The sequence below is a fragment of the Myotis nattereri genome, assembly GCF_964212035.1.
Source record: "Myotis nattereri genome assembly, chromosome: 14".
NCBI lineage: Eukaryota > Metazoa > Chordata > Mammalia > Chiroptera > Vespertilionidae > Myotis > Myotis nattereri.
This window is the reverse complement of record NC_138089.1, coordinates 37,084,651-37,661,366: the sequence shown is the minus strand read 5'-3', so window position 1 is coordinate 37,661,366 and position 576,716 is coordinate 37,084,651. Positions and strand designations below refer to the sequence as shown.

General features: G+C 39.9%; 5 protein-coding genes and 1 pseudogene across 9 annotated transcripts; 4 read left to right on the top strand and 2 right to left on the bottom strand.

Annotated features, from left to right (window-relative positions):
- Positions 1-45,334: 45,334 nt before the first annotated feature.
- COL6A5 (collagen type VI alpha 5 chain) lies at positions 45,335-130,742 on the top strand (the record flags this gene model as incomplete). The annotated part of the gene is made up of 39 exons (XM_081105524.1): positions 45,335-45,401; positions 47,017-47,616; positions 50,244-50,876; positions 55,471-56,031; positions 58,325-58,879; positions 61,276-61,851; positions 64,922-65,497; positions 67,364-67,704; positions 67,817-67,898; positions 69,779-69,921; positions 70,732-70,824; positions 72,740-72,793; positions 74,559-74,630; positions 74,966-74,992; positions 75,098-75,142; positions 75,235-75,288; positions 76,960-77,022; positions 77,672-77,737; positions 78,140-78,193; positions 81,951-81,986; positions 82,406-82,468; positions 84,057-84,119; positions 85,390-85,452; positions 86,948-87,010; positions 87,525-87,575; positions 87,700-87,735; positions 89,418-89,480; positions 90,520-90,582; positions 93,681-93,716; positions 93,822-93,858; positions 97,900-98,387; positions 100,583-100,676; positions 101,523-102,182; positions 105,144-105,234; positions 107,378-107,571; positions 120,098-120,787; positions 122,697-122,793; positions 123,572-123,816; positions 130,675-130,742. 39 exons carry the CDS (start codon positions 45,335-45,337, stop codon positions 130,740-130,742), a joined length of 7,863 nt encoding a protein of 2,620 aa, XP_080961650.1.
- A 66,029-nt stretch (positions 130,743-196,771) lies between these two features.
- Positions 196,772-295,274, top strand: COL6A6 (collagen type VI alpha 6 chain; the record flags this gene model as incomplete). 2 transcript variants are annotated; one of them, XM_081105478.1, is made up of 36 exons in its annotated part: positions 196,772-196,838; positions 199,270-199,866; positions 201,654-202,274; positions 203,397-203,957; positions 204,958-205,515; positions 208,724-209,299; positions 212,449-213,018; positions 220,573-220,916; positions 221,001-221,079; positions 223,103-223,257; positions 225,920-226,012; positions 227,252-227,305; positions 229,099-229,170; positions 229,257-229,283; positions 229,618-229,662; positions 229,753-229,806; positions 230,904-230,966; positions 234,755-234,820; positions 236,059-236,112; positions 246,543-246,578; positions 248,141-248,203; positions 250,077-250,139; positions 256,817-256,879; positions 259,903-259,965; positions 260,740-260,790; positions 262,571-262,606; positions 263,301-263,363; positions 267,512-267,574; positions 268,597-268,632; positions 268,753-268,789; positions 270,888-270,899; positions 274,422-274,915; positions 278,351-278,447; positions 282,008-282,679; positions 285,874-285,967; positions 293,297-295,274. In XM_081105478.1, 36 exons carry the CDS (start codon positions 196,772-196,774, stop codon positions 293,484-293,486), a joined length of 6,789 nt encoding a protein of 2,262 aa, XP_080961604.1. In that variant the 3' UTR covers positions 293,487-295,274. The 2 variants fall into 2 exon arrangements, with proteins under 2 accessions (XP_080961604.1, XP_080961603.1); XM_081105477.1 differs by lacking the exon at positions 270,888-270,899.
- A 7,029-nt stretch (positions 295,275-302,303) lies between these two features.
- On the bottom strand, positions 302,304-461,364 carry PIK3R4 (phosphoinositide-3-kinase regulatory subunit 4). The gene is made up of 22 exons (XM_081105472.1): positions 461,288-461,364; positions 445,437-445,510; positions 425,063-425,223; positions 360,077-360,852; positions 357,226-357,359; positions 354,868-355,450; positions 351,549-351,683; positions 349,573-349,794; positions 348,145-348,318; positions 339,638-339,783; positions 337,573-337,776; positions 328,096-328,297; positions 325,863-326,050; positions 324,926-325,136; positions 321,644-321,809; positions 313,679-313,843; positions 310,110-310,321; positions 308,344-308,475; positions 305,224-305,324; positions 304,638-304,726; positions 303,635-303,743; positions 302,304-302,864 (listed from the first exon to the last, which is right to left on the bottom strand). The coding sequence occupies exons 4-22, from the start codon at positions 360,807-360,809 to the stop codon at positions 302,694-302,696; spliced, it is 4,077 nt and encodes a 1,358-aa protein (XP_080961598.1). The 5' UTR covers positions 360,810-360,852; positions 425,063-425,223; positions 445,437-445,510; positions 461,288-461,364; the 3' UTR covers positions 302,304-302,693.
- LOC308529425 (serine/threonine-protein kinase DCLK2-like) lies at positions 410,835-412,290 on the top strand (annotated as a pseudogene). The gene is made up of 2 exons: positions 410,835-411,004; positions 411,046-412,290. The product of its transcript is annotated as a serine/threonine-protein kinase DCLK2-like (transcript).
- Positions 437,580-553,116, top strand: ATP2C1 (ATPase secretory pathway Ca2+ transporting 1; the record flags this gene model as incomplete). 2 transcript variants are annotated; one of them, XM_081105474.1, is made up of 28 exons in its annotated part: positions 437,580-438,153; positions 480,673-480,783; positions 482,712-482,828; positions 485,207-485,296; positions 487,351-487,386; positions 489,407-489,468; positions 490,026-490,134; positions 506,326-506,481; positions 507,214-507,282; positions 508,495-508,570; positions 510,187-510,253; positions 513,582-513,706; positions 515,543-515,640; positions 517,875-517,970; positions 518,324-518,413; positions 520,617-520,721; positions 525,144-525,300; positions 528,426-528,596; positions 529,575-529,672; positions 532,865-532,915; positions 535,491-535,657; positions 537,415-537,483; positions 540,203-540,319; positions 541,085-541,232; positions 542,069-542,164; positions 543,326-543,467; positions 544,985-545,109; positions 553,015-553,116. In XM_081105474.1, exons 1-28 carry the CDS (start codon positions 438,043-438,045, stop codon positions 553,114-553,116), a joined length of 2,961 nt encoding a protein of 986 aa, XP_080961600.1. In that variant the 5' UTR covers positions 437,580-438,042. The 2 variants fall into 2 exon arrangements, with proteins under 2 accessions (XP_080961600.1, XP_080961599.1); XM_081105473.1 differs by lacking the exon at positions 553,015-553,116 and having other exon boundaries at positions 544,985-545,557.
- A 4,397-nt stretch (positions 553,117-557,513) lies between these two features.
- Positions 557,514-571,285, bottom strand: ASTE1 (asteroid homolog 1). Of its 2 annotated transcripts, XM_081105476.1 has the most exons (6): positions 571,095-571,285; positions 568,676-568,839; positions 567,514-568,583; positions 562,292-562,502; positions 560,014-560,209; positions 557,514-558,006 (listed from the first exon to the last, which is right to left on the bottom strand). In XM_081105476.1, the coding sequence occupies exons 2-6, from the start codon at positions 568,725-568,727 to the stop codon at positions 557,679-557,681; spliced, it is 1,857 nt and encodes a 618-aa protein (XP_080961602.1). In that variant the 5' UTR covers positions 568,728-568,839; positions 571,095-571,285; the 3' UTR covers positions 557,514-557,678. The 2 variants fall into 2 exon arrangements, with proteins under 2 accessions (XP_080961602.1, XP_080961601.1); XM_081105475.1 differs by having other exon boundaries at positions 567,514-568,839.
- Between the last annotated feature and the right edge of the window lie 5,431 nt (positions 571,286-576,716).

Sequence of the window (576,716 nt, the reverse complement as noted above, 5' to 3'; positions counted from 1 at the left end):
ATACTAAATGCATCCTTGTAGTTTTCTGGAAATTCCACATTCTATCCATTTGTGCTGTTGTCCTTGGTGATACTTCTGTAGGTAATACCTTTTCAATTCATTTGTTTGAAAAACATTTCATAGGCACCTGCTATCTATCCGATCCATCATGTGTGTCAAAATCTAGCTCAGCTCTCGTTGCCACTGTAAAAACTTCTATGTCCCCTTTCAGGAAAGAATTGGTTATTATCGCTTATTGGTTGCCTTATACGCACTTCACTTTTTGCACTTTTCCCATCATACTGTTTATACCAATTGCCCCTTAGTCTCCTTTGACTGTGAGTCTTTGTACCTTACAATTGCATGCCCTTCATAAGGCCTGGCACATTTCCTTTTGGTTCTGATTTTTTAAAAATTCTCTACCTGTTTTCAAAGACTTAATGTCCTCCCCCAAATGGCTGACATTTTTTTTTCCTACTGTATATGTTGCTCTAGGAAAATTTTGCTTTGTAGATGCTCTGCATTTGTTCCAGACACCAGGGTATCAGCCAAGTGGAAAGAAAAGTTAGTGTGTTTTTAATTCCTCCCTTAGATCTGTTATCTCATTAATTTTCACCATGCACTCTCTAGTTTTTCTGATGAAGGAATTAAAACACAGTAATGTCAAGTGACATCAGACCTCATGCAACAAATCAGTTGGTAGCCTAAAATTAGATTAAAATGTATTTGGAACTGATTTGGCATCTGCTTGGTTCACTCTGCAAACTTTAAGGGTTTCAATTATTGTGTGAATTGACTGCTTTGTACTTTTAAACAGATAGTGGGTTTCATTGATTCTAGAAAATTGGAGGGTTTAGGATTGTTAGGCTCAGAATTGGGTTGCTAGTCACCATCAGAGTGTACAGATAAGTCAATCAAAGGATTTGTCCTGAGTTCTCCTAAGTGGAGTTCAGGCTGGCTGAATACTTTTGCAGGGTTTCTTGTTTGTATAATACATCTGGGGACTCACTGTTGGAAGTATGGTGTTACAGGAAACACCAAGCCTTGGGCACCTGAATTCAGCATCTGTTCCTTCCTTGACTTCCCCAGTGACCTTACTCAAGTTACTTCATTTCTTCTGGGTCTCAGTTTATTTTTGCTCTTGTTTTTTTGTGGAGAAGACTGGACATGAGAGAAACATCTCTTGCCCACCTATATTCTCTCTAAATCCTGCATGCAAACTAAATGATTCCTTCTTTAGCTTATCCCTAATCTTCGGCAGCTAAAAGAAGCAAGCCAGTTAGGACCATAGAACTGCCTAGCTGAACCCAACACAGATTGCTGAGCCAGAGAATAATGAACTAAACAAATGGCTGTTTTAAAACACTGAATTTGGCCGAAACCGGTTTGGCTCAGTGGATAGAGCATCGGCTTGCGGACTGAAGGGTCCCAGGTTCGATTCTGGCCAAGGGCATGTACCTGGGTTGCCGGCACATCCCCAGTAGGAGATGTGCAGGAGGCAGCTGATCGATGTTTCTAACTCTCTATCTCTCTCCCTTCCGTTCTGTAAAAAATCAATAAAATATATTTAAAAAAATAACTAAAAATAAAACACTGAGTTTGGAGGTGATTATTATTTGACCAAAGTTGTGGCTGGGCTGGCTCATGTGTCCAGAGTCAGCTGTCAATCTGTTGGTCAGTTGCTGGCCTAAGGTTACTTCTTAATGATAAAAGAAAAAGTTATATATTTGTATGCATCTAATAATATAGCCTCAAAATATATAAACCACCAATGCAGTTAGGTTAGGGAACACCTGCAGAAGCAGAAGAATTGGAAAGGAAGACATATATAACCTCTATTTGTAGATGGCACGAATACACATCTGGAAAAACAAAAAGCTCTGACAGCAATGTTTCAGAGAGAGCTTGCTCCATCAGCCCGGATCCTGCCATGACCAGGAAGCCGCTTACTGTGGTGAACATGCGTTCTGATTGAGAAATAACCCTTCATTGCAAATCACTGAAATTTTGGGGTCTTTATTGCACCGCTACCCCTGGTGATACAAATAGAGAGCAATGGGGACTCTCAAATGTAGCTCTTGGGAGTGAATATTAGCAAGCATCTTAGAAGTTTCTATTAAAATGGAAAATACAAATGCCCCGAACCAGCATTTTCACTTCTAACCATGTGCCCTGGGAACTCATGTGCATGATCACCAGGATGCACATGCATTCATGAGCCATGCTCACAGAAGTGTTTTTAAAACCCCTAAGTCATGAACAACACAAGCCCATTAATAGTGAAATGGGTGAATGCGTTATGGTACATTAAATCAAGGTATAGAACAATGGAAGTGAGTGAATGAAGCTAATTAAGATTCAGCAATATGGCTGAATCATAAATATATTTTTTGAGAGAAAGAGACAGACAGAAATACAGGTATAATAGGATTCCATTGATCTAAGTTTCAAGAACAGGCAAAAATAAATTATATTGTTATCCCTTATGTGGTAAAACTAGAAAGAAAAAAACGATGCAGTTAACATTGAAGTTAAGATGGCAATGTGGTGGAGACTGTGACAAGCCGTCCCTCCCCCTTCAGAATGAAGAACTTATCCCTGCAGCTGCCGTGATGCTGCTGGAAGATGACCCTCAGAGGTCAGCCTTCGTTGGAGATGAAGAAAAATTCACATCCTTCCATGGACAGATGTATCCAGTGGAAGATATTGAGTTATAAAGGCCCAACCCCTCAATCTGGGACAACTCATAAAGGATCCCGATCCAGAGCTGCCCATGGGGTTAGCTGAGACCTTAGCGGGACCTTCTCTCTTTGCTTAATTGGACTTCCTTCCCTTCCCTCCCACAGACGTTGACCTTAAGCGCACTCCCTTATAAATGTCCTACATGCTAATCTCTGTTTCCGAGAGTGCTTTCTGGGATTCCCAGCCTGTAATCCTTATGTAGAGGGACTGGGAAGCAGAACGTGGATGCTGATAGCATTCTCCTCTTCTATCAGAGTTGTATTTTCACAGGTATTTACTTTATATGCATTCATTAAAGTGTATGTTTACGTTTTATGCAGTTTTTTTTTGTGTGCATTATAGTAATCCAGTAATTCCTTAGAAACACAAATCCAGGACATGAGCGCTGCTGTTATCTTCATATGACCCTTGATTCAGGAAAGTAAAACATATTGTATGTAAGTCTTCTTTGGAGGTGGCAACAAATTCTTCATTATGCATTTATGAGCGGACATATTTTAAAAGCATGATTCATCAAAGTAGCAATTGCACCAGAATTTCTTCTATTAGGAAAAGGAAAAAAAAAAAACCCAGATTGGGTCCTGGACTAGATTTCTTAAGGGGGAACTAAAGGGTGAAGTGAGAATGTTTAGTCTTATTTGAATCTCCTGGTTTTTCAGAAATACCTTAGTTTTAACTCTTAGAACCAGATAGGGGCTTAGAGAGAGGAAGTAATATTTATTCATTCAAAAATATTTACTGAACACTTACTGAGTGCCTATATGGTAGGTGAGAGTTCTTCTATTAGCTTGGGATATATCAGTGAATAAAAATGAAAAATAAAGTCCTATGTTCTCCTTTACTCACACAGTTTCCATTTTTTGGTGTGTGGTGAGAGCACCTGAAATCTACCCTCTTAGCCAATTTTCAGTATACAGTATAGTATTATTAACTATAGTCATCATGCTGTACCTTATATATCTCCATATATATTCATCCTACATAATTGCAACTTTGTATGCTTTGAGCAACATCTACCCATTTCTCCCACCTCCCTGCCCCTGGTAACCACTGTTCTAATCTATGTTTTCAAGTATTTGATATTTTCAGATATCACATATAAGTGAGATCATGCAGTATTTTTTCTTTCCACATAAGGCTTATTTCGCTAGTGTAATGTCCTCACGTCCTCTAGTTTCATCAATGCTGTTGAAAATGGCAGGATATTCATCTTTTTAAGGCTAAGTAATATTCTATTATATTCACACACACACACACACACACACACACACACACACACACTCTAGAGGCCCGGTGCACGAATTTGTGCATGGGTGGGGTCCCTAGGTCTGACTGGCAATCAGGGCCGATCAGAGCCTGCTGGCCAGGGGGAGGGATGGGGTGCAGGAGGTTGGCCACTGGCCCTGAGGAGGGAGCCGGCCCTTGGCCTCCCTGGGAAAGGGTCCGCGTCCACTGCCACCTACACCTGGTTCCCTGTCCAGCCTGGGGCCCAAAGGCGCGGGCAGGGTCGGGAGAGGAGGCAATGGTTGCCAGGCTGGGCGTGGAAGGAACCAACGCTGGATGCCGCCATGGGTACCCCGTCACCACGTGGTTCCCCACCTCCCCCACTTCTTCCCTAGCCGTTGCGCCACCACTGCGGTGTGGGAGAGTCAATAGGGGCCTGCTGGCTGGCCGCAGGAAGTAGGCTGTGGAAGCACACTGACCACCACCACATTGTCTCTAGGTTTCAGCCTTGTCAACCCTACTCTACTATGCAGTCTGACACCTGACAGCTCAATTTACCACACTCCTATGTAGCCAGGGAGAACATGCAACTCAGTTATGGCCAATGAGAAGGACGCGGGAGCCTGATGGTGCTGCCTTTCAGCTTCCTTATTCTTTTCACCTAGAATATGTGCACATGATGCTGAAGCCTTTGCTAAGGATGGAAAAAGTTGGAAAATTGGAAAATGCCTGGATTCTTGATGGTACAGACATTAGACCTACCTGCCCTAGACTGCTTATCCTGGACTTCTTGTCATGTGAGAGAAAATCCTTGTTTGTTTGAGCTATTGTTTATCAGGATTTCTGGAAACGGCCACCAAACAAAACCCTAACTGATACATAGGCATTCAAAGCTCCTCCTCTAAAATCTCTAGTTCAAGTGTAGACAGGTCCCTCATCAAGACTCTTGGATATAGTTGTCAGAAGTAAAACTCAAAACAATCGGTAAAAGCAATAAGACGAATTAATGGGTTCATGTATCTCTTTGAAGGAATGGGTACAGTTGTGTTTCTGGAACCAGAGATTCAAACATGACTAAGCTCCATATTTCTAACTTTATGTCGGTTTCTTTTTGTGGACTATTTGCTTTTTTTTTTTCAGACTGGTACTTTCTTGGGGTCTTGAACCATCATCCCAACAATTCCTTGGTCACATCTCACCCATTAAACCACCAGAACAGGAGGGTCCTCTTCTTGTATTGTGATATTGGCACACTTGCCACAGAGTGCTGGGGGCTTCCTCACTGTCCGGTCCCCTTCACCTGGTGGGTGTCATCCATAATCTAACATTAGGAATCCTCTCCTTTGATCTCTAAGAACCTAAAATGAGAGTCTCCTGTGTGCTACTTTGGTAGCCCCTTCTCAGTCTGGATTTCCTGTTAGAAAGAATTCTACTCTCCAGCTGACACATATAAGAGGGTAGCTTTTATTTTGAAATAATGCCTGTGTATTTTTTAAATATATTTTATTGATTTTTTACAGAGAGGAAGGGAGAGGGATAGAGAGTTAGAAACATTGATGAGAGAGAAACATCGACCAGCCGCCTCCTGCACACTCCCCACTGGGGATGTGCCCGCAACCAAGGTACATGCCCTTGACCGGAATCGAACCCAGGACCCTTGAGTCCGCAGGCTGATGCTCTATCCACTGAGCCAAACCAGTCAGGGCAATGTGCCTGTGTATTTTAATAACATATAAGCATCCCTGTAACTGTAACTACATATCTAACAAGTTGTAGGAGAGGAGCAAAGCATGCTGTCTTCTCAGCCTCTCCCCATTCCTGCCCCAAATAATACGAGGATGTACTATTCTAAGGAAAACCACACACACAAAATCAGAAACCACTTGCTATAAATTAAGGCTTGAGGGGAATGGCAAGAGTTACGTGAGTCACAATTTGGTTTTGGAATTCAAGTTGGATTCAGGATAACAAAAGAGTGGTTGGATTTTAAGAATTTCTCCACCATTGATATACACAGAATAAAGCCAAAGTAGCAAGACAGACAGGAATGCTTCACTGCAAATTAATCACAGTTTATAAGATAATTTATGCAAAAGGAGATGGTAGGAGACTTCCAGTTAAAATGAGCAGCATTGAGATAAACCAACCTTAGGTTTTTTTCTCTATAACAAAAGAAAAGCAGAAAAAAAAAACTGCAAGAAAAAAAATCCCAAACCACAATTGATAAAGAATAGTTGTTAAATACAGTGAAACGTAGATAAACCTATTTTATTTTATTTTTAAAAAATTGTTTATTAATTTTAAAAAATTGAATTTATTGGGGTGACATTGGTTTGCAAAACCAGACAGGTTTAAGTGTAGAACTCAATAAATCATCATTTGCACACTGCATTGTGTGCCCAACGCCCCAAGCAAAGTCTTCCATCCCCATTTTCTCCCCCTTTGCCCACTTCCGCCTAGCCATCCCTCTTTTTCCTCTGGCTATCACCAAACTGTTGTCTGTGTCTATGTGTTATGTATATATGAAACAATTCTATTTTAAATTGCCATCTGTCAATATCCTACCACTCCTAATCTAGATTAAATAGTCAATCGGTTCTACTAAGGTAACTAACTACAAAGAACATAATTTTCTTGTCCCTTACCTCCTGAATTCAGGCTCTTCAAACATAATCACATTCAACTCTTTCTTTTTTGTATAATATTCTAACACACGTTTTTTCAGTTTTAGATAGGTTGAATTTCTAGGACAGGTTTTCTTTATTTTTTAAAATACATTTTTATTGATTTCAGAGAGGAAGGGAGGGGGAAAGAGAGATAGAAATATCAATGATGAGAGAGAATTATTGATTGGTTGCATCTTGCACACCCCATGTTGGGAACAGAGCCTCCAACCCGGCCATGTGCCTAGACTGGGAATCGAACCATGACCTCCTGGTTCATAGATCAATGCTCAACTACTGAGCTACACCGGCTGGGCTATAACAGGCTTTCTTAATCACATATCCTTTTCCCTTTTCTTCACCCTTCAAATAATTATGTCTATTTAAATGAGGTGGTGGTTCAGTGTTTATATTACTATGGTTATGTAAACATTTCTCCTAGCAGAGCCATGTCTTGTACATTTCATGTAAGTTACTGTGGTGGTTTTTTTTTTTCAGAGTAAGAGTCACTTTTACTTTTTGTTTCATCTTGATATTGCTTTATATGTGCATCGCATTTCTTGCCAAATGCTATGAGAGGTATAATTTTTGTCTCAATCTATTCAACACATTAGTTATTCTAACAGTTTTATCTTTTTACATTCCTCCTGGAACCCTCTACCCTTCTGCTCTATTTTTTAAATATATATATTTTGATTGATTTCAGAGAGAGAAAGGGAGAGGGAGAGAGAGAGAGAAGCATCAGTGATGAGAGAGAATCATTAATTGGCTGCCTCCTGCATAACCCTCACTGAGGATCGAGCCCGCAACTCGGGCATGTGCCCTGACTAGAAGTCAAACTATGACTACTTGGTTCATAGTCCAATACTCAACCACTTAGCCACACTGGCTGGGCTTTAAGTAAATCTTCTTATTCTGTGGTGGTCAAGATGTACCTGCCCAGCAGAGAATTTGGCTCTCTGGTCAGTAGTGTAAAACAGTGTTTCAGAAGAGTCTTCCTGGGCTATTGAAAATTAAATTAAATCAAGAGGACCTCACCCATTTGGAAATGTAAAATCTGGACCTTGACCTTGAAGAAAATACATTTTCTTCCTATTTGTAAATTCTCTCCCAAGTTTCTTGTGTAGGGACATGGGTTATGGTATGAGGAATTTCAGATGGTGTGAGTGTAAGATTTATTTGTGTTATATTTTTTGCACAAAAAATTGGGAAGCATTTGGAATCCTTCTGTAAAATATTTCTAATCACAACAGCAACAACAAAAAAGTCCAAATCATTGGACTGAAAACATCTTGCAGACTTATGTTATGGCCAGAACACCAAGATTCATTCACTTATACACATGTCCCCTTCTAATTGTTTCTCACCTCAATCAGTTCCATTATTTGCCTTTTAGGGGCCAAATGCAGCTCAGGGCAGAAATTTCAAGTGTATGCAGCTGGAAATACAGTGAACATTGACTCAGGATACCCTGCCAATGTATGACTTGGTAATCGAAAGATTATGTAGAATTAACATTGAGGACTTGAAACTTATTATTCTTCAGAGATATGTTTACAGAATTATCAGATTATGCTTGCCAGATGTTTGGTGGTTCAGTAATGAATAATTAAGGATTCAGATATGTAAACACAGACTTGAGTTACTCAATAAATCAGGCACGGAATAAGTTTACCATGAGAACCAAGTAAAATGAGCAGAAAAGAGCCCAGAACATTTGGCATTTCTTTTAAGCCCTATGCTTGATTTCCTTTAGGCCAGTATTAGTTTCTTGAGATTCTGGCCACCCAGACCACTGTTTATTTGTATCAGAGGCTGTGAAAATATTCCTGAAGATAGAAATGAGATATTCTTAAGCTGAAGAGAAAATCACAGCCCCGCTCATTTGTGGGAAAATATTACAATATTTTGTGAAATAAAGAGCAAGAATGATTCATGCTGAGAGAGAGAGTACAAGCTATAAGTAGAGGAAGGTTCAGGAATAAATAACAGGGTGATTAGTTAGATGATTTAGCGGTAAACATAGGGAGAAGCACACCTGTTATTCTTCTCTGTCTTGGGCCAGGCAGCAACAAAGGGAAATCTCACTGTTCTAGGCAGAAGCAGTGAGTATGGAAGCTTGTATTTCAGAAATAGGGTTCGAGTGATGGGTGATTACTCTACAAGAGCCTATAGAAGACCAGCCTCTGAAGCGTGACACATTCCTTGCCAGTGCTCAGGGAAAGCCGTGTGGTGGACCAACAATGGCATCCGATCCTGCTTATTCTTCTCTCTAAGTGGACCACACAGCAGGAAATCTCAACTTCCAAGATGACCATTGCAATCAAAAGTAACTAAACATTTAAATAAATCTAATCAAATCTAAGGATAAATCAAACTCAACAAAAGGAAGAATTTCCACCTAAGGAAATAAAGTTATTAGAGAACTAAGGAGCCATGTAGGGTTTGCTTAGACTCTGGTTCCCAGCAATCCCTTTTTTGTCTTCAGAGTAATTTTTGTCATAAAAGCAACATAGCAGCAGGAATTTCAGGCCTCATACCTACACACCATGGCGTTTAGAGCAAGAGAATATCTGTACCCCAAAATTTCCAGAAAAAAACCACGGAGAGGCAAACTGCCTGGACCACTTGTGAACCAATTCAGGTGTTCAGAGGAATATCAGACTCTGACTGGATTAACCTAGGATTCCCTGGATCAATATGGTGACAAAGGAGAGATTATCCTGATAGTCTTAAAACAACCAAGTCTTAGGGGTGAGGTCAGTTTCAGCCAAATCTTATGACTTTACACAGTGAGGAATAGATGTTGGAACAACAAAAATGTCATTGTAGTGACAAGAAATCTTGATTTTAAAGTGCTCATATCAAACAAAATATACTGAATGATTTCATATTATAAAACTATAAAATATACATAGATAAGGGGAAAACACTTTTGAATACCTCAGGTTAAAAAGAAAATTTAAATGGAAGCTGAAAAATATTTAGGAATGAATAGACATGAAAGATTACAGGAACAACTTTATTGTTGTAGTTCAAGCAGTAGTCAGAGGAAATCTTTGCAGTCTTAGATAAATTCATTTTTAAAATATGGGGAAAATGTATATTTAAATAAAACTGAAAACAGTAAAACAGAAATAAAGCAAAAATTACTAACATAAAATTACATTTAATCAATAAATCATATTTATTTCTTTAAAAGCACTAGTGAATAGACAATATTTTGAAATGAAAAAGCACAAATAACTTACATGAAGAATATGTGCAGAACTGCTTAGAAAAATGACCCTATAAATATTAGCTATTATTATTGTTATATAGATATTGAGGACATTAATGTAATGAGAATGTTATATAAAACCTTATGCTGATTATTCTAAAAATTAGACTAAAGTAAAAAATTTATAGAAAAATATAAAATATCAAAATTGCCTGAAAAGTAAGAAAACTTAAATAGAAGTCAAAGATCTAACTACCACTCTCCTAAATAAAACCTCCCCATGTCTAGATCATTTTATAGGAATGTTCTACCAAATTTTTAGGGAATCAGTTATTCCCATCTGACATCATATATTTCAGAACATAGAAAAAGATGATAAACTATTCAATATATTTTATTCAGCTAAGAGGACACTGATACCAAATGTAAGAGTAGAACAGTAAAAGAATAGGAAAAAAATAAAAGAATAATGTAATCTGACCAAAAATGTTTACCCAGGAATGCTAGGATAACTCAACATTAGAAAATAAAGATATTTTAACTGATTAAAGAAAAAAATATTCTGTTACTGACTTCTAATTTAACTTTAATGTAGTCTGGTGGAGGATCTGACATTTAACTGGATAGTTCAGTATTTACCTTCCTGTGTATATAAAACAAAAAGCAAGCACAAAACAAAACCCTGGATATATAATTTTTCTTTTAAAAATGAGAGCCACCACTATAAATGCCTACATAATGGCTGGAAATATGGGATATTTCTTGCAGCCCATGAGATGTAACTCCTTCTATCAAGTGTGGATATAGACATCTAATGAGAATAAAAGCACTTTCCAAAAATGGAACTAGTTGACATCAGATTTCACTGTTGACAAGTGTTCTGCAAACTTATGAAATTGAATTTATGATGAGCATATGCTGAAATGAAGAAAGATGTTAATAAGTGTAAATAGAAAACAGAAGGGAGATAGTTATTGAGGAGCATGCAACATATATCTGGCCAGTGGGCCTTGGCAAATTTTATATCTGTCTTCATTTCTGAGAAAGAAATGCTACATTGAATATTCCTAAGCTTTGATAAATGAATCCCAATGTTGGAATTACCTAACCCTTTGGATGATAATAGTGAGATCCAAAAGAGTGAAGTCATTTGCCCTTTCCTAGTTACTACAGAGAAACTGGTGTGTCTTATTAGCCTCTATCTACATAGATCTACTTTTTCCTTCACCTGGTGAACAACACATTCTTCAGAGACCTGACCTTGAGTTATCTACCCACCTTTGCCTTTCCTGACCTCCATAAGTGGTATGAACAGCTATTTCCACTGTATTTATCAAGCTGCATAGTAATGTATTACTGTTGTTTGTCTAGATATGTTACTCCTCTGTTCCTTCTGTAAATTATGACCTCCTTCTTGACAGAGTTGCATAAGGCTTAGTTGTTACTACATAGAGCATCCCACACCTTTATTTGCTCTTGCTTTATTTCTTCCACAACCATATTTAATAATTTGGCTTCTCTAAAAGCTGGTTGTTAAGAAGGGTGGATGGAGGCCATGCAATTTCAGGCCATTAGAAAGTCCTACTCATAACAAAGGAAAACTGATTGGGCATCAACAATTTGTAAATCAGGGTATTGTGCATTTGAGTGTGTGAATCAATTCTTTGCACTAGTGGTGCTCTAACCTGCCTGGTCAAAAGAATCAACTCTGGAGTCTTAAAATATCCAAATTCCTGGCACCAACCCCAGAGATTCTGATTCAATAGGTCTTAGGTGGGACCTATACTAGTACATATGTATTTTAAAAACTCTCTATTGATTTTTATATGCAATTGATTTGAGGAAGTATGGTCTAGAACTTGATCTCTCTAATCTATAATAATAAAAGCATAATATGCTAATTAGACCGGACAGCTGAATGACCTTTCTGTAGGATCGGGCCTAAACTGGCAGTGGGTCATCCCCCAAAGGGATGACCAGATTGCGAGAGAGTGCAGGCCAGGCTGAGGGACGCCTCCCCACTCCCCCCTCCCCCCGCACAAATTTCGTGCACCAGGTCTCTAGTAACCTAATAAAATAAAAGCAGGAAAAGTGAGGTCCAGAACTCACCAGGGTACAACAGCTTCTCTAAGATTTAACCTGTACAAGTAAATTGACCTTTACCTTGACCATTTTAAAATTCACCAGTTACGATATCTCTATAACATTGGACTTGGGGATTGCCTGGTTTTTGAAATTTGAATGGAATTTGTGTGTTATGTGCCATTGAGTTGACTTCAATTCCTGGTGACCCTATGAATGAGTCATGTTCACAATGTCCTGTCCTCAACACCTCTGCTCAGCTCCTGTAGATTCATGCTTATGGTTTCTATTACAGAGTCTATCTATCTCTTATTTGAACTAACTCTTTTCCTGCGGTCTTCTATTTTTCCCAGCATTATTACCTTTTCCAAAGAACCCTGCCTTCTCATGATGTTCCCAAAGTGGGACAGCTTTAGTTCTGTCATTTTTTTTTTCTCTCCAGAGATGTTTCAGGGTTAACTTGCTGTAGGACCCACTCGTTCATCTTTCTGTCAGTCCAGAACATTGATAGAACTCTCCTCATCATATTTTAAGTAAATCTTTTTTCCTATCAGCCTTCTTCACCATCCAACTTTGGCATCCATACATATTGGGAGTATGAGGGTGCGAACAATCTTAGCCTTGGTCTCCAATGACACATCTTTGCTCTTGGTGACCTTTTCTAATTCTTCCATTGCTGCTTTTCTGAGTCTCAGCTTTCTCTTGATTTTTTTTGGCTGCCGTTTCCATTTGAATTTGACTTAACCAAGGTAAGCAAGATCCTTAATTTTAATATCTTCATTGTCTAAGTTGTGTATTTCTTCTGTAGTCATGATTTTTCATCTTCTTGATATTCAAATGCAGTCCTGCTTCTTTCTTCTTTCACTTTTTTTAAAAAATATATTTTATTGATTTTTTACAGAGAGGAAGTAAGAGGGATAGAGAGTCAGAAACATCGATGAGAGAGAAACATCAATCAGCTGCCTCCTGCACACTCCCCACTGGGTATGTGCCCGCAACCAAGGTACATGCCCCTGACCAGAATCGAACCTGGGACCCTTGAGTCCGCAGGCCAATGCTCTATCCATTGAGCCAAACCGGTTAGGGCTCTTCTTTCACTTTTATCAGAAATAATTTCAAGTCAGTGCTACTTTCTGTCATTTGTATGGTGTCTTCTTCATATCTTGAATTATTGATATTTCTTCCCCCAATTTTCATTCCTCCTTCCTCTAAATTTAGCCTTGTTTTTTTGATATATTCTGTGTACAGATTAAACTAAGGAAGATAAAATGAACCCTTATCTGACACCTTTGCTTATAGAAAACCATTCTTTCTCTTCATCTTCTGTTCCTACAGTGCTTCCTGTCCACAACACAAGTTATGCATCAGGACAATCAAGTGTTTGTCTTTCAGAGTTTTTTTGTGTGATTGACACAGTCAAGGACTTTACTGTAGTCTACAAAACATAGACTAACCTTCTTCTGAAATTCTTGGGAGCACTCCAGTTTCCAACCAATGCTCGCAATTAGATTTTGAGTGCCTCTTTCTTTTCTGAAACCAGTTTGAACATCTGGCATTTCTTGCTCAGAAGCCTTTGTTGCATCTCCTTGAGCATCGCTTTACTTGAATGAGAAATTAGAGCAATGGTCCTATAGTTACTGCACCATTTGGCGTCTCCTTTATTGAAGATTGGGGTGTATATTGAATGTTTTCAGTCTGTAGGACATTGTTGTTGTTTTTTATTTGTTGACATACTCTCATTAGGATTTTGACAGATTCAGTCTCTGTGGCTTGAAATAACTTGGTTTCCTCTCTTCCTCCCTCTCCCCCGACCCTGGAAATTTATTTCTTCCCAATACTTTCAAGGCAGCTTTCACTTTGCTTTCTAGAATTACAGGTCATTCCTAACAGGAATAGAGGTATCTGTCATCTTTTTGTCTTTTCTGCAATTTTATTTTTTTGAGTAGGCTCTTTCTGTCTTCCCTTTCCTTTCCCCTGGCCAGATAATGTTATTCCTTGTTGGTTGTTTAGCATTCCTAGTCTAGGTTTGAATTTGCCTTTTATTTCTTGAATGTTTTGGTAGAGATCTCAGTCTCTGGTTTTCCTTTTTCTGTTGTTCTCTTCCATCACCTTATATTGCCTATTGTAATAATTCTTTTTCTTTCTATGTGACAGTCATTGAGAAACCACATTCAGGATTCTAACCCTGCTTTTGTCACCTTTTACATTTGCCTCTCGCATGTCTCTAATGACTTTTAATATTTCTTTTGTCATTCATATTGATGTTTTTTCTTTTTATTTCTGGCATTGTCTTTTCACATTCTTCCTTATTAATATTTGTAGTTTTAGTCCACGGTTCTTCTGGTTCTTGGTCAATTAAGGTTTTGAAAATCTTTTTTATGTGGACTTGAACTCCATTAGAAATGTTATGTTATAATTTGGCATGGCAATTCTTTTAGTGCTCTTCTTCAGCTCGACTCTGAGGTTTGCTAGTAACAGTTTATGGGCAGTACCACAGTCTGCTTCTGATCTTGTGTTGATATAGAGAATATAGCCTCTCCACCTCCTGCTTCCAATTACATACATACTCTGTTTGATTTCTATATCGGCCATCTGGTTATTTGAAGCATGTGCTTGGATGGACAAGTTGTTGGTTTCATAGAAATCTAGGAGTTGATCTGCTTCATTTGTGACTCCGAGTTCAAATTTTCCAACATTGGATTCTGCTTTATTTTCCACTTTTGTGTTCTAGTCCCCTACATTTATCAGCTGGTTTTGTTTTAGTGTGTGATACATTTTTTCTTGGATACCTGCGTAAAAGCTTTCAATTTCATCTTCAGTCTCTGTGGTTGGAGCATAGACCTGAATGATGGTTATATTAATAGATTTTCCTAGAAGTCTTATTTTTTAAAAAATATATTTTATTGATTTTTTACAGAGAGGAAGGGAGAGAGATAGAGAGTTAGAAACATCGATGAGAGAGAAACATTGATCAGCTGCCTCCTGCACATCTCCCACTGGGGATGTGCCCACAACCCAGGTACATGCCCTTGACCGGAATTGAACCTGGGACCTTTTAGTTCGCAAGCCGACGCTCTATCCACTGAGCCAAACCGGTTTCGGCTAGAAGTCTTATTTTTGTTATTGGGTCAGACTTTGCATTTTAGCCCCTACCTGTCTGTGCTACATCTTGCCTCAGTATTAAAGCCACTTCATCACTTCTGAGTTAGTCATTTCCAGAATAGAACACTTTGCAGTTGCCCGACTGGAAATGTCCCACGCTGGTCCACTCGAGTTCACTAACACCAAGCACTACAGTATTTAGGCATCCCTTCCATGTCTCGCTTTCCCGTTTCCAGTTTGCCTCGGTTCAGCGTGTTATGTTCCATGTTCCGATGTGCGCTGTGCGGCACTGCGCTCTCCTTTTGCCTCTGTGCACATGAGCACGTAGACATCATTCCGGCTCGGGCCTGATCGTGCCGTCGGCAGCAGTGCTTTTTGTGCTTGTCCCCTGCTCTGCCCCAGGACCCAGTGTTGTCCGCACTGGGAGTCTCCTCTTTCAGCATTACCTCATATTTCATTTTCGGACGGTCTCCTCATAGGTTCCCAAGGTAAAGCAAAAGGTTACAAAATAAAATAAGGAGTAAGGACAGAAACGCAGCAGTGGTTTCCGGTTGCCTCCTGCTGTGCAGTGTGTGGGCCCAAATCACAGGTGCTCGGGTTTGTGGTGCTGAAATCATGAACTGCCTACGAAATGTAAGTGTTCTTATCCTTCCCTTTAGAGTTTGGACAATGCTTACACGTGGATTTTCCCCTAAAAATCCTCCTTGGGGACTTGGCAGTCTGAGAACTTGCCCACCTGCTAAGCAGTGTCTGTTAAACCTCATATATGGTGTGTGCTTAACACATGGGGCTCCACCCATTCAGTGGGATCTGAGATGTTCTGCAGGTTTTGGTGGTTAGCTCTTTATTTCAAATGGAGATAGAGACCATAACTGTTTTATTTTAAATCCTGTTTTATATCCTTTTTAAGATTTTGAAGTTACTTCAGGACATGTCTGAGTTACCAAAAGGAGTAACATATGGTTTTAGTAATCAAAAGCAACCAAGATTTTAGTAGATGAGATAGTCATTATATTAGCCAGGCTTTGTTTGAGTCTAGTTTAGGCCAAGAAGGGCTATTTCCTGGCCGCTGTTCAAAGCTTGTGGGAAGGACAGTCTTAGAGATGAGTGGAACCTGGAACTCTCATACTCCAGAAGGCTCTCCCTCTCTCTTCTCTGTAGGTCAACTTGAACCTTTCAACAGCCTTCTTTCACAATGAGGGGAAGATGGATACCATCCGCATTTGGACTGGCCAATTGGGCGGTGGGGCCCTGAACAAATGGCAGCTTTCTTTGGAAATCATGTAAGTAGAGTCAATGCCTCCCAGGAGAGGGGAGGGGAATGTTCTTCTAAGAATTCGAAATGATAGCTGCCCAGCACAGACATGAAAGTTAAGTGTTACTGTTACAGAGAACCGGAATAAATCAAACAATGCTCAGAGAGTTTGGAGTCATACTTTATTCACCGCGGTGGGCTTCGAGAAGATGAATTCAAATTCTAAGCAGAGCTACAAGCAGAACTTCCCTTTTTATTAAAGAGCCAGCCCTATGTGTGCTTAGTGGTTATCTCGCTGGTGGTCTTGGAAACTACACAGTTCTATCCAATTAAAAAATACACCTGGCATGGCATTGAGAGTATGGGCGTATCTAGTCTCTGGCCCACAAGGTCAGACAGCTAAGTTTATCTTCCTCATTATTCAAACAGGCTAAAGCAGGCAGAAAGCAAAGTTATTATTATTATTATTATTTTTTAGAATTAGAGGCCATCTAAAGAATAGCAGAGAATTCCAAACAGTAGTTTTACAAAATACGGGTCAGCCTTCTCATTACAACTATTATATTGTGATTTATGTATGTGTGTATCTATATCTATATCTGTCTGTACATATTGCTGCACAGACTGGAACAACTGACACTGAGTGAGGAGATGAGGAGGAGTAACAACTGAGGAAATCTTTAAGGATCACTAGCATTTTACTAGGCAGGCAAATGGGAACAGTGTTTGCAAATGTATGAAGTTATGGAATAGCATGGTATGTGTGGGCAACAGCAAGGTAGCTTAGATGTTGGTATAAGTGACACAAGTAGACTGCATCTAGATCACTAAAGAACTTTATACCTTGCTCTAAGTTTAATTATATCCTGTAGGTATTAAGCAGTCTAATGGGTTCCTGGGCGCAATTCCAACATGTGTGTTGGGGTGGGAGGGGGGGTGCCTCCCACACAACACCAGCAATTCTCACGCATCAGCAGGGTATCTGAGAATTCAACTCAATCTGACACTATCAGAGGTAGCATCAGATTCCACAAGTTGAGGGCTCAACCCTACAAAACTGTTTCCTCACCCTTCACCCTCCCCCACCCCATTTCAGGCACCCATTGCAAGTCCAGGCTGTCGCCTGTGCTCTGACCTCTGGGCTACAAATTGGAGGTTCCAAAGACTCTTTCCAACTCAGAAGTGCAATCCCAAATCCAGTTACCTGTACTTCTGACTGCCTGGCTATACATCAGAGGTTCCCACAACCCTCTCCTCGGATTCAATTAATTTGCTAGAGTAGCTCACAGAACTCAGAGAAGCATTTTACTTATCAGCTTACTGGTTTATTATAAAAGGATACACCAGAGACAGCCAAATGGAAGACACGCATAGGGACAGTTATGGAAGAAGGGCCACAGACCTTCCATGCCCTCTCCAGGCACACCATTCTCCTCAGATCTCACGTGTCCACCAACCTGGAAGCTCTCTGAACCCTGTCCTTTTAGGTTTTTATGGAGGCCTCATTGCATAGGCCCGACTGATTCAATCATCAGTTGGTGGTTGATTTAACCTCCAGCTCCTCCCTTGTGGAGGTTGGTGTGGAAGATACTAAAAGTTCTAACCCTCTAAGCACATGGTTGGTTCCCCAGCAAGCAAGGCCTCAGCCCTAGGCTACGTCAAGGATTTCCAACAGTCATCTTCTTAAGATAACAAGACATGCTCACCTCACTTATCATAGGACATTCCAAGAGTTTTGGAAGCTCTGTACCAGGAATAAAGGACATAGACCAGATATATATTTCTTATTATGAATCACAGTATCACAAGGAGCCACTGAGTTGGTTTTTTTTTACCAGACGAATTTAAAATCAGATTTCTATGACAGGAAGATTGCAGTTCAGACTCCACTCTGGAAACTTGAAGTTGGCCTGCTGCTCTATGCTCAACTTCAGCTCAGCATCCTCCCTGATCCCAGGGTCACTTGTAAAGGGGCACAGTCTATACCACAGGAGAGGGACATTTTAGCCTCCTGAAGATCCCTCCGTGTCACTCTACCACAGGTCAACCGCTGTGACCCTCTTCTGCAATAGGGTGAATATTGGGGATGAGGTATCAAGTCAGGGATGGGCCTTAGAGGACACAAAGTGCTGGTTATGGAACACCAAAGGCAACATGGCAATCTCATCAGTAGGTGCTTTGCCTTAGTACTTTCCTTGATGAAGCTGACTTCTATCCCAAGTGCCTGGGCACATACTTCTTTCATTGGTCTTTGAAAACCTGGGAGGCGGTGAAACTGTGGAGGCAGAAACTCTTCTTCTTGCCCATGTTGAACCAGGCACAAAAATTCATAATCATAAGGCTGTACTTTCTATCTTTCAACCCTCCCCCTTGCCTCCACTATTATGTCTCCCCAGGAAAAAAAATAATACCTATAAAACAGCACATACACAATAAACACTGCTTTCTTCTCTGTGGCAGCTGTGGCTGAAGATGCCTGGTCACAGACTCCAGCGAGTGACCGGGCTTGCCCGCCCCTCAGCTTGCATTCCCAGCGATGAGCAAGTATCTGCTGTGGTGTGTCCTTCCTATCTGGGGTCCTCTGCAACCCCACCGGGCCTGGGGTGCATGTGCTGCCACTTCCTGCAGGGCCCTGTCCTCAATTCTTGCAGTTTCGCTGTCCATAACCTCTTGTCCTGAATACTCTTGGCAAAGGCAAAGCAAATTGCAGCCTAGAATTTTTCTCTGTCTACAACATTCATGTTCTCTCACATACAGAAATGCTTTGCCAAAAAAGACCTTAGGTATGATTTGGTGTGAAATAATTAATTACTGCATTCCATATCTTCTGTGAAATATGCCATTTCCACCAAGTAGGGGAAAAAAATGCTGTACGGAATGACTTTCAGGACAAGACTTCAGAGGAGCAAAGGGGAGAAAAGCAATATTTGTTCAGCACCTTCTAAAGGCTGCACACTGTTGTATTAGACACAGGAGACATAACTAGTCTCCACAACACCCTGTAGCATGACTATTATCCATGATTAACATGTGGGGAATCTGAAAACTTAGAGATTAAGTAACTTGCCCGAATCACATAGCCAATAAAAACTAACAAACAAACAGAGCTGGGTTTCAAGCCTCGTTTGGTTATGTTCCAAAGATTGAGCTCTTAACCTCATTGTTAAGGCACACAAATATTTTAATTCTTATAACATTGTTGTGTGGCAAACACAATTTGCTCCACCCCTTTAAGTCATCAAAGTTCATGTTATGGCTCAGATGATGTGGCAATGACAGAGATAGCACATGTTTCCCACATTGGCTTGCAAATGTATAGTGTTATTCACGACCCAGCAGGGTTTTACAAATATATTTTGCCATGTTTTTAATACCTTTAACATCAAGGTAGAGAAACAAAATTGAAATTAGCTTTGGGATGCTTGGAGGTTTTAGGCCTCTGCCCACACTGGGGACTCATATGCACCTTCCCATCCAGGATACAGGATTTTTTTTCTTGTATTTTTTGCATATTTGAAATTTTCTTAACCACCTAGGACAGTGATGGCGAACCTTTTGAGCTCAGCGTGTCAGCATTTTGAAAAACCCTAACTTAACTCTGGTGCTGTGTCACATATAGAAATTTTTTGATATTTGCAACCATAGTAAAACAAAGATTTATATTTTTGATATTTATTTTATGTATTTCAATGCCATTTAACAAAAAAAAAATCAACCAAAAAAATGAGTTCGCGTGTCACCTCTGACACGCGTGTCATAGGTTCGCCATCACTGACCTAGGAAAATAGGGAATGTTGCCACTTATGTTTACCAGGAATTTTTCGGATTTCTCCTTCTAATTGTTATTCTTGGAGGTGGAGGGTTTCTCCTAATGAGACATGCATCGCTTCCCAATATTCCAGAATTAGACTCCAGACTCTTTAAGATCTAACTCTCATGTTCTTATTAAGCTTTTATTGAGTCTACTGCCCTTAGCACACTGTCGGCTTCCTCTGCGATGCTGTAACATGAAACAAGCCTTGATTACAGTGTTTGTCAGCTGTTGAGTCCCTTGTCCCCTCAGAAGACCATCAGAAAAACTTGTTAATCAATCAAAGCTCATTAATCAGATTTATTATAGAAAATATAAACACCATATTGAAAATCTTAGTTTCTCAGATGGGAAGTCCAGGCAGGATATTAATAGGATTTAGGTCCTGGGCTGGGTGAATGTTAGGCAATTTTGCTAGCCAGAGAACTTGTTGGGTTTGGCAGAATTTATGATATAACAGCTTTGGATTGCTAAACATTGGGAGATGAAGGAGGTGAAGCAAGTCTTGTTGGACAAATGGGTTAGTACTGATAAGTAAACTGTTTTGGTTAGTCACAGTTTTTACTTTTAGGAGCAAGTATTACCTACAGCAGTGATGGCGAACCTTCTGAGCTCGGCGTGTCAGCATTTTGAAAAACCCTAACTTAACTCTGGTGCCGTGTCACATATAGAAATTTTTTGATATTTGCAACCATAGTAAAAAAAAAGACTTATATTTTTGATACTTATTTTATATATTTAAATGCCATTTGACAAAGAAAAATCAACCAAAAAAATGAGTTCGGGTGTCACCTCTGGCACGTGTGTCATAGGTTCGCCATCACTGACCTACAGCAAGTAGCTAGGTCATTTTTGCTTGTTCTCAGTATGACTGATATTAAGAAAGTACACCAGGTTCCAATCTTGTTTAATACAGGGACAGGAAAGCATGTTGACTTTAGTTACCAGTATTGCATTTTACTTATTAACTAGAGGCCCGATGCACGCAATTTGTGCAAGGGGCTCAGGGGCCCCCGCTGCCGCTGCGGCTGCCTCTGCCTCGGCCCCTGCCGTTGGAGCTTCGTCCTGAAGGTTGTCTGGAAGGAGGTCCGGTCTAATTAGCATTTTACGCTTTTATTATAGGTGGTTTAGCCCGCTGGTATACAGGCGTGCCGAGTATAATTGAGTCACTTGGTGAGAGAAGTGTTTCCTTATCCCCGTTTTTCAATAATTCTGATTGCATCAAGGAGAAAGTCAATCGTGTTCATTTAAATCATCTCTCATCCGAAATCATCTTGCATATTTCTGGTAGCGTTTCACCTTTTTGGAAATACCATCATTATTTCTCAGTGGGAATGAAGGAGTGTAGAGTAGAATACAATTTGATATCCCTCACTGGAATGTTATCTCCTTGCTTAAAGCAGTTGCAGGAAACCCAGACTAGAGGTTGGGCTAGAGAAGAGCAAATATCAAAATAAATTCCTGGAGAACAAAAACCATGATTTTGAAATTCTGGATTTCTTTTCTTTTGTTCCATACCTTTTCTTTTTCTAGAAAAAAAAAGGGGGGGGGGCGCGGACAAGTGAAGCCCAAATCAGTTAAGTGTAATGCAATTCCAATTGGGCTATTCTCTGTGTTAGGAAGTTGAAAACTTGATGGTTTAGTGCCTAAATTCCTTCAAATGTTGAGCTTAAAAGTCCTACTTTCTGCAACATGTTAAATTAGATAAATGGATCCTTAGTAGAATAAATGTAATTTTAATAGAGGAACAATTTTGCATTATAATTTCTTTAGAGAAAAAGACTTGTTTCAATTTTACAAGCAGAAGACAGGAAAAGGAAATATTGAATTCTGTGGAAAAGGTTGTAAATCTCCAAAGCCACTTTTCTATCCTACTGTGATTGTGTAACCTAAATTGTAATTGTGTGGCAAGTAAAAACATGTCTACAATGATATTCCCCAGAAAGGTTACTCGAAGAAGCCAACTTCCATTTGAGTCCAATACTATATAACTACTACTTCACTAACCCTGAAGGAAGAGCCCCACCCTTCCCTTGAAGTGAAATGGGCCCGCCCCCTTTCTACCCTTGGGATTTTACTCTTGGGGATGAATGTCACAATTAATAAATCTTTGCACACTGTGGAATATGGACACAGCATGAGCAAAGCTTCTGCTGCAGCCACGCACGAACGTGAACTGAAGTACATTCTGTCCCTGAGACTCCAGCTTCCTGAACCTCTAGCCCTCAACGTCACTCAGCATTTCATTCTGATGGCCAGTGGTAGCGGTCTCTCTCTGTTAAGGCCTGGACAGGACCTGAGAATCATTGTTATTAAAAGATGAGTCTTGGGGTGGGTGGGGAGTGCATCTCAACCAGAAAAACCACTCCTTGCCATCTTGAGGGTCTCAATATATATATATATTGTATATATGTGTATATATATATGTGGGCATATATACATATATACACACACATACACACATATATATGTGTATATGTATATATGTATATATTTATGTATATTTATGTATATATATGTGTATGTGTATGTATGTATGTATATAGATAGATAGATAGACAGATAGATATAGATATAGATTGATTTCAGAGAGGAAGGGAGAGGGGGAGAGAGAGAGAAACAACAATGAGAGAGAATAATTGATCAGCTGCCTCCTGCACACCCACTATGGGGATTGAACCTGTAACCCAGGCATGTGCCCTGACCAGAAATCAAACCATGACCTCCTGGTTCATAGGTTGATGCTCAACCACTTAGCCACACTGGCTGGGTGAAGTTTTTTTTTTTTTTTTTTTTACAAATAAACACATATTTATGGGTATCTGTCACAATATATGAACTATTGTTCAATTGTTACAATGAAATTTCAATAAAAATTCCAACACACCTGATTTTAGGACTTACATGAAAGAGAAAATAGCCAAGAATAGCCAAGATAATCCTTATGGAGAAGAACTTACTTCACCAGATGTCAAGACTTATTATGAGGCTATAGAAACGGAGACAATGGGATATTGGGACAGAATTAGATGAATGAAATAGAGAACCCAGAATCACACCCACACAATATGGAAATCTTATTGCAAATCAATGGGGAAAATTAAAATATTCAGAAAATGGTCTTAAGAAAGTATATGCATATGGAAGAAAATTAAAAATGGATCTCTATCTCATATCAAAAATCAATTCCATATAAATTAAGCATTTAAAAGTGAAATACAAATTCTTAAACTTATTTGAAAAAAACTAGAGAAGAATATTACCCTAGGGGTAGGAAAAAAAAAACCTCTTAAGTTATAAAGAACACAAAATATAGAGAGATTAATCCATTTTACTATACAAACTTCCTAATGTTAGCCATTAAGTGTATCAATTCTTTCCCTTTCCTTCTTTTAACTACCTAATTGTGGGTTAATGGTAGGCACTGGGAATTGAACAGTGAGGAGCACAGTGCAGGGAGGAAAAGATATATTCAGCAAATGATTTTAACTTATGCAGTTATAAAGGACTGCAGGGGCCTTAACTTGCCTGCAGCACCAAGAAAGGCTTTGGGGCAGAAAAGATTGAGTAGGAGGGAGCTAAGGGCATGGAGGTAGGAGGAATGGGATGCTCCTGGCCAAGGGGAGAGCAGACTCAAAGATTCCGAGAACCTACAACATGGCCAATGAGTTTGCAGTGAGGAGAGCTAAGGGGAGGAGGGCACATGGTAAAACAGGAGAAGCGGCAAGGCCAGATCATGCAGAGTCTTGGAGCCATGGTTAACATTTTGAACTTCACCTACGAGCCATGGGATCCGTTTTTTAAAAAATTAGGACAATGATGATCAGATTGGCATTTTCAAATAGCAAATGGAGAAGCACACACATCCTTTTCCCTTTCCCTTTCCCTTAGATGCCATTTCCCAACTGTGTTTTATGAACTAGGGAAAGAAGGAAGCTTTAAAAAGAACGACATATTACATAAATAACATAATGATAATTATATTAATTATAATTAATAACAATGATAGTTAATATTTTCAGAACAGTTAACGCAGGCCAGAAATAATCCTAAAGACTTCACATATATAAGTCCTCTTAACTATTTTATGAGGTGGATACTCTTCCTTGTTTACAGAAGGAAGTTCATAAGCTTGCCCAAGGTTACGTAAGATCTGGGAATTGAACCTGGGCAGTTTGGCTGTAGAGTCCATGTTCTTAATGACTACACGATGTTGGCCAGAAATTAGGAGAAATAATAGAGCAACTGTTTGTATGCGCTCTATTGGAAACCATCCTCAAACTCAACTAAGACCCAATGGACATAAAATGCTGCTTCTGCTATACCCACAGAGATCAGTTATTGGCCTAACCCAGGCCAAGCGCTTGCCTGGCCAGAATGACTGACCGAGCGCTGAGGTGCTGCCAAAATCAATGGACAGTGTCGATAATATACTCAAATAAAATCTGAGGTGGACTTGGGCAGAAGCTCTGGTCGTGAGTCTAGTCAGAGCTAGGAAAATGAGATTGATCATCTTTGCTTGACTGTGCCGAATGCTATCTGGCATAGAATGCCGCCCGTCCACTTTCTTCAGCAACCGAGGCAGTGCTGAGATTGTGTGGAGGATTTCCACGGCAGCCGTGATTTAGACATGAGCCAAATTGCACACTGCAAATGCATTAGCACCCAGGTGTACCCTTTCACAGAAATGCTCACGTTCCTGTGAACAGGGCTTCCCGGTGGCTTTGGAAGACTTTACCCTTTCAGAGCATTTTCTCAAGCCTCTTCCCACGACCAGTCAAGGTCTGCTTACAGCCACCACCGCTGTCTACACACCTGCCGGGCGTCTGCACATGATCTGTGAAGTTCCATGCGGCTGGGAGGGTTCATTGTGAAAAACTTAGGGCCAGAGGGGCTGCAGGGAGGGAAAGCACATTGTAAAGATGGGAGTGGGGGGGCGCGTCTCGCGGAGGCTGCTGTTTTAACATGCTTCTTGTTAGCACAGCTCCTTTCCATTCACTGTTACTTTTTACTTCTCTCTCTCTCTCTCCATTGTCGGCAGGGTTGCAGCCAGGGGTCCTTTCTGCGAACTGCCTCTGATTAGCGTTGGCTCAGATGTGCTCTGTGTGTTATGATTCCAGCTCCATGTGATCACGGATGGGAGGCCAATGGCTTAGACATGGAGGGCCAGGAAAAACAATGACAAAACACGTTAGCAACGTCGGTTCATTTCCTTTGTGTGGGTCTCTGAGGGCACAGGTGTCCCTGCCTTTCTCTGAATGTCTTATGATGCATATCAGAGAAGTGTGACCCTCGTTCCTATTTTGCTGGGACTTTCCACTTAGCCATTTCATTCGGTCCATAAATCAGCTCAGTGGTGAATAATCCAAGCCTCCCATCGCCTTCCAAAGAAGTCCCTATCTGCAAGTCACTAAGGCACACTGAGAGGTCTCTCACCGCTGAATTGCGTGACCAGGACTCAGCCAAGAAGTGTTCCTTGTCCCGGGAGACATGCTCTTTTGGACTCACTTGTTCTGAGCTCCAGCGCTGGGGCAGCAGCACGAAAGGCACCAGGGACGCATGGGGAGAAACGGAATTGGCTGGCTTAAGGGAGAGAGCTGGAGGTGCAGCTTTCTCCCAGACAGAAGTCTTGAGTTAATTATTATTGTTGTGATGATGATGATGATTATGTTCTAGAAACAACACCGGGTGGTCATGTACAAAGAGCATCGTCTCCCATCCCCTCTCGCCATTCTGCGTGTATTGGCTGTGTCGGTGTTTCTCATTCCATCCCTTTGTTGAGGAGGGTCATGACCAGGAAAAACAGTGAAAAAACACAGTTAGCAACGTCATTTTCATTTCCTTTGTGTGGGTCCGTGAACACACAGGTGCTTTTGCCTTTCTCTGAATGTCCTACCATACAAATCCTAGGACACGAATTACCTGCTTCAGGGTGGAAGGGGCAGCTTTCTCAGAGCAGTCAGAACAGGTGTGGAGGCTGTGCCTGGGCAGTGAATACTCACCTCCCCACTCCCCACTCCTGCTCCCTGCTCCCCTCTCCCCAACACACACACACACACACACACACACACACACACACACACACACGAAACTCCTGGTGAGTGAGGAGCCAGGTCTCAGGGCTCTGACCTTCATGGTTCAGGCTGAGACCTCCTCCCAGAATGGAACATAGCTGCCTTCCATTCTGTGCAGAATAGCCCATAATCCTAACTGTGCTAAGTGGATCCCAGAAGTCCACACACAATATACTGAGCAAACATACTGTCTTTTGAGGAAAGCCATTTCCCCTCTACTTAATAAAAAACAAAGAACACCAGTGGCTAGTTTACACATTTGTGTTCTCCTTGTTAAAGATAATAATAAAAGGAAAAAGTCCTGACAGCCCTCATTCAACTTCTCTCCATCCTTCCAACCCTTTCCTTCCGAAACAAAGTGGAAGCTTTCTAGTGAACTTCAGAAGCAGCCCCAGAAGTCCTTGCTGAGCAACCCCCCGCCCCCCACGTTTCTTCTTGGCTTTTTAATAAACTTTCATCGCTGTAACTGACTGTAGCTTGCCTCTTCCCTGACAGCACAGCCGGATGAAGCTGACAGACTGAATTCAATGGCACAAGCCAGGAACACATTCGCCCGTAGAACCTCCACTGTGAGTACATGTCCATGAGAAACAAGCCAACAAACATAAAAAATAAGCTCTTCTTCTAAGAATAGGCAATGCTTTCCAAGTTTGTCATGGTGATCTCTGCTAATCACATGTGCATTTCTGTTGCCTGGTCCATTTCCCAGCCCTGCCCTTCTGGGAACTGCTGGAGAGAACTCCTGCTACCCTGCGCATGGGTGCGCTCGCTCTCCAAGCCCAGCTTACCCGATATTGCCCCTTTGGGAGAATTTTCTCTGGTTCTCAGGAAACCACCGAGTAGAGCACTGGCGCTAAAGGGCACGGCCTCACTCAGCCCAGCAGCAGCGCTGACCTCAGACACAGGCTGCCCTCGGTTTCTGAGGAACTCGCCTTAGCTAGTTCTTTTGGCAGCCCGCGCCGTCTCCCTAACCGCAGCTAGCCGCTGTGGACAAAGCCAACAGGCAGCTGGATCTTCTCTGGAAACCCGCAAAGAGTTAAAAGCCCAGCCCACGGCGGAGGGGGGGTGGCAGGCAAGGTCAAGGGTCAGCGCCGGCTTAAAAGAGCCGCCGCACTGGGCGTTTGCTCTGTACCCACCTGCCACTGCCCTGCGCTGTGCAGCCTGGACGTCGCTGCCCGTGCGCTGCGCTCCCTCCTCTGCGCCCTGGGCGCCCAGAGGTTACTGCGCGAAGACGCAGGCTCCAGGTGCAGCCCTCTGGAGAGCGGGGACCATCTCTGGGGTTCTGAGTGCCCCCCGACACCGGGGAAAGTTCGGTGAGTGTGGAGAGCGGGTGCTTGGGGCCTGAGTTGAGCACAGGTGGGTGCCGAAGGCAGGTGAGCAGGTGAGCAGGTGTGCTTGCGATTACCCCTCCCAGTGATTTTGCACCTGCCCTGCAATCCTGGAAAGTATTTTGCAAATGGTTGAGACCAGGTTTTAAAGGCTGGACTCTCAGAGTTGGAAAGTGTGGTCCAAAGACTAGTAGCATCTCCATCCCCTGGGACCTTGTTAGAAATGGAAATTCATGCGCCCCTCCCAGACCTGCTGAACCAGCATCTCCGGCCATGGGGCCCGGGTTGTGTGTATTAGCAGGCCTCCCAGGAGATGCACCTGCAGCTAAAGTTTGATAACCACTGACTTAATTAGAGCTCATGTAGTCTAACCTTTGGGCTCCTTCCTCGCCCCATGCAGGAACCCTCAAATAATGGTCTATGCAATGGGTGCATAGACTGAGCATAAGGCATCAGATAGATATCCGGGTCTATTCAGCTATAATAAGAACTTTGAAATGCTTATGGTTTGCTATTTTGTTTCTGACTGTGAACAGTGATCTTTGAAATTTCCTCAAACAGCACTCATGGCTTCAACAAACATTTCTGAGCTTTCACTGTGTGGACGGCTGCAGACAAGGCTCCCTCAGAGTGAAGGAGGGAGTTCTGCACTAAAATCTGGTGGCATATTTTTTCTTTATCCAGGATCTTTGCAACTTGGTGTAGTTAACCTAGAATGGCAGAGTTGTTATTTTGGAAAAGATGTGTTTCCTTTGTGAGCTCTGAACAAAAATCCTTAAGGAAAATTCACATTGACAAGACATTATAGATATAGGTATAGGTATAGATATATTGTTGTTAATCCACACCTGAGGATATTTTTTCCATTGACTTTTAGAGAGAATGGAAGGGAGGGAGGGAGGGAGGGAGGGAGAGAGAGAGAGAGAGAGAGAGAGAAAGAGAGAAAGAAGCATCAATATGAGAGAGACACATTGATTGGTTGCTTTCTGCACATGCCCTGATCAGGGCTGGGGATCAAACCTGCAACCCAGACCTGAAACTCAGGTACATCCCCTTGACTAGAATTTGATGTGCGGGCCTACACTCTAACCACTGAGAAACACCAGCCAGGGCAGCAAGACATTTTTTTTTTTAATCTTTGTATTGATGTTTAAATGATACATTTTATAAGTAGAATAAATATGGATACTGAGATTTTTTATGAACCAAAGTGAGAGAGACAATTTTTCACCTTCTCTGAGGAGTCCAGAGCTAGCTACCTCACACTAACTCTGAGAAGAAATGAGTTGCTATGGGAAAGGCTCTTGGAAACAAATATGGATGCCCTGTGGACCCAAATTACACTGTTCCCTGATCTGCAAGGTTCCCAATCATTACTGCAGACGAGGTGGACTCTTCATCACTGCAGAGAGAGCCTTACTTACGAGCTATCTGATGATGAAGGTTCTGTGAAGGGTTTACTGTCAGTTTGTATTTTTTTGGTGATTGTTCTCCTTTGGTGGCTTAACTAGTAAGTCTAAATTCACTATTGACTCCTCCTGAGACTCTGGAGCAAATCTCTGTAGATATTTCTCGGTTTTCTCCTCTCTTCGATGAGGGGAGGCAGGATGCGTGGTTTTGCTGTGGCAATTGCTAGCATTGTTCTAAAGTTTCCCCCAGAGTTCCCTATCTGCTGTATGGTTGTAATGTGAAAAGAGAGAAAATACTAATACCATGATCATCTATTTAATTGTGTGTGTAGGTTTTACGTTAAAACATTTAGAACAGTGGTTCTCAACCTGTGAGTCACGACCCCTTTGGCGGTGGAACCACCCTTTCACAGGGGTCGCCTAAGACCATCCTGCATATCAGATATTTACATTATGATTCATAACGGTAGCAACATTACAGTTATGAAGTAGCAACGAAAATAATTTTATGGTTGGGTCACAACATGAGGAACTGTATTTAAAGGGCCAGAAGGTTGAGAACCACTGGTAGAAGTTTTGCTCACAGGCTAACTTCTGTTTGAAAACAACTTCAGAAATGTTGGTAAAATTGCAAGCCATTGCTAGAAATATCACGAGCCTGTGAAAAGAAAGTTTGCCACTATAAATAGTCCCCAACCTGAATCATGGCTGCACACAGTTTGTTCAAAAGTAATAAAAGGGCACATACTTAGCGTTCTTCTATAATCCTATATAATAAAAGCCTAATATGCTAAGTGACTGGTCATCCAGTTGGCCATTCAACCAATCAAAGTATAATGTGCTAATGATATGCTAAGGCTGCTCAACTGCTCGCAATGATGTGCACTGACCACCAGGGGGCAGACAGTTGACTGGTGGACCAGTCACTATGACATGCACTGACCACCAGGGGGCAGATGCTCCGACTGGTAGGTTACCTTGCTGCTGGGGTCTGGCTGATCGGGACTGAGCTAGACAGGCCAGACACGCCCTAGAGCCCTCCTATGATCCCTCCCTGGCTGGCCAACCTCCCACGTCCCTCCCCGGCTCCAATCATGCACCGGTGGGGTCCCTCAGTCTGGCCTGCACCCTCTTGCAATCTGGAACCCCTTGGGGGATGTCAGAGAGCCAGTTTCGGCCCGAGGGTGGAATGACCAGTTGCTATAACATGCACTGACCACCAGGGGGAAGATGTTCAATGCAGGAGCTTCCCCCAGTGGTCAGTGTGCTCCCACAGGGGGAGTGTCACTCAGCCAGAGGCTGGGCTCACGGCTGGCAAGTGCAGCGGTGGTGGCGGGAACCTCTCCTGCCTCTGCAACAGCACTAAGGATGTCTGACTGACGGCTTAGGCCCGCTTCCCACGGGGAGCGGGCCTAAGCCATCAGTCAGACATCCCCCAAGGGCTCCTGACTGCGAGAGGTCACAGGCTGGGCTGAGGGACCTCCCCGCCCTTCCAAGTGCACAGATTTCATGCACTGGGCCTCTAGTGAAGTATAAGGTTTACAAATATGTCTTCATGGTTATTTTATGTTGTGTTTTCCTTCTTCAAATTCAAATCACCTTCCAAAAGGGAATAATTTTTAACTCTGGAACATTTATCCAGAACCCTCTCGCTCTGACAGTGGAGAACAGGGATTCACTGGAGATGTGACCTTTCATGGGTTGCAGTTTGCTTTGGGGATGCCCCTGTCAACCTCCTAGGATCTCAGATCTACGTCCTCTCAGATCTAGGTCCTCTCTGAGCAGGTGCAGAAGAGGAGGAGGTGTGCACTGGCCAAAGCTTGGACCTAAAGATACAAATGAGTTGCATGCCTATCTTATGAGGAAGGGCTAGCTGGTGGGGAATTGGCATTTGTCTGCATTAAAAATTTTTTAATTTTTTTTTTATTGATCTTAAAGAAATGGAGGGGAGGAGGGAGAGAAAGCAAGCGAGAAAGAAAAACATCAGTCGGTTGCTTCCTGCACAGACCTCAACTGGGATTGAACCTGAAAGCTGGGTGTGCGCACTGACTAGAAATCAAACCCACCACCTTCTGATGTACAGAATGCACTCCAACCAACTGAGCCACACCAGCCAGGGCACATTTGCCTGCATTTTTGTCAACCCCGTCTATCTCCAGTGCCCTGTTGTACTACCCTAGATTCCCTCTGACCTGTTTAATTCTGATTCTTCAAACCACTGTTTGGGCGGCTACTATAATTCAAGACTTGGTCTCTGAGAGGCCACTGTAAAATTCCACATTATTTGATGGGCCCAGGTGACACCTTGAGCCTTCTCCATTAGCATGGTTAACTAATAATTATCTTGGAAAATAATAAGACACATCAAGAGATCAGAATAGTGGGATGAGAGCTTGATAAGGGCAGTGGTACAGTAGAAAGAGCATCATCTTTGCAGTCAGAGAGACTGCAAGTTTTGGGGACTATACTATCTCTCTGAGTATGGACATCAAAAGACCTACTTTTTCTGCTGGGTCATCCATCTTCTGAGTATATTTCTTTGGCTACCCTTAGCTACAAAGGAGGTTTGGGAGGGTGTTTTCATAGCCGAGCACATTGCTCCATCCATCAATATAGAAGTTCTATTGATTTAGTAAAAAGGGAATACTGGGTAATGGATAGGTGACTAGAAGTCTCTGTAATAAGGCTTCAGGCCAAGAATGGTTCTTTGGATAATGGCAGGTGACAGTGGTTGTGGTGGCTAGTGGTGTGTTCATGTATGTGAATTGGAGATAGAAAATGGTAGAGAAAATATGATAATAATAAGTTTCTGGGCAACTGGATGGCCTGAGGATGTTTAAGTCAAGCAGATAGGCTCCTGAAATAGATAGGTGCCTGGGTGTGAAATTGTAGTAATAAATATATCTCTGGCTAGATCTTGAAGCAGTTTATATAAATGGTTATATTTCAATCTGACAGTAATTCTGAGAGGTGAAAAAAGATGTGCTTATTACCACTTCATTGATGAGAAAGTTGAGGCTCACAATTATTAACCCTTGCCCAAGAGTGCATGCCCAGTTAGTACCAAGATGCTCCGGACTTTAGCTTTTCTTACACCCAGCCGATCTCCTTAATGGAGAGGGGGAAAGTTATAGAAGAAATGAGAGGATAAAGATAATTTTGCATGCTTTATTTTAATTATTGCAATAATGTAAGAAACATAATTTTGAAAGCAGGAGATAATACAATTTTGCAAACAGTGTAATGATTTAAGAGGCCATCTACCTTGCGTTCAAATCAGCATTTTATCACGTACTAGCTGTGTGAATTTACATAAGATAGTTAACATTACTTTTTTCTTCTATCTCATAGTAGTACTCACCTCATAGAGACTTTTTAAAGATAAAGAACAAAGAATAGTGGTAGGCACATAATAGGAAATATGTAAGAGCTTGCAGTTTCAGATAGACCATAACTAAGAGAAACAACTGAAAATTGAGTTGAGATAGCTGACTATAAAATAAATCCAGAAAATATCAATAGTTTTTCTATAGGTAGTAACAAGCAGCTAAAAGAATAATGAGAGGAAAATGTCATTTTCAATAGCCATCAAGTACACAATAGCTGAGAACTATAAATGTGAAACGTGTAAGACCAACTTCTGTTGCATCCCTGTGCCTGAACTTGACTCTCTCCACTGCTCCAAACACGCATTCAACAGCTGCATGGAAAACCCAAAGCATGAGTCTGGGTCTTATGCAAAAATACTTTCAATAGAAAGAGAAGCGTTTGTTATATTCTAAACAAAGATTAAGAATTAGTCCAGGAAACACAAAAAATGATACCAAACTCTAAGAATAACAGGACACAGGTTTCGTAAAGCAAGGGCTTAAAGCAGCGGTTCTCAACCTGTGGGTCGCGACCCCTTTGGTGGTCGAACGACCCTTTCACAGGGGTTGCCTAAGACCATCCTGCATATCAGATATTTACATTACGATTCATAACAGTAGCAACATTACAGTTATGAAGTAGCAACGAAAATAATTTTATGGTTGGGTCACAACATGGGAACTGCATTTAAAGGGCCAGAAGGTTGAGAACCACTGGTTTAAAGAAATGCAAGAGATAATGAACGGCAAAGCCAAGGAAAGCACAAAAGGAAAATAAAGCCTTTACAAAACCAAAGCCCCAATTAGAAGCAGCTGGGTACAAGTCAACCTTGTAGAAAATGGAGTTTTGACTTAGAGGACAGCTTTGGGAAAAATCGCATAGGATGCGGAAGATAAGGTCCAAGAGATAAAAATGGTTAGAAAGAATAATAGTGATGGAAAACAGAAACAGCATAGGACTAGGTGGACTTTCTGGTGGGGAGCATAGGAGAGAACAAAAGGAACTACATAACATTGTATTTCTTTGATCTCAAATTATCAATTTCAAGACTCACTGGTCTTTAAAAATAGCTTTTGGGGAAATAAAAAGGCATGATAGTAATAAATGAATGTGTCCCTCATAAGACATTTCTCAGTTTGAGAAAGATTAAAATATGAAAAAAATAGCTCAGCCCGTATGGCTCAATGGTTGAGCAGTTACCTAAGAACCAAGAGGTTACGGTTTGATTCCTGGTCAGGGAACATGCCTGGGTTGTGGGCTTGATCCCAGGTGGGGGCGTGGAGGAGACAGCCGATCAATGATGTTTCTCTCTTGTTGTTGTTTCTATCTCTCTATTCCTCTCCCTTCCTCTCTCTCTAAAATTAATAAAGACATGATAAATAAATCAATAAAATATGAAAAATATGTCTTTTAATTGAAGAAATATGGCATTCTTCCCATAAGAAAGGCTTCCCAAAGTAAATGAATGGCAGATCAGAAGTTTCATCATGTTTCAGAGAAATAAACGCCGCACGCAAAACAAAAATAAATAACATTAGTATGGTGTTATTTAAGGCTAAAGGACCAACTATCCATTGGAAAAATAGATAAATTAGGCTGGCCATAAATTATCTCAGCAACATCAGATCCCAGAAGACAAAGATAAAGAGCTTAGGAAAAAAAAAAACAGGAGGAATGAGACCCAAGAATTCTATTGCCACATTCTCTGTATGGCTTCGGTTATATTTCAATTAGGCAGCCCTGATTTAGATTGCTCTAGATGAGGCAGGGGAGGGTGGGGGGAAGGAGGAGAGATCAACCAAAGGACTTGTATGCATGCATATAAGCATAACCAATGGACACAGATACCAGGGGTTTGAGGGGTGTGGGGCAAGGGAGAGTAAGGACACATATGTAATACCATAATCAATAAAGAAGAATAAAAAGAAAGAAGTTGTCTCTGAACCGGGGAACTGGAAAACAGTGGGAAGAGAGAGACATTTTTCACTGTATGACTTTTGGAACAGTTTAAGAAAGAAGAATGCAAAAATATCTCATTGATAAGTATTTAATTGGTTACACATTAAAATTAGAACATTTTGGATATATTAGGCTAAGTAAAATGTATTATAATTTTATCTATTTCGTTATTAACGTGGCCACTAAAATTTTTAAAATTATATACAGACAGTCCTCGGGTTATGTGGGACTCAACGTACATTGTTTCGTGGTTACGTCGATATCTCCCATTTATTTATTAAAAAAAAAAGTTCCATCATTTCGATGTATATACATACGTGCTTTATGTTTTTTATTATTTATTTACCACAAGTAAAGGTCAGGAATTGCCGTATTTCTTTTAATTTTTTTTTAGTGTTTCACTTCATTACTGCTGTGTATGTGCTCCATGTGAGTGACATAGGTGCTTATGTAAGTGGGTTCCGACTTACGGAGAAAATAGCGTTACAAGTCAGGCAGTAGGAATGGATCTTCGACGTAACCAGAGGACCTACTGTATGTGGCTTGCATTCTGTTTCTGTTGGACAGTGCTGATCTGGTTGGTGTAGAAGGCAAAAGGAAGAGTCAAAATAAAGAACCCAAGAATGTGTATGGACTTATGGGTACATTAATTCCATAAACTTAAAGAGTTCTAATAATTCTTTAAACTTATAAGTAAAATGGAAATAACTGTGGTATTGTGACCACAAACCAAGAAGTATAATTTTTGAGAGAAAAACTACAGCATAAAATACCTAAAGTTTAAAAAGTAATTTCATGACAATAGATTGGGAGACACCCTTTGCCCCTATAAAATACAAACAAAAAATTAAAGAAGAGGAAGGAAATGTAAACAGGCTAACTTTTTTTATCTTTCATTGGTGAGGGTCATAAATATTATTGTTTCATTTCTAAAGTTGATGAAATTAGACATTTAAACTAAAACTTTTTTTTGCAAATAATTTTACTTAGTTTGCTCTAAGTAAAAATATGATATGTATTCTTCTAAATTAATGATTAATGAAGGGGCAATAGATAAAAGGACAATAGGTGACAAGGCAAAAAGTTAAACAAAAGAAACAGTTGGGAAAAGTAAAGGATAATATATAAAATAGAGATGACAGAAGTAAGCCCAAACATATATCCTATATAATAAAAGGCTAATATGCAAATCAATTGAATAGCAGAACGACTGGTTGTTATGACACTCACTGACCACCAGGGGGCAGATGCTCAATACAGGAGCTGCCCCCTGGTGATCAGTGAGCTCAACCAGAAGCTCATAGCTGGCGAGTGCAGCAGTGGTTGTGGGAGCCTCTCCCGCCTCCGAGGCACCACTAAGGATGTCTGACTGACGGCTGAGCAGACCTAAGCCATCAGTCAGACATCCCTGAGGGCTCCCAGACTGTAAGAGGGCACAGACTAGGCTGAGGTGCACCCCCCCCCCAGTGCATGAATTTCATGCACCGGGCCTCTAGTAGTATAATATAACATAAAAAGAGTTTAAATTCCCCTCCTTAAAAAGAAGATTTACAGATCGGATCAAAAAGCTGAATCCAGCCAAATACTTTCTACCACAGATACATCTATAATAAAGAGATTTGATAACTGACATTAATCGTTTGCTACCCAACAATGTTATAATAGGTGATGTTAAGATCAATAAAAGTATATTTATATTAAGTGAGGCATTATGCATGCTTTTGTTTTTGACTACTTCCCTTTTTAACACTTTTTTTGTTTCTTTTTTTTTAAACCAATATATATTGAGTATTAACTATTGATCAGTACAATTCTAGAATAAGAGAAAAGTCATTCATTGAATACTTCAAGAATTATACATAGACTCAGTGATAGTCATATACGGAAAAGGAACCGCCTTACAGAATTCATTGGTTTGTACTCACTTTAGCTGGCTTATTTGATTTCAACATGAGTTTTTTAAAAAAATTGATTTCTGTCCTTGTTTTTTTTAATCAAATTTACTTTCATGATTTCAATGATTTTTTTCAATCAAATCATTGAATATAAAGTATTCAATGATTTCAATTAAGAATAAATTATTTAAAAAAAAACAAACTACTCCCACCATCTACCCTGGTACACCACTCTTAAGACCACATAATTTATCATTCAAACTAGATACTTAATGATTATACCTTATTGAGGCATAATTTATATACAATATAATACATCCATTTAATTTTTTTAGTGATGAAAGGCAATATTTTTGTGTTGTTCCTGATCTTAGTGAGAAAGTGTCTCGTTTCTCACCACTAAGTACAATTTAAGCTATGGGTTTTTTGTACATGCTCCTTTTTAATTAAAATATGGTTTTATTGATTTCAGAGGAAGGGAGAGGGAGAGAGAGAGAAAAACATCAAAGATGCAATAGAATCATTGATTCGCTGCCTCCTGCACACCCCCTACCGGGGACTGAGCCCACATCCCAGGCATGTGCCCTGACCAGGAATTGAACCATGACCTCCTGGTTTATGGATGATGCTCAACCACTGAGCCACACCATCTGGGCTGTAGGGTGTTCTTTATCATGTTGAGGACGTTCTCCTCTGCTCAGTTTGCAGAGAAGTTTTTGTTGTTTGTTTTTTTCTTTCTTATAAATGAGTTTGGATTTTGTCAAATGCTTTTTCTGCCTCTATTCATTTGATCATGTGACTTTTCTTCTTTAGCCTGTTGATGTAATGGATTACATAAATTGATTTTTGAATGTTGAACCGGTCTGAAATAAATCCCACTTCATCATGTGTATAATTCTTTTTATATTGTTGGATTTGATTTGCCAACATTTTGTTTGAGGACTTAAAAAAATTTGTATTCGTGAAAGATATTGGTCTGTAGTTTTCTTTTCTTGTAATGTCTTTATCTGGTTTTGGTATTAGGGTAAGTCCAGCATCACAGAATGATTTACAAAGTATTCCCTCTGCTTCTGTTTTGTGGAAAATATTATAGAGATTTGGTGTAATTTCTTCCTTAAGAGTCTGGTATAATTCACCAGTGAACCTATCTGGGCCTAGCACATTCTGTTCTGCAAGTTTATTTATTGATTCAATTACTTTAATAGATATAAACCTATTCACATGGTCTATTTCTTCTTGTGTAAGATTTGGCAGATTGTATCTTTCGAAAAATTGGTCCATCACGCTATCAAATTTGTGAACATAGAATTGTTCATACCATTCCTTAATTATTCTTTTAATGACTGCGGGATCTATAGCAATATCTTCTCTTTAATTACTGATATTAATAATTTTTGTTTTCTCTCTCTCTCTTTTTTTCTTAGCCTGGCCAGAGGCTCAAAGATTTTATTGATTTTTTTTCAAAGAATAGCTTTTAGTTTTGTTAATTTTCTCTAGTAATTTTCTGTCTTCAATGTTAATGATTTTTGCTCCATTTAAAAATTATTTATTTTCTTCTGCTTAGTACTTTGGATTTAATTTTCTTTTTTTCTTCCTAAGGTGGATACTTATATGATTCTTAGGTGATCAATTTTAGGTCTTACTTCTTTTCTTATTTGCATTCAGCACTATACATTTTTCTCTAAGAACTACTCTTGATGCATCCCACTCCGCATCCTCGGTTCTTCCCTGTGTGGCCCTGCATGGTGTGTCATGTCTCCTGTTTCTAGGGGGTTATGAGTAAAATGAATACTTCTTCCTCATTAAAATTGCTTTTTTTTGGTACATCATACTATATCAAATTAAACAAATCTTATGTGGATCCAAGTTTCTGACCTATATTATTTTCCTTGTCTCTGAAGAGCTTTTAACTTTTTTTTTTTTGCAAGACAGGTTTACTTGTGACAAATTCTCTCAATTTTTTGATTGTTTGAGGAAGTCTATTTTTACTTTACTCTTGGAGGATAATTTTACTGGTGCAGAATTCCAGATTGATGTATTTCATCTTCTCAATACTTTAAATATTCTACTCCACTCTCTTCTTGCTTACATAGTTACTGGGAAGTCAGATGTAATTCTTTGCTGCTCTATAGGTAGGGTATTCTTTTGTTTTGTGGCTTTATTTATTTATTATTTATTTTGCTTGGTGTTTTGTGAGCTTTCTGGATCTATAGTTTTTGTGTCTGACATTAATTTTGGGGAAATTCTCAGTCATTATTGTTTCAAATATTTCTTCCCCTCCTTTTTCCCCTTTAACCTCTCGTGTTCCCATTACACATATGTTGTAGTTTTCATAGTTGTCCCACAGTTCTTGTATATTCTGTTCCATGTTTTTCCCTTTGCCTTTCAGTTTTGGAAGTTCCTATTGACATATCCTCAGACTCAAAGATTATTTCCTCAGCCAACCCAGTCTACTAATGAGCCTATTAAAGGCATTCTTCATTTCTATTACAGTGTGTGTTTTTTTGTCTCTTGCATTTGTTGTTAACATTGTTCATCTGTTCCTACGTATTGCCTACTTTTTCCATTAGAGCTATTAGCACATTAATCATAGTTATTTTAAATTCCTGGTCTGATAATTCTAACATCCCTGCTGTGTCTGAGTCTGGTTCTCATATGTGATCTGTCTCTTCAATTTTGTTTTATGCCTTTTAGCATGTCTTATAATTGTTTGTTGAAAGCTAGAAATGACATAGTGGGTAAAGGAAACTGCACCAAAAAGTATAGGGGTGGGCAAAAGTAGGTTGATAATAATACAGTAAAGAAAGACAGAGAGAAAGAAAGAGAGAAAGAAAAAGTGAAAGAAAGAAAGAAAGAAAGAATAAACTCTGTGTTTCACGTACTCACAACTGTAAAGCTACTTTTGCCTACCCCTGTATTTGGTGATGTGGTTGTGAGCTGAGGAAGGAGGGGAAGCATTCCATAGTTCTGTGATTAAATCTCAGTTTTGCTTTTTGTTTGTTGTGTGAGCCTGTGTTCTGGGCTGTGAACTTCACAGATGCTTCTCATATTTGTTATCACCTCCTTAGATGGGACAGGATGACTACAGGGGCCTGGAATTGGGTCTTCCCCTTCCCCTAGGTTGGTTAGGTTCTAGTAAGATCCCAGTAGGATTTTACTGGTAAGATAGTTCCTCCTGAGGGCAGGGCTTGTTAAGAAGAATAGAAGTTTGTGGAGTATTTCAAAGTGCTTCTTTTCTCCTCAGTAGGTAAAACTTAACAAAAGTATAGGTGTCATCCTAACACTGGGCAATGGCCTGGAGTTTTTAATTCTCAACAATTTCCAATTGTAGTTCAGGTTTTCCTACCCAGGCACTGGTTTCCACAGAGGTTTCTACTCCTTTAAATTGTGATTTTTCCATATCTGCTTACCTCTCTCTCCAATTCTGCAGCAGTGGTTTACCCTATGACCTCACCTCTGATGGCTATAAGAAGAGTTGATGATTTTCAGTTTCTTTCACTTTTTACCTGCTGTTAGGAGGACAGTGTTGACTTCAAGCTCTTTACATGCCAGATTAGAAACCGTCAGACTAGGACAGTCTTAAGGGATAAACAAGAAAACATCAATCATCACACTCAGGAAAATAGAACTTTTAATTTAAGCATGAACTAAAAATATACCCAACTCCACAGCCTAGATTTACATTTGATATTTTTTAAAAACTTGGATCATACTTTATATACTCAACTGTGCATTTACCCACCGTTAATGTATATTGTAGTAAAATTTAGCAAGCATTTACTTGCCTGGCATTGTATTAGGAGACTCCGAAACAGAAGAAAACATGGTCCATTCTCTTAAAAATTACACTGAAGATGGATGACAAGACATCTACACAAAAATACATAACATAGCTGAATAAAATATACACCTCAGTTTTTAATAAATAGTGGTGTAGACTGAGTGTTGGGAGCAGGTGGGAACATGGAAGGTGGATGCCCCTACAGTAGTCAGGGCGTAGGCGGGGCAGCTCTTACCTGTAGTTGGGATATGAATTTGTGCATAAGACAGGACTTTTCATGCTTGAGGCAGAGGAAAAAAAACAGTGTAGATACCATGTTTGGTCAGCTCCAGAGCAATAGGGAATTGGAGAGCTCTCCAGCGAGTCTGGAAAGTTGTAACAGAAAGGAACCATCATAGAGGCCCCGATCTTGGATATCCCAGCAGGTCTGGTATCCAAGCACTGTCAAAGGTTACCAAGTGTATATTGGACAGGATTCTTTTGCGTGGGAATTGTCAAACTAGTCAAGCACAAATGGGAATTATTGGCTGAGATGCTTTAAAAAGTTCAGGAATTGGTCAGACTGATGAGGATGTTAATGCCATCACAAACATGTCTCTCTTGATCTTGGAGTTCTCCTTCAGGGCGGCAAGACGACCCAGAAACTGTAGGCTTTTGTGGAGAACAGATGGGGAAATGACTTGATTTTTAGTTCTTACCATCTTTCAGGACATCTTGTTCCTTCGGCTGCAAAAGGCGGGGAAGAGAGAAATTAAATTTTATGGTTTTAGAGTGCTATTTGTACCATGTTTGATTTAGGATTTAGCAGTGTAAACCTCCAATAAACTATTTACATATTTATTTCCAATCCAGTGGACTCAAGACTTACTTACACCAGTGCCTTTGGTGTGCTATTATAATTTACGAAATAATCACTGTTTTCTTTTAGTGTTTGAACCTGTCAGAAGGTTGCAAGCTTTGCAAAGCGCCTTTGTATTTCACTAAATGAAGCATTTTTTGTTTTCCTACTTCACCAAATCACTTTTAGAACTCAATGCCCTATATTATAAAACAGATTGCCCCCATCAAAAATACAGTTTACCATTTGGAATGAGCGAGATTTGTCTTCACAGATGTTCATGACCAAAGGAATGTAATCAAAGAAAGGAGGTGCTTAGTTGTTATTCCATTATTACTGTCTAATTTTGTCTCCTGGCAATGGCTGTCGAGTTTCCTTCACCATTTCTGTGTGCTGGCATACATGTGCTGCACATCCCCACAGGAAACCGTGAGGCCATCTGGTTGCTGTCCAGTACTCATTGTGTAGAGCCTTCTCTCCATGTTTGGCTGTTGATTCTCCCTGAAGTGGGTTCAGGGTGCCCTTCCCTCAGAGATGATACTAGCTTTGAATTCCAACCAGCCTCTTAGAATTTGAGCATTTGAAAATGTGAGAATGGGCAAGTTAGTTCACTCGGCAGCTACTTGAGCTGGGGGCTTCTCTGTGCCCTAAGTCTGGTTTGGGGTATATAACCTCCAAAAGGGCCAGTTAACTTCCCCAGCGTATCACTTGCTCATGCCACTCTCTACTTCAGGACCTTCCATCATAGCCTCAAGGGCTGAGGGCCTTTGGGGTTAGGAGGAATCTTCCTGATGTGTTTCAACCCTCTCATAAGTGCTGGGCCCCCCACTCTGATGTCTTGGGACCTCCACAACCCCAATCTTTCCTTCACTTTTATTTTGGAAAAGTTGGCAATTTAGTACTGGCTGTTGGCTTCCTATTCCAAACTTCAAGATGCCACAAGACAGATAGGGAAGTTGAACCATGAAAGAACCGAGAGCTGTAGGTAATTAATCAAAAGGGATTGCCCAAGAATAGACCACAGGGTATGGTGTGGAAGGACTTGGATAAGATCTGGAGCTGGGAAGGGGATTGGGAATGGTGAGCCCAGATTACAACTTTGGAAATTTCTAGCTGCAGGAGGCTGCCCTCTTTTATCCACACCTTCTCTGGAGGAACACAAGCCTTCACCCCATTCTCAGGAATATGTTACCAGCCAAAGGGATGGAAAATGACCGTACACACACTCCCAAAAATTAAATTTCTCTTTAAGGCACAAGCAATATGAAGGCTAGACAAATCAAAGAAACTTATACGAAAGGAAGCAGAAGTAATGGAAAAAGCAAATAAGAAGGCCAAGTGAGAGACATCAGACAGATGGCCCAATAAAACATCCCTCACTCGTCTCCCTGGCTCCCCGACAATAATTTAGCATCCTTCTCTGAACAAAGTGTCTTTGTGGGATCTTTGGGAACCAGGTAGGAGACTGTGAAACCCGGGTGCAGTTTGAGACTGAAGAGAGCCACTTTGAAAAGGCAGGCTTGCACCCGGGTAGTATATGCACTGACTGTGGTCTCGGTGACAGACCTGGAAACAGCTCTGACTGTGGTCTCAGTGACAGACCTGGAAACAGCTCTGTGCCCTGAGGGCTCAGCTGCATCCCCTTTTGGTTTGGTTCTGTCGCCAGCACTGTATACCAAGGGACCCGGGAGGAGTCATGGCCACCTGTAGACCCTGAAGTGGCCTGTGAACCAGCTCCAGCCCCTCTTGGCCAAGTCCAGGAACCCCTGGAGGTGAAATCATTAAGATGGCAACATAGGTTGTTCCTGACTTCAGTTCCCCTCTCAGGAAAATCAACTATGGTAGCAAACTATCTATGGGCAAGACACCACTGTGAAAGTCCCAGAACCTGGGGGTCAGACAGAAACCAAGAAGGACCACATTAGAAGGGTAAGAGGAGTAGTTTCACTTAGATTACATTACCCCTCCCCTAGGCCATCACAGCACCCTCACAGAGAGGGTCCTCCGGGCCTTTGGTCCATCCAGTGGGAGAGAGAGCCCCTGGGGACACACGGCTCTCCAACATTGCAGGACACTTCCCAGGAGGCCTACTGAAGATTCACATCATGGGGATTACTGGGGAATCTGCAGGACTTGACCACTGGGCCCAGATAGAGATGGAGAGGGCCATTGAGCCTTATCACAGCTGGTGCTCAGATCTTGATGGACCACATTCCTGCTTGCAGCAGCATCTGGGAAGAGATCCTAACCAGTGGCTCTGCCCATCCACAGAGCCAACTCCAAGGCCTGTATGGCCAGGGAGCTTAGTTGGCCATTCTGCCTGATTTGAGCCCCCAACCAAAAGGTCATACCCACTGTGGAGACCATTCTATGGCCCCACCCCCAGCAAGGAAGCAATTGCAGCCCTACCCAACTACTGAGCATAGCCTCTGGTCCTGCATGAACAGATGCCTAGAGAGCTGTAGAACCCATCTTATAGCTCTGCTCAGGCAGGGAACTAAGTCAGTAGCCCTGCCCAATTGTTGAGCCTAGCCGCTGGCCTCATATAACCAGGGAACCTGAAGAGTGACCCAGGGAAGCCTTGGAGCACAGCCTGTGGTACCGCCCCTCAGTGGAGCCCTGCCTCCAGCCCTACCTGATTGCCAAACACAGCCTGCAGCCTTGCCTAGGCAGGAAGCCCAGCCAGGGACCCACCCTATCACAGGGTAGAGCCTGCCGCTCCAACCTACCAGGGAGCCTGGACAGTGATCCTGCCCAACCTCAGAGCACAGTCTCTAGTCCTAATGCCCCCAGAATTGCAGGATACAGTGAGGGTCTTGCCCAATAAGAGAGCCTGGGCAGCAGCATCAACCACAGGGGAGCACCGCTAGCAGACTGTCTGATTGCAAAGTCCGCAACCTCACAACTCTGAGACACAGTCTGTGGCCTTGCCTGGTGACAGAGCACAGCCCTGTCCAGAACATGGGATGCTTAAACACGGAGGCTAGCCAGTGGAACCATTCAGTTGGAGAACACAGCCTGAGATTCCACCAGACCAAGAGCGAATGCAGGGCCCAATCCATAATCCTGCCCTATTGTAGAGTCTAGCCATTAGCATCACTCTGCCAGGGAACACAACCTGTGACCTAGCCATACCAGAGGTAATTACAGAGCTCAGCTAGTGGCTCCAGAAAATTGGAAACACAACATACCCAAAGTTCTGGGATACAGCAAAAACAGTTCCAAGAGGAAAGTTTAGTGTTATAAATGCATACAGTAAGAAAAAAGATATCAAATAAATAGCCTAACTTTACATGTCAAGGAACTAGGAAAAGAAGAACAAACTGTATAAGTACCGCGCGCTAACCGATTGCGCCACTGGAGCTCCAAAGAAGAACAAACTTAGCCCAAAATTAGGAGGAAGGAAATAATGAAGACTAGAGCAGAAATAAATGAAACAATAGGAAAATAATATAAATGAGTATCAAAAATAAGAGTTGGTTCTTCAAAAAGATAAAATTGACAAACTGTTAGTTAGGCTCAATAAAAAAGATAGGACTCAAATAAATGAAATTATAAATGACAGAGGGGACATCAAACTAATACCGCAGAAATACAAAGAATTATGAGATTACTGTGAACAGTTATACCAACAACTGGGATAACCTAGAAGAAATGGATAGTTTCCTAGAAACAAATAACCTACCAAGACTGAATCAGGAAGAAACAGAAAGTCTGAAAAGACCAACAATGGGGAAGGATATTGAATCATATCAAAAACTGAAAGCCCAGGACCAGATGACTTCACTGGTGAATCCTACCAATCATTCAGAGAAGGATTAACACCAAATCCTCAAACTCTTCGAAAGAATTAGAGAGAAGGGAAAACTCCCAAACTCATCTACAAGGCTGGCATTACCTTGATACCAAAGCCAGATAAGGACACTACATGAAAAGAAAACTACAAGCCAATATGTTTGAAGAATATATATGCAAAATTCTCAACAAAATACTAGCAAACCCAATTCAACAGCACATCATATGGGTGCCAAGACAATTCAATATCCAGAGTATATTTAAAGATCTCTTACAATAAAACAATAAAAAGACAAATAACCCAGTGAAAAATGGGCAAATTATTTGGACAGATATTTCTCTAAAGAAGATAGACAAATGACCAATAAGTACATGAAAATATGTTCACATCATTCATCATTAGGGAAATGGAAATCAAAACCACAGTAAGATACCCATTTATACCCACTAGAATGTCTATAATAAAAAAAGCCAACACATGTTGGTGAGGATATGGACAAGTTGGAACCTTTATGCATTGCTGGTGGGAATATAAAATGTTGCAGCCACTTTGAAAAACAATTTGGTAGTTTCTCAAAATTTTAAATATAAAGTTACCATAAGACCAAAAATTCCACTGTTGTCTGTATCTATGAGTTGTTTTTATTTTTTTGGCATTGCTTGACAAATACTTGTTTTGTGTGCAGTGTATTATGTTCTAACCCAACTTTCCCAGTAGTTATTTCTTGTTATACAATGAGATTTTTCATATTGTAAATAACTTTTTAATTTTTTTACAGAATAAAAGCAAGAGACCTTCACTAACAAAATGAAGAACGTGCTAATTATATTTGTCCTGACCCTTTGGACTGAAACATTGGCAGATCAGAGCCCAGGTACCTGTATATTTTATACTTATTATTATTTAGGAAAGTAAACATTTTTTATGCCTCAACAAACCCTTACTTCAGTAAATAGAAAGAGGGAATTTATTTATTTTCTAAAAAATGAAAGTAGACAGCATTTAGTTGTAGTTGGAAGCTAACTTAATCTCTCAAAGATGACAGAAAGCCATGGGCAAATCATGAATTATGCTACACCTGGATAGAGAAACTTTAATTATTCATTGATTTATTTACATAAGTCCCAATGTTCCCTGTCTCTATGAATAAAGTTAACCCATTTGTTTTGTACGGCAGTTTGCATCTTGGCCTTAAAAATTAAAGAAAAGGTAAAAAAGGAACCCCACATAGAAATAATATTATTGCCTTCCTTCTCATTTACAAATATAAAATAGGGAAGGAATATGGGTTTTATTTATTTATTTATTTATTTATTTATTTATTTATTTATTTATTTATATGTATATATGGAGAGATAGAGAATATAAAAGCTAGGTTTTTCTACTCTCCTGCTACCCTAGGATTTCCTGATGAATTTCAGAGTTACTTTGAAAGACGATTGTGAGACATTTACCAGAACATCACAAGAGTGGGGTGACTGATCATGACTTCCAAAGTAGACGTTGATGGTGCATCCCTGGGCCCAGACTCTTTATAAGGCTGGTACACCAGTCCCGTGCCCCACACCCACATCAGCTGCTGTGAATATTGCTTACAACAGCTCACAGATGTACCCCACTTTCTCAGGGAAACTGCTCACAGCTTTCCCAGAGCCATCTTACTCAGGAAGTTATGCCTGGAACCTGCCACTCCTTCCCTTCAATTCCTGGTGATGGTCTGCAGCCAATGCGATTGATAGGGGAACACAAATAAGAGTCCCTCTTGTCTCAAAGTATAATTGATCCTCGAGTATAATTGACACTCCAGAGTCCCCTCCAATCAGGCCAAGGGTAGACATCCTGCTGTGTTCCTCTTCGGCTTCCCTTACCCTGTTTCCCCTCAATTAGGGCCCTCCCCCAAATTCTTGTCTCAGATCTGCTTCTAAGCTTCCAACTCAAGATATCTGCTTACTTGATACTATTTCTAAAAGTCGCTGTTACTCCACAGACCACTCAGAGACTTTCTGGTATGTTTATTCTTTAGTACAATATCAGGCTTTGGGGTTCAACATCCAAAAATGGGAGGGGGGAAATGTTGATTGTTTCTGGCATAGAGTTGAGAAAGAAAAATGTATTGGCTAACTTTACTGAAGTCCTTTTTGATTGTTTTTATTTTTAATTTAGCTTTATTGTTGAAAGTATTACAGATGTCCCCCTTTCTTCCCCACTGACCCCCAATCTCCCCCCTCCCCGCCCCCTCCGTAGGCCTTCACTGCACTATTGTCTGTGTCCATGGGTTAGGCATATATTGGTATGCATATAAATTCTTTGGTTAATCTCTTCCTACTCCCCACCCTCCACTTTCCCTTGTTTGACATCCAGAAGACACTTCCCTCAGGGTTCAAAGTTATCCTTAACATTAGCTAGGACGTAGCCTCAAATGAGGACTGTGGTCCAAAACGTGAAGGCTGAAGAATCCCCTTGTTTGGTTTGTCATTTTATTTTGATAGGCCCAGGCCCTCAGTATGCAGATGTGGTGTTTCTGGTGGACAGCTCTGATCACCTGGGAACTAAGTCCTTCCCTCTGGTGAAAACATTCATCAACAAAGTGATCACCAGTCTCCCCATAGAAGCCAGCAAATACCGCGTGGCCCTGGCCCAGTACAGTGACAAGCTCCACAGTGAATTCCAGCTGAACACCTTCAAGGGCAGGAACCCCATGTTGAACCACCTCAAGAAGAACGTCGTGTTCAAGGGCGGCGCCCTGCGGATTGGGAATGCTCTCCGGGAGGCTCACAGGACCTATTTCTCTGGAGCTGCAAACGGCAGAGACAAGAAGCTGTTCCCCCCGGTTCTGGTGGTCCTGGCTTCGGCCGAGTCCGAGGATGATGTGGAAGAGGCTTCCAAGGCTCTTCGGGAAGACGGAGTGAGGATCATCTCGGTGGGGCTGCAGAAAGCCTCTGAGGAGAACCTGAAGGCCATGGCCACGGCTCAGTTCCATGTCAACCTTCGGACCGTCAGAGACCTCAGCACGTTTTCCCAGAACATGACACAGATCATCAAGGAAGCGACTCAGTATAGGGAGAGAGCAGCTGACCCTGATAGCAAAGGTTAGAAAGCCTTTGGCGGAGTGGGGCCCAGTCCCCATGTGACCATATCTGAGTCTCTCCACTTTCATCTCTTCCACCTCCTATTCTGGTTTTCATAATTGGCCAGACTGAAGTACTGGAAATTTCCTACACATCATCGTCTACTCTTCCTTACTCCTGCCTTTTGTTTGTGTCATTTTCTCTGGCAGGAATCCTCTTGCACTCCCTAGCTTTGGTACAGCTTGCATCTCCTCTGTCACCATTTCAATCTCAACCATGCAGTCTCAACCATATTTTGTTGGAAGGTTTTCCATTCAGTTCTCTTTTTGGGTCACAGTTCCTTGTGCACACTTGATGACAGTAGCACTTCCCATGCTGTATCATTACCCGTTTCTGTGTTGGTCCCCCACCAATGAACTGAACTGGTAGTACCTTGAGGGCAGAATTGGCAACTTACATTTATTTACCTCTGTGTACTTTGAGGCAATAGTGCCTGACAATGAGCTGGTGTTCTATTTCTTACCTTTTGTTAAAAACTTTGATTTTTAGAGTGAGCGAAAGTGTGTGTGGGGGGGGGGGGGGGGAAAGAGAGAGACAGAGAAAGAAACATCGATCTGTTGTCACCCATATGCTCCTTGACCAGGGATTCAACCCGAAACCTAGGTATGTGCCCTGACATGGAATTGAACCCACAACCCTTTGGTGTTCAGGACAAGGCTCTAACTGACTGAGCCAGCCAGCCAGGGTTGTTGTTCTGTTTCTTAGTGAGTGAATACATGAAAATCTTACAGGTAAGGAAATAAGATCCTCGTCTGTTCTCTTTCCCTCACAGTCCTGGCACAGTGTGAGGCACAGTAAGTATCCAATAAATGCTGGCCAATTAAGAGATAGCGACACTAAAGAGGAACAATATCCTTAGCATGAGGCCAGGCAGAGACGGGCATACCCTCCGTTGTACAGTGGGGCCTTGAGTAAGTTACCTAACCTCCGAGCTTTACCTATACAGTGGGGATAACAGTGACTACCTTATGATACGGGTGAGATGGCTTGTATGTTATCTGGCACACAGGTTACTATCCTTAATAATTTACAAATAAACACTAACCTGGACAGTCATGTTTGGGTTTATTTTAGCCAACCGCGTGGAGTTCAGAGTACATTGGCAGATTTATGAAAATTTCTTTTAATTCCATAAATATTTCTGGGCTCCCACCAGGCGCTAGATACCTGGCACAGGCACTAGGGACTGAGATAAGTAAGATGTGCCATCTGGCTTCTAGAGCTCCCACTCCTAATGGGTAGTTCTTGGCGAGTTTGAGCTTATCTCTTGGCTATACTTTCTTCAGTTGTGGTTCCTCCACCTGTGCTTAGAGCAGGAGTGTTATGTGCATATGGTGTACTCTCCCCTCGATTCCAGATTCATATACCCAACTGTTTATCTGGCATCTGCCATAGTATCCTACACTTAGCATGTCTGAAATGGAATTCTTGAATTCTCCCTGCAACCTGTTCTTCTCTATCTTGCAAAGAGACACCACCAACATCCATTCAGCTGCTCAGGCCAAAAAACTAGGAGTTTTCATCATTTCTTCTTTGTCTTTCAATATTCGCATTCAATTTATCACCAAGTCTTCTCTGTTCTCCCTCCAAAACTACCCTTAATTTATCTTATCAACTTTTATCCTTGTCTAAGAACCATCAGGACTATGACAGCTGTTTCTTAATTGAGATCCCTGAATTCATTTTTTCTCCTCAGCGACTGGGGTGATATTTAAGAGATTTAAATAAGATCATGTGATGTTCTAACAATTTGGTACCCACCTCCCTCTGACCTCATTCATCATTGTTCCTCTCACTCACTGGTTCCAGCACCTCTGAGTTTCTTGCTTATTCCCACCTTCTGCTGTTCCTTTGCCAGAATTCTTCTTCTCTCAGAACAAGATGTGGCTGAATCCTTCTCTTCATTTACCCAAATACGATCCTCTCAGAGAGGGCCTTCCCAGATTTCTTTATGTCTCAGAAAAGTTAGTCCCCACACCACATCTCCAGCATAGCAACTCATTTGAGTCACCTCTCTTATTTCCTTGCTAGCACTTACTCCTGTCTGAAATAGTATAATCCAGCTATCTGTCCTCCCCATGTGAGCCCCCCCAAGGTCAGGAGTATTTCAAACTCATCTCTGTATCACAGCACTTGAGAATGATGGTGGTGAAGGAGGTGGTGGTGAAGGTAGAGGTGGTAGTGATGGTTTTGGAGATGGAGATGGTGTTGGAGGTGGTGGTGGTTGGTTGGTTGTTATTGTTGATGGTTGGTTGGTTGTTATTGTTGATGGTTGTTGATGGTAGTGGTGGTAGTCATATTGGTGGTGATGGTGGTGATGAAGATCATGGTGGTGGGGGGTGTGATGGGAAAGTTGGTACGAAGCATTCTTCAGATAGAGGGAATAGCATTGCAAAGCCTCTGAGGCCAATGACCTATTACGTTTGTTCTGAATTTTTATCTTTTGTTTATTAAAAGGAAGCGGTGTTGACTTCATCTATCATGACGACCTCTATTTCAGTAATGCCTTCTGGCAATCTGTAAATTGCCTTTCTCACTCTGGGCTGCTGGTTCGGACTAATTCTCATGCACTCTCTCTCTCTCCACAGTGTCCTTCCCCGTGACCTGTCAGAAAGATTCACTGGCTGACCTCATGTTCCTGGTGGATGAGTCTGTTGGGACCAGACAAAATCTAAGGAACCTGCAGAACTTCCTGAATAACATTACCTTGTCCCTGGATGTGAAGGACAACTGCATGCGGCTTGGACTTATGAGTTACAGCAATCAGGCTGAGGCCGTTTCTCTTCTGAAGTCAAGCACAAATCAATCTGCATTTCAGGAGCAAATCCAGAAGCTTTCTCTCCGGACTGGGAAATCCAATGCTGGGGCTGCCATTGAGAAGTTGAGGAGGGAAGGCTTCTTAAGGTCCAGTGGCAGCAGGAGGGCCGAGGGCGTGCCTCAGATCGCTGTCCTGGTCACTCACAGAGCCTCAGACGACGAGGTGCGCGAGGCCGCGATGAAGCTTCGGATGGAGGACGTCACTGTGTTTGCCATGGGCATCGAAGGGGCTAACAGTACCCAGTTAGAAGAAATAGCATCTTACCCGCCGAGACAGACGTCTTCCATGCTGAAGTCCTATGCAGATTTAGAAACTTACAGCAGGAACTTCCTGAAAAAGGTCCAGAATGAAATATGGTCCCAAGTTTCCACCCGATCGGAACAAATGGATCTCGAAAAAACTGGTATGTTTAAGAAAATACTTTTCTTATTATAAAAGTGACATGAGTAATTGCCTACGGCTGGGGCAGGAAGGAAGACTGACTGCAATTGGCTAAGGGAAGTTCAGGAGTTATGGAGATGTTGTGAAACTAGATTTTGGTGCTGGCTGCAAAATTTTAGACTCACTAAAAATCATTGAATTTTTTAGCATGTGCATAAATCTTACCTCAAAAAAATGTAAAAAAGCTAAACTGTGTTAATCATGTCATAGTTTAATAGTATTGAGGAATATAAAGAAGAAAATAAAAAAGTCTGTAATCTTTCAGATAAAACCATTTTTAACATTTATATCTCTTGACTTTTAGGTTACTTGGTATGCCAGTTACAATTACATTTAGGTGTGACTAATGAAAGGAAAAAATAACAATTCTTTACACAAACTAAAACTAGTTTTGTGTTTCATAAGTAAGCCCCAGTGTAAGCATTCTGAACTGGTGTGGTAGACCACAGTGTCAGGGATCCTGTCTCTTTTTTTGTGTGTGCTATTTATGGCCTTTACTGCCAAGATCATAGTCCAGGTTAACTGCTCTGAGCATCACATTCACAGCCAGCAAGCAACAACAACAACAAAAAGTAAGGGAAAAGGCAGGCTTCCACCTCCTTTTCTTTAAGAATATTCTCAGAAATTACATATATCATTTCTGTTTACATGCCATTGGCCAGAACTTAGTCACATGTCACATTCACTGGTAAAAGTGGGAGTCTGAAAATGTAGTCTTTGTTTGGGGCAGCCAAGGTGAAATTTTTACCTAGATGAAAATTGGGGGTTCAGTTAGTGTGGAAGAAGGAGAGAATGGGTATTGGGGGTAACCACTATTATCTTCCTTACCCACGTTCTCATCAACCTGTATCATGCACTTTTGTCCTTTTCCTTAAATATTCTTCTGCAGCATTCCTTTAAAGTTGGGAATAATATTCCAGCACGTGGATAGAACATAGTTTGTTTAACAGATCCTAAATTGTTGGATATATAAGTCATTGCAAATGTTTTACTTATAAAAGTCTGGCAGGGATCATCCTTATGTACAACCATGATTATTTTCTTGCTTTTTAATTTTTTAAAAAATTTTTTTCCCTTCCATCTTTCTAAGTGAAGGATATTCAAGTTAAGATGCTTTGTGAATCTGTTCTAGTTTTGCTGAGCTCTTTTCAAAGGTACATGCCAAGAGATAGTTGATGTGACTTTATCTAATTCTGGGATATCTGCTGTCTTCACACATTTACTCTGCAGATAAAATGTTTCCAAACACTTGGAACTGGAATTTGGCAGCACTCAAGTGGAAAATAATTATAACCGTCCGGTGATATTACAGGCTAATTTAAACTCAGACCAGTCAATTGAAGGTTTAAGGATTGCACCCTGAGCGAGCCCTGGATTTTCTGCATGTACACCTTGCAAAACAGCAGAAAGAAACCAGTCTGCTATTACCTCCTGAGTGATCATAGGGGATCCTGCAGAAAGGCAGCCACCTTGGTCTAGAACCAACCATTTGGGCATAGGAGGGATGTGCACTGTGGTCTCAGGGAGTTTGCAATGATGTGACAAAAAGCTATTATTGTCATTATAGAATTTCTCAGTGGGAAGATATGGGACCAAGCCTAGTACAAGGGCCATCCAAAAGGATGGCTGTCTTTCATAAAACCTCAGTAGGTGACATCTTATTAGTTCAGTAGCTCTCAAATATCAGCACCTGACTTAGGCTGGGTTCTTCAGAAGCCAAACAAAGGTTTATGTGAAATTCCATTTTAATAAGCTCCTCAATAAACTCGCGCTAGCGATGTTTGAGAACCACTACTTTAGTGAATTTGCCGTGGACCACAGGGTGGTGGTAAGCTTTGTCACATTTGAATGGTCGAACACAGAGAAGCAATCTATATGGACTTAGTCACTGCTGTATCTACCACATCTGGCACATTGTACTATTTAATTTATTAACTAGAACGTCATTAAACCAAGGGGAGACTCACATTAGCAAAACCAAGAGACCAATGTTTAGTTAGAAAAAGAGTGATCAATATCTTTGAGTGAAAACTACCAATGCCGAGGCACCTGGACATTCATGTCCTCTGAGAATACGTTCTCTCCTTGTAGTCATGCCAAATGAGAAGCCGAATTGTCATCAAGACGGTCAGAGGTTGTGGGATCACAGCAAGGGAGTTTTATCATTGAAATGTCTAGTGGCATGCAATTGGGTGGATGTCTCTATTTTTAAATCAAATATATAGACCTACATGTCTATCTATCCCTCTCTATATAACTGTATAGGTGAGTCCTGGAGTCAGGGGACACATTCTTCCTCAACACTGTCTAGTCAAATGTTTTGTGATGATGGAAATATTCTACAATTACACTGTCTAGTTTGATAGCCACCAGGCACATGGGGCTGTTAAGCACCTGAAATGTGGCTAGTGTGATGGAAGAGCTAATTTTTAAATTTTATTTAACTTTAAAATAGTTTAAGTTTGCATTTTAATAGAAACATGTGATTAGTGGCTAGTATATAGGACACTTCAGTTCCAGGCAGGGTTGGATGGGCATTGTCATGGATACCCACCGTGACTAATGTTTTTCTCTCCTTCATCACTGAGCACCGCTATCTTCTTTCTGAAAAACACCTAATTCTTCTTTCTTAGGTATATCCATCAATTAATTCTGGTTGCTGTCAAGTTTTGCTGTCCTGGGATCAACCCTGTCTTTTGCGGATAACTGCTTATCTCTGCCCTAATGCTTAATGTGATGACTTCATAGTTTAATTCTCAAGGTCAAACTTATTTCCAGTATTTCTGATTTCTTAAGAATCAACTCCCCATAGCTTGAAGAACTGTCAATAGCTATAAATTCCCAAGAAGCTGTCAAGAAAGAAAATATTTCTGAAATGACTAAATTGTCTTATATTTTAAAGAGCTTTTCACATATTCACCCAGATAATTGCATAAATAACCTAGGTTTTTAAAGAATGCTTTTTCTCCTACCCGATTGCAGTGAATGGCTAGATAGAGTTGTACATAGACTATTAGGAAAGTTAAAGCACTTTTTCTTAGAATCTGTTCAAAGAAGGAAGGAACGCTGAGGGTTCTTTATTTTAACAATTTTTTTTTGAAATCTTATGATATACCAGGCTGACTGGGCAGAAGCAGAGTAACTAGGCAAAGTCTCTGATTTGATGGAGCTGATGTTGGGTGGCAGAAAACAGGCTGTGCTCATGAGCAAATGAATAAGAGAATTTCAGAAAGTAATGGGTATCATAAAGAAAATAGGTAAGGTTACAGGAAAGACAATGATCAATGTACTCTAGCTGGAGGGGAAGAGAAGGTCTTTGAAGAACAGACATTTGGGTTGGCACATCCATGATGAGATGAGAAGGAACCGGCCATGCCAATCTTTTTAAAAAATATATTTCTATTGACTTTTAGAGAGAGGAAGAGAGAGAGCTAAAGAGATAGAAATATGGATGAGAGAGAAACATTGATCAGCTGCCTACCACCCCCCGCCACCCCCCCTCCTGCCACCAGGGATTGAACCCATAACCGGGCATGCACCCAGACCAGGAAACAAACTGGGGACCTCCTGGTTTATGGGTCAGTACCCAACCACTGAGCCACACCTACCGGGCCAGCCATGAGAATCTTTAGGGGAAAAATATTACAGGAAGAGAGGAGGACAAGTGCAGATGCCCTGGGGCACATTCACAGTACAGAAAGAAGCGCAGTGTGGCCGGAGCACAATGAGTAAGATGAAGAGTTGTTGAAAATAGGATCAGAGAGGAAAGCAGGAGAGAAGATCAGGTCACATTTTTATTTTTAAATTCTAAATGCAATGGTACATCACTTACATAGAAGCATAATATGACCTGGTTCTAGTTTTAAATACATTGTCCTGTTGTTCTGGGAAGAGGAGGTTACTGGGGAAGTAAGAATAGGAGGTCATCTGCCCCACCCTGTTTCTCAAGAAACGATAAGACATAGCTGTCTTAAAAGGTGGGTGTCACCCTAACCGGTTTGGTTCAGTGAATAGAGCATCAGCCTGCGGACTCAAGGGTCCCAGGTTCGATTCCAATCAAGGGCATGCACCTTGGTTGCGGGCACATCCCCAGTAGGGAATGTGCAGGAGGCAGCTGATGGATGTTTCTAACTCTCTATCCCTCTCCCTTCCTCTCTGTAAAAAATCAATAAAATATATTTTAAAAAAATAAAATAAAAGGCGGGTGTCAGTACTAGGAAAACAATCTGACGTAGAGCCTGGAGACTTGGGATCTGGTCCTTACTCTTTAATTCACTGGCTGTTTGTTCCTAATCTTAGACAAACCACTGGGCCTCACTCTGCTTCCATTTCCTCATAAGAGGGTTGCAAATTGCAAAGGAGAAAATGGGCATGAATGGGCTCAATGAAATGTACCGGCTCTGAAGTGTACTCATTCTTCAGAACCCTCAAGCCTCATGTTCCTCTACAAACCTGCTTGCAAACTTCTCTCCAGTTTATAATCAATGAAGAACACACTTTCATTTTTTATTTTATTTATTTATTTACTTATGTATTTATTTATTTATTTTTTGCAGGCTGTATGGATACAAAAGAGGCGGATTTCTATTTTCTCATCGATGGCTCAACCAGCATCTGGCCTGAACACTTTGAGCAAATCAAGAAATTTATGTTGGGGGTGATCGACATGTTTAGCATTGGCCCAGACAGAGTCCGCATTGGGGCTGTGCAGTATTCGGATAAGAAGAGAGTGGAATTTGATATCCATACTTACACGAATGAAGTGGCCTTAAGACAGGCTGTTTCAAGTATCCAGCAGCTCTACGGCAACACTGACATTGGGGCAGCCCTGGATTTCATGCTGCCAATAATAAAGGAGGGAAGGAAGCACAGGTCCAGCGAGGTTCCCTGCCACCTTATTGTGCTGACGGATGGGGAGTCTAGGGATGACGTCCTAAAACCTGCTAACAGAGTCAGGGCTGAGCAAGTCACCACTCATGCTGTTGGCATTGGGAATGCGAACAAAATACAACTGCTACAAATTGCTGGGGAAGAAGAAAGGGTTAACTTTGGGCAGAACTTTGATTCTTTAAAAAGCATCAAAGATGAAGTTGTCCGCAGCATCTGCATGGAAAAAGGTCAGCAAAACAAAAAAGGCTTTATTCCCGCACTTTGTTAGTTGCTTCAGCCAGACTGATAGGCGGAGACATGGGGTGATGTGACCAGTTGTCTGGCTAACATTTTGCTAACTTCCCTCATCACTGTGAAAGGATGCAGCCCCTTACTTTTGTGGTTTTTTTTTTAAATAAATATTTTTATTGATTTCAGAGAGGAAAGGAAAGGGAGAGAGAAATAGAAACATCAATGATGAGAGAGAATCATTGATCGGCTGCCTCCTGCCTGCCCCACACTGGGGATTGAGCCTGCAACCTGGGCATGTGCCCTAACCGGGAATTGAACCGTGACCTCCTGGGTCATAGGTCAATGCTCAACCACTGAGCCACACTGGCCAGACCAGCCCCTTACTTTAAACCAATTGCTAAGATTGGGGAATCTCTCTATACTAGACAGCTGCCCTGGGGCATCTTGAAAGTCAGAAGTAGAAGGTTGCTAAGAATGTTGTGGCCTTGACAAAGCCCACTGCTGTGGTGGGTAAGAGATGTGTGTGTGTGTGTGTGTGTGTGTGTGTGTGTGTGTGTGTGCGCGCGTGCGCGCGCGCGCGCGCCAGCCCGGACACGCACATGCACTCATTGAGGCAGATATACTCATCTGCAGAAAGAAAATGAGCTCTGGCTTTAGGTAAATTAGGGTTCCACTCACTTTTCTACTTGAGCTTCAAACTTCCTCCTCTGAGGATAATACCTATACCGGGGAATTCTTATCGGTTTAGCATAATACACACCAACCATTGTTTCTCTATTACGAATGCATATCCTAGTTGATTTGTAACTATTATTTATTTTTATTTATAATGCATATATGCATTTTTGCTCTGAACAAATTAGGTAACAAAAGTTAGGAAGAACAAATTTTCAAATTCCTGTACCTGGCTATTATTTGTCTTATGAAGAATAGCCACTCACTAACTGAAGATGGTATGTGTTGATTGCTAGTATCAGCACATGAAAATATTGTCTACTGAGAGGCATAGGAGAAGGGATGCTGGAGTAAAAGAGTCCAAATTCAACCCCAGCTTTATCACTTAGCTGTGGACCTGGAACAGGCTCCTTACTGTCTACCTGCATTGGTCCCTTGTGTGTAACCTTGTTGTGGAGCTTAAAGGTAATGATGCATGTGGAGCACTTACAGGAGTGCCTTGTGTAGTAAGTGTTACATAAAAGGTACTATTGCAGGAGTCAGTTAAGCTGTCCACTGGCGAGGAAAGGAAAAGAATTCTCATTCAAGCTTACAAAAGTGAAAAATGTGTTGGAATTTTCTCTGAGTCACTCAAACAAAAAGTAACATGAGTAAGCAAATAAGTAGCATTCATAACAATATCCTAAATCACATTTTGTTCATTGTTCTCCCTGTTATGGGAGGAAATGTTGTGGACAGAGGTTAGTCTTAGCGTACAAGAGTAAAAGTCTCCAATGATTTTTGGGGTTGATGTCAAGAGAAGTAAAAGAGTTTCAGGAAACATAAAAGAGATTGTGTCTCAGGTCCTCTCAAGGGAGGAGGTCCTGGACCAATGTGAGGAGCTGCAGTACATCTCTTGCAGGCCCTGAACACTGGCACACTTTTAATATGTAAAGATTATTTAATTTTTTAAATATTTTTTTATTGATTTCAGAGAGGAAGGGAGAGGGAGAAAGACATAGAAACATCAATGATGAAAGAGAATCATTGACCAGCTGCCTCCTGCACCCCCCCCACTGGGGATTGAGCCCGCAACCCAGGCATGTGCCCTGACCAGGAGTCAAACCGTGACCTCCTGGTTCATAGGTGGACGCTCAACCACTGAGCCATTCTGGCCGGGCTACTTAATTTTTTTCAGACTGAAACATTGAAATATTTGTCCCAGGAGTGTAGGAAATTGATTACTTTTTCTCTGATTCCTTTTTTAAAAAAATCACTGTTACATCCTTAACACATAGCTTGAGAATTGACATTGCATATACTTCAAGAATTATAAGATGAATAAATTATGAATAAATGAATGATGCATGCATGCATGAATAAATGAATACACACTTTGGAAGTTACATTTCTTTCTTAAAACTTCCTGCATAATCTTCGATGGATTTCTGATTTAAGGTTCTGGTCAGCAGACTTTTGCTAAAGAAGTGCATAAAAGTTTTCAAAGCAATAGCAGTTGCTGGAGTTAATTTTCCATGTTTTCTAATTAATGCATTTATTTATGATTTATTGTTTCTACATATTCTGAGAAGCTTGTCAGCCCAGCTTGTTTCTGATCTTTTTTATAACTTGCAGGATGTGAAGACATGAAGGCTGACATCATGTTTCTGGTGGACAGCTCTGGCAGCATAGGATCTGCAAATTTTGAGACAATGAAAACCTTCATGAGGAACATGTCAGCTAATATTCAAATTGGTCCAGACAAAACTCAAATTGGTGTCGTTCAATTCAGTGATGATAGTAAGGAAGAGTTCCAGCTTAATAAATACTTTACCCAAAAAGAAATTTCTGATGCGATAGACAGAATGTCTTTCATTGGCCAAAACACTTTGACCGGAAAGGCACTAACCTTTGTAGATGAATATTTCACCCATCCCAAGGGAGCCCGTCTTGGAGTCAAAAAGTTTCTCATTCTGATCACGGATGGAGAAGCACAGGATGATGTGGGAGAACCTGCCAGAGCTCTTCGGGACAAGGGTGTGATCATCATCTCTGTGGGGGTGTATGGTGCCAATAGGACTCAGCTAGAGGAGATCAGTGGGGATGGCAGCCTGGTCTTCCATGTTGAGACGTTCGATCATCTAAAGGACATAGAAAGTAAACTTCTCTCCCAAGTGTGTGCTCGTTATGGTAAGTGGCCCTGTTATCCTTCAGGACTCAAGGATGTGAGCTGTTGGCTTTATAGTGGGGTGAACGGTGGGTTGTACTCTGAACCTTGGCCTCTAACTGGACTTTGGTGTTACGTTTTGGTGTTATCTATGTTATATTGAAACACCCATGACCTCCAAGGATATTCCTGATGAACAGCTTTGTCAGCTACTTTGGCAACAAAATAATCTGGCTTTGGTGACTTCAAATACATTCCAAGAAGTTTGCAGAATCTTACAGTAAACTTCAACTCCTTAGTACCTGCATACCTAGATTTTCCAGAGCCAATTTTTAATACCAAATGATTCTCCAGAATTGTTTCTACACCATTGTTAAGCAGTAAGTAATAAGAAATACAAATTTGTCAAGTTATATCAAATTCAGTACCCTAAACACCCCCTCCCCAACAACCCCTCTGTATTTTAAGATATTGTGTGTATTTTTATTATTTCACATTATTATTCTTAACCTCTATCAGCTAGATATTTTACATTTGCCTGTCCATGTATCTTTCCCTTTGGGAAATTTTAATGTGTTACCTTTTTTTATGATTGCTTGGGTGAATCATCATTTTTATTTTATAAACTAGAGGCCTCGTGCATGAAATTTGTGCATGGAGGGAGGGTCCCTCAGTGCAGCTTGCACCCTCTCGCAATCCAGGATCCCTCGGGGGATGTCCGACTGCCGGTTTAGGACATCCCTCTCCTAATCTGGGACCACTGGCTCCTAACCCCTTTGCCTACCTTCCTGATCATCCCTAACCACTCACCTGCCTGCCTGATTGCCCCTAACTGCCTCTGCCTCAGCCCCCTATGCTTCATCAGGAAGGACATCCAGAATGACGTCCAGAAGGTTGTTTGGCTGTCCAGTCTAATTAGCATATTATGCTTTTATTATTATAGATTGTAGTCCTTTTTAAATTATATGGAGCAACCTTCAGTTTCAGCCCGTCAACTTTAATGACTCTTGAATGAGAACTGGAAATAAGTCCACATCTAAGACTAAAAACACCTGTGTTTTGGATACAAGAGAACAAACCAAAGTATTAATAACTTTGCTATATATTGTTCCCCTGGCAACATAGAGACCTCCTTTGGGCTTCATACTTCAGAATTATGTGTTTGAAATTTTCAGGAAGATAACAAATAAGATATATCAGTATAAACTATGAGTTTTAGACAATGGTGTTGAGATTTCTCTCATAACAACTTACTTGGAGTGTTTTCTTTTTCTAAGAATGACAGTGATTCTGGTAATGTTGAGAGACATTCTAAGAATGGTTTACCTTAAGACCACAGCCCCACCTTTGAAATCCACAGGACTCTTCCTGTCATTTCTTCATGTTGATAAACATGTTTGTGGAGGCCCTGTCTATAGCGTAAGGTGAAATTTCAGCTGACTCATACATTAGAAAGACTCCTAAAATATTATCAAGTCATGACTAGTCACCAATCTCATTGTTGACTAAGCCTGGCGATAAATATTTATGATTCAGTTCCTATATCTGTAGAAACCTGGGTTCTTGCCATGGGTTCCTACATAGATAGGTTGGGCTCACCCACAGAGTCTTAGACTTGAAAATTTGAGACCTCATTGCCAGTAATAAGAATTGCAGGCATGATAGGCAGGTGGAAAATGGAGAAAGCCAACCTTGGGAAAGCAGGTGCTTATGTTACTGAGGGAAGGGAAAGAGAAGAGAGAAAATCCACACTTTGGTGACCCAGCCTGAATAGTCACTTAGCTTCTAATGTGCAGGAAGGAGGGCTTAGAGCTAGGAATGAGGTGAGAGGAGCCTTACATTTACCCCAGCTTGGGGCCACTCCTTTTCTGAGTTGTAATTCAGGAGGTCAGAGGAAGGAGCACAAATAAATGTGGTGAGGGTGTGGTACACATGGGAAAGTTTGCCTATCAGAAGGTAGCTGGAGCCAGAAGGAATACGATAAAAATCCCAGATTATACAATGAGCCCCCGAGCTGTTTAAAACAGCAGACCAGGTTGGCAAACATCAGTCATGTCTCACCATCATATTGACTTTGAACTAACTACCTTCTGACATTTCCTTCCAGTTGAAAGCCTGCTTAGCAAAAGGCATGAGACGTGCTAGTGAGGTAGGAAAGAGTGGTGTGGCATAAGAACCACCGCTGGTGGAGTCATATAGATAAGGGCACACTTGTCCTTGGAAGCATGAGCTGGGCAGGTAGTACATTTCTGAGCCTCAGTTTTTTCTCTGTAAGATGGCAACAGTCACCTCCACGGACTGAGATTCAGTGTTTGGCACACAGTAGGCTCATGGCAAATGTTCGTTTGCTCCCCTTCTCAGCTGTCTGTGTAGAATACCCTGTGGAAAGCTTGTGACGCCTGCTTCCTTCTTCTTTCAGATTGTAAAAGTATCAGACGGCTGGACGTTGTGTTCGTGCTGGATCACTCAGGCAGCATACTTCCACATCAGCAAGAAAGCATGATTAACCTGACTGTCCATTTGGTGAGTAAAGCGGATGTTGGCCGGGACCGAGTTCAGTTTGGAGCTGTCAAGTACTCTGACCAGCCTGAGGTTCTCTTCTACCTCAATACATATTCAAACCGATCAGGAGTCGTTGAGAATCTGAGGAGGCGCAGGAGCGCCGGTGGAAATACCTACACTGCCAGGGCTCTCGATCACACAAACAGCCTGTTCACGGAGGAACACGGCAGCCGCATCAAGCAAAATGTGAAGCAGATGCTGGTCATCATCACCGATGGGGAATCCCATGACCGAGACTTGCTCAATGACACAGCATCAAAATTAAGAGACAAAGGCATCATCATCTACGCAGTGGGTGTAGATAAGGCCAACCAAGATGAACTTGAGACTATGGCAGGGAATAAAAACAATACTATCCATGTACGTGATTTTGACAAACTTAAAGATATTACCTTGCCTATACAAGAAACTATGTGTACCAATGCACAAGAGCGTAAGTTGTAATCTTTTTTTTTTAAAATATATTTTATTGATTCTTTACAGAGAGGAAGGGAGAGGGATAGAGAGTTAGAAACATTGATGAGAGAGAAACATCGATCTACTGCCTCCTGCACACTCCCCACTGGGTATGTGCCCACAACCAAGGTACATGCCCTTGACCGGAATCGAACCTGGGACCCCTGAGTCCGCAGGCCAACGCGCTATCCACTGAGCCAATCCGGTTAGGGCTGTAATCTTTAAACTTTCTATGGGGCTAGAATTAAAAATGTAAGCAGAACATACATGATGTCTTGGCTTCCCGTTACCAGGGTGTTGTGGGCCGAACACTTCTCTTCTTAGGCTACATCTCATCTCTGAAATAAAAGCATTGATTGAGCAAGGTCCTAAAAGTCTCTTCCCACCACAGTACAAATTGAAGAGATGATAGAAGGTTTCAGAAGCATTCCTTGCTGTCTTGGCACCTGCTGCCTTTTTCTTGGCGGAAGGGAGCTCTCTTTTAGATCATATTCACCTTCCCCATTTCCTGGCTGTTGTGTGCTGCTCCATTTATTTAGTGGTCTCAGTGCAGTCACTGGGCATCAGTTTTAGGCCAAACTCAAGTGGAGAGTTTCATGGTTTAAACAGATAACTTTTTGTCTTCAAAGATCCAGGGTCTTCTGAATGGGGTTCTAGGCATTCTACAGGGCCATAGGAAGTTCAAGTGGTCTACTATGCTTTTTTTTGTACTGTGCTTTTATGGATGAGGGCCACTGGTGCAGAGGGAAGAATATGGGAGTTCAATGTGGGATAATGGAGACTAGCTGCTAGGAACAAGGAGTGAAGGGGACGAGTTCAGTTTGGAGCTGTCAGGTACTTTGAACAGCCTGGGGTTCTTTTGTACCTCAATGCATACTCAAACCATTGGGTTAGGGTAGGCTGGAGGCATCACAGCTGAGTGAGGAGAGGGTGAGATTTGCCTCTTGAGCTCAAAGCAGCAGAGGTTGACAAGCCATCAAGCAATGCCTCCATGGAAGGTGAGAATCCTGGCTGTGTATTGGTCCAGTCTTTCAAACCTGGCAAATGAATCAATCAACTAATTTCCTTTCTTCTTTTCTTTTTCACTCCCTTCCTGCAGACTCCCTTCTCTTCTTCCTTTTCTCCATTCTTCTTTACTCTCTACCAGTTTGAAATCTACTTATGAATCCAACACAATTATGTTTCTAATGCTGACATTAACCCATCTCCCATCCCTGTAAGCAGTTCAACTCCAAACAGAATCATCCCCCTAATCCCATGTCAGGTCAGCATTTGCTGTGCAGAATGAAACTATGCCTCACCACCGTAGCTCTACCTGACTTATGTAAGCAATACATTCATCTTCTTGGTGTCAGACACCGAATGATAGTATCATCTTTAACTAAGAAAAAAAGTATGACTTCTCCAAGGCACTGGGACCATCTTGGTTCTGCTGCCTGTTCTGGCCTGTCCCAGGACACACACCCTGAAACCTGGTCTCCATGCCATCCATATTGCCATCTTTCTAATACTCACTAGATTGTCACTGCTCTGCTTACAGTTGACAATTTCTAAGCCCCTGTGTTCCATCTGGTACCTGCCCTCCTCTCTAATTCATCTATTGTCCTTCCCCTCTTCAGAATCTCTCCTGTCATTTTGAAATTCCTCCACATCTTTGCATGCACCATTCTATCCACCACGAACATGCCAGCCCCACACGTCCCCCCGTTCCATCTAACCTGTGTGGTATGTTTCAGCCTTTGTTAATTTCCTGATCCAACACCCATAGTATCCCCCAAGTCCTGTACTTTCTATTCCTCCTGATGGTAGCAGGTAGAACTTATTTACTATTTTTTATCTGTGTCTGTCAGAGGACTATGAGCTCCTTGGGCAGGTCTGGCCTCTTGTTTCTATTGGGTTCCCACCAAATCTAGTACATTGCAAGGACTACAGTCTTTTCTTGGCAATATGTTTTAGCCTCATCTCACATGCCTACCTTTGGGAGGTAGACGCTAAGGTTGAGTTTGGGATGCAAGGAATTTAAGGAAAGGGGAAAGTAGGATGGGCAGAAGTCAAACAGGCTGCATGCTTGACAAAGCTTCAAACCTGGCAGGAAGCTCTAGTGAGTATTGCCCATCAGAGTTGCACCAGACTGAAGCAGCTAGGTTTTTATATGCCCTTTTCACTTAGTACCCAGATGTGGGCTGTCCTGCTAAGGGTATGGCCTTTGGCAAGGCATCACTCTGCAGTGAGGCTGTCCATGAAGGAGCTGACAATTAGAGGCTGTCAGCTGACCACACTCCCACAGTTAGATAGCAGGTCTGGGCAGCAGATCCTTCCTTGAGGGTCTATCTGGACAGCCATCACTGGGTCTACTATACTGCCCTTGCAAGGAATTGTGTGACAGTAGGCATCCCATTGTCTCAACCACCTTTAGTAACCACTTTAGTGCTGTCCCTACTCAAGTCATTGCATTTGAGTAGAGAGGGTCATTTCTTGGTTATGGGACATTTCACATTGGACTTCAGGAAGATGATTCTATATCCTGTTTACTAACCATTAGCACTTGTTCCATGAAGTTTTAATATTTAGGTGGTATTATTTTAACATTTTTTAAATTATTTAAAAATTTTTAAAGTACAGGATTTAAGGATACAAAGGATTGAGAGGTTCAGGTACCAGCTTCCCTGGATAGTAATTGTGTATTTTTAGTCCAGTTATTTAATCTCTGAATTCTATTTCTGTATCTATAAAATTAGAATAACTGCTCATAAGGTGCTCATTAATATTAACTGTTAGTGTATGCCAAAAACATTTTAGACTTTCTTTTCCCTGAGTAGCTTTTATTGTCAAATGAATCATATAAATAAAATTTGAAACAAAGTCTATTACCTTTCTCCACCTTGCTATTGCCTCTTTGAGAGGCAATCAGTGATTCTCTCTTCTGTTAATTTATCTCAATTTGCTACTAATGTGGGTATTTAGTAAAGCAATTTGAATATTTGAGTAAAGGGGAAATCTAGAGTTATTCATGAGGAAAGTAATTGATTAATTTTTTCCAATTGCAGCCTGTAACACCCGAGAAGCTGATGTGATTTTCCTCTGTGATGGCTCTGACATGGTATCTGCCTCAGAGTTTGGTACCCTGACAACTTTCTTGTCAGACTTAATTGATAATTTTGACATTCAGTCGCAAGCAATAAAAATTGGGATGGCTCAGTTTGGGAGCCGCTACCAAGAAATGATTGAGTTGGACAACTCTCTGACTAAACCCCAGTGGAAGACTCAAATTCAAAATATCACCAAGAGCAATGGATCTCCGCATATCGAGTCGGCCCTTAAAAAAGTGAGGTTTATGTTTGATCCATATGCTGGTGGGAGAAGAAATGCTGGTGTCCCTCAAACTTTGGTTGTGATCACATCTGGGGATCCCCAAGATAATGTGGCAGATGCAGTAAAAGTCCTGAAAGACCTTGGCATTTGTATCCTGGTTTTAGGCATAGGACATATTCATAAAGCACGGCTTCTACCGATAACAGGCAATTCTGAAAAAATAATCACCTTTCAAGACTTTAATAAATTAAAGAATGTGGAGGTGAAAAAAAGGATTGTCCGGGAAATCTGCAAGAGCTGTGGGGAAACCAGTAAGTGTTCCCTTGCCCTTTATTTATTTTCATTTAATTGCATCTTTCCAGTTCTCCATTTCCCAGGGTGTCTTGTGGGCTCGCTCTAGCAGAACATAGTTTTAGAATAGTGTGCAGTGAGAATAGTCCTCTCTTCTGCCTCCCAGAAAATTGGGATCAGCCAGCCTCCATCAGAGACAGGTTGTGTCCCTTAGTCAGCCTGTCCCCTCCCTGCAATCCAGCATTTATGTTCCTCTTAGCATCTGGAATTCAGTCTCCTATTCCTACACACTGAGTGGCCAGATTATTATGACCACCCCATCGGTACAATGAAGTGAATTCGTTATGCAAATAATAATAATGATAAAACCTTGAGAGTATTTGCTTAGGAAGTTTTCAATATTTAGTATTTTTGGAAGTGTCAATGAAGTACTGATGGGGTGGTCATAATAATCTGGCTGGTCATAATAATCTGGTCACTCGGTATATTTCCACTCTGGAAGTCCTAGAACAAAGCCCTGCATCCAGTAGGAACTAAGTAAAAGAAATACTTATTCATGGGAAGTTTTACTCTTTTAACTTTGTTCAACTGTCTTGTAAGGGATTCTATGTACATGTGTGTCTATATGAGCACATGTGTGTGTTCTTCCTTTAATGATGGCATTTATAAAATCCTAACATAGTAAAGATTTGAAATGTCCTTATGGATTATTTAATTTTTAGAGACACTAACACAAATGGCCGCAAAGACCAGGTGGGTAATGTGACTGAGCCATGGGGGCGGAGATGGGGGGGGCGGCGGCGGGGAGTGAGGAAATGAATGGAGAGCAATGACCCATCTGGTGGGAATGTCGCTGTTCAGCTCCAGCTGAGAGTAGCCATGTGGGACTTGGGTTCTGTACTCAGGGCTGGGAGTTGGCAGAACAGCGCATCAGGAAGCAGCAGTAAATAACATTTTGTGGAATTTGTAGATATTCCTCAGAATGCTTCTATTTCTAGAGTTGTCATGGTTGAAACCACTTCTTTCAGATAGTGTGATGTCTTTCCAAGCTCTCCAGACCTTTTACGTCCCATTTGGATGCTCAACTAGAGGCAGATTATCGTGATGGAGAGAGCAGTGGACCTGGAATCAGAAAGCCAGGGTCTAACTCTGGTTAGTTGCAGGGATCTCCATGAATTGCTGTCTCCTTCTGTGTACAATGAGCAGGTGGACAGGGTCAGTGGTGATCAAATGGCATCTGAATTGTGTTTGTCTTGTCCAGTGTCAACAACTTGTTAAATCATTTGACAGCTTTTAAAAATAGCTTTTAATTTAAAAAAATTTTAATTAAAATCTGCATTTTAATTTACATTAAAAATGTAGATTTCAGGCTTTCCTTTGGAAAAAAATCAGATGATCTGACAACATTGAGCCTCATTTCCAACATGGCTACTCTCAGTTGGAGCTGAACAGTGAACAGATGGGTCATGGCTCCCCATTCATTTTCTTCACTCTCTGCCCACTTGACTCATTTACATTACATTACCCAACCTGGCCTTTGAATTTGTGACATCTGGAATCAATAATCCCTAAGGAAAATTCACATATTTAATATGTGGTGATGATATGAGTCATAATATGTCCTCATTAAGAGAAGAAAATGTGCGAGTACACACACACCCAAAGGCAGCCCCTGAGCATTAGATTGAACCATGATTGAAAACTCAAATAGTATTGGAACTTGTGTTAGAGGAAACACCGGTGTTACATGTTGATCTTCCTTCTTGGACACTTCTTGGGTACTAGAAACCCTCCAGCCCTGGGCCATGACCACTCTCTTTTTTTGCCCTATCTGCCCTTCCTTGCTTTCTGCTCATTAATCTGACTTTGTTTCCCTTGGTCTCCAGATTGCGTTGTGGACATAGTGGTTGGGTTTGACATGTCCACTCACCTGCCTGGGCAGCCATTGTTCCATGGCCACCCCCGGCTGGAATCATACCTCCCAAGCATCTTAGGAGACATCACTTCCATCAGGGGGGTGAGCTGTGGGGCAGGCGCAGAGACACACGTGAATGTGGCCTTTAAGGTGAACAATGATCAAGCATTCCCTGCCAAGTTCCAAATCTACCAGGAAGCAATATTTGAAAACCTGCTGCAAGTCACCGTCAATGGGCCAACTCATCTGAATGCACAGTTCTTGCAGAGGCTGTGGGACACGTTTGAGAATAAAAATGCATCCCGTGGACAGGTATCCATGTCGCAGTCTATCTCCCATCTCAGCATGCTCTCATATGTTTCTCCCTCCCAATTACATATTTCATTTTCACATTCTCCTATTCTCTGCTTTCTGCTTTCTCTAGGTGCTACTCATCTTCTCAGATGGTCTTGGGAGTGAAAGCATCACAATGCTTGAAAACCAATCAGACAGTCTCAGAGAAGCAGGTACGTACTGAGTTGAAAATTTAAATGATTAAGCATGTAATGTGCTGAGAAATCTCTACCGTATTTAGGTGCTCTAGATCTTGGGATCTGTCCAGCCATTTGTAGAAGATGCTGTGATGTTGGTGCCCTGCCCAAACCCCCTTGACCTGCCCACACACTCACCCCCCGCCCCAAAATGCTGTAGATGCTGTGGCCAAGTCCCTACATCTATGACCTTCCACAGATGTGAGCCCTTGACTGACCTGAACCATTACCTGATGCTTGGAGGGAAGGTGCAGTTGTACCACGTCCCACCTGAGTGTGGAAGGGGGACAGTCATTGATATAGGGATGCAAAAGCCCAGGGCTAAGTCTGATACACTTTATTTTCTCATGAATCAGGCCAAGGCGAAGACTTTACTGAGGCATATCCTTGCTTACAACTTCCCCTTCCCTTTCTGCATTCTCTCTCTCCCTCAGTAAACCACACACACACACATTCCTCTCTCAAATTCTGCTTCTAGAGAACCTAAGACATTGCCTATTACTTTTGATTTTCCATGTGAAAGATCACAACATGGATTTTGAAAAGCACTTCTCACCGTATAGTCCCTGTCCATGTCATAGTTTCCGGCTGAACTGGAAGCTAAATGCAGAAGTTGAGAGTAATGTACAGTAACAGAGGCTCCACTGTTGAATGGGGGACATAGTTTGAGACTGGCTTCTGGGTTCAGCTATCATGGGCAACCTCCCTAGAGGCCACAACATGTCTTGCTTTACTGGTGGATTGTGTCTCCCTCCCTTCTCAGATCCCTTCAACACCTTCACACTGATCTTGGAATATCAAATTCCTTAGTATGGCCCATGATTCTTTGCAGGATCTGGTCCTGCTTCCCATGCCAGCTTCCCCTCACACTCAGTGTTGCAAGCATACAGATTCTTTTCTATTTGTCCTCCAATGTACTTCGCAGCCCCATCATTTCAGTCTTCACATATACTCTTTTCTTTTGTCTAGAACTTTTCCCACACTCAGGCTCCCACCCCCATCTTCTCTCCACCTTCCATCTCTAGTACTTTTTCTTGACCAACTTCCATTCATTTTTTTAGGATCAGCTTAGATATCAGTTCTTTGCAGAAACCTTCTATGACCTTCCAAAAATGAATTAGGAGCTTCTCATTTAGGCTTCCATAGCACCCTGGCATTCCCTCTCAGAGCAACTATCTGACTCTTGTCCACCTCTTCTAGTAGACCATACTTCTTGTATCCCTGGTACAATGATTAGTGCATAAGAGGCTTCTAATAAGGAAATATTTGTCTAATGAAAGGATGAATAGAGTAAATGAACTAATGAATTAATTAAAAACTGAATGAGTGAATAAATGAATAAAGAACTCCTGGGTATGACCAAGAGTTCAGCTGGTACTGAATTACCCTGGGCTTTCCTCAGGCTCCCAGGGCCTAGGCTCCCAAGGGTGTTTGGCTATGGAGATGACTTGAGAACTATCATTAATTTATATTCAGTCAAATACTTGGAAGATGAACAAGAACTTTGCCCTTTCTTAAAAATTACTTTCAAACACATACGAATTGCATTAAAATTGGTGGTGAGATGTTAAACAGTTTTCTGTTAGTGTTTTTCTGTAGATTTGTAAATAGTTTCTCTTGCATGCTTTCTCTTGGGAAATTTCATCCTGGAGTTGGGGATCTGTGAGTACCTAGTCTGTGTATTGACAATGCCGGCAAATCTGCTGTTACATTCTTAGTATGCCAAGAGCACTGCTTCCTCTTACGTTTTTCCACCCTTTCTGATTCTTTGAATAATGTTCACTGAGTGGCTTTTCTTCTTCTTTTTTTGTGTGAGCAATTCCTTTGGTTTTATATCTGTCATTTTTACTGCATAGGTCTTGATGCTTTGCTGGTAGTGTCCCTGAACCCAATTGCTCATGATGAGTTCTCCAGTTTTGAATTTGGAAAAGGATTTGATTACAGGACTCACCTGACCATTGGAAATAGAGACCTGGGTAAAATGCTATCACAGTATCTGGTGAGTTTTTGAACAACAACAACAACAAAAATCCAGTTATTCAAAATATAGTAGTAACAAAATTGGAATTTTGGTGAGTATTTCCAAAGACTGCCTTGTTTGCCCTAAATTCAGTACATGGCCTTTAATATATAAAAAAGTGTGAAAGATCAGAGTGCTGAATTTTTGTTTTTACATGCATTTTTATCCTTTGTTATTTAACCAAATGAATGCATAGGGAACTAGAAAACCAACCAATCCCTAATCAAATAAGAAATACCACCAACACTTTATGCTACAGAAACCCTCCAAAACGGAAGACTCAACTAGGAACCAACCAGTCTTGTGCAAACTTGACCTGTGACCATCTATGCAGTGGGCTCCTTCTATAAATAGAAGTCACTTTTTTGGAGAGGGTGCATTGCCAATGCAGTTGCTGCTAATCTGGTACCTTCTCTATCTAAAGCAGCGGTTCTCAACCTGGGGGTCGAACGACCCTTTCACAGGGGTCGCCTAAGACCATTGGAAAACACATTTATAATTACATATTGTTTTTGTGATTAATCACTATGCTTTCATTATGTTCAATTTGTAACAATGAAATTGGGGGTCACCACAACATGAGGAACTGTAGTAAAGGGTCACGGCATTAGGAAGGTTGAGAACCACTGAAAGTGTTCAGTCAAAAAGCACCTCTTAGTGTCTGTGGCCCCTGCCCCAAAGAGAGCATGAACTTGTAGGTGGTGGATTTTGATTTGTGAGAATATAGTTCTTATGTAATGAAGTTTGTGACAGTTGTTGCTCACTCAAGTCTGCTTTTTTTTTTTTCAGGGAAACATTGCAGAGAGGACATGCTGCTGTGCATTTTGCAAGTGTCCAGGGAATCCAGGACCTCATGGGACCCGAGGACTGCAAGGCTTGAAGGTGTCATTCAGATGAAACTATTTAACTTAATGGGCCTGGGTTTGGTGTGGGTGGGACTGAGACTGAATGGTTGAATTTGCAACCCCATTTGATGCTGATGTCATTGTCCCTGGGCATTTGTGTGACATCTATGGCGTAGGAGCTGGTTCAGAAGAGCCTGCTTTTGATGCTGCTATAAGAATACCCACCCCCCCCTTTCTCTTATATGTCCTTGGTGGTATTGCTTCTTGATTTTGCAGTTTATACTTTTTACCCACTTCAGACATTTTGAAAGGTGGCCATTTGTGTGTCTTCTTGGAAGAAGTGTCTGTTCAATCCTCTGCCCATTTTTAAATTGGGTTGTTTGATTTTTGTTGTTGTTGAGTTGTATGAATTCTTTATATATTTTGAATATTAGCTACTTATAAGAAGTATTGTTTGCAAATATCTTCTCTCATTCAGTTACAGAACCATATATTATATGTGGGATATGAAACCGAAAGCGCACATGAACAAACAAATAAAAAGCTTATAAACATAGACAACCATATGGTAGTTACTAGAGGGGAAGGGAAGTGGGGGAAGGGAGAAGAGGGTAGAGGGTGTCAAATACAGGATGATGGAAGGAGACTTGATTTTGGGTGGTGAACATACAAAGCAATAGGCAGATGATGTATTATAGAGTTGTACACTAGAAACGTATCATCTTATTAACCAGTGTCACCCAATAAATTTAATAAAATTTTTAAAAAGGTGGCAAGAAATGTTAAAATAATGGGGAAAGTTGTACTTCATCAGCAATGGAATGTAATTGAACTGCTAAAAGAGCATAGCATTGCAGATGAATAGCCCTTTAGAAATTGAATTACAAAAGATCAATTGCATAACAATAACATAGATACGTATATTATGGTATTTTCATTCAATGGAATGCTCCAAAGTATTGAAAATGAATGGGCTGCATGAATAAATGTTATAAACACAGTAATGGCCAAAAAAAGCAAAACAGAATAGAAATTTGAATACAGGCAAAACTAACCTATAGTGTCTAAGGATGAAGGAGTAGTAGAGCATAATAAGGGCAAGGAGGTATTTTTTATAAAAGTCAGAAGTATTCTCCCTGGGGTGAGGGTGGGAATGGTTGGTGATTGGGATGGGCACTGTGTCTGGTTTTTTCGGCCTAGGTAATGGCTATACAGATGTTTACTTTATAATAATTAAGCTATGACCTTGACATTTTATTTACTTCTATGCACCTTTTCAAGTGGGTTTTAAATGTCACAATTAAGAGCGTCTGGTTTGTTCTATTTTAAGAGATCAAATACAATGCTTGTTCCTGAGTGGAGCATTGCCCATGCCTGTGGAAGGATAATTTATCTTGGACATTTTACCAGTTACATTTTGTTTAGCAGTTTCCTCTCTCGTTACTTTGCTCGGGTCAGTTATCCTGAGCAGAGAGCTAGGGCCTGTGTTTGAGGAGGAGGAAAGAAAAACCTCAGTTGACATCCTTGCCACACATAAGCCATGAGGGAGTGAAACCATATATGTAACCTCTTGCTTGGGAGAAGTGCTTCTTCTTCCTTGAGCTCTCAGAAAAGCAGAAGAAAGTAAAACGATCTGTTTGGAAGTGTTCTTCATTTGCCTGCTAAAAGAGTTGTGTGGCCACCGCTCTCTCTCCTTGGTGCAAATCTCTGAGTCACAGGACTAGCCTGGCCACCCAGCATTGCAGAGGAATTCCAAAGGTCGGTCTCCTATAGCATCAGGAGGGCCACCTTCTGAGAGACTTTCCCTGATGATTGTAGGACTCTCCCCACACTCACAGCCACACCTGCGCAAACTCCAACCAAGTTGGAGGACTAACTGAAAGGCCCAATGACTGCACAAGTTTGAATGGATGGAAGGCGGCTAAACGCTATTTTTCTTTCTTTCCTCTCAGGGTTCTCTAGGTCTAAAAGGCAGCAGAGGACACAGGGGAGAGGATGGAGACCATGTAAGTTTTTGTGACTCATCTTCCCCTGCTCCCCCTCACACACACACATACTGATTTTGTGTTTTATAGAAAGCTTTATTTTCCTACAGAAGAGGTGGTGAGGTTTTTTTGTTTATGGTAAATATTCTTTGTAGTATTGAGGGAAACGGGTGGAAGCTTCCCTTTTCCTTTATCTTTGTCTGAATCACAAGGCCCTTGTTAAACCTATTTGTTGGGAAGTGAGCAAGCTCATCTACGTGTTTTGTTTTGTTTGTTTGTTTTTTATCAGTAGCTGGGAGGTATGCTCCTCTCTACTCCCACCTGGAAAAGGAAGCAGGCAGAGCGCCCCCCAAGGTGTGGAATCCCGGTTACATGGTTCACAGAGGTTTTCAAATCTCAGTCTGGTTGACCCTGAAACCAGAATTCTCATTTGGTTCATCAGTCACATTTTGAAAATGGATTTGGAGGAACTGAAACCACATGGGTGGCTCCATTTGGGGTGGGAAAAGTCCAGGAAGTGTCCAGCCTGCTTGTCCATCTCCTTAGAGTGAAAGCCAGCTCCTCATTCTTGGCAGCAAGTTAGGATTAAAAGCACAGTCTCCAGAGTCAAACATCAAAGGCTGACGTAGATGTGAAACCTTAACAAGATACTTAACCTCGTGACCTTGAAGTCTCCTCATCCGTAAACATCTGTATATTTCTCTAAGAGCGAACTTTACAAAATGAACACTTAGGGGAGCCCTTGAAGTCACCCACCGGGTACCTGCGGAGAGGCCTTGGAGCCCACCCAGTCGGCACGGAGGGGTTGGAGTGTGGGGGACTCGTGTCATGCTACTGCCTGGCTGTGAGCCCACGGCTGGCTGAGTCTCCAGGCAATGGGAAGCCGGAACATTTCAGCACTTCTCAGCAAGCTGTGGCCATGTGCCAGGCCTCCTGCTTTACTGGGAATAATCCTCAGAATAAAGAAAGCAAAGCAGGGGAGAGGAAAATCAGTTCTCCTCGCACCTACCAGGAAGGAGAGAATTAAGCTCATTGCCAAAAAATTATGTATCCATACAGCAAAACTTTAGCACCTGCTCTGCACCCAGGTTTGAGCTGGGCACAAGGGCACAGTGGGGAACGAGACAGTCGGAGGTCCCTGCCTGCAAGAAACACAACAAACACTGTCTTTCTCGAGATTCATTTCACTGCAGCATTTACCTGCATTTACATATTTCCCAGGGAAAGCAGGATTGGTGGGAGATGCATGTGTCATGACCTTGAGTGTTCTTCCTATGTGGCTGGTCAGACTTTGGGGATCTTTAACCTGGTGGGACTTCCCATGAGCACTGGCGTAGAGTAGGGTCTCTTCCCATCGACTGCTTCTACGCAGCTCCAGTCCCCTGGCACTTGCTTCTGTACCATCAGCCATGCTGACTCCTCCAGGGCAGCATTCAGCCCTGGACAAGAGGTCAGGACCAACGTGTGTTACCACGTGTTTGGGATGTGGCTGGAAAGTGAGGGGCTTCCGAACCTGTGGCTGTGCCGAGTGATGAGGCAGTGAAGCGGCTGAGCGCATCCTCTGCCTCTGTGTGATCTTGGATCTGAAAGGAAGCCCCGAAGGTTGACAGGAAAAATGCATTAAATAGAGGGGGAAACCAGAGTTAAATGAATGTGTTGGGGGGAGGATTTGTTTGCCTAGATCTCAGAGTGCCCATGAGCTCCAGCTTCACTCTCAAAACGTAAACTGTTGGCAGCTTCAGGCATAAGAATCACTTTGGATACCTGTTTGGGCACCTTCTCTTAGGGAATGCGAGGAGACACTGGCCCCCCAGGAGACAAAGGGATCGCAGGATGTCCAGGGCAATGGGGTCAAAAGGTAAGGCTCTGCTGGAATGTTATTTTAAGTTCTCCCCAACACCCCCACCTTCTGTCCTCCGTTCCTTCCCTCTCTTGTTTTCTGTCTTTCATCCCCCCTCTCTCTCCCCCTTTCTCCACTTACCTGTTAGTTTCCTCATCTGCAGATGGTTTGATTTGTAATCTCAAGGAGTTTTGTAAATTCCATCTACACCCTCTTTGTGGTTATGGAGCCAAGAGCAACTAAAGAAATACACAATCATTGTCTTCAGAGGGGCAGCCCCTTCCTGCTCCAACCACCTAGGAATCCTCGTGCTGTCTTTGCCATGTGGCTGAGAGGTGTTGTATCTTTTACAGGGAGTCAGAGGATTGCCTGGATCTAAGGTACTATAGTTTCTTCTCAAATTGCATGTCCCCGCGGGATGAGTTTTCGGATAGGCGTGTGGCAGGGACCTCCTTTTCTGATTGCGGCCCGTCCTTGTTTCTCAGGGAGAACTGGGAGAAGATGGGATCGATGGCCTGGACGGGGAGGAGGTAAGCCATTTTTCTTCGAGTACCATAAAACCAGAAGGAGGCTGATATATATTTTTTTCAATGGAAATTTTGTTTTCTGTGTCTTTTTTTAGGGCTCTAGTGGATTTCCTGGACAAAAGGGAGAAAGAGGTGATCCAGGATCTCAGGTAACATTCTTCAATCTATGAGAGCAGGAGAATTTAGTGAGAGAGACAGTCTTAATTGCTGTGTCAGCGGTTATTAGGGATGAAATCGACAGCTGACTTAACTACATAATGAAGGCTTATTACCACTGAAGAGGTGCTGCAATCAGTTTGGAACAAGTGGGTAACTATGTAATTTTTAAGAATTTCCCGTTAGAAATATCAAGGCGTGCAAGATGTTCTATGGGCATGTTTTTCAGGAGTCTGCAAATGAATGCTTTCGCCTGCTAGCAGCTTTCATTGCATCAGGAAAAAAAAAAAAAAAAAAAAAAAGCAAGAGAAAAAGCAAAATTACTTTGGTGACTTTGGTATAGCAAATCACAGTGAAACTTTAATTTTAGATTCATTTCAAAAGTTAATAATCTTTAAAAATTTAAATTCATTTCATGAATTAATACATGCTTACTTGGTTCCAAGCAGCTCTGCTTTTATGTTCTGATACATTTATTTATCAAATATTTTTTAATACCTGGGGCGTGCCAGGCACTGAGTTATGCACCAGACAAGCAGAAATAAACCACCCTGTCTTTGTCCTCAGGATTCTACAGTGTAGATGGGGAGACAGACATATCAATAGCTAATGGCAACACAGAATGTGATTGGGACCGTGTTGTAGGCATCTGCATGGGAGCCCAGAGAAGGGTTCTCACTCAGCAGGGTGGGGAGGAAGTTCAGGAAATCTCCCTGGAGGAAATGGTCACTGAGCTGAAGATGAACAGAAAGTAGCAAGACGTGGAGGAAGGGCATTCCAGACAGAGGGAACAGCATAAGCGAAGACACGGAGGCTTGGGGACTCTGCAGTTGATCTGCCTGGTAGGAGTATTAGAGAAGAGGTAGAGGGAGGTCAGGTTCAAGAGGTGCTAGAAGAGATGGGGAAGGCACTGGTGAGCCATGAGGAGGAGTTGGGCTTTTAACCATTGGGGAGTAGGGAGCCTTTGAAAGATTTTAAGCAGGGAGATCATAATTGATTTGCATGTTAGAAATATTACTTGGCAGTAGTCTGGAGGCTGTGTTGGATGCTAGGCAAAGATAAGAGGCGAATCTGTAACAATCAAGATGAGAAGTGATGAAGCCTCAAATAAAGCTATGGCAGTGAGAACAGAAACAGAACATATTGGTTAAGGAGATGGCAGAGCCTAGACTGGAGTGGACACCTATGTGCAAAATTTAGGGAAACCCTCATTATGCACAGAGTGAGTGCTTCCCTGAATTCTGCACCATAGGCGACTTGCTTATTTCCTCCTGGTTCTAACTCCGGGACATAAGATATCCAGATCTAGGTGACTAGAGGAGAAGAAAATTAGGGGTCAGTCCAAATGCCTGTAAGGATCCTGGCTTAGGCAAGTTTAGTTGGAAAAAAAGTGAATTTGAGTTAAGAACGGAACATCCCTGTAGAGGTCTTCTGTTGGCAATTTAATTATAGATGCCAGAAGTTGCTAGACTGGCTGGGATGTCCAATACAGTACCCTGTAGCAATATGTAACCATTAAATTCACATTAATTAAAGTGATAAGGAACATGGATCATTTTATCTGATTGATTTCCTCCCCTCCAAACACGCACAGCACTTGACATTTTAATATTATTATGAAACCTCCTACAAGCTAACTGGGAAACTCATTTTATTTTTTTCAGGGCAGCCCAGGTGCCAGAGGCCCCCCTGGAGAGTATGGGGAGAGGGGCTTCCCAGGGGATCCTGTAAGTTACTAGGGCCCAGTTGGCTCTGAATTTCTTGTTCTACAGTTCTTCCCTTTCCCTGTGTCTCCTGCTGATCCGTGGGCAAAAGCCTGTCTTAGGAGAGGGGGAGGTAGTTTGACAGAGGCTATTTGTTAGGGAAAAATCTGATTGGGGCTGATTACGTACAAAATTCAAACTGGGAACTAAAGTCCCACTTTAATCATTCTTATGTAGGTTGAGACGTTCAAGTTCTTTTGGTGGGGAAATTCCCATACTTTTGCTTATTGGGTTTCTAATCTCACAGATTCCCTATTTGTGGAGTTGATTACAGGGGACTCTTATTGCAGGATTGAGGGAGTGGCATAAGCCTGTTGGACTAGTGCATCGGAGAAGCAGCACAAAGGAAATTCACCATGGCTTCAGCATGCACTCTAATCATTTGTCATTTACTGCCACGCCCCCTTCAAACTTGGGGAACTATTACTTTCACTTTTTCAAACATCTATGAGATTCAAATATGGAGGATTTTCTCACACCCCTCAGCATTAACCCAAGTTTCTCACATCACACTCCTCATCACTTAACCCAAGTTTTTGTACCATTTTGAAAAACAAAACAAAACAAAACTGGTATTTTTTTATTCTGAAATTCTTTTTAAATCTTCCTCTAGGGTAATCCAGGACAAAACAGTAACATCAAAGGACAAAAGGGCTCTGAAGGACAACAAGGAAGACAAGTAATTGGCTCTGTTTTACTTATATGAGTTGATTAATTATGTTACTTTAATAAAATCTAAATTAATGACTTAGTAAAATATGTAATCCATCTATAACTGAACAAACCCCCCTGAAGTTCACATTGAAAAAAGCCATGTGACTGTAGGAGGTTACACTTCTATGGGCAAAAATACTATGTTTCTGGCAGGCGATATGTGGGGAAACTGGTAATAGCAATGTATGTTGCTATCCTGTTCTCCTCTTGAATGGATATATATCCAATAGTGTTGATATGCAGGAAGAGTCTAGAATGACACTTTTGTTCTTATCTTTTAATAATGCCTGAGGTTTTGATGCTGATGCCTTTTTAATTTATTTAGCACCTTTTGCTTTATGATCTTGGGGGGCTGTTGTATTTCTAGGGTAGAACCGGACAGAAGGGGACACAAGGCAGTCCTAATTCTGGAGGAGACAGGGTGAGTATTTTCACGGTCATTTATTTCCCCTCCTTATTGCCTGAAGCTGCCACAGAGGTATTCCAAATAGTTGTTACTGCAGAGTCGGCTGATCTGGGGCAGATACGTGGACACTATTGACATTTTGGGCCAGATAATTTGTAATGAGAGGCTATCGTGTGCATTAGAGAATATTTCACAGCATTCCTGGTCTCTACCCACTAGATGCCAGTAGCACCTCCTCCCCCCAGTTGTGACACCCAAACATGTCTGCAGAGATTGCGAAATGTTGGTGGTGGATGATGAGGGGTCAGATGGAAGGCAAGTTGCTCCTGTTTGAGAATCACTGTGACACAATTTGCTTGCCCCTACCTCCCTCTCAGAAAGAAGCCTTTGAAGAGAGTCAGGGACTTAAACACAAAAGCCCTCCTTTAATAGTGTAGTATCCTTGAGCTTCTATATGAATATTATGCATTGGGTAAATGCTTTTCATATATGGCCAGGGGGGAAGAAGAAACACAGATCAATTCTTCCTGGATGAACCCAAACACTGGCGATTAGTGGCAACCTCAAGGTCCTCGTATAACTTTACAGCATCTCATGTGATATCAAGCCTAAAACAATGATAATAGATTTTCCCTTCTTTTTAAGGAACAACCAAGAAATCACTTTTCTCTTTGTGGACTTCTAAAATTAGGAATGATATTGATCATGTGTGAGAAACCCCTTTATCACACGCTCAGCATGGAGATTCTAAAAAGAGAATAATGTACAAGGTCCTTGATCTGGCCCTGAATTTTACTCAAGAGGGAACAGAAAATACTTGGCTTTCTTTTTTATTACCGTCTTGTAATCTCATCACTTAGCAGGCTGTGGCTGATTGCCTTTTTCTCTGGGATAGATAGCAGATAGATGTGTTTTAATTTCCTCTTGCCTTTGTTGATCTTGAATCATAGTTCTTAAGGGAACTATGCCTAAGGGATAGCTTAGGCTGCCAGTGCTTCTGGTAGAATTCTTTGGGACGGTGCCCTCTTTTCCTCACTAGAGAATTAAAATTAATCAGAAGAAGCAAGAGAGCAGCAAGATAAGCTAAATGCTATAAATTTTAAAGCTAAATATGCATTTTTGTTGGTTTAAGAGAAAATACTTTTAGTTTTAAATAACTTTATAACTGTCACTATCAATCAGGCACTTTTTAAAAAAAGATGGTAGGGCCGGGAAGAGGGGGGGGTGGGGGGATTACTACTTGGATGCACTAGCTGATTACTCTAAGTTAGCAATTTTCAACCAGTGTGCTGCAAGAATTTTTAAAATATGCAATACCTCACCGATTAGTCAGCGGCACTGACTTCTTTTCCCTTGGAATGACAAAAAAAAAATGACAACAGCCAAAACAATAGCCATCAGGTATGAATGCAGTCTTAAACTGTAAATATATAGGTCATACAATAGAGTTGCATCTTAATGGCCACATTGCATAATAAGGTTGCATCTAATTGATTACTTCTTGGTACCAGAAATTCTTATATGTAAATATAGGCACCTGATTTTTTAAAAAGTCACTTTGGAGCAAAAAGAGTAGGTAATTATTACTATTATTATTATTATTATTATTATTATTATTTTGTAAATGAATAAAAATTATACCTGTATTTTGTCAGATTGGCAAAGATTATATTTTTTGGTATAGTGCAGAATGTTAGCAATTAGTTTATATGTGACATGAGATGGAAAAGGTTAAAAATCGCTGCTCTGAGTCACTCCCAGGACAGGAGGTTCTCAGCCTCCTTCCCCCAACTTCCTTCACTTCCCCGCCCATCTCCACCTTTCTACCCTTTTTTTTCCTGAATTAAATAAGGCAATGTGGATATAAAAAAGACCAAGCTTTTCTACCCTCTCCCCACCTTTCCAGTGAAGGTCAGAATTCCCTATGAGGGTCAGAGAAAATTAAGTGGATGAAAAATCCTAAAAACACAAACAAACCTAAGACATTGCCTCCTGCTGACACAATTTCAACTTATGTCAATTAATTGTTCACTGGCTGTTGCAAAAAAAAAAAAAAAAAAGTGAAGGTACTGAGAACCAGAGTATTTAAAATAACATTTCAGGTCCACTGCCTTTTGCCTGTCACACACAGATTGCTTATTATAATAGGACTAGAGGCCCGGTGCACAAAATTCATGCACAGGGAGGTCCCCTCAGCCCAGCCTGCACCCTCTCCAATCCAGGACCCCTTGGGGGATAACCAGCAGTCGGACATCCCTCTCACAATCTGGGACTGCTGGCTCCTAACTGTTCACCTCCCTGCCTGCCTGATTGCCCCTAACTGCCCCTCCTGCCAACCTGGTTGCCTCAATTTCTCCCCTGCTGGCCTGGTCGCCCCCAACTACCCCCCTGCTGGCCTGGTTGCCCCACACAGCCTGCTGTTCAGTTGTTTGGTCGTCCCTCACTACCCCCCCTGCCGGCCTTATCGCCTCACGCAGCCTGCTGTTCGGTCATCTGTCCGGTTGTTTCGGTCGTGATGGCCCCTGACTTTTTATATATTAGGATGGATTTGTACTTCTATAGCATCTATTTTAGGCCAGAGCCTGATCACATTACTTTCAAGTATTAATTCATTTAATCCTCATAATAATTCTACGAGGTAGATACTATTATTATGTCCAGTTTACAGATAAGAAAAATCAAGGAACCTTGGGCAGCTTGTCCAGGACAGAGACTGGTAGTAGGTGTTAGACCAAGGTTTGAACTGAGACCGTCTCATACTCTGGGACCTGGGCTCCTAACCACACTGAGTAAAGTTTATTGAGCCAATGCTCTGTGCCCACAGGCTTTAAAGGGCAGGGCTGAGCTCATGACTGCCTTCTAAGGACACAGATGAATGAATGAATGAATGAATGAATGAATGACATTTTTAAAAGTACTGTTTTATACCTAAAGTAATCATAGTTGTTTATCACAACAAAGGAAGTTGATGGTTGAGATGTGTCTGCAGCTCTCTCAAAGAGGCAAGGGTGGTAGGTGAGGAGGGGAGAGCACAGATCTTGTTGCTCTCTAGGGAAAAAGAAGTTAGGATCTGCTGCCTGAATCCTCTTCCAGCTTGGCTACCCTCTGGGAAGGAGAGGGTGTGGCAAAGACAGCCACTAGGTGGAGAGCCTGAGCTGGCAACGGGAGCCATTTCTGGAGAGATGCAGACTGATTTCAGCTTCAGAGATCAGCCCGGCTTTTCTCAGATGAACCTGGAGGTGCCATTTGGACCACAACAGGGTAGAACAGACCTCATCAATCATTTCCTCCTTATAGGATTCCACAGAAACAAACCTCAGTGGGCCCAGAAGAATCACTGTGTCTAACACTTTTGTACTCTTCCCCTGAGACACACTCAGGGGCCAGGACAGAGAGATGGGTGTGACACAGGTTGTTGTCACACAGAAGCCTTGCTGAGCACACAGGGCTTTGTGGGACTTGCAGGAGAGGGGAGGTAGAAGACAGGCTCTTCAGGATGGTTTGGTTGTTCAAACAGCCTCCTGGCTAATTGTCAGAGGTTGTCAGCCTGCAGCTGGGTCTATAATGACCTTTGGATCCGTTTGCAATCAATCCCCCAAATATCAATCTGTAATTAAGTGCCTAGTGTGAAAACTCATCTTTGGAAAGTGCCTCAAGGAAGCCATTGCTTTGAGCTGCTTGTTACTTATATGTCTATCAGAGAGTGAGACAGGCTGACTTGCCTCTAAGGAACCTCCATCCAGACACTAACACTTTGCTTTTTCTCTTCCAGGGAAGAGAAGGCCACAGGGGGCCCCAGGGGGTCCCGGTGAGTATCCTTCCTTTACTGTCCTAGGTGGTAGATGAGGCCAAGGAGATTCTCACATGCAAACGCATTGGGGATAATGAGCATTTGACTAGGGTGTTGTAGGAAGTGCCAGGCATTGGACATGATCCCCACTGACTGGGAAAGGAGAGGGGATCGGTTCAGCTGCCAGGAAGAGGACAGGCCAGACCTAAGGCAAAGCCTTCTTCACAGACACTTCATAGGAAGGAGGACGTATGCAATCCCAAATGCTGTGTCCTTGCATGCTTTTCATGTGCACTGGGAATGACTGCAATAGAGTGAAATTCTTTACCAGAGTAAGAAACAGCCTTTGTGTACGGTAGCACTAGGAACTATGAAGAGATGACCTATATGGGAACCAGGTGGAGAAAACCTTTACGCTGAAAACTCTCATTCTTCAGGGGGAGCTGGGAGATCCTGGACTTCCAGGCGCACTGGGAGCTGAAGGGTTACAAGGCCCACAGGTGTGTTGGAATAGTTCATCAATAATTGACAAATAATGCTGAGTTGTGCTGGGGGGTGGGGACGGTCAGGGAGAGGTCAATGGGGGGAAAAAAGACTTAGGTAATACTTTAAACAATAAAGAATTTAAATTAAAAAATAAAGCTGAGTTGTTCTGATGGAAAGATGGCAAGTCATTCTGTATAAAAATAAAGAACGAGAAATTTTTAATCCACCTCTTCCCTCCTCCAGGGTACGTGTCTCTGGAATTCTACATTTCCCACCATGGTGGGGGTTTTTGCTCCATCTAACCTGCTCCTACATTTGCAGCTCACTGATAAAGGCATGCTCTTGTGCTCACCTGGTACTGTGTCTGCGTGGTAGTAATAATGAATTATTAAACCTTAGTATTATATTAGTAATCAATATCAGGATCGACAAAGTGGTTTTCCTTAACTGAGGTCCTGCAGTCAGACTCCCATGAAAGAAAGTTAGGAATTGGAAGATGTTTTTCAACTCACCTAAAGCTAACTCCATAGGGGGTGACAGTGCTTCTAGAACATCACTGAGAGGACTTTATGGGAGCCATTTGTATTTTTTCTTAGTCTCGTCATTAATGACATGGGCACTGAGTCAGGACATGTGTGTCTCTCTTTCACATCAGAAGGATGCAAGGGCTATTCCTAGAGAACAGCTTTGTAGCATGTAGGTATTTAGTCGCCTTATAGAGTCCACTTTCAGCCTGAACTTGTCTGGAAGGGCCTGTGCAGGTGTGTCCATTCTAAGGCCTTCCCAAGAGTTCATTTTTCTTCTAGAAAGTTTCAGATTATTAATACTAACTTGGAATTTGGGATTCTCTTGAGTGGTTCTGGGGTACCTGAACCAAGCCACCAGGTAGCAGATCCTCTAAATTAAATAACCATGGGACCAACCTAGATCCACCCACCGGCTTTGTGAGGAGAGGGGTGACTGCCTCAGCCCCTCCAGAGTCCTTTGGTACTTAGACGGAACCAAATCCAGTGGCTCCAATCACCATATGCACGGGGCAGCCAGGGCCACTGTATAGCTGGTGCTTTGATAGTGGGAGACGTTACCAGCACCCCTCTTCTCACAGAACCATATGGGAACCATGCATTTGATGGTAACTATGGCAGAAAATGTGCTGTAATTCCTCTGATGGGTCTGCTGCTAAAACACCCTTTTGTGCTAACTTGAAACAACTCTGGTTTCTATTTATTTTAAACATTGAAAACACTTTGGCCCAGGGAACCTGCCCCATAAAAGGAACCGTCTTACCATTGCTTGTGTCTTACTTCCTTTTCCCATGGGTTTTATTTCTCTCTTTGGTCTCTTTTCCATTTCTACCTGTCAGAGAGGGATGAAGGTTTTATACCCAACCTGAGGCTTGCTCAATAAGATCTGTACCCCTGAGGCTGGGCTTCCCCTCAGTTCTTCTTTTAAATAATGCTTAACCTCCCAGTTAAAAGGCTGCTTGAAGGGTTAGAGCATTGCCTTTTCCTGCTTTAACATGGGGGTGTTTCAAATGCACACTTGAAGAATGTAAGTTCTCATTGACTTCTCTGCACTGTGTTTCTTTTGTTACCACAAAAGGGGTCCAATGGGATTCCTGGCAGCAGAGGAGAGAAGGGGAGCCAGGGGCATAAAGGACCTCAGGTGAGTGACTCAGAAACCTTAGTTAATTGTCTCCAGTCTTTATTTTCCTCTTGGTTTGGAAACACCTTCATATATAGTTAATTTTATATTATCTACATAGGGAGTATTTCATTTTAAAAAATATATATTTTATTGATTTCAGAGAGGAAGGGAGAGGGAGGGAGAGATAGAAACATCAAAGATGAGAATCATCGAAAGGCTGCCTCCTGCACGCCCCCTACTGGGGGTCAAGCCCCCAACCCAGGCATGTACCCTGACCAAGAATCAAACCGTGACCGCCTGGTACATAGGTCAATGCTTAACCACTGAGTTATGCTGGCTGGGCAGAAGTATTTCATTTTTTAATTAACTCGGGACAAATTTGAGACAAACTTTTAGCACAGCTCACAATCCTTGTACATAGCTTAGGCACTCCTCTTTCTCCTTCACTGGGTTTTACTCAGAAAGCACAGACCCATTGGATCAGCCTAAGAAAACATTTGGAAGAGTACAAATCTTATTGATTCATGAACATTTCAAAACTTAATACATTAAGTTTTTTGAACTTCTAAAAATTATCTGGGCCATGCAATGCTCCGTTGACTGTAGAGATTTGAAATTGCCTCTACAAAGATTCCTTACTACTCAAATTTATTTAATACCCAAGTTCAGCTTTGAATTCAACCTCTGAATCTACTTGGTTCCTGAGTTTCTGACAGTGAGTAATGAGAGTTTGGGTGGTGAGGGATTCATATGAAAAATGTTCTGAATCTGTTCAATTCTTCAGCGCAGCTGGTAAGAGTTCAGTAGGCTAGGGATACTAGCGTTTGCTCTGTTATCTTCCCAACATGCTTCTAAAAGACATTTTTGCCCATTTGCAGATTGGGAAACTGAAACACATTCAGCACACCACTTTGTGTGTGTGCATGGGGCCATGCACAAACATGCCGATGATGGTACAGTATCTTGTTCAACAAAATCAATGCATTACAACACACTGGCCACACTCAGAAATAGTGTGTGTTTAGTCAGAGGCGCCTTTTCTGTTTCTCTCTAAGGCCCCATATGGACAGTGGTGTCCTTGCAGATGAAGACCTGTGGTGCTCTAGCCAGGACTGTAGTCTGAGTCATCTGGTTTCAGCCCAGATGTCTGTCTCCCTGGGTGCCTGGCTTCCTTGTTAAGAAAGCGTGCAGGAGCTATTGGAGATGACATGAAGAAAAGCAGGCCTAATCTAATGGGTTTTCTACGCGTTGCTGCAGCGTTCCATTTCCATTTTCCCTTTTTCCCCAGGGTTCTCCTGGACCAGCAGGAGCTGAAGGGAGTGTTGGAAGACCTGGACCTTCAGGGAAAAAAGTTTGTGTTATTTCTTATAGATTTCAAATACTGAGAGGGAAATTTATCTCCATTCTTTTCTTGATTTTCATATTAATTCTTCACATGTTTGAATCCAGATACCACCACCCACCAGTTTTCTGCTAATAGATCGATGGGATTTTTATTTATTTGCTTGCCTATTTATTTATTTATTTATTTAGAACTTTGAGGGGATGATATTGGTTAATAAGCTTATATAAGTTTTAAGTCCACAATTCTATAATACATCATCCGTATATTGCATTGTATGCTCACCAAAGTTTAGTCTCCTCCCATCACCATGTACTTGACCCATTTATCCCTATTCTCCTCTGACAACAAACAAACATAACTCATTGACACAGACAACAGGATGGTGCTAATACATTCTTTTCCTCCCATTGAGAGGTAAATGCCCCATTTCTCTAGGATAGACACAGTGATCTCATCCATCATAAAAACAGCTTTGAAAACCATGGTGGCAGAGTTGGGCCGAGAGTGGGAATTGGGGGTGGTGGAGGGAGTGTCATCTCAAATCTACTTGTGCACGTAGTTCTCTAACTCAACATACCTTTTCTGGCCATAATCTTGCCGCCCTGTTTAAATCCTTTCAGCAGCTCCCTCCCCTAGGGCCAGCTCAGGAACCTGGAACCAGGGCAGTCACATGGGGGCCTAGCTTAGAAGGGCCCAAGCTTGGTTTAATGTTGTGTCCTCATCTTGAAAGTCTTACTATTTGAACAGGAGGCCAGTGCTTTCATTTTACACTGAGCCCCACAAATTATGTAGCCATTCTTAACTTCCTCAGGGCCCCGAGTAAAATCTCCAGACTTTCGAGTAGCTTAGAAAGCCCTTTGCTGATGGACCATGTTTAACTGTAAGGCTTCATAGCGCCTCTCTCTCCTGCATGCTTGCCTGAGGCTTCTCACCAGTGCCTCCCCTCTACCTGCATTATTCTCGCTCCTCCCTTGACCCTCCTTCCAGCTCACACATCTCATCCTTCAAGCCTCAGCATCCATGCTCCTTTTTCAGGCAGCTAGCCTCCCAGCCCCGCCAATTCTAATTTAGATTCCCCTTCTCTTTGCTGCCATCGCACCCTGAACTTTATCACACAGGTTTAGAATTGCCCATCCGTCTCTCTTTCCAACCAGGACCCCACTTACCATGTTCAGTGGTTTATTTTCCACAATAGTAAATAACCGTTGGATGGGCAAATGAACGGGGTTTTCCCTAGAGTAACTTTTCCACTCCTTGCCTCCTCCTTCTGTCCTTCTGTAACACTGGGAAAGCAGTCCTGGAGTCCAGCTATGGGTTCTGCTGATGCTTTCTGCTTACCTTTGGGAAAGGTTATTCATTATTGGTTTTCTACACCCCACCTCCTTACATAGCATTGAACTCTCCCTGAGAGCCCTGTCTCCCATCTAGTGGACAGAGCTTCCTACGCTGGGAGCTGGGTTTGACTTTTCCAATCTGAAACTCTTCTTGTCCCATTTATTAGGGAGAATCTGGCATTCCTGGAGATCCTGGGCTAGTGGGGCAACCTGGACAGCAAGGAAAACAGGTATGAAGTTTCAGGACCCTTGTCCTTTCCCTGTTCCAAGTGCTCAGTTCTGAGGCAAAGAGAAGGGGGCTGACACCATTTGGGGGAGTGAAGGTATTTCAGCACCTCCTAATTATGTGGGGACATTTCTCCCATCCCGGCAGCTCTCATTCTATAGCCGATCTGTTAAAATGAGGAAGAACAGTCAGAGGGAAAGGGGGCATGCAGGGAGGGTTATGGATAAGTTAGAATGGGCATTTCAATATTCTAACCACCAACAGTGGCCATATAGGCACAGGTCACTTGAAAAACAGCACTACCCTCTTCTCTCCCCTTCCTGTAAAACTCTAGGGCAACAACAAGAAGAGGGGAGTAGGCCAAGAAGTGGGCACCTGCTCTAGTAGCTCCGGCTGTGCCAGGGTCTCCGTCCCCCTGGAAGCCCTCAGTGCTTCTCTCCTGACATTATCATCTGCCCAGTATAGACTGCAATTAATTTTCAATTTTGAGAAATTAAAATGAACTGATTTGTTCACAGGGAGATTATGGCATCCCAGGCTATGGTAATATAGGACGAAAAGGAATACAGGTAAATATGGAAAACAATTACTTCTTTCATTGACGAAGCAAACCTAAAATAACACAAGAAAAAAAATGGTCATACGGTAGAAGTGTTGTGTTGACTTATTTATGTTTTCTGTTCAAAATTATAGGGCCCGAGAGGATTCCCTGGAGATATGGGGCAAAAGGTATTGTGCACATGACCTTTTTAAATTACCGTGATCATTAAAAAAAATTTTTGATTTATCTTTATTAGTGAAAGTATTACAGATGTCCCTTTTTCTCCCCATTAACCCCCTCCACGTTGCTCCATCCTCCTCCCCAGGCCTTCACTGCCCTATTGTCTGTGACCGTGGGTTATGCGTATATGCATATAAGCATGATCTTAACCTTTTAGTTGAGAATTGAAATAAATGTATGGATCTCAAAGAAACAAAAACATAAAGCAAGGCAATTGTTTTGCCTGGGCTTCATGAAAAAAGGGCTGTACTTATCCCTATGAATCTTTAAATTGGAAAAGATTGTCCTGTTCTTCATTGCTGATGTCCCTTTCCTGGAAACCCTAACTCTAGGTGTCCTCTGGAGTTTAGTCCTGTGTCCTCTTCTTGATTTCTCTGCCTCAGGGATCTCATTTAAACCTTGGGTCTTCATCTCTGATAGGTGTGGTTCAGTTAGTTGGATGTCATCCTGTGCACCAAAAGGACCCCCAGTAGGGAGTGTGTAGGAGACAGCCATCCATGTTTCACCCTCACATCGATGTTTCTCTCTTTCCCTTCATCTCTTTCTAATAATCAATAAAAATATGTAAAAAATATTGTTGGCTTCAGCTATTGCGATCTGTCCTTCATTTTTGTGGCCTTTATTTCTTCTCACCTGAAAGATTACAATGTTCTTCTCATTGGTCCCCTACTTCCCACTTCTCCCTGCTTCAATTAATCCCAAACACTACTATCACTTGATTTCCCCCCAGAGCATAGCCTTAATTTTGTTATTCTCCTGATCAAATAGCTCCAGAATTCCTCACCAGATTGAAATCCATCTCCATGTTCTACAACCAGACACACCCTTCGTTTTGACCAGAGTAGTTCGTGTTACATCTGTTTTATACACTGAAATTATGTAATAAGTTTTTCTTTTTTTAAGTGTCTTGCCTAGAAGAGTGTCTTCCATATAGTTGATGCTCAAATTAAAATTTAGAATATAGATTTTAAAAGGTGTCCAATCAAGCAAATAAAATTAACTATAGGAAAAAAGACAATATTTGGATTCTTAAAGTGCTTTTAATTGAAGAATTACCAAAAGAAATTCTTTCCTTAGGTAGAGAAGGGTACAAGAAGGGACTATACAGGTAACTGTTAGGACAAGAGTTCTCATTGTGGAGGACCAATTTTCTAATTTATTGAAAAAGGGGGAAAACAGCTTATTTAAATTTTGAGATAAATGTGAAATTAGCACATTGGTAAGTAAATGCTAAAATTAGTTCTCCCATGGTCAGAGTAAAATTTTTTTTTTTGCCTTCAACTTTTTGAGAATTGATTCATAAATTTAGGAAGTAATTCACCATTTAGTATTTTATGTAGTCAATGTTTCATGTTTTACCTAATTTTTGAGCATTTTTCTTACATATTTTTATTAACTGATTAGATAGCCATTATACATATTTATACATAAAAATTTGTATCCTTAGAAAACTTTAAATAGTTTGTAGAATAAGTGTATCAATGACTTAGTTCTAAATGACAGAAATTGACTTTTAGTGTTTAATATCTGGTATAAGTATAAGATCAATTAGGCTTTAGATTGGTGAGAATTATTTTTATTCTTTCACAGCAAATATTTCCCATTGATTTTCTTGTATCTGAATCTTCAGGGTGAAATTGGCAATCCTGGAATTCCTGGGGAGCCTGGACCCAAAGGATTTAGGGGACGAAGAGTAAGTAGCCTATGATTCCAGAAATAAAACATGTTTCCTTGAAAACTCTGGCTTTTGTGTTGCAATAATAAATGTGGATTATTGATCCATCCCAAGGACAACTAAAATTGCACTTCCTAGCTGTGTGCTCTTCAACACACCTTTCCTGGGTCTCTATTTCTACAACATGAGGGCTGAACTTAATGAGACCAAAGGTTCTTTTCAGCTCTGAAAGCCTATGGTTCCATGACTCTGGACGATTACAAAGATTTACAGATTGATATCTGGCTGTTTCAAGGATTGTCTGCATCATCCAGTCTTTTCTAAGGCACACATTACAGCCCAGAATATTGACCTTATGAGTGGAAATGAAGCTGACATCTTTCCATGGTGTCCCTGAGGGTTTTTTGACAATCCCACTACCCATAACCACGGTCATCTGGGATATTCATTTGACGGAAGGCTGTTGAGATCTAATTAGTGAAGTGCAGAGTAGAAGGTTGTACTTATTTAAAAACAAAATGTTGAGAAAACGTCCTTTCATTTTAAAGTTTGAATGGGATATCAGCAGTCATTATCAGCTGAAAGGGATGCAGTTCAACATATACTTTCCATGTGGCCAGGTAGATCTCATTAGCTCCATATCCATTACCTTAAGGTATGGGAATGGCACAGCCCTCTCATTTACCCTTATGTATGTGGGCAATTACTTTTTGTATTTGATCTTTTGCAGATGGAAGGTTTTTTATTAAATCTCTGGGTGCCCTAGTATATTTGCTTTTATTTTTTTGCACCAATCCTAATTTAAAATTAATTTAGATTTAAATGTACAACTAGTGCCAGAGCAAAGAATGTCACTAAATGAAGAGGCTAAGAAGGAAATGGATGTTTGGCAATGATTAAGAATGGACATTTGTATTACAAGTAAGGAATTCACTGGACTTGAATTAGTAGTTGCTTTGTTAAAAATTTATTTTTAATTGTAAAGTCTTATTAAAACTGAGGTCAGGTCATCCCATGGCTAGAAGATGTGGAAAGTAACACATATTTCCATCTGCAGCTCACTGTAGGCTTGAAAGGTGTAAAGGGATCTCAAGGAACGCACGGCCCCCCTGGACGGAGAGTAAGTATATCCATGAGGACTAAGTCACATGTGCTACTGGTTTCTAGGATGTACAATGGAAAGGGCATAGAATTTAAAGTCAGAAGCACTGGGTTCAAGTCCAAATTCTGCTTGTTACCAGCTGTGTGCCGTTCAGCCAGCCATGGAGTCTCTCAGTTTACCTCTAAAACAGAGATGACATATCCTATGTTAACCACCTCAAATGGTACCTGGGAGGATCACATAATCAAGCATACGAACTGTAAAGTTCAATGCAAATATTAGCGGCTACTGTTATTTATTTATTTATTTTTTTACTGATGTTTTAAAAATAGGGATGGGTTACATAAGCTTCATAAAGTTTCATCCTGCGGGGCAAGTTGATATAGTTTCCCCAAACCATTAATATTACTTCCTGTCCTCAAAATATTTGGAAATATAACTACCACTTTCCACTATGATTCCATCAAAAGAGAAATGTCACCTTTGGAAGCATTCCTGGACAGAGCCTAGCACATCTCTCTCTGATAAATATCCATTTCTCTATTTTAGTCTCACTCATGTTATGGTAATGATTTATAGACATGTCTCTCTCCCCTGATGAGCACAGGCAGTAAGAACTAAATGTTGCCAGCACCTGTGTTTTGTGTAGGAGGCGCAGGCAGCATTGTGTAAGGAGTGAAGAAACTGCTTACCTTGTTTTGTGCTTTGTGAATATTTTCTGACTACCTGGAGGAGTCCCTTACCTTGGGACTTTATAAGGGAAACAAATAACATGGGTGTTTTGTGAACGACTGAATCCATAGTAAAATGAGAAGAATCGACTACCTATAATGGATACTCTGCTACAATCTTTTATTTCTTTTGTATTAATTGGTAAATAGTCTTAGTTGTGTGGGTGAGAATCTAGTCTATGAACCAATCTGGTCCAGTTTGGATTTATCTCTTGCTCAGATTCTGGAGCTCCCATTGTGGAGGGGTCCCATATTTTCCTGGCCTTGTGCTTGGCCAACTGACCTGGGAGAATGCAGCTTCTTTGTCTCAGGCCCTTGATCCTCAGCCTCTTCCTAAAAACTTGCTCAAAGTTACTCTTAAGTCTTTTAGATCATACTCCCCAGAGTTCTAATCTATATTATAAAAGGCCAGTGGCCGTAACACCATAATGACCAAACGACCAGTCACCAGGAGGTGCATTGATTTGTCTCGCAGCGCGGCAGGTCTGGGTCTCGCACGATTTCGCACGCTGGGCCTCTAGTCCTCTATAAGATCTGTAAGAAACTGTTCCTCTCTCTGTTTATGTGACTGTGCATTCTTTCTGTTTTCTGCCGTAAGTTGTAAAGGGAAGGATATGACTCAGCATTATTTAATGAGATGCATAATTTCCTGATTTGGGTCAGGAATAAGATATTCTCCTGTGAGTAGAATCATGGAATCATGGATGCCATGACAGTTCTGGTTAACACCAGCAGCATAGTGGGGGGGGGGGGGAATTCAGCATTGAGCAGACATTTAACTGGTTATTGGATGAATCAATGGACAGATGACCCAGTTGCCATTTAGAGCAAAGATTCTTTCATTGACATTTGTGGTTGAGCCAGTGAAATTGTACAAATATGAGCATGTAATAATAGCATTTTCTGAAGCCAGCATCTTAGCATTTACCAGTTGCTCAGAGGAGTCCATGTGTGCAAACATGTTGAGAGCCACCTGCCAAGAAGAAGCCAGATTCTGATAAAAGGAAGGAAGAAGGGAAAAAGAGAAAAGCTTAAGCTGTCAAGAAAGGACTGCCTTTTTTCCAGGAATCTTCTCAATTCATCTCAGTAATTAATTGTACTCCTTTCTTGTATAACCTCTCAGCATTTAAGAGCTTAGTGTGTCTGTTCTTCCTTTGTGTAAGGCTTATTTTCCAATGTAATTGTCTTTGGTTCTTTCACACATGTAGAGGTTATAGGTGCTGCCTGCATTTTAAATTCCTTGATTCTTTGTTGTTTGTTTAAAATGTGTTTTTATTGATTTTTTTTTTTTTTTTTTTTTTTTGTAGGGAGAGAGAGGAAGGGAGAGGGAGAGAAGATAGAAACATTGATGATAGAGAAACACCGTTTGGCTGCCTCCCGCACGACCCACACTGGGGACCAAACCCCAACAGGGAATCGAACCATGGGGAATTGAACCACGACCTCCTGGTTCATAAGTCTATGCTCACTCACTGAGCTACACCGGCCGAGCTCAAACTCCTTGATTCTTAATAAACCTATATCTCTGAGTTCTCAATAAATTCCTTCTTGCCATGCTTTAGGAAGTCTTCTGTTTACAATTTCAAGTTTTCTGATGAGAAATGACTTCTAAGGGTTATATCTTTAGTACAGATATCTTTAAGAGATATAATAATTCAGTTTTCTCTGAGCAGACTAGCTTTATTGATCTGACAGGAAACAAAGAACTTGACACTTTTGATTTAAGTGGGAAAGAGCATTGGAACCCGCCCATTCAGAATAATTTAATCCCTCTCTGCCAGCTGCACTTTTAAGAAAAAAGGTTTTCCATCACCATATATTTGACCCATTTACCCTTTTCTACCTCCACCCTGCTTTCCCTTTGGTAACCACCATACTGTTGTCTGTGTCTATGAGTTTTTGTTTGTCTGGTTTGTTCACTTGTTGCTTTCTTTTTATATCCCATATATGAGTGAGATCATATGGTTCTTGACTTCTTTCATCTGACTTATTTCACTTAGCATGATAGTCTCAAGATCCATGCATGTTTTCACAAATGACAACATTTCATCTTTTCTATGGCTGAGTAGTATTCCATTGTATATGTGTACCACATCTTTATCTAATCATTCATCGAAGGACACGGGTTGTTTCCATGTCTTGGCCACTGTGAATAATACATGTTGACAAACATTTGTACTCCTTCACCATTTTTGAAATTTTCCCCAAATACCAAAATGGGGTCATTCATATTCAGAGATTTCTGTCTTTCTGAAATAAAATAAATGTACCCAAGAACATAATTTTTAACTAAAAAAAGAATGAAGGTATTTTCCTTTGCTTTTGCTTTGACACTAAAGACTCCAATTCACATAGCAATAACTTGCTCTGGTTTTGTTTCCTTAGGGCCCTAAAGGCACAGCGGGGATGCCTGTATATTCTGTATGTATCTCCTTATTTATGAAAGAAAAACCGATCAACCCACTGGCAAATAAATATGGCCACTCTGCTCATGTTTCTGTTCTTTCTCTCTCTCTTTCTTTATAGCAATGTGATCTGATCCGGTTTGTACGGGAACGCAGTCGTGAGTATCTGTGTGTCAGGGAGCAAGAGCATTCGTGATTGGTGAGGGCACTTAGGTTGAAGGCAGTGTGGGCATGCGTGATTCACTGGCGGGGAAGGCAGACATCCCCTGCAGCAGGCTTGTCCTGAGTGCCTGCTGTGGGAACAGCTCACTTCAAAGGTGGGAGAAAAAGGGGTATAAGTAAATGGCATGCAACATGCCTATGGGGAATAGAGACTAACTCAAGAGATTTGTGAATTAGTTCACACATTCCTATGACAATAATGTACAAAGGGCTGAGAGAACATGGTATTAAAGGGATGTGCATGGGAGTTTGGGTTTAGTTGATTAGTTACTCAGTTAATGAAGGCTCCTTAGCTGGGGATAATTGAATCCTACTATGGGGAAGTGATGGGGACTGGCAAGACACAGTTTCAGCAAAGGAATAAAGAAGAAGTCAACAAATAGAGGGGCTGTCTTCTTTATGAAAAGGGGGATATAAGGTAGAAAACACCCAGTAACTCATTTCTAAACAATTATCCTAAGGAAATAAAGCAAAACAAGGGAAAAATTATAGGTACAGATGATTGCTGAAATATTCATTAAAGCAAAATAAAGTGTACCCTCCGACTCTGTACACTTATTACATTATTGTGCATCATCTTCTGATAAAATATTAAGCAGATATAGTTTTATGAAGACAGTCAGAATATGAAAAATATTGCCATTATAGAGCAGAAAATTAAATTGGATCCTCATTATGTTTACATAGAGGTAAATATATATACATAGAAATGAGTACTGGAGAAGAAGGTAGAAAAAGTGTAACAACTTATTGTGTTAGGTGGGTAGAATTTTAGGTGATTAGTCTTTATGTGTGCATTGTGGCTTATAATCATGCTTATACAATCACAATAAAAAATGTAAAATGGGAAAATTGGAGAGACTTTACTGAAGGAGACTGGAAGAAAACATAGCCATTGTAAGTGTGTGGCAAGGACAGAACAACAACTAAAACAAATTTAAAATCCCTGTAAGGCCAGATGGGGAGAGGCTTAGTATCACTGTGGATCAGGAGGCAGAGGAGGGGTTGCGAAGGGAAATCAATTGGTAGGAAAACGTGATGACTTGAAACATTTCAGAGGAAGAGGAATGCTGTGTAGGCACTAAATTGCTAGGAAATGAGGCAGCGGATGAAATGGGGCAATAATAAAGGAGAGGATCAGGGAAGGAGGCTCAAATGTTGAAGTCACTCAAGTGTTTGTGATCCTTAGAGTCACGTGGACGGATGAGGGTCCAAAGAATGGAAATCTCGAGACAGAAACAGAACCCCAAGGGACGAACCCAGGATGGGGCCCGAGTCCTGAGCTGGTGGCCAGGACCCTAAACCCCAGAATGGAATAAGTCATCTATGAGGCTGGGGGGAATGTGGAGAGAGGTGTATGGTTGAGAATAAAAGAGAAAGACCCAAATGATTAGAGTTTTGGAGGGAGAGCCGAAACGAGGAATTTTAGGAAATAAAACGTTTAAAAAGAAACACTAAATCAGCAGTTCTCAACCTGTGGGCCGCGACCCCTTTGGCGGTCGAACGACCCTTTCACAGGGGTCGCCTAAGACCATTCTGCATATCAGATATTTACATTACGATTCCTAACAGAAGCAACATTACAGTTATGAAGTAGCAACGAAAATAATTTTATGGTTGGGTCACAACATGAGGAACTGTATTTAAAGGGTCAGAAAGTTGAGAACCACTGCACTAAAAGAAGTCGCCTAGTTTCACCCAGGCCAGTGTGGCTCAGTTGGCTGGGTGTCACCCAGTGCCCCAAGGGGTTGCTAGTTCGATTCCAGGTCAGGGCACATGCCCGGGTTGCAGGCTCGATCCCCAGTGTGAGGCATGCAGGAGGCAGCCGATGGATGTTTCACTCCCACATTGATATTTCTCTCTCTCCCTCTCCCTTTCTCTTTCTCTGAAAACCAATAAAACATTCTTTTGTTGGTTTTTAAAAGAGGCCAACTAGTTTCTCCAGTCACCCAGATTCAAACCCAGACAGGTGTGTCTATTTCTAGCACCTGTGCTTTTAGCCTCATAGCTGGGTTGGAGGTTAACAAATAAAAAAGTTCTCTGTGAAAAACAAAGGGATCTGTCTCAGGCCTGGAGATGCAGAGGAGGCTGTGGGTTATGTGTGCTGTCTGCTGGCAGAGGCTAAAGGCAAAGCTGCTGATAGGGTTGATGTGAGAGGAGCATGCGCGGTGGGACGGCAGGATGGGAGGCCAGTGTGTTGTCAGTGCTCATAAAACCTTTCATTATATTGGAGTGACTCATTGCTTCCTAGGAATTGAATTGAGTAAAATGAATATGGAAATTGTCAGGCCTGTGCTTACTTAGAGATTGACTGACGTTCCCCTGCTTCATCTGACAGAGTAATTCACTTAGAGGAAACCAGAGCTGTTTTGCTCAGGAGAAACCCTTGGGGCCTTTCCCTCTGCTCTCTAGTTACTGAGACTGCTCAAACGCAGGAGCTGTATTTTTTAGTCCAGACAAAATTCATTTGGAAATCCTCACAGTTCTGCAGGAAAATAGAGCTTCAAGGTGTTCATCAGGGAAGAAAATAAAACCCCGTGTTTTAGCCTTGCCGTGCTGAATGACTCTCAGAAGGCTCTAAGAAGAGATACAAAACAAATTGGATTTTAGCTATCTCACCATTTAATCAGAGGCCCATCTATCCTGCTTCTAAGACAAGTGATCTGTGTTTCTGATTTCAACCAAAATTCTGCTCAAGTCTGCTGCCGTGGCTCACAAGGAGAAAGGGTCGGGGAGGGTCACACATTAATAAAATTCTGTGTATGGACGTCTCCCTCAATCCTTCAGCCGTGGCTTCCCGTAACTTAAGCATTAGCCTCGTGTGTAATTAGAGTCAAGCCAAATATTAAGCTTCGTCGAAATTTGCTTGTTTTGGGTTAGGTTTAGTATGTGTTCTGAAACCATCATTGACTTCTCTCTCTCTTTCTCTCTCTCTTTCTCTCTCTCTCTCTCTCTCTCATTTTTATAGCTTGTTGGAGAGGTGAGTATTTTTATCATACTATGTTTCTCGCTGAAATTATTACTGTGTTCTAACAAGAGCAATTTGAAGAAACACTCACCCCCGTGGGATAAAGGACGTCTTTTCTATGCAGACACTTCTGTCTTTTGATTTGGACAATAACGGTCCATGTCATATTTGACCTGGTTGTAAAATAATGACCCCCCACCTCCCAGATCCCAGCCCCTTCACACTATTGTTCTTTCTAGGTTCTGTCAGAATTTATAACTAAATTTGGTCATGGAGTAGGCCTCGTGTTGCCGAGGGATTCAGTGACAAGGCTCCCTGGCTGACCATATTCTATTGCTCTGTTTGCTGACTGACCCCTGGACACCGGCTTCTTGGACAGGCAGTGTCTCCTTTCTTCCCTCTGACCCACACTTTTCATCTCACCAGAACCCACCGTGCATCTTCCTGAGCACCCACCACTTGTCAGCCTGACCCTGCCATGAACGGTCTTCCCGGGGCCTAGACTGCAATCGGTGGTGCATGGTGCCTTAGATCCGTTGGATGCCATTGCCACTGAGGCCGGTTAGGTCAACTTCAAGGCCCCTGGTCTCCCACAGGCCTGCTAAAGTAGACCTGCGGGGTCGTTGGCCTTATCACAAAGTATGGCACCATACACTTTAATTCTGAAACAAAACAAAACTTTGTACATGTAAGCGCCCTATAAAAGTTTATGAATTAGAATTAAATCTGCCAGGTACCCTGCTAGACAGACCCTAGGAAAGGGAGGCTGTAAAGTCTGCACTTTATGTAGCCAGATATTAATGGTCTATCTTTATGCAACATCTTCAAGCTAGCAGAGCAGACGCCGTTCCTTCCTTTATGCATAGGTGCCCCCAGTTCTGGAGCTGTATGTGACACTTGCATTTTCCTAGACCTCGGCGTGAGCCAACCTTACTAGAGTAAAGGGATTGGGAAAGGCTTTTTGGTCCAGTGGGATAACTTCGTACTTCTGTTTTTCATTTTTTTGTAGAAAAGTGTCCAGTATATCCAACAGAGCTGGTATTTGCCCTGGACCAGTCCCATGGTATCACAGAACAGAGATTTAATGAAATGAGGGATGTGATCATTTCTATTGTCAATGACCTTAACATCAGGGAAAACAATTGCCCTGTGGGAGCGAGAGTTGTTGTGGTTTCCTATGACTCAGGCACCAGCTATCTCATCCGTTGGTCCGACTACCATACCAAGAAACAACTCCTCCAGCTTCTTTCCCAGATAAAATACCAAGTCCCCACAGAAGCCCAAGACATCGGTAATGCGATGAGGTTTGTGGCCCGGAACGTTTTCAAGCGGACGTATGCGGGAGCCAACTTGAGGAGGGTTGCCGTGTTTTTCAGCAATGGAGAAGCATCCAGCAAGTCATCCATCATCACGGCCACCATGGAGCTCAGTGCCCTGGATATCAGTCCAGCAGTCTTTGCTTTTAAAGAAAGGGGCTTCCTGGATGAGGCTTTTGGGGTAAGAACTTCTCTTGGCAACTTCATTTTGAAGATCGCGGTACTAGCAGGATGGCAATGGTGGGGAGTAGGGGGAGATCTGTGGCCTCTTGAGTCCCTCTGCAGTTTACACAGCTGTCTGGTTGCCAGGGTCCATCAAATCCAATATCAAATAATAGCCATCCATAATAATAGCAGCCACATTTGTTCAGCTCTTGCTGTGTGCCAGGCACTGTCCCTAGAGATGTATGCACATACTCATACGTTGTCACAACCCTCTGAAGTCAATGCAGTGTTATCTCCATTTTAAAGTTAGGAAACTGAGGCCCAGAGAGTTTGAGTGACTTCTCCAACTTTGCACAGCTACTACAGGGCTAAACAAGATTTGAACCCAGGTCTGTTGATTGAAAGGGCTGAGAAAACGGTGCTCTGCCAGCCTTCTGCCAATCTGATTCTCAATATGTCATCTGTTCCCTGTATCTCATTGAACAGCTGGTCTTAACCTGTCATGGATGAAGTTTAGGGGCTCTTTGAACCCCTAATGTGATATGAGACATTTGATGTATATGAACATTTTTCCCAAGAGAGGTTCCTTCCCTTTGGATCCACAGATTCTTATGGGATCAGTGCTTCCTTGCACTTCCCCCCCGCAAACTAAAAAACTTCTCCATCTACTGTTCTACTATTTTTCAATATGCTCAAATTATCCATGAAATACATGTTTCTGGAACTGTGTGAAGCCCTCATGTCATCCAAGAGTTTCTAAAAGTCTATTTTCATACAAATACTCATATTTCTACTGTAAAAAAATAATGAAGAGAATCAATCTGCTCCTAATGCACCCAAGATTTTTTAGAAATAAGAGCCCTGGGAGAGTCACAATAGATCCTGACAGGAAGGACTATAAAAAGTCAAAGCTTTTTCCTCTAAGAATAATTATTCCCAACATACTAGATAGTGTACTTATTTGTTATGGTATGGTATATGTCCCCCCACAAACATGTAAGGTGGAGATTTTATCTCATTTGTTCATTTCTGTATCCCCAGCACTGAGAACATTATAGGCATTCAATAAATATTTGCTGAATGAATAAATGAGTGGATGAATGATGAGCACAGGTTATACTTCTATGAATAGACTTCCTTGATTTACCAAGGTAGCATTTAGTCTTTACATGGGGAACCGATAAGTACAAATACAAAAATAACACCCAAAGTATCCTATTTTATAACAAGTAGAGAGTAGGAATGTAGTAAATACTTTCAAACCATAAGGCTGGAATGATTATAAATATTTCCAAATGTCCACTTTGCACTTTACAGAAAAATAGAAGGTGTGACTTTCCGAACCCTTTAATTTCCCAATGGAGATGGAGAAAAAAATATAAGCATCTTTGTGGATTGAGGGATACCTTCATCACTACCTGGCAATGATAGCTTTATCTCCTTGTAATAAAAGTCTCTGTCTTGCACAATGCCTCACAAATAGTAATTGTCTCAAGGAATGATTGAATTAATTAGTGCTCCATATTGTCCACTTTAGTGAGTATTAATGCCAAAAATGTAATCAAGAAACAAAATCAGGAGATGTACAAACAAGAATTTTGCATAGACTCAGTGCCTTCTGTCTACTGCCTTTTAAAGCTGACTTTCAATTGGAATTTTGATCGCAAAATCCCCTGGACATCTGAAAGATGTGCCTTCTTGTAGATAGTGTGATCAGGGTGGACATAGTTGGGATCCCTCCTTAACAAGGCCAAGGAAAACCTGTGAGTGTAAAATTTCTGCAGGATCCAGTGTCAGAAGCTGATGTACAGCACATAATCAGTTGGTGCATAGCCAGAAGCATGTAAAAATTCAGTGCAGAATTGCAGGCTTGGAAATCAGAGTGAGATTTTACTACCTGACCCAATGCATGAATCTGGTGGTGTCTTGTGCCAGTTTTCTCAATAGAAAATAGGGATGCTATTACCTGTTCTATATTCTTCTTTGAATTATATTTAGGATAAAGGGGAGTGTGTGTCTTTACGTGTGTGTGTGTGTGTGTGTGTGTGTGTGTGTTTAAAAATGCATTGGATAGAGCAAAAGGTTATAAAAAAAGTAATGGTAATTGATTGGGTGTTTTTCAAATTAATCTTTTAAGTGGGTGTATAATGGCTTTCTAATAACTAAAAAAAAAGTGAGCAAATAAGCATATTCTTTTTTTTTTCAATGCAGTTTGACAACACTGGAACATTCCAGGTGATTCCAGCTCCTTCAAGTGGGGACCATGAACCATTAGAAAGACTTCAGCGTTGTACCCTTTGCTATGGTAAGACCAGTGAGAAGAATTTATTGTGCTGAAACACTTAAATGCCCTCTGGATGAGTTATTAAATATGAATGACTTTATCAGAGATTTCTATTTTTCTTGCAAATTTCGTTTTAAATTTTCCAGTTTTCCAACACCATATATCAGGGTTTCAATCTCTGTAATATTTGCAGTTTCCAAAGAAAGTGAAAATTGGTTTAGAAGATTATTCCAATTGATATGGCTTTTCTTGTGGACAGTTTGATAGTTTGTATCAAAAGCCTCTAAAATATTGAAAATATTTTCTGAGTTTTAAATGACTCATACATTTCAAGTATATATGCTACCCACACCTGCTTTTAACAAGACCTTCCCATTTGTCTGCTAGTTGCTACAGAAATATTGGGACATTGAAAATACCTCATTAAACAAAATAAACTGATGAACAAAATAGACCCAAAGACATTGAAGCATACAACAGACTGATTTAGTTCAGAGAGAAGGTGCGGGAGGGTGTGGGTAAGAGATTAACCAAAGAATTTACATGCGCATATGCATAGCTCTTTGGTCACAGACAATAGTGAGATGAAAGCCTGAGGGGAGGGGGGCAGGATGAAGGGGTCAATAGGGGAAAAAGGGGGACATCTGTAATACTTTCAACAATAAAGATAAATTAAAAATAAATAAGAATAAAGATAATATTTTTAAAAAGAAAGAAAAGTCCTCATTAACTTAAATGATGTGAGATTGAAGAAGTGTTGGTCAAATTATTAATTCTTGGTAATCAGTCACCGAGTCACTTGAAGATCTCAAACAACAGTCTTGTGCCAACATTGAACATTGATGAGTCTCTCTATGTATTTTTCAGATAAATGTTTTCCAAATGCTTGCACCAAAGAGGTTATTTTGCCTGAAAATTCTCACATGGATGTAGCCTTCCTCTTAGACAATTCTCAGAATACAGCAAGTGGTGAGTTTAAGGTTATGAAAGACTTGGTGAGCTCAATGCTTGACAACTTCGACATTGCTTCAGACCCTTTAATCTCAGGCTCTGGTGACAGGATTGCCCTGTTGAGCTATTCTCCTTGGGATAGTTCTAGGGGAAAGAAGGGTGCAGTAAAAACAGAGTTTGCATTTACAACTTATAACAGCCAAGTCCTAATGAAGAACCACATCCAGAATTCCCTCCAGCAGCTAAATGGAGAAGCCACCATTGGCCATGCCCTGCTGTGGACCATGGAGAATCTCTTCCCAGGAGCACCCAACCTGAGAAAACATAAGGTCATCTTTGTGATCTCAGCTGGAGAAAATCATGAGAGAAAAGAATTGTTAAAGAAGATGGCTCTGAGAGCCCAGTGCCAAGGCTATGCCATATTTGTGATTTCCCTGGGCTCTCCACATGAGGACAACATGGAAGAGTTAGCCAGCTACCCACTTGATCACCATCTGATACAGCTTGGGAGAATTCACAAACCAGATCTGGATTATATTGTGAAGTTTTTAAAGCCATTTGTGTACTCCATCCGACGTGAGTCATTCTTTTGTTTTTCCTGTTTGTTTTAACAAATTACTTGGTTAATAGTGTTGATAACATAAGATAACATGTTTTTGTATCTACAACTAACCCAAATATATGAATTAGCCTTTCGGTGAGTTGGAGAGAGGGATAGGACACATGATTATACCCTGTTTATATCCTGGTCATAATGTGGTGGGACCTCCCTTTTTCATGATACAATGTCTTTTAGCCCCAATCTCAGCACTTTAGAAAACACAGGGTTACTGGAGGTCTCCTGAGCCACACTCCCTCAACCTAAAGGGATTTTAGCCACTCTCAGATGGTCTCCAGGATGAGCACTTAAATAAAAGTTTTCTCTGCTACCCCAGGTTTATTTCCAACCTTGGCCCTCCCTGGAGACCTGTATGAGGGTGTAAAGACAGCACAGCCCTGTGCTGCTCCCCAGGCGTGTGAGCATACAACACATGGCTGCTGAAATGCAGGTTCTGATTCAGTATGTCCAGGGCGGAGGCTGAGATTCTGCATCTCTAACAGCGTCCCCACTTATGACAATACTCTGGTCCCAGAATGACACTTTGAGGAGCAAGGTTCTGGGCCAATGCACTTCAGTGTCACCCCTGGATGGGTGCGAGTTCACAGACTGAGCTGTGAAGGGAGAGATACAGAAACTGAGAGGAAGCATCTAGGAAATGTTAAAGCGATTTGACAAGACACGGCATGCAAGCGCATGAACAGTGGACGCTGTCTTATTGTACAAGGTAACCAGAAGTATCAGTCTCCAAAGGATTAGAAATAAAAATGCCTTGTCCTTCACCACAAGTGGTTTGAGAAACACTTTTTCTACAGCAGTGCTTCTCAGCTGAGGAGAATTTTGCCCTCAGAGCACATTTGTAAATGTCTGTAGACATGTTTGGTTGTCACAGCTGAGGGAGAGAATGCTGCTGGTATCTGGTGGGTCGGGGCCAGGGATTTGCTAAACATCCTACAATGCACAGGGCCTCTCCCAAGCCCCGGCAGCAAAGAATGATCCAGCCCCAAAGGGCAATAGCACTGAGCTTGAGAAATTGCTCTAGAGCAGCGGTTCTCAACCTTTGGGTCGCGACCCCTTTGGGGGCTGAACGACCCTTTCACAGGGGTCGCCTAAGACCATCGGAAAACACATATATAATTACATATTGTTTTTGTGATTAATCACTATGCTTTAATTATGTTCAACTTGTAACAATGAAAATACATCCTGCATATCAGATATTTACATTACGATTCATCACAGTAGCAAAATTACAGTTATGAAGTAGCAACAAAAGTAATTTTATGGTTGGGGGTCACCACAACATGAGGAACTGTATTAAAGGGTCGCAGCATTAGGAAGGTTGAGAACCACTGCTGTAGAGGATCTCAGAGAATTGGAGCGGAACCTGTTCTCTCTGGGAATCTGACAGGTTCAGAGTTAGGTTCTGCTGGAACCAATGCCACCATCCTAGAATTCCACAGTTGCCCTGGTGTTCAAGGAACGTCCGGCACCACCGCAGTGACAGGATCTGGAGAGTTCACTCCTCATTGCAGAGGGCGTCACCTTTCTCCTTTGCCTCACGTTCGATTGAAGAAGCAGATAATTGCCCACTTGGGAATATCATGTTATTTCTCTAACTCTGAATGCCTTCATCAGAGGATGATACATCATTCTATTACGTAAAACTATAGAAAAATGCTTCCAATTAAATGCTGATACTAACTTTCCTTTTAGAGTGTTTTATTAAATAATAATTAGAAGAGTTATTTTAGACTACCATGTAGCACTCGTGCCATGACTGGTGAAGGCATCCCTAAAACTTCATATTCACAATTTGACCCAAGTGAGTGATTTCTTCACTCAGAGTTACTAATAACCACCTTTTCCCATTGAATATTGTTCTTCATGCCATCAAGATTGATGGTGATGCAGCACTTTTAAAAGACTATAAATAACTCAGAGCTGGTCTTGCTGGGCTCGTGCGTGGCCTTACAATTATGTCGAGCTTGCTTTCATTTGACTCCCACCAGAGGAACGTAGTTAAGCATCCAGTTCACTGCCTTCTATAACCACTGGGTTTGTAGGGGTTAAAAGACTCCTCTCCTAATACTTCTGGGAACTTTTTAAAACCACTGACACCAGTTCTACAGGTTTCGATGCTGGCATGTTTGCTGTTCCCATATGCACAGACAATAACTGCCTTGCAATTCCGCCTCATTCACAGCAACTGTCAAGTGCAATTGATTAGAAGACATAGTCTCATTTCAGAGAAATAGAAAAAAAAAATGCTTATCTTAGAACCAGAGAAATATGATTGGTATAAAACCAAAAACATTATCTGAGATATTTTCATGGAGTCTTGGACCATTCAATGGTCAAAGGCCTCTTTTCACTAAAAACTATATGTTTTCCTGAATGAGGGGGGAATGATATACTCCTCAATATTTCATAGCTTGTAGAACAACAATGGGGAGGGCATCAAAGGATTTATTTAGGTCAGTAAGTTAAAGCCCTTTCTGGGGTTTCTTTCTTCCTAGAAATCCGTGTTAATTGGTGCAGAAGCACAGAAATAGCAATGAAATATTACATTTTCTGTATTTGATTTGTTAGCAAAGTAAAGAAGCTTTATAGAGTCAGAATAAAATTCCTCTTATATTATGTGAGCCCGAGCGTATGGAAGTCATGGGTCTCTGCATCTCAATGAACCCTTCAATGAGCAATTTGAGGAAGTCTGTTTTCCCTGACCCTTGATCATTCTTTGACTGACAAACACTCTAACATCAAGTTTTGAATGCTATTTCTGGTTGCTCCTATATTCTGTTTTCACCCCAGCCAAATTTTGCTGAAATATATTAGTGACATTTATTGTCTCAAGAAGATTCCTGCTGGGATTCTCTTTACCTAGCACACGCAATTTCTTGTTTAAAAATCTAACTATAACTCTGCTCTCTCAATAGGAGGATTCAATCAGTACCCGCCGCCAGGGCTTGAGAATGCCTGTAGACTCATCAATTCACAAGCAGAGGATAATCAAGACAGCGGTCTCTTGTGAGTCAGAAAGCTCTTATGTTTACAAGTGACTGTTAATGGACTGACGGGGTATAACTGGCTGATGGCAGGTTATTAGGGTGAGGAAGCTAATAAGGTCCTTGAAGTAAAGGCTTTTCATGCATCTCATTTTCTGTAGCAAAAGTTCCACATCAAGCCTGCTTCCTGGATTGATGTTCCTATAACATCCTCATGAGCTTTATTACAAGTTTGCCTTTAAATGCATGGTTTCCTCAGCAATGCCCACATTGAAATTTAGCCCAGAATAGAAACCACAATTGAGCCTCAATCCACCTCAACCTCACTGCCCATCTGTCCCACCACGAGCGCTGGGTTCTGGCCACACGGGTCTCTCACCTGCCTTGTGTGAGCTGTTGATCCATCCCCCTGGGCCTCTGGTCATGCTGCCGAGGACCCCATTCCTGCCAGTAAGACCCCCACCCATCTTTCATAGCCCTAACTGAAACTGTCTCCACTTGGAGTCCATCTTTACTTTCAATCAAAATCCATAATTCCTCCTTGTTTGTACCTTTTTAGACATCTGCTGAGACACTTAGTACAGTTTATCCCAATGTCTCACTGAAGTCTGAGTCAGAATGCTTCATGGCTTCATCCTCAACAGTAAACAGAAAAGAGCTCACAATATAGCTGCACATGTAAATAATTTTCCTTAAAATTGTATCCTAAATAAAAATATAAATAATTAATCTGAATGAAACTTGAACCTCAGACACAACAAGTGTGGCCCATTGGGTTGCTCTCTGCTTTTCTCTATACTTGCCTGTGCTGGGATCCCTGAATGCAGTCTTACAAAAGCTCAAATTTCAGGCCATAATTACTCCGTCCTCTCAGAGGCAGTTAAGCAAAGAGCTTCTCAGAACAGATAAGGTCTCTTACAGAAGCAAAATGGCAATATGTAGGTTCCTCAGAATTCATGCAAGTTCATGTTCCTCTAAAATTAGATTTCATTTAGTTGTTAGTTTAGCAAGGAGTGTCCAACATCCAACACCTTCTGAAAGGCAATATAAAATTGATGTCATGTAAAGCAGTGTTTCCCAGCATTAATTAAGTCATAAAGTCATTTAAAGGAAAATCAAGTCTTACAGAACTGACAAATAAAATATTATAATGTTATTTTAACATGTACAAACAAACATAAATCTAGGTGCAAACACCATATGCTTATAGTTCTTATGCAACTATCAGACCAAAACAAATTTTTTGCATCAAACCCAAGTAAACTCAACAAGACACAAATTTAAAACACTAATTTAACTGATGAGTCTACTTTGCCAAAATAGAATTCCTGAAAATTAAAAACATATCATACATATTGGCAAAATATGATGCACGCTGCCACAATGATCACTCCTAACTGTGTGTTATGGCATTATTTGGCTTTTACTTGATATGAATGTATTATTCATGTATTATGTCTGACTTTTTTTTCTTTTCTTCATTAACTTTCAATGGTTAAAGTAATACTGGCGGGTGCCAAACCCCAGTATGAAAAACAAATGTAAACCTGGACATTGTGATTACATAATTTATTTACATGAATGAAATAAGAGCAAACTTACATTGAATATGTTTTCTATCATCATCTAAATAAAAAATATTCTCAAATTATCCTAGGGAACTCTTAATCACCTAAGAATAAAAATGTAGAGACTATTTTAAGAAACATAATGTCAATGAGATATGTTTTATATAGCCTCATTCTTCTCAGAGCAGTTCTTGGTAAATTAAATGACTATTTTTATATTTTCTATGGTGATTGATATGAATATGAAACACACTATTTGGTTGTTACAAATAACCTGTGATTGACCTTCTTGTCATTTATCTAAAACTCTGTGGCAAATCAGACTTGGTTTATTCCAAAGTAGTATTTCATAGGCTATAAGCAGATTGTGGGAAAGAAAAGATAAATGGTAATTTAAAAATTTACCAGTTTATACTTTTTTAAAATAATAAGCATAATGAATCTTCATGGACTATATGATTGAAAAGAATTTAGATTTTTACCACTCTTTTTTTCCCCAAGATATAATTAAATAGCTATATTAAATTGTTGTGATATTTTATTTGCATTCCCCAAAGTTTTCTAGATTTACCTAAGACTTTCCATTTTATCTTCCAGATTTACTGCTGTGCCACATGACAGTCCTTCAGAAGAGAATAGCTTCATCAACCAGGAATTAAATGCTGGGGGAGACACATCTTTTATATTGGATGACCATTTGGTTCACATTCTAAACCAAATGTTTATGCCACCAAAATTAATGACTAAGTATGAAGATCAGGATTCTGAAGAAATTGCAAGTCTCACTTCTGGTAAGGAAATGAAAAGTTACAATGGAAATTTATAGATAACTGGTCCTTGTCTTTTAGCAATAATAGAGAATCAAATACATTAAGGCAGGTATCTAAAGCAACATTTTTCCAAGTTCAAAGTGGTAGCTACAACTACTCCTTTTATTGAAAGTAAAGATTTAAATGGTGACAGGCCCTGCTAAGGAAGTTGCTACTGTAAACTATAAGTAATTTCCCTGATATTCTTTTTTTAATAATGTGTTTATTGATTTCAGAGAGAGGAAGGGAGAGGGAGAGAGAGATAGAAACATCAATGAGAGATCAGCTGCCTCCTGCATGCCCCCTACTGGGGATCAAGCCTGCAACCCGGGCATGTGCCCTGACCGGAAATCAAACCCTCAACTTCCCAGTGCAGGAGACAACGCTCAATCAACTGAGCCACACCAACTGGGCTTGTCCCTGACATTCTTTTCAAATTTAAGGTCTTTCTGGATTCCACAACTTAGGTTAGTGCGACGTAGAAAGAGGTAATATAGAGGACAACAAAGCAAAGGAAAAATGACTTTAAAAGTTGGCCTGGCTAGTGCCCCAGAATTAGTGATTGCATTACTTTGTATGAGTTATTTTTGAGAGACCTAGAAATGAAAAAGCATAAACCCTCCCACTGCCTCCTCTATACATTTGAATGGCAAAGCAGCAATACCTTTTGTCAGGATTTAATAATTTAAAATAAATCAGATATATAGGATATTAATATTTCCGCGAAAAAGGACGACATTCTAAATAGACTGTTCAGCCATCCCATCTTTGCAAGTAGAATCTCCCAAAGTGCTCCTTTGACCAGAATGCATTATGTCATAAGTATCATGTGTGCTGTTATAATATTTAAATTTTAAAAAGGGGCCAATTGCATGCCAATTATTTATGAGGATAAATAATATTTGTTTCTTAGTAGCTTCCTTAGATACATTTTCTTTTATTCAGATTCGACACCAATGTCCCTACCTTGTCCCACTATTTCTGAAGTATGAACATTTGAACTTTATTTTTTAAAAAGTTCAACATTCTGTAAAGGAATACATTTACATAAAAGAAGCTAGAATTAAGAATAAAAGAGCCAATCAATCATTAGTTGAAAAATAAGATTTAAAAAAGAGGTAATGCAGCCTGGCTGGCATGGCTCAGTGGTTGAGTGTCGACCTATGAATCAGGAAGTCATGGTTTGATTCTCTGTCAGGGCACATGCCAGAGTTGTGGGCTCGATCTCCAATTTGGGGTGTGCAGGAGGCAGCTGATCGATGATTCTCTCTCATCATTAATGTTTCTCTCTCTCTCCTCCTCACCCTTCCTCTTTGAAATAAATGGAAAAAAAATATTTTTAAAGAGGTAATGCATTAAACCTGAATGTATGTAGTACATGGCTTTAAGGTACTTGAGTGTGTGTATTTTCAGTTAAAAAAATTTTTAATGTCATATAGAGATAGCTTAAAGAAGAGAATAAAATATTCTTTTTAAGGGATGTAGTTAATTTGGAGTGTTTATTTTAATGATAAGGGAGTAACAACAGCCTTCAAGGCACAGGAATTTATTATGGTTTAATTTAAAAAGAGGCAAACGAGGGAAGTGTTTTGGGCTGTGTTAAGATAACAAACTGTCATTTGTGAGAATCTTGTTAGAGGTAAGCATTCTAAAGTCCAATAATCCAGAAATGTGAATCTTTTTAGGGGACACATATGTAACTGGCTGTTTAAGAAAGGAAAAGAAATTCATCTTTGCAGCCATCCTTAATGAGCATTGTTCAGTGATAATAGGAAGATTTTTCATTTGGCTTTTCAGATGTCTGGGAATCAAGATACTCATAGTTTAGCATAAGAACCAATTTGGCTGAAGAAATAATTTTGCATGGTTTTAGTAAGAGAAAATATAAATGGTCAGTTACTCCGTCTCCACCCAGTTTCTCCCAGGTTAAAGTGAGCTAGGAGTTCCGTGAGTATTATGTCAGGTTCTGATAGGCTGGGAACAGTGAGTCTCAGATCTAAGGATAATATACATTTTTTTATCCTTTAAAATAAATCTTAGTTTCAGATCATAAGTGTTGTCTAGGGACTTTGTGCTATTCCTTTTAAAAAAAATCACCTTTGCCCAGTTGCTAAAATCTACTGAGAACTTCCTGTGTAACGTGCCATCTTCATGGAGAGTACATTGTGGTTCAGATATTTTATTCACTCGTTAAGAGTTGAGCATTGTTACGTTCCAGATGTATTGCACAAATAAAAGGTTGATAGTTTTCATAAGCACCTCCAGAGGTTGTGCTTGTTACTCATTTATAATCTGATCCTTTTTTTTTACTAGGTGTACCGGTTAATAATGCGGATTTTTTCCAATAAGATGGAGTTACACATATGTTGATATATATGCAATTTGATATTATGCTATTTTGTTATATTGACAACAAGCTTCAAAACTTCATATGTCAAATTTTCTGAAGGTGCTAACATCATAGATATTTTTACACTTAAAAATGTCAAATTTTGTGCCAAAAAAAGAGCATTTGCGGGAAGTTTTAATTTATTACTTTATTTTGAAGAAAAGTGCTGCTGAAAGTTCTTGTATACTTCGGGAAGCTTCTGGTGAACATCCTCCATTTCAACATACTTGTGAACACTGGTTTAAGTGCTTTAAAAGTGATGATTTCGATGTGAAAGATAAAGAATGTCTAGGTCAATTTGAACCACGCTTTGATTGTAAAATGACCAGAATGGGCCAGAAGACACGGCAAAGTAATTTTGCTTCATGATGACGCACCATCACACACTTCAAACCTAGTTAAAGACACATTAAAAGATCTTGCCTGGGAAGTATTAACCCACCCGCTGTATTCACCAGACCTTGCTCCTTCAGATGACCACTTGTTCCGATGAATGACACATGCACTTTCTGAGCAGCACTTCAAAACGTATGAAGAAGTGGAAAATTGGTTCTCTGAATTATTTGCCTCAAAACAAGAAAAGTTCTATTGGGACAGTGTCCACAAATTACCTGAAAGATGGGGAAATGGGTAGCTAGCAATGGACAATACCTTGAATAAAGCACTTTTGATGTTTCTCTTGAAATTATCGTGTTTTCTTTGATTACAAAATCCGCATTATTAACCGATACACCTAGTAAATTAAATCTTTATTGTTGGAAGTATTACATATGTCCCCTTTTTCATCCACCATTGAACCCTTCTAGCCTGTCCCCACCCCAGCCCCAGGCTTTGTCCACCCTAGTGTCTGTGTCCATGGGTTATGCATATATGCATACAAGTTCTTTGATTGATCTTTTCCCACCCACCCACCTCCACCTTCCCTCTGAGATTCCATAATCTGTTCCATGCTTTTGTCTCCAGAATTATTTTGTTCATCAGTTTATTTTGTTCATTAGATTCCACATGTGAGTGAGATCATGTGATACTTGTCTTTCTCTGACCAGCTTATTTTGCTTAGCACAATACTCTCCAGGTCCCTCCATGCTGTCCCAAAGGGTAAGAGAACCTTCTTTTTTACTGCTGCCTAGTATTCCATGGTGTAAATCTGATTCTTACGGCTGATGGCTGATCTTTCTGCCCTTGAGCTGAGAGTTTTGAGGGAATGTCAGGAATCACAACCATTTAAGAAATGTATAGAGTTCCTAGAGTTTTGTGGTCTGGCAATGAGTTGGTACATTACCCTCTTTTTAAAAAAATATATATTTTATTGATTTTTTACAGAGAGGAAGGGAGAGGGATAGAGAGTTAGAAACATCGATGAGAGAGAAACATCCATCAGCTGCCTCCTGCACACCCCCTACTGGGGATGTGCCCGCAATCAAGGTACATGCCCTTGACCGGAATCGAACCTGGGACCTTTCAGTCCACAGGCCGATGCTCTATCCACTGAGCCAAACCGGTTTCGGCTACATCACCCTCTTTAATAAGAAACTCAACCACTATCTTTCTGCCTATGCCTCTCTTGCTCTCTGTCTCTTATCTGCTTTGATTTACAAGTTCATCTTCAGTGCCATCACCTTTTCTGAGCAGCTTGAGGACAATCAGTATCAAAATTACCTGGAATGGAAGTCCTTTGTCAGCACAGATATTTAAGCTTCCTCAGAAATACTGCTTCATATGTAGAGGTGTGAGTGGCAAGGGGAAAGCTACAAGCTTTAAACCCACCATAGGTGAGTTTTGTATTATTTCAGGTTTGAAATCCACTATCCCAAGGACTCACAGAGTGCGGGCCCTGAACCACCAACATCAGCGTCACCTGGGAACTCACTAGAAATGCAGATTCTCAGTGCTCATCCCAGACCTACTGACTCAGAAACTCGGGCAGGAGGCCCAGCAATCTGAGTTTTAACAAGCAGCACATGTGATTCTGGTACAGGCTACTTTGGTGTGCCACATTTGTTCTGTTCCCAATGGACCTGAAAGCAATTGGGTATCTAGTATCACAGAACAGAAGGGAGGATTTGTTTCCAAAGGGTTCCAGGTGCACTGGCTTATAATATGATTTTACTTATACAAGGCCACTGAACATCCATCCATCCATCCATCCATCCATCCCTCCCTCCCTCCCTCCATCCATCCATCCATCCCTCCCTCCCTCCCTCCCTCCATCCATCCATCCATCCATCCATCCAAATATCTATCTAATAAAACACTTTTTAAGATAAAAAGATATAGAGATTAGCTGGAGATACTACTGTGCATTTTAACCATGATATCTGCAATATAAAAATTCCTTGGAAAATTCTGCCCCTCCTACTTACTTACCAATGGCATACACTTAGCTCTTTGGAATTATGTAATGAAAATTGGATGGTTTAATTCTAATTAAATTGCAATTGTTGAGCCAGTGGCAAACCTAGCACTTTCATCAAAGATGCTATGTTAACAGTATTTAAAATACATTCAGTCTATTTTCAGGATTAAAGAAGGACAGGATAATTTGTAATGGATGTTAAATACTAATCCAAACTCAGCCTTGGGCTTACTCATGGCTTTAAGCAGTCCCAGGCCTTAGGATAACTTCAACTGATGTTCATTTTAATGAATTTCATTGAGAAATTAGAACCAACACTTTCTTCTTCCAGTGAGGCTGGAATTGAGCTCAAGGGAATTTGCAGGGCTCTGTTTTACATTTTTTCTAACTTTAATCTGATTCTGATCTACAAATTAGCTCTTTTTAAAAAGCCGGTATGTCTTTTGACTTTGAATCAATCATAGGGTATTAGAGTAGGAAAGGTATTTAGTGATCATCTCTTACATAGTCCCTGGGGGGCAGGCGTGCACCTAGGAGACACATTGCCATGTCTGGAGAAGGTTTTTGTTGTCACAATTGGAAGGCACTGCTGGCATCTAATTCATCTAATTTTAATTTTAATTCATTAGTTTATATTGTATCCTGAAGATGAAATTAGAGGCCACAGATGCCTCTAAGCATTTTACAAAGCACAGGACAGCCCCTTGCGACAAAGAATTATCCAGAGAAACTGTCAATAGTGAGAGAAACCCCATTTTTTTTAGAAGAAACTTCACACCCCACAGTGTTGGAAGTAGAAGATCCAATGGAGGGGCTGGTGGTTCCTACACCTTTTATTTTTTTATTTTTTAAAATATATTTTATTGATTTTTTACCGAGAGGAAGGGAGAGGGATAGAGAGTTAGAAACATCGATGAGAGAGAAACATCCATCAGCTGCCTCCTGCACACCCCCTACTGGGGATGTGCCCACAACCAAGGTACATGCCCTTGACCAGAATCGAACCTGGGACCCTTCAGTCCACAGGCCGACGGTCTATCCACTGAGCCAGACCAGTCAGGGCTCCTACACCTTTTAGACACTTCTTCATTCCCTCAGGATTCTGCTCATTTAAAAAACATTATAAAGGTACTGTTATACTATATAAAATTGTAATACAGAGAGTCTCAAACAATTTAACAAGCTGAGCTGTTTGTAGTGTGGATATATGCTTTGTTTTTTTTCACAGGCAGATAGGTTTACATAGTTGTAGTCAGATGCATATCTTACTTTTCACATAATCCTGTCATACATTTTACATGTTGCTTCAAGCTTCATGCTGGTTTTTCTGTGTCCTTATGTCACTTTTAATAAATGAGTGAATTTAACTCTTTACCTCTTGTTGAACTCGTAGCTTGCTTCTAATTCTGCTGGCACGTAGTGAACTTGAATGTAGATCTTTACTTCTGCTACATTGAAATCTGCACTGGAATGAAATGCAATGAATTCGCTTCTAAGGCACCCATGGAACATCAGCTGAATGCCCTGCTTTCATAGCCTCAGTAAACATTTCTAAACTAGGAGGTCGGCAATAGAATCAAGGACACGTCCAATTTTAATGACATGTTTCATGAACTCTTTCGGAAAGCTCAACCATCTTGAGGCTCTTTTGGGGAATAAACTGAGTTTCCTCTTCATTTTAAACTATGTACTGAGGTTGTTGCATTTACTTTTGCATGGGAATTTATTATATTATGGTTGTGTGTGTGTGTGTGTGTGTTTTGTGGGTCTTAGATTTTGTGGGTCCCTCTATGGTTCCACTTCAGGAACACTTCTCTGCTTGCTAATTTAAAAATAAGATGTTGATAGGAATATAACTTAAAGTTTTTCATGAAAGTAACGTTTTGTCATCTGTCTTATATTTGCATACCTTACTTTAAACAGCAGGTGATTAGCTCTAGGAGAAGGGTGCCTAGAAATCACTACCTTTGCCCCATTTGACCTTGAGCCTCTGAAATTATTGAGCCCTTAATATAGCGAGAAATCATAACCCCGATTTTATTTGTAACAATTGGAATCACATGGCCATTCCAGAATTGTTACATATTATATGATACAATTCTACTTTAATAGCAAATAAAGTTTTCATTCAGCAAATGGCTATTAAAATCACAAGAATCATGAAAATTAGATTTATCTGGGCTTCTGCAGCTGCCTGAATTCCTGTGGCAAGATAAATGCCAGATTATTTTTTTATTGCCAGACTCCATACTTGGGGAAACCATGAAAGCCTTGGAATGTCCTAAAAAACTGTCACAAAGATACAGTTCCATTTAGACTCTAAAAATGCGTTATTGCACACTTCTTTCGCCCCCAGACACTGCTGTGCCGTCATTTCTTTCCCTTCAACCCCCAATACTCCTGGCATGCTGCTCAGATAATATTGGCGTCATATTTGACATAAAATTCTGAAAACATTATGAGTGTGGATTATGAGTTTTATGATTAAGTCAAAACTCATAGCTACATTTTATTATCTTATTGTTTGGATTAGATTTTTTTTTGTTTGTTGTTGCTGCTGCTCAGTAATGTGCCATATCTAGCTATCTATCTATCATCTATTTATTTACTTATGACCCTCTTTACCTATTTCTCCTACCCTCATTCCCCCCACCTCTGGCAACTACCACATTGTTCTCTGTATCTATGAGCTTGTTGTTTCATTTTGTTTAATTTTAGATTCCACAAAGAAGGAAGATCATACAGTATTTATTCTCTGTCTGACTTATTTCACTTAGCATAATGCCTGCAAGATCCATCCATGTTGTTGCACATGGCAAGATTGCATTCTTTTATTGTTGTTGTTAATCTTCACCCAAGGATATTTTTCCATTGATTTTTAGAGAGAGTGGAAGGGAGGGGAGAGAGAGAGAGAGAGAGAAAGAGAGAGAGAGAGAGAGAGAGAGAGAGAGAGAGAGAGAGAGAGAGAGAGAGAGAGATGAGAGAGACGCATCAATTGGTTGCCTCTCACTTGTGCCCCGACCTGAGCTGAGAATTAAACCTGTAACTGAGGTATGTGCCCAGGACCCTTCAGTCTATGGGCCAACACTCTAACTATTGAGAAAAACTGGCCAAAGAGGTGGTACAATTTTTTAAAATTTTATTTCATTTTAAAAAATCTGCTTACAAACTCATTCAGAGGCCAGAGCACGGAATAACGCCATAAAAACCAAAGTGCCAGATCCAGGTGTTGGGTATACTGGTAAATAACTCCGGGCATGCATCATTTTTTCTGGGTACACTGGTACCTTCTGCAAACTGTTGTTTCAGAGTGTGAAATAGATGGTGAGGGTAAGTCTTGCAGACTTAAGTCCACCTGGAAAATTCTAGGCTAGGAAAGACATTTATTTGAAATCTTTGGGGGAAAGGATGAAATCTATTTTAAGAGTTACTCCTGCTTGTTCAGACGATGGGGAAAGAGGACCTCATACAATAAAAGAGAATCTTACCTGTGTCTCTATTTCCCTTTGGCATAAAACCAATGACATGAAGTCAGGTACACAGCCTGTGACTGCCTACCTTGCTGCCCCACCTGAGAGCTTGACCCGTGACCTCACCTGACAGGAGAGAGGACAGGCCTGGGATGGGATGTGAAGTGGAGAGGTGTGTCAACCTCTCTGCAGTTAAGCATGAGTAAACACAACAGAATGAGTTTTCTCGTTTCTGAGAGCGTGTGTACACTTGTATGCATGTGTGTAAGTTGTGTTCCACTAATCCCAGTCGACTTTATATATTTTTAATGAAAATTCTGATTTGCAAAATATAGTATCACAGGTAGGATTTTCAGATGATGCTTTCCTATTTGTTTCTCTCTATAGAGTATGTATCTGGAGTACTTATTATAGGATATGCTAGGCACTGTGCAAGCTTTAATTCTCTCAAAAACATTATAAGATTGTAGCCTATTACTTTTTTTTTTTTAAGCAGGGGAACAGAGCTAACAAATGGTAGACAAGACTCAAACTCCAAAGATTCTTCTAATAACCACTGCTCTACAATGTCTAGAGAAGAAAAAAATTACAAATTTTGTTTAATTCATATAAATTGCCTGCTTCTGGAAGAAAACTTTCTCTAGTCGTTTTAATCAGAAGTAACAGCAACTGACTGAGATACTCATTCTTCAAACCAGGGCCTTTGATCAGATGGTTAATGTTTCCCTTAATGTGTCTGTACTCCTCATATCTGATGACCATTTCTCCAGTTCTTCTGAAGGTGTTACACAGAGTGGGGTTCAGTTTCTGCCCCTGCCACTTACAGGCTATAATTTCTTGGTCAAGTCACTTACCTCTCCAAGCCTCAGCTTGTTCATCTGTAAAATGGGAAGAATGATAATCCCTTCTTCAGCATGATAGTGCTGCATGGAAGATGAAATGAGAGGAGCCATGTATAGAGCTGAGCATAAGATCTGAATTGAACCGAATGCTCAATTAAATACTCAGAAAGTGTAAAAATAAAAAAGAAAGCATTGTCAACCTCATGAGAAGTCTTATAAAGAAGGTTAACTTGAAAAATATCTACTACAGTTCATATGGACAGAAACATACAACACAGCCTCAGTTGTATATATACTTACCTATGGAGACCACATGGCTACTTTTGACCCGGGGACAAATTCCAAGGCAGACAGCTGGATACCTCATGCATATCTCGAGATTTCCCACCAATGCCAGGAAAGGCAGCATAGCAAATTAACAGTACACTTAATCCCAATCCAAATGGCTTATGTCCTATAGAGTCTCCCTTCTCCCTAAATTCCCTTTCCACCCCCACTCCTCCCTAACGTTCCTGCAGTGCACCTGGCATTGTGGCTTAAATCTTGGCCACACTTAGACTAATCTCTGGGGCCACTTCCCTGGAAATTCAGCTGTATTCCTCATTCCTTCCAAGCCTTGTCAATAATAAAGTGAGCCAGCCCTTTCTCCTCTGCCATTCTGAGGAAATTATTCAGGCCTGAAGACGGGAATTTGGCTTGGTGACATTTCCAGCAAATACACAGAATTGTTATGAGCTATGGGTATATTTTATTCTTACTTCTGCCAGGTTTCCTTGAAGGAACGTATTTTTGAAGGTCCAGTCTCCCTAAATGAGATGAATTTAGACTCAAAGTAAAATAATCACACCTTACACTTGACTAAATTTTAGAGTTTTCAAGAAATAATCATCTACATTTAGCTTCTTCGATTCTCATGCTAATCCTATAAATAATTTTATAGGTGAAATACACCTCGTTAGAGAATAGTTCTGCTGGGTACTTTGGAAAAGGATTGAGATTTTCCTCACATATAAAGAGAGTGTTGGGGCAGTGGAGGGGGCACATAGTAATATTTCTGGTATGGGCAGGTGTGAAAAAGCTTTTCACTAACCTGGTAAGTCAGCCCTTCCAGTTCTACCAGAACATTTATGAAATGCTTTTTCTTGTGTTTTTACGAAGTGTGTTGATCGGCCTTTTTAAAAAAGCTGAAACGCTGTAGTTGGAAAACGGAGATCCGTTTGCAGAGAGAGCAGTTAGTGAACAGTCAACGCCAGGATCATATACAACAAAATGACAGAAAGGTCCGTTTAACTAATCTTCGTAGTTCCCAATGCACTGTAGCCAAGAACTCTAGGAATGTTTTTCGTGATAACATTTTAGGGCTAAAGTATATTATCTAAAATTCACAGCAAACAAGAACATAAACTATATGCTTTTTCTGCACTCCCAGTTTTATGTTTAGTCATTTAACCATAAGGGACCTACATCTTGATCAAAAATTCAAAGAGTTCGAAACTAGGTTCCTGATGGGGACTGAGAGGCCCATAAATTTCAATCATACTTGTGAAATGCAAAATCCTGTTCAATTACTACACATGTGTTGATAAAAGAAAAATCTGGTACATAAATGACCAGTTCTTAGCCCTTTGTGAGAAGGAAGAGAACATAGAAACATCTCAAACGAGATGGTCAGTTATCATCTATTAGAAATGCCCAAGATAGGGTAACAGGAACTAGATTTACCTCCCAACTGAAAGAAATTACCAAAAGAAAAAACACACACATGAAAGAGCAGTTTTCAAGATACTGGACATCAGGAAATGAAAGACAGGGATCCCTGAGAGATGGGAAACAAATGAGGTGAGCCCTCTGTTGCTCTAGGATCCTGGTCAGCAAACTGCGGCTCGCGAGCCACATGTGGCTCTTTGGCTCCTTGAGTGTGGCTCTTCCACAAAATACCACATGCAGGTGTGCACGTACAGTGCGATTGAAACTTCGTGGCCCATGTGCAGAAGTTGGTTTTTGGCCTGGGCAAGTCTATTTTGAAGAAATACTGTTGATATTTGGCTCTGTGGACTAATGCGTTTGCCGACCACTGCTCTAGGTTATTGCCATGAGAGAGTTCCCAGGCCCTGGTGCGGGAAGGCAGAATTCAGGTGGTGCCCAATGTAGACCTTGAGTTAAGGAGACAGAACTGAAAGTCCAGGGAGACCAAGGTGGTAAGAATCCACAGGACAAAATATCAGAGAGGTGAGAACTGCAAGAGAGAGAGAACTCCAGAGCTCTGCAGAGGGTCCCCCTCAATTATTCAGCAGAGTACTGATAGCACATATATGTGAGGAGTTGACCTGAGGCTGGGGGATTAGGGAATAGTGCCAGTTGCTTACACGGGGCCAGAAATCATGCCTTTCCCCACCAGTGAAACTGGAAAACTTATGATTCATAGATTCAGAGAAAACTTAGGAAGGTCTTGCTTCAATGCGGAGAATAATTAATCTTTCAATTAAGCACCATCCCAGACTCGCATAACAAATCATAACAGAAAGACCCAAAGGACCAAATTGTTTCCAAGTAACTTGACTCCCTCTCAAAACAAAGCACATGAATATTTATAGGAATATAAAAGTATTCCACATCCAAAAGCTATAATTTCACAATGTTTGGCATAAAAAGAAGCAGGAAGACATGACCCATGTTCAAGAGCATAATAATTCAAAACCAAACCAGAATGGACACAAACGTTAGAATTAGCAGACAAAAATTTTAAAACAGTTACTACAACTACATCCCGATGTTAAAAAGTTAAGTAGAGACATGGAAGATAAAAAAGAGTAGAATTTTTAGAGATGAAAACTGCAATGTCAAAGAGGAAACAATACGCTCCTGGGATTAATGGCAAATTAGATTTGATAAAAGAAAAATTTAGTGAACTTGAAGATGTAGCAATGGAAATTCTCCAAAGTAAAACTCAAGGAGAACAAAGATTTTTTTTTTTTTTTTAATGACAAGAACATCGCCCTGGCTGGTATGGCTCAGTTGGTTGGAGCATCATTCAGTTCACCAAAAGGTGGCAGGTTCGATTCCTGGTCAGGGCACATACCCAGGTTGTGGGTTCGATCCCCTGTAAGGTCTTATACAGGAAGGCACTAAATATACCTGCATATTTCTTATCTTACATATGAAAATAGCTGGAGGATCAATTAATCCTTTGATAAAGATCTGGGATAGGGTAGCAAATACATTTTTTTTCATGTGACAATACCTTTTGAATGGTAATGACTCTGCATGCACAGTGTGAAGACATAATTGGAACATGAACCTTGTAACAAGTACTGTACTTGATTAGTGGTGTCTGTCATGGGTGTGGGAGTGAAGCATGGCAACACCCCATCCCGTGCATTGATCTTCCTTGGCTAGGAGTTCTGAATTTATCCTTAGACTAAAAAGAGTGACCTCAGTTATTCTGTTGCAGGACATGAGAACCATGGCAGAAAAGAAGAACCCAGTTTTAATGGCAAACCTGGAGATGCCTCTCTTGAAGAATATTACATGGATGTTGCTTTCCTCATCGATGCTTCCCATAGAGTCGGAAATGATGAGTTTGAGGAAGTGAAAGCCTTCATAACCTCAGTGCTTGATTACTTTCACATTGCTCCAGACCCACTGACTTCCACCTTAGGGGACAGAGTGGCAGTCCTGAGCTACTCTCCGCCAGGCTATATGCCCAACACTGAAGAATGCCCTGTCTACCTGGAATTCGATCTAGTTACTTACAGTAGTATATACCAAATGAAACGGCATCTCCAAGACTCTCTTCAACAGCTCAATGGAAATGTTTTTATTGGTCACGCCCTACAGTGGACAATTGACAATGTCTTTGAGGGAACCCCCTACCCGAGGAAAAACAAAGTTATCTTTGTTATATCTGCTGGAGAAACCAACCCCTTAGATAAGGAAGTCTTAAGAAATGTATCTCTGAGAGCCAAGTGTCAGGGCTACACCATATTTGTGTTTTCATTTGGTCCAATATACAATGACAAGGAATTAGAAGAGTTAGCCAGCTACCCACTGGATCATCACTTAGTCCAGCTTGGCCGAACCCACAGACCAGATCTGCACTATATCATCAAGTTTGTCAAGCCATTTGTCTATTCCATCAGACGTAAGTTATCGAACCTTTTCTTCTATTGCTTCTTTTTTTTTTACATTTTATTTATTTTTAATTGAATTCATTGGGTTGACATTGGTTAATAAAACTATATAGGTTTTAGGTGTGTAATTCTATGATACATCATCTGTATATTGTATTGTGTGGTCACTACCTAAGTCGAGTCTTTTTCCTTTACCATTTTACCCTCTTTCTTAAGTCTCTCCCAACCCCCCTTTTCCTTTGGTAATTACCATATTGTTGTCTGTCTATGAGATTGCCTTCTTTGTTTGTTTGTTTAATCTCCTTCACTTTTTCACCCAGCCCCCGAACCCCCGGCCCTCTGACAGCTATTAATCTGTTCTCTGTATCTATGAGTCTGTTTCTATTCTGTTTGTTAGTTTATTTTTTTCCCCATTAGTTTCCACACATAAGTGAAATCAAATAGTATTTGTCTTTCTCTGACTGGCGTATTTCACTTAGCATAATACTCTCCAGGTCTATCCATGCTGTTGCAAAAGGTAAGATTTCATTCTTTTTTAAGGCTGAGTAGTATCCCACTGTGTAAATGTGCCACAGCTTTTTTATCCACTCATCTACTGAGGGGCACTTGGGCTGCTTCCTTTAATTGCTTTTGTAATACATCTGATACCTCTGTGTACAATCCACCAGGTGACTTAGTAACCCGATCCTCACTTCAGTGACGAGTGGTAGAGTCTAAGACATGCATAGGAGGCAGTGAGAAAACCACGAAGAAAAATCTCAGGACTTACTGATATTGAACTTTACTGTTATACTGTCATATTTGTCAGAAAACCCCCATATGGGTAAAAAGTGTCTTTGAACCCTGACCTGTGAATGTTTACTATGTACTAAGTTCTTTTAATGAATTGTATCCTTAGCACAGTCCTCAAAGAAAAGCATCAGTATCCCCATTTTACAACTGAGAAAATTAAGGTTCAGAGACATTAAATAAATTTCTCAAAAGCTCACAGTTAGTAGTTGGCAAATTCTAGACTGAACTCCATGCAGTCTGACTCCAGGAGTGTCTATGAAACTATACTTCAATTCCTAAACCCTTAACAAGAGACACTGCTGTAATAAATAATATCCCACCACCACCACCTTCTCCTGCCCAAAGGCTTCTATTTATCTCCTCATGATAAATTACCTTTGGTTCTGACTTGAATTTGTATGAACCCTGGGCAGAGAACTCTTCCAGGGCCTCTGCCCCAGAGAGCTGGCTTGGGTGTAGCCAGGCAGGAGAGTTAAGGGTGTCTCTTCACAATGAGGCTTTGAGAGTGGCTGCCCCAGCCTCACGTGTTGTCATTTTAGACATGGGGATAGCAGCACACCTAAGAGCTTGTAGCAGCAAGCAAGTCCTGGCCTGTGCTGGGGATTTGGAGTGGGTCAGAGGCCAAGTCGAATGGCTGTCCGCAGCTTCTGCAAGGCAACCAGGGAATCTCAGGGTTGCAGATTTTCTGGCACTCACAAAGCCCCACAAATCTTGGAACTCAAGATTTATATTTAGTAGCAGACTTATCACTTGCAAAAGATGGTGCCTTCTTCCAACCCCAAGATAAATAGGCCAGGCAATTTCAGTCCTTAATGGTGTCTTCTAGAAAGATCCTCCTTTTCTAGGGAGAGAAACAGATGATAGAAGAGATTAAGAGTTGTCCTTGAAGTATATCACCAGCCTGTGACATACAGAGCATGAGAATTTTTGACTCAATCACGGCTGTATCTTATTGACTTTGCCAGCAGCATATTGCAATGTCAGAGAGCGCCCACTTCACTGAGGCCTTTATCAAATTAATTTGCTCTTGAAAACACGTCCAACTGCAGGAGAAGATGAACTGGCTTTGGGTGCTGCTCAGAATGCAGAAGGGTAAAATGTAGATTAACAAGCCCACTCTCTCTCCAGGTGCCATCAACAGCTATCCTCCTGCAGATCTGAGCCCCAAGTGTGTTAACCTCACCTCTCCCAACCCAGAGAACTCGGGCATTGAAAACATTCTACAGTGAGTTGGCAGATTCACAGTTTGGGTAATATGGCAGCTAGAAACAGTCCTTAAGAGAATAATTTGAAATGAATGGAGTTTTAGTGTTTTGGGTACAAGAAGTTTGTTTGTGAGATATGTGTATGCGTGTGTGTGTGTGTGTGTGTGTGTGTGTGTGTGTGAGAGAGAGAGAGAGAGAGAGAGAGAGAGAGAGAGAGAGAGAGAGAGAGAGAGAGAGAAATAGCCCCAGTCTGTGAGGACAGCACAGATAAGGTATTACTAAAAGATCAAATGGGACCCACATTAGCAAGAACCATGTTTCTTTTGTTTTTACAGAAAAAAAGGACCTTACAATACCTTATTAGTAACTCTACAACCCCCCTCCCCCCCCCCCCACTATTGGGTACTGCAGAAAACTTATAATATCAAAGGTTAGATGTAGCCATCTTAGAGCAGCAGAAAAACATGTGCCATTTAGTAAACCGAGCCCATATGAAGATTGGCAGAAAGAGTCTTTTAAGTTTGATTTTGTAAAGTACAATCCTTAAGTACTCAATAAAAATTCAGAGATGAAAGTAATATTGGTCTGGAGTCCTCCAACACTGATGCAAATGTCTAATTTCCCTTCAGAATATTAAAAAATCACCCTTCAGTCAAATTCCTTCCACCAACTGCATTTGGACCATTCCAATCGCATGCATAACATTGATTCCTGTTGTATTTATCTGGCTGTATTGACATTTAATCCTGCAAGGGACTTGGCTAACGTATTTTTCCTCTCTTTTCTCTGTCACTTCAGCTTTATTCCTGAGGTGTATGAAATAAAGGCAGAGAACAGTGAGCCAGATGATGAATTTGGTTCCCAGGAGCAGCATGTCTTTGTATCAGGGAGCAGTGATGGGAATGGTTCCGGGATCACTACTGATCTGATCCAGAAGTTGTATGCGCTCTTTTCAGCTGGGGAACTGATGATGAAAGACAAGGAAGAGGCACATTCAGAAGAAATTACAACACAGGCAAATGATAAACAACGAGATAAAAGAGGTAACCTTGAATACAATAGACTTGAAGACCCTGGAGCATCTTCTTTGTTTGGGTTTTTTCCTGGTGAAAGATGAGCAATGAGAACTCATTGACAGGGGAGATGACAGGATGGAGGGGCTTATCCTCTAGGGCTACAAGGGGTCCCCAAAGTAAGGGGCCAGGGAGATAAAGCTCCAGAAAGGCAAAAAGGGAATCGGTGGTGTTGACAAAACCAGAACTAAAATAGGTATAAATGCTTGGGGCGGGGGGGGGGGGGGGGGGGCGGTCAGGGGATGGAGAGGAGACATGAAAGGAGCAAGATCAAGGTCCGCAGGTCCTGAGTAAGCAGGAGAATCATGCACCCTTGTGCATGATGGAGGTGGAGAGTGTTACAGAAAACCGGAGGAGAACCAAGCAACGCTTAGAAAGATGGAGTTACATTTAACATTATTATTATTATTATTATTATTATTATTATTATTACGTGCGGGCCCAGAGGAAAATGTCTCTCAAATTCTGGGCAAGTCACACAATAAGTTTCCTGTATTTATACCATTTTACCCTCTTTGTCTCCCAAATACGGGGTTTTCCGGTCCCCTTGCAAGTTCATAAAGAGCCCCTATGTGCTGGGGCTTTGAGACCTCAACCAAAGGCTTGGCCTGGTGCCAGCACTGATAACTTCATCTGGGGAAGGTTTAATGGCCTCTCTGAAATGGGAGTAGTCTTATTTTCCTTATTATTTAAGCAAGCATGTACAGAAGCCAAATGGCAGGGTTAAATTTTCAAACAGCAGTTTTTATGTAAGATGGATGCTTCAAGAGGAACTGTGCAACTAGCCTCAGGGTCTGCCTTCTACCTTAGCAACCAGAGCTTCCCTGGTCTGAGATGCAGGCTCCTAGCTGAGTGGCATCTGCAGAGAACAGGCTGCTGTGCTTCTGAGGCCTCTGTGGTGGCTGAGGGCAGCTTCTTAGGCTGAGTGGGGAGACGGCGATGGACCCACAGCTAAAGAGAAATAGGGGATGGAGAATAGGCAGCTGTCATAGGCTCCAGGGCAGCTACTCTCAAGCTTTGCTGTGTGCCAAAATTAGGTGGGAAGTTTTCTTAAAATAATGATTCCTGTGTATCTACTAAAGCTGAAAATATATATGCATATCCTATGACCTGGCAATTATACTCCAATGTGTATACCCAACCTAAAAATATATACCACCAAAATGTATGTGCTAGAATGTTCATAACAGCACTATGTGTAGTAGCCCCAAAGTGGGAAAAAAACACCCAACAGCAGATATGATAAATAAATTTTTGTTTAGTTATGTAATAAAATACTGTGTATGTATGCAATATGTATATAAAACACTATATATATTATATATATATATACATATACATACTTTATACTTATATAGTATATTAGATGTGGGTATAACTGTAGATATAGAAAAAATCAGTAAAATGATGAAAAATAGAGATGAGGAGAGAAGAAATATGAAAAATATAGACAGAAATGGGAGAGAAGATAAGATGTAAGGAAAGGAAAATCAAATGTAAATGTGATGAAATACCTGGTTCCAGTCTAGATGGACTAAACCCACTTTAGTCTTAAAATAGAGCAAGCCCATGCTGCCTATTTCTCCCACGGATTAACTATTCCTGAAAACTCTGAACAAAACACAAAAGCAACTGCCTGAGAACTCTGCAAAGTGAACAAAAGCAGATACATAGTGAAGGGGCATGAGTTTCCTGCTTTCTTTTCTCTTTTCTTCTGGGGCTTTGTGCTAAGGATGGGCCCCAGCAAAACTCAGTAGTGACCCCATTTCTCTTGGCAGAAGAACTAGGAATAGGGGCCCCTGTTTGTCGAAGATGGTGGAAGAAATTCCCATATTTTCCCTCTTTCCTCTCATGGTTTTGCTTTGAAGGTGGGCACAGTTGGGAGCTGAGTGAAAGGCCGACAGCTAAAATGAAAGAGGAACCCTGTCTTTCTGGCCAGAGGAACCAGGAAGTGAGGTCCTATTGGTCAGCAGGTGGGGGTAACCTCAGAGAGAAGAGAACTTGAGAAGAGGATCCTCTAATTCTAATTATGGGAACTGCACAAGTCCCAGACTCTCCCCAGGGTTGGGGAAGACCCAAAAGAGGATAGCGAAGGCTTTGGACAGTAAACTGAGATTGAAACCACTGCCCACAGAAGTGACACAGCACCTGCATTCTGAACCTACCTGGTTGATTGCCTGCCACAAAAAAAAAATTTGTTTTTAATTCTACAGAGAATTATAATAGGACTTGGAGTCTATACAACACAATATTCAAAATGTTCAGAATAGAATCCAAAATTATGCGACATGCAGTGAACCAGGAAATGTGAACTATTTTCAACAGAAAAGACAATCAACAGATGCCAACCTCGAGCTGACTCAGATGTTGCAATTATCAAAAAGACATTCCTGCAGCTATTGAACTATCCTCCGTGAGAGAAAACAAACAACTTGAATTGAAGAGAAAGATAGACATCATCAGCAGAGAAATAGAGATAACAATGAAGAACCAAAAGGAAATTTTAGAATTAAAAAAATATATATATACAATATCTGCAATTTAAAAATTCACTGGTGGGTTCAATAGCAGAGTAAAAACGACAGAGAAAGAGTCATGAACTTAAAGATAGACTACTTACATAATCCAAAGAGAAGAGGTTTTTTTAAAAAAGTGAACAGAGCCTCAGAAACTTGTGGAACACCATCAAAAGGTCTAACGTGTTTCATTGACATTCCAGTAGGAAAGTAGAAAGTTAGATTTGTTCAGGAAAAATATATATATTTGAGGAAATAATGGCCAAACACTTACTGAAGTGGTAAAATATATAACTTTACAGATTTGAAAATTCCTCTCAGACACATTATAGATTGCTGAAAGCAAAAGGTAAAGAAAACTACTGAAGTGTCTAGAGAAAAACTACATATATCAAAAGAAGGGAACAACTATTCAAATGACTGTATATTTATCATTCAAAATCATCAAGACTAGAAGACAGTGAAACAACATTTTTTCTTTAGTGTTGAAAGAAAAGACCTATGAACACAGACTTTTATAACCAGTGAAAATAGCCCTTTGGAATGAAGGCAAGTGAAGACATTCTCAGATAAAAGAAAATTAAGAGAATGTGTTGCCAACAGACATATATTCTAAAGGAGAATTATGATGGACAACCAGGGACTGGATTGAGGGAGGTCAATGACTGGTGACTGAAAGGGCGAGAGAGCTGAGGAAGGTACTCAAAGTGCATCCCTTTCAAGTACTTTAACTCATCATGGAAAGCTATTTAGATGTTAACTTTAAAATATGGAAGTCAAGAGTACATGACTTTTTCCCTTTGAGGTGGGTACATAAGGAAGAGTGTTTAAGACTGCAAATGGGAGCATCTCTAAGATGCTGTCATGGGCCAGGTTCCCTGGCGCTGACCCTGAGGTGAGGATTCATGTGCCTGTGACTTACTGAGGAGACTCTCACGTGAAACCAGGAAAGGAATGGAAGAAGCAGGACAGGGGAGGAACGGGAGCCAAACAGGGTATTATCTGGGGAAAAGTGCCATAGAGGACAGCCCTCGGTAGCTCCGCTCAGCACCAGGGCATTGAGTCTCACTGAAGAATCATTCTGCCCCAAGGCAAAGAAGTTGGGTTTTTTTCACTTATAGGTCTTTGATTGGTCAAGGGCTGCCCAGGGGAGAGATGAACACTCCCAGGTACTCATGCAGCGGGTGGTTAAAGCTGCTCCAGTGGCTGCAGGGCAGCCCTGCCAAGAGTAATAGGTGTTGATGCCTGAAGCAAAAGCTCACATGGGGGTGAGGGTGGACGGGATGGTCAAGGAGGGAAGAGGAATAAGAGGAGAAGGAATGTTGTCAAGAAATTAATGTTACAAAAAGATCAGAGGGATTCTGGGCAGAGCCCTGACATTGTCTACTACACATTCCTTCTAGCTTTGATTCAATGATACCAGCCACTGAATGTGCTAAGCATGGAATTTCAGATCATGAATATACCAGTGTTTTCCCAGAAGAAGTATATCTATAATAGTTGTATTTATATAATGCTCATTTGCATCCTTTATTACAATAAAAGCCCTGAATTGAGCTTTTATTTTTACTACTGAAAATGGCAAAAACCACGTGTGTTTATTTTATATGTGGTGTATAAAGCAATAGTCTCTAGAGATAACATTTTAAACAAATCTAAGAGCAATCATATTTTTATGTTTTGCAGATGGTGAGGACACACGATGATCACAGCAGAAAAGAAGTTAGCTTCATTGGCATGTGTAACTCCCTGTGGCTCTAGCCAGAAAGCATACATAAATTTTCTATTAAAGGTGGAGGGGTAAGTTGCAGGAATTTTTCAGTTTTTACAACTGGCTAATAATATACTGAATTTGTTCTGTTCAAATCTGCGGCAAAGACTTATCTGAGTGAAGACATCAGTGAGCGGAACTGAGAAACGGGGGATGATTTCATTTCTCCTGTGAACTGAGACAATTGACCTTGAAGAGTCAACGGAATCTTTTCTTTGCCAACTCCGTAGAGTTCAGGCATCAATTCCGATGATATATCTGCCTAAAGAAGGTGTTTGTCATAATTTTCATCACATCTATATCTCGAATTGGACTCGAGTAAAAAGCAGTTAGAATTAGAACTTGCTAGGAATGTCTCCTATTTCTGCACAGAACTGGAAGCTCATGCCCGTGTCTTCAATTCTGCCAGGACCCTAATGCTGCATCTCTTACTGCTTGCCCTGTGAAATCCAGCCACCATAGTCAAGGCTTGCTCTTTACCAGGGCATTTGCAAAATAATGGAATTTGTGAGGAAGCAAAAAGAGCGATGAGCTAATTTGTGGAACTGCTGTTTTGTGCTCTGATCATTTGTTTTATGTTTAGCCTGCTTTGTGTGTACTTGATTTTTGCAGCCACAAAACAAAACATTGGAAAAGCAAGAGTATGCTCTAAGACCAGAGCTGTTCTTGGGAATTACAATGTAGCAAGAGACAAGTTCTAAAATAAAAGCAAAAAATAAAATAAAACAAAAGCAACACTGACCCGGAAGCTTTTATTTAACTGTAGTCTTACTCAGACAGACACATTGGAACAGGATTAGACACATTTGGAAAATAATACATAAATGTCAAATAAGCCAATAGTGAATTACTTTTTAAAAAAATTACTTAATTTGGTTAAGGCAACAAGTAATTACCAAGCTAATAAATATATATTGCATATTTAAAAGGCGACTATGTTAGTGGGGTTATACTCTACGCCATTTTGTACTTTTTCCATGTAATTTTCTTTAACATTGCTCTTGTTGTTAGAATAATTGAAAAATAATCTAATTATTTATTGGCTGTCAAAAGTTTTAAAGTAATCATTTATTGCTCTCTGGTAAGTTCTAAAGCAAAGGCTACTCATTTAATAAAGTTCTGTGGGGTATGTGTGTGTGTACGCACACCCATGAGAAATACATCAGATCTCTAAACCTGAAAGTAACATGGGTTATCAAGAATGTGAAGCCAGAAGAACTCACACCCTGCTGATAGTGTAAACTCTTCCACTTTGAACAACATGTGAGCAATGTCTAGTTAGGTTGATGATGTACATACCCTACAACTCACCAATCCCACTGGGATCTACATGCCGAGAAGCTCTCACAGATGTACACAAGGAACCAAAGGCAAACACATTCACTGAAGTGTTGTGTGTTCTAGTGAAGACTCGAACAAACTCACCTGGAAAGATAAATGTGGTTTGGTTTGGTGGAGAGGCACTGGCATGGGAAGTGACAAGGAAACAAAACCTAGCAAGGCCGGTGTGTATATTTGTGCACTGAGGTGAAGTGGGAATGTTGCGAAGGTGTGAGCAGGGCTTATACGGCCAGAGTGACTGGAATGGAAATCTAGGGATTAGCGGAAGCTGAGGCCATGGCAAGTATGGTGCGTTGCTGAACACCATTTGTTAAAGCTTTAAAAAAAAACCCAGCACTTAAAAATAATCTTGAACCATTCCACAATAGCCAGTCTATTGAATGTGGCATGATCTGTAAGCAAAACTGCATGTCCTCAAAAGGGAGCCATGGCACAGGCATGAAGCACACATTTTTCCCAAGGTTCGGTGCAGAAATGATCCGTAGACTGTGGTTTCAGGGGACTTGGACAGTGAATGCACTGCAGAACAGCTGGGCAGAATTACAGATGACTAAGGATCCTGGGATATCTCTGGAAAACTTCATCTGTCATTTTACATCTGGTTCCTAAATCTTTAATCTCAGTGTAAGCAGAGGGGTTTGAGCATTTGAATATTCATTGTTGAAAATTTTCATAGCTCCTCCTGGACTCCCTGAGTTGTAACCTCCTTTTATCTCTGACCCAGAACTCTGGAACAGCTGTGGGCAAACTACGGGCCACGGGCCGGATCCTGGCCGTTTGAAATGAATAAAACTAAAAAAAAAAAAAAAAGACCGTACCCTTTTATGTAATGATGTTTACTTTGAATTTATATTAGTTCACACAAACACTCCATCCATGCTTTTGTTCCGGCCCTCCGGCCCAGTTTAAGAACCCATTGTGGCCCTCGAGTCAAAAAGTTTGCCCACCCTGCTCTGGAATGTTCTTTTGACTAAATTTCTTTAGCCTCTCACTGTCCACCTTGACAACCCTAGTGCCTCTCACTGATAGGAGGCCAGGAACGTGCTCAGTAACTACTTATCTTTGTGAAAGAAGGGAAGAATGAGTAAGCCTCTCTTGCTGAGCCTGGCTGCTATCCTGTTGGCCTCCCTCTCTTCTCCCCACACTGGCTTTGGGCTCTGTATTGAGAAGTCTTATGACAGCTCATTGTCCTCTACACAGATGTTGCCGATGAGGACAACAGCTGTGCGGAGACCTGGTTCACCAGCCAACTGTTTGCAAATCTCTAACAAGAGACTATGTTAGACTCCAAGATGATGGACTTTATGAGACTAGTCTAGTAAGTGGCATAAATCATCTCTTATCCTCTCAGTTGCTGGCACTTCTGCAAAGTACAAATACGTTTTTTCTTGTATAATAAAATTGATCTACAAGTGCCCCATGTTTCGTGGCTTTGGAGGGCCTCTCTACTCGAAGTGTAGCTGACTGATGGCCCATGAACCAGAGCATCAGCATCACCTGGGGGCCTGTTAGAAATGCAGAATATCTGGGCTTTCCTCCAAGTCAATTGGATCAGAACCTACATTTTAACATTTCCAGGTGATTCGTGTGTGCATCGAGGTTTGAGAAGGGCTGGCCTATGATTCACTTGCTTGAAGCTCTGCGAGTGAGTAGACACATGTTGCAGGTTTTCAGTTCAAGTGGCGCTGCATATGGAGCATCTACCGTGTAGCATGCATTATGCCAGAGAGAGGGGAGATAAAGATAAATAAAAGGTGATATATCCCTTGAGCTCATGGCCTAGCTGGGAAGACTGACTCAGAAAGAGATCGCTCCAATTTACTGTAGCCGTGCTAAGGGGCAGGTATGCAGAGAGCACTGTGGGAACATGGACCAGGTCTCCTTCCCCGAGACGCGGGACCCAGAGAAGGTTTCTTCAAGAAAGGGTTCTTCAGTCTGAATAAAGATGATCGGCTCCAACTTGGCCAGGCAAAAATTGGGTAAGCGATCCAGCAAAAAGTCATTGTCTTTTCTGGTTCTTTGTCCTTAAATTAGGTTTTTGTTTAAATCATAAACCTCATTGTGTTCATAGGGAGGGGGTTAATGGTATGGATCTGTATTGCTAAGCTGGGCCAGGAGTGAGAGAGAGGAGGAAGAGAGGTTATTACGGGCCAGCCATACAGGACCTTGTGTGCCATGTTGGAGGTTTAGCATCTATCCTAGAGGCACCAGAGAAGGAATGTGGTTGGATTTTTATTATGGCTGCTGAGGGAAGAGCAAATTGAAGGGGAGAAAAGCTAATCTAACAGGATAATTGGTGAGCCGGGCAAGAATGGGTGGTGGTGTTGGAGACGAGTGGACATAGAAGGGATATAACTGAAAGGTAAAATGAGCCCTGGGTGGGTGCTCAGTTGGTTGGAGCATTGGCCCATTCACCAAAGAATTGCAGGTTCGATTCCCAGTCAGGGAAAATCCCTAGGTTGCAGCCTAACCTCCCTTTCAGGAAATGTATGGGAGGCAACCAATTGATGTTTCTCTCCTCTCTCTCTCTGTCCCTCCCTCCCTCTCTTCCTCTTTCTCTTCCTTTCCCTTCCCTTTCCTCTTTCTCTAAAAATCAATAAAAACATATCTTTGGGGGAGGATTTTTTTAAAAAAAGTAAAATGAGCAGGACATAATTGATTCGTTCGGACAGAGGATAAGGTAGAGGACTGGATACCTAGAACAGTGGTTCTCAAACTTGTGTGCTTAAGAATCTCCTGGCGGAACCCAGCCCCACATTTCCTGATCCAGCAGGTCTGGTGTGGGGCCTGAGGATGTGCACTTTTAACTGGCTTCCAGCTCATGCCGAGGCTGCTGGTCTTCGGGTCACACGTTGAGAAACCCTGCTCTAGTGCAGTTCAATGGTTCTCGCTTTGGATGGCTCATTGGGAGCAGCTGAGGAGTTGTTGTTTTTTTAAATTGTTGATGGCTGACCCTGGTCCCCAGGGATGCTGATTGAATTGGTATGAGGTGCAGCCCAGATGCTGGGCATTTTTAAAGTTCCAGGTGATTTTACTGTGCAGCTGAGTATCAGCCAAATACTACTTAATTATATTAAGAACTCAGGAAAAGGAGCCGTGTTGATGTTTCTTAAATTTGTAAAAATTATGTCTTAATATTCTAATTTTCTTGTGGCACCTAAATATTTCATTATATGTGTCAGTAAATCTCTGTAAATATGTTGTCGATCTATTTGGAAGATCATTATGATATTTGATGATTTCTATCTAAAAAGACAGATACTGAAAAGACCAAATAGACACTATTTTTATATCTAAGGCAGGAGGAAAAGGGGGGGGGGGGTGTTGAGTTCTTCCTATGTACCAGATGCGGTGTAATAAGTTCTACATATACATCATTTTGCTTAATGCTTACAGCCAAAGGAAGAGTAAGATATCATTATCTTCACTTTATAAATGAGGGATCCAGGATTCAGAGAAGATCACACAGTCCAAGGTACAGCGGGATTTAGAACTGAATTTGTCTGGTTCTTCCAAAGACTGTATTCTTTATGCACCTTCTCATGAGAAGAGGAACTGGCTATAAGGCAAAGAAAAAATTAGCCAGAATTAGGCTTGAATTCTAGTCCTAATTCTACCCCAAACTAATTGTGCCAATCACAACATCTCTGGGCCTCGATTTTCTGGGGATACAAATTGTATCTAGCGCATTAAATAAAGTAATACTTAGCACAATGCCTGGCATATGGAAGATAAATAATGTTAACTCTTATTATCTTCCTCCTCTTCATCATAATTATAATTAAAATGGAGATGGGATGATTTTCCCTACAATGTCCTCAGTTTATAAATTCTGCGATAAATAATTTGCTAGTTCCTTTGGTATCTGCAGCTTTTTTTTCTGAAACCTGTTGACCAGTGACCTCATCTTAAGGATTGGTCTTTACTTAAAATCAGTCACTCCTTCCTGTAACTCCCTAGCTCTGCCTCGTCCCTGGGATGTCCAGCCCGCTGTGGGTTTCATTCATAGCAGTGACAGAGCTGTGATTTGGTGACTCTCAGAGGATCCCCTCAGCGGAACTCTTATGCTGTGTAACTGTGTTCAGCTCCCTCTGCAGCACCTGACTGAGCCCTCCTGCCAGACCAGCAGCTTTACTGTCCAGTGAACACATTTTCAGTGATAAATGAATCACCCTCCACAGCGTCAATGCCATGATCTCATTCTGTTATCTGGTATCCTGTAGGCTATCTGTATCCTGTAGGTCCAGGATGCAATTTGGAATCATGGCAAGAGGAAGACTTGTTCTGCCACATACCGGCTATGTGATGCTGGGCTTATGGCTTAACTTCTGGAAGCTCCATTTTTCTCAGCTGTGAAATTGGTTCGGTGAGACTTGGCATGTGTAACGTGCTCATAGAATACGGTGTCTGGCTTGCAGCAGCTACTCAGTAAAAGTTAGGGACCATCCCTAATGACTCTGGTTTGGGAGGCTGGTGCTAACTCTCAAGGTAATCCAAGCAACAAGGTTGGGTAGCGCTTTTGAGAGGAGTGATCATGGTTCTGTAAGCCTTTGACAGTGGATTTGCCTTCACTGTGATGCTGCTGCCGCTCTTTAAGAGGCGGATGTCGCCACAGCTCTCACTTCAGCATTTCTCCTTGACCCGGGTTGGGATGTGACCTCAGACACCTTCACACTCACAGCTCTTCCATGGCAGTGAGCTGAGTACGTGGTGGGGCGGGATCGATGGCGTTTCCCCAGTGCCTTCCGGTGCCCAGCAGGCTGAGTCAGCCTCCCCTAAACACCAGTGACTGTCTCAGGGCTCCTGCCAGTGTTTGCAACCTGCCTGGTTGGAAGACTTTTCAATGCCCGGAAACAGCCCCTGACCTCAGCATCCAGGTCTCTTGTTTCTTCACTTATCTGAGTGAGAATAATTTCCCACTAAGTAGGATTTTAACATGCAGCGTGGTTTTACCCCAATGCCATTGGATGCAACTAACATAGGACCCAATTTGCTTAGTTTTGACCAGAAATCTCTTGGAGCTGATGTTACAGCAATGTTGTGGCTGTGTTTCTCAGGCAAGTGTTTTTTCTCAAAGTGGGGTCCTGGGGCCACTTCCATCAGGATTTCACAGGCCTTATTGAAATGCAGAGTCCCAGGCCCTCCAATCCTACTGAATTAAAATATCTGGCTGTAAACACAGAAGCTGCATTTTCACATGCCCTTTAGGTGATTTTTATGCAGATTGTATTCTAATTTTACAATCTGAATTGCTATAAAAGCATTACTCGCTCCAACTTTAAAAAAATCAAATACCATTTGCTTCCTTTCCCCTCCCAGACCCATTTCCCAGAGGTTACCATATAAACTTTTATTCCTTCTCGTTTGTACCTCTCTATTTCAAAAGAATGTGCCAATACCTCCATTTTTATATCATAATAATTTTAGACACTACCTACTGAATTCCTATAATAACTGATAAATATGTAGCAATTTATTTAGCATAACTATCCATCCTTACCTTCTTAGGTTTTTGTTCAGTCAAGAGGGTTGCTATTTTATGTCTATAGAGAGATTGCTTAGTATTGAGCCAAGAAGGGACTATAAATCTTTCTTTTTCAACTTCTGTTTTATCTTGGAGTTTCAGCCCTGTCAAAGAATTGTCAATTTTATTTTCTAAATGGTCAAACATAGCAAATACTTAGCTCTTCTTTCCCTTGCCTGGGACACTCACTCCCAGAGAACCCCCATTCTGCTCTGTGCAGACTCTTATTCTGCTTTCCTTGTTAGATTGTTTTTGACCTGGTTCCATGTCTTCCACTTTCTTAGTTCACTTGCTTATTTTGAAAAACCATCCTCCAGTAACTTCCCTAAGAACTAGTACATCCCAGATATAATTTTCGAGTCCTTACACGCCCCCAAATGACTTTATGCTGCCCTCACACTTGGTTGATGGCTTGCAGTGGGTTGAATTGTGTATTCCCCAAACCCATGCCTACCTGGAACCTCAGAATGTGACCTTAGTTGGAAATAGGGTTTTCGCAGATATAGTTAAGATGAGGGCATACTAAATTAGACTGGACCCTAACTTCAATGACTGATGTCCTTACACAAAGGCCATTTAAAGACACAGACACAAATAGAAGAAAGAAGGACGTGTGAAGGCAGAGGAAGAGACTGGAGTGTGGTACCGACAAGCAGGAACACTGGGATTGCTGACAACCACAGAGACCAGGAAAGGAACATGGAACAGATTCTCTCTCAGAGCCTCTTTAAAAAAAAACACAGCCTCCCAACACCTTGATTTTGGACTTCAGGTCTCTGTAACTGTGAGAGAATAAACTTCTGTTGTTTTAAGCTGCCATTTTGTTATGGCAGCCTCAGAAAACTAGTACATGATTTATCTGGGTATAAAAGTCTATGTTGCCCTTAGAATTGAGCATCATTTGCTTCCCAATGATGCCAGCACTACTCCATGGTGTTAGAGCTTCCAGTGTTGGTTTGAGGCGTCTACTGCCCCTTTAATTCCCATTTTTTGTATTTTTTGTATGTGAAGTACTCCTCCCACCACAAGCTATTAGGATATTTCTTTATTCCCAGTACCTAAAATTAATAAAGATCTTTCCTAATGTATTTCCTTTTTTTATTATTATTAATGGAGATAGGCACACAGAGAAGTTTTTAATCTGGCAAGTCAAGTCCCTCAATTCTGGGTATTTTTTGTTGTTGTTTTTTCTTTGAAATTTTCCTCTTCTCTATTTGTTGAAAGTTAAAATCTCCCAGATTGGTGTTCCCGAATTTCTTTTCCTGTTTCTGTTTCTCTTTTGTTTTGCTTCCCTGAGATTTTCTCCATGTTGCATTTTTTGTTTCTCTGGGTCTTTCTCATACTGGAAACTCTCCTCAGATGCCCAGTGATGCTTGGCTGTCTATATTTAATTTTATTTTTTAAAAAATTTATTGGGGTGACATTGGTTAATAAAATTATATATGTTTTAAGTGAACAATGAAGAGTGGGGCAGCAAATAGCTGATTGGAAACTCTCTGTGAAAGAGAGGGTCGCCAACCCATTCTGGAGAGAGGAAGAGAGCTTAGGCCCCAACCACTTTGCCTAAAAGATTTCAGTAGCTCCCCCTGTGGCCTCTGTCTCATCCACACCTTTTGTACTTGCTGCTTTAAATCCTAAACTTTTCTAAAATTCAGATTGTTTCTTTTATCTCCCTTTCAAAAACCAAGTTTGTAGTTTTCTCCACTCTGCTAAGAAAGTTACCACTCTTTCTGAGAGATTTTGCTCTCAAAAAAATTTGTGTTAATTCTTATTCATGGCTGTGTATTCTCTACTTCTCTTTATGTTTGTATGTTGATCTCTCTTTCCTTTTATTTTCTAATGTACAACACACAGCAAATATTTTTTATTATTTTAAAATTTTTTAATTACATTTATTGGGATGACAGTTAACAAAATTATGCTGGTTTCTGGTGTGCAATTCCATAACACATCATCTGTGTATTGCATTATCTTCACCACCCCAGAAATATTTCTATTATAACATTTGTTTAGTGAGAACTCTTCAGTTAAACAAGAACACTGACAATGAAATTAGAGAGAGATGAGTGGACCCCAGTTCTGACATTTATTACATACTTTTTGAGTTTTTAAAACACTATTTTTAAAACTCAGCTTCCTGTTTTTAAAGAGAGGTGGAAATACCCACCTATGAATAGTCAGGTCTAGTCCATAGAGCAGTGGTTCTCAACCTGTGGGTCGCGACCCCTTTGGCGGTCGAACAACCCTTTCACAAGGGTCGCCTAAGACTATCCTGCATATCAAATATTTACATTATGATTCATAACAGTAGCAACACTACAGTTATGAAGTAGCAATGAAAATAATTTTATGGTTGGGTCACAACATGAGGAACTGTATTTAAAGGGCCAGAAGGTTGAGAACCACTGCCATATAGGTTCATGATTCTCACTTTGGGGATTCCAGTTAACTGGATCACAAGTAGGAAGAAAGCCATGGTGAGTGTAGGCTAATTCCTATAATCCCTCCAGTTCCTCAGCATTTTGTCCCATGGTGTGGAATAAAAGAATGACCATGGGGAGTGATCATTTAATTAATTTAACAAAATCATTTTGTTTCAGAAACTTTCTGATAGAGAACCATCATCAAAGATTAACTCACACACTTACAGTGCAAAGGAGGGAGAGGAAGATGTTGAAAATTGTAAGCTATCTCTTCGTTTGGTCTAAGTGTGACTTCTCCACAAGATTGGGCTGATTGGAAAGGAGTCTTTTACATAGTTTCCAAAGACAGTTTCTCATTTTTTAAAATTGAACTGTAAAACCCTCAGGAATAAGAAAACATTAATTCAGAGCCAGAATTCATAAAGATAATAGCAAATGTTCATGGCTCAAGAAAAGAGTTCTCACAACATGTTGAATAGTTGTATTTTAAACATTAACAAATGTTCCAGATTTCCACATGGAGGTCCAGACTGCCTGATTTCCTCAAATTTTAGGTACTGCTTAATGAAATATTATTTCCCCAACAGCCTACTGACTCTTATTCATTAAAAGTAGAATATTTGTACTCTGAATGTCATGAAGGCATAGTTGGAAACATTTTCATTATTTCTTGCTGCTCAAAATGACATATTTTCTTTTTGAACTAATATTTTTCTGATTTTAAAAATAATGTGTCAAACAGAAAATTTCAAATAAACAAGTCACACTAATATCTGGCATTACAGTTAAAGGTTATCTCAACTTGGATGCTCCATGTTCATAAAAAATAATCTGTATCTAGATTTCATAAAATTAAAGTTAAAAAAAAAGCAGATTGTAGGAGGGAGCATGAATAGGTAGAGCACAGAAGATTCATAGGACAGTGAAACTATTCTGGAGGACACCATAACGATGGATATATATTACACATTAGTTGAAACCTATGGAATGTACAGTATCAAGATTGAGCCATAAATGTAAACTCTGGGCTTTGGGTGATAATGATGTGTCAATGTAGATTTACTGATTATGAAAAATGTGCCACTATAGAGGGACATATTGATAATGGGAAATCTCTGTATTCTCCTCTTAATTATGCAGTGAACCTACAACTGCTCCAAAAAAAATTTTTTTAACTAGATTGAAATACCAAGTTGTTCCAAAATGTAATAGTTTTCTAATACCTATGTTGGGCATAAGTTTTTTAAATTTAAATATTCAGCCCAGCCAGTGTGGTTCAGCGGTTGAGCATCAACCCATGTACCTGGAGGTCACTGGTTCAATTCCAGGTCAGGGTACGTGCCCAGGTTTGGGGTTCCATCCCCAGTAGGGGACGGGCAGGCGGCAGTCAATCAATGTTTCTAGCTCTCTCTCCATCTCTCTTCCTCTCTTTCTAAAATCTTAATAAAAACATTTTAAAAATAAAAAATTAATGTTTATAATTATAGCTGACATACAATATTAGTTGCAGGTGTACAACATTGATTAGACATTTATATGACGTATGGCGTGATCTCCCCCTCCTCCACCTCTTCCCCCCCCCCCCATAAGTCTAGTACCCATCTGACACCATACATAGTTTTTACAATATTATTGACTGTATTCCCAGGCTGTATTATATATCCCCATGACTATTTTTATAACTGGCAATTTGTTCTTCTTAGTCCCTTCCTCTTTTTGATCCATCCTCCAAACTTCCATCTGGCAACCCTCCGTTCTCTGTGTTTATGAGTTTATTTCTGCTTTATTTTGTTTTTAGATTCCTCATACAGGGCGGGGCAAAAGTAGGTTTATAGTTGTTCACATGGAAAATAATACAATAATAAATAATAATGCAAGAATAAACTGTGTTTTGCTTACTCACAACTGTATACCTACTTTTGCCCCTCCCTGTATAAGAAAAACCATATAGTATTTGTCTTTCTCTGTCTGACTTATTTCACTTAACATAATACTCTCTAGGTTCATACATGTTATCGCAAATGGCAAGATTTCATTCTTTTTTATGGCTATGTAACATTCCATTGTATGTATGTACCACATCTTCTTTATCCCTCTATCTACTAGTATTAATGGACACTTAGGTTACTTGTCTATTGTAAATAAAGCTGCAATGAACATAGGGGTGTATATGTTTTTTTGAAGTACTGTTTTTGATTTCTTCAGATAAATACCCAGAAGTGGGATTGCTGGATCATATTGCTGGATCCAGTTTGCTAATATTTTGTTGAGGACTTTTGCATTTATGTTAATCAGGGATACTGACCCATAATTTTTTCTGTAGTGTCTTTGTCTGGTTTTGATGTCAGGTTAATGCAGGCCTTATAAAATGAGTTAGGGTGCCTTATCTTCAATTTTTTTGGAATACTTTGAAACGGATAGGTATGAATTCTTTGAATGTTTGTTAAAATTCACCTGTAAAGCCATCTGGTCTAGGGCTCTGTTTGTTTGGAGTTTTTGATCACTGATTCCATTGTGTTACCAATTATCAATGTGTCCAAATTTTATGTTCCCTCCTCATGCAGCCTTGGAAGATTGTTTGTTTCTAGGAATTTATTCACTTTTTCCTTGTTCAAATTTGTTCAATTTCTTATAATCCTTTGTATTTCTGTGGTGTCAGTTGTCACTTCTGATTTTATTTGGGCCCTCTCTCTTTTTTCTTGATGAGTCTGGTTAAAGGTTTATTAATTTTATCTTTTCAAAGAACCAGCTCTTGGTTTTATTGATCTTTTGTGTCGCTTTTTGACTCTATTTTGTTTATTTTCACTCTGGTCTGTATTATTTCCTTCCTTCTGCTCGATTTGGGCTTTGTTCTTTTTCTAATCTTTTAGGTGTAAGATTGTTTATTTGAGATTTTTCTTGTTTCTTGAAGTAGGCCTGCATTGCTGTGAGTTTCTGTCTTAGAATTGCTCTGGTCTGTCCCATGGATTTAGGATCATTGTGTTTTTTTCATTTGTCTCCTTTTGATTATCTCTTGATCTCATTGTTAACCCACTCATTTAGTAGCATGTTACTTAACCTACTTGTGTTTGTGTGTTTTTTTAGATTTCAACTTGGAATTGACTTCTAGTTTCATATCATTGTGATCAGAGAAGATGATTTTTATCACTTCAATCTTCTTAAGTAAACTTATTGAGACTTGCTTTGTGGCTTTACATGTGGTTTATCTTGGAAAATGTTACATGTGAACTTAAAAGGAAAGTATAATCTTCTCTTTTTGGATCCTAAGAACATTAATTAAGTCCATCTGGTCTGATGTGTCATTTAAGGTCGCTGTTTTCTTGCTGATTTTCTATCTGAATGATCTATCCATTAAATGTCAATGGGACATTAAAGGCTCTTACTACTATTGTATTGCTGTCACTGTCCCCCTCTGTGTCTGTCAATGTTTTCTTTATATCTTTAGGTGCTCCTATGTTGGGTACATAGATGTTTATGAGTTATATCCTCTTGTTGGAATGAAAAGCCCTTCCTTGTCTCTTGTTACAGCCTTGCTTTAATGTCTATTTTTTTCTGATATAAGTGTGGCTAACCCAGCTATCTTTTTCATTTCTATTTGCGTGAAATATTTCATCCCTTTACTTTTAGTCTGTGTGTGTCATTTGCCAGGCTTATGATCATTTAATTAAAGTTATGTTCCAAGCCAACACTGCCACAGCTTATGGCACACTTGGGGCCTCCTGGTGGTAGTTACTATGCAAGTTGAGAATGGCGGCCACTTGTGCTGTTTGGGGTTTGTGGACCTTGGGGAGATTTTAGGAAAGTCTGCCCTTGATCCAAGGCAGGAGGCTTGTATGGAAAAGCTACTGGAAGTGGCTTGGGTAGGGTGGGGCAGGGCCTTAGGGAATCGCCAGAATGGGGCAAACAGTGTTAGCCTGGTTAACTGAGAGTTCAGAGCTGTGCCTATTGGCTGGGGTGGGGTGGGGGTGGAGCTCAACAAAGGAGCAAAGATGCCCTGACGCTAGTGGATTAGGTTCTTTCCTGTATGTCTTTGGTGCTTTTCAAAATGCTTCCCCTGTACTGGAGCCCAGAGTGGATGAATTTGTGAGGCCAAATTTGTGTGCAGCCCTTCCATTGGTGTGCCTGAGTCTCTAGCAGCCCTCCGTCTTACTCAGATGCAACCCCACTGGTTTTCACAGCCAGGTGTTATGGGAACTCCTCTTTCTGACACTGGTGTCCCAGGCTGGGAAGCCTGATGGGGACTGGGACCCTTCGCTCCTCAGGGGGCACCTCTGCAGCCGAGATATTCCTCCTAATTCTTAACAGGCATATATATAATTGGTGCAGGACCTGCCTGTTTGTCTCTGCCCCTCCTACCAGCCTCATAGTAGCTCTTTTATAGCCTTAGTTATAGGACTTCTGTTCAGCTAGTCATCAGGTAGTTCTTAATCATGATTGTGCTATAATTTAGTTGTAATTTCGATGTGGTCATGAGAAGAGGCAAGCACAGCATTTGCCTACTTTGCCACCTTGACCAGAAGTATTATTTTAAATTTAATTAAAATAAAATTTAAAATTCAGTTCTTCATTCGGACCAGCCACATTTCAAGTGCTCAACAGGCACATGTGGTTAGTGGCTACTATATTGGACAGCACAGACATAGATGGATAGGTACATACATATATACATACATATAAGGATAGGGATAAAATGTCACATATGAGCATTTCCCCATATCAACAAATACTATTCAACACATGGCTTTCAGTGATTTCACACTGTATCATTTCCTCTATGGGTATACATGGCATAATATACCTATATACCTATAAAGTTTTGGATGTTGATTTTTACTATTTTTTTCTATATAATAATATGTACTATTATTTATGATTATTTCCATAGAAATGGTATTAATAAGTTTAAGCTAAGTATTACTAAGTATATTAGTCATAGTTCTCCATAGAAACAGAACCAATACAATTTATATATAAAGAGAGATTTATTTTAAGGATTTGGCTCATGTGATAGTGGAGGCTGGCAAGTCCCAAATCTGCAAGGCAGGTCAGAGAAGAGTTGCTGCAACTTGAGTCTGAAAGCAGTCTCCCACAGAATTCCCTCTTCGGGAGAGATCAGTATTTTTTTTTTTATTTCTAATTAAAAACACTAACTGATTGGATGAGGCCCATTATGTAGAGTAAACTGCTTTATTCTAAGTCTACAGATCTAATCTCATATAAAAATATTTTCACAGAAACATCTAGAATAATTTTTGACCAACTATCTGGGTCCTGTGGCCTAGCCATGTTGACACAACATTAACCATTAAGATTAACATTAAGTTTTAGGTTCTTAATACATATTGCAAAATCATTTGAAATGATTTACAGTCTCAAGTGAACTATATGAGCTCATCATATCACACCCTAACAAACAATCAATATTATCCTTATTCCTATTTTTTCCAGTTCCATATGCAAAAAAAAAACCCCATAATGTTAATTTACATACTTTTTGGTGACTATGAGGTTAAATATTCTCTTGTATATATATATTGACCATTTATGCTTCTTATTCTGTTAATGGTCTATTCATTGTTTTTGCCCATCTATTCTATGCCAAGAGCAATAAAGAAATCACAAAGGGAAAAATTGTATTATATTCAATTTCACAAAATTTAATAAAATCTCTATAAAAATAATAAAACAAATGATAGACTGGGGAGTCTTTTTAAACAAATATAACATACTTATTTTTGGTATATTAATGTTAAATTTCCACTGTCCTATAAGGTTTTGTGAGGTAGTGAGCTTTCTTGCAGAGAAGCTATTTAAGTCGACAGGCTGACTAATGCTCCCAAGTGGGTTCCTAAATTATGATTCTTACATCAAAATGTGAAACTGCTCCTATAATGATCCTTCCTCTAACAATTGCCTCCTGTGCAAAGATTCATGTGTAAAACTGTAGTTATTTCCTGAAAAATTAATTTAACATGATTCTTTAGCACAAGATCTTTCCAATAAAATAGCCAACCACTGTACTAAGCTCTTTACATATTCAATCCTCACAACAGCCTTGTGAGTGGGCACTATTATAATCTCCATTTCAGAGGAGAGAAAACTGCAGTCCAACAAGGCTGAATGATTTACTGGTCAGTCACAGCGTGGCGACACGTTACTGGCATTCACTGACGCATTATTTCCATCCAGTTGGCTCGTTATGTGTTTGTTTGTTCTCCAACTCTTTCTCAGAAGGGTCTGGGATGACTTTTACAAGTAAACATCCAAGAATTATGTTTAAGAGCAAAATTTAGCATCATTCAGATGACCTGAGATGAGAACAACGAAGTAAAAGGGAGGGGAGGGACCCTTGGTAAGAGCTCAAACTAGACTGGTGCCAACTGCATACCTCAAACTTCAAGGGTGTTTTTCAAGATACAGCGGAATTCAGACCATGTTCCAAGAAGAACCAACACTGAATTTCCTTTCTTGAGAAACAAAGGGAGGACATCCTGGCAAAAACAACCTCAGAGGGACAAAGGCTGGAGGTGTAGGAGAGATGGAACCTTCAAGTGTGAGTGCATTCAATTCCATGGGTCAGTCCATGCCAAGTTGTCATAGATGGCAGTCACAGGGAAAGCTAAGCTAACAATTTTGCTTTTGATTGACAGCTCTAACTTCCCATGATGTGATCACTGAAGGGAATCAACTCCAATTCTAGAAAGTTAAGAAATGAAAAACCTCAAATAATTTGTAAAATTCAATAATAAAACACCTACAGAAAAATAGACAAAATGCAATAAAATATGCAATAGAAGAATGAGCATCATCATGCTTAATGATAAGATGCTAGAATTAATGACCTCAGCAAATGCTTGTCAAGCATCAACCAGGTCAACCCTTTACTAAGTGCTAGGTATACACTGTGAGAAAAATCAGACAAGTTCTCAGATTTCATGGAGTTTAGAGATGAGTGAGGAAGACAGACATTAGTCATCTAACCACATAAATAAGTCTGAAATTACAACTTGGTACACTGACAAAATAAAATAAGAATGCCTGGTCTAGTTAGGACCTTTAGGGTTGCTAATCCTGGAAGAAGTGATGAACTGAAATCTGAAGAAAAAATGGGAATTAGTAGGGGGAAGTGGAGGAGGTTTGTTGGAGAGAAAGACCAGTGTATGAGAAGACAGGGAAGAGAATGTCTTCTTATTAAAGTCAGAAATGAACAGTAGTGCCTGTTAATCCCAGTATTATCAAACTCCATTCAGAAAATACTGACAAATACAATGGCACAATAAAACAAAATGGGAAAGGAAGAGGCAAAATTATTATTTTGAGATAATATAATTATCTATGTAGATAACCCAAGAAAACTATAATAAAATTATTATAGTGGAAAGGATATTCAGCAGGTTGATTGATTACACAGATATACAAAAATCTATAACCTTTTATGTATCAATAATGAGAGGACAGTACTGACAATAACAACAATGTAAAATACTTAGGCATAAACATCTTATCATTAAGCATGATGATGCTCATTTTTCTATTGCATATTCTATTGTATTATGTATATTTTTCTATGGGTGTTTTATTATTAATAAGAAATGTAGAGAAACTATAAAATTCCCATGAGCAATATAAAAGAAAGAAAATGCATTCAACATTCTTAAAAGACAGAATATGTAAAGATGTAATTTCTCCCCAAAGTATTACATAATGTAACATGTTGAGGAGGATGGACATAGAAATTGAAAAAACTTTTATAAATTTCATCTGAAAGAATTTTTTAAAATACTATTATCAGGTGATTTGTTTTATCATATATTAAAACATACCATAGAGCCATAGTTGCTTTACCTCAGTAAAAAAAGACATAGGTGAATCAATGGAGTGATACAAAGTTCCAGAAATAGACTCAAATAAATATAGGATTTTAATATACTGAATTCTGTTGTTTGGAGTACAGTATCCATATGGTACTACCCTCTGATCATTGGAGGATAAGTTGACTTTGATCATCCCTATTTGCCTGAAATAGGCTTGGTTTATGCCTTTTGTCTTGGCATAATTATTAATTAGTGCCCTATTTTACTCTCAAAAGTGTTCCCTTTTGGGTGATACATTATATGGTCATGCCAGTAATATGTATTGTTTCTCATTTTTCCCAATTATAAACAACACTTTAATAAATATCCTAGCAGCTAAGTCTTTATACAGAATTTTAATGACTCAATCAAAGCATGTGTGCATTTTAAGTTTTTTTGTACATATTGCCTTACCTTCCAGAAAGATTGTACCAATTTACACTCCAACCAGCAAGTATGAGCAGCAACATTTTTCCAAAACCATTCACTTTTAGAAATCTTTGTCTGCTTAAAAAGTGAAATAGACAAAACCGGTTTGGCTCAGTGGATAGAGCGTCGGCCTGCGGACTGAAAGGTCCCAGGTTCGATTCCGGTCGAGGGCATGTGCCTGGGTTGCAGGCACATCCCCAGTGGGGGATGTGCAGGAGGCGGCTGATCGATGTTTCTCTCTCATCGATGTTTCTGACTCTCTATTTCTCTCCCTTCCTCTCTGTAGAAAATCAATAAAATATATAAAAAAAGAAAAAAAAGAAAAAAAAAGTGAAATAACATCTCATTGTTTACAAGAACAATTCTGGGTGGATGAGATCAAGAGGAAGGCAAGGGAAGGACACCCAAAACCCACAGAATTAATGGGAGCTGGAGAACGAGGCTTAGGAATGCATAAGACACAGGCATTTCTGGAGGCGAGGAAGCAGGGACCCCAGAAATGGAGTTAGTATAGAAGGGCATCATTGGGTTGGGTTGGCCCAGGACACCATCACAGAAACAAAATGGAACCCCAATAGTTTTGGTCTCCATTCTTTTCATAATATTCAAGTTCCAATTGACCTAGTTTGAGCCACATGCTTGACCTGAGGCTAGGAATGGGCAGTGCCCTGATTACAACCACTGAACCCTAGTTGGAGGGAAAGCGGTAACTTCTCAAGGGAAATCAGAGTGTTGTTACCAAGGGGAAATAGATCTTGGGCAGCCAACCCCACAGATGACTATGACAGCTTTTTTCTGTTAGCTATTCATTTCTTTTCTGCAAGCCATCTATTCCTAATCCTTGTCCATTTTTTATCCTGCAGTGTTTTTGTTTATTTTGATTTGTTTTTTGTTGACTTATAAGAGATCTGTAAATATGTTTTTATCCTTTTATTTGTCAACTAGAGGCTCTGTGCATGAATTCGAGCATGGGTGGGATCCCTCTGGGTGGCCTGCAGGGATCAGGCTGAAACTGCAGTCCAACGCTGCCTGTAGCTCCCACCTACCTGATCCTACCTACATCCTGGCCCCACAGTGCCTACTGTGGCTCACACCCAATCAGTCCCAATCAGGAGATGCTCACGCTGCTGCAGCAGTGCTTGCCAGCCATGAGCCCTGCCTCTGGCGCCCTCCTAAGGGGAGTGGCCTGCAGGATTGGGCTGAAACCGGTGCTCCGACATCCCCCAAGGGGTCCCAGGCTGAGGGACCCCACCGGTGCATGATTGGGCTGGGGAGGGAATGTGGGAGGGATCCAGGGCGAGTCCGGCCCATCTCATTCAGTCCCTATTGGCTGGACCCCAGCAGCAAACTAAGCTACTGGTCAGAGCATCTGCCCCCTGGTGGTCAGTGCACATCATAGTGAGCGTTTGAGTGGCCTTAGCATATCATTAGCATATTACGCTTTGATTGGTTGTTCGGTTTTTTGGTCGTTCGGTCTATTTGCATATTACCCTTTCATTATATAGGATTTTCATAGCAATCATTTGGTGCCCTAATAGTTTTCAAGGGTTGTTTACAAAGGCATTTCTAAGTATATGTTAAACTATACACTAACCATCCCTATTGTTTTTTAATTAAATATATTGGGATGGCATTAGTTAATAAGATTGTATATGTTTCAAGTGTACAATTCTACAATATGTCATCTGTATATTGTATTGTATGCCTACCACCCAAAGTCAAACCTTCCTTCACCATATAGTTGACCTCCTTTACCATTTACCACCCCACCCCTCTTCCCTCTAGTAAAGACCATACTGTTTTATGTGTCAATGAGTTTTTGTTTATTTGTTTTTCTTGTTTGTTCAATTATTTCTTCATATATGTATACACACACACACACACACACACACACACACACATACTAGTGGCCTGGTGCACGGATTCATGCACATTGAAAGGAAATTAATTAGAAGAAATATTTTAATATCGCTATAAAATGAGCTTTATTCTCATCCCATAATTTTGACAGATTGAAACACACACATGCAATTGGCGCCAGCGAGAGCTTTAATGTATCGTGCATGGATGAGTCAATGTTTATTTTTAAATTGCCAGTGTGCATCATGTACTGGCCAGTTGGTTGGTCAACAGTCAGATGTACGTACATTCAGTCACTTAGCCTTACACACACACACACACACACACAATGGAATACTACTTAGCCATAGAAAAGATGAATTATTGCCATTTGTGACAACATGGATGAATTTTGAGGATATTATGCTAAGTGAAATAAGTCAGACTGAAAAAGGTCAACAACCTTATACATTTTAAAGCTAAACTCAGTAGGGCTCTACAGAAACACCTAAATATCTCTTCATTTTGTAATTCATAGAAGTTAAAGGCCCCTTTCTGCAGGTTTTACTGTAGTTTGTTGAGCTATAATTAAAACGTAAAACTGTTAAGAAGCTGGCACTTTTTCTTCCCTCTTACTGTAGTAATTGTAACACTAGCTGGCCTTATCATAAGACCACAAAATCACAGTAGTTGAAGGGATGATTTTAATACATGGCTGCAGAGTTCTTTGACATGCTTCTCACTGGAAAGTGAGATCTATGTCCTATGAGCTCAGTTCTGGGCTCTGCGACTATTTGACCAATAAATTATGGCATAAATAATATTGTGTCAGTTTCTCAGCCCAAACTTCTGAAAAAAGTGTCAGCTTCTACAATCTGCCGCTTGGGCACATTTGCTCTTGGAATCTAGATACTGTGCCTTGAGAAAGGCACGCAGCCCGTGGAGAGTCTAGCGTGGACAGGAACTGGAGGCCTCCATGCCTCAGCCCAGCCGAGCTCTTGGTTGGCACCCAGCAGGCACTTACAAATCCTGTGACTGGCCCATCTTGAAATAGGTCCTCCAGTGTCTCTGTCCCAGCTGATGCAATGTGAAGCAAGGGACAACTGTCTAGTCAGAGCCCTATCCAAATTACTGTTGTGAGTAAAGTAAGTGATTGCTGTTATTTTAAGCCTTTGATTTGGGAGTGGCCTGTTGCACCGCAATAGATAACTGATAGAGTGTAACACATTAAAAGCTTATTTTTTATGCCTTCTACATGGTGATTTTGAGGCTTTAAAGGTGCATGCTTCCTCCATCTTCTGTCTCCATCCCTGCCTTATGGATTCAGTCACTTTTTTTAAAAAAATATGTTTTATTGATTTCCTACAGAGAGGAAGAGAGAGAGATAGAGAGCTAGAAACATCGATGAAAGAGAAACATCGATCAGCTGCCTCCTGCACATCTCCCACTGGGGATGTGCCCGCAACCCAGGTACATGCCCTTGACCGGAATCAGTGTTCTACCTTCCACACTGTGAACTTGTTACTAGGAAGCTAAAACCACAATTTCCGGACTCCTTTGCATCTGTGTGTGGGCATATGCCTACTTTTGACCAATAGAAATCCAAGTGAAGGTGATGGGTTATTTCTGGGCCAGAGAGCTTAAAAACAAATTTTCCTTCCCCACTAACTTTCTCCCTTACTCTTTCCTCAAAAAGTGACTGATGCCGAAACCGGTTTGGCTCGGTGGATAGAGCGTCGGCCTGCGGACTGTTACTAATGTTGTGGCCTCACCCCATAACAAAGAAACAGAATTTCCGGAGGATGAGGCCCAGAAATCAGGATTTTTAAAAGATTCCCAGGTGATTCTAATGTGCAGCCAAGGGTGAGAACCACTGCTCTAGATGGAATTACCTAACATTCAGTAAAGAAAGATATGATGTAAGGTGTTCACAGAGTCAACTGAACCCATAAGGCCTTTCTCTCATATAATTTGTAATAATACACAATTACGGAAATAAAAGTACTCATAAAAGCAGCTCTTATCTATCATACTTTGAATACAATCCAGGCACTGTTCTAAGGGATATAATGTAATTGTTTAATGTTCACAATGCTAAGCCATATAGTGTTACTGTTATTAATTTATAAGTGAGAAAATTTAAATATAGTTAAGTAATTTGTCCTATAAGAAATGAGTTATAGTAGTAAAGGCAAATAAAGACTACATATTGGATAAATCCTTTCCCACTCTGATTCAGTTCAGGTTAATTTTACAAAATGAGATTGCAAATTCTGTACTGTATTAACAAGATTTGGGCAGGACAGAAGAGTTTGCTACAATTTTAACATTAATATAGCCTTCCTCACGTATGAATTATCCACTGAATAACTTGTTAGCTAAAGCAAATTAGTGTCCCATATGTATGACATTTATATTACAAATCCTCTGATTTCCCCTAAGGGCTAAGGACCCCGATGTTGAGAAAGGTTTGAATGATTAATGTCTCTAACATATTCGCTGCCATCCTAAGCCTTCCCACTTTTCTCACATTCATGGCGCTTTTCACTTTTTTAACATTTGAACTCTTATGTCAAATGAATTCTGAAACACAAATGAAACTTCCCAATCCTAACATTTATAAAGTCTCTCATAATTAACACATGCCAAATAAATTCCGACCCTTAAATAAAAACTTTACATCCACAGTATTAAGTTGTTATCTTCAAATGCTTTCCCACACTCCTTACAAGCACAGAAGTTCTTGTTTGTTTCTGTTTCACTATAGGAATTTTAGATGTCAATTAACTTCTGAACCTCCCCACGTCTTCATTCACTCCTCTGTCCTGTGTGAAATTTTCAATGTTGACTAAGTTCTGAGCCACAACCAAAGGCCTTCCACATTCTTTATACTCGTAGGGTTTTTCACCACTGTGACTTCTCTTGTGATAATTCTGACCTTCTCACATTCCTTACATGTATGGGATCTCTCACCAGTGTGACTTTTTTGATACAGAACAAGTTCTGTGCTGTAAATAAAGGCCACTCCACATTCTCTGCATTAATAGGGATTCTCACCAGTGTAAGCTCTCTGATGTTGAGTATGGTCTGACCCTCATCCCTTATATTTATGTGATTTCTTACCAATATGAACACTCTGACGTCAAATAAGATGGGAATCAGAGATAAAGGCTCTCCCACATTCCTTACATTATGGGATTTCTCACCAGGATGAATTCTTTGATGTAGACTCGGTTGTGAGGCACAACTGTATGCCTTCCCTCATGCCTTACATTCATAGCATCTTTCACTCGTACGAATTACTCAATGAAGACTAAGTTGTGTATCACAATGGAAAGCTTGACCACATCCTTACATTTATGAGGTTTCACACTGGTATTAATGCTCCGAAGTTTAGTCATGTCAGAGTCACAGATAAAGGCATGTTTCTTATTTCCACTTACCTTCTTGCTTTCATGAATTCTCTGAGGCCTCATGAAGTCTGACCTACTATTAAAAGCCTTCCCACAGTCTCCATATTTGGAGTCTTTTTCCTTATGATGGCTGCTTTCGTGTTGAGTTTGGTGTGATTGGTACCTGAAAGCATCCTTGCATTCACATGATTTCATTCCAGTATGAATTACTGAGGTGCTCTGTGAATTGTGCCCTGAATACTAGTAGAAGTGGACTTTTTCCAGAGGTTATCACAGCTGATCTGAAATGTCCATTCTGTTGTCTCTCCAAGTAGCCTTTGCTTTTACTATGATCTCTGGCCTGGGTGCACTCAGGTGACTACGAGCTTCTGGGCCTCTTGGTCATTTCTAGTTGCAATGATTTCATTTCATACCTGTCCTCTTTTGGAGATAAATTCTTGATTTCTCTTCAGGACTCGCAATCTGGGCATCATTCTTTTGTTTCCTTCTTTTTAACAACCCAGGGCTCCTGCCCCTGCACCAATAGGAAATCACATCTGGCTTAGAATCAGAAAGCCCCAGCAAGATCCGGTTGCTATAATTCTCCAACATTATATCTCGGTACAAATCCTTCTGAGCAGAGTGCAAGCAGTCCCATTCCTTCCGAGAGACGTAAATGGTCACATCTTTGAACATCAAGCCCTGGGCTTTCTTATTTCCCAAGGAACCTACCCACAGAGAAGAAGGCAGTAATAGCCAGTCTAGGTCCACCATGGAACCAGAGGCTACTGTGTGTTGTATATTTCAAAGCATGGCCGGCTGGTCTCAGAGTAAGAAGTAGCAGGTTATAGACAAGAGATCAGGGGAATAGTAGTTTGGTGCTCAACTCTCCCACCAGCTGCTGTATGACCTTGCACACCCTCCCTGCATCTCTATTACTTTGGGTGGGAAAAGGAAGAGGTTGGACTTGATAAACTTAAAGGTTTTGTGTGTTTTTTAAGTTAATTATCTGTGATTCTGAGCACCACTATAGGAAAAGCTTCACTCTTGGAAACATGGAAATAATATCATAATCTGTACTTCCGATTGCTAGTTAATATTGTCCCCCATTAAATTATCCATTCTTCAAAAAGTTAGAGTGAAAACCATGGATTTTCCACCTTTGCATGGTGTTCCCTTAGCAACAATAGTGACAGAAGCTGTTCTGAACCTTAGTAGCGACAAGTAAAGATACATGTCTTAAAATTCTTTCCCATGGACAGAAAATAACTCCCAGCTTAGGATTCATGAGTTCAGCAGGAAAATGCAAATATATCATTTCCTCCTCACTCCTGAATTTTAACTTGAAGAGATCAGCTAAAAGGTGAGAAGGATATAGTGTGTGTGTGGGAGGGGAGTTCTGCTGGCAAATTCTGTTCCCGAGTTATAACTAAGAGATATTGCTCTGAGGCTCTGCTCTCAGGAAAATGCCGACCAGATAAAACCCAAGCTTACGTCATAGGAGATAAATCTCTGAACCCTGAAAGCATTTGCTGAGTATCCATTCCTTTAGGAAATGTTTTAAAATTTTATTTTCTTTTATTCCATCACCATTTATCTGCTCTATGCTCTCTTACATGTAGAAATTTTTTTGTCTTATGCATGGCCATAACTATTTTTTCCCATCACCCCTGCCACTACTGTACAGAGGCATTCTGGATTTTGTCTCCAGAAACTGCAGCCTCGGCAAACTGGAAGAATGCATACATGAATCTCTGCATGGTGTGGGCGGACATGTAACGTGTGTCCATGCGTGTGTATGAATATGTGTAATTCTGCACCATGGATCCCAGAGGATAGATGATTAATCGCAATAAATCTAAAACTCTTCAAGGTTTTGAGAGAAAAGAGTGGGAGAAGAACACGATATCCAAGAACATGCTATCACACATCGACCCAGGCACGCAATGCTTAGCAACAAAGTCCAACACAAGAGACCTTGGAATAGAAATAATATCCAAGACGGAGTTCATTTTGTGAGATTTTTTGGGGGTGGGATGGAAGGGGGGGGTACAAATTATTCCTTCAAAGGGCTTTCCCGAAATAAATGAAAAACGAAGATGTTTACCCGTATTTATTCAATAATCTTTCTTACAGAAAAAATTACCATTTGGAGTAAAGTTAATTACTCTTGCTTCCATAAAAAAAGTTCAGTAAAGTTTTCAATTTATTAACTTCCTTCTTGGTCTTATTCTGATCTATTATTAGAGTATTCAAAGCTGCTAGAAACATAGATTTGTTATTTACACTTTACACCAAAAGACTCAACATTTACACCAAAAGGCTGTAGCTAATTTTTCTTAAGGGGAGGACTCAGTCTTCTGAAAATCCTGACTTATTATCCTATATAATAAAAGGGCAATATGCAAATTGACCTTAATGATGGAATGACCAGGAACTATGATGTGCACTGACCACCAGGGGGCAGATGTTCAATGTTGGAGCTGCCCCTTGGTGGTCAGTGTGCTCCCACAGGGGGAGTTCCACTCAGCCACAAGCCAGGCTGATGGCTGTGAGCGCAGCGGCCATGGCAGGAGCCTCTCCCACTTCCTCAGCAGTGCTAAGGATGTCCCGGTCTCCCAGAGGGATGTCTGACTGCCCGCTTAGGCCCAATCCCCCAGGAAGCAGGCCTAAGCCAGCAGGTGGACACTCCCTGAGGGTCTTGGACTGTGAGAGGGCACAGGCCAGGCTGTGGGACACCCCCCCTACCCAGTGCACAAATTTTCATGCACCGGGCCTCTAGTATTTTTACAACAGAGATTGACTGCTTCTCCAGATGCCTAAATAGGCTTTAGTTCAGGCAGTTTAAATAAGGGGACCTATTCTGGTTGAAGATGAGTTCAGTGTAGGGCTTCTTCAGAGTAGGGTGTTCACCCCTGGTCGATGAAAAAACCCAAGGCAATGTTTTAGTAAACCTTATCTGAACTCTTTTTACTATGTGCCTACTAAGAGTCCTTTCAAATTTAACATTGTTCTTTAGATGCCTCTTTACAAAATGCACGGTGAGTGTGATTATACATGGGGACACAGCTTTCCAATACATCAGCAGTGCTGCCTACATCACGTATTCCAGCTGCTGTCCTACCATTCCCTTAAATAACGGCTCAAAGAAGTGCCCACAGACTGAGAAATTAGCTTTCTGGCTAGTCAGTATTTTAAGTCTGAAGTCTAAAATATATGATTGCTATGAAAGCTTGGATGCATTTTACCTTGAATGCCTTGGAAAATTCAATATTTGAATTTGAAACTAAAATTAAATATTTGAAATCCAACATTCCTGGGTCACTTTACAAAAACACAGTCTGCCTTAGCTTAAACTCATAACTGAAAAGGGATAAGAAACTTCACATGAAGTTTGCCTCCAAAGAGTATCATGCTTCTTATGGAGGGATTTCTTCATAGACTTTTGAGGACCTCATAATCATGTCGTAAAACTTAAATAGAAAAAAGTTATTGGTGTTTTCATTTCAAAACTGACAAACTTTGCCCAATGCACTACGATAGATAAATCTACCTCTTTGGGGAAAGAAAATACATATATGTTAAGACACTCAAAGTATGAGCTTAAATCTTTCTCAAAGCTTTTAGGTAATTTCCAATATGGAGAGACCAGGCTACACATTGAATTATTTTATATGTAATAAAAAAGAAAAATTATTGTCAGATAAAGGGAAATCATATTATTACTAGCTTTAGTTATATGCTTTTTCTTTTAAAAAAAAATACATTTTTTTCCCTAACTGGTTTGGCTCAGTGGATAGAGCATTGGCCTGCAGACCAAAGGATCACACGTTCGATTCTGGTCAAGGGCACATAACTTGGTTGCAGGTTCCTCCCAGCCTGGGCCCTGGTCAGGGCTTGTGCAAGAGGCAACCAATCCATGTGTTTCTGTCACATCGATGTTTTTGCCTTTCCATTCTCTCTTCCACTCTCCCTAAAAATCAATGGAAACATATCCTTGGATGATGATTAACAACAAGTTTTTATTGATTTTTAGAGAGAGAGGAAGGGAAAGGGAGGGGCCAGTGTGGGAGCACGCCTGCACATCACCTAAGAGGAGCTGACATTGTGTTTGAATTGGGTAATGTGAGCCTTCATCACAGCGTGATTTTCTTTCCTGTTGTTGTTCTGCTCTTTCCTGAGTTCACACGCTAACCTAGACACACAGGCTCAAAAGGCCTCTCCGGTAAATGTCAGTGTCTCTCCTCTTGCTTCCCCTCTCTGCACTCAATCCTTATGCTGACAGCTGCTCTGCCAGTTCCCAGGGGAAGCCAGATATGCCAGAGCGTTCATCTTCTGAGAGCACCTCTCAGCCAGTAAGACATAGCGATTTGTGGGATAAATAAACGAGGCTGTTCTGCACTGTTTCCCAGCATTCCCCTGTGGGACTGAGCCCCAGATGTCCACAGGGGTCACTTGCTAGATAACATTCCTTTCATTGGCAGCCTTCCCTTTCCTGTCTCACTTCTTAGAAGTGTTTTCAAGGATCACCTCCCAAATAAGCTACTTGCACATGAATCTTCATCTCAGGGGTCTGCTTTTGAGTGATAGTGGGAAAGCACACTAGGAAAATTTTCACACTAGCCCAGAAAAGACAATGAAATCGCGTGTAATCACATTGCAGAGACATAAACACAGGAGGTTTTGCTATAACCGTTTCTAGAAATACATCCCACCACCCTTACCTGTGTCAGATGGCTTGGTTGGTTGTGTATAACCCCCGCATTCACTCGTGGTTCATTTCCTGACTTTCAATCCTGGCTTCAATAATTAGTAGCTGTGCAACTATGCTTGGGCCGCATGCTTGAGTTTCTGTGCCTGTTCCCTCATCTGTGAAAGATACCTCCCCCATGTGGCTGACTAATTGCTGTTGTTGCTGCTACTGCTGCTGCTATTGTATTATTACTTCTCTATTATTTTCCTGAGTCCTTAGACAGTTCATTAGGGCTATCTTGTCCATTCTTGACTGAAAACAAAAAATTTAAGGGAAAGCTTGAGAGCCTCCTCTGGGACCAAGGGGTTAAGGTGATATTCTTGGGAGTGATAACAACATCTATGATGAACAGTTCCCACAAACAAGATAAATCTTGGGGTCAGAGGTCAGATTCACAAAGTCCAGCTGCCCCTCCCTTGCCATCCTTGGAGGATTATGTGTTGGCTTGATTATAGGGACTAGTGGGTTTTCTTATGGAAGATGAAAGATATTTCATACCATATGGGTTTCATTTGTTTTCTTTGCCTTTTAAGACAGAGTACATACCATTTAGTCTTGAGAAGAGGATTTTGAAAATTTCTGCTAAATCCCAATTACACCCTAATGGCCTATTCAAGAGTGAATCGATCTCTCACAGAATTGTACCAGAGGAGTAAATCTCACAATGAGAAAATCTGGTCCAATGTCTCCAGCTTCTCAACATTTATTTCACTGAATGGGGGTGGGGTTGAGGGGTCTTTCTCTACCCTGACTTCACAGCTGATTCGAAACCTCGGGGCTTGAAGAAAGATATCACTTGATTTAACACATGCCTAAGAAAGTAATTGTACCAGTCAGTGCCTGCCACAATATGGTAGGAAGGGTCTGAAAATCTATTCTGGGTTGTGTTATTGCAAGATTAATGAAAAATAATATTTCTGGAAATTTTTTAAGGTCTTAGAGGACACAAAAGCAAAGATAGTGAAATTTATACTGTTTGCAATTGACCATGTAACTGACAAGTTCCCCAGTAACAACAAGATAGTCATTTCCTAACTGGCCTCTCCCTCCCTACCATCCATGATAAGAACTTGAGTCTGCCTTTGTCTGCAGATGAAGATGGATGGGCGATAAGAGCCAATGGTGATAAATCCAAATTTACCTACCTAGCTTGGGGATATATATATATATATATATATATATATATATATATATATATATTTCAGAGAGAAAGGGAGGAGAGAGAGAAAGAGAGAAACATCAGTTATTTCAGAGAGAGAATCATTGATTGGCTGCCTCCTGCACTCCCCTAGTGGAGATTGAGCCTGCAACCAGGGCATGAGTCCTGACTGGGAATTGAACTGTGACCTTCTGGTTCATAGGTTGACACTCAGCCTCTGAGACACACTGTACAGGCCAACTTGGGGTTTTACTGTACTACTTTACAATACCTGAGGTACAATTAGAGATTGTCCTATAATTCTCCCCACTTTCCCACTGTTGTCTATAAGCCTATTTAGCGTGTCCTTATAAAGTGCAGACTCAGAACTCATACAATATGAACATTTGCATGCCCCTTTTCCCATTTCTCATCTATTTGATAAGCACAAAAATTCATCTCTACTTGTCTCTGAGAAAGAAAAGCTCTGCTATCATCAATAAGGTGAACATCTCCTTTCTTGGAGAAGTTCTAACCTTAACTCTTCTTTCTCTACCACATTTCTTGAAAGAGTCTGCTCTCTAGTCACTCCTTCATCTCCTATTTACTCAATGGGCCTCCAAGTTCTGGCTCCCACCTCCACCCACCCATTCCTCCAGCAGCCATCACAGAGCTCTCTGCACTGCCAAATCCAAAAGATACTCCCCAAGCCTCATCCTTCCTGACATCTCTGTGACCCGTGGTTTCGTCCTCAAGTCTCTTCCTACGCAGCTGTCCTCCCCTGGCTTCAAGACGGGGTTCTTCCCTGGCCTCCTCTTGACTGGCTGGCCATTCTTTCACAACTAATCACCATGTCTTGGAGCATCTTAAATTCTTATGGTTATGACCCTTCAGCAATATTCTCACTGCCCTGAACAGTTTTTTCTTCTGTTCATCCCTTAAATGTCAGCTGTTTACTAGGACGCTGCTTCAATCCCTGTCCCCATATAGTCTATTATCCTTTTAAACAGAAATCATATCATGCCACTCCTCTGCTAAAAGAAATATATAAAAAAAAACACCTTCATTGCTCTAACTAAAAAAATAAAGATGGAACTACCTTTTGACCCAGTGATTGGACTTCTGGGAATATATCCCAATCAGAAAGAACATATGCACCCCTATGTTCATAGCAGCATTATTTACAATAGCCAAGATCTAGAAACAGCCCAAGTACCCATTAGGAGAAGAATGTATTTTAAAAAAACTGTGGTACATTTACACCATGGAATACTATGCAGCTGCAAAAAAGAAGGAATTCTTACCATTTGCAACAGCATGGATGGAACTGGAGAGCATTATGCTAAGTGAATAAGCCAGTCAATGAAAGAAAAATACCACAGGGTCTCACTCATTTATGGATAGTAAAGACCATTATAAACTGATGAACAAAAATAGATACAGAGGCAGAGCAGCATTGAACAGACTGTCAAACTACAGCAGGAAGGCTGGGGAGGGCTAGGGGGCAGTAGGCGGGGTAAGAGATCAACCGAAGGACTTGTATGCTTGCATATAAACATAACCAATGGACACAAGGCACTGGGGGTTAGGGGAAGCCGGAGGAATGTCAAGGGGGCGGGGGGAAGGAGACATATGTAATACTCTTTGTAATACTTTAAGCAATAAAACAAAAATTTTTAAAAAAGACAAATACCATATGTTCTCACTTATATATGGGATCTAATAAACAAAATAAACTGACAAACAAAATAGAACCCAGAGGCATGGATGCATAGACCATACTGATGGATGTCTGAGGGCAGGAGCTGAACTGGATAAAAGAAGGTGAAATGTTTAGCCAAAGAGCAGATATGCATAGCTCATGGACACAGACAATGGTATGGTGAAGGCTAGGGGAGGGGGCAGGAATGAGAGCTGGATGGAGGTGAGCAAAGAGGGGGGAAATGGGGAATATCTGCAATGATGTTAACAATAAAAAACCCCACCTCCATTGTTCCCCTCGACCTCCCCCCTTCCCATTTTCTCTCTGATTTCATGTCCTCCTACTTATCTCTTTACTCTCTTAGTACTTACTTTTCATCTCTATCCAAGGCTTTGCCCAAAGTCATGTTCTCACTGCATTCAAATTGCAATCTTGCCCTGACTTCCAATACAGCACTCCCAACCCTCTTTCCTCAAGCACCAGAAGAGCAGGAATCCTGTTTGTTTTTTTCATTCCCTGATGTATCCCTAGGGTCCAGGACAGTGCCTCTCACATAGTAGGTGATCAGTGAATATTTCAACGAATGATGAATGAGTGAACTCTCCCTATATCACCTCATGCACTCCTGTGGCTTCAACTACTAGTTTTATGATGAACCCAAATTCATGTCTCCAGTTGAGATTTCACTTCCAAGGCCCAGACCTGTATGTATCTATCTGGCCACGGAGCATCACCACTTGGATAGCTCCCAGTCATCTCAAACTCAAAATATCCAAAACAGAATTATCTTCTTCCACCTCCCTCCTCAAACCTTCTCCTCCTCCTCCTCCTATGTTGACTATTTCAGTAAATGGTGTTGCCCCACATAGTTGCAAACCTGAGAGTTATCTTAGACTCTTTTCACTCACTCACGCACTCACTCACTCCTCACCTCCAATCCATCACCTATCCCACCTACTTCTCTCACCTTATTTCATACCATGCCCCTTCACTGTCCTGCCAGCACTGACTTCCATGCTTTTGTACATGCTGCTCTTTCTATCTTACTATTTCTTCCCCCTCTCAACATTCCTCATTCATCCCCAGGTCACCTTTTCTCCAAGGTTCCTCCCATAGTGCCCAGTGCATACAGATCCCTAGAACATTAATAATAGCACTTACTTATCCATCTCCAACACTAGACTCTGAGGTCCAAAGGTCAGAGACTATGGCTGATTGCATCCTGGTATCTAATACAGTATCTGCAGCATATTATATATTCAAAACATGTTTGATAAACAAATGGATGAGTAAACCAAATAATATTCCTGGATTAAGTATGTTATCTTAATTTATGATAAAAAGTAATATATAAATTATTGCTATAAAAATGACTCCAATTTTTCACAGTGCCTGGCCCATTGTAAGTATTCAATATATCTTTGGCTGAATGAATGAATGAATGCAGAGGAAATAGCCTTGATAGTGGCAAGGAGATATGAAAGCAGCATAAGGTCAGTCAATGTGGGTCGTTACTAGGGCACTGGAGCTCACGTTAGTGGAGGGAATGTGGCAGGACGGCAGGATATGAGACAAGAAGAAAGATGGCAGAGATATAAAGGGCCTTGAGTTTGAGCTCTGCTCTGCAGGCAGTGGAGCCCTTTATAACATTAAGCAGCAGAATGATTGATCCGATGTTGGGTTCAGAAAGAATGCTCTGTGAGAAAAATGAAGGATGAATTGGCAGGATTCAGGTTGGGTGGAGTGGGAAAAGGAGAAGATTGGACTTTGGAAGAGCAAATAGAAGGCAACTTCCTTAAGGGTCTACACCAGTGATGGAGAACCTTTTGAGCTCAGCGTGTCAGCATTTTGAAAAACCATAACTTAACTCTGGTGCCGTGTCACATACAGAAATTTTTTGATATTTGAAACCATAGTAAAACAAAGATTTATATTTCTGATATTTATTTTATATATTTAAATGCCATTTAACAAAGAAAAATCAACCAAGAAAATGAGTTCGCGTGTCACCTCTGACATGCGTGTCATAGGTTCGCCATCCCTGGTCTACACGGTGAAGCTCTAGCTTGCTAATGGCAGCTGACTTTCTCCCAAAGGCTCTCAGAGTCCTAACACTGTCATGGTTAAGCTATACAAACAGCTCATATGTATTGCTTTGGTTAAGAGTTGCCTTTGCCTGCTGATGTAGCTCATAACCAGTTGATGATGTGCCGTGAGCTAAAAAAACAACAAAAAATTCAAGTACATATATCACCCTCATGGCTACTTAAGTTACAGATGTTCTTTTTATGTTATTTTAAATAAAAACATCACTTTTATTGACAAGTTATATCACAATGGATTTCACAGAACAACAGAAATAAGACAGTCTCAAGACATGGAGTATAACATTGCAGCAAACAGATTAATTGATACTCTTCATCCATTCAAAAGTTCCAGCAATACAACGAAGAACACTGGCTACTTGCCCCTCATTTCTCTGGTCCAGAAATGAAGAATTGCATAATGAGAAAAACTGGGATCACTTTACTCAACCACCTGTATTTATAAGAGACTAGAGGCCCAATGCATGAATTTGTGCATGGGTGAGGTCTGGCTGCCCACCCTGATGGGAGCCAATAGGGGCTAGGCAGGTGGGAAGAGGAGCCATGAGAGGTTGGTGGGGGCCTATCGGGGCCCCTATCAGGCCGCTTGGCCATCGCAGTGCACGTCACCAGTCGTTCATCATTCTGGTCGCTTGGCTTTTATATATATAGATAAGGTCCCTTCTTTCTCTGCTTTTTTGCTTTAGTCTAAGTGGAAGAAAGTCTTTTTTGAGCACTGGTCAAAGCTTGATTCAGTTGTGGAAAAAAATGGTTTGAACAGCAAAAGATCCAGGACATAAGATAGAGTGTTTTGAGATGCCTAAAACAATATGTCAAGGGGACTTGGCTTGTAGTTAAGGCCATGCTATCAAGCCTGCCAATGGAACTGACATGATCGTTGGTGCTGGCTGGCCCATGGATCACAGGCTTATGGCTCCCAGAAAGCCTTCTATCAGACTGGTATTTCCTATGGGACTATGCAACAAATGGGCATTGCATGTGTGCCCCACTTATAAAACTAGTTCTGGGTGAGCTAGAAACCCTGCTACAAGGACTCACAACTGCCTCTTTCAATAATGATCCCGGGATGAGGAACGTATACTTGTGTTGTTGTTGTTTTTAATCTTTATTGTTCACAGTATTACATATGCCCCCTTTTTTCCCTCATTGACTCTTTCCAGCCCACCCCAGCCCCTCACCCCAGGCTCTCACCACCCCACTGTCTGCATCCATGGGTTATGCATATATGCATACAAGGTCTTTGGTTGATTACCTCCCATCCACCCACTCTCCCCCACCTTCCCTCCGAGATTCCCTCTACACCATGCATCCGTGTCCCTGGATCCACTCTGTTCATTATTTCATTTTGTTAATTTATACTTAGGTTTTAAAGTATATTCTTTAAAATCCTCATACTATATGAGACTTGAAGTATCTTCTTAAAATTCTCATACTATACGAGACTATGAAAACATGATTACTTCATTTTAATCATTTTAGGCAAAAGCAATAATAATTTGAGATGTTCCAGTATTTTCATTTTTGTTGTTCTGATATTTCCCCAACCTGCCTTGCACCCAAACTGAAGGACCTATAGAGAAGCCACCATTTGGAAGCCACCCATCCTGGTGCCGCTCTGCCATGTCTATGAACATTAAGTCTCATGATTCAAAACACTCAATGAGGGACATGAGAAAGTGGCTTTATTAGTTACATTCCACTGGGGAAGGAACTGAGGTTAATGACCTAGCCAAGGTAGCAACTGGTGTTTGATGTCTACTTGAGACTTGAAGTTCTGCCCCACACCCCCCATTCCATTGGAACCATCTCTGGTTTGAGCTTGTCATTTGCCACGTTGACATTCTACGCTATAAAAGCCTACTCCAGGGCTAACCTCCTGCATTCACCTCCCAGGTCTACCACTTACAAGTTTGTCTTTCTTCGGATTAATTTTTTTTTTTCATTTCTTAGGATGACAGTCAATAGCAAATCCTAAAAATCAAACACATTTGATTCCACTGAAAAGGGATAGTGCTACCTCTGACTTCTCAGACTTTGCAGCTGCTGTTCCATTTGTCTGAACCCCTCTTTTCCCTGCTTTTATGCCTCGCTCACTCTTTAGATCTCGATTTGGACTTCATTTCCTCGGGGACGCAACTTTTTGGAGTCCAAGTCCGCGTTAGAATCCCTTCCCTATGTTCCCTTTGCCGCGCTCACCCAGTCCAGCAATCGCCAGCTGTTTCCATCTGTCTCTCCCTAGTGAGACTGTAAGCTGGGAGCCCAACTTGGTTTTGGATCTCAAACATCTAATAGTACTAGTAGCACATAGTAGGTGCTCAAATATTTGTGAAAGGAATAAATGTATAGATTCGTGAATGGTCATCGAGAAAAAAGTCAAAAAAAGAGTCAAGGATATTCCCCTAGGGCCCCTGGCCCCCATAGCGCTTGACAGCAGTCCTGGGGCACGCAGTGGGTGGTCGCCTTTCATAGCGAAGAGGAAGGAGTTCCCACCACCCCACCACCCCAGGACTATGGAGCTCCCTTGCTAGCCCCTGCCTTCTGCAAGAAGACCCTGGATCACAGACAAAGCCACTAAGCAGCAGCAGTTCCAACCCTTCCTTTGGGTTGCGCGTTCCTGCGAGTCTGCTGAACGCGAATAAGGTGCACACCTCGAGCGCCCACATTGTTCCAAACACCCAGTGTCTGGAGGGTAGCCTCCTTGGTGGGTACCTCCCGGGGTCTGGAGCTGAGGGTAGACATTCGAGGAGGGGAGAAGCCAGCGGGGCAGTTACAGCCCGGTAATCCCTCCAACGCCCACTGCCATCACCTCCCTGCCGCTGCGCCCCCTTCCTGGGAGTGCACTGGGCCCGGGGCCGCCAGGGCGGGGAAGGGTCGGGCTGGGGCGGGGAGAGCCTTTATATAGCTTCTAGGAGTGGCGTGGGAGCTGCCGCCAGCCCGGAGAGGCTGAGAAGCGAAAGGCTGCCGGTGTTGCCTCGCAGCCTCCCGTCCCTTCCACGTTCTGAGGTCCCCAAGGTCTCCCGCAGTCCGTGCCTTCTGGGTGCGCTCGCAGACGTGCGCTCTGCTGCTCAGTGCGTCTCCAGGAAACTGGTCCAGGGCTTGGGAAGCGCGGGGCTGGGGTCCTCGTGGAAGTTTTCTCTAGGTAAGTCCTGCAGCTGAAGTTTGCTGGCAAACTAGGCTTGCAAGTGGTCAGTAGTTGCATGAGGGGGGCAGGCCAGATGGAAGGGGCTGTGTGAGGACTGCGATGAAGGAAAGAAGTGAATTTCAGAAGCTCACAATCAACTCCTGTTTTTCACCTCCCAAGCTGTTAGCTGCCCTCACCCATCCGTTTCCTGCATCCCTCTGTGGGAGAACCTGCACACTCTGCTGTCTCTCTGCTCCTGGCTCCCTGTCCCCCACCGCACACCCCAGTGCCTCCAAAATGAGAGGTGTCTTACCCAATAGTGTGTCCCCGTGCCCAGCACAGGGACTGATATGTGGCAGGCACTCCGAATGAAGCAGGGAACAGACGATGAATGAATTTAACCAGCCTGGGTCAGGAAAAGTCACTCCCAAGCCTGTACAGACCAGCCTGTACTTTTGCTTTTGCACCTCATCCAAATTTATTAAAGACAGATTGAGGTTTTATTGTTGTCTGGAGGAAGGGAAGAAGACAGAAAAAAAAAATGCGCCCTGTTATGAATGCCCAGTAACATTCTGCAATGAGTGGAACTCCAACTACCTGGCTCAGTATCAATTGTGCAAATAATTTTGACAAGGGGAGGAGGCAGGCTGGAAGAGGGAAAAATGTGGATACTAAGAAGTGACTTCTTTTCTTCTGTGTCCTTTTGTGAAAAAGGTTTCTCATTTCTCTTTTTAGAAGTCTACTGTATGATGATATTTAAAGATCTTTGCCAGTGTGTGTGTGTGGGGGGGGGGGGATATTTAGATCCGAGAGATGGTGGTGATATTGATTAGGAGTATCTGAGATGACGGTGGAAATCATAAGACTTGAGATAGAAAGGATATCAGAAGTCTTTTGTCAAGAATTTCTGAAGTTACAGAAGTAACAGCCACATTGCTGTTTCAAAGCAGATCTATTTGATGTATTTTAACATAAATTTTTTAAGTACACCATTTTGAAGTTACACTGTTCAACTTATTGTTCAGTGGCCCCATAGAGGGGATCACCTACATAAAAGTCCCGAAGAGTCTAAAGAAAGTGTTGCAAAATACATGGCCTTAAAAGGTGGTGTTGTTTTTTTCCTAATGAAAAAAGTTGTTCACTTCTCCCCTCCTCCCTCATTTTATTTCAAAATAGTGTAAGTGCAGGGGAGGATCTGAAAAGAAAGCTTAGCTTCCACTCAAAAGTACACGTGAAGCCAAATTTTATGATGTACTTAAAGACTCGCTGTTAAGCACTCATTGAAGAAGCATTATCTTAGCTTTTTAAAAAAGTAACAAAAACCTTTTAATTTTACTAAACCTTCTTGTGAAACAGTTCTCAAAAAAGACATTGTTAAACATAGTATACATGCCATTTCTACTTTCCCCATTCCCTTCAGATAGCCTGAATTTCAGAAACGTTTGAATAGTTGGAATGTTTATGAAGAAAATATTTATTTTTATAGATAGTGTCAAGAGCAGTTAATTGGGTCACCAAATGAAGGTCGGGTTACAAGAATTGTGAATAAAAGTTGTTGTGTTATTTATTCATCTATATGCACAGTATGCTATGGAGTCCCACTAATATAGTGGTTTTTAAAATGACTGGAAAAAATATTCACTACCTTTGGAATTTCTCAAAAATATGCAATTTCTAGCTGCCTCTGCAAACAAATAAAAGTGGTCCAGACTAAGTGAATGTCTTTGAAAGCAAAGATCTCCAACTCCTACAATCCCAAGAAATACCGTAACTATGAAGACTAGATTGTCCATACTTCTACTTTTGTAAGTAGCATGAATATAAGACCTTTGTATGGTGATCAAATGTTGGCCAGAATACTTTTCCTCTCTTCCTGACCTTTCTGCTGTTGTCATTGTCATTTAAAGTAGGAAGTGGTTTAGCTTTGCTCTGAAACAGGTCTAGGTTCGAGTTATGGACTAGCTTGGGCGTTCACTTAATCCATGGCTTCCAACCTTTTCTTGGCCATGCCCCACCTAAGCATCTCTGAAATCCCGATGCCCCCTCCCCCTCCATGACATATAATTCTTATTATTTAGAAAGTGAACTCCTATTCACATGGAGGAAGCCCAAAAGGCCATTAACTTGGTCTAAAGAAGCCTCCAAAGAACATGGCATCCATGAAAAGAAAAATAAAAGAATGAAAGGACAGTTGAAGTACTGAGGAAGAAATCACTAAGAAATTGTTAAAAAGTAATAATAACATGAAGTGATATGACAAAATAGCAAATAGTTTCAAAACATACAATAGAAAACTGAAATGCATAAATATGTCACAATATATATATATCTATACTGTATATGAGGCCCCTAGAACCATAAGAAATGCAAAAAATTCACTATTCATAACCCATTCTTGAATTGTACCTCCTTAAAAATCAAATTGCCCCCTTGTGGGGCGTGTGCCCCACCTTGGGAACCACTGACTTAATCCCTCTGAGTCTTTTCTCACCTGTCACATGGAGCAGTGATACCCACTTACCTCACAGAGATGTGTGAGAAAGAATCAAAGGATCCCTATAAAATGCCAGGCATAAGTGCTCACTACATGAGGACAATGGTGACGATGGTGGTAAATTTTAAGCATCAAGGCCAATAGAAGTATTCCCAAAGTTCAGTTAATGTTGAGCCCAATTTTATTCTATGTTTTGACCTCACTGTGAGATATCTTGTTTCCATGCAGTATAACAGGTAATGCGTGACTCACCAAACATTGTAATGTCCCTGTTTCCCTGGGAGTGTCCCAGTTTGTAGAGATCAATGAAGGAAAGACCTATCACTCAGGCATGCTGCTGTTCGGGGAGAGATGTTTGGGAATTGTGGCTCTACTGGTTTCGCCATGTATTTCTTCATAGTTTATGCTTTACAGTTTGGGGCAACTCTTCCTAAGAAGTCAAAAGTACACTCGATGGTTTTGTTTCTTCGGATAATGGTTTTGTGATAACAAACATGTCTTTCTATTTTCAGCAGAAAGGTATTATATTTGAATTTTCAGAATTTTAAAATAAAGTCCCCCAAAGTAACCTTAGATTCTTCAAGGGAACAACGGAGAGTTAAAAAGTCAAAATAGATCCTTTACCAAACAATGACTAATTAAAGGCCAAACTTTTTAAATAAAGAAATAATCCTTAGACTTGGTCTCACTCCCTTTCCTCATTCTCTACCCTCCTTCCAAACTTTTCTTTTCTTGGAGTGACCCCCAAGGCCCTGGCAGGGAATTTGGAAAAGATTGCCATGAATAAAAATGGATACTGTTTGGCTAACATAAACCATGTGCAGAAGAAAAGATATTCGTGTCTCTCACATCCCTGACACTTTTCACAGTACCTGGCACTTAATAGGTACTTAATAAAAATTAAATCAATGAAAGACTTAAAATTTCAAAAGTCTGGCTGAAGTATGCTTCTCCTGTAAATCTGGAGCAGTTGCACTTAGAAAACCCACTCACATGCAAAATCTCAGGATGACAAAGAAGGATGTATCACCTACTTGTGTCTCGGCTTTCGACCTTCACTTTTGCTACTGAAGCAAGAAACAGCTGATCTACCATTACTGACTCTTAAGTCTTACCTTTCTCTGTTGTCTTGATTGACTGAGGTAGCCCTAAAAGCTAATACTTTTTTATGGTTCTGAATAACAAGTCTAAGGAAATGCACTGGTTTCATTTTGCCATGAATAGGAAGTTTTCCCCCAAATGCTCTAACAGTAGAGGAGACATGTATGTAAACCTCAACATACCCCTTCCTAAGTCACAAAGACATATTAAATAGACATTTAACCATTCTTCAATCATTTGCAGTTAAGGAGTGGGTATTGATTTGACTGTAAAAATGTTTTTGTCATGCTCCAAGGACTGTATCCTAGACTTTGGAGGGGAAAGATTTTGCCAGAGTTAGTTGGCAAAGGTATTTGGGTTGGCTTGAAAAACTATAAGCTAATCACAAGTCCTTCAAAAACAGCTTGATTAATGCTTGGAAAGAAATTCTGACTGAAAATCTCCAGTACATGAGTCCAAATACAATAAAAGTTTGAGGATCATGAGCAAGTCCTAGTCACTTTGGGCAATTATTATTTGGTGGACAAGACCCCATAGTGTCAAATGGTCCATGCGCTATCTTTTGGTCCCCCTACCTCACCATACAGTAAACCAGGATAGGGAGTTAAATCCATAATGACATATCTTCCCACAGTTCTCTGGGACAGTTAGAATCTATAATACTAAGAAGATGACGTTATACATTGCAGCAGATTTCCCTAATGTCTAAGTTTTCCTCTGCTCTGCTGGCTAGCAGATGATGTCAGAGCCCTGCCCCAATTCCCTCTGAAATCACTTCTGAGTGCCTGCTGGAAGCTTCTTCCTTCAAGCACCTGTGAAGTTCACAGGACTTTCTCTGGCCTCCGGGAGCATGCCTGACTCATGTGAAGTAGGCCAGAAGGGTCTGGGAGTTTACACCCCCAGGAGCACCCCTAGCGCACTAACAGATGAAAGTTGGTGAATAAAAAGCCCAGCTTTCTCACAGTGTGGGGGAGGCAACTCTTGATAGGAATCTTCCAGGGGTGCCCAAGGGAAAAAGCTCCATCTGCCCAGCACGGTAACTGACCTGCTCATTAGCAATTCCACAGTCTTCCTTCCCTTCCCTGTATCCCTTCCCTCCTCTGCTCTCAGGGCTCTCAGAGATGACCTCCTAAATAAACCAATTGCACAAATCCTTGCTCAGAGTCTGCTTTGGAGGAAACCCCACCTACCGTAAGTTTGTTGGCTGTAAATGCAATATTTTTGCTGTAAGTATACCATAGATTCCATTCTAGCCAAAGACTGAATCAAGAATGGAACTCTTGCTTTGCTCTCTGGAGAACAGAATGCTGTCCCTAGCCAGTGCTATGTCACTTGTGCTTGGTCCAGTTAGTTTGTTGGTCATGACCTGATCCTGAAATCCCATCAGCTCTTTGAGAGCTATGTCATGGGGACATGGAGGGATATATCAGTGAGGGCCCAGGGTGGCCCCCGAACAGTGAGGGCTCGGTGTGACCCCATCATTAGAGAAAGAGTGAATTCTGCTGGTTATGAAAAGTGGTTCAATACAGACAATAGTAGCGTGAAGGCCTGGGAGGGGTGGGTATGGGGTCAATAGGGGAAAAAAGGGGGGGATATCTGCAATACTTATTATCTTTCAACAATAAAGATAATTTAAAAAGAAAGAAAGAAAAGTAGCTTAGACACATGCTCTGTAAAGATGGAACGGCCTCTCTATATTTCTACTGGGTATTCCTACCTCCTCCACAGGTTTGGTAACCATTTACCTACTATTGTATCAGGGTTCTCCAGAGAAACAGAACCAATAGAGTATGAATGGAAATATACAAGAGGGAATTTATTATAAGAATGGGCTCACATGATTATGGAGGCTGAGAATCCTGTGATCTGCCATTTTCAAACCAGAGAATCGGGAAAGCCTGTGTTGTGATTCAGTCTGAATCGAAAAGGCCTGAAAGCTGAGTGCTAAGGTTCGAGGGCGAGACTAAATGGATGACCCAGCTCAAGCAATAAAAGCCAATTCGCCCTTCCTCTGCTTTTCTGTTCTAGTCAGGGCCTCCCTCGATTGGCTTGTGCCCACTTGCACTGGTGAAGGTGCTCTTTACTCATCCTATCTATTAAAATACTAATCTCTTCCAAAACACCTTCATAGGCACTCCCAAAAATAGTGTTTTACCGTCTGTTAGCTCAGTCAAGTTGACATAAAATTAACCATCCTATTTACCAATTACTTTCTAATTCACCGCCTCCTCCCCATCAGGCCAGGCCTCTCCTCAGGCCTCCGGATCCAGATACCTAACTGCCCACACAGCACATGAACGCCTTCCACCACAAACCCAACATCGCAGTATCTCTTCTCCCCACAAGCCCTCCCCTGTTTCTAGGAATGGCACAACTCAATAGCGCCCCCCCAAAACTCCAGAGTAGCCTTCAAGCCCTGTCCTTCTCCCCAGTCCTCATCAACAGTCCCATCTAATCAATCTCCAAGTCCTAACAATTTTATTTCCTAAGGATCTCTGCAACCTTCTCTCCCCCTTTCTCGTCACCTCTGCTCCTAGTTCCCAAACATTGTCCTTCCTTTTTTCCAGAAAACACTGCCTCCCAGTCCACCTCCCTGCCTCTGGTCCTGCTCCTCTTCCAGCATCCTCCATACTCCAGCCTTCGCAACCCTCCTACAACCTGTACTGTCCTCGGCTTAAAAATGCTTCACTACGTTTGGGTCATGTTGTGGTTGAAAATCCTCCTGCCATCCAAGTGTTACTACCTCTTCTGCCTCATGCCTTCCTATTTCTTTGTTAGCATTCCCAGTCCTCCAGTTTTTTAAAGGAGACCCTGTTCTCTCCTACCTCCTGCCATTTGCATTTGGAATTTCCTCTACCTGGAACTGTATTCTCTGAGAGACTCTAAATCTGGTTACCTCCTATCTCCCATTAGAACTTTAATTTGTCCATTCTTTGGGAAAGTACTATTAAGGTACCAGGCCCTGGGTCCCCACAATTCCCAGTGCTTCTCTTGTCATATTGCTCTCCCACTAAACTGTGAGTGCTTTGCCTAGATGTTCACCAGGCTATCTTCAGCGCTAGCCACGTAGTAGATGGTCAGCACATATCTGTTATATAAATAAATGAGCTGAAATCAGGTTCCTTACTAGCTTATGGGCAAGGCACATAAGCTCTCTGAGCTTTAGTTTTCTCATTTAAAATAGAAACCATATCCAAGTACAGGATGGTTGAGAGGATTTTATGAAATTATGAATTTTTGGTTTTTGGCACCTAGTTGGTGCTCAATAAACGATAGTTCCTATGGATTCAGGAAGATAAATACTATGCTTGTTGTGACACTTTAATATTGGGACTTTGGATGGAACCCAGAAGAAGGAAATTGTCATTTAGCTATAAGCATCCTGCTTTCCTGATGTCCTTTCTAACTGTGCATAGAGCACGTTTGGGGAGATGTAAGTGACATAAATGACATATAATGGTATCTGATTCCCTCACAGTTTCTCCCAAACAATCCTTCTTTTCAAGCTTCAACATCTGCATTCTCTGGATGAGTGCCATGATTCCAGTTTCTACACTGAGGCGCGTTTTCCAAGAGTTTTTCCATAATAAATTATTCCCCAACGGCCATTCCTCCTTGACTTCTCCCTTCTTCCACGATTATGGCTGTCATCCTGAACCAGCAGCCCTAGCACCTAATAATTGGGCCTCCTGTCAAGTAAATGCTCACCAACTCTGATGTACACTTGTCCGTGATTTGACTGGGTAGAGGCGACCACTGAGCAAATTAACCAACATGCATGGGTCAATGATTAAGGCAAGGAATGTTTCAGATGTTAGCAGTAGAGTAGGGAGTGAGTTAAGTAGTTATTAGAGTGGATATTAGGATATGAGCATCTGAGAGCTGTATGACACTTTAAAGACTTGTAGGCATTATTTGTTGAGTTCCTGTACTAAAATCACCTCATTTTACAGATGAGGAAAATGAGTCACTGAGAGTTGAAGTTAAAGGATTGGCCTCAGGCCTTTCAGCTCAAACTAGAACCTATGTCTCCACACTCCTCACTCAGGCTACTTTCCCTCTGACAGTAGAGCCCCTTCCTAACACTGTGCTCTTTTATTTGGGGAGGTGGGGCTACCAATATGTACTTTAAATATTCCTAATGGGTGACTTGACTGTTTAGCCAGGCACTCACAAATGGCAGTAAGCAGTATTCTAATCACCTCCAGTCTGTGACATTTCTTCTTTGACCTTGTTTTCTTCTCCAGTAAAATTATTGATCTCAATCTCACTGTTGGCGAGGAGGTTGGCCTAAACAGAATACAAGTCAGATGGCTTAGGGCCCAGTGGTTGGCAAACTGCAGCTCTCGAGCCACATGCGGCTCTTTGGCCCCTTGAGTGTGGCTCTTCCACAAAATACCACATGCGGGCGCGCATGTACAGAGCGATTGAAACTTCATGGCCCATGCGCAGAAGTCGGTATTTTGTGGAAGAGAAAATACATCTGACTTGTATTCTGTTTTGAAAGACACCACAGCTTTTGACAAGAGCAGCTGGTGTGTTTAATCTTCATATAAGAAGTTAGCTATTCAAAAATGCTCGCTCCCCAAAGGCATTTTGAAAAAAACAACAACACACAAAAACAGTTGAGGCAAGCTGTGATTAAGAGGGAAAAAGAATAGAAGGCAATTAAGAGTTTCCTGGTTCTCTTGGAAGAGAAAAGAGAGGCCGAAATGTAACTTTCTCAAGCAATGATCACATCCTTGGACCTCTGCCTTTCTAATTAAATTCCCGATTTATACATATGGGTAGTTCGCTTAATGAACAGCTGGTAAAATTGGATCTTTGCTCTGCAGAGAGTTACCAAAGCGCTTCAGCGTTTCTGTGTGATTGAATACTATTTAAGCCTGAAATGCAAAAAGAGGCAATTAAATCTCAGCTCGCTGCTCATCCTCTAGGCTGCACCCTCCCTGGTTTGCATAGTAATTGGTTCTGTTCTTTTCCATCAAGTGACGTCCTAGCTAACCTTTCCTGTTTCCAGGGCCCTCTCTTGGAAGCAGCACCCAGTGAGCTTTATACCTTTCTCAGGCCCTGAGACCCGGGCTCCGCCCTCCTGAGGCTTCTAGTCTGGTGGGAGGACGGACAGTAATGAAATAAACACTCCAGTGAAGGCTTCATCACAGATTTGAGATGAGCGATGGAGAAGGAGAATAAGGTGCCCTGAGAAAAATCACGAAGGAGATCTAATGTGTGAGGACCGCGGAGGCACTCGCTGAGGAAGTGGCATTGCAGTGAAGACCTGAGCCAGGGCTGAGGGGCAAACACGTGGCTGGAGAGGGTGGCAGCAGCCAGAGGGACACCGGCCAGGGCCCCTCAAACTCTGATGTGCACACACGCCTTCTGGGGATGACATTTCCCTGCAGACTGACTCACTAAGGCTGGGATTCTACATTTCCAACCGGCTCCCATGGGTGATGAGACAAGAACCACACTGTGATTAGCCACGGCGCAGGGCCAGGGTTGGCAAAGCTTTTCTGGATAGGGCTAGATAAACATTTTAGACTCTGGGGCCATACTTTCTCTACTGCGACTACTCCACTGTGCCATTGGGATGAAAAAGGCAGCCTTTATGGCAGGTAAATAGATGTGTGGGTGTGGCTGTGTTCCAGGAAAACCGTATTTAGCAAAAAAGGATTCAGGTTGGCTCCCAGCTGGTAATTTGCTGACCCCTGAGGAAGAATGAGATGGTATCAGTTCTCAGCCTTGGCTGTACATTGGAATCACCTGGGTTTCAAAACAATCCCCACCGGATTCCTACTCCAGATCAATAAAATCAGGATCTCGGGGATGGGGCCGAGGCATGGGTGCAATTGAAAAGCTCCCCAGGTGATGCTAAAGTGCAGGCTGGGCTGAGAGCCATGGTGGGTCTTGATCTCCTTTGATAGTCCCCTGTTCTAGCCCAAGGAGATAGGTAAGGCCAAAATGACTCCACCTTTTTTAAATTCTGGGACACCACCAGTTGCCCAACAGCTTTCAAGAAAAGGGGGAAAAACCCAGCAGGAAATGTACAGATCAATAGTAACACCCACCTTGATTTTATGAATGTTAAAATGGGGGGGGGGGGGGGAGAAGTGAGCTTTAAATCCAGGAAATACGGTATTTTCATCCCTGCTTTACAAAGGAGGAAACATGAGGCACAGATGTATTGTACGGATTGTATGGTGATGTACCAAAGGAGATAGAAGGAGATATAAGCAAAATGCAGCGACTGCCTTCCCCTCTGAGCCTCTGCAGATACATGCTAGTCTCCCCGCCTTGGACTCGCCTCACCTTCTCCTTAGAATCCCCAGTCTATTTCCTGCTTCTGTCTCTGGTTAGCCATCCACCTCTTCTGGGGTGTCCTCCCTGACCCCACACCCAGGGGTGGGGCCCCTGCTAGGAGCACCTCCTGCCCTTAGTGAGGTTCCCCATCAAAGCTCTTTCTGTAGACACAGACATCCTCCAGGCCCTGGAGAAGTGAGGGCAGGGACCAGGACTGCTTGTCATCATTTTATCTCTATCTCCTGGTGTGATAGTGGGCTTTATACTTTATAAATGTTTTGGTCTTCCTCCAGAATTCCTGGCTCACAGCTCCCCAAACCATTGGAATTTCCTAAGCAGTCAGAGTAATGGGAGGATCTTTGGTTGAATTTTGGCTCTTGTCTTCAGTTCCTAAAATAGCTTCAGGGCCATAAGGGTGAAATGGTGCCTTCTGATTCACAATGAGCCCCTTTCTACCGCACCTGGGTGTATGTTAATAAAGTGACTCTTGAAAACACCTAAGGATGGGGGCTGGTTACCATGGGATCAACCACTTATAGAGGGTTGGAATGTTCAGTCCCACCCCCTAATTTCCGGGGGAGGGAAAAAGCTGGAGGTTGACTCAATCTCCAATGGCCAATGAGTTAATCAATCATGCCTATGTAACGAAGCCTCCATAAACACCCAAAGGACTGGGTTTGGAGAGCTTCCGGTTGGTGAACGCCTGGAGGTGCTGGGAGTGTGGCACACTGGCAGAGGTCATGGGAGCTCCATGTCCTTTGCTCACTCCTTGCCCAATGCATCTCTTCCGCCTGACTGTTCCTGAGTTTGTATCCTTTTGTAAAAAGCCAGCAGCAATGTAAGTAAAACATTTCTTTGAGTTCTGTGAGCCACTCTGGCAAAACTAATTGAATCCGAGCAGAGGATTGTGGGAACCTCTGGTTTACAGCCTGAAGTTTGAAGCACAGGTGATAACCTGGGCTTGTGATTGGCATCTGAAGTGGGGAGAGAGTGGGGCTATTGTGTGGCCGAGCCCTTAACCTGTGGGACTGGATGCTGTCTCCCGGCAGTGTCAGAACTGAGTTGGATTGTAGGACACAAGCTGGTGGTAGAGAATTTTTTGGAGGTGTGGACCGCCCTAAACCCTGCTCTCTCCTACCCCCCCCCCCCCCCACACACACACACACATGAACTGGTGACCAGACCCTCTACACCTGGTATATCGCAAGGACTGAGGAATATTTGTGGAATGCATGCACTTTGGCCTTAGCAGAGTGATTTAGAGCGAGGGTTCTTACAGTGTGGTCCCAGGCCTGTCCCATTAGCACCGCTTGGGAGATCGTTAGGAATGTAAATGTTTACCTCCTGCAATTTTTCTCAACTAAGTCTCCTGGTGATTCTGTATGGAGACCACAGATTAGGGTATGGGCTCTGGAGCTAAACCGCCTTGTTTTAAACCTTGGCTCTGTTCTCTTAAAACTGTTTGGCTCTGGGAATTGGCATTGCCTTTCTGTTTGTGTTCTCATCTATAAAATGGAGATGATAAAAATACTAGCTGCCTCAATTGAGCTAATGCCATAGAGTTGCTAGCCCAGCACCTGCTCACTGCTAAGTGCTCAAAATTGGTTAACTGTTAGTGGTGTTAGCTGTGCAACTATGAGCAAATTCATTAACTTCTCTGAATTTAACTTTATCTTTAAAACAAGAATGAAATCTTGGCCTCACAGGGTTTGCAGGTTACTTGTGTGAAATGGTTAATTTTATGTGTCCACTGGGCCAAGCTACGGTGCCCAGTTATTCGGTCAAAGGGCAATCTAGATGTTGCTGTGAAGGGGTTTTCAGACGTGACTAACTTTTAAATCAGAAGACCTTAAGTAAAGCCGATTGCCCTCTTTATGTGCATGAGCTCATCCATCAGTTGACTTTAAGAGATAAGACTAAGGCCTCTCAAGTCTTCAGGGAAAACTGCCTTCAGACTCAAAACTGCAACATCAACTCCTGCTGGAATTTCTGGCCTTCCCCACAGAGTTGAGACTTGCCAGTTCTCACAACTCCTGCTCCATATGTCTATATAGATGCAGACATAGATAGAGTTTATATAGAGATATAATATATAGTATAGATCTCTATATATAGTCTAGATATAGATAATAGTCTATACACAGATATAGTCTATATATATATACATATCTATAGTTTATATATACATGGAGACAAAGATATTGATATAGTCTATATATAGCTCCTGTTCCATACCTCTGTATAGATACAGGTATGTATTTATAGTCTATATGTATAGGTATATCTATAAAAAAGTCTGTAGAATGTATGTGTGTATATATAGATATACATATAGGCACATCTTGTTCTGTTTCCCCTGAGAGCCCTAATACAATGTGTTAAAAATATGCATATCACTACTTCTCAACCTACAGAGTTTCTCAACTATTGACATTTTGAGCCAGATAATTCTTTGTGCAGAGAACAGTCCTGTGTATTGTAGGGTGTTTAGCAGCATCTCTGGTCTCTACCCACTAGATGCCAGTAGTGCTGCCCTCTTCCCTTAGCAATAAAAATTTTAAAAAAGTCTATCCAGGCATTGCCAAATGTCCCCTGGGGAAAAAATCTCCAGTGAGAACTACTAAAATGCAGGAGCCATTTCTACCTAGTTCACTCCAGTTAAACCAATGCTGCCCTCCTGCCCACACTCTTTCCTTCCCCCATCAAAACAAGTTTAACACTTTCCACAGAATCTGACTCAAAACCCACTGCCACCAAAGCTGGCCCTGAAAGTCCTCCCTCCTCCAGATCCTACTTCTCTGCCTGTGTCCGTTTCACTGTTTTCCAATGTTTTTTCACAGTCTCATAGAGATGAATTTTGTTTGCCCACTTCCCCTGAACCTCCTTGAAGGAAGGGCAGTCCTAGTAAGAACAGATCATTTTATTTGACTCTAAATCAGCGATTCTCAATCCATGGGTCGCGACCCCTTTGGCGGTCGAACGACCCTTTCACAGGGGTCGCCTAAGACCATCCTGCATGTCAGATATTTACATTACGATTCATAACAGTAGCAACATTACAGTTATGAAGTAGCAACGAAAATAATTTTATGGTTGGGTCACAACATGAGGAACTGTATTTAAAGGCCCAGAAGGTTGAGAACAACTGCTCTAAATTGTCTTTGCCAGCTTGTGACCTTGGGCTAGTTACTCACTCTTCCTGAAATTCAGTATTAATATCTATAAAATGGGAATAGTTGAGTCTACTTCAGAGAGTAGTGATGAAGTACAAGCACTTTTTAAACTATAAAAATGTAGGCTTCCCCCTCCCCCAAAAGCAAAGCCATGGCTTTTGAATATATTTTTTTGTAATTGCATAGCCAGTACAGGGGGGTTTAGAATGAAATATAACCTTGGAAAATGCTAAGTGAACAAATGAATTTGCATATCCTATTTTGCATTTTTGTTTTATTTTCTTCTGATGGCTTTTAAAGTAATGTAGGTGGAGTCCTTCCTAAGTCCTTCTGAGATTAATATATCAATTACCTAGTGGGGCAGTTGCCAAGGCAATGCAATTTGCTTAGTTATTGATTTCCAATTCCCGGAAATGATGGCACTCATCCATAATTTTACCTTCTCTCAGTATCTATGCCTTTATTTCCTTGGGAGCAGCCATGCTTGAGACTGAGCATTTGTCCTTCAGCACTAGAGGAAGCAGTCCTCTTCCAGAAAAAATGATCTCTGATCACTCCCCTGCCGAGGCATCAAGATGCTGCTTTTCTGATTTCCTGCAGCCCTTAGATGTGAGTTCATGAGGTTGAGGGCTCTGTTTACTGGATTTTGTATTCCCAGGGGCTGGCGCACTATCTGATCAAAGCAGGTGTCTTCACTCATAAGGATGACGATGTGTCACTAGGGCTCCAATACCATGTTTCTCTGACTGCAGGATGTCACTACTTCCTTGCCATGTGGACACTTCTAACACAGCATTTCAAAAAAAGACTAAGCCTGACTCTTCCTTCCTATACGTTATCTAATGTAGAAAAACAAAATACTCCAAATTAGTGGCCTAAACACAGCAATTCATCTCATTGTTTTGTGGGTTGTTTGAGTTTCTTTGGACAGTTCTTGGTCAAAGTCTCAGTCACACGGTGGCCGGATGTGGAGTCGTCAGAAAGCTTTTCAGTCACATGTCTGGTACCTGAGCTGGGATGGCGGGATCACCTGAAGGCTAGCCAGGCATCCTTCTCTCTTTGTTTCCCCACATAGACCTTCTGTGGGACTATCTCAGGCTTCTTCATGACATGGAGGTCCTGGAAGAGTGGAACTCATTACGTGGCGATTAGCTGCCACTGCTCATGCTCCAAGAGCTCATTAGCCTGGGTGGAGACCACAAGGCTTCTGAGGACATCCTAAAGGTCTCAGAATATTGCTTCTGGAACATTCTATTGATCAACTAAGTCATACGGCCAACCTGGGCTCAAGCGAAAGGAAATTAGACCCCTTTTCTCAGAATGGGAGCCCTGGCAAAGAATTCATGGCCATATTTGATCTACCACATTTTCTAACAAGTGTACTTCCTTGACAGAGACAAGTTTGTATCCTTATATCTTAAGAATATTTTGTAAAGAAAACACATATTGGAATGAAATAGAAATTATTCACTTTTAAGATACTTAATTTTCTTACCAGGTTGGTTTTCATTAGACATGAGCATTCTCTGCTCAACAATTCTGGTGGTTCCTTCTTACTTCCTGCCTTACATTGTCTGGCATTCTTTTTCCTTTCCTTACTCATGACTTTCTTGAAATATACGGAAAACTACAAAAAAGAGTGTAATAAATATCCCCTACCCAAATTGAACACTAATAACTTGCAATGTTTGTTTCAGAAATAAATATTACAGATAGGGTTGAAGTCCCCTTTCTGATCTGATTTTCCATTTTGCCTTCCCAGAGGTGACCACTGTTCTTAAATTGATTTGTGTTATTCCCAGCTTTGCTTTAATGTACATACGCTTTAAAAAATAGTATCTTGGTATGTTTTAATAGCTTTACATGGATGATATTATACTTCTTCTGGGACATCCTCTCTGATCCTCTCATCCAGGGATGGGAGCACTATGATGAATAAGTCATATCAATCTACAACTAGTTTCCTCACTCTGTTTTGAGATTTATTCCTGTTAAAGCAAGTAGAGCTAAATTATTCATTTAATGCTTGAATAATATTCCCGTGTATGAGGTTGTGCCAGATTTATTACTCCTTTTTTCTCTTCAAGAACATTTAAGTGATTTGCAAGTTTATAAATGTCATAGAAGTCTTCTTATGCACATGTACCAGAGTTTCTCTAGGGCATTTACATTAAATGGAATTTCTGGGTCATCTTTAATTTTACTAGGTACTGCTAAATTGCTCTCCAAAGTGAATATATCAAATTATGCTCCCACCAGCCATGTATATGAGCTCTAATTTTCCTACATCCTTGTCAACCATTGGCATTGTCAATCTCTTTAAATTTGCCAGTCTAATAAGAGGGAAATGATATCTTATCATTGTTTTAATCTGCATTTCCCTGTTATTGGTAATGTTAGAGATCTTTTCTTATGTCTACCGATCATTCATATTACCTCTGTTGTGAATTGCCTGTCTGTATTCACTGTCCACTTTTCTGTTGGGTTTAATAGTTTCTTATCGCTTTGTAGAAATGCTTCACATATTCTGGGTGTTAATTTGTTGTTGGATAAATATGTTTTACCTCTGGGCTAGTTGCTTGTTTCTTATTTATGATGTCTTTTTAACATCGAAGATTTTAATGTACTTACCTTCACTCCGTTATGGTTTGTACTTTGTCCTATCTTCCTTAAGAATTTCTTCCAAAGTTACAATGATTTTGGTATTCTGTGTTGTTTTTGTCATATTGCTTTTGGAGAGTCTTTTGTTTTATCAGACTTTAATTTTAAGAAATACTACATTTTCCTTAAATAATATCTCCCTTCCATCTTGTTGTTATTGAATATTTTAGTTTATCTTAAAACACTCCAAATTATTTTCTGTTTTTCACAGTCCATATTGTAATTGGGATGGGAGAAGTATGTAAAGTAAAATTATTTTCAGCAGGGTATTAACCAAAGCCTAAGAAGGACGTGATATTTAAATAAACATCAAAGCAGAGTGAGGAAGTAGAAAATTCAAAGGAGCATGCTTGTTCTGTTCAAGGAAAAGCAAGATGGGTGCAGCTGGAATGATCTGGGGAGAGAAGAGAGGAAGGAGATGAGGTCAGGGGATTAATAGAAGCCAGACCATGTACGAGTAGGGCCTTGATGGACATGGAAGGACTTTTGAGTAGATGTATGATATGATCTCATTTTTTAATTTAAAGTCCTCTAGAAGAATTTGTAGTTGGGCAAGAATGGGTTTAGGGAGTCCGCTTAGTAGGCTTTTGCTAAAATCCAGGTGAGATGATGGTGTCGTAGATTAGGGTGGAGGGAAAGAAGGTGTTGAGAAATGGCTGGATCTGAGACCCACTTTAAAAAATCAAATCAACTGTATTTGCTTATGGGTGTGAAAAGAAAGAGAGGAATCAATGATAACTCCTATACCTCTAGCCTGGGCAGCTTTGAACTAGTGGTACCCTTTACTGAGATGGCAGCTGTAGTCACAACTGTAAACCTACTTTTGCCAACCCCTGTGTACCAAATAATGAAAGAACAACCACCTGTTAAATTATGCACAGCTAACTATAGCTGCCATCTCAGTAAATACACAAAACAGAGTTTATTCCTGTATTATTTATTAATCATTGTATTTATTTGTATTACAACTGTAAACCTACTTTTGCCCACCCCTGTATGTGTTACAACTCAACAATTAGATGGTGGGTCTGTGTCCCTCGACACAGGCTAACATAGTTGGACACACTGCATGCACATTTGATTGATTAGTTGATTCCACTTCTATCAATTGATAGCTGAGTGACTTTTGGCAAGCTTCTTAACTCTATGAATCAATCTCTTTTGTAAATTGAGTTTAGTATTCATTGATACTGTTGTTGAGAAGATTACGTGTTGCCCTTAGAACAATGCCTGGCACACCTGCTCAGCAAGTATTAACTCTTCTTATTCATTTCGGGAACTCTTCCCCCACAACAACAGTCAGTCAAGCCAGGGATCTTATGAGGAACTCTCTACTTTGTTTGCTCAATGCAAAGTCAGAATGTTTTTCAGAGATACCTAATATTTGTCAAAGCTGATAGAGAAAATCCATGCTGACTTCAGAATGCCACTCTGTGTCTGAATCTCTCTGCAACTTAGAAGATCAACAATTAGTAGGTATTTGTTGAATGTCTACTTTGGGCTTACTTGCCAGGATATTGAAAAGTACCAGTTAGATCTAATTCCTATTCCCTGTCTTCCTAAGCCATTGTATGCTTTTGGTTTAGCTGCAATAAATAAATACTTTATCAGCTACCCAACATATTTTATTACCACTCTGGTCCTTCTGGGTGTTGCTGGACAGATCTCAGATTAGCTGAGGTCATTGTTGGCTTTGTAAATTGTGTCAGTATGGCTGTCTTCTTGTAGCTTTAGCCAAATAGAGAAAAACAGCATCTTGAAGATGAGGAGCCTCTATTCAAATTTAATGGGGTCAGCGGCAAGCAGAAATTCACAGCAGTTGATACTCATTCATTGAAAAAGAAGACAAATTAAAGAAAATAATTTCCAATAAAAATAACTACAAATATAGATTATCTGTGATTTCTAACACATTAGGTCAGTGATTTTCAACCTTTTTCATCTCATAGCACACATAAGCTAATTACGAAAATTCTGCAGCACACTAAAAATATATATTTTTTTGCTGATTTGACCAAAGGAAAAAAAAGATATAATTTTGATTCATTCACACCAGATGGCTGTTGTTGTGTTGGCTGTTGTCCTTTTTCAGTTTGACCAGTTAAGGGAAAAGAGGTCAGTATCCCTGACTAAATAGGTATATTGCCTGTTTTAAAAATTCTTGCGGCACACCAGTTGAAAATCACTGCATTAGATAAGTCTCCATCTGCAGAGCACTGGCTAGCATGCAAGCCTTTGCCTCACGGAAGGCAATATAATGTAGTTGAAAAAGAATGGAATCAGAAAACTAGGGCTGCCTGTGCCCTGGAAATGCTTGACCTTGTTAAGGCTCAGATGTTTCCTTTCTAAGCCTCTGATGTTTCCTTTGGAAAATGGGAATAATAATTCCTACCTACCTCACGGGGGCGCTATCAGGATTCATGGAGATAATAGCTATGAAAGGACTTATGGAAAGGTGCAAAATGTTACACCTAAGCAAAATGTTATACCTTGCTTCCCTATTTCTCATCCCATTATTACAAAACTTATTATAGATGAGTCTCAGGGAGACAAATTTCTCCCTGTAACTGTCCCATACCTGCCCTCAACATGTCACTGGGCTCTTGGGTTAATTGCCTGATTTTTTTGTTTCCTTTAACTATACTTAATCAGAAAGTTGGTTATTCTTTTTCTATACATTTATTGGATCTCAGGTACACAGAATTGGATTAATCCTAACCCTTTGTTCATTACACATACTCATTCATGCTCCTTGCAAGACTTTCCTAAATATGTGTATATATATATGCTTATTTATTAATAATAAACCAATCAAACTACCCATGTGAGAATCAGAAATAACATATCTACAATAGGGTCCGTCCTAATCTCAACCCCCTGCTTCCCACATCCTATGTAACCACTATCCTGGATCCTGTATTATTTCCTTGCTTTAAAAAAAAAGAATATTTTTTAGAGCAGTTTTGTAGTCACAGCAAAACTGAGCAGAAGGTAGAGAGGTCCCATATACCCACTGCCCCTACGCATGTACAGCCTCCGCCATTATCAACATCTCCCAGTACAGTGGTACATTTATTACAATTGACATACCATTACCACCCGAAGTCTATAGTTTACATTAGAGTTCATTCTTGGTGGTGTACATTTAGTGGGTTTGGATAAATCTATAATGACATGTACCCACCATTACAGTATTAGACAAAGTAGTTTCACTGCCCTAAAAATCATCTGTGCTCTGTCTGTTCATCCCTCCTTCCCCCCAGCTCCTGGAAACCACTGATCTTTTTCCTGTGTTTAGCTTTGCCTTTTCAGAATGTTAAATGTTAGCATCATATAGTAGAATCGTATGTCAGAGTCATATAGCCTTTTCAGGTTGGCATCGTTTACTTGGTAATATGCATCTACGTTTCCCCCATGTCTTTTCATGGTTTGATGGCTCATTTTCACTGCGGAATATATCCCATTGTCTGGATTTCCTACCATTTATCCATTCACTAGCTGAAGGACATCTTGATTGCTTCCAGGTTTTGACAGTTATGGATAAAGCTGTTGAAAATACCTGTTTGCAGGTTTTCATGTGGACATAAGTTTTCAACTTTTTTTGGATAAATACCACGAAGCATAGTTGTTAGTTTTGTCAGAAACCACCAAACTGTCTTCCAAAGTGACCGGCATTTTGCATTTCCACCAGCAATTTGTGAGGGCTCTTGCTGCCCCACATGCTCACCATCATTGGGTGGTGCCAGTGTTTTGGGTTTGGGCCGTTCTAATATAAGTGTAGTGGTATCTAGTTGTTTTCATTGGCAATTCCATGATGATATGTGATGTGGAATATGTTTTCATATGCTTATTTGTCTGATGCAAATCTTATTTGAGTTGGCTATTAAGGTCTTTGGCCCACTTTTAAACCAGGCTGTTGGTTTTCTTATTGTTGAGTTTTCCGAGTTCTTTGTATATTTTGGATAACAGTCAGATGTTTCTTTTGCAAATATTTTCTAAGAGTCTGTGGCTTGTCTTCTCATCCTCTTGACATTGCCTTCACATATCAGAAGTTGTAAATTTTAGTGAAGTCCAGCTTATCCATTATTTCTTTCATTGATCAAGCCTTTGGTGTTGTATCTAAAAAGTCATAGCTAACCCCAAGGTCATCTAGTTTTTTTAAAATTTTATTAATTAAGTTATTACATATGTGTCCTTATCCCCACGTTACCCCCCTCCCCCCCACTCATGCCCTCTCATCTAGTTTTATTTTATGTTGTCTTCCAGTGTTTTACAGTTTTTCATTTTAAGTGCAGGTTTGTGATTCATTTTGAATTACTTTTTGTGCAGGTGTAAAGTCTGTGTTTAGACTTATTTATTTTTTTGACATGTGAATGTCCAGTTGTTCCAGCACCATTTGTTTAAAAGGTTATCTTGTTTCCATGGTATTGCTTTTGCTCCTTTGCTAATTTCTTCTCTCATCCCTGCCTTTGGCAACCACCAGTGTGTTCTCTGTATCTATAAGCCTGAGTTTTACTGTTTGTTTTATAGATTTTACATGTCAGAGAAATTATATGGTATTTGTCCCACTCTTACTTCACTTAGCGTAATGCCTTCAAAGTCAATCCATGTGCTTGAAAATGATAGTATTTCCTTGTGGTGTTTTGTTTTTTTATGGCCAAAAAATATTCCATTGTATCTATACACCACAATTTCTTTATCCATTCATCTATTGATGGACATTTGGGTTGTTCCTATAACTTAGCTATTGTAAATGGTGCTGCAATAAATATGAAGGTACATATAACTTCTCAAGTTAGTGTTTTTGTTTTCTTCAGATAAATACCCAGAAATAGAATTGCTGGATCATACGGTATTTCTATTTTTCATTTTTTAGGAACCTCCATAGTAACTGCACCAATTTACATTCCCACCAACAGTAAACAAGGGCTTCTTTTTCTCCATAGTGTCACCAACACTTACTTCTTGTCTTTTGATAATAGCTATTCTAACAGGTGAGAGATAGAAACTCATTATGGTTTTGATTTGCATTTCCTTGATGATTATGTTGAGCATGAACCTGTTGGCCATCAGTATTATAATTATTTTGCTGTTGAGTTGTATGAGTTCTTTATATACGTTGGATGTTAACCCCTTATCTGATATGTGATTTGCAAATATTTCCTCCTGTTTAGGAGGTTGCCTTTTTATTTTGTTGATGGTTTTCTTTGCTGTACAGAAGCTTTTCTAATTTGATGTAGTCCCATTTGTTTATGTTTGCTTTTGTTGTTTTTGCTTTTGGTATCAGATTGCTAAGACCTATGTCAAGGAGCTTACCAGCTATGTTTACTTATAGGAGTTTTATGGTTTCAGGTCTTATGTTCAAGTCTTTAATCCATTTTGAGTTAATTTTTGTGAATGGTGTAAGATAGTGGTCCAGTTTCATTCTTTGGCATGTGGCTTTCCAGTTTTCCCAAGACCATTTATTGAAGAGGCTATCCTTTTCCCATTGTTTATTCCTGGCTCCTTTGTTGTAAATTAGCCATATATGGGTGGGTTTATTTCTGGGCCCTCTAGTCTGTTCCATTGATCCATGTGTCTGTTTTTATGCCAATATGATACCGCTTTAATTACTATAACTCTGTAATAGTTTGAAATCAGCCTTGTTCTTTTTTTTGTCAAGATTGCTTTAGCTGTCCAGGTCTTCTGTGGTTCCAAACAAATTTTATAGTTCTTTGTTCTATTTCTGTGAAAAACCCCATTGGGATTTTGATAGGAGTTACATTGATGCCACATACTTTTTTGTCTTATTGCATTAGCTAGGGCTTCCTGTATGATGTTGAAAGACAGTGGTGAGAGAGGAAATCCTTGCTTTGTTCCTGATCTTAGCGGGAAATTTTTGAGTTTCCCACCATTAAGTATGATGTTAGCTGTAGGTTTTTTTGTAGATATTTTTTATAAAGTTCAGGAAGTATCTCTCTGTTCTTGTTTACTGAGAGTTTTTTTTTTTATCATGAATGGGTGTTAAATTTTGTCAAATGTTTTTTCTATATTTATTGATATGATCATGTGATTTTATTTTTTTTTTTAGCCTGTTGATGTGATGGATTACATTAATTGATTTCCAATGTTGCACCAGCCTCACATAGTTGGAATAAAGCTCATTTGGTCATGCTGTATAATTCTTTTCATACATTGTTAGATTGGATTCACTAATAATTTATTGGGGATTTTTGCACCTATGAGTCATACTGCTTTATAGTTTTCTGGTAACATGTTTGTTAGGTTTTGGTATTAAGGGAATGCTAGACTCCTAATTATTCTCTTTGCTTCTGTCTTAAAGAAATTGTAGAGCAATGGTATTATTTATTTTTTAAATGTTTGGTTGAAATCACCAGTGAACCTGTCTGGTTCTGGTGTTCTCTATCTGAGAAGGTTATTAATTATTGATTTAATTTCTTCATTAAATATAGGCCTATTCAAGTTGTCTATTTGTGTGTGTGTGAATTTGACAGATTGTGGTGTTCAAGGAATTGCTCCATGTCATTTAGGTATGGAATTTGAGGTTATAATGTTGTTCATAGTACTCCTTGATTATCCACTTAATGTCCATGGGATCTATAGTGATGTCCACCCTTTCACTTCTGATATTAGTAATTTGTGTCCTCTCTCTTTTTTCCTTAGTTAGCCTGAATAGAGGATTATCAATTTTCTTGATCTTAAAGAACCAGCTTTGGGTTTTGTTGACTTTCTGATTGATTTCCTGTTTTTAATTCCATTGCTTTCTGTTCTGTTTTTCTTATTTCTTCTGTTTATTTTGGATTTAATTTACTCTTTTTCTAGTTTCTTAAGATATTTAAATGATTGATTTTAGATCTTCTTTTCTGAAATATGCATTCAATAATATAAATTTCCCTCTAAACCCTTCTGTTGCATTCCACAAATTTTGATAAGTCGTATGTTCATTTTCATTTAGTTCTAAACATATTTCAGTTTCTTTTGAGGTAGTGTCTTGTTTAATCTTCAACAATTGGGATATATTACTTGTATCTTTTCTGTTATTGATTTCTAGCTTAATTCCATTGTGGTCTGAATGCAGACACTGTATGATTTCTATGCTTTTATTATTTTTTAATATGTATTTTTATTGATATCAGAGAGAGAAAGGGAGAGAGAGATAGAGCCATCAATAATGAGAGGAATCGTTGATTGGCTGCCTCCTGCACACCCCACACTGGGGATCGAGCCCACAACCCAGGCATGCGCCCTGACGGGGAATTGAACAGTGATCTTCTGGTTCATAGGTCAACGCTCAACCACTGAACCACACCAGCTGAGCATGATTTCTATGCTTTTAAATTTAAGGTGTGTTTTATGGCCAAGAATGTGGTCTATCTTGGTGAATGATCCATGTGAGCTTGAGAAGAATGTGTGTTCTGCTGTTGTTGAGTGAAGTAGTCTATTGATGCCCATTATATCTAGTTGATAGATAGTGGTGTTGAAGTCAACTATATCCTTATTGATTTTCTGCCTGCTGGATCTGTTGAATTCTCCAACTATAATAGTAGATTCATCTATTTTTCCTTGCATTTCTATTAGTTATTCCCTTGTGAATGTGTAAGCTCTGTTGATAGGTATATACATGTTATGTTTTCTTAGAGAATTGATGCATTAATCATTATGTAATGCCCCTCTTTATTCCTAATAAATTTCCTTGCTTTGAAGTCTGTTCTTTCTAAAATTAATATAGCTGCTTTCTTTTGATTAGTGTTAGCATGGTATATTTTTCTTACCAATTTACTTTTAATCCATATGTGTCTATATTTCAAATGGGTTTCTTGTAGACAACACAGAATTGGGTCTAACAATATCTCTCCTTTAGTGCATTATGACTATCAATATCCTATTTTTGTCTTCAATCTTTTTATGGCTTTCAAAGTTTTAATTTAACATTTTATATGATTGCATTTTCTTTCATTTCTTAGCATATCCGTTATACTTCCTTTTTTAAACTTTTTTAGTGTTTACACTAGAGTTTGCGATATATGTTTACAACTAATCCAAGTCCACTTTTAAATAACACTATACCACTCACAGCAGTGTGAGTACCTTATAATAAAATAATTCTAATTTCTCCTTTCCGTCCATCGTAGCATTACTGTCATTCATTTCATGTATACAGAAGCATACATAAACGTATATATTTACAAATATGTAAAATACATAATTGAATATATTGCTGCTGTTATTTTGAACAAACTGTTATCTGTTAGATTAATTAAGAATAATAACAAGTTTTTATTTTACCTTTATTTCTTCTCCAGTTCTCTTCCATTCTTTATGAATGAGTGTCTGACTATCATTTTCCTTTTCTCTGAAGAATTTCTTTTAACATTTTTTGCAAGGCAACAAATTCCTTCAATTTTTATGAGTCTTCAGGAAGTATTTCTCTTTCACTTTTAAAGAAAAATTTCTTAAGGTAACGCAGGTTGGTGAATTTCCCCCTCAATACTTTAAATATTTCACTCCACTCTCTTTTTGCTTGCATGGTTTCTGAGAAGTCCAGATGTAATTCTTATCTTTGCTCTTCATAGATAAGCTATTTTTTTCTTCTGGCTTATTTCAGGATTTTTCCTTTGATTTTCTGTAGTTTGAAAATTATATGCCTAGGTTTAATATTGTGTTTGTTTGTGTATTTGTTTAATTTGTCCTGCTTGGTGTTTTTTGAACTTCCTGAATATGTGGTTTGGTGGTCTGACATTAATGTGGGGAAATTCTCAGTCATTTTTATTTAAAATATTTTCCCTTTTTCTTTAGGCATTCCCATTACACATATGTTACACCTTTTGTAGTTGTCCCACAGTTCTTGGATATTCTAGGGTGTTGTTGTTTTTTTCCATCTGTTTTTCAGTTTTGGAGGTTTCTATTAAGATACCCTCAAAGTCAGAAATTCTTTTTCAGTTGTTGCCTAAATACTAATAAGTCTATCAAAGACATTCATCATCATTACAGTGTTTTTTATTTTAATATTTTTCTGGTTCCTTCTTAGAATTTCCATCTCTCCATACATTGCAATCTGTTCTTGTTATGCTGTCTACTTTACCCATTAGAACTCTTAGCGTATTAATTATAGTTGTTTTAAAATCATGGTCTGATAATTCCAACATCTCTGTCATATATGGCCTACTTCTGCATGCTGTCTCTTCAAACGCTGATATGTTGCTTTTCAGCGTGTCTTGTCATTTTTCTTGATAGCCAGACGTGATGTCCTGGGTGACAGAAACTGCTGTAAATAAGCCTTTAGCAATGTGGCGGTTGGAAATGGGAGAGGGGAGTGTTCTCCGTGATTAGGGCTCAGTCTTTTAGTGAGCCTGGGCCTCTGGCTGTGAGCTTTACCAGCTCCCATTCCCAGATGGAACAGCATGGCTGATGGAGCTTGAATTTGGTGTTTCCCTGCCCCCACATGGAAGGCCAGAGAGGGCTGGAGTTGCATATTACCTTTCCCGCAGGTCGGCTAGGCTCTGATTAAACAGTATCTCATGAGGGCAGACTTTGCTAAGAGGAGCAGAATGTCCTGGTGTATTTCAAAATGGTTCCTTTTCCCTTATCCCTGCTGGGAAAAGGATGGCATTTTTCTCAGATATTCACTGTGAGAACCCAAGAAAGCTCCAAAGTAAAACCCCAAAGTGTGTCCTACTGGAGTTTCTATGTCTCAGACTTGTCCACAGTGAGCCTGCAGCAATTTGTCAATTACAGGTCAGGTTTTCCTACCCCAGCACTGGCTCCCAAGGGGGCTTGCTCGGGTAAGTAGTGATTCTCTGTATTTTTCTGTTTCTCTCTCACATTTCTGGAGGGGGGTGGGGGGAGCAGCAGCTTGCCTGGTGAGCTCACTTCTCTTATAGATATGAGTTGTTGATTTTTCAGTTTTTACCAGTGGCAACTTTCAAGCTTCTTACTTGCTGAATTGGAAACTATCTTTTGCTTTTTAAAATATAGTTCTGTCACATTGACAGTTCATTAAAATTATATAAACTTAATTTTAATTTTTAATGAAAAAAGATATACTGCGTGTAGTTTTTTTGGAACTTATTTTTCACTCGTGTAATGAGTCATTCTCATTTTTTGTACCTAGCTGTAGTTAATTCAACTGACTGATGTGTAATATGCCTTTGTGCCAGTATGCTACATTGACTTATTCGTGTTTTTCCTATCAGTAACAACCGCTTGGGATGTTTGTAGGTTTGTGTTATTGCAATCAGGGTTGCTGTGAAAATTCTTAAACACCTCACCTGGCATGTGTGTGAAAGATCTTCCCCAGAAGTAGAATCGCCAGGTCATGGGACATGAAAATATTCTGTTTTATAAGATAGTGACAAGCTGTTTTCCAAAGTGTCAGTACCAATTACACGTCCTCCAACAATGTATAGGAGGTCCTATTTATTCACATCCTCTCCAATACTTGATTTTTTTTCAGACATTTTAACGTTTTAAAGTTTTGCCTTTAATATTTAAGGATTGTATCCATCTGTAGATGACTTTTGTGCACAGTGTGAAGAAGAGATCTGATTTCACCTGTTTCCATGTGAGTAACCGTCTCCTTACCCCCAGCCCAGTGACCTGCCGTGGCAACTATGCATAGTCTGTCTCTGGCGCTCTATTCCATTTCTTTGGTCACATTGTCCTTCAGTAAAGTTTTATAAACTTTGCTATCAATCTTTTACATATTTTAATATGTGTTCCTTGATATTTGATATAATAATGCTGTTTTAACTTGACTCTTCTAAAAACACTTAAATTTTTGAGGTGCTTATTGCAGATATATTGACGTTTATATCTTGATGTTATATGAAGACACCTTGAATACTTCCCTTGTTATTTTTAATAATTTCTCTATAGATGCAAATAGTTATGTCACTTTCAAACAATAACTACTTTATTTTTTCTTGCTCTTTTTCAATCCTTATGGCTTTAATTTTGCTAGAACTTTAGAGTGAGAGGGCCACCTTTTCTGGTTTTCTCATTTTAAAGAGAGTGCTTTTACTAGTAATACTTCCCCATTTGGATGTTACATATTAGAGATTTTGAAAATACATTCTTCGTCAAGTTAAGTAAGTATCCTTCTACTTCTAGTTTACTAGGATTTCTTTTTTAAATTATTAATTTATGGAGTGGTTTTCCTTTTGTGTTTATACTCTATCTCTTTTAGCCTGTTAATGTTGTAAGTTATATTTATATAGTTTCTAATTTTAAAACATCTTTGCATTCCTGAGATACTACACCATTACCAAGATGAATTTTCCTTTTTTTATACACGGAAGGAGTTGATTTTTCTAATGTTTTATTGAGAAGTTTTTGTGTCTGTAATCATGAGTAAAATGGGCCTTTAATTTTTCCCTTCTCATACTGTTCTTGTCTGGTTTGTGCCGGGGTCCAACCCCAGTGGGTCCAGGGGTTCCCAAAGGTGTGGACGGAGTCGGCGAAGAAGGAATAACACGGAGACAGTGTTCAGTTGATCAGCAGCCTAGCCAGGATCTCTAGCCAGGATCTCCAGCCAAGTACTGTTCAGGATCTCCAGCCAGGTTCTGTGTCCATGTTCTCTTGCTAGGTTCTCCAGCCAGATTCTGTCCAGGTTCTCCAGCCAGGTTCAGTCACCAGGTTCTAGTCAGGTTCTCTTGCCAATTTCTGTAGTCAGGTTCAGTCCAGGATCTTTTGCCATGTTCTCTTGCTAGGTTCTGTCTCTAGGTTCTGAGGCCAGTTTCTGTCCAGGATCTTTTGCCATGTTCTCTCCAGCGAAGTTCTTCTGTCTCTAGAGAACGTTCTGTGTAGGTTCTGTGCCTAGGTTCTGTCTCTCTCTGTGTCTCTTGCTGTCTTGTTACATCTGTATTTATACCAGTTGACTCAATCCTATCAATCTCTATTACAAAGGTTAGGGCGTTTCTTATCTCCATTCCAGGGAGTAAAGATTATGTAGCTTAAGCATGATTGTTCATAGTTAAAGTGATTAATTACCCACCTGGCGCTTAGTTAAGAGGTTTTATTCCCTCCCTAACTTCAGGGGAAAATCCCTACCTGGGGAAACAACCTTTCTCAGAGACCTTGGTTAAAACACATAGTGCCAAGAAGGTGAGCAAACATATTAAGAACAGTATGCCATATATGCCAGGTCCCTTGAAACAGCAAGCATGGACCGGCTCCCGGCAGGTTTGCATATCAAGATTACACTGGCCCCATAAAACTGAAATGGCTAATTTTCATCTATTTCTAGTCTCTGATGTAATTCATAAAAGATTCAGATGATCTACTTCTTGAAAGTTTGGTGGAATTTTCCAAGAAAACCATCTAGGCCTGGAGCTTTCTTTCTGTGATTATTTTAAACTGTTGCTTTAAATTTTAACTTATAAAAAGTACTTACCTTATCTACTGTTATATCTCCTTTTTCGTTCATACAATTATCTATTTGTGTCCTTTCTCAATCCCTTTTTGATCAGTTTATTGTGAGGTTGGTGTTTTAAAACTTAATTTTCTTTATCTTTGTTTTTTAGTTTGCTAATCGGCTCACATTTTTTAGCATTCTAGCATCTCTCTATTTCTTTTGGATTGATTCTGTACTTTTTCTAATTTCTAAGTTGGGCATTAATTCCTAGTGGGTTTGACTTGGAATTTTAGTCCCTTAAGTTCATGTAGTTGGGTCTGGGAGGATTCCATCAAATATTTTGACCAAAGAGGTTTAAGAGTCAAGACATGCTCTTTCTTTGGCTATTGTTCATCCCTCCAGGTGGTGTCTGAGGGGCACCTTCCTTTATTGGACCATTTCAAAACATTTCAATATGCTTTTGGCTTAATTATTAATATATTTTTCTCTTCTAGTACTGTCTGTTAGGCAAAGAACTGTTCATATGTGGCACTGTTAAAATTGAGAGAAAATATCATCCCTGTGCTACAGATGAAGAACCTATGGAAGTGAGGTGGTGGTGTCTAAAATCATACAACATTTTCAGAAAGGAGTGACAGCCAGCCCATGAGACTATACCCTGCGCTCTTTCCACCGAACCAAGCACACACTTCTCCACACAACAGAGTGTCATTTTTTAAAAATATATTTTATTAATTTTTTACAGAGCGGAAGGGAGAGGGAGAGAGAGTTAGAAACATCGTTGAGAGAGAAACATCTATCAGCTGCCTCCTGCACACCCCCTACTGGGATGTACCCGCAACCAAGGCACATGCCCTTGACCAGAATCGAACCTGGGATCCTTCAGTCCCCAGGCCGACGCTCTATCCACTGAGCCAAACCGGTTAGGGCAAGAGTGTTCATTTTATAACCTGGCAAGGTCACCTGCATGACCTTATTCAATATGATCAACGTATACGGCCCCTAGAAAATGCCACTGGGGAAAGCGTGTGTTGTTTGGCTCACCATCATTGACTCTGTTTATTTGTTCCTATTGTGCGCCACATATTCAGCCTGCAGCATTTAAAGATGAGCTAACATCTTACCTTGAACATTTGTCTTGCTGCCTTTTGACTTCTGAGAAGTCGAAATGGGTCAAGGAAGGGAAATAGTGAGAGATCGGAGGTTAAATAAGCAAACAACCGTTTGCTTGAACTGTGTGGCCCAGAGCCAGTGCAGTTTCTTCCAGTGCAACAGCTGACAATATTCTTGTTTCTGAAGAAAAACAAAATTAGTATTTAGAAATGATGTATCCTGCATGCTCATTTCAAAGGAAAGAAACGATAATTATCTTAATTCTGCTGAAGTTTCTTTTGTATTTTTCTGGGCTCTAAATATTGTATCGAAAACATGTGTTAGCTCATGAATTGGCTTCTATGAAGCAGAGGTCTCCTTGAGACCCCCGGTTTTTGATAACCTCAAGAGAGGTATTGCACAAGCTCTAAATATTCTGATTTGAAGCCAAGGGTTGTTGGTTGGCTGTGTTGCTTTTGCAGCTGTAGTTTAAATTAGAAACATCCTACCTTCTCAACAGAAAGTTTACAGGGATCCAAATTGTGGGGTGTTTTTTTTTTGTTTTTGTTTTGTTAACCTCATCCAAGGATATTTTTTCCATGGATTTTTAGAGAGAGCAGAGGGAGGGAGGGAAGTGGGGAGAGAGAGAAAAACAATTGATATGAGAGAGACATTGATTTGTTGTCTCTGACTGGGGTTGGGGATTGAACCTGCAATCTAGGTACATGTCCTTGACTGGGAATCGAGCCCACGAACATTCGGTCTACTGGCTGATGCTCTAACCATTTACCTAAACGGGCTATGGCGAGATCCAGATTTTTAAAAAGGCTTTTTTTTTTTCTCCTCAGAAATATTTTTATTATTCATGATTATAGTAGTAGACAGAAGAACCTAATGTATATTGAATACTATTACTAGTATGTGCCATGCAGTGGGCTTGGTGTGTTTTGTTTTTTTTTTAATTCTCACAACTATATGAAGGAAGTGTTTCCTTTATTTCTCATTTTATAAAAAGGCTTTTTATAGCATAAAACTTCCAAAAGAGGTGTATTACCTTTATCTTACTTGATTTAGAATAAATGCAGTACAACAAACGAATTTAAAGAGACTTATACCTTTGAGAGTTTTTACATAATGAGAAGCAATCAATCTCATCGTTGTTACATTAAAATGGAGCGTACCATGAATTGAAATTTTATGTTGCTATTTTATGTAAATTTCTCCATTCTCCCCTCATGTCTTTGAATATTTTTAAAATTTATTTTAAATATTGAGATATCTTAAAAATGTAATGATGTAAATCCTGCTCAGGTCTAGTGGTAAAACAACATACAGATTATAGGCAATTCATCTCTGGTTTGATGTGGTAACAATTAAACCAAGACTCCCAAGCTGAACTTGGAGGTTCAGTCCCACCACTGGTCCCAGCACACACACAAAGCAGGGCGCAAAAGCACCTCAAGATAACCTTTCACTAGGCGTCCACAATGTTGAGTAGCCTTACAGCACACTAGATTGCGGATTCCATTAAAATAGTACAAGGGGATTGTGTTACTAAATGCTGTCCCAAAGAGCTCACCTCTTAATGTACCATGTACAACTTCTGATGTGCTGACCGTCTGCATGGGGAGGTTCCTAGATGCTACATGCTGCTTTGGGAGTGTTTTGGCCTCACCTAATGCTCACTTTTCTACCCAGGTTTTAACTTGCACTCAGTACTCCTTTCCTCCCATCTTTGTCATTTACCCTGTGGTCTGTTCCTGAAGCCTTTTTTTTTTCCTTCTTTCTCCTAACTCTTAAAGATCGCACTTATTTATAAAGCTCATCATATAAGCAGAAAAAGAAGTGGCTAACACGAAGCCCTGGTTCTGAAAAGGAAAAGTAAGAAGGCATGAAAAGAAATACCAGTATTTCCTGATACTTCTTTTTTCTTTCTTTTTAAAAATCTTTATTGTTGAAAGTATTTAGAAAAAAGACACAGTACAAAGAAACTTGAGGATACTTTTTCTGTTCACAATACTGAGTCTAGGATGCAGAGTCACTGAGTTTGAAAGGGCAGATTTTAGAGTCAGACAGAGGTGGCCTGTAGTCTCAACTGTGGCCCATTTTATCAATGTGACCTTGGGTCAGTTACTCTCCATGAGTCTCTGTTTCCTTATCCGTAAAATTGGAGCAATAATGTCACCTGCCTCTAGGTTTGTCATCGATATCAAACAGGAGAACACATGTGACGCTGTTAGCACAGGGCATGGCACAGCAAAGCTCAGCAAAGGTAGAATTTGTTATTATTGTATACACAGTAGTAGAAACTTTGCAGATGGTATGACTTGGTTTTTCCTTGGGGCGATCCACTTTGGGACTAAAACTCCTCTAAAATGATAGGGTTGGCCCTAACTGGTTTGGCTCAGTGGATGGAGCGTCAGCCTGCGGACTCAAGGGTCCCAGGTTCGATTCCGGTCTGGGGCATGTACCTTGGTTGCGGGCACATCCCCAGTGGGGAGTGTGCAGGAGGCAGCTGATCAATGTTTCTCTCTCATCGATGTTTCTAACTCTCTATCCCTCTCCCTTCTTCTCTGTAAAAATCAATAAAATATTTTAAAATAAAATAAAATAAAATGATAAGGTTGAACTAAAAAAAAAACAAAAAAACCAACCACTTACAAGTCTTCCAGCTCACTGATTACCTCTGGAAAAGGATTGATAAATTGACTTACAGCCTGAAAAGTTGATCTCATCTAGGTTTCTGATAAAGGAGTAGAACAGAGTCCCAGATTCCAGAATGTCAGAGGGATGATGAAGTAGGTGAGAAAATAGGGATGGAATTTCTCATGGCAAAAGTTCCTTTTCTGAAGGGGGTGAAATATTAAGCACCAGGAGCCTGCCAGACAAGGAGTGAGGCAGCCATATAGACCCTCGCAAATCCACGTGTGGGTGAAAATAAAGCAAGAAACAGACACTGGTTTTTAATATGGATCAATTAATTTTTCCACTCAATGGATGAATGAGTGTTCTGAATGAACCCAACACTTAAAATATTTATTTTCAATATCTTTAATATCCTGTTTCATTTCATAAAATGAATAACTGAAGGTGACTAGTCAGAATTGGAAACATCTTACCTTGGGCAGTTGTAGGCAGTTGGAAGCAAAATAGTACAAACTGAGTCATTCTGAGCAGCAAGCTATCGTATGGGATGTGGAGGGTCACTACTTACCTTTTGTCTTCTTTCATTTTTAAGGATGAAGAGAAATTGTTACTTTTCTAATTATTTATGTGGGAAAAAGGAAGAAAAAATTAATTGGCCACATGTAAAGACATTTACTGCTCAAATATAAAATACACCTACGTGTTCGTGATGGAGCAGTTACAAAGTCAGGCCTTAGACTGTCCCAATCATGAACTCTGAATTGTCTTGGCAATGAGTAGACCCGATAATACTAGGGGATAAAAAAAAAGACAAATAGGAGCACGTATTATTGTTGAAACTATAATGCTTCTGGCTACCTCTACTGACAGTCTAAAATCTTGTGTTTGTGCAGGTCTGGGGACCAGGAGAAACCTGTGATTCTGTAAATGGTGGACGTTCGCTTTTCTCTAAGGCACTTCGCAGATCAGAAGGTCAGGAGGAAACTGCAAATGTTCCTTATCCCTTGTTGCACCCAATTTATCACATAATTTTGTGTATTCTTATATGTGTGGGTGAAAATAAAGCAAGTTTCGATCCAGTTTAAACGATTTAATCTGATATGTGTGGGTCTTGTTTTCCAAATAATATCCAGAACATTCTTCGATGTTTTCCTTTCCGCCCTTTCAGATTTCAAGTTGGAGATTTTTCAGCTCATAATATGAAAATGTTGCTGATTTTGTTCCTCGTAATAATTTGCTCCCATGATTCTGTGAACCAAGATTCTGGTAAGGAAAGAACTGGAAAGAATTCTTTAACTCATTTTGGAAAATACATGATTTTGACTTCCTTAAAAGTTGAGTTTCGTTTCACTGTGTCTTGATTTTGATACTTGGAAGGGTGGGGTGGTAGCTCAGTTTCTTTTTGAAGCTCATTTGTCTCTGGAATTTATTCATTGTTAACGATAGATACAAGAGCTGCTATTTTGTCCTCAATTTCAACCCCATTTAGGTCTTCTGGGAGGTTGCATAAAATCCTGTCTCTTACTATTAGGTTCAGGCCTGGAAATCTTGGACTGTCTCTTCCTAATTCATTTGTGCCAAAACATTCTCTTGGTTGCTCATACAGCTTTTGCTCCAGTATAAACAATTTAATCTGATATTGTAAAGAAAATGCTTTTATTCTGAAGAGAAAGCACCATAGCTGGCTGGCTGTCAGCAATCTATGTCCAGTGGACTTGAACTCAAAATACTGACCTGCCCTTCTCTGCCTCTACCTCTTCTTAAATAACGAGTTGGCACACTGGTCACCTCATGTTCAGGGCCATCTGTGTTAGTTTGCCCAGCTTTCTCAAGAGCTCTGACCTTGGTAGTAAGTTTTCTGAAGAGATAAAGTAAGACTCTGCCCTGCAAGCATCTTCCTTTGATGTCTCACTGGGCCTGATATTAGGCTTTTTAAAGAAAAAGCTGAATCTAGCTCATGTGCCAGTTGTCTACATTTCCTTTCTCCACACACAAGAAGTGATGGTTTATCCATGAATAGGAAGGTCGCTTTGGTTACAAATCAAGTCATCCTGGGCAGGGCTTGCCAACAGTCCTTGTAGGGGTTCCAGCCTTCTCTTGGAGGAAGATATTAATGTATCCTCTCTTTATTCTCCCCCTAAAATGTTAAGTGGCTAAGTGATCATCAAAGGAAACTCAAAGTGGTTGAAATTAGGTTATTTAGAAGACAAGAAAGAATGGCTTTATCCACTATGCCTCAGTGAGACTGCTATGAAGAGAATGAAATAAACCTAGGGGTGCCAAAGCTGGTTTCCTACCAGTTGTAGATAGGAAAAGATGGATTTTATTTTAATTTGATTATAATGTATCTCGTAATCATATCAGATAACCAGCATCTGAGAGTGAGGAGGGGACCTTCGATATTTTCTTATTGAATCTTCTCATTTTAAAGGTGAGGAAACAGGCCCAAGTATATTGAATGGCTTGACAGAGCTGTGAGAGTTAGCTGGTAACAAAGTCAGGACTTCTGTTACTTGTTCATTTGCATCATACCTTCTTAAATATACACCATCCGGACGCACACAGACATTTCCCTTCCTTCCCTGGATAAGAAATAGATCCTAACGTGCTGAGAACTCTGAATTCAAACCAGCAGATCACCAATACACAGCATTTTGTGCTTGAACCCAGTGATTCTCTAGCATATAAAAGTAGAATTCTACATACCCAGCATTGAATGAAGCATTAAAAGTTCAACTAAGTATTATATTCCTCTATAAAAATTATATTTTTATAGAAACTAAAACCATAATCATCTTCCTAGCTTAAGGTATACAGATTTCTATCACATTTACACATGTAAGAATAAACTTATCAATTATAATGCTCACTCATATAGTTTATAAAAAAATTGTAAGTAATCTTTTTTTTTTTAAATATATTTTATTGACTTTTTACTGAGAGGAAGGGAGAAGGATTGAGAGTTAGAAACATGAGAGAGAAACATCGATCAGCTGCTTCCTGCACACCCCCTACTGGGGATGTGCCTGAAACCAAGGTACATGCCCTTGACCAGAATAGAACCTGGGACCTCTCAATCCACAGGCCAATGCTCTATCCACTGAGCCAAACCGGTTAGGGCTGTAAGTAATCTTAAAGTAGATTAAGGCAATCTCATATTTTTATGATTTTTAGGTACTTTTTAAACTTCATCAATTTGACACTGGCAAACAAAACTAATATTTTTATAAGTTAATCACTCACTTTGTTGCAGTGCTTCAATGGGAATCACAATAAAAGCTTATCTTTCATATTTCTCTAGTCAAACAAATTTGAAGCAGTTTAGTTCTCAATTAAAATTTTTATCCTCTTGATATAGACTGAGGTCAAATTCTGAAAGCAAAAATTTAAAAAGGTATAAGGGGAAATTACCTACTACCAGTATAAAAACACAGGAGTTTTTACTCTAAACTTACCCATTTCTAATGAACCTATTCCTTGCAAAAGTGATGTTTAATTTTGCAATTGGCCCTAGAAACAAGTATTTTTTCTAGAGAAGATGTGTAATGTCAGGCTATTATTTTCAGTTCCTTGGGAAGGTATTAAAAATACAGATAAAACAGGAAAGTACGTTTTCCCCCCAAATGGTTGGCATTAAGCATGGCAGTACCTTTTTAAAGTTTATGCTTTGTTGATTTGGTTCTGTGTGGGTTTGCAGGCCCTGAGTATGCAGATGTGGTGTTTCTGGTGGACAGCTCTGATCACCTGGGAACTAAGTCCTTCCCTCTGGTGAAAACATTCATCAACAAAGTGATCACCAGTCTCCCCATAGAAGCCAGCAAATACCGCGTGGCCCTGGCCCAGTACAGTGACAAGCTCCACAGTGAATTCCAGCTGAACACCTTCAAGAGCAGGAACCCCATGTTGAACCACCTCAAGAAGAACTTCGTGTTCAAGGGCGGTGCCCTGCGGATCGGGAACGCTCTCCGGGAGGCTCACAGGACCTATTTCTCTGGACCTGCAAACGGCAGAGACAAGAAGCTGTTCCCTCCGGTTCTGGTGGTCCTGGCTTCGGCCGAGTCCGAGGATGACGTGGAAGAGGCTTCCAAGGCTCTTCGGGAAGACGGAGTGAGGATCATCTCGGTGGGGCTGCAGAAAGCCTCTGAGGAGAACCTGAAGGCCATGGCCACGGCTCAGTTCCATGTCAACCTTCGGACCGTCAGAGACCTCAGCACGTTTTCCCAGAACATGACGCAGATCATCAAGGAAGCGACTCAGTACAAGGCGGGAGCAGTGGATGATGTTCTTATGGAAGGTGGGCTTAGAGTGCACTCATAGAAATGATGATAAAATGCTTTTGAGAAATCAACATGGAGAGACGGTTGAGGTTCCATGGACATCCCTTTCCCCAAAAGCTGGGCTGTATTTTTAGCTGTTAAATATCGGTGTGTTCCAAAGGGCCCATTGATTGTGGCCATTTTATTTTATTTTTTTAAAATATATTTTTACTAGAGGCCCGGTGCATGAGATTTGTGTACTCGAAGGGTGGGTGGCGGGGGTCAGGGGGGCAGATCTCCTCAGCCCGGCCTGTGCCCTCTCACAGTTTGAGAGCTCTTGGGGGATGTCCAACTGATGACTTGGCAGTTGGACATCTTTAGTGCTGCCTCAGAGGCAGGAGAGGCTCCCGCCACCGCTGCTGCACTCATCAGCCATGAGCCCGGCTTCTGGCTGAGCGGTGCTCCCCCTGTGGGAGCACATTGACCACCAGGGGGCAGCTCTTGTATTGAGTGTCTGCCCCCTGATGGTCAGTGCACGTCATAGCAACCATTTGTTCTGCCATTTGGTTGATTTGCATATTACTCTTTTATTATATAGGATTGATTTCACAGAGGAAAGGAGAGAGGGAGGGAGAGATAGAAACATCAATAATGAGAGAGAATCATTGATCGACTGCCTCCTGCGTGCCCCACACTGGATGTCATGCCCCAATCTGGGCATGTGCCCTGACCAGGAATTGAACTGTGAACTCCTGATTCATAGGTTGACACTCAACCATTGAGCCATGCCTGCTGGGCTGGTTGTGGACATTTTAAATCCACTGAACCCCACAATTCTTGGTGTTCCTTGATACTCTTTAACCATGTGAAGGGTTTGTTTGAAAGATAAGTTTTTTCCTAGAGAAATCCTTGACCACAGAATGTTAGAGCTGGAAATAGCTTTAATTAAGTTGCCCAAACCCCCTGTTCCGTAGCCATCCTTAGAGTTGGTGACATGACCTGGGCCAGGGCAGAATGCAGTTTGAAGTCAGAGCTAAGTCAGGTCTCTCGATTCCCACACCCTGGTCATTTCAGCCCCACACTGCCTCCCTTCCTGCTTCTCTGTCTGAATTAGCTGCCCTGTGTTCTGCTCCACCTCCCGCCTGCTGTCCCAGGGACCTTGTACTGTTCTATTAACAATGGCCAAGAGCTTATGAACATCGTTCAAGTGAGGGACAGGGGAGAGCCAGTGAGAAACAATTTGCTCCAAGTGTACAAGCAACAGAGCAAACTCCCATTATTTCTAGTTACATCAGTTGGAATGACATGACATATAAAATTATCTGATGTTAATAGAGAATGCTTTTCTTGTGGTAATCTATGAAAAGATGAATCCTATTATGAGTATCTTTCCCAAATAAAATAATGGCAAAAGTATCATTGACATCTCAGTATTATCCCTTAGGAATATTTGGACTATGCTGATTTCAACAGCGATGATGCTTAATGATTTTAATACGATAATAGTAGCTGCTGTTCATTGAATGACTCTTAGGTCCCAGGCCACAGGTTAAACACCTTATCTCATTTAATTTCCATAACAACTCTATGAGGTAACTATTACTACTATCTCCAATTTATAGAGGAGGACATTGAAGCTGGGAGTTTAGCTGAGATCCAATATTTGAACCCAGGACCCTCTGATATGAGCTGCCTAATAATTTCATATGCCTCCTTGTTTTTTTAAGTGCATAATCCAGCTCTGTAGATGTTCTCCATGCCTCCGAATGCCGAGCAGAGAAGCTGACCCACTAAAATTGTGCTCCTTCCATCCCTGCCCACACAGTTTGCCAAGGCCCCTCCGTGGCCGACGTGGTGTTCCTGTTGGATGTGTCCGTCAATGGCAGCCAGGACAACTTGGACTACCTTAAAGAGTTCCTAGAAGAAAGTGTATCTGCTCTCGACATAAAGGAAAACTGCATGAGGGTTAGCCTCGTGGCCTACAGCAATGAGACGCAGGTGCTCAATTCACTGAGCAGAGGCATCAACAAGTCGGAGGTTCTCCAGTCTATACAGGGCCTCTCTCCCCAGGCTGGGAAGGCCTACACTGGGGCCGCCATCAGACAGATCAGGAAGGAGGTCTTCAGTGCACTGAGAGGCAGTCGCAAGAACCAGGGGGTGCCCCAGATCGCCGTGCTGGTGACCCACCGGCCGTCGGAAGACAACGTGACCAAGGCAGCCCTGAACCTCCGGCGCCAGGGCGTGGCCATCTTCACGATGGGCGTGGAGGGGGCCAGCGACAGCCAGCTGGAAAGGATAGCATCGCACCCTGCCGAGCTGTATGTCTCCAAACTGAAGACCTTCTCCGACCTGGCCGCTCACAACCAGACGTTTCTGAAGAAGCTGCGGAAGCAAATAACGCACACAGTCTCTGTCTTCTCAGAGCGCACCGAAACCCTCAAATCCGGTAAAGTGTTTTGCTGAGGGAGGTATCATTCCATCCTTTTCTCTCTTCTTGCCTTTTAGGTATTCTGTGTACAAAAGCGATCGGTGGGGTAATAAGTGGGGAGTGAGCATAAGTTCCTAATTTCTTACTTGACCTTGATCACATGGAACGTATTGGGGAAAATAAAAGCTATTGAGGTGTTGGAATGGGTCAAAAGGGTTTTCCTTTCTACCTCCGGTTTTGTGCAGCTTTAATTGGATTCTTTGTTACTTACAAACACCCCAGAATACCATCCTTTGCTGTTTATTCTCTCTTCACTTTCCCCCCCTCTCCTTCGCCTCTTGTGTCCCCCTGCTCTTTTCTTTGTTCCTTTTTTCTTTTTGTAACTTTTCTCTCTTTTCTCCTCTCCCCTCATCCTCAAATTCCAACTTAGAGAATGAACAGGAAGCATGATTTGGATTGAGGACATTGTAATTAATTTGTTGTGAAGTACTAGTCTAGTACCCATGAGTTTAGAGAAACAGATAATGTATTTTGTATATTTTATGCATACACACATGTGTGCTCTATAAATATTTTGTATGTGTATATACACACATAAGTATGTGTACATTCTTCAACAAATATTTATAGCATGTTTATTATAAAATTGCCCTTGTCCTACACAAATAAGGCCACTGGCAATACCCCTAGTTTTGTTAAATGACAAGGAGTGAGTAAGGAGTAAATTATTTATTCAAGTTCTCAAGAAATAGAGCTCATATGTCCACTATGTTCAGTTAGAGACCTTCTCCATTTCACAACACACCGCTTGACTTTTTGCGAAGCCATTATTCACTAATGAGAGAAGTGGCTTGTGAAAAGCATGTTTGGTTTTCTTTCTTATCTTTTGCTGTATCCCAGTTTGCCTTGATTCATGGCAGGGGATGATCAAAATAGTCACAAACTGTCAAAAGAAACTCATTCAGCCCCGCCGATGCTAAGAGTCCCCTGTGCTAAGCTAGCAGAGCGTGTCTTTTACACCTGGAAGCTGTTCCCATTTGTCCATCTGAAGATGCTCATATTTGTTGTTCTTACTCTCCGCTCCCATTTCTTCCTCACACGCGCCCCCCTGCCACACTCAGCCTGTCGGTTCCCCCTTAGGTTGTGTGGACACTGAAGAAGCAGACATCTATCTGCTCATCGATGGCTCCGGGAGCACCCAGGCCACAGACTTCCAAGAAATGAAGACCTTCCTGTCAGAGGTCGTAAAGATGTTCAACATCGCTCCCCAGAAGGTGCGGGTCGGGGCCGTCCAGTACGCCGACAGCTGGGACTTGGAATTTGAGATCAATAAATACTCAAACAAGCAGGATTTGGGGAAGGCCATCGAGAACATCCGGCAGCTGGGTGGGAGCACGAACACGGGCGCAGCCCTGAACTTCACGCTGGGGCTGTTGCAGAAGGCAAAGAAGCAGCGAGGAGGCCGAGTGCCGTGCCACCTTGTGGTCCTGACAAATGGCGCGTCCCAGGATAGCATCCTGGAGCCTGCCAACAGGCTGCGAGAGGAGCTCATCCGTGTTTATGCCATCGGGGTCAAGGAGGCCAACCAAACACAGCTGCGGGAAATTGCAGGCGAGGAAAAGAGGGTGTACTACGTGAATGACTTTGACGCTTTGAAAGACATAAGAAACCAAGTTGTTCAAGAAATCTGTACGGAAGAAGGTAGGAGAAGGGCGACTTTCCCTTTGGACCCGGGCTCACAGATGGCCCTCCTGCAATATTTGACATTGCAGGTTTGCAGAAACAGCATGAATTTCCGGGTTGTGTGGCTGTGCTTGTTTCCAGAACAAAACTGAGGGCCCTCTAGAGCAGTGATGGCGAACCTTTTGAGCTTGGCATGTCAGCATTTTGAAAGACCCTAACTTAACTCTGGTGCCGTGTCACATATAGAAGTTTTTTGATATTTGCAACCATAGTAAAACAAAGACTTATATTTTTGATATTTATTTTATATATTTAAATGCCATTTAACAAAGAAAAATCAACCAAAAAAATGAGTTCACATGTCACCTCTGACACGCGTGTCATAGGTTCACCATCACTGCACTAGAGTGTGGTTCTAATTCATATCTGAGGCATAAAGTATTTGGTCGAGTTCTCCCTTATTAGTACTAATTAGCCTCTTCCCACAAACCCCTGCTAACATAGATATATGCTTAGATACTGCATTTGTAAATGACCAAATGATTTATTTGAAGGAATATTTTGGGTTTATTTAAATTTAACAAAAGTTTTATGGACTCTTTTAGAGCTCTATCAGTAGTTTTCAACCAGGGGAATTTTGCCTTCTTTGGGGACATTTGGTAATGTCTAGAGACATTTCTGGTTGCCATAACTAAGGGAGTGCTACTGGCATCTAACGGGTAGAAGTCAGGGATACTGAAAAACATCCCTCAGTATCCTACAATGCATAGACTACCCTCCACAGTAAAACTTATCCGGCCCAAAATGTCAGTCGTCCTGAGGCTGAGAAACTGAGTAATACACTAAATCAAATCATTAAATAACAAATGGACTGGTCACTTTATGGCCTCCAGTGCTTTATTTACTTGCTAACTAACCATCCTTACCAAGCACACATTTAGCTTCAATATAGAATTTTTTTTTTCCTGTTCACTCTTAATCTTTTTACATGATAAACATTTCACTTTCTCCCATGCAGCCTGCAAAGAGATGAAAGCTGACATCATGTTTCTGGTGGACAGTTCTGGCAGCATAGGACTTGACAACTTCATCAAAATGAAAACATTTATGAAAAGCCTGGTGAGCAAATCTCAGATTGGGGCAGATCGGGTGCAAGTCGGCGTAGTCCAGTTCAGTGACATCAATAAGGAGGAGTTTCAACTCAACAAATACATCTCGCAAAGTGAAATTTCAGATGCCATCGACCGCATGCCTCACATTGGACAAACCACGATGACTGGTAGCGCCCTGACCTTTGTGTCTCAGTACTTCAGCCCCGCCAAGGGCGCCCGGCCCAAGGTCAGGAAGTTCCTCATCCTCATCACGGATGGTGAAGCTCATGACATAGTCAAGGACCCCGCGGTAGCACTGCGGCAAGAAGGCATCATTATCTACTCGGTGGGGGTGTTTGGCTCCAATGTCACCCAGCTGGAGGAGATCAGCGGGAGACCAGACATGGTGTTTTATGTTGAGAATTTTGACATTCTGCAGCACATTGAAGATGATCTTGTTTTTGGAATATGCAGCCCCCGGGAAGGTAGGCCTGGGCATTCCTGCCAGGGAGATTATCCAAACACCACGTGTCCATGTTAGTCGTTATTTCTACTAATTGAACACTGTAAACTTTTTGTTGGATTGAAATGGTTACCCCAATGGCTTTAGACCAGCGGTTCTCAACCTGTGGGTCGAGACTCCTTTGGCGGTCGAACAACACTTTCACAGGGGTCGCCTAAGACCATCCTGCATATCAGATATTCATATTACAATTCATAACAGTAGCAACATAACAGTTATGAAGTAGCAACGAAAATAATTTTATGGTTGGGTCACCACATGAGGAACTGTATTTAAAGGGCCAGAGGTTGAGAACCACTGCTTTAGACCTACATAGGCAATGTGACTTTCTTCAACAGAACTGTTGAGTTAAAGAATCAGTAAGGAACAATTTGGGTCCACCTAGATCCTCTCCCATTTGTAGACAAATAGCAGCAGGATGATGAGGCCTCCATTGAAGAAAAGTGGTAACATCCTGGGTCAGGTTCCCCGGATTCTTGTGGAAGTGGTTTTTTGAGGAGGTGTTTTCAGAAGGGAAGTAAGGAAAGCAGGATAGGGCATGGGTTGGAGCTAAGCAAGAGGGTGGTCTTAGCTGGAGTCTCGCTTCAGCCTGATCTCCTGGGAAACTAGAGCCTGAATTACACTACAGTCTGTTTCACCTTGAGCTGAAGGGCCCAGCCTGAGTCCTTGGGCTGTGTGTCGGCTGCCACAGCAGACCATAGAGGGGCATACCCCCTGCTGGGCAAGGTTGCTTCCCTTTGACCTAATGTCTACTATATGTCAGTTATTTTACAGTTTTTAAAATCCATTACTTATATAAAATGAGATGACATTTGTAAAAACACTGATATTTTTTAAATCCAATAAAGGAGGACTCTAGTAGGGGAACTTGAGCAATGGATGCTTCAAAGGAAATAAATAGTAGAGTCCCAGTCCTCCTCTCATGAAATGAGGGATGAAAGTGGTAAAACAAAAGCCCTACAAATATAAGAAACTTATTTATACTGTGACTCGAGGGGCTTGATGACAGAAGCATTCTGAAAAAAAAAAATCTCTATGATTGTCTCAGTGGAATTTTGAGGGAAGGGAGAAACCTTGTACTGTTACTCAAATAATAGTTTTGTTCAGTTCTTACTAGAAGGTTGATTGTGGTCTGTTATTTGTGGTAAATGAGATACACCTAGTTTGTATTTCCTGGTAATTATGCTGGGAGCAAATCTGAACTCTTTGAAGGAGCACCCCAAGTAAACTAACCCCAAGTAAAAATCCACGCAAGCTCCCCAGGGCAGCTGAAGGTCAGAAGGACATCGTTTCCTCTTTGGTGAAACCATCCCAAAAGAAAAAAAACTCATGTTTTTCCTTCCTATGTTGGGAAAAACCCAGTTCTTCCCTACTGTTTCACTCCTGTTGTCTTCTTTACTAGTCACATGGCACACTTCACTTCCGATACTTCTGGTCACCCAGTGTGTGGAGGTTTTTCCCATATCAACAAGAAATTCTCAGATACCAGCAGGGTGTCCAAGAATTCAACTCAAGTCAAACACTGTCTACCTGGAGGTAGCATCAGGTCCCACAGATTGAGGGCTCACTCCCATAAGATTGCCCCACGCCCCACTTCAGATACCAGTCACAAGCCCAGGTTATCACCTGTGCTTCTGACCAACCTGCTCTATAGATGGGAGGTTTAAAAACTATCTTCTCGGGTTCAATTAACTTATTAGAGTGGCTCATAGAACCCAGGAAAACACGTTCACCAGTTTATTAAAGGCGATGATAAAGGATCCCGATGAAAATCCAGGATGAAGACATGCATAGGGCAAGTTATGAGGAAAGGAGTGCAGAACTTCCAAGTATATATAGCGTATTCTATGCCATTGCCAAGCGCCTCACTTTCCCAGAATCTTCATGTGTTCATCAAACAGCTCTCTGAACCCCGTACTTTTGGGATGATCCCTCATGAACTCCATTTTCAGCCCTTCTCCCTTCTCAGGAAAATAGGAATGAGGCTGAAAATTCCATGCTTGCTCTTCCTGGTGACTCGCCCTCACCCAGGAGCCATTCTTTCCAGGAGACAACAGGAAAGAAACACATAGTAGGGGCCCATCCAGAGTCATCTCATTAGAACAAAGGACACCCCTGTCGCCCAGGAAATTACAAGGGTTTTGCGAGTTCTGTGTCAGGATCTGAGACAGAGACCAATATATATTTCCTGTTACCTCACATAGCCTTTCTTGAAGTCATTGGGGGTAAATATATTGGCCCCAGGGCTTTCAACAGCCCTACCACTTAGTGAGCAAGTGGCTGGCAAGAGAAGGAAATGTGGTGAACCTCTGTTGGAGGGGTGGGGGAATCCTTTCTCATAACTCCGTTTCTCTAGAATGGATGAGTTCACATTTGGAACATACCCCTGAATGCCTGCAGACATGGAGTTACATAAGGACTAAATCATTAAACATCTTACAATCCCACTTCTCCAGAATGAATGAGTTGGAGTGTAGACCTCTGCACTTTTACATAGAATATGCTCCATAGATGTGGCTTAAGTATTAATTGGGTCTTTCCTGCTTTACTTTCCATGGCATTGACCCAAGGAAAAAAAAGTTAATGGGAGCATCACCGCAGTTGGGCCAAGTGTGACATGGGCTTATTTCTATGATGAGGCCCAATAATGAAACTAGATAGTGTTTCCAGAATGTCAAAAAAGAGGGAAAATGAAACCCTGAAAAGTCAGCTGTCCTATAACCATGAAAAACTATACAGTGTTGCCAAATTCATTTTTTCTTTGGCCATTTCCCCAAGGCTTATCTTGGGAATACAATTTCATAAACCCTATGGCTAAAACAGACAAATCCGTGTAAATGAAAGCACGTGTTGAAAGAACCATTTATACAGGAAAATTTCCACAGAATTGTAAATTTTTTTCTAGTCCAAGAGCATGTCCCCCTCTCAACCTTTACAGAAGCCTTTACTTTACGTTAGCCTTGTCCTAAAAACTCCCCGAGTTGAATTTTACAATGTACTGCCAACACAAATATATATGTATTGTGTATGTTATCTAAGGAATGGACATGCTAATGCACAGCTTGATCCAATGGAGAGGAGATATTGGCAATAAAATAGCAGGCGAGGGGTGGTGAGTCTCCCATGATGTCCAAAGCTAACCTCATGGTTTTCCTTTCTCCTCCTCCTAGAATGCAAGCGAATTGAAGTTTTAGACGTTGTGTTTGTAATTGACAGCTCTGGCAGCATTAACTATGATGAATATGGTATCATGAAGGATTTCATGATAAACTTGGTGAAAAAAGCTGATGTTGGCAAGAATCAGGTTCGGTTTGGGGCTATGAAGTATTCTGATAACCCAGAAGTGCTATTTTATCTGGATGAACTTGACACAAAGTTGGAGGTGATTTCAGCGCTCCAGAACGACCAGCCCATAGGGGGCAGCACGTACACCGCTAAGGCACTAGGCTTCTCAGACCACATGTTCACCGAAGCCCGTGGCAGCCGTGTGCAACGAGGGGTCCCCCAGGTCCTCATCGTGATCACTGATGGGGAGTCCCATGATACAAAAGATCTCAGTGCCACGGCCAAGGCCTTGCGGGACAAAGGCATTCTTGTCCTGGCCGTGGGGATCAAGGGTGCTAACCCCGTGGAGCTGCTTGCCATGGCAGGATCAGAGGACAAGTACTTCTTCGTGGAGACTTTTGGAGGCCTGAAGGGGATATATTCAGAGGTGTCAGCCAGTGTGTGTAACTCCTCACAAGTAGGTAAGGTTTGCCAATTAAGTTTTTCTTCATTATCAGCAGAGGTCCAAATGACGGAGAAAGCAATAGCCCTCAAGAGTACGTTCTGCAAACAGGAGAGGAGCACTAATCGCGTTATAAGACATCTCATTTGGCCTCCTCCCTAAAGAGGAATACATTCTACAACATCACTACTCCCTTCTGTCTAAACCAGTGATGGTGAACCTATGACACGCGTGTCAAAGGTGACACGTGAACTCATTTTTTTGGTTGATTTTTCTTTGTTAAATGGCATTTAAATATATAAATATCAAAAATATACATCTTTGTTTTACTATGGTTGCAAATGTCAAAAAATTTCTATATGTGCCACCAGAGTTAAGTTAGGGTTTTTCAAAATGCTGACATGCCGAGCTCAAAAGGTTTGCCATCACTGGTCTAAACTCTTCTCATGATGGGGAATTCACAATTTTTTGAATAAGCTTTATTGATTGGGGCACAAATTAGTTTCCATGTCATTTCCATCCATTCGTTCTTCTTCCTGCTTTTTACACAAGAAATCAAATTTCATACCTTCCTAACAACTAGTGATCATTGCCTGGAGTCAATAATGAACATTCTATTCCGGCCTCAGATGTTGCCCCAGCAGAGTACAGTAGGACTTCCTTTGCCCTGCATGTTGTTTCTATTCTGGCATCTGGCGATTGCATTGCCACTTTCATGTCTATGTGTCTGTGGTGTCTGTCTGTCTGTCTGTATGTATGTAATTCATTCTGTCATTCAGCTGTCCTTTTACACCATTTCAAAGGGAGATCATGATCTATTTAAATTCCTTGTCTTTATTAAGAGTATTGTACTAAAAATACTGACTACTTTTTATTAGATAAATTGCTATTAATCTAGGATTCCAACATCTTGATACAGTTCTTTTTAAAAATTAACTTCACTGGTTTTCATAGGTATTGTCTCCTAAGAATGAAACTATCTTTTTCTTTCACAAAACTAGCAAAGTCTTTCTGCGTCTTACTGAAAACTAGGACAAATCTCTTATCTTCTAGGTGGCCATTGCCTAAGATTCAATCTGTTCTTTTCTGTAGAAAAGAACATTGCATTTTTATTTTTTAAATACTTTTTGTTAATCCTCACCCAAGGATATTTTTTCCATTGGTTTTTAGAGAGAGTGGAAGGGAGGGAGAGGGAGAGAGATGAAGAGAAATACACTGCTTCCCTGCTGGGGCCAGGAAGCAAACCCACAACCCAGGCACGTGCCCTGAGGAATCAAACCCATGACCCTTTGGTGCATAGGCCAATGCTCTGATCACTGACCCACAGCAGCCAGAGTGACATTGCTTTTTTACTTTTATTTTTTAAAATGTATTGATTTTAGAGAGGAAGGGAGAGGGGGAGAAAGATAGAAACATCAATGATGACTGGGGGATAGGGGAGGCTGGGGGACTGTCAAGGGCGGGGGGAAAAAAAGGACACATATGTAATACCCTTTGTAATACTTTAAGCAATAAAAATAAATAAATAAATAAAATACATAAAAGACCAAAAAAAAAAAAGAAAGAAACATCAATGATGAGAGAGAATCATTGATTGGCTGCCTCCTGCATGCCCCACACTGGGGATCGAGCCTGCAACCCGGGCATGTGCCCTGACTGGGAATCGAACTGTGACCTCCTGGTTCATAGGTCAATGCTCAACCAATGAGCTACACCAGCCAGCCTGACATTGCATTTTTAAACAGAAAGTTCTTCCTTGGGCAGGAAAAAGTACTTTATTTCCTTTATTTGAATCTAAAACCAAGAAATTTATTAAGTTAACCAATTCCTGAAGGATCTATTTATCATATTTCTTTTTATCTCTTTTTGCATATCTCAGCTGTGGGATTCTCAGACACCTTTTGTTTTCCACAAAGCTAACATGAGACTTAAGTGAGTTAGGTCCAGGATGAGATCTCTGGGGAATTCAGGGAAATGTTAATGCTTACCAGAAGGCTAAGGGATACACATGAGTATGTGCCAAGCATAACTCATTCACTGGCAATCATCTTTCATATTCTTTTTGTTTTGTATTTTCTGTGTTAATACCAAGGAAGCGTACTATGCTATACTGAATTGTTTGCTCAAAAATAGTATTCTCAAGTAGATATTTTTGCCTATATGCATCAAAAAGGGGCTGATAAAGAGGAAAACTTCTGAGACATAGATCAGAAGGCATGACTTTAAAACTTCAATTTGTCTTAATACACCAGAAAAGTACTCATTGGCTCAACTGGCCAGGGAGGCTGAGTCAGTACTACAAACCATCTGTCTCTTTGGGTGAAGTTCTGAATCGATGTGTGCTATGTTTTCTTTTCTTTCTTTTTTTTTTTAATATATTTTATTGATTTTTTACAGAGAGGAAGGGAGAGAGAGAGTTAGAAACATCAATGAGAGAGAAACATCGATCAGCTGCCTCCTGCACATCTCCTACTGGGGATGTGCCCGCAACCCAGGTACATGCGCTTGACCGGAATCGAACCTGGGACCTTTCAGTCCGCAGGCCGACGCTCTATCCACTGAGCCAAACCGGTTTCAGCTGCTATCTGTTTTCTTGATGTGCTACTGTCCCCGGGTTTTCCAGAAGGGTTAAGGCTAGATCACAGGTGAGAGCAAGTTCTTTGTAGCAATCCTCCTCCTCCAGCATCTTGGAAAAGAAAATGGTGTGAGACCAAATGGAAAAGCAAAGAGAAGTATTAAAAAAAAAATGTGAGTTGTTCCCCCCTAGTACCACCTTTGGAACTGATGGGTTTTATTTCTTCTCCAATTAATGTGACCACTGAGTGGCCTACGATAAGAAACCACTTTCAGAAATACCATTTCTATATAACTGCAAACATTTAACTCAGCGGTTCTCAACCTGTGGGTCATGACCCCTTTGGCGGTCGAATGACCCTTTCACAGGGTTCGCCTAAAACCATCCTGCATATCAGATATTTACATTACGATTTATAACAGTAGCAACATTACAGCTAATGAAGTAGCAACAAAAATAATTTTATGGTTGGGTCACAACATGAGGAACTGTATTTAAAGGGCCAAAAGGTTGAGAACCACTGAAATCAGGCTGGGTGAAAGAACGAAGTACAATCTAATTTTTGGTGCTGTTCCTTTTCCTCTCCTTTATAGATTGTGAAATTGAAAAAGTAGATCTTGTTTTCCTCATGGATGGTTCGAATAGCATTCATGAAGATGACTTCAAGAAGATGAAGGCCTTCTTGGCATCGATCGTTCAAGATTTTGATGTCAGAGCCAACAGAGTGCGCATAGGAGCAGCTCAGTTTAGCCATACCTATCGGTCAGAGTTTCCACTGGGAACATTCGTAGGGAAAAAGGAGATATCACTTCAGATTGAAAACATCCAGCAGATCTTTGGATACACACACATCGGCGCTGCACTCCAGATGGTGGGGCAATTCTTCCGGCCAGACATGGGCAGCCGGATCAATACCGGTACCCCACAGGTGTTGCTGGTCCTCACAGATGGCCAATCCCAAGACGAGGTGGCTCAGGCCGCTGAAGACCTGAGACACAAAGGCATCGACATCTACAGCGTGGGCATCGGGAATGTGGATGACCAGCAGCTCATTCAGATCACCGGGACTGCAAGTAAGAAACTGACGGTTGACAACTTCGATGAACTGCAGAAGGTCAAGAAAAGGATCATTCGCAACATCTGTACCGTGGGAGGTGACAGCAGTAAGTATTCAGATGTGCCCCTCGTGTCTATCCCGCCCCTGTGTTCACTGACATTTTCCTCAAGCTCTGTTTACGGCTGGTGGAGGAATTTGGATTCCTGCCTCTGGATTTCAAGTGGAACATTTCACAGTTAGCAGGTATTTTCTTGTGACTTGTAGATTGAGAAACAGGGCATCCGAGAGAGTTGTCTGTTCTCCCCGTTGCCTCCTGGGAGAGCATGCCCTCTTTGTAAACGTGAATCCTTCGATTTCAGACGCTGTGATGAAAAAGCCGTTGTTGATAATCTGTTGGTTTCAGAGGCTGGAGGACGTGTATCAAAGAAATAAACCATTTGACAGATTTGGGTTGCCTGGCAATAGGGCCTACAGAGCTGCCAGGTGCTGTGGTACGAGGATGCAGGAACTGTCTTTAGAGGGTTATGTCTTTATTATGAAACTTTACTGTGGAAGTTAGTAAATTACTTCTTAAAACTCAGCACAGCCCTGACTGGTTTGGCTCAGTGGATAGAGCGTCGGCCTGCGGACTGAAGGGTCCCAGGTTCGATTCTGGTCAAGGGCATGTACCTTGGTTGCGGGCACATCCCCAATAGGGGGTGTGCAGGAGGCAGCTGATCAATGTTTCTCCCTCATTGATGTTTCTAACTCTCTATACCTCTCCCTTCCTCTCTGTAAAAAATCAATAAATATATATATAAAAAAAAATTTTGACATCCCCCATCCAAACAGATGGAAGGAAAGGTAGCTTTTTCTATTTTTGTATAAAAAGTGCCTAATAGGTTGGCTGTGATTCTGAATAATGGTAAACATTAACCCCCGATTTTCACCAGGGAGAGAGAAGCTTACATAGTCGCTAAGAGCAGCTCTGAAGACAGGGAGCCTGGCTGCTCCATGGCCATTTTTTTCTTGGACAGTTTCTTCTATAAGTTTGATTTTTTCATCTGTATAATGCGAACAATAGCAGCACCTGATTCAAAAGATCATTGGGAAGCTTCAATGAGAAAATGCATATTTAAGCTTTACTTTGATTAAGCATGACACCAAAGATGTAATTATAGAGTGCTCTATTTTTGTCTACCACCGACCCATGAAATTGATGAATGAGGGCCGGCTCCTCTCTTGCTCCTATTCCTTTCAGGAGATAAGTGAACCTCTTCTTGGTGATTCATATGTCCATCCAAGTGTAACAATTAAAACTTCATCCAAGAGTACTCTGCTTTCATAGCCAGCCATGGGCGGCTCCCCTGCCACAGAGAAGAGGCCACATGTGGTTGGCATTTTATCCATTGTTCCCACCTCTCACTTCTACCCCCTTTCTCCCAGGCCCTGCCCTCTTCTTGCTAACCATGCTTCCTGGCCTTCCCCCAATGGGCTGGGGAAGGGAGAAGAGCTAAAGAGGTACAGGGAAGTTGGCCCCTGACGGCACATGTTAGCAATTTGTTTTCTATGACAGTAGCCCATGTCTGAAGTTGGGTCCACCCCTCAGTCCTTCAAGGATTTTCCCACCTGCCCCGATCATTACCCGCCCCCACCATGGCACATTTGTCAGTGGATCTTTCCACCACAATTCCCTCGAGGAAGATATGCATGTCTCAATTCCAGATGTTTCAGCCTTCCTCCACTTCTGAGCAGCTGGTGATGCCTTCAGCTTTATTCTGCTGCCATGTCTTTGCCCTTCCAGGTAGCCTTGTTGGACAGGAGATCAGAGAAGCCACAACAGCCCTTTCTTACAGGCAACCATAGCAACTCCATGGGAAACAGTAACATATCAATTTCCCTGATAAACACTGGAAGTTATGCACCCCTGTCCCCAGTGTGGCACCTCTCCTTTGCAGAGAGAGCAGCCTGCCATCCTGCATCTCATTCTTTAGAATTTCTAGGCTTGGGTAATCTCCAACTTATCTCTTAAAGCTCCTCTCTCCTGACTTAAAGAGGACATTACCTTCTTTCCTTTTACATGTGTGTATGTGTATATGTGGTGGGAGAGCTCACCACACATCAACAGCTCTCTCCAAAAATGCTCTTCTGAACTGCAAGTTCAAAACTTTTATAAGACCCAATGTGTAGGCTACAGCTTAAGAGTCCAAGAATTGATCAGGGACTATTGTCTTTGTACACTCTGCCTCATGATCTCCCCATACTTTGGCATGTGTCTGGTGACTTCAGCCAAACCTTCTACATTAATGTACTGTTTCACATGAAATACCCGTTTCCAGTTATTAGGCAGAAATTTTTTTTTTTGGAGCTATCTATCCTCTACTTGAGAGAATAAAAGAAAACCATGTGGAAAATCAAAGCCAGGAATATATGCACCAAGTAGTGCATGAGTTCTTTTTAAAGGGAACAGTCCTGAGTATGAAAACAAATAAGCAAGGAAAGTACTCTAAGATAAACTTGAAGTCATTGTGGCAGCAAGCAAGAATGTGAGGCCTTTATAGCCAAGCCGTGGGCTGAGGCTGAGGCTGAGGAGACTGGAATGAACACTGATAAGCTTCAAAGGCATGTGCAGATATATCAGAGGATGCCTGTCCTTCTTAAACTATAAACTCTCAGCTCTAGGAAATCAGACAGTAGCTTGGTGAGGCTCAAAGCGAGTCACACTTACAATCTGAACATCTAGCTTTGCTTCTTAGTAAAATATGTGTAACTTTGGAGACATCAGTATCCCTCCTTAGTTTTCTCATCTGTGAAGCTGCACCATCTCCGTTTCTCTTAATTGTGCACTGTGATTTCATATGTGTGAAAGGAAGGGCAGCTGCATGGAGTAGGAGAGAAGTGACTAAGGTTCAATATTTCTGGAGTATCTGTCAAGGGTCAAGTATGGTGCTCTAAGCATTTTGAATGCTTTAGCTCAATAAATTCTCCCCAAACCATATGGCTTATATTTTTATTTCCAATTATAAACGAGGAAAATGGGACTCAAAGGAATATTGTTAACTTGACCTAGAACATGCAGGACATAACAGACTCAGCAAATTTTGAAACCTAGGTCTGTCTGATACCAACCCAGTTTTTTTGCTGTTAAATTAAGCTCCCTGTTTTCTTGACCTCGTTGTTGTCTAGAGTATCTGATGCTGATGTGATAAAGAAATAGTGTCTAAGCGTTCTGCCTCACCAGTTTATATCTGGAACTGAAGACGTCGTGGGTTTGTACCTTGAAAATGTTTCTATAAGCTGCTGCTCCCTAGTGAAACCACTTACTGTTAAGTTGTCACTTTCAACATCACAATCTAGTAACAGAACTAGTAACCTACCAGACCTATCATCACTACCCAGGAAGTATAAAATAAGGTAGTTTGGCATACAGACTCCAAACAAGCCTGGATCTGAATTCCAAGTGTGAGATCCACAGCAGTAACTGTGAGACCGTGGGTAAGCTGCTCTGTCACAGCTTCCTCTTGGGCAGAATGAGTATCGGAAGCGTTCCTACTTAGTCTGTTTCATAAGCATAAGTGAGATCCTGAATGGGAAGTCGGTGGTAAATGTTGAGTGAGTATTAATAACTATCACAGAGGGTATATTTATAGGAAGTGACCCTATAAATGCAAAATACATGGAGTGATGAGTTGGTTCCCAGAAGGACAATTTACCAAGGGGTCCTTGGTTGAGGAACTTTGATATTTTAGCAATATTTTAGAGCCATGTTCAAATTTAATATCTCACTATATACCAGATTCCTCTAAGCAACTAAGTTCCAAAGTCTGTTTTTTGTTGTTTTTTTAACCTTCATTCGTGTTTATTTTCCTGATTTTTCTTTGAGTCTGGCTATTCTGACTACCTAGAGAAGACCGGGCAGTTCTCAGGATAGGAAAGTCCTGCCTTTTCCTTTGCCATGGAGCCATAATTAGGTAGCCAAAGCATCAAGTGTACCTCTTATCTGTGCATCATCATGGATAGAGGAATCAAAAAGGAGATGAAGCAAAAGGCCAGTCTGATTAAGATGAGGTAAAAGACACCCTCAGGATTTGATTCAAGGAATGTGGGAACTATAAGGAAAGTTAAATGGTCATTTTCAATGCATCTTAACAAGGATCTCTGTATGTCCCGGTCCTTACTGGGCTCTCTAGAAAATGGAGCTCAAAGCAAAGTTTGTGGTATTATTTTATGTGCTAATACTTCAGGGGAGCAAGAGTGAGTGGAAGGGCAGTAATACAGGAAAGGAGAGAAAGTGTAATACAAGATATATGTTACCAAGCTAGCTGCAGCTTTTTGAGAAAGCATAGCCAGCATGTCGGTCATGCAGAACATCGAGGAAACCATACAGAGCCACCATATAGACCTCCTGGGAATAAAGGAGGGGATTATTCTGCCAATTCCTTCCCATCTATGGCCTCTCATTGGTCAGAGGTTACCCCATGAAGAGTCAGTTCTCCCATCCTATGTGTTGTGTTATCCAGCCCTTTGGGGAAACCAGATACAGAACCCACAGTGCTTTATATCTGTGGCTACGCATGGTGGAAGGAGCCAGAACTCCCATGAGTACAGTTGGGTTGGACATGGGCATCAGCATTATTGTGGCTCTACTGTAATGAGCATGATGGAGGCCATGTCAAAGTCCTCCCCACCCCCACACACAACCTTGGGAAACCAGACCATGGTGGCAGCCAAGGCTCTCCATTGGATAAATGTCCAAGTACTTGTGTGGGGGAGAGGGGACAGGAGGTCCAAGCAAATCTGGGAGGTATATAAACTAAGTCTTTTACAGTAACTGTTTTCTTGATCATTCTTCCTTTTTTTTTTTGAAATCTCAGGTACCCCTTCTTTCAAAGGCCACACACAGATTTTTTATACTTGCTAATAACTGCCAACAGTCTGACTTTCTTCTTTATTTTCTCAAGAATCTGTCTTCTAATATTATTAATATATCCTACTTCCTGCTGATGGCAGATTCTGCTAATTCTTAATAAGAATCTGCCATCATCAACTCCGATTAAGGACTTTCTTTATAAGTCAGATAATTAAAATCAGCTTTTGGGTCTGGCAGGGAACCGTAAGACTGTAACTGTCACTCCAATCCATTCTTTTCTGTTCCTTTATATTTTTATTTTGAAATACATAATTTTATTTTTGTAGGCAAGAAAATGAATGCCCAGAGGGGTTAAGAGATTTTCCAGGTTATTTAGCAGTTACAGAGTCGTGACTGGTACATGACTAACACTAAACTTTGTGGTTCCCACTCAAAGACCTCCCCCTTCCACGCCTCCACATGCCGTTTGTGAGGACTAACTAGTCACATGCTTAGGACATGAGTTTACTTCTCCATCTTATCACCCTCTGTAGCCAGTCCTGTGAATTACCTTCTTAATTTCCCTGCACTCATTGCCCCTCTTCTGTTCTCCTCACTCCTGCTATCCTAATTTAACCCTATCTTTCTCTTTGGAAATCCAATTTTAACCGTCTCCCTAGCTCAATTCCCAAACCATCCCTACCTCTTATTAACTTTGAAGGCTCCTAATTTGAGAGCAGATGTCTCTGTAGAGTTTTCAAGGCCATTACGTGGGAGTCCACTTGGTTAGTATGGCCTCATTCCTCTAATGGTATTTCAACTCATAGCTGCTAGCTCTGTACTTGCTCCCCAAATTCTATTCCTTGGATCATATTATCATGGAATTATTTGTCAATTTGAATTAAAGAAACACAAGGAACTTATTTACTAGACTTTGTACTTTCAGTAATCTAGACCAAAAAAATAAAATACTAAATTTTTATAGGGGATAGTTCTCAGTAATGACATTTTGGCATTTCTATATTTTGTTTTGTTTTGTTTTTTTCTTTTTCTCTCACCAGAGACTGCTTTCCTTGAAGGCAGTAATATATTTTGATTACCGAGTGGTTTTCTAACAATGTTCATCCAAGAGGGAAATTTTCAATCTCGAGATAGAAATGAAAGGATACAGATTCAAGAGGAATTTGGGAAAGGACAAATTCTTAATGCTTCCTTCTGACTAGTTTCTTTCTTTTCATTTCACTTTCTGACTATTGGGGAAGAGATTTTTCCAATAAAGTAAGTGCAGTAAAATTAGAAACCCGCCTTTTAGGTTTTCTTGATAACATATTGATTTACTTCAAATGTCATAGTGATTTAAAATTGATTATCAAATAAGGCTTTATATTTTCCCTCACCTGACTCTTCTCATTAAAAATGAATCAAGTTACTGGCCCTTAAATTTTTTTTTTATTGTTTAAAGTATTACAAAGAGTATTACATATGTCTCCTTTTTTTCCCCCTGCCCTTGACAATCCCCTGGCACTGGCCCTTATTTTAAGAATTGAAACTGACATTTTAGTTCAAAAGATTTGCAGATGTTTAACTGACCAGTGTGTCTGGAGGTGGTGAAGGCAGACATTTGTTCACACAACAAATAGCTGAAAAACTGCTTATCCAAACAAAGCAAATTGAAAATATACACTCCTCCCCTTTAACTTGCCAAGCAAGCTGTGTATGTTGAATTTATTAGAAAGGTTGAAGTTTTTTTGCCAAGCTAAAGTTCTTGAAAGAAGAGTGTATGTTACATGACTTTATTCTTCTCTAATTATCTTCCCTTTGTGAGGCTCAGCTGAAAATAACAAGCTCTTTCTAATTTCTCCTGTGCTTAAATGCCCCAGGAGTTTATATGAATAAGAGAAAAACATTTTTTAAAATGTGTTTTTATTGATTTAGGGAGAGGGAGAGAGAGATAGAAACTTAATTGATGAGATGAGAGAGAATCATCGCTTGGCTGTCTCCTTACTCCCCCACCCCCACTCAATCCCCTTGAAAACTCTGGGGATTGAGAGGAAACCTGGGCATGTGCCCTGACCTGGGAATTGAACCTGTGACCTCCTAAGGCATGCGAAAACACTCATTAGTGCAATATCTAAGTATTTCTTGAACCCCCAGATGGCATTGGCTTTGCCTTCCTGAATGGCTGAGCTCTGAAGGCAGCACCATCTTTGACATGGTTAAATGTGGGGAATTTGGCGCTCAGTTTTTCACTTGTAGGACTTACATCAAGCAAGATTTCAAAGGATCTCTTGGAGCATTTGTTTGCCATTTTATTTTTTCTTTTCTGAATAGATTTTAGAAGACAGAAGAGGAAACATTCCTTTTGGGACATTAAATCATCAAAATCATTCATTTAGACAAGTTCTTTGTGATTTCTTTTTATAAATTATTGCTCTGTGCAAATGGTTTTATATTTCCCTTATAATTTAGCATTAGTTGAATGTTGATAAGTAGTGTGATATGAATTTGCGTTTTAGACTCTTAACAAATATACTTTAGATATTTAAATGACTCTGCATAGCTTTTTCAATAACCACAATAAGATCGTTCAGAATTTTGTTATAGAATCGTCTAGATTTTACACCAGTTGAAAATAATAATACTACATACTTTTGCAGGTTATGAAAGAGTGATTCTGGGCCTCTTCCATTATTCCCTCATGTTCTTTCTCGTTTTCCAACTTTGTAACGGAATAGAAATAAGAATTCCACGTGCCTTGGTTCAGATATGGCATCCAAGTCAAATAGGGGATTATTTGATCTAATAAGGTACGTTTTTTCCCTTAAATCCTAGATTGTTTTGTGGATGTTGTGGTTGGATTTGACATCTCCACTCAGCAGAAGGGGCAGACTTTGCTCGGTGGCCAACCTTGGATGGAAACCTACCTTCCAGACATCCTACGTGCCGTCAGCTCCCTTAATGGGGTTAGCTGTGAGGTGGGCACAGAGACTCAGGTTAGTGTGGCTTTTCAAGTAACCAATGCCACGGAAAAATATTCTCCCAAGTTTGAGATCTATAGTGAAAACATACTGAATAGCTTGAAGGATGTAACAGTTAAAGGACCATCCTTTCTCAACGCAAACTTCTTGAGTTCCCTGTGGGATGCGTTTCAGAATAAATCGGCTGCTCGAGGCAAGGTAACTTGGTTTTATTTTATTTATTGGTCTGTGGTTCCGGTGACCTCCCTTTTACTCATGTTTCTTTCTTGAATACTTTCCTAGGTGGTTCTCTTATTTTCAGATGGATTGGATGATGACATTGAAAAACTTGAACAAAAATCTGATGCTCTTAGAAAAGAAGGTATTGAACATGGGGGAGGACTAGGGGAGGGATCATTATTGATTTTATACTCTCAGAACTCAATGCTGGCTCTTAAGTTTCCAGGCACACAGCCCTGAATTTGACAACCTTTCTACTCCTTATGCACTTGGCAGCGCCCATGAGTTCTCAGAACATTCTGGCATTGACTTTTTTTTTTAACTCATGCCCTATGGATATGAAAAAACACTGAATACAAAGTCTTAGTTTTTCTCTCATATTACTCTATTTCTTCCTCTCAAACTTTCCAGGAAAGTGTGTAACTTTGCCTCACATGATCTAACATTGCTACTTCTTTAGTATCAGCAGACGTGAACCATGTATTTCTTTTAGACCAAGGAATGGGAGGGTGGGTTTATGTTCTTCAACACTCTTAAAACATGTTCAGAGTTGCAAGCAGTATTGGACAAGTTTACTCATGTTTTGGGGCTTTCTAATCAGTTCCTTTCTTCAGACCAGAGATAGACCAACCATGGTGTCTATGAGTGTTTAAAGCTCTGGTACCAGCTTTTGGCTTCAAGAACTAGTGCCCAATCTGGCTTCTTGTCAGTTCTTACCCAAAATATGGATCCGTGGAATGCATCCAAATGTTCTGGTTTGGCTAAGAATAGGAAAACCTTCCTGTAAGTGGATGCTGCTGGTGCCCCACCCAGATTCCCTTTTCCAGCCAGGTTCCCTTCCCCCATTCTCTAGCTGTTGAGTATTGGCTGCTAACAACTCACAGGTCCCCTTTCTCTGAGGAATTGTCCTTGGTCAATGGGAGCCACCTCACTTGGAAGGTTACTTCCTACCCCATTCCTGGGCAGCAGGTTGAGTACATAGAGTTGGATCTTTGCCTCAAAATAGCACCATGTGGTGTGATTTATGTTCCAAGTTCCTCATGGGATCAGGCTGACACTAGACTCCAGCTGAAACACTGTCTTGCTCAGCTCCTTTATCTTCCCTGCCCTGCTTCCCCCTCACCCCTTTCTTCTGAGAGTTCTTCCTCAGTAAATAGTGTGCAGCCAAATCGCTATCTCAGGCTCTGTTTCCAGATTCTCTGACCTAAGACATCCGCCTCCAAGCTCAGTTATTAGAGGCTGAGCATATTTGTCTTTGCTATTTTGGTTCTCTCTCTTTAATCTTAAACAAATTGCAAAGTTCACTAAATTTGTAGCTGGAGGATAAAGATTTTTATTTTGCCCTTTATTTACTAAAGCTACTTTCTCTATGTTCTATCAAGTCTTGGCATTTCTTTCATGAGTTATAGTGGAAATTTTAATGAAAAGGACCCTAGAGTTCTTAGTTTGGATGGGTAGGTGTTTATTTGTTTGTCTTTTTTTTTGGTTTGATTTTAGCTTTTCTTTTGTGAGGGAAGATGTATCTCTTACAGATAACATCAAAATTTTCTCCGGGAAGTTTGTCTTGGAACACCCAGATTTCTATGACCAATCTTCATTTTTCCAACTCCCAAAGAAAATTTAGTAAATCGATTTCAACTTCAGAAGCTAGATTTTTTTTTTATATCCTCAGAAATTCAGAATCTTTGGGGGAGAGATAAAGGAAGGATGGCCATATGTTCTTTGTAAAGTGTCCAATGGATAAGGATGTCTCTAGCTCTGGCTTCCCATATTTAAACACATCTAAATGATTTCTGGTGATGCTGAAACCTATGATATATTGACCTTCCCATATTTAAACACATATAATTTCTGGTTCATAGGTCGACACTCAACCACTGAGCAACACTGGCCAGGCTCTGTGGATCCTTTTGAACTCACTATCTCACTGTTATAATTTCCCCTGTCTCCAATTTCATTAGTTCTGGAAAATGTAATTCTTTTTGTTCTCCGATGAGTCTTGTTACTTGTCAGGCTTTTATTGCTGGGGGAAGTAGACAATAAAATGAGTGTTCCTCTTGCAACTGTTTTCCTAGAATAACAGTTTAGACACACATGTGCAGAAAGATTAAAATTACCCACCCCCCCCCCCCCTCACCTGGAGACCTGTACCTTGTGTTGGCCAGGCTTGAACGCCCTTATCACGGTTGCTCTGACTGGAGCCACCGATTCAAGTGACCTGGCTGATCTTCTCTACATTGAATTTGGGAAAGGATTTGAGTACAAGACCCAGTTCACTATTGGAATGAGGGATCTGGGGAGCCAACTGTCAAAGCAGCTGGTAAGTTATTCAGAAAAGGCAGGTGAGTTTACATTTTCTATTTTGTGTACAGGTCTAAAATGTATGCTTATGAATTTGAACTAGTTTTGTTCATTGGGGAGTACAGAAAGAATTTTCTGACTTAGTGGACAGTTGAAATAAGAGGATGTTTTGAAAAAAAGTAATACAGTAGAGAGATGTCAAAGCATGTTTGATTTACATGGTTGGCCAAAAAAGAAGGAAAAAGAAGCAACTAAATAGCACTTACAGTCCTGCTCACATGAAGTAAAGGAATGTAAGTGCCAAAGAGTGTGAGATCTGAGAGTCAACCAGCTGCTCCCTCAGCCAGCCAGTTTGCACATTCCTTGTGGATCCTCAGTGGCACAGCTCACCACACTGAGTATGATTCTAGTGCCTAAGACGTGTATTTTCCCTGCAACATGGCCTGTCGGTGAGAACCACTTACATTTAGGGTTTAAGTAGAGAAAGCCATCTGCTCCATCGCTGAGGAAAAACTAGTTGGATAACCTCCTATGTTGTACTTTATGAGCAATGAAAAGATGTGTGAAGGCTGCCTTCACTGACCGGGATTTTTGCCTTATGATCTATTTTTAGAACCTAATGTCTACGTGAGATGCATCTCAATCATATTTCTTTCAGAAACATACGGGATTTCAAACTAGAGTGATTAAGTGTTACCAAGTTGTGTGGCACTACTTTCACCTTAATAAATGGCTAATAATTTGTAATTTGCTTATAATTTATAAAACCTATAATCAGCCAATTAGGACACCCTTCAGTAAAGTGAGAGGTCCTGCTATTTTGCACCTACAGAATTGGTATATAAATAGATGTGTAAACACAATTTGTTCAGTGTAGTAGTTGTGCAAAAAATAATTGCTTAAAGAATATGGAAGTTTTATTGGAATTTCTTTCTACATGGGAAGACAATCTATTTTTAACAATGTATTTTTTTCTCTACTACTCTTTGAAATCTGTAGTGGTAATTCATAGCAGGAGGAAGTTATTCCTCAAAATAAGCCTGTCAGTTTTTAAATATCACATAAATGCAACACATTACAAGAAAAACTTAATTTTAGACACAGATTGATTTTAATGTTAATAGTAAAAGATTTGATGTTGTAGGGTTTGGGTGATCCAAAGAAAGTTGATATTATCTACACTAATAAAGAGAAACATGCAAATTGGTGTCACTCCACTATGACCACTAGCCAATCAGAGTGACTATGCAAATTAACCCAACAAAGATAGCAGTTAATTTGCATATGCAGGTGCTGAGCGAAGACTGAAGACTGAAGAGGCTTGGCTTCTCCGCTGTGGCCGGACCAAAGGCCTGGGTCCCGGGTGCCAGAGGAAAACCAGTGCCAGCAGCCAGGGGAAGGAAGGCCTATTGTGCAAATCTTCGTGCAACGGGCTTCTAGTGTAATATGAAATCAGAGAATCTATTTTGTTGTTACTATTATTTGATTTCATGTGTTTCAAGTGTTATTGGGTTTGATAGTTTCAGGGGGGGAAAACAGAATTTTCTAATGTCAGAAAATGAACTTTATATAATAAGAGACAGAGGAAATTGCTAAATAGTTATCACAAAAGATTGCATTTTTCAACAACTAGAATTTTGATGGGAAACTTCTCAATACAAAGGCTGATTCTGTCCCACTAAAGGCAAATCATGGCATTTACTGTAAACAGAGAATTTTCCTAAAAATAAATCTTGTGTGTTAATTGTAAAACTGCAATGGAATATGTCTATTATTCAGGGTATGATTAAATTAGACCCAGGATGAGATTTACTCAGATATTTAAACATAGAATATAATTAGAATATGAATTTTGGGCCAGAGTAGACAGAGGAATACTCCCCTCATGCCCCCACCCTCTCTAGCAAGTGCTTCTGGAATGTTGAACATGCAGTTGTGTTTTTGAGATCCTGTCACACACACTGTTCTGAAAGTGTTTACCAGTGGACTCCGTTCCAAGCAGTGTGACTTTGGGCACCATCTAAACCAGTGGTTCTCAACCTTCCTAATGCCGCGACCCTTTAATACAGTTCCTCATGTTGTGGTGACCCCCAATTTCATTGTTACAAATTGAACATAATTAAAGCATAGTGATTAATCACAAAACAATATGTAATTATATATGTGTTTTCTGATGGACTTAGGCGACCCCTGTGAAAGGGTCGTTCGACCCCCAAAGGCATCGCGATCCACAGGTTGAGAACCGCTGATCTTCAACTTCTAGATACAAAGAATGCACAAGCCAGGAAATGAAGAAAACGGTGTGCATTCATTTTATTGAACAAAACATTGGGGGCAGAATTACATAGGGCAATCAGCAACACCATGGTCAATGCTAGGATGGGGTGGGAATAGGAAATCACATAAATTAGTATACAGTGAGTTGGCCATGCCTAAACTGATACCATTTTGAGAACACAGAAGATCTTTGAGTTGAATTCGAATTCCTCATATGCCAGAGAATGCAGCTCGCAGAACAAAAGATGGATGGTAAAGAATGTCTCATGCATTCTCTCAAGAGCACGGTCACTTTAATGGTGAAGAGGCTTCTGAAACTGACAGATGTCTGAGTCACACCAGTGAGCTTCTGTGTGTGTTGGGGAAGTGATGTCACCAAATGTATTTCCTGCATTCCCCCCAAGGTCAATGTTGCTGAAAGGACTTGCTGTTGTTTATTCTGCAAGTGCATTGGAGGAGATGGAACAGCGGGGGATCCTGGACCACCCGGGAAAAAGGTAATTTTAAAATGTATGGCTCACTTTATTTGAAAGTAAGTATGTCTTTCAAACATGAGTTCAGGTAGAAGTAAGGGGTGATTTTAACTTCTGGGCAGAGCCTCGGAGGCAACCTGTTCTCTTTTTATATGTCAAACTAGATGGCCATGGCTTTTTCTTGGCATTCTAAATTGGAGTGTTTCTAAAAACTTTCTGTACAAGTCTCAGGAGAAACAACTGCCAAGATCGTTGATTATCCAGTGTTCTAGCACTGATGACAGTGATGTAGGAAAATCAATTGTCGTCTTTCATGTTGAATAATGAAAAGCTCCTGAATACCATTGTCATTTCAATTTTCATTTTTAATGACTGCAGAGCCACTAAAAGCAGGAATATTTTGTGTCGTCTGCTAAAATCAAGCTAGATCAGATCACCCTGTCACAGCAAAAGATGTTCAGATGTTTTATTCAGCTGTAGCCAGACCCAAATGTCACAGATGTATAGACAAAAACAGGCCAATTATGAAAACAGTAATCAACAACAGGCTTAGATATTTCCTAACCAAAAAAATGTTATGTGCCCTATGTAAAACTGTGGTCTGAGGGTTAGGAAATGTTCAAATATGTACAAGCATATTAGGATGTATTTAATAATGATTTCAATACTGCTTGTTTACATGTGTGTTTGACTTTTGAATAATTTATAAATAGCACTGTAACTCCCAAATTCTCATGGTTGTGTCTCTGAAGAAAGTGTTTGGACTAATTACTTCCTGATCGCTTCTATTTCATGTAAAAAAAAAAAAAGTGGTAGAATTTTCTTAAAAACAGGGCTCAGAAAGAATAGAAAGAAATGTGGGAGGTCTATTTTTTTATATGTAGCATAAATCCTAAAAAAAAAAAAAAAAAGATTTTTTAATGAGAAGAGAATAATTCTAGTTTGTCAGGAGCACATAGTGCTGTGTTCATTTGAACATTTGTCTGGACAGAACTCTAGCACGATGTATAACCTCAGAGAGACGTATGGACAAAATTATGATTCACTCACATACACACACCCTTGAATTATCTGGATACTTGTCTCAGAATTTCATTGATTTTTAAGTGTATAAATGCAGCCTAAGTTGTAGCAGAGGACTAATTTTTTTTCCCAAAGTCTTTTCTAAATAAAGTAAAACTGTGAGGTTGAAGAATTTTGCTTGATTCCCTCTGGGTTTTGCTTTATGGGGTGTTGACGTGCTCTTCTTTTCCTTATTTCCAGGGACTCCCAGGTTTCAAAGGCAGTGAAGGCTACCTGGGAGAGGAGGGCATTGCTGTAAGTCAAGGGTTTTTTCCAGCCTCATCTATTCCTAAGGACATATCTACAACATGGAATCGTTTGTGTCAATTCAGAGGACATGGGGAAAGTCAAAGCCTCAGGATTTGTGTGCAAATAGGAGGTCCTTCCCAGTCCCCATAGGGCTTTGCTGCTGGTGATCATTAGTGTCTCCTCTTTCGCCACCCACCAACATTGCACAGTGAACTCAATGCAGAACTTACCATTAGTGTCTCCTCTTTCACCACCCACCAACATTGCACAGTGAACTCAATGCAGACCTTGTCTTCCTCACCAGAGGAGTCACATCACTGTTATTTCCCCCTTCCTGATCCATTTTGCACAGGTGAACCAGCGCACCACAATGTTTATCAAGGATCTCACTCTTTCTTGCATCCATCCATCCCTTCCTTTTCTTTCTCTCCCCTTCCTCCCCCACTTCTTCCCTGCTTGTCTCCCTCCTCCCATCCCTCATTCCCTGTCTTCTCCCCTCCCTCCCATTTATCCATCCATGCATCCGTTCATGTAACAGTTATATATTAAGCGTCTTACCATTTGCCACATTATTTACCAAAGTTTTCGCTCACAAATGTATTTATTCATTACAGGCACAGCGTTAGGCCCTAGAAATAAAAATTAATAAAAATCAAATATGGTTCCTATCTCAGGTAACGTCTAGACTAGTAGGAAGGCAGATGAGACAACTGTGTTTTCAGCTGTTACACACAAGGACCGTACTCGAGGTACAGTGAGATGCAGTGTGACAGAGTGTAGCAGAACAAATACCTAACAATCTCAACTAACAGCCTTGGAGGTAGTTGGGGCTTGGAAGAAGAAGGCTAATGCTTGGGCAGACATCTGAAGGACAAATAGAAACTTATCCAGGCAAGGTTTGTGGAGGAGAACATTCTGTTACGGAGAGAACGGTGATTTCAAGGGCACGAGTCCTAATTGTATGTTTGCAGAATGGCATATGGTCAACCTGGATGGATCCCAGTTCACAGTGAGAGGAGGTTATATGTCAAGTAAGACTTCAATTACTGGGAGTCTTGAATACCCTATGAAAGATTTGAAGGTGCCTTCCAGGTGGTGGGCAGTCATTGAATGATGTTATGCATAGAAGTAAAAATGATGGGGCTATGGATTTAGGAAGCACACCCAGGCGATATTATGGATGATGATAAGGCAGGGATTACAGGTGGGAATTATGCAGTAGTAGGTGCAAGGCAAAGTGGTCTTAATCTTAGTATGAATGGGGGACACTATGAATGGAAGTAGAATGAACGTAACTTACTACTAGGGAGAGAGAAGCTGAAGATGACACCTTTTTTTCCAGCTCACAAGATGTACAGACTGGTGGGGTCACCATGACAAGGACTGCAGGAGCAGTATTTATTTAAGTAAAAGAGAGAAGGACAATGGATTTTGGTCTAGAAATCATGCCTCTTGCTTGGTTTATATCTGAGGCATCCTTCTCTGATGCCTCACCGAATTTTTGTTATCTGTTCCTGGAATGCCTCCTGAAATCTTGAGACTACATCGTAACTGCTGGTTGTTTTATTTAGATACTGTTCTACCCATGACAGCATCCACATGAGATCTAAAGCAAAACAAAGTTGTCAACAGAATAGGTCTGATTTACTTCCATTCTTAGTTTGTATAAACATGAATTCTGGATTGTAAACTACGAGCCATCATACATTTTTTTTTCCAACACAAAAACTTGTCAAATTTTCAAGACAGATTCCAGATTACAATATAAAAAGCTCACCTGGGTCTGTGCTCTTTCTCAGGGAGACAGAGGAGCGACTGGACCAGTGGGAGAGCAAGGTACTAAGGGATGCTATGGCGCCAAAGGTCCTAAGGTAAGGGTCACAATAGACATTGTGAAGTCTTCCCAACATTAATTCTTTTTTCTTACACTAACCACTACTGTCCTTTCTATTTTCAGGGGCACAGGGGACTATATGGACAGGAGGTATAGTACCAAACATAATCCATTTATCTTATCATCTGCTACCTACAAATATTTTTATTTTTGAGATTATTGTCCAGTAGATTGTATGCATGAAGTTTCTGTTGACCTTCCTTTTTTATTGTCAATGATTTTACTTTGTTTATTCCTGTATTTTATTGTAGTCAATGTATGTTATTTGTTGATCGTTTTTATTACTAAGTAATCGTTGATATTACACAAGGCCAGCCTAACAAAGAGGCTGTCTATGGGACACAAAATTCACCTTTTTGTTTGGTGTCTGACCTCTTTGCATATAAGTGTAACTCACTCTATTCTGATCACACCTGTCTTTTAGGGTGAAGTTGGGGAAGACGGAATTGATGGATTAAATGGTGTACAGGTAGAGCTTTCTCTTTGTGCCCTAAGGACCTTTCTGAGCTATTTTCTCATTAAGAAAATGAGAATTTGAATTTCTTCTTCTGTTTCTTAGGGTGACAATGGTCTTCCTGGAAGAAAAGGAGAAAAGGGTGATGAAGGATCCCAGGTAGGGATTCAGTAAACAGACAACATGAAAACTATATGGGGAATTAAAGATGTGATTAACAGAGTAGAAGAGTTACCTTAGGTGTATGTCATCTAGTGCCACAAAATTGCTTTGTGATAAACAATAACAAAACCTCAATCACATGCAACAATAAATTTTTATTTCTTATGTGTCTGAGACATTCAACTGATCTAGGCTGAGCATAGCTAACCTTAGCGCATGTAGGTTGGCTGGGGACTTTGTTCCACTTGTCGCTTATCCTATTCCTGGGACCAGACCGCTGCCTGGCCATGTTGACCATGACCTTTTCCTGGTCATGGCAGAAGCACGAGAGGAAGTAGAAACACACAAGGTCTCTCAAGACTTCTTGAGGGCTAGGCTTGGAAATCTCACTGTGACGTTTCTATTTCTTTCTGTTGGCCAAATCACGTCACAGCCAAGTTCAGGGGTAGGGAATTTTGCCCCCGCCTCCCTGCCCCATACACACACACACTTGAAAGGTACTACAGAGTAACATGGCAAAGAGAAAAGATTCCGAGAGGAGTGAAGAATTGGGGCCATTAATGAAAAGCAGTACCACACCATGAATGGTAGCAGAGTGTTGTCAAGAGTATGGTTGCAGGCAGCACGTTGAAGGTGTATGCTGCTCATTCCCATCTAGAACAAATACCAACAGCAGCCATACTTCCATCATTGACTTTATCTGTCTTTAGAGTGTGAACGGTTGAGTCAGAAACCCACTTTCTAGCTAATGCAACCACCTTGGGGAAATGGATAGTCTCTATGAATCCCAGCTGCCTCATTAAGAGAAAGATAATGAACAATACCTGGTTGATAAAGTAGTTGTAAAAACTAAACAAGATGATAAAGGTGTCTGGAACAGAGTTTACCATTGGGGCAGATAATTGAGGTCACTCTTAAATTATTCATATGATGCCCTAAACTGTTTTTTTTGGTTGTTCCTCTTTCTAGTTTAAAAATAACTTTGGAAAAAAAATATGTAAAAATTCAAATCAGGGAGAAGATACGCTCTTTGTGTATATTAATGTTATTAAAAAGTCTTGTTTTGTCCTTCTCCGGATTTTTATTACCTTTAGGGAAGCCCAGGAAAGAAAGGGCTTGCTGGTGACCGTGGAGCCAGGGGCCTGCGAGGAGACCCTGTAAGTGCTGCGCCTGTGCGGGCTGTGAACTAACATCAGGGCTCGGTTCCCATCCATGCTGATAAGAGAGTGGCATCCCCCCTTGAAGGTACTGCAGTAGCAATCCCGAGTTCACATCACCACAGGCACAATTGTGGAAGTTTAAAAGCAGGTTTGTCTTGTTAGATCCATGTCGTATACGGGATGAGAATGCGCAGCGAGAAGCCCTTGCCCTTCGTTTGCACATGTATTTTTTGAGAATACACATTCAGAATTGTCCTTGTGCTTCAGAGCTGTGAAGGGATTACAGTCTACTTCATCACCTTCCCCTGGGTACCTCAGAATATGGACAGAAGAGAAGAAACAAAGCCATATCTTTTTTCCATTCTCCAAGAGTTGTGAGATGAAGCACATTAGCTTCATTGCTTTGACACCAAGCAGCTGAGATTATGTGAGGCCAATCTTAAGACACAAGGTGCTTGCTCTCACAGGGACATAACCCAGTTAACAGTGTACAAAGTGTTGATTTGATACACTTATGTATTGCAGTATGATTATCACCAGAGTGTAGCTAACTCCTCTATCATGGCACATAATTATTTCTTTTTTGTGGTGAGAACATTTAATATCTAGGCTTTCAGCAACCTTGAAGTATATAATATACAGCATCATTGTCTCTAATCACTATGCTGTATATTACATCCCCAGAACTTAATGAACTGTAAAATACATCAGAAAAGTACACAGATTGTCAGTGTATAGCTTTATGAATGTAAATACACCTGTGTACTCACCACCCAGGTAAAGAGAGAGAACATTAGACAACAATAAAGCATCTGAAAAAAAAAACCCTTATCTCTACTCCAATCCCTACCAGTCCTCCCTAAGCTAATCACTATTTTAGGATCATAAATTAGTTTTACTTGTTCTTGAGCTCTAAGTAAGTGAATTATTTATGATAAACTCTTCTGTTTCTGGCTTCTTTTGCTTGTGAGATTCATTTATGTTGTTGCAGATAACAATAGTTCGTTCTATCTCATTGCTGTATAGTATTCCGCTTGTGACTCTATGATTTATTTATCTGTTCTGCTGTTCATAGACATTTGGGTTGTTCCTGGGTTTTGCTATGATGAATAGCACTTCTGTGAACATCCTTGTATGTGTCTTTGGGTGCACCGTTACACATTTCTATTGGGTCTATACTTTAAGAGTAGACTATCTGGATGATAGTTTAAATGCCTATGTTCAGCTATAGTTTTATAGCCAAACACTTTTCAAAAAGGTTTGTACTAATTTGTACTCCCACCAGCAGTGTGCCAGAGCAGAATGCTGGCTAAAATTTATAGACTGACAATACCAAGTGTTGATAAGGATGTGGGGCAACTGGGAATCTCACAGGCCCTTGTCTTTAATAACTCTTCCTCCAGTACACATGAGTTGATCAGAGAAATAATTTGATGCATATATATTGGCAAATGTAAATGTTAGGTATGCTCTGAAGATAACTTTGTTTATAAAGTTGAGGAATTTACACTTGAACACAGCGATGCTTGCTAAGTGACATCTCCTGACAATAGTCTGGTGACCTAAGAGTTTTCAAACAACTTCAAGCTATCTAATTAAAAACAAAAACTGTCTACAAATACAGATAATAAGAAATAGCAGTTTACATACAAAGACATTTCAGTATATGATGGCCAAAAATCTACTTGGGGCCTTGCTATAAAATTTCCATTCCCTTTGATCAGAATTCCCCCTAATTTTATGAATGATAATGTAACACCTTTAGAGAATCTGAATAATGTAAAAGGATTTCTATTTAAAAAGAAATATTTTGTGACTTCAAGATGACTGCAAATTCAACCCACTAGAGCTTCTCCATATTGTGCTGTTTGTCATTATACTAACTTCAGATGCTTCTCCAATGCACAATAATTCTTCCCAGCCACTTAGGAATAAACATCTCAAATCGAAGACAACTCTGTGGTTTTGGTGGGTTGCTATTTCAGGAAAAAATTTAAGAAAGAAGAAATTTTAAAAGAAGATTGATAGAATAAATAGAACACACGCAATCAAATTATTTATAGGGATACATGCAAATGATTCACATTCCTGAAAAATCTATGCTTATTCAGAGAGAAAGTCCAATCATACAAAAACCCAATCTCATTGGCTGTTTGGAATTTCCAATTTTGAAATTGGAAAAAAAAATAAATTAATTAAATTAAATTAAATTATATATAATCTCATGTAACTCGAAGGGGAGAACTGAGCTAGCTCATTTGTCTGAGCTACAGAGTTCATCATTTTAAACCATACTATTATTATAAGCCCAAGTTTAATAATAAATTTGTGATATCTGATGCTCTTTTGTCCACTTTCATAGAATTTGAAAGACTTGACAAGATCCCATTCAGACTAACCAAACAATTGATCCACGTGTGAATTAGGATGTTCTAGTCAGTACAATGTGCTGGAATATGATTTTTTTAAAATGTCATCTCTTCAATCAAATAGTTCAGAGTTGGACCACAATGCAAAGCTTTATACACCCAGTGTAATAAATTCTGGACTTTCCATTACCTTCCTTTTCATTACATACCTTTCTCACCAAAATGTAGTTCTCTAATATTGTAACTTAGGTATACCCTGCTTGGAAAACTTAACAGAAATACTTAAGAATAAAACAGAAAATAAGAAAACAGTCTTTGGCTTTGATATGTGGGGAAGAGAAATAATTTTTCATTTACGTTTTAACAATATCAGTTATAAGTTCTAAGCCCGTCTTTTTCACTCTGTTAGCCTATAAACTCTGTGAGTGTAGGAACTACTTGTTTAAAAGCTGACTGAGTATCTGGAACAATGACATGTCCCTGTTGGTGATCACTAATTACTCATTGATTGGTGAAGGTAATCTGGGCTGCTGTCAGCCAAAAGCCCGGCAGCTGACACTCAGCAGGACCGGGTAATTGTCCCCTCTCAGTTTATTGGAGCATTGACTGAATTGACTGGCTCCATTGATTGTCCGGGCATCACTGTGGCACTGCTCTGTTTGTGGTCCTAACTACCCAAGATAGGAAGCTTTCAGTTTGGCCCACGGTAGATACTGTCCTACAGTGTGTGCCTGTTTTCAATGAGTTTCTGCTGGAACATTTGTTTGGCTGTTGGGAAAAACTCCAGGATTTTCTGAAAACCAAAAAAGTAGGGCTAAGCATACGGGGAAGAAAGCAGCCAGGCGTCCAAGAGGAGAAAGAGGGAGTGGGTGGCAGATGCAGTCCTCAGCTCTGCTCAGTGTACATATGCAGTATATGTTCTTGTGGTGGGTGGAGCCCATTATGAAATTTGCCTTTTCCTAAGGGTAGGGGAGAGGAAAGCCTCCCAACCCTCAAGAATAAACTTGCGTAGACTCCCAGAAAAAAAAAAAAAGAAAAAAAAAAAGGAAAGTTAAGAGAAAGGATAGCAGTAGCAAGAAGGGATACCTCCAGCCCCAGGATAAGAGTTGTCACAAACACAAGTTATCTCACTCTTGCTCCCCTTGGCAAGCTCTAGATCCCCTCCCCCCCTCCCCTCCCCACGCTCACACAGGCACACACCTTGAGTTGAGTTTCCACTCCCATCTGATAATACAAAGCCCAGGAAGAAAAGGAAATTCTTGTAAGTCCTGTACAATCTTAGCCTATTTCTGCTTTCAATTGGGTTAGACTTCTGTCCACTTTGTGGTGGAGACTAAATATGTTATACACAAGTCACATTTTTTAAAGATAAATGTTCAAAGCCTATTAAATTTTCTATTTCTTTTCTATTTTTAGGGTCTTCCTGGATTTGACAACAGCATAGAAGGACCTAAGGGTATGAAAGGAGAACGTGGAAGAGAAGTAAGTATGTGGGCATTTGAGAGGGAACTTATAATGATGCGGCAGCTGGAAGGCCCCAGAGTGGATATACTTCATGCAAAAAAAAATTATTTTTAGGAAAAAAAGGGTCTTTTACTCCTTATCTGCTACTCTGGGACTCAAGAAACATTCTCTTCTTCTGAATTTGGGGTGACTTGCTTCACTAAGCCATACCCTTGAGGTCATCATTTATGAATGTAGGCATCTACACTCTAACTTAACATGTAGGGCTAGCTAATAGAACTAGCAAGTGAGTTGTTGGCCTTTTCAGGATCCAGATGACACACCTCTTAACAAGACATCATATTCTTCATAGTATATGATTTTTAAACAGTGCAAGATCTGATAGAGCTATACAGCTCACATTCTCAAGGCAGGTTTCCTGGGATTAATCTCATGAAATTTCCCAAATAACAATTTGATCATCTTAACTTGTTGTGTGTTTCTTAGAGTTTTAAAAAAAAATTATCTGAATAATATGTGTCTCTGGATCTTCTTGCTAAGGAAGTTTCCTTGGCGACTCCACCTGGGGGAGAGGTCTGATATGGTGGAAAGACTTTGTTTTGGGGACTTTGTCTTTTACCATCTTTGTGGCCTTAGGCCACCTTCTGTAAACCTCAATTTTTTCATATGTAAAAAGAAGAGAAAAAGCCTACTTTTGACAGTTATGGTGGGAATTCAGTGACTAACCCTGCCATGTCAGACACCTTCAGGAAATGTTACCTGCCATTTTTTGCTAAGTGACAAATGTTTCACTGTAGACTCATAAGTAGGCCTTTTCTATCTTGGGAAGACTTGTGAGTATTGTGAGATTTTATTCATCTTAGGGTGTAATCTATCCAGGTTAGCTAAACAGAACAAGAAGTCCAGAAGTAGAAATCCAAACCAGTAGTACCTATACTGAACACATGGCATGCTTTCATGGTCCACTCTGTGGGGATACTTTGATTTAAATATTCTAACTACTCCCTGATCACAAGTTATGCAGTGGTGATGAGCAGGTGAAGCCATGCCCTTAGCATTTTGTCCTGTAGTTCCTCGTTACCCACAAAGAGATGGGATTTATGACCAGTGGGAGTAATGCTGCCTTCCAGAGGATGAATAACTCTCCGGGTGGTGGGTACCTCACCTGCCTCCCTGGAGCAAACAAGCTGAGGTTGAAGAAGAAATGTGTCAGTGCTGTGTAATTGCTGTCACACGTCTGTTTGTTCATTTGACAGGGTAGAAGAGGCTGGCCAGGCCCCCCTGGAACACCAGGCTCCAGAAGACAGACAGTAAGAGCCTTTCTAGACAAGGAGATGCGCACTGCGCTGGTAGCCTAGATTGCGATGGGAATGGCTGATTGTGGGGAGTGGTGGGGCGGCTCTGTGGGGGCTCAGAACCTTGGGAAACTGACCTAGGCTGTCTGGGAGAACTAAGCTGGAAAAGGACTTGGGAAGGCCCCGAAGCTCAGGCAGGAAGGTGCTGGCTGCAGGGGAAATGACCAATCGGGAGAAAGAGCTGGGCAAAGAGAACAAAGCCAGCGAGGGGAAGCATTGTCAGAGTTTCATCTCACGGCACACATAAACTAATTACTAAAATTCTGCAGCACACCAAAATATATGTTTTTTGCCGATCTGACAAAAAAAATAGGTATAATTTTGATCATTCGCACTGGACGGCTATTGTTGTGTTGGTTGTTGTCATTTTTTCAACATCCTTACCCGTGGATATGTTTTGATTGATTTTTAGAGAGAGAGGAAGGAAGAGCGAGAGAGAAACATCAGTCAGTTGCCTCCCGTATGTGCCTGACTGGGGATTGAACCTGCAATCTAGGTATGTGCCCTGACAGGGAATCAAACCTGTAACATTTTGGTGTACAGGATGATGCTCCAACCAACTGAGCCGCCTGGCCAGGGCTGTTGTCATTTTTTAAATTTGATAATCTATGGGGGAAAAAGTCAGAGCCCCTGACTAAATAGCCAGGTATTACATGTTTTAAAAATTCTTGTGGGACACCAGTTGAAAATCACTGCACTAGGCTAACTAAAGTGGCCAGTGATGTTGTTTTAAATCCCAAACTCCATTCCTCTTCCAAGTTTTATAACTATATACTTAGCAAAGTGAGTCCTGGTATAGGTCCTCTCTCTGTTCTTCCAGTTTTTCTACTTTGTAAATATTTTCTTGATGGAATATAACAGCTGGTTCTATGAACTTCTGCCCAGAAAATACAATGAAAAATAAATGTGACTTATTAAACTAGTTTTCGTGTTCAGTTTTAAAAAATGACACATGTTTATTGAGATATATTGTATTAGTTCCAGGTGTTCAACATAATGATTGGATATGTGTATTTGTTGCAAAATGATCACCACAATAAATCTAGTTAACATCCATCACCACATGTAGTTACACATTTTTTCTTGTAATGAAAACTTTTAAGATTTACTCTCTTAGCAACTTTCAAACATACAATACAGTATTATTAAGTTAGTCACCATTCTGTACATCCTATCCCATGACTCATTTATTTCATAACTGGAAATTTGTACCTTCTGACCACCTTCACTCATCTCACTCACCCTCTAGCCTCTGCCTCTGGCAACCACCAATCTGTTCTCTGTATCTGAGTTGTTGTGTTTTGTTTTTTCAAGATTCCACATATAAGTGAAATCATACAGGTTTGTCTTTCTCTGACTTATTTTACTTAACATAAATGCTTCAAGGTCATTCTAAATGGCAAGATTTCATTCTGTTTTAATGGCTGAATATTATTGTGTGAATAAATCCATTGTGTATATATTCCACAATTTTAAAAAATTAACCAATTATCAGTGGATACTTACTAGTAGGTTGCTTCCATGTCTTGGCTATTGGAAAGAATGCTGCAGTGAACATGGGGGTATATTTTTGAGGTAGTGTTTTCATTTTCTTTGACAAATACCCAGAAGTGGAATTGCTGGATCCTACGGTAGTTCTATTTCTGCTTTGGTTGTTTTGTTGTTGTTGCTGTTGTTGTTTTGGGGGGGGGGGGGTATGTGTTGTTGTCTTTTGAGGAACCTCCATATTTTTGAAAACATTATATATATTTTAGGGGTGTAAAAATATATACCTGAGAATAAAATTAGGTCATGTTCCTAAAAGGTTATGGAACCTTTTAGGATCTTTTGTATTTGCTTCTTTGTTTTTCTGTTATTATTTTTCAGTGAGTACTTTAAACAAAAGATTCTGTGCTTGACTTCTTGGAAGAGCACAGAGACTATAAAAGAACTAGAGGCCCGGTGCACAAAAATTTGTGCACTCGGGGGGTGGGGGGGTCCCTCAGCCCGGCCTGTGCCCTCTCGCAGTCTGGGACCCCTTGGGAGATAACGCCCTGCTGGCTTAGGCCTGCTCCCAGGTGGCAGAGGGCAGGCCCAATCCCTAGGTGCAGCCCCTGGTCGGGCTCAGAGCAGGGCCGACTGGGGAGTTGGGGCGCTGCCCCCTGTCATGCACAGAGCAGGGCGGATTGGGAGGTTGCGATGCCACCCTCAGTCACGCTCAGGGTAGGGCCAATTGGGGGGTTGGGGCACAGCCCCCTGTCACACTTAAGGCAGGGTTGATGGGGAGGTTGCAGCGCCACCCCCTGTCACGCACAGAGCAGGGCCCATCAAGGGGGTTGGGGCTCCTTACCCTGTCACACACAGAGCAGGGTCAATCAGGGGGTTGGAAAGTTCCCCCCTGTCACACACAGAGCAGGGCCGATCAGGGAGTTGAGGAGCTCCCCCCTGTCACTCACAGAGTAGGGCCCATAGGGGAGTTGGGGCACCGCCCCCTGTCACCCACAGAGCAGGGCGGATCAGGGGGTTGGGACGCCGCCACTGTCACACTCAGGGCAGGGCCGATGGGGAGGTTATGGCTCTACCCCGTCACACACAGAGCAGGGCCCGTGTCGGGGGCGGGCGTTGGGGCGCTGCACCCTGTCACACACAGAGCAGGGCCGATCGGGGGTTGGGGCTCCGCACCTTGTCACACACAGAGCCGCAGGGCGATCAGGGGGTTGGGGAGCTCCCCCCTATCAGGCACAGAGCAGGGCTGATCAGGAGGTTGGGGCGCCTTCCCCTGTCATGAACAGAGCAGGGCGGATAGGGAAGTTGTGGCCCCGCCCCCTGTCACACACAGAGCCGCAGGGCGATCAGAGGGTTTGGGCGCTGCCCCCTGTCACGCTGATCCTGGTGCAGGAACCCTCGCTGCTCCGCTGATCCTGATGCTGGGAGGCATATTACCCTTTTACTATATAGGGTAGAGGCCTGGTGCATGTGTGGGGGCCGGCTGGTTTGCCCTGAAGGGTGTCCTGGATCAGGGTGGGGGTCCCCACTGGGGTGCCTGGCCAGTCTGGGTGAGGGGCTGAGGGCTGAAGCTCCCAACTGCTCCTTTTTTTCTTTTTTTTAATTCTGGGCCAGCTTTAGCTTATTGTTACTTATTTTTATTCTGGCTCCAGCTCTGAGGCCTCAGCTACTGAAAGCAGGTATCTGGTTTGTTTGTGTTCTATAATCGAAACAATGTATAACTCCAGCTCTGATATCCCGGCTCACTGAAAGCAGGTTTCTGGGGTTTTGTTTAGCTTCTATATTTGTTACAATGTTTCAAACTGCAGGCTCAGAGGCCGGCAAGGCAGGCAGGGAATGTTGGTTTCCTCCGTCACTGAAGCAAGCAAGCCTCATGTTAGTTTCAAGCTGCCGGCCGCCATCTTGGCTGGCAGTTAATTTGCATATCCCCCTGATTAGCCAGTGGGAAGGGTAGCGGTCGTACGCTAATTACCATGTTTCTCTTTTATTAGATAGGATCTTTAACCAATAAGGAGAGATAACTTTGATAAAATATACTTAAATGCCTGCATTGGATTCTAAATTAAACCTGCCTCTTCTCATTTTGCAACATTTTCTTTCATTCTTTTTTAGCTATCTAGCCTTCTCCAACTTCCTTCACCTCCCCACCCACAAAATATACACTGTTTTAAAATTGAGCACAAATAAAAAATAGTTTGATATATTTCATTTATTATGCATTGTATTTTCTGAGCTAAAGTTCATAAAAACAGCTGTTCTGCTCCATTGAGAAAACATTTTGCTATCTTGGAACACATTCCTTCTTTGCAAGGCAGAGAAAAAGAAATAAAAATAGAGATTACGTTTAAAATGCAGAATTTGGTCATGGTTGGAAAGCACTTTACTACTGCTGTTTTAACGCATCAAAAGATAAAGAAATACATTTGCTATTCATTTCACCTTCTGAGAGGATGTAGCCAGCTTACATACCCTGAGAAAATATTTTGAACTTCAAGAATTTCATCCAAGAAATCCTGGCAGGAGATGTACTTTTATTATTTTGGAGAGGCTATAGTCTCTCTAGAGGCAAATGCAATATGACCATGTGTTATTTAAACAGCACAACTCATGAGAAATATGGCCCCCATCTTGGGTTTTAGATTCAGCAGTGTCATCCATGATTATAAGTAGGACCTCCAGCTAAAGATGGCAAAGTCAAGGTAGTATTTTTTTTCTTCAGAGAGGAAGGGAGCGGGAGAGAAAGAGAGCGATAGAAACATCAGTGATGAGAGAGAGTCACTGATTGGCTTCCTCCTGCACACCCCTCCCTAGGGATCAATCCTGCAACCTGGGCATGTGTCCTGAGTAGGAATCAAATCAGGACCTCCTGATTCATAGGTGGACGCTCAATCACAGAGTCACACTGGCTGGGCCAAGGTGGTTTTTTAATACTATCCCCCTTTTGTGCAATTCGCCAAAAACAGCAAAAGAAATTTAAAATAGTTTAACAAAGAATAACCACAACTTTAAGCTGCACATGCCAACTATTGGCCGACTATTTGAAAATCTGTACCCTAATGAGGGAGGCTTCGGAGAGCTGACACATACCACCCCAGACCTCGAGCGGGGGTCAGACTTTTCTAAAAGTGGCTGCCATGTTCCTGAAGAAGCTGCTGAACAAAATCCAGGGCTACTATACATTTCAAGAAGGCCAGGTTATATACTGATAGAAACACACTGTAGCAGAGGAGACAAATAATGAGAAACTGAAGAATATTCGATTTTTAGTATTTACAGTGTAGCAGATGAGGCCATGGAGGCTGTAAAGATAGGAGAAGAACAGTGACTCTCACAGTACAGAGCAACTATGGCTTCAAGGACTTTGTGTGAGTTCCACGAGTCTCTTAAATGCCAAAGTTTGAAGGAAGAGGGAGCCATAAGGTAAAAGAAATAATTCATGATGAGAAAGTATTTGAGATAACATACCTATATCAAAGCTATTGACCAAGTCCAGCTACATCCCACTAATAGTTTTTTCAATAAATAGGTGACCCTAAGCAAAGGTGATTAATAATGAAAAATATTAATAATCTTCATTGTTAGATGATTACTAATCAGGACTTATGCATAGAAATTGCAAGGGGAAAAAAAGAAATTGCAAGAAAATAAGAGGAAAACTACATGAACCCAGGGCAGATAAACCCTCATGAAAAGAGGAACTACTTAAGGGAAAGGCAAAACAACTCTGGCAAATAGTTCTCCAAAGTCTCAAAAAATTAAAACAGTATGACTGCTCTAAAACAAGTCTAAAGAACTGATAAAATGATAGAAAATGAAAAAAGCAAGCTGGTAATGCTTGGGGAACAATGGGAAATTAAAAAATATATAAAAGATGAGCTATATTAGAAGCAACAAAAAATTAGAATAAGTATGACTGAAAATATAGACAGGCATCTATAATAATAAAAGTGTAATATGCTAATTAGACCGGATATCCTTCCTGACAAAGCTGGGTCTCCCGGGTCCCAGGTTCCAGATGCCTGCTGGCAGCTAGAGGGAAGCCCGGGTCCCAGGTGCCAGAGGGAAGCCTGCGCCAGCAGCCGGAGGATGGAAGGCCTATCCTGCACATATTTTGTGCATTGGGCCTCTAGTATGGAATCATAGAGATAGAATATCAACAGTGGCCAACAAATGTAGACTTTGCATTACTAAATTAAACCAAAAAATTTCAGAAATTTAATAAAATACCACTTCTTGAAGCAAAAGGTCAAGTAAGCAGAGGGAAAAGACATATTCTGACTTAGAAAAAAGTTGATACGAATATATCAACACTGAGCCACAGCCTATTGAAATTACCAAACTTACTACATAAAGAAAGAATCATGAGACTTTCCAAGTGGAAAAAATAGAAAACTCATTCTGTCTTCGGCCTTCTTCCCAACATTCAGGGACAAAGGGAGCAGGAGAATGGCTACAGAGTTCTGAAATAGAGAGTTCCAAGATCTGTGTACTCACCCAAGTTGTCCTTTACGTATATAAGTACTTAACGTGTCAAGCCTTCAAAAACTCAAGACAACATAGCCCTCATGTTTCTTTAAAACTTTATAATAATAAATCTGAATCCCTCTAAGTCAGTGATTCTCAACCTTCCTAATGCCGTGACCCTTTAATACAGTTCTTCATGTTGTGGTGACCCCCAATCATAAAATTATTTTCGTTGCTACTTCATAACTGTAATTTTGCTACTGTTATGAATCGTAATGTAAATATCTGATATCCAATGGTTGTGACCTACAGGTAGAGAACCGCTGCTCTAAGTGTAGAAATAAGGCTAAACCATAGAAACTGTGATTACAGAACAAAATGTAAATTTTATACATTTGACAATCTAAAAATTATATGAAAATAGGAAAGTGGGAGAGGTGTAGGGAAAGTGCTGATATACTGTGTCCTCATATTTCATTGTAGAAAGTCATTGTATAAGCATCATTTTAAGCTAACATATGTATTACTAAGCTACCCTAAACTTCTGAGTTTTTAAAATAATTATTTTTATTTTTAGGAATGTATTATTTCTCATTGTCAAGAAATGTTACCACCTGACATTTCCAATTCTTTCAGTTTTATTTTTTTACTCTATTAAATTCAAATACAATTAAATGTAATATTTTAATTTCAAAATAGCATGAAGAGCATGATCCTTTTTTAATCCAAAGTACCACTATTTAGAACTCCTTCTGTAAATATGCATAAGAAGATGCCAGGAGTCATGATCATCAAATGTTAATGAGAGTTATTTTTAGATGGGGGATGTGGGATGGCTTTTAAATTTTTATTCTGTGTACTTTCTGCATTTGAATATTTAAAAATCAGCATGTATCATTTTTATAATACCAGTAAAGTCATTATCCTTTAGGAAAGAAGAAAAATCTATATCACTGACTGAAAAACTCTAAAATGTAGGTAATAACAGTCAGGACTCCTCAATGCTACAAAATTCTGCTGAACTGATCAGTGATTGGAGGCTGGCCAGTGGTAGGGTGTGGCATGCAGGGAAATCTCATCAGTTGACCAAATCTGACCTTCCTTCATTTGGTAAACTTATTGAACACCTACAATGTACCAGCAACTTTACTAACTGCTAGACCTACAAACTCAAATAAGACATATCCTTTGCTCTCAGAAAACGTAGAATCATGTTGTAGAGCATGGCATCTCAACTTGCTATTGACATTTGGGCTAATTCTTGTGGGAGGCTGTCTTGTGCCTTGTAGGATGTTTAGTGTCTTTCCTGACCTCCACCCACTAGGTGCCAGTGTCACCCCTGACTTGTGACAAAAAATATCTCCAGATAATTGCCAGATGTTCCCAGGGAAGGAAGTGGAAGGTGGGGGAGCGGAGGGGGGAAGAGGGGCTTAATCCCCCAATGTTGTCAAGAACCACTGTTATAGAGGAGGACAGACCTGTAGGTATAACAAGCACTGTGCCAGGAGTCTATAATGGATTGGTGATTGGGAGGAGGAAGGACCAGCGCCAGAAAGCTGAGGATGGGGAGGGGATTGGAATGAGACGTTGGCTCTTTCTGAGCCAGACTTTACTGAGAATAAGAGTAGATCCTTGTGCCATGGCTAATGAGAAGCAACTGTAGCCTCAAACTAAAGCATGGTCTTCAGGCCTGTTAAGTCCTGAGGTTATGTTATGCTTTTCCCTTTTCCTCTCTCTTGGCACTATTTTAGGGACAGCTTGAAGTGCTCTAGGACAGTCATTTATCATTGTGAATGAGTTTGCCGTTAAGATTCAGTATTGCCCTGGCAGGGTAACTCAGTTGTTAGAGCATCATCCTGATATGCCAAGGTTGTAGGTTCAATCCCTGATCAGGGAACATACAAAAATCAACCAATGAATGCATAACCAAGTGAAACAATAAATATCTCCTCTCTCTCCCTCTCCCTCTCCCACTTCCCCTTCCTCTTTCTAAAAATCAATTTTAAAAATTTTGAAGGGAAAAGATTCAGTATTAATGGAATGCTTTACCATTAAGAAGTTCCTTCCCTTTTTTTCTGGGGAAAGTGGGTCAAACCTATCTGGGAAAATGGGTCATGGTAAACCACCAGGGAGCCAGGCTATGAGGGACCAAGGCACTGAGGGCTTTCCTGGGTCTTCTTACTCTCAAGTCTTCTTTGGGGAGATTTTCTTTCTGCTGTCCCCATTCACATTCCCTTTCACAGATGAGTAAGGCTGTCTGGATGTGCTACCAGACAACTATAAGCCTTTAGGCAAGTCGTTAAGATGTATAGAGACTTAATCTTTCCCATCTAAACATTTTAAAATTTGAGGCACAATTGTAAAAATCATCTCCCCTATTTCCTTACGTTGTTTTTTTTCTTTTCTTTTCTTGCTTTCACACTTACCCAGGGTATTTAAAACCCTGACTTTCATAATGAAGGCACCAGCTGATTACTTCTGGAGATGTTTCCATTATTTGTGTGGATGGTAGATTATGGTCTGTCTCTACCACTAGGCTTACAAACTCCTGCGTAGGGACAGGAGCCTGGTTTTTCTTACCACCACGCAGACAAGTGCCTCCAGGAAGCAGGAGTTCAATAAATATATGTTAAGTCATTTAAATCAAGCTCTGTCAAGGTCAAACCTTAAAGACGGAACAAGTGTTTATTGATGATCTTTCAAACACCTTGATAATGGACCAGATATTTGGATGTGGAGGCCTGTTTTTTATCCTTTATCATATAAGAAGCTCTTTATTTTGCCTAAAGGTAAGGCTGCATTTCATTCTGTGTTCCTACCACAACCAGATGTATCCACCTAAACCCTAGGTCTGGCCATGCACATTTCTGCTCCAAGAACCCCAGTGGTTTCTACTAAATGAAGTATGAACCCTTCATCTAGTGTTTTCAGCTTTAGTAACCCTAATACTCACCTTTCTTCTCACATCTTAGACCCAGAATTGCCACTATAAAATACACCACCTATTTTCCTGTTTTATTTTTACTTAGGCTGGTATCTTCTGCTAAAAAGAAGACTCCTTACATTTCCTCCCTGTAAGACTCCTACTCATCCTCCAAAACCCATCTTTAAAATCTTTTCTTCCAGGAAGGTTTTTCCCGATTTCACCAACTAGAAATGATTGCTTTCTTCAAAACCCATATTCCTACCATTCCCCTTTTCCTGTAGCATGTGCCATACTCTGCCTCATAAATACTCATTTCCTCCCACCAAACCCAAAGAGTGAGGGTGCTCTGAGATCAAAGACTCTGTGTCTGTGGATATGTGTGTGTCATCCTTAAGCTCCTGTGGTTCCCATCCAATGTGTGTTGTGGGTAGTTAGTCCTTGGTAGGTGTTTTTCTTAATGAAACTGAAGTGAACTGACTCCGAACTGATAAACCCTTGTGCTCGAGGACAGACAGCTTCTTTCCCTCCCTCTGATAGGACGGAGACTTTCCTCAAAGCTGGTTCCTCAGGGTTTTCAAGAAGTGGGCCTCCAACCATTTCCCCAGATGCAGTCTGCTTCCTAGATAATCATAAATTCTGACTGAAATAATATTAGTAGAATTTAAGGTCTGCAATCTTGGCCTCTGAGAATTTTGAGCTGAATATTTCAAGTAAGTTTCCATCAAGAAAATATTGTCTGATAGAGAGTGAATTTTCCAAATCCTGGATGTCAGTATTGCTATTACCTTATTGAGAGATCCTAATGTAGACAATAAAATGTCTTTGTCTTTTGATATCCAGATCTATGAAGTATTGATCTGGCATATATCCACACCTAATCTTACATATGCGAGTCTTAGGAAAGACCCTTTTGATGATGGAGCACCATTCTTTTGATTGGATATTTTAATAACAAATGGAATTGAGTGGCTTTTGAATGATTGTGGTGATTCATTTTTGACAGGTATTTGGCTTTGGGGGGAATGGGTAAAATCAGTTTGGCTACCTTTAGCTTCTGACATTAATCTATAATAAAGTTCATGAAGTCAGTTCTCCCAGTTTTCCCATTTGGCTTCCTGCCTGCTGGCCACTCTATTCCTGATTTCTGGCTTACGTGGTCATACTTTGGAAAAATGAAAAGAAATAAAATTCAAACCAGTCTATTTTGGAGCTCCTGCAAGCAGCTCCAGTAACCATTTAGTGGAGGATGAATTATTGACCACAATCTGCTCTCATAAGTATCTATAGATTTCAATTGTCTATGATCTTAATTCCCTTTTGCCTTATGATCGGAGTTCAGAGTTGGCAACATTTGGCTGTCATGGTGCAGAGGATAATTGAATGTTTTGAGCAATATGTGGAAACATTTTGTAATGTTAGTGCCTTAAGATGCCGATTACTGATTTAAATGAAATATAACAAGCCTTTTTTCCCCAGAGTTACTGACATATACCTTTTCCTCCTATTTTAGGCAGCTCATGGCCGAAGGGGACATACAGGCCCACAGGTACACTTGTTTTTGATTTTTTTCTTAACTACATATGATAAATATTCTGTGTGCACTCAAAGAGCTGGAACCAAGACTCTGACACGTCTCTTTCAGGCCTGAAGTTCTTTTCTTTTTATGATATTGGTTGTGGAATAAAATGTTGGAAAACTTTAAGGCTACAATTTCAAACACTCAAATCTTAAAAGAATGTGAAAATGTGGGCACTTTATTCAAAACCATAAAAACTAATGATAAGAGACATTACTTGGCCCCATTACTGTTAAATTGAACTTGGAATTACACAAACTCCAGTAACTCAGTTGGGGACTTTTCTTTTAGATTTTTGCTCAATTATCGCTGAAACCTTATTTAGAATTTACATAAACCCACTTTAAACCAAGAGAGTACAATAAAACCCTAATGTAAATGGTATTTCTGAATGCTTTCTTCAGAAGTGGGCTACACCAAATATAATCACATCCCCCTTGTACATGTTGGTGATACATTATACATGCTTCGTGAGCCCACAATATTTATGAAAGCAGTGGTGACTTCGAATTTTTCGAAATTGAGGAAACACACATCCTCATATTGAAAATACAATGAGGATGAGTAATAATAAGTCCACTCTGAATCACATCATGGTTTACCCCCAGAATGTTAAAGAAAGCATCTTAAGCACCACCGGGAAAAGGCAGTTTTACCCGTGAAAGGAATAACAAATTAGATTGTAGCAGACTTCTGTTCACTAATAATATATGCCAGAGACAACACATCAATATCTTGCAGGTGCAGAGGCAAAATGGCTGTTAACCTAGAATTTTGTAGGTGGCTATCCTGTAAGTGAGGAAAACAGACATTTTCGGATCGGTAAAGGCTAAGACTACCATCCACAGACTTTACCCCATCCACACACATGCCAAGTTTAGACTTCAGCAACAAAGCAGATCCAGAAAAATGGCAAGAAGCAAATGATACGAGATTGGGGAGAGAAGGTGTTGAGAAATTTCCTCTTTCTGATTTCTAGGAAAAGACATCAGTAAGAGGCATTTAATCCCATCCAACTGTGTAACAACGGGGACATAAATTTGGGCTATACTAGTAGTTGCCTAAAGTAAACTTTCTTAATCCTTTCTTACTCTTCTTGGAATTCTTATCTCACAGTGTTCCACATGAAGAGAATGCTCAGCTATTGATCCTTAGATATTTAAGCTATTCGAATAAAAATCGAATGTTATAATACCTAGAGATTTTTTTAAGAAAATGCAAAGTAAATTGTGAGAGTTTTTAAGCCAAATGCCCAAGATGGAGATGGCATATTACAAGCATTATAGGAAAATAAAGGAGTGTGTGCATGCGTATAAAGACTGAAAGCAAATACACTAACATAATAGCTGTGGTTATTTCTACTTAATGAGATTCTAGAAATGTTCTATTTCCTCCTTTGTATTTTCCTTTATTCATCTTTTTGCAAAGATCCTGCACTGCCATGTGGTTGAAAAAATATTTATAATCTTGCACATAAAGCAGACAAGATTCTCAGGAAACAGTGTTAACTGGTTGATTCTCTCTCACTTCAGGGGACAACAGGCACCCCAGGCCCAGATGGACTTGAAGGCTCACTGGGACTTAAGGGCCCTCAGGTACAATTAAGACTAATCAACACACAAAACTGTGGTGAAGGCCTGGGGTTGGAGGTGGGCTAGCTAGAAGGGGTCAATGGGGGAGTGGGGAGAGAGGACCTATGTTATACTTTCAACAATAAAGGGTTGTTTTTTTTAAATAGAAAAAAAGACTAATCATGATGTGAGAACTTAAAGAATCAGAAGCCTTGATAGAATCCCTCGGCCCCTTCCCCTTGCGGAATTATAATTGTTTAAAGGGTTTCAGGGCAATAAAGTAGGGGGAGCAACACAATCTTGACTTGTACAGTATTTGGTCCCCTTATCTAAGCTTTGTCCCATGGAGAATGAACATGTTGGGCAGCGTCCATGAGCGATTCTTATCTGTGGCAGAGCTCAAGGGCAACACGAAGAGAACGCCCTGCTGTTGAGTTCAGGCTAACTAGGGTATTCTAAAGAGACCTGAGCCAAGGAAAACATTGAGCCCCAAATTGGGAATTTTGGCCAATTTAGCACAGTAAGCTCTCAGTGTTACATATCTGGATGCTGTGCTGTAGAAAAGTTGGCTCCACGCTAGGAAACAATTATTCCAAATACAGCTGAAGCCTTCGGCGGGGTGATCTGTAGTGTGGCACTCAGCCTATGCTTTCTAGCTCCCTTCTCCTGGGAGCTGCCTCCAGCACTTTTTTGCTTTACAAGGAACAGGCCATGTTTGGCTCTCATCCTGCTCACAGGAGGGAAAAGGAAGCATGTGCCAGAAAGGGCAAGATGTAGCCTGAAATAATGAGAAGGGAAAGGAAATCCTAGAAAAGGCTGAGATGAAAATAAAAAGTCAGACCACAGAACGTAAGAATATTGTCTCCCTCCGTTTCTTTTTTCAGTCTTGAAATCTTGAGAAATTATTTTGCTGTTTGGCAAATGCAGGACAAGCCAGGGTTCTGCAATTTTTCAAAGCTTTAACCCACATAGTTAAAACAAAACAACAACCCTAAAGTGACTATTATATGTTGGCAGTGCATGGAAGTTGGGCAAAACAAATATCCTTAGATCTCAGAAGAGAAACGTTGCTCACATTTACCAAGATTTCAGAGCAGCAGACGGTTTGCTCCTTGGACCTCTGTCTCTTTCTAGCTCGATGGCCTTTCTTTGTCTTACTTGCCAGCCGAGGAAAGTTCCTTTTCCCACCTTCAAATGAGAAACATTTGCCGCTAGGGCTGTGGGGAAGCATTTCAATAGATTGGCTGGCTTTATTTCATGCTAAACAAGCCATATGACTCTAACATCCCTTCTTCCATTTTATAGATTCTTACTTTTTTCATGACATAATTTTAAAATAGATGCGAAAACCAAACACAGCAGGAAGGTTTGTCTGCGTAACATATGGAAGCCACAGTTAATAAGCAATATAACATTCCAGAAGTAGGACTGTCTAAATTTCATCTCACTGCATGCTGTGTCTTGTTTATTGTGACCGGTCTTCAGTGTAGTTATTGAATACCAATTCCATTTAAATATTTTAGTCTTGGGGCTTACATAATTAAGGATTCTTTTTTCCTTTTTAGGATTATTTTCTTTTAACATAATATATGCGATTGGAGTATAAGGATGCTTAGGATAATTAGAAACCAGTGCTAAAAGACTCACCTGTTCAGTATTTCTTCACTGGGACTGCACATGCCCAACTGTCTGTCAGATTGGACACGTGCCCTCCCCCCACCACCCCCAAAAGAGGGAGAGCTCAACAGATCAAGACAGAACCAAAGACATGCGTGGACTTCTCTTTCCAATTTCTTCTGTCCCTGTCACTGACTTAGCATGTCCATTTTAATATTCAAGTCAGTATTCGAGTGTTCTCTTTTAGGGAGAAAATAATGCTTTAATTCTCTGTGCATAGGGCCCAAGAGGAGAGGCCGGTGTGGAAGGAGAGAAAGGAGGCCTGGGAAGTAGAGGTCCCCAGGTATGTGATGAGAGAAAGTGACCGCCTCGGGCTTGGATCTGGCCTTTCATGTTGATGTCCTTGCGGTTTCTTTCCTGCAGGTGGATTACTCAATTGCCTGTGAACCAGCAAAAGTGTATTAGGTTTGACCTCATTGCTCACTGTGGCCGCACCACACCCTGGCCCCTAGCTCGCTAAGCAGGCTGTCGTTCTGTCCAACACAGAGCTGGTTTCTAGCTCTTCGCCCCAGCAGCGCAACTATTATTGTGAGGTTAAGAACTCTGCCCTAGGTAAATCAGGTCACCTCACTCCCCCTATCTCAATCCTCAGGAGCTTTCCAGGAATCCCAAATACAACCTAGTCCCGTAGTGGGCCTCAGCCTAGCTACGTCCGAGAATCTCCTGGGCAGACTGTAAATCTCCTGGGACCCTGCCCATACCACTGACCTCAGAGTCCCGAGGTGAGGCCAGGGTCTCAGTAACTGTAATTCTCCCAGGCGGTTCTAATATACATGCCCGCATTGGGAATGACTGTCCCATGTCAGCATTCTCAAACTTTGAAGTGTGTAAGCATCACCTACAGAACTTGTTAAAATGCAGGTTCTAATTCAGGAGGTCTGGGGTGGGCTTGAGATTCTGTACTTTCAATAATCTCTCAGGGGCGGTTGCTGTTGCTGTTGCTGGTCCCTAGACCACACATGGAGTAGCGAGGCCCTCCATGACTTGGCCCTGGCCTACTTGCTATCATAGTATACACTTGTTTGTTTAGCTGTTTTTGTCCCTCGTCTAGATTGTAAGCTCTGTGAGAGCCAGGACTTTATCTTGCTTATACTATATTCCAGAGTTCAGAACAACAGTGCTGCTGCACAGTGGAGCTCAATGCATATTTGAGTAATGAATCAATTAGTAAATGAATGAATGAGACATAGTGGGGACATAGACTCCGGGCTAGCAGGAGGATAAAGGGAATCAATCCATTACTTTCTGTCCATTCATTCAACTGGGCAGTGGTCCAACACTGTAAGTGGATGTAGTCATCATCAAAATGTTTAAGAGGCTATTTGCATAAACTTATATCTCATGACACAGTATTTTAAACCATATTAATTACTACTTATAAGGATATTTCCCCCCATTTTTTGATGAGTGTGCTCCTTCAAAAAGCATGAAATTTTAAAATTTTACGGTAGGATTAAAGTGATGAAAAGTAACTATTTTGCCTTCACATCTTTGAATCATTAAACGCTTGCTGGCAGCACAAAATTGGGATTTAAAAAAAAAAAAAGCCAAGGGAAACATATATTGGGTGGTTATCTCATCTGTTTATATAAAATATTGAGATGTAGATGGGTTGAAATTCAAAGAGCTTAGTAATTCCCTTGCTCTAGAATCCAAAATTGTATCCAAGTGGCTGTTACTTTAATAAGTTATTCCATTTTCCCTGTAGTGTGCTTCTGAGTGAGTCCCCTTTAATCTTGCCTTGGCACGATTGGTCATAGTCATAAATCATTCAACGTCTTGGCATTGCCAGAGGTAGCAAAAGGCACCACTTGTCCCTGGTCTAGCTCCTCCATTTATCTAGCTGGAAAGCATGGTTTTCTCTCTTTGCTTGCTTTCCTTTAAATACCCTTGTCAACACAGTGAAAGCAGTATTTCAAAGATGTGTCGAGTTTTCTATGTTCAGGACATGATGAATGAGAACTCATAATTGTTGTTTCCAAAGGAAACCCACTGAGACAAACACAATCAGGTGGACAAGAGGGCGTTGTTCTTCACTGGCTCTAAATCCACTGACATCGGCTTTGTATTCCCTCATAGCACACAAGGACCAGCCACTCGGGTGGAGTCACTGAGTCTTTTCTAATTGCAGGCTTGAAAGTGGCTCGTAGGGTACACATTTAGAAGAAAGGATGTGATTTCTGTTGACAGTGTTCTGAAGACTTGTTAATTTATGGAGTGTGGGAGCATTTTGCATAAATCAAACATGTGCTAATCCAGCACAGTGTATGGCTATGATATAAAAGAAATACAGTCCATGGCACAATGCAAAAGAAGAAAGAACTTTGAAAGTCATGGCACATTCTCATCATCGATGTTTCTATCTCACCCCCTCCCTCTCAATTTCCTCTCTGAAACCGATGAAAATATTTTTTTAAAAAGAAAAGAAAGTCATGGCATATCCATTTGTGCCTTCCTTTGTTCATTTCTTGTTTGGTTTACATAAAGGTCCTACAGTCACATAACCATGGGCCAGAAAAGGAATGGGAAATCAGACACAAAATACCGGTTCCTACAGGAGCTGCAATTAGTCTTTAAAGAGGTAGGGTTTTTAGTGAAATAATGGCTAGAATCATATGCAATATCAAGGAAGGTTGAAATTATTCAGTGCAGATTTGGGATACAAAGTAGAAGTTCATCTTTACAAAGCATAGCATAGTGGTCAAGGGCATAGCATCTGAAGCCAGGCTTCCTGGGTGTGACCTCCAGACTTGTGCCTTCCTAACTCTGGGGCCTTCATTTGTTTAACCTCTCTGTGCCTCAATTTTCTCTGTTATAAAATAATAGTAATAGTAGCTGCCTCATTGGATTGTGGTAAAAATGAAATGGTTTAATATGTAAGTGCTTAGAACAGTGCCTGCAATATGGTAAGCACAATATATATGTTTATTACTATTATATTGCATCAGTGTTACCTAATTTAACAGGGCTATTTTATACCCAAAGCATGCTCATAGCCAATCCAAGGGAAGCCAAAATAATAACATATAACAATATGTAATCTGTATTGCAATCATCGCATTTCATCATTCTGCATAATCTAAGTTAGATGATCCGTCAATCATTTATTTTACTCATTTACAAACATTTACTGAGTGTTTCCTGTTGTCATGCCCTATAGTAGGATAAATGGATGAGTCAGACACAGACCCTACCCTCCAGTGCTCCCCAGGATCATAAAGGAGACTCATGCAAACAGATAATTGAGATATGATGTGCTAAATGTTAAAATAGAAATATACCCTAGCAGAATTTTCCTGCATAGACTATTACTTAACTCTCTTGTGACATTTGTGTGTGTGTTTGTATCACAGAAGAGTTATACTTCGAAGTTCTTAATGAATGAAATAAGTGTGTATGATTATTAAGATGATTGGTGTTTTTTGACCAGCATTTATTACAGTAACCCCAAAATAACTATTCAAACCACCTCAAGTTACATAGGATGCTTGTTTTGGAAATAATAAAGGTTCCAGCCAGGAAAAAAAAAAAGAATTATGCCCAACATAGAGCAGTGGGAGAAGGATGGAGTTAAAGGACGAGAAGAATGATTTAGCTTTTGCAGGATAAGGAGGTGTTTTCCAGGTGACCACGAGAGAAAGGCAGGCATCCAAGGAAAAGAACCAGATTATATTGAAAAAGATATTAAGATATAAAGATATTTGGAGAACCACATGTGGTTCAATGTATATGGATGCGGGATAGACTGATGCTGTCAAGATCAATATCTCCTCAGGTGTCTTTGTGGTTTATTCTTGCATTAGGCCTCCCCTCACTGACCTTCTGATTTGTAAAAAATATATATTTTTACTGATTTCAGAGAGGAAGGGAATGGGAGAGGGAGAGGGAGAGAAAAACATCAGTGATGAGGGAGAATCATTGATTGGCTGCCTCTTACATGCCCCATACTGGGGATCTAGCCCCAACCCAGGCATGTGTCCTGACTGGGAATCGAACTGTGACCTTCTGGTTCATAGGTCGATGCTCATCCACTGAACACTTAAAATCCCTCTACTTCTTCCTTCTGTGATGTACATGAAAATTGCATATGGAAAACCAACAAAGTAAACACATGATTTTCTCTCTCCTGAGAACCATTCCTAAATAGGAAGTTGGATAAGTAAATGAAAGGATGGGTGAAGTGGTGGGTTCTATACAAAATTCTGGAGATCTGAAGTCAATAGGACATGCCCCTTCCTTTAAGGAGTGTGCTGGCTTTTATCTAGTGGATGAGAGAGAGAAATAAGTGAACAGTTGCCTACAGAATAGAGGAATCTGTGGGACAATTGTGAGATCCAACACAAGTAAGGTGTTCTGCTATTCTTCTAGAAACAGTGATGCTAAAAATAAGATTTTCAGGAAAGGGAGATTATTTTTCTTCCTAGATCAGGGGTGGGGAACATCTGGCCCATGGGGCATATAAGGCCTGTGAAATCATTTGGTCTGGCCCTGCCAAGGCAACCACAGGTGGGACTCAAAATTCAATAAATCTAGAGGCTTTTTTTCATAGCAACATTCATTTATATTAAGTGACTTATATTAAGCGAATGATGTTATAGATATTCACATGGCCCTTGGCAGCAAAAAGGTTCCCCACCCCTGCCCTAGATGAAAAATGGACCAAAGCTAAGGGAACAAGTTGCACAAGTGTGGAGACGTAAGACACAAGAAGTATTTGATGACTTCATCTGGTTTGATGAGCATGAACATAGAATGATTGAAGTAGTCACAGATGACTACAGAGGCATGCAATACCAACAGTTTCAAGGATTTTTACATATTAATAGAGTACTAACACTTGATTCTGAAAGTTACTCAGAATTCAGAATTTCAGACAAAGTGACAGCAGCAGCCTGGCATTTTAAATCAAAAGGAGAAAGGAGTGGGGAATGAATTAGAGAGAAGCCAGGCCATGGGAAGCCAGGAATTCCGCAGAAAACAAGAAGGGCCAGAAAGTAGGTGATGGCAATGGGAATGGAAGAGAGGTGGATACAGAGAGGGGACACAATCTGTACGAATTGTAGTAGCAGCTGCTTGGTTTTGAGAGATGAGCTAGAGGGAAGGGGCTGGGTGATTCTTAGGTTTCTGGCTTAGGTTTCAGGGAGAGTAAAAATGGCACCATTTCTTAATGAAAAAAAAATGAAACTAAGCAGGACTTCTGGTAAATATGATTACCTTGGTCATCAATTCCTGTGGGATAGCCCGTAGGCATTTTAATGTATGAGTCTGGTGTTCAGTTGAGTGGTTTGGACTGGAGATGCGTACATGGAGGAGTCATTTTGTAGAAGTGGTATGTGGATCCATGGTGTTCTCTCTCAGGAAGAGGGGATACAGTGAGAAAATAAGGTCAGAGGATGGGGCCCATGGAGATTTAAGAAGCAAACAGAAGAAGGGGTGCCTTCAAAGTTTCCTGAGAAGAGATGAGAGAGGGACCAGGAAGATCGTAACTTGATGGTACAGAGTTAATGGAAAGTTTCAAAGAATGCATCATCTAACTCAAATAAGGTGAGAACAGAAAAGCCAACCAGATTGAACATAAAGGTCATGGAAGCTGGTTCCATGCGCAGTGCACCTGGAAGAAGGAAAAAGGTTGAGAGCCGTGAAGAGTGACAAAATTGAGACTCTTTTAAGACAAAGGAGGGAGGGGAAAGGATGGAGAGCTGTGGGAATATCACGTCATCTTCCTTAGTGACGAGTTCATTGTTCAGCAATCTCTTCTATTAGGAAAATTGTTCGATGTCCAACTTATTACAGTTTAGTTTTTTTAAGGAGAAATGATTAATGTCATTGTTTTCTTCTGAACAAAGTTAATTTGCCAAGTATCATGCTGATTGCACAGATTTTGTTTATTTATTTTAAATTATAGTAACCATGGTAAAAAAAATAATAATAATTGGGAAAGTGATTTCAATTCACTGAGGATTGTTCAAAAGTACTTTTAGCCATTTTAAGCAAGTGAGATTTCTGTTGCCATATGTTTTGATAACCCAAAGGAAAAATCTGATCAATAGTGTCAATAACATAAGAAGACATTTGGGCTGTCTCTGAACTGGGATTTTTAAATGTTCACCTTGAAAGCTATTCCAATAAAACATTCTTTTAGAATGCTGGAGAGACTTCTTCTATTATATCAAATAGACTTTCCATATAGATGCGTGGTATGTTTATCCATCAGTTTAAGTTTTGTTTTATTCTTCAGTAAGATTTTAAAGCTTTCTTTATGTATGTCTTTTTATATTTCTTGTTAAGTTTATTTTAAGAATTTTATAATTTTTTTTCCCATTGGTAAGTGGAAATTCATTTGCTTTTCTAACTTATTGCTAGGAAAGAGAAAACTATTTCAGAATATTATACTACTTGACATATTACTGCAAATTATTTTCAGTAAAGTTTCTTGATCTTTCTATTGTGCAAATAATATTATTTGCCAATAAAGATGTTTACCTTAACACACACACACACACATACACACACACACACACAAACACATGTTGCTTCGTGGCCTTTTGGCTAAGATCAAGAGTAGAGATCTGTTCTTATCAGTTTACAACACACACACACACTCAACATGCTTTCTACCAAAGCAAGGAACCGGGAAGACTGTAGTTCAAGGCAAATGTCATTTTGAATGCCCACTTTAAATGGTTGACATTTTAGCAACATCTGCTTAAAATCTAAACTCTCTTTGGAAGGAAGCTCAAATCATTTAGGCAACATCTGGCATGAATTACTTTATTAATTTCCCTTTATTTACCAGTCTTTACTTGACAGCTATGATACTTTTTTTTTCCAAAGCAGGAATCAATAAAGCCACAAGTCTTTTTGCATCTGTGGTTCATTTTCCTCCTAGCAGAGACACAAATGGTTTAAAGGAAAGTTGTTGTATGTTCTGCTAAATTTGCAATTCTTGTTTTGTTTCAGGGGCCTCCAGGACCAGGAGGAAAGGCCGGGAGTCGAGGCCATTTGGGAAGCCAAGGAAATAAAGTAGGTCACATTCCTTATACCCACCCAAGTTCAGCTTTTCTCCTCAAGGGAAATGTGCCTGGTGGTATTAGCCAGAGCCCTTTCAACAGAAAGGAGAACAGATCCCATTGCCCCTACACCCTGGCTTGATTCTTAGAGAGCCAGCAACATCTAAGGCTGTGGGTGTGGACCAGAATGATGTCAGGAATTCCAGCTGAGCATAATCTCAACAGGGGCTCCTCCCAATCTGAGCTAAGGGACCTCAGGGAAGGGGGCCTCTTCTGGGGGCATGCTTTCCTTTCTCCCTTCTTCTCTCCCACCCTCCTTCCCTTTTGTTCCTCCTTTCTTCTCTTCTCCATTCATACACACTGTTATTTCTTCCATTATTTTTTTCCTCCATTCATACCAACCTTTCCTGAACACCTTTTAAGACAAAGGCACTGGACTGGCATGCAGCGGGACTAGAAAATCAGCTCCAGGAGAGCAGAGGTCATTGTCTGTTTTGCTCACTGATGCATCCCTAGTGCTTATAACAGTAACTGGTACATAATAAGTGCTTAGTAAATATTTGATTCCTGGGAGAGTTTCTGTGTTGTACAATGATAAATATGATACGGAACCAACCCCACAGAATTTAGAATATTTTCAAGACAATAATCTCTGTCATCAACTAGTCAGGAATGTGGGACTAAAATAGTGCTCATAGAAATATTTTTGAACTGGGAAAAGAGACATCATAGTAGCTACAGACTTTGAATGGACCTTAGAAGATAAGAAGGACTTTGGCAAGCAGAGATGGGCATTGGAAATTTCAGGTAAAAGAAATAGGGCAAGCCCTAGCTGGTTTGGTTCAGTGGATAGAGTGTTGGCCTATAGACCAAAGGATTCGATTCCGGTCAAGGGCACATACTTTGGTTGCAGGCTCCTCTCTGGCCTGGGTCCTGGTTGGGGCTCATGCAGGAGGCAACCAGTTGATGTGTTTCTCTCTGTCTTTCCCTCTCTCTTCTACTCTCTCTAAAAATCAATGGAAAAATATCCTCGAGTGAGGATAAAAAAAAAAAATAACAAAAAATAGAAAAGGATACCATTATCCTAAAAAAAAAAAAGAAAGAAAGAAAGAAAGCACAGTGTTGGAAAATCCTGGGAATGGGTAGTTGGGGAATGAACAACGATCCTGTCTGGTGAGCACATAAAGAATAAAAATGTCCATGGTTACTGACTTTATTACATACAGGTAGTTGGTACAGTGCTATTTGTAATTTTTGAATGGAGTATATGAATACAGCCAGACTTGGAAGATTTGAATAGGCAACACAGTGTAGAACTATTTTGAAGGCTGCGAGATTGGAAGCCAGGAGACTAGTTGGTATGTTCACAGTTTTCAAGACAAGCAATGATCGTGTGATTTAACAGGGTGAGGACAGGAGCAGCTCCTGATGGCTTTGTGGGACTCTTCCAGTAGGAAATTGAATCAGAGGGAAGAGGGCTAGATGATTCATGGGCTTCCAATATGGGTGGCAACACATCACAGAAGGAAAGGGTTTAGGGCTAATTGGAGATGATTTCAGAGTCATTTTGACTCTTGTAAATATCTGTTTGTAAGGCGGGGAAGAGAAGACAGAGTGACTTACTGGAAAGGATGGGAAAGAAACAGAAAAGCACACTGGATGCTGTGAAGCAGTGTTCAAGGGGGAGAGGTCAAGGGTATCAGTGTGTGCACACTTTGAGAGCTGCTATCCAGAAGGAAAGGCATCAGGGCAGGTGATCTGCTTCCCTTACATGGAACCCTCTTCTGTTTCACCGCAGAGCTCAGTGCTGGTGAACGTTTGTCCATTTGCACTTCTCACACTTACTGTGTTGCCTTTCTGTCCTCACAAATGAGTTAACCACTCTCACTCAGTGGGGGCTACCCACTTCCACACTGTGTCTTCCAAAGACTACACTGTGCAAAGGGTAGGGGTGGGGAAAACTAGGCAACGCACACTACCTCAGTCGGGTGATTAAGGTTAACATCAGTAATGATAGCCATGTTGACAAGGACACACTCTTGAGATGATGTGATGAGAATGGCCCTTTATCTCTGTGGTCTTTATCCCCAAAACCCCAAAAATTCACCATAATCATGAGAAGAAAACATTAGAGAAACCCAAGTGGAAGGACATTCTACAAAATACCTGGCCGGTATTCCTCACAACTGTCAAGGTCATCAAAAACAAGGAATGTTTGATACACTCACAGTCTAGAGGAGTCTAAGGAGACATGGCATGGGATCCTGAACAACAGCAAAAAAAGGATATTTGGTAAAAATTAAGGAATGCTGAAGAAAGTATGCGATTTTGTTGATAATAATGAATCAACATTCATTTATTGTGAGAAATGTACCCTACTGCTGTAACTAATGTAGTGGTCAATAGGCGCATATAGGAACTCTAGGTACTGTTTTCATGTTTCTGTAAATCTAAAATCTAAAACTTTGAAAGTTTTTTCGTTGTTGTTTTCCAGAAAAGGAGTTAACCTTCTTTTGTAAACCTGTGCCAACTTTCCCAAGTAGCTGGAATTTCCTCAACATAATACTGAGATTGATTCAGAAGTCAGAAACAATTGTGCGGGGCGCTGTGCTACTTTGGTTATATTGATTGACAGGTCAAACCTTAAAACTAGATTAATAAGTCTGTCGTCTTTGCAGTAGCCAGGTGATTTGCATGGATCATCACGGATCGCAGTTTTGTTACTTTTCTTAAATAGTGCAGAGCTTCCTCCTTGATGAATGGTATGAGACTTCCCCATGGCACTGAGCAGCTAAGATGGCAACTTGCACTAAACAATACATCAGACTTGTTGAGGCTTCATTGATCAATAGAGGAGACCTCAGAGCCAGTTCCTCTGGTATTAGTTGCACAATTCCCAGTCCTGGCCACACACCCATTGTGAATGTGTGATACACATGGATGCAGTTAAAAAGTGTTGTCTTAGTGCCATCGTTTTAAATTTCATTTTACAAAAAACAACCTAACAAGGATGCATTTCATTGTTCTGTTTAACAGGGGGAACCTGGAGATCCAGGAGAAAAAGGAGCTCTTGGCCTTCCTGGTCCTCGGGGCTTGCCGGTTTGTTTCAGCATCACCTTTTATCTTTTAGATAAAATGATTGCCCTTGCGATGTTCAATGGATAGCAGGTGTGGTTCTCTGGAGAGAGTGTGAGAGATACCATCCCAGTCTAGCCTTACAGCTCTCTAGAAATGGAGATGTTATCCTCCTCTTGGATTAGCTCCTTGGCCAGCTTTTCCAAGGTGGCAGCTTTCCAGGTACCAAACAGCCCGGCCAGGGCGCTCTTGAAGCTAAATCATAAAATGGGCAGAACTTGTCGTCAGCATTCCCATAGCCCTTCTTCCAGTCTTTCCTCCCATCAGAACCCTCTCATCAGAAACCCAACCCATGCTTGGAGGACTTCTCACTCAGGCCTTCTACAAGGGTCCGACAGTAGCCAGTGGCCAGGCATTTAGATCTTATTTTTATTTGGCCAAGTGAAGATGGATTAGTGTTATGGTATTAAAATACAAGTGTTCTCTGGAAGGGAGAACACCACTACTTCCTTTTGTTGAGATGACTACATGCCTGAAATGTTTAATCCTCGTAATAACACCAGGACTGGGTATAATTATTATTCCTACTTTTTAGATGAGACTAAGGGACAGTGCTCTATATGTTATTGAGAGACGTCTTTAGTGCCACTATCACCAAATGCCAGTGGCCTTCCCCAGAGAACGCTGCTTCCCAATTTCTCCTCATCCAACCCCAGAGCTGGCTGTCTAGTTCTTTTGTGAACAAGCCTGCGTCTGGCTGTAGTCTGGGATGCGTGTGATTAATCGCTTTGTTTACAGGGTGATGATGGCAGCCCAGGGTATGGCCGCATCGGAAGTAAAGGAGCAAAGGTAAGGCTTGGCGACAGTAAGCTGGGCATTTTCTGTGTATCTTTTGTTGTGTGGTTTTCATTTGTTTGCCACATTGAAGAGAAAAGAGAAAGCAGAGAGCTGGGCAGTTTGGGACTTTTAGAGACAGATTTTGATCATTTATTTGCTGATATCCTATGGGGAATGGAGTGGAAATAAAACACACACACAACAATCTGGTGGTTCAAGGTGCAGACAACAACTGAAACTTGGAAGGCAGTGTTCTGGTCCTTGCAGAGACGGGCAGCCAGGGCCTGACTGGTTCCGGCCTGAACAGTGTGTTGAATCGGAGCAACTCTGGCTCGAGTGCCCTCAGGGAGGATTCCAAAGTGTGTCCTCCTCCTCTTCTGTTTAGCCATTAGTGAGAGGTTCCACAGAGCCTTTATAAGTGCAGTGGGCCAAGTAGTAACTAAAAACATTTCAGCTACATCAGAAAGATAGTTTTATTTGTCACTGAATATTTAAATGTCTGGAAGTAAGCTAGACAAGTTTCTCGAAACCAGTAATTTATATATATTTATAGTAACTACTTGGAAATCCTAATAACATCCACAAAAAAACAATGAAGTGAAGAATATCCTTTCTGCCCAGCTGGTGTGGCTCAGTGGTTGAGCATCGACCCATGAACCAAGAGGTCACCTGTGCAATTCCTGGTCAGGGCACATGCCTGGGTTGCAGGCTTGATCCCCAGTTAGAGATGGGCAGGAGGCAGCCAATCAATGATTCTCTCTCATCGATATTTCTGTCTCTATCCCTCTCCCTGCTTCTCTCTCTAAAATCAACAAAAACATATATTTTTTGAAAAGAATATTCTTTATGTAAAATGTTTGGGACCTATGACAAAGAATTATGAAAATGTGAAAGAGAAACTTCAATGAATAAAGGCTAGAACATTATAAAGAATCAGTGTAATCCCAAATGAAATCCCAGTGGGAATGATGCAATCTTAATATCTCATAAAAAGGGAAATATTAAGTAGCCTACAGCATTGGAACATTAGCTACTTTTTATAATGAATGTATTTAATTTATAATTATATAAAGACATCATTATGTGATATATCAAGTAAGAAAAAAAAATCAGAGTACAGTCAGGGGAAAAACACACCATTTATCCCAATTGTGCTCAAATGCATTTTAAATAGCTAAAAGAAAATATAACCCAGTATTTATAATGAGGAATGAGATTCTGGGTAATGAGAAGTGGGTGACTTTTCTTGTTTCTATTCTTTTGTATTTTATATATATCTGAGGAGATACTACATTTAATGATCAGAAAATAAACTTTATTTTAAATAAAAAAAAATTTCATCAAATGGGGGTTGTCATACGTCTTTGACTATGGTCTGTGGCCAAAGTCAGGTAGGCAGAGAAGCAGAAAATGAAAGAGTGAGTTTAGACTCCAGGCCTTCCCAGTTTCTCCACTGAAATCCGTTTTCAGAGGACAGTGTCAGAGACACACGGCCAAATAACCAGCTTCCCTGTGCCACGCCTACAGGAGGAGCGCTGATGTGGAATTCCTCCACAGGGTACATTTACCCACTTGCTTCGTGTTGCCACAACATTTTAGTGAAACCAGTAAATATTGGTTCCAACATAGAAGTTGAAGTCAGTTTCTCAAAGAGTGCTGTACCGTTTGTTTTCAACCTTTCCTTGGTTCAGGAGCAACTAAAGCAAAATAAGGCTGTGGGTAAAATGAAGCTCAGTCTAAGCCTACCGTGGTGATATATGCATATACTAATTTTCCATATTGTCCATTCTAGGGACAAGAAGGATTCCCTGGAGAAGGTGGACCTAAGGTACTGTGTGCTTCATACCAACTAGAGATCGATCAGAAACACTTCTGGGTTATGAGCTGCACAAGGGACCATAGAAGGGCAGTTCATTATAAATGAATTTAAAAATCTTTACAGGGGAAAGGAGGGAAGACAGCAGGTTTTTTTAAATAAAAAAATTATGTTTAGTTTTTTAATTCATAGGTAAGGGAAGAAATTACCCTTATTTATTTTCCTCTGCACCTATGCTCCTTCTCCTCTGTCCTATCTAGTTTCTTCTTTGTCCAAAGGAAAGAAAATAAAATGTAAGGAAAACCAGAATTATCTGATATCGCCTGCCCCAGTTTTCCCAATGTGTTTATAAATCATCTTCAGATAATAAGTTAGCAATGCTGTCCTCTACCTTCAGGCTTTCACTTTTGCTAGAAACGTTGTCTGAGCTCAGTAAATGCCAGGTCCCATGACGGGATCAGGGGGCAACGTCAAGGGCACAGTTCATGCCTCTGAAGAGGCTGTGTTCTGACTGGAGAGACACAAGTAAAACAATGAGCACCACTGTGCTGGGCAGACAGCTATGAAAATGGGGAAGACACCCCAAAGAAGACTGTTAAAGATAGAAATGTGTATGAAAACGTCTTCATGTTGGAATTAGTTTTAAAAACACATTGAGAGCTCTCTTTGATTTTATTAACTATTTTATTTTTCTGAACTTATTCAGGGTGAGGTTGGGGACCCTGGGGGTCCAGGAGAAACAGGACCCAAGGGAGCTCGAGGCCAGATGGTAAGTTTCTTCCATGCTGACAACCTCGGCTGCTGTGGGAAGTCCTCTTCAATGTTTTCCCAATCATTTGAGTTGTTCCCAAAGACTTGTAAAATGTGTGTGTTTGTTTAAGGCAAACTTGGGGAAGGGAATATTGCTCATCCTTCAATGCCAGCAAGAAGGTGGATGACTGTGTGCTTTTAGTGAGCAAGTTCACCCCTTCTGGCTGCCAAGGTAGCCTCCTATACACTGGAAATAAGGTTTTTGGTGCTTGTTTTTAAAGTGGCCTAGTGTTCTAAAATATGTTTTCCATTGCCAAAATACGGCCCGTTTAATCACGTCTCCCTGGCAGATTTAGTGCAAGCTAATGCCCACTGGCATATTGTCTTCACTGCAAAGGTTTTGTGAAACTGCTCTAAGGCGGTGTGTACCCTGAAAGACCCTCGCTCTTTATGGAGCTCAAGCGGGTATCTCTTGAGCTTGGAGAGAAAGTTCCCGTTTCTTATGTAACTGAATGTGTCTTTATTATTCCGTGGAGGGAGTTAGATATTGCCTGATGCTCTGAATCATTCAGACTAAACACAAGTCTGCAGTCATTCTCATCAGCATCCTTGGGTTCCTGTGGCTCAGGAATGGGTTTTTGCATTTGCTGACTCTTGCTGTGTCCAAGGCCTGGTATGAGGTGGCTGCTTTAGGAAAGAGACAAGCTTATGGGAATTGTCTCCAGATACGTTCTTTGTCTCTTGTTCGGATGAGCACTGATCAGGCAAACGGCTCTTAACACCATGCCAGGCAGGAAAAGAAAAACACGAAATCTGATAGATAGACTTTGAGACTCGAGGTGGTTTTCCAGTTTTGTCATCAGAGTTTATTTGCTTCTGGGTAGGTTTTTATTTTTATTTTTTTGTTTGTTTATTTGTTTTTACAAAGTATAGTAAGAACTTTAGGGGTTCTTTATGTAGGGCTTAGGGGTGCAAAATAAAGAACCTGCTTTTTCTCCATCCTGCTTCTCCCAAGAGAACTGCTTCCCAGCTATAAATCTTTTCCTCATACCTACTTTTGGATGACTATCCTTTAAAATTCTGCTCTTTATAAAAAATGAAGACTGATATAATTAGAAATATAATTGGAAAAGACTTGGAAATCAATCTAGATGCCATCTGCATTGGAGTGTCTCTGGAACCTCTTTCCCTCGGCTTGTTAATGAAATCATTTACCCTTCAACATCGGGAACCTGCTAACAAGTTCAGCTGCTTGTTGACTCCCTCGCCCCCCACCCCCCCGCCCATGGCACATTAATCATTTTTAAAAACAAACAAACTAGTGCGCGATATATAAACTTTTTCTCTTGGCCTTTGGTTCCTTGAATTTCTTCTTTTTCCCACATTGAGCAATTTATCACTGTTTGAAACTTGCTTATTTCACCTGTCACGCTGCTTTTCATCTCTGTGAGTATTGTTGAAGTTGAAACACTGAAAACTTCCAGGTTTTCCCTCCCAGAGTTGATGTTTCTATTGGAAGATTTTTGCCAAAGCTTTGCCTTAAATGTTGAGTGCGTCCTTCGTTCTCTTGGAATGCTTACATTCCCGGTTTAAGTTTTCTAAATCTTCACCTTGGTGTTTTGTTTTGCTTTGTTTTGTTTAACCAACTGAAGAAATTTTATTTTTAATTTGCCGTGATTTTCAGCCTGTCTTATTCTGTGTATTCAAGTGTGTTTTATGTACTTATATTTTTATTAACTTTACACATGTACATACTTTAAGGCAGGTTTTCTCAGACTCAGTAGTGACGTTTTGGGCTGGATGACTCTTTGGTGAAAGGGGCTGTCCTGTGTACCCTAGTATATTTAGCAGCATCATGTCCTCTATCCACTCGATGCCAACAACAGCAACGACTGTCTCCATCCCCCTGCGACAGCCAAAGATGTCTCCAGACATGTCAAATGGCACCCGTAGAAGATCTTCAAAATTCTCTCTAGTTGAGAACCACTGGTTGAAAGAATCAAGTAATTTCACAAGATCTGTCAGGAAAACATGGCAATCCCTCGGCCCCTATCTCTTCTCTCTTATTTTATAGGTGGTCTCTTTGCTCTACTTTCTGGGAGATTTCTTTGACTTTATCTCACAATGTTCTTATATTTTAATTTCAAGAGTTCATTTTTTCTCTTTGATTATGCCTTTTTTATACTTTTCTGTTCTTGTTTCATGGCTGAAATGCCTCTTCTTACCTCTCTTGAGGATATAAATTAGTATTTTTTAAGTCTCCTTTGCCCAAATAATCTGTTTCCTACAGCCCCCCCCCCCCCCCCGTGTTTTTCTCTATATTTAACATATGTCTGAGGATGGGACTTCTCTTCCTATTGAGAACAAAAAGGCTGGTTGGCAGCCTCAAGGACTTGGGCCACAAGTTTCACTGAAAAGTGAGCTGGCTGAGTTCTTAGCAAACCTCTGGTACCAGCATCGTAGGTCTTCCTTCTTTGCCTAGTCAGATTCTCCTGAGAAGATTCTTGCAATTGCCTACCTGAGGGTGGAGGTCTGGCTGCCAGCTTCCTAGGACCACGTGGAAAAGAAGAACTGAGGGTCCACATCTATTTCACCTACCTTCCTTTGATCTCTCTGTTCTCAGGACGGTGCCATTGGCCTTCAACTCTTCCTAGAGGTCCCTAGCGTAGACAACTCAGTTTTACTGTCTGCGATGGAAGAAGGAAACTTCACCCAGAGAATTAGAAAGAGATTGGTGGATTCCTAAGATGATTTTCAACCAACCCTTAATTTAGCCTCTCCCTTTTGCCTCTACATCTAGAGGTACCTGGTGCTGACAATTTCTGAGCCTTCTGGGAATGTTATAAAACACAAAAATTCTTGGCTCTTCCTGCTGTTGGCTTAGGATTTAGCTTTTTCAGATCTGCTAAGTCATTTAACACTTAAACATCTGCTTTCCTGCCTCCAAAATTTCATGGCTATTATCTCCTTTCTCATTCTCTACATGCTTGTCGGGTTTTTGTGGAGGTGGTTTTGCCTTTAAAAAAATCCACTTACTATTATTGTAGTAAGACATTGGGAGGGTTCAAAATTAAATGCATATGCTCAATCTACCATTTTCCCCTGAGAGGTCAATCTATATCTTTAAAAAAAAAAAAAAGAAAAGCAACAAGATCAGTAAGTTTTGTTGTTTTTGTCCACATAACCCAGCATACTGTGAATAAATATCATTGGAATACCCAAAGGGCATCAATAATTATTTGCTGTTCCGTGGGCCGTTGCTTTTACAAATTAAGTTGATTTTAGACAACTTCATTTTTTATTCCTATAAAGGTTATAAATTATGTGGCACTTTGAATGAACAAAGGAATATTGTTCAAATTTTTAAACTAAATTCTAGCTTTCCTTATGATACATTATATTGTTGAGTGAACATGGAAAAATTCCTGGCATACAATAAGTGTTAACAACTGTTGTTTTTATGACTGTTGCTATTTCCCATTTTGCTACAGATATTTTCAGCCAACTGTTAAATGTTTTCTTATTGTTGTTTCAAGGGTTTCTATATTAAATTTTTTTGTATTTCTGGGGATTTTGTTCATTTGTTTTTCATTTTATAGATAAAATAAGTCAATAAATTTAGATAAAAATTCATTTAGATAAAAATTTCTCCCTTAGCCCATCAATTCCAATTCTAGCAATCTTCCCAAGGAAATAATCAGAATTGCACACATAACTTTATAGAAGCATTGCTTATTACAACAACAGAAAACTTAAGTGCCAATGGTAAGGGACTGATTAAGTAAATCATAGCATAGCTACTAGTAGGGATTGGAATACTATGCAGCCAGGAAAAGTGATTATGCAAAGGAATATTTAGTAACACAAAAGTGTCCAGAGATACATATTTAGTTTCAAGGCAACAGGGAAAAAAAAGTATAAAATTGAGAAAAGAACATATAGATTAATACCAAGAAAATAAATAAAAGACTAGAAGAAAAGACACAAAAATATTAGCGTTATTTGGGGGAGAAGATATTACTGAGGACTTTTTTCCTTCCGTGTGCTTTTTGTACATCTCTTTCTAAAATGAAAGTGAATTGCCTTTGAAACTTAAAATGCCCAAACCCACAAACACACACACACACGTATAAATATAATTTTAAAGTAAATAATTTCTGTTTTGAGATATCCGCTGGGCTTCCTGGAGAACCGGGATCCCCTGGGGAGCTGGGACCTCCTGGACGCAAGGTGAGTTGAAAAGCCATAAATCAGACCAGATCCTTTTCCAAATAAAAAGTCAGTGCATGGACTCTTCTTTGTCCAAATGTACATACTTTCTGTCTCTGGCAACTATTTTCCACCTTTATGTGCTCAGAAAGAGGAAGCAAAAAGATGCCAGTTAAATATCAGTTGCCATTTCTTGGGAGGTGGAGAGAGCTGAGGGAGTAAATGAACAGTATAAAGACTAAAATGAGATTCCTCAACTATCAGCACATTTTATTCATCTGTCCAATCCTTGTCCTCTTCTTACATTCAATAAATGATCAGCAAATGAAGGAAGGTAAGAGGAAGTTAATAAATAGTGAATAAATGGTCGAAGTTTCGTTGATATGAAATTTGCTTTCTTCAGGAATTTGGGTGGGCTCCATTGCATTTTTCTTTGAGTGTCTCTCTTAGCCAGACTCTTCCTGTTTCAAAGATGGGATTAACACATGAAATTCGAGCCACTTCGTTCTTTCTATCCTCTCTCAGGTAGATATACGTATGTAGGTAGGTATATTCAGTTATGAAAGACAATTGGGGTTGCCTTTCCAGACGTCAGATTGAGTCTGGTCCCTTTGTCCTCCAGCCAATGATGGGAACAGATTAAGGTTCAGCTCAGCTCCTGTTCGGTGGCCAAGACAAAGCATGGAATTGAGGAACTCCCAACCTCTGTCTTAAGGAGGGGAAGGCATCTGGATGGTCCAGTGACCAGTGGTCAGCTCCATCCTTAGATTCTGGACAGCCCTTCACAAGACATGGGGTCGGAGGAAAATAGCCTTTGGAAGTTTGTGTTCATCAAACTTGCTGCTTATTGGTTATTCCCCTTAGAATGTTGTTGCAAATTAGGTGAGGAATATCTACGTGTATTCTTTCTTCCCCCTCTAACTTAATAAGAATAAAAACTTTAAAAAGTTATCCTTTTCTTAGAGTAATGTGGGTGCGTATTCTGGCTACTGATGTAGGTGCTTAGAGCAGTGAAACCACATTTTGTTTGTTTGTTTCCCTAGGGTGTGAAAGGGGCCAAAGGATTGGCTTCGTTTTCCGTATGTATCTCCTGCCTCCAACAGAGTGTTCCAAGCACTCCATGAAATGTATTTTATTTTTAAACTTCAGGATCTGGCAGGCTGTTGGTTAATTCTCTCTGTTTTATTTTTGAACTGTAGATGTGTGAGCTCATTCAGTATGTGCGGGACCACAGTCGTAAGTACCCTGCTTAAAATGATCACCCAAGTTGTCAGCATGCATAGAAGAAAAGCAGCAATTTCTGCACTCAAAATTGAGACAATTTACCAGCCAATTTCTTAAAATTAGAGATGTCACCGCATATATTTTGAGTCAGCATAGACTGGTGACTATTAACTAACTCCCTCTCTTGCTGCCAGCATGTTTAATGGAACCTCTTCCAAGCACTAAGTAATGATATATCTAGTGCTTCTAGGGAAAATTGAGATATGAGGTCAGAACTCTCTGGATGGTGAAATCAATCAATCAATGGACAATCACAGTGAACACTTTAAAATGATTATTAACTCCTGACCCTGGCTGACAAGATTGAATTCACCTGGTGTGAAAGAGACAGATAAGTAAGAAGCTGTGATGATAAGGTATCCTGGTGTTTGGGAGCCCAGATTTTGGTTTATAGGGTTGGAAATACCTGGGAAGGTGTGCTTGATTACTTTTAGTTGGACTGATTTACTTGTAAAATTACTCATTCTGCCAATAGTTTTTCCTCTCAAAATTTTAAAAGCAAAAAGGTATTTTGATTTGGCAAATGCTCACTCTTTTGAATTTGCTTTAAGACCCTTATGGCAGCTTGTCCTACCAAAATAGGTGTTACCACCATCAAAGGAAGTCCATGTACAAGATCAGGAGAGAGTTGACTATTTAATGTTTATCTACACATGCTCATTGACTTTCCAAATAAACATTATGACTGATATGAAGAATCAAAGTTCTCCTCAAGGCATTTAGGGGAAGAAAAATAAACAAAGTAAAGCTGATTTCTGTAGAGGGCATTGGTCTCTAAGATACAGACTTAAAGCTTTGAATGTAGGGTTGATTTTTTCTTCTTAAATCTGTGCCTGAGGGTATTTTTAAATTTTATTTTGGAGAGCAAGGGGGAGAGAGAGAAACAGCAGGGTGAGAGAGAAATATGGATTGGTTGCCTCCCATATGCACCCTGACTGGGGATCAAACCCACAAACTTTTGATGTACGGAAGATGCTCCAACCAACTGACCCACCTGCCCAGGGCTGCAGGGTTGATCATAACTCTGCCTTTATGCAGCAGAATGGAACCATCCAGTGGTGGGAATCAAAATATATACATTGTGTCATGAAGACTGGCCGCTTTGGGGCTAAGTTAGCACAGCAGGCCTTTTGACATGGGAGTCATGTGAACTATGATGACTGAGGAGTAGATCCAAGTATGATGAGGCCTGATCTTTTAAAATTTGAGGGTCTCGATAGAAAATTACTAATCCAAAAGAGGGTACAAAATTATTTCAAAAGTAAGTGTTCTTTAGAACAAGAAAGGAGATCACAATCAATGATTTCTGCATAAAAGTATGTGTTCATGTGAGCCCATGGCTAGGGGCCCTCCCAGGGCCTTGCAAGGGGCCACAGCGGGTGAGAGAGCAAAACCTGTGCCGTCTACTACAACTTTCTGTAAGGGTGGAAATGTTCTGATGCACTGTCCAATACGGTGGCCACTAGCCACGTGACTCTGAGCACTTGAAAAGCTGAATTTTATATTTAATTTCATTTTAACTAGTTAAAATCTAAAGTCACATGTGGCTAATGGCTTCCATGTTGGACAGTACAGACCTAAAACTTAAGCTTCATTTGCTTCAGAATAAATCTATGTCTGATGTTTATGCACACACTTGTGTGTGTGTGTATACAAATGTAATTGAGAGCTATAGAAATCTACATGGGGAAATTTCGGGTAAAGAGAGGATAGTGCCTTTTAACTTTCCAAATTCGGTGCACCTCCCTGCAACATAATGTTCCTTCCTGGGCCAACGTTCTTCTCCTTGACAGCTGGCTGCAGGCTGCTGAGTTATGGTTGTTTATTGTCCCACCTCTCCATTCCCATTCCCTGTGGAAGGCGCAGGGCTTATGCCAAGATGCTGGGATGCATCTGCGTTTTCTCCAAACCCTATCTGATGCTTTGATTTCTGAGTCATCTACAAAAAGCACACAGTGCAGAATCTCAGCTGCCCTGATTTTCCCACGCAGGACAGAATTCTGTTCTCCTACCAAATAATAACCTAATCTCCTTTGTTCTTCTTTCCTAGCTGGCGGACACGGTGAGTAATCTTTATTTACAGCATATTATAATCAAGCCCAAAATGTCATACATCTGGAGAGGTGAGTTAGAATAATGTGTTGCCTACCAAATGATATAAATTTTACCTAGGCAGTCTTTGCTTTGTCATACTGGTAGCATAGACCTGCCTTCAATAAATCACTCAGTTTTAGCTGCGTCTCACAGCTGAGTCTCACTGGGTTGATTTTTTTATTATTAAAGTTTTAATGACTAGCATTACCATTTATCTTACTGTTGAGTTTTTTGTAATAATATCCCTTCCCCCTTCATTTTCTCTCTCTCTCGATTTGTCATATTGTCTCTGTAGTTTAGAGGTTAGGAATTAAGATGCAGAAGGGAAAAAGTGGAAACTAAAAGTAGAGATGATCAGCTAGCAAGTAAGCTGAATGTACAATTCAGATCATGCTAAAATCTATGGAGTTCATGCCTGATGATAATTACAAGTTGGTTGATTATCTTTCAGTGCTAATTTTTAAGTCTTTTACAAATGCCTATTACATATGTTTGTATAAACCCATCATTCTTCTCTTATACCTTTATACCCTTATACCTTTTTTTAAAATATATATTTTTATTGGTTTCAGAGAGGAAGGGAAAGGGAGAGAGAGAGAGAAACATCAATGATGAGAGAGAATCATTGATCAGCCGCCTCCTGCATGCCCCACACTGGGATCAAGCCCTCAACCCAGGCATGTGCCCTGACCGGGAATTGAACTGTGACCTCCTGTTTCATAGGTCCATGCTCAACCACTGAGCCACGCCAGCCAGCCCCTTATACCTTTTATGTAAATCCACCAATCCGTGCCCTCTCATCGCTTGTTCACTCACTCAACAGATAGTTATTGAAAGCCTATTATGTGCCAGTCTGCCCCGGGAACCAGGGACACAAGGGTGGCTAAGATGGTTGGGATTCCTGTCTTTAGAAGTTTCCATCCCTGTAGCAGATCCAGATAATAATTAAAAGAAAGAATTACCCAGTCCTATAGTTGCTATGAAAGGCGTAAAGAATATGATACTCTGTCACAGAATAATAGGGGAGGGGAGAAACTCTTATGGATGGAGGGCTCCTCTTTGAGGCAGGGACCCTGAAGTTTGGCCTCAAGAATAAAAACCAGCAAGCTCTGTACCAGCTGGGCACAGAGAAGTGCAAGTGCAAAGGCATGAGCCAAGGCAGAGCTAAGCATTTTTTAGGAGCTGATGGAAGCCCCCATGACTAGGACACAGAGGGAGGGGAGATTGGCATTTGAAAAGATGAAGTAAGCCAAGGCCAGGTCAAGCTGAGCTTCCCAGGTTACAACAAGGCAGCTGCATTTTATCTGAATTACAATGGAAGATTAAAGAATTTATTGAAAGCATGAAGGGGGAGGGGAGCATGAGCAGATAAACAATTTTTTGAAGCTTACTTGGAATAAGTGTCAAAGCCAGAGGATCACTAGTTAGGAGGCTGTTGTGGTATTTCAGGCAAAGATGGTGGTGGCCTGGATGAGGGTCGCCATTGTTATGTTAGGTGAATGGCCTTGGTTTGGGTTGCCTCCTTCTGTCCTCCTCATCACCTGCTCAGTGCCAGACAGCGGCCATCAGTGCACAGTGTGTGGCCACGGGGCCATGTTGGTCTCGGTGTGGCAATCCATGCCTTGAGGAGGCCTCCTCGGTGCTACCACAATCCAACCCAGCGTCCTTCAGTGTCCTTGGGTTCCTGCAGCTTGCTGGGTTTCGGAGGATGTATTTGGCAAGTTGAATTAGCCCTTTGGTGTTTTTCCTGAAACTTGAATTTGTTTATATCTTCAGCCAGTGCTGCGAATCCTTTTTTCCCTTTACCTCTCAATTACGTCTGAAGCTGTGTTGTCATCATTCCCATATGCAAGTAACAGCCCCAACACAAAGCTGGTAGAACCACTTTTGTGTTTGGTCATAGTTCCACTCATTTTTTTATTATAAAATTGAGATGACTTTAATTTTTAAAAATCTGTTAAACCCATTAAATCAGACTCAGAGGCTAATACATTCTGTCCTGTCTCCATTGAGATGCACAGTGTAATTTGGAGTCGGATGTTTATTCTTAGTTGTCCTTTTGCCTGTGAAGGTCACAGAATCGGGGACCAGAAGGAGATCATAATCCAGTACTGAGCGGGGGGGGTGAGACCCAACTGGCCATGGCAGAGGCCTCCCTCCTTGGCCAGCCTGGGCGGGACCCAGCAGGCCTGAGTTCCTGAGCTCCCTATGAACAGCTGGTGGTCTCATGTGCTTATTATCTCTGAGTCTGACTTGCTGGCATTTGACAGAGAGGAGACCACCCCTCCAAGAGAAGCACATTGTTGAGCTTTCCAGACATCTTACCCATTGTTAAAGTTTTGTTCTTCTTCCTCTACCTATTGCAAAGAACTGTCCTTTGGTTCTTTTTCATTCCGGCAACATTTATTAGATCCCTGATATATGGCAGGGACTAATAACTTGGCAGATCAAGAGAGACACAAGCCCTGTCTCCGCAATTGCTAAATTAGTAGGAGAGGCAAACATTAATCAGATATCCAGACAAGTGGAAATTGCCAACTGTGATAATTACAGGGAACTGGGATTAGAATGAATAAATTGGGACCATTGACTAAATCTGAAAGTAATGCTTACATTTGAGTTTAATAATCATAATTCAAAGTTTCTCTAAGTGGCAAGATATTTATTGATTAAACTTGCATTTTAGCTGTCACATAAAAAATCAGTTAATTTTTTTTCTTATTCTTTTAAGTGATAGAGTTCTCTCCCACAGGGAAAAAGTCTGTAATAATAATTATAATAGTAATGGCTAACATTAATTGAAAACCTACTGTGTGCCAGGCACTGTTATCCTAAGTGCTTTACCTGTATTGATTCATTTAATCTTCAGCACAGGCCTTTGCACTGGGTGATGTTAGGACTGACATTTTACAGATGAGCAAACTGAAGCGTAGAGAGGATAAGTCCCTTGGACAAGGTCACTTGGCCAGGACTTCCCGGTAGTGCCTGCTGCCTTTGCACCTGTCTGTTCTGTATAGAGTGTGTCGGTTCTCTTCCAATCTTTAGAACTTATAAGCAGAGCTCTCACACCCATTTCTTTTTATCTCATTACAGTTCCTCACTAAGTAAAAAAAAAAAATTTCGTTTCTTTAACTGAGTGAATTTCCAGCAACAAACATGATGCATTGATCCAATCTCTGTAGGTAAAAGAAAGGGCATATCCATGAGCTCTTTATCATTTAGAACGCATTTGGAAATTAATTTACAAATGTCATTAAAACTCAAATTGAATTGTAGACTTTTCCTTGTGTTTTATTTAAAAAGAGCAAATTCAGATTTTTAAAGCAGCACTTGAAGTATCCAATTTACATATATAATATTCCAAATTTTTAAAATATTTAAATTGTTAATACTTACTTAACGTTTCAATATTTGAACATTTAAAATTACTTTGCCTTCTATGTGTCTTTTTTCAACACTCCCTGATCCTGGGCGTGTTCTTGCCTTTCAGGAAAACCCAAATGCCCCGTGCATCCCACCGAGTTGGTGTTCGCCTTGGACCAGTCGCGGGATGTGACGGAGCAGGAATTTGAGCAGATGAAGCAGCTGATGTCCTCCCTGGTGAGCGGCGTCCATGTCCGGGAGAACAGCTGCCCCGTGGGGGCGCGCGTCGCCGTGGTCTCTTATAACTCCCACGCCAGGCACCTCATCCGCTTCTCAGACACCCACAGGAAGAGCCAACTCCTCCGGAGAATCGAAGCCATCCCTTACGAGAGGTCCTCTGACAGCAGGGAGATCGGCAAAGCGATGAGGTTTATTTCCAGGAACGTCTTCAAGCGAACCCTCCCGGGGGCTCGCACAAGAAGAATCGCCACACTTTTCAGCAGCGGTCAGTCTGCCGATGTCCAGTCCATCGCCACGGCCGCCATGGAGTTCAGTGCCCTGGACATCGTTCCGGTCGTGATCGCTTTCAGCAACGTGCCCTCCATCAGGCGTGCGTTTGCGGTAAGAGGCATAAGCCTTTTCTGTGACTTTTTTTGGGGGGGGAGGAGATTATATTCAGAAGTCTCTATAAGAAAGTAGAATTATACTATTTAGTACTGTTACCAGCAGCATGCAAAGCCCTTTACATGCATTATCCTGTTTAATTCTAAAAGGTACCATGGATGACATATGCATAATTGTTATTCCAATTATATGATGAGAAAACCGAGCCTGAGAAGTTCGCCTCTATGCCCAGGGTCACACAGCTAGGAAGAGGCAAAGTCAAGACTTGAACCCAGTTTGCTATTCTAGTGCGTCTGCAGGGGACGCTGAGGTGCCTCTGGGTGTAAAGACACTCAGTCAGGAAGGCCAATAAACATTCCTGGATGTCACTTTATGGCCAGAGTAATTGTTACTCTACAATGAAAACCAATTGACTGATTTTATAGCTTCACCAATCGTGTAACTATCTAGATGTTATAAAGGAAAACCTATTCTAGTTATAGCTTCTTAGGCTAAGGATTAAATTTACTGTGCAGCATTCCTAAAGAAATGTGGGATCAAGATGACCTTATTTTTAAAAGGTGGTATAATTGACATATAACATTATATTAGTTTCAGGTGTACAACATAATGATTCAGTATTTGTACATATGACCAGATGATCACCACAAAAAATCTAGTTAACGTCTGTCACCATACATGGTTACAAAATTTGTTTTTTCCTTGTGATGAGAACTTTTAAGATTTACTATCTTGGCAACTTTCAAATGTGCTATACAGGATTAACTATAATCATGCTGTACATCACATCCCCATGAGGTATTTATTTTAAAACTGGAAATTTTTACCTTTTTATTCCCTTCACCCATTCCACCCATCCTCCCACCCCACACTTCTGGCAACTATCAAACTTGTTCTTGGTGTGAGTTAGGGTTTGGTTTTGTTTTTGATTCCACATGTGAGATCATATGACGTTTGTCTTTCTCTGTCTGATTTGTTTCCCTCTGTATAATGCCCTCAAATTCCATCTATCCTGTCACAAATGGAAAAATTTTATTCCTTTTTATGGCTCAATAATATTCCATTGTACACATACATATGTGTCTCTATCCATTTATCCACTGGTGGACACAAGTTGTTTCCACGTCTTGGCTACTGTATATAACGCTGCAATGAACATAAGGTGCATTGATCTTTCTGAGTTGGTGCTTTTGGTTTAGTTTTTGTTTTGTTTTTTCTATAAATAGCCAGAAGTGGAATTTCTGGATCAAATCATAGTTCTATTTTTAGTTTTTTGAGGAAACGCCATGCTGTTTTTCATAATGGCTGAACCAATTTACCCTCCACCAAGAGGCACAAGGGTTCCATTTTCTTCACATCCTCACCAGTACTTGTTACTTCTTGTCTTTTTGAAGATAGCCATTCTAACCTTTAAAACACCTGCCCATAGTGGCTCAGTGGCAGGGCTCCCCGACAAAAGACCTGCTGAACCCAACCAAGTGTCCTTCCTGTCCTCTGTGATGGCCCAATATGGTGTGTGGATCCATGAAGAGGGGCCCCACACAGCAGCAAAAGGGCCTTGGAAGATACAACCTGAATAAAAGGCCAAGCATTGGCAAACTTTCATTTGGAGGAATGAACGTAAGAAGTAACTGAATCACTGCCTTCAAGTGTGTGAAAAATTATTACTGGAGAAAATTAGCCAGCTGAACGCCAAGTTAGCAAAATGTCATATTCGAGAAACTGGGATTGGTAGCAGTAGGAAACTCCAGGTTAGAGTTAGGTAGGCATTTTCTCAAGGCAAGATTGATTTACTGTTGGCATGGACTAGCTGGCTCCATGTAGGTGGTAAGGCATCACCTTTGCCTGACAGCCTTTCACAGGGGCAGTCACTCACCTGTCAATGACTTCTGCCTGTCTTTCCTGGAGACTGGAGGCTAGGATTCAGTGGGCTTCTGACCTTTCCAGCTTTGTAGTTTTCGGTGAAGGTGTTCAAATAAGCAGGACTGAGTTAAAACAGAGCACTTTGTCTATAAAACAGAGCAAGCAGAGTTGTTGTGAAGATGAAATGATGCAATGCTGTGCTTCAGAGCTTAGTACATAGCAAACACTCAAGAAAGTAGCTTTTGCTTTATTATCATTCCTTTACTTGATACTGAACTACAATCTGCTTAACAATATTGAAGTCTAGGTTGTAGAGGCTCTAAAACGGCTATTAGCCTCACTGATCTAACTCAGAATTATGCAAACAATCAGACTGATAATATCAGCCTCAGAGAAGAAGATGCACACAAATTAGAAAAGACTGGGGCCAGCAAATGAAGCTGCAATGAGATGCAGGAGCTCCAAATTCTGTACGTGGAGTTGGTTACTCACAGAGTCCTCATAATTCCCTCTGTTTATTGGGAGCCCCTATTGCCCTTGGCTTTATTTAGCCACGAAACAAGGGATAACTTAATATCTAATGCAAATAAATAATTGAGGGTACTTGGAATATAAACTTAAGCAGACACAATGCCATCACGCGCTCAAAGGTATATGCACAGCATATAACTTAAGGAAACGTACTTTGTTGGTTTATTTCAAACCTTTTACATGTTCACATGTCACTTATAGGTTCTGCCCAAATCACCTAGAGACTGTTTGCTCCTTTCTTGAGGGAGTTCATCTCAAAAAGGCACCAATGAAGGGACAAATTCTTGACAAAGACCCTGAGCAGAACTGGCTCCAAACACCCCTTGGACAGAAGAGTGAGAGCTGCAGACAGAAGTCAGAATTGGTCCCAAGGTTCATTCATCCAACACATGTTTGTGAGCACCTCATATATACCAGGTGCTGTCCTACGCTCAGGGGATACAGTACATCCCCAAGGGCTCCCGGACTGCGAGAGGGCACAGGCCGGGCTGAGAAACACCCCCCCCCCCTCCCCCAAATGCACAAATTTCATGCACTGGGCCTCTAGTTTAATAAGAATAGCATTTAGTAAGAACTGCCCAGACCTTGCCGTCCTTCACCTAACACTTTAAACTTTCTTTGAGCTTCAGTTTCCTCATCTGTAAAACAGAGATGATGAAAAAAAACTCACTGGGTTGTTGCGATCATGGGGATAATGGATAGAAAGTGCTTGGTGGCCTCTCATGACCCATGTGGCACCCACCAGTAAGTGCTTTTCAATGATGGTCGTTCAGTAACCTTGTTAGCTTGGCGTACACATAGTTATTCCATTTTACGGAGGAGGAAACAGAGGCAAAATAACGTCATACAGCTAAAGGGAGCTTCAGGGGCTCACACCCAGGCAGTGCTCTCAGCCACCCTGACAGGCTGGGCCTCCCCTCGACTTTCTTAGAAGCAGCAGCGTTGCTCTCTCCACATCTCAGTTCTCTGAACAGTCCTGGGAAGTTCTTGCAGCCCCACCCACTACGCTGTTCTTTCTCTCCCTTCTCCTCCTTGCAGATCGACGACACTGGCACATTCCAAGTCATAGTGGTTCCGTCCGGGACCGACTACACGCCAGCACTAGAGGGACTACAGAGGTGCACATTCTGCTATGGTAAGACCCACAGAGAGAGCGGAATTTGATCAGGTCTGTTAAGCACATTGGGTCACCCTTGGCAGGACCGGCTGGAACTTGACAGCTAGGACACGGGTGGCCTTGGGAGAGTCGCCCTGGGGCTCTGGGCTCCCCTCGTCACACAGCATCATCCACAGGTGGAGCCTCTCAGCTTCGAGCAGGGGCTCCTCCCCTCCTCGGTACCACGGCAGGAGGATTATATTCCCAGGCCTCTCTGCCTCGTGCAGCTTCCAGGAACCAGCAAGGATTTTTAGAAAAATGTAGCTTGTCTCGTGGCCAAGCTTTTCATGCTATAAAGCAGGGCAGGAAACGTCCAGCCCCATGTAAGGCCTGCAAAATCGTTGGGTCTGGCCCTGCCAAGGCATTAGGGGTGAGTTAATTGAATGTTTGATCAAATATAACGGGCTCATTTTTAAGGTGATAATTCTGTATGGCCTGTGAATGATGTTATAAAGATCCAAATGGTCCTTGGCAGAAAAAAGGTTCCCCATCCCTGCTACAAAGTATATTTATGTGTTTCTAAATCCTAAATATTCACACCCAAAGAATTGTTTTACAGTATAAGTGGAAATTAGCAGAAATCCGTGCATTTCTCATTTGAAAGATGCTTCATGGGCTTCCAAATGTGAAGCATCAAGATTTGCAGCCCTGGTTTGTGTGTGGTTGTGTTTAGTACAGTCTACAGGTCTAGCTGGGGAACTGGCTAACCTGTAGTTGAGAATTCTAGTAATTTGGAGTTCTAGAAATTATGAAACACGTGAAAGCCGCTGAGATCACTGGTGGGTATGATCGCTGAGTTATCAAGCATTCATTGAAAACCGTGCCCTGTCTAATTGCTTTATAGAACGCTGATGATGGTGGTGATGATCATTAATACCTAAGCTATGGTGTTTGTTGTGTTTCAAGCACTTTTCTGTTTCATTCAATCGATAGAATCACCCTAAAACGTTTGAACTATTATTACCGCCATTGTACAAATGAGGAAAATGAGGACTAGAGAGATGAAATCATTTGCTCAGGACCTGGCAGCCAGATCCAACCCAAGAAAACTAGCTTTAAAACACCTGCAATTTATGATAGCAGAGATCCCATTATTCTGCCCCTTGAAACTGTAGTTGGCCTCGAAGAAAATGTTTAATTCCTCTCCTCCATGTTAACCAATGGGACGCTAATGCTCACCATATAATTGTCCTCACAGGGAGGTAGTAACTAGCAGGCAGAAGCAGCACTTTTCCTAATAACCCTCCCTTCTCTCTGCTTCCCTCTAATCAATCTCTTTCCTTCCCTCCCCACCTCTCTCCCCCTCCTTCCCCTCACCCGCTTTCCCGCTCTCCCCCTCTCTCTTCTGCTCTCCCCCTCTCTCTCCCCTCTCTCTCCCCTCTCTCTCCTCTCCCCTCCATCCCCTCCTCTTTCAATTGCACAGAGCGTTAAGCACCTGCATTCTTACTCTAAGCACTTAAAGTGCTAACCATACTGTGGGGAGCTACATCCCACCCTCTATGTTCTCAGTTGGCTCTCAAGCATGTCAGTTACCGCGCTATGCTGTATGTCGCACAGCCAGAAGTTGCACATGTGTGACTGGGGATAAATTTTGGCTTCATTTCTTGGCCCGAACCTTTGTTTTGTCTCCTAGGCATTTAAGGGAAGATATTTTGGCTCTCATTTCCTACAATTAAAGAACCCCACAAAATTGAACAAATGGGCAGCCTGCTGTCCCTGGTTTTAGAAACTGCCTTGCACACAGGTGACTGTTCAGTCATCTGACCATTAAATGTGGTCATAAAATTTTACTGAATGTTAGTAAGGGAAATGTAACTTGTCCAGAGCCACATGGAGTCCATGAACAAGAATGAAGCTAGGAAGTTTGCGACATCCCCTAGGATCTGCATTCTGGTTATTAACCTTTCATCGAATAGCTTTCATTTGCAGCCCGGGCTCATATCTCAGTACCAGCTGTCCACACACATGTTATTCCATTGTCATTCTTCTCTTTGGTTTTTAAAGAGGCCATTCCCATCCTTAACCAGTAACTATTCCTGAGAACCTAGGATTACGGAATGTCAGTCCTGGAAGCGCTCTCTGGGTGAATCTAATCCAACGACCTGATTGTGCAGATCGGGGCCCAGTGGTGCCTTAGAGAGATGCACATAGAGTGTTCCTGGGTACAGTGAGACTGACACCCAGGAACCCTGACTCTCAGGCCAAGGACCTCACCACTGCACCACATAGCCCTGTCTCTATCCGTACCACACTGACTTCATACGTAGAAACTTCTAGAAATACTGCTCTCCTTTGACGAAATTATTTTACTGGCCTGCCCTCAGTGTCACCTCTGAAATTAGAAGATTGGATGACCTTTAAGATATTTCCGTTTTTTTTATTTCTCTGAATAGTCATATGGCAGAGTCAAAAGAATGTACTGTTTTTATAACTACACATTTTTTTGTTAAATGAGATATACGTATTTATTAAAATGACTTCCTGCTATGAAAGTTTCTTAACATGCATTATTTATATTCATTTATTTAACAAACACATATTGAGCTTTCAACTAATAATCACTGTGAAAATACAAAATTAAAGAGTAGCTTTGTCCTTAATGTCTATACACAGATAGACACCGAATTATAACCCTTTATTCAAATTGAAATAGAAGATTCATTGCTTTCTTCACTCCACCTTTTAAACAGATTCCTTTTCATAGAACAGTGTGAGCATAAGGGTAAAGGTCATTGGTTTAACCTGAATATAGTCAAGTAGATAGATCATTTTATGTCATAATACAGTATACTCTTTTTTTTCTTTAATCCTCACCCAAGGATGTTTATTGATTTTTTAGAGAGCGAGATACATTGATGTGAGAAACATCAAATGGTTGCCTCCTGTACACGCCCAGACCGGGGGTTAAGCCCTGACCAGGAATCGAACCTGCAACCTTCTGGTATATGGGCTGATGCTCCAACAGACTGGGCCAGTATACTCTTAAAAGCATGAGATAAATTGTTCACTCTGATCTTTATAAACTTAAAAAACAGCTAAGAAGAAACTCCTGTTGAAAACAGCTTAAGTTTTAAAAGTCACGGATACATGGAACAGGCTGACAAATATCAGAGGGAAGGGAGGTTGGGGGACTGGATACAAGAAGGTGAAGAGATTAGCCAAAGAATATATATGCATAGCCCATGGACACAGACAACAGTGTGGTAAAAGCCAGGGGAGGGGGGGAAGGGGGTTAGGTGGAAGTGGGCCAAGGTGGGGAAAATGAGGGACATCTGAAATAGGGTCAACAATAAAAATTTTAAAAATCAGATAGTGTTAGTGAATGAAATTAAGACCCAGGCTGGGTATAAAATCTGCACCTTAGGATACAGATGCAAACCATGTACTAGGGAATCTTCCTAGTGTTGATGTCAAAGTCACTTAGTAACTATTTTAAGATCAAAGGTCATACAGTTTGCAAATGTTGAAATCTGTGAGATGCTGTCTTTCCTGTTCTGTCCATTTCTGTTCAGTAACCTTAGCTGCCTTTTGGTCTGCAGATGTCTGCAAGCCAGATGCTTCTTGCGATCAAGCCAGACCACACCCCGTGCAGTCTGACATGGATGCGGCTTTCCTGCTGGATGCCTCCCGACACGTGGGAAGTGCGGAATTCGAAGACATGAGAGACTTCCTGGGGGCGCTGTTAGATCACTTTGAAATCACCCCAGAGCCCGAGACCTCTGTCACTGGAGACCGGGTCGCCTTGTTAAGCCATGCTCCCCCCAACTTCCTACCCAACACTCGGAAGAGCCCCGTTAGGACGGAGTTCAACCTGACCACCTACAACAGCAGACGCCGCATGAAGAGGCACGTGGAGGAATCGGTTCAACAGCTAAATGGAGATGCTTTTATCGGCCATGCCTTACAGTGGACTCTGGACAATATCTTCTTAAGTGCGCCGAACCTGAGAAGAAACAAGGTCATATTTGTGATATCTGCTGGGGAAACTAGTCACCTGGACAGAGAGACCTTAAAGAAAGAATCTCTGAAAGCCAAATGTCAAGGTTATGCCCTGTTTGTGTTTTCCTTTGGCCCTACTTGGAATGACAAGGAGCTGGAAGATCTAGCCAGCCACCCTCTGGATCACCATTTGGTCCAGCTTGGTCGAATTCATAAACCTGACCACAGATATGGTGTGAAGTTTGTGAAGTCCTTTATAAATTCAGTCAGGCGTAAGTCATAAAATCTGTTCTTCCTTGCATGCTTAGAGTGCACTTGGTACAAAGTGTTTACAAGCTGACATGGATTTTTGGAAGCCTCGTGCATGTCTTCAAGGGCACTGCAGGGTCAGAAAGGAAAACACGTAATGATGAATGGTGGCGGGAGGGAGCCTCTGGTCCCGAAGCTCTTTGTTTTCTGACTCATCTTTCTCATGTCTCTGGTTCCTATGGAGAAACAGTCATAGCAAGCAGCTGCTCACGTATTTTGCCTGCATGGGGCAGTAGAGTCTGGGGGTGTGGAGCCTCGGGCTGGACTGTAGCTATAAAGTAGAAGCCCTTTTGCCATGTGACATGAACATGCTGCCCTTTGATAGAAAGTGTCATCCGTTAACACATCAGAAAAGAGAGCCACAGAAAAATTCAACAGTTCTTGGCTTGGCTTTTATAAGTTCAAAAGGCAGAGTTTGAAGTATGAGGAGATACCATTTGTACCTGTCAGCATGAAAGATACGTCCTTGCCAAACTTTCTCAGCCTTGTTAATGACTTTTTATGATGCCAGTAATTAGTGCAACTGGTGCCCATAAAAAATATTTTTAAAATCATGGCTATATTTCTTGGAATGAGCTTGCCTTGAAAGTCTGCAATTCACTTCGAGTGCAATAGGATACATAAAAAGAAGCCATGTCCTGACTGTGAGTGATTCCGGAGGTTGAAAAGCCCTTGGTTGAATTTCTGAATGTTTTCATGGTAAATGAGCCCTTGGAGTTCAGATAAATAAAAGTGAACATACAGGCAAAAGAGCACCCTGCATAGGGACATTCTGATTGTAATCCCAAACTTGTCCCTGGCATGATATGTTGAGAGCCATTAAGGCTGCAAAGACACCAACCAGTCGGCACAGGTGAGGTCTGAGAAGCCTTGAGCAATTGTTGATGGGACGCTGCCATTCAAGTGTGAGTCTAGGACCAACAGTGCCAGATCACCTGGGAGCCTGTGGAAAATGCAGAATCCTGGGCCCCATCCTAGACATTCTGAGCCAGAGTCTGCCTTTTATCAAGATCCCCAGGTGATCCACATGCGCACGTGGTTTGAGAAACACTGATGTGAGAGCAGAAAGCTCCCAGAGTGAAATCGATGTGGGTGTGATCTGGAACAGGAACTAGAAAGAGGAGCTAGAAAAAATGGGGGTAGGAGTCATGCTGAAAGAAGTAACCTGAAGGCACTTGCAAGGGTAAAACAAAAGAACATCTTTAAAGGCTCTGAGAAACTTAATGAAGAAACACTTTGTATGAGGCAAAAAGCTCAAAGGAAGTTTAAGATGGAATTTCCTTCCCCAGACCTCCCAAATTCTTAAGAGGTGTTTCATGGTGATTAGTCACACTACAGGCATACCTCAGAGATATTGCGGGTTTGGTTCCAGACTATAGCAATAAAGCTATATTTATGTTTATCATAATCTTTCTGCTGGTGGAAGGTCTTGCCTTTATAAAATAAACAAAATCTGTGAAGCATAATAAACGAGGTATGCCTGTATATGATTAGATAAATGACACCTACCACCACCAGAGAAAGGGAAAGAGATGTTTTAAGAATGACTTGGGAGTAGGTGAGCTAGAGAAAGTGTTTTTTGGAAAACTAACCATGACAGTGTTATAAACCACTTTTCTAGAAATTAAGTATCTAGAGATCTTCAACTTTAAAATCTAGCTGTAAAAGGACAAGAAGTTGAAGAAGGCTCTGACACAATCATATTCAAGCCTTAATTCCATAGCAGGCACACAGACCCACACTCGCCCACTCAACATTAACATGCACATATTACATGTGAGCCACTCACTGTTCAGGTGCAGAGTATCAGAAGGTGACAAAACCAGGCATGGTCCCTGCCCTCCCTAATTCTAGCCCAGCGCCCTCTCCAGGTTGTGACTCTTATTTAACACACTGCTGTGATACAGTTGGCTATTAACGCTGTCCATATCAGCACCAACACATTTTCTAAGAGGAACAAAATGGCTGGCAAACTACCTGATGCTTAGAGTTAAGACAGATAAACTATTAAAATTCAGATGCACAATAAGGGGAACGTCACAGTCTGGGGCGATCCAGCCCAGCAGCCCGCAGCCCATTCTACAAGAGTGCTGTCTCCCAGCCCAGACTAACAAGCTGTGTAGGATGACCCTGGGTCACCAGGAAGAGATTTAACTGTTTTTAACAAATATGTTCAATTTGATGCTTCAAGGAAATAAATAATACATTTTTTAAGGTTAAAATGGTTTTAAAATGTTTAAATGATGTAGTAAGAGGCATGCTTTATTATTCTGAGAAATATACTTCCAAATGAAATGAGCCACTACTGCATTAAACCCAAGATGGCGCTATCGTTTCTGTTGTTGTCAATGATACAGAGACCAGAGAGGGAATATTGTTTTCCCTTTGAGTTTTGTTATTTCAAAGAAGCAAATGAAAATAACTTTTTTCTCCTTTATTGATTAAGGTATTACATATGTGTCCTTTCCTCCCCCATGGCCCCCCCCCCCAAAAAATAACTTCTGATTAACACGTTTAAGTGCCCAGCCTGTTTTGTCTTCCAACAGAAAGTGTAGTGTCATTCACCAGTGACTGATGTGGCGCTTTATTAATTCGTGTCAATTAGAGGCCAGACTCTTAGGACTGGCTCAGGGTAGCTCCTCTAATGTTTGACCAACTTTAGAAGCTTTTACTTTTATTGAAAAGTAAGTCGAATTCTCCACCTATAAATTTGCCAAAGATGTATTTCTATTTATTTATTCATTCATTCATTCATTCATTCATTTATTTTTAGAGAGGAAAGGAGAGGGAAAGAGAGACAGAAACATCAATGATGAGAGAGAGTCATTGATTGGCTGCCTCCTGCACACCTCCTACTAAGAATCAAGCCTGCAACCTGGGCATGTGCCTTTAACCGGAATCGAACCTAGAACTATTCAGTCCTCAGGCCAAAGCTCTATCCACTGAGCCAAACCGACTAGGGCCAGAGATGTATTTTTAAACCTCAGTTTTAGAGACTCCTCTGAGAAATCCACTCCCATTTTATGTGCCAGCCCTAATCGGTATCTTCCTTTGGTGAATGTTGAAAACTGTGATGTGACACTTTGCATATAGAGCATTTTGCTATAATGCTAATAGCCATGCATAAGAGACTCATCACAAATTGTTCTCTTCCTAGGTGCACTCAACAAATATCCACCGATAAACTTCAAAACAAAGTGCAACAGACTCAGCTCCACAAACGTGAAGCAGCCCCCACAGCAGTTGCGAAGGTATTATCTGCTTGGCATTACTTGATAAATGGAGGCACCCTCCTACCTCCCCCTCCCTTTCTTCCTCCTCCTCCTACTCCATCCTATTTGGATAAAATCTATTGCTAAACCATATGAAAATACAATCTGAAGGGATAAGAGATAATCAAAAGGGACCAGGTTGATTTGAAAAACAACAGTTTTTTAAGTGGAAAATCTAATTGTTGAAATAAAACAGTCAATGGGACTCCCCAGCAGCAGTGAGCATAACTAATGGCTAGATCTTGGTTTCTAAACAGCATTCCTTACTAAAAGGAACTAGGGTTTTTTGGAGCAACAGCTAATTCTAGGCTGCAGTGGGGAAAGTGCAGTGTGAGCCTGGAATATTTGTTATGCCAGAAAGCAAGAAAATAGTCAAAAACTAACAGCAACATATCAAAAGGACAAACGAGCTATCTGAAAGGATTTTCACTGGCCCAATTTGGGAAAATTTGAATATCAAAAAGAATAATGATGATAATGGATGAAAACACTGATTTTTTCTAAATCCACAACTCTGTAGAGGGACCCAAAAAGGGAGGAGGGAGGAAAAGCTCTTCTTTATAGAAGTATGCCAGATAATGTAGAAGAAATGGTAGAATTAGAAAACCACCAATTTGTAATCCCAAATGTCATAACTGAGTCGGCAAGGATCAGGAATGCTAAACCCATGGGGTGACAGGTTGTGGGGGAGCAGGCTAATTACACAGTCTCGGGAACCACTCCCATGTTACTTGTTAGTAATACAAAGCAGGAAGTGTGCCTTAATGTGGTGAGATCTGGCAGTAAGATCAGGCAGCACCCACTTTAACCAAGGTCTGACATTATGTGCCTCCCGAGATGATGCAGGAGACAACACCTTTGTGAGGTTCCTGCTGGAAGTGTTTGAGCCAAGTCTAATCCTGAGGAAACCACTGGGCAATTCCAGAATGTGGAATATTCTTCAGAAAACTGGCCTGTAATCTTCATAGGTTTCAGTGTCAAGAACTGCAGAGATGTGGGGGACTTACTACTCCGGGATGAGGGAGACTAAAGAGACATAATAGTCAAATGTAATAATGTAAATCTTGATTTGATCCTACTTCAAAAGGAAAAGCTTATACAAATGACATTTGGGGGACAGTTGGGGAAGTTGAGTATGAACAATATGCTGGATAATATTATTGATTCATGTGGCTTTCCTTATATCTGGTAATGGTATCATGTTAGTATAAGAATGGCTTTGCTTTTGAGACAGGTGTGCTAAAGTATTTAAGAGTAGCACGCATGATGGCTGCATCAGGTGGTTTCCCGAAGAGGAAGTAGGATGGTGTGTGTATGTGTGTATGCATATATGTGTGTATATAGATATACGTGTGTGTGTATACACACAGAGTAGCAAGATGGGAAAAGTTGAAGAATCATCTAGGTGAAAGGTATAAAGGTATTTATTCATGATTCTGTTCTTCCCAATATTCTGTGCATTTGACAATCTGTAAAATAAAAAAATAACTTGTAAAGCTCAATGGATGAATACAGGAGACTAATGGACACATCTGAAGAAAAACAATGAACTGGAAAATGTAGATGAGGAAATTACTCAGAATGCAGAGAAGATAAATATAATTTATAGGCAATACAGAATGAAAAGACTAACCTATCAAATTGGGCTTCTAGAAAGATAAAATAGAAATAACAAATGAGAGAATATTGAAAGATACGAAGAGATGATCACTTTCAAGAAATTATGAAAGATGAATTAAAAGATGAAGGAAAGACAAGGTGTAACAGACAGAATAAATAAAAGGAAAACAACTAGGCATGGGGTAGGGGAGTGCGGAACACCATGACAAGAAAACAAAGCAGCTGGAAAGCTCAGTACGCAGAAACCACAATTAGGCTGGCAGCTGAGTTATCAGTAGCAACAGTGGAACTGACAGTGCTACTGAGAACCTTGAAAGCACTGGGAGGACATTTTTGTCAACTTAGAAAAACTGTGTTTCAAAAATGATGATAAAGACAACTTGAGTAAACAAAGAACAATAGTTCACCACAAAGAGGCCTTTGCTAAAGGAACGTCTGAAATACGTACTTCAAGGAAAATAAAAATGACCGCAGAAGGAAAGGCTGAGATGCAAGAAGAGTGAATGATACAAATTTGTCAATATTTAGATAAATCTAAATAAATGTATTTTTAAATAATATCTAATTTGTGGGGTTACAAAATGGCTGTACTTGTTAACAAAACTTTGGAAATAAGACATTTGGCACCTCGTGAGTTTAATAGAAAGAAATAATTGTAAATGGGAGATATCTGTAATACTATCAACAATAAAAAATATATTTTTTAAAAACACTCAAAACAATTGTACAAAGATGTATAAATGTTATTTATGTATTAATTATGAGAAAATATTTAAGCAATAAAATCTTTTGTTATTTAAAACAAACAACATAATAAATACTTTTAACAAGTAAGCAGGAAAAGGAAGACAGCAGAATTGAATCCATTTAAATATATCAATAACAAAAAAAAAAAGTACATAGGCTAAATAAGCAGAGATTGATGTACTTAAGAAACTAAATAAAATCCAGCTATAACTGTTTTCAAGAGACACAGCTACCAAATAAGAAATGGAAAAGTGCAAAGTAACATTAAGGGGGAAAAAATATACCAGGCAGATGTTTTAAAAAGAAAGTTGGAATAGCTATGTTAATATCAGATAAAATTTACTTTTAAATGAAACCATTTTGTGGGAATAGAGTTAGTACGTGATGACAGTGTTCAATCCTAAATTTATAAGAGGGTAATAAAGTCTTAAAATACATAAAGTGAAAATTGAAAAGCTACACAGAGAAATTGCCATAGAACTGTCATCAGCGTTGGAGATTTCGGTATACCAGTCTCAATATTGAGAGGTGAAGCAGACAAAAATCAGTAAAGAAGTAAAAGATTTAATCATAAGTAACAAACTTGATTTAATAGACTCATCTGGAACCCTGCACAGAAAAATGAGGCATTCTTCTGAACAACACATGGGGCATTAACAGCTGTTGAATCAAGGTAGAGTTTACAGGTGTTTGTTGTGCAATTTTTTAACTTATCAAGCAAGTGTCAACACACCTGTAAGAATTGGTGCCATCAATCCAAATGGTCTGATCACAATGCAATTAAGTTAGAAATTAATAGAAACAATATTTTTAAATTTTTTATTTCTTGATTTGAGAGAGAGAGAGAGAGGAAGAAACATTAATTTGTTGCTCGACTTATTTATATACTCATTGGTTGGTTCTTGTATGTGCCCTGACAGGGGATGGTACATCAGGACAAAGCTCTAACCAACTGAGCTATATTTTTTAAGCACGTACATTTTTAAGTTAAAACCACAATCTAAATAATGGGACAAAAAATTATAATGAAAATGTGAACATACTTAGAATTGTATAATAATCAAAATTTATATGTCAAAACTTGTGGGACACCTCAGAATTTATAATTTAAGAAAGTTGATAGTCTTAATTGTTATGTTAGGGAAATTTTTTAAACTCTAAAAGTTACTGAGCTAAACACTCTTCTTAAGATGTTATAGAAGAAAAAAAAATAAAATATACCCAAAGGTAGGAATAAAGTAGGACTTAATATTTTTAATTAAGATATTTTAAAAAGTATCAACAAAGGCAAAAGTTCGTTCTTGTAAAACTTAATAAACATATCATATTTTTTTGCCTGCAGGAATACTACTTACATTTTTTAACAATTAGAAATAATTTAAATCAAGTAGTTGGAAGAGGGTTTGTTTCAGGGGTAAATCACACTGTACTAACACACACACCTGCCCACATGGGACTGAAGTCAAATGTGTGCACCAGCCGCTGGGAATCACACGTAGGCAAGAGCCTTCGACAATGTGCCAACTTTTGTTGTGCAGAGTGTGCATTTCTGTGTGGTGGTCAGGACCAGAGAGGCCCTCCCAATCCAGAAGCCACAGCTCCAGAAGGAAATGAGGAAGCCCCTGCCTGGACTGGCGCCTCTCTCGCCTTGCTGCGAGGCAGGGAACTGTCCAGCAGCAAATGCTTCCTGAAGTCAGGCCTGGAACATGCCTGTGCTCTCAGTCCACCAAGAGCAGGGCTCCCCCTGCTGCAGGTGCCTGGAAGTGTGGGAAGGGCTTCGCGTTTGCATTGGGCTCCACACAAAATGCATTGGGCCACAACTGCGAAGGCAAATGCAATAGTCAGCTTATGCAAATTCAAAGGCATTTTTGGAAACGACTCCCAGCTCGTGTTGTTTGAAGAACAATATGAGTCAAGGCCGGTATTCACAGTGCTTCTGGAAGGGAAGTTAATTTCCCTCTCTCCCCTTTGCCTTAGATATACCTGGAGGTTCAGCTTCCCCTTTGTATCCCAAATGGTGAAATGCTAGGAACTGACCGGGGCATCAGAAATTGAGACATGAAGCCCATACCTCCCTCCGGGAGCTCCCTGATGGTGTGTTAGGCCGGGACATGCGAGGCCTCCTGCAAGTGACCAAAGACTATAATCAAAGGTAACAAGGCGCATAGCTGCTCCTGAAACTTCCTGCCTGAGCCTTTCAAGGGAAGTGAGGCAGAACTGAGCACAGATTGAGGAAGATGAGAGTGCCTGCTAGGCAAGAGGCCTCAGAATGACCTGCATAAGAATTAGATCATTCTGCAGTGAGATTTAAAGAAGTACAGGTAGAAGCTGGTTCTTATCAGATGGAAAAAGAAAGGAACTGAACCAAAACGCAATCAAGCAAGGGCACAGATGGCCAGTGGGGGCGAGATTGCAGGGCAGCCTCTTTGTAAGCACTCAGATCTGCTCAGAGGCAGTAAAAGCCAGAGAACCGCCTGCATATTGATTCAGTCAGCCAGGGAAGCACTTGGCCAGACTTGAAAGCGTTGACAGACCGGAGCCAGAACAACTGAATTGTAAAAATGGACAGTCACCAATGCCATATGAATAATACATCTGTTGTAATTCTGCTTTCCAACGTATGTTTGTTGGACACAAAATGTATGTTAACATAAAAAGGATTCTCGAAATAGAAGCAATCTTGTCTGCATTTTCTACTCCAATGAACCCAGTCGACTAGTAAATGCAGTATGGCTGAGGCCTGATTATCTGTGTAGATGAGGAATCTGCGATCACAGAGAACTGAGGTCTACAGTCAGTCCCTTCCAACTCATTCTATCCAGCTTTGCTGGAGGCGGGCACAGGTTGCAAGATGAATTGGCTGTTTTGTCTTGACTACCTAGTGTTGAAGTTACCAATCAGCAAAGAAGTATCTGAGCAACACAGAGCAGGAGAACTATATAAAATCTTTATGATTCCCAGACAAGGTAATCAAATGATTCTGATCAAATGCTTATCCTATATAATAAAGAGCTAATATGCTAGTGAGACCGAACAGCAGACGACCATCCAGATGACCTTCCAGATGAAGCCCGGGCTGCGAGGGCTGGCTGAAGGAGCTGGGGCTGCGAGGGCCAACTGGGGCTGCGAGGGCCGAGCCCCTTGCACGAATTTCGTGCATCGGGCCTCTAGTCCAATATAAGCTCCTATATACAGCAGAGTGAAAAAAAAAATGGGAATTCGGAGATGTGGTATTTATGTTCAACCCTTTTGAGAATATTAAATATTTGAGAGGGGTAATGCTATGCCAAAGAAGCAGCTACCAATTACTAACAACTTTTTCTTAACAAAGGGAGGACTATGACAAAGACAACTAAACTTACCATGAAAAGTATCCCAGGGAAGAGAAGGGAACGGGGGGAGGGAAGGAAGAGACCAGTACAGATAAGTATAAGCCATGAAAACTATTACAGACTCAAACTAATGCAGTCTCCATGACCAGTGGAGCCATGTTTGGTGCATAGAGACAATTAGGACTTTGGGGAATCTGAGTTCAGGTTTAGTCTGGAATTTGATAAGAAATACAGAGAAGAGCAAAAATGTGAGGAAACTGTATTTGTACGGAAATTTAGCCAGGACTGCAGTTCTCGGTAACTGGACATTTGGTGATCAATTTTGTACGTTCCTGATAGCATTGATGGAAGTGAACTGAGACACACTTTGGGATATTAGTTTAGAAGCCCAGACATATAGTATATAATGCATGGAGGCTTCAGGGTCTGTGTAACATGGATGGAATGGTTTTCTTGCTGGTTTGATGTCTCCTTCACCCCTAGCTATCATTATAGATGAAAGGAGGTATGTGGTATGTGTGAAAGAAGTGAACTTAATTTTAAATTCTGTATCTTTCACATATTCGTTTTCTAAATATTGATCTTCTTGTGAGAGAAATCAGATTTCTAGCTGGTGAAAACAGAAAAATCCCAATGAAGAAATAGATCATAGTGAATATTGACACTATTTCCCTGGTCTCCACATTTGGAGTTCTCTTGAATCTTCTCTGGACCACAACCCAGCTAATTGCTAAGGTTTATAGGTATTGATAAGCCTTCTCTTCTTATGCCACCAGGCTGTCACACATTCACCCGAAAAATATTTATGCAAAGCTTATATGCCAGGTTCCTCGTACCTTAACTGTCCAACCTGCTCCAGACTGACTCCATGTGCTTTTAAAAGCATAACATTTATCATCTCACTTTCTTTTAACAATTCTTTTTTTAAAATATATTTTTATTTGTTTTAGAGAGGAAGAGAGGAGGAGAGAGATAGAAATATCAATGATGAGAGTGAATCATTGATTGGCTGCCTCCTGCATGCCCCCTACTGGAGTTCAAACCCGAAACTCAGGCATGGTGCCCTGACCAGGAATCAAATCATGACCTCTTGGTTCATAGGTAGACTCAACCACTGGGCCACACCATCTAGGCTATCATCTCACTTTTCTTATTCCATCTTGATGATTCTTCATAGTGTCCTGAATAAAAACCTAGTTCAATGAAAGTAACATTGGACTCTTTTTTTAAAAAAAAAAAGTCTTTATTGTTGAAAGTATTACATATGTCCCCCTTATTTTCCCATTGACCTCTTCTAGGCTGCAAACATTGGACTCTTAGCATCAAAAGATTTGGGTTATAGTCTCAGCTCTGTCGCTGACCTTCAACTCCTACATGTAATTTGCTGTTGAAATTACACTTTTGCACACTTATAAGATGTCTTACCAAATTCCGATACATCTGCCCCGTTTCATAATGCCCAGTTTGGTCATCTTCATGAAATTACCTGAAGGAAGGCTGCGGTAAGAAATGGGTGCAACAATTAATTTAGGAAGAAAGATTAATATAGAGCCAATAAAGTTAAAATGGCATCTATCTTCTATGATGTTTTTCTTCTTTTGTTGTATAGCTTTGTTCCTGGACCACACAAAGCAGCCCTTAAAGAAGATGCATTACAAAAGGCAAAATTCTTTCAAGATAAAAAATATGTTTCAAGAGCAGTAAGAAACAGCAGAGATAATACTGTTCAAAATTTCACCAGGAACACATTCCATACCTTTAAAAATGGAAAAAAGATGATAAAAACTGTTCCCAAATGACATATAAAGGAAGTGCTTGAAGAATTTAACCTTAGGAAGCATGGAAAGACTCTGGACTTATGTAACTCAATTCACTGTCAAAATCATGGATAACTTTTATTTAGATTCTGCCTATATTGGAGGTCCACACTGAAGGGCTGGGCAAACCACAGGTTGGAAATTGAGGCAACTTGACTCCTTGCACTCATTGGTACGAAAGATATATCTTGTCCATTTACGGTATTTGACCACTCCTGATAATTCCAGCATGCTAAGACTGATATAGTCAAGAACTGTTACCATTAAAAGATGGCAGAATGAAGAAGTATTTTGAAAAGTCTAATGGCAATTACAATCTGAAGGTGAATTTTATATCAGTGTATACATGTGTGTACATGGGCCAATGCTAATTCTTCTTATCGGTCTCTGTCCAGTCCATTTTCTGCAAACCAAACCATCTTTCTCAATGTAGTACTGTTTAATGCTGACCTGTTTAACCAAAGATTGTTTTGGAAGACCACATTTACCTTAGAAATTGATGCTGTTGGTATGTCATAATTTCGAAAATCTGGCCTTTCACAACAAGTCCACTTGAACACATCACTGTCTCTGGATGGATTGAGTAGTCCTCTGACGGGGATGTACTGGAAGGTTTCCTCCCATCTTCTGCTGTTGTTAGCTTGGACAGGTGAGAAGCAGAGGGTAGTTCCCGTACTTCCCCCCAACCCCAAATCCTCCCTAATTCACTGAGAAACTCGTTAATGCCCCCAGAATATACATTATTGCCTTTGAGCTGAACGTTCCTTCTTCATTATGTAGAGCCTCCTACCTGGCCTTTTTATGGACTCTTATTCTTTTTCTTTCCCATTATTGTCATTTATTATATTTTACTCATCCATATATTCTTTAGACAATGAGAGTAAGGACACACTTGTCATGGGTGAAGCTGAGTCCCTTTAACCCATCAGGTAGCTACTTAAGTCAGTGAATAGCAACAAACCGGACTGGCAGAATCTAAAAAGAGTCTTAAATGCACACTGAGTTTGGAAAATATAAGGATGTTGTTAATGTTTTAATCTTCAAATACATATGGGGTTAGGCCTCAACCAGCATCCTCTGACAGCTCTCTCCTTACCCCCGGCCAGATCATATAATTAATGATTAACCTTATGATGGTGCTGATATTTTAATCTAAACACCAATGCAGTGTTATTTAATTTAGATACAATGTTCAGCCTTTACCTCAAATTGTAAGAGCTGGCTCCACAGTTGGTAGCAGTGGCCCTGCTGGGCAGAATAGCACTCTCTTCAGGAATGAGAGAGGACCTGCTTGGAAGTGTGGGCCAGATGGTTACGAACACCTAACACCGGTAGGTATGGTCGGATTTGCTTTTCTATACCTCTGTTCATAAAACCTGGGAAAGAAGGGCTATCTGCAGTGTTTTTTTAAACCGCGCTTCTGCCATCCTTACTCAGGCAACTCCATAGAGAGAGCTCCCCATGTCTTCAGGGTGGGGCAAGGAGTTTAAATGTCATATTCATTCTCAGGTAATAGAGAAAAATAGAGCACATCAGGTTTCTTCATATCCTAAGTGGTCATAGAGATTCAGGAAAAAAACATGTTCCAAGTACAGGAAATGGATGAGCAATATTCAAGAGGTATTTTAATAAAAGGAATTTTTCTGGTTAACTTTGGAATAAGCAAGTACTCCTTTCTCCTGATTATTGCTGGAAATATGTTTGTTTTTAAATATGTTTGAAATGTATGTCATTTTTTTTTTTGCATTGATAAAATACACCAAACAAACATTTCCTTGGTGATTGAGATTATTTTAGCAATTTGTGTCATTTTATTTGAGAGAGAAAAACATCAATGTGAGAGATACACATCAACTGGCTGCCTCCCGCATGCGCCCTGACCGGGGCCAGGGATTGAACCTGCATCCCAGGTATGTGTTCTTGACCAGGAATTGAACCCAGGACCCTTTGGTGCATGGGCCAATGCTCTAACCACTTAACAACACCAGCCAGGCTGGGTCACTTTTTAATCATTAATAGGTGAAGGATCTGAAACATACTGCAAATATTAAATTCTTTTAAAAACTAAATCCTTAACATTAGCATTTTCCATGATTTACCTTTCTCCCAAATGGGGAGCATTGCAAAACATACTAGTAAGTATAAATTCAATAAAACCCTAGTTAAACCAAAAATCACACAAATAAGCAGTGATGTCTCTTGATTTTAAAATGCAAATTAATTGACTATAAAGAGCATGCCTCCTATTACCTCTGCACTGAGTTATAAGTCAAAACATGTAGAAAAAAATGTAGAGGTTGAAAAGAGATGCAACTCAACATAGCATCAGATTGTAGTACTTAGTATTACTCCAACAAAACGACCCCTGTAAAAAGTGGGGGAGGATATAAGAAGGAGAACAGATAGTAGGAAGGTAAGGTGAGAAAAAAATTCTATTTCCATCAGCCCACTCCATTTTTTTCCTCAGCATTTCCCATGGTTATCAGTCCCAGATTATCTAATGGCTCCAGGATTGAAGCCCAGTCTCAACATAACAGTTGGAGTCTCAAAAAAATTTCCCCCAAACTCTGCAGGCTCGAGATGTGACTTAGTAGCTAGAAGCTGTAAATAGCTTGGCAGACTTTAAGAGAAACAAAGGCAATGCAACATGGTGTAAAAGCTTTTCAGTTTGATGTAGTCCCATTTGTTTATTCTTACTTTGGTGCCCTTGCCCAGGGAAACATATCTTTAAAAATGTTGCTAAGGTCAAAGTCAAAGAGTTTACTGTTTCCTTCCAGTTGAATGGTTTCAGGACTTACATTTAAGTCTTTAATCCATTTTTAATTCATTTTTGTATATGGTGTAAGAAAGTGGTCCAGATTCTTTCTTTTTTTTATTTGCATGTATGGATAGTTTTCCCAACACCATTTATTGAAGAGACTGTCATTTCCATATTGTACATTCTTGCCTCCTTTTGTCATAGATTAATTGACCATATATGTTTGGGCTTATTTCTGGGTTCTCTATTTTGTTCCATTAATTTATGTGTCTGTCTTTATGCCATACTTTTTTTATTACTATACCTTGTAGTATAGTTTGAAGTCAGAGGGCATATCTCCAACATCCTTTTTTTTTTCCTGTGCCAATTCAGGGTTTTTCATAGTTTCATATAAATTTTGGGATTGTTATACTTCTATGAAAAATGTCATTGGTATTTTGAATGGGATCACACTGAATCAATAGACTACTTTGGGGAGCATGGACATCTTTACAATATTAATCCTTCCAATCCATGAGCATGGTATGTCTTTCCATTGATTTGCATATTCTTCAATTTCTTTCATCAATGTTTTTCAGAGTACAGTCTTTTAGCTCCTTGGTTAAATGTATTCCTAGGCATTTCATTCTTTCTGATACAATTGTAAATGGGATTGTTTTCTTAATCTCTGATAGATACAAAACAGATTTCTGAGTATTAATTTTGTATCTTTCAACTATGTATAGGTATGTTCCCTCTATAGCCACTTGAGAATTTTTATCCTAAGTGAATGTTGAATTTTGTCGATTGCTTTTTGTCTATTGAGATGATCATATGACTTTTATCCTTCATTTTTATTCTTGGTTTTGTTAATGTTGTGTATCATGTTTACTGATGTAGAATATAGAACCATCCTTGTATCCCTGGAATAAGTCCCATCTGATCTTGGTGTATGATCCTTTTAATGTATTGAATTCAGTTTGCTAATATTTTGTTGAAAATTTTTATATCTATGTCCATCAGGGATACTGGCCTATAATTTTACTTTTCTTTCTTTCTTTTTTTCTTTCTTTTTTTCTTTCTTCTTTTCTTTCTTCCTTTTGTTCTTTCTTTCTTTCTTTCTTTCTTTTTCTTTCTCTCTTTCTTTATTTCTTTATTTCTTTTTCTTTCTTTCTTTCTAGTATCTTTGTCATAGAAAAAGTTTGGAAGTATTCCTTCCTCTTGAATTTTGTGGAATAGTTTAAAAAGTATAGGTATTTTTTCTTTAAATGTTTGTTAGAATTTACCTATGAAACCATCTGATCCTGAACTTTTTTTGTTTGTTGGAGTGTTTTTTTACTGATTCAATTCTGTTCTTCTATTCAGACTGTTCAGATTTTCTATTTTTTCCCTTGTTCAGGCTCAGAAGGTTGAATTTTTCTAGCAATTTATACATTTCTTCTAGGTGTTGAATTTGTTAGCATGGTATTCTTTTGATTCTTTGTATTTCTCTGGCATCACTTGTAACTTCTTTCATTTCTGATTTTATTTGGGCCCTCTCTGATTTTTTTCTTGATATGTCTGGCTACAGGTTTATTAATTTTATCTTTTCAAAGAACCAGCGCTTAGCTCATAAATCTTGTTTTTTTAGTCTTTATTTCAGCTCTAATTTTTATAATCTTTCTTCTGCTCACTTTGGGCTTTGTTCTTTTTCTAGTTCCTTTAGGTGTAGAGTTAAAGTGCTTATTTGGGATTTTCCTTGTTTTTTAAGGTAAGCCTGTATCGCTAAAAATTTCCTTCTTAAAACTGCTTTTGCTGCATCCCAGGGATTTTAGAAAGTTTTGTTTCCATTTTCATTTATCTCAAGATATATATTTTTAATTTCTTCTTTGATCTTCTTGTTTAAATACCATTTTGTATAGTCTCCACATGTTTGTGTTTTTTTCCAGTCTTCTTCTTGTAATTCTAGGTTCAATACATGTGGTCATAAAATATAGTTGATATGATTTATCTTCCTGAGTTTATTGAGACTTATTTTATGGCCTAACGTGATCGTGGAAAATGTTCCATGTGCACTTGAAAAGAATATGTATTCTGCAGTTTTGGGTAAAATGTTCTATAAATACCTATCAAGTCCGTCTTTTCTAATATGGGTCATTTAAGGTCACTGTTTTCTTGTTTTCTGTCTGGATGATCTATCCATTGATGTAAGTGGGGTATTAAAGTCATCTACTATTACTGTATTACTATCAATTTGTATTAAATCAATGTCCTTTATGGCTGTTAATATTTATTATATTTACCTAAATATTGTTGAATGTGTAAATATTTACAAATGATAGATTTACAAGATTTACCATTTTATCATTATGTAATGCCCTTCTTGATCTGTTTTGTCTGATATGAGTATTGCTAACCTAGCTTTCTTTTCATTTCTATTTGCATGGAATATATTTTTTGCCACCCCTTCACTTTCAGGCTGTGTGTGTCTTTTGAACTATAGTTAGTCTCTTATAGGCACAATATAAATGGGTCTTATTATGCATTCAGCTACCCTGTATCTTTGGATTGGAGCAATTATACCATTTACACTTAAATTATTAAATATTTACTTATTACCATTTTGTAGTTCCCCTCCTTTCTTCTTCTTTCGGTTTCTTCCCTTGTGGTTTGCTGGTGTTATTTACTGTTATGTTTGAGTTCCTTTCTCTTTGTTTTCTGTGTACCTTTGTAGGTTTTTGGTTTGTCATTACCATTAAGTTCATATATGGCCATATATATAGTAGTGTATTTTAAGCTGATAGACGTTAAAGTTTGAGTGCATTCTAAAAATGCCCTCGTTTTTGCCGTCATGGTTTATATCTTTTTGTTTTGTGTCCCCTAACTACACATTATAGTTATAGTTGATTTTCTTTTGTCTTTTAACCTTCTTAATAACTTAAGTAATTTATTGCCTTTACTATATATTTGCTTTACTTATGCAATTTCTCTTTCATATATTTTTTATTTCTGGTTATGGACTTATTTTTCTACTTAAAAAAGACCCTTTTATATTTCTTACAAAGCCAGTGAGGAACTCCTTTAGTTTTTACTTATCTGTGACACTTTCTCTCTTCTTCATTTCTGAATAACAACCTTTCCAGGTTGTAGGTTCCTTCCTTTTAGCATTCTGAATAGTTGTATATACTGTTGCCGGGGTCCAACCCCAGCAGGTCCAGGGGTTCCCAAAGGCGTAGACGGAGTCGGCGAAGAAGGAATGACACGGAGACAGCGTTCAGTTGATCAGCAGCCTAGCCAGGATCTCCAGCCAAGTTCTGGTCTCGATCTCCAGAGAGGTCCTGCTGTTTATTGTCTTGTTACATCCGTATTTATCCCAGCTGATTTTAATCCTGTCAATTTCTATTACAAAGGTTAGGGCGTTTCTTATCTCCATTCCAGGGAGTAAAGATTATGTAGATTAAGCATGATTGTTTGTAGTGATTAACTACCCGCCTGGCACTTAGTTAAGGAGTTTCATCCCCTCCCTGACTTCAGGGAAAAATTCCTACCTGGGGAAACAACCTTTCTAGGAGAGGCATCCCCTCCCTGACTTCAGGGAAAAATTCCTACCTGGGGAAACAACCTTTCTCGGAGAGGTGACCTTGGTTAAAACACACAGCCCTAAGGGGAGCAAACATATTAAGAACAGTATGCTATATACGCCAGGTCCCTTGAAACATATGCTGTGCAGATGTTTCTTTCCTGCAGCAACTGTGTCAAGCAGCAAGGATGGACCGGCTTCCGGCATACTGTCACTCTCTTCTGGCATATAAAGTTTCTGCTAAGAAATCAGCTAATAAATAGCCTTATGGGATTTCCTTTGTATATGACAATGTTTTGGTGTGGTTCTCTTTGGATTCATTTTGTTTGTAACTCTCTGTGCTTACTGGACCTGGAAATCTGTTTCCTTGCCCAGGTTAGAGAAGTTTCCCCCTTCTCCCCGCCACCCCCAACTCTCTCTTCTTCTGGGATACCCTGCAATACATAAATGTGAGTATGTCTGATATTATCTGAGATGTCCCTTAAACTATCCTCATTTTTTAAATTTATTTTTTCTTTTTGCTCTTCTGATTGGATGATTTCCACTACTGTGTCCTTTAGGTCACTAATCTGGTCAATGTTATTTAATCTGCCTTTGATTTTCTCTAGTGTATTTTTCATTTTGGCTATTATAGTCTTCAGGTATGACTAGTTCTTTTTTCCCTACCTCCCACGAGATCTGTTTATATTTTCTCTTTGTTGAAGTTCCTCCTAATTTTGATGAGCATCCTTATGATTGTTACTTTGAATTCTTTATTAGGAAAAATTACCTCTGTTGCATGAAGATTTTTATCTGGGGTTTTTCTTGTTCCTTCATTTGAAATATATTCTTCTTTTCATTTTGTTTGATTTTTTGTGTTTGTTACTATGAATTAGACAAAACAGCTCTCTTCACCTGATATTGAAGGAGTGGCCTTGGGTAGAAACAACCTCTGTCTAGAATGCGTGTGCTGGGTGATTTTGGCAGGCTGGCTGGAGCTGTGGTGTCCTGGGTGCTGTCTAAGGAGGCCCAGGGTGTGGGCTGACCAAGGATGTAGCAGACATTTGCAGAGGCGGTCTGAGTGCAAGGCCCTGGGCGGCCACTGGCCAGAGCTGCAGCAGGTGCTGGCCGAGTGGACCAGGTAGCTGTGGAGGCATTACAAGTCAGCTAGAGTGCTTGGATGTAGCTCCCTCCCATGCTACTAGGTATAGGGGGATTGTAAACAATGGCATTCACCAGTACCTCCGATTCCACAGCGTTCCCACAGTTCCTCATCTGTTCACCTTGGGGTAAGTAAATGGATTTTTTTCATCTTTATAGTCTTGGTACCCTTTAAATCGCTGTTTTAACTCTCTCTCTCTCTCTCTCTCTCTATATATATATATATATATATATATATGTATATATGTGTGTGTGTGTGTGTGTATGTATACACACACAGAGTGGCCAGATTATTATGACCACCCCATCAGTACTTCATTGACACTTCCAAAATTACTGAATATTGAAAACTTCCTAAGCAAATACTCTCAAGGTTTTATTATTTGCATAACTAATGCACTTCATTGGACTGATGGGGTGGTCATAATAATCTGGCCACTCAGTGTGTGTGTGTGTATATATACACACACACACACACACACACACACAGTTATTATCCCTCCCTGAAAGTCACCCTGTTGGGGTAGGGGTCCCGTATCTCTGTCTTTCCTACCTTCTGTATGTGGTCCCTCTTTCATTTGTTGTGAAGAAGCTGTTCAATTGGCCTTCAGATGTTCTTCAGGAGGAGATGCTCTATATGCAGGTGAGTTTGGGGTATTTCTAGGCCACCATCTTGTACCCCTCTTCATTCCTGACCTTCTGAATGGCAGGATTTTCTGATCATTTTGTTGTTTACACCTGTCTAAACACTAAGTGTATTGAATCCTGAACCCAGACATATTCATTGAAAACTGTCATGTACCATATTATATAATTATAGCAATTTAAATTTTTGGAACATTTCTTAAACAAATAGTATTTTCCCCAGACTCAGATTATCTATTCAACTTTTCAGTTTGAGGGACTCATGTGATTAATTCAAAACTTAAATATTTTGAACACTATAAACCCTTCTGCAAGTGGATAATAATTAAATGTGGAGAGAGTATCAGCTATGTGTAGGAACAATAATCAACAGCCCGAAGGGTCTATTTTAGTGGGAAAGGCCAAGTTTGGCCTTTTAAAAATAAATTTATAGTAGAGCCTATAAAAAACCAGTAATGATGGCTAAGAGACACATTTTTCTAGAGCTGATACACAGAAGATCAATTCTACAGTATTAAATAACTAATACAGTAGACTATAAAACACACAGGAAGAAAGATTAGAGCAAAGTCCAGAGATTTCAGTGGAAGGCCTCGTTCTGCCACTGATTCTTTGTGGCACCAAGTCCATTTCTTCAGAACAAATGTTGCTAGAGAGTGTATTCTTCTGCTAAGGTTTACCATTAAAAGCACCACCAAAAACAAATGAAAATGCTTAAGATGCTTGAATACAATTTATTGGCTGCTTTAATAGCATTTTTAATAGCAAAAATGTGTTTACATTATAATAGCTTACAACCATCTTTTTTCAATACAAATTACACTGAGGTCGTGTAAGTCTTAGCATTTTAGATTCCTCACCTCTGTGACATACAATAAAACGTCCCAGATACTATCTGGCTGATTCTCACAGAGGTATGCACAAATGTACTAGTCAAGTACAACTTCTTTAACCACCTTGGGTGGGAATTATTTTTTCATGAAACATTAATGTAATATAGACATGATTTTGAAAATTAAGCAAAGGAATCGATTCTCACTTTTCTCTAAATACAACTTTTCTCTTAAGCTACAGTATATTTATACAAATTATACAAACGACTAAGTTTTCATTTCCATACCTTAACAATCCCATCTCTAGAAGCAGTTACAATGAAGCCCTGTGTCGTCTGGAACGTGGCAACATCTGTGATGATATCATGATGTCCCACAGGCAGAGACTCTGGGCCCCTCCGAGGGGTGTCATCACTAGGTCCTACCTTCTGCTTATTCTGAATTTCCTGTTTCATGATTAAAAGTCGAGAAAGCCAGAAGTTAACCTTTTGTAAGTGTTCTTGCTTTTGGGATATGTGTTGAAGCTAATGTCTCTTATGAAGTAGCCATGCTTTCACAAATACACGGAGGGAAAGGAGTAAAAAGAGTCCAACATGACATTCTAGGTTTCCAATTAGACTCCATGAGGAGCCACTTACAAATACGAAAAAATTATAAAAAAGCTAATCTGTGCATATTATCTTTTCTCAAAATCAAAAGGGAAAGCATATAATTAAGAGGTATAAATGACCAGAATAGGGAAGTAAAAACACATCAAATGTTCTGCATTTCTAAAGCTCACTATTACTGGTCATGAAGGAAGCACACTTTCATTTATTGGGCACTTACTCAGGCCCTTTCAGGTATTTATCTCATTTGAAGTTTTTGTCTAAATCAAGAACACAAGCTTTAGAGTCCCAACATTTAGGTTTGAATCTCACCTTTGCTGCTTCTTTACTAGCTGGATGATCTTAAGGAAAATAGTAAGACAACTTGATAAGGAAGTACCTTTAAGGAATGAGCAAGTTATAAAGTGCTTACTTAAAGTTGTATACTTATATATGCACTTTTGAAATGTTTATTTTCTCTTAGCTTTTCTGTTTTTTAAAAATTAACATTTCTTAAACTTGGAGAAATACTGCCACACTCGGCCAAAGCCATTTACTTTAATCAACGCAATGTTTATGAAAGGCATTTTTATACCTACAAAAGTTGAAGGAAAAGAGACTGCTTGTACCTGGACGACTTCGGTGCCTTCAATTATTTTCCTGTAGTAGGACACTGATGGAGAACTAGTACTTCCTGCAACAACATAGGACCTCTCTGGGTAAGCCAAGTCCCAAAACCTAGGGAAGAGGAAACGAATGGTGGTAATCTTTGAAGGAGAAGGGGAGGAACTAATATTGGCTTACATTTATCAACTTTCTTTTGCATTAGGAAAGGAGATTTTTCTAGAACTGTATAAAATTAGTTACAAATGAAGTATAGCTAACCTTGAAAGATGTGGATGACTTTAAACAATACTGTAGTGCTTAAATCCTATGTAATAAAAGGCTAATATGCAAGTAGACCAAACGGCAGAACAACCAGTTGCTACAACATGCGCTGACCACCAGGGGGCATGTGTGGAACATGGTGGGCATTGGCTGTGGCAGGATGGTGGAGGTGAGTGGGGGCACCAGACCAAGGCGGGTCATCGAGGCGAGCCTCGGGTGGTTACTGAAAATTCTCTGCTCCTGTGCACTGCGGTCCCGCCCGGTGCTCGCACCCACTGCCAGTGCTGTCCCCGCAACAACCGCTTGCACCTCCTGCTGGTGCCCAACGCCGGTCCCAATCACTTGCTGCCATCAGCAGGTGCTAGCAGCAGCTGCCAGCCCTGATCGTCCCTGAGGGCTTCTCCACTTCCCCATGCTCCTGAAGGGAGACTGGGGCAGCAGCCACTTGCACCCCCTGATGGTGCCGGCCCCAATTGCTCCGCGCCATCAGCGGGTGCAAGCGGGGCTGGTAGTGGGTTGCCAGTAGACGGGAACAGGGGCCAAGGCAGGAGGATGAGCCGAGACCCACCCTTGTGCCTACTGCAGCCTCATGACCCACAGTTCCTTTCAACGTGCACAAATTCATGCACTGGGCCCCTAGTATATAATAAACCACACCCCAGTGTTAACTTTAGTATCCATCTATATTTTATTAACCTTCCCCTTTCAACTGTTGCATAAAGTGTTCTTTATCAGATACTATACCTTATTTTCATGTCTGAACCAGCTGTCAGCAGAATAGGATTTCCATCTGCAGGACTACAGTAGATACCATGAACACTGTGAGGAGAAGGCTTAAAAGAAATAAATCAATTGTCAGGCTTTAAGAGACTGATTATGTTATGTCTTGTATATTTCTTTCTTTGGGACTTTAAAATGCATTGGCTTTGTATCATCCTAAATAAAGAGGCAAAGACTGTTCAGCTTCCTAAAATTTTCTATTTTGAATCAACAGGAGAGAAAAAGTCTTCCCTACCTTTCTTGGCAACATAGAAACAAAAGTGTATATAAGAGGGTCATGTTCCATTTTTTAAATGATCTAAACATCAATCTTGGCTTTCCCTATTTAACCCAGATTTGTACAGGGGGTTCTAAAGAGATATCACAAACTTTATGGAGCTAGTAACCAAAACTCCCAATGAAACAGACACTAGTCAGCCCAAGGAAATGAAAAGCACCCATGCAGCAATGGCCACCTAATACTTAAAACATAACCCAGAAGCCCAACAGATCATTTTTGGTAAAATGTCTGCAATTGTATTGGCCTTTATGGTAAAAACTGGAGTCAAACCTGTAACTCAGAAAGTGGTGGTGCACTACTGGCCCAGAGAGTGAATCTTCTGTCGCCTGTCTCCATGTCCCACATCGACACTTCATTGTTGCCCTGAACGGCTAAGGGAACAAAGGCCAGCACCGTTACTCAGGTAAGAACTCAGCACTCACATCTAGGTAGACAATCCAAGTCAACCTGTACCCATTTCCATTTTTCCCCATCCTACAAGAAATGCTCACTAGCACTTCTAAATACCATTGTGACCCTGTCACACCAGAGAGCAAAGAGATGTTTTCAATAGCCTACCAGTACATATTTACTGAAGTCCAACAAAGTGGGGTGGAAAGTCAAATCATAGATTCGCCAGTCTGGAAGTAGAAAAAAAAATATAGAGAACTACAAAGTTCCACCTGAACTCAAGAAAGGAAAAGACCACATCCAGGGGTAAGAATCTAGGCTGCCTCGTGGAGATGTCTACACCGGGACTGAAAGGACAAGTAAAGCTGGACAGATAGGTGGCCTACAGGTCAATCATTTCAGGCAGAAAAAATGGAATGAGGAAAAACACAACTGGAGCTCATTTGTGATAGGAGTGGGAGATGACAGTAGAAAGAGGAAAAGGTGAAGAAGGATTACAAAAAAGAAAACTGCAGGCCTGAGATATTTATCCTTCCAGGTTTTTGAGCAGGGGGAATAATAATACCCAGCCATCATATTAATTGAACCAACAATATTTACTGTGAGCTAGTCATTGTCTAGGCACAGATGAAAAGAAGGCAAACAATTTCAAATCATTCCCAGCTTCACAGCACCCTCATGCTAGTGGTGACAACAAACCACAAATATGCAAAGGCCCTGAGCAGGAATGTGCTTTTAATTCAAGGAAAGAACCAGGAAGCCAGTGTAGCTGAAGCAGAGCGAGCATGGGAGGTCAGTAGAAAATGTGCAGTAGTCTGGTCACTTTCCACTCGCAGGTTGACCCACACGAACCACCAACAGGCTCCTGTGATTGCTGGCTTCTAGATGGTTTGGGCCTGTGGTAAGGTCAATGGCACCTCAAAATAACCAGGTCCTAGTCCCAAGCCTATGGATGTTACTTTATATGGAAAAGTGACTCTACCGATGAGATGTAGGACCTTGAGACAGGGATGGGTGGTTATCCTGGATTGTCCAGGTGAGCCCTAAGCACACACAAGTGTCCTTATAAGAGGGAGGCAGATGGCACTAGCTTTGAGGATGGAAGGAGTCACAAGCCAAGGCATGTAGCTTTAAAAGCAGAAAAAGGCAAGGAAATGGATCCTTCCCTAGAGACTCCACGGGAAATGTGGCCCTACTACCACCTTGATTTTGGCTCAGCAAAACTCATTTCAAATTTCTGGGCTCCAGGACTGTCAGAGAATAAACATTGTTTTAAGCTACCAAGTTAGTGGTAATTTCCTACAGTACTCGTAGGACACTAATGCACACCCTACACGGCCCCAGTAAGAGATCAAGGGATGGATGAAAGTCAAGTCAGTCACCTCAAGCTGGTTGTATCCCTCCCCTCAAATCACTACTCCTCTCAAGGGGGCCTTTTCTATTCAACTTCCTTCCAGTAACCATTCCCTTCCACCTTCCACTGCTAATCTGCTGGTACCAGCCCTGTTTTATTACATGTTCTTTTATAATGCCTCTACTCCCACACCTTTATATACAGTTCCTTTGGAAATAAATCCTCCTACCTTGGGCATGCCATCTGTTTCCTGTTGGAACTCTGACTGATAAAGGTCAGAGAGGCAAATCTCATAAAGCCGCAGGGAGGAGGTTTGGCTGTTACTTAGGATGAGAAGCCACTGGACGGTACTGAGCAGAAGAAAGGACAGTCTTAAGAGATAAGGATAAAAGCAGAGAGTTACAAGGATACTGATGCACAGGGATAAGAGATTATGGTGGTTTAGACGAGGGAGAGAGTGCTGGAGACAGTAAAAAGGGGTCAGATTCTGAATATCTTTTAAGATATAACATATATGATTGGCTCATGGACTGAAGTGGCTAAGGGAAAAAGAATCAAGCACTACACAAGGCTTCTTTCTGAGCAGTTAGCATAAAAGAGCTGCCGTTTACTGAAGGAACACTGTAGGAAGAGCAGGCTGTCTCTTAGTTAGAGGAAGTAGTGAGGAACCTGGTAGAGAGGAAACAAGTGTTCAGTTTGGACATGTCAAGTTTAAATTAAGATGCTATTCAACCTCTTAAGGGAGATTTTAAATAGACAAATATAAAAATTTGAATAGATTTGGTATTTAAATATTGCATAAGATCACAGAAGGAAACCAGTGTAGAAAGAGAAGGGGTTGAGACCAAAGACTGAGCCCTGAGGCAGGCCACAATTTAAAAGTCAGAAGATGAGGGGGAACCAACAAATCAAGGAATAGGCGAACCAAGAGAGAGATGTCCTTGGAATCAGGTGGGTGAGTATTATAGAAAGAGGAAACAAACCACTGACCAAATGGTAAGTCCAGTAAGAGGCGGGAGGAGTGATGGCCACTGAATTTGGCAGCATGGTGGCTGACAGCAGCAGCGTATGAGATTGACTGTACGTATGAGAAGGGACCAGAAAAAGCCTAGATTCAAGAGGACCAATGAGGAAGCATTAGAATAACAAGACCTATATTTATCAAGCACTATTTCTGCCCCAGGCTATATGTTTTATATGTTTTATCTCAAATTCTTACAATTCTGCTACGTAAATTTTTAACCATATTTTACAGATGAAGAAAGTGAGTTTCAAAGACCTGCCCAAGTATTCATACAAGAAAATGTGAATGCTCAATGAGGGGAGGGAAGAAAAGGAAGCTTGTAAGAAGCACAGTAGAAAAAGATCAATAACAAATGATAACAAGGATGAATCAAGATTTCTAGGAAGATGGTGGCAGCTTTAACAAAAATAAGAGATATAAGAGAAAGAAAACGAAGGAAGGGGAACAGCGACAGGAATGGAAGGTGATGAGATTATTTTTAAACAATAAGTATGAGTGGTAGTGAGATATCAGTGGTGGGAACTTCAAAACAGAACAAAATCAAGTATTCTGTTCATACATAAAATAAAAACTCAAGTAAGAACATGAGTCTTGACAGCACTAAGAAAACCCTCCAAGGTACCTGCAATCACCCAGGACTGATGACGGGGGTGCATTGAGAGGCGTCTGATCCGAGCCCTGGAAGGATGGCAGTGACTAGAAATTGGCAACTGGAACCTCATGTCCCAACAAGCCATGGTACCACTGCTTGTACCTTGAAGGAAAAAAAAAAAAGCCCAAAAGATTACCATCTAATGATTAAAGCATATCAGGCTACATTTATACAAATGGTAAACAGCATTAACATTGTATGAATATATTTTGAAACTGACTTAGTCACTGAGAAAAAGACTGTTGTCATGAAGCTGTCTCTCAGTTTCAAACCACCTTTAAATAACAAAGATAAAAGTGTTTATCACAATACTACTACAGAAGTGTCTAACAAATGGAAATTGAAATGAATAATTCATTAATTACTGACACTGCCATTAATGGCCAAAGGCACACAAAAACCCAGAAAATCTAGAGGAACCAAATTGAATTTGATACTCAAAATGTTCAGAAGCCTTAAATAACCAGAGATGTTTTACTGGCATTCGATGATCATCTTACCAATCCACAGTGGCAAGCAGCTTTGTAGCTATCCCAGATCTCAATAATTTCCATGTGCCCTTTTCCACAAAACATTCTGGAGACAGGTATGGGTGTCTAATCATAGCAGAAACTGGCATACGTTCCTGCACATCTGCCCACAACAACAAATCCCACAGACAATGCCGCCCACCCCAAAAGAACGTCTACCCTAACACTCAGCAGCTGATTTTGACAGAGGCACCGAACATATTCTTGGATAGATCTTCAATTCCACAGGAGAGACAAAAGGAACAGCGGGGTCCTTTTGTTTGTCACCCTGGCCCATACCAGGACAATGGCTCAGATGACCACAGGTAGTAATGGCCACCCCCTCAAAGCTGGCCTTGGTGCCTGAGAGAGAGCCACTGCCATGTGCTAATACACTAAGTGTTGAATATCTATTCTTCTAGGCCTGGCATTACATCTTCCTGTACCTGTACATTTATTCACACAAAAGGCAAAAAATGCACTCCATATAAACTCTACAAAAAGTAATAAATGGGCAGATGTTTCACAATCATAAACGCAAGTCAGGGAATCTAAAAACCAAAATTCAAACAGCAGATTATAATTCTTCTGAAAAAGTACCAAATGGGGAAAAGAAAAACGATGTAGTACCTTCTCAAGGAGCAGGTTCAAAGTTCTATGGAGGGAAAAAATGTGAAACTACAATATGGCAAAGAAGCAAGATCACATGGCACATCTCCAGCCTTTGAGGAAAAGGAGGCAGAAGGAATAATAAGGCAAGAAATCATTCAGCTCTTCTCCTACACCAGGCACAGTAATAGATTCTTTCACCTCATTAATAAATCCTCAAAGCAGCCCCTTAAAGGATACTGAGACTTAGAGGAGTTAAGTAGTTTGCCTGAGGTTATTGGAATTTAAGAGTCTGCCTAAAATGAAATGCTCTCATTCATAAACCAAGCCTGCTGCTTCCCTGGCAGAATAAGAGAATGTCAGCCAATCTGATCGCTATAATGATTATAAAGAGGCTCATTTAAGAACAAAGAGAAAAAGGAAATTGTCTTATGCATTCAGGTACATAATTTCACTCTTTCTAATCTGTTTTTTAATGAATAAAAATTAAATTGCAAGTGCTTATAACATAATTATGAAAAGAAAAGATGGGAACAAAAGAGAAAAAGCTTTTACAAGGAAGCAATCCAGACATCAGTGGCATTCAAACCTCAGTCAAGGATTTGAGAGTGAGCTTACCAATGCAAAGCCAGCACTGGTGGATGTCCACAGCAAAGGAAGTTATGAGGCCTGACTTCAAATCGTGCTTTAACGTCCACGCGTTGCTTGAAGACCTGAGGTCCCAGCCAACCAGAGAGCCATTCACAGTGGCATAGGCCAGAATGGACTGCGCCCCAGAGTTGAAGTGATGCATATCCACAACACAGCCATCCTCCTTGGGGTCTAGAATCCTAAAGAAATACACAAAACAAAAGGCCATACCTTTTCCAGTTGAAAACATAGTACCAGTCTCCATTAAGATGAATTTATATTTTAATCATGGTCAAGACATGAAAACTGTGACCTATTAGAACAATGATAGCTGAGGCATTTTTAAAAAATTATTTTAGACCTACAGAAGAGATGCAAAAACAGTACACAGAATTCCTGTATATCCTTCACCCAGCTTCCCCTATGTCGATACCTTCCACAAAATTATAGAACTTTTATCAAAACTAAGAAATTAACATTGGTACAATACTAGTAAAGTGCCAAATATATTAGGGGTTCATCAGTTTTTCTACTAGTATCTTTCAACTGTTCCAGGAGCCAAACCAAAATACCATATGGAATTTAATTGTCATTTCTCCTCAGTATTTCATTTTCTTTCATGGCCTTTTGGAAGGCTACTAGTGGGTTATTTTATAGAATATCCTTCAATTTGGTTTACCTCATGTGTTCTCACAAATAGACTAAGTTTATGCCTTATTGGGAAGGAGACCACAACAGTGACATGCCCTTCTTGGTGTATATTTAAGGGAGTACCTGCTACTCGTATGTATTATTGGTGATGTTAACCTTAATCATTTAGTTAAGGTGGTATCTGCCAGGATTCTCCACGGTACCTTGCTATTTTTCCATTTATAACTATAAGTAGAGGGCTGGTGCACAAATTTCTGCACCGGTGGGGTCCCTTGGCCTGGCAGGCAATTGGGGCCGATGGGGGCTGGCCAGCCAGGGAGGTACCGCAGGAGTGCTCCAGGGGAGTGTCTGGCCCTCTCGCCCAGTCCCAGTCGGCCAGACCCCAGCAGCAAGCTAACCTACCAGTCAGAGTGTCTGCCCCCTGGTGGTCAGTGTGCGTCATAGCAACTGGTTGCGCGGTCGACCAAACAGTCAACCCATCAGTTGGATACTTAGCATATTAGGCTTTTATTATATAGGACTAGTCAATATTTAGGGGAAATGCCTGAGGTGTTCTAATGGTGACTTTCTATTTCCTTCTTTCTGCATTTATAGATTAGAATTATTCTATACGAAAGAGTTGTCACTTCTATATTAATTCATTTGTTCACTTATATCAGTATGGACTCAAGGATATTTATATTATTATTTGAGTTATTACCCAATACTATTGTGATTTTTTTTAATTTGGATATAGTAAAATTCACTTTCTGTGGTATACGGTTCTATGTGTAGCCATCCTATGCAAATATATATGCAAAAAATTTTTTTAAATAATAAATTAATAGCCACTTATCTTCTACCACAGAACCATAGAGAATTTCACACCCCAAAAATTGTATTGTGCATTCTCTTTGTACTCAACCCAATCTCTTTTCCTCCTTATAATTTTGTTTTCCTGAATGCCATATAATTGGAAACATACAATATATAGCCTTTATGTCTGACTCCTTTCATTGCAAAAAAGGATTTTAAGATTCATCGATGTTGTTGCATGAGTCAATAGTTTACTTTTTATTACTGATAATAAAAGTAATAAAATATTACTGATACCTTTTTATTCCTTTTTATGTACTAGTCCATTGAATGGATATAAATGTGTGTGTTTTTTAAGCTTAGGCTTTTTTAAACTACAAAGAATATCAAACTTACTGGCCAGCCTCCTTTATCAGTACATATGCTTTTGCACACACTAATTTAGTTTTCTCTTTTACATCATGAGTCAGTCAGCAAACATTTTCTGTAAGGAGCCAGATAGTAAATATTTTAGGCTCTGCAAGTCACATACATCTGTACTACATGTTCTTTATTTTGTTTTTTTACAACCCTTTAAAAATACAGAAATTATTCTTGGTTTATGGGCCATATTACAGGCTGTAGTTTGCCGACCAAGCTGTCTTAGATAATTATATTCACAAACATTCTATTACAAACTATATTCCCTCTAAAGCGATGATGAAAGTCCAAATGCCAAATAAAATGTGTAAAGGTGTCACAAATTCATGATAACAGTTGATCTGATTGAATGAAGCAAACAAACAAAACAAAAAATAAAAATAAAAGGAGTCATGGAAAGGTTTCTTTGAAACACACTATTGTCAGATACAGTGAAATCTAAATATCCTGGCACAATCTCCCAATCTAGGTAGTCAGTGTTTGTTCAGGGAAAAGACAGTAACATGCACACTGAAAAGCACTAAGAGCTGAGAGGGAACCATGCACAGACTGAGCATGTCAGTGTATGTGTCCTGCCAGCACAGTCACCACACAACACATTTTCCCAAGAGCTCTTTGTTACTTTACATGGAACTCAATAGGTATATTGCTGTACAGTCATCCTCTGCTGAAATAATTTTAAAGAAAACTGGCGATAACAGTTTTTTAGATAAATGCCATATATAGTATGTCCTAGACAAAAGCTGGCCAAATCTGTTTCATGAATGTGTCAAAAATAACACACTTTTAATACAAACAAATAATAAGAACCTAGGTGATCCAACAAATATCCTTTCTCTCAATGGGCATGACTTATTCTCCACTTAACTGTAAGCATCTGCTCATTCTGCTTTCTTCCCTATGGCCCACCACCTCTGGCAGCCCTGCCCTGCTTTGGCTGGCTAGCTTACACTTGGTCTCATCTCTTCCAGGCCTTTTTTCTTATTCCCTGTAATATGGCACATTATCACACTGCAATGAAATCATCTGTTCATTGGTTTCTTCCTCCCATAGACTGTAGTTCCTTAGAGAGCAATAACTTATTTTGTCTTTTGAACCCTCAGTGTGTAGCATACTGGTCAGTTGAAAAATTGCCCTCCTTTATCTTTAAGTATCTTACTTGGCAAATGTTTATTTACTCTGTAGGCAATCACGATTTATAAGTAGTGAAGGAACTTCTTCAATAAAACCAGCCAGTATTTTGTTTTAAAATGATAAGCTAATCATCTGAAAAGCTACACTCCATGTCCCCATCAACTTCAGAGGTTTTAATACCAAGTGACAGATGACATTTGAGTTTTCTTTAATGAAGAACACTCATATTCTCAAAATCAGCTAGCCAGAGTTCTGCTTTTAGTAACTGAGAGATAAGATGTAACTGATAATTAGATTATTCAGATACACTCCAGACCGGAATGAGCCCCAAGTTCAAAATTGCCCTTCTGATCTTTTGACAAGCTGGCAGAAAATAAAACATGCGACAGTTTTCTAAAACTACACGTGATGAAGATTGGAGTTGGAAACATAACTGTATTTCACATGCTTAAAAATAGAAGTGCAATCCTCAGTTGATCCAAACTACATTGGACAGGGAGGGCTAAATTACCCTAGGACTCTAAATGCAGTTAAAAACCCCCACAAAAGAGAGATACCTGCTTTGTAGAGGATGAATTTTAGGAGACTTGGGCAACTTAGAAGCCTCGATGCCAAGAAGCTGGACAGCACCATTATCAGACGCTATGGCCAAGTAGTGGGAACCCTGGCAGAAGGTGAGAGTCTTGACATGTCCTCCAATTCGGCTATATGTAAGAATAGATCTGCACAAAAAAACAAAAAAAAACACCAAACTAGGATTGCATTTCTGAAAGGCCACAAGAACATCATTATTGCTAATATTAAATAAATATCCATGACATTAATAAAAAAGTACTACTTTGAGGTCCATTACATCTCCTTGATCTCACCACTCAAAGGCACAAAATTGCCTTTTCTTCTGATAATTTCAAATGGCTATCCTGCCCTAGCTGGTTTGGCTCAGTGGCTAGAGCGTCAGCCTGTGGACCAAAGGGTCCTGGGTTCAATTCCGGTCAAGGGCACATACCTCGGTTGCAGGCTTCTCCCGGCCCAGGCCCTAGTCAGGGCTTGCGCAGGAGGCAATCAATCAATGTGTTTCTCTTACATTGATATTTATCTCTGTCCTTCCCTCTCTCTTCCACTCTCCCTAAAAACCAATGGAAAAATATCCTCGGGTGTGGATTAAAAAAATAAAATAAAAAGGCTATCCTCACACACTTCTATCACAGAAAGACTATTCATCCTTCTTTCCAGTTGGAACTCCCATACTTGTGGTCCTGATGCAGTTCTCCTTCCACTCCTGCAAAACCTTAAACCCTACTCTTACACCCTTTCAGTTACTCTATAATCCCTAAGCGCAGCCTGGCACAGCAGGAAAACACTGGCATGGAAGCAAAGAGCTGAGTCCACTACTGACTACCTATATGATTGTAGTCAAGCCACTTAACCTACTCTGTGCCTCAGTTTACTCATCTACAAAACAGGGACTGCCCAATTACCTAACTGGGACATAGTGAAGCTCAAATAAACTATTAAACATTAATAAAGGCAAAATATTATTATAATATTCAGTTTCTCCTGCACACATACTGTCTGTCCTCAAGCTGTCTGTCCTCCTTCCTTATATTCATTGCCAAAGTTCTTGAATATCTGATCTACACAGGATGCCTGCCCTCCATTATTACCAACTCCCTTCTTCATTACCCTACACATAGGTTGCATACTCACCCTTCTAAGGGGCCATACTCTGAAAGGTCTCAAGCCCTAACCAGAAAATTTATTAATCTCTATATTTGTAATTTATTTCATTTTACTATACAAGATTATATATATTAAATGTACAAAAATTATTGAAATACAGAAAATAGAGAAAATTAAAAATTCTATCACGAGAAAAAAAACTATTAATATTTTGTTACATATCATTCCAAATGATGTTCTATGCATATTATAATATATTCGTATTTGCTTTTTAAATAAATATGGATATTTTATATTTTTTATTAATCACATCTCTAGTTTACTTTTTCTTAACAACAGTTTTGTTGAAATACAGTTCTCATACCTTTAAGTGTGCAATTCAGTAATTTTTAGTATATTAACAAAATTCTACATAGATTATCAGTATCTAATTCCAAAATATTTTCATCATTCATAAGAAACCCCCAAAGAAAGCCACCTCACACCACCAACATTCAGTCCCTTCTTTCCCCTCCCCCTTAAATTTTCTATGAATTTGCCTATTTTGAATATTTCATATAAATGCAACCATGCATTATGTGGCTTTCTGTACCTGGCTTCTGTTTTCAAAGGTTCATCCGAGGTTCACCCATTTCTTTTTATGGCCAAATATTATTCCCTTGTATGGATATACCACCTTGTTTATCCATTCATCAGCTGATGAACATTTGTGTTGTTTAGCTACTATGAAAAATAGTACTATAAACATCTATAATAATAAAAGCATAATATCTCATTAGACCGGACGTCCTTCCAGACAAAGCTGCAGCGGGCAGGGGCCGGGGCCAAGGCCCTTGCACAAATTTCGTGCATCGGGTCTCTAGTTTGTGTATAAGCCTTTGCGTAGATGTATGTCCAAAGTAGTGCCTACAAGGGCCCACCAGTATGGTAGATGAGTAAAGAGAGCCAGGGACAAGGTAATGGGAGATATGGAAATGCCAGTATGCTCAATCTCTCACATTTGTGTCTCTCTCTCTCTCTCTCCCCTCCCTCCCTCAATACTAAGATACAACTTAGAAACCATAAAATTCACTCTTTTAAAGGGGTTTATAATCACTAAGTTGTGGAACCATCACCATTATTTAATTCCAGAACATTTTCCTCATCCAGAAAGAAACCTTATACCCATTGGCAGTCACTCCCCAGTGTTCCCTCCCAGTTCTTGGCAACTACTAATCTATTTTCTGTCTCTATGGATTTGTCTATTCTGGACATTTCATATAAATGGAATCATATAATATGCTAGATGGCCTTTGGATCAGGCTTCCTTCACTTAGCATGTTTTCAAGATTTATCTATGTTGCAACAAGTACCAGTATTTCATTCCTTTCTACTAGTATTGCTAAGTAATATTCCACTATATGGATATACCATATTTGGTTTATCTATTCGACAGCTGATAGACACTGTGGTTTCCACTTTTTGGCTATTATGAGAAATGCTGCTCTGAACACTAGTGTATAGATTTTTGTGTGAATATGTTTACAACTATTTAGGGTTTTTATACCAATGAGTGAAATTGCAGGATCATAAGGTAACTCTATGATTACCATTTTGAGAAACTGCCAAACTGTTTTTGCAAAGTTGCTACACCATTTTACATTCCCACCAACAATGTATGGAAGTTCCAATTTCTCCCCATGCTTTCTAATACTTGTTATTGTCTTTTCTTTACAGCCATTCTAGTGGGTGTGAATTGGTATCTCATTTTGGTTTTGGTTTGCCTTGCCCTAGTGAAAAATGATGTGAAGTACCTTTTCATGTACTTTTGGGTTCCATTTGGAGAAAAATATATTTGAATCCTTTATTTTTTTTTATTGTTGCTTTCTTATTGAGTTTAATGTGTTTATTGAGGTGCATGTGTTTGTAATTGTTATGTTTCCCTGAGGCACTGACCCTTTTATTATTATAAAATGTTCTTGTCTCTAGTAGCAATTTCTATCTTAAAGTTTATCTTGTCTGATATTAATATAGTCTCACCAGCTCTCTTAGGTACTATTTGCATGGTATATCTTTTTCAGCCATTTCACTTTCAACCTATTTGTGACATTGAATTAGCACAGGAATATCATGTTTTTTCATCCTTTCTGCCTTTTGTTTATGTTTAATGTAAGTACCAATAAGGCAGGATTTATGTATGACATTTTGCTCTTTGCTTTCTCTCCCTTGCATGGTTTTTGTTGTTGCTGTTCTTCTGTTCTTCCGTTACTGCCTTCTTTTTTGTTAAAAATCTATTTTCTAGTATGCATTTTAATTCCCTTCTTGTTTCTTTCACTATGTTTCTGAGTTTTACTAAAATATATTTTATTGATTTTTTACAGAGAGGAAGGGAGAGGGACAGAGAGTTAGAAACATTGATGAGAGAGAAACAACAATCAGCTGCCTCCTGCACACCTCCCACTGGGGATGTGCCCACAACCAAGGCACATGCCCTTGACCGGAATCAAACCTGGGACCCTTCAGTCTGCAAGCCGACTCAGTGGCTCTATCCACTGAGCCAAACCGGTTAGGGTTTTACTAAATATTTTTAGGAGTTTATATTTTAGTGATTGCCCTAGGAATACAATAACATCTAAAAGTGATCAAATTAATACTAATTTAATTTTATTAATAGACAAAAACTTTGCTCCAATATATATATCTCTGTTCCCTGCTCCCTTCTCTGTACTATTATTGTCATAAATTATTTATTTGCATAAGCCCCAAAATATAGTTTTACAATTTTTCTTTATAGGTCATTTTTAAGTTAGTAGGTAAAAATAGTTACAAAAAATAACTTATATTCTCATATTTACTTAAGTATATATTTTTTTCAGTGCTCTTTATTTCTTCAGGTAGGTTCAAGTTACTGTCTTGTGTCTCTTCCTTTCAGCACAAAAGATTCCTTTTAGGGAAAATCTGCTAGCAATAAATTCCCTGTTTTTATTTCCCTTGGAATGTCTTCCTTTTTTATTTTATATATATATATATATATATATATATGTTTTTTTTTCTCACTATATAATTATTGTTTGACATCTTATTCTTTCAATACTTTGAATATATAATACCACTGGTAGCCAGTTTCCATCATTTCTGGTGAAATGTCAGCTTTTAACCTTATTGAAAATCTCTTCTATATGGTAAGTCACTTTTTTGTCTTACTGTTTTCAAGATTCTTTGTCTTTCAGTGGTTTGCTTATCATGTGTCTGGCATGGCTCGCATTGATTTTCGCCCTACTTAGAATTCATTGATCTTAGATATGAGGATTAATATTTTCCATCAAAGCTGGTGAATTTTCAGCCATATTTCTTCAACTATTCTTTCTGTTCCTTCTTCTCTCTCTTTGCCTTTTGGAACTCTTAGTATGTGTATTAGAGGCCCAGTGCACGAAATTCAGGCACTCAGGGGGGCGGGGGATAGCGGGCCCTCAACCTGGCCTGCACCCTCTCACAGTCCAGGAGCCCTTGGGGGATGTCCGGCTTAGCACTGCTGCAGAGGCAGGAGAGTCTCCTGCCACCACCGCTGTACTTTCCAGCGGGTGAGCCCGACTTCTGGCTGAGCAGCACTCCCTCTGTGGGAGCACACTGACCATCAGGGGGTAGTTCCTGCATTGAGCGTCTGTCCTCTGGTGGTCAGTGCACATCATAGCGACCGGTCGTTCTGCCGTTTGATCAATTTGCATATTAGCCTTTTATCACATAGGATGTTTGTAGAAGAAGCATTTATGGAAAATATAATCTAGAATACTACAAGGATTAAATTGAAAAATCTATGTGAAAGTTTAGAAAAACAGCAATTTTTCTAGTAGTCCTCAAGGGACAAATTAAAAGTATAATTCAAATAAGAAAGAAGAAAATGGCAGAGCCAAGATCCAGGTGGCCTAAATCACCAATCATAATTTAATCAGAAAGTTGGGACTGGGAACTGGGTAGTCAGTCCACCAACATAATACTTAGGGGAGAAGCATCGGTAGTCAGAATGTGCCAATAACATTTCCTGAGAAAACACATCACTTTTACTGCTCTACCCAGCCACCAGCTGTTCCTCACTGGGTTCTGGCACTAAGAATGATATGCTTACCCCCTCATCGGTTCATGAAGGCATGTGATGAGAGCAACACTTTCTGTTCCCTTCTCTTCTTCCCCACCCCAGACCTGGAATGAACCACCACCAAGCCAAGGCCTACTGCACTCAACAAGAGAGCAGGTGTGAATGGCAAAGTAAGAGAACAGATGCATTCAGGGGAAATTCAATCTCAAGCTAGAAGTTGGATTTATCTGTTAGGTTTGCAAAATCTCACTTGTTAATTCCCACAAGATTTTTACCAGGAGCCATGCCCTCTGTATCCCAGCGTCATATTCTAGGCAGTGGTATCCAAGTGTCACATTTCAGACAAAGCTAACAGATGAATCCAACTTCTAACTTGAGAAGTTTCCTAATGCCAATTAAACTTATCCTCCTGATAGAAGTGACAATGAATGCAAATGATGATGGTAATAACAACGAACCATTTGGAAAGTAATTATCAGAAGAGATGTTTATAAAAATGCTATTAACAGTGGGGGGAAATTAAAAAATGGTTGTAAGCAAGGAGGGGTCAGGGATTGTATGTGGAAGAATATGAGGGGAATAAGCTGCTATGATGCTTATGCTCTGTATCTCTAGAGAAGTTGCACAGATGTATTTGTTAAAACTCATGGAATGAAAAAAGAAAAAAAAGAAAACTCATGGAATGGTTCACTTAAGATCTGTGTACTTCATAACATAAATTTTATGCCAAAAAAAGAACTATGAACAAATACTGAGTTCTAGTTAATGATATGCAAGCAGTTTTTACCGATGTCCAGAACTTAGTTTGAAATATATATTTTAAAGATGGGTTGATAGGAAGATGGATAATTATGAGAGCAAATATAATAAAATAATTACAGAATCTGCATGGCAAGTGCATGGATGTTCACGTGAAACTCAACTTTTCTTATAGGTTTGAAAATTTCATAATAAAATTGACAAAAAATTGCTACATGGACCCAGGAATCTCGTATCAATTTTTGATTTATATTCTGACTAATGCAATGCCAAGAGAGAATAAATAGGGAAACAATAATTAAGCATGGTGTAAAAATATAGAACCCTTTTTAAAAAAATGAGCCCTGACCAGTTTGCCTCAGTGGATAGAGCGTCGGCCTGCGGACTGAGGGGTCCCAGGTTCGATTCCGGTCAAGGGCATGTACCTTGGTTGCGGGCACATCCCCAGTGGGGGATGTGCAGGAGGCAGCTGATCGATGTTTCTCTCTAATCGATGTTTCTAACTCTCTATCCCTCTCCCTTCCTCTCTGTAAAAAAAATCAATAAAATATATATTTTTTTAATAAATGAATAGCACAAATTTGTATCAGAGTGGTAAGGAGTAAACTTTTAGTTATCAAAGCTATTTTGCTGTTTGATGATTTTGTGGTTAACTATGGTCAATGAGCTGATAAGAAAAGCACCAGAGATTCCTCACATCATTTTATGCACATAAGATTCGAATTTCTGCCGAAACCGGTTTGGCTCAGTGGATAGAGCGTCGGCCTGTGGACTGAAAGGTCCCAGGTTCGATTCCGGTCAAGGGCATGTACCTGGGTTGCGGCACATCCCCAGTAGGAGATGTGCAGGAGGCAGCTGATCGATGTTTCTAACTCTCTATCTCTCTCCCTTCCTCTCTGTAAAAAATCAATAAAATATATTTAAAAAAAAAAAAAAAAAAAAGATTCGAATTTCTACCAGTTTTCTTTTCAGACCCAAACCAAACTAGACACAAAATATGAATATGGCAGAATTGATGGTAATGGGGAGCAGGGGGAAGGAATGAGGGTGGCAGAAAGACTGCATATTAAGGACATAACTATACAGCAATACAAATCTAATATACTTCTTATAATAATCACACTTATGAAAATCACATCATGTATATTTAAAGTTTTCAGTATTTCAAGCCATAAGCTATCTCTACTTTGACAATTAACAGTGGGGCAATGGTAGTATGTGTTTCCTTGCATAGCCAGCCATTCCATCATTTTTTTAGTTTTCTCTTACTCACACTCCATCTAATCCATTCAGCAAATCAGATTGGTGCCACCACCAAAATATATTCAGAATCTGGTAATTTCCCAATATCTCCACCTCTTGCTTGAATTACTGTAAAGGCCTGTTTCTGCCCTGTTCCTTTTCAGTCTATTCTCAACAATCTAACTCAGATCACATCTCTCCTCTGCTCGGAACCCTCCAAAGGTTCCCCATTCCCTCAGAGTAAAAGTCAAAGTCCTTTACAAGAGCCTATAAGGCCCTTTATACTCTGGCCCCTCTTGTTCCACTCTCATTCATTCTGCTCCAGCCACACAGACCTTCCTGTTGGTCCTCAAACATGTCAAACATCTTTCTACCTCAGGGCCTTCGAAATCCCTGTTTCCTCTACCTAAAATGCTTCTCCCCAAGACATCCATATGTCTCTCTCCCTCACCTTTTTTAGGTCTTTCCTCAAATTATGTTTCTCTTTGTGAAGTATTCTCTGGCCAATTTATTTAAGATTCTACCCTACTGCATTCCCTATCCCTTTTTCCTGCTATCATTTCCTCCATAACATTTTTTTACCAACTAATATACTGTATGTTTTACTTATACTGTTTACCCTCTATCAGCTCCCACAGAAAAGGTATTTTTGTTCATTTATCATTGCTGTATCCCTGGCACTAAGACAATGCCTATCACGCATAGTGTAAGCAATCAATCAATATGTTAACTGAATGAATGAATGGACTCTCCCCCAAGCATATTTTACCTGGTGGTAGTGGTCTTCCCCTCCATCTTTTGACTGTTCCAGATTTTCACTGTACCATCATTTGAACATGTTGCAAAAAGTGAGTGTTCATCAGAGACTCTAATTCGATTCACAGCAGATTTATGTTCATGAAGATGTGCGACTAGTAGCCCTTTAGGACGCCACCCTGAGGAAAAGCAAATGAAACGTTTATAAATACAATCTTTCCCTCACACACCCCTCCCCCCCCACCTATAATCACCAACAACCAGCATAAGAACAATGGTAAGAACTAAACAAAGAGTACCAATAGACAGCCAATACAGAGTCGTCTAGTGGGCCATGACAGATACTATTACCTATTAAGACATCCAAGATAACAATTAAGTGTTTCTAAGGTAGCCTTACAAAGACTAGAGTTCTTCTCTAGTATCTGAGAAGCAACAATAGTCGCTTGCTACCCAGAAAATCCCTGACTACTTGCTTGGTAGCAAGAGGTAATGACTATCCTGACCTAGAGAAACTGGATGCTAGGAAGGCACCCTGAGCTTAAAAGTCTCAAAGACTCAGATTCACTATACCATAAATGTCTGATCTGAGGGTACATATTTAAACTCCCTGAGCTTCAATTCCTCAAATATAAAATAAAATGAGGGAAATATTACTTCAACCAAAAACTACATGGATAAATGAGATGTATAGGGTCTAACACTGACCCAGGTCCATGGTAAGCACCCAATGTTGATTTCCTCTCTACCTGCAGTCATTTATTCTACGGCATCAACACCTACACTAATAAAAGAGAAACATGCAAATTGGTGTCACTCCGCTACGCCCACCAGCTAATCAGAACAACTATGCAAATTAACCCAACAAAGATGGTGGTTAATGTGTATATGCAGGCACGGAGCGAAGACTGAAGTCTCCAGCCAGAGTGAAGACTGAAGCCTCGCTGCGGCTGCAGCAGAGAAGCCAAGCCTCGCTGCGGCCGGACCAAAGGCCTGGGTCCTGGGTGCCGAAGGAAAACGGGTGCCAGCAGTCAGGGGAAGGAAGGTCTATTGCACGAATCTTTGTGCAACGGGCTTCTAGTGTTAGTATAAATGGCATTGTAAATTACAGCCTCAGAATGCCCATGAATTTTCTAGTACTTTTTTATGACATCCACTAGTATACCTTTCTGTTTTATTATATATTTTTTGTGTATGAGTAATTTCCTTTAATAAATTATAAATTCTCTGAGGCTAAGACACCATGTTTTATCTATTCTGAATAATTCATAGTATCTAGCATGTCCTTGCACATAACTGTCTTTAAGGTTTGATGAATAAAATTCCATAGTATGTGCAACATTTCATCATTTTTAATAATTTTAAAATAAAACAAAACAGAAAGCTGCTCTAAAGATCATACTATATTAGGAGTTAGCCCTGTGCCTACTTAATACATTGTATGCGGGAAACGTGTTTACACGTTTTACGTATTTATACATTCTACCAGTGTAGTAGAGTGCAGGACACGTATTAATACGTTTTTTATAGACTAGCGGTAAAATGTGGGTAACGTATAAATACGTAAACTAAAGTTATTGTAATTTTACTGAACGTTGCCATTTGCGCAAAAAATTAGCAAAAATGGCCCGCGCCACCTGTTAGCGCGCGATAAAAACTACCCGCAAACAATGTAAGTAATAACAATGTCATTTTAGGATGAAATTCTTTTTTATCAAGAAACAAAAATGAAACCAAGACTACTTCCAAACTTGGCTTACACTAAGATAAAAAATACAATGTTTCCCCTTGGATCTCTAACCCACAAGTGTGAGAAGAACAGCTGGATATGATTTTTAAGGAAGATATGCTAGATTTGAAAACGATCAAAACACTTTGCCATGAAGTCTAGATAATCTCCCAGGCTAGGCTGAACATTTCCCTCTAGAGAAAATCAATTTCACACAACAACTCAAGTGTGGGGGGAAAATGTAAGAGCCCAACAGTCACTGCACATTTCTTAACCACAAAATTTGACACCTTTTCTGTGATTAATGTATAAAATGTATAACAGCTCCACATAAAGTACAAAATGCCACTTAAAAAAGATAGGTTCTATCAAAAAATAAAACAGCTTGCAGTCAACTTTTTTTTAAAGCAGTGTTGGTAAATAATATTGAACTATATTACAGAAACAACTTAAATATTCCAGGGTATTTATTTTGATAAGAAAATTTATGTGACTTCAAAATGCCACTAACCACTTAATAATATTTTCTAAATCTTTAAATCATTTATCTATACCAGCATTTCCCTGAATTCACAATAGAAGCCCATGGAAATTCACATAATTTTAAATCTCTATACATAACCACACTATACATTTCTCCTCAGTATTCAAGATAAATTTTTATTATTAAAAATCTATACATAGAAACTCATTAAAAATGTTTTTCAAAATCTGCAAATCTAATATCAAAGACTAGCTCTACCACATTAAACTGGGCAAGTCATAACTGAGCCACGTTTTCATCTGAAATATCTAATTTTCTTTCAAATCTCAGCATTTAAGAGTATTTCCCTAAAATCTTAATGTAGATAATTGTTGAATGGTTGGGTATAGGTTAATTTTGTTTTCTTTTCAAAGCACCCATCATTTTCTATGTTTTTAATCACTTTTTAAAAGAAAATTAAGATGTTGCCCTGGCCAGTTTGGCTCAGTGGATAGAGTGTCGGCCTGCAGACCAAAGGGTTCCAGTTTGAATTCTGGTCAAGGTCACTTTCCTTAGTTGCAGGCTCCTCCTCGGCTCAGGGCCTGGTCAGTGCTCATGCACAAGGCAACCAATAGATGTGTTCTCTCACATCCATGTTTCTCTCTGTCTTTCCCTCTCTCTTCCACTCTCCCTAAAAAAAATCAACTGGAAAAATATATCCTCTGATGAGGATTAATTAAAAGAAAATTAAGATGTTAAACCCTTCAGAAATTGAAAGTTGAAAAAGAAGCCTGGCATTCAATGAGAAAGCAGCATAGCACTAAAGCTAGCAGGTGAAACCTAACTTGGTAAATGGGGAAAATGGGCCACAGACAGGCTAAAACAGTGACTTAAACAAGACACTGCAAGTTGCCCCTACAGCTAAGATGATCCAAACTCCATAATTAACGACTTTAGATTTCTTACTGTTTCTTCCTCTAGGCTTCCAAAGTGGCAGTCTGTTCTGTCTCCCTTTGCCTGGTAGTTAATTATCAGTACCCTGCATTAGATTCTAGGCTTCAGCACCCAGGCTGGAATACAACTCCCTAGCAATGGCACCTTACCAGGCGGCGGTGGTTTACTCTCCCACTCTGCGTTTTCCATCATCTGCTTAGCTATTCTCTCAGCATTGCACTGCTCCCGCTTTTGTTGTATGAGTTGCTGAAGCTCAGTTTTACAAGTCGTGATCCGAATCTGGTAGGTGGACGGTAAAATTGTACTACTTAAAACCTGTACTGTTGGTTTTCTACTTTGGGCATGTGTCACTTCTGGAACCTATAAAACAAACAGAATTATAGGTATTTATATCATAAGCAAAGTATATCTGTTGATAAAAATGTACCAATGTTCTCTTTATCCATTAAATCAGCTTTTTGTCCTTATTTACATACTGATTTTTAAATCCATTCAAATACAATGACGCTTTCAATGCAAACCTAGTTAAAATCAAGTTTAACCACCATATCACATATGCAAACTTCTACATTAAAAAAATGATAAGTGTAGCAATAACATTAAACAAAAATTCTCATTAAGTGAAAAGAAGAAATAGAATGTTATCCATTTGTTCAGTAAATATTTTCATTTAAAATATGACTGGCTAGGGAAGAGTTACCTTAAATTACAAATTTATTTCAGATATATCTCAATCATCATGTTATTCTCACACAGGGCAAACCTGGGACTTTTCTTCCCAGAAGCGTTTTTGTTATTTACAGACATAACGATGTTATACTAGAGGAAGAATAAAAAGAGAAATAAAAGGTCCATTGCACACTAATTTACAATCACAGTTCATAATAATGCCTCCCATCACAATTTCACATCACTTTATTAGTGAGTACTCTAAAACAAGACCTTTTTTGATGCTTTCAATAACTAGGTTTCCCCTTGGCTATAAAATTAAACATAAACCTGTCTTAAAAAGAAACATGTCCTCCTACAGTACAGTACACAGCCTTTAAACATCCCAAAGGAAGACTGCTGCCTGGGTGACAGTACCTGCGGAGGAGTTGACAAGGGGACACAAATGCCAGCGGAGGACTCGGAACGAGAAGGCTTCCCAGTCTGAATCACCTCCTGGTCACTCCCTTTCGGTAGGGCCTGCGGGATGGCCGGTGGTTCCAGTGACCCAAACATGCTCTTCCATTCTTCATTTACGTTTGAGTCTTGTTTCACATGTTTTCTAGCTACAAAAAGAGATTCAGAATAGACTGAAGGAAGCCTCTAAAACCAGTATGTATTTTTATTGCTGTTGTTTTTGGGGGGTTTCTTTTGGTGGGGGAGAGACAGCAATGGACTTTCACCCTATTTGTTCTTTATGATCGCCAACATATTTATGTTTATATTAAAACTCACTAACTCTTACTTCATCCTAGGACAGTTGGAACCTGTAGTTCACTTCTCCACTTTCAATGGTGTTAATAATTAGACCTGATTGCTTCCTAGTTTCCCAAGGCTAGCTCAATTTCAAGTAACACTTCATTTGAAGAACTACTAACAAAAATAACTTTTTCAAATGTCAGTGACCACACTACTAAATATGACCTATTTCCACTGTTGGTTGCTTAAGAAAACAAAATAAAAATAGAATAAAAATCAATTGTTATACAGCTACCTCCTGACCATAAACAGATGAGAAATCCTTTTTTTATATCTTTGTCCAATTACAAAATGTATATTAAGTAACACCAAGTACCAGAATTACCAAAATATAATATGAATTACTCCCATAAGTTTGTATACCTCATAAACTAGTTTAGTGATATACTGCCATATTATTTTACAAACATAGTATACGCTGTTTCACAACTTGCTTTTTCTTATAGTTTAACTAAATATGTTGAACATTTATTTCACCAATCCCTATCAATGGGCACTTCATTTCTTTCTTTCTTTTTTTTTTTCTCACCGAGAACATTTGTATACATATTTCTTCACATGCATGTTAGTTTTTCTTGGGAGAAATTTCCAGAATTGAAAACAGTGAGTCCTAGGGTAAGGACATTGCCTTCTAACAAGAGTATGTTCAATTTATAATCTCCCCTACAGTGTATGAAATACCTATTTCCCTACACCCTTGTTAACGCTAGGCATCATCTGTCTTTGCTAATCACATAGGCAGAAAATGGCATCTCACTGTCTTAATTCGCATTTCTTTATTATTCTATTAGTTGTATGTCCAAATCCTTCATTATTTTTCTTGTGGCAGTGCTTCCATTTTCTTATTAAATGCAATGCTTTACCTATTACGAATGCAAACCACTGATAATTAAGTCGCAAATACTTTATCCCAAATTTGGCAATTAAAGGTTTATTTTAAATATAATTCATCAGCTGCCCTCATAAGTTGATACTTGAATAGAGGAATTTTTAAAAACATGTACTTGGGCGTGAGTACATCTCCAAAAAGGGTTAAGGGGAAAAGGCTTGAGATATTAAAAACCTCATACAAATCAATGTCAATGTTATTGTCATTACAAGACCTGACAATTCTAAATCTAGAGACTTCAAATGATTAAGGCTTCTTTGGTCTCCACTTTCTTGTATTTCATTGTTAATAACAAGACTATTCTTTTCAAATCACTGAACATTACTCACTAATAACAAACTAGAAACATTTCATTTTACATAGACTACTCACTTTGGGTTAGTGTTTAAAGGATTAAAAAATAAAATTTCACCTTCAGTCATACACCTCCATAGAGGCAACATGATTTTATTACAAGAGTAGGGCTTTAGCCGAAACCGGTTTGGCTCAGTGGATAGAGCGTCGGCCTGCGGACTGGGGGGTCCCGGGTTCGATTCCGGTCAAGGCATGTACCTGGGTTGCGGGCACATCCCCAGTAGATGTGCAGGAGGCAGCTGATTGATGTTTCTCTCTCATCGATGTTTCTAACTCTCTATCTCTCTCCCTTCCTCTCTGTAAAAAATCAATAAAATATATTTTTTATTAAAAAAAAAAAAAAAAAGAGTAGGGCTTTAGAGTCAAGCTTTGATTTGAATCTGATTCTGACACATACAGAGCCGTGATTTTGGCAGGTTATTTTATCTTTAACCTGTAGTTCACTTCTCCACTTTTCCTCCCCCAAATCTTCCTACTACATAATGAAGTCACTAGCTGTATATGAAAGTTATATATCTAGGATATGTGACTTTTATTTTATTACTAATTAGCTAACAGTAGCTTTATGAAATAACTAGTAATACAAGCTACACACACAAATGTACTAACCTCGCTTGTCATCTGGTTCCTGTTTGGTTTTAACAAGATCTACTTGTCTCCCAGTTATGCCCAAGGCAGCCAAGTCAATTATGCCCTTCTGACTACTATCATGAAGATGGCTCTGGTCCACTATATTGGCCTTTGCTTTGTTAGATTTCATCATGAAGTCTTTTAGTGCCAAAAGTTTGTCTTCCTCTTCCTCTGTCATTCCCTAAAAAACAAATAAAATCATATGTTCTAGGTTATTTTTGCAAATAGTAACGACAGGCCTCAGAATGACTGAGAACTGAAGGGTCAAACCACACGATTTAAAATTCTCAGAGTCAGCATGGTAAAATGAAGCAAGCAATGGGCAAGAGAAAAAGAAAGTGGCAATACAGGAAAACATCTCACTTCTCTGGTCTTCCTGAACACACACTCTCCAGTAGGACACTTTCTATTTGTATCATGATTCATATCCTAACTTTTTTTCTAAATGAGAGCATTCAAGTATAATCCATTTTTGAAATCTCCAAAGAACTTAATATAGTGCCTGGTATCTAGTAGATCTTTAATATATAACTTTGAATACAAATGTTAAGTATCTAAACAATAAATCTGGAAATACACTTTTAAACAAACAAAAAAAGTATACTTAAGTCCATCTTGCTCCTGGAAGTGCTGAGAATATTAAATGAGACACTATGTGAGAGCACTGCATATACAGAAAACATTCTACACACTCAGGAATTGATAGGCATGGTGGCTGAACAGCAGATGTGAGCAATCAGCATTTTAGGATAACACTATAATTGGAGTCAGACTGCCTAGGTTCAAATCCCAGCTCTTTACTTACATACTTGTGTGACCTTGGGCAACATAACCAATTTCTATGTAGCTCTACTTATTTATCTATAAAATGAAGGTAACTGCTAGCACCTGACAAAGTTATTATGAATTTTTTATAAGTTAATCCACCTAAAAAACTTAGAAAATTTGAAACTAATAAATACTAAATAATTAATTTAAATAATTCATTCAATGTGCAACTTAAGTATTCTAGTAAATGGAACAATTCTGCATTTTCCTAACTTTCCAACCATGCACGGAATCTTCTAGAATGTTATTATGCAAATAAAAAATTAATAAAATGTAAATGGTAATTCCCAAGGCCTCAATCTAGAGCAGTGGTTCTCAACCTTCTGGCCCTTCTGGCCCTCATGTTGTGACCCAACCATAAAATTATTTTCGTTGCTACTTCATAACTGTAGTGTTGCTACTGTTATGAATCGTACTTTAAATATCTGATATGCAGGATGGTCTTAGGTGACCCCTGTGAAAGGGTCGTTTGACCACCAAAGGTGTCGCAACCCACAGGTTGAGAACCACTGATCTAGAGTTTAAAGCAATAGTCACAATCCACAGTCACAGTAAGACCAAAAAAACAAAAAAAGCTAGAAAGTTAGAAAGCTTAAAAATAAAATAAAATTGCATTGAAGTACAATTATCACAGAGAGAACCTTTTTCTAACATTAGCCTGAAAGTCATTTATTTTCACTTATCCTTATGCAATCTGCTTAATACAGGCAGTTTTTTAGCTATAGTAATAATTCCATTCTTTTTATTGGTCTCTATTTTAGCTCACAAAAGAGAGACCACAGAAGGGAGAGCCATTGTGAGGAACATTAAAAGGAATGGAATACTGATATATGCCACAATATGCAGAAACCTTAAAAGTATTCTGCTAAGTGTCCTGGCCAATGTGGCTCAGATGGTTGGAGCATCGTGCAGCAAAAGGTGGAGGATTCAATTCCTGGTCAGGGCACATGCCCAGGTTATGGGCTTGATCCCCAGTGAGGGTGTGCAGGAGGCAGCCAATCAAATGATTCTCATCACAGATGTTTCTATCTCTCTCTCCCTCTCTCTTCATTTCTGATATCAAAATAAATAAATACATAAATAAATAAATCTGGACAAAACATATGAAACAACATTTTTCAGTCCTGGAAAACAGGAGGCACAGGGTTGTGATCTCCAAAATAAAAATGAGTTCTATAACTGTCCCAGCATACTCTCCAGAGAGTTACCAGGTCATGGGACAAGAAGGGAAAACTCAAGAGTATAGTAGAGCCAAGTTCACGAGAGTCAGAGTTCAAGGAAGTCACTAAAGGTTAAATGTGAGGATCCAAAAACTGGATAGAGGATGGATCCGACAGAGAGCAAGAGCTATAGAGGTATCTCCTCAAGTCTTTGCCTTATTAATACAGACATACCTCCTTTAATTGCACTTTGCAGATATTGCATTTTTTACAAATTAAAGGGTTTTGGCAACCCTGCGACAAGTCTATCGATGCCATTTTTCCAGTACCATTTGCTCACTTCATGACTCTATAATTGGTAATTCTCACAAGATTCCAAACTTTTTCATTACTATATCTGTTATGGTGATCTATTATCAATGGTTTTTATTATTACTGTAACTGTTTTGGGGTGCCACAAACTGTGACCATATAAAATTAATGGATAACTGTATGTGTTCTGACTGCTCCATAGACCTACTGTTCCCTCTCTCTCTCACTCTCTTTGGGACTCCCTATTCCTGAGGTGTTGGGGGCCAGATGTAAGCTGGCAAGGTCCTTGCACCTGAAGGGGCTAGCAAGGCTGGGACCCTTACCCACACAATTTTCCCAGACTTGTTTGGATGGCGATTATCAGTAGAATGAGAGCAACATTTGTAGAATGAGAACAGCCTTTCATAGCTTACCAAGAAGTCTGTAACTATTTACTGAGATATGCTGTACTGAGAACTTGTCCTTCTGCGGTGTCTCTCCCTTAGAGATTAAGAGGAACAAAGAATACATTCCTCTTGACAGACCTCCTATTCAGTGCGTTATGTATAAATAGGATTGTGTGGCTAATAAAGTTACTTCAGTTCTTTGAGAGCTGGAGTCCTCCCGACCCCGCTTTCCTGTCTTTCTTTCTTTTCTCAATTCCCACCTCCCTACCTCAGCCCGGCTCAACCTGTCAGGCTGGCCCTGACACTGAGGCACAAAAATACTGAAATTAGGTCAATTAATAACCTAAATGGCCCCTTAAGTGTTCAAGTGAAAGGAAGAGTCTCACATCTCTCACTTTAAATCAAAAGCTAGAAATCATTAAGTTTAGGGAGGAAGGCATGTCCAAAGCTGAGATAGATCAAAAGCTTGTCCTCTTGTGCCAAATTATAAATGCATAGAAATAGTTCTTGAAGAAAATTAAAAGTGCTACTCCAGGAAAGACACATGGTAAGAAAGTAAAACAGCCTTGTTGCTGATATGGAGGAAGTTCTAATGGTCTGGATAGAAAAGATCATACCAGCCACAACATTCCCTCAAACCAAAGCCTAGTCCAGAGTAAGGCCCTAACTCTCCTCCATTCTGTGAAGGCTGAGAGAGGGGAGGAAACTGCAGAAGAAAAGTTTGAAGCTAGCAGAGGCTGGTTCATGAGGTTTAAGGAAAGAAGGAGTTCCATAACATAAAAGTGCAAGGTGACACAGCAAGTGCTGATGTAGAAGCTATAGCAAGTCATCCAGAAAAGCTAGCTAAGATAATTCATCAAGATGGCTACACTAAACAAGATTTTCAATGTAGACAAAACTGCCTTCTACTTGAATATACCATCTAGGACTTCCACAGCTAGACAAGGAAGTCAATACTTGGCTTCAAAGCTTCAAAGGACAGGCAGATTCTTTTGTCAGAGGCTAATGCAGCTGGTGACTTTAAGTTGAAACCAATGCTCATTTACTATTGTGAAAATCCTTGGGCCCTAAAGAATTATGCTAAATCTACTCTGCCTGTGCTCTATAAATAGAATCACAAAACAGATATGACAGCATTTCTGTTTAAAACATGGTTGACTATTTTAAGCCCACTGTTGAAACCTACTAAATGCTAAAACCAAAATAACTTTCTTTCAAAATATTACTGCTCACCGACAATGTACTAGTTACCCAAGAGCTCTAATGGAAATGTACAAGGAGATTAATGTTATTTTCATGACTGCTAACACAACATCCATTCTTCAGCTCATCGATCAAAGAGTAATCTCAACTGTCAAGTCTTACAATGTAAGAAATACATTATTTCAGAAGGCTATAGCTGCCAGAGGTAGTGTTTCCTTTGATGGATTTAGGCAAAATGAATTAAAAACTTTCTGGAAAGGATTAAGCATTCTAGATACCATTATGAACATTCATGGGCCCTGGCCAGTGTGGCTCATTTGGGCATCGTCCTGTGCACCAAAAGGTTGCTGATTCAATCCCTAGTCAGGGCACATGCCCAGATTTTGGGCACAATCAACAGTAGGGAGTATGCAGGAAGCAGCCAATTGATCTTGCACTCTCACATCAATGTTTCTCGCTCTCTCACTCTCTCTCTCTCCCCCTCCATCTCTCTTTCCCTCTTTCTAAAAAGCAATAAAAATATTGTGTGTTTTTCTTTAAAAAAGAGCCTTTGTAGTTCACAGGAAGAGGTCAAAATATCAATAGAAGTTTTGAAGAAGTTCATTCCAACCCATGAATGACTTTGATGGATTCAACACTCCAGGGAGGAAGTAACTGCAAATGTGGTGGAAATAACAAGAGAACTAGAATTAGAAGTGGGGCCTGAGGATGTGACTGAATTACTGAAATCTCATGATTAACCTCTAATGGATGAGAAGTTGCTTCTTATGTATGAGCAAAAAAAGTGTTATCTTAATCCCTAGAGTGCCGGGGATCGCGATTGCGCTCCTCCTATCTTTCGCCAAAAGTGCTGGGAGCGCTATCAAAGCTTCGAAATGGCGTCCAGTTCTAAGTTTGCTTTTATTAATAATGATGATATTGCTAAATATGTCAATGTAGTAAAGGTTTCCTTAAGTTTTTGAATATGTAACTTCATTTACTTGCGATTCATAATTTTTTTCCTAAACTGCTGTAAAATTAGCAAAAATGCTTGGCAATTTTAGCATAGTTTTTAGAATATTGGTTGGCATTCAAAGGGTTAAGATGGATTCCACTCCTGGTGAAGACTGTTGAAATGACGACAAAGGACTTAGAATCTATAATAATAAAAGTGTAATATGCAAATCGACCGAATGACCGAAAAGCAGAAAGACCGTCCGTCCAGATGACCTTCCAGATGACCACGCTATGACATGCACTGGCACCAGGCCAGCCAAGGCAGATATGATGGGATTGGTCGGGGGGCCCTGCCATCGCCCCAAGATTGCCCTGCAGAGGGAGGCCCAGGCCACTGGTTAGTGGTGCTATGGCAGGTATGCGGGGCCAGCCAGTGATCACCTTGCATAAGGAGGCCCAGGCCAGCCAAGTGATTGTACCGCATGCCTGTCACCCGAAGAAGGAGGAGACCTGTGGCTGGGGAGGGGGGGCAGCGCCACACAGTTGGCAAGCAGTGGCAGCAGCGGGGGCAGCCGGCAGCCAGGGGAAGGAAAGCCCCAGTAGACTCTGATCGCCGGCCAGGCCTAGGGACCCTATCCAAGGGGTCCCGGGTTGCGAGAGGGCGCAGGCTGGGCTGAGGGACGGACAGACGGACAGACAGACACACACACACACACACACAGACACACACACACACACCCCCATGCACAAATTTTGTGCACCAGGCCTCTAGTATTAAATAAAATTAATTGATAAAGCAGTGGCAGGGTATGAAAGGACTGACTCCAATTTTGAAAGAAGTTCTACTGTGGGTAAAACACTATTAAACAACATCACATGCCACAGAGAAATTGTTTGTGAAAGGAAGAGTCAATCAATGTGGCAAACTTCTTGCCTTATTTTAAGAAGTTGCCACAACCAACCCCAACCTTCAGCTACCACCACCCTGATCAATCAACAGCCATCAACATAGAGACAAGACCCTCTAACAGCAAAAAAAAATTACAACTCACTTAAGGCTCTGATAATGCTTAGCATTTTTCAGCAACAAAATATTATTTAATTAAGATGTGTACAGTATATATTTTTAGACATAATGCGATTGCACACTTAATTATAGTGTAGTGTGAAAATAAATTTTATATACACTGGGAAACAAAAAAAACATTCATGTGACTAGCTTTATTGCAGTATTTGCTTTACTGCAATGGTTTGGACTTAACCCACAGTGTCTCCAAGATATGTCTGTACTGAACAATGGACACATGAGAGAAAATTACCTGAGGCCAGGAAAGAGCAAGAGAAAGCAGTAAGCCAAACAATTCCCAAATCTCACTTACGGGTGGGAACCATTCATATTCCCACCAGCCAGAGGAGAAAGCCCTCTTACTACACAAAGCAGCATGTCCTCAGAAGTCCTTAGTAACTGGACTAAACTGGCCATTAACCAAAGGTTGCTCTGAATCTGTCCTAACAAAGCTTAAAGGCAAGGCTTAAAAGAATCAAACTGGTTACAATAACTTAACTGTACCACAGAAGAAATCTAACACTATATAAAGAAATTCAGCACACAACAACATAGAATTCACAATCAATAGACAAAGAAACTGGGTAGCTAAAGGTCAGAGATTGGAAGAGAACTTACAAATTATATATCTTCAATTTTATCTCTTTTCAATTTTATACCTTGTATATATAATATACAATCAAAAGTTATTAAAATAAAAATAATTAAAAAGTTTAAAATGTAAATTATTTGTTACTTTCAAAATAAGGAGTGAAATTTTGTATTCTGTATCAGTGTCCAACAAAATAGATATGAACAGAACAGGGAGCTCTTGTAGCTGAGATCTATCTAAACAGCCCTGCCATGTGTCATCTCCAGATGCTAAGTGCTACTGAAAATCTGGAGTAAAAATTCCAACTTCCATATGGGTAATGTTCCAAAAGTGTACTTTAAGTCTATTATCTGGAACTCTGAACACATTTTCCCATAGAAACAATGGCAGGCTGGTCTAGAAAGGCCTATTTTACCCATGATGTATCTCAAGTGTAGTTCTCTACAAATAAGCACTGTAGAAGCCCAAGCCAAAAAAAAAAATCTGAAGGAATATTCAGAATTCCCACTTGTGGAGGCTATCCACATGTCTTTTCCTCTGTAGTCCTGACATCAGCAACAAGGACTCGATTCTGCTAGTAATCCCAAGAAACTCAGGTATTGCAAGAACCAAAAAGAAGTGAAGGCAAAGAGGTAAGCTGCACACGAACTTCTTCCTAAGTCCACACAAAACCTATGAGAGGTTCTCATCTTAGTTTCCTTTCCTTTGTTTACTTTGAGAAGCAAGACAACATGGTATAGGAACATGGGCTTTGGATTTAGACAGGTTTAGGTTTAAATCTCAGCTGTGAAATTTACTGAACTGTGTGAGCATAGTCAAGTTAACTACCTTCACTGATTCTTAGTTTCCTTATCTATAAAATGGGGATCACACTTGTTGTTCAAGTTCATTTTAAGAACAGTCACAAACTACAAACAGTACCAACTACAGTGGTAGACTCATAGGTTCATGAAAAATGAAAGCTGATGTTTTTCTGCTGTTACTTCTGAGGACCTCTGAGATTCTGGCCTGCTCTTCCTTCTACTAGCAGCACCTGTCCCTTGAAACAGAGCACTCAACCCCATAGTCTCCTAAAACTATGATTAACAGAAGTAACATAAAACAAGGGATTACATGTTCCTCTTTCCCCACTCATACAAATGAGGGGATACACTACAAACAAATGAATATATCAAGCAAACATTTAGAGGAACCGAAGTCAGTGAGTTTTAGTGATTTCATCATGGAGGCTGACACCGAGGGAGCAGCAATGGTAGGTTTGGGAGAACAGTAGGAAGTTGCAAGATTATGAAAACTGCTCCTTTCCTCTCCCTCCTTTCACCCACATCAGTAGCAAAACCTACACCCACAGCAAGGTGAAAAGCAAAAATGAGAGGGCCACAGTGGCTCCATAAAGTAACCAATGACTTACAATGAAAAGGAAATTTCAGTACAGAAGCTTTTAAATTAATATACAAGATCTGGAGGGAGAGGACTATATTCACTCCATCTACGCCCAAAGAAACATCTAAATTGGGGTAGTTTTTACTGCATGCTGAAATATTTTTATAAGAATTACTCAGGAGAAACAACAAAAAAATGGGATTCACTATCCAATTTTCCATATTTGCTTTCAAAAATATAAAATACATCTACTATAAGAGCCAAGGTTAAAAGAAAACCAAAGAAAAATCTCTTTGACAATTCAAGTCACATCAAATTAAGTCTCCTAATATATAGAAAACAGAACCACTGGCCTGGAAGGGATATTTAGAGGCAGCTCAAGTTTCCAGCAAAATTTAAACCTAAAAGAACCAAAATAGTTAATGACTGGCCTCCCGTAGGAGCCTGTTCATATACTCAATCACTGTTGGGCATCAAACAGTACTGGATATTCAGTGACAGGTACAATACAAGAAAGGATTTACACCCCAAAACTGATCAAATTCTCTCTCTGCAACTGAAGCATTTTCTCATCTTTTCTCCCTAGACAAGACATGACTGACAAGCATTCTATTAACCAAAACGTCTTGCAGACTTAAAGACAGCCATTAAAGTCGTCTCTCAGAATTCGCTTTATGCTCATAGAGCATTTATTCAGAAATTATATTCTTCACTTCTAAACATTTTTTTCCTATCTTGAATTCTCTAGGTTCCACACATCCCTCTTAAAACAGGATGCTAAAACTAGACTTAATATTTCTAGACAAGCCCTACTAATGACAAGTATAATAAAAAGATTACTTAATAGTTCTAACAAGATTTGTTAATTGATCCAAATTCAGAGGAATTTAAGATACAGCAGTAAACGGCTGGTTTATTCAATTTAGGATGCATTATAAATTCCAGTTATTGCAGCTGTTTGCATGCCATGAGAACACTCTGAATTTGGACTGAAATAAAACAGGAATTTTCTGCATTGCATCTGTGCTCTGCAATGTTTCTTTTAATTAACTTTCATTATATTTTTAGTGAAATATGGAACTGAATCAAGACCACTATTAAACCTAAGCTTATATCTACCTTTTCTCTCATTTTTATAGCCAATAATCACAAAATAAACATTAGGTCTCCCATTCCTTATTTAGATAAACCCAATGACTTCTTGTCATCCTAGTATCCCCTAGATACCAAAGCAAATGCACAGAACAGTTGCCAGATTTATTTACTTAGTCTGATGCAACCAAATTAACCAAAAATATTTTTAATAGTTAAATGGATGCTTTAATGTTTTTATGAAATTTGCATTTAGCCTGGCTGGAGTGGCTCAGTTGATTGTCATCCTGTGCACCGAAAGGTTGCCGGTTCAATTCCTGGTCAGGGCAATACCTGGGTTGTGGGTTTGAGCCCCAGTCAGGAAGCAAATGGAAGACAACCAATTGATTGCAATCTGTCTGTCTGTCTGTCTATCTATCTATCTGAGCAAGTCCATGGGTGAGGATTTAAATAAAGAAATTTGCATTTAAATGTAAGATTTCAGAAAGGTGATACAACCTGTGAGAGCAATTTCTTCAGAAGCTGTGCTATGGCAGGATCCTCAGGCGGAGGGCAATCAGGAAGAGACCCATTCCGTTTTTTCTGACGCATGTGAAGATGTCTGAACAAGCTAGTAATATCTTTAGACCTCAAAGCATAATCAAATATAGAACGACTTACTGGCTCTTTTAAAACACTGAGTAAAACAAGTTTTCTTTCAATCTGTATCAGAAAAATAAAAAGAATCAGTAAAAAATATAATATTTTGTTCAGTTATTTTCAAATTCAACACAATTTATGTAAAGTTAACACAGGTATTTATTTTCTAAAAAAAATGCAAGACATGAACATCTGCAATTTTTGTTGAGAAGAAGAAGGAATACTTGTGACTTTTAAAGAGCTCGGGTTTTTCTTCTTTTTATTGTTAGCATCTCAGAACACATGTGACTGTGATACTGGAAGACTAATAATAAATACCTATGTTAGAAAGTTTAGAAAATGAAAAAGATTTTTCTATATCCCAAAATGTCAGGTGACTTCCTAGATCTAAAAAGCACCTGCAGTTCACAGGCCTAACAGCCAAGAGGTACTGATCCAGAAAAGATGCGCAACAGTCACAGGGCTTCTTCCCTGCAGCCGTCAGGTTTTCCCAGTAGCTTCACCCACTTCGAAAAAATCACTACTCTCTCATACAGTTCATAAAATCCAGCTTTTTCTTATCCCCAAGAATATTCTCCTTGTCAATGCATTCATGATAAAAAGGAAAAACACTACTAAGAGTAATCAAGAGGACTTTTAGATATATTTAACAATCTGGTGAGTTGGCCAGTGGAAACCAGCATAAAAGGGTATCTTTTATCTAATCCAAAATGTAGAAAAATATAATTTATGAAACATATAGATAATCAGCTTCTCAACTCCTGATCTGGCCTTTCAAAATATCGAACACTGATAAAAACAAACAAAAAATGTTAAAAGAATTTCTGAGAAAACAGGATGGTACAGATTTCTAACAAACCACTTATATGTCATATTTATTACAGTAAACCACAACTAAAAGTTATTACCAGAATGTATGCAATTTTTAAATCCAAAAGACATTTCACATTGTGTATAAAAACTTTAAAACAAACTTCTAAATAGAGTAAGTGATAAAAAGTAGTAGGAATCTCTAGACCTGATTTTCAAGAATACTAATAAGCTTCAAAAAAGGGGGAACATATTTTCTAATATTATTCATCTTTCATGTATAAATAAATTGTTCTATGGGTAAAAGTAAAAAATTTTACAAACTACAAAATGAAGAATGATGATCCCAAAAACTAAATGAATCTACAAGGAAAAGTAAGGGCTGAAGGCACAGCCAAATCCTTCTCATGTCCAGAGGCTATCCAAGGCCACTTTCTCCAACCAAAGGGAAGGAACATTGGGATATAAAGGTAGGAGAAAGCCAGAAGCATGTGAATTCACAAAAGAGAAACAGTGCTTTAGTAAAAATAGGACATTTCAGAATGTTAACAGCCAGAATAATCCTTCAACAGTCCACTCAATTTAAAATATCTATTTTTATAATTAGCTGTCCAGCAAGATAAAGGGTATAAACACTGACAAGTTGGGTAAACAATTGCCTTGTACAAACCAAATACCCAAAGTTTATCATTAAGTGCTGTACTGCTGGGCAGGGGCAGGGTTGTAATTATTAGGTTCTTTACTAATTTTTTTATAAATGCTGACTTGCACTGAACTCTGTTATACTTTTACAAATAAAAGCAGATGTCTATTAATATACATGTCTTCTATATTTCACTCAAACTGCAGATGCTTTACAACATTACACATAAGAAAGTAAAGTATGAATTACTGGCTTCTATATTATGCATTACATGATATATAACATAATAGTCTCTTGAATGTTTCTCACCTTCAAAATATTTGTTCCATTAACATTAATTACCTTGAAATAAATCTGAAAATGCCCTAGCCCAATTTAAATCTTTAAAATTTTAAATAAAAACTCTCTAATTTTTTTTTTTTAATGGTGCAGTTTGGAGGGAGGATTAATTCCAAGTTGAAACATGCTTACCTGTATTATTGGTTGAGTAATATATGGGTCAAGGTAAGGCATCAGTTTACAATACACATCAGCTGTGTTTATCTGATGAGCTACCACTGTGATAAATCCCACAGCACCATAGCGTATCCATAGATTGGGATGACACAGAAATGGGGCTAAAGAAGAAAAACAACATATGGCTTAAACAATGTTCATAAATAGTTTCAAACTATCAGGATAAATAAATTTTCACCTTATAACACAACTGATGATAAAGATTATACAACACGTTACTATCAGGTGCCCTCACATATTCAATTATCCTGAGGCATAAACTCAACCAAGTGAACATACTGATAATATTCCCTATCATAAAACTCAGCAATACCATAAAATAAAAACAGCTACCTCCTGCCCTAGCCAGTTTTGCTCAGTGATTAGCGCGTTGGCCCACAGACTCAAGGGTCCCAGTTCGATTTCAGTCAAGAGCATATACCTCAGTTGCAGGCTCGATACCTGGCCACAGTCAGGGTGCATGTGGGAGGCAACCAATCGATGTCTCTCTCTCATATTGATATTTTTCTCTCTCTGTCTCTCCCTCTCTCTAAAAATCAATAGGAAAAAAAATCCTTGAGTGAGGATTAACAACAACAAAAAACAGCTACCTCCTTTCTGAGAAGTTAAATTTATAGTTTTTAGTAAGACCTGAAGATGGGTGGGCATCTACTAATTTAAAAGACTGGATTAGAAACTATTAGAGACATAAAAAGTCTCAACACTATACAGCAAGCTATTAATCCCCCCTCCCATTTCCCCGAGGAAGTCCACGGACACATTATCTACCACATGAGCAAGGAAACGAATAAGCCATCTCCTCCAAGTCACAGCATTACGATTAAGGAAACAATTACACCTGACATTCTTTTTAACGTAAAGATTTGATCAAATCTAATATATTGCAAGGCATTATAAATGAAAACTACAAGGCAGAGAACATAATGCCCCTTCTTAAAGAGTTTAAAATATAAGATTAAACCAGAAAATTAAATGAATGCCTTTTCATCCCTTTTAACTATTTTGTATACTACACCAAAAATCAGTGATTTCAACTAAATGAAGATTTAGAATAAAATCCAAACCTCTAAAAACAAAACAAAACAAAAATTGTATTAGGTCTGATCATGCAAAAACATCAGCATTTAGAGCAGGGGTGGGTAATGTCTGGCCCTGCCAAGGCATTAGGGGTGAGTTAATTAAATGTTTGACCAAATATAGCAGGCTAATTTTTAAGTTGGTAATTTTGTATGGTCTGCAAATGACATTATAAATATCCAAATGGTTCTTGGCAGAAAAAAGTTTCCCTACCCTGATTTAGAGGATATTAGTTTTGGCCCTGGCTGGGTAGCTCAGTTGGTTAGAGCATCATCCCCATAGGCCAAGGTTACAGGTTCAATCCCCAGGCAGGGCATATACAAGAAAGAATCAACCAATGAATGCATAAATAAGTGGAACAACAAATGAGTGTTTCTCTCTTGCTTTCTCTAATTAATAAATTTAATTGGCAATTAAATAAAAGTATCTAGAAAATATTAACTTTATAAGAAATTCATGCCAATAGAAAAATAAGAACAATGTCATGTGCTAATAATACTTATAGCATAAAAAAGGGAAGTAGAAATAATTTGTTCAAATTATGTCTCCAACATTCTCCCATTCCAATTCTTTTAACTGCACATGGAGAAGGTTTTAATTATTTCGTAAACATCCTGCAGCCTCTGATACATTCAACAAGGGAGGACTGGTAATTTCCCTTTGACAACAGGGAAAACCAGGACTGGAAAAACACTGAAAAACCTCCAAAACATAACTAAGCCCAAAATGACTTGGCAGGAGTTGGGCACTGTGTGAGGTGGAATTATTGGTCCCAATTCTTTACATTATCTGTATTATACAACCATACTCTTGCCTTGTATTCATGCTCCTGGCTCAGTCATATTACCTGCTCTGGCCAATGGGATGTTAACACAAAGGCTTGAAAAGCTAGGCTTGCTTTCTTGTACCTCTGCCATCACCCAAAACATAACCCCAGAATGAGACAGATGGATCACAGTCACCACAGTCTGGAGATACAAAGCCAAAAGCATACAGCTTACAGATGCATAATGAGAAATTTATGGAAGCGTTTACTGAGATTTTGTGATTAATTGCTATATAGCATTACTGTATCAATTAGTAGCTAATAGATACAAAGAACCTTCAACACACTCAAAAAAACACACCAAGAAACCAGAATCAAGAGGATTTCCTAGCCCTAGCTGGTTTGGCTCAGTGAATAGAGCATCGGCCTGTGGACTGAAAGGTCCCAGGTTCAATTCCGGTAGAGGGCTTGGGCTCGATCCCCGGGGGGGGCGGGGGGGGGCTGCAGGAGGCAGCCAATCAATGATTCTCTCTCATCGTTGATGTTTCTATCTCTCTCTCCCTCTTTCTTCCTCTCTGAAATCAATAAAAATATTTTTTAAAAAAAGAGGATTTCCTAAAAAAAAAAACAGTGTACTCAATCTTTTCTCTACCCAACACATTCCAATTCTCAGGGTACAAGCATTGGGGAAGGTGAGTATTCAAAATATCTAAGTGGGAAGAGAACAGTTTTTTAAAGAGTTACCAAAAATATCATGATAATCGCCATCACGACCACCACCATCACCAGCACCATTTCCCTTTAAGAATCACTACCGAGAAACCATGATGGTGGCATAGGCAAACACCTGAAATTGCTGCCTCGCACAACCACTTCAAAAATACAACTAAAAGACAAAACGGACATCATCCAAAACCACAGGAAGGCTGGCTGAGTGGAAATTCTACAACTAGAAGGAAAGAGAAAAGCACACTGAGACTCAGAGGAGGTGCGGAAGTAAAGTGCAGAGGTATGGAGGCGCACGCGGAGAGGGCTTACAACTGAGGACGCAGTTGTCTTTTTCAATCGGGAGGGAGACACACCCTCCCACTCTGAACTCCAGTTCCGGGCTAGTCTCTGGGGACCCAGACTCATCGGCATCGGAACATGAGGGCAGCTTTCTCTGAGAGGTGCTTGCAGCGATTACCTTGGGAAACTGAGGCCCAGGACCTCTTAGGGCAGGACTGAGGACCAGCCATAGCAGTTTGCTCCGCCCAGTTGATTCCCTGAGACCCCGCCCCACCCAAGCTGTGGGCAGAGGCTTTTGCATATGAATGACCTGGCCCTTTGCAATCTAAAATTACCTAACAAACTGAAGCTGGGACAGAGAGACCCAGAACTTCCAAAAGAAGGCCCAAGGACCCACAGCAGCTTGCATTGCTTCACAGCTGGGCCTAATCTGGGCACCTCCAAATCCCAAACAAAGAAGAGGAATCTGCAGATCTCTCCATAGCTCCTTCTGGGTAGCCTCAGGCAGAGGTTAAATTAGCACCTCCTTAGAGATCCAAGTGCCAGTGTACCCAGTGGTCAGAGTGGAACCATCCAGATTACAACTCCTCAGATCCATAAGGGACACACACAGGGGGCAGACTCAGTGAGCACTAAAGCCCCACTGAAGCAAGTCTTGCCCCATAAGGGTGTCTCCAGCACAGAAGTTCTCCCACCATAGACATAGCTGATTCTCACAGCCAATTGGCCTAGAGGTCAATTCCTCCCAGTGATACCAAATACAATCAAGACTTAACTACAACAAGACTGTGCACACAGCCCACAAAGGGGTTCACCAAGAGTGTCCACCTCAGCTAATTGGGGAGGCTGAGCTAATGGGCCCTATAGGACACCTAGCACAGAAAGCCACCCTATCAACACAGGGAAGCAGCCAAAATGCAGAGACAAAGAAACAGGTCACAAATGACAGAAATAGAGGGAAGCAAACTACTGGATATAGAGTTCAAAACCACGGTTATAAGGTTTTTCAATAATTTTCTAGAAACTGCTGATAAATTTAGTGAGACCCTCAATAAATCTAGTGAGACCCTCGAGGATATGAAAAGGACCAAATAGAAATTAAGTATACACTGACTGAAATAAAGAATATTATACAGAGATCCAACAGCAGACTAGAGGATCGCAAGAATCAAGTCAAAGATTTGAAGTATGAAGAAGTAAACAACACCCAACCGGAAAAGCAAAAAGAAAAAAGAATTCAAAAATATGAAGATAGTGTCAGGAGCCTCTGGGACAACTTCAAGCCAACCAACATCCGAATTATAGGGGTGCCAGAAGAAGAGAGAGAGCAAGATACTGAAAACCTATTTGAAGAAATAATGACAGAAAACTTCCCCTACTTGATGAAAGAAATAGACTTACAAGTCTAGGAACTGCAGAGAACCCCAAACAAAAGGAATCCAAAGAGGACCACACCAAGACACATCATAATTAAAATGCCAAGAGCAAAAGACAGAGAGTATCTTAAAAGCAGCAAGAGAAAAACAGTTATTTACCTACAAGGGAGTACCCATAAGATTGTCAGCTGATTTTTCAACAAAAACTATGCTGGCCAGAAGGAAGTGGCAAGAAATATTCGAAGTGATGAATACCAAGAACCTACAACCAAGATTACTTTACCCAGCAAAGCTATCATTCAGAATTGAAGGTCAGATAAAGAGCTTCACAGATAAGAAAAAGCTAAAGGAGTTCATCACCACCAAACCGGTATTATATGAAATGCTGAAAGGTATTCTTTAAGAAGAGGAAGAAGAAGAAAAAGGTAAAGATAAAAATTATGAACAACAAGTACATATCTATTAACAAGTGAATCTAAAAATCAAGTGAAAAAATCTGATGAACAGAATAAACTGGTGAATATAATAGAATCAGGGGCACAGAAAGGGAGTGGACTGACAATTCTCGGGGGGAAAGGGGTGTGGGGGGTGCGGGAAGAGACTAGACAAAAATCGTACACCTATGGATGAGGACAGTGGGGGGGGGGGGAGGGTGAGGGCAGAGGGTGGGGTGGGAACTGGGTGGAGGGGAGCTATGGGGGGAAAAACAAGGAACAACTGTAATAATCTGAACAATAAAGATTTAATTTAAATAAATAAATAAAAAGAATCACTACCAAAGACTGACTATGCTAACAGAGAGATGTGTGCACTTTATCACTTTTTAAAATGTGTTTCTAAATTACAAAAAACTGCATTTCTTTTAAATAATTTAAAATGACAACAAATGATTGTTTACTTAAATTTTCTCAACAAGTTTTCTTTTTCCTCTTAGCTGATCCTACATTTAGTTCATTCTGAGGGAGTTCCCCATCCAAGAAGTTGTACCACTACACAGGATTTATTCTATACCTAAAGATAATAATTTGTTTTTATGCTAAATTAAAGATACATATAGTACTCCATGTGTTCATTCTGTGATCAATGACTAGAAATAACAGGACCCAGAAAAACCTCTATAAAATTGAAGAGGGTAAAAAACTGTCTTTATGATGTTTTTGCTTAAAAATTGATAGACATCCATTTTTCAGATAAGTAAAATGCCAATTATAAGCTACATTATATATCAAAAATAATTTCCAAAAAATTAATCAACAGAAGAAATGTATGTGAAATCAGAATATACTAGAGAACATATTTATATACAGAAGGTATTAATTAAAATAAAGAGAATCAAAGGCAAAAGCAAGAAAAACTTGACCTTTGGGAAATAATGCCACTTTTACAGGAGAAAAAAAGAAAGCACTGATATGAGAATTTAAAAATGAGAACGAGCAGGAAAATATTCCAGGCCGCAAGATGTGCATGTTCACACAATACATCTTCTCATTAATACAGGTTGCCAAAAAAATATGTATACACACTTCAATAGCTGATAGCTCAATTGATGTTTCTTTTTTTTCAGCCAAACTAAGCTTTGAACAAAGGAGATTCATTCTAAAATGCTACTGGAAATTTGAAAACACAGTTGAAATACAAACAACGCCTTTATAATTATTCAAGGTGTATGTACATTTTTGGGGACAGGTGACAAAAAATTATTCATTTCTATAGATTCTTTTCAATTTTGAAAATGAACAGTATGTTAATAAAGTCTGACTTCATAATCATTCAAAGTGTGTAGACATTTTTGGGGGGACACCCTATATTATCATCAAAATGCATGCTTTCTATATCTGCCTTACAATACACAGGACCAGAAATTCAAAATCATTTATTATAATATTAATAATTTTTATTCTGCTACTAGTATTTCTATAACATATTTTTTTCATTGATTTCAGAGAGGAAGGGAGAGGGAGAGAGAGACAGAAACATCAATGAAAAGAGAGAACCATCAATCAGCTGCCTCCTGCACACCCTACACAGGGGATCAAGCCCACAACCCGGGCACTGACAGGGAATCAAACTGTGACCTCCCGGTTCATAGGTCAACACTCAACCATGGAGCCAAGCCAGCCAGGCTAGTTTTGTTGTTGTTTTTTTAAATAGAGATAATGAACCCCTTAAGGTTCAATACTTGTAGCTCATAGGAAAAAATCAAAATATTTCAATATAATGGAGATTTTATTGTATTGCCAATACTCAACAATTTTCTATTAAATTTGGAATTATTTTTAACATAATCATCAAAAAATTCAAACCAAATTAGAGTTACAAACTAAAAGAATGATTGAAGATATTAGAGAATAAAATAAGCAACCTACATATACTTTTTCACACTAAATTATTTATTTTAAAGCCACATTCATGCCTTAAAATTCTCCAGAAATTTTATGTACCTTTACTAGCTACCATCTAGTTTCCAAACAAAAATAAATAACTCGATTGTCTTTTTCCTCTGAGGAGTTCCTCAAAAACAAAACAAAAAAAAAACCTGTTAACCAAGTCTAACCAATTTTGGTTTTCTATTAATTTTCCTTGGCAAGGCATTTACAGCAATTAAATATTTTATCTAGAGGCAATATTCTAAAATTTCATGTCCTCTCTGGATAGAGCCAATCTGCAATCTTATTTTGATTATTTTCTTCAAGTGAAGAGATAAGAAGACTAAAAGCTGCGGATAGTCTTAATTTTAGAATGTGTTATTTGACTTGTTTGCACTTATTCTGAATTTTAAGTTGAGGTAAATAGGTAATTGCTGTAAAGGTCAAGGGATTAGTCCAGGGGTGGGCAAACTTTTTGACTCGAGGGCCACATGGGTTCTTAAACTGGACCGGAGAGCCGGAACAAAAGCATGGATGGAGTGTTTGTGTGAACTAATATAAATTCAAAGTAAACATCATTACATAAAAGGGTACGGTCTTTTTTTTTTTTTAGTTTTATTCATTTCAAACGGGCCGGATTTGGCCTGCGGACCGTAGTTTGCCCACGGCTGGATTAGTCCCTTTCACTGGTTAATAAAATTACGAACAGTAGAAACTTTAGTACTAAGAATTCTTTTTTTTTTAATCTTTAATTTCTTTATTGGTTAAGGTATTACAAATGTGTCCTCATACCCCCATTAACCCCCAACCTCCCCCACAATACTAAGAATTCTTAACTGGCAATAAGTATAATGACACGTCATAGACAATCATCCACATCCAATTTCTTTTTTTTTTTTTTAAATATGATAAAAATTGACACCCCCTCCCCGCCGCGGGGAAGGGCGCCCGCGACAACGCAAGCCGGGAAAGGCGAGCGGAGGGTGTCCGCTGCGTCATAGAGACCACGGGCGTGACACCGAGGTCGGGCAGGGTTCCGCACCCCTTCCCTTCCACGCACCGCCTTCTGACGGGGGAGGAGAGGAGAGGGGCCCGCGGGCAGAGGGAGAGGAGCGGTCCCATTCGCCAAGGAATGTCCGTCCCTCGGCTGGCGCGGTTTAGGACCGGCCCGGGAGAGCGCGACCTCACCACATCGATCGATCGGCACATCCAATTTCAACATGACTAGTAGTCCAGTGTCAAAAAAAACACACAAGTTGACTCTTCAAAGCAGTTATAGAGTATCCATTTTGTGTTAAAAAAACAAGCCCTGTCCAGTGTTGCTCAGAGTGTTGGCATGCACACCGAAGGGTCACGGGTTCAATTCTGGTCAAGGGCAAGAAGCTGGGTTGCAGGTTCAATCCCCAACCCTGGTAGGGGAATGTGCAGGAGGCAACCAATCGATGCGTCTTTCTCACATCAATGTCTCTGTCTCTGACTCTATCTCTCTTCTTTCCTCCCCTCCACTCTCTCTAAAAAATCAATGGGAAAAATATCTTCAGTGAGGATTAATAAAAAAAGCCAAATCTTTATTTTTCAAATATCACAAAAACTTAATTACAAATGAAAACAAAGAGATTACTTCCCAACCCAGGCTGGAGAACCAAATGATCCTGTTTGCCTGCCTGCCTGTCTCTCACATGCACACAAGCATCCATGTTTAAGCATGTACATGTATGTGCATTCAGGTACATACATACACAATATGGGAACAATAAAGTTGAAAATCTGACTCTATTTTGCCTAAAAGTTTTACAATACTCTATCAATTTTTATTTCTCTTTCCAATTCCTAATTTTCCCAACCTAATCTTGAGAAACAGAAACTTACCAATATCACTGGCAAATTCGTAGACATGGGGTTTTTGTAGCAGCCCTAACTGGCACATACAGGTAAGGGCGTTAAGAGCTTTCACAATAACAAATTCCTCAGCATCACTAAGACCTTGTTGCAGCAGGGGTTTGAGAATTGAGGAGCTCTGCCAGCCAACATAGGCAGCAACACCTGAAAAAGAGAAGCAACATTACATGATTACGTATTCTATACCTGGAAGTACAAATGCCATTAAGTAAAACAATAAAATTAATCGAAAACCAAATATATTGAGCAACAATCAGGGAGATGACATTGCACTTCCTACCTAGCACAATAAATGAAAAGACCCACAACAAAATAAATGACTAAGAAATTATGGAACACCAAGGGGGTGGGGGGGGGGGGAGATATCCCAGGAACTCATAAAAATAAAAATATAGGTCCCCTAAAAACGAAGAACGATCGGCTTTAGATTATCTTCAGCAACAATATAGAGGCTAGAATACAACAACGCGAGCAATTTCACAGGTTCTCAAAGGTAGGAAGTAACCTTTTCTCCAAAACATTATACGGCAGCATTTGCAGAAACATTAATACTACTGCCGTATGAGTTTCTTTCCTTTTTTATTTTTTTAGGAAAATACACCCAAAAGCAAATATTTTAGCAGTTACTTTCCCAGATTTTAAGGTAACAAAATCTAAATCCTACAGCTTTCCGCTATTACATGAGAAAATTTGAATACCAGCAAAGCTTTCCAAAGTGTAAAAGAGTCTTTAAATCTTTTGAGTTAAACAGCAAGCTGTTATAATCATGTCCAAAATGATATAAAGAGGGTTAGTGGGTAATTATAATAACATGGCTTTAGCATATAACATTTCATAACTGACCAAACCTAAATTTTCCTTCTAATTAGATTGATTTCCAATCATAATTACACTGTAACAATTATTTTCTGATTGTAAAAGTTATGTTCACTATAAAAAATTTGACAAATATAGAAAATATAAAGAAACAATCATCTATAATCCCAGTCCTACATATTACCACTGTTCACACCTTAGTATATATATTTCAGTCTTTTGTATAAATACATTTGATTTACTGTTGTTATCTTTATACAACTGGAATCATACTTTAAATAGACCTACACTATAATTCAGTCACTCTAATAGTATTTCATGATACTTTCCCGGGGCATTAAATATCATTTTAAAACAGTTTGTAATGACCACATAGTATTCCTTGATATGGATGTATCACAGTTTAACCAATCCCTTGATCAACTAAGATATTCTTATCATCCAAAAGCAGCAGGAAGGCAGACAGAAATACCAGGAACTCAATTCATTATTAATAAAATTTAGTAGTAATGTCCCCTCTCAAATTGCATGTATTTTTTTGAGAATTCAAAACCTTAAAGAGAAATTTAAAAAACAACATACCAACTATACTATCAAAAAAAGCTCCACGCAGATGCCAATCATTCTTATCATTCAGGAAAGTAATCATGTGGGACAATAAAACATCATTGGCTTTTTGACGTCCAAAAAATACACACAGCCGAGTTATTCCATTTTCCATTAAGGTTTGTTTCACGATATTTTCAGGGTCACTTAGCAAAGTGACAACTTTCTGCTGGACCATTTCATGCAAGGCTTGGAGCTCTAAAAAAAAAAAAAAAAAAATTAAAACTAGAATCTTTTCTTTTTCCTTATACTAATAGACCCAGTCTTCCTTTTTACTCCTCAGAGAAATGGATTACAGAAGCCACCATAGAAAGTCTATAATCACTAAGTTTTTCCACTATTTAGAACTCTGAAGGATAGGTGGAAAGCTGAAATATAAAACTGAAGAACATCCTAATAAGCTTCACAAGCTTGGCTACTATCTCACTAATTAAACAGCTCTATTTATGAGGCTTAAGGAGAAAAGTATGGGAGCACCAGAAAGGAGACCATACTGCTCCAATAAGATCAACTTAATCAAGGACTGGAAAACACTAGACTGGTTCAGGATATAATCTGATAATGCAGGGCAAGCATTCTTAAAGGCTGGATGAAACTTCAGAAACACACTGCAAGTCCTGTCAAAGCTTTGCATGATCTGGCTACCACTCTGGCCTTATCTCCTATCCACCCTCCCCTTACTTACTTGTCTGTCTTTCCCTTACTAAAATGTAAACGCAAGAGCAAAGATCTTGTCTGTCTTAGGCACCACTGTATCCCTAGTGCTTACAGCAGGCACAAAATTGCCTGATGCAGAGCTATCTTTGACAATTATCTGTTGGCTACGTGAATAAGGGCAGAGGCCACTACTGGTGCATCCACTGTCAAGGAAAATGGAGGTCTGCATAATGTTCACATTAAGAAAAACTTCAGGTTAACTCCCCAAAAGTTTTAACACCTAAATTCATTACATAAAAAGATCCAATTACATGTTTATAGAACATTGAACAGTATTATTTTCTAGTTCCATGGAAAAAGTGAAGATTTCCTTTCTGACATATTCTTCTGTAAGTTCAAAATTATTTGTCTTGAACTCCATATAATTACGCTGTCTTAAAAATGATGCTTTCTACAATAGAGCTATTGCAGTTATCTGTAACATAAAAATCTGAAAACTACACTTCTCTAGTTTTTCTCAACTAGAAACATCTTAGAACAGACCTAAGCATATTATTTCACTTCTAAATATCTAACTCAATAAACATTAACTACAAGTCTGTTAAGAACTGTACGAATGTAAAGAAAGTAAGGCCCAGCCAGTGTCGCTCAGTGGTTGAGTGTTGACATATGAACATATGAACCAGGTGGTTCAATTCCCTGCTAGGGCATATGCCCACGTGGCGGCTCAATTCCCAGTAAGGGGCATGCAGGAGGCAGCCAATCAATGATTCTCTCTCATTGATGTTTCTCTCTCTCTCTCCCTTTCCCTTCCTCTTAAAAATAAAAAGAACTCTGACCTCAAAGAGTTTATTATCATATCTGTCCTTTTATAGTAAAATGTGTGGGTTTTAATATGTAAATCATAGATAGTATAAAATAAACACAAGCGTATGACTGAGGATACACAGGATATACTCACATAAGGAGAAAAGATTTAGATTCTTTAACTATGATGTTGTCAATGGTTTTTCTTTTATCATAAGAATGAAATAATTCAGCTAGCTTTATTATTGACACAAATCAATTCTGGCTGAAAAACAATTGAGCTTAGAACCTGTAGCAACAAGCTGATCATTTTCTGGCTAGATAAGTGTTTGAGAATAGAGAGAACAACCAGAAACCAGGAATCCTTCCCACCGGTAGATCTGGTATTCTTTCACCTTACATGAAAATTAGAAATGATGATTTGTTCCAAGTTCACATTAGCAATTCATTCTAAGTAATAGGAAATCTGGAACAGAGAATCATACTACCTGTGTCATAATTTCCATTGGGATGTGTAACTTCATCTATTTCTTCACTATTTGGGTCATTTTCCATATTCAGATTTTTTAACTGTACTAATTCCAGGAATCTCAAAGCTGTTTCTGCCAGCAGAGCTATGTTTTCTATAAAAGGAAGAAAAATTATAATTATCTTCTTAAATCTCTGTAATGTTTATAACTTTTCCTTCCTAACTCTTTATATATAAAATAATAATCATAAAACTAAGGAAGAAAAGTAGAACTTTTAAATTTAGCACTTAACCAAATCATATTTTAGTAACTAATTTCATAATCTACAACTATTTCTAAACTATGTTTTAATATTGAACATAGGCATCTTTTAAAAAGGCAAAAATAACCCAAAACACAGCACTCAAATCTATTGAGGAAAAAAAAATCCTTTTAGAGTCCTACCCTTTAAACAGTATTTTGACATTAGACTAACAAACATTCACATGGAAATAACAGATCAAGCTGGGCTTTGGGATCACACAGACCTTGGCTCAAATCTCTACCCTACCACTTACTAGCTGGCTGCTTAACCAATCTGGCCTTCAGTTTCTTCACATATAAATGAGTCACCTCTATTTCAAAGAGTCATTACCAAATTGAATCAATCACTGTTGGACTGCTTCACAAGTGATACTCTGACGTTCTTAAGGAGCCAAAGTGTCAGCCTGCCACACTTCTGTAGTTGTCTGTATTTTCTCCTTTCTCTTTCTGGTAATCTAGTAAAACTATCTGATACTCCTCACCACTGTGAAAGTATCTACTTCTGAGTTCTGCTATCATATTTGCTACTAATTATATCTACTCTATTGCTTCTATCTTCTTCCTTCCATTTTTGTTAGTTTCTACCCTTCTTTCTTCTACTACTTCTGTGCTTCTTAGCTTAACTCTGTACTCTTCCATCTTTGCAGGAAACAGCACTGAACATAAAGTTTAACTACTTTATTTTGAATCTGACACTTTCTCTTAACTTTTTACATTTCCGAAATTGAGATGCATCTCACAATATTCGAGATTTTTCAGTCTACCAAATGCAGTGATTCCTCCACCTCTCCCAGGTTCAACACTGTTCTGAATAAAACAAAAATTTACCTCTAAGTAAGCAAGATATTAATACCCTGCAATGCCTGCTCACCCTAAAAATGGAGAAATTTAGGGCCATCCTCTGGTAATAAGTCAAAATTCTAGATGAATATCCCCACTTTAATAAAAATATCTTTATTAGGAAAAGTCTCTTATTTTTCTGAATCTCTAAAGTCTAAGTTATGCTTATTCCCCATTGAAGTTTATAAACCACAATATATTTGGATAGTTTACATAAGATACAAATCTATACCAACATCTCTGAGCTAAAAAAAGAATAATGTAAAAGAAATTTACAAATTGATTTTAAACGTTTATAAATACGAACATGTGTGTACTTAATCATACAAGTTCAAACAGACCTCTGGCTCTATTAAAAAAGGTAGCTTTGTCATGCACCAAGCCATGGTGAAGGGACACTGCAAGGTACTGGCACTGTCCCTGGGTTATCATGGACTCTCATCATAAAAACCCAAACAACCAAAGAAAAGTAGGATTACTTCAAAATCAAGGTCTAGACCAGTAATTTGTAGAACTGAGAAAGAATTAGACAGATACTTTGGGGTCGTGTTTTTTAGACTCTCTCATTCCCAATTTCCTCACTGGTAAAATGAAGGAATTAACAGTCACTGCTCAAGGTTTCTGCAAGGGGTAGTTGTGAAAGACATATAGACCTTAGAATCTGAAATCTATCTTAGAATCTATGTTTCTCTTGCAACTAACCCTTGCAACAAGCCTGAACAGTAGATACCTGACACACAGCAGAGTTTTCAACAAATACCATTATTTTTATGCTATGACTTACTAATATTAGTAATTGACTGTCAATATGTTAATATGGCACCTACATATCAAAATCTTACCTATTTTACACAACTAAAGAATAGACTAAAATCCCCTGGGTCAAAAGTAGTCATGAAACCCTAAAGATACAGCTTGTTTTTAAAACCTAAAAACTGTTATTTAATTTTATCTGGCTCAATTGTTTATATTTACCAAGTGAATTATAAATGTGCTTTGTTACGAATAATAAACTCAGATCTATCTTAAAGAAATCCTTCATTTTCTAATTTTCTATCCCTGAAACTTACACCTATACAGTTATGGAAACCAGAAACCATACATAAGTAAATAGGCTGATAGATAAACAAAAATAAAAATATACAAATAAAAAAAGAAACCCAACAACTGCCAATCACTTTGTAGATGTTTCTAGTATATAAGGCCAGCATCCAAAGACCATTTTTCACATGTTCCATTAAAATACTAATAGGCGCGCCCTGGCCGGGTGGCTCAATTGGTTGGAGCGTTGTTCCATACACCAAAAGGTGACGGGTTCAATTCCTGGTCAGGGGTGAGTAAGGGAGGCAACGTATTGATGTTTTCTCTCTCTCTCCCCCCATTCCTCTCTCTAAGAATAAACAAACATACTCTCAGGTGAGGATTAAAAATCTCTAAGATGTTTCCTAAGCAAGTATCGTACAGCAACATGACAATATCATCACATGTTATGTACTTCAAAAAAGAATCCCTGATTTCCATAAGATTACATTTTAGAAATAAATTATGTAATTATGTAAATGTTGCAATGGCATTTCCATGCAGTAATAAGCATTTAGGATTAGGAAGCTAAAAAAATGAATCTGTATCACTTGATTTTATGAGAATTACAAGTAAAACATGCAGGTGTGTTATTTAACACACTCACTTCACCACAAAGAAGCCATACATCCTAAGCACTATAGTAACTTAAAGGACCTTAAATTCAGTAAGTTAATAGGCTAGATTTTTTCAATACCAAATTACCCAGAAAAATAAATCTTTTCAACAATACATTGTTATATATCCTAAAATTGATATTCAAACAGCTTATTTGTTCAGAGAAGCTTTATAAAGGCATAAAGACATACCCAGAAGCACATATTTGTAAACATTATTCTCCCTTCAAATTAAATGTAATACTCCCAGTAAAAGCACAAGATTCTGTATTATATACTTTTTACTAGCTATAATTCTGATTACTTCAAAAATGACAGTACACACGAAAGCTGAGTCCCAGGTAAAGATTAGCTATAAATATTACTAAAATGTACACAAATAGTTCAGGGACTAAAGGTCATTCTCAGAATTCCCAAAGAAATCAGAGAAACAAGAGGTATTATAGTCACTAACTTCATAAATATGAGTAGCTGTTACTTAGACAATAATCTCTTACCAGCATAGGCTAGTCTGACAATAGTAGCATCATCTTGGGCCAAGTGGGCTATGCCCGGCAGAATATATTCCGGATAGATATTGATATCATTGCGAGGAACCTCTTTGACAAGAGCTAGAACTTTGGTCAATGTCCTCAAGGCTTCAGCCCTCACTCTAGGAACAGAGTCATTGCTGAAGTGCAAAAGATATGGAGTAATACGATCCAAAAGAATTTCTACACTTAATCGTGGAGCCAAATGGAGAATAAGTTCCAAAGCAGCAAGTTTGGAATCACAGTATTTAAGGGTCTGTAGACAGGAGGTTATAACAGACACCAAGATAACCAGTCCATTTTCCTTAGGCTCTCCTTCAGCTTTTTCCGGCAGATCATGTCCACAGAGATTGTTAATAATGTTGCCCAAATCCTTCCGTATGACCAGAATACGCTCATCTGCAGAAAGAAATGTTTCCTTGGCAAACTGGGCCATGTAGGGCTGAAGGAAAGTGTAAAATATTTCAGGAAAGGCATTGCCACGCTGCTGCTTTAAGTAATCTTCTGCCTCTAACCGTTTATCTGGCTCACGGTGAATCATCTGAGTTACCTATACCAAGGGAGAAAGAGTAAAAAATAGATTTGAGAACAGCAAATTAAATCAGAGAAAAGCTACAAGGGCATCTTAACCATGATTTAAAGGATTTGTGAAGTCTGACTCTTCTCAATCTTTACCATTCAAACTACTTTCAGAACCTAACTACTGAGTAATATGTGACTCTACTACTGTCCTAAAAAAGCAGTAAGAAATTACATACGAACATATTACAGATGATCCAGACACATAAAGAGGAGGTGAATTCTGTTCAACATTCCCTATTTATTAAGACAGAAGAGTAATATACTGCTGCCCACAACTCAAGGATTCTTAAACTTTTTTTGAGGAGATGCCACTGAGAATCTGAGGAAGCAATGGGATTTTCTTCAGAGAAAAAGGTATACACACAAGTTTTGCATACAAAATTACACACAATTCTGAAAAGAATTACAGATCCCCTAAAACCTATTTATATACCAGAGTTCTGGTTTAGACTTATTTTCACAAGCTTTAGGAAATACATGGTTTACTAGTAGGTGTAGCACTAGAATCTGTTCACAAAGGGAATCAGTGGTTTAAACTTTTCAAGTAGTGTAAAAAAAATGTTAAATCCTGCAAACACTAGAAATAACATACCAATTTGAATTTATCTTATGTTTTCTAACAACATAAGAAAATTTGTTCAATATACAGAGCATAGTTTAATCATTCCTAGACCCTCCCACTGTATTAGCCATTATTCAAATACTCAAAATATCATATACGTATATCTAGTTATTTGAGCTTTCTGTTTAATTCTAAGAGATTCACATTAAACTTGGGGGAATCAAATATACTATAAATAAGGAAAAGTGACCTAACAGAATTACTTTGACAGGTTAAACTCTAAAGATTAGTCAATTCACTCCTTACACAGTTAAGAAAATGTAGGCCCAAATTCATGGCAGTGTAATGTGATGAATGAATGCCACATCCAAAGACATACCAGCCAAATATACCAACTCCTAATCCAGCTGAGCTAAATTAGTTTCCTTCATCTGAAGCATATTTTTTAGTATTTGCTATTTGTAAGAGAAATTAAAATATTTCCCTACCTTACTAAAGGATATTTTAAATACACCATATCCTTTCCATGACTCAGAATCATCATCATAAGCATCAGTTCCTATACTGACTGACTTTAAAAAGATCCCCTCAAACAGTAATATGGATATATGGCTTATATGACCTCCCACAGAATTCCTCATATCTGTTCTGTTATACTAATCCGTGATTCTATATCTTCCCTTCCAGAACTTCCCTCAGTGTCAAGGGTAGTATACAAAGTTAGTAGCTTCTATATGAAATGGCCTTATATTGCTGCATTATATTCAAGTTGATATTTCCTGTCTTCTTCATATCTTACTAGCAAGCTCTAGCTTGGACAACTTCTCTAACCCCCAGGCATCTCCTTACTTCTGTTTAAACCCATCCAAAGCAGAGCTAAAGATTATAATGGGAAGAGGTGTCTGTGTGAGTTTGAGTGTGAGTGTGTGTGTGAGTATGTGTGTGTGTGTGTGTGCGCACGCGCACATATGAAAAAATAAGTCAAAGAAGCTCTGTGTCTGGGAAGGGGGGTAGGGGAATTGTACATTTCTCCCTAATAAAGTAAAAACCATAAGGTATTTGTATTAGTCTATAGGACTTTATTGCTTTGTTCCAAATTTATAACACTTTAGAGAATGGACTAATGCAAAAGAACAAAATTCTATTGAATTCTTTATGGTAAATATTTGTAGCATAGTTACCAAATCTCTGATACTGCGATCTTCAATTTTATTTAGCACTTGTTCAGGGAAAAACTGTCCATTTCTATAAGCCAAAAGTTGAGAGAGATCAAATAATGGTACACCTTCTGTAAAAAGTTCAGCTATCACACAACCTGGAAAATAGCAGATATAATTCCATTAAAAATGAAATGCAAGAAATCATTAATATAGATCAAGGATTCAGAGAATTCATAAAACTCAAAATGTGAAACCAAGTAAACTGAATTATAAATTTTAATGCAATATACAACAATCAATCAAGATAGGGAAAATATCGATTGCCTAACCATCAGTTTCAAAAAGTGTAACGTCAAAAAGGCCCATTCTATTTTTGACCCTCTTAAAAAACAAAACAAAACAAAAAAAAACTTAAAGTTACTTCCTAGTTCTATAATTTTAAATGAATGTGCACATATAATGTACACACCATACATTTAGAAATAGGTGGATAGAGTAAAGCCACAAGAAATACACTGGGGTGTTTTATTTAAAGTATGGATTTATAGAAATTAAATTCAAAAAGAATTACTGAGAAATCATAGCTGACAATTCATTTATTCATCATTAAACTAAAATATCAATGATGAGAATTATTGATCATCTGCCTCCTGCACACACCCTTTACTGGGAATAGAGCCTGCACATTTAACAATTCTTAAAGAGATCCTTACATAGCATTAGCTCACAGCCTTTGCATTTGCTGATCCTTCTGCCAAAAATGCTATTCCCCAAGTAGGACAGTTTATACCTCCATCTCCTTCAGATCTTTAATCAAATACCACTTTAGCAGTGAGGCCTTTCTTGACTGCCCAGTTTAGGCCCACAACTACAACTACCTCATACTCCTCACCTGGCACATTCCCTTTGCCTTTCCCTTTCCCTGCTGTTTAACCCACAGCATCAACTGCCAAATTATATATATTTAATGTATTTATTTCTTTATTGTCTACATGCCCACTAGAAAGCAAACTCCATGAGGAAGGGATTTTTTCTATTTTGTTCACTGAAAAATCCCCAGCAACTAAGACAATTCCTGACACACAATACACACTCAAAACATTTATTTCATTAATTTCCACCTATATAATGTAAGTTTTAGAATAAAACACTTAAAAACAGCGATTACAAACATCATAACCAAGAAGGAAATAGAACTAAACAACACTATGAACCAACTGGATCTAACAGAAATCAAAGAAACACTCCACCCAACAATAGAATGCAAAATTCTTCTCAAGTACAAATGGGACACTCTCCAGGTTGGACTGTATGCTAGGTCATAAAACAAGGCTCCATAAGTTTAAAAGAACTCGAATCACACAAATTGTGTTCTTCAAATCACAACAGAACAAAAAAGAATTAGGAACAGAAAAAATTTTAAAAATTCAAATATTAAGAAGTAATCATACTCCTAAATAACCAATAGATCAAAGGGAAATTATGAAATACTTTGAGATGAATGAAAACAAAAATACAACATACAAAAACATATGTGATGCAACTAAAGCAGTGTTTAGAGGAAATGTGTATCTATAAATACCTTAAGAAACAAGAAGAGAGCAAACTCAAACCAAAGTAAACAGAAGGAAAGGAATCACGAAGACTGGGGTGGAAAAGGCACATTACTACCAACAGTACAGAATGAATAACTACATGCCAACAAATGTGGTCATCTAGATGAAATGGACAGATTCACAGAAATAGATTACCAAAGCTGCCCTAAATAGAAATAGAAAATCTGAATGAGCATTATAAGAGAATGAATTGGTTATGAAAAATTTCCCACAAAGAAAAGCCTACACCAAGATGGCTTAACAGGTGAATTCCATCAAACTTTGAAGGAATTAGCATTCGCCCTTCACAAATTCTCTCAAGAAATGGAAGAGGAGGGGAACACCTTCCAACTCATTCTATGATGCCAACACTACCCTTATACCAAACCAGATAAAGACATCACAATAAAAGTACAGATCAACGTCTCTGATGATACAGATTTTTAAATTCCTCCAAAACTGAGTGTAGGAGTCCCTACCTATATAAAATAAATGAGGGGAAAAAAGACACCTGAGTATAATAGAATGCAGAGGGCCTATTGATCAATGTGGAAAAGGGCTGGAACTGGAAAATCATCATTTTAAAGCCATCACAATAAAGATTGGATCAAGCAAGAATAATCATCAGTGGATGCCAAATCAAGGAGAAAATTGTGACAACTGGTCTTGAAGTCTTTCCCACAGGTTATTAGTTGCAAGGGATTTAAAAAATTAATTATGGCCCTAGCTGGTTTGGCTCAGTGGATATAGCGCTGGCCTGCGGACTGAAGGGTCTCAGGTGCGATTCCGGCCAAGGGCACATGCCCACGTTGCAGGTTCGAGGCAGCTGCTCGGTGATTCTCTCTCATCATTGATGTTTCAATCTCTCTCTCGCTCAACCTTCCTCTCTGAAATCAATAAAAATATTTTAAAAACTAAATAAATAAAAAGAAAATGTACATATCACATGACTTTAAAAAAATTAATTATGAAGGGGAGAAATTGGGCAATATCTTGACCATCAGACACCATGTGACTGCAGAGGTGATACCGTAAAGACACATTATCACCCATGTACTAATCTTACCAAAAATGAATAACCTGATTCTAATCTCAAGGAAACAGCAAACACAAAATGAAGAATATCCTATTAAAATACATGTACACCCAAATGTATGTATAAAGCTGGTAAAAACTTAATAAGGTCTATCTATAATCTAGTTAACAGTAATGCATTTCTATATTCCAGTTAAATTATATGCACATCCCTCCTTAGCAAATTTAGCCAACTCAAATACCTGCCGAAAAGATGTCCATTGCTCGCTTCAACTCTCCTCTTGTTCTCTGATTGCTATTTAAGTCTACAAGTGGAGTTGAAGGATCTCTCATATATTCTAACTCAGTGGCAAACAACCCACCATCAACAAAACGTTCGGGAGCAATATAACAAGTTCTCCTCCGTGACGTGTCAAAGAAATAATTGAAATCTGCTGGGTTGTCTTCTGGAAGGTAAGTGGGTTTAAAACTGGCAAAATCAGTTAAGAGGACCCAGTTCCAACTGGTGACCATGACATTCTCCGTCTTGATGTCCCCATGACGGACTCCAGATTTGTGTGCTTGGTCCACAGCTGTCAGAATCTGGAAAGCAATCCAACGTTTTTCAATGTTATTTAAGAATGGACGGGTACTTATGCGATCATAGAGATTGTCTCGCACATACTGCCTGAAAAGCATGGCTGCTTTCTCAGATGCTTTTTCTGCTGCTTTCTGGAAAGGTAGACAGTTTTGTGCTGAATGAAGCCTGATTTTCAGTTCCTCCAGCTCTTGTTTATAGCTGGTTAAAGGCAATGTGGGATCCTGAATTGCAAAGACCTTCACAACCACCAGGCCTTCTCGGTGCTTCGCTCTAGCAACTTTAAAAAAACGAGTACTCCCCAGGCTCTTATCATATTCAAAGTCATGGATATCTGAGAAGTAACTCTCCACAGAAAGGATCTGTGAAGGAGCAATGCCAGCGAGCTGATTTCCCATAATGGGAGCAAGTGCCTCTGGGCCAGTAGTTAGGAAACACCACCTATTAAAAAAAAAGAAGCAAAAGGGAAAATGAAACATCATTCTTTATTTGGTCTCCTCCTAAAAGATAGATGTAACCATATTTCTCTTCCATTGAGATCATTGTACCTACCCTTCCAGGTAGCCTCTAAATTTCATACACAATTATCTAAAAAAATCTTATTTTATGTTGTCCTTTCCAGGAGCTGGGCTGTACTTAAATAGGCTCCTTCGATATTAAGTTGAAGATGTTAAAATCTGTATTTTCTGATTTTTAAAATGACTAAGCCTTTACTATATATGTTCAGTATTGTACCTAGGGCTGTGAGAGTGACCAGTCATTGTTCAAGAAGAACTTGTAGAATTAAACAAAAGACAAAAACACATTAAAAACTGGTTGAGTGCGGACCTATGAACCAGGAGGTCAAGGTTGGATTCCCCCTCAGGGCACATGCCGGGGGCTGTGGACTCCATCCCCAGTAGGGAGCGCGCAGGAGGCAGCCGATCAATGATTCTCAAAATTTGTTTCTCTCCCTCTAAAATCAATAAAAAAAATAATAATAAAAAGTATATTTTTAAAGAGCTAATACAAGTCACTGACCTTTTCAAAGGCCAGGCCAACATCCAAAATATCAGTACCTCCTGGGCCTTCCCACCCAGCTAATAGAAGGCACGAAGTCGTCTGATTTGCAACAGCCACAGGGAAGAGACCCTGGCAAAGATGTTTAAAAAGTAAACCAAAATACACAATTGCCAAACACAGCCCAGGGGTTTCTCCTAGCTCCGATTTTGCAGGAAATAAAAGACACACACACACACACACACACACACACACACACACACACACACACACGGCCATGCGCACAGATAAACATTTACCCTGGACTCCGGAAAAGTGCCACAGGTCGGTCCCTCGCTCACACTAAGGCCATGGTGGGTCACTTCAGGGTCTGGGCGAGGGAGGGAGTCGGCAGCCTAGTCAGTCGCCTCTATGAGGGGGTGGGGGGATCTTCCTTCAAAGGCAAGCAGTGGGGTGTTGGGGAGGGACGCAGAAAAGCCCCAATCTCCAGGAAGCCCAGCTGTCCGCCCGGGAGAACGGGGGAAGCTTTCGGGGACGAAGCAGACGGAAGCAGCCAGGCTGATCCAATTGCACAGACACCCAGGGAGCTGCCCCCGCCAGCCCCCTACTCTGCCCTCGGGGCCACGCGTTTCCGGGCCTCGCCTTCCTCACGCGCGGACTTCTGGACTCTCGAGGTCCTCTCCACTCCTCAGGGTCCTCGGCACCGGAGGGAAGGCGGAGCTCGGGAGAGGGAGGGAGAACGCCACTTCCAGGGAAACACTTGTTCAGCGGCGGCACTCACAACAAACGCCTAACTCCCGGGAAAGCCGCCGGCTATGACTTCACTTCCGGCCGCGGAGCGGAAGTTATGGAGTGAGGCACAAAGCAGAGCGCCTTAAGGGCGCTGGTTGCTAGGAGACGGGGAAGGGGCGTGGTCTCGCCCCGTGAGTTGAGAGAGGAAGAAAATTAAGTTGCTTTGACAACATCTAGTCCCAGTCCTGCCCTTCTTCCCATCTTTCTTTAAACTTCGGGGCTTCTGAAATCCCCCAGAACTTGTTCAGACACCCCTTCACCTCAAGTACACAAGTTATTTAAGAGAATTCACAGGCTTTTTAGGAAAGTTAATATAGTTTCTATACTATTAAACAGTTCACCTGTTTAAAATACAAAAATCAATTTATACATATGTACATATGTATACTTACAAATACATTTACAGAGTTGGCCAATCATCCCTACAATCTAATTTTGGAACATTTCTTGACCCCCTCAAAATGAAACCCTGTAACTATTAGCAGTCACTCCCCATTCTCTCCATTCCTCCCCCCATCCCCCTGCCAGCCCTAGGCAATCATTAATCTACTTTCTGTTTCTATAGGCTCGCCTATGACAGACGTTTCATATATATGGCATCTGCTCTCTCTCTCTCTCACTTTGTTGTTGTTGGTTTTTTTTTACAATATGTGGTCTTTGTGGCTGATTTCTTTCACTTCCCTTTTTTAGGATTACCTCTGTTGTAGGTTGTATCAGTACTTCATTTCTTTTCTTGCTAATTATTCTATTGTATGAATATTCCACATTTATTATCCATTCATTAGTTGATGGATGTTTGGATTGTTTCTACTTTTTGGTTATTATGAATAATGCTGCTATAAACATTTATGTATAAGGCTTTTTAAGGACATATGTTTTCCTTTCTCTTGGGTAAACACCTGGGAGTAGAATTGTGAAATCTTCTGGTATTTCTATGTTTAACATATTGAAAAACTGCCCAACTGTTTTTCCAAAGTGCTGCCCCAGTTCACATTCCTACCAGCAATGTATGAAGGTCCCAATTTCTCCACATCTTGGCTGACACTTCTTTAACTTTTGATTACAGCCAACTTAGTAGATATGAAATAGTATCTCATTCTAGTTTTTATTTGCATTTCCCTAATGACTAATGATGTTGAGTATCTTTTTATGTGCTTATTGGCCATTAATATATCTTCCTTGGAGAAAGTCTATTCAAATCTTTGCCCATTTTTAAATTGGTTATTTGTCTTTATATTATTGAGTTTTTAAAAAATCTTCTAGATACAAGTCCCTTGTCAGATTTACAAATAATTTTCCTCTGTGTTGTATTTTCACTTTCTTGTTGGTGTCCTTCAAAGCACAAAATGTTTTAATTCAAAGCTGAACTTTTAAAATCATCCCTGCAATAAGCCCTCCTCCCTTCCCCCACACCTCTGTGCAGGCAGTACTATTACCCACTGGATTCCACAAATTACAAATGTGGAAGTCATTAAGTCATCTTCAATATCTTTCTACTTTCTCCCTCTTTCACCTGTCACCATTCAATAACCACCTGCTCCTGCTGATTCCACCTTCAAAACATGCCTTAAAGCCACCCACTGCTTGCTCTCTCTCTCCAGAGCCTGGGTAAGTCACCACCACTGTTAAGATGTCTAGAGTTTGAAACCTACTCAGAAAAGGCAGCATCATCCATATACCAAGGGTCTCAGGGTTGATTCCAAGCTGGGGCACATACCTGGATTTAGAGTTCAATCCCCAGCTCCCGTAGGAGCTCATGCAGTAAGCAACAGCTCGATGTCTGTCTCTTTCTCTCTCTCTCTCTCTCTCTCTCTCTCTCTCTCTCTCTCTCTCTCTCCCCCCCCCCCCACCCACCCCTCTCTAAAAATCAATGAGCATGTCCTCAGGTGAGAATTTTTTTTTAAGAAATTAATTTAATCTTTTTTATTTTTTAAAATGTGACTACTAGATCAGTGTAAATTACACATGTGGCTCGTGCTATATTTTTATTAAAGAACCATGCTCTAGACCTAACTTCCAGCTTATAAAAAATAAAATAGAGGAAGAATTGAAGCAATACCATCAGGAAATAATATGACAAATCCAGAAAATGGAACTTTAGCCTAGATTACTCAAACTCAATACCATGAAGAACATGGAGAGACTTTTTTAGAGTAAACGACTCCAAAGAGATATAAAATTCAAATACAATGTGCAAACTTTGACCTGATCTGTGATTAGTCACGCTATAAAAGGCATTTCATGCATAATTGGGGAAATTAGTATACAGACTGAATATTTCAGAGAGAAAGAAATGGCAAACAAATGTTTTTTAAATTGGTACTTATTTCATTTTGCTATCACTTCTCAGTGTCTTATTTAAAAACACCTACATTGCCTGACCTATGCATAGTTATTTCACCATCATACACTAAGGGACTAGTAGACAAAGAGGATAGAGCTAGTCTCCAGTTACCTTTGAATGTGTAATACTGGGTGAGACTTTGTTCTGGAATAAATAGAAATGCAAGCGCTAAATAAAGTTTTTAAAAGAAGATTATGGTTGTGCAAAAAATTAAATAAGTTTAATGATAATAAGTACCACAGGGAAAATGCAGGATCTGTAAAACTATAAAGAGGGGAGGAGCAAGACCCTCCAAAAGTGCTGGCATTTAATCTGGGACTTAAAGATGAGCAGGTTTGCCAAAACCGGTTTGGCTCAGTGGATAGAGCGTCGGCCTGCGGACTGAAAGGTCCCAGGTTCGATTCCGGTCAAGGGCATGTACCTGGGTTGCGGGCATATCTCCAGTAGGAGATGTGCAGGAGGCAGCTGATCGATGTTTCTCTCTCATCGATGTTTCTAACTCTCTATCTCTGTCCCTTCCTCTCTGTAAAAAATCAATAAAATATATTTAAAAAAAAAAAAAAAGATGAGCAGGTTTGGCTACATAATGAGTAGGGCAAGGAGTGTTCTACATAGAGGAATGTGAGGCCTAATGGTGGGCAGAAGTTTGACAGGTTAGGAACAAAGAGAAGGCCAGTGTGTGGGACTGAGGGGACAGTGAGTGATGCCAACTCCCACAGGGAAGCTGGGTAAACAGATGCCATTTATCAAAGCCATTCCTCTAAGAGTAGGAATTTCCACCAATTCTCTTCCACAGAGGACTTGAAGTGACTTTACAAAATTAAATCAGACAATGAAAATGGAAGCAATAAATATTCATTAGAAGGAGCAGAGAAGTGGTACTTGGAATTGGTGAATTGGACTTCAGATGAATTTTCAACTTGAAATGGTAACAACCAATCCCAAAAGGTAAATTTGTGGGTCACATAGTTCCCATTGTCTAGAAAAGGAAAATAAGCTAATAAATATGCAAACAAATCTTTTTCCCTAGACCAACTTCAAAGTGGAATTTTTCCTTTGACTCCTTACAGAAAAGACATTCATTAACATGTTAAGTAAGCATCATGAAGGGAGTTTTTCTATAGAATTAGGTCAATGATTCTGCAAATAAGGTGCCTAACACTGGAGAGAAATTCAATAATGTGCTGATAGCATCTTCTGTTCTTCTAGGTACTCAATCAAAACTCCTTCTCTAGGGTGACTTTTTCTAGTTGTGTGGCTTTAAATATCATCAATATGCTGCTGTTATTTTTTCTCTCTCAAACTCTTACAAAGCCCCTGAGCTCATGTATGCAATATCTAGTCAACCCTTATATTTGAGCATGTAATAACAATTTTTAAAGCAACAACTTTTATATATATGTTTAAAATGTGCCAGATATTTATTCACTTAAACTGGCCATTAATTCCATAAAGTAGATACCTTTACATCCCCATTTTCAGAGTAATATAAATAGAGGCACAAAGAGCATATTCTTAGTTAGCCACAAATAATAAATGAGAAACACAGAGATATTGATGTATTAAACAAGAATACATGTTGTTTTTGAGTAGAAAACAGTATTTGACCAGTTTAAGTTTATTGGTGGTCTGTAGGGGTGTGTGTGTGTGTGTGTGTGTGTGTGTGTGTGTGTGTGATTGTTGTATTCATGTTCAATATTATAAGTTTGGGCAGTATATAATAAATACATGGGAAATGAAGATTTTCTGTAGCAACTTTATCATATAATTGTTTGGATTAAGTAATACTAACATATATTAGGATTTTGAAACATTAAATGTTCAAATGTGTATATCAATTTGAAAGACTGTACCAATGATAACAGGGATTATCTCTCATTAATTTATATCTTTAAAAATTAAAAATTTTGAATTCTAATTCTGAATATGTATTACTCTTTTTTCTTATGGTTAATACATTTTATTGTAGAAAAGTGAGAATATATAAAAAGGGGAAGATGCATAATCCCATCAACATTTTAGTATGTATCTATTTTACATTGTTTTGAATGCCTATTTGTTCATATTTATTTTTCACAAAAATGGGATTATAATGTGCATACACAATGAAAACCCACAGTTTTGGAAACCTGAGATGTATATGTATATAGGTTATAATAACATGGATGAGTTTATGTGTATAGTAGGCCCTATATATCTATACATTCTATTGGTCAATGATTTTATGAATATTTTACCATGATAAATTGTCATTTTTATAGTAACTTCAGACACTGCAAGTTCATTCAACACCCATTCCAACCAATTTCTCCCTGCCCACCTCTACAATAGAGGCTATGAAAACTAAATACTTTTTAGATTCCATATATAAGTGACATCATACAGTATTTGTCTTTCTCTCTTTGACTTATTTCACTTAGTACAGTGCCCTCAAGACCCATCCATGTTGCCACAAATGGCAGGACTTCCTTCCTTTTAATGTTGAATAATATTCCAATGTGTATATATACCACATCTTCTTTATCCATTCAGCTGTTGATGGACACACGCCATATACTTGGGATGTTTCCCCCAATGAGATATAAGAGAAATCTGCTAGCACCACCTTTTCCCCTTTGACCTTCCTCCAGTCTTGATCACACATGCAATGTCCAGAACTACTGTAGCCATAATGTGACCACAATTCAAGAGGCATAAGAAAAGGTAAGGAGAATCACAGAAATGCTGACCTGATAATAGTCAAGCCTCTGAACTAATGTCAACAGCCTCAATCTCCAAATTTCTTATTATAAGAGAAAAATAAGTATTTATTTAAGCCACTCTGTGTTGGATTTTCTATTACTTGAAACCAAACATCTTTTTTAACTGATAAAATACTATAAAAAATACTATAAAAAGTTAACTAATTAACTTTTTAGCTCTGGAACTTTAAATTCACTTAATTCCAGGGGACATCACTGTTCAGTCTGCAATTACACTGGAGATGACTTTTATATCACAGTCTGATCTTTGCTACTGGCATCTAGTAGAGGCTAGGGATGCTGCTAAACATTCTACAATGCACAGAGCAGCCCCCACCCCCCACATAGGTAAATAAACCTATGTGATTTCTTGCATTGTTTATCTCCTGTGTCTCCTCCCTTCTTAGTTCTTGGTTAAGCTCAGCCATATTAATTAATAGTAAGTACCCTTTAACGTCTGTATTGGTATATCCAAATGAGGCGCTCTGGGTCACCTGTGCATACGTTCCATAGACAATTGGAACATTAATTGATTCAGTTTGACAGTGCTTGCCATATCATAAATCAATATCATGGCTTTTCTGAACTGGTAATAAAGATGGTAGAATAAAGAAGAATCCGGTAGTTATGGGATAGGTAGGGTTGGGTTTTTTTTTATTATTATTGTTTTGTTTTTAATGGAACTTAGCAAGATTGAGATTCCTTTCTTTTGGGGATATCCGTGCTTTGTAGGAAATGACAGAATTACATCAGTATTATAGGCTAATCTTAATCCTAATCAGGTAATATTCAGCTCTCTTTATTATTCATTTATATGTTATATATATTGAGGGAGGAATCTGATTTAATCTACATGTTTTAGTTACCTCTTGCTGTAAGAAATTACCTCAAAACATAATGGCTTAGTAATTTTTTAATTTACTATCTCTCATGGATTCTGCAGGTCTAGAATTCAGTCAGGGGCATCTCCTCTCTGCTCTACGATGTCTGGAGCCTCAGCTGAAGATGAAGGCTGTGGGTTGAAATCAACTAAATGCTCCTTTATCCACATGTCTGGAGGTTGGTGCTGGCGGCGGTGGAGGCCTAGCTGCAGCTGTCTGCCAGTGGCAGTACCCACACGTAGCCTCTCCGTGTGGCCTGGGCTTCCTCACAGTGTGGTGGGTAGGTTCCAAAAGCAAACATGAAGAGAAAGAGAGCCCGGGGGGAGCTACATTGCTAGCCTCAGTGACACAGTGTCCTATCTGCCACCTTACATTGGGTGAGGCACTTATAAAGGTCTATTCAGGTCCAAGGAAAAGAAACATAGATCTCCCTCCCTTGTCCATGCTCCTCCTTTGAGATGTGAGGCATGTCAAAGTCACATTATAAGAAGAGCAAGTGGGGTGGGCAAGCATCTTTGGAAAACATAATCCACCACATTGCACTATTACCTCATCTCTCTAATGAACAGCCATGCCATATGTACGAATGTTTTGATATTGACAATGTTCACAATTCAGGGGAGGTTGCTACTGGCATCTAGTAGTTAGAGGCTAGGGATGCTGCTAAACATTTTACAATGCACAGAGCAGCCCCCCACCCCTCCAGCCCCACCACCACCCTGCCACACACATACACACACACACACACACACACACACGCATAGAAAGAATTTGCCTTAATAGAAGTTGAGAAAATCTGTCTTTGAGTATTCATACTCTACAAGAATCCTATATAATAAAAGCCTAATATGCAAATTGTCCCCTCAGGTGGTCATTTGACCGAGAGTTTGACCGCTTGCTACAATGTGCGCTGACCACCACGGGGTGACACAGAACATGGTGGACATCAGCAACACAGTGCTGGCAGCGGGTGGCAGTGAAGGCTCCAATGGGCCCCAGTGACAGTGGGACTGTGGCTGGATGGTAGAGCAGGTGAGCAGGCAGTGCCAAGTCAAGGCGGGTGCTAGTGGGGGTCTGATCGCCCCGATGATCACTCTGCAGATGGCAACCAGTGGTGGTGGAAGGGGGCAGAGTCACTGCCTGGCTCCCAGGTGCTTAGGGAGCTGGGCAGGGGGTGCAAAGGAGGGTCCTGACCCCGATTGATCGCCCCGCAGGTGGGATGATGGAACAGGTGAGGGGGCAGCGCCAAGCCATGGTGGGGTGCCAGGTGGGGCTTCGAGCCTGAGGGTGTAAACTGGGGCCCAATCTCTGAAGGCCACCCTGAGGGATCCCACCTGTGCACAAATTTGTGCCCCGGGCCTCTAGTTTAGAATAATTAGACAGAGGCTAGAGCAGCAGTTCTCAACCTTTGGGTCGCGAACCCTTTCACAGGGGTCGCCTAAGACCATCGGAAAACACATATATAATTACATATTGTTTTTGTGATTAATCACTATACTTTAATTATGTTCAATTTGTAACAATGAAATTGGGGGTCACCACAACATGAGGAACTGTATTAAAGGGTTGTGGCATTAGGAAGGTTGAGAACCACTGGGATAGAGGGATCTATAGAAAACATCAAAATTCTGAAAGTCTTCCTACTGAATCATTCTATTCAATATTTAGTATTATGTACTATTTGTGGTCTACAAATAACAAAGGTCATCACTTAGGCAAATTTTGATTCCAAATATGATACATTGAACATCAACCTTCACTGAACACAAATAAATGGAAATGTATCCCCTGTTCATGGATCAGAAGAATTAATATTATTAAAATCTCCATACTACTTAAAGCCATCTGCAAATTCAATGCAATCCCTATCAAAATCTCAATGGCATTTTCCACAGAAATAGGAAAAAGCTCAAGCAACAAAAGCAGAAATTAATAAGTGGAATTATGTCAAACTAAAAAACTCTGCACAGCAAAAGAAATACTAAACACAATGAAATGGCAATCTAGAAAATGGGAGAAAATATTTGGAAATCATATACTTGGTAAGAGGTTAAAATCCAAAATATGTAGAGAATCCATATAGTTCAATAACAAACAAAATAAACAATCCAATTAAAAACGGGCAGAGGAACTAAATAGACATTTTTCCAGAGAAGACATACAAGTGGCCAACGGGTATGTGAACAGATGCTCAACATCATTTTAAAATATATATATTTTATTGATTTTTTTACAGAGAGGAAGGGAGAGGGATACAGAGTTAGAAACATCGATGAGAGAGAAACATCGATCAGCTGCCTCCTGCACATCTCCTACTGGGGATGTGCCCACAACCAAGGTACATGCCCTTGACCAGAATCGAACCTGGGACCCTTGAGTCCGCAGGCTGACGCTCTATCCACTGAGCCAAACCGGTTAGGGCTCATTAATCATCAGAGAAATGCAAGTCAAAATCACAAGGAGATTTCACCTCACACATGTCAGAATTGCTATCACTGGAATGATAAGAGATGACAAGTGTTGGCGAGGGTGTGGAGAAAAGCCCACCCTTGTGCACTGCTGGTGGTAATGTAAAGTGGGTCCTCGATTAAAAAAGAAGAAGAAAGAGCAAGCTACCATATGATCCAGCACCTCACTTCTGGGGCATATACTCATATATTCAAAGGACATGAAGTCAGGATCTCAAAAAATATATCTACACTGCAATATTCATTATAGCATTATTCTTAATAGCCAAGATATGAAAAGAACCTAAGTGTCCATCAACAGATGAACGGCTAAAGAAGATGTGGTACGTATGCACAATGGAATACTAATCACCCTTGAGAAATAAGGAAATCCTGCCATTTATGACAATATGGATGGACCTACCAGGCATTGAGCTAAGTGAACTAAGTCAGACAGAGAAAGACAAATACTGTGCGATATCACATATATGTGGAAATCTAAAAAAGCTGAACTCATAAAAAAAGGAGAGTAGAATGGTGGTTACCAGGGGCGTGGAGGTGGAGAAAACAGGAAGATTTGGGTCAAAGGATAAAAACCTTTTATTATAAAACTAGAGGCCTGCTGCACGAAATTCGTGCAAGGGGCTCAGCCCTCGCAGCACCAGCTTCGTCCAGAAGGACGATCAGAAGGTCGTTCGGCTGTCCAGTCTAATTAGCACATTATGCCTTTATTATTATAGATGCATAAGTTTTGGGGATCTAATATACGGCACATGGTGATTATAGTTAACAATACTGTATTATGTACGAGAGTATCTTAAATATTCTCACCACAAAAAGAAATGACAATTATGTGAGGTGATGAAGTGGTGAGTATCACTATGGAGGTGATCATTTCACAGTATATGTTATCAATACATGTTGTACACTTTAAACTACATAATGTTGCATGTCAAATATATCTAAAAAAAAAGCTGAAAATATAAAAAAAAACTTCTCAGTGAACAAAATGAGTTTATTAAATGTATATTCCATGATTTTTACATAACTTATAGCTCTACACTTAGAGGGCATTTTTGTCATGGACTTTTATACCCTTTGTGTGGGAAATCACTTTCTGTATTACTTGGAAGAATATTTGTCTTAAAATAGATTTTTGTTAGGTTTTAATCACCTTCTCCCCTATTCTGAAGTCTAAGCTTAGAGGAAATCAACAATTTTAATGTAGGCCGTGAAGAGATGTAATTCCCTTAAAACCCCATGCATACCATGTGAGCCTGTTTTTGCGGGTTTTCCTTTTTCACATTGGTCATTCACTAAGCATAAAGAGCCATCTAATGTTTAAGCGCCAGCTCTCTAATAAAGATGAAACTGGCAGGTTCCTCTCTCCTCTCCACAGTATGCCTCACTGGCTACACACAAAGCAATTACAACTCACCAGTCAGCTCTTTTTCATGTGATAACATCAGCAATTTTGCTCAAGGCTTCTTTTTTGATGAACAATAGCAGAAATAATGGCCTAATTCACTTTAAAGAACTATTTGCTTTCTCCAAAAACAATTCAATATTAACCAAAGTTCTTCCTAATTAAACCAAGGTCATCCAATTATGCATTTTAATACTACGAGGCTTTTTAACAATATCAAAGTGAAAGAGATTTATTAGAAAAATCTTTAAAACAGGAATTAATGTGAGCTCAGAGGAAGACAAATCCTGATCTGTTTGAATTTGCCATGTTTTAAATATACCTCCAAGTCCTTTATGGATCCCAGGAGAGTCTATTTTGTCTTTCAGGGCTGGTCCTAACACAATTTGACATATCCTCAAGCCTTTCAATGTAATTTGAAGGAAGATACTTGAAATATCCTGTTACTTCAGAGAACAAAGCAACCATGTTGATTTCAACACCAAGAACAATGAATTCTTATCTCATTCCTTGTAGTGCATTTCTGAACTATTCTGGGGTTCACTTTATTTTTTCATCACTGCCTGTAAAATTGCAAATAACTATCTCTATCTACATCTGAGGAGAGAGGGAAAAAAAATCTTAACATTTTATCATATTTAAGATAAAATAGTACCAATAGTTATGCAATAGAAAATTGCTTTTCACCCTGGGGCTGGGGAGAAGGTGATAAACTCTTTATAAACATAATTCCACTAGAGGGCAGTGCATCCCAGTGGAGGGTCATGGCACAATGTCCCAGGATGTTAACTTAAGACTGTAGCAAACGTGGAAAATGTATGTGATATAATGTTAAGTGAGAAAAAATTAGAATTCAAATATTCTGTAAAAATTATGTATGCTTGTGGATAAGAATCATATAATAATTAAGAACTTAGTCAATCAGATTTTGAATTCATCCTTGTCTACACCACCTATTGACTATGTGTGCTTGAATGAGTTGCTTAAAAATCTCAGCCTCAGTTTATCCATCTCTAAAATGAAGACAATTACAAATACCATATAGGATTGCTGTGAGCATTAAAAGAGATCTCATGTGGAAAATGTCCAGTGTGGTGCCAACCATATAATACTGGTCAACAAAAAAAAATGGCAAGGTGATAATGATAATGGAAAAACGAATACTGAAAAGAAGTATAGGAAAACTAAAATAATTTTACTTATTGAACTGAGTAGTTTATAGGTTATTTGTTCATTTTATCTTATTGAAAATTACATTGGAGTGTTTGAGGTGGAACATAGTTTTAATTGAATTTAAATGAAATTATTCTCTGATAAATATTCTATTTTTTTTCTAATATCCTATCTTCAGCACTTAAAATTCAGAGGGAATTTTTTTCATGTTGTTACAAAAATGTTATTTTTCTCATTTTTTAAAAAAATTTCTTTATTGGTTAAGGTATTACAAATGTGTCCTCATCCCCCCATTAACCCCCAACCTCCCCCCCCCCCACTCATGTTCTCATCCCCCTGTTGTCCATGTCCATTGGTTTGGCTTATATGCATGTATACAAGTCCTTTGGTTGATCTCTTCCCCTTACCCCCACCCTCCCCTACTTTCCCTCTGGGGATTGATAGTCTGATCGCTGTTTCTCTGTCTTTGGATCTGTCCCTGTTTATCAGTCTATGTTATTTTTCTCATTTTAATGTTTAAAATATTATCACATTTTTGCTATTTATTTTCATTTTCTAACGGAATATTCTGTCAACACACCAAAGAAAAATGGAATATATAGATAATTTGTCTTTTAATGCTTTTAAACATTATTCTGTATGAGCTATGTAGCCTCAGGGAGGGCACAGTATATTTCTCTTAGAACTCTCAGAGTAAAAAGAATTTTATCTGATGAAAAATAGAAATATTTATTAGATTGTCATATATGCCAATTACTCATTACAAAATGATTTTTTTACATCTGAGTTCCAGTAATCTTTTAGAAGTTCCATTACAGAGGCAAATATGGCAGAGTAACAAGGCTAAAATAGTCTATCACTGACAATGAAAGTTCATATAGAAATAAAAATTTAATGCTCCTGAAATTATAGTGTGAGTCAAACTGGAAATATTTAATTTATGAAACTTTGATATATTTATTGTTCACTCTGTTCTTGGTCTTTTAAAAGTAGCTGACTCACCACCATCCATTATATAAAAAACATCAAATAAAAGCCAGTCCCAGGCAATAGGTGTCATCGCAGGCATTTGCCTAGAGTCCCGTGGTCGGCAAACTGCGGCTCGTGAGCCACATGCGGCTCTTTGGCCCCTTGAGTGTGGCTCTTCCTAAGCCTTAGGAGTACCCTAATTAAGTTAATAATAATGTACCTACCTATATAGTTTAAGTTTAAAAAATTTGGCTCTCAAAAGAAATTTCAGTCGTTGTACTGTTGATATTTGGCTCTTTTGACTAATGAGTTTGCTGACCACTGGAGACTATTATCATTCCTACATCATAGCCATTACCGATGTTACTAAGATGACCACCATTACCAACATCACCACCATCACCAATATCTTCACCATCACCGTTACTTCTTTTTTATATATAAATATATTTTTATGATTTCAAAGGGGAAGAGAGAGGGAGAGAGAGGTGGAAACATCAATGGTGAGAGAGAGAATCATTGATTGGCTGCCTCCTGCATGCCTCCTACTGGGGATCGAGCCTGAAAGCCGGGCATGTGCCCTTGGCTGGAATCAAACCTGGGACCCTTCAGTTCACAGGCCAACAGTCTATCCACTGAGCCAAACAAGTCAGAGCCACCATTACTTCTTTTACCTTGACTAACTCATTGTACACTGTTTTCGTCTCCTATTTATTTGATCCTTAAGCTGGCCAGTTTAATAAAGAAGGAAATTGATTAAGGATTTCCTGTACCTTGTATTCTAATCTCAGGTTATTATATTCTTATGAAACTAAGAGTGGCAGGTAACCACTTCCATATCTAAACCAGGATAGACTCTTGAAATAGGCTCATGATGACCACTAGGAAATATCATCAGACCAGGAAGCCAAGGAGCTATGCTTCTGCCTACTTGCCCATCACAAATGTGCTGTGGTGGATCCCAAGGCAAGTGCTCATCATGGTGTATTCCAGAAAACAAAGGCCTCTGCAAGTATAAAGAATAAGAAACTTGGTGTACTATATAAAATAAGACAACAGCGCCAGTTTGGTTCAATGGATAGATTGTCGGCCTGCGGACTGAAGGCCGCAGGTTCGATTTTGGTCAAGGGCACATACCTCAGTTGCAGGCTCCATCCCCAGCTCTGGTTGGGGATGTGTGTGGGAGGCAACCAATTGATGTGTCTCCCTCACATCAATGTTTCTCTCTCTGTCCCTCCCGCTCTCTTCCACTCTCTTTCTAAACATCAATGGAAAAATATCCTTGGGTGAGGATTAACAGAAAAAGAAAATGTGACAGCAGCTTCAACTTAATTATCCTCTGATCCTTGCCCTTCTGGTGACCCTGACCTACATCCAAGAATCTTGACCAGTTTAGCAAGGATAATAATTTTCTTAATTAAAGGATTTTGCTCAATATTCTGTATCCAAAAGTTATTGCATAATAAGAACCACCTAAAGACGACTAATTTTTTTTTCTTTGAAACAAGTTCTAGAGGCTTGGAATGTAATTTAATAACTTCTCCAGGTGAGTCTGATGGTTTTCTATGCCTGAGCATCACAGGGTATAGATGACAATTTCATCTCTTCACCAATTCTGGCATCACAGAATTCCCTGATCTGAGTTTCTTTAATGACAATAGAACCACTATGGGCCAGACCAGGAAATAAATCTTTGAAAGCCTAAGATGGAATCCCTGTTTTCTCCTTGCCCAGCTGTGACCCCACCAGGCAGAAAGCTCAGTCTAAAATGGATGATAATGGGAAGCCACCAGGTCCTGGAAAATTGTTGGTGCAAGAAATCTTTGGCCATACAACCCCAGTTTTTATCGGACCAAGAAGATGCAGTAGCTCCTATCAGAGCTATGCAAATGAGACCCAGGGGCCAAGGTCTTCAAAGGCCTCTAATCTAGTAGGATGATCTGCTCTGTTTCATAGCTTGAGAGACTGTCACCCAGGAACTACCCTAGATGACTCCATCCATTTAGAACCTTAACATGATCACCAAAGGTTTGGGAGTTAGGGATAGGCTAAGGTGATATAATGATCTGATATATCACTTCCCTGTTCTAAATATAAATGGGGACATTCTGACCATGGACTTCATTTCAGACTGCCTCCCTGTGCCTATTCTTCAAAAACATGGATATGCTCCCTCTCCACCACTACCCTCCTCCATCATTTGTATTGGCTACTGCCTCTTTGATCATCAAAGAAATTATCCCTTTCCGTGGAAGAGTCAACCACACAATTTCTGACTCTAGTAACCTCTTTCTGTTTTTATCTCATTGGGCATTAAAAGATCTCAAAAATTCCACCTGTATCTTCCCACTTCCCACCCTTTATAAACCATTACCTAATAGTACACAAAATTTGGGTTCAGATTTCTCCATTTCTAGAGCTGCTGAGACAACACTCCTAGAGCTAAAGGCTGATCTAGTTACCATGACATTTTGATATAATTTACAGCAACCTTTACCCAGAAGGTTACCTTCCACAACAAAATAGGAGCCAGTTTGTACCAGGTTAAGCCACCTACAGTTCAAGAAGACCGGAGTGCTAAAGAACCTGTCAGCAGACATAGAGAAACTCAAAGTGGTAGCTGCCCTGTGACTCCCCTCCCATTGCTAATACCCCCGCCTATGCCAAAGACCAGAGGACCTCCGCTAGGAACACTTCTGGATAACAGAAAAGGTTTGCCCCAGCACCCCTCTTCCATGTGCCTCCACCAAAATCTCACTATTCTCTACTGGCCAATGAGCTCCTATTCTCTGTTTCATACTCCAGTGGCAAGCCCCAGTGAACCAAGATTGAGAAGATGTAGTGGGCTCGCAGTGACCTCAAAGCTTGAACCAGTGCTTGGTTCACTAGGAAGGGAGTGGCTGAGAGAACAATCATGGAATTCTGCCCTTCATCTTGGAAACAGAATACAACAGATCATAAAAAGCGAAATGATCAGTGGGAACCAAAGGAAACACATCCCAGGCTGTCCCTTTAAATGGGTCTGACTTACCAGTACGTTGTCCCACAGAGGACAAAGGAAAGCATAGCGCTTACAACAGCATATCTCAAGATTTTCCCGCTGTGTCCTCTTACACATCTGCTCATAACATTTACTTACATCCTCCTCTTTTGTTTTGTGTTTTCATTCAATTACACCGAGTCCCACACCACATCCTTCCATTGCCCCCCACTCCCACACACACCACTTGCCTTTATCTGTTAGGTCAGAGGGATTTGAACAAGTTGGGCTGGCCTGGCTCTTCCCTCCTAAGCTTTCCCACTGCGGGTAGGAAATTGAAACTATAGAACTTTAAGACGATGCTTAGTATCTGAGCAAGGTTCTTCCTGTGCAGTTTAATACCTTAGATTGGGGTAGCTTTGTACTAGGTCTGATTATGGATTTCAGGATAGACCTAAACCACAAAGAAGCTACTTTTCTCATTTCCAGGAAGGCTAAGTTCACTTACAACAGCAATTAACATCCATCTGTGTTCTTCTATTACTGTGTCTCAGTGTGTGGGTAAGAACTTGGCAGAGTGACAGAGGATATCTTTGTCTTGGGGCAAAAATAATTTAGTAAGGCGATGTGAAGGGAGACAGACAGGTGTTCTTTGAATTAATGATAAGAAAGCTGTCTGGGAGGTTATTAGTAGTATTTTAAATGTGCTGATTCAGGTAATGTCTGATTTTTCAGAGGATGACCTTTGAATTCAGCCTTAATTCCTGAAGCAGAAGGTAACCTTACACGAAGCTTTCAAAAACTTTGAGCTTCATGCCTGGGTTTAATTATCTCTCCCCAGTTGTGAACTTTGGCAAAATTACAGAAGTGCTACTGTCCTGCCAGTAAGCTGGCCATTCCTGTAGAGACTGATAAATCATTCTTGATCTCGCCAGAATTCTCATCACACTTTAGTCATTGATCCATGGAAAGTAAATTAATAGCACAAGTAGGAAGGCAAGGCATATGATATGAGTTATTTGCCAAGTGGGCCACTGACCTGGCATGCATTTGGTGATAGATATTAATACTGGACATGCTTTCAGAATTTAAATTTGGCACATTAATCCAATAGCAGGGACATCAAGCAACTCTCTCCTTTGGGTCCCCCCCCCCCCCCCACACACACACATCGCACATTGAATCATTACAGTTGAGTCACCTTCTCCTGGAATCCCTCATTAAGCCCTTACATAGAATGATGTGATTTTATATCTAGCCCACTAAACACAGTTTCCATAGGACACATTTAACATAATACAGATAAGTTATGTATTTCACTGCCTGAATATGGCTCAATGGAAATGAGACACTTTTTAAGCAGGATTTAAAAAAAAAATAGGACATATTAGCAAAAATTATGCTAAGGATGCAAGTACCCACGTGAACTAAAATAAAAAGGAAAAATAACCAGAAAACCAGACTTAGGAGATGGCAAATTAGGTGGCATCTGTTCAACTTGGCAGGATTCCTTGAAATAACTTCACACTATCCCACAGCCAAAGAGGCTTGTTGATGAAATGAGCCTGAATATCCAGCTAGATCTGAGAACAAACCTCCTCTTGTTTTTCTAGGCTGGACCTCCAACTCCACTGATTATTTCCAGTTAGCCTTTGGCCCTGCCTTGAACTTGACCATGCTTTTGCATTCCTGGTCATGACTTTGGATCCTACCAATGATTACCCAGCTTCTCTGGCCTGGCGATGAATCCCCAGACTACCTACAAGCACCCTCCTAGCTTGACTATGTTCCTAAGCCTCTCCTCCCAATACATCCTTTACCATAGAGTTCTCCATCAGTTCCACCCAACAGCAACTACTTGTTGGAATTTAAAAGGCACTAGAGAGGTCTCTTTCCTCACTACTTGCTTCTCTAGGGTAGCTTTCCCAACATGTTCATTAGAATTGGCAACTCCCCACTTTGTGCTCCCATTGTACCCTTGTAAAATGTGTTGAATTAATTTGTTTACATGGCTATCTCCCCTGCTCAAGTTATTAATAGCAGATATTAAATATCTTCTAACTTTTTATTTTCCCATTGTCTTGTACAGGGCATTCATGGTACATCATAAGTCTTCAATCAATGCTTGATAAGTGAGTGAATGAGTGCTTTCATAATGTAGTCACCTTTTCTCCAACACAAGTTTGAAGTTCTATTAGCAGTTGAATTATTTCCACTTAAATCACCCTAGAATCACTCACATGTCTATCACTCATGGAAAATATCACATCTACTTCAAGAAATGTCATATGAACTTTCAGTGTCCTCTACTCAAGATAAGAATATTGAATTTATAGAGTACATTTTCATTTATGTGATATTTGAGATAATTAATTGTAATTGACATTGAGAATGTAACTGTGTCTTAGCCACTATTCTTAGTACTTACATATATTGCCTCTATAAATCATTACTACACCCTATGAGGTAGGAACTATTGTTATCTTGAAGAAACTAAATCTAGGATAGTTAAGAAACTTTTCCAAGTTGACAAAGTTAGTAAGTGACAAAACCAGGAATTGACCTATTACCTTGTGCCCTGCCAGCACAGCCAAGAGTTCAGTGAGCCTGAGGGGGCGTGGCAAAGCATTAAAGAAAAGACAGACAAAGAGAATATAGCTGGGGCTTTGTGGATCTCCTGTGCCTGGATGAGGCCACAGTGAAGGATCCAGCCAGCAAGCTGAGGCTTTATTTTATAGTCAGAGAAAAACAAGGTAGTGGTCAACTTAGTTACAATGTTCTTGTGAGTTTCACTTGTTTTGGCAGCACTTGCTGCATCTCCCATAGCCCATTAGCTACCTAGGAAGGATCTAGGGGGCGGCCATAAGGTCAAGCTTAATTATACTAAGAGGGCTCTGCCTTCTAAGCTGGGACTTGTTTGTGGCTCTGCCACAGGTCAGTCTGAGGCTTAACTCTAGAGCCGCTCCCTACAATACCTATTCCAGAGCCCTGCTCAACCACAACATAGCCCACCTCAGAATAATCTGTTAATCTACCCCAGTGGTTCTCAACCTTCTGGCCCTTTAAATACAGTTCCTCATGTTGTGACCCAACCATAAAATTATTTTCGTTGCTACTTCATAACTGTAATGTTGCTACTATTATGAATCATAATGTAAATGTCTGATATGCAGGATGGTCTTAGGCGACCCCTGTGAAAGGGGTTCGACCGCCAAAGGGGTCGCGACCCACAGGTTGAGAACTGCTGATCTACCCTCAACACCAGACAATGAAGATATACCTTCAAAGACTCTGAAGAGGGAAGTGGAAACCCCGAAAAGCAAAGTTATGAAGTGTAAAGGCAAAGCCTAAAATCTATTCTTGATTCCCTTGCTGGTTCTTTAGTTGAACATTGTACCAGAGGTCTTCCCAATGCAATGGACAAAATAGGGGATGAGAGAACCTTATAATGCTTACACCCAAGTAGATTCCAGGATCTCTATTATCTTTCTTTTTAATGTTAACCTTGAGCTTATTTTCTTAGTTTTTCCTTTATTCTAGTTCATCTGCCTTATATTATTCTCTCAGATACCTGACACACACACACATTTACATAGATTTAAGGAAATGGTGTAAATTGGGGAGGAGGATAGTGAATACTGCCAGTGTGTAAGTACCTCTTATCCCTGCCTATCCCTATTCCAGCCATCACCCCCTGACAATTTGAAGAGCACTGCCCTTACAACTCCCAGAAGAAAATAAAAGAATGGCCAATAAACATATGAAAAAATATTCAACGTAGTAATCAGGCAAGTGAAAACATCAGCGAGGTACCATTCCATAGCAGTCAGATTGGCAAAAAGTTTAAAGTCTAATAACACTGAACGTGGGGAAATGGGAACTGTCAACCCCTGCTGGTGGGCATGTAAATTAATACAACTACACCAGAGAGTAATTTCACAATATTTAACGAAGGTGAAGTCTGATGATACTCTGTGCCAGAGAAATGTTGCTTCCAAATGTATCTTTAGAGAAACTCTCCCACATGCATCCTCAAGGATGTCATTTGAAGTATTATTTTTCATTAAAAAAATTAGAAGCATAAATGTATATTAATAAGAAAATGGGTAAATACATTTACATATGTTTAAATGATGGAATCCTATGTAGCAGTGAGAAAAGCAAGTTAGTGCATGACATGCCATACAGTATGATGACATTTATATAAACTTTGAAAACACACAATTCTAAATATTTTTAGAGATATGTACCTATAGAACATAAGCATAAATGTATGCACAGGAAGGATACACATCAATGTTGGCATTGTGGTTGCCTCTACAATAACAGAGACAAATAGGACTCGTGTTGTGAACAAAAGGACCACATGTTTAATATTTTCTTTCTTTTAAAAACTAGTTTGAAGCAAATATGAGAAAATAAAATGTGTGATTTCTAGATAGTCACTATTCAAAGGTTTCTGATGTTACTCTTTTGCTTTTCTATATGTTTAAGATATTTCAGTAGAAAAACAAACACTCTGGTTTCAAAAGAGTTATTCAGAGCCTAGTAAGAGAGGCTGCAATTAAGGACAAAGAGGTTTGAGGACATAAACGGACACAGACAGCTCCGATGCTCCGGAGACTGTGAATTACTGTCAAAGCCCGGCTATGCATCAGCTAAACGGAGGGCGGTTCCTCTTCAAGGCCAGCCATGGTTATTTCCCAGCAAGAAAGATAGTTTGGACCTGTCAGACTACCTTTTATTTCTCTGAGGTCAGGTAGAGTTTCTGTGATTCACATTCTAATATCGCTTTTCTTTGGTAAATCTTGCCACCCACACAGGCATGAGAGGAAAAATATTAAAGCAAAATTCAATTTCCACTGACTACAAAACAAAATTCCTTAAGTGAGCCAAGCCAAATCCTTCGGGTGCAGAATTCTTATTTCCTTTGTGGTCTTTTTACATCTTGCTGCTAAAAAGACTTTAAAGTTTTATTTTTTGAGGATTTGGGAGCCAAGTTGAAGAGCTGTTCCGAAGATGGGACAATTTTAGTATGAATAAGGATAATATATATCTATAGGAGGTCTGAACACATCAAATAATGTTTAAATCCATGAGTTAAGTTTCTCTCTCTCACACACACACACACACACACACACACACACACACACACCTAGTTGGTCACCTTGAAGATGCTATTCATTTTTTAAAATTGATAAATAAAAGGAAAGAACTATTTATTCAGCCTTCCCTATATGAACTATATCACTATATAATCAAATAATAGATGAGGCATAGTTTCTCTTTATAAATGATTTCCAACAAATAAATGAAAAAGGAAAGTGAGACTACAACCATAGCCATTTTACAACCCCTAAAAAATTAAATCATCTGAATATTAAGCATTCATAGCTGCTCAGGGCACAAAAAGAGGGACAAGCAGACATTACTTGCCTCCTGGTGAAATACCACCACCTATGAAATAATCTTGCTAAAAAAATAAAATCTAATTCTGATGAAGCTCAAATTCCACATACCAATTTACAAGAATACAAGGGAAATGTTAAAAGGGAAATGTAATCAGCAAAAACCCAGGCCGTAGGCCACTACCAGAGAAATCATGTTTCTACAACAAGTAATCACAAAGAAAAAAAGAGAGAGATGAAAAGGAGCTGTCAATTAAGAGACTCTGAGGCAAACCTTTAAAAAACAGGCAAAAGTAAATTATAGATTTTAGTTTAGATTTAGCACATTGTATGGAAAATAAGGAAGCAAAAATTTTTTTTATTTTCTCTTCTTTATTTTTTATTTTTATTTTATTTTATTTTTTAATTTTTAATTTCTTTATTGGTTAAGGTATTATTCCAAGTGTGTCCTCATCCCCCCTAATTAACCCCCAACCCCCCCTCCCCCCCCCTCGTGCTTTCAACCCCCTGTTGTCCATGTCCATTGGTTTGGCTTATTAGGAAGCAAATATTATAAAGTCAAGATAATGTTTACTCTTGAGTGAAGGATGAGTTCAGATTGGGACAGGACACACATAGGAAAATCTGTCTTCTGACATGAAGGGTATTGCCCTTACACAGTCATTCATTGAGCGTTATAGAACACTGGTTGATAACAAAATGATGAGGAGAAAAATAATAATATATTAATTTGCCTCAAGTGGAACTTCAATAGATCTGTAATTGCATGATTCCTATCAAAAGCTTTGAGAGCACATCAAGTAATTATGAAAACAGTGTTAAAAGAAGGGAATACAGTGGCAATTATATTCCACTTGGCAGGAATGTAATTTAATTTGCTACACGTAAATGCCATGCATACCTGCCATGTGCTATTTATCAAGAGAAGCCTGAAACCTTGTCTCTTATCATGTTACTAAGAGGCAAAACATAAAAAGATAAACATAAGCCCCTTAACATCTTAATCTGCAAAATGCAGGAATTCAGGTCAGAAAAAGAACTTGAACTCTTTTTTTATGCCATAGAACAAAATTAAAATTCATTTCCACCTTTTAGCATATACTTTGCCGCAAAGTCAGACACAATGTAATATGTCATATCCTAATTTCTTACAGAGTTAATAAATCACACCTATTACAGAGTGAAAAGCAAACAACATGAATTCATTGTTAATTAGGGAACAGTCATATATCGTCTTCATTTGTTACTGACATTAAGGAGTGTATTTAAAAGAAACTTTATAATACAGGAATTATATAATTTTGCTTCAATACATTCAATTATAATACATCATAAAATTATTAAAAAGTAAATCCAAAAAAAGGATTTGTAAGATTATATATTTTTGTGAAAAGGATTCCAGAATTTCTCTTTTAAAGGCAGAAAAAGGAGGAGCCTGGCAAATGCAGGTCTAGAGAATAACTCCCCTTCTTACTTTATGTGTAGGATCTTTCATAATCTGACCCTACCTATCCTCCTGCTTCTTCCTACTCCAGCTAATTTATCCCCACAATCTTTGGGGGCACAAAAACCTCTATGGCCCTAAGTGTCATAATATTTTCCAAACCCACCCAATCTTCCCACAACTCTATCCTGTGCCTATTCTCTCCTGCCATTTTTCTCTAATTACAATGACAAACTCCTATTTATATATCAGGTCCAGTGCAAATGTCCAACAGAGTTAATCAGTGGTCTCTCAACCTGAATCTTGATGTCTGTAACTGCAAGTACTGTACCATATTATAACATCATTTTGAACATCCAGGGTTGTCAGATAAAATACAGGGTGGCCAGTTGAATTTGAATTTCAGATTTATAAAAAAAACCAAATAATTTTCAGTAGAAGCATATCCCACGCAATATTTGGGATATACTTATACTAAAAATTTTTATTTGTTGCTCATCTGAATTTCAATTTCAACTGGGCTCCTATATTTTCATTTGTTAAATCTGGCAACCCTGATCTCTCTCAACCATAAGATCATAAGCAAATTAATAGTAGGAATAGTATTCTTCTTTATGTCCTCATAATGCTGGGTATATTTCTATAGTTTTCATTAAATGTGCACTGAATGAATAAATGAATGAAGTGAGACTCTTGGTCGAGCACTTTGTGAAATCAACACTGCTATTTATCCAGCAAATACCGATTGAGCACATATACTGTTTCATGCACTATCCTAATAGCAGCAATAAAGCACTTTTAAATATGCACCAACAATCTAACATTGCAGCTTTTAAATAACGTTTCCAAGGCTTTCAAGTAATGGATGTTCAGGAGGTTGAATGGCTGTATCTGGTCCTTGATCTATACTGTTTAATTGTCCTGATTGACCACAAACCAAACAAAGACCCTGTTCTTGTGGAGTTTAGTGGAGATAGATAGATGACAAGACAGTAAACACATACATAAATCATTTCAGACAGTTATAAAAGTGCTATGAAAACAACCCTATAGGGTAAGGTGATGAAGGGTTAGTAAAGGCTTCTCTGAGGAGGCAACATTTGAGGTGAGTGCTCACTGATGAGAAGGAGCCAGTCTGTGACAATATGGGAAAGAACATCAGCGCAAAGGCACAGCAAGTCAACAATAGGAAGAGGAACAACTAGTGTGAGAAAGAAAAAGAGCCTCCAACTGCAAATCAAGAGTGAGAGAGAGAGAGAGAGAGAGAGAGAGAGAGAGAGAGGTAAAAGCATGCTCATTATCATTAGCATTCAGGTAAATACAAATTAGGACCCCAATAGCATATCACCACACTTGCACTAGAGAAACAAAAATCGAAAAGTCTGACAATAGCAAGTGCTGATGAGGACATGGAAGCACTGAAAATCTCATGCACAGCTGGTGGGAATGTAAAACAGCACAACCACTTTGTAAACGGTTCAACAGTTTTCTTTAAAGTTAAAAATATATTTATCATACAATTATGTGGGTGCATGTATGGCAAAGAGAAATGAAAATGTATGTCCAAACAAAGACTGCACACCAATGTTCATATTAGCTTTATTTATTTTATTTTTAAAGATATTCTTTTTTTTTATATGTATTTTTACTGATTTCAGAGAGGAATGGAGAGGGAGAGAGAGATAGAAACATCAATGATGAGAGAGAATCATTGAATGGCTGCTTCCTGCACGGCCTTTACTGGGGATCTAGTTCACAACCTGGGCATATGCTTTGACTGGAATCAAACCTGGGACCCTTCAGTCCATAGACTGACTGACTCTATCCACTAAGCCAAAAACAGCTAGGGCCATATTAGCTTTACTGATAGCAGCAAATCACTGCAAACAGCGCTACTCTCCAAGAACAGGTGAATGGATCAACTCGTTGTGGTATTGTTGTACAATGGAATACGTCTCAATAAGCAAAGAAACAATACTAATGCACACAATGACATTGATAAATCTCAAGAACATTATGCTGAGTCAAATAAGTTGGACACTATAGTGGATGCTATATGATTCCATTTATATGAAACTCTAGACAAGCCAAACTAATGCACAGTGACAGAAAGCAGATTGGCAGTGGCCTGGGGCAGAAGTGGTGGTGCGGTAAGGGAATTAACTACAAAGGGCAAGAAGAAACATTTTGAAGTGATGGGAGTATTTCCTATTGTGACTGTAGTGGTGGCTTTAGTGGTTGTATAAATTGTGTGTTAAAACCCATCCAACTTATATTTAACATGGGTACATCTTATTATATGTTAATTACAGTTCAATAAAGTTGATAGTTTTTAAACTGCTAGAAGAAACTATGTATTAAATTGCTAAAAGGATTCAGAATTTAGGATGGAGAAAAAAAATTTATCATGTTAAGGTACCCAGAGAGGATTATGATATCTGGAACAAGGATTTTAAAGAGTAGAGGAGCCAGCCCAGGGAGAGGAAATCACAGCAGCAAAGCACAAGAGTAGGAAATTCACACCGTGGAGGGAAAAAAACAAAACAAAGATTTCTATGTGTTGAGGTTGATTTTTATGACAAAGTAATGTTGCTGAGAATTTGGGCTTTATTATTTTCTCATCATTGTTCAGCAGCAATAAAGCACTAATGTACAAACAATTAACTACTGAAGCTTTTAGGTAATGTTTCTCAAGCTTTCGCCTAATGGATTTTCAGGGGGTTGAATGGTTGTGTCTAGTCTTTGACCTACACTGTTTAATTATCCTATCGACTGACTCGTGAAATTCTATCATGCGCAGTGGTGTGCTATAAATGAAGCTTTGTTCCTTTTGTGAAATTCAGAGCTTGCTGCCTTTCCTCCTGGCTCGTGATCAAGAATCCGGCTGCATCTTCTCCCACTGCCTGAGATAGAAACCTGACAAATGACCATGAAAATGACAGTATATTTTATCAGAAATCCACATCAGCTCCTCTGATATAAGATTTTTTTTAAAATCCTCACTGGAGGATATTTTTTCCATTGATTTCTAGAGAGAGTGGAAGGGAGGGAAGAGGCGGGGGGGGGGGAGAGGGAGAAACATTGACGTGAGACACATCAGTTAGTTGCCTCTCACATGCACTCCTACCTAGGCTGGGGAACCTGCAACCGAGGTTTTGTCCTTGACCTGGAATTTAACCCACAACCTTTCAGTCTGCAGGCTGATGCTCCAACCACTGAGCAAAACTGGCTAGAGTGGGTTTGTGTGTTTTTTCATTGAAGTAAGACAGATATTAAAGTGAATAATGTGTACTAATCTTAGGTATAGAGCTCAAGGATTATCCTATATAATAAAAGGCTAATATGCAAATCAACCAAACAGCAGAACAACCTGTCACTATGACATGCACTTACCACCAGGGGGCAGATGCTCAACGCAGGAGCTGCCCACTGGTGGTCAGTGTGCTTCAGAAGCCGGCTCACAGCTGGCAAGTGCAGTGGCGGTGATGGGAGCCTCTTCCGCCTCTATGGCAGCGCTAAGGACCCCTCGGGGGATGTCCACCTAAGCTGGTAGGTGGATATCCCCCGAGGGGTCCTGGACTGCGAGAGGCCATAGGCTGGGCTGAAGGGACCACCCTCCCACCCCAGTGCACAAATGTCGTGCACCGGGCCTCTAGTATATTATATGTATCTCCATGTAGTCACCCCCAGGTAGAGAATATTTCCAACACCCTGTAAAGTTTCTTGGTGCCCATTCCCAAGTAATACCACAGCTGTCACCTGCTCTTCTCCTTCAGAGGTAACCTCTATTCTGGCTTCTATGTCTATAGATTAGTCTTGCCTGTTCTTGAACTTTTTACAGTTCTTGAGTATATCATACAGCGTGTTCTCATCTGCATCTGCCTTCTTTCACTCATCATTATGTCTGTAAAAATTTATTCATGCTATTGTGTGTAGTTTATTGATTTTTTATTGCTGAGTAGTTTTCATTTTATAAGCATACCATAATTTATCCATTCTTTTGTTGAAGGTGAGCACCCAAGCCATCTACTTTCATACAGCTCACTTCCTACATTAACATAGCTTTACTATTCCACTGGCATCATCAGTATAATTTTACTATTTTAGGAAACTCTTATCCAGAAAGATGAACGCTACTCATTCTAGGAACTTCCTGAAAGAAACTCTTCAACAGAAACATCAAACAATCATTTACACTCCTGTTCTCCTTAAACCTTTTCCTTGCCTTGCTGTGTCCATCAATCCTAAATTATTATATCACTACCCTTACCCAGTCCTAACCAAAACTCATTCCCTTACAATGGGAGATTCACTTTAAAGCCAACTTCAGAATTTCATAAATATCTTGACTTTGCCCTTCGAAATCTGAGACACTCACTAAGAAGAATTTGTCAAGATAGTTCTTGACTTTATCTTATCAACAGGTGATTTTGGTAGCGATTTAGGGAGCCAGGACTCAATAAGAGGCATTGGCTTCTCATTCCTGGCTTTTATAAATAAAGATTCTGTAAACATTTTTGTACATTCCTGTTGTTGTGTTAACCCTCATCCAAGGATACATTTTTTTCCATTGATTTTTTTAGACAGAATGGAAGAGAAGTAGGGAGAGAGAGAGAGAGAGAGAGAGAGAAACATTGATGTGGGAGAGACACATCAATTGGTTGCCTCCCACACACACCCAGATTGAACCTGCAACCCAGGTACATGCTCTTGACCAGGGATCAAACCCATGATCATTTGGTGTGCAGGCCAATGCTCTAATCACTGAGCTACAGCAGCCAGGACTTGTACATGATTTTTCAAATGAATGTATTAACTCATTTCTCTTAGGTAGAGAGTCTGGAGTGGAATTGTGTGCCTGTATTCTAATTTACTTAAGTGGTATCACGTTATATAGCTCACTGTAAAAATTTGGAGATTTCACATAAAATCGAGCTTTTCAGCTTTTCTTGAAAAACTGACAGACTTGGCAATACCAGGTGAGCATTCATTCATTTTCAGTTGTCTAGACTTGAATAGAAGCTACCTATCTACCCACTTTCCTCAGTGAGTCATCTGTCCGCCCGAGTGGAAATTTTAGTTGATAACCTCTATTCTAACCATAGACTTGGAAGGAACTTTAAACTCTTATTAATTCTATTACAGATAACCGAGAGCAGGCTTTGCTGGGGGACTAGCACCATCAGAGTCTAAGGAAGCAGGCCCCTCTCCCATTGAAGCTGGGAGGTGGCAAGGACAGAGAGCAAGGATGGCTTAGGACATCTTGATCTATTTTGCAATTCAATCCAGAATCAATGCTTTCCAGATAGAGACTAGTAGAGCAGTAGCAAAATGAGAGGCAAGATTACTCAAAAAGACCTAGGTCAATTTCCCTTACTCGTTGTCGTCATAAAAACACTTAGGAAGCATTTTTTTGTTTTGTTTTGCATTTAGGGGGTTGCAGATGCAAAGAAGAATTAACATCTAATCGAGAGTACTTTACAATATAAAAAGAAATTAGTCATTAAAGATTAATATGGCTTCTCTAGTCGGTAGAGGAACAGAGAAGAACAGAAATCAAAGACACACAATCAATGGGGCCCACTAGCACCAAGGGCTGGACAACTCTGCTAATTGAAAAAAATCTTCCTTCCTCAGAATGGTGTGTGTGTTTTTTCCTGCCTGGAAAGAAAATGTCTTTGTTTAGGGATGTATGTCTGCACTTAGAATAATAGGCCAATTAACAAAAGGAAGTTGTCTGTCTGTACCTCACACAGAGAATTGCAAAAGGGAAGCCACTCCCTACCATTATGCAATCATCCAGGGGAGGGAGAAGTTGACTCTTTACCTTCCTTCCTTATAAACTTGTGCTGAAATGGCTTAACCCTCCCATAAATAAAATTTGCCTCTATCTGCTCGGTCTAATAAGATAATCGTAGGACAACTGGATAATCCATGGGGCAAGAAAGGGAGGCTTAAATCGCCTCATCCTCATGCTGGCTCAGCCCATCATATGTACCAAACCTCAGAAACTCCAGCCCTGGGCACAGAAGGAGTAGGCTGGCTAGCAGAACAGAGGGAAAGACCCAGGATCTGGGGGCAGCTGTGGTAGCATGGAGTCTTCTCCTTGTCCCTGTGGCTGAAACGATACTGCCTTCTGAAATGGGAAGGGAGGGACACCATACATCTGGGTTGCACTTGCATTAAGAGCCAAATAGATCATACCCACCATCATTTGTCAAAGAGCTTGATGTGACTCAAATGACTCCATCAGACGTCACTTGTGAAGACAGATAAATGAGAGGGCTCTTTACATAAGGCTAATTGTTAGCTGCCCAGAATAATCTGGCCTGATCCTCAATGATTCAGGCCAGAGCCTGCTGCTTTTAACCCTCTCCCCAGAGCAAGGCAGCTGCCCAGGCTACAAGACAGCGGGATCTCTGAGGCAACAAGTCCTGAATCTCTACCTCCAGTCACTACTCGGCCTCTCTTTCTCTGATCCCCTGTAATGCCTTCCCAGGTTCCCACTGAGCCTTTTCCATCTCCAGCTTCAGTCCACCTGGGATCTCATATTTCAAACCACAGATTTGTGTTCTACTTCATCACCAGTTTCCTTTTTTCGGGTTCAGGTTCTAAGAATGTCTACCATTCAGCCTGACCTCCATGGATCTCCTTTCAAGACTTAATAATCACCCAGGTCGAGTTTCCTACTTCCCATGTAGATGTTAGAAAATAAAAATAAAAAAATGAAAAGCATCTCAAGATATTCCTCCAAATTAAATTGAAAGTATGCAGTTCTTTACATAATTTTTGCTATTGCTTAAAAAATTGTTTGGGCTGCTTCTTTATGCCAACCACAAGTTGTTAGTTTGGGCATTATCTCATGGAATTGGCATATCCATGTTTCTAGGGATATATCCTCAACAAGCTAATGCTTGGAATAGTTCAGAAGGTTAGAGATATAAGATCATTTACATTTAAAAATTGTGAAATATAAGCCAATTTCCTGAGCTACCTCGGTTATCATCTCTAGTGGACAAAAATCAAGCAAGACCTTTGGAGATGAGTTTGTGGGAAATGTTAAGGATATAAAACACATTTACTAGTAGGAGATATTAGAAAGGCATCATAGAGAGAATTAGGTTTAATGTCCTCCATTTTCTGTGCAATGATCTGTAGCTACTACCCCTTAAAAACACATCAGTTTCAGCAGAAGATATTTCTTGAGGTTATAAACACCCTTAAACATTTACATTGTGCACTGCAATTTAGTAAATTCATTCAGCTTGATTTCTCTGTGGAATCAACCCAGTAACCCACATGTAGAAGCACTGGATGATGCTGGTCTCCAGACTGAGCAACCCCGTGGGAATCAGGTGACGTAAGTGTACTATAGTTTCTCCCATGACTAATTCTGTGATGTTATGAGAGTCACAACTTCTTGGAGCCTCCCTTTGCAATCTGTAATGTTAACCAAGAGGTCCAACACTCTAAATCTTTTCAGATCTGACATTCCATGACCCCATTAATCTTCCATCACACTAGTTATACATCACCAAACTGAAATGCCTTTGGGGCCAGGCCAAATGAATGAAGTAGCTAAATATGGTGATGGGCAATGGGGAGGGTCTCAGGAAGGCAGGACTTTAACACCAACTTCCATAATCTCCATTACATTTCCCCATTCTCAGATATGGACAACTGTTTTTTTCATCTCGTATAAAGTGCAAAGGAAGCACAGACTCCAAACAGGGCCCCTAGTCCTAGCAAATCCCTTCTAACCATAATGTCATGCCCAAGCCCCTGCATTATAAAAATTGGAGCTTCAGCTAGCCAAAGGCAAGTATTAGGAATGGTCAGACGGTGGCAAACTGGAGAGCATGTACTCCATCTGCAGTAGACCCTGTTAGTACCCCAACTGGAGCCCTCAGATCACGTTTACCAGCTCTGTGTACCCATTTGCCAGCTCCTCATGCTTTGCTGCTAGTGTTTCACCCCTCTGTCCATCTAAGGCTTGTTCTTGAGCCCTAGAGTTAGTCTCTGATAAGGACAGGAGAAGTGCCTAGAGATTATGCCCATCCCTCTTCCTGGCATCCATAGCCAATGGAGTAGGGGTAGAAAAGCCCACTTCCTTTACCTCTAGGCAAGATAAACTCTGAGGTATCAGTTATGCCCTAGTGCTTCCTGTGGGATCTGGGACATCACCTGAAATCACATCCTTACTTGCCTTTTCCCCTGCTTTATTCTGCTTTGGGACCCCTTTATCAGTTTCTGTTGGAAGAACTTTCTTAATAAATCCCTCCAAGCAAATCCTTGGCTCAAGGTTGCTTCTGAGAGAACTAACCTATAATATTATCTAAAGGTATTCATATGCAATTTTTTTTAAAAAAAGAATCATTTTCTGTCAAACAAAGTATATCAGAGAACCAAATTTAGCCAGTAAGCCACCCAGTTTGCAATCTCTGGCTTAGTCTAAGAAAGTTTCATTCCAAGTCTAATGAAGAAAGTAGAGATTTGAAGAGGGTGCTGAAGAATTTGATATGTTGAGAGACTCCAGAGACCTGTATATTCAATGCCTACATTATCATAAACTCTTAGGTTACCTAATGCATTTGGTTCTATCTGCTCTATCTATCAACACCTGCTATAAAGATTAGAGGACAGGAACATAAGGACTGATTCTTGGGCTGGTTTATGATGCAGAGTAGAAATCACTTACTCTTTTCATATTTTAAAGACTCTATAGTGTTCTTTGGACTAATAATGCCTAACATTTGTTTAGTGTAATACAGTCTTCAAAGTGCTTTTCAATACTAGTACATGATCTTATGCGATACAGTATCTCTGTAATGGATAGGAAGGAAGTAATGTAATGTAATGTAATATAATGTAATATAATATAATGTAATGTTATGTAATGTAAGTAGTGAAGGAAGTTCAGAGAGCTGACCTGCCAGCCTTGGGAAAGCAGATAACTAAAAAACTGGGCAAAGCCTGGGCCAAGACAGGCACAGAGAGGACTGGTGATGAACAATAGGCAGAAGCAAGCAACAGAGTCCACAAACTAATAAGGAGACAAAGAGTACTTACTTAGTAAGCTAGGATCAGGCAGCTCCAACATCTGGCCCTGGGATTCCATCCCAGATATTAGTTCCAAAGAATTAGCTATACTGGGCATGGACTATGCCTTGGGAGAGCGAGAGGTAATGTTGAGATACTGACTTAGTCATGGAAACAGGTCCAAGGCAAATCAGATCAAGTCTGATCTGCAGATCTGACATGTTGCTAATCTAACCTTATACTCTTCCCGATTTGTTGGTTAATTTGGTCTCAGAACCTGAGGCCAAATGAATGAAGTGGCTAAACATGGAGGTGAAGACAATGGATGATGGGGAGGGTCTCAGGAAGGCAGGACTTTAACGCCAACTTCCATAATCTCCATTACATCCCACATTCTCAGCTGTGAGACTGTGGAGCCCAGTGGTTAAAAGTATATACTCCTACATCTAGTCTTCCTGGGTTCAAATCCTGGTTCTGCCACTTTCTAGGCATATTATTTTTGGACAAATACTTTTCTGTGCCTTAGTTTCCCCATCTAGAAGATGGGGCTAATAGTATATACTTTATATGGTTATTAGGAGAATTGAATTAAAATATGCAAAATGACTAGAGGAGTAGTTCATATATGGTAAACATTGTGTAAATGTCAACTGTTAATTTAGGGTGGAGGCTGCAACTGGTATTGGGGGAGGATCTGTGTGGCTAGGAAACCAGTCATGCTATTACAAATGGGAAGATAGGGAGAAAAGCTCAAGAAATAATTAATTTGGCATCTTACTGAAGGCTGTTGGATGGCTTCAGAAAGAAGCTGTGAGCACTGTGATGAAAATGTGTCATAATTGGATAGTTTCATTTTCTTTTCCTGTGGCCTTGAATCCTCACTATGCTGAGAACACATTCTCATTTTTGCAAGTCTTTAAAAGGTCAGGGACTTGGAAATAAGCCTGCCCTTTGTCAGCCCTTGCTCTTTATTTGTTCTATGCAAACACAGAGAACTTCAATTCTGTTAATACTAGGAGTCCTACAAACCAGGACATTTTCTGTAACTTGTCCTGAGTCCTACAATCGCCTACCTAGAATTAGATATTCCTCCCAGTCAGGGGAAAGGATAGAACTGTGATTTAAATTGCGTTTATCTTTTTCAATAGAACATGATGGAGATAGCTTTTATTATGCCAAAGTGGGTTCAGAGAAATGAAAAGAGTTAGCTAAATTATTATTACATGTGTACACAAATTAATTACAAAAGCTTTTGGTAACTAGCTTTCATTTGGGAGGAGAAAAAGAAAGCACTCCCATGGCTTTAGCTGTTTGAGAAGGCTGGTTGGAAGACACATAACAATGACAGGGATGCTCAGACATTTGGGAACAGCAGGACGTTGTAGGATCACACACAGGAAGAGGATTTGACATTCACCCAACACTGATTTTTTAAGCCCATAGCATGTGATGAACTATGCTAATTACATTTATCTCACACATAATTTTTCGTACCATAGACATATTTCAAATGCTAACACCAAGCGTTACTTGAAGGAGAATTAGTTAACGGTTCAGTTTTTCTATTATAAGTAATACTGCAAGAGCAAACCATGCATAGAGTTGAATTAAAATATTAATTTTCCAAGAGTTCTGGGAGTTTTATTTCTATAGATATTTAGTACATCCTCAAAATGAGTGATGACTGCTGTGATGGTTTTAAAATTCCCTTAAAAACCTTTTTTTTTTTCTCCCCAGACAGTCTAGGTTCCGGCTAACACCTGATGGCAGAGAGCTAAATGAAAGGTAGCAAACTCATTTGCTGAAACTATTTTCCCAGGCTGAAAGATAATGACAGTGATAGCCCAGCATGGGAAAAGGGGTTGAAGACAACCTACAAACCAATCTGCGCACCTGCTGAGATTCAGACAATGTGATTTGAAGATGGGCTAGTCAGCCATGACTCTCAGTAAACAAATATTTCTAGAGGGTCTACTCCACATTAGGCATGACCTTGGGTGTGGTAGGAGATCTAAAATAAACAAAAGTCATAACTGCTATTCCTGATAATGTTTGTAGCCCATTTCAGAGAGAAGAAACACAAAGATACTTGAATATGAGATAAAACTTCACAATGGATGGTCGCATCTGTCTATTATTACTGCCTTTTGCAATAGAGAAAAACACTTGAACAACAGAAGGGATTTGGGCTCATGTACTGGAAAGTCCAAAGGTCAGCTGGGCTCCCGTCGATTTGACTGGTCAGCTCTGCAAGGTCATTAATGTCCTGCTTTCTCCCAGTTTCTTTCCAGCCTTCCTCCCTTAGTTGGCTTCTCTCATGATTCTGAAATGGTTGTCACAGTTCCAGGTTTCACATTTGAATATTGCACTGACCTCTAGGAAGAAAGAGAACTTATTTTGCAGCCTTTCAAGTAAGAGTCCTGAAATTAATGCTGAATGGACATCTTAACTCCCATGACCACTTCATTAACCTAAAGCATTTCTGAATCCACCCCTAGACCTAAGGGAAGAGGGAGCTTCCCAACCCCAAACTTTTGGGCTGTGAAGGATAAATGGATAAGCAAAGGAGGCTCTGGGTACTGTTAAGAAAGGCAAAGAAGGCCCTGGCTGGTTTGCTCAGTGGTTAGAGTATCAGCCTGTGGACTGAAGGGTCTCTGGTTTGATTCCCAGTCAAAAACATGTGCCTTGGTTGCAGGTTCCCCAGCCCTGATCGGGGCATGCACGGGAGGCAAACAATTGATGGGTCTCTCTCACGTCAACGTTTCTCTCTCTCTCTTTTCACACTCCCTCCCTCCCACTCTCTCTGGAAATCAACGGAAAAAAATATCCTCAAGTGAGGATTAGAAAAAGAAGAAAAAGAAGAAAGGCCAATAGAAAATGGATATTGTGTAGGCAACCACCTGTGATCATGCAGGGAAATCTGAAATCTCTCCTAGAATTTGTTCTAATGTTTCACAGTTAAAATGGTAGTCATTTTGCTGAGCCTAACTCATGTGTTAAAATTTAAGCTAATTTTTCTTTTCTTCAGAATGGAGCTGGAAAGACATGAACTCCTTTCCCCCCCTCATAACACCTCTTCATGTTTTAAAGAAGGCTACCAGATAATGCCTGCAATGGTCATACATTCATTTCAAGTAATTTAAATTCCTTTTTCTTAAATCTTGCTTGAGAATTGCCTATTTTTCTACACTGGGAATTTTCTTTCTCTTCTCTGCATGCTCCTCAGTGCTTTAGATGTCTTGTTAAAGTAGAGTAACAATCTCAGTGGGGCCCAATGCTTGCTATAGCTATCATTAATTGCGAGCCAATTATGTGCCAGTAGAGTCTATGTGGTGTCCATGCTTTAGCTAATTTAATGCTCACAGTGATGCAATGAGATATGTGATATTACCCATATGTTAAAGAGGAGGAAACTGATGTTCAAAGAGGTTAAACAACTTACCCTAAAGCATGATATGGCAGAGACTGAATTAGAGCCCAGGATTTTTTATTCCAAAGCCTACTTTTTGTCCATGTAGCCAAACTGCTTCTAAAGCATTCCTAGTCTAGCTCGAGTAATGCTGAGGATAACTGGTAAATGAAAATTATTCCTGCACATTATTTAATATAAGAAAGAAAAAAAACGTCAGCACCTATAAGCCTGTCACTTGAAAATTATTTAAAGTTTAATATATTAAAACACATTACCCTTCTTCAGTATTCAAATTGTGTTTCCCTAATCACTTCATTCTCCTCCAAAGCCAGGTTATTGAAGCTATGGGTCAAGTGCATTATAATGTAGAAATGATTAATGATCTGCGTATGCTAATAACATTTTTATAACCCTACTTCAAGTCCTGCTGATGAACTGGTTTTAGACAAGTTTACTTAGATTTGAAAATATAAGAAGATGAATACCCTTTGCTTTCAAAGTCAGCAGAAATTCACTGACTAGAGCAGTTATTGGAAAGGGTTAAAAAGAAAAGAGGCAAATAATTATGTAATGTTGAGTTTAAGGGCCTCAATTAAAGCCCTGCCAAAAAAAAGTAATTAGGCTGCACATCATCATCAGAATGAACTGGAACAAGAGAAATGAAAAATCCGGTCAGGAAGAGAGAGAGAAGTGTCATGGTACTGTCACCCTACATTAGCACAGAATTATCCTCTGGGTGACATTCTTTTTCCCTTCTCTTGGGCAGAATGCTGTTCTTCACACATTTGCAAATGTTTCTGACAGTCTCAACCCCCTCTATCTTCTAACAATCAAAGCACTGCGTTTCCAAATGTCCTTTGGTCTCCTTCGTCCTAAAACTATCAACAGAATAATATATAGTAAGTAGGAGTCTGCCTGGGAAATGTGACCTGGAGAAGAACATTTGGTTTTAGTATACTTTCATTAGTAAACCTATCCTATATTATATGAAGAGACCCAGTTAATTCAACCCAAATATGAATTACTTGGAAAGTTTTCAATTACTAAGTAAAATTTTTAAATTTTCCATTCACTCTAACACAGTTTTCTGATCCACTATATATTTATCATATAAATACATGTTATAATGTTTATAACAATTATGTTTATTATATAATATATAAAACAATATCCCCCTTTTGTTAAGCAATCACACACACATTTCCACTAACCTAACAAATTATTTTTCTTTTTTCATGTCCCTTTCCAGTTCATGTCTATATGTAGCTATAATTTGAAATTTGCTCTAATTTCAATACAAATGCCATTTTTTGCTGCTTTATTCATTTCACATTGGGTGATGAACATTTTACATATTGCTATGTCAGCATGGTAAGTATTTTTAATAATTTTATAGTATTCAGTTCAGAATGTTCTATGATTTACTCAACTATTTTTCTATTGTACAAATTATTTTCAATTTTTTGGATTATAAATAAACCTATCATGAATTTCATATTGCATTAAACTTTCTCTGTATTTTAATACAGATATTAAACCTTACTGGAGTGACTCAGTGATTGAGCTTCGACCTATGAACCAGGAGGTCAAGGTTCTGTTCCCAGTCAGGGCACATGCCCAGATTGCAGGCTCCATCCCCAATGTGGGACATGCAGGAGGTAGCCAATCAATGATTCTCTCTCATCATTGATGTTTCTCTCTCTCTCCATCTCCCTTCCTCTCTGAAATCAATAGAAATATATGTTTAAAAAAAGAAATTAAGAAAATAAGAAATACCTTAGCTGGGTAGCTCAGTTGTTTAGAGCGTTGTCCCCATACACTCAGGTTATGGGTTCCATCCATCCCCCGCCCCTTCCTGTCTTTTTCAAAATCAATTTGAAAATAAAGAATGAAGACAAATGTGCCTGATTCAGATAGTCACTATGATAGGGGCAGAAATAGAATGTTTGGGACCAACCAGGATTCTCTGTTAACTGTGATGACTTTGTTCTGATAAAGAAGGCACATTCTAACCTAGCTGGGAGTTACAAAGGGGACCTGGGAGCTCACCTGGAAACGCAGCCCATCCTCCCCATTTGGAGCTGCCTATTATCGTGGAAAGATTAACAACTTTGTTGCAGAAACCAGAATTGCCAGCCCTTTGGAGAACCCAAGTCTTTTTGCATCCCTTTGAAGACCCTAGTGCAGTGGTTCTCAACCTTCTGGCCCTTTAAATACAGTTCCTCATGTTGTAACCCAACCATAAAATTATTTTCATTGCTACTTCATAACTGTAATGTTGCTACTGTTATGAATCGTAATGTAAATATCTGATATGCAGGATGGTCTTAGGTCACCCCCGTGAAAGGGTTGTTCAACTGCCAAAGGGGTCGCGACCCACAGGTTGAGAACTGCTGCTAGTCCTTTTGCACATCTATAAACTGCCCATTTGCCCTTTTGGCTACTTCCCCTTGTAATCTTTGTCCTTCTACCCAATATAGGCAGCTGGTTTATGATGGAGTGCAAAGCAGATTTTTGTGGATGACCTGCTGCTCTCCCATATTGCTGTCAGTATTGGAATAAATAAATGCTCATAGTATGTGATTCAACCCTGTCTCTGCTTAATTGGTTTGAGTAATGACAGGCAGCATGGACCCATTGATTGTCTGGTTACAACTACTAAAAAGGGCTTCAAGATTAGAATAATTTTAATTGAACTCCACTATCTTGAAACAAAATTACAGTCAACCTATTTTCATGTACTCTGTAGTAGTTTTGATAGAGTTCGATGAAGCTTTGAATGTATATATGAGAACATAATGCAAGCCATATGTGTAATTTATTTATTTCTTTAAAATATATTTTATTGATTTTTTTACAGAGAGGAAGGGAGAGGGATAGAGAGTTAGAAACATTGATGAGAGAGAAACATCGATCAGCTGCTTCCTGCACACTCCCTACTGGGTATGGGCCCACAACCAAGGTACATGCCCTTGACCGGAATCAAACCTGGAACCCTTGAGTCCACAAGCCGATGCTCTATCCACTGTGCCAAACGGTTAGGGCCGTATGTGTAATTTAAATAGTTTCAATAGCTACCTTAACAAAACTACAAATAAAATCTATTGTATTTAAGGCCATGTATCCAAAATATTATTTCAATATATAAATATGGAATGTTATTGAGATATTGTACAGTTTTCTCATAACTAGTCTTCAAATGTGTTATGTATTTTACACTTACAGCACATCTCAATTCAGATCCCAATTTTTCATCATGAATACTTGATCTGTACGTGTATAACATAATTTACAGTTTAAAAAGCTAGATTTCCATACTCAAATTGCTCAAAACTTATTTAAATGTTTTCTAATAATTATCAGTTTTTAAATTTGAATTAAAGCATGGTAAATAAAATGAAAGTTTTAGTTCCTCAGTTGCACGAGCCATATTTTAGGTAGAAGTTTTATAACTGTAATTATTTTGAGTAAGGTCTATAATACACAGAATCATTAGTTACCTTAAGATTTATTTATTTAGGAAAAAAAGAATTTCCCTTCCCCCCAACAAGAAAAATCATTCACTATTTATTCTGGTCAAAATGGCATCTGGAGGCCCAGTAGGTGAAGTACCAACTCTTCTTAAAGACTTGACTAGATGGATACTACAATGAGATTTTTGTGAATAAAATGTTCCCATTTGAAAAGAGAATGAGCTCTTTTAGAAGCTTTTTTTCTGAGGGAGGTAGAAAAATCCAATTAACTGTTTTCATAGCACCAGCTGGTTCTTTGGAGCTGAAAGAAATAACACCTCCCAGGAGTGAACATTTACTTCACTTCTAGTCGAAAATGCAGTCACCCCGACTCCCTAAGAGATCAGGCTACCTGTTAAGCAATATTGATGGTAATTAGGATGAAAAATAACAACAAGTAATAAGGACATGAATTCTCCCTCCTGTGGCTCTTCTTTAATCTTTATTTAATTTGTCTATATGTTTTTGGTACTATGAAATTTTTAAAAATGCATTTCAACTTCAGACTCACTTCCTGTCTTATGAGTGTGACATTTCATGATAATACATGATTCTAAAAATAATAATGATGCCTCTATTTTATTTTGAGAATTTCCATTGTTTAGTACTTAGTATACACCAGACACTAGTATAAGCATTTCATAAACAGCCAAAATATTTAATACTCAACAACTACGGCTGAAGTAGAAGTTAAATAACTTGTCCAAAGTCATACAGTTATGATCTTAATAGACATTATTTTAGATGACAAATTTATTATTAAATACTGTATATTTCTAAATTTCTTCATTTTGCACACATCCTACTTATCCTTCCTTCCTTCCTTCCTTCCTTCCTTCCTTCCTTCCTTCCTTCCTTCCTTCTTTCCTTCTATCTATGCTTTCACTATTTAACCCATCACAATATGGTCTCCACTATCCAAACTGCTCTTATTGATGTCACTAATGGCCTCCTAAGTGGCCCAAAGGACCCACTTTCAATTCTCTGGAACAACTGGTCTCTTTTGAACATTCTCTTCTCTAGATTCCTAGGGCATTCCTCTCCTGGTTTTCTCATTTTCTCCACACTCCTATTTAATCATCTTTGCTGTACTTCTTCTCTTCCATCTGCCCCTTAAAGGTAATGTCTCACGGAGTTTCATATATATATATAGGATTGATCAAATCAGGCCTCAGACTCATCAGAAGGGAAGCCTTCTCTACCAACATTAATTTCCTAAGTGAGCTCACCTAGTCTCATGCCTTTAAATAAGATGCAGACACTGCCAATTCAATCTCCAGTTTGGATTGAGTTCAAAACTCATATATCCATCTGCCTGCTCAACATCTTCACTTGAATGTCCAGCCAATTTAATATTTTCAAACACCTATACCTGACAGTACCCCCACCACTAATATGCAAACAAAACCAAATTTGCTTCTCTTCTCCCGCATCTGATCCAAGTTATCAAACTGAATTAACTTTAGGTCATGAATTTGGTCCCTATGTCTATTGTCACTCCTAACTCAAGGCATTGTCACTTCCTGCGGGGACCAGAATAACAACCTCCTAACTGGTCCCTAGGCTCCAGTCATGCTACTTCTTCTTACCAATTCCATCTTAACTCTCCAGCTTTATCTCTGGTCTTTTTTCCACTCACTGTATATACCTACTTATATTGATATATAAATTATGTATACAGGCAGTCGTTGGGTTATGTCGGACTCGATATTCGTCATTTTGTGGTTACGTCGCCATCTCCCATTTATTTATAATAAAAAAATAGTTCTGTCATTTCGATGTATGTACATATGTGCTTTATGTTTTTTATTATTTATTTACCACAAGTAAAGGTCAGGAATTGTTATCTTTCTTTTAAATTTTTTTTTTTTTTTTTTACTGTTTCACTTCATTACTGCTGTGTATGTGCTCCATGTGAGTGACATAGGTGCTTATGCAGGTGGGTTCAGACTTATGGAGAAAATTGCATTACATCACGCCGTAGGAACGGATCTCCGACGTAACCCGAGGACCTACTATATAATATTTCAAGTCCTTTCTTGCTCCTAGGTCTTCAAATATACCATTTTATTTACCTGGGAGACTCTTCCTTGATCTGTTCCCTACTCTTCTTCACCTGGGCACAGTAACAGCACCTACACATAGAGACCTTAGAATAATGTCTATACATAGTAAGTGCCACATGTTTATTCATTTTTATCATTATTATTACTATTTTCAGAACTCTTTCCATGTCAGTCGACATTTCTCTTCACAGACTACATAGTTCATTTGACCATGCCGGGGGCATTTATGTTGTTTTCAATCTTCCCTTATATAAATCCTTGTGTTTATGTTATTTCAAATATGTCTAGGATTAATTCCCTGGAAACAGGCTCTGAGATGAAGAGTTGTGTGTAAAAGATATATTAGAGGTGCTCTGAAGAGCCATACAATTAACGCAGTAAAGAAGTAGAATAGGGCAAGGAAAGAAGCTGACTTGCAATCCGGTCACATCAGCTCCATGTAACCTCTGGAGCTGGGAACACTCTTTAGAGTTGTCCTAATTTGAGATAGGAGATTGTGTCCCTACATCCACCAGGAATTGGCCATGGACTACATGTGGGTAGGGAGTATAACCCTGAGTAAGGCAGGTCCCTGAAGCTGAAGGGAGTTTCCAATGAGGAACACAGCTATGTCAGCAGCCAAGATTCCCTGCAGCTTGAGAAAGGCTGCATTGGCCTTAAAGAAGAAAGTTGGACCCAGCACCAGAGTATTCAACAGAGCAGGGTTCTCACACTTAGGGGTGATTTAAATACACATTTTAGGCCCCCACCCCAAGGGTTCCTGATTCAGTAGGTCTAGGGCAGTGGTTGGCAAACTGCGGCTCGCGAGCCACATGCGGCTCTTTGGTCCCTTGAGTGTGGCTCTTCCACAAAATACCGACTTCTGCGCATGGGCCACGAAGTTTCAATCGCACTGTACGTGCGCACCCACACGTGGTATTTTGTGGAAGAGCCACACTCAAGGGGCCAAAGAGCCGCATGTAGCTCGCGAGCCGCAGTTTGCTGACCATGGGTCTAGGGTAGCTTACTGTCACCACATGACTCTCTTCTGGCAATCACATATGAGCTATTAAAGTGCAAATGTGATATTCAAAAGATAGCTTCCACCATACAGAGGAGGAAGCATGGTAGATTGCAATAGCCACCAATTCCTGCCACCTACATATGTATGCCCCTTTGCAATGTGACCTTGCTGCTCCTCCCAGCTAAGAAGTCTCTTTCTCCACCCCTGCCCCCGCAAATAGAATGAGATAAAAGTGACATTAACAGAATTCCAAGCTGAGGTCTCAGGATGTCATGCGGCCTCTACTTTTCCTTTCTTGGAACCCTGTGACTGCCACTAAAAGATGCCTGGGTTCGTCCCCTTGACAATGAGAGACCACATGCAGAGAGATGCCCACTTGACAGCCATCCAGTGAGTAGGCTATCTCAGATCATCCAGCCTCAATCAAGCCACCAGATGACAACAACTGCCTGAGAGATCCTAGATGAGATCAGTAGAAGAACCATCCACCTGAGCACAAACCAAATTGCCATGAGCAAAAACATAAAAAATTGTTGTTTTAAGCCATTAAGTTTTCAGGAAGCTTGCTATGCAGCAGTAGCTAATTAATAGATACAAGGTGGAGGAAGAACAAGATGGAAGGAAGATAATGCCTGGGCTACCTCCTGGAGCAGAAAGATCTGATTTTCCTAGACTATGATGTGGGAGAGAAATAAACTTCTATCTAGTTTGAATCGCACATCACATACATTATTCATTTCACTTTCATATCACCTATAAAGTAAATACCAAGGTCGTTTCTTTATTTTATAAATAATAAAACAAAAATTCCTAAAGTTGTAAGGAAAAAGCACTCAAGCAGCTTTGGAGCCTGTTGGGCAAGGGTCTGTGGAGCTGACTGGTGGGATGATTGCAGCACTATATTGTGAATTGTGCTTTCCATGCAGGAAAAACAACATCTTGTATTGCAGTGACTATTTGAAAAACACTTTCAAGTAGTTCTAAGCACTTTACTAATATATTCATTCAACAAAAACTTATTGAACCACTGATATGTGCCAGGCGCTGCTCTAAGCGCTAGGGATATATCACCGCACAAAATGGGAAATGATTTTGAATAAACACTTCTCCAAAGAAGGAATACAAATGGCCAACGAGCCCATGAAAAGATGTTCAACATCATTGGTCATTAGGGAAATGCAATTCAAAACCACGGTGAGATACTACTTCATACCCACTAGCATGGCTAGAATCAGAAAGTCAGATAATAATGTGCTGAAGATGACTGGAGAAATTGGAATTCTCATACATTGCTGGTGGGAATGTAAAATGATGCAGCCACTCTTGGAAACAACTGGGCAGTTCCTCAAAAAGTTAAACATAGAATATAAAATGACCCTGCAATTTCTTACTTAGGAATATACCCAAGACAATTAAAATGTATGGCTACATATAAACCTCGAGTTCACAATAGCATTAGTCAACATGTCTATGAACTGATTAATGAAAAAAATGTGGTATATCCATACAAAGGAATACTATTCAGCAATAAAAAGGAGTGAAGTACTGATACATGCTACGTGAATGAACCCTGAAAACATTTTAAGTGAAAGAAACAAATCACAAAGGCCATACATTGTATAATTCTATTGACATGATATGTCCAGAATAGGCAAACATCGACACAGAAAGTAGATTAAATATTGTGTAAGGCTAGAATGAATGGAAAAAAAATGGATGAATGAAAGCTGAAGCGAATAGGATTCCTTTTTGTGGTGATGAAATTGGATTTGGGTGATGGTTGCACAACTCTGTAAAGACACTAAAAACCAATGAAGTGTGTATTTAAAACAGGTGAATTTTATGGTATATAAATTATACACCAATATGGCTATTCAAAAAAGGTAGAGAAGAATGGATGAGCCATGTAGATACTGAAGAAAGAACATTCTGGTAGAAGAAACAGCCATAGCAGACACATAAGGCAGAAGAACACCTGGTGTGTTAAAGGAGCAGCAAAAAAAACAGTACGTCTGGAACAGAGTGAAGGAAGGGAAGGCTCACAGGACATGAGGTCAGAGAGGTAACAAGAGGCCTATTTACATATTGACTTTTAGGGCATTGTGAAGACTGTCTTCCCAGCAAATGAGATGGGGAGCCTTTGCAGGGTGGAAGCAGAAGAATGACATTACATTTTATTTACATAATAAAATGGTAAGTCAATCTGATGTGCTGAGAAATAGACCATGGCATGGCAGGGTAGAGGCAGAGAGATAAGTTAGGTGGCTGTAATCCATAAAGAGATGGTAGCTCAGGCACCATTGGTAGGTAGTAATGGAGAAGGTAAATAGTTAGATTCTGATGTTATTAACTCATTAAATATTCACAAATATGCTCTGAAGTAGCTAATAACATCATTCTCATTTTACAGATGAGGAAACCAAGGCCTTCTAATTCCATCGCTTCCAAAGTCACACCAGGTATAAGTAGCCAAGCTGGGAGTTAAACCCAGACTGTCTGGGTCCAGAGTCTGTGCTGTTAGTCATCGTGCTATGCCACCCCTTTGAAAGCTCATCTCTTGTCCCCTTTGCCTGTCAGTTCTGTTATGTAAACACGCTGGGATTTTTAAAAGCATACGGGCCACAGCTGCATGCTAGAATTCTCTTTCTGATAGCAATGTTCCTGGGGCTTCATCTAGCAACTCTGTATTCATATTGAAATAATTTGTTTCTATGATAAGTGAGCCAGCATCAATAAATAGACAGAAAAAAAAATGAGGCCTAAAATGAGAAGGAAAGGAACAAGGCTGAAAAGCATGGCATTGCTCTCACAAGGAAGAAGAAAAAAAAATGTCATGGGAAGAGACACTCTGACAAATACCACAGAGTGGATTAAATTGTGAGCCTTTGTGAATTGAAATTTTTGGTTCTACTAAAAGCCTAGATAATGAGAGTTAAATCCATTTTACGTTGTAAAGTGTTTGAATTGAGTCATTGTGTAGCTTTTACTAGTTGCTTTGATGACACGCCTAACTGCAATCCTGTCCGCTCATTCTGGCCCCAGGCTGGCCTAGAGCCCAGTTTTTTATAAAACCAAATTTTGAAATGGAAAGAATTGCATGTGATTGGCTTTTCTTTTGCTTCCTCCAAACAATGGTCTATCAAGGAAATATCAGAGCATTTCACCAGAATTTATATATCATTCTCTCTCTCTCTCTCCGCCCCTCCCCTCATCCTCTTTAAATCTCACCCATACCCGCTCCACTTGAAGAAGAATATTTCATTTTCAGTTCTACTCTGTATTTCAGCTCCTTATGATCATGTGAAACTCACCCCTTTTACTCTTTCTCTGCATCCTTTCCCCCTGTTACCAGAAAGGGGACCTGGCCATGAGTGGGTCTGCCTAGGGCTGGCCAGTAGTGTGTGGGTTCTTACTTTGTACAGAAAAAAATTCAGTAGAGGACGTTTATTAAAGCTGGGGACAGTGAAACTAGAAAAGGCTGGGAAAGGAACTTAAGCTGGTTGGCTTTGGCTCACTATAAAGTCAGAGGAAAGGAGGCCTTGGGGACAGATTCAGGGGGTTTGCCTGGGATGAACTGCCCCATTGCTTCCTTGGTTGCAAGCCTTGTGGGGTCCCTTAGAGCTTAGGAGATGCATGCCTGTGGGGAAAGAAGGGGGTGAGGGCATGCTCCTGGGAGAGAGAGCATGCACTGCGACCTTTGCTTTTAGGGGTTTGAAAGGCTAGGTGTTTAGGGGAGGTCTAAGGGGAGGATTTCATTAGATATTCACCAGCTTTATGCTGATGTACCAAAATGAGGTTTATTCTCTTAACTTCATCTGTCCTTGGTATGGTTGGCAAATGGCACTAATTATATTTCTGCTATCTGTCTCCCAGAGTAGGGTGATTTGAGCTATTTACCCTCTGGTTGAGGAGAAGTGCAAACCATTTACTCTTAAGTATTATCCCTGGTTTAAGGAAGATAGGATTTACTAGATGGCTGCAACTCTTGGCATCTAGATTTTCTAGATGGTTTCTATGATAAGTGAGCCAGCAAACTGCTGTTTAACTATCTGTCTCAGTTTCCCTATTCTGCTTGTCCTGGCTTACTGGCCTGTGTCACCCCTATCTCCACCTTGCATCCAGTAGGATATGATGGCTGGAGCAGCGGCTGCCATCTTACAGCTGGAGGGGAATGCCAAGAGAATTCCAGAGTGCAGCTCATGCTGAGATGCTGACCATGCTCTGGAATCTTCCTCCTCCAGACTTATATGAGACTAGAGGTCCAGTGCATGAAATTTGTGCACTGGTAGGGTGCTTAGTGGCTGCTGGCTGCTGGCCGGGCCTCCCTCCCTTTCCCAGGCCAGTCCCGTTCTCTGATTGAACTCCTGGTGGAGGGGACAATTTGCATACTATGCTTTTATTATATAGGATATTTATATGATTTCATTGCTCCAATCTAGTTTTCTATTATATCAGAAGGTATCCTAAGGGATGGAGTAATTACCAACCTCACTTTTTCTCTCTCTTCAACTTTCTCCCAGTTATTGATTTCAGGTTGGGGTGGGGGTGAGGCTAGAGAGTGGTTTTACCTCCACCTGTCCCTCACCCAGTACCCAGCCACACTGGATCTAAATTTCTCCACACCTGGATCCTTCCCTCCAATCCCCAGAGTAATCAAGCCCTCTTCTGACTCCAGTGAGCTCAGAAAACAAAGAACCTTGTAAGAGTCAGAAACCACTTTCCAAAATAACACCTGATGTCCCCACCGTGGTCTGTGTTGCGTGTAAAGGACAGTCTAACAGCCACTTCCCACTGACTCTCCTCTAACCCCCCTTCTTTCTAGGAACTCTTCTGAGTTCTGATTTTGTAAAATACTATACATTATTTTTAAATTTATTTCCTTGGTTTAACCTGCTTAAATATTTCCCCCAATACAAAAGCAATTCAAAAAGTAATACATTTTTCTCAATGGTAGGTATTTTTAAAAAGTTTGGGTAGTAAAACAATTTCTTGCCTTCTCTTATAGACACAGTGCATTTTAAGACTTGAGTTTGCACGCACCGCTAATATCTGCTTCTACAGCACTTTAATAAATTCAGTTCAGCCGAATTCCTTGCTTTCCCCATGCTCTTCCGCTGCTGTGGCATTCTGCGGTGATTGATGGAAGCACTGAACAATGTTCTGGCATATTAAAAAACTGTATTTGGGCTGCCTAACTTACTTGTGATAAAAAAAAACAAAAACCTTTAGTATACCTACTAAAGCAATCTCGATTCTCCATCAAGACCCTCTGGTGTTGCTTTGCCTCCTTGATCTTTCTCATATTTTATGAGTGTGAATGAACATAGAATCTATCTCGGACTCAGGAGTTGCATACACTGTTTCTGCAGAGTTGTTTTTCATCACAAACTAATAAACAGTAGAAAAAGCTCTCTGTGGAGCTTGTGCACCACATCAGATCTCCTCTGTATCACTGTTTGGAAAATTAAAGAAAGGCCAAGAAATCAGGCACATCCACAGATACATGGCAACCTCTCTGATAAGGTTGTCATGTGGGATTGGTGACAGGGCCTATCTCTGCAGAAATAAAAGGATGTCGTGACACTGTGACAGGAAATTGTTTAATGCATTGACAATTTTCTTCCTGGAGGCTACAGCTCTGATCTATCTCCTTCACATTTCACTGAGAAAGGTACTTAAAGTCTAGCCAGATAGAAATATTTCTGAATTGATTTAAACTGAAAAATGGCATTAGGTCTTTTTCTTCTTCTTTGTTTGCACTCTATGGAAGCAGTTCTCAGGAGAAATAGAATTCAGCCCCATGTAACATCCTATTGAGTTTACATAGTGCATCTACTCAGGTTTGCTCCAGGGGAGGACTTGCTGTTTGACTGCCATAAGCCATCTGGAATCTCCCAACAAGGCTGAGTACTGTGTAAATGACATTCCAAAACAAGCAGGCCTGTTTTAAATCCTCTTCAAGAGGGTTTGTATCGAAAAACTGAAAGGACTTGATCATAAAAAACTGTGACCATGAACCTGAGGAGAGTGTCAATGGTGTCTCCAATCTTTATGTCTTCGGACTCTTGAGACAGGGCAATTCCATCTGGCAGCAGTGGCAGATGGGAAACCTGGGGCTGCAGGGAGGCAGGGTGGCATGGCTGTGATCCCTGATCTGCCGCTTAGCAGCTATGTGACTGTGGCAGACACACCCTAAGGGGACTGCCAATGAGTCACACCCTTGTACGATCCTCTTTCCTTGAGTGCAAGTGGAATCTACGGTAAACATGATGGGACAGCACTCCCATGACTACTCTCCTTTATATATGACTCCATCTTAGTAAACTGGAGTGAGAGAGTGAGAGATTCTCCTGCTGGCTGTGAAAACACAGCCATATGAACTGCTTATGTGAAAGGCATGTGGTGGGTAACTGCAGGCAGCCTTGAGGAACTAAAGGCCTTCAGCTGATAGCCAGTAAGCAGGCCTTGAAAGAAAGAAATTTTCTTAACAACCTAAAGGAGTTGTTGGCAAATGGATTCCCCAGCTGAGCATCCAGATAAGAATATAGCCTATTTGACACCTTGATTGAAGCCTTGTGAGACCCTGACTGGATGACCTAATCAAGTTGTGCCTGGATTTCCTCCCATGGGAACTTTCAGGCAATAAATGTGTGTTGTTTTAAGGCACTAAGTTTGTAGAAATTTGTTATGCAGCAAAATAAAGTTAATATGATGATCTAGAACAAGTTTCTTTTCTCCCTGAGTCTGTTTCCTCACCCATAAAACGTGGATAATAATACCTACTTATAGATAGGTTTAATCATCAAATGAAATAATGGCTCTTGCTAAAATAGTTGTTCTATTGTATCATTAATAATCTTATTATTTGGGGGAATACATGGCCCTACTAGATGCATCATATGGTTGGACAGGTGATAGAAGAAATGGTCCTACTCCTGGGGCCAACCATAGAAGTGGGGCAAAGGGCAAGACATGGTGACCAACACACCCAACAGCCAATGGTCAGCAATTAAGATCTAAGAAAAAAAGGCTGAGTCCTAATCCATGGGTGAGTCACTGAATTTAATTTCCAAATGGGCGACACTGGAAAATCCGGTAGGCAGGCAATTATGTGAGCCATCGCCAAACTAGGGCAAGATAATGGGAGCCAGAACACCAGTCTGGGTTTCAGGAACTGAAGTCCAATCTGGCCCCTAGCCCACAGGAGCCCATGGAAAGCCATGCATGAGGAAAAGGAAGCACAACCAGCTGACCTGATTCAGTGGCTGAAACAGTGGTCTACTAAATCTTTTTCTGATCACCCACTATGTGCCCAGCAATGTGCTAAGCACAAACAGTACCAGGAGGAGTGGGAGGTTCTCCCTGCCCAAATGAGTGGCTACAAGTTAAACTCTAAGACTAACGCTGGAATTTCATTTTCAAAACTGGGATTCTAAAATCGGAGGGCAACCAGGGCCAAGTGCCAGTATATTTGGGTGACAGTGGGGACTTTGAGGCTGCTTATGTTCTTGGCTGACACTTGGGAGAATCAGAAATACATAAAGAAGATGGGCATTGCGCTCCACCTGCGAGGAGAGGGTGGGATATAGAGCCAGGTGTCCTGGCACTGTAAGGCCCCTCACAGCCAGGCGCCAGGCGTCTCTGAGCTGGTTCTTGCTTTGACACTGGGCTACCTGCAGGCTCTGGCTGGGAGCCCTCGGAGTAGCCACTATGGCGAGCACCAGGAGCACTGAGCTGGGGCACTTGGAGGAACAGGACAAAGGCCCTGGCCAGGGTCGCCGAGAGGGATGCCCAGCTCATCTGGGGGCAGCAGCAGCTCGGGCTCCAAGGGGATCGAGCTTATCCCCAGCCCCACACAGAGTGCCCACTGCAGCTTCTACCACTCGCAGGGCCTTCAGGCCCTGAATTCTGAGAAGAAGGCGAAGAAGGTGTGCTTCTACCGCTACCTCAAGGGCTGGTGTTTGCCATCTCTAGCGACTGCTCCTGATCCTGCCCAAGGGCATCTACACCATGGACGCCAGCAAGTGAAGTGAAGGAAAGTAAAGATTTCATCCAACCCAAGTTAGTCGCTGTGATTCGAAGCGGAGTGAAGCCTAGAAAAGCCATGCGGGATCCTTCTGAATAAAAAGACCACTCGTTCCTTTGAACACGTCTTAACCGGTATCACTGAGGCCATTCAACTAGACTCAGCAGTGGCCATGAGGCTCTGCACACTGGACAGAAAGCAGGTTACTTGCCTGCAAGACCTTTTTGGTGATGACAATGTTTTTATCACATGTGGACTCAAAAATTCCCTTACGCCCAAGATGATTTTGTCCTAAGTCACAGCGAATGCCTTGTCTTGAAGTCATTGTGTTCTCACTCCTCAGCTAAGAGTCCTGGATCCAAGAGCCCTGAGCCCTCTCGTGGCAGCCAGTCACCAGCCTCAGTTAATGAAATCCCCAGCAGCCAGCTCTCCACTCCTAAATTGAGGATATCATCCAGTTCCTCTCCAACTAGCCCAGGAAGTTTCAGAGGATGAAAGCAGATTCCCACACATGGCAGATCTTCTTCCAACATAAATGGCGGGCCTGAACTTGACCGTTGCCTGAGTCCCAAAGGCGTGAATGGAAACAGGTGCGTTGAATCATCGACTCTTCTCGAGAAATACAAAATCAGAAAGGTTATTGGCGATGGCAATTTTGCAGTAGTCAGAGTGCGTGGACAGGTCCACCAAAAGGAGTTTGCCCTAAAGGGTGACACACAAAGCCACATGTTGTGGAAAGGAACACCTGGTCGAGAATGAAGTGTCCATCCTGCGCCAAGTGAAACACTCAAACATCATCATGCTGGTGGAGGAGATGGAAGCGGCCAGTGAGCTCTTCCTGGTAATGGACTTGGTTGAAGGTGGAGACCTCTTTGATGCAATTACCTCTTCAACCAAGGACACCGAGCGAGATGGCAGTGCCCTGGTGTACAACCTGGCCAATGCTCCCAGGGACCTCCATGGCCTCTACATGGTGCACAGGGACATCAAGCCGGAGAACCTCTTGGTGTGTGAGCATCCCGATGGAACCAAGTCCTTGAACCTGGGAGACTCCGAGCTTGGCCGCTGTGGTGGAAGGCCCCTTGTACACAGTCGGTGGCACACCAACTTGCGTGGCTCCAGAAATCATTGCTGCAACCGGCTATGGCCTGAAGGTGGTCATTTGGGCGGCAGGCGTGATCTCGTACATAGGTCTCTGTGGAGTTCCACCATTCTGAAGTGAGAACAATCTCCAGGAAGACCTCTTTGATCAGACCTTGGCCTGGAAGCTCGAGTTCCCAGGCCCCTCCTGGGAAAACGTCAGGGGCTCCACTAAGGAATGAATCGGCCAGATGCTTCAGGTCAGCTGCGGGACAAAGCCTGAGTCACTCCTGGGTGTCAGATGATGCCTCCCAGCAGAATAATATACAGGCTGAAGCAGGGGTCCTCAAACTTTTTAAACAGGGGGCCAGTTCACTGTCCCTCAGACTGTTGGAGGGCCGGACTATAGTTTAAAAAAAAACTATGAACAAATTCCTGTGTACACAGTGGCGGCAAAAACACCTGGCGGGCCAGATAAATGTTTTCGGCGGGCAGCGTGTGGCCCGCGGGCCGTAGTTTGAGGACCCCTGGAAGGAACAGGCAACCTCAAACAGCACTTTAGTAACGCGCTTCCCAAACAGAACAGCACCACCACCGGGTCCGTGATCATGAACACGGCTCCAGATAAGGAGGGGCAGAACTGCAGCGCCCGAGATGGAGCCCACCTGTCCATTTCCTCCCTCCGCCCAGGAGCCCCCTGTGTGCAGGGCGGCAGCCCTGGCCCCTGACACCCCAGAATCTCCTCCCCTCCCTGCCACCATGCCCCTGCTCTCCCACCTCCCCGGGCTGTGAGCACACAGGGACTGGGCGTCTCCACCGTGACTGACCCCCAGGGCCTGCGCCTCCCTGTGCTGGCCGCTGGCTGTGGGCTCCCACGGGCTCTGTCCTCAGCGCCTGGGGTGGCATATGCAGTGTCAGCTTTGGGGACATATTTGGAGCGGCTTGTTTTCAATGGCCCGAGTTTCCGTTCAATGGATGTCTTACAGCATCACCAGGAGAATGTACAACCTTTTCCCGGCCTTTAATGCATTTTAATAGAAACACTTTGGATGAGCCAAGACCTTTCTTTCCCTTATTTAAGTAACTCAGAGTGTTCCTTTTCTTACCGAGAAGTTAGAACTGCATCTGTCCCTGGGTAGGTGTCCTGTAGGGGGAGGTGGGGCGCCTTCCCTGCTGCCGGGTTGAAGGACTGGCTTTCCCACGGAAGAAATGAGCACCTGAGAGGACAGTGTGCCATCGGACACGAACCCCACCCCGAGGCTGTCAGGTGCCACCACAAAGAGGGGTCGCGGGGCTCTCTTACAACACTGGCTATTTATTTGTACACAGACCACAGGGGGAGGTGATGTTCCTGGACATTGTGTGTTTCTCCCCAACTCTTCCCACATGGGAATTAAAAATGCTAATGAAGTTGACCTTGGGCCTTTTTCATGAACTGCCTCGCGCATCATGGGTTCAGCCACCTGTGGAGCCAGATGAACTAGATGCCCTGAGCCGCATTAGCCTCCTTCCCTCCCCTGCTTCTCCTCGGGAGCCGGGGCAGCAGCACTGGCAGAGGTGCCTCGCAGACCCCTTGGTTACTAACCTTCTGGAAGGCTGCTGGCAGCTTTTCCTTGTGTTCCACCACCTGCTCTTTTAAATAATTGTGCATAATCCGTGTATTTGTTTTACCTGCTCATCTTGTAACCTGGTGGGCCCTGTAGTTCCTTCACATTGTTAGATTTTTGCCTCCTACAAGCGTACCCAACCTGCAATATACTCTTCCTTATTGAGGAGAAAAATAAATAAAAAGAAGATGGGCCTTGGGTTTCTGGAAGATGATAAGGAAAACTGCTGTGAGGCAACAGGGTAAGAGAAGAAGAGCTTCCTATACTCTGGGAAAACGAGATATGAGAAGCAAATGAGAAGGGCTGTAAATCACTGGGTAATCAAAGCAAGAGCTATTCTGCAGGGCCCTGTGGAAAGCTATCGGAAGACAAAAAGACAGGTCAACTCTCTGTGACCGAAAAAGCACAAAGCTATCAAGTCTTTAAACTGAAGGGACTCTGCTTGCTATTTCCGATGGCATTTAGGAGTGGCTGCCGCTCTCCTCCGGGAATTGGGAGGTGGGCTCCTGGTGGATGTTGCTGTATAAGGAGAAAGATAACTTGAACATATTTGTTCTCTGCACTGCGTCCTGAAAACTGAATTGTGATGATAAAGATCAGGCCATTGTGCTGAAGCACTGAACTCTTCGTGAAATAATAGCCCAAGTGCTGAACTCTTATTTCTCTCTTTGTTGGATAAGGGAAGATTCTGGCTATCACCTGACTCTGTACAGCTAGAAAGATGGAGCATTCGTCACTGCATGACTTGTGGTCAAAGTTCTCTCTGATGAAGGGAGCCAGCAGGACAATTATCCAATATAGAAGGGCAATGCAGACCATGAGTATCCAGAAGAGGAAAATTCTTGAGGGTGAAGGAGGGTAAGAATAGAAGTGGCAAAGGGGTGGGGAAGTGGTATATGTGAAATGCAACAACAACAAAAAACCAGACGGACTCCAGCTCTCACCCAAAAAGGATATAAGAAGAGAAAAAAGCTTGGACTCAAGTTTGGGAGAGCGATCCTAAAAGCTGTTGATGTCCCATCCTCCTGGAGAATATAAAGCACATGAATTTTGGCAGCAGAGACAATCTGGCTAATATAGGGAATTCTGGCTAAAACATATTCATTGATGGACATAGAGCTGAATGGTGTCATTGACATCAACTGCTAAGAAGATTCTGGACTAGAAACAAGGGCTAAAGGGACTTCTCACAGTGGTTCCAGTAGCTGAGACATACTGGGCTGACTCCAAGTTGGTTTTCCCACTGATAATACCATGGTTTCCTTTCCTAAATGTCATAGCTGAGACCTTGTCAGTCCCTTCTTGGAGCAGAAAGCAGATACCCCATCTTAAATCTTCTTGAATGCCAAGATGTTTCTGTGGTAAGGGATGTGGTCCAGTTGTCTAAGTCATATCAGCTCGTCTATGGTGGCAGGCAGTAGATTTTTTCAAAAAAAAAAATAACTACTTATTAGCAGCAATCTTGAAAGCATGATCGATTCCTCTCTAGGCTGGTTGCTTCTCTATCTGAAATGCTAGGCACAAATTCTTTGAAAGTGGTTTCACATGATTTTGGACAATGCCTGCACAGGTATGCAAATGCAATGAAAATCACACTAGGTCATTGATAACTGTAGGTACTGGTAGGTGACAGATGTGAAAGAAATGCGTTCCTGAGCATTAATAGTGGAATAGAGCCTGGCTGGTATGGCGCAGTGGTTGAGCATCAACCCATTAACCAAGAGGTGTCTGGTTTGATTCCTGGTCAGGGCACATGCCTGGGTTTCAGGTTCAATCCCCAGTAGTAGAGGGTGAGCAGAAGGCAGCCAATTGATGTCTCTCTCTAATCGATGTTTCCATCTCTCTATCCCTTTCCCTTCCTCTCTCTCTAAAAAAAAAATTTAAAAACATATTTTAAAAAAATATAGTGTAATAGATTTTTTATTTAATCTTTAAAAACTGAACTTTGAACTTTTTATGAGTAAAATTGAAGTAAAAATGTGTCTTCCATTTTGAACTTAATGTAGTGTTTATAAGAATGCTATAGTAATATGACTGTGCAATTACTCAGCAATTACTAAAAGAATTATACATAGTTGTATAATTCTATACATTATTTACTTAACCAAATAATTGCAAGTTTAAAGAGATGCCAAACAGTTCAAAATGCCAAATGTCAATGTCAAAACTAATGAAACCTTAGAAAACAGATCAAATAAATCACAGATCGAAAAGAACTAGTGGATGAGGAAGACAGACAACCCTGAAGAAAAAGATGACTGCAAAAAGAGATGAAGAGCATACAAAAATCCCTCTGAGAATTTCCTGTATTAACCAGATTACCTCTGCTGCCCATATTTCTGTACTTTGCTTTCTGCAGGATGATGGGACATTAATGAGTTTTAGCATTGCTCACTCAAACTTCATTCTAGGCAGTCTTACTTCCTAAATTCCTTTTGGGTAAGAGCTAGAGTTCATCCTATACAATAAAAGGCTAATATGCAAATCGACCAAACGCTGGAACGACTGATTGCTATAATGCGCACTGACCACCAGAGGGCAGATGCTCAACACAGGAGCTGTCCCCTGCTGGTCAGTGCACTCCCCCAGGGGGAGCACTGCTCAGCCAGAAGCTGGCTCATGGCTGGCGAGTGCAGCAACCATGGTGGGAACCTCTCCCACCTCCATGGCAGCACTAAGGATATCCCTTGGGGAGCAGGCATAAGCTGTCAGTCGGACATCCACTGAGGGCTCCCGGGCTGCGAGAGGGCTCAGGCTGGGCTGAGGGACCCCCCAGAGTGCACTAATTTCGTGCACCAGGCCCTTATTTCATGCATAATCAAATATCAGGAATTATCTTGAATAGTCCATAAGCAGTAATCAACATAGGTGGCGCACATGTTAGGAAATGGCCACACCTGTAAACATGTTCTCTTTTCCTATAGCACTCCCTTTTAGTTCAATTTGATACAAACACCCCTTTCATACTCAGAATAGAACAATGTCCCATTACTTCAGCCTTTTTATGACCATTAACAAATTATAGGGAAAAAAAACAATTTTGACAGAATCTGCTCATACATTCTGGAACTCTATGGTGCTTACTCAAAGCAGTCAACCATTAGATTCATTAAGTGTGGTTATCTAAGAATAGGATTATTAGTTAAACTTATAATTAAGCTTTTAGATCAGTAGATAAAATATGTGAATGTGTTCGTCTTCTGTTGTTGCATAACAAACTGCTTAAAACAACATGCATTGCTTATCTTCACAGTTTCTGTGGGTCAGAAGTCCAGGCAAGATGAAACTAGGTCCTTTGCTCAGCATCTCACAAGGCTGCACTCAAGGTGTTGAGTGAGGCTGTGGTCTCCTCTAGAGGCTCAACAGGGGAAGAATCCACCTTCAATCAGATGTTGGCAAAATTCCCTGACTTGTGGTTGCTCAGGCAGAGGGCCCTGATTTCTCGAAGACTGCTGACTTGGAGGACACCCTCCACTCCTAGAGGCTGCCTGCAGATCCTTGCACATGGACTTTCCAACATGGCCATGGGCTTCATCGAGCCAGCCAGCAAGGAGAGTGTTTAGAGCAAAATGGAGGCTTATATAACATAATTATGAGAGTCATCTCTCATTACCTTTATTATGTTCAGTTGGTGAGAAGGAAATCATAGGTCTCATTTTCACTCAAGGGGAGAATATTATCCAAGGCTGTGAACGCCAGGAAACTTAAATCACGGAGGTCTTTCTGCATAGTAGATACTCAATATTAAGATCTTTTGAAAGGATGTATATTTCTCTCAGGAGTTAAGTAGGGAGAGCTGATGGCCATGGACCCCAAACAACAATGACTATTCTGCGCTAATGCTCTCTTACACTTTTGTGGTCTTTATTCCCACAATTTAACATGGAAAGGATTCACCTTCTCAGGCACCAGGACATGCAAATGCAGCAGCAAACGGCAACCAAGCCAAATATTCTCTGGAGGGCATCTCAGCAGACACCCAGTCACCTCAGAGAAGGACCAAAGAGGCCTCCCTCTTCTCTGCACTTGAAAGTGCACATGTAGCAGAATCCTTTCTCTGAAAATTAAAGTCTGGTTTTACCTGACTTTACAAAACAATCAACTAAGTATAATAAATTCACCCACTGCTTGTGCGTACTCTAGACTTACTATGGCATCGACTTCACTTTATTTTACCTTGCATTTCTCCAAAAATATATTTCTTTCTGATCTTTTCATGGAAAATTTCCATACAAGAGCCCCATGACACGCTTTACATGGATCCGGCTCCAACCTTGTTTTATGTCCTTGAAAATATCCTCAAGTGCCAAGTAACCCAACAACCTGAAGCTGGGAAAGACTCCAGTCCCAACCACACTGAAACTGCTAATAAAAAGAGAAACGACTTGACTGGCTGGAAGTGCCTGAGACTTCTGGGTTTCACCATTATGTGGCTGTGCTTCAGCGCTCTGAAATAATGGCACTTTAATCTCAGGTCCACCTATCACTGTCTGAAGAAGGAAAAATGCTGAAGTCATAAAATATGGAGGAAAGGTGAAGGTACTGCCTCATTACCTATAAAATATGGTTTCATTTCAAAGCTGCAATAGAATTCTTTTTCTTTCTAGTACTAAGAGCTATTTAGTCTTATATGCTCAAACTTTCACTTCATGGCTTAATGTGAGAAAAATCTCATTTTGCTTTGAAATTCCAGGTTTTTTTTAAAACTTTTCACTGTAAATAATGGGTTTTCTTACTCCTGCTGAAATGCACGTCATTGTCTATAATAGAGACTCAGCAGGGTCCTGGTGTTCTGCAGAGGGAAATGTGCATAGGGCAGCAGCATATAGCCCAGGACATATTGGTTAAAGTCTGAATAGGAAACACCCTGAGGTATATAATGTGTCTGAAATGAAATAATTAGATATTATTATACACAGATGCTTTGTGTTTACTTGACTCCTTCGCATAATTGACAACCTTCTTCTAAAACAACAAAAACAAAACAAAACAAAAAAGCCCAACAAAAACCCCTCTTGTTTATTCTGGAACACTACATGTCACTTATACTATCCTATTGCACTTAATGGTACTCTCTTTTTAAAAACCTATCTCTAATCCCTAAAATTCTTTCAGGTCTTTACCAGCATTTAAAGCCTGGCTTTGCTATAGTATACAAGCTTGCAAACCAGTCTATATGTTTCACCTCAGCGAGCCTCAGTTGCCCCATCTATAAAATGGGGCTAATGATAGCACCCACTTATATTGTGATGATTACATTGACAGCACACATAAAGCACAATCCTAGACAATGCTTGGTTTATCATAGGTATCATAGGCCTCTCATATTCCCTTCTTTCCATGTGTTACCAGCCTCAGAGATCTCATCTCCCTGCAGCTTTAACACTGCATTTAGATGATGCCCAAATTGAAATAATCAATGTTGGTATCTCAGGCACCATTCTTGCATCTTCAACTTCATGGTGGGCATTTCTCTGTGATAGTTCATCTGCCCCTCAAAAACATTGCGCCTAAAATCAATTTTAATTCTATTCTCCTTGAAAAAAAATAGACTCTGTAAAAACATTTGGCAGTTCCTCCAGGAATTCAACCTAAAGTTACCGTATGATCCAGCAATTCTACTCCCTAGTATATAGTCAAGAGAGTTGAAAACAAATATCCACACAGAAACTTGTTTGTGAATGTTCATAGCAGTATTATTCATAATAGCCAAAAAGTAGAAACAACCCAATGTTCATCAACTGATGAACAGATAAACAAAAATGTGGTGTATCTATACAAGAGAACATTATTTGGCAATAAAAGGAAATAAAGCACAGACACATGTTGCAACATGGATGAACCTTGAAAAATGCTCAGTGAAAGAAGACAGACACAATGTTCATATATTGTATGATTCTATTTATATGAAATGTCCAGAAGAGGCAAATCCACAGGATTAGAAAGTAGATTAGTGCTTGTTGGGGCCTAGAAGGGATGGAGAAATCGGGAGGTGACAGAAAATGGGTGCAAGGTTTCTTTTGGGGGTGATGAAAATGTCCTGGAATTGGTGTTGATAGTTGCACAGCATTATGCACATGCTAAAAGCCACTGAAATGTATACTTTAAAAATGATAAAATGATGATTTTTATTTTATGTGAGTTTTATGTCAATTTTAAAAGAAGAAAAAGCAACCTCTGTAGGCAGAGCAGTGACACTAGCTGGAAGCAAAGGGGGTTGGGCCAGCGATGCAGAAAGGGATCTTTGATCTCCAGCAAACCAAGGTACTCATTAAGGGCACCAGAACAAGGTCCTGAGGGGATGCCACTGTGCTCACTTCTAAGCAGTTCTCGGAATCTGACTCCCCGAGGCTCAACCAAATGGGTCATTTATGCAGCTTTGCTGAAATATATTCAAATCCATACCTAACAACCAAAAAAGCAGTGAAGATTGAAGGGTGAAAATAGCCTAAGAAAGGGCTCGAAATAGAAAAGAAGCTCCTCAGGGACACATTTGTTATGTTCATTATTGCCAGGTTCAACGGGAAGGGCAATGAATCATTTGCTCTGAATACATTTAATATTTCCCATGTACTGTCTGTTTATGTCATTCTCTTTCTCCCTGCTTCTTTCCTCTTTAATCAAAAGTTTGACCATGAAGACAAATAGGAGTTCTGGAACTTCACAGATTTTGTAAGTAAAGCAAAATCCAGTCCCTTCCAGGGACTCGGCTGGAAGTCAGGTTCTTTGATGGTAACCTGTCAGGTGACCTGGTTTAAGGCGATGAGAATATTTCGAGGAGCTTTTAAAGACATGCTATACCTGCCTTTTTCAAAACTGTATTAATCTTCTGGTTTTGGAAAAGTTCCCATGAAAAGGACTTTGGAGAAAAACATTCCCATATTGCTCCCCTCTCCCCCCCGACTGTGGAACAGATCTTAACAGTCTCTAAAGGAATCCATGTGTTCCCACAGATGGCTGTTGAAAAATGAATCATGCTTATCCCTTTAAGAAAACAGAGAGAAAAGAACAAGGAATACAGAACTTTGTGATGTAGCCAAGCCGTGCTCAGGGGCTCATGAGTGGCCAAAGTCAAATAATCTGGGGTCAGTTTGCTCCTCCCAAATTCACTCTCCCCAGCCTCAGTTTTTATAACAGACAGTTATAAAAATTTCCCAAAGAGCAGCCACTGCCCTCTAACCTCTGTTGTGCATCCTATGATCTGGAAATGATTAGGAAAAGCTGGTGCACCCTACCTGGTTGTATTCGTTTGCTAGTGCAGCCATAACAAAGCACCACAAACTGAGCGGCTTGAACAGAAATGTACTGCCTCACAGTCCTAAAGGTTAGAAGTCTAAGATCAAGGTGTCTGCAGAGTTGATTCCTCTTCAGGGCTGTGAGGAAAGAGTCTGTTTCAGGACCCTCTCCCTGGCTTGTACATGGCCATCTTCTCCCTGTGTCTCTTTGAATCATCTTCCCTCTCTTTGTGTCTGTCTCTGTGTCCAAATTTCCCCCCTTTTCAAGATAGTACTGGATTAGGGCTGACCCTTAATGATCACATTTTAACTTGATTACCTCTATAAAGACCCTATCTCCAAATAAGGAGAGGTACTGGGAGTTAGGACTCCAATATATATATTTTTTAAATATATTTTATTGATTTTTTACAGAGAAGAAGGGAGAGGGATAGAGAGTTTGAAATATTGATGAGAGAGATCTACTAGCTGCATCCTGCACGCCCCCCAGTGGGGATGTGCCCACAATCAAGGTACATGCCCTTGACCGGAATCGAACCTGGGACCCTTGAGTCCGCAGGCCGATGCTCTATCCACTGAGCCAAACCGGTTCGGCTCCAACATATCTTTTTTTTCTTCTATATCCTTCCATATCACTAAAATGGGAAAATATAATTCTCAGCCTGCAGCAAATTCTAAAGGACCTTTGACACATCACATTGGTTTTGCATCAAATTTATTGCTGAATTTCATCCAACATACCTTTTGAGGTCATAAATCTGGCTTATGCAACTTAGTGAAGCGTTGAGGGGCCCTTTCTCTTACCATCTAGGAAATCCCCTATTGGAGTTGGACGTAGGGAAGTTTGGTTCTGGGCCAACCAGGAAGGAGTGGGACCAGGAGCTATAGGACAGTTCAAGAAGAACAGTGTGCAAAGACCAGGGATAAAAAGATGTGTGGAATTCCTAAGAGTCCTGAGGATAAAGCTGCAATCTGGAATCCAGCCAAACTAACTTATATAGGCAAAGGTCAGTGGCTACGTGCCTAGCAGACATCCTAGATGCTCAGCAAGAATCTACTTAAGTGGAAAGAAATGCAGACCAAGCTGGGCATGAGTGCAACATAAATACAAGATGGGATTATATCAGCTAGGAAGTCTCAGTTGTAAAAAACAGAAAACGACTCTGCCTGATTTAAACAGGAAACAAATTCATTAGGAGAATATTGGGATTACAAGGAAACTTTTAGGTATGAAGGTTCACTATCTCGTTTGTGGTAGTAATGTTACAGATGTATACATTTGTCAAAATTTATCAATATGAATTTTAATATGTATTTTATTGTATGTCACGTGTACCTCAATAAAACTGTGTTTTAAAAGAGGATATTGAAAATGTCTGTACACTGATGCTGGGAATATAAACTGGTGTAGTCACTTGGGTAAATGATTTGGCATTCTCCATGAAAACAGGACAAATGCATATCCTAGGATCCACCATTTTATTCCTAAGTACCCAATAGAAATGCACCCAAATCTTCACCAAAAAAATATACAAGAATGTTCACAGAAGGACTATTCATATGAATAAAAAGTAAACTGCCCAAATGCCCATCTGTGTGAGAAAGGATTAACTCTGCAAGCCTGGCGTACTTAAACCCTGCACATTCCCAAAGTCTTCAGGACTAGCCCTTGGCATAGATCCTGGGAGAGGATCTCTGAGCCCTTGGGATAGCCTGCCTGAAAAGAGTGTTTTTGTACTCCTAAAGCCATGGACTATGCCAGTTAGCTTAAGCTAGTAATGACATCTATGTGATTACCTCTTTTTGTATGCTTGAGCCTTTGAGCCTGATGTGTCAGTTTGACCGATGAGGGCGTGGAGACTGAGTAGCTGAGGTCATTCATATGGGCATACGCAGTACCCACATGGCTGACCTCAAAAAAGAAAAAGAAAGTAAAACAAACAAAAAAAAGCAAGCAAACCCAGGACACCAAGGCTTGCATGGCTGCCCTGATTGACAACACTTTGCACACACTGTTACACGGACTTGCTGGAAAAATTGAGCACCATCCATGCAACTCCACTGGGAGAAGACAACTAGAAGCTTGTGCTTAGTTTCCTATGGACTCGGGCCTATGCAACTTTTCCCTTTGTTGATTTCAGTCTGTATCCTTTCATTATAATAAAGTTTAACCGTACGACAGCTTCTCCAAGTTCTGTAAGCCTTTCTTGCCAATCACTGAACCTGAGTGTGGTCTTGGTGACCTCTGACACAAAAGGTTAAATACAATATAGATTTACAAAATGCAATGCTTTACTATTCCTATCAGAATAGACAAGCTACAACTACACAAAACCATAAGGATGAATCTCACAAACATAATGTTAGAAATATACAAAAAAATATGTGGTATGATTAGATTTGTGTAAGTTTCACAAAAGCAGACACAACTATCTATGATGTTAGGATTCATAACCTATAATGAGGAGAATAATCAATTAACTGAAACTAACTCAGAATTGACATCAATTATTAAGATTAGAAGCTGAGAACAGGAAAATAGTTATTGTAACTATATTGCATATTTTCAAAATGTTAAGTAGAGACATGGAAAATATAAAAAACATAATAAAAGATCTAAGTAGAACCCCTAGAGAGAAAAACTATAATAACTGAGATGAAAAATACACTGGATGGTATTAATGACAGATTAGCCAAGGAAAAAGAAAAGAGTAGTGAATTGAAGACATAGCAATAGAAGGTATACAAAGTAAAACACAGGAAGAAAAAAGAATAGAAAAAAAGTGAATCGATGGGTTGAGGGACAACTTCAAGTAGCCAAATGTACATGTTATTGAAGTCTCTGAAAGTGGGGGCTGTGGGGGGCAGAAGAAATGTCCAAACTATGGAAACTATAAACTCAAGATCCAAGAGAATGAAATTGCACAGGAAACATGAAGTAAACACCACCAAGACACATCATCTAGTTGCTCATAACTAGTGATAAAAACAAGAGCCTTAAATCACTTGGAGTGGTAGAAAAGTGTTTCAGAGTCACTGGACAGATCTGGAACTGTGTTCTGGAAATTGTAATGTTTTATTATCTTTTTTAAAGCTATACACATCCTAGCAAGAATTGATTAAAAGTGAAAGAGCCTGGAAGAAAGAAAAAAAAACAAGTTAGGAGGGTTTCACAGTAATCCAGTGAGTTCAGTGAATCTGAAATAGGGTTGTAAAGTAGAGATGAAAAATAGGAGATGTTTAGGAAATAAACTGACAGTCCTTGGAGACTGTTCGTGAAGGTTTAAAAAAATAGTTCTTGCAGGGAACTGGTAGATAGTGTCAAAATTCATTGAGCAAAGGGGGAATATGATTTAATTTTAGACATTCTGTTTGAGGTACATACAGGCTCTCCATTTAAACCTAGGAAAGATGTCTGGCATACTGATATAGGTTTGGAAGTAATCAACACATAATCTGAATTATGTCCCCCAGTTCCCCAGCCTTCTTGTGATGTCCTTACCTTTACTATACAAATACAATGACCTGAATTTTAATTCCATGCATGCAAGTGCAAGAAGTCTGGGCCCACCAAACATTCTGAGAGCAAAGTGGGGAAAGGACCTAGGACCCAGATCTTTGAGGAGTGGCACTAGCCAGGGAGTGCTCTGGTCTCTAGACTCAGAGGAGGGTCCCGGGGCTGGGATTCAGACCTTTGAGGAGGGAACACTTCCTGGCTGTGCTGATACCTCTGGGAGGGGCAATGAGACTGGTGTGAGAGTGTTGGGAAAAGTACAAGCTAGATTCAGGTTCTCTTTTAGAAATAAACTGCTGCTAAGAAGCATTGCTAGTGTGACCCTCAGGAACAGGAAGCAACACCGAAAGGAGCAAATCCCTTTTTATTCCTTCAAACTTGCAGTCACTCTCCTCTGGCAAAGCCTCGTGGGGAGCAGCTGCCTTAGAGGAAGAAGAGTGGTTTATAGAATCCCAGCATCACTAAGTGGAGCATAGACTAATGTGGATGGAGTTGAGAGATAATGACTTAATAGCTGGCACGCTTTGCCTGGAGCGGGGAATGGGACAGGTACCTTCTTCTCCTTGTGGCTCTAATCAGGAATTGTGGTTCCCAGGCATGAACGTGTTAGATCTTGCTTGGTGAGCTCGTGGAGCTGGTTGTGTTTTCAGAAGGGAAGACAGATCATGACTTCTGTCACCAGCAACCCCTCTTCTTCTAGAGACAAGGTGAACTCTGCATTTGGGAACAGAGAGGGAGAGAGAATCTAAGCTAAGATAATTCTGAAAAGCTGCTGTCCAGTAAAATTGTTTCTAAATGTGTTCTTTATCTCTTACATGTTTAAAGCTAGTAAAACGAAATTCTTCACTCAAATGTTATAGCCAGTTCGATACATATTAAATTTCAAATGGTAGTCCTTACTATATTCACCTCCACCAATAGCAAGAAACCCAGTCACAGAAGGGAATTGAGCAGCTCTGGCAATGTTAAGCTGAAGGGACGGTTATGGGTTATGAGGCTGCCTCTTTGGGAAACAAAAAGAGTTAAGCTCCTAATAAGGATACAATTGTAAGAAACAATGTAGCTGGAAGCTGAGAGTTGAGCACCTGCTGTTAGGGGGAGGAAAAGTCAGTTTTAAGATATACCTGGTAGAAAGCCATCAAAGAAACTTGGGAGGGAAATTCTTAGAAAAGAGAAAAACCTTGACATGGTCTTAGAAAACCACTTGCTTATGAATTTACAGCTACATGAAGTAAGAGGACACAACCCATGCTGTCATTTTGAGCGACTTTTACAATTGTACAGAACAGTAGCAATAACAGTACTTCTGTTGCCATTCCTGCCTCTTCGACCTTATAAACTTTTTGAGCTTGACAAACCTAGAGTTTAAAACATTGCTTCCATCATGGCGCATCTCAGAATGATAGAATGTCAGATCTAGATAGGACCTTGAAGCAAGAAAAATCATGAAGAGCTAAAGGAAAATCGGTAGCAATAAAAATTTTATAACTATAAACAAAAGCCTCTGGGGAGATAGAGTTATATCTGTCTGAACACTAATATCAAGGAAGGAAAGAGAACATTAAAGTTAAGGAAGGAAGGTATAGTCCAAGGAAGTAACTTAAAAATAAATAAAAATTTTAAATAAAGCAACTTTGGATTAGGATGAGAATTACATTTTGTTCATTTTGATGAAGTTTTTACACCATTAAATAACAGAGATCTTTCATCTAGGAAACTCAAGCATTTATAAATAAATTCTGAGTAGACAATGTTTTTCAAAATTTTATAGAGATGTGAATTCTCACATATATGAAAGACAAAACAATTTAGGTGCAAAGACGTATTTATTGTTCTAGTTACACTTATTGAGCCTCAAAATGTGCTAAGATCTTCACATGTCTACTCTCTATTTCCATCCTAAGTCAACCTGACCCATTGTTACAGGCTGAATTGAATGTTTATGTCCCTTCTCCTCCCCCAAATTCATATGCTGAAGCCATAACCTCAAGAAGGGGCCTCGCCCTAACCGGTTTGGCTCACGGATAGAGCGTCGGCCTGCGGACTGAAGGGTCCCAGGTTCGATTCCGGTCAAGGGCATGTACCTGGGTTGCGGGCACATCCCCAGTAGGGGGTGCGCAAGAAGCAGCTGAATCGATGTTTCTCTCTCATCGATGTTTCTAACTCTGTATCCCTCTCCCTCTCCCTTCCTCTCTGTAAAAAATCAATAAAATATATTTTTTAAAAAAAGAGAAGGGGCCTCTAAGAAAGTATTAAGGCTCAATGAGTAGGGCCCTAATCCAATAGGATTAGTGTCCTTTTAAGAAGAGACATCAGAGCACTCTCAATCTCTCTCTCCTCTTTCTGTCTTTGTGTGTATCCACCAGGGAAAGGCCATGTGAGGACATAGTGAGAAATTGGCTGTCTACAGGCCAGGAAGGGAGTCCTTACCAGAAACCAATTTTTCTGGCTCCTTGATCTTGGATTTCCCAACCTCCAAAACTGTGAGAAAATAAATTTCTGTCCTTTAAGCCACCTAGTTTATGATATTTTGTTATAGTATCCAAGCTGACTAAGCCACCAAATCATATACATTGCTATACAGTACACTGCTCGTAGGTGAACCACTGCATAAATTCTCCAGTGATAACTGATAAGTAGCATTAGTTGACTATGTGCTACTCTCTTTCACAAAGTTGTTTTATTTATGATCTTTAAATAAGAAATTTTTATGGCATTAAATTGCCACACTGAGAAATGGTAGCATCAAGTAAATAGCTGTAATGGAATTGGTTTGAGCCCAAGAGTTACATTAAAGACTGGGAGTGCATCAGAAGGAAAAGGTGACAGTCATCATTTGGAAGCACAGGCCCCATGTACTATGGGGATGGGGAGGACCCTGATCACATATCTGTTACTTCAACCACCGTAATCCAGACCTAAAATAGCTCACTTGTCACAGGACTTAAATAGAAAGGATGACAACATTAAGTGTTGACTGGCATGCTCTTCAGCTTAGTTCCTTTTATAAGCACGTATACTAGGTGCCTCCTGTGCACCAGGCCTTCTGCTTGGAGATGGAGGGGGGTATAAAATAGCTATGGAGGCAGTACTTTCCTTAAGAGTTTGGGATTTGGAGTTAAATAGAACTGGGTTGAAATTATAAGTAACCAACTTACATGCTATGTGCCCTCAGGCGGGTAACTTAATTTTTTGAGCCTTATTCCTACTTTACAAGGTACTTAGAAGACACTGCAAGTGAAACTCACAGAACAGTGTTTGACGCATCATAAGTCATTATCAGACTGCTGTTCATAATGTCAAATATGAATAATTAGCATTTTAAAAACATTAATTATTTGAGCCCTATGGGCTTGTGATCTAAATTGAAGCTAGAAGTTGATCTTTATAAAGGGAATATTGTTATAATAGAGGTTCAAATAAAATACAACGGGAGGTATCTGTTTCTGGGAAAAAGAAGAGGTTGGAAAAAGTTTTACAAAGAATCTAACACCTGAACTACTGATGAATCTCAGAGGGAAAGGGGTGGATGGGCAGGAAGAGATTAACCAAAGAACTTACATGCATAACCCATGGACACAGACAATAGTGCAGTGAAGGTCTTGGTGGGGATGGTGGCGGGGTAAAGGGGATCAATGTAAGGAAGTGAGGACATCTGTAATACTTCCAACAATAAAGATAAAAATTTAAAAAAAGAAAGTTAATTTCTAAATAGTAGATTGTCTTCCAAGTACTCTATATGTTTGCAGCTGTGATGATAACACTGGAATGGAAAAATTCTCAAAACAGATCTACGTTTTCTATGGCGTACATTATGTTCCCTCTCCCCCTCCAGTTCATATGTGGAAGTCCTAACCCCACCCCTCAGAATGTATTTAGAGATAAGGTCTTTAAATAGGTAGTTAAGCTATGATGAAATCATAGGATAGGCCCTAATCCAACATGACTGGTATCCTTATAAAAGACCACATGGGAAAGGCCACATCAAGCTACAGGGAGAGATGGCCATCTACCAGCCAAAGGAGAGGCCTCAAAATCAATCAGCCCTGTTGACACATTGGTCCTGGACTTCCAGCCTCCAGAACTGTGAGAAAATAAATTTCTGTTGTTAAGACACCCAGTCTGTGATACTTTGTTATGGCAGCCCTAGCAAACTAACAAACAAGTATATACTAGAACTGGTTGTATGATAAATGTAGAATTATAATTCCATGGAGAAAAAATAAATGGGGTTATGAAAATCACCTTTCCATTTGTGAGAAAATAGAGTAGATGTCTACCACATACCATACATAAAAATAACATTGAAATGGTATGAAATATCTAAATGTAACAAATAAAGCACATTAGAAAATATATAGAAATATTCTTAAGACTTTAAGGCTAGGGAAGTCTTGTTACGCAAGTCAGAAAACCCAGAAGCCAAAACATTGATACAGTTTAAGTGCATTACAGGGTGGTGGGAGGCCTCGGGTGAGAGGATAACTTTAAGCCAGGCACTCAAGGCTTCCATGAATGAAGAACCTTCAGGGGGAGAGGAAGCTCTAAATCAGGGGTCCTCAAACTACGGCCCGCGGGCCACATGCGGCCCGCCGAAAACATTTATCTGGCCCGCCAGGTGTTTTTGCCGCCGCTGTGTGCATAGGAATTTGTTCATAGTTTTTTTTTTTAAACTATAGTCCGGCCCTCCAAGGGTCTGAGGGACAGTGAACTGGCCCCCTGTTTAAAAAGTTTGAGGACCCCTGCAACTGTCAAGCCCAGAGAGAATGAGATCATCTTACAGCAGCACCAGCCAAGTAAGAACTTTCTATCCTCATTCCCTCTCCTCCCACCCCTGCTTTTGCCATAACAGATTTAGAAATCTCTGGGTAGCAAGCTAGGGAGGAGGAGGAGGAGGAGGAATGATAGACTGGGAAGGCGAGCAAGAGGAGCGAGCGCTCCTCACTCTTCTCCTGCAAGTGGTCGGCTAGCAAGTGTCAGCGGGAGGGAAGGGAGAAAACGGATGGCTATGGCAGGATGAACACTTTTATTTTCTGAAGCTAGGCAATATTTCATTGAGACTGTGTTTATGACTGAAAGTTACTGTGGAGTTTTCTAAGTCCTTTGAACAACTATAAATGTCATGGGAACTGCCTGAGAGTTTACTTCTGTATAGAGGAAGGTACACAGGACACACACACACACACACACACACACATTTCACAGGTCACACTTAAAGAAATAGTAGTGGTAAAAAAAAAAAATGCTTCTTTTTATATTGTCCTATGAGTTCCCTGTGTTCAATACATCAGTTACACCAGAGAGGACTCAGCTAGTGAGAAAAAAGTCGGGGGGGGGGGGGGGCGGGGAAGGGATCTATTCTAGATAGAATAGTACAGAAGGAGGTATTTAAGCTGAAACGTAAAAAATGAAAAAGGAGGCAGCCACACACTGGGAGGAATGGTCTTCATCTTGTGTCCTCTCAAACAGCAATCAATTCACTTTAAAAATGGAGGAAAGCACAAACCCAAAGAACCAAAGCAGCAGGAGCAAAGATAAACTCCCATCTCCTTGTGCGAGGAAAGTTCAGTCCCCTCCTTAATGGAATGGGGAGGGGTGTGGTCCAAATGCTTCTTCAAGATTTTCAACCAACCTTCCTGTTCCACCCCCCACCCCCACCCCTCACTTCCAGAGTTACTTAGTCTGCCAATTTCTGAGCCATTGGGGAAATCTGCAGGGTAAATTGGGTTTCTTCTCAGCTTTCCATGCTGCTGCTTTAGACTTCAGCTCACTTGTTCTGCAAAGTCGGGCACTACTTGTTCTTCTGTGGCCCAGCTTTCAAATACTATCTGTGCTATATGTTAGAAATATAATGATAACCAAGATAGATGTGCTTCCTGTCCTCACAGAGCTACGTCTTAGTGGAGAAGACCAAAAAAAAAAAAAGAATAAACAAATGAATAGAAAACTAGCAAACTATGATGAATGTTGTAGGGGAAACTCATGTATCAGCACATTAAAAATTGAAGTTTCTCTTTGAGGCTTAGAGTAGTGTTGATTTTTGCATTCCAAACAGGTGCTGGACTCTTGCTAATCCAAGTGGGGTGCGTGGCACGTCAACATCACCCTGAACTTGTCAGAAATGCAAGTGATTTTTATGCACATGAAAGATCGAGCAGCACTGTACCAGAATCATACAAAAAGTTTCAAAGGCTTTAACCCCAAACATGTTTTACAACCCTGTTGAACCTATTACTCACATATGACTTATTAAAGACATTGTAAAGAAGATCAAAGGTATTTAATTCCAAGACCCAGGTGTGGAACCTGACGCAGGAATATTGTCCTGGGGTCATTGTCAAAGGGGCCTACCTAGAAGGGCAGTTGGCGAGGTAAGGAACCCACAGTAAGGGCTCTGAATTGTACGAAGACAGAAGGGCAGGGGACAACTGAAAGGGGATCCTGGGAGTGGCAGTTCAAGAGCCTCCCAAGAATGTACAAATAGTGCACCTGGGAGGGCAGCTCTTGACCAAAATGTGAAGGAACAGAGAGCAGTGAGTTAAATGAAGAACGATCCTGGAAGATGCTTTGGGCCTCAAGAACTTCAAAGCATCACTTGTGGGAACACAGTGACATACCAGGTGACAACAGCAGTGACAGATGGACAGGGTCAGGGGACCAGAACAGGTACAGGGAACAGTGGACACTACCAGGCAGCCAGCCAGGATTTACTTGAAACTATACAAGAGATGCATCCAGAAGCTCTCAGAAATGCCGGGGTGGCAGCTGGTAGCAGCAGGAGGTCCTACATGGACAAGTGAAGACATAAATCAGTGCAATTTGGCCTGTTACTGTTATTAGATGTCTGGACTCAGAGGCCAACAAGATCTGGGAAAACGCAAGGTAGTGCATACTCAAATGCTACAGTACATGTATAATCATTCATTCATTCATTAAAAATCTATTGAGCACCTGTGAGACATGATGTAGCAATGGACAAGACACAGCCACTGCCCTGAGAAGGTAATGAAGAACGTCCCAGCCAAGGGGCTACAGACAAGAAACAGCCACTCTTGTAGAGGTTAAGGGGTAAGGTCAAGTTATATGAGGGGTATAGTGAGAGTGTGTTGACTCTTGAATTCATTCCTAGGCTGTGGCTCTCAAACTTTCATGTGCATATACATACTAGTAAATCACCTGGAGATCTTGTCAAAATGCAAATTCTGATTCAGGAGATCTAGGGTGGGGCCTGACACTCTCCATTCCTAATGAGTGCCTAGGATTAGATGATGCTATGATGCTGGTCTGTGGACCACACGATTAGCAAGGCTCTAAAGAACACTTAACCAGTCTTGCAAAAACACAGACAAACAAACAAACAACCCCATGTACCTCTGACTTTGACACCTAAGATGTTACCAGTAAAGATAAACATACCCTCTGGTAATGATTACACAGGTTATTGTACCTATGTGTAGTCTGAGTTACACCAACATTGATGCCCTTTGGTGATCCAACTGAGGGAAGACGTATGCTTTCGATGTACAGAGTAATTACATTTGGTATTTTAAAAATTCAGGGATAATAATATGGAGGAACATGACTTTATAAGTCTCACTGTGACAAGCTATCGGTCTACCTACATTGTATACACATTATCATTGTTTTAGATAACTTCAGCTACTACCTCTAGCAGACTCTCCCACTCTCACCCCCAGTAGTGGTTTTCATGGGGTGTGGGAGTGAGAGTTGCATGAGTTACCCAGATAAACACCCCCAACCTGGGCTTTTTCACCAGAACCCAAGACAAGTATTTGAGGATCATCTGCAGTACCGAGCTCTCTAGCCACTTAATTTTCCCCTCAGGCAATGGAGTGAGAGAAATGGGAAAGGGGGTTGGGCCACTTCTTTATCCCAAGGGCTATCAGCTGCCGAGACAGCCTGAGCCCAATCATACACCTGCTTTCAGTTACATCCTTAATTTTCAAACCACCAGGTATTAGAGCAGTGGTTCTCAACTTTGGCTGCACATTAGAATTACCTGGGAATATTTCTAAATCCTGATTTCTGGACCTCACCATCTGGAAATTCTGTTTCTTTGTTATGGGGTGAGGCCACAACATTAGTAACAAAGAAACAGAATTTCCGGAGGATGAGGCCCAGAAATCAGGATTTTAAAAGATTCCCAGGTGATTCTAATGTGCAGCCAAGGTTGAGAACCACTGTATTAGAGGGAAACATACTAACTTGCTCCACCCATCCCACCCTCCATCTTCCTAGTTCAGCAAAGCCATTTTACTTAAGGGGGAAAAAATATATTTTCCTTGTATCTAAAATCATCTTATTAATTTTCATACAGAATTATAGGTAGCACGACCACCGATTTGCACATTCCCTCAAGGTTGAACCACCGCTCTACCCTCCTTAAAAGAAAATACCTTCCTTCTTCTGGGTTTGGTGTTAGTCCTCTCAGACAGAGCAGAACATGATTGCTGAGGAGAAGGCGAAAGAAAAACCAGTCCTGAGGAGAAGGCAAGGCAGCAACATGGACCCGCCCCCAAAGCCATCGGAAACAGTAAGTGTGCTGGGGGCATTTATGTTTCCATTAAAGGAATAGCTTGTCCTTAAATCCTGAGTAGCAACACAAGACTGGATAAAGAAGGCAGAGAATCCATCCCAAACCACAGTCTCACTGAAGACAGACAGGAGCAGATTTTGCTTGGGGATAAGCTTGCGGAAGGCTGTGATTTGGGGGATTCTTGGTGTTCCCTGTTCCGGGTTTGAGATTCCTCCTTCCGCACTGGGGAAAGGAATAAGGAGCTAGAGGCAGACGAGGGACTGTTGGGGAGAGCTGGCTATGGTTTCTGGCCTTGGGCTTAAAGAAAGGGTTGATCTCCCTTTGAAGCAAAGAATACTGATAGCGCCTGCAACTTGATAGGAGGCACTGAGTGACAGGGTTTGAGAGCGATCTGGTATCACATTGATATCACGAAGACTGAACTTGGTGGGAGGCCCATTTGTAGCTTGAGAGCTACAGGAACTTCCTCTTGGAAGTGTGGCTGCAAGAAACTAGATGGAAAGGGAAAACCAGAACTAGTGGAGGAGAGCGAGTGAAATGTGGGTTGGATGGAAGCTCTCCTGGGGCTCCAGCAAACAGGGACTCCTCCCCCAAATGCCACCTGTGAAATCCCTCTACAGTCCCATCCCTACCTGCCAGCGCCCCGAACTAGTGGTCCATGAAGTGAGGTCCCCAGACCATCAGTATCAGCATCACTATCACCAGGGAAGTTGTTGCACAAGCAAAATCTCGCTCCTCATCCCAGACCTACTGAATCAGAAACTCTAGGGTAGGGCCAGCAAGCTGTGCTTTAACAAGCCTTCCAGGTGATTCTAAATGCGTGTTCAAGTTGGGCCTAAACTACGCAGAAAAATGTTTTTCTCTAATGGAGGGCAAGTGTCCTATGGGTGCAGAGTTACTGTTAAATCTGAGATTATCAATGCTTGAAACCAGAAAGCAGAAAACTTAAAAGAGTTGTGTAGCTCATAGAGCAATTTGAAACATCTAAGTTGTTGAGCTGTGGCAGTAGTGGGGGCATAGGGAGACTTCGAACACGGATTTTTGGGAAAGGAAAATTGCACGGTATGCAGATGTGAGATAAGTACGACCTACGTGGTGGGGGCACCAAGAAAACGTTGTCTAATGTGCTTTAATCGGGTAAAATGTGCAATGTTGCTGCTGCGTAAATATGTCCTGATGCGCAATGGTAAATGCCTCCTTTTCTTCTCTCCTGATTTCATTTAAAACTGCCCCTGGGGGAGCAAGAGACTGGGCCAATATCCACAGACCTAGTGGGATGAGAGTGATTTCTCAGTGGAATTCATAATAAAAAATGGTTTTTGTTTTCTGGGCTAGCTGCTTCTCCATCATTCTAACTGCCTGCCCTTCACTTTATAGCTGGGCTGGATTAATTCCCAGAGAACAGTCATTATCCTGATGGGACCCGAGCACTGATTGGGAGGAGAAAGAATGGCGGATTAGTGGGGTCTTAGGTTTGCCCTCACGCAGTTTAGAAACCTGTCAAATTGAAGGTGTCCTGGGGACACATTTTCTGTTTTCCTTTCCTGTTTCTCATCCTGAATTTACACACTTGGGTCCTATTGTCCTATTTATATCTCTTTGCATTCTCCTTTCATAGGTGTGCTTTGGCAATCATTAATGAAATACCTACTGTGTGTGGTGCACAGTGCTAAATGGCTTCAAACATCCACACTTTCATCGCATCTTGTCCAACATGTGCAAAGGCACAGACTGGAAAATAATTTTCCTTTCCCACACACCTCCATCACTATTTTTTCAGGCTTTGGTTTGGCCTCTTTCTGTTGTCCTTCGGGTGAAGAAATTGGGATTTCCCATATTTTAAGCTATGTGTGAGAGAGGAGGTAATTTTTAGAAATCAAAAGAGAACACACAGATATGCTTTCACTGTGAAGCCTCGATCTGTGACTTTGCTGGTCTGTGATTTCTGACCTTATTTTTCTACTGAATAAAGGACAAGGGGTGGGAGTGAATTGTACAAATAGCAGGCAATCACTTCCACTCTTTTCTGCGTTACTTTGCAGGGTGCAGAATAGGCCTCTTATCACTTGAGGCAGACACTTTAGGCTTTTTTGGCCCTTGCAGGCGTACATTGTAGCCATCAGGAGACTGGCCAGCTGCCTTTCACCAAGGCAACTGCGTCCAAGTGGCAATCGAACCAGCACTCCTCCAGGCTGAGATGGCAGGGACGCCCATACCATGAATACCAAGGGTTGTGCTCTCACCTGATAAACAGCCTGGTTAAAAACTCTCATCCTATTTCTATAAACAACTGAGAGAAATAAACCATTGTAACCCATGCCAAACAGAAACTGACAGTAGTCTTCCGAAGTTTGGGAAACCGAAAATCTATGTCTACAAATACGACCTCTTGTCAAGATCACGAGAATCATTTCATAAAGGAACCTTTGAGAGGGAGGTAATAATGAGTGTCGGCCTTATTTATAAAGAACCCAGGATAGGAAGTTGTTATGATTTTTCATGAAGATGCACCGGGTCTCTATTCAGTAATTTTAGTCTGTAAATTCCTAGCAGTCTCCGTTGGTATTTTTCTTTTAACAAGGCAAACTCCGTGCCATTCCTTCTTCAGGTGGATCTGTTGAGCGTTGCTCAGGAATCCATTTCTGGCTGCGGGCTAAGAGACTGGGAACTGAGGCTCTGGTCAGCCTGTATCTGGTTGGAATCCCTTCTCCTCTGCTTTGCAGCTGTGTGCCTGTGGCATGTGGTTTACCCTCTCTGAGCCTGAGTTTCCCCACAGAGTGCCATAGGATGACATGAGATAATACATGTCAAGAATTTAGCCCAGTGCCTGGCCCAGAGCCCAGTTAATATTAGATATGATTATATTTGTTATCAATTAAATATCTAAGGGAATTTTAGTTGCATCTATTTTACCAATTTTCCTTCTTGTGTTCCATCTAGTCAGGACAGCGCTGTTTTTTATTTTTTGTTTTGTTTTGTTTTGTTTTTTGTCTCCCTCCCATGTCTTTTCATCACACTCCTCATCCCAGGAAAGGGTGATCATGAGACACCATTTGATCATGAGGCAACCGTTTGAAATGAAGTCTGCTTTGTGTTTGTCCTTTGGGGAAAGGCTTTGATCACCAGCCGTGCTGTGGGTATTTGGCAGGCTGCCAGCTCCTGTCTATCGTGAGAGGCATCTTAGAAGGTTTAGATATTTAAAAAAAAAAAAAAAAAAAAGATTGAGAAGCAAAAGGGCAGCTGGTAGATTCCTCGAGGAATCTACCTACCTACCTTTGCCTACTCCTAAAAGCCCTAAGGGCCACCCCACTTTCCAGGGCCTCCGGTTGGCCAGTGTCCGGATTTCCAAGCTCCTTGTTTTCCTGGGCTACGAGCTGGCAGGGAGTCTGCAACACTGAGCCCTTAGCATTCCAGTGACTTACAGGCCAGTGTTTCTCTCTGGCTCTCCTTAGAGTCTGCTGTCTCTGGGATACTGAGGGCTGTGAGAGCCTCCGTAAACAAGTAGTGGTGGACAGGAAGAGAGGGGACAAGAGGGCAGGGCCTCCTCTTCCAAGGAGCCCTCCCAGCAGCAGTATATAAATGACTTGGAATTGCCAGCCTGGTCCTGGAAGATCACCTTGCAAGTGGGCCTGATGCCAGCCTGACAGATGGCCTGGGCTGCAGGCTGCACAGCCCACATTAGGCCCATCAAGTGTGTGTTCCCTGGAGGCAGAGGGCCCAGCCAGGAGTGTCAGGGAGGTTACCCAGGGGCATAGCGCGGGCTACAACATGGGTTCCCAGCTCTACCTACCTACCACGCTTCTGCCTGCACTGCTCTCTCTGTCCACTTAAAAGCAAATCTCGGCGTCTCATGATTTTCCATTGATGCCTGGCCTAGATTCTACATGACAGCCCCTCACAGAAGTGGCCAAGTGTTCCCATCAAATGCACCAGCCACTGCAAAGTTCAAAAGGATAATAAAACAGCAAAGCCTGCATGGAGACTTTGTTCAGAAACCCTACGACATGTACAGAGTATTAAAAAAATATTGAACTTTCAAATTTTATGATTTCATGTCCTCCAAGGCCACAGACCTCTTATCATGTTCTCTTTTTAAAGCATGCATTCTTTTTGAAACAGTTAGAAAGTCAATGTATAACTTTTTTTTTTTTCTCCCTACACTCGGAATAAAGCCTGGGGAAATTTAATGTTCCTGGAATCAGCCTGTGGATTTGAGATAAGGATTCAAGGCAAGAAGCCTTTTAACTCAGAGCAGAATCTGTTTGCAGCTCTTGTCCAATTAACATAAAGTATCTGGTTACTGTGTATCTTGCATAATGCATGACAGTGTAAACTAAACGTTTTCAGTGCTGACATTGAACTCCTTGATAACAATGAAGGGTGAGGTAACTTGTTAATTTTTTTTCAAGAAATCTCCTGAAAAAAAAAAATGCTTCTCAAAACTGAATCAACACTTTCGAGCTGAGATGCAGCCGAGGGTTGTCCGTGTGTTCTCATGATGATATGAAATCTAGAAGGAAGCAGGAGCAACCACATGTCACGTTCTCTTTAAGAGCTGGAAAAGCTGTCAGAAGAATTAAGATTAAACCTCCTGTGAGTCCGTGGGTGTGGAAAGTCACCAGCTAGCTAATATTAACATAGCTTGCAAGAGAACGCTGGTGCTAGAAATAGGACAGTTGCATCACTACCACTAAGCAATTTGCATTCGGTGGACCAGCCCCTAAATTCCTCCTGGCTCCTGCAGCCCTCTGGGCATTGCATTTCTGGACGCTTTTAGACGGAGCTCACACTTGGCTGTCGTGGTTTCCCCGGGAACTCTACCCAAAAGAAGAAGCGGCAAGAAGAACATCTGCTTTGTGTGCAGGAAAGTGGTCGTGCTACCAGCAAATCTGGAGGCATCTGTGGGATTGTGAAGTTAGATTTCATATGGTTGTCAACAGGGAGGGGCAGACAAGGACCTTCTTGTTTTCCTCGTCATGGATAATCTGTTGCCTCAATCTAAATTCTCCTACTTCAAAAAACACCCTCTCCATGCGATTAGAAAATATGTCTCGGTGCTGAGAAAAAACCAAAGAGCGGAAGAACAGGTATCCTTTCCTTTATATTATCTTTAAGGTGAACGGGATGTTTGCTCTTGGGTGTTGCTTTTACGTCACTTGGGGATTTAGTCTCTGCTAGTTTACCTGGGTATAGGCGCAGGTCGGGCTTCCGCGTGGGGCTGTTCAGACTTGCCAATCAGAGGAGCAAGCAGGCTCGTGAGGATTTATTTGAACTGGGAACATTTAAATCCTTAGATTAGGGTCCAGTTGTGTAATAAAACCACATGTTTTTCTTTTTTCTGAATAGCTAGACTAAACTACTCCATCAGAGGTAAATGGTGGCTTTCTTGAAATTTTTCTCGGTCTTCAAATACAAATTTTAAAACGATTATTATCTCCTCCAAGAAAAGTTATCAGACCCTAGATATACATTGTCTTCTTGTATGTATTTATGGTTATATGAATGTCACCAGGACTTGCAAGACAGAAAACATTGTGTAGACTGTAAGTATGATAGCTTTAAGCAGATCCCTAATGAGCTGAGAAGGTCATTCAGAAGTAATTAGTCATTTTCTTGGGTGGAGGGTAGGGGATAGAGGACTACAGGTTTCCGTCTTTTCAACCAATCAAAAGTTAGGATTTCCAGTAGTAGTCTCTAGATGTGGGAGTATAAATATTTTTTAAATAACTGTTAGACTGTCTGGTCACTTCTTCTTTAAAATCATGGATTAAAAAAATCATGCATTCATTCCATTGTCATGAGACATATATCGTTCTGTCACTTATGAAAGAGGCCTTTCTAAAAACTGCTCTCCTGAATTATACCACATTGTCAGAAGAAACCACTGTCCCTGATCCATTAAATCTGGTGGTTCCTTTAGAAAGAAGCATGGCAATGGTGAAGGACAAATGTATAGCCACAGTGAAGACCAGAGTCATAAATTGCTTGGGCATCATACTTGTCATTAGAACTGCAAACGGCACGGGAGATATTAGCAGTGCCCTGTATTTGAATGAGGTGACCTACTTATCAAAACAATGCCAGGAAGTGAGAGCAAAAGTCAGCAGACAGAAAACCCTCTAATGACAGGTTTCCCCAAGGCGTAGATGCATAATTTGGAAAATCATTACTACTGTTTGAGAGGAAACTGCTTTTATGCTGTGCGTTAATGATTCTACATGAGCTGGAAACTCAGACTGTGCTCACTAAGGGGGCTGGCTACCCTTAGTAGCCAATTTATCTCTTATTTAGGCAAGGTGTCATGATTACAAGGACATCTCTTGGTTTCCAAGTCTCAGCAGGTGCTTGCTTTTGGAAAACCAGTGGTGCTGAGAGTTGTCTGCCACACTCCATACGTGCATGTCCACAGGCTTCTTCAGGACTCATTACGAGGGGAGGAGCGGTGTGAGTCATGGGAGGGCTAAGGGGACTGAAAGGATGGGGGCTTCAACTGTGGACTGTGCATTAAGTGATTCTCCCTCCCTTTTCTCAGTACTATATGTTTTTGGAGATGTGGCTATATTGCTCACACCATTTATTTTTTTTTAAAGATTATTTTTAAAATGTTGCAACATGCATTCAGAACATGAGAATCTAACGTGGATCCTCTGACTTGGACTGGGTGGGGTCACAACCATTGGAGGTGACCTAAAATAGCTATGAGCATTGTACTGATTTCCTAACTTCCTGCATCGGTTAATGGAGAAATAAAGAAAAATGACCTAGTGGATTCTTTTCTGAAACCAATTACAGCTCTGCAGACATAATGTCTCACAAAATTAGAGAAATTAGGTCAGAGTCAATCATGGTTAACCTTGGAAAGCTTGTTGGAAAGTTATAAAGGAGGTTAAAAATGTCTATAATTTTAGGACCTGGATATTGGTTGTCTCTAGTCCTTACACTCCTGTTAAGATAGATCCTCTTTATAAAGATGAGGGATGTGAGACTTAGAGACCTTAAGGCCACTCAGCTAGAAAGTACTGAAGGAAGATTTGAACTTGATCGATTTTACCAGGCTTTATCTCTGAATAATGCAGTGATAGCATCACAGCAAACTACTAACATTTTTTTGTAGAGAGTATTTCCACATACCACCGTCATAATTCTTCCCATAAGAGTTCACCACCTGTACACATTTACGTATTCCTTAATATTTTTCTGTATTTGCATTTAAAATCACTCACTCTTACAATTTAAATTTGTTTAGAAAGAAATTTTCATTTCAATACTATCAGTGGAAAACCACTCTCATTTGCCTTAAATAGAAGAGAAGCATAATTATAATAAAAGCAACCTAATGTTAAATTATAACTAGATACTGTTAACTGTGAAACCTCTAAGCCTGAAACCTGCTCCATTTTGTTAAGTAGGAAGATTAGCTTTTAAGAGATTAGCATCCTACTAACCAACTGAGAGATTCTCCTGGGCAAGGATAGAAGGGAATTACAAGACGGATATCTTTCTCAGTTCCAAGTACTTCATTGTTATTTAGTGTAGTGTCTGTATGCCACTTAAAATCTTCGCCTAATTCATCATTGCTCCCACCAGTGTTATGTTCCACACACTTTAGAGAAAATGATCCCAGACACACCATCTGCTGCTCCACTTCTGTGCGTTCAGATATATTCCTCCCTCTAGCCTAGAATTCCTTCCTTTACTTACACCTTGCCCACATCCTTCAAGACTCAGCTTCAATGAGCTCATGAAAAAGCTTTCTCCAATTCTGTTGGGAAGAGTGAAGCACACGATGTTCTGTCTGCTTCTAATAAGGCCCTTTATCATATGGTATGTAGTAAGCCATTTGGTTACATGTTCACAAACATACAGCCCATACACACATGATGCTGGGTGGTATCTTTTTCTTTGTCCCCTCAGGCCCACCTGGACACCTGGCATAGGATGGTATAGGAGAGACCTGCACCACAGGCCAATTGCCTATGGAATGCCTCCTTTCTTGCCTCTACCCATTTTTTTCTTTTTCTAAAAAATATTTTTATTGACTTTAGAGAGGAATGGAGAGGGAGAGAGAGAAATATCAATGATGAGAGTCATTGATCAGCTGCCTCCTGCATGCCCCATACTGGGGATTGAACCCACAACCTGGGTATGTCCTAACTGGGAATCGAACTGTGACCTCATAGGTCAACGCTCAATCATTGAGCCACGCCGGCCAGGCTCTACCCATTTCTTGACTAGACCTGTAGAGTTCCCACACATCCCAGTCATGGTCATTGTTATACTCACCTTGTCCACATTATACTTTTTTGTTTAAAGTTTTTCTTTAATGTTCTTAAACACCCCTTGCACTTGGTGTCATTCAGACATGAAGGTTTGACCTCAGAGCTGGTTGGTTTGATAGTTTTTGTTGTCATTCCTATTACAATGTGCCAATCAGTGGGTGGACAGGCTATTTATCAAACTGAGAACAAATATCTCATCCTTTGCATCCCTAAACTCTATTATAGCAGGCCTTTCACAAAGCCAAGTTCCTAACCAGGTAGAAGATTAAGGTCACTAACTAGAGGTACTGAAGGTTGGGAAAATTTGATGAACATGTTTGAACAGTATCAGTCAAATGCTGTTTTAGTGGTAGTGGTGATGGTTGGGGGCACTAAGCCTAAATGGGTTCTCAGGCGAGTCTGGGTAGGTATATGGAACACACTCAAAGGGTATATGATTGCAGCTCATTTATCTTGGTTGGATCGGAACAGCCAGAGTCTGGCTCAGATGTTGATGTCTGAGCTTGTGGGGAATAAACAGGACTTGCAGGCAATATCCTCTTGGGTACTGGAGTCCCAGTAGTTTTCTCTGAGGCTCGGGTTACCAAGTAGGACACTAAGGAAGGGAGAATTTTTTCCACTTCTGGGCAGACTGTAGCCTGACCGCGGCCCATGTTAGCTTTGTATATCAAACTGCCTATTTGACATCTCCATCTGAATGTCTTGTGGATGTTGGAGACTTGAAGGTGTCCAAAGAGAACTCACAAGCTCTGTTCTCCAAACCTGCTCCTCCTCAGGTCCATTGATTAACACAAAAGCTCAAAAGGGGAAACTTGGGAGTTTATTTGTTATTGACAAGTTGATCTTCAGGCAACCCTCCTTGGGGAACATCTGCAATAGTGTCAAAAGTAAAAATTTAAATAAATAAAGATAAATTTTAAAATTTAAAAAGCTTGGGGAAAGACTGAGGCACAGAAGAGCCTTCTATTTGGAGCTCTTGTCCCTCAACTTATATTGCCCTGCAGTAGCCTCATCAACTTGAATCTCTTCTTCCTGTGTCTCACAGATGAGGGATCAGTGAGGGTGCCTTGCTCTCTTGAATAGAAAGACTTCTTTCTGTACAAGAAATACCATCTAAGAGCTGACCTGATATATCTTGACAGTTTAACAGTGAATCTGCTTAAAATGAGGAGAGTGGTTTTTGGTGCCAGGGTGCGTGTAAAATATATATATTCACACACATATACGTATGAACTAGAGGCCTGATGCATGAAAATTCCTGCAAGAGTAGGCCTTCCTTCCTCCGGCTGCTGGCACTGACTTCCCTCTGGCCCCTGGGACCCGGGCTTCCCTTTTCCGGCCACTGGCAGAGACACCCAGGACCAGGGCTGGCTTCCCTCCGGCCCCAGCTTGATCAGGAAAAATGTCAGGAATGATGTCCAGTCTATTAGCATATTACCCTTTTATTATTATAGATTAGGCCCTTGAACTGGTATATGTTCCCACAAAGTTAATCCACACAAATTTTTGCTATGTCTCTATATTCTTATTATCTGACTATGCAATCATGTTACCATTGATGTCCTTGTATAAATATGGACACTAATGTTGACCTGGACAGGACTGAATGCAGAAAAAGAATCTGTCACCTGTCATCTTGTTTTGTGGAATTCCTTAATTTCTTCAATTATTAAGCAAGTTTTTCCCCCTATATATTGTGTGAGGAGCATTTTTATAGTAATGATGATGTAACAATGAATTAGGTATAGTGTAGCCACTCTGTGATGCTTATAGTGTCAATGAGCAGAAAGAGCTGTACTCAAGTGTTTATTATAGGAGGTGAAAACCACATACTATAGTCAGCAGGCATATATGGCTCAAGAGCTGCTCTGATTAATTTGCTTAAAATGAGGAGAGTGGTTTTGGGGGCTAGGGAGCATGTGCAGTAGCTATAATTTAATTAAGGATTAGAGCTAAATTTTGTTTTGAGGCGGTTCTAAAGTTTCTCTTCAGTGGCTTAAGAAAAGCTTTCTGGTTCAAACAGGATCCCTGGATTTTTATTTCTTGCTTTGTTTCTTAATGGAATGCTAATCTCAAAGTTGGGTTGTTAAATAAACCTTTGCCTTTAATTTGAACCTTAGAGACTTAGTTCTTCATTTTGGCTCTTACACCTTCTCTGAGTAACAACATAAAAATCAACAACTCCATCTACGCCCCCCCCCCCCCGCCCCAAATAAAAAAAGCTATGTTGAGATTTAGAACATTACCTAGAATTTTGAGTTGTTAATGCAGGCTTTAGTCTCTAGGTAAAATGATGAAAATTTCACTCCAGCTTGGTTTAAGAAATGTTGAGTTTTTAGCTCCTTAAAGTGAATTGGTTATATCTTGAGAGTATACCGAAGTTATCCATTTTATAAAGTCTCTAAAAAACAAGTCATGTGGAATTGGTTCTTTAGGGAGCTACGCTTCCGCCCCACCCAACGCCCCAAGAACCAATTATACAAATTTGTATGTATTCGGTGCTTTCCATTCAATGCGTACTTTGCTAGTCATATAGGACATACTGGCCTCAGCCCCACAAATAAATGCAAAATCGCTGCTGGGATAGGTACAGCAAAGGAGAGTTATGAGATGCCTTAAAAGCATATAATGGAAGACAGGACTAAAGTGGGAAAGTCAGAAAGGCTCCCTAAGGGACTTAATATTGAGTTAAGATTGGAGGAAGAGTAAGATATTAACTAAAGGAGGATATTGAGGGGACAACTGTAACAAAGGTCTTGGCCAGAAATGAGCAGGGAAACAGTGAGAAGTGGAAGAAGGGTGTGTGTATGTGTGGGGGGATGGTGTTGGGTGTTGGGGGGCTAACAAATGCTACCCCGAGACAGCAGTGCTTGAAAGACTCTGGATGTTAGGCTCAGTGAGGAAGAGACTTAAGACATGATTGTTTCTGTGTATGTGTTTGTTTGTGTGTTTCATAAGACCCACAGGGCTAATCTGTAGAAGAAACATGGAGGTCCATTTGGGATGTTCCAGGGGAAATAACTACAACTAATAGGCAGAACGCAGGGAGAGGTTGTGATATAACAATAAGGATAGACTTTCTAAAAATGAGAGGTAAAGGAATGGGCCACCTTTTGCAGAGGGCAGGGTATGTGACCCATCTCAGGGGATGGTTTCTGCATCATAATAAAGGAGATTAAATGAACTATCAGGCTCCTTCCAAGCCCAAGATTCTAGTGCAGTGGGCAATACAAAGGATGGGTAATTGAGACGCCTTAGGAACAAAGAGAGGGCCCAGGTGCATCAGTTAGAATTCATTTGTTTTGTCTGGTTAGTGGTAAATACTCCACAATCTGAGCATGTTGCTCTGGAATCTAAGGTCAAAGAAGACAGATTCAAATGTCTTTGGCGATTTGGTTAAGCATTTCCATAAAGGAAGGGAAATAAAGAGGAAGAGAACACCTCAGGGGAAAAGCTTTATGCACCAGTAACTAGCTTTTCTGAGCCTGATTGGCCATTGAACTGCCTGTACACATAAGGACAGACAACTATGTATACTTATGCGGTCATTGATGAATAGGGACACTGAGACATTTCCGGTTATTTTGTGGCATTTTTAACTACTGTTGTTTTTTTGTTGTTGTTTGTTTTATATCACCCTCTTGTGCCTTCAGCTCTTTTTTTCCTGCATTTAATGCTGACAGTTTGCTGCTTATCAAGGTCCCTTCTGAAGGTGTTCCAGCCTTCTTGCCCATATTATCACAGCTGTGAAGTGTTAGACATGCCTGGGAGACACCTGAACCCTGAGTTGACTTCTGAGCGATTTCTAATCCTGTTATCTGCTTCTAAAGTTTCCTAATCTACTGTACTCAGATGCCTTGGAAACATGAGAGTCAGTAAATGCATGAATACCTAAACCTTTGTCTTTGAAATGAGCCTATTAACTCAAATGTAACATACACACCCCTTTTTGTGTGTGTGTGTGAGAACTTCAGTATAACTTGTTATGTAGATTCTCAAATTTGCTATCCTATTCCACTTGTTAGACAGTCTGTCAGCAACATTTTATTTGCTAACTTTTGTTCAGAATGGAAGATGACATATTTTCTCACCTGGTACAGACAGTTCCACGCCTTCCCAGAAAAAGAAATGAACTTTCCACATATGCTGCACTGCTCCCAATTTACTGTGAAGAGAGCAGGAAGGATGCTGGAATTATTTCTTTGCTGTTCATCCTGTAGGCAGCATATTAGTAAGGCTATTTTAAGAAATACAATTTGGATTATACATTCAAGAATAAGGCATTTTAAAGTTTTATTCAATGCCTTATCTGTGCGAGGCACTTGGCAAGGTTCTTCACATACATTGTCATTTAATCTTCATTGGTGGTATTATCCTCACTTTGGGGATGAAAGGACTGAGGTTTAAAGGGGTGAGAGAATGTGGTACACAGCTCATAAATGATGGCACTAGAGCAGGGGTGGGCAAACTTTTTGACTGGAGGGCCACAATGGGTTCTTAAACTGGACCGGAGGGCCGGAACAAAAGCATGGATGGAGTGTTTGTGTGAACTAATATAAATTCAAAGTAAACATCATTACATAAAAGGGTATGGTTTTTTGGGGTTTTTTTTAGTTTTATTCATTTCAAACGGGCCGGATCATCCGGCCCGCGGGCCGTAGTTTGCCCACGGCTGCACTAGAGTTTAACTCCAGGTTTGCCTGTGTCTGACTCCAAGATCTGATTCACTGCCTCATATTGAGACACACCCACCCCCTACCCCCATAAACAGGGTCCTTTTCTTCCCTTCTTTCCCTTCTTTTCTTCTTTCTTTCCTTGATATTAGATTTTTCTTGCATTTATTGAGAAAAAAGGGGTAAAAGATAAAACTACCATAACTACTGTGCAGGAAAGACATCAAATCCTTTTAGATGAAGATCCACATTTTTGAGAGGTTTTAAAGTTACTCAGTTTGGGGGAACTTCTTTTAAGAAAAAGAATATAAAATTTTAAATGTTAAATTAGATATACAATGAATATTTATTTAGAATGGAATAAGAAATCACAACAAATTACAAATTGGGGTGACAAATACAACAAAAATCACAAAGTCTAGGAAAAGAAGTGTTTTTACTAATTAACTGATGCACCCTAAGATATTTTTTGTTCCTACATTTTTGCATTAGTCTTTAATCGTTATTTCACACGACAGTGATTTCTAATATCCGCTAAAGATGTGATCAAAAGATGATTCGCATACTCCTCTAGAATAGTTAATATATACATTTATGTGTCTTTTTTAGAGCCCAGAAAAGTTTCATAGACGAGCTTCTGGCTCTGTTTCGCTTTTACCACCCACGTACTTCAGATGCTAGACACCACTGGACACATTATATGAAGATTTCAGGCCCTGTGATTTAGTACAGCAGACAGTAAGAGTATTCCTGGATGTCCTTTCTCTACTAGGACAGCTAGCAATAACTTAACCATACACACAAGACTACAAGCCACATTTATACATCCCACTGAATCAAAACAAAATCTAAACGTATCCTCATCCCACCTTCTCTAGGCCAGATCTGCAATTTGCTCACTGCTGCTCCAATGCTAACTGATAGGAGAGAGATGTCAAAGGAGGGGAAATCAGCAAAATGACTACTCTGCAATCAACTGTAGTTCAAATATCTTTTGCAAATTTTACCAAAACATAAGACCGTGAGAAAATTGCTAGAGTCTCTTTCAGAACCTTAAAAGGGGGCCTCTGCAAATGAGGGGCCCTGAAACTTAAACTTCATTGGTTTCCAAGAAAATCCAGCTCTGGGGGAAAGGTATAACAAGACAAAACACTGGTGTTACACTAGAATATGCAAGAGTTTATGCCATCGGGTGGCTTCAGCAGTAATGGTGTATGGGGTCCTAATCTGAGCAGCTGGAGCTCCCAACCTCATTGAAGGAAGTAGAGGATGATCTTTCTGTGTATGTCATTCTGTAGGAAGTAGCACTGTGGAGATGAGGATGTTCTGGGACTGCGAAAACTGAAAGGTTGCTCAACCCTCATTCTTATTTGCAAAAGGCTTATTTGCAGTGGGATTATTTGCTAATACAGCCGATCTGAAAACTCCTGCATGGGTCTAATTAATATTAAATACATCATTTACTGTCCTTCCAAGCAAGCCACTTAGCACACATAGGAAAAGAGCACGTTATTGCTGTTAGAGGCTGCACAGTAGAAAAACTCTAGCAGCACTAAAGGAAGTCTTTAAGAATTCATTAAGATGTAATCAAGCTTTTAAAAACTCATCTGTTATTTGCAATTATAATATAGTTACTGTAAGTTGTCTCTGGATAAAATCACCTATGTGTAGGATTTCTTTACTGAATTTTGCTCATTGGTAATGTATTCAAATACCCAGCTTTCTCATGTATGTCCTCTTCTTAGAAACTCTTGACTCCTCTTCCTTTGTTCTATGACTGTCTTAAAATATAAGGAGTCCTTACAATTGTATCCTGTACCATTGACCCTATTATAATATTTACCACTAAACTTTACTATGGCCTGTAAGTCTCAAAACAAATAAAGCATATTATAGTAGTATTTTGGTCTTAAATAATGAGTATAGTTTATAATCAAATTGTTTAAAGTGATTACATATTATAAAACCCTATTTCACTAGCATTGACAAACTACCCTTTTTTTTTTTCTGTCTCCAACATATAATTTCTATATAATGAACTTAAAAAGTTTTTTGTTGCTTCTGAAATGTTACACAGCTTTTTTTTTTTTCTTCTTTCATTTTTTAACGGATGAAACTATTTCTATTAGGAATACACTGTTTCAAGAGAATGGCATTTTCTACTTATGAAGCTTTATCGGCCCCCCACCCCCCTTACATCTGACTGGTGCTGTGAAAGCCTAATACACCTGCTCAAAGAAGCATTGTTCCAAAGGTCCTGACCTGGAATAAGAAAACAAAGACTGACTTCATAGCTGGGAACACAACTGTAACTCCACTGCCACTGCACTGCCCTCTAACTTTTGTTCTCTCTACCAGGGCTATCCTAATGTAATACACAGTTACTTAAGAGGGGAGAAATATGATCTCTTTATGCTTTTAATGTTCTTTCCCCGGTCTTTTAAAATACTGGTTTTAGGCCAACAGGTAATCACTCAGAGAAGTTCAAAGCCCTGTATGATTTAAGAATGCTGGAGATTTAAAATGCCAATACAGGGTGAGGCAAAAGTGGGTTTAGAGTTGTGAATACGTGAAACAGAGTTTATCCTTGTATTATTATTTATTAATCATTGTATTATTTTCCATATGTACAACTGCAAACCCAATTTTGTCCCATCCTGTGTACGCTCTCATTCTGTTCTTTAGAACTGAGGTCTATTAAAACTATTTTTAGATCAAAATATGTTTGGATCAAAGTTTTATGTTTCTTGTAAATCAGTGCTCAAACTTTAGCATGCATTGGAATCACCTGAAGGCTAAACTGCCAGTGTACCTTGGAGATAATTGCAGGTTTGTTTCCAGAGCACTGCAAGAAGGCAAGTCATAATTCTCTTTTGTTGAGGGAGTGTCTTGCCTTCAATTATTAAAAAACACAACACCTAGAGAGCACACGGGAGTGAAGTGCAGTAAATCGAGAAATGCCTGTACAGATACAGGCCCAACTCCCAGAGTTGCTCATTTTATAGATCTGGGGTGGGGCCCCAGAACTTGCATTTCTAAAAGGTTCTCTGGTGGTAAGGACCACAGTTTGAGAATCACTGATGTAGATCATTTGATGAAGCGTATTTTCAAATTCAAAGCTGACAGGGGTTGCCATTCCTTCTCAAGAACTGCACGTATACCACTTACAAAATAGAGAGTGGTTGCTTTAGCCAGGGGGATAGATAGTGATGATACTTTGCAGCTTCATAAGCTCTTCTTAAATTTTTTTGTTTATTTTTTTACTGAACACATTTCATTTGATTTTTATTGAATTTATTGGGGTGACATTGGTTAACAAAATTATATAGGATTCAAGTGTACAATTCTATAATACATTCTGTATACTGTATTGTGCTTTCACCACCCCAGTCAAATCTCCACAGGCTCTTTTAAAAAATTTTATTAAATGTATTGGTGTGACATTAATAAAATTACATGTTTCAAGTGTACAGTTCTATAATACATCATCTGTATAGTCCATTGTATTTTCACCACCCTCCGTCTGTCTCTATATATTTGACTGCTTTTACCCCTTCTACAACCACCTTACCCCCTTTCCTTCTGATAAACTCCATACTGTTGTCTGTGTCTATGAGTATTTGTTTGTTTATTTGTAGCTTTCAGCTTTATATTCCACATGAGTGAAATAATTAACCATTTTAAACCACAGCTTCCCATGCCTAGTAGCACTACATAATGCTAAGTAATGCAAAGAATTGTTAAACAGGATCTTTGTTATAAGAATATAATCTAAAATGTTCTCTTTAATGACCTCTTTTTTTAAAAAAATCTTTATTGTTGAAAGTATTACGTATGTCCCCCTTTCCCCCAACATAGACCCCTTCTAGCCTGCCACTACCCCCCACCCCAGGCCTTCACTACACTATTGCCTGTGTCCATGGGTTATGCATATATGCTTACAAGTTCTTTGGTTGATCTCTTCCTACCACCCACCCACCCCTGTCTTCCCTTCGAGATTCATCAGTCTGTTCTCTGCTTCTGTCTCTGGATCTATTTCTTTTTACCAGTTTATTTTGTTAATTAGATTCCACATATGAGTGAGATTATGTGATTCTTGTTTTTCTCTGACTGGCTTTTTTTGCTTAGCATAATACTTTCCTGGTCCTTCCATGATGTTACAAAGGGTAAGAGATTCTTCTTTTTTTTACTGCTGCATAGTATTCTGTGGTGTAAATGTACCAAAGCTTTTTTATCCATTCATTTACTGATGGACACTTAGGCTGTTTCCAGATCTTAGCTATTGTAGATTGCACTGCTATGAATATAGGGGTGCATATATTCTTTCTGATTGGTGTTTCAGGTTTCTTAGGATATATTCCTAAAAGTGGGAACACTGGGTCTAATGGGAGTTCCATATTTAATTTTTTTTAGGAAACTTCATACTGTTTTCCATAATGGCTACACCAGTCTGCATTCCCACCAGCAGTATACTAAGGTTCCCTTTTCTCCACATCCTTGCCAGCACTGGTCATTTGTTGATTTGTTGATGGTAGCCATTTTGACAGGTATGAGGTGATACCTCATTGTTGTTTTGATTTGCATATCTCTGATAATTGGTGACTTTGAGCATTTTTTCATGTCTCTTGGCCATCTGTATGTCCTTTTTGGATAAGTGTCTATTTAGGTTTTTTGCCCATTTTTTAAATTGGATTGTTTGTCTTCTCTTTGTTAAGTTGTATGAGTTCCTTATATAGTTTGGATATTAACCCTTTACCAGATGTATCATTGCCAAATGTGTGCTCCCATACAGTGAGCTCCCTTTTCACTTTGTTGATGGTTTCTTTTGCTGTGCAGAAGCTTGTTATTTTGATGTAGTCCCATTTGTTTATTTTCTCCTTAGTTTCCTTTGCCCTAGGAGATGTATCTGGGAACATATTGTTACAAGAGATGTCTGAGATTTTGCTATGGTTTCTTCTGGGATTTTCATGGTTTCACGACTTACATTTAAATCTTTTATCTATTTTGAATTGACTGTTGTGTATGGTGTAAATTGGTGGTCTAGTTTTATTTTATTTTTTTTGCAGGTATCTGTCCAATTTTCCCAACACCATTTTTTGAAGAGACTGTCTTGACTCCTTTGTCAAATATTGAGCATAATAGCGTGGGTCAATTTCTGGGGTCTCTGTTCTGTTCCATTGATCTATATGCCTCCTGTGTCAGTACCAGGCTGTTTTGAGTACAGTGGCTTTGTAGTATAACTTGATATTTGGTATTATGATCCCTCCAACTTTGTTTTTCTTTCTCCAGATTGCTGCAGCTGTTCAGGGGTTTGTTTGTTTTTGTTTTGTTGTTGTTGTTGTTTTTGTTTCCATATAAATTTTTGAAAGATTTGTTTTAGATCTGTGAAATATGCCATTGGTATTTTAATAGGGATTGCACTGAATCTATAGATTGCTTTGGGCAGTATGGACAGTTTAATGAACCAATCCATGAACACAGTATATTCTTCCAATTGTTTATATCTCCCTCTATCTCTTTTTTCAACGTCCAATAGTTTTCCCAGCATAAGTCTTTAACTCCTTAGTTAAGTTTATTCCTAAGTATCTTAATTTTTTATTGTTGTTGCACTGGTAAATTGGATTTTTGTTTTTAGTTTCTGTTTCTGAGAATCCATTATTGGTGTATAAAAATGCTATCAATTTCTGGCTGTTAGTTTTGTATCCTGTTACATTGTTGACTTTTTTTATTAAATCTAGTTTCTGGTGGAGTCTTTAGGGTTTTCTATGTATAATATCGTGTCATTTGTGAATAATGAGAGTTTTACTTTCTCCTTTCCAATTTGGATGCCTATTATGTTTTCTTTTTGTCTGATCACTATGGTAGGACTTCTAATACTATGTTGAATAAAAGTGATAAAAACAGACATCCCTGTCTTGTTACTGTTCTTAGGGGAAATGGTTTTAGTTTTTGCCCATTGAGTATGATGTTGACTGTAGGTTTGCATATATGGCCTTTCTTATGTTGAGATATGATCCCTTTATTCCTTACTTTGCTGAGCGTTTTTCTAAAAAATGGGGGTTGAATTTTGTCAAATGCTTTTTCTGCAGCTATTGATATGATCATGTGATGTTTATCTTTCAGTTTATGTGATGTGTCATGTTTTTTGATTTGGAAATATTGTACCAGCCTTGTATACCTAGAATAAATCCCACTGGCTCATGGTATATGATCTTTTTTAATATGGTATATTGCTGGATCTGATTTGCTAATTTTTTTAAATATATTTTATTGATTTTTTACAGAGAGGAAGGGAGAGAGATAGTTAGAAACATCGATGAGAGAATCATCGATCAGCTGCCTCCTGCACATCTCCCACTGGGAATATGCCCGCAACCCAGGTACATGCCCTTGACCGGAATCGAACCTGGGACCTCTCAGTCCGCAGGCCGACGCTCTATCCACTGAGCCAAACCGGTTTCGGCTGATTTGCTAATTTTTGTTGAGTATTTTAGCATCTATGTTCATCAGGGATATTGGCCTGTAATTCTCTTTGTAGTGTGTTTATCTGGTTTTGGAATTAGGATAATGCTGGCCTCCAAAAAAGAGTTTGGAAGTGTTCCTTCCTCTTGGACTTTTTGGAATAGTTTCAGGAGGAGATGTATTAGTTCTTCTTTGAATGTTTGGTAAAATTCCCCTCTGAAGTTCTCGGGACCAGGGCTTTTGTTTGCCGGAAATTTTTTGCTTGCTGCTTCAATTTCATCAGTTGTTGTTGGGCTATTTAGGTTTTCTGCTTCTTCCTGATACAATTTTGGAAGATTGTATTTTTAATGCCTTCTTTTGTAGCTGTTTACTTATTAAACTGATATGGCAACTGAGAATTTTAATTGTTGATTCAAATTATGGAATATAGAAAAGGTATAAAGGTTGTTATGTCCCCCATATTATCTAAAGCCATTTTCAGTTCTTAGTTTTAAAAATAAAAATCTCAGCTTTTTTCCTTGTCCATACTCTGGTTAACATGTAAATATAATTATAAAGACTCACAAAAACAACAAAATTTACCACTAATATTGTTTTAGTGGCTTCTGGACTCTCAGAACATGCGTTTAATGCATATTTTGTTTATTTCTCAATAACATGTTAATGAACATGTCTGTTACCTACTGAATAATCTCTTTAAAATGCCCATCTTTGATTATTTACTCATAAGATTACATTCCCTTTTTAGAAATATTTTTCAATTCTCAGAAGCTAAACCCATGGGATTCTAGAACAGCTTTTGCTTGGAATGTGATTTCCCCAGTGATGTTGTCCAAAGGTTAAATAACAACAAGTGAATAGATGTAGACAATGACCAAGGATGTTTTAAAATCAAGTCCTTGTTAATACATTCTTGAATGCCATTAAATGAGCAATGAGGCAGATATCACAGGCTCAGGAATTAATGGCTACCAAGGTTACAGGGTGGTCCATTGAGTTGAAAGATGCTAGAATTTAATAAAAGAAAATGATAAACTATAAAAGGTAATTTATATTTTTTAATGGGTCACTTTTACATATTTTTAATGGGTCATTGTGGAAGTGTTAAAAAAATTAAAGCCAATAGGGATATTTGACTCTGGCATTTGACATTGAATAGTGAATAGTGAGAAATTCTTGTGCAGGAGCTTCACCTGTGTGAGTTTCAGCTTGGTCAGCTATAAAATGCAATTAAGATCTAGTCTGTTTATCTCACATTATGATGATTAAATTTAATTATGTACATGGAAGTGTTATGTCAACTAAAATGCCCTGAACAAATGTGTAGTTTTGGTGGCTGTTCAGTGAAAATTGATTCTCATTTCCCTAAAAGCAATTTAAATTCTTAAATCAAATGTGCAATATTGGCATCTTTACTTTTCCTAGGTTAAAATGAGCAATTTAATTATTTAAACCATGTTAGAATACATGTAGACTTTTTTTAATGTCATAGATTTTTAACTGCTCTAACTCAGAAAATAGAAATAAGTTGATGTGCAAACCTTAAAACTATAAATATTTTCATCAAGCTTACTGAAAAATGACTATGTCATACTTTAGGAAGGTATAAACTTAATTTTATTTGAGTAATTTCATAGTAGAATCTATCACCAAGTAATCGTTAGTTGAAGAATTAAACAAGAAAAAGCCTGACACCAGATCATACAACTCCATAAGAAAGTAAAAATTCTAAAATCTCACTCATTAGTTTTCAAGAATAAATTGCAGTTACATAATTTAAAAATACTAATTGATAATAAGAAAGACTTGTCAAAGGGGCTACTGAAATCAGCCATTTTTTAAAACTTTATAAGCTAACTAGAGGCCTGTTGCATGAAATTCATGCACTCGAGGGGGTCCCTCAGCCTGGCCTGCGCCCTTAGGGGAGTGGGCCTAAACTGGCAGTTGGACATCTTTAGGGCTGCTGCGGAGGCGGGAGCGGCTCTTGCCACCATCGCTGCACTTGCCAGCCATGAGCCTGGCTTCTGGCTGAGCGGCGGACCTCCTTTGGGAGTGCACTGACCACCAGGGGGCAGCTCCTGTGTTGACTGTCTGCCCCCTGGTGGTCAGTGCGTGTCATAACAACCGGTCATTCTGCCACTCGGTCGATTTGCATATTAGCCTTTTATTATACAGGATAAGGAAATCACTGAAAAAAGGTTCCCTTGTGTTCAGTCTTTTTGACTTACATCTTATTCTGTAACTTCCCATTGACACTGCCTTTAGCATTTTAAATATTTTATTTAACACTTCATTAGCTGAATGTCATATTATATTGGATTTTTAAAATTTTTATAGAAGCCAAAATATCAACCAACATTTTAATCTATTTATCTAAATTATTATTTTTCTCATTAAGACTATCAATTAGATGCTTTTAGCTGCAAGTAACAGAAAGTATAATTCATTTATTATCTCACATTAATGTGATAGGACAGGCTCCAGGGTTGATTTGTTAGCTTAATTATGTGTTAAAGGGCTTGGCTTCCTCTCATCACTAGTATGCCATCCTTGGTATTGGCTATTCCCTGAGGGGGGGAAGAGAGGGTAATAAGTGGCTGCAGCACTTCCAAACATTCAGAATTATTGGGAAGTCTTATTAAATCATGGATTGCTGAACGCAACCCTCAGAATTTGATTCAGTAGGTCTGGTGGAATCTACGAATTTGCATTTCTAGTAAGTTCCCAAGTGATACTGATGCTGCTGGTAGTGGGGCCACACGTTGAGAAACACTCACTTGAATGTTCCTGGAGGGGAATGGATATTTGAGGAATCACTGGTAACGTTCATTACCCGATGTACTTTGTCATTTGGAATATAACAGAGTTCCTTTTATTCTCCTTATAGAGCATAATGACCATTTCAAGTTTGTCATCTTCCTGTTAAACATTCCAGAGTGGGACACTGTTCACTTAGAATACCAATATTTCTAGTAATTGATGTAGCAGTTTCTTAGAAAATAGTTTTGCACTCAACTGTTTGAAATGGGGAATGGTTGGGCTGGTTCAAGCCCCAAATTTGCATTTGAGTTTGTTTCTGGATTATAGAAAGTTTTTTTTTTTTCTTTCCAGAATCCTCCTTTTGTAATCCCCCAAATATATATTTGGCACATTAAATTACTTTTACTATCTTCTGAAATAGGCTAAACAATGCCTTTTAAAACCAAGAAAACAAAAATAAAGTTGCCTGAAGGTATAATATAAATCTTAGTTTTCTACCTCATCTATATTTGTAGTGATGGAGTTTCTGACCTAAAGGTTTCTGTGCTGTGGATCTCCCTCACTAATTTATTACCATAATGATATTTTTTGTGCTTTATTTTTTCTCATTTGTTCTCACAATAGGAAGCACAGAAGAGAGAAAATTTCTGCAGGGGGCCCGGAAGGACATGGGACAATTTAGGCAAAAATGCAAGCTTTGCAAAAAATATCTGACTTCTAGAAAATGGTGAGGTAGAAAACTTCAGTGAAAAATGTATCACTTTGGAGGTCTGAGGAAATGCAACTATTTCCAATAGTCTTTCAGACACCAATGTGCTGCAGAGTAAAGAAAAATCGAAAATGTTTCCAATGTGAAATTGAAAACACATTTAAATGGAAGGAGGAGGTCTGGACTGTTACTGCAAACACAGCAGGGGGGCAGGAGACATGATATGGAATCTGTTCAATAGTTTCAACTTTTTGTGAAAACCAACCCATCAGCAAGCCTCAAATTTAGTAGAAGATACTGGTCAGTGGCAATTTAATTTACTTGGCTATTCTAAGGCCTGTTGCTTATATATATAGTCTTCTGGCTGTCTTGTCCAAGAATTGAGTAGATTCCTTGATCCCTAAGGTAATAACTGATGACTATGCTGAAAACTACAATGTTTTTGATTTTGTCAGGCATTGATATACATGCCATTAAAATCCAAAGCACAAGCTTAGCTAAAATTTCCTACATACATAGCAGGAGCTACCTCAACATTATCGTTTAATTTCAAATGGTTACCTGGGCTTACAATCCAGGTGTGAAATTTCATCTGATCTGGGCAGTGCTCAATATTTAACACATCTTAAAATGATTAGTGTTTATTCCTGTTCAGTTCAAGCTGTCCTAGTTAACTCCTTTGTAGTTTGGAGATGTGAATTCATTTTAAACCTTTGAAAACTTCTTGGTTTTTCTTGCTTTGCAGGAAAGTAGAAGCTCATGTTTTAGCTTTACCGTAGGAAGCAAATAGCAAAGTCAAAGGTGGGATTATGTTTATTCATTCAACAGCAATTATTTATTTATGATGGCCATTTTCCAGATTACTCATTTATTCAATGGATTTGTATTACATACTAGAGGCCCGGTGCATGAAATTCGTGCACGGGAGGGAGGGGTGTCCCTCAGTCTGGCCTGCACCCTCTCGCAAACTGGTACCCCTTGGGTAGGGTCCCTAGGCCTGGCTGGTGATCAGGGCCTGTCGGGCTTTCCTTCCCTTGGCTGTTGGCAGCTCGCCCTGCTTCTGCCACTGCCACTGCCACTGCTTACCATCTGTGCAGTGCTCCCCCCCCCCCACCTCCTGCCACTGGTCGCCTCCCTCTGCAGGTAACAGGCATGGGGTACGATTGCTTGGTTGGCCTGGGCCTCCTTCTGCAGGGCAATCACTGGCCGGCCCCACCCACCCGCTGCAGCACCGCCAGCTGGGTAGTCTGAGGTGATTGATTGCAGAGGCCCCCTCATTGATCGCCCTGCAGAGGGTGGCCTGGGCCTCCCTCTGTAGGGTGATCATGGGGTGAGGGCGGGGCCCCCCAATCAATCGCATCGCACCCGCCTTGGCTGGCCTGGCGCCATTGCGTGTCATAGCATGGTCATCTGGAAGGTTGTCTGGATGGTTGTTCTGCGGTTCGGTCGATTTGCATGTTGTACTTCTATTATTATAGATTATTACAGACAAGTGCTTTGGGACCAGAGATAAATGATGCTAGTTTTAAAACTAGACAGAATGATTGCCCTACAGAGGGAGGCCCATGCCACTCTCCACAGGGCAATCACTGGCCATTCCCGCCCACCTGTTGCAGCACCACTGGCCAGGTAGCCTGGGCCCCCTCCATTGATTGCCCCACAGAGGGTAGCCTGGGCCCCCCTCTGTAAGGGATCATGGGACGATGGCGGGGCCCCTCGACCATTTCATTTCATTTTAAAATGTTTTTAAATGAAAACATTTTTATCTCAAAAATTTTGGGGTGCATGTAATATGCTATGACTATTTCCCATGGAAATAACAAAGTCCAGAGTTGACTCTTGGACATAAGACTCATTCACTTTGCTCTTTTTCCTTTCCTTTCTTATCCTCATCTGCACTCCCATCTACACTCATCTGCAACCCAGGATCAGTAGCACATACCAGAGATCCCAAATATCACTGCAGGCTCAGAACCCAGTGAATGGAGAAACTGAATCACTCTTGAAATGAACTTCTTTAAAAATAAAAATTAAAAGGGTACACTTTAAATTCTCTAATTTCTTCTGCTCAGTTTCATCAAATATTAGAATGCTAGCAAGTGTTGAAGTTATGGAATTTTGTAGGCTGATAAAATATTTGTAAAGTATTTGGATATCAATGTATGTTAAAAACAATCAAACACAGGTATCTCATTTTTTAGTCCATTTGATTTTTTTTTCTTGCTCCCAGTTTTTATTCAACCAAGCAGATTTATAGCAATTCTGCAGGTGGTAGTTAGACACTCATTTCATATACTTCTTGTAATAAGACTATATTTCCCTAAACTTGACCCTTAGCATGTCTTTTATTCTATGAGAAGAAAAATACTTGTTCTGTTGGAGTAGGTTAGCTTATATAAGTAGTGTTGTATCTTTATATGCTTTTAAAATATCAAACTTTAAAAAATGACAACTTCTTTTCCATCAGCTAGGTAAAATTCCTTAACTATTAACCATGATACTTAAAACAATGTTAAAAGATTTTTGAAATAAGACTCTGAGAAATGATTTAAATATAACCTTTTTGAAGTTAATTTTTAAATCCTAAGGGACCACATATTCCTTTATTTTCCAAGTTTATAAAAAATGCTGGCAGCCCTGGCCAGGTAGCTCAGTTAGTTGGAGTGTTGTCCCAATTCCCCAAGGTTGTAGGTTCAATCTCCGTGTGGAACAACAAATTGATGTTTCTCTCTCTCTCTTCCTCTATCTCTAAAAAAAAAAAAAAAAAAAAAAAAAATACTAGCTATCAAATTTGATAGAAAAACAAGATGCCTCATATCCTTTGTACAAGGCAGAGCATAAATAAAAGTACAATATCATGTTCATTCTTCAATCTTCCCTATTTGTAATATTTTCCCCAAGCAGAGATGCCTGACAAACTGCTCCTCTTTTGCTCATATATGACCATTTTTTGCATCAAATATATTTACTTTGGTAGGCTAAATATTCAGAATAAAGTGAGAGCAGACAAGACTTTTAAAGCATTGATTTCTAAAGAGGCAACTTAAACAAAATACATTTCTTTGCCATCAATCTCATTCTAGCTAGCTAACAGTCCATGCTTTTGCTTGCTTCCCTGTATGATACTCTTATACTTTTATAGTGCTTTTAATTTACAACATGACTCACAGGCCATACAAAATTAACTTAAAAATTAGCCTGCTATATTTGGTCAAACATTTAATTAACTAACCCCTAATGCCTTGGCAGGGCCAGCCCAAATGATTTCAAGGGCCTTATATGGCCAGCAGGCCGGACAATCCCCACCCCTGGAATAGAGGATCACTCTGCAGAAATATGTTAAGGCTCAAGGATCAGCTAAGTGGCTGAACCAGTTACCTTTAAGGTTTTTGCTGCTCCCAGGCCTAGGACTTTGTCAGATGATTGACAGTGGATCAAGAGTGAAGTATGTAGCAGTTTTTCTGGACAAAGGTGGTTTTATCCATTTTTTTTTTTTTTTGGCTTAGCCATAGGAACAATGGCATTCACAAGTTAGGCAATCAAAAGTAAAATTCCAGTGTAAGCTACTTTAGGTATCCCTCATGAGGTAATACATCTTTGGGAGAGTTAATTATGAATGCAGGGCTAATGCCGGGGTATTGTAGTAGACAACAGATAATTCTGAAAGGGTGCCTTAGATAAAATGTTTGCGCTAACTAAAGCAATCCAATAGCAAATTCTGTAGTGACATGACCCTCTATTTTGTAAGATCATGCAAATATCAAATAATGTCTATATTACGTACTTTTCCTACTTTAGAAGCTTTATGTCTCTAATGCAGTGCTGTAGTGTTAAGGTTCAACAAGTATAGTAACTAATAATCATTAAAAACTGATTACAACATTGAGCAAGTAGCACACTCATTGTACACAATCGTAGGCTTATAAACAACAGATGAGACAAAAGTTTTGCAAGCCAAAGGTGGGGCATAGAGAGTAACTCTTGAGACTAGAAATCGATTTCATTCTGATGTTTATGGTTTCACTTTTGAAACTTAAAGTGACCTTGCTGAATAAAACCTCAATGTTTGCTGAAAGAAAAGTAAATGTAGAAAGCTGTCCAGGATTTTTGACCATAGACGAATACCACTTACTTGGGACAAAACCAAGGAAAAAAAGAGCCAACCCCTTTATTTGGACACTGAACATGTGGTCAGAGAGCACACTGGCGTATGTTATCGGGCCTGAGATAAGGGCTAAAAAAAAAAAAAAAAAAAAATTATATTTATTTTTTTTGGTAATCCTCACCCGATCCGTTCATTTGTAGAGAGAATGGAAAGGAGGGAAAGAGAATAATATGGATGTGAGAGAGACACATGGACTGGTTGCCTCCCGCAGGCGCCAGGACTGGGGGGGAGGGAGTTGGGGGGAGCCGGGATGAATCCTGCAACCCAGATTTGTGCCCTTGACCTAGAATCTAACCCGCGACCCTTCCGTGTGTCGGGCGGCACTCTAACTACTGAGCGGCACCGGCTAGGGCAGGGCCAACCTTTTTCACGGGTGTTACATATTGACAGAGAAAAACGCCTCTAGCATAGAAGGGAGGGGTTGGCGGAGGCGCTCCAGCTCAGCAGGTGCAGCCCTGCCCTCTAGTGGCTCTGGGTGCGAGAGGCCTTCGTTTCCGTTTCCCGAGTCTGGCTCGCCAAGGCTTAACTAGATAGAAATCGCTCATTGGGAGCCCAGGGTAGGTGCTGGGAAAGTGAACGCGGTTCAAGGGGCAAAAGGCATAGCCAGCAGCCGAAGGTAATGGCCGTTCTTCAGCTTCCATCCCTGGGCTCCCGGTTTCTAGTTGTTTCCACCTCTTGGGTTCCACACACTCCAAACGAACGAGAAAGGCTGAATCCTTCCTTGAGCCCTTTGAGGCTGACCTCTCTGTCCTCTCATTACTCACGGACCCCCGGGTCCGGACATTATCTTTGGGAAATCGCCCCTCAATGACCAGCTCCCCAAGTTAGAGCAAAGCAAGCCCAACAGGGGGTCAGCAAGTGAGGGTGTGAGGTCCCAGCAAGAGCCCCGGTGACTCTCCGCGCTCGCCCCTTCCGTCCGCGGTCCTCCCTCGCGTCGCCTGCGGAGACTGTGACCACCACCCCGACGGGAGGGGCTCCCCCGGTCGCCGCCTCTGTCGAGGGCGCTCCAACACGTCGGGGACAGCGACCATGACCGCGCCTGCCCGCCCGCCCCAAACTCCGGGCTGCCTCCTGGGAATGCGTGGCCCCCCAGGGGGTGCGTAGAAACGGGGGTGGGGGGCACCGTCGCCGGGGGTCCGCGAGGAACCGCCACGGGGCCGCGCACACTCCTACCAGACCGACTGCTCCGCACCCAACCAGAACCCACTCGGCGCGGGCAGCTCTGTCTTCACTCCACTTCCGCCGTCCCCGCCGGTGCGTGCGAGTGCGCGTGCGCGCGCGCCTCTCGCAGCGGAAGTGGTAGCGACAAAGCTCGGTCCGCGGCTGGCACGGGAGTGCGGGGCTCGCCGGGGCGGCGGGGGGCGGCGGCGGCGGGCGGCGGGGAGGGGCGGAGCGCAGGAGGCGGAGGCGGGTGCAGACCAGCGCCGTAGCGCTGAGCGGGCCGGGCCGACAGGGACGGGTCCCTCACCTCCTCTTCCCTTCCCCTCCCCGCCCGCCCTGCCTGCTTCCCTCCCTTCCTCCCGTCGCTCTTTCCTCACGCCGGGAACTGGCTCCCGCCTGGCGCCGCCGATCGGGGAGCCGTTCCTTCCTGCCCGCGGCGCGCTGGCGCCCTGGCGAGCCCCGCGGGTGAGTATCCCGCTGCCCGGAGGACGGGGGTCTGGGGCTTGGGGCGTGCACCGATATTACCCATTTCCAGAAACTTCCAGGTCCCGAGGGAGGGGGCGTCCGGGGATACCTTGTTGGGTGGGGTGTCTTGGGCGCCGCCCTGCCAGCAGCTTGAGTTGGGGGCGTCGCGGGTGCCCGAGGGGTGGGCGCGGGGTCTGGGGCTCCCGAGCTGTCAGAGGGGCGGGGGCGGGGGGCACCCTCCCTCTCGCCCTGTCTCTCGTCAGCGCCGCTTCTCCCGGTTTCTCTTGCAGATGCTGCTGCTAGGGGTGGTGGGAGCAGCCGTGGGACGCGTGGCCGGGAGCGGGGGTGACAGCCTGGGATCCCGGGGGCTTCTCTGCCTTGTCTTCCTCCTCTCTCTGTTCCCCGTGTGGCTGCGGCTGACACTAAAGACTTGGTAGCCACCAATCAAGTGCAGTTTCAATGGAAAATGAAGGTAAAGGCCCCTGGCAGCCGGGTTACCGCGCGGAGTTGAGGGTGTGGTGGTGTGTTTTTAAGTTGCCTTCCTTTCCCTACCTTTGTTTGTTTTCCCGGTTTTATTTATTTTTCTTTGAAGTGCCCAAAGAATTGCTTCCTTAGGATAGCTCGCTTTTTTTTTTTTTTTTTAATGTTGGTAACATAAGGCATTTCGGAAATGCAAATCCTGTGAGGTGACTGAGCTCGATTCTGCTTTCCCGGTCAGCCCTTGAGCTTGGGGTAGCAGGAGGGAAGTTTTCCTTTCTGATAGCATCTCCGTGCAGATCGCTGTTTGAAAGCCATCACTGGAGAGGAAGCGGGAATGGGGAGGGGGAATAAAAGGGACTGCATCTCTGTGCTTGCACATCAAGCTTTGGTATGTGCCTGGGTTCGTTTATAAGAAAGGAACTGGCTTTGTTTTTTGTTTTGTTTTTAATTAAGTACAGCTTTGGGGGAGGGGGGTGAAACTCACCGTTTTTCAGTTCACACACACAAAAAAGTTCTGAATTAATGAAATACTATGTGGTGATTTCCTTTCTTAAAGTTCCACCCTATTTCAGAACATCATTTAGCAGGTTGAAGTGGAACCTGTTTGTCCACTGTACACTCTGGACACACTGGATTATTATTCACCTGATTCCTTTGGCCTCATTTAAATATTTAATGTTTTTTTTTTTAAACATAGCACTGATTATTTTGTAAAAGCATTGAAAACTCTGAATAAGTGATTTTTTACCCTCCGGAAACCATCACAGTTATGCTTTGGACTGGTTGTGTGTGTGTGTGTGTGTGTGTGTGTGTGTGTGTGTGTTCATTCCTGGCTGCGAGATGCTATAAAAGATCATTACAAATGACAGTTTGTCCCTTTGTATCTTTTGGTTTTAAAACACTGTACAGTCTGGTGAAAGGGGCTGCTGTAGAGCTTGCTGGCTGCTTTCTAATTTGCTTTTCCCTTGTTGAGAATGTGAGCTTGATTGTTCTAAGTAGGACTAGTAATTTTAAAATAGATGTTTCTTATATGCAGTAATCTGTGTTGCTGTCTGAACCCCTGGGATATATGGGAACTATGATGAGAGGCGAGATTCCATTGCTTAGCTCTGCTTTGGATGGATAAGTGGTGGAAAACATTTTCTGAAATACCAAAGTGTATAACTGTAGAGGAGTAATAGTGTCTAATTGGGTCTTTAGGAACAGCATTTGGAAGCAGTGATATTTTTGTCTGGTAGTGTGGAAAAACCACTTTTCTGAGGCCTTTTCCTCTGTCTTTTAGTGTATAGGATTAAGAAAGGCAGGTCCTTGCTGTACAAGAGACAAAGAATGTTAAGTGCATTCATTTATATACCTGTTTCTTGGTTGTTGTATCTTAACATCTGAAACTTGAGCTTCTGCTTTGAGAATGTTACAGATTTAAGAGAGTAGCCTAAAGAAGGTGATTTCTTAAGATGTTACTTTTGTTTCTTGATCTCAGGAAAAGGAGCATGACTAGTAAAGCTCACTCTCATATTGTCTACTGAGGTGGGAGGGAGTGGTTGTGAGAAGGAAGCATGGTATATGCTGGGGCTGACTGGGCCTCTCTGTACTTTATGGCCAAATAGGAATGATTTGGCCTCATAATAAAAGATTATACAATTCTTAAAAACTGTTTTTTTTCTGCTTTGTAATAATCAAAAGGCCATTTTTGTCAGTTTCTCATTACCATAACATTTTTTCTTTTACCATTTTAAACATTTTAAAGAACTTCTATACAGTGCAGAAATTTTTAAGAGCTATTGACCATTTTGAAAATATATATATATATATAGTGTCTCAAAGATGTATACACACTTTGTACACTTTGAATAATTATTAATCCCAATGGATTAAATCTGAAAAGGAAGAAACATCAATTGAGCTATCAGCTGTTAAAGTGTGTATATATATATTTTTGGACCACCCTATATTATTATCCCTTTTCTTTCTATAGTTAGTATCCTCCTTTGACATGGTGTATTAGCATCTTAGGGGTGTGAAACAAAAATGTATTTAAATCATGCCTTCACTATTAAAAGTTTTGTGACTTCACCTTTTTGAGTCTGTCTTCTCACATATAAATTGGGATTGACAATAGCTTCCATAGTTAAGAGGGTTAAATGAGAAACCCTATATAAATTTTCTTGGGACAGAGGAAGGCTAGAGTTAAAGAATATGCGCTTTGGAACCAGGCATTCTGATTTGAATGCTAGATCCCCACTTAACATAATTTGGCCTTATGCAAATTATTAAAGCTTTTTTGTGCTTCAGTTTTTTCATCTATAAAATAAGGATATTTGATAGAACTTGCCTTCTGAGGTGGTTGTAAGCAGGTATAACAGTATTTGGCATATAGCAAGTGCTCAATAAATGCTAACTATAAATAGCGTAGCCCAGTGTTTGCATACTAATATATCACCAGGCATTAATGCGGTTGTTATGACAGCTGAATGCTAAAAGAAAACAGTAGTGGTTAAAATGCTCTCCATGAAGTTGTCATTAGGCATCAGTGGAGTTAACTACAGAATTTTATATAGTGTTGTGGCTTAAAGCCCATAGAGAAAGTTGGAGTGCTACCAAGAAGCCAGGGACCAGTGTAAGAAGAGACAGGCTTAGATTTGAATCCTGACAAGTTATTTTTTCCTCTCCTAAAAATCTAATGAGTTACTATGCTCCTGAGCTTTCTCAACTTCTAATGTTTACCCATCTGTAAATGGAATAACGCCCTCTTGAAGGGTTGGTGTGAGGAATAAATAAAGCCTGCTATGTGAGGTGCCCAAAACGATGGTTGACGCACAGTTAGCATGCATGGATGAGCAATTGCTGCTATTCCCCAGAAACAGAATCCTCCAGTAGGTTTGCAGATAAGTCACATCTCTAGTTATTTACTGGGTAGAATTGATAGTGGCTCCCAGGAGCATTAGCATGAAGGTTCTTAGGGAGTGTGCCATGTCTGCAGTGGTTGTTGGAGGGCATGACATCTATGTGGTTCCTTTCAGCAACTATGGTATTTTTCTTTGGCACTTCAGTTTTATTCTTTTGGATCTCCTTCTTACGGTCCACTTAATCTTTCTCAGCAAAGGTTGACAAATTTTTAGCCTTAACCTCCAGGATGCTTCATGAATACTTCCTGCTAGTCACTAGAAATACTTGAAGTGTTAATTTCCTGGAATTTCAGGGATTGGTCCTGGACATCCATTTGTGGGTTATGATTTTATCCACATGCTTTGGAACTCCCGTTTGCATGTTTATCATAACTCTAAACAGATACCACTTAGGAATCTGAGATAAGTAAAGGCCCCTTTTCTGTGTGTGTGTGTGTGTGTGTGTGTGTGTGTTTAAATTAGCCATATATATGTATAAAGGGATGGCTTATTAGAAAATGTATTTTTTAGCTGGATAATTTTGCAAATAGTTTCTCTTTCCCAATAATGGATTTTTTTTTTTGGAATAAATTTGGCCTTTCCCATAGAAAACCAGTATAAACCTAATGCACATAAAACTGTTTAATCGTAGCCATTAGTTTCTTTGACTAATGGATAAACATGCAATGATCTTCAAGATTTCAGGATATGCTTAATTCAAAGGTTTTAGGCAGAGCTAATGGGTCTAGAATAGATTCCCCCAGTTTCTTTGGCTAGCATTTGAAAATGATAATATGCTTATTTACACTTTAATTTTTAAAGTAGTTGCTTATTCAAGTACAAATTATTTTCTATCTAGGAATGTCTCAAGAAAGATTGTGTTAGGGTAGTTGGAAGAACTATAAGGAAAAAGGGACAAGAAACTACTTTAATTTCATTCCTTTAAGTAGGAATAGGAAACTAGGCTATTAAAATATTTTATATTTTTAGGTGTTGAAAAATATAATTTATTTAATTTGCAGTTTTGTTAGTAAAATACTATTTTCAATCAATATTTTTAGGGAAGAGTCAAAACTAAAAGATTATGTGACAACATTGTATAAATGTAGTAATTTAACACAGGGGAAGGATGCCGCAGAGATAATTTCTGTGCAAAAACCTTCTGACAGTTGAATCCTAAATACTTGATTTGTCTTAATGTTTTTATCCTCCATTTAACGTCAGCAGATTTCCACTCCGTTAACTGAAGCAGTATCAATCAAAATGGTCTCCTAGGGAACACACCCCTTGGGGCTCAAGGCTGATTTTCTTTTGAGATCTCGGTTAACCATAATCTATTTGACAAGGTTAAAATTTGTTTTAAAACTGAAAAGAACAGTATAGTTTGATGGTAAAGTTAGTTGGGATGAATTTTAAATTACACTGTTGTTACATGTAACATCTTTAAAAAATATTTTTTAACATGTAACATCTTGAAGATCTCTTAAGAATTGGTTCAGAGGGCCTACTCATTTATTTTGTTAAAAGACGTTATTTTTATAAAGATTTCAGGCATCAGTTGTGACAACATTGTCTTTACCATTTTCATATGGACAAGTGTTGGTAAAAGGCAGTAAAGTAAAAATTGGTTGGGTGAACTTAGGTTAATTCTATCATTTCATACAGAAAATGATTCTTGGAAAAAATATGACAGGCTAAATTGATGCATTTCCTCTTGAATTTATATGGCTGGTATTTATATGCATTTGTTCATATGTCTTCTATCTTCAAGGCTTTACGTGACTATTCTCAAAGGCATACATCTTAGAATTACAAGGAAATTACTCAGACTGTGTTGAATTAGATTAGTTTAGGCTAGGCTTATTTGATCCATTTAGAAAAAATTGAATGAAATGTTACAAGACTTTCTTAGATTATAGACAGTAATAGCAGGTATCAAAAGCATCACCTTAAGGTGGCTGTAACTGGGCATCTAATGCAAGTTCAGTTTTTAATTTTTGCTTTTTCTTTCTGCTTCAGATATTCGAGAATGTCTGAATTGTAATTATTTTATATAATAGAATTATTTAATAAATTAACATATCAGATATTAGAGAATGTGTGAATTGGAATTGGAGTGTGTGAATTGGAATTAGTTAATTATAACTCCTTGCTTAAATAAAGTCTTTTAGTTTGACTTTTTGATCATTGCATGAAAGTGCTGACCTAAACTTGTGTCTCCTAAGAAGAAGTACAGCAATTTAGCATGACATATTCTTCATTCTTTCTGAAAACTCTGAGATATTGGCACATTCTTGTGGAAATTATTTTAATTTATTATTTACTTAAAAATGAATAAACTGGTAAATTTGGAATAGTAGTATGGCCCTGAAACTAAATATATTTGCTACTCTGTACTTTCGTTTGGTGTTCAGCCCTTTACAGAAAAACTCAGTAATAATAACTGAAGCAGAAATATTTAGTGACCACCTATCATAATTTTCTTGAACATTGTTGTTGTTTTTTAAACTGTGAAGTATAAATTAAAACTTTTGAGTAGGTTGTGAATTTCAGATACTGGATTTAAAGTTATCTTGATTGTGGTGCCTTAAAATAAAAAAGGATAAAGCATTTCCTAAGAACTATTAATACAATATTAGTAAAGTTCTATTCTCTGCCTAAGAGAGAGATCAACTTAAAAACATCCTGGATTGCCCTAGCTGGTTTGGCTCAGTGTATAGAACGTTGGCCTGCGGACTGAAGGGTCCCAGGTTCGATTCCGGTCAAGGGCACATGCCTGGGTTGCAGGCTCTATCCCCAGTGGGGGGCGTGCAGGAGGCAGCCGATCAATGATTCTGTCTATCCCTTTCCCTTCCTCGCTAAAATCAATAAAAAGATATTTTTTTAAAAAACCATCCTGGATTTCCTTGCACCTTAAATCAGCCTTTCATTGTCAATATTAATATGTATGTTAGCCTTTGGTGCTGTATACTCATCATATATGTTATGAAAATTTGACACCTGTGCCTTTGTAACTAGATTTTGCTTGAGTTTCTCTAGTGAAATGTTTGCTTTATCTACCTGCATCTCGGTTTATATATTGGGAGGAGCAGAAATACTAGTTGGTTCAAGCTTTCTTTGGGAATCTTACCTCACTTCCCTATTGTGTCAGTTCTTCATTCCCTTAGAGCAGCAAAAGTGGTTCATGGCACAAGTGCCAGAAATAGTATACAAGCCACTTTTTAATGGCATGCAAACTAATCTCTGCTGTGTCCTTTTCTTAATTCTTGCCAAGGTTATTATTTACTGAGAGTTGACATCTGGCTGTGAAAGTGTCTGAGATCAGATGGAAAATTCCAGTTTCTTTCCACTCCAGAAAAAGAATGTGGTCTTTACTGACCACTTTTTGAGATCTGCTAGCTCCCCACCCTAGAGGTTGGTAGTTCAGTTATGATATCTTGATATATATCTTTAATTCATTTTGGGAGCCAAGTGATTACTAGTTCCTTCTGATTTCTTCTGTGAGTAGAAAAATGGAGGAGAATTGTGCTTATACCTATATTAGAATGAAGGAAATGGAAAGTAGGGACAAGTTAGAGAGACATTTTACTCCTAGAAAGAACCAGCAGACCTTGGGCAGTAACGAAACAGGGAATGAAGGGGACAGTAGAGTCAGAAATGGCCACAAACTGTTAAGCAGGCATAAGTGGATGAGTGGAGATGCCACTGACCTGTTGGAGCAGTTAGCTGATGTCGGGGCTGGCTAAGGGCAATAGATTGAAGGTCAGACTGTCACAGTGTGCTTGATTTTCTTTTCTTTTTTTCTTTTTTAATATGGTTTTTAGTAATTTTTTTTTCTTTAGTAGAGAGAGAGGAAGGGAGAGGGATAGAGAAATAGAAAGACTGATGAGAGAGAACCATTGATCGGCTGCTTCCTACTGGGGATTGAACCTACGACCCCGGCATGTACCCTGACTGGGAATTGAACCAAGGATTTCTTGGTTCATGAATCAACACTCAATCACTGACCCACTCTGGCCGGGCTGGTGTGCCTGTCTTAATGCTTGTCAGGGCAAAGACCCTCATTATCCCTAACTCAACTCAATGGTATGTTGTCCATTGAATGAAAATTCTGGCTTCTTCACTTTAACTCAGTGGATCTCAACTGGGGGTGGTTTTGACAACATCTAGAGATGTTTTGGTTTGGCACAACTGGAGCAGATGCTATTGGCATCCGGTGGATAGAAGCCAGGGATGTTGGTAAACATCTTATACAAGACAGCTACCCCGCTCCCCAGCCCCCACCTCTCCAAACCAAGAATTATCTGACCCCAAATGTCAATATTGTGGAGATTGAGAAATATTGTTCTAATCAAAGACAAGGAAGTTAACTTCTCTAAGCCTTCTTTTCCTCATATGTAAAGGGATGATGATGACTCTGCCTCAGGCTTGTTAGGATTAAATTGGGCAAGATGAAAGAGTTAGCATGAAAGAGCTCAAGAAATGCTAATTCCCCTTACCTGGTTGATGAGTAGATTTGGGAAAATTATTTATGCCATTGGACTCTTAACACATTGAGGACCAGTAGTTTTATTGCTAGCTTTGCCCAGTGGCCAGATAAGATTCTATTGAACGAGTACAAAAAAACATTTTACATAAATGTTAAAGGCACGCTTTAAAATTAAATACCCATTGCATTTTGAAGTTATTTATTACATGTTCTTACAAGCTAATATCTTTTAAAAGAATTCTCGTGATTGGCCGCAAGCCTTAGAACAGAAAACACGAGAATTCTTGTGATCCGTCTACAATGTCTTAACTTCTAATTATAAGGCTTTACATATTTTTCTGAGACATGGGTTGCCCAAGAAACCTGTAATAACTATTATAATATTAATGCTTGCCTCATGGTTTAATTAAACTGTGATTTTAACTGTACTTTGTTTTTGAGTATTTCATGATTTGTAACCAGCAGTAGGTCAAAAATGTGGAAATCTGGATTAAAAGTTTTATCTACTAATCAATGAGGATAAACTAAAAATTTTACTTGCTCTCAGAACTTTTAGAAAGCAGTTTCATTGTTCTTTGAAATTAAGACCTGAAGTGTTCTGAATTATTTCTTTTCAAAAATGCTAGACCTCCTCTGTATGTAATGCCCTTTTCCTTTTTATTCAATTACAAAATTTCAAGTAGATTCCCCTCTGAAGTCAGCACTCTTCATCAGATTTATATATTAGGGTCTTCATGAGGTGACTTTCTTTTGCATGTCTAGTACTTACTTTTTTATTAGCTTTTGTAAAGTGTGGACATTAACCACCAGCTCTTTCACTCGTGTTAAGGACAGGACACATGTATTTTCAGTTCTAATACAAGGGACCATTCCCTTGGAAATACATTATAGTCATAGCCTCACTGTGTTTAATGTACATATTGTGTGGCATTCTTATTTTTAAGGAGTCCTTTTCTGCTATCACTTTACTTTTAGGAAAAAAAGAATAGTTTGGTCTCCCTATACTTTAATTACCCCACCTACAACATGCAATTAATAGGTAAAGGTGCCTGAGTGTAGTGAGTGATTTATTGGACCCTTACTAATGTTTTTTTTTTTTTTTTTATTAATAGTGGGTGGAATTTAGAAGTAACATTCTTCCTGTTTTTCATATTAAACTAAGATTATTTAAACACAGTATTAAAATAGTTGGTTAGAAAAATTAAATAACTTTTGAGGAAAACCACTTAAAATGGGAAATAATGTATAAGTGATAATAGAGTACATTTTGTGACAGCAAAGAACTTCTCATTCAACTTGCATGTTTAGGATTCAAAATTGGCTTCTGATGTTATTAAATAGCATCTGACCACAAATTACTTGTAAGGCCTTATATGGCTCCTTGTTGTACCTGGAACTATTTAGGTCAGTTAAGTTCGGGGTTTGAAGGATGGCACAGTCATGCCTTTGATTTTGTAAGGGTTTGGTGTGACATAGCCCATAAAATTAAGCCCACCAATTAACTGCTGTATGAAGTGAATGCAATTAGCATATGGAAGAACTAGGAGAAGGAATAAAGAAAGCTACCATTTGTTTCTACAGTTGAATTACTGGCTAGTCTATAATTTCAAGGAAAGTAATATAATTAACGAAGTCTTAAAAACATTTTTTTTACTTTCATATTGCTAGTAAAATAATTGTTTGCTCGCTGAAGGCTTTAAAAAATAGTAGTTGCATGTTTAATGTATGGTAACAACAAATGGACAGATTCTAAAAATATGTAGATCATATTGTTACCCTTCCCTCCATCTTGTATCAAATTTCTGTCAGGACTTGGAATAACTTATACAAGTTGATCTATCAGTAAATGGAATATTATGCCCACCTTTTAACTTGAGAAAGAAAAATGCCAAATTCTTCCCAGGTGTAATTGTTTAACAGTTAGTACTAAGTGTTTAACTGTTTTTTCATTGTTTTTCTTCCTTTGAATTATAGAAGAAAGATTTGCTTTACTTTCAGAGTTTTTCCTAAAATCTTTTAAACTTTTTAATTGAAGCAATTTTAAATTTGCACCAAGGTGCAAAAGTAGTATAAAGATTTCCCATATGCCCTCTTCACAGTTTCCCTTAATGTTAACATCTTATGTAACCATCCTATAAAGATCACAACCAAGAAATTCACATTTATAAACTATCCTTTTCCTGGTCCCAGATCCACTTGGGTATTCCACCTTGCATTTAGTAATATGTTCCCCAGTATTTTGTTTTGTTTTTTAAATCTTTCTGGATCTTGAAACTTGAAGAGTACTGGTCAGTTATTTTTTTAGAATGTCCCTCAGTTGGATTTGCCTGATAATTATTTACTCATGATTAGTATGTCTTATTACTGGTTATGTTAACTGTAATCACTGGTTAAGGTGGTGTCTGCCAGGTTTCTCCACTTTAAAGTTACTGTTTTTTCCTTTGTAATTATTAATAAAAGTAATTTTTCTTTCGTAATGTAATAATTCCTTTGTAATTAATACCTTCCTCTTGTGGGGTGGTACTTTGAAGTTGCAAACATCTTGTGTCTCATCACAGCCAGTTTTTGCATCTATTAATGGTTCTTGCTGGCAGCAGCTACTTATGTGGCTTAATAATGATTTTGTTTCCCACATTCCTTCTATATTTATTAATTGGAATTCTGCCCTTTTTGCTCCATTCATTGATCGTCCAATTTATTTACATGTATTTTACTGTATGGGTTAAAATCTAATACTTTTTGCACAAATTGTTCCAGCTTTGGTTATTGAGAGCACTTTCAAATTTGTTCTTGTGTCCTTTCTGCAATGTTCCTATCATTTTGTGAACACTAATTTACTTTCTGGTACCACAAGGTATTAAAAGTGCAACCCATATTTTTCCTGTTTGCACCAGCCACAGAATCAACACTTTCTCCAAAGGAGGCTGGTTCATTTTATTGGAGAACTTTTAGAGGCCCAGCTCGCGAAATCTCCGTGCCCTGCACACCCGCCCACCGCTCCATGCTCGCACACCTGCTTTACCCATACATGCTCTGCCCACCTGCCCCATTGTGCTCCCAGCTGAGCTCTCCCGCTTGCCCGCCCACTGGCTGCCAGCCTTGCTGTGATTGGAGCCTGAGGGCCTCGGGGAAGGGCCCGGGAGGTGTTCCATGCACCTCATGGTGACCGGTCATTTGGTTGTTTTGGTCATGACGCCTCTTGGACTTTTATTATTATGATGGTATCTAGAAACCAAGATCTGCATATCAGGCATGCTCAGTATTATTGGGATGTCATTGTTTCTAGGTCCTCTCAGTAGACAGAGCTAGCAAATATTTGTATAGTAATAAAAATGTTGCTGGAGGAAATAGGACTCGTCCACAGTATTGCAGGAAATGCATTTCAGGGATATATGCATAGGAGGATTTGAGGTATAGTGGCAAGATTTATTGGAGCAAAAACAAAGGAAGGGCTTAGGCGGTCTCATTCACAACCTGGTGGCTAAGCTCCGACTCTCTGTGGAAGAAGTTCAGCCTCTGGGCCTGCACTTGTCCCCATCAAGCCCAGGAGGAGGGCCAGGACCCTGAGTTGCCATGCCATTAGCCTAGCAGCTGAGGCTCCAGTAGTCTAGTAGTCCCTGTTTCCATCTGGTCCACGGACAATGGTTGATGCTGCACTTTGGCCTGGGTAGCTGATAAAGGCAAAGAGCACAACTGTCTCTGGCCTTTTTTAAGCTTTAATTATATTTCCTTGGTTTTGGGAAGGAGTAGCTTTCAGACTACCCAGTCTCTCCTGGATTTTCCCACGGCTATGCTCGTGTCTCCCCCCAACCAATCATTCTCTAGGATCTTCCGGAGTTTTGTGTCCTTATTCTCTCTGTTCTTTTTACCAGATTTCCCCAGGCTAGACTCCTTTTTGTGGTTGCCATTTTGGCCCCTACTGCATATGCCTCATAGTTTTGCTTGGTCACCTAGCTTCTGCGCATGCACCCAGCAAAGAAATTTCCCCACGTGGGGATTAATGTCCCTTTGGCTGAGAAATGTGGCGGTTCCCTGGAGTGTCTGAAACTGCCCCTTCCTAGTTAATCAGGCTTAATGTCTGATTCCATTTGCTCCCTTCCTTTGTTAATACATACACGTATATTTAAATTTTCTTATCTATCCATTTACATATATAAATTAAAAACTATGAATTCATACTGATGCTGCCAATTCCAGTCCTGTACCACAAGCCTTAGTCTTATCTTTTCCCCCCTATCCTTTTCCCTTTCCTTGTTACTTCCTTCTCCAAAGGTGGGAAACCTGATTCTCATTCACAAAATATTTACTTATTTGTTTAATCTTACTGCACACGTAAAAGTAGCTTCAGAATTGCTAATGTATTCCTTTGTGAGAAACATATTTTTAAACTAGAGTACAATCTTTGTTTTTAGCTTTAAAGTATAGTCATAATCTGTTTTCCAAAGTTACTTAGGTAATTTTTCCCCCTCCCTACTTCTGTATGGTTATGTTACTCATTTATAATAAAATTAGGCCATTTATGAGCTGTTTGTATTTTATTTTAAGTTCTTCCCACATCCCGTTTGATTTTAATTTCTTAAAATCTTTTTGAAGTAAATGACCTTTTTTCTCCATCATTTATCTGTAATGAAGATCTTTTTAAAAGGACTAGGTATGCTTAAAGTTAGATACAATTGGAAATGCTGGTAATTCATTTGAAAGGAGCTGTTCTCTGGCATTCCCTTGGGCTTACTTGCCTCATTCCTTAGTTACAGCTCTTATTTCTATATTTCCTACACTTGGGGATTTATTCTGTCTATAAATGCTTGGAATCAGTCCCCCAACTCATTCTTCTTTTGTTATGGTTGCATAATTTTAGACCCAAAGTCTCCTACAGACTGAATACTAATTCCCTTATTGCTGGGGTAAACCATGAGTTAAATTATTTTGCAGATCCTTATTCTTTCCTTTTCTTTTTTTTGAGTTATAATTTACGTACCATAAAATTTGCCATTTTAAGTGTACAATTGGTGGTTTTTACTATATTCACAACATTATGTGCATTGATCTAATTACAGAAATTCCCGTCACCCTACAAAGAACTTATCCATTAGCAATAATTTCCTATTCTTTCTTTACCCCAACCCTGGCAACCACTAATTTGCTTATTGTCTCAGTGGATTTGCCTATTCTGAATATTTCATGTGTGACCTTGTGTGTTTGATTGACTTCTTTCTTCTATTCAACATTCAGCCACATTATAGCATGTATCCTATCTTTTTTCTGGTTAAATAATGTTCCATTGTATTGATATACCACATTTTATTTATCCATAATCATTTGATGGACATTTGGTTTCTATGTTCTGGCTATGTAGATAATACTGGTATTAATATTCATGTACAGGTTTTTTGTGTGAATGTATGTTTTCAGTTTTTTAGGTGTATACTCAGGATTAGAAGTGCTGGGGTATATGTTTAGTTTATTGAGGAACCTCCACAGAGGTTGCACCATTTTCATTTCCACCAGCAATGTTTGAGAGTCCCAATTAATTTCTCAGTATCCCCTCTAATATTTGTCATTTTCTCTGTGTGTTTTTCAATTGCTCTCTTGGGAGTATGAAATAGTATCATGTGGTTTTGATTTGTATTTTCCTAATTACTAATGATATCAAGCAACTTTTTATGTGCTTATTGGCTATTTGTCTTTGGAGAAGTTTTTATACAAATCTTCTTCCCCTTTTGTAATTTTGATATTTGCTTTTTTGTTGAGTTGTAAGATTCTATTTTCTGAATACTGTGTAGGAATGTATTGTATACCTATACTTGCACAAGCGAAGAGGTTTGTGCAAGGGTGTTCCTTGCACATGGTTGCAGATGGGCAAAAGATAGATGAAAAGGTACGCAATCTTAGTAATGAAAAAAGTGAATTAAAATAACCATTTCATACTTATCAAACTGGCACACATTTTTAAAATGTAATGATGCTTACTTTTGGCTAGATTGCAAGGAAAATAGAAGCTCTTGACAGATGTTGGAAATTTATTTGACACAGTGTCTTTGCAGAGCAATTTGCAATAGCTGTGAGAATAAAATTTACAAACACCCAACAGTGTTATAATCAGGTTGGTGGAAATCAGGCTCTTTTACGGGATCATGAGGAAAGCATTCCAAGGACCCATGCATGAAAAATTGGGGTGTGGCAAGGTTTATTTGGGTGGAAATAGACCCCTGGGTTTCCAATGTCCCATCTCTGTCGTCCCACCATGGAAAAAGTCTAACTTGATCGTGTCATTGAGAGGATCAATTAAATTGAAGTACTACTATATAATGAAATGCTCAGTGAGCTATTAAAAAAAGGAGCACGTCAGCATGTGTGGTGAAATAGAGATCCAAGATGAATTGAGTGAAAAAAAGCAAATTCTAGTTATGTGGTTACCTTTGTAATTTAAAAACAACCAGAAAAAAGGCTTGTAACATACTTGCATAGAAAATGACTGCAAGTATACACAGAAAACAGTTAACAGAGGTTACTACTGGGCAGTAGGACTGAGGAGTTGGGCTTATTACATTAAACCTTTTCTTGTTTCTTGCTGTTTAAAAACAATGAACAGATTTTTTTTAAAAATAATTAAAAATGACTTAGTAATCTAATTTTTAAAATTATAGTTTTTTTTTAGGAATAAGAATGTAAAAAAATTTGGGGGGGGGGGTCAAGTTGATTATTTTGTATATGATCCCTGTTGGTCTCCAGAGGTAAATGGCTTTTTTTTGGTGGTTGTTTATATTGCTCTACTGAAAATGGATTAGAATGCGCTCTTGCTCTTGGATACAAATATATAATAGCAGTGAAAATCCTGTTTCATTCCCAGGCGTTGTAAGTATGGGAGAAAATATGATTTATTATTGTGATTATAAACATGATTTGTGATTGTGCTGGTTTTTAATTTGCCAAATGAGGACTATTTAAGAGCTGGTCTACATTGGAGCCTGATTGTGCCACTGTTCTTTGTGTCCATGTTCTGGAACTTCCAGTTTCAGTGTGGAAGGTCACCTCTTTACAGTATTTCCCTTAACAGAGGTTACTAATTCGTTGTTAGAAACCTTAGTACCATAGACTAGCGATTTTCAACTCGTGTGCCTCAAGAATTTTTAAAACATTCAGTACCTAACTATTTAATCAGGGGCACTAACCTCTTTTTCCTTAGGTTGTCAAAATATGACAACAGCCAACACAACAGTTGAACGGTGTGAATGAATCAAAATTATACCTAGTTTTTTTGTCAGATTGGCAAAAATATAATGTTTTTTGGTGTGCTGCAGAATAGTAGTAATTAGTTCATGTGTGCCATGAGATGAAAACGGTTGGAAATTGCTGCCAAAAATAATAAAGAGCCTATGGTATCTCCCTGCACATTCCTAGAATCTTATAATTTGAGGGGACCAACTTCTTACCCTATATAAAAATCACTAGTGTTATCTACTAGTAAGTTTTGGTAATTGGAGACTGTACTTTTGCCTGTTGACACTAGTTCTGGTCTTAATCTTGGCAGACTGTCATGTTTCATATAGTAGTCCTTAAATATTTGAAGATGCCTGTCATATCTTTTATTTATCTAGGAACTTTTATTGAAATTCAATTAATGACCATTCACTGCCTTTCATAATTCTCTAGGCCAAACATTTCTAATTTATTCTACCAATCTTCTTCTTAAGACCTCATTTCCAGAAATGTTACCACTTTGCAGTAGGCCCTAATGATGGTCTAAACCAGGGGTGGGGAAACTTTTTGACTCGAGGGCCACAATGGGTTCTTAAACTGGACCGGAGGGCCGGAACAAAAGCATGGATGGAGTGTTTGTGTGAACTAATATAAATTCAAAGTAAACATCATTACATAAAAGGGTACGGTCTTTTTTTTTTTTTAGTTTTATTCATTTCAAACGGGCAGGATCCGGTGGGCCGTAGTTTGCCCACGGCTGGAACTGAATATAGACTCAAGGCGTGGATGGATTGTGTAGTACTCTGGAATCATTACTCCTTGGTCTAAAAGCTATACTTCTCATGATTCAGTTTAAGATGATTATATTTTTTCAGCAGTAGAGATACATTGGGAATAATTTTACAGCTCTTTAAATGGAGTATGAGGGCAGCTTACACATGTGTTTATCTGGATTATCATTTTAGAGTCTTATGGTCTGGTACTTTAAGAGTTGGTTTTTGAGTTTGGGTTTTTACATTTTTTTTAGTAAATATGTACTGTATGCTTTTACAAATGCAGTGATGGTGCTATGTTGCCTCTACTTATTGGTTCAGCCTGAAAAACTCGTTTTTCATTATGATGCAAGGTGGCTGCCCCTCTCCAACTTTGAGTTGATGTTATCTTGGGTAAGCATATTGTTTCAGTAGAGTTGTTGATAAAGTGTTAAGTAGAACACTGCATTATCTTACCTTCCCACCAACAATATATGAGTTTAAATTTCTCTACATCCTCACCAACACTTGTTATTTTCTTTTTTAAAATTTTAATTAAAAAAAATTCTGGCCATCCTAGTAGTACATGCGAAATAGTATGTCATGGTTTTGATTTGCATTTCCCTTATAACTAATGCTGTTGAATATCTTTCCATGTGTCTATTGGCCACTTGTAAATATACAAATGGAGAAACTTCTCTCCCAATTTTTTGACCATTTAAAAATTGGGTTGTTTGTAATTTTGTTGTTAAGTTTCAGGAGTTCTTTATATACTCTGGATATTAAACCATTATTGATAAGTGATTTGCAATAATTTGTTCTATTCTGTAGGTTGTCTTCACTTTCTTGATTTTGCTCTTTGATGCATAAAAGTTTTTATATTTGATACAGTCTAGTTTACTGGTTTTTCCCCTCTTTTTGTTGCATGTGGTTTTGGTGTCATAGTTAAGGATCCATTGCCAAGATTCCAAGGTCATGAAGATTTATCCGTTTTCTTCTAAGAATTTCATGGTTTTAGCTCATTTAGGTCATTGATCCATTTTGAGCTAATATTTCTACATTATTTGAGGGAGAGGCACATCTTTAATTCTTATTGTTAAGGTTGGTGTGTTGTTTTCTTAAAATTTAATATTAACCTTGTATAATATTTAGCCAGTACAACCTTAACTATTGAATACCACATAGTTCTTGGAACTGGGCATTTTAGCTCTTAAAATATGTTCTTAATATTGATTCTTCAAGAATGACTCATACAGGGGCAATTGGAGAAAGGTTTGGTAAATTTTATTACATAAAAATAAATTAATTTTTTGCATGGCAAACACCTTACAGTCAAGACACATGATAGACTAGAAGAAAATATCTGTAACATATCACAGATAATAGGCTTAAGATCCCTAATATATAAAAAACTTAAAAATTTAAGAGAATAAACTATAATAACCTGATAGGATAATGAACAAAATACATAAAGGATAATTCCCCCCTCCCAAAACATATAAAAATGGCCCCTAAACATATGAAATGATTTCAGACTCATAATTAGAGAAATGCAAATTTAAATACACTGGGATACCATTTTTTAGCTATCAGATTGACAAAAATTAAAGTATAACAATCCATTCTGTTGGTCAGGCCATGAGGAAACATGTTTCTGATATGATAAATTGGTACCACCCTTTTTGGAGATTTTGGCAATATCCACCAAAACCATATGTATGTATTTGTCTTTTGAGCTATCAGGTTCAATTCTTGGATTTTTTCCTTAAGTTACAACTCCAACAATAATGAAACTCCATATGCAACATTGCAATCTCATATATAGGAGAGTAGTTGAATAAATCATGGTATATCTACATAACAGAGTACTATGCAGCTATGAAAAGAATAAAGGAGATATGTGAACTAATTTCTTAAATAGTAGATAAATCTCCAGGATATATTAAGTGAAAAATGGTATTTATAGATCAGATTACTTTAACAAGAGGAAATAAGAACGTGTACACACACCTGGGCATTTGTGTAAAAGGAAACAGGAAAGATACTAAAAATACAATGAGATTGGTAACACAGAGAGATGGAAAGGATGGAGAGGATTTGACACTTGTCTGATTTTACCTGTTTTGAGTAGTTTTGACTGTTAGTACTAAATTAATATTTCAGATGCTCAAATAAAATGAACAAAGGTAGGGGAGAGGTTGGGGAAAAATCCCAAATGGAATAATACAAGCAGAAACAAATGAACCTAACTGTATTTCAAATGAATAACAACTGTGCTGAAGGGTGGACATGGGGAAAACTAACCTAAGCAATGTTGCTATGTAGCAATTTTGACTTTTGTAGTCTAAGGCTATTGACAAAAAATAAAAAAAATAAAAAATTGTAAGTAAAACTAAGGCTAAAGCCAAAAAAAACACCTGTGCACAAATATTGTTAGTAATTTTTTTTCACAGTGGTATGGGTAGAACTTCAAAACTACTCTGTATTCTAGATTAGAGCAAATATATACTTAGGAAGCTGCGTATGTAGGCATCATGGTTACCATTATCTCTATGACTTGCTCTGCTCGTTTGAACCCCCTTCACTAGCTTGTGCATCCTCTGCTTGTATGGTCTCTTTTGCTTTTTGTTTTTCCCCTTGTGTGGTACTTTAAGTCTGACTTGCTGTCATGGTGCTTCGAGTAGCTAGGTGTCCTTTCTGGATAGTTAAGAAATGAACTGACCAATGGGAGTAATTAAATGAAGAAAGCTTAGCTCTTCTTTGTCTCTTGTCCCTTGTGTGAAACATAGAGTTTAGAGGATTCTAACTACAGGGAATCATTAGGATCTGCTGGACAGGATATTTGTTTTACTTTTTACTCATTACATTGGTGTAAAAATAGCATCTTTTAAATTTAATGTGAAAATTATTTTGTGTTCTAGCTGGCACTAATTTTTAAAATGTACTTTCTGGAAAAATCAGGACATGGTTAGTATAAAATTAACTTAGTACTAGATACTCATTATTAATAATTTTTGTTCTAATTGGGAAATAAGTTGCTGTCAACATTTGAATTTTTATTTATTCTAGACTGCATTAGAAATGTTTGGTATTTGCAAATATTTTCCCTTTGGTTTGATTTTCTAGGTTGCACGTTTTCAAAAAATTCCTAATGGTGAAAATGAGACAATGATTCCTGTATTGACATCAAAAAAAGCAAGTGAATTACCAGTCAGCGAAGTTGCAAGTATTCTGCAAGTAAGTGCTTGGTGGGGAGGAAAGGAGTACCTAGTAAAGTCAGTCACTTAGACTCTATAGATAAGTGCTGTCCAGTAGAATTTCCGTGATGACAGAAGTCCTCTCTTCTGTGCTACCCAACATAGTAGTCACTAATTATAAACACGACTATTGAATACTTGGTGTGGCTAGTTTAGGGGAGGAACTGAATTTCATTTTATTTAATTTTTACTTATTAAAATTTAAATAACTGCATGTGGCTAGTGATCACCTGCTTGGATAGTGCCTCTCTAGATCATTAGCATTACCAGGACTGTTAGTACTATGTAAGGATTAGTTGGATTAGGAAAATAATCAATTTAATTACTAACTTAAGTAGAATTAGGAGTTAATCTTTTTTAATGTGTTTTCTAAAGGAAAGTAAAAACTAATAAACTTTAATCTCTTTCTAATTTTGAAAAGCACAATCTAATGAAACATGAAGAAAAGAATATTTTTTATTTTTCCTTAAGAATTCACATATTTTAGTGATTGCATTAAAAATATTGGCTATCCCTTATTTGACGGTTTTCTTTTTTGGTTGTTGTATTTATATTCTGTTTTAAAACCACTTATTTTAAATATATTTCACTTTTGCAAGACTCTGTTACTGGAGTGTATTATAAACTTTGGCCAGAGAACTATTTTAGGGGTGCAGGTAATTTAATTTTTTAATGATAGTTACTGTAATGAATCATGAGAGACAGTGGCTGAAGAATATAGGTGGTATTCAAAGAACATAAAATACCCCAAGAACCAGTTCATCTTACCTTCATTATTTTGAGTAATTTAGGAACCAAAAATTTTCTGCCTGAAATAATTATATAGTCGAAGGGCAAAGTTAATACTACTAATATCAAGGTTTTAATAGGCTTAAAGAACACGGAAGGTCATTATGGCTCATTGATTGTTCTTTTGGGAAACTAATTCTAAAAAACAACAATGAAAGCAAAAAAAGCCAATTAGAATATAGTGATATTTTACTTTCTGTAAGAGTGGCTGGTTTGTATTCTTCTTTTTCCCTGTAGAAAACTATTTTTTTGTTGCTGTTTTTATTAATCCTCACCAGAGGATTTTTTTCCATTGATTTTTTTTAGAGAGAGTGGAAGGGAGGGGAGAGACACAGAGAGAGAGAAACATCAATGTGAGAGAGGCATATTGGTTGGTTGCCTTCCACATGCACCCCAACCAGGGCCAGGGATCAAGCCTGCAACCTAGGTATGTGCCCTTGACTGGAATTGAACCCAGGACTCAGTTCACAGGCTGATGCTCTATCCATTTAACCAAACTGGCTAGGGCGAAAACTATTTTTGTTTGTTTGTTAAACACCAACTTGTTGCTTACATTAAAATTTTTTTTATTAAGGTATAATTTACATAAGCTACAACATACCCATATTTAGTGTACAGTTTGCATTTTGACAAAAATAACCACCACCACAATTAAGATATAGAAGATTTTTATCACTCCCCATACTCCTCCCCTGTGTCCCTTTGCAGTTAATCCCTCCCAGTGTATACCTCTGGCTCCAGGCAATCACTGATAGGCTTTCTGTCAGCATAAATTAGATCTGACTGTTGTAGAAGTTCCTATAAATGTGATCACACAGTAGATGCTCTTAAAACTATTTTTATTGATTTCAGAGAGGAAGGGAGAGGGAGAGATAGAAACATCAATGATGAGAGAGAATCATTGACGGGCTGCCCCCTGCATACCCCTCACTGGAGATGGAGCCCGCAACCCGGGCATGTGCCCTCAGTCGAAATCGAACCTGGGACCCTTCAATCTTCAGGCTGATGCTCTATCCACTGAGCCAAACCGGCCAGGGCACACAGTAGATACTCTTTTGTATTTTTCTTTTTTTTTCTCTGCTAATATTTTCAATAACTTTTATATGTAAAATCTAATAGGCTGATCTTCAGAATGGTCTAAACAAATGTGAAGTAAATCATCGACGAGCCTTCCATGGCTGGAATGAATTTGATATCAGTGAAGATGAGCCACTGTGGAAGAAGTATATTTCTCAGGTGAGATACTGTTAATAGTAGTTACCTTTGCAGATGTCTAATTTACACCCTTTTTATATTAGGAATGCTAACATTTTTTAAAGTAATATGGACATCTTAGAAAAAAATTTTAATCTTAGAAAATTAGTAAAAGTAAGTTTGACAATTTGAATTCAGATCACCTGGGTACATATTTTACCTTTATTTATACTATCTGTATGACCTTTATTATCCTCTGAGCCTTGTCTATAAAATGGAGATAATAATGGAGGTATTAAGCTATCGATAGATGATAGCTGTTTTTAATTACATTTTATCAATAGCTTAATCTTTTCCGAAAAATGTATTGTAAGATTTTTTTCTTACCTTGATAACAAGTTAAGTTAGTGTGAAAAGCTACAAGAATCCTATGGCCAATTTTCCACTAGTAGGGTTAGTTTGCCAGACAAATTTTTTTTTTTAGTAAAGACAATTTTTAATGTCTTTTAACCTGCATCATGGGGTTGCTGTAAGAATGAAATGAACCAGTGACTATAATGTAGTTAAGCACAAACAATAATTAATAGTAAATATCACTTGTCAATCATAAAGCATTAGGTGACTCTACTCCTTTATGGAAAACCTAACATTTGTTGAGCCTGTAAGTCAGGGGTTCTCAACCTGTGGGTCGCGACCCCTTTGGCGGTCGAACGACCCTTTCACAGGGGTCGCCTAAGACCATCCTGCATATCAGATATTTACATTACGATTCATAACAGTAGCAACATTACAGTTATGAAGTAGCAATGAAAATAATTTTATGGTTGGGTCACAACATGAGGAACTGTATTTAAAGGGCCAGAAGGTTGATAACCACTGCTGTAAGTGGTGTCCTTAATACTATGACAGCTTTTTTAGAGGGAAATAAAAAAAGACCATGGGCCTTGTCCTCAGTGTGATGATAACATCTGACATTGAAGAGGGTTTTATGGTTTACACAGTTCTTTAATATACATTCTTAGTTAATTCTTACCACAATCTTTGGTATAAGGTGCTATTTTATTAGATGAAGAACACTTAGGGCTTAATGAGATTAAAAATCACACAGAAGTGACAAGAGCTGTATTCAAATTGGGACTCTGACTCAGTCAAGTGTGTGGTTTGTCAGCCCTGAGCCACATTGCACTGGTAGTTTTATTTTGCTAGAGCAGTGATTTTTCAGTCCTGTATGCAGTCAGGTCACTTGTGGAGTGCTCTAAAAATGCCGAAGCCTGGGCCCTATGCCCAGAGATTCTGATTTAATTGGGGTGTGAACCTAGGCATTTGTTAGAAGTTCTTCACATGATTCTGATGTGAAGCAGGGTTGGAACCACTGTCCTAGGGAATAGAGCCCCAAAGGGAGTGGGAGGTGGTGACGTCTCACCTCAGAGCTGTGGTAACCAAGGGCTGGGGGTTTCTGCTGGATAGATTCTTTGTAGTTTGGTACTTCGAAGTTTTGACAGCAGCTCGCGCCACCTCATCAGTGAAGGAGATTCTGGCAACAGAGTTGTGATGTTTAAGGAGTAGGGTGTCCCACTGGAAAAATTTAGGGTGGCTCCGATGTTAAGTGCTGCCTGCTTGGGTTGGTGCTGTGGTCTTGTTTCTTCATATACTACTGGCTCTGCTAGAATGGGTATCAGAAAAAGCAAACTTGGGAAAAGGCTGCTTCCTTTTTGTAATCTGAATTGTAATCTTCACTAATTTACTTGGTATAGGAATGTTGAGGACTGTTTTAAACTAATAATTTAGGTGTTCTACCCAGTGTTTAACTTAAATCTTTAGCTTAAAAATCATTTTCCACTTATTCTAGCTTCAGTAGGAACATATGTATGTACATATAAAAAAGCTAATATGTAAAATACATGTTTACTGTAATAAATTGGTAATTAGTTTTTTTAATTCTCACCCAAAGACATGCTTCTTATTGAATAAAGAGATAGGAAGATAGAGAGAGAGAGAGAGAACGATGTGAGAGAGAAGCATCTGTAAGTTGCTTCCCATACATGCCCCTACCAGGGATCGAACTTAAAACCTGGGTATGTACCCTGACCTGGAATCCAGCTGGCCACCTCTTGGTGTATTGGCCAACACTCTCACCAACTGAGACACACCAGCCAGGGAGGTAATTGGTTTTAGATATTAATAATTGATTTTCTTTTTCTTTTTTTCTGAAAGATGTTATAAAGTGGTAACTTTAAATGTAGTTAAGTGTAAACATTTTTGTTAATTGAAGAGATACAAAGTAAACTAAATGTAGACTCGTAATTTTCTAATCATGTCTCAGTAGTTTTTTTTGTGGTTTTTTTTTCAAGCTTTTGCAGTGACGGACACAACTATTATTCATACAAAACTGTTGAATTGCTGTTTGTTTTTACTTTCAGTTTAAAAATCCCCTTATTATGCTGCTTCTGGCTTCTGCAGTCATCAGTGTTTTAATGCATCAGTTTGATGATGCTGTCAGTATCACTGTGGTAAGAAAAAAAAAATATATATATATATTTTAAACTATCAGTTAATCATGGAGATTAGGATTGGCTTTTATTTTGGAAAATGAATTGAGAAATGCCTTAGTGTTTTCTCAGGTTTGTTTTCATTAGTTTCCAACTTGCTTTTAGTTGCAGTAATCTCAAACAATGTTCAAGGGTTAGTGATTGGCACATGTGAGAATTTAACAATTTGGTAATTTCACAGATACAAAATATTTTATAATAATTTTCCAGTTACATTTTCAATTTATTTTACTTTCCAATTGAGAGTACATTTTGACTAGTTGTGAACTAAAGCTTCATGTTTGTGAAACTAAGAGTATGATTTAACAATGCACATTGTATTTACTATGTAAAATTTTATTCTTTCCAGCTGGGGTATTCTAATTCTCATTGAAAATTTTCTCATCTTTTTTTTTTTTCTTGTCTCTTGTTTCACTGTAATATTAAAATTTATAGCAAGTAAAACCATTGAATAAAGCAAGTGTGTTATGCATAAGAACACAGTAGAAATTAATGTAGAGCTGCAATTTTTGAACTCTTGTTTGGGGACTCCCAGGAGTCTCTGCGGCCCTTTCAGTGAGCATATACAACTTTTTTCATAATACTAAAACATCATTTGTCTGTTCACTGTAGATATTTAAGTCAGTGGTACAAAAGCAATGGTGGGTAAAACTGTTAGAACCTTAGCTCAAATCAATATAATGGCACCAAATTGTACTAATAGTCATTGTTCTCTTTTATTATTTCTCTTAGGAATGTTTTTGATAAAACAGTAAAAATTAATTTTATTAAATCTTGACACTTGCATACATATCTTTTTAATATTCTGTGTAATGAAATGGCAAGTATGCATAAAGAACTTCTGTATATTGAAGTATAGTGGTTATCTTGAGGAAGGGTGATTATGGTGAGCTGAACTAGCCTTTTACTTGAAAGAATGATTGATAGACAAACTGGTATTAAAATTAGGATAACACATACTTTTTCTGAAAGTGAATAAAATGAGCCTTCCACTTCAAGAAAAACAACTGACAATTTGTTGCCAGTGATATAAATTCAAACTTTCAAGTGATAATTAGAATTTTGCCAAATTTTTACACATTACTGTGTGCTAAATAGCTTCCCAATATTTAAGACTTTATTCCCATGAGATCAGTAGTGAGTTTAGTGAGTGTGATTTTTTTTTAACTATTATGAAATGTGCCAACATTTGAATGAGTTGAATAACCAAGTAAATCAATATTTTGTAAAGTACCAGAGCATGATGTTACAGAATTTTTAGTGATAAAAGATCAATTCAAAATGCAAGGTAGATCAGTGGATTTTAATATAACAGATTATGAAAAGTTCATTGATACTGTTTTATATTCTACATTGCACATTACTTTTACATAGCTAACATTTGTCTAATTTTGTTGTAGTAGCAAAGAAGACTATGCACAATAGTCTGGCAAAGCTTTTAAAGTATTCTTCTTTTACCCAACAATATGTGTGAGGCTAGAGTTTCTTTATATACTTTGGCCTAATCAACATAGTTCAATAAATTGAATGCAGAAGCATATGTGAGAGTCCAGCATTCTCATAAGGCAGGCATTAAAGATAGAAAAATTGAAAAATACCACTTTTCTCACAAAATTTTTTTGAGGAAATATAATTTTCATAAAAAAATGTGCTGTGTTAACATGTAATAGGTTAATTTTAGATGAATTAGTAAGTAGGAATTAAAACTAACTGAAAAAGTATTTAATATGACAAATATCTGTAGATATAACCTACATAAATAAGAACTGGTCAGTTTTTAGAACAAAAGAGATCCTGAGATCAGAAAGTTTGAGAAGCTGCCCTTGGGGAGGCGAGCCACTATCAGTTTTTTCCTCATGGGGTAGAGTAAAGTTGTGATTTCTTTCCCAGTTCATTTCAATACTTAGTGTCTGGTATCTTGATTCTGCAAATAGTCAGAAAAATAAAATACAATTAATAGTTATTTTTGAAGTTATAACGTGTGATTTAAAAGGATGTTTCTTTGTTTTGTTTAGGCAATACTTATCGTCGTTACAGTTGCCTTTGTTCAGGTGAGTAGTTAGCCTATTTTGCCCACGTGAAATGATATTTTAGTTACTTGCTTAAAAATGAAGGTAGCTTAAGGAAAAATCTGTAGTTATTAGGTCATGGTAATGTTTGTCACAACAATTTGTTATTTATTTATGAGATAATTTCAGAAACAGACAACTCTCTTGGGAAATTTGTGGGACTAACTTGACTGCTTTGATTTAGGTAGTGGCATGAAGAAAATCTAGTTTTTTATTTGATGGTGTTACAGACAGCTGAAGCAGATGGAAACAAAAAGCATAGTAATAAATATGTATCCATCAATAAGTTTAAAAATGTTCTTCCATTTTAAAAAGGTTGACCAAGGTTTAAATTTCTTATTTCTGCATAGAAGGGATTTTCTGATCTTGATCGGACTCTCTACTTAGCATAGATATTGAAACAGTAAATAAAACATACGAAAAGGAACTTAAACTTTATATATATATACACACACACACACACACACACACACACACACACACACACACATATTGATTTCATAGAAGAAGGGAATGGGAGACAGAGATAGAAACATTAACGATCAGAGAGAATCATTGCTTGGCTGCCTCCTGCACACCCCACACTGGGGATCAAGCCCGAAACCCAGGCATGTGCCCTGATGGGTAATTGAACCAAAACCTCCTGGTTCATAGGTCAGTGCTCAAACACTGAGCCATGTCAGTTGGGCTATGAAAAGGAACTTAAAAAAAAAAAAAGTGAATAATGTGGAGGCAATTTTAGGATTTTTATTGATAAGTATAGGCATATGTAAAAACATAGGCTTAGTTTTATGTTTATTTAAATAGCTGATACCTTCTGAGAACAATGTTGGCAAGTTTCATTAGCTAAAAATTCTAAAGCATGTTTAATAAGATTATAAGGATTATTTTGATTGAGAGGGAAATGTAATATATCATGATCTTGAAGTTCATGTTGTTTTGAGTCTTAAGTGATTGTGGTTATTTTCACATCTATGATTTATTCCTTGGGTATTTACTGTCATCTTATAGTAATATCTAATTTAATAAGTTTATTAGTTTTATAGAAATCCCGTGTAGAAAAACCAGTTGAAATCAGATTATCTGCAACAAGTTTGTGAGCTCTATCAGTCAACTGTCCAGGGACCTGTTTCTAGGGAATCCTCTTGCCTAGAACAGACAAAAGTTGCCCTAGGGCAGGTGGAACTGCTTAGTCTTACAGAGGTCATTCCAAGCTAGGCATCATTCAAGGCAGCTATCGTTTAGCCATGTGGGCGATATAACCCACTGGATCAATAACTGGAACCCTCTTGCATCTTTAATAGTCCTATAGATATATGTAGTGACTTTCTTCAGAAAGATTCTTACAGTTTTATCACTGTGTATGGAAGACCCTAGTAGCTTGTTGTTTTGGTAAGTAGCCCTTATCCTCAAAAAACAAATGAACAAATTGCAATTTTAACATAGTCAATGTGGAATTTTACACAAGGGTAGTGTGTTATTCACTTTAATAAATGCAGTGGCTGAAACCAAGCAAACTTATTCCACAAACCTTTGCAGTTAGCATGGACCTAAATCCCCAAATCAGATGTCGCTTGAGGTTAATTGTATTGACCTCTTTGGTTATTAAACACTGAAAGTAAAATTATCTTAATTATGAGGTTCAATGATCTTAACTTTTAATAACTGACAATTATATACTTTTTAGACATACTATTCAGTTTTCTTCATTTTCTTACAAATAGCTTGACCTTAGGTTTGCACACTAACATTAAAATATAAAATTGGGAATATTTAATAATCAAAATTGTTTGTCACTGAAACATTATTTAATAAGAGACAAGCTTTTATGTGCAGAATATAATTGCAAGTAATGGAAAAGATAAGAATTGGGAAATTTTAAAATAATGATTGAGATCAGTATTTAAGTCTAATATGGAATATGTACTTAGGAAAATACATATTTACATTTCTTTATAAATAAATATTTTAATATTAAGTCCTCTTTCTTTGTTTTAAATAGGAATATCGTTCAGAAAAGTCTCTTGAAGAACTGAGAAAACTTATGCCACCAGAATGCCATTGGTATGATCTTTGTCTCTGATATGGGTTTCTACTCTTAAAAATAGAAATTGAATGTGACTAGTGCAGTGATACATTGTGGTCTCAGACTTGTTTATTATTATTTTTAAACATAGGCTTTTTGACTTGCAGACATACTTTATTTATTTTAAACTTTATTGTTGACGCTATTACAGATGTCCTCATTTCCGCCGCCTTTGCCCATGTCCATCCAGCCTCTGTTTTCCACCCCACCACCACAGACTTATTTAAACATAGATGGAGACCATTAATCTGACATGAACAATGCATGCTCTGTTCAGTATAGCAAGTTGTACTATTAATACTTTCAAGCTTTGATTTTGATATTGTTAAGAGGTGGATATTCAACAGATAATTGTGTGTGTGTGTGTGTGTGTGTGTGTGTGTTTACAACTATGTGCTAAGCACTGTTATTGGTGCAGGGCTGCACAAACAGACTCAGATGATTGTTCTGCAGGCAAGCCCACCAGAATCACCTTTTAAAATAAAGTGGCATGGCTTTCCTTTTTAGCCATGGTTGTTTCTGTTTCATGTTACAGTGTGCGTGAAGGAAAATTGGAACATACACTTGCACGAGACTTGGTTCCAGGTGATACAGTTTGCCTTTCTGTTGGGGACAGAGTTCCTGCTGACTTACGCTTGTTTGAGGTGAGTTTGTTGTCTTGATCTGTTTGGGCTGCTCCAAAATTCCACAGACTGGGCTGCTTATTATCAAAAGAAATTTATTTCTCACAGGCTGGAGAGTTCAGGATTAAGGTGCTAGTATGGTCAAATTCTGTTGAGGGCCCTTTTTCTAGGGCATAGCTGTTGCCTTCTCACTGTGCCCTCAAATGGTGGAAGGGAACTCTGGGGGGTCTCTTTTATAACACTGATCCTATTCATGAGGGTACCACTTCCAAAAGATCTCACTTCCTAATACCATCTTTGAGATTAGGATTTCAACATATGAGTTGGGATGTTGCAGGGAGACACAGATATGTAGACCATAGCATTTGGTGATCTGTTTGTGAGAAATGAATATACTTGGATATAGGTTAAAGGATAGACATTAGCAGTTTTAAGGATTAACACATAGTTGATTTGAACATTCGATTTTCTAGTTTAAAAAGTCACATGTATAAATGTATTTTTTTCTCATAAAATATATCGATTTTTCCCAGAGTGTTTATTTAGTGAATCAGCAACTCTCTTTTTTTATTTCTTTTTTTGTTTGTTTGTTTTAATCAGCAGATCTTTATGGAACTATGTGCTAGGTGTAGTGGGAGACAAAAAGATGACGTGATAGAATTTTTGTAATCAGTGAGTGTACTACTAGTATTTGTGTACACAAGCCATTCACCATAAAGTAAGATAGAACTTGTTGAGTAAAAGAAGTACTAAGAATGCAGGATGAAAATTTAGAGAAGGAAGTGGTTACTTCTGATTTGAGCGAAATCAGAGAATACTCAGACAACTTGGCTTTAGTGGTAATAATTGAAAGGTAGTACTGGACAGAGATGGAGAAGACAATGAAGCAACAGTGTTTAGATCACTGTTATGTGTTCCAGTGTGTAATATGGGGTTACAGTACTAGATATGAAGCTCCACTTCTAACCCTAGCTGGTTTTGCTCAGTGGATAGAGCTTCGGCCTGTGGACTGCAGCGTCCTGGGTTCGATTCTGGTCAAGGGCACATACCTTGGTTACAGGCTCCATCCCTGGCCCTAGCCCCAAACGGGACTCCTGTGGGAAGCAACCAATTGATGTGTCTCACATTGATGTTTTTTTTCTCTCTCTCTCTGTCTCTCCCCCTCCCTTCCACTCTCTCTAAAATCAATGGAAAAATATCCTCTGGTGTGGATTAATAAAAAACAAAAAACAAAAAAAAGCCCCACTTTAGATTGTATTGGTTAGGAATTATCTTTGAAAGATCATAGGCAGCTGGCAAATTATATTACCCTTAATCTGGCCATAGCATGTAGAATAGATTGAAGGGATGGAAAATGTGGTTAGGCAGCTAGTTTAAAAGGCCCTCACAGCCCATTAACATGCCAATATCATCTACTATTAGAACTAACATGCTATTTGTTAACACCTACACAGCTGTCAGTCTTTGATTCTTACTATGTCCTAAAATATGAGTGTTCTTATACAGAGGTTATGGAAAGCCTGAAGAATAGGCTTTTAAAAGTATAATAACAAACTTCCTTTAATTTTGAAATAAAGACCTTTGTTACAAATACTTAAAATTTACTGTTAGATGTCAGATTGCTTTAATTGATTAATGGAAATAATTGATAATACAGTAAGTATTGGGAATGTTATTAATTTTACTTTCATTTTTCTCCCCTTGATAGCTCTTCTTGTTCTATCTTTTTACTCCCTTTTTTTCTCCTTCTTAATATTAAGTTTGTGATAAGACCTTGGATTGTTCTTCCTTAGAGATTTGGTAGGCTTGTCACTTAATATAAACAGTCTTCCTTTCCCTAATTTAAATTCATGAAGTTTATGTCATTTATTTTGGAGTGCTTCTCTTCCAGTTCAGAAGCAGACCTTCTTGGGGTGTTTCTCATTATTTGAACAATTTAAACAATATAATGACATAGAAACTTCAAAGCACTATTTAGGGTTTTCATTTAATTTAGAATTAATTGTTCTGCGAACTCATTGTCTCCAGGTTCATGTGCAAATGTAAGTTCAGAGAGAGGGAATTTTTGACCCTTTAAAGGTTGATGCTAAAAATATTAGAACGATATGTTTGGTGAAGTAATATATTGGTAATTATTATTTTCCCTATTAGTTAACTTTTCAGACATTTCATCAGCACATGTTTTACTTGGCAGTGCTAAAGTTATGTGGATTTTCTGGTTTTACATAATATATAGCTGAACATCTTTGATTCCCTCTACCACTTTTCTGCCCTATTTGTTTTACCTACTACCTGGTACCACAAGCAGGCTTTTGCAACTACTTTCCAAGTAGATTAAGATAACTTTCCTAAAAGATTTAAGGAAATCTCCTGCTGCTTCTAGATTTAAATGTACTGACTTCAGACATTATAAGGCTGATAAAGTTGATTTCTCTTCTGTACACAGAAGTCTGTGCAATGAAATTGGCTTATTAGAGTGTTGTTTGCTGAATTTTTTTAAAAAATAATTCTTTATGGTTAAAAGTATTACATATTTCCCCTTTTTTTCCCCTGCTGAATTTGACTGTGGTGATCTTTGGATGATATTTGGAAGGCTAGGTGGTCATTTGATGTTTCTCATGAAATAAACTCTACTAGAATTTAAAGGAAACAGAGAACTCCTCAGTTAGCCTTGGAATAGCATTAATTTCTCACAGAGTATATATAGTTCTCTTCTTGTGGACCTGACCCAAGGCCAGGGTTGCCACTTTAGCATTGTCATGTTGCAACTCTAGAGTTCCTGTCATAAATTTCAGTGTTTCAGATTTTGACTATACATCTTGCCTGGGCCTTCCGTAAGTACCATCTGGTCATCATGTTCAGTGACTTGACTACTGTACAACTTTTATCTGATATTCTCTTTTCATAGGCTGTGTCTTAAGTCTGCTCAGGCTGCTGTAATAAAACACCATACACTGGATGGCTTTAACAGACATTTATTTCTTACTGTTCTGGGACTGGGAAGTCCACAGTCAGGGTCTGACAATTCAGTTTCTGTTGAGGGCTCTCTTGGCTTGCAGCCTTTTTGCTGTGTCTTCATATGACAGAGAGAGTGATCTCTCTTCTTATAAAGCCACTAAACCCATTATGAGGGCCTTACCCACATGATCTCATCTAACCCTAGTTACTTCCCCATTAGAGATTAGAGCTTTAATGTGAATTTTAGGGGGACACAATTTATTTCATAGCAGGCTGAGACTTCTAAAAAATTACTATGCAGCTCATATTTAAGAGCACTGTTACACATTCTTCTTGCTGCATACACTTTTCTTTAGTTTATTGATTTTTAGAAAGAAGAAGGGAGAAGGAGAGAGGGAGAGAACCACTGATGTGAGAGCACGCCTGCATGCCACCCCACTGGGGATTGAGCCCCAACCCCAGGCATATGCCCTTGCCCAGGAATTGAACTGGCAAACTTTTGTTTGCTCAACCAACTGAGCCACACCAGCCAGGGGTATAGACACTTTTCAAAAGAAGATTAATATTAGTAACACTAGAGGCCCGGTGCACAAAAATTTGTGCACTTGGTGGGGGGCGGGGGGATCCCTCGGCCCGGACTGTGCCCTCTTGCAGTCTGAGACCCCTCGGGGGATGTCCACCTGCTGGCTTAGGTGGCTGGAAGCAGGTATCTGGGATTTATTTCTCTTCTATAATTGAAACTTTGTAGCCTTGAGTGGAGTTCAGGGCCGGCAGGGCAGGCAGGAAGCTTGGCTTCTTCCATTGCTGGGGGCAATGCTCCAGTTCCATGGCTGCCACCATCTTAGTTGGGTTAATTTGCATGTTTGCTTCTGATTGGTTGGTGGGCATGGCTTGTGGGTGTAGCAGAGGTATGGCCAATTTGCATGTTTCTCTTTTATTAGACAGGATGAGGAATTCTGTTTTTTTTTGTTGTTGTTGTTGTTTTGCCAGAGTCAGTTTTTCATAGCCACAGAGTGAACTCTTGTGTGTTGGTGGAAGTGCTCTTATTAGCTTAGGAACCTTAGAGCCAGGAGAGTGAAAACTTAGAGGAATTGAGAAAAGGCATTCCTGGCCCATTAATTGGTGATAGCAAATAGATTAGTCAGACAATGACTTTAGATGAGGCAGTATTATAGACAATGTATACCTATATTACAGTACATTTTGCCTTTTTGGAAACAGCATATTTTTCCATATTGTTCCAGGCAAAGTCTATATCAATATTTGAACTAAGAATTCTTCTTTTAAAAATATATTTTGTTATTTTACAGAGAGGAAAGGAGAGGGATAGAGAGTTAGAAGCATCGATGAGAGAGAAACATCTATCAGCTGCCTCCTGCACACCTCCTACTGGGGATGTGCCCGCAACCAAGGGACATGCCCTTGACTGGAATCGAACCTGGGACCTTTCAGTCCGCAGGCTGATGCTCTATTCACTGAGCCAAACCGGCTAGGGCTGAACTAAGAATTCTTTTGAAGAGGAAACGCTATAAGAGTTAATGGAAAAGATGGTTTCTTTTGTCTGTTGAAAATATTTTACCTCTCTTAGCTGTAAATTTCTAAGCTCAAACATTGAAATGTAGCAAGCTTTTCTTTCACTTGGAATTCTGAATGATTAATTCCATTGACACTTCTTTTGTGGCTCATATCATTCTTTGAAACTATCTTTAATATCTAGTCACTGGGTACAACTGCCTTCTTCAGAAAGAAGAGCAACATAATTTTTATATGATTATCCAAATGTATCAAACTTCTTTTACCTCGAATGTGGCTGAGAGCTATATATAGAGTGGAGCAAATGTAGGTTTATAGTTGTGAGCACACGAAAACAGAACTTACCGTTGTATTACTATTTATTAATTACTGTATTATTTTCCTCATAAACAACTGTAAACCTACTTTGTCCCACCCTGTATTAGCCATTTTTATGACACTAAATTATTAGACCATTTAAATCTGAGCAGAAAGGTTATTAACTAGTAGTAAATTCTTCTGGGGCCAGCTCAGAAGTCTAAATTTAGAAAAGCCAGTTAGCATTACATAGTGAGCCTTCTTACCTCATGAATCTATCTACTATGTAGGATAGTTTGGCTCTCAGTGAGTCCTTTTCAGTGTCTTTAGGGTTGTTCCTGCTTCATAGTTCCCAGGGCAAGTAAAAACCAAAGATAATGAGTTGAATGAGCACAGATCTACGTTGGCTACCTACCAACTGCAGGACTGAAACTGCACTTAGTTAGATATTATGTCCTTTTCTGTCAGGCTCACATTCTTGCACACACTTATTAAGAACCACTAGCAAGAAGTTTTCTCTCTGTTGGGTAACTCCATTAGTGGAGCTGTGTCATAGCATTTTGTAACATCAGAGTTACAAAATACATTTTCCATTCACTCATTGAAAAACTTGATATTCTGGCAAACTTAGATTCTGATTTGGTTTGCTATATTTTTCAAAAAGGAGTCTTCAAACATTGGTAGTCTATAAGCCTGTTACGATGTTTTAAATTTACTTATACTGCTGATGAAGCTAATTAGGCAAAATGTAATCCTTGTTTTCAGAAAATCAGTCTGTGTTATGAAGTTATTTTAGCCATTCAGTAAATAGAACTTTAGAATTAGGAAGTGAAAAAGAAAAAGACACAGTTTGTGCTCTTTCTACTACGAGACACCAACTTGCAAACAGCTGTGATTTAAAGTATAAAATGTGTGTGTTTATGAAATGAACTAGAGGCGCGGTGTACGGATTCGTGCACCAGTGGGGTCCTTCGGCCTGGCCTGCGGGGATCAGGCCTAAACCAGGTCTCTGACATTGCGAGGGGGCGGTTCTCGGGTGACACACCCTGGAATTGGGCTCCCTCCTCTCTGGTTCTGGGTGTGTCACCGAGAGCCACAGCTGCCAAGTCACCGCAGCTCGGCAGCTCCTGCATTGAGCATCTGCATTCTGGTGGTCACTGCATGTCATAGCTACTGGTTGGACAGTTGGATGGTCGTTGAGGCTTTTATATATATACTAGAGGCCCGGTGCACAAAAATTTGTGCACTCGGGGGTGGAGGGGGGGTCCCTCAGCCCGGCCTGTGCCCTCTCGCAGTCTGGGACCCCTCGGGAGATAACGACCTGCTGGCTTAGGCCTGCTCCCGGGTGGCAGAGGGCAGGCCCAATCCCTAGGTGCAGCCCCTGGTCGGGCTCAGAGCAGGGCCGATTGGGGAGTTGGGGCGCCGCCCCCTGTCATGCACAGAGCAGGGAGATTGGGAGGTTGTGATGCCACCCTCAGTCACGCTCAGGGTAGGGCCGATTGGGGGGTTGCGGCACCACCCCCTGTCACACACAGAGCAGGGCCGATCAGGGGGTTGGGGCACTGCCCCCTGTCACTCACAGAGCAGGGCCCATCAGGGGGGTTGGGGCTCTGTACCCTGTCACGCACAGAGCAGGGCCCATCAGGGGGGTTGGGGCTCTGTACTCTGTCACGCACAGAGCAGGGCCAATCAGGGGGTTGGGGTGCTGCCTCCTGTCACTCACAGAGCAGGGCCCATCAGGGGGATTGGGGCTCTGTACCCTGTCATGCACAGAGCAGGGCCAATCAGTGGGTGGGGCACCGCCTTCTATCACCCACAGAGCAGGGCTGATCAGGGGGTTGGGGCACCGCCACTCTCACACTCAGGGCAGGGCTGATGGGGAGGTTATGGCGCTACCCTGTCACACACAGAGCAGGGCCCGTGGGGGGGGGGGTTGGGGAGCTCTCCCCTATCAGGCACAGAGCAGGGCTGATCAGGGGATTGGGGTGCCTTCCCCTGTCACGAACAGAGCAGGGCGGATAGGGAGGTTGTGGCCCCGCCCCCTGTCACACACAGAGCCACAGGGCGATCAGGGGCTTTGGGCGCTGCCCCCTGTCACGCTGATCCCGGTGCCGGGAGGCCTCATGGCTCCGCTGATCCCGGTGCTGGGAGGCATATTACCCTTTTACTATATAGGGTAGAGGCCTGGTGCATGAGTGGGGCTGGCTGGTTTGCCCTGAAGGGTGTCCTGGATCAGGGTGGGGGTCCCCACTGGGGTGCCTGGCCAGCCTGGGTGAGGGGATGATGGCTGTTTGCCGCTGGTCACACACCCTTCAGGGTAGGGGTCCCCACTGGGGTGCCTGGCCAGTCTGGGTGAGGGGCTGAGGGCTGTTTTCAGGCTGGGGGTGACTGAAGCTCCCAACCGCTCCTTTTTTTCTTTTTTCTTTTTTTTATTCTGGGCCAGCTTTACCTTGAGGCTTGGCTCCAGCTCTTAGGCCGCCTCCGCTGCTGAAAGTAGGTTTCTGGCCTTTGCATACAATGTTGCGAATCTGCTGGCTGAAGCCCGGTGGTATTTGTTACAGAGTTTCTTAAACTGCAGGCTCAGAGGCCTGCAGCCGCAGGCGGGGAACGTTGGTTTCCTCCGTCACTGAGGCAAGCAAGCCTCATGTTAGTTTCAAGCTGCCTGGCTGCTGGCCGCCATCTTGGCTGACAGTTAATTTGCATATCTTGCTGATTAGCCAATGAAAAGGGTAGCGGTCATACGCCAATTACCATGTTTCTCTTTTATTAGTGTAGGTAGACTAGAGGCCTGGTGCACGAATTCACGCACAGGTGGGATCCAGCCGGCCCACCCTGATGGGGGCCCATCACGCCGGGCTGGCAGGGGGGAAGGGCCGTGGGTGATTGGCCAGCCAGCTCCATCCCCGATTGGTGTGAGGGGGGCAATCGGGGATGGGGACGGCCATGGAGAGGGGCTGTGGGCAGTTGGCTGCCCAGCCCCACCCCCTGATCAGGGTGTTGGGGGCTGATCAGGGGCCAGATCAGGCTGGTTGGCTGCCGCAGTGCCACCGGTTGTTCTGGTCATTCCGCCCTTCCAGTTGCTGGGCTTTTATATATATAGATGGAGCATGTGAATTTAGCAAGCCACTTAGTACTTTAAGGCCTCAGATTGTCACGGTGATAGAGTTGCCCTAGGCCAGTGATGGCGAACCTTTTGAGCTCGGCGTGTCAGCATTTTGAAAAACCCTAACTTAACTCTGGTGCCGTGTCACATATAGAAATTTTTTTGATATTTGCAACCATAGTAAAACAAAGACTTATATTTTTGATATTTATTTTATATATTTAAATGCCATTTAACAAAGAAAAATCAACTGAAAAAATGAGTTCGTGTGTCACCTCTGACAGGTGTGTCATAGGTTCGCCATCACTGCCCTAGGCAATGCATGCTAACTTTTCATGTACATAGGAATCATTTGGGTTTTATTTTGGCATGTCTGGGGTGAGGCTGAGATTTTGCTTTTTTTCCTTTCAATCCTCACCCAAGAACATTTTCCATTGGTTTTAGAGTGAGAGAGGGAAAGAGAGAGAGAGAGACTGAGAGAAATGTTGATGTGAGAGAGAAACATCAATCAGTGCCCCGACTGGGGATCGAACCCACAATCTAGGCATGTGCCCTGCCAGATATCGCATCCACAGTCATTTTGGTGTACAGGATGGCAGTCAACCAACTGAGCCATTCGCTGGGCAGATTTTTATTTTTAACTAGCTTTTACTTCATGCCAAAAGTGCTGGTCTATTTACCACATATAAAAAGACTTAATAAAAAGGTTTATTGAAATAATCATATTCTAAATAGTTTGCACATTTAAAATGTACTATTGAGTGGTTTTCAGTATATACAGAGTTGTGCAACCATCACCACAGTCTAACTGTAGAACATTCTCATCACTCTCAAAAGAAAACCCTTATCTTTAGCAGTCACTGCATTCTCCCCCCTTGTCCCAGAGCCTGGTAGCTACTAATCTCCTTGCTCTGTCTCTATACATGTGCCTCCTCTAGACATTTCAGATAATTTGGTATTTTACATTATGTAGTCTTTGTGTCTGGTTTCCTTTGATTAACATAATTTTTTTAAGGTCATTCATGTTGTAGCATGTATCAGTATTTTATCACAAAACAGTATTCCATTGTAGGGATATGACATATAATTATAAATTCATTTATATTTAACATGATTACTGATAGTGAAGGACTTTTTTCTGACATTTTGCTCTTTGTTTTCTATGTATATTTTCTTATGTTCCTCAATTCTTCCACTGCTCTTTTTGTTTGCAAAATGATTTTTTTAAGTGAACTTTAATTCTCCTCATTTCCTTTATTTGTACATTGTTTACTTATTTTCTTAATGGTTACAATGGGTATTATAATTAACATTCTAAATTTATAATAGTGCATTTTGAATTGATAGTAACTTTGCTTCAATAGCATACAAAAACTTGCTTCTATATAGCTCACTTTCTTTTACCACCTTTGTGCTGTTGTCTCAAATTATATCTTTATACCTTGTGTGTTTATTAACATAGATTTGGTGTTTTATATATTTGTCTTTTAAATCAGATAGGAAAAATAGACGAGTTTAAAAACTTAAAATACACTAATGCTGGCATTTATATTTACCTATATAGTTACCTTTACTGGAATTCTTTATTCATGTGCCTTCGAATTACTTTCTACTCTCACTTCAGCTTAAAGAACTCTGTTTTAGAATTTTTTGTGGGGCTTTCTACTAGTGACAAATTCTTTTAGCTTTTGTTTAAATGGAATATATTTAATTTTTTCTTAATTTTTAAAAGATAGTTTTGCTAGATATAGTATACTCTTTGATATGTTTTTTTTCTTTCAGCACTTTAAATATATCATCCAGAGGTCCTCATTTCCATGGTTTCTGATACGAAACGGGCTGCTAATCTTATTGAGGATTCCTTGTACATGATGAGTTGCTTTATCTTTGCTGTTTTCAAGATTCTTTTTCTTTCAATAGTTTGATTATGTCTCTCAATGTAGATGACTTTGATTTATCCTCTTTGGAGTTTACTGAGCCTCTTTAATGTATTGATTCATGTCTTTCATTAAATTTGAGAATCTCTTTTAAATATTTATTCTGCCCATTTCTATTTTTTTCTTTTGGGGCTTCCCTAATGTTTATATTGGTGTTCCATGGTGTCCCACAGGCACCTTAGTCTCTGTTCATTTTTCTTCGTTTTCTTTTTCTCTCTATCCTTCAGAGTGGTTAATGTCAATTGTTCTGTGTTTAGGTTTGCTCATTCCCCCCTACTTCCCTTGTTCAGATCTGTTGTTGAACTTTTCTATTTTACTTACCAGCATCAAGATATCTGTTTCCTTTTTATAATTTCTTTCTCTTTATTGATATTCTCTTTTTGTTTACTACTTGCTTTCCTGATTTCATTTAGTTCTTCTACATTTAGTTCATTGAGTATAATTAAGACAGTTGGTTCAAAGTCTTTCTAGACCTGGCTGGGTGGCTCAGTTAGTTGGAGCATTGACCTTTACACAGAAAGGTTGCGGGTTCAATTCCTGGTCAAGGCAAATACTTAGGTTATGGGAACCCCAGTCGGGATACCTTTGGCAACTGATTGATGTTCCTCTCTCACATTGATGTTTTTCTCGCTCTAAAGCAAAACAAAACAAAAACAATGAAAACATATCCTCAGGTGAGGAAAATAAATAAAATAAATATCTTTCTGTTAAGTCCAAGTCTGGTCTTCCTCAGGGACAATTTCTGTCCATTTATTTTTTACTATGAATGGGCCATAGATTTCTGCTTCTTTGTATTCCTTGTAATTTTTGTAGAAAACTGGGTATTTTTAATATTATCTATAATAATAAATGTGTAATATGCTAATTAGACTGGACAGCCAAACAGCAGAACGATCATCCAGACGACCTTTTGGACAGAGCTGGCGCTGTGAGGGCCAACTCCCCTTGCACGAATTTCGTTCATTGGACCTCTAGTGATATAATTCTGAACATCAGATTCTCCCCTTTCTTATAGTTTGTTGTTTTTTTTTGTTTTGTTTTGTTTTTTAAATATATTTTATTGATTTTCTACAGAGAGGAAGGGATAGGAATAGAGAGTTAGAAACATCGATGAGAGAGAAACATCGATCAGCTGCCTCCTGCACGCCCCGCACTGGGGATGTGCCCGCAACCAAGGTACATGCCCTTGACCGGAATGGAACCCGGGACCCCTCAGTCCGCAGGCCGATGCTCTATCCACTGAGCCAAACCGGTGCTGGCTGGTTGTTGTTTTTTTTATTGTTGAGGGCTGCAGTGGTCCAGTTTGTTTGGTGACTTTTCCAAATTACATTTTGCAAAGGCTGTATTTCTTTTAGTGTGTGGGCAATGAAGTTTCTGTTTTATTATCCCAGCAGTCAACCGTATCTGTCTGGAGCCCAAAAGGAAAAGAAAAATAGAGCCACTCTTCTGGTCTTTGCAGCTTGTCTCTGAGCCGGGGCACTTCTTCAACATAGAGCTAGACTGCCTACTGTGTCTTCACCTTCCATTTCCTGCCTGTTCCAAACCCAGAAGTGCAAATCTAGGGTCCTCTCAGGTCTTTTCTGAGCATGCGTCTGGTCTTGGGCATACGTTTTGCACTCTGGTTTCTATGGTGTATGTAGCGGCCCTTCCAAGCCCTTATTTCCATAAGAAACTTCTACTGTAGCTTCTTACTTCCCAGTCTTTTAGGCGTGTCTGCTGTTTTCTCTCTTTTCTGTTCTTTGCCTGCTAGTGTATGTTCTTAATCTTTTAGTAGATGCTCAGAAAGCTACTCTAGGGTGGATGGGGTTGTGAAATAAAGGTTTAACTTCTGCATCAGTTCCTTAGGGAACTGCCAGGCAGGTGAAAACACACAACTGTAGTATTTTAACAATAAGGCCTATATTAACCCCTTGACAACCAGTAAGCTACTCCAGGAATATAAGCTTCTATCTGTATAACCAACAATTTGGGGAATGGGAGATAGTAGACAGGTAAACAAAAATTTCACAATGCTTTCATATTGAAATTGAGCCACCTTTTTTTTTTTCCCATTAAGCAATTCCCTGGTTGCTTCAAGTTTTTGATTCTAGATTTGATTCTGTCAGTTCTTGCCAGCTAATGATTGTTTTAGTGCAGCGGTTCTCAACCTGTGGGTCGTGACCCCTTTGGGGGTCGAACGACCCTTTCACAGGGGTCGCCTAAGACCATCCTGCATATCAGATATTTACATGACGATTCATAGCAGTAGCAACATTACAGTTATGAAGTAGCAACGAAAATAATTTTATGGTTGGGTCACAACATGAGGAACTGTATTTAAAGGGCCAGAAGGTTGAGAACCACTGTTAGTGGAAGGACTAATTCTTTGAGTGTCCTGCTCCACTGTTTTCTTTAACATTATTCCTGAGTTGTAAGTTTTATATTAACTTCAATGTATTCTTTTGGTAGGTAAACTTGATAAATTGGCTTATAGTATGTTGCTTCCCCTCTTACTGTGATTTGTCACTGAAACTTTGCTTTTTAAAGTTTCTGAATTATTAAACTTATGTACAGACTTGTAAAAAAGAACAACTTTGGAAATGGAGATTTTAAATTAGTTGTTGAAAGAAATTGAGTAGAATGTTGAAAAAGCTGTATGATATGTTTATGGAATTTAGAAACATTCCTATTCTCTAAAAACTAATTGATATAACCATGATGTATATTTCTGTAACTGTATTATTATTACAAAGCTCAGCAAGCCACTCCATACTAAGAGCACTGGGAGTGTTTGTTCTCTTAGATAGTATAATCTTGATCTCCACTTACTGTTCTGTTGTCTTATTTTGATATTTCAGTGGTAAAACAGTGTGAGCTGAGGAATTCTATTCATGTTTATAATGCTGAAGAGAAATAACCTTTTTTCTCACTAAATCACTAGAATTTAAAAAGGCAACATGGGAGAGTTAGAAATAAGACTTAATTAGTGTCTTTATTTAAAATTCTCATTTCATGTTAGTAGGAAAGAAAACTGTTGCAAAAATAAATCCCTTTTTGAAATTTGGTTTCTTTTAATTCTTAATGAAATACCTTCAAAATCATTGTTAACTGAATGCTGGCCTTTGGATTACTGGCAGCGATTAAGTTGAATCTGTGTAGTTACATCAGAAAGTTAGCAATTTATGCAAGCATTTATCATGGGATGAAGTCCATTTCATGTAGTCTTTTTAGTAGTTTGTAATACTTGCTTGACTCTGATTATTAATAAGCTAGTGCATGTGAAGAATTTTTAATTACATTTTTGTTCATTTCAATAAATAATAAGAGGAATCTTATTTTTAAAAGCAAAAGTAAGAAATTTTATCATGATCAGGTAGCTGCACATGAATATTTTGGAAGATTCTTTTCAGGAGGAAAAACTTCCTGATTTATTTTTAATTCTAGAGTAGAGAGGTGATTGACTTGGCAACATACAATATACCAAGATGTTCTTTAGTTTGATAACCTATTTGTAGCTTCTAATTATTCCATATCCTAATATATAAAAAGCCAGGGGTCGTCATGATAGAAACAACTGGACAGATGACCAAACAGCAGGCTGAGTGGGGCGACCAGGCTGGCGGGGTGGGGGGGCAGTTGGGGGCGACCAGGCCAGTGGGGGGGCAGTTATGGAAGATTAGGTTGGCAGGGGGGGCAGTTGGGGGTGACCAGGCCAGCGGGGGGGGGGAGTGAGGGGTGACCAGGCCGGGGGGGGGGGCAGTTAGGGGTGAGCAGGCCGGCAGAGGGGGGGCAACCAGGCCGTTGGGGGCAGTAAGGGGAGACCAGGCCAGTGGGGGGACACAGTGAGGGGTGACCAGACTGGCAGGGGGGTCAGTTAGGGGCAATCAGGCTGGCAGGCAGAGGCGGTTAGGGGGTGATCAAGCTGGCGGAGGAGGGGGGGGGGCAGTTAGGAGCCAGCGGTTCCAGTTTGTGAGAGGGATGTCCCGGAGTGGAGAGGGTGCAGGCTGGGCTGAGGGGAGACCCCCCTCCCCCCTGCATGAATTTCATGCACCGGGCCTCTAGTTAACTATAATGAAAAGCAATCAACTTTGTCTTTCAGGAAACCTTTGTGACTGACATTTACTTTCTGCCTAATGTTTTATAGGAATAATCCTGAAGTTTTTCAACCGTTTTAATTCTGTAGGTGACTATGCAGATGGTGAATTATATATGCATTTCTATTTTTCTTTATATTCTGACTTTTAAGCTGCATTGTATCTTATTCACATCAGAGTGCCTGAGGAAGAATGAAGAGAAAGTGAAATATAATCAGTTTTCCTATTCATTAACTCCTGAAGGTTTAATGTTTAATCCAGCAATTTTCAACTGTTATGCCATAAGAATTTTTAAAACATGCAATATCTATTTAGTCAGGGGTACTGACCTCTCTTCCCTTATATTGTCAAATTAAAAAACGACAACAACCAACACAACAATAGCTGTCTGGTGTGAATGAATCAAAATTATACCTATTTTTTTTTTGTCAGGCAAAAATGTAATATTTTTTGATGTGCCATAGAATTTTAGTAATTAGTTTACTAGTATGTGCTGAGATGAAAAAGGTTGAAAATTGTTGGTTTAAACTTGTGGCTAGAAGGTATGAAACTGGCTGGTTCTTTGATTTCATTTTATCCTATCTTTCTCTCATGAATGAAATGAATAAATGACTGTACTATCCTCTCAGATTAATTAAATTGTGACCTTGTTAAACTGTAATAGGCTGCGTAATTTATTAAATACCACTCTTCTTTGAAATGAATTCCTTTCCTTCAGAACTGCTTCTTGTGAAAACTCTAATCACCATTAAGAGAAAATAACTTGTAACTTAGAAAATATTCTTGTTCAACAGACAGTTGAGATCTATGCAGTTTGCTAAGTTGGTTGTATGATTTAGACAAATTTTATTGATAATATAGCTTGGTCATTTGAGTTTTAAGAATTTGTAATTATATAGAAAAAAAAAGATAAGGATCCAAAGCCCCTGGTTCCTCCCCATGAATTTGTACACTCAATAAGACTGATTGCTTTTGTGCTAAAAATGATATGCCTTTTTTTGTCTGCAGGAAAATCTGATTTGAACAAAAATTCTCACTCTCAAATGGTTATTACACTGCTAAGGCTGACACTTATGAGCTAGGTTACTGTTGGAGCCAATAAATCCATGCATTTCTTCTCTTTTTAAAAAGTCATTATTTTTATACTCCTTGTCCCTATAGATAACCACCTAATGTTAGTATTTATTCTTATTTAAGATTTACATTTAAAGTAAAAAGTCTTCGGTGGGAAAGCACAAATTTTACCTTCCTCAGAGGAGTTCAATAGATGTATACATGTTTTGTTTGCTTTTAAATATTAGCACATCTCTTTTCTAATTAAGAGCTCAGAAAATTAACATGAAGTTCTAATTTTCGTAACAAGCATTAAAGAGGAGATTGTTCAATAAAATAACCTTTCTGTTTGACTTTTTTAAGTCACAGAAATATATAACTTTAAAAATATATCTTTGCTTAATGTCTTCTAGAAGTAGTTCTAAAACTGGGGAGGAGAAATAATATGCAAATTGACCTGCTAAGTAATTGAAAGAAACTGGACTTAATCTGTCAACATTTGGTTTTTATGTCAATAGCTTACTATCTATGTGATATTGGGTGATTACTTAATCTTTTAAAGTGTCTATAAAATAGGGATAATAATAACAATAATAGTACTTGCCTTGTTGGAATTGTTAGTAGCTAAGAAATTGTTAGTAGATTGAACTGCATCCAGCACGGCCAGTGGTGAACCTGAGGAGGGGCAGTGAAGGATTAAAGAAAACAGACAAGAGAATATAGTTGGGGCCAGGTGGATCACTGCACCTGGATGAGGACACAGTGATACCAGGAAGAATTTCATAAAAACTGAGCCCAAATGATGAAATGATTTCTTTCTCAGTACCTTTTATACCTTTTATTCATACTAATCATTCTGTTGTGGTTGGTTTTAATCTGCCAAACACATTTTCAGAACTTTAGGGCATGGCAAAATTAGGAAATAATATTTTATCATGAGAGTTGTGTTTTCACTAAAGATTAAGTCTCTGCTCTGTGTCTCTTTTTCTCTAGTTGTATTTTGAAATTTAGATTAGTCTTGTCTCATGATACAGCATTCTATTTTGCATGTCGGATTTTGTTGACAACTTAATTTTTAAATATGGTTGTACTTATTCTGGTCTTCTACTTTAGAGTACTAGATATGATAAAAGACTAGGATAATTAATAGAAAGGGGGATATATGATGAAGAAGTGAGGGTACAACCTCTCGAGATGTTAAATGTAGCACAGATAGTCTTCATCTTTGAATGTAATGGAATGCTTTATGTTCCCCAAGTCTGTGGATCTTTCCATTGATGAGTCCAGCTTGACAGGAGAGACAACGCCTTGCTCTAAGTTGACAGCTCCTCAGCTGGCTGCGACTAATGGAGATCTTGCATCAAGAAGTAACATTGCCTTCATGGGAACACTGGTCAGATGTGGCAAAGCAAAGGTAATTTTTTTCTTGTTTTGAAAATAGCGATTCCTTTTTATTTTCAACCATTTTTTCATTTCTTTTTTGCTAATTTTATGTGAATCTTTAAAAAATGTGAGACAGAAACAACAGAATTAAACCTAACCCTTGGCAGCTATTTGGGAGGCTGAGGAGAAGCCCCTGAGGTATAATATCTGTCCACAGTTCTGCCATTATCTAAAGGCAGAGTCCTCAATAGTCCTCAGCACTTGTTTTTGTTTTTTTGTTTTGTTTTTTTAAGATAGAAATAGTGGCTCATAGATATGTTCATTACTGGTTAAATATAATTTGAGCTTATTTGATAGGGTACTGGCTGCATACTGTTCACCTACTGATTGATTACAAATATTTTGTTTCTGGAGTCTAATATTTCACAGATGTAAAAGGCATCATTCAGTAGCATTTGAGGGGACAAAGATATCTTACTTTAAATGTCTCTGTTGAGTATAAGATTCAAATTTCAGAAATATAAAAAATGGGCTTCAAAATTGAGTCAAAGTAAATTTAATGAAAATTTTTTTCAAGGTTTGTATCACAAGGTATAAATAAATACTAATGATCTCTAGTAACATTTGCTAAGGGATCCTTGGATATGTATGTCATATCTTTACTGTAGGCAAGACTTCGGAAAAATGGGATGAAGGTTTTATTGTTATTGTTGAGGGAGGATTCCATCTGAATGTAAATATATTTTCCTGTTTTTTCCCTTAGGGTGTTGTCATTGGAACAGGAGAAAATTCTGAATTTGGAGAAGTTTTTAAAATGATGCAAGCAGAAGAAGTGAGTACTTTGTTAATGATGCATTCGTTTCAAATCTGACATTCTTCATTGTAAGTAAAGAAAAAAGAATATTGGTAGATTATTTTATGTATTATTGACAGTAAAATTTTATTCAGAATATCACTCAGTTGTCTATGCTTAAAAACATAATTGGAAAGCCTGTGATTAGAAGGGCTTGAATTGGCATTGTTTATATTCTAAAACATTTTTATACTTATTTTTTGTTTATAGGATAAAAAGGTTTTTAGCTTATTTATAGGGCGAAGTCTTTTGGAAATGAACTTTATCATATTACCTTTTTTAAAAAAATAATAGTTTACTGATTTTTAGAGAGAGAAAGGGAGAGGGAGAGAGAGGAATGTCGATGTGAGATCGCAACATTGATCAACTGCCTCCTGTACCCCCTCCACCCTCTCCTACCTGGAATAGAGCCTGCAACCTGGGCATGTGCTCTTGACCGGAAATAGAACTGGCAACCTCCTGGTGCAGGGACGATGCCCAACCAACTGAACCACACCAGCCAAAGCGATCATATTAATTTTAAAGATTACTAAATAGTATATTTGTACCTCAGAACATGTCTTCTACCAAAATTCCCAACTTTACATAATTCCAAGTAATGGGGAAAAAGATTCCAAAGTAAAATAATCTGGAAGATATTCTTGTTTAAGGATTTTGAAGATTAGTTCTTTTATTTAAAGTACTTTCTTATATATAAAAAAGAAGTTGCCTTCTACAAATATATTCTCTCTAGGTCATGTGGATTTCCAGGTAACATGCTAAGACTCTAGTGTTCATGATGCAGTGTATAAACCATTCTAAGAAGCTTGGCAGTGAAAAGACCGCTAGAGAAGGGCATTAGCAGATCAAGGAACCAACAGAGTAGAAAGATTTGGGTTACAAGCATGTTTGTGGCTACAGAAAGGAGAAAGATGTGAAATGTAAGGGGCAATGATGGTAATGAAGTCCTGGAGAAGCTGATTGGAAGAATAGGTTTTTCCTCAAAAGAGAGGCATAGAGGGGAGCATGGACCTTTTCAGATAAACACATATTTCATTTTCCTCAGTGAAGGGGGTCATATTTACCTTAAGGGAGAGTTGTATGTGTTAAGCACTAGCATGGGTATGTCAAGCACTTAACAAAATCCATGGCACCTAGTGTATCTCACTGAGTTTAGCTAATTGTAGTTACGCACTTTTCCAATTTGTCAAGGCACCGAAAACCCCTCTGCAGAAGAGCATGGACCTCCTAGGAAAGCAACTTTCCTTTTACTCCTTTGGTATAATAGGTAAGAGAAGAGTGAGTATGTATTACTCATATATTTACTTAGGTTTTTATTTTTTTTTAGTATGAAGGGGTAGTTTACATACATGCATACATACATACATTTATTCATTTAATTAATTTACTAATTTTTCGTTTTATTACTACTTTTTAAAAATTACGAAACTATCCCTTAGCATTGTTCTTTTCTACAAAGATGAAACAGAACTCTGTTTAGTTTTGTGCAGTGGCAGTATCGTAGCCAGTGAGGTTTATTTGAGGCACGATTATTGCTAATTGAAAAAAAAAAAAAAAAACCAAAAAAACACACAACCAGAACAGTTTTTAATTCCTATAATTAAAGAGCATTTTTGTAAACAGTATTTTTTGTCTTCAATGAAATGTGATAGTATTGAATTATGGACTTTTTTTATTTCACTTATTCTGTCATAAATATCTTGTCATTAAATAGATGCTCATTAAAAAAATTTAAAATTTGTATAGTATCCATTGTGCATTCTTGCCATCTTTGTTGTCATTAACTTAAAGGGGAATAAAAGACTTTTCATTATTTTCTTTCAGAATTCAATATTAGAATAACTGAACACTATGTCATATGTGTATTGGTCCATTTTTATGACCTGCCAGTCTATTTCTTTGGCCCTTCTTTTGTTGTGGCTTGAGTCTCAGATTGGTAACAGCTCTTTGTAGAATTAGGATATCAGTTCTTTTTTATTTTAATGTTATGAAAATTTTTCTCCAGTTTTACTCACACACACACACATACAGGAACATATACACATACATATATGGTATAATTCATTGACCATAATTTATTTTTGTTAGGAAAGTATTTGGGATAGAATCTTAGAAGGTCATGATCTAGAGCATTATTTTGCAGTTCTAGAAAGATGAAGATAAACTTGTTTAAATATTTATATTGATCTAGAATACAATCTCGAAGTTGCTTTATTAAAACTCTGGTTATACTGTATTTTTCTTCATAAAAACAGCAGTGTACCTTTTGCACCCCTTTTTTTCAAAGACAAAGGTTAAAGCAGAGAATATGAAATCAGTTGTTTCACTTATGTTAGTTGATTTTTTATTTTTAAATACCATAAAAATAGTAATTTTTAAATATTAAAGCAGTTTTAGATGTCTTAGATAAGATACATCATTCTTTGAGCCAAGTCCTAAATACTTCTTTGTTTGTAATACAAGGTTAATATGGATTGTATGCATATTGAGTTACCAGAAGTAAAGTTTCTGGGTTTATTGTTGCAAAGCTGATAATAAGTAGAAGACCTATATGTCTTATGTGACCTTTTCCCCCTTTATTGTATGAAAGTACTAGTACTATTTTTTTATACTGGGAGTTCTCAGATATTATGCTTTAAGGGATGGGTACTAGCAATGGCAACAAAAGGAAAAATGTGTGTACAGTATTTGTGTGCATGTGTGCATCACAGCATTAACTTTAATATCTCCTGCTTACTACATTTTTGTAGAATCTTGTAATCACTTCCTAGTATACTTTCCCCTTTAATATCAAGGAGTATTTTGCTGCCCTCAGTTTCTATCCCTTCTATGCCTAAGTTATTTTATATAAAAAAGAAAAATTGCTGTTTGATTCTGTTGCAGGTATCATCATGTTGGTTGGCTGGTTACTAGGAAAAGATATCCTGGAAATGTTTACTATTAGTGTAAGGTAAGTTCTAATGGTTATAAATGGAAGTCTCTTTTGCTCTTCTCATTTCTCTGGTAGGTATAGCATATGTTCCATTGTGGAGGTATTATATGAGCACATACAGTATAGTACCTCTACTTAAATAATTCGGAATTCATATATTGAAATGAATTAAAACAAACATATATAACAGTGGAGAAAACCTATATTAGATGTCTGGTATTATCAACCCATTATTGCAATTTCATATGTAAATAGAGTTAAGGATTGATAAATAAAAACTAGCAGCATGAAAAAGAAGGACCACATATAGAAACTGAATAATTAATTTTAATGCAAAAATGAAAAAAAAATCAAGAAATAGAAGAACAATTAAAAGTAAACAGCATTTGTACTTTCAGAGATTTGTGAAGAAACTGCATTCATGATAGATTACTATAGAAAAGTATACAGAACAAAAAAAGAACTTTTAGATATTAAGATTATGATTGCTGAAATTAAAATTTCAATTAAAGGGGTGTAATGTACAGCTGAAAGGTCCCCCCAAAAAGTAGAGTATAAATTCCAAAACAGAAATGAGATAAAAGTGTCAAAGAGAATAATTCAATAACTACCATATTTAATAGAAGTTTCAAAAAGTGGTAAGAAGAAATTATATAAGAAATGATGCGTTAACATTTTCTCAATCTGAGGTGAAACATGAATCTTTATAGTTTGGAAGGATTCTCCAAATGCTCAGCAGGATGAAAAAAACTCCCAACTAAATTCAGTCATTGTGAAACAAAAGAAAAAAACAAGTCAGGTCATCTACGAAGGAAGTCTAATTAGACAAGTATCAGACTTCAAATTAGCAACTGCCATTCCCATCACAGGGTCTTTTTAGGCTCTATTAAACATTTCTACTCATAAGACTTTTATAGATCTCATCTGGTACCTGTGCCCAGGTATGTGCCCTGACCTGGAATCAAACACAGCCAGGCAACTTCAGGCATCCCTCTTCTGAGAGAGTCCTTGCAACAGTTTGTGCAGTTCAGCTTAGGTGCAAAAAATGAGATGACCTTCTGAGTGCGGGAACTACACTGGGTTAAAATGCTCCATATTCCACAGGAGCCAGTATCTCTGGAAACACATTTTTCATGGTGCCTGCAAGAAATACGTCTAGTTAGTTATGAGTCCCTACTCTCAGGAAACCCAACCTATGGCTTCCTGTTAAATAATTATAATTCTCCCAGTCCATAGACAGTTTATCAGTCAGGAGGTGTTGCCTCGCAACATAGTTGACATGCTACCTTTTATCAGCTCACTAGGAGAACAGAGTGAGAGATTTAATGAATACAGAAGGGGGAAAGAATTTTATTAATCCTTCATTCACAGCAACATTGGATTACATTTGAAGACGACGGGGCAGTACTCTGAAAGTATGGGGGGAGATGATTTTAAGTCTAAATCTAGCCCTGGCTAAAGTATCAATCCAGTTAATTATAAATAGATAGGCAGGTAATCAGAATTTATTCCTTACCTATCCTTGTATGAATTACGGAAAAACAAGGGTGAAAGAAAGGAAGATGATGATGTGTGTGGTGTAAACTAAGAGTGAAACTCGCCTTGGCATCTAAAGAAAATAAATGTAGGAAATAATAGTTTAAGAATTAGAGAAAAATCAATGGATTAAGGCTCTGGCTGGGTAGCTCAGTTTGTTAGTGGCCATTTATAACACTTGATGAGCAGTTAGTTGCATCTAAAGGACATTGCTCTGCCCAGCTGGTGTGGCTCAGTGCTATGAACCAGGAGGTCACAGTTCAATTCTCAGTCAGGGCACATACCCGGGTTGTAAACTTGGTCCCCTGTGTGGGGCATGCAGGAGGGAGTCAGACAATCAGTGATTCTCTCTCATCAATATTTCTATCTCTCTCTCCCTCTTCCTTTCTGAAATCAATAAAAATATATTTAAAAAATAAAGGACATTGCCATTTCAGATATATATATACCTTCAAATTGAGGAATATCATTAATATTCAAGTGAAAATTTTCACAATCCTTTTTCTTCTGCATATTATTCATAAAATGATTTAAATATAAAAGCATGAAAAGGTCTATTGGATCTGGATTGTAAATGATGATGCCTAGTTTTCCTGATATATGAGGGCTAATGAAAGCATAAGAAAAGAGAATTCTGTTTGAACTTGAAATAATTCAAAAGAGAGAAGGAAGTATTAATGATAACACATATTTCTTGATTTCACAGTGTACACTATGTAGGCAGTGGTACTGCAAGTGTTATTCATTGACTTTCAATTTTATAATCAACCTGTAAATAAAGCATGAAAAGTTAATTATGGTTATAGAACTGATTGCTAATGATATCAAGTTAGATCATATAAAAAAACTAAGTATAGAAATTGGGAAGTAGAAACACAGGAGAGAACAGTGTTAGAATGAGGAATAGAAATGTATATTTCCTTATCTGTAGTGGAGTCAAGAGATAACACTTGAAATGGAATAGATAGAGATTATTTTTATATTATAAGGGAAACAATGAAGTGATTAATTTTTTTGTTATGATAAAATACACATACCCTAAATTTACTGCTTAAAATTGTACAATGCAGTTAAGTATATTCATAATGTTGTGCAACCATTACCACTATTGTCAGAACTTTTTTATCACCCCAAAAGAAAACTCTGTTCATTAAACAATCATCCCCATTCTTATCTCCCTTGCCCTTGGCAACCACTAAACTGCTTTATATGGATTTGCTAATTCTTGATATTTCATATAAATGGAAATGTGTCCTTTTGTGTCTGGCTTCTTTCACTTAACATGATGTTTTCAAGGTTAATCCATGTTGAGCATGTATCAGTAATTCATTCCTTTTTATGGATGAATAATACTCCATTGTATGGATATACCACAATTTCTCATTCACCAGTTGATGGACATTTGGGCTGTTTTCACCCTTTGGCTGTTGTAAATAGTGTTGCTGTGAACATTCATGGACAAGTTTTCTCTGAACATCTGTTATTGTTATCTATATTTGTAGATGAGGAAACTAAACTACAGAGCCAGAGAAATAATAGCTCAGGGCCACACAGGTAAAAATTGGTTAAGCTAGGGGTACAGATCTAAGCAATCTGATGTCAGAACTTATATTCTTTAACCACTGCTAACCTGACAACTAGTAGGTGTCCAGTAAATGTTCACTTTTCCTTTTTTGTGAGGCTATTTTTGAGTATTGACAGTATTAATTTTGCATTTTTTTAGCCACTCTTTTAAGTAACAGACAATTGATATTATTGTTGTGGTTACTATTTAACTTAAACTTTAATACTATATATACATTGGTTACAGTTTGGCTGTAGCAGCAATTCCTGAAGGTCTTCCCATTGTGGTCACAGTGACTCTAGCCCTTGGTGTTATGAGAATGGTGAAGAAAAGGGCCATTGTGAAAAAACTGCCTATAGTTGAAACTCTGAGTAAGTCTGTGGAAAGAGCTTGCTTATACAATGATGTGTTAGTTTACACTAAGAGTGAATTATCTTTGGGTTTTATAATTTTTGTCTTAGAGGTTTGCATTGTGGTGTTTGCATTGTGGCAATGTGAGTATGGTTTTAGCAACCAAAAAGTAATTAAAAATGCGTATCCTTCAGGACAGGTAATTGTCAGAGAAATTTTTTTGCATCATGGAATGTTCTATTTCTTAAATCATGCTTTTAAAAAATCTATATAACAGATGAAACCTTGGAGTAAAATAAATAGAGTTTTTTGGCAGCTCAAGAAAGATAATTGATAGTTATAGATCCTAAAAGGTCATACTTAAGTAGAATTCATTGATAAGAACAGTAAATATACAAGTTACATTGCTATGATACAACGTTATATGCGATATGAAAACTGTGATAACTTTATATATGCTGTGAAACTTTTTTTTTAAATTTGGGAATCCAAGATTGTTGAATTTAAATTATAGTTTGCATTTTATTATTGAAAAGGTAAAATACCTTCAAATACTGATTTAAAAAATTATGGGTTTATATTTAGGCACCCTTAAAACTTTCTAGAAAAATCTATAATAATAAAAGTAATATGCTAATTAGACCGATGACCTTCCAGATGAAGCTGGGACTATGAAGGAAGCCTGGGTCCTGGGTGCCTGCTGGAAGCCGGAGGGAAGCCTGGGTCCTGGGTGCCTGCCAGCGGCTGGAGAAAAGCCCGGGTCCTGGGTGCCAGAGGGAAGCCGTGCTGACAGCTGGGGGGAAGGAAGGCCTACTCTTGCACAAATTTTGTGCATTTGACCTCTAAGTGTATTATATAAAATTAGAGGCTCGGTGTACAAAATTCGTGCACAGCACGGCCGGCACCCTCTTGTAGTCCAGGACCCCTTGGGGGATGTCTGACTGCCTAAATCAGCAGTCAGACATCCCCCTGAGGCCGGGCTCACGGCTGGTGAGCGCAGAGGCAGTGGCAGGAGCCTCTCCCGCCCTGTGGCAGCACTAAGGAGCAGGGAGCCAAGCAGTAAAGAGCAGCGAGCAGGCGGGCGGTAAGGAGTGAGGATTCCTGGTCTGCTAGAGGGATGTCCTCCTGCCGGCTTATACTCCTTACTGCTCGGCTAGCTGCTGCTTTTTTTTTTTTTTTAAATATATTTTATTGATTTTTTTTACAGAGAGGAAGGGAGAGGGATAGAAAGTTAGAAACATCGATCAGCTGCCTCCTGCACACTCCCCACTGGGGATGTGCCCGCAACCAAGGTACATGCCCTTGACCGGAATCGAACTTAGGACCCTTGAGTCCACAGGCCGACACTCTATCCACTGCGCCAAACCGGTTAGTGCTCACTGCTTCTTAGCGCTGCCCTGCCGCAGAGGCAGGAGAAGCTCCCGCCACTGCTGCTGCTCTCGCCATCTGTGAGCCCAGCTTCTGACTGAGCTGCGCTCCCCCTGTGGGAGTGCACTGACCACCAGTGGGCAGCTCCGGCATTGAGCAACCACCGGTCATTCTGGTCGTTCTGCTTTTATTATGTAGATTATTATATAAAGCTAATACTGAATAGCATTATGAAATTCAACTGTAAGTAAATAAGAAAAATTTTCAACATTTATCAGTATCTAATTTTTAATTTTAATTTCAGAAACTACCTTACAGTGAAGCAAACATGATGAGAGTCAACAGTCTAAAATTATCAATGAGCTTGATTTGTACAAAATTCAGAGAAGCAGGGCAGGCTCCCACAATCTTGGATTTGTTGTCAATGTGACCGTGTATCCTTGTATTTCTCCTTGACTTTTGGTGACCTGTAATGGTTTATTCTTTAGGTTGCTGTAATGTCATTTGCTCAGATAAAACTGGAACACTGACGAAGAATGAAATGACTGTTACTCACATTTTTACTTCAGATGGTCTGCATGCTGAGGTACTCTTATAGATTCTTTTAACAACAGTATTTCTTTGTTAAGAAACTTGGTATTTAACATTGTTAACTGTTCCAGAGTCTTAACTTCAAGATGGCTGTACTTTAGTCAGCAGCAGAACTTTCTCCTTCCCATGTGATTCTACCAAGTCTTAATCTTACTCCACTTATACAGTCCAAGAACTTTTAATCCTGCTTGACACCTCTCTTTTAATCACCTTTACATCCATTCATCACCAAACTTTTGATGTCCTTGCTCTATGTGCAGCTTGAGGGATTTTTAGAACCAAACTTTGAGTATGTCACTCTGTAAATTAAGATGCCTCAGTGGCTTTCCCTTGTGACCAAGATCCTGAAGTGTGGTCTCTCAAGGCCCTCTTGTTATGACCATTATTTCCGTCTTTAATCTTATATATACCCCTTTGCTTTCTGTGTATCAAACACACTGTTTTTATGGTTCTTTCAGTGGGACAAAATTACTGTTATATTAGAACCTTTGCTGCTGTTCTCACTGCTTAGGACTGTCTAATACCTCCTCATCTTTTACACCTTAGTCTCATCCCCACTTCTTCAGAAAAGCTGACCAACCAGAAATAGCCCTATGTTACATGTTTTTTAAAATAAACTTCATACCTTCTAACCCTTAGGCCAGGTAATTTTTTTTGTCGCTGTTCTTATTGTACTATAAGTTGTAATAGTGTAAGAACTCTGTTGCCCAGCACAGGGCCTGACTCATAGCAGTAAATACTTGTTGAAAGAATAACTGAATAGATGAATTACATTATCTTAGGAATATACTGGCTGTCTTTTAAGTGCACATCAGTGTATGTGCATTGGTTACTTTTGAAGCTGGGTGAGGACAATTTGCAGTCTCACCTATTCTTGGCAGGAACATTTCTGCCTGGAATGTTCATTAACACTACTTATGATGGCTACAGTATTTTAAAATGCATTAACAACCAATTCATCGAGCAAAGTAAGCATTAGACAAATGGACATCACTTGTCCATTTTACATAGGCCTTAAAATGAAACTATTGATATTTAGGGTTTTAGATTTTTTTAAGGGTACTCAATGCTATATTATTAAATGTACCTTTTCTAGATGACTCAGGGGTCATTGGGGTTATATGTGCTTATATGGTTCAGGTATGGAAGGTAGAGGATTTAAGTTTCTCTTTTGTTTTAAGCCCATAATTTCATATGTCAAGCATTAACCATGTGTAATTTCTCTCTAAACTGTCTTATTTTTATTGTGAAATTTAACTTTCGTTTGGCTTTGTTTGTTCTAGCCATATCGTGTAAATATATGGCTTGTCTCAATTTCAGATTTTTAAAACTGGTGTGTAATATGCTGTTACAGTAGTTTGGAAGTGCTAGGATAAATCACTTAATATCTCTGAGCCTGCATATTTGCAAAAAGAATTCTGCTTTTGTCTACATTATGTTTGTGATGAATGTTAGATTTGGAAATGGACTTGAATTCTTTGTATGTTGTAGTATGTTATTAATATAACTAGAGGCCTGGTGCATGAGATTTGTGCCCTTGTGGGGGAGGGGAGTCCCTTAGCCCAGACTGCGCCCTCTCACAGTCCGGGAGTCCTCGGGGGATGTCCAGCTGCTGGCAGTTGGACATCCTTAGTGCTACTGTGGAGGCCAGAGAGGCTCCTGCCACCGTCGCTGTACTCGCCAGCTGTGAGCCTGGCTTCTGGCTGAGCAGCGCTCTTCCTCTGAAAGCACACTGACCACTGGAGGGCAGCTCCTGTGTTGAGTGTCTGCCACCTGGTGGTCAGTGCACGTCATAGTGACCGGTCGTTCTGCCGTTCAGTCGAGTTGCATATTAGCCTTTTATTATATAGGATGTTTTATAAATTTAAGCTCACTTACATATAGTGATTTTCATGTTTTGTAGTATACTGTACATAGAAACAATAAGATTATATTGATTATATTAACGATCATATTGTTTCTTCTTATGATATACTATACATTATTGTAATTAACTATTATACTTAATTATTAGTATTATTAACTAAAGGTTCATCATTGTGGCAGAAATGGGAATTTATAGTTCATTAACTAAATGCTTTTTAGACTAATTTACATGCTTTTTATGTATACATGCTAAGTGTCATGATGTATAAAATGAAATGAATATAACTCATCATAGATTTTGTTTTTCATAGGTATTGTCACTGTCTACTGATTATATTATTGACCCTACTTTATGTTCCACAGGTTACTGGAGTTGGCTACAATTCATTTGGAGAAGTGATTGTTGATGGTGATGTTGTTCATGGATTCTGTAACCCAGCTGTTAGCAGAATTGTTGAGGTAAACATTTATTCCCTGAGAAGGTGACTTTCTTTTTGTTGTTGTTAATCCTCAGCACAGGATATTTTTTCAGTTAATTTTTAGAGTGAAAAGGGTAGGGGGAGAGAGGGAGAGAAACATTGATGTGAGAGAGACACATAGATTGGTTGCCACCCATATGCATCCCAACCAGGGGCAGGGGATCACATCTGCAACCCAGGTATGTGCCCTTGATCAGGAATCCAACCCATGACCCTCTGGTGGGTGGGCTGACACTCTACCATTGAGCAACACTGGTCTGGGCAGAAGATGACTTTCTTTATAATGACTTAGGACACAGTGAGGGGTTCATAGTTTATGTGTATTTCTCTTAGGCGGGCTGTGTGTGCAACGATGCTGTAATTAGAAATGACACTCTAATGGGGAAGCCAACAGAAGGAGCCTTAATTGCTCTTGCAATGAAGGTATGTATCTCATCTCTCTTCTTTGTCATATAAAATACCACCCTTATGAGAGAATGTGAGGCCATCAGTTTCAGTGTTACTGGTTTTAGGTACATTGTTTTTACTACCTTTTGGGAACCAGTTTTAGTCTTCCTGGAAATACAAAGCATAGAGCTTTTTCAGTATAATTTTATCCCTTAAATGCAAGAAACAGTGATGGATTTCTTCTAATGACATATTTCTTTTGTCTGGTTAGAGTGTTTTTGTGAAAAACTGTGTGTGTTACTGCTGATAAATACTGACTTTCAAATGAGTTAAGGCCAACACTCTAGTATTCCCATGTAAAATTACTAAGGATATCATGAGAAATCAGCTTTTTCTAGTTGACCCTTTCCCTTCATTATTTTTTTAAAATACATTTCTATTGATTTTTTTTTTTTTTTTGAGAGGAAGGACAAAGGATAGAAAGATAGAAACATCATTGAGAGAGAAACATCATCGATCAGCTGCCTCCTGCACAACCCCTATTGGGGATCAAGCCCACAACCCGGGCATGTGCCCTAACCGGGAATTGAACCAGTGACCTCTTGGTTCCTGGGTTGACAACCACTGAGCCATACAGGCTGGGCCCCTTCATTATTTCTTAAAATGAGTCCAGAATTAGAATTTGTGTTAGGGAGATAAGGTGCTGTTTCAGTGACCCTTTTATCTATTTCAGTTGATCTCTTCTCCTAAGTCCTACATTTGATTAAATGAGAAATCTAAAAGTCTAACCTGTCATTCCCAAACAAAAATAAAATTTCTACTTTTAAGAGAAATTAGAAAACTTTGAGATTTTGTGAAATAGAATATGCCTCTAAATGAGGTTACTTGAATCCAATATTGAAATGTTGGCTATTATAACACTTAATTTTAGAAAACAAAATAGATATTTTTAGAATATATGTTTCTTTAACAGACAGTAGCATTTCGTTATCATTTGTTCTCCTTGTAACTAAAATAACATAGTATATAGCTTTATATAATAGAAGCCTAATATGCAAATTGTCTCCTCAACTGGGAATTTAACTGGGAGTTCGACCTGGGGGCAGGGCCGGCAGCGGCAGGCAGCCAGGGGAAGGGAAACACCCCAGCCAGCAGCCTTTTGGGACCCTACCTGTGGATGAATTTCATGCACTGGGCCTCTAGTAGCTTTATAAAAGACATTCAAAAGTTGAATATGTTAACAAGATTTACTATGTTATACTTAACTTTATCTCTTTGAGAGTTAAAGAATATGAAACTAGTTCCATATGGGTGGGGGACTCACATTGTAGATAGGACATTAATATTGATGTACTCAGAACAAATAAAAGGCAGACCAAGATAGTAGATAGTTAAGTCCTAAACATAAGGACAGTGCCAATTCAGACTAGGAACCTGGGCTTTGAAGGATAGGAAGGGTTTAGATAGTAGGTAAGCTAGAAAAAGCACAAATAAAAGCATAGAGTAATAAGTAAGCATAGAATGGATTTTTGGCTTGTGAATTGGTTAACCTGGATGAAATGGAAGGAGTTTGAGTAACTCGGGATTATTAAATAGACTATGTGGTCAGTTTCTGGAGGACTTTTGAAAGCTAGGAAGTAGTGTCTCAACATGTTTCAGTAGACAACAAAAAGTCAGCAAAAGCAATGAACTAGGTTTCAGAGTAGTTTAAAAAATATTTTTGAATATTTGGAGGAAAATGCAAAGGGTATTGGAGGGAAAACAGCTACATGACATTGGCAGTAGTCAGAATATCAGTGGTAGGGTGAGGGTATAAGGGAGTAGAATGGGAGCAACAGGTAAGATAAGAGTTGAATCCCTAAGGAGTGAAGAATTGAATCTGAAATTTCTATTCAGTATAAAAGTAAATGCTCAGTATTGGTTGAGTACTTTTTGTTGTCTCCTGATTCTATCCAGAATTGAGTCAGGGGAGGTTTTAATATAGTCAGTGTTGAAGACTTAGTCTATGTATAGTCCAGGTATCTAAACACCCAGACTTTCATGTTGAATATGTTTGCTGCTATTCAGAGAAATACGGTATATATAGATGGAATATTGCTGTTCTGTCACCGTTATTTGAAAAATAATCCATGTATCTCTAGCTAGCCTAACTGCAAGTTATGACTCTTGTTCATGTTAAAGGAAAAAATAGTTAAAGGAAAAAAATGGTGAGAATTAACTTTCTTTTTGTGCTGTACAGATGGGTCTTGATGGAGTTCAACAGGATTATATCAGAAAAACTGAATATCCTTTTAGCTCTGAGCAAAAGTGGATGGCTGTTAAGTGTGTACACAGAACACAGCAGGTATCTTTCCATTTTCCATATAAAGAATACTTATATCTTGTTTAACATAGATGATTATTTTTATTTTTTGTCCACCTTTAGATTTAAATAGTTATTGAGCATAACAAAGACCTGTTGTTTTAAAGTGTGTATATTCGTAGTATATAGTATATTCATCCCTTGCTATTTTAGTGTTCTCTTTGTCTTTGTGCCTAGATATATCCAATTTTGCTGTGTGAGCAAACAACTTAAATGAATTAGAGCCTGTTGTCCGTTTCCTAGAGTTTGTGACATTAGATTCTTTCAACGTATATTTTGTCCTGATGATAGACTACTATAGATCTGCTGTTCTTTCACTGAAAGGATGTCTTTTCTTCAGAACGAATAAAACCATATTATTTTGTGAATCATGTGTATAATTCATGATAGTTGATCCAGCTTACAAACTGGCAAAATTACATGCACTGATATTTCAAGCTACTAGCTTGTGCCTGGGTGCTTTAGTAACTTTTACATAGTTGGTGTAATAAGAGTTCTACAATGTACAGTTTATCACTCATTATTGGTATATACCAGCTTAATGCTTAAACTTACTTTGGGCATATATATATATATGTATGTGTGTGTGTATATATATATATATATATATATATATATATACGTATATATATATATATATATATATGTATGTATATATAATTTTTATATTTACTTTATTAGGAATTAATTGGTTATGTGTTTTCACCTGTGAACAAACATTTTGACACCAATTACACCTCTGTAGACAGGAGTGAGTGAGAGCATTTCCTCTCACGCAAAATAAGTAGGAAGCATGCTGTTTTTAAAAGAAAGGCCTAGTTGGCCGACCTTGAATTTGTTAAATCTGTCAGGAACTCTGTTCATGAGGGAACAGAAATGTATCTGTCTAATCTTTAAAGGTACTTTTATAAATTCTTGGGAAGCTCATATTTGGAAAGAAAACTATAAAAATAAAATGCCTGATATTTTAAACCTTATAAAGCTTTTAAAAATTGCCTAAGATAGATTTTACCTGATGTCCCTTGACCATCTGGTTATATAGCAAGAATATCCTATATAATAAAAGGCTAATATGCAAATTGTCCCTTTGACTGGGAGTTTGACCAGGGGGCGGGTCCAGCCAGCCAACTGCCCGCGGCCCCTCCCCCTGGCCAGCCCTGCCTTGCCCCTGATTGATCTCCCCACTCTGATCAGGGGCGGGGCCGGCCTGCCAACAGCCTGCGGTCCCCGCTCCCTAACCCCCCAGACGGCTCACCCCAATCGGCCCTGATCAGGCCTGGCTGGCCAGACCCCACCCTTGCTCGAATTTGTGCACTGGGCCTCTAGTTTATATATATATGAGTTTATTTGGAAGGTCTCCTTTTTTTTACATTTTGTATACTGTCACACAGTACTTCAAGATAATGTGGCTCATATAAAGTTTAATGATTTGACTTAAGAGGTATTACATCCAAATTATACATTGAAAGGTGTAATAACAACTTGTACTTAAAAATGTGGGACGGTCAAGGATTGCTAGATATTTGGGGAAAATCGTCAGTAGGAAAGACAGACCAAACCAGCAGAGAAAGAGATCTCAGAGAAACAAAGATAATTCCGGATGCTGAAGTAAATTTCCAAAGAACGTTTTTACAATTTTGTTATAAAAAACTGACAACAAAATGCTTTAAATAGAAAGTTTTTCAATGAAGTTAAAGAATCTATCAGAAAGTAGAACAAAACATTAAAGAGGTGGACCATATAAAAGATAAGGTATAAAAATCAGAAAATAAATATAGGAGATCCAACATCCACCTGATAGTGGTAACAGGAAGAAAGAACAGGAAATGGGAAGATTTTATCAAATTTTCCAGAGGAAGGACTTCAGCTTTTAAAATAAAATTGCCCATCCATTGGGGAAGAGATTGTATATCCAGATCCAGGAAAAAGTCCTGATACTGAAAATCTTCCTTCGTAGGTGGAGGGCTGGGAAAGATCTAAGAAATAGGCTGGCCACTGCAGTCTGATGATTAATGGAGTTTTTTCAAGGGCAACTTACATAGGAGGTGGGTTTTGGGCAGCTAGAAGACAATATGTTTGGCAGGTGCCAAAGAATTTTATACGGTAAAGGAGGGATACCCATGGGTACTAGTATATGAATACTACCAGGTACGGGAAATTACTTTGCATGCTTGACAAGGCCAGGTCAACTGCCTGTTATAGGAATCAGCACATAGTAGGAGGCAGGGGAGGATTACTGATTTATGTCAGAATGAACATCAATATGATCAGCCAGTCTCTAAGTGGGGTTTGCCGGAAGCAATCTCTCCCAGGTCCAGCTCTTGAGTCAGGCGGCAGTCACATCTTGGAACAGTCTCTCCTCAGGAGTAAACACAAGGCCCATAATCAAGAAACTCGAGGGAGAATTTTAAAAGCTTCAGGCGGTTTTGGGGTGGGAGGCCAGGGTGGGGGAGATGGTATATAAAGGTTTAGGAATTAAAATAGCTTCTTTGGACTTCAAATCCAACACTGGATAGCAGAAGCTGGAAGATAAAGGAAAGCCTTCAAATTGAGAGGAAATTTATTCCGAGATGAACTTAAAAATGTGGGGTTGGAGTAAAAATGTTTTCAGACATTCCAAATCTCAAAATGAATATCCCACACATCTTAGAAAGATACTGGTGGATATGTTATTCCGAGATAAGATGATAAAATAAAGAAAAGAAAGATATAGCACACAATGAGTTCTAACCAGGATGGGTGAAAAGAATCTCCAGGATAGAGGTAAAGGGAAGTTTCTGGATGCATCTAGTCATGCAGTAGGCCTAGAAATCAGCCAACTCACATTAGAAAGTGAAAGGAGAATAAGAATCAAGGAGGAAGGTCTTTCTTCAATAATAATATGGGAGTAATAATTTACCTGCTCATTTGATCATGTGAAAAATGTCATTTAGCAGGGCTTTATATTACATGGAAGAATTCCTGAATAATTATTAATAGGTGTAAAGACAACTAACCAAATAAAAAAAGAGGCAGTTATTAACTTTCTAAAAGATAAAACTTAAACAGGAAAATAAATGTTTTTTTTTATATAGGCCAGGAAACAGCATCGTGCCTTCCTGCTGCCCCCCTACACTCTAATATCTGTTTACTACTTAGTAGCTTTGTCTCAATGTGAGCACACACTGTAATAATGTGCAGAGAAAGAGCATCTTATGCTCTGGTTTCTAAATTTCCATTTGGAAGTGACACAAGTACTGCTCATATTTATTGGTCAAAGCACGTCATACCTGACTTCAAAGTGGGAGAGAGGGTCAGGGGAATAAATTCCTACCAAGTGCCTGCACAGAAAGCTGGATGTGTATGAAGTGTTCTAGTGACTACCACTTTGTTCAACAGTGGGGAGTCATAAAATATTTAGAATACTAACAAATTTTGCTTTAATTATATTATAACTACAGGCTCGGTGCACAAAATTTGTGCAGGGGGTGGGATCCCTCAGCCCGGCCTGCACCCTCTCCAATCCAGGACCCCTCGGCGGGATGTCCAACTGCCGGTTTAGGATTGGATATCCCTCTCGAAATCCGGGGCTGCTGGCTCCTAACCGCTCCCCTGCTGGCCTGATTGCCCCTAACTGCCTCTGCCTCGGCCCCCGCGACCATTTCTTTGTCAGGAAGGAGGATCGGATGACCGGAAGATGTCTGGTCGACCCGGTCTAATTAGCATATTATCCTTTTATTAGTATAGATGATATGGAAAGGAGGAATAGGTAGTGGGGGTGGCCAAACTACCACCTATCCCAATAGACAATTATAAAATCCATAAGCAAAAAATACCAACATATTTAAAAACTTGGAGATAAATACCAAGGAAAACATCTATAGAGTTAAAATTGGCTTGCCTTTTAGGGTAGGACTAGAGGTAAGAAGGTTTAGTCAGGGAACTGCAGTTTTTCATTGTAAGCTTTTGTATATTACTTTACTATGAAGAAAAATAGAAGAAAAAAATCTGCTAATACCCATAATTATAAGGTGGTTGTGAGAATTAAATGGGATCACATGTATACATATAGTAACAGCCAAGAGAAGAAGGCCTGAGTCATTGCTTGGGCAGATGTTTGCTCTCTTTCCTATTCCTGTTGTGAGCCTCTCCTCAAATCTCAGAGTGCCTACTCTGGGGCTTAGTATAGCACTGCTTTCAATGTGTAAGGGTGAAGGTAGGGAGTAGATGCTGTTTGTAGGGTGCAGTAAACCCCCATATATGAACTTATAATTTTCAGAGTTCAGGTGCCACTCAAAGCCTTAGGCTTGAGTAGCTACCCTGGGGATTATGAGAAATGAATACCACTTGCTTTTGGATTCCAATGGCAAATATGTACAAGTTGAAGTTAATTTGAATTTATTTGCTCTGTTCTTCTTTTCCTAGGATGGACCAGAGATTTGTTTTATGAAGGGTGCTTATGAACAGGTGATTAAGTATTGTACTACATACCTTAGCAAAGGACAGACTTTAACACTCACCCAGCAGCAGAGAGATCGGTCCCAACAAGAGAAGGCACGAATGGGCTCAGCAGGGCTCAGAGGTAAGGTTGCTTCAGCATCGTCCCCATGGGTGGAAAGGTAATGCTTTCTGTTCAGTGCAGATAAATTCATGCTTCACACCTGAGCTGTATAGCTCTAGTCCAGGCTTTGTAGAACCCTGCCATTTCTGAAATGTTATGTTTTACTTGTCTAATTGACCCCCAAAAATGGAAAAATGGGAATATAGCAAAATATGAAATTTTACAGACCTGCAGTGATGTATGAATAGGTGATAAAAAATTTATTTTTATAATAGTTTATTGATTGAGAGACAGGGGAAGTGAGAGGGAGAGAGAGAAAAACATCCAATGTGAAAAGAAATCATCTATTGGCTGTCTCCTGCACACCCACTACAGGGGATTGAGCCCACAACCCGGGTATGTGTCCTTGTCCGAGAATTGAACCGTTAATCTCCCAGTGCATAGGACGATGCCCGGCCAACCGAGCCATACGAGCCAAGGCAGAAATTTTATTGTAAACAAGTTTTATCTTGTGAGGAAGGAGATGGATGGAGGTAAAGTGATGTTACTCCATCTTTATTTCATTAATTTGACAGTCTTATTTGTTAATAGATCTAAAATACTTTCCTAAATATTGAAGTCTTAAGCCTCTAATTTGCTCTTTAAGCTGAGGCAATTGCTTACTTGCTCCTCATCTGCTTTATTCCTTTGGCATTTACCAGTGAAGTATAGAAGTGCCCAGATTCTGCTTATGTTTATGTTGCTGACTACACATGATGGGGTGAGAGGATCTGCTGTGCACACACACCTCAGGCCACTTCTCTTAGGGACATCGTGTATGATTCAAGAGGCAGCGGCTGGGGCCATACCTGGTTTTTACCTTCTGAATAGTCATCTGGTTTGTGGCTAATTATATATATATATATATATATATATATATATATATATATATATATATATTTATGTAGTGTCAAGGAAATTGGAAGAGTTGGCTTCTTTAATGTTATTATTTTTACAAAACGAAGAAACACTACAAATTTCTGGGTGAAAGAAACAAGTTATGTAAAAAATCTTCATACTCACGGTTCACTTAAGCAAGGGCTTTTTGTAGCTATACAACATTTACATAGGTTTATAGGGCTTTCTGATTTACATGTTTAGAAAGGTATTCTTGTGGTTTTATTTGAGGGCACAGTTTTGTTATCTTAGCTTACAACAGAGGGTTTCAAAATTGGCTGGGATTTAGTGACACAGAGGAAGTCTTAAAGGTTTGGTATGTGCTTCCTGTTTTCCTTAATTTTTGGAACAGGGATTTCACATTTTTTAAATTCTGACTCTTCTCATCTGGAGGAATGTGGAGGTTTTGTTGTGTGTTTGCTGTTGTAATATTGTGAAATAGATCAGAGTTGGTAGAAGACAAAAATCTTTGTTTCACAGGGCTTTAGAAAACACTCTGGTCATTTTTCTCTTGCATCTTGTCTTCTCCACTTCTGCTTGTGCTCCATCTTCCTCTTCCCCCTGAAATTACCATAATGAATAATAGATTTTAAATTTAACTTTATATATACTTATGTTGCATCTTATAAAACTTAAGTTTTTTAAAGTAATATTCATAATTTTGAAATTAGAGTATGTTTGTTTTTATATTTTATTTAGGGACCTTCTACATGAAAAAGGTCTACCTACCCTGTCCCAAACAGTAACAGTAGATCTTCATTTGTTCTAAAGAAGCAAACAGATAACTATAGGATACTAAGCTCTAGGCTAATATCACCCCTCCATTGAGAGTGCCAAGAGCTGATCTCCCTTTTTGACGCCAACTGATGCTGTCCCCTTCTGTTACTATCTGCCTCTATTCCAACACTAGGGACTGTCAAGGTGAATTCATATGCCGAACTATTTATGTAGCTATGGGGCCCACATCTTACACTGAAAAATAGAAGTTATTTGCCTTTACAGTTGGTTTTCTTAATATATCTAATCCTCCATGCTTCTGTTTGAATAAGAATGGATACGTCCTGTGATCTTGCTTGGACTTTCAGATTCCCCATGAGATACATATGTTTAGTTTGTGTGCTTTTATTGTGTTTTGTGTGGTAAATTCTTTAGTCTAATAATATCCCAGGTTGAGACACATCCATTGGTTCATAGATAGTAAAGTGAGGTTCCAGAATTCTGAGAATAAGCTAAATGATATTTGGAAATGAACAGTACTTTATACTACATCTTAAGTGCCCAAGGATGACAGAAAGCTAGCTATAAATAATTTTAGGGTGGTGTTATTTATATACTCTTAAATTACCAGTGTTGCAAATAAGAAATACCTGTTAATGTTATAGAATGAAAGAATCTAAACTATTGTTGATGATAGTGGTTTTATAATCACTTTATAGTTAACTTTACCTCCCAGGGTTTATCATGTATGAAATTGTTACATATTGTGTCTAATTAACTAATATAGTGACCTCTTCAAGCTATTGAATTGTTACACAGACCTATAAATTGGAAAGCTGAAGATAACATTAGTAGAAGCCACCTTCAAAGGTGTCTGTTTAAAATTGACTTTAAAGCCCAGCAAACCTATAGTTTCTCCAAATAATTAATTGAAGTTGCCAAAGAGCCAATAGTGTATGTTGAAAGGAGCTGAATATGGTTACTATGTAAAAATATTTTTTATTTGCTCCTCATTTGCCTTCCCTTCTTATTCCTTTTAATTTTTAGTAACTTAAAGCAACTTTATGTCTAGAACCATTAAACTATATTGTCTTACCACATGATAATTTTGGTTCTTAAAGATTATATAGCCCTACCCGGTTTGGCTCAGTGGATAGAGTGTTGGCTTGCGAACTGAAGGGTCCTGAGTTCAATTCCAGTCAAAGGCACATGCCTGGGTTGCAGGCTCAATCCCCAGTGGGAGGTGTGCAGGAGGCAACCAGTCAATGATTCTCTCTCATCATTGATGTTTCTATCTCTCTCTCTCCCTCTCCTTTCCTTTCTGAAATCAATAAAAATATTTTTTTAACAAAAGATTATATAATAACTACAATGACATTATAGTCTTAAGTGATTTATTTGAGAAGTGTTACTGCCTCCAGCTTTTGTCAAGTAAATTCTTTTGTTTTTGTGACTCACATTTTCTTGTTTGGATTTTATTATTATTTCTTAAGTTCTTGCTTTAGCTTCTGGTCCTGAACTGGGACAGCTGACATTTCTTGGCCTGGTGGGAATCATTGATCCTCCTAGAACTGGTGTGAAAGAAGCTGTTACAACACTCATCGCCTCAGGAGTATCGATAAAAATGATTACTGGAGACTCACAGGAGACTGCAGTTGCAATCGGTATAACTAGGCTGCTTCCTTTTGTTTTTGATAGTTTTTTTTTTTTTTAATTATTACAGTACATAGTTTGTGAACCATTAGACATGAAATGTGTTTACATAATAAAATTGACTCTTTTTTGCTCATACTCTATGTAAAATTGTGGCCAAACTTATTTTAGTTTAAAAAATAATACCTATCCACTATGCTAATGGATAAAAGCATAAATGTGAAAGGAAACATGAAATTTAGTTTTTCCTTTTGACTGAGTATTTTCAAAGCAGACCTGTACCTACTTTGAAAGAAAATAGCTATATTTATGATTCTGTTGTTTCATCATATATATGACTGTTTTCTTTGAATGCCTTTTATGATTACTTTAAGAAGTAAAAGGGGGGAAAGTGGACATGGAAATTAATCTCCCAGAACCAGTAAACTATAGTTCTTACTGATAAATTTAAGCAGTTTGCAAAAGTCCATTAATTCTGATTTTATTAAAATGGAGAGAGATTGGGACAGAAGTTTCACACTTTATGTTATCTAAGAAGGATGTCATCAGAAATGTAACATGATTGGGAAAATTATACTTAGAGAAATTTGCAATTTTTATTTTCATTTACATGCAACTACATGATTACCACAGATTCACCACCATTTTATTTGATTTTGTTTACTTAAAATGCACTCTGATCTTCATTAAAATGGAGATGCTGAGCAAAACTTCATTGGCCGTGTTTCACTTCTTAGGTTCTATAGATTAAATTGTGAAAACTATTTACTCTCAAATTTAAACAAAAATAAGAGTCAAACAGAAAACCTCAGACTTTTAAATTCAGATAGGTTTGTCTTACCAGTAGTTGTCTTACAATCTCTTTGTATAGAGGCATTTTATACTTAAAAGGAAACGGATAACAATTATTATTATTAACTGAGAATTATGTTTACCCTGTCAAACAAAACCAATTTGGTTAATTATGTTTTCTCTCTATTTTACTTTAGCTAGTCGTTTGGGATTGTGTTCCAAAACTTCCCAGTCAGTCTCAGGAGAAGAAATAGATGCAATGGATGTCCAGCAGCTTTCACAAGTACTGCCGAAGGTATGTCTAAACTAAAGCCTTTTTAGACAAAAGGCCTTATTTTAAGTGTTACCATTTCTACTACTATGAAAACCAAACTGTTTATTTCAGAACAGTTGGGATATGACTACCAAATTTGTTGTTCTAAATCATGAAATGAAATCTTATCATTGAAATCAGTTCTATCATTGAGAGTTTTTGTGATGTGATCATTATAACTATTATTACTAGTGGCCCAGTGCACGGATTCATGCACATTGAAAGGAAATTAATTAGAAGAAAGGTTCGTGCGGTAATTACGTTACTGCAAAAAATTACATGTCAAAATAGTATTATAATATAGTATTATAAAATTGAAACACGCGTGCCATTGGCACCAGCGAGAGCTTTATGTGTATCATGCATGCGCGAGTCAATATTTATTTTTAAATAGCCATTGGGCGTCATATGTACTGGCAGGTTGGTCGGACGGATTTATGGTTACTCACTTAGCCATATATATACATACACACACACACATATATATATATATCTGTGTGTGTGTGTGTATATATATATATATATATACATATATATATATATATATATACATACATATACATACATACATACACACACACTAGAGGCCCAGTGCATGAAATTTGTGCACTTGGGGGGATCCCTCAGCCCGACCTGCACTCTCTCCTAGTCCAGGAGCCTTCGAGAGATGTCCAACTGATGGCTTAGGCCCGCTCCCCAGTGGGAGCGGGCCTAAGCCATCAGTTGGACATCCTTAGCACTGCCGGGGAGGCAGGAGAGGCCGCTGTGCTCGCCAACCCTTAGCCCAGCTCAGAGCTTCTGGCTGAGCAGCGCTCCCCCTGTGGGAGTGCACTGATCACCAGAGGGCAGCTCCTGCGTTGAGCATCTGCCCCCTGGTGGTCAGTGCGTGTCATAGAGACCGGTCTTTCCATCATTCGGTCGATTTACATATTAGCCTTTTATAATATAGGATATTGCAAATTTATTAACTTTTGCAAGAACCAAGTTTCGCCTGAGGAAAATACTGTAAAAATTAGCAATGGTTGTATAAAATACAAAGTGGAAAGAGAGACCATTACTTGATGTTTTTTATCCTTTTCTATTTTAATTGTAGCATGATATGTGATGTTTTTAAAGCATTGAAATATCATCTACATAGAGTGAAATTCACCCATTTTAAAGCAGTCTTCTAAGTTTTGACATTACCATCACAATCAAGATCTAGAGCAGTTCCATCATACCCCCAAATTTTCTTGTGCCTTTTTAAAATAGCTCCTCCCTCTACTTCCAGAATGTGGCAACCACTGGTTTGTTTTCTCTCCCTATAGTTTTGCTTTTTTCAGAATGTTCTAAAAATGGAATCATGTATCTGTTTCTTTCATTTAGCACATGCATTTGAGATATATCTATGTTGGTTGTGTAGATGTGTGTAGTAGTAGTTTTTTTTTTGTTTGCTGACTAGTATTCCACGGTATGGGTATATGTTACCTATTCACTAGTTTAAAGACATTTAAATTTCCAGTTGTCAATTATGAATAAACTACTATAAATATTTATGTATAAGTTCTTGCATGAAAATAAGGACCCATGAAAAGAGAAAAATCCTCTTGCAAGTTGCTTCTGAAAATGCATAGCCTTTTCCCCTTCCCTTTAATGATTTTTATCTTTTCCTACCATATTATTCCCTGAAAGTTCTCCTTTTCTGACAAAGTTCTACTTCTTTCCCATTGTCCTTTTACAATATACTGTTGTCCTCATCCTATCATCTCCCCTCCTGCTCCCAAACTACAGTGATTTATTGGGTGCTTGCCTTTAATCAGTATATTCCCTTTTTCTAGGTAGAGAAACAGACATAAATGTGAAAACATTGTTAATAGATGAAATTCACTTACCCTCAAGTCTAATCTTATTTCTTTGATATTGTGATATAGTTTAATTTTTACTCATATCCATGTTTTTTTAATATCTAATTTCTTTAGGCCATAATTTTATGTTCGTTAAATTTCAATATTTTTACTTAGCTAAAAAGATTAACCTGCTCATCCTAGTGCTTTAAGAACAAATTTTACTCTGTGTTATGTACCTCTTGCAAACCACCAAGGGAGTCTTCAGCTTTGCATTAGTAAAAGCAGTGAAAGAAAGGGTGTTGCCTGGAGACAGATACTGGATGGTGGGAATTTGGGAAATGCTCATCTGATTTTTTCTTTGAAGTAGGGAACAAGGTTATCAGCTGAAAGTGAGGTTGGAGAAAAGGATCAGGAGTATGAGGAGAGGAAACTAGTATGAATGAATTTTCTAGGAGAGTGGGAAAGAGAATGGTGTGGTATGTGGTTATTAAAATCACCAGGATTGGGAAGTTTTGTTGGAGAGAGTGACAGTAAGGCAGAAGTTAAAATCTTTGTGAAACGGGGAGTGACCCTTCTGGAGCAGTGAATGCTTGCAGTTAGAGGGAAGTATAGTCTCATGTAACCTTCAAAACAGGCTTTATGAATAAAGAAGGGAGAATGGAGGACACCTACCCCTCTCCAGGATCTCCTGGTTGTACTATTTGAGAGGACTATAGAGATGGCCCATATTTTATGGAAAAATTAGAGCAATGTGGAAAAGGAAAGTATTTAGGGGATTTTGTCAATGACTGATGACTGACTTTGGGGCACAGTGAAAGGGTTTTAGAAGACAGGAGATGGGGTCAGAAAAAGGGATTAAATATACGGTTCGGAGAGATAAGATCATGTAAGTAGAAATATAGTGGAAGAGATCCTGATGAATTAGCCCAAATAAAAGAGAATGAGTAGACACTGGACACTTAAAAAAAGGGGATGGGGGGCTTTATAGACATGAAGAAATAGCTGTTCTTTATCTGTCCTGAAGACAGAACAAGGGAAGAGGCCATTCTAGTTGTATGCTGGTGTTAGAGGAAAGGTAGAAGAGAGTTTTCCCTTTCTTTATCTCTGAGACATTTCAAGAGTAAGGCTGTTTTCTCTCCAGAGATTGTGTATTTCCTGTGGTAAATTTTGAAATGAGCATGTCAAATGAGTGTCATAACAAACATATCATATTACTTATGTTTGATCTCTGTAGCAAATTAAATATAGTTTACATTGATTTTTAAAAATCATTGTTAATTAGAAGCATATGAGTTATTCTGGTGTTTCTTAACATTGAAGATTTTTAATGTTTTTTGTAATTTAACAGGTTGCAGTATTTTACAGAGCTAGTCCAAGGCACAAGATGAAAATTATTAAGGTGGGTCTCTAAGAATCCAGTTGTTTAAGTTTTATATCCAAAATGCTACTTCTTGTCTAAAATTATTTTTGCCTTACTAGGAGTATTTGAAAGAACATTAAAGTCAGAAGTATTATAAAACAAAACAGGTGATTTTTTTTTTTTTTTTTAGAACCTGAAATGGAATTTAGTTAGCAAAGGAAGATGTAGAAGAAAACTTGAATGAGATGTCTGCAAACTAACTTTAAACAATTGAACAATGTAGAAGTCTGTTCTGGTAGTCAGTGCACATCATAGCAACCAGTTGTTCGCTATTCTGTCAAATTACATGTTAGCCTTTTATTATATAGAATTTACTAGAGGCCTGGTGCATGAAATTCCTGCATGGGTGTGGTCCCTAGGCCTGGCCAGTGATTGGGGCCAATCAAGTTCCCTACCTCTCCACCTCCTCCTTTTCTTGCCACCCACATGCTGCCACCGTGCAGTCCCCACCTCCCCCCGTGCTCCTCTCACCACCTGCGTCCACCACCACCTACCCCTGGTCCTGATCGGGGCCTGTTCACCAGGGTGAGAGACTGAGAGGTTGGCCGGCAGGCCCTGATCAGGCAATGGGGGCAGGCTGGCTGGTGGGAGGGGACGGGGAAGGTTGGTTGGCCGGCCCTGCCCTCAATCGGGGTGGGGGGGCTTATTGGGGGCAGGGCTGGCCAGGAGGAGGGGCCGCGGGAGGTTTGGGGTCCGATCAGGGCCCCATACGCACCTGTTTGTCCACTGCAGTGCACATCATAGCAACTGGTCGTTCCGTTGTTTCGGTCGCTTGGCTTTTATATATATAGATTTTAAATATGTTTTTATTGATTTCAGAGAGGAAGGGAGAGGGATAGAAACATCAGTGATGAGGGGGAATCATTGATTGGCTGCCCCTTATTAGGGATCAAGCCTGCAACCCTAGCATGTGCTCTTGACCAGAATCGAACCCAGGACCCTTCAGGCTGCAGGCTGATGCTCTCTCCACTGAGCTAAACTGGCTAGGGTGTTGACTTAAATTATTAATCACTGTAGCCTTCTATTGTATTAGTTCAGAGTTTTTTTTTTTATTGGCAATTTATTTTTATTTTTATTTTTTTAATTAAATCTTTATTGTTCAGATTATTACATTTGTTCCTCTTTTTTTCCCCCCTAGTGGTCTTTGTGCGCAGTCTTGTTGTAGTTAAGCCTTGATTGTTCTTGGCAATACCGGAGGTGATTTGACCTCCAGGCTAACTGGCTATGAGAGTCCGCTGTGTCTGCAGTGGGAGGGCTTTGTGCTGTATCTCTTGGGCGGTGCTAATCTAGCCTTTGCCTGAGGCTATCCGGCAAATGGCTCTGTGCAGGGCTTGGGTGGGGCGGGTCACATGGGATCAACAGGGCGGGCGGAGTGAGCAGTTATGGCTGCTCTCAGTCCTGTCCCCAGAGGCTCTGCCTCTCAGAGTCCCAGCAACCGCTGCAGACCTAGGACAGAAAGCTGCTCTCGCGTTCTGACCAATGCCAGACAGTCCCGCTTCTCCCGTTTGAGTCTGGGTCCCTAGAGACTCGCCCAGAACTGGAGCTCAGAGCCTGAGCCTCCCTCCCGATTGAAAACGACAACCGCGCCCTCAGCCACCAGCCCGCTCTGCGCGTACCTCCGCACCTTTGTATTTTCCGCACTGCGCCTCCTCTGTGTCTCTGTATGCTGTTCTCTTTCCTTCTAGTTGAAGAATTTCCCCTCAGCCAGCTTTCCTGTGGTTCTGGGTGATGTCCGTTCCGTCTTTTAGTTGTATTTTTGAAGTGGTTGTGCGAGGCAGCATTCTCCGGTGTTTACCTATCAGTTCAGAGTTTCTTAACCTTAACACTATTGACGTTTTGGACTGTATGATGCTTTGTTGTGAGGGGCTGTCCTGTGAAATGTAGGATATTTAGCAGCATCCCTGACCCCTACCCTTTAGGTGCCAGGAGCATGATCCTCCAAATCATGACAGTAAAAAATGTCTGCAGACATTGCCAGATGTTCCCTGGAAGGAAAAATTGTCCTTAAGAACCACTGTGTAATTGGCTCTAGATCAGACTTTAGACATACAGTTCTTACACAGTGGGAATATTAATAGAAATGTGTGTTGTTATTTTTTAAACAGAAGTGTGTGAGGCACTCTGCTCTTTATTCTCACAAGCCTTTTTGCTGGTAATCCTCACCTAAAGATTTTTTCCATTGATTTTCAGAGAGAATGGAATGGCGGGGTGGGCAGGGAACCTGGATGGGAGAGAGACTGTGCCTCCCACATGGGCCCAAACAGGCCAGGATCAAACCTGCAACCCAAGTACTTGACTGGTAATCAACCTGTAACCCCTTGGTGTGCCAGCTGATGCTCCAACCATTGAGCCACGCTGGCCAGGGCCTAATAGAAACTTTTAAAAGTTTTATCTTAAGACCTAAATATATTGAAATTCATTGAAAAACTGATGGTCTATATTATTTCCAATCTGAATCATGTGAAAAAATATAGAGGAATTGTTTATCACATTATCTCTGTAGAAGCAACATTTTAATCAGAATTCCTCCTTCCCCCTCCTGTCCCCACTGTAGTCTCTACAGAAGAATGGGTCGGTTGTAGCCATGACAGGAGATGGAGTAAATGATGCAGTTGCTCTGAAGGCTGCAGATATTGGAATCGCAATGGGTCAGACTGGCACAGATGTTTGCAAAGAGGCAGCTGACATGATCCTGGTGGACGATGATTTCCAAACCATAATGTAAGTTTCATTTCTGTATCTTCTGATGTGCATCAGAAAGAATCTTCTCCCATCCTTTCCTACACTTCATCTCCAGACAATTTAGGTGGAAAAGAATTAGCAATATGTTATACATTGGATGAATTAAACTATTTTAGTAGGTCAGTTAATCTTATTCTATGGTGTAGTGTGTCGTTTTGGAGAAAATTATTTTGTACGGAATGGAAAGGACAGAATAAATGGCAGGACCATTCATTTAAGAAATATTTACTAAGTATCACATTTTTCTGCCTGTAAGTGTAGTGGCACAGCAGTGAACCTTTGTGGGGCTTTTATTCTAGTTAAATTCAGGCTATTAGAAATATGCATGTGCATGGCTGTATAATTATTAAAAATAATCAAGTTCTCCTTACCTATTTCCTTTTATCAATAATTGTTCATGTTGTCAGTGATACAATTTATTAAGTTAGAGTAACTTTGTTGTTTCAGCCACAGTTTCTAATTGATATAAAATTCTTATGTAATACCTGGTGGCTTCAGTTTCAGTGTTCAGATGGGAGTCACCTGAATCCTGTTTTTTGATAATAACCTATCTGCCAACCTGAGTCTTACTCATATCAGTGATACATGCTACTTATCCCCCTGGTGCTTTAGTAACCCACTAGAGGCCTAGTGCACGAAATTCGTGCATGGGTAGGGTCCCTAGGCCTGGCCAGCAATCAGGGCTGATCTATGGGGCGACTGGCAGTATGATCGACTGCCCTGGGCGGGGGGGGGGGGGGGGGGGAGGGGGGGCGCTGCTGGAACCTGCCTTGGCCGGCCTGGCGCTGCCTGCTTGCCAGCCCCACCCCACTACCACCACCGCCTGCTGCTGGTTGCCTCCCTATGTGAGGCGACCAGCAAGGCGATCGGGGGGACCCCGCCTTCACCTGCCTTGGCTGGCCTGGGGCCTACGGGCTGGGGGCAGCTTCTGCGTTGAGCATCTGCCCCCTGGTGATCAGTGCATGCCATAGCAACCTGTCGTTGCACCAGGTGTTCCATCGTTCGGTAGATTTGCATATTAAGCTTTTATTGTATAGGATTGTGGCCTAAAGTGAAGTATGTGGGAGCTCAGGACTTAGAATTGCCAAGCTCTTATAAGGACATAAGAATTTTTTCTTTCCATCTTAGAATTGTGTAACAATTTTGGAAGAAAGGGGAAATTATTTACAAAACACATATTTTCCTACATTCAAACAAATGAATTAGATAATTTATATGAATATTTGTATAACATATACTTTATATAATTCTGCTCCTACATATATCTAATTATATATAGTAGCAAAAGATAGCTTAAATTCTATAATCTTATATAACTCATTGCTATTTATTTGCTGACATACATTAATTTAACCTCTTATCATTCATGCATCTTGAACCTTTAAGAAAAATTAATGTGGGTAAAGAAGTTTATTGTTTTAGCATAAGTGTGTAGTATTGTCTTATGTAGGAAGACAATATGGGATTTTAACATTGCAATATATTTTTTTAAGAATAGGAATTTTAATATTGTAGAATGAAACCAGTTTATGTAGGGCTTTAGAAGTCTTTAATTATTGTTAGATTAATGTTTTCATATTTTTCTAATCTTAATTATGTAGAGAAAATAATATATTCTTTTAGCAAAGTATGTGTTATATCAATTGGAAAATTGTTTTTAAATTAGTGTTTTTACTATAAATATTTTTGTTTTTGTGTGGTACTATTTTCTCACTTAATTTTTTTTTTAATTTCAGGTCTGCAATTGAAGAGGGTAAAGGGATTTATAATAACATTAAAAATTTTGTTAGATTCCAGCTGAGCACGTAAGTTTGTAAAATGTTTGTCACCATGAGTCTTATAGGTAAACTAGAGGCCTGGTGCATGACATTCGTGCACTGGAGGGTATGGGGGTCCCTCAGCCCAACCTGCACCCTCTCCAATCTGGGAGCCCTCAGGGGAGCCCTCTCCAATCCAGGAGTTTCTGTCTGTCTTTGCAATCATATGAGTGAATTGTCTGAGATCCCAACTTAGTTTGGTTTGTTGCTCACAGAATAATAGAGGCATTTTTTTTCTTTGCTTCATTGGTGGAGATTTCCTGGAAGTTTTAGAATATCTTCCCTTTAATTTTTCCTAGACACTCTGGTTTTACTTATGTCTCTTACCTTTGCTTACCGCAATAGTAACTTGCTCCAGGCTCACTTTGCTCTAGTGCAGTGGTTCTCAACCTTCCTAATGCCACGACCCTAATGCCCTTTAATACAGTTCCTCATGTTGTGGTGACCCCCAATTTCATTGTTACAAATTGAACATAATTAAAGCATAGTGATTAATCACAAAAACAATATGTAATTATATATATGTTTTCCGATGGTCTTAGATGACCCTGTGAAAGGGTCGTTCGACCCCCAAAGGGGTTGCGACCCACAGGTTGAGAACCGCTGCTCTAATGTCTAGGAGATCCGTCTGCCACCAAAACTACGATTCCCAGCTTTCCTGGTGCTCCCATGTTCTGGGCTTCCACTTCTGGTCCTGGGGCTGCCACCAGAACTACTATTCCCAGAATCCTAGTGGTCCCCATGCTCTTGGTTTCCCCTTCCTGCTCTGTCTCTGTCCCACGGCCTCCCACATTGCCAAGTCCTCCAAGCTGCCAGCTCTCCCTCTCTGCTCTTCGTCTGGAGGCTTGGGGAGCCAAGTTCCCCAAGCTGCTCCACTCTCCTGCTCTGCTCTCTGCCTGGAGCCTGTGTATGCAAATTAACCTGCCATGTTTGTTGGGTTAATTTGCATACTCACGCCTGATTGGCTGGTGAGTATAGCGGAGGGATGGTTAATTTACATGTTTTTCTTTTATTATATAGGGCTAGGGGGCCAGTGCATGAATTTGTGCACCTTGACGGGAACTGTGGGCCTCAAGGCTGCAGTGGGCACAGGGGCAGGTCTCAGCCCATCCTCCGTGCCCCTGCCTGGCCCCTCCTACCGTGGCTCCCAGTCCCATCTGCCGGCAGCTCTGCTCCCGCTGCCACTGCTCCCACGTGCTGATGGCGCTGCTCCTGCTTGTACCCGCTGATGGTGTGGAGTAATTGGGGCCTGTGCTAGCAACGGGTGCGAGCGGCAGCTGCTGCTCCGATTGCCCTTAGGAGCAGGGGGAGGTGGAGAAGCCTTCAGGAGTAATCAGGGCTAGCAGCCACCAGTCGCACCTGCTGATGGCGCCGAGCAATTAGGACCGGCGCCAGCAGCAGGTGCAAGTGGGGCTGGTACCGGCAGTGGGTGTGAGCGGCAGTTTGGGCACCGGCAGAGGCTGTGAGAGGTGGTTGCTGCCCCCGATCACCCCTCAGGAATAGTGGGAGGTGGAGAAGCCCTGAGGGGTGATTGAGGCCAGCAGCCACCATTTGCACCTGCTGCTAGCACCAAGCATTCAGGGCCAGTGCCAGGTGCCGGCAGTGGGTGCTAGTCGCGACTCTGGCGCCAACAGCGGGTAAGACCGCTGGGCAGGACTGCGGCACATGGGAACAAAGAATTTTCAGTAACCACCAGAGGCTCGCCCCGATGACAGCAACTGGCACCCCATCTTGGTCTGATGCCCCCGCTCACCTGCTCCACCACCCACCGCGGCTAACGCTCGCCATGTTTCGCGCTCTGCCGCTTGCTGCCGATGCCCACCATGTTGCGCGCGTGCCTCCTGGTGGTCAGCACACGTCATAGCGACCGGTTGTTTCGCCGTTTGGTCTATTTGCATATTATGGTTTTTTATATATAGATTATATGAAAAGTATTATTTAAGCAGAATGCCTAGAGGCTTCTGGGCTATCTTCCTGAAGTTTGTTTAATTAAAAAATTAAAAATGGCATGTCTAATAGGTTCTTTTTAAAAATATATTTTTATTGATTTCAGAGAGGAAGGGAGAGGGAGAGAGAGGGAGAGAAACATCAATGATGAGAGAGAATCATTGATCGACTACCTCCTGCATGCCCCCCACTGGGGATCAAGCCCACAGCCCCAGCATGTGCCCTTGACCAGAATTGAACACAGGACACTTTAGTCCACAGGCCGATGCTTTATCCACTGAGCCAAACTAGCGAGGGCTCTAATAGGTTCTTAATGTGATACTTAGGTCTCTATGTCACCATAAAAGTATAGAAACTTTTGTGGTTTAATTAATAGCTCCTGAAATAACTAAGGTGTTTCAAATCTTAGTGTTTCCTCTTGTTACCATTTTCCAAAAAGTAAAAGGCTTTTCTGTATTCAAAAAAACAGTTACCAAAATAGTGTTGAAACTTAACTGTTATGTAGCAACAGCTATTCTGAACTCAGCTTTAAAAATCTTCCTTTATTGTTGTTACATAAACATTTTGAAAATCTTTTATTAAAATACTGTGGATTATGAGAGTTAACTCCTGGCTTCAAAATGTTCTTGGAAATACAGGCTTCCTTTAAAAGCACAGTAATAACATGAGATTTTTAAATGCTAAAAAAGTGGTTATTTTAATATTAGTAAGAATTATATTGTGCTGACAGTTCTTTTTAAATGACTCTTTTTTTCAACAGGAGTATAGCAGCATTGACTTTAATCTCACTGGCTACATTAATGAACTTTCCTAATCCTCTCAATGCCATGCAGATTTTGTGGATCAATATTATCATGGATGGACCTCCAGCTCAGAGGTAGGAGTTTTTCATGCATAAATTAGAAAGATAAGGAAGATGTGATATTCTCATGATTCAGTTTTACAGACTTCATTCATGGAAAGCGTTAGAAATCTTTCAGCAGCATGTTTGTTATAAATTGTGTGATGTGTGCATATCATTTATTTTCTTTGGGTGCTCACTCATCCATTATGGATCTGAGCCTATACACTGTGTTAGATGCCCAGCCTTACCTTGAAAACAGATCAGGGCAATCCCTGTCCTCAGGAAGTAAGCTTTTTGTTTCTAATGGGATGAATGGAGAAATCTCTGAGTTTAGTGTTACTAGCTAGGCTTTGTTGCCATTTTAGAGACTTGGGGAAAGTATCAAAGAACCTAAGCATCTAAGTATTTTGTTTTATAATAATGGGGCCGTAGATGTCACTTCTCAGTACAAATAGTCAAAACCTCATTGCATGGAGGGCATTTCAAAGTCCAGTTGGTCAGTCATGTATTTGAGCCCATATTGGAATAAGTAAACTTATATGTCAATGAAATTGGACAATTTTTTTAAAATTTGACTACCAATCTCCTATTAAACTGTGCTAAATAAATAAGAGTAAAAGAGGAGAGTATAAAATTTGTGGTTATTTTTGAGTAAACATAGCCAAGGTTTCCTTTGTGGTTCAATACTTTGTTTTTTAAAGAAAGCATTTAGTTTCCTGCATAACTGAAGTTAATCAGGATTGAAAATAACAAATCCAAACGTTAAAACTTTAATTCATTTTTCTGTTTGTTTTGAAGCCTTGGAGTAGAACCAGTGGATAAAGATGTCATTCGTAAACCTCCACGCAACTGGAAGGACAGCATTTTGACCAAAAACCTGATACTTAAAATACTTGTTTCATCAATAATCATTGTTTGTGGGACTTTATTTGTCTTCTGGCGGGAGGTATATTCACTGGATAAACTGCTTTATTAACGTATTCTATATGATAAAACTTATTTTTGTGTGTTACATGGAAAGCTGAAAAGTTAGGAGAGCTCTTTGAAAAATTTGATAAAAACATTTAAACGTAGTACAGTTTTGGTATTATTATATTTAAAGTCTTAAAAAACAAAACAAAAAAACATTTAAACATAGTTTGATTTCAGCCTTTATGGGTTATTGGAATTTCTGATTAATTTATTAAAGTAATTTAAATCTGCAGAGGACTATCAGATACAATAAAAATTGCTATATGAAAATTTGGGGAGATGTTAGAATATCTGAGTTTTTAGCTACTTTGTCATCAAAAAAGAAAGTTGCTTTAATATCTATTATATGGTTTGTGAGAAGACTTTTTTACTTTATGGTGACTATAGCTATTCATTAGTTGACTTTATTTATTTAATTTATTTTTAATCTTCATCCTAGGATATGTGTTTGTTTTTGTTTTTTTTTAAATTGATTTTAGAGAGGTGGGAAGGGAGAAGGAGAGGGCGAGAGAGAACCACCACATCAATGTGCGAGAGAAACATGGATTAGTTGCCTCCGGTATGTGCCCTGACTGGGGATTGAACCTGCAATCTTTGGTGTAGGGGACGAACAATCCAACCAATTGAGCCACCTGGCCAGGGCATTAGGTAACATTTAAATCGCATATAGGAAATTATGTAGCTTACATGTTTTTATATCATAAGACTAAAGCTATTTTATCCGAATGGAAAGAAAATGTTAGCCTTTTAAATACATGCAGTATTTATCCATTAAATTCAGCCACTAAATAACATTTTTTCTTTTGGCAGCTACGAGACAATGTGATAACACCTCGAGACACAACAATGACCTTCACATGCTTTGTGTTTTTTGACATGTTCAATGCACTAAGTTCTAGATCCCAGGTATGCTGACTGATTCAATTAGGTAGAGCACTTTCTAATTGTAAACAGGCAAGGAATATGGGTTTTTAGCTTTTCTTGATTTTGTAGCTACAGCTTATAGACTCAGATAGCTTTCCTCCATCATGTATCATAATGGGGGTGGGGCATTTGGGAAGATAAGCCTTACCTTTGATCAGAAGATCACAGTAAATCACTGGTGTTGTCACGTGATCTCTCTTCTTCCCATTCTCTTATTTGTAGCTATATGGTAAGTTCAGGTTAACATTTGAGCATAGGACAAACCTCATGGGTTCTGTTAAGATGGTATTAATCTCCTTTTAGAAGAAAGTGTTGTTAGAAATATAAGAACAATTTTTTGCATATTAATCTTTTTCCATTACTTCTGTCAGTGTATCAAAACTTAGGACATTTTTTAAAAATTTTATTGTTGAAAGTATTATAGATATCTCCCATTACTTAGGACATTTTAAATTTACTTTTCTTCCCGTGTTGTATCTTAAGGTGTGATTAATTGCCTTTTCTCAATTGAAGTGCTTTGATAGGAAATAATGAGCTAAAACCTAGTGGTAGTTTTTCAGAGCATAGTATTTTTTAAACTAGTTCCATTTGAGGCCTGACTGTTCATTTAATTTTTAGAGCACTTTATGAATCCTCAACTATATCTGTTATCATTTTGCCATGCTAGAACTTTCCAAGTGAATTATCATTAGAGTAATTTTTGAAGATGCTATATTATTCATTTTTTATGAAAGTCAGCTTTACTTTTTCAATACACATATAAACTAGGTCCATTCTTCAAGAAAGTTTTTTAGATTAATCTACCGTAATGAATGGATAGAAATGACTTAGAATAATCATATACAATTAAAATTTCTTGAATTTTGGAATGCTAAAATAGTTTCTATTGATTTTTATTTTTTAAAAAAGGTATATATAACAGCACTCTCTTTAAAAAAAAGCCCTTTCTTGATAAAGAAAAGTTACTTTAAAATTTACCTTTATTCATTTGAATTATTCCTAAATAATAGTTAAAATTAAGAGATTTCATGGTCCTGCCATTGTGAATTAAATCCAACTTATTAAAAATTAGAAGGAAATGTAATAATAAAGTAGTTTGTTCTGTGACCAAGGTGTAATAATCAAACTCTGCTTTGCCAACAGACCAAGTCTGTGTTTGAGATTGGACTCTGCAGTAATAAAATGTTTTGCTACGCAGTTCTTGGATCCATCATGGGACAGTTATTAGTTATTTACTTTCCTCCACTTCAGAAAGTTTTTCAAACTGAGAGCCTAAGTATACTGGGTAAAACGAATGTTCTTTATAATTTATGTATTTTAGATGAATTGTTGTATTTTCTAATGCATTTGTTCTAATAAAAATTTTCTCTTAAAAAGTGAAATAAGTAAATTAATGACTTGATTTGAAGAGGAGTGTGCTTTTTTTTTTCTCTTTTTTTTTTTTTAATTGGGAGAGCGCTAGGGGAGTCACTCTCCTAACTCTAGGCTTTAAAATTTTTTGCAATTTTTTTCTTTTAATTTTTTATAAGTTACTAATTGTCAAAATCATATTTGGGTTTTCTGAAATGTAGCAAATCAAAACTTGTTAAAGAGTAATTGTAGTTTATACTTTTCAATCTTATGTGAAGAGATTATATTTAAACTCGCTGAAAACCAAATTGCTTTTCTAGAAAATTATAATTTCGATAGTTAAAATAATATTTCACTATTCTTACTTGCTAATTTTAAGTCTTATTTTATCAAATAATAGCCTGACCTAAAAGCAGAAAATGGTATTAAGATTATGTGGAAGATAGACATTATTTTTTCATGTAATATACATTAAATGTTATGGTGCACTACATTTAAAAATTTCCTATTTCCTGTGTAAGTATGAGGACTGATGTATTTATGGCAGTGCTACTTTCAATTCTTGGATTTTTAAGCTAATTTGAATATTTATGAAAATGAGTTATGCAGCCTCACTGGATTTTTATTATAAGTTTAAGTTTACCTTAAAAATGAACTAGTTTACCAATGTCAATATTTTAACTTTTATTCACATTCTTTCCTCTTAAAAAAAGAATGGAGTTTTAAGAAGACAACAGCAATTTCTCAAGTAGTAAATAAGAGTGAGATACTTTGAATACTGTTGTAATGACATGGTCTTTAAAGATGAGTTCTCCTAGGCTTTCAAATGAAATAAATGCAAACTTCTGAATAATTTTTATATAGGTGTTTTTCAATCAGGTTAGTTACCACTGCTTGAATAGCCTTTTAAAAAGGCTGTGTGATCTGTTAAATAGAAAACTCTTGATTGTGGTGCTGTGAAAGGTTATGGTTATGAGCAGCGCTTCTCAACCTGTGGGTCGCGACCCCTTTGGAGGTCGAACGACCCTTTCACAGGGGTCGCCTAAGACCATCCTGCATATCAGATGTTTACATTACGATTCCTAACAGTAGCAACATTACAGTTATAAAGTAGCAACGAAAATAATTTTATGGTTGGGTCACAACATGAGGAACTGTATTTAAAGGGCCAGAAGGTTGAGAACCACTGGTTATGAGGTTATTTGTGGTTTAGGGAAAGTAGTCAGAGGACTTGGGCCCTAGTTCTCTGGCTGCTGCCTTTCATAGCTAGGTGACTTTGGAAAAGTCACTTAATAACTTTGAGCCTGACTTTCCTTATTTTTATGCTGAGGCTGATGATAACTCATGGAATGGTTTTAAACAATGGATTTTAAAACCTATGATAAGATGTTAGAAAAATGTAAGCTATTAAGTTTCAAAGAATTATAAAACCCAATTTATTTTCTCTTGCAGATCTGCTGTTTCTTTTGGGTCTCACCTCGTCAGTGTGCATAGTGTCGGAAATTATAAAGAAAGTTGAGAGGAGCAGGGAAAAGATTCAGAAGCATGTTAGTTCAACATCGTCGTCTTTTCTTGAAGTATGATGCATATTGCATTCTTTTATTTTTGCAAACTAGGAATTGCAGTTTGAGGATCATTTAGAAGGGCAAATTCAAGAGGATAATGAAGATTTGAGAACTTTTTAACTTTTCATTGACTAAAAATAAGCATTAATGCTAAAGACTTGATTCAAGACTTTAACCTGCTGACAGTCTCAAATGAAATTATGTAACTTTGATAACACATTCCTTGATTTAAATTGGCTTTTGAGATTGAGGGGAACTTTATAAAGCATATGGGCATTTATTTAATAAAAAATTTAAAAAAAAGGCAAAACCTAAACCACTTAAAGAGGTCTAACAATACAAATACACTGTCTATCTTAGATAGATATAAATATTTTTTTTTAATTTTTAAATATTGTACTATTTATGGTGGTGGGGCTTTCTTACTAATACACAAATAAATTTAATCATTTCAAAGGCATTCTATTCGGTTTAGAAGTTGATTCCCAGGAGTGCCATATTCCAGCTACTGTATTTCCTTTTTTCTGCAATTGTAAGCAGCTCAGATACCTTGTGTTACCATTTTTGTATCTCACGTTTTTTGCACAGGATGTGACCACTGTCAGATCACTGTTCTTTTCTTTCTTTTTGTGACTGAAAAGCCTATTATGCAATTTGAAGTAAATGTTTGCTTTTCGTAGTAAATATAAATGGTTGCTTATTTTTCCCCAGCTATGAGCCTTTGGTATATCAAAATTAATATAGGGCTACCAGTGGCATTCTAGTTAGGTTAGTCATGTGTGTAGTTAACACTTAGTACAAGATTCAAAAATATTTAAGACCGATTGGGCTGAAATTTACAAAAAATTAACATGTAATGCCTTCTTTTAGAGTTAAATATAAATACACACTTTGTCAGATACTATTTTGTCATCCCCTATATATAAATTCAAGTACCTCACCTGAATAACTGAATTTTTTTATTTTTAATGTCCTTTTAAGTATCTTTCTTAGGAAGTTTAGAGTTTTATACTTAAGAATAAAAAAGCCTTAAGACCAAACAGGTGGTTTCAGAACTAGGATCTGTGTGGAAGGTTCCATGCTGGCCTTGCTCTTCATGTTTCTGCAGCCTGTCCGGCCTAGATTGCAGCACATCCTGTCCCTTCTCCTACTTATTCCTTATTCTTTCTTTTCACTGGGCATGCTAGAGAAATTGATGGACTTGCTCTTGTATTGCCGTCAGTTTTTAGTATAGTTTAATGAGGTGTAGGTAATTTATTTAGAATGTATGACAAATTTGGGCCAAGCATTCAAAATTACAAATCCATTTCCCTGTTGACTTTCTTTCTGAAACAAATGGGTCTTAAATTTAATGTTTAATTCTTCCTGAAGTGAGTTTTATATTTTATAATTATTCTGTTTTCTAAACTTTCAGGATAAACCAGTGTAGGTTTTATCAGCAATATTAAACTGTGAGTGTGTTAACACTAAAATATTGTTATCAATAATAGGGAAAATATCTATACCTTGAGTCCTTGTTAGTGAAACAGTTGAGTATAAGGAGCCGAGACATTTGTAATTTAGTCTGCTTTACCCTTTAAGACTCAGTAGTCTAAAAGAAAAAAAAAAATGACTCAATAGTTAGATCTCCTTAGCTAGAACATGAAACCCATTGTCTAGTCAGCTTCATTTTTAGTGACATGATGTCTCACTCCTAAATTCCTTAATGATTTTTCTTCTTTGTTACAAAGACTTGAAATACATATTGATTGCACATTAGACTTTTGCTTTGGCATTGTAGGTTCAGAGTACGATTCGTATGAAATAAATGTGCCTGTTCTTTTGTTTGGTTTTTGAACAACAAAAAAAGATTTCATAAGTTAATGACCTTCCAGTTGGGATTGTTAATATTGAAAACATGGTGTTTAAGAGAACAGAAATTAGGCAGTACTCATACTACATAGAACCTGCAATTTAAAGAGAACTGAAATTTGCAGTACAGATCCACTATATCCAGGTTTCAGTTTTCCATCGTGCAACAACAAATTCAAATATTTATATACATATCTTCAATAGTATAATATCCATATTAGCATGGGTAATTTAAATGCTTTACTATCTAAATTTTTATTTTTTAACCTCTTTTTTCAGTCCTAGGACTTGCTAGAGTTCCTAACAATACTAACTTACTTGATATTTTGCTGTTAGACTACCTCATAAAGTTATTTGGCCCCAAAGTGATTAAACATCAGGGAAGTAAAGAAAGGAACTTGAAATAACTCACAGTTCTCAGATGATTAACACTGGCTGCAGAGAAACAAGGCTTAATGTGTTCTCTAACATTTTACTAGTCCATGCATGATCCAGAGAGGAAACATAGAGAAACCAGGCAACTTAAACCTCTCACCACCCCCCTCAGCATACAGACTTTATTTAATAGCTGTGACCAAACTCAAAAGGATAAAACACATTTTTTTTACCTTTCATACTTATGCAAGGTACATCTTTTACGCTGGTAGTCTTTCTGAAATCACTTTAAATTTTTATCTCTTTTATGTAGGACATAAAGGGAATATTGGTCACACTTAAAATAGTTTCTCAATGAAATGAATTGGTAGCAAACAATAATAAATACCTTATCTAAGAACCTTAATTAACTTTACCTTGTTTTCTGCCTTTGTCATTTGGCAATTCATGAGCATTTTACTTCCACATATGACTCACCCAAAAACTTTTATTTAGTAGTTAGAGTGCACTAGGAATAGGAAGGTGATGGCATCCACGCCCTTGAGTGGTTCATGGACATGCTTAACATGAGATATAACTGTTACCAAGCTGTTTCATGAAAGATAATCACATTTATTTTAAAAATATATATAACGTTAAAATGAATCTAGCATACATTTTACAGGCAGTTTACCTTGACATTGGCATTTTGAGATCTTTGAAATGCATTTTTAGACTAAGCTGCAATCCAAACAGTAGCTGATTTGCATACTAAAACATGATGTGGGTAAATAGTAATCCCAACTGGTATATGACTGGACAGACATACCATCCTGATAACTAGGTATCCTTGAGCTCAGTTAGCACTTGATATGGTTATTGACTTTTTTATAGGACAGTCTTATTTGGGATTTTGGTTTTCAGAGTTGGTTTTTAACAATTGGATAATGGTTAACCAATCCTTGATATTAATCTATATATGTAAAAGCCTAAGCGACCATTATGCCCAGATGACTGGATGACCAGCCTGTAGCTATGATGCGCACTGACCACCTGGGGGGAGACGCTCAACACAGGAACTTCCCCCTGGTGGTCAGTGCACTCCCACAGCCAACCTCCTGCGGCCAGCTGGCCCCCGGTTGGCCCCGATCGCCAGCTAGGCCGAGGGACCCCACCTGTGCATGAATTCATGCACCAGGCCTCTAGTGTAGATATAACAGTTTGAAAAAAATGTTGTAGGTTTAGATTTATTAAGAAATAAGAGGTAGTTTCTTGCCTTTGGGAAGTCCTCAATCTTAACACATTACAGACGGATCACGAGAATTCTTGTGTTTTCTGTTCTAAGGCTTGTGGCCAATCATGAGAATTCTTTAAAAAGATATTAGTTTGTAACAACATGTTATAAATAACTTAAAAATGCAATGGGTATTTAATTTTAAAGTGTGCCTTTAACATTTATGTAAAACATTTTTTGTACTCGTTCAATAGAAACTTATCTGGCCACTGGGTAAAGCTAGTAATAAAACTACTGGTCCTCAATGTGTTAACCCTGGAGAACAAAGTGAAATGCATCTAATACAGTGATAAATGCTGACCCAAATGCTGCAGTAGCCAAAGGAGAGAAGTAACGTCACTGGACAGAGTCCCCACATTTCCCAGGACTCGTGGCATCTGAATTAATCCTTAAGTTGGGAATCTCCAGCCAGGAAGCAGCAGGATATTGCGACCAATGGCGGAGCCTCGGCAGGGGTGTGGGTGGGGCTGATGGGACTGTGAGAACCGCCAGGAGTCGGGCTGCTCAGGCATGAAGTCCGTGATGTGAGGCTTAGCGAGACAGTAGCCTCGTGGTAAAATAAAAGACTTGTAACATACTAGAGGATTTCAAGAGTGGGAGATGAGTTTGGATTTCTGTCTTGTAACATGATGATGGAAGCACAGAGGGTAGATTATAAAAACAAAACAAGGAGACAGACTAGAATATTGTAGAAGCGTAAAGGGTTGAGCTGTGGCAGTCACTATGGAGAGAAAGTCATAAAATATCTATCTTCTAAGAGAGAGCATTGATCTGACAAGACAGAAAAGGAAAAAGTGGAAGGTACCCCAGTTTCTGGCTCTCAGCCTTCAGTGGGACACAGGTCAGTTTGAAATGTGAATTTTGTGGTGTTCTTGAAATTTGCCAAGGGACATGTTAGATGAGGTCTCTAAAACAGAATGAATTAAAGCCATGGCTGACAATGTAGTAGGAAAATATTTTCATGTTACAAGCATCTCCCCCCCACCCCCCGTAAAAGTAAAGCAGCAAACGAATATAAACTCAGCTTTGACAGAATAAGATATTTTTTTAAAATATATTTTATTGATTTTTTACAGAGAGGAAGGGAGAGAGATAGAGAGTTAGAAACATCGATGAGAGAGAAACATCGATCAGCTGCCTCCTGCACATCTCCTACTGGGGATGTGCCCGCAACCCAGGTACATGCTCTTGACCGGAATCGAACCCGGGACCTTTCAGTCCGCAGGCCGACGCTCTATCCACTGAGCCAAACCGGTTCCGGCCAGAATAAGATATTTTTTGAAAGAAAAATCAGCAGTTATGTAAATTCAGGCTCCTTTGTTACAGAGTTTTCAAAATGAATCTTATTAAGGTCCTTCACGAGACCTCCAATGGTCTGTGGGCCACCGGTTGGCAACCGCTGCTCCAAAGGTTTCCTTAAACCAGCAGTTTCCAACCTTTAGGACCTCACGGACCACCAGTGGTCCACTGGTTGGCGACCGCTGGACTAGAAAACACTGGTAACATTTTTTTCATGTTTGCATTAAGATACTTTCTTAAGAGGTGAGAAAATATATATAGCAAAGAACTGCATAGCTTGGACTGAAATTTGCTGTGGATGGAAACCCAGTAAGTGACTAGCATTAACTTTAGAAAATAGCTCCTTGCTTCAAACAAGCAATTTGTGGTTGGAAAGTAGAAAACTTTTTTTTTTCATTTCCATTTTACTCATAATTCTTCCTTGAATCTTTTTAGCCTCATGCCACACAGTGTGCCAACACGATCCACTTACTGGTCTTTTGGGACACCAGTCCTTAAACTTAAAATCCTTTTTCCTTGTCTCAATTTTGAGGATCAGAATTTTTACCTGTTTTTCAAAGACCAGCTGAAGAGGCAACCTGGATGGCCTTTCCAGATTGCTGTAAAGACGCGTGCATGTGTGTGTGTGTGAGTGTAGTACAGTTTCTTGTAAATACTATTAAGCATAAATACAGCCATAAGTTTGGATATATAATTGAGGGATTTTATTTTTTCAAAAGCATTAAAAATTTAAGTCCAAGCCACTTCATTGATAAATCTAGGCAGAAATTTGATCTTTTTTTTAATTCAAAATAAATTTAAGTGGTGAAATTTGGGGAGATAGTGAAAAATATTTGAGCTATTAGTTTTTTGGTTGCCATTTGTTGATTTTTAATTTTTATTAAATTTATTGGGGTGATACTGTTTAATAAGATTATATAAGTTTCAGGTTCTATAATACATCATCTATATATTGTATTGTGTTGAGCCATTAGTTTTGATCCTTATAAGTTTTTTTTCTAATCTAAACATACCAATGTTCCTGTGCATATATGAGCATAGCTCCCTGTGTTAGTACAGCTGCTCCAGGTAGCAGTATTCATGTGCAGATCACTGTATACACTTCACTTTGCCATTTCTTTTCCTTTTTGCTCAAGTCTAGCCAAATTGACAAATATCCTGGCAAAATCCACATTTCTGTGGTGGCCCCATGGCTGATCGGCCTGGCAGAACTGCCTTTCAGATCTAAACCAAGGTTGCCTTATCACCGTTATTTCTTCAGCAATATTGCATTGTTCTGTGTAGTAACCCTCTGAGTAGAAACCGCATCTCACAGTATTAACAATACACAGTGCTGGAAATTGGGCAAATTGTTCTACATGAGCCTAGAGGTCCATTTTTGGGTTCTGAGGATTTCCAGCTTTTGAACTCAAAACAAAATATCCTTTTAAAAACAGTTTATAAAAAATATGTGTATCCACTCAGCTCTATTCAAATTAATTTTCTACTCAGGCCTTCCGATGCTAAGTATACTGAAGTCCACATTAGTTGAGAAGTGACAGTTTGGTGCCATCTTATGGTCATAAAGAAAATACTGTAATGCCTTGACCATTTGCTCTTTTTCATGAAGTCCACATCTTAGAAGCATAGTATAAAAGAACTTGTGTGAATCTTAGAAAATATTATCCTTGGAGTGATATATAGCAGCCCTCCCCTCCAAATAAGTGATTATAGAAAATATAGGCTTGATAAGAAAGATATGACAAATCTTATATTTAAGCATTATTAGATCAGTTTTATGGAGTTAAAAATAAGTATGTTTTTGTTTTTTTCTCACATTCATCCATATGGTTGCATGATAGAATTTGCACTAGAATTTGTAAGTATCTACATGGAGCAGACCTGGTGGCTCATGAATTAGCTAGAGGTGTTACAAGTTACGGAAACAATTTATTTTATTATCTCACTAGAGGCCTGGTGCACAAATTAGTGCACCAGTGGTGTCCCTTGGCCTGGCCTGCAGAGATCGGGCCAAAACCAGCTCTCCGACATCCCCCAAGGGGTCCCGGATTGTGAGAGAGCGCAGGGCAGATCGAGACCCCCACCATGCACGATCGGGGCTGGGGAGGGACCACAGGAGGGCTCCAGGGTGTGTTTGGCCCATCTCACCCAGTCCTGATCATCCGGACCCCAGCAGCAAGCTAACCTACCAGTCAGAGTATCTGCCCCATGGTGGTCAGTATGTGTCATAGCAACTGGTCGAATGGTTGAATGAATGGTCAGACACTTAGCATATTAGGCTTTTATTATATAGGATTATCTCCCTAACTCACCCACATGGGACTATTGAATTTAGTTTTGAGGTTGACAAAGTATAGTATGCAGGCCAACTCTGCTGCCGGATTTGTAAAATTTTCTTAAAACTGCTATGCACATTTATTTACCTACTAGAGGCCCAGTGCACGAAATTTGTGCACAGGTAGGGTCCTTAGGCCTGGCCTGCAATCAGGGCCGATCTGTGGGGTGACCAGCAGAGTGACTGGGGGGCCCCCAATGGCACCTGCCTTAGCTGGCCTGGGGCCTGTGGGCTGGGGCAGCTCCTGTGTTGAGCATCTGCCCCTTGGTGGTCAGAGTGCATCATAGTGGCCAGTGTGTGTCACAGTGGTCAGTGCAGTTGTTCCGCCATTTGGTCAATTTGCATATTAGGCTTTTATTATAGAGAACTAGAGGCCCGGTGCACAAAATTGTGCACTCAGGGGGGGTCCCTCAGCCCAGCCTGTGCCCTCTCAAAGTCCAGGAGCCCTCGGGGGATGTCCAACTGACGGATGTCCATGAGTCGAACATCCTTAGTGCTGCCACAGAGGCGGAAGAGGCTCCTGCCATCACTGTGCACTTGCTAGCTGTGAGCCTGGCTTCTGGTGCACTGACCACCAGGGGCAGCTCCTGCATTGAGTGTCTGCCCCCTGGTGCCAGTGCGTGTCATAGTGACCAGTTGTTCTGCTGTTTGGTCGATTTGCATATTAACCTTTTATTATATAGGATTGTTTATCACTGCTTGCATGTTTTAACAGTTGAGGTGTTGCAACAGAGACCATATGACCCACTGCACCTAAAACAATTTACTTTCTGGCCCTTTACAGAAAAGGTTGCCTACTCACGTATTCAAAAAGAGGAAAATAGGCCTATGCGCTGCATCCCAGTGGACCAGAAAGGAGTTGGCATCAATTGTATCTCCCTTCTGATCTCCCAACAGGATGCTCTCTTTGGGATGGATGCACTTGATACCAGACTTGATATCAGTGACTCCTCTGAGTATCCAAAAAAGGCTCCTGTGTGGAGAAAGTTAGAGTCTCAGTCTGTTCTCAGAACATCTTGCTTAGGAAAGACATTTCGTAGTAGGAGAAACCAAAATATCCCATCAGCCAAGTCTTAGTGAAAAATGCAACCTCTAACTTATTTTCCAGGAACAGAACATTCTAAACCAAAACATATTTGCCTCATATTTTTCATATTTCTAAGGTAAAGTATGACAATATTTCTTAGTGAATTTCTCTTATAGTCCATGCTTTTCCTGCCCACATCCCTTAATTGCTTTAAAAAATACATTATGGTTATTGGGTCAATTTCATTAGTTTGTCTTTAAAAAAACAACTTGCATAAATATGGGAGCTTGAAGGGCTACAGTACTTTATTTTGGAAACTTGGGTTTGTAGTTGTCACCATTCCCAGATTTCAAAACCAAAGGCACCCCACCCACCATTTTTACCTCTTGTTTTCCATAGTTTCTTGGGACAAGACAAGGGAACATCAGAGGCTTGCTCTCTTGATGCCATCCTTCCTTGAGGCTTCAATTACTACAGGCTTTTCTGACTATAATAGTACAACATACTTATTGGAGATATTTGTAAATAGAGAACAGGAAGACATTTCATAATCTGAATCCCCAAACCTAGGCTCCAGGCACCTAGGCTCAGATGACTTCACTTAGGCGCCTAAAAGGTAATGTTTTAACATATCCATAACAGACACCCTGATTCTCCCACTTTTTAACTATATCCCATCCTGTACAAATGAATGATAGCTGAACAGGAAATCTGAAAACAGAGGGTTCCTCCCAGTATTTTAATGAAGGCAAAAAAATGCTGATTGCCATAGCAATTTTAGCAATAATTCATAGGATTTCTCACTGGCACATCTACAAACCCCATTTTTTCAGAGTAATGTTAATATGTATTTACTCAAAATAATGTTTCCACATCAGAGCAAGTTTACCTGCTTACAGGTAGATTAATCCACCTGATAACCCCTCCTCTATCATGAAATTAATTACTCTGTATTCATGACAGCAAGCATTGAGACACTGTAAAGTAGGCAATGTTTTTCCTGCCCACATTCCTTGGTTAATTCCTCTAATGTGTAACACATGTGAACCAGACAGAGGAAGATATAACGCCTGGAGCACTCATGCCTCTCAATTTTATTTTATTTTATTTATTTTTATTTACTTTGTTTTGTTAATTTTCAACCGAGGATATTTTTCCATTGATTTTTTAGAAAGAGTGAAAGGGGGGGGAGAGACAGAGAGAGAAAAACACATCGATTAGCTGCCTCCTGCACACATCCCTGACCTTGGCTGAGGATCAAGCCTGCAACCCAAGTATGCACCCTTGACTAGAATCGAACCCGGGATCCTTCAGTTTGCAGGCCATTGCTCTATCCACTGAGCCAAGCCAGCTAGGGCGCCTCTCAATTTTAAAATCTCTTTCCTTTGCATGCGGTTCTCATCTTAGAAGGTTTACAGCTAGATGGGCTTGAATTTTAACATTATTCAGAACTGGAAAGAAATGCCAAAGCTACTTGTCCTGTATGGCTAATACAGTTGTTGCAGAAAGTGGGAGGCATCTTTTTAATATATCTGTCCAAAATAAATATTTATACCAACCCCCCCCCCCGCCCCGCCCACATCACCTCGCTAAAAGCACTAAGGTCACTATGGAGTAGTGACTAGTGAGAGTTTGTCCTTTTCTCCTGCCTGGTCTTGGGGGTGACTACATTCCAGTGCTGCCCTGGGTTCATGTGCCAGCCAAACAGCAAGGGCTAGAGGGGGGCACCCAGTGAACTCTGGAAACCTAAGGGGGAAACTGGGTTTGGCCAGGAAAGAACTCTGGCAGTTGCAGGAAGAAGACATTTCCAAGAAGTGGTAAGATCTGCTCTTAATTTTTTCCTATCTTTAAACACATCCAGGGATCTTTCAAGTTGGGTTTTAAAGCACTACAGAAAACTCCTTGACAAGACGAAAGGGCAGGAACGGCACAAGTCCACCTAGGCACAGCTCCTTTGGTCTTTTTTCATTCTTTTCTGAGGTGGAGCTTGGCTGCCTGTTCACATTCTCTTGACAGACACTTCTGTACTCTGCGGTGTGGCTTCAGCCTAACAGCTCTGCTGAAGTTGCTTCAACATTCTCGTGTTCCTGTCCTCATCTTCGCCAGAGTTAACAGCGTTGACCTCCTTTGCATCTGCAAAATTCTATTAGCTCTGGAACCTCTGGTGCCTTGATTTTTGAGCTCAGCACTCTCACTTTTTCCCAGATCCCTTGCTTTGCTCTGGTTTTCATGGATGGATGTAAAAGTCATTTAGTGCATGTTTTTAGTACCAGGTCCTGTGCTATATAACTTAAAGGCACATGTCATTTTATCCGTAGGTAATAATTTGAACTATTCTGATCCCATTTTACAGATAGGGTAACAGGCATACTCATGGATTCATTTATGCACGAAGGAGGAATAGGTAATTCTAACATCTTTCTAGCTACCGAGATCTTTATTTTCTAAAATTATAATTAATTTTGAATTCTTTTTCTCATGGTCAGTTATCATGAAAGACCTTTAAAATTTATATTTACAGAATATATATATATATATATATATATATATATATATATATATATATAGAGAGAGAGAGAGAGAGAGAGAGAGAGAGAGAGAGAGAGAGATATTAAACTTCCTAAGTCCAGGTATCTCTAAAAGGGCTTATAAAGTTCAAGTCTAATTTTATCACAACTAAACACAGAACATGATTGCATCACAATAAGTATTTTTTCTCTCCAACTTTATTTCTAAAACTTTTTCATTTTAGTTGACCAGAGTTCCTTTTGTCACTTAGCCTGCTTATTGAAGACACCCATTTCCAAAGCCTCAGGTGGAATTTCATTAGCTAGAACTCAACCAGGAAGAGCATGACCTAAAGATTTGATTAAAAACATAGGAAACAGAAATGGAATATGGGACATACAACATTCTGCTTCAAGGCAGATGATCCCATTGCCTCCTGTACCTCATCCGAATTACATCCCATGTCTTAAAGCCAAGTTCAAAAGCCAGGTCTGAGAATCTCGTTATTTTACCTCTCTTTACCTGGGGACTGCTGTCTCACTGTAGCATTCAGTCTGCACTTTGCCATTACGCACCTGACAGATGGCTTCATCAAATGTTCTCTTATTTCCCTGTGTGTTGTCTCTCCAAGTGGCTTATGTCTCCTGGGGGTCAGGTACTATGTCATTATTTCTTTGGTAACCCCATCAGATAATGTGGAGTGCTTATGACCTCTCATTTAATACGTACAGAATATACATGCTTGGGTAGGTAACTCTCCTGAATTCTCACAGTAAGAGTTAATGGACGTTATTATATTTTAACTCTGCAAGGCAGGGTAATTTCAAGTAAATAGCTCTGATTGAAATGGCTAAAGAAGGGAACTGGACTTCTTAGTCTACTGAAGGAGGGCTCCTTTGTTTGAAAAATTCCTTTCAATGAAAGGAAAAGATGGCTGATATAATTCACTTAATTTTTTTAACTAAACTCTTTGCCCATATACTCTTCAGTTTAGTGCCTGTGAAATCAGTTATTTATCAAAATGAAGTGGGAATGAGTGGTTTTCCATGCAGAGTTAGTGGTTTTGAAAATCAGTGTTGATAAGCCAGAAAATACAATATTTATATTGGTATATTTTCTAGATTGGCTCCCAAATCCAGGAATTCAAGGAAAAGAGAGTTTTGATATAAAAGGTCTTAATGTATTTCTAGTCCACATTAGATCCACTATTTGCTGGAAAAATACATATCTTCTCAAAATTACATGCATATGTCTGCTCTTTTCTTGATCTTCTGGGAATAACCATTTTAGAGACATTAAGAAACTTCTTACTAAGGACCCCCATGCACTCTTCCTAAAGTAGTAATAATAGATTGTTATTGCTGCATAATTTCTTCTTAGTGTTTCCTCCTTCTCTAGACCAGGATGCTTGTTTCTTATTTTGTTGGGGGCTGTCTGGATTTCAACCTCTGCTGTAAAACCTGGAGCATATCTAAAGTACTCATCAACCCTGCCATAGTCTCATTTACTAAGTACTTAGAGGTATATAGTTTTGTGTTTGGCATCCTAACTTCTGTTTTCCAAGGCCCATGAAGAGGAAGCAGTTTTAATTTTTTTTTTCTGAAATTATATCCCAGCCTCTGCTTATAGGAAATAATTGAGGTAGGACTTCTTTTTTAAAACATAGCTGGCTGAGTTGCTGCAATTGAAAGGAACATGAGAAGTACAAATATGCTTTCATATATATGTAAGGAAAACAGAAGTTTCTTAAATCAGGTTGTATTTATTAAAAGCAGAATACAAAATATCTTGGAATTCAGAGATTACCTATTGTAATGTCCCCTAACAGGTTAGTTCTAAAAAAAGTTAATCATTTCAAGGCAGATAACAGAAACATTTCAAGTAATAATAATACATCTGGTTGCAGACTGAGTTTATTCAAACTCTGAGGCCTCACTATGTTCCTCCATGTTTTCAACCATTAATAGCCCAAACCGATTGCTCCTCTCATACCAGCATCTGTTGTCTGAGAGGGTTCCCACACTGTTCTTTGACCGGCTGGCACCTTGTTTCTTTCGCCTTTTCTTTTTAGAATTTGATTTACCCTTTGGTAGGAATAATTCAGCAGGGGCATATGACCTTGTGGCATTGAATAGGTGTTCATAAAGTTGCGTGGCCTCAGGACACGTGCTCAGAAGACTTTCTACAGAGGTTGATGTTAGTTGTCGGCACAGTCCATGCACCAGGCTTCCACTATACAATCTGTTCAACAGGGGAGAGATAGAAGGGTGTTAAAGCAGAGTTTCAGTTGCTGGGACATCATCATTAACATGGCTTCAACGAATGCATCTAAAAACACTGAGAGCTCTTCTACAAAATCATTATTAAAATTACTTAAGAATAATCTGTTCCTTGAAGGAAGGAACTGAGTTATTAAAAATATTATGTCTTGGCTCATGATATTTTTAACATCACATTCAATGATGGATGCTTGCTGCTTTACAACTAGACCAAAGTTGAGCAGGCCTCTTAACACTTCAAAAAAAAGGAATTAAAAATGCCTTTGATAAACCAAACAGGTAGTCTGTTGAAGTAAGAGAAAATTTAATGGCATCATTTGCAAGGTCATTATTCACCTTGGACTAAAAACCTACTTCATAAATATAAGATGGGATTAACTGGAAGCCACAATTTTAATATGTAACTTATTGCCAATGTTGATCAACTGGTGCCTTAACAACTGATGTAGAACCATCATTGAATCAGTGTAAAATCATCATTTAAAAAACCTTAGTAGTGCTGAGATGCAAGAACAGTCCTCTACTGAAATCACAAAGAGAACTGTTTGGTCTTGTTTATCCTGTTGGGTTTTTTTTTGTTTGTTTGTTTGTTTTAAATGGATTATTGGTAACTGGAGAGGATCCAGTCAAAAATGACCTAAATTATTAAAGGCCAGACATAAAGTATCCATAGGTCTAAGGATAATTAATCTTACTTGGTAAAGGGTTCTAGGGTTAGCTCGCATATGAGGCCCAGAAACATATTAACAACACTATTCACTGCTAGGAAGCTTTTCACTGCAAAACATTTTTTTTAAGTTTTTTTTAAAAAATATATTTTATTGATTTTTTACAGAGAGGAAGGGAGAGGTATAGAAAGCCAGAAACATCCATGAAAGAGAAACATTGATCAGCTGACTCCTGCACACCCCCTACTGGGGATGTGCCCACAACCAAGGTACATGCCCTTGACCGGAATCGAACCTGGGAACTTTCAGTCTGCAGGCCGATGCTCTATCCACTGAGCCAAACCAGTTACGGCTCACTGTGAAACATTTAAAGTCACACCAGCATATTTTGCATGCCTCTATATACCATTCATTTAGTCAATAAATATTTGCACACTTACAATATGCTAGGTACAGGGACGACAACAGTACATAAAATAGACAAGTACCTGCCCTCATAGAGTTTACATTCAAGTGGAAAGAAACAAAGTTTATACATAATCTCAACTCTATTTTTTTCTAACCATCTCCCTTTTATCTTCTTCAGTCCTTCTAGTAAGTACCTCCTGGATGGACAGCCACCAGGATGTCTAATGCATTTGTCCTACCCCTTTTTCACTGGCCCACACACTGCTATCATTTCTTTCTCACCCAGTGTAAACTCCCTATCAGACATTATACTCACTTCCTGGCATACAGGCTGCCTCTCCCTTCACACTTGCCTGGCAAAGAAAAGCCTGAGATAAAGTCCATTTAAGCATCTAATAGTCATCTCACTAGACTAAAACCTCCAAGACAGTAGATATTTTTTTTTTATGTTTTGTTCATTATAACAAAGACCAGAGTAGGCATTTAATGAATATTTGAATGAACGAAAGAACAATACGCCAACTGGTAAGAAATGCAATTATGAAATACAAGAGTAATAGGAATAGAGTGACTGGAAGTAGACAGTAGTAATATTTCAGTAGGTTGGTCAGAAAAAGTTTTTATAAAGTGACGTTTGAAGAAACTTAAATGAAGGAATAAATTACATCCAACCAACAACTGCCTCTTTTTATTACTTTTACTTTGGAACTAATTTTCTTAGGGAATATAGAAATAATTTAACATTTTTCCTGTTTCCAGCTCTTTAGCTGCCGTAGTGTTCCAAGACCAATTACTCTAAGATTAATTTTTAAACATAACTTTTTTGCTTTAAATGTAAATAAAGTATTTGCTTCTGTGTGCAGCCATCTGAACTAGTTTCCCTTGGTGCTCACCGAGTTAGGTCTGGCTCTGGGAGAGGCGTGAACAGCAGCTGATTAAGATACAGCCCCATCAGCAGACAGCTCTGCCACTGACAGAAGATGTGAGCTGTGTCTAAATCCAGTCTCGGGCCCGGCCGCGTCTGCTCCTTCACTCTTTGGAACTCTTCATACAACATCTTAGCACCATCCTTCCGCAGATCTTCTTTATCTAGATAAGGAAACAACCCAGGGGCAGTAGTTCCCAAAATACTGTATCAGTTTGTAAGTTTCTCATATATATACAAAACTTCAAATTCCATAAAGAAAAAATTGGTTTAAATAACCAAAGTGCTTTTCTTTTCTGGCTCTTTACTATTTTAACGTCAATGTAAAAGCCTTGCTGTATAAGTTGAAATATTATACTGAAATGCCTTTTTAATGACAATCTAACTTTAGTCAACCACAAGTTATTTTTTTCCTTAAAATAATCTCTTCCACTCGTCTACCACTTGACCTTAAATGTATCTGCATCAAACGCTCCAAACCCTAAATTTGTCTCCGAAAACATAAATTACTATTAAATGTCATTCTCCTTATTGTTCTCTTCTACCAAACTTCCTTTCATGGAGACCTCCATGCTATAGTGCACTTAAGAAACAGCCCATTGCCGAAACCGGTTTGGCTCAGTGGATACAGCGTCAGCCTGCGGACTGAAAGGTCCCAGGTTCGATTCCGGTCAAGGGCATGTGTCTGGATTGTGGGCACATCCCCAGTGGGAGGTGTGTGGGAGGCAGCTGATCGATGTTTCTCTCTCATCGATGTTTCTGACTCTCTATCTCTCTCCCTTCCTCTCTGTAAAAAAATCAATAAAATATATTAAAAAAAAAAAAGAAAGAAACAGCCCATGTGTTCAAAGCACATTTTAACTTCTGTTTATGGGAGGAAAACAAAAGTAAGACTCATAGAGAATGTGGCAGATCATCACTTCTTCACACACAGAGGACAAGGGCCAGAAACCACCACCCTGGGAAAGAATAATGCTGTATGTGTTCCTCATAGAAGCTATGCCCTTCAGCAGTTGTGTTTGAGCCAGGGCACACATGACATCCGGACCAACTTGAAGGTAACAGAAGGAGGCCCACCTTTTACCAATTAGCGAGCAGCAAGGCACTGAGCCTGCCTGGGAGCCAGGTCCACAATTCCTAAAAGAAAAGAAACAGACCCTTGACGTGCCCCTTCAGTTGGACTCGGGTAAAAACTTAGTAGGCTCATGCTCTGAGAATTTTCATAAACTAATTATTATTCAATGAGAGGAAATACCCTACACTTGTATCTTAACCATTAGTAGGCCTTATTTGTTCTGAATTAAGTTGGCTGTCATAAAACAACAGACCCTTTCTGGCAGCTTCTCTCACTTTTGGGCTTCCTTGGAGTCTATGCTGGTTCATTATTTCATTTAACTTATTTTAAAAAGCAAATTTCAGAGTAGCATTCGCCAGTAGAGCTTTGAGCCATGATGGAAAGGCTCTATATCTGTGCTGTCCTCTAGTGACGTGTGTCTACTGAGCACTTGAAATGCGGCTAGTGGCTATCCTATTAGAAGGATGACAGCATTAGGCCTCACCTTCTCCATGACGCCATTACTGTTCGAGAGGGTAACTATTATCCATGTTTACAGAAAGTGTTACAGCATTCATAATCCTTAAAGAGAATAATTCCATTCGAGAATTGAAGTGTTCCAATGCATCAACATTTATTTCACCTGATATTTAAACAAAGATAAAACTGCCTCAAAGTATGTTCCAATAGAAAGAGAAGTTACTACTGCTACCGTCACTACTTACATACTAATCAAAACTTACAGTGGAGAAAAGGGAAAGTAAACAAATTGCACAAGCATGAATGTTCAGTTTCACCAATGAGCAATTTTAAATAAGTTTCTAGTGATGATGTTGCTGTTGCATTGCTGACAGGGGCAGGAAGGAATAGAAAAGGTGGAATACAAAATGCAACTGATGTATTACCCTGTCACACTTCACAGGTTACAGCATTAGGTGCCACAGAGCAGGTGGGGTTAGGTGGGATCAGTGCATCTTCACTGCTGTGCCCTTGAAGTCAAGCCCTTCAGCACTGAGCCTGACTCATGGAAGTGCTCAAAAGCATTTATCAGTGAATGGGTAATAATACCGACGCCTCCATTTCTAAGTTCTGCTATAACTGATAGGAATAGATAATACAGGATTTTTAAAAAAAACTTTGTTATATGTACATAACATGGAAAAATATACTTCTGGAATGTCCAGATACCTACCAGGACTGTTGATTATGGCATGCAAGGGCCCCAGCAGCATCCCCAGCAGCAAGGCTTGTAGATGATGTAGTTTTGCCTTGACCTCCATGTGCTGCAACCAGTAGCAGCTGACAGCAATGGGCAACTTCAAAGAAGTAGGGATTGGGTCCAGGATGGTCTGTTTCACCTTTAACGTTTCTAAAAGAAGTGTCTGCCGTCTAGCTGAGGAGAGCTGAAAAAGATATACCAAATACCTTGCAAGTTACTTGGGGAAATGTCTCCCTCCTGCCCCCCCCCCCCCCGCCTGCTTAGTATGAAGAGACTTTAATGCAAATGAAATTACTGTGTTCATTTCTTATCTTCCTGTGTAAAAAAATCAGCCAGTCACACTCAGAGCATTTAGAACGTTAGTAAGGTGCTTAGTAAGTATGGTTGACTGAATGAATGCACTGTCTACTCCCATGACACAGCCCTTGCTCATGTCATTCCATCCACTAAGGATTCTGACTGAGCATCTTCAGTGCATGTTACTTGGGAAGCTTGTTAAAAATTCAATCCTCAGACCCACCCCCTACATTGTGACTCAGTAAATCTGAGGGAGCCCAGGAATCTTTAACTATTCAGCTTTGAGAAACAATGATCTATACTTAACCAATCCCTTACTTGGCAGTGAATATTTAGGCTCTACCTTCCCCATGACACCATTACCGATCACCTCGAGAAGGGCCTTTGATTACGTGCACCCTTGTGGCATATAATACAGTTTTCTATTTGTTTGGGTCCTATCTCATGTCCCTACCTAGGTGAATGTGTTTGTGCTCTCCTACACAGAGATTGTCCTAGGGGGGCTACGTGTAGGGAAGAGGTATCTTCAAGGGAAATAGGAATATTTAAGGACCAACCGCCTTGTACGTGCAGTAACACACCACACTCACTTTTCCTTGATGTTTTAGAGTGTGCACTTCAAATAAAAGGAAGTGAACACCTATGAGGGCTTCTGGATACTTGTTGAAATAATTCTAATTTAACGAATCTTAAGCTTAAGAATTTTAAGCTTTCACAGATGAAGAAATTAGGACTATTAAGAGGACACCCCTCAGGGAGACTTTACAATCAAACTTTAAGAGAAAAACATAGTTGCATTCCTAGTGTCTGCATGCAGCAAAGGATTTCTTTCTTAACTCTTAAAGAATGAGAGAGCCTGACGCATTTCTCAGCACCAAACACCTAATTAGTAGTCAATAAGTGTGTTGACAGCTGAGAATAAGATGGTAAACTGAAATAAAACACTTCATAATTGACAAAATAGTTTCATCATCAGTGCATGATAGCATTAAATCAATGATTTATAAGTACTAGTTTTAATAATTTAATACTGTGATAAAAATTTTTAAATTAGAAATAGGTAAAGTGCTTTACAGTATAATCAACCCTCCCCTCCCCCATGGGAAGTAGCATTAACTACTTAAATTTAAAGTGAAACAAAAACTATTCTTTATAATCTCTTAAACTGGTAGAAAAACACACCAACTAAAGGCTAAGAAAATACATAAATTATTTACTGACTTATAATGCTTAAATTACTGAATTCTCTAGCCACGTTACAACTTGTGATCAATGCAGAGTCTGAGCTTCACTTCAAAGATGATCTGTCCCTCATTAACTCTACAGCCTTGGGCAAGTTTCTGAGCTTTTCTATAGTCAGTCTGATCATCTGTAAAATGGGCATTATAATGAGTGACACAAAATGTCCCATGGAGCCCACCAGTCCGTAGCCCCTTCCAAAAGGGAAACCACTCTGCTCACAGCCCTTAAATCTGGTTGGGTTTGATCCCATGTGACAACTCCCCTGGGGATGGACAGCACAAGCCTACAGAGAAGCTGCCACACAGGCAGGGATGCCCAGAGAGCACTGCCTTACTCCCCAAGAATGGCCCACTTCCATTTCTCCTTACGATTATCCACTGGTTGGTTAACTTGAGTGGTGCTCTGTCCACTGCAATGAACATATCCCAAATGGAAATGCTATCCCAGGTGCTTAATGTGGGAATTAAAGGAGACTATAAAGTTCCCGTTACAACAGTTGGCACAAAGCAGATAAAGTATCATTACCACATCATGTTAAGAAAAACAGATTCTATCTCAAAGTTCCTATACTTGTACCTGCATTTGTCTCTGGAATCACATTTGCACTTGATACTGTTTAGAATTATTGTGGGCTAATGAGAGCTAACATTGAGCTGAATACAGAATTGATTAGCTTATGCCAAGGGGAAACCAAATGATATCACTGCATAGACAGGGAACTAAAATTTCACTTTACTTTGCATGCAGTTAAGTGATGAGAAGAACACTTGTCATCTGCACTTAGCAAGGCATATAATCAGCCTCCAACACTCACTGACTCAACTGGATTTTCATATGTGGGAAAAAAATGTCCTGAACCCTATATCACACTATATGGAAAAAAATCAATTCTAGGTAGATTGTCGACCTAAATATGAAAGGCAAAGAAAATATTTTCATGACCTTAAGTCAGAAAAGTAATAACCATAAATAATAAAAATTTAAATTAGTCTATATTAAGAAGTTCTGTTCATGAAAACATACTAAAGTTAAAAGACAATCCACAGAATGAGAAAGGCTATTCACAAAGGAATATACATTATATATATATATATATATATATATATATATATATATATTATATAACAGAAAAATGGCCTAAAGACTTTGAACATAACCTTATATAACAGAATGTCCAAATGGCCAATGAAGACATGAAAAGGTGCTCAAATAAGTCACCAGAAAAATGCAAGTTAACATCCCTAAAACTGGCTGAAATGATGCCACTACACAACAACCAAAATAGCTAAAATTTTTTTTAAAAGATAGAAAATACCAGGTATCAGCAAGTGTGTAAAGGGAGAAGAACTCTTTACAAGACCACTTGACATATATCTTACAAGCTGGACATATGTGTATCCTATAACTCAGCAATTCCACTCCTAGTTATATATGCAATAGAAATGTATTCATATTTTCACTAAAGGACGTGCACTGAGATGTGCATACACTATTCATAATAGCCCAAACTGCAAACTACCCAAATGTCTATCGGCTATAAGGTGGAAAAACTATTTTGATATATTCCCAAGTTGTAAAAATATACAGCAATGAGAAATGAATTTTCTGCAACTACTCACAATAATAGGAGTAAATCTCACAAACATCATGTTGAACACAAGAAGCCAGATGAAAGAATTCATACTGTATGATTTCATTTTTATAAAGTATAAAAAACAGTCAAAACTCTTCAATGTTGTTTGAGATCAGGATAGTGATTACAGGAGGTATGGAGGGGGGTGACCAGAACCAGACACAAGGGAAAGCTTCTGAGGTGCTGATAGTCTTCCTCTGGGTGTTCTTTTTCTTTTCTTTTTTTTAAATATATTTTATTGATATTTTACAGAGAGGAAGGGAGAGGGATAGAGAGTTAGAAACATCGATGAGAGAGAAACATTGATCAGCTGCCTCCTGCACACTCCCTACTGGGGATGTCCCGCAACCAAGATACACGCCCTTGACCGGAATGGAACTCGGGACCCTTCAGTCCGCAGGCTGACGTTCTATCCACTGAGCCAAACCGGTTAGGGCACCTCTGGGTGTTCTTTACATGGAAGTGTGGTGCTGGTTTGAAAATCCATCAAGCTGTACCGTTTTCTGAGCACTCTACCGTATGTGCAAACTCAGGAAGGGATTAATTGCAAAGAGGCAAGAGGAGTGATGGATACATTCATTATTTTAATTGCAGGATGGATTCACACAGATATAAACACACACCAAAACTCATAAAAGTACACATTTAAACTACGGGCACTTCATTGTACATCAATTATTTCTCAACAAAGCCATTCAGTGGTTCTCGACCTTCCTAATGCCGTGACCCTTTAATACAGTTCCTCATGTTGTGGTGACCCCCAACCATAAAATTATTTTCGTTGCTATTTCATAACTGTAATTTTGCTACTGTTATGAATCATAATGTAAATATCTGATATGCAGGATGTATTTTCATTGTTCGCGACCCACAGGTTGAGAACCACTGCAAAACAACAAAAAACAATCCTCCACCACAGCACCATTTTTGTTATGAGTAGAGATGTAATTTCAACAAAATATCCTTCAGAATGTTGCTAACTTCAATTTTATTGGTGTGGGTAAAATTTTAATAAATTCTTTCTGTTTGGAATTTGACCTATGTTCAAGTTTCTAGTTCTGTAACCCTAGAAATGTGGCTAACTCGCGGTGTTACTTAGCATGATAAAAATGACTTGTAAAACTGCATCTAGACTTGAACTATAAATAAACTCTAAATGGGGATACCATATCATGGGGCTTCCCTGAGTACAGTGACTTGTAATTAGCCATGTACCTTGCAGGGACCTCCGAAGGGATGTCTACGAAATTGTTACAAGGGTGGATCCTGTGGGGAAGAAGGGCAATGAGACCTTTTCTTTCTTTAATTGAGATAATGTCATAAAATTCACCATTTTAAAGTGGCTTTTGAATATTTATAAACTTGTGCAACTATCACTAATTCTAGAACATTTCATCTACCAAAAAGGAAACCCCGTGTTCCCATTAGCAGCCATTCACCATGGCCAAGGAGGCTCTTGTACCTACCTGATGAGAAGATCGTTCCCTCCTGCCTGAGCTGTCAATAATGGGAGGCTGTGTAGGCCAGGGGCTGGCACTATTGACATTATGGGCCGCATAATTCTTTGTTGTAGGGGCTGTCCTGTGTATTGTAAGAAATCTGATGCAGGCTGATATGTTAGTTATGCCGATGATCCATGCCTTCAGGCACACTTTTTTTGTAGCTCAGAATTTTTTTCCTATCCATCCCCCCCCCCACTTTTTTTTTTTGCTAGCCACGTAACCCCATTGTATGGATATCTAGTAACAACAAAGTGGTAGTAATAATTACAGAGATAACACAGACCACGGAAGTACAGTGAAATGGCATTATTTGGAGCTAAAAGATCTAGGTGTGAGTCCTGGCGCTGCTATTCCCTGGCTGAGGTATTACACAGTTACCACGGTGAGCCCTGGTTTTCTCAGCTAGGAAATGGGTGCAATATGGCAACCAACCTGTTTGTTACGTTAAGAGAGATAATCTACATGAAAGCGCTTTGTAACCTGTAAAGTGCTTTACAAAAATTAATTAGTATTACACTTACCTCAGTCAATCTGCTTAAGTCAGGATGATCCCTGGGCAGGTCTACTGCATCAACAACCGATGTTTTGATGCTTTTATTAATCCTTTCCACTTCGCTGAAAGCAAGAGACCGAGGAGGCGATGCATTCAAGGACACACTTCCCAGAGGTGCAGAAACATTCAAAAGAAGCCCATAGATGACTTGCCGGATTGGCAGAGATATTCTGTGGGCATTTGGTTGCTGCATGTTTTCCACTTGTGTGTGAAGAATGGTCCGTCTTAGCACCAAAGCATCGCTGATGAAAGGAGATAGCTGACCTTGGGCCAAAGCCACTAGGACCCATTCTGGCAAACCCAGGCCCAAGGCCTCCGGACAGACATAAGTGCCACACTGGAAGAAGTCCTGCAGCTTCCCCTGGGACGGCTGGTATTCTTCCATGGCACAACAGAGAAGTTCCTTAACATCTTCTCGATCCTTCTGTGGGAGATATTTCAGAACATTATCTAGAGCTTCGGGGGGGTCAGCAAAACGAGACAACCAAGTCAGAAGCCCCAGAACTCGGTGGTGTCTCCTCCCCTTAGCACTGGCAGCTCCCAGAGGAAGACGAACTTTACTTAAGAACGTGTCCATGATGGGCAGGTTAATGTGGTCGTTTCCGCATAGCACCGCAAAGAGAGGTAGGAGAGCTTTATTCATATTGCTGAAGTAGTGGCAGAGTGCATCAAGCGAAAAGCATTTGGCGGGGATATAATGGCTCTGTGTGCCCTTGATAGTGTTCACGTTTCTCCACTGAAAGCTATTCAATGGGCAAAACCCAGTTTTCAGGTCAAAAATGCAAAAGTCACTATCCGACGATAACACAGGGCAATTCCAATGATTAGCCAGCGTCATAATGTCCCGGTCCGCTTCTGAAAAGCACTGGACAAAATGTACCCGCAGCTTGACCAAAACCTGTATGAACACTTCCCGGATGAGTAGGGGACACACACACCCACACCCACCAACAGAAAGGGAATGGGCCGCCTGGATCTTCTCTCGAGCTCGAGCCTTCAAAGTTGTAAGCTTTTTATCCGAAATGTCACATCCTCCATCTAATACAACATATGGACATATATTACAAGAAAACAGTGATTCGAAGAATTGTTGTACAACTTCTGCAAAAGCATCATAGTCCCCTCCGTACCGGAGCTCCAAGTTTGAGTTGAAGCAGAGCCGGTGGAAGAGAGCATAGCCATCAATGATCATCTTTGTGTCTCGCAACTTCAAATCAGTGAAGAACTCATTACTATGATCTTCCACAAAACTCATTAGCCCTCGGATGCCCATGATGACTGTCTGAAGAACCTCCTGTTTAAGACAATAGAACACACTTTCAACTGATGCTGGTTACAGGGGACTGTGCCATTGTTTCCAGCACCAGCAAATCAACAACAAATGATACAGAGAACTCTTTAAATCCAACATACTCGGTGTCAGCATCTCAATTCTCATCTAGATCCTCAGGCGAGACCAACTAGCTGAGTGCTTTTTCATCCTTTTGTTTTGCTTTTCCCTTGTGTTACAAGGCATAGAGTCCACAGTTTCGTGGTGTTTGATCTTTGGATACAAGTGCTGGTGATTCTAAGGAAAAAGCAATTAAAGTCCACTACTGCCACACTATGTAGAACTGTGGACTCTGATATTGAGATAGGAAATAGTTGCCATCTTACAACACAGAATATCTGTTTTGTGGGTTCAATGTAAAAAGTCATAAGCCATAAAAATTATATATGTCTCAATCTCATAATCAATAAATCAGAAAGCTCTGGGATTCAGTTAATTAAAGTGTGTAGGGTCAATGATATGGATCTTTTCTTGAAAACCAGAGTCTGGAAACTTCTTTCAGGCATTGGCTCGAGGAATCTAACTGTCCAGCTTTACCCCGGCCAGGGGCTCTCATCTTCGTCTTTGCATGTCTGGCCCAGTTACCAACAATATCCTCAGTATCTGGCTAACTGAAGTCACAGAGTCAGTTTTCATTCGGCGTTAGGTTCCAAAACGGCTCAGCGTGGTACTGTTACAAAATCGTGAGATTTATTGTCAAACATGGAAATTATTTTGCATTAATTTTTATTTTTAAAAATACTTCATTAAGCCTGGCCAGTGGCGCTCAGTGGTTGGAGCATCGGCATGCACACCAAAGGATCGTGGGTTCGATTCCAGGGCAAGGACACCAACCTGGGTTGCAGGTTGGATCCCTAGCCCTGGTCAGGGCGTGTGCGGGAGACAACCAGTCTATGTGTCTTTCTGCTATGGATGTTTCTCTCTCTCCCCCGGCCCCCGCCCTCCCTCTCTTCCACTTAAAAAAAAAAAAATCAATGAAAAAAATATCCTCTCGTGAGGAGTAATGCCGGGAGCCGGTCCATCCTTGCTGTTTCAAGGGACCTGGCATATATGGCATACTGTTCTTAATATGTTTGCTCCCCTTAGCGCTGTGTGTTTTAACCAAGGTCACCTCTCCGAGAAAGGTTGTTTCCCCAGGTAGGAATTTTTCCCTGAAGTCAGGGAGGGGATGCCTCTCCGAGAAAGGTTGTTTCCCCAGGTAGGAATTTTTCCCTGAAGTCAGGGAGGGGATGAAACTCCTTAACTAAGTGCCAGGTGGGTAATTAATCACTTTAACTACGAACAATCACGCTTAAGCTACATAATCTTTACTCCCTGGAATGGAGATAAGACACGCCCTAACCTTTGTAATAGAGATTGATAGGATTGAATCAACTGGTATAAATACAGTTGTAACAAGACAACAAGACACAGAACTTAGGAGACAGAAAGAAGACAGAACCTACACAGAATCTAGAGACAGAAGAACTTCGCTGGAGAGAACATGGCAAAAGATCCTGGACTGAACCTGACTACAGAAATTGGCAAGAGAACCTGACTAGAACCTGGTGACTGAACCTGGCTGGAGAACCTGGCCAGAACCTGGCTGGAGAACCTGGAGAACCTAGCAAGAGAACATGGACACAGAACCTGACTGGAGAACCTAAGCAGAACCTCTCTGGAGATCGAGACCAGAACTTGGCTGGAGATCCTGGCTAGGCTTCTGATCAACTGAACGCTGTCTCCATGTCATTCCTTCTTCGCCGACTCCGTCCACACCTTTGGGGACCCCTGGACCCGCTGGGGTTGGACCCCGGCAGAGTAACAAAAAATAAAATAAAATATTGTATTAAAATTTCTCTTGATTACCGAGTTTGGGGCATCCCCTTGCATTCTGCATCTGACTCGCTTCACCTGTGTACTACTTATTCCTTTAGAAGTCTGTCTTGTAAAGCTCATGCCAGCAGAGACCCCTGTCAAGTCACCCTAAGCTAATGACGGGACCGTGCACAGGTGTCCAACAAATGCGCGCCGGGCAGGAGAAGGCGCACAAGTGGTTTGATCGAAGTCCCCAAACAGGCCTTCCCACACCGCGCCACCCAGGTGCTCACGCCCCGCCAGCGGGACCCACAGCAGAGCCCACCTGCTACGTCCCCCACCCGACCCCCCTTCACCGCTAGGACCAGCCCCGCATTAAATGCCCAAGGGCCAGGCAAGGACCGGCAGCTGAAGCCCCGCACCTGCGAGCGGGGACAGGAAGTCTCCGGGTGGATGTCCCTGGGGAGCCCGGGTCCTTCGAGCCTGTAGCGCCGGACTACGCACGGGGGCAGGCGCTGGTCGCGGGGTCCCCGAGGAAGACCGGCCAGTCCACTCCGAAGTGGCCGCTGTCAAGTGAGAGCAGCTGGACCCGCGGGTTCGGCCGCTCTTCCCCGCCCACTGGAGTTCGAGCACACTTCCGCCCCGCGACGGCCTCCCGGGTGCCTCCCCGACTTCCCAGCATGCTCCGCGCCGTCTCCCTGGCAACGGCGCCAACACTCGCGGCCAGAGGCGGTCCTGGCGCTGGGGGTTTCCTGCGGGCCTGCCCACCCTAGGTCCCATTTCCCGGCGGCACCCAGGGGATACCCAGGCGCTGCCGCTCCCCAGCCCGACCCGGAAAGGTATGCGAAAGGTGATGGTTTCAGGCTGCCCGGTCGGGGTCCGCAGCCCTGGACTTCCACGCCTTCCACCTCCTCACTTCCCCCGACTGCACACCTCCCGGATCTGCTCCAGACTCCTGAGAATAAGTGTTAGTGCCCCCTCCATATATGCTAATCCCCTTGCGAAAACGTAAATTTAAGAAAAGTTGAGGCAGTTGTGTTAGTTTTACTCTAAGGTTAGGTGTACCTTTACAATTCGATCCCTCCTTTAGCAGAATCCGGTGTCCAATCTGCTTTCTCTCATTTATCATCACCGGGAAGAGAACAAGTTGGCTTCAACTCGTGATAAACACTTCTTCTCTTGTCTTTTGTCCGCGGCCAGAACAGCTTCACTGCCAAGAGTCAGTCTGCAGAGTGGTAATCTTTCACCGTTCTCACAGTTCCCATCCAACTTTGTAAATTTTCTCTCCTCCCCCTAAACACTCCTACTCCCACAGCTGTTGTTCTGCTGGACACTTATTTGCCCTCACAAAGTTTATTGAACACCTACTATATGCCAGGCACCCAGGGATACAAAGGTAAAGGAGGTGTGTTCCAGGCTCTCAAGTTCATCCACAACCATTTTTTTTAACCTCTCAAACCTCTTTTTTTTTTTTAATCTTTTTTGTTGAGATTATGGCAGATGTCCCTCTTCCCCTCCACCCTCCATTGCTCCCTTCCATCCAGTTCCCGCCTTGCCCCAGGTCTTCACCATGCTACTGTCTGTGTCCCTAGGATTTGCATACATGCATATAAGATCTTTATTTAATCTCTTCCCACCTCTCCACCCCCCTTCTTTCTGAGAATCGTCAGTCTGTTCCATTTCCATGCCTCTGATTCTATTTTATTCACCAGTTTATTCTGTTCATTAGATTTCTTATTCGTTTATTTTGATTTTTAGATTCAGTTGTTGATAGGTATGTATTTGTTGCCATTTTGTTGTTCATATTTTTTATCTTTTTATTTTTCTTCCTCTTAAAGAATACCCTTCAACATTTCATATAATACTGGTTTGGTGTTGGTGAACTCCTTTAGCTTTTTCTTGTCTATGAACCTCTTGATCTGACCTTCAATTCTAAATGATAGCTTTGCTGGGTAGGGTAATCTTGGTTATAAGTCCTTGCTATTCATCACTTTAAATATTTCTTGCCACTCCCTTCAGGCCTGCAAAGTTTCTGTTGAGAAATCAGCTGGCAGTCGTATGGACATTCCCTTGTAGGTAACTGTTTTTCTCTTGCTGCTTTTAAGATTCTCTCTGTCTTTTGCCCTTGGCATTTTAATTATGATGTGTCTTGGTGTGGTCCTCTTTGGGTTCCTCCTGTTTGGGACTCTGTACTTCCTGGACTTGTAAGTCTATTTATTTTTGCATCTGACTCGCTTCACCTGTGCACCAGTAGGGGAAGTTTTCTGTGATTATTTCTTCAAATAGGTTTTCAATATCTTGCTCTCTCTCTTCTTCTGGCACCCCCATAATGCAAATGTTGGTACACTTGAAGTTGTCCCAGAGGCTTCTTACATTGTCTTCATATTTTTGGATTCTTTTTTTTTTCTCTTCTGGGTGTTTTTGCTTCCTCATATTTTCAAATCGTTGATTTGATTCTCAGAATCCTCTACTCTATTGTTGAATCCCTGTATATTATTATTTATTTCAGTCAGTGTATGCTTAATTTCTGACTGGTCCTTTTCTATTTTTTTGGAGGTTTCTAGAAGATTCTTGAGTAACCTTATAACCATGGTTTTGAACCCTGTATCAAGTAGTTTGCTTGCTTCCATTTCTTTCATTTGTGACATGTTTCTTTGTCTCCACATTTTGGCTGCTTCCCTGTGTTTGTTTCTATGTATTGGGTAGAGCTGCTATGTCTCCTGGAGTTGGTAGAGTGGCCTTGTGTAGTAGGTGTCCTATAGGGCCCAGTGGCTCAGTCTCCCCAGTCACCTGAGCTGGGAGCTCTAGGTGCGCCCCTGTGTGGGCCGTGAGCACAGTCTTGTTGTAGTTGAGACTTGATTGCTGTTGGCGTCACTGGGAGGAATTGACCTCCAGGCCAATTGGCTGTGAGGACCGGCTGCACCTACAGTGGGTATGCTGCTATGCAGGAAACACCCCTATGGAGCAGGACTTGCTTCAGTGTGGCTTTGGTGCTTGCTGAGTCTGCCCCTTGAGTGTGTCGCTTATCGGTGTGAAGAGTTGTAATCTGGTATGGTCTCACACTGACCACTGGGTACACTGGTTCTTAGGTCTCCAGGGAGGTGCAAAGTCAGCCCCTGCCTGGGGCCACTAAGCAGGAGCTACAGAGAGGTCTGCAGATTCCTCCTTTTGTATCAGGTTTGGAAGTGCCCAGACAAGGCGCAGCTATGGAGCAAGGCAGGCTGGTGCTGGTGCCGGGTCTTGGGCCTTTTATTAATAGGTTTGTGGCTCTTTGACCCGGGCTGCAGCTTGTCTGAGGTTTTAGCCTGAGCAAGGACTGGCCATTCATATGCAAAAGCTGCTGCACACAGCTTTGATGGGGTTGTAAATTGGATGAGGCTGAGACTTAGGGAATCACCAGGGTGGAGCAAACAGAAATGGCTGCCAGTCAGCCCTGTGACCTGTCCCAGCACAGGAACAATGACCCCTGCGAGCACCTCTGTCCAGGAGAAAGCCACCCCCAAGTTCCTGCCCTGATGCCAGACAGTCCAGTTTCTCCTCGTACGTGTCTGTGTCCCCCAGAGCCTCGCCCTGGTGCTGGAGCTCAGGGAAGCCAGACCTTGTAAGTTCAGTTCGTGGTGCCCGCCTTTTAAGAGGAACAGCTGGGTCTCCAGCAGCCTCTGTGTCACTGAGCCCCCGTGAGCACTGGTTTTTACAGCTTGTAGTTCTTACTGCCCATAGGGACTTCTCTTCCCAGCTCTGGGACCCTGGGCTGGGGGCTGGTGTGGGCCTGGGACCCCTTACCCCTTCAGGCAGCCTTCGCAGAGGCAATCTCCCTCCGGATTAAAAAAAGTGTCCCGCTTGGATGCCGGCCCAGCCCGTTCTGCACCTCTGCACCTCCCACCAGTCTCAGTGAGCTTTCTTCTTTACTTCTTTAGCTGTAGGCTTCCATTCAGCCAGCTTTCCAGCGGTTCTGGATGGTGGTTGTTCTGTATTTTAGTTGTAATTGTGATGTGGTTGTGGGAGGCGGCGAGTGCCGGCTTTACCTACCCTGCCATCTTCTTATCCACAGCCTTTTGAGGTGGGGGCCAGGGTACCTTCTCAAGCAACCAAGTAGCTCTGTGGCTGCATGGAGGACACTCATGTAATGGATGGCCTAATGGTGGCCTGGGAAGGGAGCAGCAGGGCCGAGTCTGTGAACTTGGGCCAGAGGGAACCTAGTCCCGAAGTACGCTGTGGCCTGAGCCAGACTGTTCAGACACTGCTGGGTTTAAAGGTGTTAGGTCCCGGCCCACAGGAGCCAGGCCAGATGTTGTGAGAGTTTGAGACATTCTATGACAGTCTCTCACAGCGGGCTGGGACCACTGTGTCTCTGTCGGCGCGGAGGGCGTGTTTATGTTCTTACGTAGGGATTGGGGCAGGGTTGCATCAGCCAGCTGGGGTAGCTGCCTGGACAACAGGACGCCCTCGGAAGATGGCAGGATGTCTGGTGGGTGCACAACTCGGCCAGATAGAGGGACGCGCCCGGGTGGGTTGGACGGTGTACCTTATCTTGCTTCTGCAGGGGTAGGCCGTTGGCTTCAAGCTATGGGAAAAACTTTAACACTATCGTTCAGAAAACATGTCCAAACAGGGGAGGCCAGGGGGAGTACACCCCAACGGAATGCTCATTTGCAATTAGGAGCCGCTGGGAAAACGGACTTCTCGGAGCCGTTCTGTCCATTGCTAAACATGACGCTTCTATCCCATCTTTCTAGGAAGGAGAATTGCTGAGTGGTCCTAAGGGTCCTTTTCAGTTGAAAAGCGTCTGTACATTATTTTAACGGCTTAATTTTTTTTTTTAAATATATTTTATTGATTTTTTACAGAGAGGAAGAGAGAGAGATAGAGAGAGTTGGAAACATCGATGAGAGAGAAACATCGATCAGCCGCCTCCTGCACATCTCCTATTGGGGATATGCCCGCAACCCAGGCACATGCCCCTGACCGGAATCGAACCTGGGACCCTTCAGTCCGCAGGCCGACGCTCTATCCACTGAGCCAAACCGGTTTCGGCTTTAACGGCTTAATTTGACCAGAAAGCCTTTTGTGCCAGCAGAGGAAGCAAATAAAGATGCCGCATTTGGAGGCCTGCTCGCCAGGTGTTGTTTTCAGCAGTAGATTTTACTAATACTTCCTGTGATCTTGATAATCACACTTAATTTTTTTCTCATTCAGGGATTTTGAGGTATCAGCCTCAGCTCTGAAGGTCCAGCTTATGCTAATGTTGTTTTAGTACTGTCATGAGCACATAGCCACCAAGGTGACTTGTTGCTTTCTATTTTTTTCCTTCCCTCCTACCCTCCCTTCCTTCTTACCTTCTTTTCTTTCTTTCCCTCTCTCCCTTCCTCCCTGTAACACATTTATCTTCAGCTAATATTAACAATACAACTTTAGGTTTGAACTGCTTTTTAAAACCTTTTCATCCTCATCCAAGGATATTTTTTCCCCATTAATTTTTAGAGTGGAAGGTAGGTAGGGAGGGAAGAAGAGAAAGAGAAACATCATTGTGAGAGAGACACATCGATTGGTTGCCTCCCGTGCCCTGCCCGAGGATTGAACCTGCAACCCAGGTACATACCCTTGATCGGAAATTGAACCCGACACCCTCTAACCACTGAGCACACTGGCCATGGCTGAACTGCCTTTGTGACACTTCTTGTTTCCAATCCAAGGAGATTACTCTATAGATAGTGTGTGTAACTGAAACTTTAGAAACTGCATCAGAATTTGCTTAGGATGGGAAAAATTTCATTCTGAATCCTCATCGCTTTTCACATCTATTTTAAGAAATGCAAATTCCATGGTTTAAAGTCCACAGAAGTGAAAAAGTCTAAAAAACCAGCACCATGCTCATTTCTGGTTTACTCTTAACTCCATATTTTGTTCATCAAAATAGACATATGGTCGGAAAAAAGACTGACAAAAAGGCTGATGCAAATGTATAGATTTAAGGAAATGATAATGTTCTTATATTTGAGTGTTTTTAAAAAAGTAAGTGGGGAGTATATATCTTAAACAGATTG

What these genes read in the sequence shown, in the direction of transcription:
- PIK3R4 (XM_081105472.1), bottom strand. Translation starts at nt 360,809, where the DNA reads ATGGGAAATCAGCTCGCTGGCATTGCTCCTTCACAGATCCTTTCTGTG. An exon ending in ATCGCAGTATCAGAGATTTG is followed by an intron (nt 355,451 to 357,225) that starts GTAACTATGCTA and finishes CCCTTGGTATAG; the next exon opens with GTAACTCAGATGATTCACCG. An exon ending in CAATGGAAATTATGACACAG is followed by an intron (nt 349,795 to 351,548) that starts GTAGTATGATTC and finishes TTTTTTTTTTAG; the next exon opens with AGCTCCAAGCCTTGCATGAA.
- ASTE1 (XM_081105475.1), bottom strand. Translation starts at nt 568,818, where the DNA reads ATGGGCATCCGAGGGCTAATGAGTTTTGTGGAAGATCATAGTAATGAG. An exon ending in TGCCATAATCAACAGTCCTG is followed by an intron (nt 560,210 to 562,291) that starts GTAGGTATCTGG and finishes TTCCTTATCTAG; the next exon opens with ATAAAGAAGATCTGCGGAAG. An exon ending in CCAGAGCCAGACCTAACTCG is followed by an intron (nt 558,007 to 560,013) that starts GTGAGCACCAAG and finishes CCTGTTGAACAG; the next exon opens with ATTGTATAGTGGAAGCCTGG.